The 537,705-nt window shown below is 34.8% G+C and overlaps 4 protein-coding genes and 1 long non-coding RNA gene across 21 annotated transcripts; 2 read left to right on the forward strand and 3 right to left on the reverse strand.

Annotated features, from left to right (window-relative positions):
• Nucleotides 1–13,252: 13,252 nt before the first annotated feature.
• On the reverse strand, nucleotides 13,253–340,067 carry Stxbp5l (syntaxin binding protein 5L). Of its 14 annotated transcripts, none has more exons than XR_013436856.1 (31): nucleotides 339,883–340,066; nucleotides 338,525–338,721; nucleotides 293,553–293,650; nucleotides 262,617–262,698; nucleotides 258,716–258,816; nucleotides 251,685–251,819; nucleotides 248,684–248,747; nucleotides 226,390–226,473; nucleotides 213,750–213,873; nucleotides 200,724–200,802; nucleotides 188,141–188,295; nucleotides 183,058–183,130; nucleotides 178,913–179,060; nucleotides 177,962–178,029; nucleotides 148,432–148,472; nucleotides 145,492–145,709; nucleotides 142,705–142,877; nucleotides 138,515–138,640; nucleotides 108,358–108,509; nucleotides 105,615–105,746; nucleotides 86,091–86,156; nucleotides 74,847–74,939; nucleotides 69,741–69,791; nucleotides 39,684–39,854; nucleotides 37,439–37,678; nucleotides 30,654–31,014; nucleotides 25,041–25,206; nucleotides 22,481–22,592; nucleotides 19,689–19,909; nucleotides 18,481–18,950; nucleotides 13,253–13,421 (listed from the first exon to the last, which is right to left on the reverse strand). XR_013436856.1 is itself a non-coding variant. In XM_078044143.1 (30 exons), exons 2-30 carry the CDS (start codon nucleotides 338,711–338,713, stop codon nucleotides 18,909–18,911), a joined length of 3,744 nt encoding a protein of 1,247 aa, XP_077900269.1. In that variant the 5' UTR covers nucleotides 338,714–338,721; nucleotides 339,883–340,067; the 3' UTR covers nucleotides 13,253–18,908. The 14 variants fall into 14 exon arrangements, 12 of the variants coding, with proteins under 12 accessions (XP_077900269.1, XP_077900266.1, XP_077900267.1 ...); XR_013436855.1 differs by having other exon boundaries at nucleotides 18,311–18,950; XM_078044143.1 differs by having other exon boundaries at nucleotides 13,253–18,950; nucleotides 30,654–30,993; nucleotides 339,883–340,067.
• LOC120884470 (uncharacterized) lies at nucleotides 280,830–287,472 on the reverse strand. 2 transcript variants are annotated; one of them, XR_005726907.2, is made up of 2 exons: nucleotides 281,890–287,472; nucleotides 280,830–281,244 (listed from the first exon to the last, which is right to left on the reverse strand). It is a non-coding gene; the product is annotated as an uncharacterized LOC120884470 (long non-coding RNA). The 2 variants fall into 2 exon arrangements; XR_005726908.2 differs by having other exon boundaries at nucleotides 280,830–281,273.
• Nucleotides 338,824–341,603, forward strand: LOC144375741 (uncharacterized). Its single transcript, XM_078041173.1, has 5 exons — nucleotides 338,824–338,827; nucleotides 339,123–339,217; nucleotides 339,312–339,632; nucleotides 339,936–340,297; nucleotides 341,068–341,603. Exons 1-5 carry the CDS (start codon nucleotides 338,824–338,826, stop codon nucleotides 341,165–341,167), a joined length of 882 nt encoding a protein of 293 aa, XP_077897299.1. The 3' UTR covers nucleotides 341,168–341,603.
• A 116,077-nt stretch (nucleotides 341,604–457,680) lies between these two features.
• Gtf2e1 (general transcription factor IIE subunit 1) lies at nucleotides 457,681–485,525 on the reverse strand. 2 transcript variants are annotated; one of them, XM_005327639.5, is made up of 5 exons: nucleotides 485,367–485,525; nucleotides 480,775–481,257; nucleotides 467,058–467,259; nucleotides 462,527–462,768; nucleotides 457,681–459,435 (listed from the first exon to the last, which is right to left on the reverse strand). In XM_005327639.5, exons 2-5 carry the CDS (start codon nucleotides 481,220–481,222, stop codon nucleotides 459,005–459,007), a joined length of 1,323 nt encoding a protein of 440 aa, XP_005327696.1. In that variant the 5' UTR covers nucleotides 481,223–481,257; nucleotides 485,367–485,525; the 3' UTR covers nucleotides 457,681–459,004. The 2 variants fall into 2 exon arrangements, with proteins under 2 accessions (XP_005327696.1, XP_040126233.1); XM_040270299.2 differs by lacking the exon at nucleotides 485,367–485,525 and adding an exon at nucleotides 484,993–485,228.
• A 53-nt stretch (nucleotides 485,526–485,578) lies between these two features.
• Nucleotides 485,579–534,543, forward strand: Rabl3 (RAB, member of RAS oncogene family like 3). 2 transcript variants are annotated; one of them, XM_005327638.5, is made up of 8 exons: nucleotides 485,579–485,700; nucleotides 490,121–490,212; nucleotides 518,353–518,482; nucleotides 520,406–520,520; nucleotides 523,088–523,238; nucleotides 529,808–529,879; nucleotides 532,666–532,704; nucleotides 533,283–534,543. In XM_005327638.5, exons 1-8 carry the CDS (start codon nucleotides 485,655–485,657, stop codon nucleotides 533,346–533,348), a joined length of 711 nt encoding a protein of 236 aa, XP_005327695.1. In that variant the 5' UTR covers nucleotides 485,579–485,654; the 3' UTR covers nucleotides 533,349–534,543. The 2 variants fall into 2 exon arrangements, with proteins under 2 accessions (XP_005327695.1, XP_040126234.1); XM_040270300.2 differs by lacking the exon at nucleotides 529,808–529,879.
• The last annotated feature ends 3,162 nt before the right edge of the window (nucleotides 534,544–537,705 follow it).

Here is a 537,705-nt window from a genome sequence, read left to right on the forward strand (position 1 = left end):
ATTCCATGTGGTTCAGACTTTGCTGGTGGCTCTTCAGCCCACAAATCTATGTAAATAATGTACATTAGGCAGAATAAGCTCATCCTGCCCCCAAATATCCACAGCCTAGTCTCTGAAACCTGGGAAAAGGGACTATGCCGAGTTGAAACCTTGAGATGAAAAGACGGGATTATCTGGGTGATTCCAGTAGAAGCACAAGAGCCCTTACAAGAGGGAAGCAGATGGTCAGAGAGATTTGGAGATGCTGTACTTCTGGCTTTAAGATGGAAGAACAGACCATGAGCCAAGGAATGAAAGAGGCCTTGAAAAGCTGGAAAAGACCCGGAAATGGATTCTCCCCAGAACTTCCAAAAGGGAGGTATCCCTACTAACACCTTGACATTAAGCCAGTTAGGGTCATTATATTTCTGAACTTCAGAACTTAAGACAATTATTTATGTTATTTTGAGCCAGTAAGTTTGTGGTAATTCATTTTAATAGCAATTAGAAACTAACGCATACATCATGAGGAATTAACAATCACATCCCTTCTTCTGCATCAGTGATCTGGTAGTATCTAATAACTGAAACTTGAATTGTGTTATGGGGAGATTTAGTCACTTCAGTAATCTACAATAACTAGAATTTGTTCATATCTGAATCACATAAATCACATCTGTTCACTTTATGCACAGAGAGCAGAATACACAGTTATGCTGACTCCTGTCTCCCAGGCATGAAACCATGTGGCATTTAAACAAACTGGATATGGAAATTGGCTAATAAAGATGAAAGTGTTGGCCAGAGAAATGAAAGAGACAATGGGAGAGAACTTCAAATTGAACATAAATAGAATCATGCTCAGCTAGAGGAACTAGTTGTGAGAAGGCCGACACTGCTGTTTTTAGGAACCTCTAAATGTACAACCTGAAAGACTGAGTGAAGGTGAAATTATCAGCATAGATGAGGAAAATGGTTGTGAACTAAAGGACAAAGATGTCTCAGCAGAAGCGAAGCCAGCAAAAGCTATATATTAATCTATAAACCACTGTAGTTCCAAAATCTAAAATAGGATTTTTTAAAAAGGTACTAAAACTCACCTAGAAAAAAAATGCCAATATCAATCAAACTTGAAAAAGAATAAAGATTTGAGTCAGATATTAGGAGATATTATAAAGTTATAATAATTTAAATTTGATAAGGGCATAAAAATAGACAAATTGGTCAGTAGAACAGACTAAAGAATTTAGAAAACAGCTGGGCACAGTGGCGCATGCCTGTAATCCCAGGGGCTCAGGAGGCTGAGACAGGAGGATTATGAATTCAAAGCCAGCCTCAGCAACAGTGAGGCACTAAGCAACTCAGTGAGACCCTGTCTCTAAATAAAATACAAAATAGGGCTAGGGATGTAGCTCAGTGGTTAAGTGGCTCTGAATTCAATCCCGGGTACCTACCTTCCCCCCCAAAAATTTAGAAAACAGATTATACATATGAGAAATGATTAAAATGCCATTTCAAATTAGTGTTGGAAAGACATTAAGTATAATGTTTTATATTTCTAAAACTATCGATCCATATTTCAAATTCGCTGAAAAAGAAGGCATGAAAGCAAGCGCATTCACAATAGATACACATACACACAACCACCACCACTACCTGAGAATAAACTAAGGAGGTGTCTGTTAAGGTCATTTGCTCATTTTTATAATGAAAATTTACAACATTGAAAGTAAATAAGTTATCAGAATACATTAAGACTTTACAGAAGAAACAGCCTTCTTTTAAACAAAGTTCAAAAGTCAGAAACTTTACATTAAAAAGAAAAATTCTCAATATGAAAAAGTGACCTTAGGATCAGGACATGATAGGTAATCCGAGGACAAAAGACACACCACGTGTCCCTCAGCACCTAAGGTGCTCAAGGCTCAGAACAGCCAGCAACTGTTTGTTACAGAGGAAAAAACGAGAAGATACAGTAAAAAGAAGAAATAAATAGAGTCTAAAACATACGAGAGATCAATGAAACCAAGGGTTGGTTATTTGAAAAGACAGACTTGACAAACCTGTGGCTAGATTAACCAAAACAACAAAGGTGAGGGGCAGGGGAAGAGAGAAGACTGAAATAAGTGAAATCAAAAATATGAAAAGGAGCTTTCACAACAGAAATACAATTATTAGGGATAATTTGAAAAACTATATGCTAAAAATTGGAAAATCTAGAAGAAATGGACAAATTTCTAAAACACACATGACTAATCAAAATTGAACCAAGAGGATATAAAAACATCTGAATAGACCAATAGCAAGTAATGAGTTGAGTCAGTTAATAAAAAGTCTCCCAGCAAGGGAAAGCCCAGGACCAGATAGCTGCGCTGCTGAATTTCACCACAATTTAGCACAAATGCCTCTCAAACTTTAATAGAACTGAAAGAGAGGGAACCCTTCCAAACTCATTCTATGAGGCCAGCATTTCATTATAATGAAATACCTTCTCACCTCAGTCAACATGGTGATGATTACCAAAAAAACAGAAGGTAAAGAAAAATCCCCAAATAACAATGCTGGCCTTGTCACCCAAACCTGACAAGGACACAACAAAAAGGAAAAGTATAGACTAGTATTTTTGATGAACATAGATGCAAAATTCTCACAAAGTACTAGCAAATCAAATTGAACAGCACATCAACAAGATCCTATTCCATGGTCAGGTTGGTTTCATTCCATGATGCAAGGATGGTTCAACATACACAAATCATTAACTGTAAGACATCACATAAAGAGAATGAGGGACAAAACATGATCATCTCAGTAGATTCAGAAAAAACATTTGATAGAATTCAACATCCCTTTAAGAGTATAGCCTTGGACAAACTTAAGTATGGAAGGATCATGACTCAGTATAATAAAGGCTATCCACAAAGACTCACACTGAATGGGGGAAAACCACACACATTTCCCCCAAGGGTGTCCACTTTCACTGTTCTTATTCAATATTGCCGGGTTTCTGTTCTCATGACTAAAAGGCTCAGGGGTCACACCAGTTAAACTGGGCTAACTGGGTTGCGCAAAATAACCACACAAGAGACACAAATACCTTTTTCCTTGGGGTTGCTGTGACGGCTTCTCTGCCCTTAAGGGTCCGCAGGATGAGAGAAAGCGAGAGCACACGCTGACACTTTTATTGAGGAGAAGCTATTCAAATGAGGCAAGGGGTCATATTTCAGGGGGCTGAGTCTGTCTTCATGATGTCCACTGTCAGCAGGTTGACTGACACCTGGGTAGGCCACCAAGGGCACAGTAAGAGGAGGGGACACACACAAGGCACTTCCATGGAAGATTCTATCCTAAACAGGCAAGGGGTTATATTACAAAGGAACAGGTGAGCATAGCTTCACCCATGGGGCTGTAGGAAGACACACCCATGCACGAGACACTGACCCTCAAACCCAAGAAGGGTGGGGAAAGCTCTGCCACATTTCTGTGACTGAGTGCCTCAGCACCCAGCTGGGGAGTGTGACTCGGTCATGTGTAAGATTGGTCTCCTACACAATATAGCACCAGAAGTTTCAGTCAGAATAGTCAGACAAGAGAAAGAAAGACAAATAAGGAGGAAGTAAAATAATCCATTTGCAGATGATATGATTCTATACATAGAAAAACTTAAAATTGACTCCACCAAAAAATGATTAGACTATTAGAAATACAGTAAGGCAGCAGGATACAAAACCAACATGAAAAGTCAGATTTTCTATACACCAATAATGAATTTGGAGTGGCACCCCCTTTCTCCATAGAAAAGTCCTCTTCAACATGGCTGATTTTAGGACTGTCAGCAAAAGAGTCTCTGCAAAAGAGTTCAATATAGTTAAACTTCCTATTTTCGTGTTGCACTGTTTTACTTAGCCAAGAAGATACCAGCACTCCAGGCGCTGGACACCCCCTTACTAGTTTTTCACAAACATATCCAGTATAGTAGTTTGTGGAAATGTGCAAACAAGGCCTCTGACCTTGAGTTGGGCTTCACAGAGATGTCTATATTTTTAAGATAAGTTGCAAGTGGGCTCCATGGTAACAGCTGGCAGGGGGAGGAAAGAAAGGGGAGAAGAAGCTCTCCCCTTCTCAGGTGTTGTCCTTGAAGGGTTAATTTGCCCAGAACAGTGAAAGAAAAAGCTGCTTTTAGGTGAGCTTTGGCAGGCTGTGAACTCCTGAGCCCCTCCCCTTACATGCTGGGTATAAAACTCTGAAACTCCCTGATTTCAGAGGATTCAGGGGATTACTTGATTACAACAAAATCTGTGCCCTCTGAACTTGGCTGCAGCCAAATAAAACTGTTTCCTGCTGTCTTTGGTGCCTTGTCTCATTTTTCCCCGCTGAGAAAGAAGGCATGAAAGCAAGCGCATTCCCAATAGATACACAAACACAACAACCACCACTACCTGAGAATAAACTAAGGAAGTGTCTATTAAGGTCATTTGCTCACTTTTATAATGAAAATTTACAACAAAAACTACAAAGCACTGAAGAAAGTAATTGAAGAAGACACTGAAAGGTCAAAAGACCTCCCTCCATGGATTGGAAGGATTAATATTGTTAAAATGTCCATGCTACTCAAAGCGTTCTATAGCAAGGAAATAAATCATACCCATGAGAATATAAATTACATTCTTCACAGAACTAGAAACACCCTAAAGTTAATATGGAAGCACAAAAGACTCCCAATAGCCAAAGCAATCCTGAGCAAAACAACCAAAGTTGGAGATCTCACAAAGCCTGATTTACTGCAGAGCTAAGTATCCCCAACAGCCTGGAACCGGTATAAGAACAGACTAATGGAAGGACCCAGATATCCCCTAGTCAGAATCCTGCATCTCTGAGAGTGTGAGAGGACCCCTATACAGCTGCTTTCTGCAGAAATCACCAGCACTGTGATCCCGCAAGGCCCGAGCCTCAGCGTTCCAGCAGATCTCCGGACTCCTGGCTCCAGACACCCAAAGCCCAAAGTGCCAGCCAACGCAGGGCTAGGGAGGGCCTTAGCAGAGTCCCTATCAGCATCTCTGCAGAACTCCCAGACTTGGCTCCGCTCCCAAGCAGGTCACTCAGCTGCTACCTACCCCCAGCACAACACCATCACCTGGCTCCCCCCAGCTCACCAGACTCCCCGGCCTGGGGAGCAGACCGCCTCCATCTTGGCTCACCTTTCTCACCATATTTGGCAGGGCAGCTCCCAGATGGGATCTTCAGCTGTCCTGGTACCAGGTTTCCACCTTCCCCTCTCCCCTGCCGCGGTTATCCAACACAGTAACAGTCCAACTCAAAACAACTCTCAGTTGGACAGGTGTGCAGTGCCACCAGGGCGCTGCCCACGGGAGCCCCGGTGTGAGAGTTTCCTCAGTTGGGAACTGCTAAGGGAGAGGGAGACGGGGCTTAAGTGTGGAGCCTAACAGAGAGACCTGGAGCTGGGAAATCTCCAAGCAAGAGAGGGAGATAGTACCTGGCGCTCAAGTCGTATGATGATCAACGATTACAGAAAGAGACTCGTGAGGTGCAGTCTCCCTGCAGGGACCGGCGGGTGGCACTCCCTGCTTCCAGGGATCCTGCACTAGAACCAGCCTTTCCACCCTGGCTACCTACCTCCACCATCCTGAGGGCAGAGACACCAGCTTATAACAGATGACCCCACCTATTGGATGAGAAGAGAAGCAGGAAAGATACAATCTCTAAAGCTAGCTACAACCCTGGTTTCTACCTTCCAGTATTTTTTTCTTCTTCTCTTTTTCTTCTCTCCCTCTATCCTCCAGACCTCATATCCCTAACATATGTGAAACCAAGAACTTTGAATGAAATAGGATTCTGAGGACTGAGTCATCTGAATAATATAAGATAGAGGTGTTGTTATATGCCCTATTTTTTCTTCTCTATTTCTTTCTCCCTCCAAATTTTACTATTTTTACAACCTGTGTTTTTCTAAATACATACATGTGTTTGTTTTATGTTCTCTACTGTCTTCTCACATATTTGTCTACCCTAAATTACTTTCTGTCTATTCTCTTGCTACTAACCCTCTTCATTAGATATCTCTTTCACACTTCCTAAGATATATTAACTCTATATCCTCACCTCCTACCTCCTCAGCATATCATCCTATGCTCCACCCCTAGCTCATGGTCCACCATCAACACTGTAAACCCTTCTACAAAACTACTGACTATATCATAGATAGTAAATGAACAGTAATTGGATCCAACATTTCTCTACATTGAGACTAAACTGTTAACATCTTAATAACAACAAATTGTTCTTAGGTGGTATATTGTTGATATTGGAATCTGTTAACATTGCCCTTCCCCACAAAGGAGAGGTCTTGGAACCCTACAAGAGTATTCAAACCTACAGGGTAAAAACAATAACACCCTAGACCCACAGAGCAGGAAAGGAAGACACACGAGCAACATGAAAAGACAAGGGAAGAAAGTGCCCCCCAAAATTATTGGAATCATTGGCAGCCACAGCAGAAGAAATTACAGAGAAGGATTTCAGGATGTACATGGTTAAAATGTTCTGTGAACTCAAGGAAGATATAAGAGAGCAAATACCGGCAGTGAAAGATCACTGGATCTACATAAACACACATAAACACAAGGATCTACATAAATAAATACAGATAGGGGATAGGAAAGGTAGCAGATTACAACAGTCACTAATATGCCATTAGGTAAAAATGTGAGTATGTAACAGATGTGATTCTGCTATCTGTATTTGGGGTAGAAATGGGAGTTCAAAACCCAATGGAGTCAAATGTATGAAAGATGATTTATTAAGAGCTCTGTAATGTTTGGAACAATCAATATAAATAAATAAATAAATAAATAAATAAATAAATAAATAAATAAATAAAAATAAATAAATAAACAAATACAGGAAGCAAAAGATCACCTCAACAGGAAGATAGAGGTTCTTAAAAAACAAAAAAACAAAACAAACAGAAATTCTTGAAATGAAAGAAATAATAAACCACATTAAAAGCTCAAATGAGGGCTGGGGATGTGGCTCAAACGGTACGTGCTCACCTGTCATGCGTGCAGCCCAGGTTTGAACCTCAGTACCACATACAAACGAAGATGTTGTATCCGCCCAAAACTAAAGAATAAATATTTTAAAAAATTCTCTCTCTCTCTCTCCTCTCTACTCTCTCTTTTTTAAAAAAAAAAAAAAAAGCTCAAATGAAAGCATCACCAACAGAGTAGACCACTTGGAAGTTAGGACATAGACAATGAAGACAAAATATATAATCTTGAAAAGAACATTGACCACACAGTGATAATGGTAAAAAACCATGAGCAGAACACTTAAGAAATATGGGATAGCATAAAAAGACCAAATTTAAGAGTTATTGGGATAGAGGAAGGTATAGAGGTCCAAACCAAAGGAATAAACAATCTATTTAATGAAATAATGTCAGAAAATTTTACAAACATGAAGAATGAATTGGAAATCCAAATTCAAGAAGCCTACAGGACAAAATGTACAAAATCACAGCAGATCCACACCAAGGCACATTATAATAAAAATGCCCAACATACAGAAAAAGGAGAGAATTTTAAAAGCCACAAGAGAAAGGAATCAGATTACATATAGGGGAAAACCAATTAGGATAACAGCAGATTTTTCAACACAGACCTTGAAAGCCAGAAGATCCTGGAACAACATATATCAAGCTCTGAGAGAAAATGGATGCCAATCAAAAATCTTGTATCCAGCAGAATAAAGATTTAGATTTGATGATGAAATAAAAACCTTCCATGATAAAGAACAGACTCGTAGAACAGTACAGGGAACCCAGGAACAAGCCCACGCATATACAACCAACTGATTCTTGACAAAGGCACCAATGACATACTAAGAAACAACAGCCTCTTACATGAGGTGGTGCCAGGAAAATCAAATATCTGTGTGCAGTGAAACTTGGCCCCTATTTCTCACCCTGTACAAGAAGATCAACTCAAAATGGATCAAAGACCCTAATGTAGGACTTGAAACCCTGAAACTATTTGACAAACACTTAATACATTGGTACAGGCAATGCTTTTCCAGACAGCGCTTCAAAAGCACAGGAAACAAAAGTAAAAAATTGGATACATGGGATCACATCAAACTGAAAGTCTGCACAGCAAAGGGAATAATCAATAGAATGAATAGACAATGTACAGAATGGGAGAAAATCCTTCTTGTTATTCATCTGACAGGGTTAATATTGAGAATATATAAGGAAGTCAAAAAAATTAATAAAAAATAATTCAATTTTAAAATGGGCAAATGATCTGAATAGACAATTCTCAAAAGAAGACATACAAATGACCTATCATATGAAAAAATGCTCAATATCATTAGCTATCCAAATTGAAATTATAATGAAATACCGTCTCACTTCAGTTAACATGGTGATGACCAAAAAAATAGAAGATAAAAAAAATCCCCAAATAACAAATTCTGGCAAGGAAATAGAGAACTTTTATGCACCGTCGGCGGGGATGGAAAAACTACAGAGGTTCTTTAAAGTATATCTAGCATATTATCCAGGTATTCCACTCCTGAGTATATACTCTAAGGAAATGAAGTCGGTATAGAGGTACCTGCATACCCATGTTGTGGCACCATTGACAACAGCTAACATAGGGAATCAGCCTAGATGCCCATCAACAGGTGAACAGATACTGAAAATACGGCGTATATACACAATGAAGTGTTTGGCCATAAAGAAAAATGAAATTTTGTCATTTGTAGCAAAACAGATGGAGTTCATCATGTTAAGTGAAGTAACTTAGACACAAAAAGACAAGTATCACATTTTCAATCTCAGGAGTGGAAGCTACAAATCAAATCAAACTAAAAAGGGATTAGCGATTACTAGGGACTGAGAAATGTGCCTGGGATGGGGTGGGGAGATAAGGATCTATACATGCTGTATGCATTTGTGGAAAAATCACAGTGAATCTTATTAATATGTACCATTAATGTATTAAAAATATGAAGTCTGAAACAAAAATTAAAGTAAGCAACATTAATTTCCAGAGTTTCAATAAAAAGCAGTTACAGTTACATGGCCTATCACTCCATCTTTAATATTTTTTTAGATGTTGATGGACTTTCTTTTATTCATTTATTTATATGCAGTGCTTAGAATTGAACCCAATGCCTCACACATGCTAGGCAAGTGCTCTACCACTGAGCCACAACCCCAGCCCCATCACTCCATCTTTCATGTTTGCTGATCACGGTTCAGTCTCATCTCACTATCTGCCCCTTCTGCCCCATACTTGGGTAAACTGAGAAGAAAGCCTGGACTCTCCCTTCTTTGGCACCAGTGGGAATTTCAAACCACACAAGCCCCTGGCCACAAACCCTGGTGCACCACAATAAAACCCTTCAGCCAGTCTCCTTTCCTTGTCCTCCCAAGCTGCCCTGCTGGCTAGAAAGTTTCAAATTTTCTTGGGGTCTGTGTGGTGCCATAAGTCTCAATATCCAAAACCAAATTTTGTAGGCAGTGGGGTGGCCCCATCTTTTCATAGTGGGCCATGACCCAGCTGTTCAGAAAAAGTTAAACTATGAAGAAAGTTACAGAAAGGGAATTAAAAATGTTTAGTTAAACATTAAAAGGTGTTTAATGTCACTAGTATTCAGAAAATCCCAACTAAAATAACAAGATGCTATTTCATCTTTCATATTGTGAGAAAAAGTATACACTAATGTTTAAGAATAGTTAAGATAAAAGAGTCATTCTTTGTCCCTACTGGACAACAGTGAGTTTAATTGGCAACATCTGTTTTAAGGGTTGAAACAAGCACGCCCTTGTCCACTTTGTATCTTAAACCCTCGCACATCTGTAAAATGTGTGTACAAATGTTCATGCAGTCTTATTTGTAATATTGAAAGACTAGAAAATATCTAATGTCTACTAGTTCAGGAATGGTAACAGATTATGATTTGACACCATGGAATAATATTAATAAGAAAAAATGAATCTTGAGTACTGACGCGAGCAGATAGCCTAAGATACAGCAGGTACATGAACAAGAATGCTGCAACACAGAAAATGTTTGGAAGGAAACAGCAAATAACCCATTACCTTAGAGAAGGGGAGGAGGAGACTAAGAGAAACACTCACTTTACTTGTTTCAATTTATTATGTGGCTGTTACAAATGTTCACTCATGGATTATTTGTGTATTTAAGATACATTTAAAAAATATTTAAATAATGGCTAGATTCCCAAACCAGCTCACAAAACCATTTTTTAGCCTTAAGCAGCTAAACATTTGCTATGAAAGACAGAAGACAGTGTCACTGAAGTGTGAGTAACACAACAGAATGGAAAATATTTTTATTGATATTGTTTTATTTTGAAATAATTTCAAATTAAATAAATGTTTCAAGAATAGTACAAAGAATCCCAATCAAATGGGAATCAAACTCAAGATTTGTTAATTGTTCTAATTCTGTCATGTATAGCAAAACGGCCCAATCCAAGATCACAGGTTGCATGCAATTATGTTTCTCATCTTCTTAAATCCGGAGTATTCATCTTTCCTTGATTTTTATGACATTGAACATTTTTAATACAAGGCAGTCATTTTATAGAATGTTACTCAATTAAGTTTCATCTCTTATTTCCTCAGAATTAGACCAACTTTATGATTTTGGCAGGAATATTGCAGTGGTGGTGATGCTGTGTTCTTCTCACAGGCAGAACATGATGTTGATCTGTCTTAATTAAAGGTAGTAGGACTTTCATGGCTTGGTTAACATGGTGTCTGTCAGGTTTCTTTAGTGTAAAGTTACATTTTTTCTTTATCATTAACAAATATTATTTTGGAGGAATTATCCTATTTTTCCACCCACTTTCCTCCACTAGTTTTAGCATCTACTGGTATTTGTTGTCCAAATTATTACTACATTCGTTATCAAATGGTAATTTAAAAATTATATTGACATTTATTTGTTGATATTCTAAGAATGAGATTTCCCTTCTCCCTACTTATTAATATAACAGTATGGATTCATGGGTACCTATTTTATTTAATTACTATCATTGCTTTTGATGCTCAAATTACCCTTGACTTGGTCTGTGTAGGCCCTTTCAAGTAGGCTTCTCTTTTTGATGTTCCCATTTTTTGTCAAATACTTAATTTTTCTGGCACAGAAGTATGTCCAAACATTGAGATCAGCCATTTCTTCAAGGAGCTCCAGTTTGTTTAGCAGGTAAAAGTATATGAAATCAAAATCTAGGCAATAGTTGTGCTCTTTGCTTCCCAGGCTATGCGTTGCTCCTAGTCATTGTTTAGAATTAGGAAATATATATGTACAAGACACACACACACATACTGCTCCACATGTATATTTGTAAACTATGTAAGTATATCTACATCTGTATCTACGTATATAAAGATATACGCACACACACACATACACATAATTCACACAGATGTCTCCAATTCCAATTCAGTACTACAGGGTTATTCCAGCTTTGTTTCCAAAAAGTTTTATTATTTTTAATTAACTATATATATGTATATATATTTATGGGATACAGTTTGATGTTTTAATACATATGCATTATGGAATGATGAAATCAGGCTAATTAGCATGGCTATCACTAAACTGTCACTTCTTGGTGGTGAGAACATTTAAAAATCTTCTCCAGGTCTTTTAAAATATACAACACATTTAGAATCAATTTTAATCACTTTTCTGTGCAATAGAACTTATAAGAGGTCTAACTTTCCATTTTAATTTTATTTCCTTCTCTATTCTCCATCAGCAAGAAACCTGGCCCCCATACCTGTAATATCTTTACTTAATTGCTCAGTCCTTCCTATAAACCCATCTCTTCGTCTCCCTCCCTGTGCTGTCTTCTGTCCTGCTTCTGTGCGTGCCCACCCCTACCATTCCTGTCCACCTAAAAGACTGTCCTCTCTGTTCCTCTCAGCTTGCCCTGGCACCAGTTGTTGTAGCAGGCTGTTGTCAACGTGCCAGCCCCACTCTGTGTTGTAGACTTTTGAATTGAATGAATGGAAGGAGAGGGGTGGAATCTGGCAGTTAAAGGAGGAAGGACGAAGGAAAGATGAAGGAAGTAAATCAGTATTTCAAAGATTGAACGTAGGTTTGTGAAGCCTGCGTGATTGTAATTGAAAGATGAGGAACCAAATTGGTCGTTTTTGAGAAAACTCTGAAAGGAAGACTAGTGTTTGTAGTTTAAAGGATCTGTCTTTATATTTCTTCTTTTAATTAAAAACACTTTTAAAAAAAAGATGGGTGGGGTGGTACACCCTGTAGTCCCTGTAGAATCGGGAGGCTGCTGCAGGGAGATCTCGTAAATTTGAGGGCTACTTCAGCAATTTAATGAGGCCCTAACAACTTAGTGAGACCCTGCCTCAAAATAAACAAATAAAATGGGCTGGAGACTTAACTCAGAGTTCCTGGATTCAACCCCCAGCACAAAACAAACAGAAACCTCCACATTTTTGGGGGGGTTGGTTGGTTACTTTTTCAGTTTTTATATGGAAGCAATATGAAGAGGAAAATTGTGGGGAAAATTTCCTGAGACAAGTAGAAAGGATTTTGAAGAAAAAAGTTAGTATGTTAAGGCTACAGTGTAAATATAAGGAAAATCCCAAAGAGGAACTAAGTAACTGAGGAAGCCAGAGGAGCAGGAGAGCACACTGGATTGCTGGGTCTGAATTTGAAGAATGCTCATCGTGACCACTAGGTGGCAGTAGACACCCATAACAGCTTGTTTTTTGTTTTGTTTTTTTGTTTTGTTTTCCTGTTGGAGCAGAAAAGCAGCCAGGAAGTTAAAGGTCTGCATGTTGAGTATGTAAGTATTTCTTACTTTACCTTTGTTTCTTATGCTGTACTAATACTAAATTTATTTTCACTTGTATCTCACCAGAGATGAAACTTATTCAAAATCCTCTTTTTAAGTTTCCCAGCAAAGAGTTAACATCTAATTTGATACAAAATTTGAATGGCTATTTTTAGACTTTTGGATTAATAAATTCTATTAAAATCTATAAGGTTTGGGGACCTGGGTTTAGTTTTTTTTTTCTTTCTCTTTTTCAGTTCAAATAAATATGCTCTTGTACTCACTCCCTGCCTTTTAAAAACATTTATACTTTGCAAAACCATAGTTCAGTGTTTGCAAATGTCTTACCTTTGCCTATATTTAATCTTGGCAAAAATCACTAGTAGTGCATGACATCATGACATAAGAGAGCATCTATGTACAAACATATACAATTTTATTGATATCTCTACAGACTACAAGAATTTTAAGTATAGTCACAATTGCTGAGTGCAACAGAAAAATAGTAATTTGTCATTTTCTGAAAAGATGCAAAAATTCTGAAGATGAAAGATACATCAATGGTGTCATCTGTTTCTTATTTCCTAGAATAAAACATCACATAATTAAGTACTAAAAATTATAGGTTATTAGAGATTTTGATCCTGTGTACAATTGTCCAAAACCACCACCAAGTTTATTTTCTGGCTTTGCAGGTGAGAAGGGTGGGCCCAAACCAGAGGAGAAGCAGTGTCAGAGGAGATGACTCGCAATTTTTTCTCACTATGTGTTACTGCCCTTGATAGGTTGGGCTCTCCTTTTTGAATGTATAAGTGCTTTTGAGGCCACTGGAGGTCAGATAGTAAATTACAGGCATTCTTTTCCATTTAAATACATAATAACCAAGAAAATAAATCTAAGTGGCCTGGGAGCTTTTGATTGAGACAACAATCAAGAAGGAAGAATTGTTTTCCCTTTTTGTTTAAATCAAGTCCAATAAAATATACCTATAGCAGAACAGGTACCTGGTACCCATGTCTCCTCCAAAAGAAGAATGAATAATAAATTTGGACCCGATTTAGTAATGATTACTTTGAGAACTTCTATTGTCCAAACATTGAGAATCAGTTTTCCATTTAGCTTCACATGCTGTTTAATTTACCGTGATATTTCTGGTATCTTGTTTTGTCACATGTAGAAGACAATCAAAAACTTGGTATGTTTGAAGTGAAATAATTTATGGGCAAGTCACATATGAGAATATCATAGAATTATTAAGAGGTAATGGGGCACTGCCTAGTCAGAAACTCACACATACTTTTATTCTGTGAGAGGCACAGAAAAAGTATCAATCCAGTTAATATTGTATCTCTTACATCTGCTTTCCCAGACACTGGAAGGCTGGGACACTGGAAAAGGAAGACAAACATGTCTTCCTTCGATGGTCATAACGCTGGTCATAATCTAGTAGTTAGCAACTGTGGCTGGACACTGGAACCACACTGGGTGCTTTCAAAAATACTGATGTCTGGTTCCTACTCCAAGCAATTTTGATATAATTGGGAATTTTAAAATATCAAGTAATTATTATGTACAGCCAAGTTTGAGGATCCTCCTCTAGATAAATATATAAATAAAGGTATTTGTCTGTGCTTCTGTTCCCCATCAAAGCCTCTCCCGCTTTCCTCAGAATCCATGTCCCTCCCCACACACTCATGCACCACAATAGCACTTCCTCCTCCTTTTCCAAGTTAGACCTTACCTACCCTGAATTTCTTCCACTCAGGGCTATGTGGTTTGCAAATATGCACACTTAACTCATTCTGTTGACAACGATGCCCTCTGGAATGGTACATGTTGAGATGGTGCTCAATCTAAGCCCATGACCACTATTTGTGACACTTAGAGCACTGTGCACATGAAATGGTACCCATCTAAAAATGGAGTTGGGTGATGAAGACAGGTGAAGAAGCTGTGAAGGCTATCACATTTCTCCTAATGCAGAGAGCAAGACCTGATATGACCTGCTGACTCCTTTGGGCATTGTCCTCTCCAAATCAATGTGTTCAGGGCATAGTATTCTTTTTTCCTATGGGGCAGCTTGTGGTCATTTAGATATACTCTGGGTTGTCCCAATAATCCTAAACCAAAGAGATGATTTTTCATTTACTTTTCCAACCAATTTCATCTTTTCCTCAGTCCAAACATTTTATGGTCAAATATGTTAAATAACCTACTTTAATCTTCAACTAATTTCAGATCTATTCTTACTCTTTTCTCTCCCAGAGTTATGTAGATAATGGGTACCTTTAAAACTGCATATATGTACTATATAAAAAGGATTTTTTTCCCTTTGATTCTTTAAAAATTTTGTGGGTACAGGCCTAGGCCTGGATTTGACTTAATGAGAATCAATTCCGATAGATTGAAAAAGATTGTCTTTATGACTGAATTACTTGAAAACATCTCGCTTAGCTCTGTCACTGTCCTACCAAAGCCAAAGTGACCCTGATGGTGTCTGGAGCTCAATGAAGGAAACAAAGTCAGCAGTACTGTTTTTAAAGGGGATTAAAGTAAATGATAAATCATTCATTCTTCCTCCAAAGTGCAAGAAAAATGGAAAATTTACACGGTAGGGATTATTGCTCACATTATTCTTAGAACTGGGAAACAAATACTTCCATCTTCTCATTGACAAATAGAATGGAAAGGCTCATTTTCTGCTGGAACACTAAAAAGGGTTTATGTCTTGAGGAAGTCATAGGAAGGTAAAGTCAACTTGTCAAGACTGTAGTTTGTTTAGTCTTATCTTCTGACGCTACCTTAGCAGATACAATGCAGTTTTCAATTTTGATGGTAACCAAGGCTCAGGGTCATCTTCTGTATCTTTGTATTAGTTACTAGGAATATTTTTCTTAAGTTCCAAGACACAGGAAAGCAGAGAAGATGCAAAAAATTACATGGATCAACTGTACTCATTTTCCTAAGATGATGATAATGATGAGATGGTGGTGGTGAGTGCATGTGCGCGCATTGTTTGTGTGTGTGTGTGTGTGTGTGTGTGTGTGTATGCCAAGGTCAGTGCAACAGAACACAAATGTTCAAAGAGAAAAATCACATCCATACTAGATTCTTGTTATTGCTGTCTCTTTGAATTACAAAATAATTTTGATACAGTAAAACCTCATTAATTGAATTCTACTAGTCAGGAGCTTCTGGGATAAAGTTACCTTGCATTAAGAAAGGGCTTATAAAAACAATTTTGTAAGGACATGTAAACTACTTAGAAGAATCTGGTCTTTTTAAGCACTTCAGTAAATAGAAGTACCTGTTTACTTCCAAAGGATGTGCTAATTATATAAACTTTTGATCTATTTAATGAAGCTAGTGTTTTAAGCACTTCTATTGTGAAATGCTACAGTGTCCTTTTTGATATTTTCTTAGTGTGCTTTAAAATATGCTATATTTTTTCAATGATTCATAAAGCGTTCCTCAAAATTGTATTTTATTGCTTATGAACCACATATGTAATTTTGGGCATAATAATTTACCTTGCTAAGACAATATGTACTTATGAAATTCATTTTTATATGAGACATATATCACATATTTCACCATCTGTTTCTTTAAATGATGTATAATAGTGGCTCTCAACTTGGAGCAATTTTGGCAATGGCAGGAGACATTTTTGATTGCCATTACTAGGAGTTCTTACTGGTAACAGGGTTGCAAAAATCCTATAATACACAGGACAGTTCCCCCAAAAGAAAGAATTTTGTGCTAATAGTGCTGCTGTTGAGAAACCCTGATATACAACAGGTTAAATCGTGTGTGTGTGCGCTAGTGCGCACGAGTTTGCTGGAGTTTGAACTGAGGCCCTTATTTATAGTCAAAAAGTGCTCTGCCTCTAAGCTATAGCCCCAGCACAGAACGAGTTGGATCTTACTGGGAATTTCAGTGATATTCTTTAATTTAATGCTGCTATGAACTTAGTGTTTTATTCATTCCTAAAATAAATATGTCACTCTTTTATTTTTAAAATGTATAAATGATAAAGTGCTTGTCTAGAAAAAAACAGAAAACTGGGTCTTTGAAACTGACGGTACATACAGTGTGTTGCAATTTGGTGCCAATATTTTCCAGATCCTCACCTCAAGTTTCTTTATATTTTCACTTTATCATTTTATGTGTTATATCTATATTTCCAAGCTAGGTTTTGTTACCCTATGGCTATTATAGGAGTTTGAGAGATTAATGGAGAGGCTTTTTTTTTTTATGAAATCAGGAGAATTCAAGGATTCTGAGAAATGCTATCCTAGTATACATTTTCTGACTCTTTCAATAATCTTTGCTCTTTTCAAAACCATGGAGAATATTTTAAAGGAAGCACCACTTCTAAGCAAAAAAACTAAACAAATACTAGTTTTGGCTTAAAATATACTGAACTCCAGGAAAATGGTAAATTCTTAAACAGAAATGTAAATCAGTAAGACACTGATAAGTAAAAACCCAACAAGCAAATCTATAATATTTTTAAAAAGATTCTTTTTGAAGGAACAAAATATAAATTATAAGATGGGTCCTAAAGTGTGTGTGTGTGTGTGTGTGTGTGTGTGTGTGTATACTCCCATGACTTTTGACTTCCAGAATCATGTTAGTGATGGCTAGTGTCTTTATTTTGTTTTATCTCTAGTACTTCTCTGTTGAATCATGATTGAGAACTTTTATCATGTTAAGTATATTCTTTGCTCCATTGAGAGTTTTTAATAACCAATAGGTGTCTGGTGTTTATTAGCTTAATCAGGTAACTTATCTTAGTTGACCTTATTAGTGACAAAATTGTTGATTATTGATATGTATTTTGTTGTTCATAATGATGACTGAGGCCAAGACTGCAAAAATATCACTATATTTTAAAAAGATTTTCATTAATCATATTGAACCAAAAAGTATTTTCTAATGAAAGCCCTTATTAACCAGAAATGTAATAAATCAGAATCTCTTTCTCAAAACATTAACTGAGGTTTTACTGAATCACACTAATGAGAATGACCAGTTTGGTCTGTGAAAGTCAGGCTGCAAAAGCACCTTGGATTGTAGACCCTACTGGGTTTGAACAGTAATATACTGTGTAACTGACAGACAAGGATACAAATGGAGCTTTAAAAATATATCACTTTAGAAACTGAAATTGGAGTGTGTGAGATTTTACCCTTTGTGAAATCAGTTCTCAAAGCTAACTGCATTGTTCCCATAGTCTATTCCCTAAACCTGTCATCAACTCCCCTGCAGAGTACAAGTCAGGCTGAAAAAAAATGCTTTAAGGAAACCCAACCCTATATGGTTTATGACTAAAAATACAACCCATTCTGAAGGTGACAGAAACGGAAATAATTGTGTTGGGAATAATTTACTATACTGATAATACTTGATTATGACTAATAATTGTGAATGATGTAAAATACCAAGAGGGAGAAAAATGTTAATCCGATACCTGTCATAGAATTCAATAATGTCCTAGTAAAATGAAAATTACAGATGAGAACTCTGGGCTTTTGTTTTCCTTTTCAGTTGGGTATGGCAAATATACTTGAAATGCATTAATGTCTTCTAATGCAGACTTTTAAATTGTTGGGTGTGGCCCAATTTATAAAAATAGTTTACCATAATTCTTTTTTTCTTCTGTCACAACATGCTTTTTTTCTTTTCCTCTTAAGATGTTAATTTATCATGCAAAGATTTTTTTTCATTAAGTGCATTAATGCTTTTGTTTGTACAGGAATTTTCAAATCAAAAGGACTTCCCGTAGTTCCTAAATGTAAATCCTTAGCAAATTACATGCTAAGATGATAGCTCCATTCCACATGGGAAAAGACAAATTCAGCCGTTATCTTGGGATTTTTAACCAGGGTTCCAGCCTTTGGGTTGTACAGCGTCTTTGATAAGTCTCCTTTATGATAACTTCAGATGGATTGTGATGGAACATTTTATAGAAGAAACTGGCTTCTAGCAGTTGAATAGTGATGCTGGGAATAAATTTGGTTTCCCTGAATAATGGTTTCTCAAAGCAGGCACAGCTCTTCTTAGGGAGTTCAGAATTGGTACCATTTCTTATCCTTATATTTCAGCATTAACTGCAAAGAGAAAAACAGTCATCAAAAGTTGCTTAAAAAATCAATGAAAGTTCTATTTAAAGCAAGCCCAGATTGAGCTAATCATGACTAAGTAAATCTCAAAACTTACAATAAAACTTGTTTTATTTTGTGGGATGAAGTGCATGTCAGAAAGAGTTTTTTAAAAAATAATATTTATTTTTCAGTTTTTGGTGGACACAACATCTTTATTTTATTTTTATATGATGCTGAGGATCGAACCCAGCGCCCTGCACATGCCAGGCGAGTGCATTACTGCTTGAGCCACATCCCCAGCCCCAGAAAGGTTTTTTTTTTTTTTTTTTTAAAGAAAAAAACCAAACGTACATTAAATCAAGATATAAAGACTCACCTGACAGGAAATGATTTTAACGACCTGAGACAAAACGGAAGGTGTGGATTCCAGCCTCTACTGCTACCCCTCCCACCTTCCTGTGGGGCTTGCATCATCTACCTACACACTTTTTAAGCAGTTGATGCACAATACAGATCAGTGTATTAGAACCAATGGATAATTTTCTTTGATTATCCCTTGAGGTAAATAAGTATTTATTAATATATTTTACAGTATTTAAAAAAGTATTTCCCCAAAGTGGGGGAAATCATAATACTTGGTTATAGGATTACTCATGTGGCATCCTGTTTAAGCTTTCTTGAACAGGACTTACAGGTCTCCTCACTGGTGGTAACTTTAAACATTTATGTATTTAATCAGCTTACCTCGTGCGCATGTTTGGAAAATGCTTCTGCGCTGGTCATCATGCCTGCAGTCTTCTCTTCCAGCTCGCCTAGTCTCTGTCCTCTCTCATCAAGTGCAATCCGGGCGCGGGTCAGCTCTCCCATGACACCTCCAGCAGCGCCTTTCATCCCTTCTATACCACCTGGTCCAGGAATGTGCTGGGCAAGGCTGCGAGATGCTTTTCCTGCTGTAGCTTCCCCAACTGGAAATTCAAGACATAGCAATAAAAAATTCTGTCAGCAATTCAAATAGTCAAGGTTGTCGCCAAAACAAAATGCTTAAATTCTGCTGTCGTAATTTTCACTGGAGGAGTGATAAGAAAGAGAGAGACAGGGAAATATCATATGTCTCTATGTGTACACGTGTGTGTGGGTGTGTTTGTGTGTGTGTGTGTTTGTGTGTACATGTGGTGTATGGCACAACTGCATTTCTTGGCATGGCTGAATTGGAATTCTGAAAACATGAGACTTAACGTTTAGCCCATACTAATATCTGTTCCTGTCTGAGCCTGATAATTTGCTTACATTTCTGCCCAAGTCCTTATTCCAACCTTCTCTGTTCACCCTGATGTATCAGTTTGTAGGCCTCAGGTTCTCTCTCTTCCCCTCTTTATCCCTCTAGAGAATGGGCTATAAGTGATGGATATCAATTTACATATGTTGAAATTTTGTGACTTCATAAACGAGTAAAAATTTCCCAGTCAACTACAGAGTTTAGTTTAATTCTATTCTAAAGAGACAAAAAAGTTTTTATTAAAATCAGCTGTCTTGGCAGAAATTTAGTGAATATTTCTAATGATATAATATTGGAATAGAATCTAAAATTTTAAAAACAAGAGGCTTTTTGAGATATAATTCACATATAATAGAATTTTCCTTTTCAACAAAAAGCATACAATTCAGTTGTTTTTAGTGTATGCACAAAGTTTTTTGACTATCAAAACTATCTGATATTAGAATTTATTATGCCACAAAGAAACCTTGAACCCACTAGTAGTCACTGTTTATTCTATTGCTGCCCAGGCAACCACTGATCTATTTTCAGTCTCTATGAATTTGCCTATTCTGTACATTTCATATAAACGGTATCATAGTAGCTCAGTGGTAGTGCACTTGCTTAACATGTACAAGGCCCCAGGTTTGATTCCCAGCTCTTCAACAATCAATGAATCAATCATACAATATGTGACCTTTTTGGTTTTCTTGGATTTAGCATGATTTTTTTCTAAAGTTAGAACATGTTATACATGTTGTATCATGTATTAATATTTCATTCTTTTTTGTGGCCAAACAATATTCTACAATATGATAGCACCTAGATATTTTTGCATAGTTAAAAGTTAAAGAGAACTTTAATATGTGGAACCAAATGGCATATTCTGGAAAATATATTCTCATTTTGTCTATAAAAATGTTCTCTAGTATCTTTCTATTGATTTTTTATTATTGTTCATCAGTTTGCCTGATAAAATTTTAAAATAGTTTATTCTGTGACATTGATAGACCTTGCATTATGAATTTAAAAAATCTGTTTCCCAGTAGTGATTATAGGCAAGCAGATTAAACTTTGTTTTTCCAACTTTAATAACTGAATGTCTTCACCTTGTCATGCAGATATGCTCTACCTACAAAAGTGAGACATTTATTAGCTGGCTTGTTATTTATTTGAATTATACATATCATTTTTACTAAACTATTTTCTAATATAAAGTGGCTGATTTTATTCATGTTTAGAAAACATAAATAATTTTCATGGTACAGAAGGAAACAAATATTCAAACTTTTAAGATAGAAGTAAGATGGCAAGGATATTGAAAAAAAGGTATATACTATTGATGGGACTATAAATTAGTACAACCACAGTGAAAATCAGAATGGAGATTCCTCAAAAGACTAGGAATGGAACCACCATATGACCCAGTATTCCATTCCTTGTTTTTTATACAAAAGAACTAAAATGAGCATACTATAGTGGTATATGCATACCAATATTTCTAGCAGTGCAATTCACAATATCCAAGTTGTGGAACCAGCCCAGCTGTCCATCAATAGATGAATGGACATAGAAAACATGGTATATATATACACAGTGGAGTTTTACTCAGCCATATAAAGAATAACGAAATTATGTCATTTGCTTGTAAATAGATGGAACTGGAGAACATTATGTCAAGTGAAATAAGCTAGACTCAGTCAAGTTTTGAATGCTTTTTCTTATATGTGCAAACTAGAGAGGAAAAGGGAATAAAAAAGGGATGTTATGAAAATAGAAATGAGACCAATAGAGTACAGTAAGGGGATGGAGAGGGAGGGAACAGGGGAGGGCAGGGGGGGATGGACCACTATTGAAATCAACCAAATTACTGCTATGTTCATATAGAAATATAAAACAGTGAATCCCACTTTTATGTATAATTATAATTCACAAATTAAAAAAAAGAAGGAAGACCAGTAAGGGTAGACGATGGGGATCAGAAAAATGTGGCTATGTTTGAGAATTCATATAGATAAGTCTTTCATATTCTTTTTTTTAAAAAAAAGACAGGAGGGAAGTAATAGGGAATGTACTGGGAAATGAAACTGAACAAACTATGTCATATGCATGTGTGACTGTTACACGAATCCCACTGCTGTGTGAAATTATAATGTACACACACAAAATAATAGAAGAAAAAGTACGTAACCTAGAATTTGAGATCCCATATTAAACTATACACACACAATATCATGTCTTCCATTCTGAGATGCATTTCTGTAATTAGGAATTTACTCACAGAGCTCTTCTCTGTCAAATGTTTGTCCACTTCCACCGAACAGTCCCTTAAGAAAGCCTCTATTCTGAGCTTCTGGTGTCTCTATAGGAGTAAACAAATCTCCTAGCATGTCCTGTACCAAATTCAAAGGAAAAAAAGCATTATAAAACTAAGAATGAATTAACAGATAAAAAGGTAACACTGTGGTAAAAGAGTATATCATGAAAGACAGTCTGCTTTTCCTGCTGATTTTTGCTTTGCTCACAGTTCTTACCTTAGCATTTCTTTCTCCATTTTCTTTCCTTCATTTCTACAGTAACTGATTTTCTAAAATTTTCCTTTTTCTATTTTGTCTCCTATTGATATCTAGCATGGAAAATCAATATATTCACTCTCAGATTAATTTCCATGTATGATCAGTGACTACCAATTTAGATATTTGAGGCTTTTAAAATTACCACAGCCTCTTTCCTATCCTGGTTCCTTTCCCTGAACCATGAATGGACTTCCCTTAGAAATAAGAAGGCTTCAGTAAAGGCTAGATCTATTTTTATATTATACAAAATTATGCCATAGTTAAAAATCATTGAAATAATTCAAAATAGGTATGGCAAGGTCATTCTCAGTATTTGATGAGTCTTAGAATGACTGGGAAAATATCAATGCAAATCATCTAAAATTACTAAATCAGAATAACCTAGATTTGCTCTGGTTATCTTGCTTTTCAAGTCTTTTTAAAGCAGCACAACATTTAAGAACCATCAGTATGGAGGAAGAAGCCAAGACCAGGAGGCATAGGTTTGTCAATGAACTTCCAGTTTGACTAACTTCATCATCTCTCCTCACCAGCCCTGTGTTTTTCTTCCTAGAAGTCCTACTCTTTGGAGAGAGTAGCACCCTCTATTCAGTTTCCCAAGGCAGAAAAAATTCCTTGCTTTTCCTCTTCCTATGACTAATAACCCTCAAAGCCAATGGATTATACTTTATAGCTCTTGAATCTGCTAACTTTTCTTCATCATAACTGTTGGTTCCTTTATTTTGGGTCAATGCAATTCTTGAACTTTACTGTAAATAGACTCCCAATTATTCTCCACAGCTTCAGTTTTGCTTCCTCAAAACTAATTGCCATACTATCAACCAAATCTGTTCAAGTTTTTTTAATGACTTCCTGTTTATCCTAAACTGAGCATTTAGGATAAATGCTCAGTTCCTTATGGATCTTACAAGGTGCTCCCAGAGCTTTTCTTGACTAATTCTCCAGCACCACCCCTCAAATCTTCACTTCCCAATGCTGAACTTTCTTGGCAGTTTCCTGGATCCTGAGGATTTCATACCTATACCACTACTGTTTAGGATATCTACCTTTTTTATTCCTAGCCATCAATTTAGCTGAACAACTCCTACTTACCCTTCAGAGGTCAGTTGTGCCCACAATCTTTCTCTAACTACTCCTTCCTTTCTTTCTTTTTGTTTTTAAATATTTTTTAGTTGTTGTTGGACCTTTATTTTATTTATTTGTATGTGGTGCTGAGAATCAAATCCAGTGCCCCATACATATTAGGCAAGTGCTCTACCACTGAGCCACAACCCTAGCCCTCCTTTCTTCTCATCAACCCAAATGCACTTCTTTTGTCTCCCTAGTACTGGTGTAGATATATACATAGAATTTTCCATAGAATATTTGCTCACTTATCTCTCTACCTAGCAGACAGGGATTTGTGTGCTTATTGTTGTATTTCTAGAACCATGCAAAGTCCAAGACACACAAAAAAACTCCCTAAATATTTGTTGAATAACAATATAATGATCATAATACAAGATTTATATATTCCAGGCACTGTGCTCATTGGTCATCATCAATGACCTGCCTGCTCATTGCTTTATATAAATTCTTACCTAATTCTAGTAATAATGCTCCAAGGTAGCACATACAGGTAGGTTAAATAAAATGCCCAAAGTCACACAAAAGGGGATCCAAGCATAGCACAAATAATTCAGCATTACATTATAATGAATGATTTTGATTTTCTAATTTGTAAAGGTATTGAGCCAGTTAAATCTTGAAGATTCTCTTAAAATTCTGTGACCATTCTTAAGCAAGATTAGATAAGCTTTTATATCTCTCCTGTTTCTAGGCTGTGCTTACCACCATGTACAAAGACGAATATCCAATTCTAATCAGCATGGTTATTTTTGTGGCCCTTGATCAAGATTAAGTTTTTTTTTTTTTTAAAGCCTATGAACTCCCTGAGCTGGATACAAACTTTCATGTGTTCATACATATTTCCCATCTAGAAGGAAATAATTTTTTCATAGACACTGAACAGGCAAATGCAAGCGATAAAATAAAAATATTTAACTGTTAAAATGAAAGATCTTCATATTCTTTCTCTTTCTTATTATTTCTGTGCATACCTAGAACTGTACCAGAAGTTGGCAGGATCATAAAGAAGAAAATATATTAAATATTTGTTCTAAGAAAGGCATATTTATTGTGCAACCCAATAATATTTTAGCTTTTAGACATCCCTTTCATTTTACAACCTCTCCATTTAAAAAAAAATAAATGCACCTGACCTACCTGTAGATTATCACACATTTCCTGGCTGTATGTTAACCGCTGAATTTCAGTAGGAGAGACAAGATACAAAGCCTGTCCTTCATTGGTAAAACAAAATGTCCGTGCTATCCTCATGTCTGTCAGTGGCAAATAATTAACATCCAACATTGGGCGAAGACTAGGTAGACTAAAAGGAAAAAAGTAAATCCACATTCCATATTCAAGTTGAAAAAAGCATTTCCTAACATAAAACAGTAATTTAAAAAACATTATTTTATGGTTATTTCATTTTATTCTCTTGAAGGCTCAGTGTTAATAGGCTTTCACACAAATTCATAAAAAAAATGGGCTGGGCATGGTGGTGCATGCCTGTTGTAATTCCAGGAACTGGGGAAGCTGAGGCAGGAGGATGATGAGTTCAAAGCCAGTCTCAGTAATTTAGTGAGGCACATAGAAATTCAGCAAGACCCTGTCTCTAAATAAAATATAAAAAAGGGCTGAGGATATGGTTCAGTGGTGAAGCACCCCTGGGTATAATCCCCGGTGCCCCTGCCCCCCCAAAATAAATCATGGGAAAAGTTCTATCTTAATCCACAGATGCTTAACAATGCCTTTGAAGGGACTAGCAATCTCTGGGACGTTTTTGCAGCATTCCATGGGTTCTCTTCATATGATTATAGCCTTTGGTTTTGTCAGAAATGCTAGAATGTATCTGACTGCATACTTGGTCTACTATCTTTCTTTTAGGCAGAACTCCTGACTTTGAAGAAGTTTTACCACAGAGTGGGTTCAATTCACTGTGCCTGGGAATGGAGTGGCTTTGCTTTCTCTTCCTTTATTCCCTCTGAAATTACCTATAACTTAGGGCATCTGCACTGAAGGCACAATTAATAAATAAACCCAGCCAAGGCTGTAAGGGAATGAGAATAAGGTATCAATAATAGATCAGAATTTGTACATCCAAATGAATACCACAGATTTGATGTAGTTTACTCCACGGCTACATCCTAATCCTAATGCTGTAGCTATAAATTTGCTAAAATAGTTCTCAGAATTTCCTTTTGGATACTGTTGTTAGAGCCAGTTTTATGAGCCACTGAAGAAAATAAAACTACTTTTACCTGATTTTTAATCATACCTCTAATGTCAAAAGTGGGAGTGGGGCTTGTAATTAAATCTCAAGTTTTAAAATCATTCTACTAATTCTAAGTGTGCTCAATAATTTTAAATGATCCCAGATCATAAGACCAGCATCTCAAAAGATACTGATCTCCCTTATCAAGCTACTTTGTAACTACACTTTTAACCCTCAAACTTTATTTTATAAAATGGCACTTGAAATCTGTGTTATTGGAATAAGCATTTTCCTGAGATTCCAGGGCTACACTGCCCAATATTTTAGCCACTAACTAAATACATGTGAATATTATGCAGTTGATCCATGGCTAGTCTGAATTGAGATGTGTTTTAAAGTTTTAAATTACACTCTGAACTTCAAAGACTTACTAAAAATAAATTATCTGAAATCTATAAAAAAGATATTGTAATTAATCTGTTATAACCCTTCAGGTAGCTAAACCCCTTAAGATATCCGTAATTCAACAAAATCAGCAGATATCTGTAATTCAATCAAATTAATAGGTGGGTTGGGAGAGATTCTGCTGACCTTTCTGATAGGCTACATTGACTAGAGTGTGCAACATAATGAGTCAAGAAAAGAAAATTTGAAAAGGTACAATAACTTTAGGTAGGAAAAGTGAAAGAGCAAGTTAATTGCTAAGGATAGAAAACAATTAGCTTTAAAACTGAAAAGTGCCTTCTATTCAGAGGCACTTTAATAAAAAATAAGAGTCCATTAACCAAAGGGGGTTCTTAAAAGTGGCTATGTTTGAGAATTCATATAGATAAGTCTTTCATATTCTTTTTTTTTTAAATCATTATTTTGTTTTATTTTTATGTGGTGCTGAGGATGGAACCCAGTGTCTCATATGTGAGGGGCAAGTGCTCTGCCACTGAGCCACAACCTCAGCCCTCATATTCGTTCTTTCTGGGTACATTTGGACCTTAACAACCAATCATTAGCTGCCTCCACCTATCAGAAACTAGGACTTGAGGAGACTGGGCTCAGGACAGTTACATTCTGAAAGGGTCTGGAAAGATCCTGGGTATATACTCAGCATGGGAAAGTAAAGAAGACCAGGAACAGACAAATTAGTAGGATTCAGTTCTTCAATCCACCCAGCAGAGTACATATCATCATTTCTTAGCTATACACTATATATTACTAAAATAATGTCAAAATTATTTCTTTTTCAAATATTTTTAAGTAAACTCAGGAAAACATTATGACAAGTTTTCATTATGACATAGTATCAAAATAGCCACTATCATGTAAAGCAGCTTTTACAGAGGGAGACTGAAATATTATTTTCCCAATGACTCCTGATGTTTAAAAGCTTGTTTTTCATTTATTAAGAAATCTCTCACCTCATATAGATGATAGAACATATTAATTTAAATAGAATTTGGAGATATATAGGATAACATCTTAGAAATAATAAAATTTTACAGAAACAGGTTAAAATAATCATCATTAAGCTAAAATTCTGACTGACATAATTAAGATTTAAAGTGAGACAATTTTTGAGTGACTAAATGGTAGCTTAGAGAAGGGGAGTGTGTGTGTGTGTGTGTGTGTGTGCGTGTGTGTGTTGTGTGTGTGCATGAAAATAAACATCAAAACACACATAAATGTACAGTTTTTTTTCAAAACTGAGTTAAATGTCATTTTCAAACAAGACTGAAATACCTTCATTGGAAATATTTAAAACTAGTTTGAAAAAAAAGAAAAATCAGACAAAGAGAGAAATGATCAGAAATATACAAGAAAATGAACTGACCACAAAATGATCATTTCTCCCAAGTCTTTATCTCTAAATACTTCCCCATACCTCAAAATTTGTTCATGTCTCCCAAATTTAAAAATAATAAAAATATAGCACTGTCAAAGTCTAGTTTTAACCTTGAACTACCTTCCCGTCTTTCATCTCTCTTTTTTAAAACACAAAATTTGGGGCTGGGGCTATAACTTGGAGGTAGAGTGCTTTCCTAGCATGCATGAGACACTGGGTTCGATCCCCAGCACCATAAAAAATTAAATAAATAAGATAAAGCTATCGTGATCATCTACAACTAAAAAATATTTTAAAAAACAAAATTTTCTGAAAGAATAATCTATAATAGGGGTAAAGGACCAGATATTAAATGTTTTAGAGTCTGCAGTGCAAAAATAGCCGTGACCAATATACAAACAGATGGGTGTGGCTGTATTGCCAAAAAACTGCATTTATAAGTATCTGAATTTCACTTAATTTTCATATATCATGAAGTGTTTGACCATTTAAAAATGTAAACACTATCTGTGGCTTGTAGGTTGTACAAATCAGATATGGGATGGGGTAGATTTGGTCCACAGGTTATTCTTTACCAATCTCTCATCTATATACCTGCCTCAAATTACCTCCACCATGTACCTAAGACTTGCTTTCTTAAAGGCCATTAATATCCAAGTAGTGGCAAGATTTAATGTTTTTCTTGTACCTAAATTTCTTGACCTCTTTGCTATATTTGGCTATCTTTTGACCCCACCTCCTTTTTATTTCATGAAGTTATAATCATTCTGGTCCTTTCCCTTTCTTTCTAATGACTTATTCTCAATCTCCTTTGCTGCATGCTCTTCTTTCTTTCATAGTATAAAATGTAGAGATAGCCCCAAGTTCCTAAGCTCAGCTCAGTCTGTTCTTCATTACTTTTTGTACTACCTTTTTTGATTATCTCAGTCACTGTCATAACTACTAATGTATTCACACAGAAGACTTCCAATATGTTTCTAAAAGTCCAGACTCTATATTGCTTGATAAATTTCTGTTGGATGACATCTATACCTCAAATTTCAAATATTTATTTTCAATTCATTCTCAAACTTCTCATTATCATAACTTTTCCAAATGCGCCTGGCTTTCATATTTGCTAACAGTATCACTAATATCCAAATTAAAAAAATAACCTTAAGTTCTCTTCTAACCCCCAAATTTAACAGCTTCCATTACCTTTCATAACTAAACAGCTTTACACACAGCAAGTTTCCCTCCATAATCCCTCCCAGTTTCCCCTCCATGCCTTTTATATAGTTATCATTTCAATTCAAAAGTCAATCACAAGCTCCCCCTCCACAGATATTTCCTAATGAATAGAGGTTAATTATGTGCTTTAAAACCATATTTCTTCTATCAATTAGTCCTCAACAATTTCCCCCCATCTACCTCTCTAGGTTACTTTCCTCCCAATGACTCTTCCTTTATAATACATGCTTAACTATTCTATGGCTTTGAACTCCAGGGACTGATTTTATCAACAGAAAATTCAATTTCATATTTCCTCTGTTGAATTTTTATATATATATATATATATATATATATATTTTTTTTTTTTTTTTACAATTTTTGTGATACAGGGATTAAACCCACGGGGGCCCTCTACTACTGAGCTGCATCCTCAGCCCAATACCTTACCCTTTTTTAAAAAACTAATTTTTTATTTTGAGACAGGGTATGGCTAAGTTGCCCAGGCTATCCTTGAATTTGTGATCTTACTGCCTTAGCCTCCTGATCAGTTTGAGCCTTTGTGCCCAAATTATGCATTATAATTTCTTGTGTATGTGTCTTATTTCCCAATTAGATGGTAAGCTTCTTAAGGGTTAGGAATATATTTTGCTAATTTCTATATTGTTTATAGGTCCAGTACAATGCTTAACCATTTTAATGACTTTTGAACTAGGGGAGAATGAAAAAGAATAATAGTGACTTCTTAACTCTTCTTATTACCTGCTGAATTCATAAAGTTATAATATTTCAATGTCTTACAAATTTTATTTGATTTCACTAACAGTAGGATGAAATATACTGTTGATGAGCTGACAACTTATTTTTAAAGTGTATGATGATTTTTATTATATTTCTCAGTGCTGCCTCATTTTTTCCTACACTTTCAACCTCAAATTCAATTTATTAGCATGTAAAATGAAGTATGCAAATAATACTTTACTTTCATGTGTCCTAGAATAGCAATAAGGATCAGGTGAAACTCTGTTTAATATTCTTATTAGTATATCAAAATAGATTCTACTGGCATGTATAACTAAAGAACCAATAAATTAAAAATATTCTTTTATGAACTATATAGTAAAAGTAACAGCTTTGTTTCCCTGTAGCTTATTCATCTTTTATTTCCAGTGCTAGCATAGCATTTGGAAGCTAAATATACTCAGTAAATGTTTGTTGAATGACTATATGAGTGAGTGGAACATCATTCTTTCCTTAGATTTCTTGATGCCAGTTAAAAATATATATTTAATTCACAGCATTAAGCATTTTTTAAGGAAAAATCCCAACAGAACACACCACAAATCCCCAAACTCTCATCAGATTGTTAAACAACAAAATATTTACAAACATAATTAAACCATGATCTCAGGTTGCTTCTTGATAACATCTTTCACATTAATCATATACTTTTAAGGATTATACTTGCTGGTTTTATTATAATTACCAGATAATTTATAAAGAAGGCAAGTACCTCATTATCATGATATGCCCATTAGCACAAAAGCACGCCAAGCAGGCACTGTTGCACATGACCACCACATTTGCTTGCAGTATAAAAGATGTCTCGGTGATGTTATGAACATAAAGGCAAGTCTGAGAAGGCAGTGAGAAGACTTTGGCTTGTTTTTCTGAGCAAATTATTGTATACTGATGATCTCCTATTTCTTGGGATGAAGAGGAGTAGTTCATGACCAATTTCCTTCTCCAAGTTTTTTCATTTTCATCTATGGTATTTGGATCCCTCCAAACTTCATATGGAGGTTGCATTAATCCGCCAGTTCGGTCCATACAGGAAAATGTTAGTACAGCTCCTTTCAATGAGAGGAATGTACCTATAAAAACAATTTCACATCACTGGCACATACATTCTTTCTAAAAGAGCTTTTAATCATCTGTGGGCAATGAACATTTATATTATGATAATTTGTGTTTATAGTATCATAGTATTGCACAAATATACATATATCAGTAAATTTTTTAGTTCATCCATTGCATTAACTTAGAATCATAGAATATTAGGCCTAAAAAGAACCTAAGACATCAACTTGTTAAATTCTCTCATTTAAATGGGAAAACAGATCCAAGAAGATGATGACAGTTGGGCCAGATCACATAGCAAATTAGTGACTGAGCTCGGACTAGAACTCTGATTTCTTGATTGCTAATTCAGGATTTTTCATTATTTTATATCATCCACTTTAAAATCATTTTATAAAAGACAAATTGAAAAATGCATAACTTTCATTTATTGAAATAATTTCAACAGAAAAATAATTATATCATCTGATTCTCTTTTCTTATTTTATAGGTTCATTTACTAATATATGTTTCTTTTTTCTTTTTCTGACATTGAACATTCAATTAATGTCATGAAATTTCAATATCTGGAGTTCATGCTAGAAATTTTAATTGTATGAATGACAAAAACCTTTAAAAATAACTACCTTCAGCTCTCAGGCAAGCCTATGCATCTGAATTCAGAAAAAGTGTTCATTTACCTGGATTCTTCAAGGCTGATTATCCACACCAGATCACTATTTATTAGTGATTTTTACTGGTCTCAGAAGACTGTATTCTATAGAACTAAGGAGGTAACTTAGGCTGGACTATCCTCTAAACAGTATTCTACTAGCCCTTTTTTATTTTGTCCTTTCATATTATGTAGAGTAAGGGTGTTAACCCAGGCTAATATATTTCAAGTATATATGTATGTATATGTATGTATGTATATGTATATGTGTGTATATATATATATGGTATATAGTGTGACAGATACTTAAAAAGAGAGAGGTGGTAGATGAATACACATTCTATTTAGGAAGTACTTTTTCTTATAATTTAAACAACTTAAAAATTATAAAATTCAAAGTAATATTAGATGATATAACATCTCAGCTGTATTTTTAAATCTACTTGAAAACTAAATAACCTGTACAAATCCTAGAACTGAGAGGATAGGGTTGTGGGGTTTAGGTGCTTAGTATAGGGTCAAGGTATAAAATAACAGCTCTCTCAAAACCCCTTGTATAAAAAGATGCCAAAATGTATGCTACTCTGTAAAACCACATTTTCAAAACTACCTTTTCGTAACTACCTGCTACAAAGAAATTTTTCTAAGTAGTGTCATGGGTTATATAATGGCGTATAATTCAGTCAATGAAGACCATATGTATAATGGAGCTATAAAATTCCTAGCACCTAGTATGCTCCAGCCATCATAATATATTATTCATGTGGTTATGGTGATGCTGGTGTAGATCTACTGTGCTGCCAATTGCATAGGAGAGTAGCAATACAATTATGCACAGTATGTAATACTTGATAATGATAATAAATGACAATGTTACGGCTTTAAGTATTTACTATAGTACTCTACTTTGTCACTGCTTCAATTTACTCAGTCGAAAATGTTTACCAAACAATATGCTGTGTTATAGTGACAGCAGCCTCATATAATTTGTGTTTACTAAGTCTCTTGGTTGCATCAAGAGGCCACATCTGATTGACTGATGACATTAGGTTTGTGTAAGTATACTCTATGATGTTCACATGATGAAACTTCTAGTAATGCATTTCTTAATATAAACTTATGATTACATCAATATAACTATATGAATATCTTTGCATCCTTGATGTAGGCATGGCACAAAGTAGGTTAAAAAGTCAAGAAACCCATATTTTAGAAGATATTTTACTTATTCCCAGTGCTTATACACTGATGGCATTAAAATGACATTTTTTTTTCATTGAACTGCCCTTGTCAAAACTGCTGCTTTGGTTTCTAATTTGTTTCCTATAGCAGACTGATACTAATGTGAAGGTTTCTTTGCATCATCCCATGGTAATTAGGGCTCAAAAAAACCCTGGCTCAAATTACTGCTTTTCTGATTTCTGTGAGTAATAAATTATCCTTTGTCTCTGCCATAGGAGTTGCATACCTTACATCAGCATCTGTGAAACTGGAAACCTACCTTTATTAACTTGCACACAGAGTAAAATCTCAGAATCTATAGATCTTGATTCTCTAGAATGACAAAGGGAAGCCTAATAGGAGATACAATCAGAGAGACAGAGTGGTGCCAGATTATGCAGGTTCTTGTAGGATATGCTAAAGACTTAGACTTTTACTTGGAGTGATATAACTTAAATTTCATTTAACAGGATCATTCTTTCTGATGGGCATATTCTAAAGGGTGTCAAAGTTGGAAAAAAGGAGAGCAGTGAAGAGATTAACATAATGATCCAGGTGGAAAATAAATATAGCCCTCTTGAACTAGGTGTAACAGTAGATATAGTGAGAAATGTCAGGATCTGAGTACATTGTGAAAGTTATGCCAGTAGGGTTTGCTAATAAATTGTATTTAAGATAGGAAAGAAACAGAGATTAAGGATGATTCTGATGTTTTGATCTGAGCAACTTGAAGAACAGCTGACAATGGATATATAGGAATACCGTGGAAAAAAAGAGAACTATCAGAAGCTCAGTTTTGGACATGTTAAGTTTGAGGTGTTTATTAGATAACCAAGAGGATGTCAAATATCTAGATTCCTGTGTCAGGAATTTGGGAACAGGTCCAAACTATAAATATAAATACAAATAAAAACATATGATACATCAGATTATAAATGCTTTTAAAATCATGAGGTTGGATAATTTCTTCTAGGGCTTCAATGTAAAGAGAAAAGAGAAAAAGTTAAAGGAGTCAGTCTTGGGGCATTATGTTGTTTTAAATCCAGTGCAATGAATTGAAAGAACCAATAAAGAAGACTGAGAAGGAACAGTTAGGACCACAGTAAGAAAAACAGATAAATATAAAGGTCTTTAATCTAAATGAGTGTTATAAGGTAGAGAGAATTGGTAATTTATATAATAGATTGCAGATATGTCAAGTAAGATGTGGCCTGAGAATTTACGGTTGGATTTACTTATTAAGTCAGTGATCACCTATATGAAGGTATTTTGTTGAGTATGGGAGAAAGTATGATCAAAATGGGCTCAAAGTAGATTGGGAGAATGAAATTAGAAACAGTGAATATACTACAAACATTTCAAAAATGAAATTTGCATTAAAAAGAAGTGAAATAGGAGAATAGATTCAACAGAGGTTTTTCTTTTTTAGCGGGAGGAATAATGGTATATTTGTATGCTAATTCAGTAGAAAAAGACACATTTATTAAAAAGGAAATAGAGGAAAATTTTCTGGGTTGACATTGTTGAATAGGAGAAAAGGAGTATAATCTAGTGCACAACTGGAGAATTCTGTCTAGTTAGAAGCATAGAGTTTACTAATAGTAACAGGAGAGAATAGGGAGGTCATGGAGATATAGAGATGTTATTTATCCTATCCGGAGCTCTGCGTTACCGGTAATAAGAAAAGTGTAATAGATTAGTAGACAAAAGAGTCAAGTAAGGTTTCATTTGTAGGATCAGCATCACCTGGGAGCTTGTTAAAAATGCAAATTCTCAGGCTCTACCCTAGACCCTATTGAATCAGAAACTCTTGGGTGGGGTCCACTACTAATGTGGTGTTTTGTTAACAAACCCTCCAAGTGATAGAGAGAGAGAGAGAGAGAGAGAGAGAGAGAGAGAGAGAGAGAGAGAGAGAGAGAGAGAGAGAGAGAGAAGGTTTTCCTTTCTTGGGAGGTGTTTGATTACTGATTCCAATTCCTTACTAGTTATGGGTCTAATTCAGACTTTATTTCTTCATGATTCAGTCATCATAGATTAAATGTTTCTAGAAAAGTATCTGTTTCTTTTAGGTCATCCGGTTTGTTAGTCCTTTCTCGAGATTCTTTTTGTTTCTATGGAATCAGTTATATAATGTTTTCCTCTTCGTTTCTGATTTTATTAAATGTCCTTTTTTATTAGTTGGTATAGCTAAAGGTTTATCAGTTTTGTCTTCTCAACTAGCACCTTGTTTTGTTAAAAAATTGGGCTAAGGATTTGGGTAAACATTTTCCAAAAAAAAGTTAGGGGCTGGGCTATAGCTCAGTGGCAGAGCACTTGCCTACCATGTGTGAGGTACTGCGTAGATCCTCAGAACCACATAAAAATAAATAAATAAAAAATGGACTTTATTAAAAAAAAGATGAACAATTGGACAACAGGTATATGCGAAGATGCTCAACATCACTGATCATCAAGGAAATAAACACAAATCATAACCATGATGAGATAAAACATCACATTTGTTATGACAGTTTTATTTAAAATCAAAATCAAAAGACAACAATGTTGGTGAAGTGTGGAGAAACTGGAACCCTCTACACTGATAGTAGGAATGCAAAATGGTGAGACTGCTATGAAAAAGAGTGTGAAAGTTCTTCAAAAAATAGAATTAACATGTAAAATTAAAAATGTAAAATTTACAAACAGAATTAACATGTAATCTAGCAATACTGCTTCTGGGTATAAATCCCACAATCAGGATCTTGAGGAGATAGGTACTCCTATGTTCACTGTAGTACTATTCACAATAGTGAAGTTATGAAAACAACCTAAATGTCCAAGAGATGAAAGGATAAAAAAGGAATAGATACATACAATGTAATATTATTCAGCCTTAAAAAAGAAGGAAATCCTATATTATTCAACAATATGGATGAATCTTGAGGATTTATATTAAGTGAAATAAGCTAGTCACAGAAGGACAAATACTGCATGATTCCATAAAGGGAGACATTTAAAATTGTCAAATCCATAGAAACAAAGAATAGAATGGTGATTGCCAGGGGCTTGGAGAAGGGAAAATGGGGACTTGCTAATAAACTAGCATAAAATTTCAGGTATAAAAGACAAGTTCTAGAGATCTGATGTGCAACATTATACCTATGAATAATAACATTGTTATGGTTTGGATGTGAGGTGTCCCTGAAAAGATCACGTGTAAGACAATGCAAGAAGGTTCAGAGGAGAAATGATTGGATTGTGAGTCTTAACCCAATCAGTGACTTAATCTCCTGGTAGGGATTAAATGAGTAGTAACTGAAGTGGTAGGATGCAGCAGGAGGAGGTGGGAACCAGGGGCATAGCTTTGGAGTATATATTTGTATCTGGCAAGTGGAGATCTCTCTGCTTTCTGATCACCATGTGAGCTGCTTCTCTCTGCCATACTTTTCCACCATGATGTTCTGCCTCACCTCTAGCCCCAAGGAATGGAGCCAGCCTTCTGTGGGATTAGACCTCTGAAACTGTGAGGCCTCAAATAAACTTTTCCTCCTTTACAGTTGTCAGATCCTTTACAGTTGTCAGATCCTTTAATCAGAGGCAAAAAACAACCATGGACAGTACCAGTGAGTACTGGATGAAAAATAGATATTTCAGAGAGGGTGAATCCTAGAACAACTATTACAGGTCAGTAAGGGAATGGTGAAGGATAAAATTTTACTTTAAAATTGAAATGGCTTTCATCACCTCTATTTTTTCTTATGAAACTCCACTTTCACTTTTTATGTTTACTACTATGAATTATGACTTTCTCTCTTTCAATGGTAGATTATAGAATAAATTTGAACCCAGCCTCAGAGCTTTCTCCTTTATAATTAATAGACTTTATTTTTAAGAGAAGTTTTAGTTTTACAAAAAATTGAGCAGATGGTACATACAGATCCCATATATCTCTTTTTTCATTTCTCTGTTTTACATTTTGCTTTTGTGTAATATATCTATCATACTTGATGGACTGATATTGACACATTATTATTAACTAAAATTTTGAAAGAATAAAAACTGGCATTGAAACTTAAAGAAAAGACAGCTTCTCATTAAGTTGATAAGGGAAAAATGATAAATATTTTACAAATTAAATGCTAAAATTTAAATCTTTAATTTTTAAAATCACTTTTGGTCTGAGTTTGTTTGCTACAAATGGCAAAAAACTTCCCTACAAAATTGAGAGATCTGTTATATTAGTTCTGGGGATTGTTTATTTCTATCCTTGTGACTTAGAAAACAACATTTGTGCTAAGGTTTTCCTCAGTGCTTTTCAGAAACTTATTTCCCAAAGTGTTGATTAGGTTGGCAGTTCCACAATTTACTACTGCAGCAATGGTAATAACTCTTTTACCCTGAAAAATAGGTAAGTTACAATATGACAATGTTGGAACACTATATGATTTTATGAAGTTCTCAATAGTTCCTATTATACAAAAGATTTAAATACATAACCTTTGTCCTAAATCAATGCAAATTATTGATACTTTATATCTAAATTTGAAAAAGTAGCCACAAGGGAATGAATGAATAAAAACTCTTACCACTTGACAATACCACAACTGGCTCTGTAAACCTCTGTTCATCTGCTGATGGTAGGTTTAGGGAGATGATTAATACCATTCCCAGACTGGTTCCAACAAACAGACAAGGAGAGACAGTAGAGTCATTTTTCCGTGCAAAGGATTCCATGAAGTATAAAGCTGTAATTGCTTCTTTAGAATCTTTGTCAATACTGGAGATACTAGAGCTTCTGGAACGATTATATGAATTCTCTCGGTTTTCTATGGAAATTTAAAAAGACTAAAATGAAGTATCAGTGTATTTACAAAACAAGTAAAGTCAAATTTAATACATGAAAACCAAAAAGTGTGAAAGGAAAGAATTTAATTCTTCATTAATTGACTTGGAAGGTAGTTTATCCAGCTCACCAGCTTATATTGAAGGTGGAGAGACTGAAGCTGGAAAGCAGACTTAAATAGTCAAGCTTATAAGAATTTCTGATACAATTTTTTTTGCACTTCCTTCCTATCTCTCAATTGTTCAAAGTATTCCTAATGATTTATTGCAGTTCCCATGTACTGACAATATTATGGCTACTGACATAAGAGGAACAATTTGAAATATTCTGTGACAAATACATTGGATGATCTGGGGAAATTATGAGTGGAAAAATTAAAATTTTACCAAGGCTTTTAAATGCAAATAGTATTTTTCTGAATTTGTTTGAATCAAATCTAGTTCTAATTTTGCCTAGGACCAAAGGAGCTATAGACTATGCCATCCTGTCAGTGGTGGTAATCTTTCTGACAGGGCTTTAGTCCACTTAAAGGAAAGAGAATGGCCTCAGATCCTCTTGCTTATCAACACTTGCTCATGTGCACACTCCAACAAGCATAAACTCACCCATTTTAATTAAATGTTAATAGTGTTGTACTGTTCTTTTACTGCTCCAGAGTATAAGCTCCTCTTATTTTTCTTTTTACTGTCTTCACTCTTTTCCCTCTTGATAGGTCCAAATGTGCCTCCTAATTATTTTTGTAAAAGAGACTAAATATAGACTCCTCAGAATATTTTCCCATGAAACAAAATATAGTATTCTTAATTTTCCCTTTCTATGTCTCAGCAAATTTATAAGTTTTTCATAAAACTTAGATATTAGAAGTAGATAATCTATTTATTTTATAGATTTGAAGACAGAGACTTAGAGTTCAGTAATTTCCCCAGAATCCAACACAAATTAGAGGCACAAATATCTAAAACTCAAAATTGGCAGTACTAGTAAAGTGATTAAAAGAGTATTATTTCTTTTATAATCCTTACATGTTGCTTCTAGTTTAACCTTCCAGCTAATATATTTCTCCCAAACTTTTAACTGGTGGTTTGTCACCATTATCTGCACGTTCACAGGGCCAGATTTAATACAGCATAATGTTAAAGAAACAAAAATTGAACAATAAGTTTTACTTTAAATATTTTGAAGAATATAGATTATCAAAAATCTTAAGAGGGGCTGGGATTGTGGCTCAGTGGTAGAACACTCATCTAGCACATGCGAGGCCCTGGGTTTGAACCTCAGCACCACATAAAAATAAAAATAAATAAATAAAGGTATTGTTTCCAATCACTTCCAAAAAATAAAAAATGCTAAAAAAATCTTAAGAGATATTAAATAAGGAATTATTCTTAGAATAGCAAATCTTCCTAAAATGATTTTTTCCTTTCTCTCTTGCTAACATTTCTTATTAACAGGAGAGCAGCAGCAAAGTTAAAAGATTCCCCTTTCTTTTCCTTTCTTAACAGCTCCAGTCTTTGGTTCTGGTACTTTATTCCATGGCCCCATACTCATTTCATAAAAAAGCAAACAGACCTTCCTTTTTAAAATATATGAAGATGAAGTTCTAAGCTTGAGAATAAAATATTTTTTCTTGATCACCTTCATTGGACAGTTGAGGAAATTAAGCTTGCAAGACACTAAATAACTATCTACAGATAGAGATGCTAATTTTTATTGGAAGGATAGAGAATAGATTAAGGCATAGGTTTTCTGTTTTATAGAGTGGGTGGATTCTCTCTATAGTGGAATCATTCTCGTTTTAGAGATGACTAAGGAAGTGAGGTAATAAATGGATTTGGAGTTAGCTGCAGCCCCACCAGGATCTCAGTGACTCATTGTCTAGTAGATATTTGTATCTTTTCAATGTGATTTCCATTCCTTGTTCACAACACTTGTTTCCATTGTAAACCAAATTTTATCTGTAACCAACAAAATTGCTCTATTTAGCCTACCTTCTGTTGTTACTGGTAAAGAAATCTCCATGCAAGCAGCTGACTGAGCCTTTCGAAATGGAGGTCTTGCAGGACCCCACCGATTTATTTTTGAAACATCAGCACTAGAAAGACGTTTTCCAGAACTGCAACTCTGAGAAGTTGGACTTGTGCAATGTCCATTTACATGGTCTGTACCAAGAGGAAGAAGGCAGTATAAATATCAAAATTAAATCTTCACATAAAGGAACTGAAAGATGTAGATTAACAAATGAAAAGGAGTTAAGAATCCCTTTTGTTCTGAACCATATAAATATGGCTCAGTCCTTGCTATTTTTAATTAGCAAAAAATTTAAAATATATTTAATTTTAAGGAGTATTTTTATAATTTGACTAACATAGTTTAAAATTTACTCTATGTCTCCACTATGTCCTTTATTATTTAATGGCAATATGAAATAAGTTGTAATCTTGGACTTTTGTTACATAAATTAAATATACTCTAATTTATGTAAGTCTTGGAAGTACTTTTAGTACCTAGAGTTTAAAGTTTTTTAGAACAGGAACATTTTGTAGCTGAGAATGGCAATTAAGAATATTGGGAGCCAGGCTGTCTGGGCATAAATTCTAGTTCTGCATCTTATTAGCTGTATAAATTACTAAAATTCTCCATGCTTTAGTTTCTTCATCTGTAAATCTGAAATATTATTATCTGCCCCATGGAGTTTTGTGATTTGTGTATGTGTACATGTGTATACATATGTGTAATTGTACATGTCACATGCCCAAATACATGCTGGCATACAGTGCACACTGAAAAAATATTATTATTATTACTCTTGTCCCAGAGTATAAAACTGCTCATGTCCAAATGATTACTGTTTATTTAGGCCTTGTGAGTTACACTTTGTTTTGACATAACTGAAAAAAGAACAAAACAAAAAGAAAATAAAAACCCTTGAGGGTGGGGTTATAGTCATGCTAGGGGTACTAACATGAATCAACTAAAAATATATTTTCTTATGTTTCTTAAAGATAACAAATTGTGTTTCAAACATTACCTTATAATCTTGCAATATGCAGAACACATTTTGAAATGTGCTTCTTTGGTCATTCAAAGGATGTTAGTTACATGCAGAAGAATGCTTAATACTACAGTGGACACATGGATCTAGTATTTGGTATGTACTTATAGCTAGTCAAGGGCGATAAAGGAATTTTAATATGTTGGCATGTGTTTTTTTAAATGAGAGTTAATATGTATCAAATATTTAAATAGTGGGAACGTTATAATACTATCTCATTTAATCTTCACAAAAATGCTGCAATAGAGGTGCTTTTATTATTATCATTCTAATAATACAGATAAGGAAATCGAAGATCAGAAAAAAGGATTCAGAAAATTTTCTCTTATTACCTACATGGCAATTAGGTAGGCAGAATTCTAATCCAGATTTTTCTCAGTTAGTATCTGTATGCTTAAAAACTGGAGCACAAGGTTAGCTAAGTATTTGGCAATGGATAACAATTGTAAAGACATATTTAGTAGGGTTTGGGAAGCAGATGTAATATACACTGAGATCCAAGCCTTTTAGAACCAATCACTCCCCATTTTGACATAATATCTCTGGAAAGGCAGAAATATTTCATGATGAGTTAGCCATGGTGTAGCTTTAGTCAAGAACTCTGAGATTCCTCTTCTTTATTAAATCTAGACTTATAAATAGGAAGAATACTGAGGTCAACAGCTGGCATGAACAATTTCGTATGAATTAGAAAATGGCAACTACTGTAGAGGGGCAATGACAACAACATGCCCCCTCTGAACTAGCCACAACCCTGGGTATATCCTTTGAAAAAAACTTCCTTTTTCACAGACATGAGACTCTGCTGTAGGGATCACAGTTTGTTCAAAGGAAAGTGGAATGAATTTCAGCCCTCTTCCTACAAAAGTATGGCAGAGCCTTGAGAACAGGGAAATTTATCCACTTAGCCAGAACTCTTTGGACTTGCTAAACCAAAGCCATACCTGCCTAGTTGTTATCATCTTTTGGTGGTTGTTTCATGTAAATATGTCTCATTTCAGCTCATAACAGAGCAGTATCAATTAATATTACTCAATATACTTTTTCTTTTTTTTTTTTGCCCTATCTGCTGTGGTGGCCCAATTTCCCCCAGCTTCTCATTTTTGATTGGCTTACATTACCACACACAGGCACACCTGAGTTTTGTTTTCAATAGGGCTGATTAACTTAAAAAGACTCTTTTTAGTAGTTGAAACGTTTAAATATATATAAATGAATTTTCATTTTTAATATTTCTATCACCTTGCTAAATATTCAAGATAGATATGAATTGGTATAAAACATTTAGAAAACCAAGCACAATGGAGCATGACTATAATCCCAGAAGCTTTGGAGGATGAAGCAGGAGAATTGTTAGTTCAAAGCCAGCCTCAGCAAAAGTGAGGTATTAAGCAACTCAGCGAGACCCTGTCTCTAAATAAAATACAAAATAGGGCTGGGGATGGGGCTCGGTGGTTGAGTGCCCCTGAGTTCAATCCCAGTACCAAAAAACAAAACAAAACAAAACAAAAACCCCCAAATATTTAGAAAGAAATTTAGTTATAGCTTAGATACAGTCATTCTGGAAATTTATGATAAAGAAATAATGCTAAATACAAAATAAAAATATAAATATCTATTGCTAAAGATATTCACTACAGTGTTAGATTAAAGACTAATTGGAAGCCAGTTATCCTTTACAATCAAACAAAAGGCTTTAGATAAATTGTTGTATATATCCTATACAGAGATATACTGAGTATTATTGTCTTTTAAAGTATTTTGAAGTGCTTATAAAAACATAAAATATGAATGCTATTATGTTTTGGTTATTTTCTGTTGTGTGCACACGCACGCACACACACACACACATACACACACATAAAACAGAACAACAACAAAAAAACCATCAAAGTTGATGTGTAACAATAATAATTTTATTGTGCTAACAGATTCTGTGGGCCAGGACTTTTACTAACTAGGTAAGTGTGGATGTCTTATCTGCATGATGGCATGGGGGCATTAGTTGAGAATGCTTCATTGGATGGGGACTTTGATTCCTTTGTATTCTCACATGCCTGGCCCACAATCATGCAAAGGCTGAGATGGGTGGGAACTGTCAATGGAGGCAGCTTCAAGAGGTTTATGCTTCAGAAATTTTGGGAATGGTGGCCTTAGGGTAGTTGGCCTGTTTCCACAATGTCTCAGGGTTCAAAGGGTCTGGAAAACAATTTTTAAAATGGGATAGAAGCCATTTTTTTCTGCTTCTTTGGACATTGCGATGATGGCTCTATTTGGTTTTGAAAGCAACTTTTCAGAGCCCAGTCAAGAGGCCACTTAGTATGTCAAAAGACAACTATTGTGGTAAATTCCTGATCTTACTTCTAGCAATATGTTCTTAAATTCAACAGTGGATTGGCAGTGATGTTCTGGTTTTCCACCTGTAGTAAAGGTGTCGGTCCCTTAATAATCTGTATATTGACCTTATTCTAAAAGTCACACCTATAAGCCAAGCTTAGAGTCCACATCTCTAGTTTCTTAAGGATCTGATAAGTACATACTTTCTTGTACTAATCTCTTTCTGCATGACATAGCCAGCCAGAATGAATGGCTCCTATTTCTTACAGCTGCTCCCTGATTATATTGGTGATTTAGTCCAGCTGTCATGTAGTCCAGTAATATAACATGTAGAGAAAATTTAACATTCTAAAAATTTCAGCCTTAAAGCAATAATTAAAGTTAAGGGACATGGCTATTCTCTATTTTAGACAAAAATTCTCAAATTTGAAAAATTATACATTAAAAAATATCATTAAATAAAGAAATGACTTACTAAAAATGTCATATTGTATGCAACTGAAGTTATTTTTAAAATTATCCCTTACTAAGGCTTTGTAGAAGACTGCAAATAAAGATTTAATATGAGTTTTGTTAAACAAATTTTTAAATATACATTTCCCAGAAAATTAAAAATTCTATGCCATAGAGGTTGACTCTATGATGAAATAAATGTTGAACTAAATAAAAAATGAGCACTGGATTTTAAAAACCATGAAGATAAATAAAATACAAAACTCTGCACTTAACCATATTAATTATAGCCAATATAAAACAATTGATTCAAATAATTGAAAATCCACATTAACTTTATTCTTGCCCTACTTTTATAGTCAATTATTTTTATCCCTCCTTCATCATTGTTCATGTAATCCTAGTTAGGGGACAAGGAAGTAAATATTCTTGCTTACCCACATATTTACCATTTATAATGCTCTTCATTCCTCTGTGTAGATTCAGATTACCCTCAGAACTGTTTTCCTTCTCTCTGAAAGACTTGCTACAGCATTTCTTAAAGCACTTTATTTTTGGTGCTGGATTCTTTCAGCTTTTGTTTCTCTGAAAAAGCATTGGTTTCACCTTCATTTTAAAAAGATATTTCTGTTGGGTACAAAATTCTAGTTGGACAATTTTTCTTTCAATAGTTTAAAAATGTTCTTCCACTGTCTTCTAGTTTGTGGAGAAGCCCAATTTATTCCTATATTTGTACCTCAATATATTAATGTCTTTCCCCCATCCAGATGTTTTTAAGAATTCCAATTATGATGTACCTTGTACAATCTTCTTTATATTTCTTGTGCTTGAAATTCATTAAGTTTCTTGGATCTGTGGATTTATACTGTTCACCAAATTAGGAACATTTTTGGCTTATTCAAACATTATTTCTGCACCACACATTTTCCCCTCCTTCTGGGAGTTTTATTTCATCTGAGTGAGGCAACATGGAGTTGGCCAGCCTGTCACTAATTCTCTGTGAACAATTTTTGATCTTTTCATTCTTTTGTTTCATTTTGGATAGTGTATCTTAGCATATAGTAATGTGTTTTTTTTTGCAGTATCAATTCCACTATTAAGCCCATCCAGTGTATTTTCATCTTAGATGTTATGTTTTTGATTTTTAGAAGTTTAAGTTAGGTCTTTTTGATATTTCCATTTACTTCTTAATATGCCTGTACTTTCCTCTACCTTCTTGAGCACATGGAGTGTATTTTAAATAATAATTTAATGTCTTTGTCTATAAATTCTATCCTAAGTGCCATTGCTGAGTCAGTTTCTATTGATTAATACTTTCTCATCATAGGTTATAATCTTCTGCTTCATTGAATGCTAGATATTGGAAATTTTATGTTATAAAGTGCCTTTTTGCCTTTTTCTCTGTTGCTTAAATATATTTAAACTTTCCTCAAGGGCACACTAACATTTCTTAGAATTTTTTTTTCTCTTTTGCTTTTCATTTTAAGTAATTGCAGATACACACTAAGTTGCAAGAAAAAAAGTACAGCATAGGAGAATAGCACGTGTATAAGTGAAATGAATGATCAATGATAATGGGACAGGAAGGAAGAATTAAGAATACTTTGATACTATTATAAGGTACTTGCACTATCTATAAAACAGTATTATGTTATTTAAAAGAGAACTTGGATTAACTGTAAAAGTATATTGAAAACTCTAGGACAATTCGAAAAAAAGTAAAAACAAATAATAATTGATACAAGAAAAAGAAATCCTATAAAATGCTCAGAACCCATGTCACCCCTCTCCCAACTCCAAGCAGCCCAGCATGGAGAGCCATTCCCTCCACTAGTGGGTCAGAGAGAGAATTAAGATCAGGCCTTACACATGAAATGTACCATGCTACCACGCAGCATTGGAGAAATGCAGTGATGGGTAAAGCCTCCAACCAACTTGCAGACTGAGCAACTAAAACTGCATTAGGCCAAGTGATGACTGCTTTCACCACTCCTCCTCTAACCTCCATGGCAGAGTAGGGAGGAAGACTTTACCCACTGGGATGCAAGGCACAAAAGATAACAGGGGATTTATCTTGGACTATAGTGCCAGACCCACTATTGTAATACCCAACACCTGGTTGAAACTAAAGGCCCATATACAGGCCAGAGCTTATAGATTGAGCCTCTATACCAACCCAGGAATCGGGAGAAGATCTGTGCATTGGTTGCATAGACTTAAGTTTTAATCTGCATCATTTCTAGCCTTGGAGTGGGCTTGAGGCACAACTTTCCTTCTCCTGAGATTGTGCAGGCTCCTGTACCTATGAGACTCAGGTGTGACCATGCTTAGCATTAGCCTGGTGGCCAGGGGAGAGCCTTCACCAACACTATCCCAACCTTGGGCAGCATATCATAGTATAAAATCCATTTGTTGGGAATAAGACAGGTTACTAAGCACAAGACTTTGCCCTGGGATTTACTGCTGGGCTGGTGAAATTTCACACTAGGTATATCCTAACAGCCCATATCTCTAGGCTGGTATGAAGATGGAGTCTCTGGAACTATTTCAGTGACAGGGGAAGACACGCAGCCTAGTCTATTAGCAATTTTTATTGGCTGCAGTAGTTTAGGGCCACAATATACCTCAGTAATAAGCAGCACATAGAAGTGTGAGTCTTGATCTTACTGCAGTGTTGTGCTGGTTTTGGTAAGTTGTGGGCTCAGGGTATACACAGCTTGGTGACATTGGTGGTAAGAAATGTGCTAGTGGAGACTGGGGTTGGTCCATCCATGGTGATTACCCATAGTCAGGCAGAATTCTGCAGTATATGTCCACAGATGTAACTGTCAACAAGACATCTGGGCCTATCCTGGACTCAGCAAGAAACTTATGGGGATAAACTACTCTTTCTAAGTATACGACTGGTTGTCTCTAACAACAAATCAATAGTGTATTTGGGACAAATCTGGGCTTAGATTGACCTCTAGTACTGAAATAGTGATGACACACCACCAGCAGGCTCCAGGCAAATCTGGACCTGGATACTAACCTGTTCTGAATCATAGAAACTATTACAGTCTCAGAGAAAATAAGGAGACTGTTTGGAATTCCTGGTAGGAAAGATACAAACAATCCAGGTTAGGAAGGCTGGAATAAACACCTGATTCTTAGCTCATGCCAATAAGCATCAAAATGATTTTCAAATGAGATGCCAGAGACAGACCAGATAGTATGATAGTCAGCTTTTCATCACTGTGACAAACTACTTGACAAAAACAAGATTTAATTTGTCTCAAGATTTCAGAGGTTTTGGTCCATTGTTTTTTGACTGAGGCATGGCAAAACATCATGGCAATAAAAATATGTGGCAGAGAAGGCTGTTTACCTCATGGCAGCCAAAGAACAAAGAGAAAGGAAGAGAGAAGGGGCCAGGCACAAGGTATAGTCCCAAAGGGAATATCCCCAAAGACCTACTCCCTTCAACTAGGTCCTACCTCCTATAGTTTCCACTACCTCTGAATAATCCAAAGTATAAATCCATTGATGATTAATCCTTGATGATGCAGTAGATGAGGTTAAAGCCTTTGCATGCAAATCAATTCCTAAAAGTCTCACCTTTGAACATTACAGTATGGATACCAAGTCTTCAATATATGAGCTTTTTTAGGAAAAATTCCAGATACAAACCATAACAAATAGTGATAAGCATGGAAAAACTCAAGAGAATTGAAAATTGTTTTAAGGAAAAATCAACAAACTTAAAGAAAATTTGGAAACATTTCAATATTCTAACAGATATTTAATAAAGAGATGAAAGCAGTATAAAAAAATCAAACAAATTCTTGAGCTGAAAAATATATTCAGTAAAAAATAAAAATACTTTGGAAGGCATCAATAAGAAGATAGATCAAACAGAAGATTTAGTAAACTCAAAGCTACGTTATTTGAAAATATACAGTTTGAGGAGAAAAGTAAAAAATAATGAAGAGGAGTGAAGAAAACTTATGTAAACATTAGGATAGTATTAACGGGGAAATATTTGGGTTATTAGGGTTCAAGGACTTTAAAATGTCTAAGGGGTATGTTGTTATTTCTTTTTTCTTTATTTGGCATGGTGGATTGAACTCAGGGGCACTCAAACACTGAGTCACATCCCCAGACCCTTTTAAAAATATTTTATTTAGAGACAGTGAGTTGCTTAGCACCTTGCTGTTGCTGAGACTGGCTTTGAACTGGCCTCAGCCTCCCGAGCTCTGGGATTACAGGTGTGTTGTTATTTCTTATTCTATTCTACTAGAGTAAATTAATTATGAAGGAAGATAAGATACGGAGAAAACAAGGAACTACAACAAAGTGAGAAACAAGTTATGTAATGGCTATACTAAAACTTTACCTATAAATAATTACCATGAATGTAAATAGATTAAATTCTCCAATTAAAAGACAAAAGAACTAAATAGATAAACAACAATAAAACAAGTAAGACACAACTGCATACTGCTTACAATAAACTCATCTTATCTTTAAGGACATAATACACTGAAAGTAAAGGGATGGAGTTAGATATCCCATGCAAATGTAATTCAAGGAAAGAAGTAGCCATAATAATATAACAATAATTTTTAAATACAAAGCAGTAAAGAGAGACAAAATAGGTTATTATATAAGAATAAAAGGATTAATTCAGCAAGAAGAAAGAATAATCCTAAATGTATATGTTCCCAATACTGGATCATCCCAATATATAAAGCAAATATTAATAGACCTCCCCTTCTGTAGGCTCTCACTTCATGCTGTTACCTTTGCTCTGTAAAGCTTTTTAAATCTGATGCCATTCTACTATTGATTCTTGATTTTATTTCTTCAGCGTTAAGATTTTTCTTAAGGTAGCTGGTGCCTGCACCAATATGTTGTAGTATTGACCTTATGTTTTCTTTTAACACTTAAAGTTTTTCTGGTCTAATTCCTAGGTCTTTGATTCACTTGGAGTTGACTTTTGTGCAAGGTGAGATAGGCATCTAGTTTCACTCTTCTCCATGTGGATATCCTGGTTTTCCTAGTACCATTTGATAAAAAGGGTATTCTTTCTTCAATGTATGTATTTGGCACCTTTGTCAAAGATCAGATGACAGTATCTAAATTTATCTCTGTGTCTTCTATTCCGTAGGTCTTCATGCCCATTGTTATATTAACAAAAACATCATGGTATAATTTGAGATAGTGATATGTCCAACATTGCTTTTATTATTATTACTTTGGCTATTCTGGATCTTTTAAATTTTTCCAAATAAAAAAGGACTGTTTTTTCTTGTTCTGTGAAGAAGGACATTGGTATTTTGATTGGGATTGCATTAGATCAGTAGACCACTTTTGGTAATATGGCCTAAAATTTTGACAATATTAATTCTGCCTATCCAATATCTCCATGGGAGATCTTTCCATCTTCTAAGGTTTTCAATTACTTCCTATTGTGTTTATAACTTTTATTGTAGAGGTTTTTCATTTCATTGGTTAGGCAATTCCAAGATATTTAATTTTCTCAAGGCTATTGTGAATGAAATTGTTTTCCTGTTCTTTTTTAGCAGATTCATTATTAGAGTATAAGAAAGCAATTGATTTTTGTATGTTGATCTCATATCCTGCCACTTTCCTGAATATGGTTATGACTCTGTTAAGTCTTCTGATAGATTTTTTTGGGGTTTTCTAAATATAGGATTATGTCAACAGAAAACAGACATAATTTAACTTTTCCCATTTGTATTTCTTTAATTTCCTTTTCTTTCCTGATTGCTCTGGCTAGAGTTTTAAGAACTATGTTAAGCAGGAGTGATGAGAAAATGCTTTCAGCTCTTCTCTGTTCAGTATAATTTTGTCTTTAATTTTTCATATTTAGCCTACAGAATGTTGAAGTAAGTTCCATCTACCCCTAGTTCCTCCAGCGCTTCTCATGTGAATGTGTGAATTTCATAAGATGCTTTTAATGTATTTGAGATGATCATGTGATTTTTGTCCTTAATTATATTTATGTGATGAATTACATTTATTGCTTTACCTATGTGAACCAACCTGGGATCCCTGGGATGAAACAAACTTGATTGTGGTGTAAAATCTTAGTATGTTTTTGAATGCAGATTGCTAATATTTTTTTAAGTATTTTGTGTCTATATTCATTATGGATATTGATTTTCTTTGCTTGACGTGTCTTTTTGTTTGTTTTTTGGGGGAACAGGAATTGAACCCAATGGTACACTGGTTCTGAACTACATCCCCAGTCCTTCTTTTAAAATTTGGGACAGGGTACTAAGTGGCTTAGAGCCTCACTAAGTTGCTGAGGTTGGCTTTGAACTTGCAATCCTCCTGCTTCAGCCTCCTGAGCCACATGCCTGTAAAGGAATGTGCTACCATACCCAGTGCTTCATGTGTCTTCACAGAATTAATTTGGGTGTATTCCCTCCCTTCCTATTTCGTGGAATAATTTGAGGAATACTGGTATTAATTCTTCCTTAAAAATACAGTAGAATTCAGCTAAGAATCCATCTGGTCCTGGGCTTTAATTTGGTGGGAGGCTTTTATGACTCCTTTAATTTCATTGATTAATATGGATCTGTTTAGGTTTTCTATATTCATTTGGTTCATTTTTGTTAAGTTGTGTCTAGAAACTATACCTTCTAGATTTTCCAGGTTTTTGGAGTGTAAGTTTTAAAATAGCTCCTGATGATGCTGTGGATTTCAGAAATTTCCAAGTTAAACTTCCCTTTTCATCTTCAATTTTGTTGATTTTGGTGTTCTTTTTCTTTTTGGTTAGTTTGGCTAAGAGTTTATTAATCTTGTTTGCCTTCTCCAAAGAATCAGATATTTATTACACTAACTCTTTGTGTTAATTTTATAATATTGATTTCTATAATTGTGGCTCTGATCCTAATTATTTCCTTCTTCTACTGGTTTTGGAATTACTTTGTTCATGATTTTCTGGGGTCTTGAGATATAATATAGAATGTTTCTTTGTGATTTTTCTTTTTCTTCTTCTTCTTTTTCTTAATGTGGGCATTTCATAGTATCCAGAGATTTTGGTATATTGTATCACTATTTTTGATTCTAGAAATTAAGATTTCTCTTCTTGTTTTCTTTATGATCCATTCTTTATTCAAGAATATTGATCAGGGCTGGTGATATGGCTCAGTGGTAGAACGCTTGCCTAGTTTGTGCGATGCCCTGGGTTTGATCCTCAGCACCACATAAAAATAAATAAATAAAACAAAGTTATTGTGTCCAACTACAACTAAAAAAATAAATATTTTTAAAAAAGAGTATTGATCAATCTCTGTGTTTATGTGGTCTCTATAAATTTTCTTGTTGATTTTTAATTTTATTCCATTATAATCTGAAAAGATGTAAGCGATTATATTGATTTTTTTTTTTTTTGGTAATAGGTAAGTGTTATGGTTTTGATGTGAAGTGTACCCCAAAAGCTCGTGTGCAATAGGGCTTAGAGATTAGATTAAGAGTCTCATAACCTAATCATTTAATCAGTGCATTAATTCACTGATAAGGATTAACTGGATGGCAACTATAGGCAGGAAGGATGTGGATAGAGGAGATGGGTCTTTGTGGGCATGCCTTTGGGGTATATATTTTTCCCATGGCGAGGAGAGTCCCCCCCCCAATACTCTGCATCCTGGTGCCGTGACATGAGCCAATTTCCTGTGCAACACTCTTCTGCCATGATGATCTATTTTCCTCAGGCCCCAAAGAATAGAGTTGGCCATGTACAAACTAAGATATCTGAAACAGTGAAAATCCAAATAAACTTTTCTTCCTCTGTGTTCTCATCAAGTCTTTTGGTCACAGCAATGAAAATGGTGACTGAAATAGTAAGATCCCCTTTGTGATCTAAAAAATTATCTATTGAGAAGGTTCCATGAATACTGCTGAGGAAAAAGTAAATACAGATGTAGGTGGATGAAACAGTCTATAGATGTCATTCATTCAATTCATAGTATTAAGGTCAGAAGTACTGATTTGATGACTTATCTGTTGGTGAGTAGGATATTTTGAAATCATCTAGTATTATTGTACTGGGTTCTGAGTCTTGATGTCAATAAATGTTTTTTTTTCTATGTAATTGGGTGCACCAATATTAGGAGTATAATATTTACTATTGTTATATCTTCTTGGACTATTTCCTTTCCAGTAAATAGTGACTTTCTTGTTTACTTTTTGTTTGAAATCTACTTAGTTAGGTATTAGACTATCTACTATTGCTTGTTTGCAGATTCCATTCATATGGAACATTTTTTCCCCATGCTTTTCTTTTCAGTCTGAGGATGTCTTTGCCTATGAGATGAGCCTCTTTCAAATAGCATGTAATTGGGTCTTATTTGTTAACCCACTCTGACAATCAATGTCTTTTAATTAGAGATTTGAGACCATTTATATTCAGAGTTATTATGGAGAGAGGTTTATTATTTCTTGAAATTTTGATTTGTTTTACATATTTAATTTGTTCTGAATTTTCATTTATTTAACTGCCCTTCTTGTGATCTTCACCCATTCAGGACTCGTGAGGTTTGTTTTTGAGTTCTTCTGTGTGTAGTATTTTACAGTGTTGGCCTAGTGGTCACGAATTCTCTCAGTTTAGTTTTATTGAGAAGAGGTTCTGTTTCTCCTTTGATTTTTGAATGATGGCTTTACTGTGCATAGCAATCGTAGTTGGCATTTGATTTCTTTCAGAGCTTGGATTGTCTCCTTTCTAGCCCATCTGGAGTTTGAAGTCTGATTTTGAAAAGTCAGAAGTATTATTGGTTTATGTCTAAATGCTGTCTGACATTTTTTCTTGTGGGTTTTAATATTCTATCTTTATTTTCTATGTTGGGCATTTTGATTATGATGTGTCTTTGAAAGGTTATTTTTTAATCTTGTTTGTTAATATACCCTATCTTTGAGGTATGATGTTCTGTTCTGTTAGTGATGCTTTCAACTGGGTTTTTATTTGATTTACTGTGTTTTTCATTTTTAGGATTTCAGATTTGTTTCTTTTTAGAATCTCTCTCTACTGAAATGGTCTTTTACTTCCTTTATTTGCTCCTTTATTTCATTATTTAGATCTTTTTAGCTCATTAATCATTTTAATGATCAGTTTTTTATAATCTTCCTCTCGAATTTCATCCCTGTCAATATATGTGGATTCCTCTGTTGGAGGTTGTAAATTTTGAGATGATACTATTTTTTGCCTGTTCCTTCTTATGTTCAGAGGTCTTATACTTGCATATCTGCTGAGATGGATTCCTTTTCTTCTTTTATGAGGGAGTCATTTTTGTGAGTAATCCTATGTTATCAGTATACCTTAGTTTCAATACATAGCCTCAGTGTAGTCCAAGTGTTAATTTCAACCTCCAGTGCTTCTTAGAAAGGAAAGAGTGCCAGTGAGAAGATATATCTGAACATTCTTAAACAAATTCTGCCAAGCAGGGTCAAGGCATTCTTTCTCCTTGAGAGAAAATGGCCATGTACCAGAATGTTGACAGTTTCACGGATATATTCATTTTATTTTGTGTTGGATGTGTGAAGACCTTTGGAATTATAGCTTTACAAAGAGTATGACTCTGATATATTCTCTAACATCATATTCTGTGTCAATGATAATAAACCCATCAGTTTCCTCAGAATTGACTCTCGGAATTCCACCTACCCAGGAGGATCAGACAGAAGGATCAGAGAGACAGGAGTATCAGAAGTTGTAGACCAGCCTGGCAATTTAGCAAGATCCTTTCTCAAATAAAATAAGAACTCTGGGGGCTGTTGCTCATTGGTAGAGCACTTGATGAGCATATGCAAAGCCACAGATTCAACCTATAGCATTTCTTGGCTTCTGAGGTATCCAGCATCTTCTTTAGACATATCCTAGCCCCTAGAGGTCCCAGGCCAACAGAGGCTATGGTAGAGTAATCCTGAACAGAGAAGAGAGAGCCTAGAGAGAGACCTCTCTTCTTTTATTATTATATTTTTTGTTTTAATTATATATGTATTATATGTAAGATGCACATATTATATACATCGTGGTTTATTCACACATAGACACAGCATAATTTGGTAAATTTCATTCCCCAGTACTTCCCCATATCCTCCTCTCCATCTTTCCTATTAATCCTCTTCCTCTACTCTATTGCTTTCCATCTAATATTTATAGCAGCATAATTCTCAATAGCCAAGATATGAAACCAGCCTAGTGTCTATCAATAGACAAACAGATAAATAAAATGTGACTACATACACACACACACACACACACACACACACACAGGAGGTTTACTCAGACAAATAATAATGAAATTATGTCATTTGTTGATAAGTAAAATAAGTCAGACTCAAATAGTCAAGGGTCAAATGTTTTCTCTCTTAAGAGAAAGGAAGAGAGAAATAATCTTATAAAAATATATTTTCAGGGGCTGGGGCTGGGGCTCAGTGGTAGTCCACTTGCCTGGTATGTGTGAGGCACTGGGTTTGATTCTCAGTACTACATATAAATAAATAAATAAATAAATGTCTATCAACAAGTAAAAAACAATTTAATTTTCCCCCCAAAATATCCATAATGTACAAGGAACAAAAGCAAAACAAAACTAAAATGAACAACCTGATTAAAAATGGTTTATAGATCTCAATAGATATTTAGACATGCAAACGGTCAGAAGATCTCTGAAAAATTCATCAACATTGCTAATAACCAGGGAAATGCAAATAAATATCACAGTGAGATACTAGCCCACCCAAGTAAAAATGGCTATTATCAAAAATACTAAAAACAACAAATGTAGATGAAAATGTGGAGAAAACGAAATTCTTGCCACTATTGTTGGGAATGTAAATTCTCATAGCCATTATGGAAAACAAAATGTGAAGGTTCCTCAAAAATTTGAAAGCAGAACTAGAATAAGATCTGGCAATTCTTCTAATGGGTATATATCTAAAAGAAATGAAATCAGAATGTGGAAGATACATACACATGTTCATTGTAGCAGGTTCTCTAGTGCACTACCCAACAACTTGAATATTCATAAATTAATGAATGAATAAAAAATGTGGTATATACACAAAATGGAATACTATTCAGCAATAAAAGACTGCGATTCTGTCATTGATTCAATATGAATGGAAGATTATGTCATATAAAGTAAGCCAGGCACACAAAGAAAAGTACCATATGATCTCAGGCATATGTAAATCTAAGAAATGCTCCCATAGAAATCAAGAATATAATACTGGTTGGTAGAGGATGGGGAGACATGATAAAGAGGATGGGTAATGGGAGAAATTTGTAGTTATTATTTATAACTAAGTAAGTATAGTTAGGAGAAATAAGTTTTGTTGTATTGTAAGGTGGCTACCAATAGCAATAATATATTGCACACTTGAAAAAGCTACAATAAAGGATTTTGAAAGATTTGCCATAAAGAAATGATATATATTTGAGAATATTAATATGTTTAACCTTATTTAAACATTATGAAATGTATACATGTATTGAAACAGTAAATGGAACCCCATTGCTATGTATAGGTTTTATGTTTTTCTATATTAATAAAAAATTGAAAACAAAAAGAAAAAAAGACTCAGAAAATCTCAATAGAGCCTAAGTGAACTATGGGGTCATAATCAAGTGGGACAACATTGTCATTAGGTAGGTCCCATAAGGAGAGACAAAAAGGGAAGAGAGAATATTTAAAGAAATAATGATAATAATTATTCAAACTACAGGTATGAAGACATGAATTGGTGTGAATATACTATGTATACTACAAGGAGATATGAAAAATTGTGCCCTATGTGTGTAATAAGAATTGTAATGCATTCTGCTGTCATATATATATATATATATAAAATAAATAATGGGTGAAAACCTCCAAAATTTGATGAAAGACATTTGACAAATATAAACATTCGAGAAGTTCAATTAACTCCAAGGAAGGTAAACTCAAGGAGACTCATATTTCTCCACATAATAAAATTTCAAAAGTCAGAGACAAAAAGATATGAAAGCATTAAGAGAGAAGTGACTTGTCACATAGTGGGATCCTTAATAGGATTATCAGCACATTTTTCCTCAGAAGATTTGGAGGATGGATGGCAGAATCCAATATATTCAAGTACTAAAAGAAAATAGAAACACAAACCAAGAATCCTATATTTAGCAAAACTGTCTTTCAAAAGTGGGGGAGAAATTACAATATCACCAGGTACATAAAACCTACGGAATATCATTACCATTAGACCTGCTTTATAAGAAATATGCTAGGGAGTGATGTAGGGTAAAATAAAAGGACAACGCATAGAAATTCAATGCCACATAAGGAAATAAAGATCTAACTAAAGGAAGTTCATAGGCAGATATAAAAGACAGTGTTATTGCAAAAATAATTTCCAGGTCTATTTTTGTTTGGTATTTAATTTAACAACAAATGCATTTAAAAAAATTATTAGTTCAGGTTTTGGGGTACACATGATATAAATATGTAATTTTGGAACATCAAGAACTGAAAGAGCTGAGAAAAAAGCTGTAATGCAGAAGATTTTTCACACATTTTGTTTAAGCTAAACAGGTATCAATTCAAAGTAGAATGTTATAATTTTAGGATATTAAAAGTAAATCTGCACAGTAATCCTAAAGAAAATGGCTATATAATGTATACAAGGAAAATGGGAAAGGAATTTAAACATTTCACTATAACAAAACAAAACAAACAACCAACAACAAAAACACCAACATCTAAGCAGAAAAGACATTAATGAAAAGAATTGGGTACAAAAAAAACTACAGGGCAAATAATACAGGACAGCTACAGTAGCAAAATAGCAGAAGTCCCTCCTCACCAATAATAACTTTAAATGTAAGTGGATTAAATTCTCAAGTCAAATGACAGAGATTGGCTGGAAAACTAAAAATGCATCATTCAATTATATTTTGCCTATAAGAGATTTACTCTAGATACGAAGACACAAATAGACTGAAAGTGAAAAGATGGTAAGAAATATTCTAAGCAGAGTATCCAAAGGAGAGCAAGGATAGGTGGTGGCTCACATCGTAATCCCAGAAGCTTGGAGGCAGAAGGAGTAGAATTGCAAGTTTAAAGCCAGTGAGACTCTGTTTCAGAATTTAAAAAAAATATATAAAGAAAGGGCTGTGGCTTTGGCTCAGTGATTGAGCAGCCCCTGGGTTCAATCCCTGATGAGAGAGACAGAGAGAGACAGAAAGAGAGAGGAGAGAAGAGAGAGAGAGAGAGAGAGAGAGAGAGAGAGAGAGAGAGAGAGAGAGAGAGAGAGAGAGAGCACGAGCGCGCGCGCACAAGGGTACCTATATTAATATCAGACAAATAAAACTGAAGCTAAAAAAGATTATGAGAGAATGGACATCACATATTATAGAAAGGCTCAACTGAACAAGTAGATATAACAATAATAGAAGGAAGTTCAGTGTAAATATTTTATGAGAGACCATCAAAATTTGTGAAACAAAAACTGGTGAAATTGAAGAGGAAAATAGTTCTAAAATAAGTTGGAGACTTCAATACCCTGCTCACAATAATGGATCAAAAATTAGAGTAAGAAAGAAAATAGAAGGCTTGAACAATACAATAAACCAACTAGATCTAACAGAATTACATAACACTCTATCTACCAACAATAGTATACATATTCTTCTCAAGTACACAGGGGCATTTTCAGTGATAAATCATATAATAAGTCCTAAATTAAGTCTCACTATATTTAAAGATAGATATCATACAAAGTATCTTCTCTGATCAATGGGATGAATAATCAGAAATCAATAACAGAAGTAAAACTGGAAAATTAAAAAATTGATAGAAATTAAAGCATTCTTAAACAACTAATGGATCAAAAGAAGAAATCAGATATGAAATTATTTAGAGATAGATGAAAACAGAAACATATCAAAATACAGTAACAGCAAGGCTGTGGTCTTTCTATTACAAAAGAAAGATCTCAAATGAATAACCCTACATTTCAACTTAACTAGAAAAAGAAAAAGCTAAGCCCAAAGCTACCAGAAGGAAGGAAACAATAAACATTAAAGCATAGATGAATAAAATAGAGAATATAAAAATAAAAATCAATCAAAATGAAATTTGAGTCTTTGGAAAGACTGATAAAATGGATGAACATTTGGTTAGATAGACTAAGAAAAAACCTCAAATTAGTAAAATAAGAAATTAAAATGGAGACATTACTACATATTCTACAGAAATTTAAAAATTCTTATGAGAGTACAAAGAAAATGGGTACTCCAACAAACTGATTAACCCAAGAAGGTACAACACTTGTAGAATGAATTCTACAAAACATCATCAAAAGAAATCAGAGAAGATATAAATAAATGAGAACACATTCTGTGTCACTGGGTTAGAGGACTTAATAATAATGTTAAGAATCACCCAATGTGATGAAAAGATTCAATGAAATCTCTATGGAAAACATCTAAGTGATTTTTTTCTAAGAGAAAAATTTATCCTAAAATTCACATGGAATTTATGAGACTAAGAATAGTAGCCAAATAAATCTTGAAAAGAAATCTAGAAGTTTCACACTTTATGACTTCAAAACTTACTACAGATCTACAATAAGCAAAACACATGATGTGTTGGGACCTTTTATCTCCCTTGGGACCGCAGCCATTATTGGGTCTTGGCTGAGGCGGCCTCATGGGTTAGCTGGATTGGCATTCCTGGGCTTTTGACCTTAGTCTCACCTAATGGTTTAATCTGAAATCTACCTAGGCCCCTTAGTGATAGTGATGTAACTGCTCCTTATTGGTTCTTGCTACTGTCTCTTCTTACTCCCTCCTATCACTATATAACCTTGTCCCTGACAGAATAAAGTTGAGATTATTGCACCTTCACGGTTGACTCATCTCCTGACTCGGTGTGATTCTGGGCCAGGTTGGGTGGCAGGCCAGGTTTCGATACTTAACCCTCTCGCTCAGCCCCAGAGACACTAGCTGGTCTAGTGCGCTTCACTACCTCTGTCTACCTCTGAGGGTGGTTCCAACAGCTGGTGCCTCGGAGACGACAGGCTGATCCTGCCTATCTCCCACGTACCCTTGTAGCAGGGAGTGACAATGATGCTGGCATAAAGTTTGAAATATAGTTCAATGAAATATGACCGAACTCTCAGAAATAAACCTTTACATTTATGGTCAAATGAATTTTGACAAGATTGTTAAGATCATTGAATAAAGACATTTTTTTTTCCATTACATAGTGCTTGTTAAAACTAGATATCCTCATTCAAAAGAAAGAAGTTGTACCCTCAATTTTTAAATTAACTCAAAATGTATTATACTGGATTTGGTGATGATTTCTTGCATATGATATCAAAAGGCATAGGCAAGAAGTTAAAAAAAAAAGAGAGACAAATGGATTTCATGAACATTTAGAAAATTCATGCATCAGAATATGCTATTAGTGATAAAAGTACATCCCATATAATGGGAGAAATTATTCATTAATCACTTACCTGATAAAGGGTGCATATCTAGAATATATAGAGAACTCATAAAACTCAACAGCAAAAAGACAACCTAACTTAAAAATGGGCAAAGAATTTGAGAAAATATTTTTCAAAGAAGACATGCAAATGACCAAGAAGAATATGAAAGGATGTTCAACATCATTAATTATCAAGGAAATGCAAACCAAAACTATAAGAAATCACACTGAACCCATTAGGATGGCTACTATCCTCTAAAAACCAGAATAACAAGTATTGGCAAGGCTACATAGAGAAATTACATCCCTGTGCACTGTTGATTAATTTCATTTATAGTCTCCTATTTTGTATATAACTGACCATATTAATAATGTTATAGGCTAAGTTATATGTATTCAGGGAATGAATTCTTTTAATTCTTTTAATTAATGAATTCTCTTAATTTAAATTCTTTTAAAATTAAAAATTCTATTATAAATGAGAAACATTTATATTTTTATTAAAACTGAGCACATAAGATAGTTTTTCATTACATGTAAAAATGCTAATTATAATTTCCTATGAATCTGAAAATTTCTTCATAAAATGCTAAATATGTATGTTATCTGACATATGTTGTTTTTACTATTATTACTATTATTATATTGTTAGTTTTATACAGTTATTCCAGTTCAGATTTATTGCAATAAAGCAGTTAAATATAACTTTCAAAGCTGTTCAAATGTCATTTTGTCTTCAGGGAGCAGCTCATAAGCTTAGTGATAATATTTTCATATACATGAATTATATATTATTTTAGGCTTGACATTTCTAATTGCTCACTGATTATTTAAAATGGATGTCCATCTAGCAACTCAAACTCATTTTTATTTCCTTATTCTCCATGAGTTATTCTCAACACTCTGTAGCCATCCTTGATTCTTCTTACTTCCTTCTTAAGTCTCATCAGTTCCTTTCCTCCAAGTGCTCCCAATCCTATTATCTGTAAAGTATTCTATAATAAATCCTTCTCGCCTCCTTTTCATTTTCATTGTTGTTATCCTAATTAAGGTCCTTATCTGGCCCATTGAAATGCCTTCCTAAATGTCTTCCTTCTTCTCTAGTGAGTTACAGACTATTAGAAAATCATCTTACTAAAGAATGTTACAAGTAACCTATGGTATATTGTATGCCAAGGTTTTACACAGGAAAAGTTCACATACACAGACTTATTTTTTTTTTTTCATAAGCCTTCTGATATTTTTTTCCCATAAATCTGTGAAAAAAAGAGTTTTAAAATTGAAACATTGGGAGTCAGGGGAAGGATTGGGAAGGATTGGGAAGGTAAGAACAAGAAGCTCTAGGGTGCTATTTTGCACAGTATAGTGACTTGAGACAACAAGTAAATACCGTATATTTGGAAAAGCTAGAAGAAAGGATTTGAGAATTTTACCACAAAGAAATGATGAATGTTTGAGGAGATAAATATGTTTAGCTTGACTTAAACATTAATATAATGCATATATGTTATTGAACATTATATGGCACATGATTAACCTGTACAACTTTTATGCTTTGTATATCAGATAAAAATAAAAAATTAGGGCTGGGGTTTTGGCTCAGTGGTAGAGCGCTTGCCTTGCATGTGTGAGATCCTGGGTTCTATTCTCAGCACCACATGAAAATAAATAAGTAAAATAAAGTTATTGTGTCCATCTACAACTTGAAAAATATTTATAAAAAATAAAAAATTACAGTAAAAATAAAACAATGACAACATTCTTAGAAATGCAATAAAACTTATTGTGAGTGCTTTCAAGTGAAAAAAAATCCCTTCATTATAGTGATAAGGGAGAGATTTGGAGACTTTGAGAAATAGACAGTTACACTGGAAATGTTTATAAATAACAGCATGTCTGCTTGACTAACACAACTAGAATTACAAGCCCTCTTCTGTGTCTGATAAGTATAAGAGTGGGCTAGCAGTATTGTTCCTTTTTTTCTTTTTTAGTATTCTAGATAAGAAATTATAATTTGTGGAAATTAAATGAATAACTATAATGAATGCATATTTTTTTCTAAAGAAAAGTTTATTGGAGATTGAAGGAAGATGGCAGCGGGTAGGAAGGGAGTACCATGTGCCAGTAGTGAGTGAATTCAAAATGACCAGATGCTGTCTTATTAGGAATAATCAGCGAAGTTGGTCTACAATGAAACCTAAGGCAAGAGTTTGAGCATCTGAGGTGAAGGGACATGGCTCAGATGCCAGTAAACCTGAGCCACCCCATGCGTGGAGGTACTGGCTAACTGAACAGCAACCCGCCGCAGCTGGCGGTGATTGAGCGCTGTGGAGACCTGCCAGCCAGCATAAAGAAATGGAACTTCGGATCCTGTGAAGATCTGCCAACTGTTCCTCAACAGGGCATCAGATCGAGATCTGAAGTTGGGATGTAGGAGAGAAACGGCCCAGATCCACCCTCCTCACCGGACACCCGGGGCAGAAACCAGTGGCCACCATATTGTAGAACAGACGCCACCAGGGTTTGAAATATCAGATTGCACTGCAGCGAATTTGGCTACAGAACAGGTGTGTGACCCTCAGCCCCTCCCCGTCCATACAGCTGGGATAACTCAAAGAATCTCTCCCCAGCTGTCCTTGGGTGTGAATATCAGAGCTGAGGGAAACTGAAAAGGCACCTGATTTCCAACTAACCCTCCCACCAGCAGTGAAAACCAAAATCTTTCTCTCCAGCTCTCGGGGTGCATGGCTATCAGAGGGAATCAGACAGAATAGGTTGCCGGTTTCCAACTTCCGCACTCCACAGCCATGAGGACTGGGTGAATAACAAAGAGAGTGCCTAATCGTTCAAGAGAGCAGGGCATCCAGGAAACTGCATGCCCAGAGTGTAGCTAGAACTGGGGAGAAGGGCCCTAGAAGTGGGGTCTGGCGGGCAGGAGAAGAAAGGGGGCTAGAGTCCAGGAGCAACCCTAAGCAACCGGGATTAGAGAGACACCCGGCTGGGGACAGAGAGACGCCTCACACGGATTGCTTCCTACATTCTGAGGGGAGAGACTTAGCCCTGAAAGCACAGATCCACCTACTGTAAGAGAAGAAAATAGAGTGCATTTTTTTTCTCTTTCTATTTCTTGATTTCTTCCTTTCCTTTCCCCTACCTTTCCTCACAAGCATTACTACTTCTATTACATGTAATTTACTAAATGCAAATAGGTGAATGTTTTGAGGCTGTCTATAGTGCTCCTAAGTACTTAGCTACCCCCAAATTCTCCTGTCTATTCCCAAATTCTCCTGTCTATTCTCCTGTTAATATCCCCTTTCATTAGTATCATCCAAAGTAGCTACAATATACTAACCCCCATACCATCACATCTTTCGACCTAAACATAAAGTCCTAAGACCAGACCTCAGTTCTCTGTACACCATCAGAATCTGTATGCCTTTTATGAAACTAATGAATCTACTTTAAATTACAATTAAACCCAACATCTCTAGACATTGTCTCCCATCACAAAGGAGAGATCTCGGAGCTATACAAAACCAAAACAAATGTATGGGAGAAAATAGTAACACAACAGTCACACAGAGCTGGAAAGAAACATAAGCATCATGAAAAAAGGAAGAAAAGGAACAAAAACAATGCAGGACAGCTTAAATTTACAGGAGATGCTGAACATAGCAGAGAGATGGTCAGATAAAGATTTCAAAACATACATGATTCAGTTGGTAAGGAGTCTTAAAGAGGATATTGGACAGCAAATGCAAAGAATGGAAGATAACTTCGACAATGAATTACATAAACAAATCCAAGAAGCAAAAGAACAACTCTACAGTGAGATAGAGGTCATTAAAAAAATCAAACAGAAATCCTGGAAATGAAGGAAACTATAAACCAAATTAAAAACTCAAATGAGAGTATCACCAGTAGAGTAGACCAAGTAGAAGTCAGAACTTCAGACAACGAAGACAAAATATATCATCTCGAAAAGAGTCTAGTCAACTCAAAAAGACTGGTAAGAAACCATGAATAAAATATCCAAGAGATATGGGATATCATAAAAAAAACAAATTTAAGAGTCATTGGTATAGAGGAAGGTATAGAGATCCAAACCAAAGAAAAGAGCAACTGTTAAATAAAATAATTTTAGAAAACTTTCCAGACATGAAAAATGAAATGGATGTCCCAAACCTAGAAGCCTACAGGACGCTGAATGTACAAAACCACAAGAGACCCACATCAAGACAAATTATTATGAAGATATCCAACATACAGAACAAGCAGAGAATATTAAAAGCTACAAGAGAAATGAGGCAGATTACATTTAGGGGTAAACCAATTAGGTTAACGGCTGATTTGTCATCACAGATGCTAAAAGCGAGAAGATCCTGGAACAACATATTTCAAATGCTGATAGATAATGGGTGCCAACCAAGAATATTGTATCCAGCAAAATTAAGCTTCAGGTTTGACAACGAAATAAAAGCTTTCCATGATAAACGTTAAAAGAATTCGCAGCCAGAAAACCACCACTGCAAAGCATTTTGGGCAAAACACTACACGAAGAGGAAAAAAAACAACAACAACCAAATCAACAGTGGGAAGTAGCTCAGTAAAGGGAAAAAACTAATCAAAGAGGAAAAACAAACCAAATTAAAAAAAAAATAAACAAACAAGACTGAAAGTACAAACTATATATCAACAGTAACCCTAAATGTTAATGGCTTAAACTCACCAATTAAGTGACATAGGCTAGTAACCTGGATTTTAAAAAAAAAACAGATCCAAAAATATGCTGCCTACAGGAGGACTCATCTGATAGGAACAGACATACACAGGCTGAAGGTGAAAGGTTGGGAAAAATCATACCACTCACATGTATCATACCACTCAAGCAGGGTGGTATGGCCATACTCATATCAAATAAAATTGACTTCAAGCCTAAGTTAATCAAAAGGGATAAAGAAGGACACTATATACTGTTAAAGGGAACCATTCACCAATAAGACATAACAATCATCAATATATGTCTCCCAAACAATGGTGCTGCTATGTTCATAAAACAAACTCTCCTCAAGTTCAAGAGACAAATAGACCACAACACAATAATTATGGGTGACTTTAACACACCTCTCTCATCACTGGACAGATCTTCCAAGCAAAAGTTGAATAAAGAAACTATATGCTGTCATGTATGACTAAAAAAATAAAAATAAATCATATGGTAAAAAAAAAGGAAACTATAAAACTCAATAACACAATTAATAACCTAGACTTAACTGACATATATAGAATATATCAACCTCATCAAGAGGATATACTTTTTTCTCAGCAGCACATGGATTCTTCTCAAAAGTAGATCATATATTATACCATAGGGCAACTCTTAGCAATTATAAAGGAGTAGAGACAATATCATGCATCTTATCCAATTATAATGAAATGAAATTGGAAATAAACTATAAAAGAAGGAAGAAAAACTCCTACATCACTTGGAGAATGAACAATATGTTACTGAATGAACAATGGATTACAGAAGACATCAAGGAGGAAATTAAAAAATTCTTAGAGGTAAATGAAAACACAGACACAACATATCAGAATCTATAGGACACCATGAAAGCAGTACTAAGAGGAAAATTCATTGCTTGGAGTTCATTCCTCAAAAAAAGAAAAAAACAACAAATAAATGATCTCACACTTCATCTCAAAGCCCTAGAAAAAGAAGAGCAAAACAACAGCAAATGCAGTAGAAGGCAAGAAATAATTAAAATCAGAGCTGAAATCAATGAAATGGAAATAAAAGAAACAATTAAAAAAATTGACAAAACTAAAAGTTGGTTCTTTGAAAAAATAAATAAGATCGATAGACCCTTAGCCATGCTAACAAAGAGAGAAAACTCAAATTACTAGCATACAGGATGAAAAAGGCAATATCACAAAAGACACTTCAGAAATACAGAAGATAATTAGAAATTATTTTGAAACCTTATACTCCAATAAAATAGAAGATAGTGAAGGCATTGATAAATTTCTTAAGTCATATGATCTGCCCAGATTGAGTCAGGAGGATATATAGACTGATATCAATGGAGAAAACAGAAGAAGCCATCAAAAGACTACCAACCAAGAAAAGCCCAGGACTGGATGGGTACACAGCAGAGTTTTACAAAACCTTTAAAAAGAACTAATACCAATACTTTTCAAGCTATTTCAGGAAATAGAAAAAGAGGGAGTACTTCTAAATTCACTCTACGAGGCCAACATCACCCTGATTCCTAAATCAGACAAAGACACTTCAAATAAAGAAAACTACAGACCAATATCTAATGAATATAGATGCAAAAATCCTCAATAAAATTCTGGCAAATTGGATACAAAAACAATCAAAAAGATCATGTACCATGATCAAGTAGGATTCATCCCTGGGATGCAAGGCTGGTTCAATATATAGAAATCAATAAATGTAATTCATCACATCAATAGACTTAAATATAAGAACCATATGATCATCTCGATAGATGCAGAAAAAGCATTTGACAAAATACAGCATCCCTTTATGTTCAAAACACTAGAAAAACGAGGAATAACAGGAACGTATCTCAACATTGTAAAGGCTATTTATGCTAAGCCCCAGGCTAGCATCATTCTAAACGGAGAAAAATTGAAGGCATTCCCTCTAAAATCTGGAACAAGGCAGGTATGCCCTCTCTCACCACTTCTATTCAACATAGTTCTCGAAACACTGGCCAGAGCAATTAGACGAAAAAAATTCAAGGCATAAAGATAGGAAAAGAAAAACTTAAATTGGGTCTATTTGCGGATGACATGATCCTATAGCTAGCAGACCCAAAAGGTTCTACCAAAAAACTTCTAGAACTAATAAATGAATTCAGCAAGGTGGCAGGATATAAAATTAACATGCATAAATCAAAGGCATTTCTGTATATCAGTGACAAATACTCTGAAATGGAAATGAGGACAACTACCCCATTCACAATATCCTCAAAAGAAAAACCTTGGAAATCAACCTAACATAGAGGTGAAAGATCTATACAATGAAAACTAAAGAGAACCCTAAAGAGAGAGATAGAAGAAGGCCTTAGAAGATGGAAAGATATACCTTGTTCATGAATAGGTAGAATTAATATCATTAAAATGGCGATATTACCAAAAGTACTCTGTAGGTTTAATGCAATGCCAATCAAAATCCCAATGGTATTCCTCACAGAAATAGAAAAAGCAATCATGAAATTCATCTGGAAAAATAAGAGACCCAGAATAGCTAAAGCAATTCTAAGCAGCAAGAGTAAAACAGGTGGTATAGCCATACCAGATTTTAAACTATACTACAGAGCAATAGTAACAAAATCAGCATGGTACTGGTACCAAAACAGGCGGGTAGACCAATGGTACAGAGACTAATCCACAAAATTACAACTACCTTATATTAGACAAAGGTGCTAAAAGCATGCAATGGAGAAAGGATAGCATCTTTAACAAATGGTGCTGGGAGAACTGGAAATCCGTATGCAACAAAATGAAACTGAATCCCTTTTTTTCACCATGCACAAAAGTTAACTCAAAATGGATCAAGGAGCTTGATATCAAATCAGAGACTCTGTGTCTGATAGAAGAAAAAGTTGGCCCTAATCTCCATCTTGTGGGGTCGGGCTCCAAATTCCTTAATAGGACACCTATAGCACAAGAATCAAGAATCAACAAATGGGACGTATTCAAACTAAAAAGTTTTTTTCTCAGCAAGAGAAATAATATGTGAGGTAAATAGTGAGCCTACATCCTGGGAACAAATTTTTACTCCTCACACTTCAGATAGAGCTCTAGAGTATACAAAGAACTCAAAAAGTTAAACAACAACAACAAAAAACAAATAACCCAATCAACAAATGGGCCAAAGACCTGAACAGACACTTCTCAGAGGAGGATATACATTCAATCAATAAATACACTAAAAAATGTTCACCATCTCTAGCAATCAGAGAAATGCAAATTAAAACTACTCTAAGATACCATCTCACTCCAGTAAGAATGGCAGCCATTATGAAGTCAAACAATACCAAGTGCTGGCGAGGATGTTGGGAAAAATGTACACTTGTATATTGCTGGTAGGACTGCAAATTGGTGCAGCCAATTTGGAAAGCAGAATGGAGATTCCTTGGAAAGCTGGGAATGGAACCACCATTTGACCCAGCTATTCCCCTTCTTGGACTATACCTTAAAGACCTAAAAAGAGCATACTACAGGGACACAGCCACATCAATGTTTATAGCAGCACAATTCACAATAGCTAGACTGTGGAACCAACCTAGATGCCCTTCAATAGATGAATGGATAAAAAAATGTGGCATTTTTACACAATGGAGTATTACGCAACACTAAAAAAAATAATAAGATCATGGCATTTGCAGGGAAATGGATGACATTAGAGCAGTTGCTAAGTGAATTTAGCCAATTTCTAAAAAACAAATGCTGAATGTCTTCTCTGATATAAGGGGGGGGTGACTCAAAATAGAGTAGGGAGGAAGAGCATGAGAAGATGATTACCACTAAATAGGGAAGAAAGGTGGGAGGGAATAGGGGGGAGAAGGGGAATTGCACAGAAGATGGAAGGAGACCCTCATTGTTATACAAAATACATGTATGATGATATGAGGGGGAAGGAAGAAAAAAAAGAGAGAAATGTGTCAGAGTAGATTGGGTAGAGAGAGGTGATGGGAGGGGAGGGGAGGGGAGGGGGGATAGGAAGGGTAGTAGAATAAAATAGACATTAGTATTGCTGTATGTATATACTCGGCCATATAACCAATGTGATTCTGCAATCTGTACACGTGGAAAAATGAGAATTCATACCCCATTTGAATCAAATGTATGATATGTCAAGATCATTGCATTGTCATGAGCATCTAATAAAAAAGAAAAGTTTATCATTCTCTAAGTGGCTTTCTTTTAACATCTTTACAGTACATGCTACATAAAATGATAGAGAAATATAATACTGCAAGCACTGTAATCATATGGACTTGATTTAAATTCAAGTTTTGCTAGTAGTTATGTGAGCATAGGCAAGTTTGAGATTTTTGTGCCATTAATTTATCAAATTTTAAAGTGGGAATAATATCATAGACTTTATCTTAGATAATATGTAAAAATCCTGTGACATAGTGTCTGACACATAAAAAAGGTCAACAAATGGAATTATAAAATTGGTTCTTTTGACATTAATTATATATGTAAAATACTAATATCATAATGATTCCATTAATATTAATACTGAACTAAGGAGAATGATATGTTACTGATTTGCATTTAAAAATGCTATGGTTATTTTACTTAATCAAATTCTTTTAAGATTATAGTTATATCTTGATATCCTTGACAGGTTGGTTCTTAGATCCCCATAGATCACAAAGTGCTTGGATGCTTAAGTTCCTTCCATATAATGGTGTGAATTTGCATGTAATCTCTGTACATTCTTCCAAACACTTTAAAACATCTCTTTTACTCTATTAGTATACTGTATTCTTTAGGGAATAATGATAAGAAAATCTGTACATTCAGTACAGATAGAATTAAAACATTTTTTGAACTGCTGTTGGATGATCCATGGATATATAACTCATATATGGAGAGTCAACTGTATTTATAATTTGATTTTAGATGACATCAACTATATGAGTTGTAATAGTTATTTCATTTAGATACAATAAGATGGAATATTCTACATAAAGTTTGGAGACAATGTTCTGTGGCCAATATTAATGTTAATTAATATTAATACTGAACTAAGGAGAATAATATGTTACTGATTTGCATTTAAAATATAATGCATTAAAAACCAATGTCCTGTGGTTCAAATGTTAACTTTATGATTTACTAAAATCATAGCCTCAGTTTCTTCTCTGGAAAAAAAGAAGATTTGGATTAATAATAACAATCTTAAAGAGTTGTTATGAAAATAAAATAATGTGAAAGTTTTTTAACCTCTGAGGAATAATGCAAAGATGAATGACTGTATTTTTGTTATTTTAACCATATTAGTAGGGTTTAATGCTATGTCTTTTAGTCAGAGTAAAGGAAATGAAAATAAGGTAATTAAATGAAATTTCAACAAACAAAAACTCATATTAGAACAAGCAGATAAAATTTCTAGAAGAAAAATTTATGAAGACCTATTTAATAAAATTAATAGTTTATTTCAGAGTGAGACAATGCTTAAGCCTGTAACCAGCACAAAAAATAAAAAATGAAACAGATTTTCTATATTTTTCATAAAAAACAGGCAAATTTCCATTCCCATATGTACCAACCTTTTTTTCTTTTTTGTTAAATAACATTCTAAATAATATAATATACAAAATAGAAAAAAATAACCCCAGAAACTATCTTCATTTACATTATTACAATCTTAAGAGGTCTACATGAGTGACAACTGAATGTTTTAAAAATATTTTCATGATAAAAAGAAAAGAAAACATTACATATTTTATTGTGTAATGATTTATAAAACAATTTTATAAAATGATTATTAACAAACAAAATGTTGAATGCTGCCAACAGAACTGTATGGTGATTTTTAAGAAAGCCTTTTTGGAAAGCTATTAAATACTTCCATCTAGTTGACTTGCATTATTTATGGATTGGTTGGTATAATGTTCAGCCAAATGAATGTAACAAAACTTAAAATTGTTGGCTTTTGCCTACCGTACCAAGATCAGCTTTAAGATCTGTTGGCAGACTTAACTTTCTTGATCCTTTAACTGAAACAACAGAAAAAGGAAAAAGGCAGTTGTTAATTATATAAAATTAAAGAGGAATGAGGGGAATAGTATGTTTATTGTATAATTATTAATATTTTGATGAATATTATACTAAGTGAACATGCACGGAAGCAAATATTGTTCCAGTATTAGTTGGATTGCCATTCAGCAGTAAAATTTTAATATGCAACAGAAACATGAGAAAAGCAATTGTTCTTACAGTAAATAGTGAATATCTTTATAGTTTCTCTCACATGTGGTGTGAGATGTAATTTCATATTTAATTTTAGACATATCTAATAGGTAAAGAGATATTGCAACAAATGAATAAGATTATATCACAAATGATGATGAAGAGAGTGAAAACTGATGTGCATCTCCTGTATTACATGTTAATACATTTTGTTATACTGGACTTTTTACTTTATTATCCATTAAAATTCCAAAATTTTGAATTTTCTAAGATAGCTACTATATATGCAATATCTAATCAATTATTGGTAGAGTAGGTATACAATAAGTGTTTGCTGAATGAATGTTGAGCAGTGAAAGCTGAAAAGTAGTAGTCAATTTTATTCTAAGGAAGGTTGAGCAGAGGAAGGAAATATATTCAAGATTTAGAAAGTAAGGAACAAGAAGTATTGGAAATGTGTTCAGAATACTTATTAATATTTGTGCCTGAAAGTGGCACTAAGTATCTTTGAGCACTTTACAATCTGGCATATGAGAGTGATAATCAGTTAGTTTCTCTTCATTGCTCTAGATGTTAGAACTAAGACAAATTGGCAAATGGTAAGGAAAGTAGACTGAGTTTGAATAGAAGGAAATTGTTGCAATGAGCCCATGAAAATGCAGCTTTCCAAATTTTATTTTGTTACTGCTAACTAAGCAAAAGCATACACACCAGTCTCATTTCATAATGTTAGCCAAAGAAGAAAAAATGGAAATAGAAACATCTATTGGCTTAGCAATCTGCATAGGAAAGAGAGCTGAAGAATCCTGGCTCAAAGGAATCTTAGAGGTCATGTAGTCCAATATCCTATAAGCAAGTATTTCTCCTACAATATTCTTGACATTCTATCTGTTTGACTAATCCCATTGTATAAATCTTCAAAGATAAAAACATTTTAATTATGATTTTGAGTCACTAAAATTGCTATAAAATTTCCTTCTATTTTTGCTCAAACTTCTTTTCTATACCATTTATCAATCTGTCAGAGTTCTAACTTTTAGAGCAGTGAAGAGTAACTGATTCCTGCTCTCACATACCAGCACCTGAAGAGGAAATTTGTCTTTTAAGAAGTGTTACATGCTACACTGATATCAAGAGGTTGGAAGATCACATTTTGAGCAACAACATTTTAACATTTCATGAATATTAATCAACTATAGTACTTCTACCTGGTTCCCTTCTACAAGAAGCATTTTCCACAAACAAGAAGGCATATTGTCTTTAGTTGTTCAATTGGATGTAAATATGGATATTGATACAGAAATGGATAGGATAGCTATATCACTTTTCTGGGTTTCAAAAAGTGTTTATGATTACATTTTCTCAAGTTAATGTGTTTTTCTGGCTCTTTTCTTGATTAATTTAAAAATTTCCCTCATAATCTCTGATCTACCAGGAATAGAAGCTGGTAGTTATAAAAATAATAGAAGTATATATTACTGTAATTTTTTTGCTCTATACAATAGAACTTCCTAAGATTCCACTGTCTTTTCCAGAGTGACACATATTTGATTCATAATGAAAAAGCTTCCTTAAGTCACACTGAGCAATCTCATGTAGGATGATTTTTAAAAATCTTTCACACCTTGAATAACTGCCTGTCTTGGCTCACAGAAAATAATACAGCAAATCATATCAAACATCTAGCTGAGGTCAGTGAATGTTGTTTTTAAGCACAAATTAGACTTAACAACAGTTTCATTTCTTATGATCCTAGTCCTGTTAGATTCTGGACACATTGTCAGGAAATTATTATTATTTTAACATAATGTGACATAGTTTTGAAAATAAAAATAAAATTATAGATAAGGGAAATCAAGTTAATCAAATTATTCATTTAAAAAGGTGAGATTTATTCCATGTAATTTGAATCTCAATAAATCTGACTTTTAAAAAATTCGAAGGAAAGCATCCCCACAGATAGGATTAATCACTTACCTAATCACATCTATCAATTTATGACTTACCTAGAAATTTTAAAGATGATATGGGAGACAAAAGATGATGCAAATGAGGGAAAGGACTGGCCTATAGCAATATACAAATTAACATTATCTATAAACTCAGGCCTAAAGATCAGATGAGACCAGGCTCCACAATGCCACCAGATTATAAATCTTTGCAAAACTATTCATATCTATTCTTATGTTCATGCCTCACAAATTTAGGTTCAATTATAGTAAGGAGGCAGGGTAAATAGTTTGATGGCTTACATAGCCTATTCCAGGATGAGGTTTTATGCATACCCTAAATATGAACAGAACTGCAGACATTACGACATAATTTTGCCAAGATGTCTTCATGTATCTTGATTGTATCAAATCCCTCACTTATTAATTCACAGACAATGGAGAGTGCAACTTGGTTTATAAAGAATGTCATACTGGCTTCAAACAGGTCTTAATCAGATCCTTGGTTCTATGCCTGAATCAAAATTTTAGGAATGGGTTAAACCCTTTCTCAAAATGTGAACATGGCTACTAGTTTAATGGGAAAAGCATAGAGATTAGAAATCTCTAATTCAAAGTTACTGATTGGTTGTTTCTTAACTGAATTTATTTTTTTATCTTCAGTAGAAGGATTTCTACCTTTCTATGGCTAAGTTACAACTATATTTGGAAGTCTAGAATGGTCAAGGGGAATAAACAAAGTCTGTTTAGCCATGGGTTTTAGGTCATGGGTATTCACCTTAAGTTTCCTTAGGCCTTGCATGTTTACCACTGCTTTTATAATAACCACTACCATGTGTTATTGAGCATCTATGTTCTGGGTCCTAGCAATCATTTAAGGTTAAGCAATTTGCTAAAGTTATTATAATAGAAATATAGAAGGTGACAGGTTAAGGTTATTCATTTCTGCTAAAGCCATGCCTAAGCAACACAGTCTTCATGACACAGAAGATACCACCTATATGGTCTAGGTATCTTCTTTAAAATAAATAAATCTAATTTAAAATTAAAAGTTTTTGATTAAAAGGTTTTAATTAAAACATATTATTAAAATTCATTTTATGTATGAATTTATTTATGGATTAATTAATCAACTAGCTGGAATATAGTAATGAATTTCATTTGTCTCTATCTTCACTAAGCCAGAAACAAATAGAGCAAACACATCTGTTATGTATACAGGCAAAGTTAAAAAATAAAGCATTTTGGGATCAACATGCTATGGTGAAGCCCTGAAAGGACTACATGATTCTAATTTTGTTGGCATCCCTCCTTTTTTAAAACATTTTTTCTGAAAGTGGCTAAGATAAAGCTGGGCAAAGAGATATTGTCATCTGAATTTGCTTCAGCATAAACTTGTTAATTTCATGACTCTATCATTACTTTAAAATATATAATTATATTTAGACAGTGTTAATGAATCAATAATTATATCAGTGATTATGAAACTTTATGTTTAACTTGATATCTATCCTCAATTATAAACTTACAGAGATAAATGAGTTTTTCAACCCATGTTTTTAAAAACATACAAGGCTTATTAATTTGAGACCAAACAATTAGAGGAACTTAAAGAATAATATTTGGATTCAGACTAAGTCATTATTAAAGAGTAACCTTGGGCAAATTACAGAAATTTTCCCTTAATCAATTTTTCCACCCCCTAAAATGAGAACAATATCAACCTTTTGGGGTTGTTGTAAGGATTAAATAAGATGATAGACATAAAAAATACATTGTTTGTTCTAAAGTACTGTATAAATATAGATTATAGTTTTTAAGCCGTGTTTAATAAGTCTAAAATGTGATAAAATGTTGATTATATGAACTATAAAAAACTAAAAATGATTTTCAAAATTAATTTTTCCTAGAACGTAAGTGGTAAGCTATTTTCTGCTAATGTTTCATAAGTATTTTTAAAATTCTTATGAATTTCTTTGTTTAAAACATTGTTTCTTCATGACTCAGCTACTTCTTTCTTATGGCACAGATGTTATTCATAGTGAATAGTTTTTTTTATTCTCATAATGTTTATTCTCATTTAATGAATGAGTACCAGCAAAAAAATAGGTTTTATAACCAAATATATCTTTGAATTCTACCTCTATTCACTTAAAATCTCTAAGCTTTAGCTTTCTTTTGAAAGGTATATCCAGGGTGTTATACTACAGAAACAAAAGAAAATTACTACTGGGAAAATTAAATTGTTAATAACATTTATCTTTATCTTCATTGGCTATTGACTTTGAGTTCTACAACATAAATAATTCCTTAAAGTTGCAAATCTGGAAACACCATTTTTCCATGAAGGCCTAATTTAAGAAGGATGTACCATTTGTGTTTGTGTTTGTTTGGTCCCAATAAGCAGCATCAAATGTCAATGATTGTGCATAAAATTGAGATTCTAGAACTTTCTAAAGGGACAAGTCTTTGGTGGAGTTTCCATGATTACCACAGGTGTTGCTGATTATAGAAAACATTTCATTGTATTATAAAGAATTATGGATAATTTTTAAAATCTCAGTATTTTTGAGCTCTTAATTTTCTCTGAATTTTCTGTTTACCCCTCCTTATTTTTTTTATAGGCTTGGTGAGATCATTCAGATTTTGAGTGGGGAAAAAAACCCAGCAAAATCCTATGGAATATTTCAAAACCTTTCACAAAAGTTGTAGTTCTTTCTAGTTTATACATTGTGTAATCATCATCTCTGTTTTAAACATCTGCTTCAGGTACTCTGTCTTCATTTACCATGACAGATTGTTTTCAGCAAAATAAATGAGAAAATCTTGAGAAAAAAATTAAAATTAAAAAATTTATAAAATTGTGGAGACACAAATATTTTATTTGTTCATAAAAAAATTTTTCACCTTCACCTGGCAAGTGATGTACTTGATTCCTCTGTCTCACAGCTGGTATTTCATTCCTATAAAAGCCTGCTGCTGCCTCAGGAGTTCTGGTAGCAAGTCCTAAAGAAGGGAACACAAAACTATTGGCATGTAATTTCTTAGTGAAATTTCAAGTGAATTAATAATTTTTGCCTTAAAGGTAACTACATGGAAAGGTCTCTGTTTGTTCCTTTATCTAAAATAAACAGGTACTGAACACAACAGACTGTTTGTAAGGAAGAACAAAATTCTTTGGTGAAAGTAGTGGATGTTAGACACAAAGAATTGCACAGAAGGAACAGTCAAATGCGGCCTTAAGATCCAGCTCTTCATTTGACAAAATAGAGCACACCTTCATGTTCAAAACACTAGAAAAACTAGGGATAGCAGGAACAAACTTCAACATTGTAAAAGCTATATATGCTAAGTCCAAGGCCCCTCTGGGAAAGCATTAATCTCTAGGATATATAAAGAACTCAAAAAACTTAACACCAAAAAAAGCCAAATAATCCAATCAATAAGTGGGCTGAGAAACTGAACAGACACTTCATTCTAAATGGAGAAAAAATGAAAGCATTTCTTCTAAAAACTGGAACAAGACAAGGATGCCCTCTTCCACCACTTCTATTCAACATCATATTTTAAACTCTAGCCAGAGCAATTAGACAAAAGAAAGAATTAAAGGGATATAAATAGGTAAAGAAGAACTCAAACTATCACTATATGCTGATGACATGATTCTATATCAGAAGATCCAAAAAATTCCACCAGAAAACTTCTACAACTAATAAATGAATTCAGCAAAGTAGCAGGATATAAAACCAACACCCATAAATCAAATACATTCCTATACATGAGCAATGAATCCACTGAAAGAGAAATTAGGAAAACTACCACATTCACAGTAGCCTCAAAAAAAAAAAAAAAAAAGAAAAAGAAAAAAACTGGAATCAATCTAACAAAAGAGTGAAAGACCTCTACAATGAAAACTACAGAACACTAAAGAAAGAAATTGAAGACAATCTCAGAAGATGGAAAGATCTCCCTGCTCCTGGATAGGCAGAATTAATATTGTCAAAATAGCCATACTACCAAAAGCATTATACAGATTTAATGCAATTCCTATTAAAGTCCCAATGACATTCTTCATAGAAATAGAAAAAGCAATCATAAAATTTATTTGGAAAAATAAGAGACCCAGAATAGCTAAAGCAATCCTTAGCAAGAAAACTGAAGCAGGAGACATCACAATACCAGACCTTAAACTATACTACAGAGCTATAGTAACAAAAACAGCATGGTATTGGCACCAAAATAGACTTATAGACCAATAGTAAAGAATAGAGGACACATAGAGAAACCCATATAAAGACAGTTATGTCATACAAAGGTGCCAAAAACATTCACTGGAGAAAAGATAGCCTCTTCAACAAATGGTGCTAGCAAAACTGGAAATTCATATGTAACAAAACGAAATTAAATCTCTCTCTCTCTCATCCTTCACAATAATCAACTCAAAGTAGATCAAAGACTTAGGCACCAGAACAGAGACCGTGCATCTAATACAAGAAAAAATAGGCCCAAATCTTCGCCATGGATCTGACTTCCTTTACAAGACTCCTAAAGCGCAAGAAGTAAAATCAAGAATCAATAAATGGGATGGATTCAAATTAAAAAGCTTCTTCTCTGCAAAGAAAACAATTAATAATGTGAGGAGAGAGCCTACAGATTGGGAGAAAATCTTTACCACATGCCCCTCTGGGAAAGCATTAATCTCTAGGATATATAAAGAACTCAAAAAACTTAACACCAAAAAAGAGCCAAATAATCCAATCAATAAGTGGGCTGAGAAACTGAACAGACACTTCACAGAAGAATAAATACAATCGATCAACAAATATATGAAAAAGTGTTCAACATCTCTAGCAATTAGAGAAATATAAATCAAAACTACACAAATACTTCATCTCACACCTGTCAGAATGGCAATCATCAAGAACACAGGCAACAATAAATGTTGGTGAGAATGTGGGTAAAAAGGTACACTCATACATTGCTGGTGGGACTGAAAACTGGTGCAACCACTATGAAAAGCAGTATGGAGATCCTCAGAAAACTGGAAAAGAAACTACCATTTGACCTAGCTATCCCACTCCTTGGTTTATACTCATACTCAAAGGGCTTAAAATCAGCATACTACAGTAATTCAGCCACATCAATGTCTATAGCAGTTCAATTCACAATAGCTAAACTATTGAACCAACATAGGTGTCCCTCAATAGATGAATGGATACAGAAAATGTGGTGTGTGTATGTGTGTATGTATACACTCAATGGAATATTACTCAGCTTTAAAGAAGAGTATAATTATGCCATTTGCCAGTAAATGGATGGAAGTTGGAGAATATCATGCTAAGCAAAATAGGCCAATCCCACAAACCCAAAGGCCAAATGTTTTCTCTAATAAGGCAAGGGGCACTAGAGAAGAATAGCATTACCTTAGATTAGGTAGAAGGAAGTGATGGAAGGGGAGGGGAGAGGATGTGGGGATAGGAAAGACAATAGAATGAAACAGAATTATTATTTTATGTATGTGACTACATGACCAATATGATTCTGCAACATGTACACTAAGAAAAATGAGAAATTATATCTCACCAATGTATGATATATCAAAGTGCATAAATGCATTCTACTGTCATGTATAACTAATTAAAACAAATAAAAAATTAATAAAGAATTAAAAAAATCCAGCTCTCACCTATACCCAAAACATAAGCTGGGTACTCTGTTGTTAGTATTCTGTGATGCTAACCTTTTGATATTTTATTTGTATTTAAATATTTCTGTTACCCAAGGCTTCATTTGAACTTGGTAGCTAAATAAGCCTATTGTAGATTAGACTGAGAATTATGACGATGGATGTTAAAGGTAGTAGCATGTCAGGGCCTGATGCTGTCTTAGAAAATGATGTTCTTCTGGGAAAAGTATTAGGAAAAAAGGCTCACCTTCTGGGATAACACAATCCTACAGGTGAAGGTCAGGTTAATTTTCAACTCTCTCCAAAATAGGGGCTATTTTCTTTAATCAATTGAATTTATGTGCCCAGCAAGGAGAAATAGGGTTCAATGTTAGTACCTGTTTACCATGTTGTAATGCAAGTTTGTATAGAACACAAATTGCACAACATGACCTCATAAAGATTGCATAGCTTAAAAAAGTATTAACAAGTTCAATAATTATTAATGCAAAGCTTATACTGACAAATAGACTATTCATTTGTGATAAAGTATGTTTATTTTTTACATTGCTTTATCCTAGTGGGTAGCATAATGTCTAACTGTAGAAACTGAAAATTATTTGTTGAATACTTGAGTAAATGAATAAATAATATGAAATTAGAATGTTATCCGGAAAGCTGAGCATTTCAGCATTCTACTTGGCTCACTGGATTCTTTCAGCCCCCAACTCTTTTCTGTTCTCTTTCATTATCCTCAAGGGAATAATTAAGGGTCTAAACCTTCAATCTATATTACCTATAGTATATTGGGGTTATTAAAAGAGTTTCATATCCAGATGGAAATTAGAGCTTAAAATGATTATTGGTTTCTGGCTTCCCTAATCCCCAACTTCTCTTATTCAGAAACACTTGCATCAGGTTGTCATAAATTTTATTTTTTTAAAATTTTTTTTAGGAGGGGAGGGGAAGGGGGATATGAAGGGCAGCAGAATAGAATAGACATGATTGCTGTATATATATAGGTGACTCTATGATCAGTGTGATTCTGCAATCTGTACAATCAGAAAAATGAGAAATTATACCCCAATTGATTCAAATGTATGAATTGTCAAGATCATTGTAATGTCATGTGTAGCTAATAAAAAAATTTTTAGTTATCAATGGACCTTTATTTTATTTATTTATATGTGTGCAGAACTGAACCCAGTGCCTCACATATGCTAGGCAAGTGCTCTATAGCTCTGTAACCAGTTTTTAGTAGATTCAAATGGGTGGAGGGCTAAGATCCCCAAAAAGATTTGAATAAGGGAGGTTAACTACTGAAAAAATTAATTAAAAAAAATTCATAGGCAATGGTTCTCAAGTAATCCAGAGACTAGAAGCATATAATTATAATGCACCAATGAAAAAATGGAAAGAATTTAAAAAGAGATACCATAATAAAATTAAAAATTAAATTATGCTAGACAAATAATAGTACAATAGCATGAACAGGAATAGGTTCTGAAAAAGTTATCCCTCAATACTACCACTCCATCAATTGCTTTTCCTTTATGTTTCCTCACAGACCTTTCCACAGGAAGATCCTACTTTTATCTAATACATTCTTGGCAGAGTTATGTGATCGAAGCACATGAAATTTTCAGTATATGAGCATTTTTCAATAAAAGTGAGGATTTGATATGTTTTTTTTAAAAAAAAAAAAACATCATCTGAGATCTTGCTAGAAGTGCAAATCTTAGGCCTCACCCAGATCTACTGAATGAGAATCTCTGGCATTCAGCTATCTGTGTTTTAACACTCTTCACATGAGTGTGATGCAGGCCATTGAACTAGAGAAAAACAAAATAAAAGTAAGTAAGAAAAGGCAATAAGAGTATTGGCCTTTTAGTACTATTTATACATTTAAAAAGATACAAACATAACAATTGCCATTGTCAGTATTGAAGTGATAATTGAATCTTATCATTGTACATCAATTCTGCCTCCAGGTAACATAATGAAAAGTAGTTAAAACTTTCCTGCTTTGAAGCAGAATTCTTGACTGCATCAGAGTTCCTATGAGTCTACCTTGAAAAGGAAGTGTGGTGGTGGTGATGTTTCCAGATCTCCTTTAATCTTAGAAAAAACATCATAGGTAGAGGGGTAAAAGCAGGATGTCTACTAAAAATTAAACTAGTTTTAATAATTGGTTATTAAATATAAAAAGCCTTATCCCTAAAACCAGGAACAAGAAAAATATGTTGCTAACAATACATCTATTCAACATTGCATGAAGTTCCTATCCAATATCCTCCTTTAAAAAGAAAAAAAAAAGAGCTGCTATTTTCACTGGGGATATCACTGGATACACAGACAATCTAAAAGAATTTACAAATTATTAGAATTAAAAAATAACTTACCAAATTTGCTAGATGAAAGCTAAATATACAAAAATTAATTGTATTTTATATTTTAGCCACAATTAGAAAAATAAATAAAAAAGCATTTGTAATAATGGATTTAAAATAAAATACAAAGAATAATTCTAAGATGTACAATACCTCTACAAAGAAACTAAAAATATTGCTGAGACAATATAAAGAACGAACAAAAATGTGGAACAACAGAAGGCAAAATTCAACATTTTCTCAGTTGATTCATATATCCAATAATATTGCAATCAACATCTAAGCATGTTTATATGTGAATTGATAAATTCATTATAAAAGTAATAAAAAATCTAGACTAGTGATAATGATATTGAAAAACACTGCAAAAACAAAACTGGAGAAACTATATTTTCAGCAATGTTTGTAAAGCTACAATATTTAACACAGTGGTTTGAATAAAAGGATAAACACACTGATGGAAAAGAACATGAAGTCTAAACATAAATACAGAGACAGACACACACACACACACACATACACATACACACACACACACACACACACACACACACACACACACACACCTTCCACATGGTAAAGTCCACAAGTGTGTGGCAAAAGTTTCACTTCAGTGCAGAGAGGGAAATGGTAATTTCCTCATAAATGGTGATCATTGGATATCTAAATGGTAAAAATGAACCTCAACTCCTTCTTCATGTTATACACAGAAGTAAACTACAAATTAAACTTTAACTTAAATGCAAAAGGTAAAACAATATGGCTCTTAGAAGAAGACACTGTGGAAGAAAAAGCTTCATGGTCTTGGGATAGAAAAGATTCCCTTTAAAAAAACAATTGAATAAAATATTTGTAAATTAACATTAAATGTACATTAGTATTACAATACCAGTTTTAAGGGAAGGAAAGACAAGCCATAGAGTGGGAGAAGATAGTGATATATATATATCACTATCTATCTATCTCCAAGAAAAAACTTCTACATAGTGTGTGAATGCATGCTAGATAATTCAATGTCAGTTTTGATCTTACAGATATTACATGTGTACACACACTTCCTATAAATAAATCAATCAGCAAAGTTTACAACTCAATAACAATGAGCAAAATAATTAAATATCTTAAAGCAAGGGCATTAATAGCCAATACACATACAAAATCCCATAAATTATTAGACATCAAAGAAATGCAATCCAATTTAATTCCACAATTAGATGTTCTATATACACTTCAAAATGACAATAATTTAAGAAGCACTCTAATATTAAACATTGGTAAATATATGGAACTTTCAAACACTGTAAATGGAAGTAAAATTGGTGCAACTGCTTAAGAAAACTCATTATATTATTTTTTAAAGCCAAACATCTGTACACCTTATATCCCTCAAATTCTACTCAGATATATGTATATCTCTAATTATATATATGTACATATACATATGTGTGTATACACAAATATAACAGAAATGAGTTTATGTTTGCATTAAAAACATATAAAATGGGTCATATCAACCTTATTTATAATAGTCTCAGACTGAAAATCAACTAAGTCTTCAACAACAACAAAATTCCATAAATTGAGGTATATTCTTAGAATAGAATATTGCAAAGCAATAAAAATGATGCTTAGCAATCCATGGTAGCCAATAACAGTCCTGAGCTTTGTGCCCCTGCACTCAAGAGAAATGTCTAACAGATTCAGTGCCCATAAAATACATAAACTTGGGCCTCTAGGCTGACTATCAAGTACCAGTGGCTGGTATAGGAACCACAGTAATCAGGGAAGTGGGTCCTGACCCCAAACCTCTTGGAAGGTCCACAGCTGAGTCCCAGAACTGCCAGGTGACACACCTGTCATTCAGACATGTGGATCCATAGAAGGAATTTCTTGAAGATAATTAGGCAGCCAGTGGAAAACTTCATGAGTATGAAATACAGCACATATCACAAAAAGCCTTATGGGGGAAACCAGCCACCATTCGCTGTGCCTGGATACAAGCACACCAACCTGCAACTTGCACACTCTAGAGGGGGCAGCAGCCCTGCACCTCCTATGGGCCATTCAGCAGCATTGGAACCAGACCATTATGCCTCTACCTTAGACTGTCCCACACCACACACTCTGAAATATAAATGGTGGTGGTAAATGATACATCAGATTTGTCAGTTCTGGGTACATGGAACTTTTCCTTAGGAGAGCACATAAGACTGTATCCCCCGACCCAATAAGGAGTAAACTGGCTCTGCTATGTTACAGACTAGTAGGGATAGTCTCCCCTGACTTATCAGAAATCTAGTAGTGCCTAAATGCACCAAAGATCAAAGAGGATCTCCTAGAATTGTATCAGAGGTGTGCTGTTGTAATCACTAACTTCCACACCCAGGAATAAACTTATGAGATAAAGTCAAGGAATGGTGTGTATCTTCTACAGGTTCCAAATCCTGATGAAATCCAAATCAGGAAGACTCAATAAGAAATCCTCAACATCAAATAGCTCAGTACAGGGTATTATAGATAATTAAATGTCAGTTTTGATCTTACAGACATTATTTTTCATACTGAATTAATGGATGTTCCATTATTGGAACATTGGCTTAGAAGAAAAGAATCATTGGCTTAGAAAAAAACATGAAAATACAAATTAAAGGAATGAAAAAAATTTTCAGAGAAATAATTAGAAAAATTTCCAATACTTGAGAATAAAATGGAAATCCAAAAAGAAGACTCAAATCAACAAAACTGAGGATGAAAAAGGAGAAATTACCATGGAAATTTGTGAAATCCAGAGGATCACCGGGAACTATTTAAAAAACATTCTAATAAATTCTAATACATTCTAATAAATCAGAAAATCTAGAAAATATTGACAAGTTTCTAGACACATACAACTTAACTAAGTTGAGCTAAGAATATAGAAATACTGAACAAACCAATATCAATCACTAAGATTAAATTAGTAATAAAGCCTCCCAACAAAGAAGAGCCCAGGACCAGCTAACTTCTACCAGACTTTTAAAGAAGAGCTAATATTAACACTCCTCAAATTAGTCAATGAAATAATGTTTTGAACAACCAATAAAAAAATAAAAAAATAAAAAAATAAATAAAAAGAAGTGAGGAAAGACTTCCAAATTAATTCTATGATATCAAAGCCAAGTAAAGATTCACCAAGAAAATAAAACTACAGACCAAAATCCCTGATGAACACAGATGCAAATATCCTTAATAAAATATTAGCAATCTGTGTTGAAAAACACATTAAGAAGATTGAACAACATGATCAAGTTGGTTTTATTCCAGGATGTAAGGTTGGTTAAACAAGTGCAAATCAATCAATGTAATTCACCACATAAAAAATTATGGATACAAATCATATGATTATTTCAACTGATGCCATAAAAGCATTCAACAAAATCCCATTTCCATTCATGGCAATAACAGTGAAAAAACTAGGGATAGTAGGAACTTACCTCAACATCATAAAGGCTATATGCAATAAACCCAAGCTAACATCATATTGAACAGAGAAAAGCTAAAATAATTTCCTGTAAAATTTGGAAGAAGTCAAGAATGTTCACGCTCGCCAGTCCTATTCAAAATAGCTCTTAAAACTCTAACCAGACCAATCAGACAAGAGAAGAAAATTAAAGTGATACAAATAGGATAAGAATGCAAATTATCTCCGTTAGCTTATAACATGATTCTATACTTAGAAAACACACACACACACACACACACACACACACGGGGGGGGGGACCTCTAACAGAAACTCTAAGAATTGATCAATAAATCTATGAATAAAGTGTCAGGATACAATGCTCAAAACATAAAAGCCAATAACTCTCCTGAAAATAATTATACTCAGAGTAGCCTCATGAATACCTGTGAATAAATCTAACCATTGAAGTAAAAAACCTCTACAACAAAAATTATAGAACACTAAAGAAAGAAGTTAAGGGAAACCTTAGAAGATGGAAAGATCTCTCTGGAGATCATGGGTAGACAGAATTAATATTGTCAAAATGGCCATATTACCAAATATGATCCACAGATTTAATGCATCCCTATCAAAATACCAATTTAATTCTTCACAGGACTAGAACAAACAGTTCTAAAATTCATCTGGAAGAACAATTGACCCAGAATAGCCAAAGCCATCCTGAATAATTACAGCAATGTGGGACACATCACACTGTAGAGATATAGTAACAAAAACATCAGTATTGGCATAAAAACAGACATGAAGACCAACTGAAAAGAATAATAGACATGGAGACAAATCCACATGGATAGTCATATGATCCTTGACAATGGTTCCAAAACCATACATTGGAGAAAGGATATCCTTTTTAATAGTGCTAGGAAAACTGGATATCCACATGGAGAAGAATGAAACTAGATTCCTATCTTTCACCCTGCACAAAAGTCAAATCAAAGTGGATCAAGGAATTAGACCAGAAACTTTGCAACTGCTAGAGGACATATTCTCAACACTCCAACATATTGGCCCATTCACTGACTTCCTTCACAAGATCCCTGAAGTTCAAGAAATAAAACTAGGAATCAGTAAGTGGTATGGCATCAATCAAAAACATTCTGCCCAGCAAAGGAAAAAAGAATGAAGAGAGTCCACAGAAGGAGGAAGATGTTTGTCAGCTGCTTCTCTGACAGGGGATTAAATAGGCAGAATATATATAGAACTCAAAACTTAACATGATAACTAAACAAAACAAACAACAGAAAACCCCCAAATCCTAATTATAAATGGACAAAAGAACTAAACAGAAAACTGCTTGAAAGAAAAAACATAAATGGCCATATGTGAATATATGAAAAATGTTCAGCATCCCTAGCAATCAGCAAAATATAAATCAAAACTGTACTGAGATTTAATCTCATTCCAGTTAGAATGGCAATAATCCAGAAAACAAATAACAATAATTGCTGGCAAAGATTTGGGAAATGTTTGAGGTATACTCGTGCATTGTTTGTGGGGCTACAATTTAGACAAGAAATGGAACCACACGTGACTCAGATTTAGCACTTCTTGGTATTTATTCAAATGAACTAAAATCAGCATATATAGTGATAGAAGCTCATCAAAGTTTATATCAGTGCAACTCACAATAGGAATTAGAAAACCAGCCCAGATGCCTGTCAACAGAAGAATGGGTATATAAAATGTGATACACACACACACACACACACACACACACACACAGTGAAGTTTTAAACAGTCATAAAGAAGAATGAAATTTTGTCACTTGCTGGTAAATGGATGGAACTGGAGAACATCATGCTAAATGAAATAAGCCCAAAAGTCAAGTTTTGAATGTTTTCTTTCATATAAAAAAGTTGAGAGAAAAAAGGAATGTCATGAAAATAGAAGAGAGACCAATAAAGAAGAGGAAGGGAATGGACATGGAGGGAGAAGGGAAGGGCAAGGGGGATGTGTTGAGAACAAAATAGACCAAATTACCTATTCTTTATCCTTGACAGGTACAGATCAAGTAATCAGAACGAACACACACACACACACACACACACACACACACACACACTGTATGTATATATTCCCAAGAATCTTTATCCTCATATTTTAAAATATATTTTTAATGGGTGTTCACTTTACTTGATGTTTTATTCAATACCATATTGTATTATTTTTGTAATTAGATATACATGTTAAAAATGGTAGTTCTGAGGAATGGTATCATTTGCTTCTGCACCTATTATGTATATTTCTTATTAAATCAACTCTAGACAAAAACTACAATGTTACTGTACATTATCCATTTTATTTGACACTTATTAAGCATTATTAATATATCTACATACTAACTTTCCATTAAAATATCTTTAAAATTATTACATTCATAAGTCTGATCTTAATTCTATTTGGGGCCAAGAATATTTTTGAAGACATTTATTTTAATTTGATATTTAGAATCAAATTTGCTGATGGTTCCATTTTAGAAACTGAATTATAACTACTAAAACCATGAATTAAAAATTTTAAACTACAACAATTTTCAAAATAAAGCAACAGATTACTGAAGTGAATTAACACAAACTTGAAAAATACCACTCTTGGTTACCTGAAGTGGGAGACTTGCAACGCTCAAGTTCCAGTGGAACTGGACTATCATTCAACTCAGTTAAACCTGAAAATACAAGGAAAAGAGAGATATATATATAAATTTTGATAGTACTGTATAGGTAATCCTTATTCCTTAGTAAAGTCTAAAAAGGTCCCCTTCCTGTGAAAAACCACATTACCATGTCTTTTATATAAAGTATTGTGAAAATTTAGTTAAAGAAGTGATACAGGAGAAACAGGAGCTATAGCTGATCAACAAAGGAAAATTAAAAATGGATGGTGGAAAGATGCAAATTTTCTTTATTATTTTTATACTTTAATAAATGATCCAATTTCATCAGAGAATAAAAATGAGAAACAGGGTTTTAAAAGTCATAATAAGATCCTTTATTTCAGGAGAACAGGTTATTGGCCTTTAAAAAATATTTAAAGAGATGCTACAGATTTAAAGTTTTGTATTTATTTATAAAAATGTAGTGCTATATATATTACATACTGATTTGTTCAATTACATCAATGTCATTTTTATAACAAGCACTACATTCATATTTCCAGTATTTCTTACTTTCTATTTTATAACTTTTCTGAAACATACAAGGATGAGTACAAAAGTTTAATACATGTTTTTAAATTCTATAAATACACATTCCTATGGCATTTAAAATATCCTTCATCATAGTTTTCTTATTCTTTTTGGAAAATCTAATATTCTTTTTTCTTTGTAAATAAGTACACAGAGTTTCTGATTGAATAGAAGTCCCTTTAATCAGAAACATTTGAACATTTGAGAGCTACTGTGAATAACTAAAATTGTCTTTGTTCATATTCCTTCCTATATCCTCGTTATTCAATTTATACCGATACATTTGCTGTAGTTGCAAAAACACATAGAATTTGGAGATGAAAAGGTCTCTTGTGATAATGTAACTTAACCCTCATGTTTTATATTTATCTATCATCTATCTGTTTTATCTTAACACACATACACTCACACACATGTATTTTTTTCAAAATTGAGTCTTTCAACCCATAAATATGGTATTCTCTCCCATATGAATGATTTTGAAAATATTTTCTTCTGCAATATTTTGTAGATTTCAGTATGGCAGTCTTATACATGGGATTTTTAAAGTCTTCTATTATCATGTCCCAAATTCTTGTTTTTACCAAGTTTCAGTAGACTTTTTTGAATATGTTTCTTCATTTGCTGTGTAAACTAAAATATTTCCAGAAACTACATGATTGTTTTTAATATAGTTGTCATCAGTTATGCTTTCTTCTTATTATTATTCTCTGGGCGAATGGGACCATATCATTTAGAAGACTATCCTCTATGTATTATCTTGGTTTTCTTTTGTCATGCTGGGATTGAATCCAGGCTCTCACAAATTGTAGGCAAGCATGAGATCACTGAGATATCTCAAGCGGTTTTTTAAATTTCATTTTAAGTCAAGGTCCCACTAAGTTTCCAGACTGGCCTTGCAAATGTGATCCTCCCATCTCAATATCATGAATAGCTGGGATTATAGTTTATTTCCTAATTGTTTACTATCATTTTATAGAAATACGACTGATTTTTACATACTGACATGTTTTCTTCAATCTTACTGAATTCACTTTTTATTTTGCAGCTTTCTTATAGATTCCTTTAGTTTTTCTATATATACCATAATAGCACTTATTTTTAGGTATATTATTTTTTTTACCTTGCTTTTGCCCTTACTAGGTTATGAAGTAAAAAGCTGAATAATGATGAGAGTTGATATCCTTCCTTTATTTATGATTTTAGGGGGGGGGGGAATATTTAATATGTTATAACAAAGTATGATGCTATTTATTTATTTTTTCATGAATAGGATTTATTCAATTGAGGAATGTCCTTGTTCCTAGTTTGTGGAAGATTTTTTGTCATAAATAAGTGTTCAATTTTGTCCAATTTTTTTATATGTATTGAGATGATCATATTTTTTTCCTTTAAATTCTATTTATCAATCATTTTACATTGATTGATTTTTAAATGTTAAATTAGCATTCCTGGGATAAATCTATCTTGTTTATAATGTTTATATTTCTTATATTTATGTGTCATATTCCATTTACTAGTTATTTTATGTATAATTTTTATATCTATGTTCATGAATGAGTCTGGTCTGTAGTTTTCTTACACTTTGCTGTATCAATTTTAGTCATCAACATTTTGATGGCTTTTTTCTGGTCCCTAAAAGGCTTCGCATTAAATGTCTCATAGGGTTAATCTATGGAACCATTTGAGGCTTAAAGTTTTCTTGAGGGAAGTATTTAATTTTGAATTTAAAAAAATTTAAAAGACTATTATTTATATTTTCCAAGGTGTTTTATGTCAGCTTTGGTAGGTTTTGTCTTTCAAAGAATCTCTTAAAATTCATCTAAATGTCAGTTTCTAGGCACACAGTTGTTCATAACATTACTTTGTAAATTTTAGTGTTTGTATAATCCATAGTGATGTTCCCTTTTTCATTTCATTTGATCATACATTATTTTTTTTTCCTGGAGTCAGTCTCAGGGTTTTTAGACTTTATTAGTGCTTTTGAAGTATCATATTTTTTTGTTGATATATAGTATTATTTGTCTTCTACTTCATTGATTTCTGACCTTTATAATTTCCTTTCATTTATGTTGTGTTTCTTTGCTCTTTTTTTTCTTAGCATCTTAAGAAGGAAGTTTAGATTATGGGTTTCCAAAATAACCATCCATGGTTTAGATTTTTATTCAAAGACTGCTTTAGCAGCAATATATATATATATATATATATATATATATATATATATATATATATATACACGCATATATACACACACACACACACACACACACACACATATATATGTGTTTTGTTCATACTTTCACTCAGGTCAAAAATACATTAAAATGTCTTTGGTCATTTCTTTTTTAAGCCATAAGTTATTTTAAAAAAATTATCTCAGAATAGAAGACAGAAAGACAAACCCACAAAGATACAATTATCCGATCCTTGAGAAAGATGCCAAAACCATATAGTGTAGAAAAGACAACCTTCTCAACAAATGGAGGAAACAGGTAATCCCTATGCAGAAGAATGAGACTAGACCCTTATCTCTCACCCTGTACAGAGTCAACTCAAAGTGAATCAAAGACCTAAGAATTAGACAAGAAACTATGGAACTCCTAGAAGAAAATGTAGGGGCAACATTCTAGTATATAGACACAGGCAATGACTTTCTCAATAGGACACCTAAAGCTCAAGAAATAATGCCAGCAGTTAATTAAATGAGATGGCATAAAATTAAAAAGCTTCTATACAGCATGGGAAATCATTAAGAATGTGAAAAGAGAATCTAGAGAATGGGAGAAAATCTTTGCTAGATATCATTCTGACAGAGAATTAATATCCAGAATATATAAAGAACTCAAAACACAAACATGCACACAAACGTACATGCACACACACAAAAAGATGGGCAAATGAACTAAATATATCTCAAAAGAAGTAATTGTTGGCCATTTATATTTCATGAACAAATGTTCAACAATGGTATGATTTATATGGGAGATATGCTCCCAAAACTCATGTGTAAGACAATGTAAGAAAATTTAGAGGGGAAATAAATGATTTTATTATGAGCACCTAAACCTAATGAGTACATTAGTCCTATGATAGGGATTAATTGGGTTGTACCTGTAGGCGGGGAGGGGTGGGTGGAGAATGTAGATCACTGGGGGCATGCCTTGCGGTATATATTTTATTTTTGATGAGTGGAGCTTGCTCTCTGATTCTTAGTGTCATGTCCCCTTGGCTTTTCTCTGCCACGATGTTCTGACTCACCTCCAGCCCTGAGGGGTGGAGTTGGCCATCTATGAACTAAGCCTCTAAAACTGTGAACCCTCAAATAAACTTTTACTCTTCTGTTTATTCTTATTTAGAATTTTGTTCACAGCAGTGAAAAGGCTGACTGAAACAAATATTGTTATCAAGTAGGGAAATATAAATCAAAACTATACTGAGATTTCATCTGATTCACTTTAGAATGGCAGCCATTAATGATACAAACAATGATGAATGCTGGAGAGGATGTGGAGAAAAAAGGAACACTTTTACACTGTTGGTGGAATTGTAAATTAGTCAACCATTATCAAAATCAGTATGGAATTTCCTCAAAAAACTAGGAATGGAATTACCATATTACCCAGCTATACCACTGTTAATACCACTCCTCGGCATTGATCCTAAATAATTAAAGTCATCATTCTATAGCGATATATGCATACCCATGTTCACAGCAGCACAATTCACAACAGAAAAACTATGGAATCCACCTAGGATGAATGGCTAAATAAAGTGTGGTATGCATACACAATGGCATTTTATTCAGCCATAAGAATGCAACCATGTCATTTTCAGGAAAATGAATGGAACATGAGGACATTATGTTAAACAAAATAAGTCAAAATCAAAAAGTCAAGGACCATATGATTTCTCTCATATGTGACAAAGAAAGTTTGGAGTTATCTCATGAAAATCAAAGAGAAATCAATGCAGATAGACCAAAGGGACTAGATGAAGGGAATAGGGGAGGGAAAGGGGAAATACTGTGAAAATGATACTGGTTAAATTATATTGTTATATTCTGTACATGTACATTGTTACAAATATGTAACAATGTATTCCATTGTTATGTACAACTGTCATGCACTAATATGAACAAAAATAATAAAAACGTGTTCAGAATTTCCAATAGGGATCAATATCTAATTCAATTTCTTTTGTAGTCAGATAGCAAATTTTGCTTCATTTCAATTATCTGTAATTCACTATATCTTATTTTATGGTTCAGTCTATCATTATAAAAAGCTATATATCTACTTGAAAAGATATAATTAATAATATTAATCAAATACATTAATATTAATTAAAGATCCTACTATTAATTAAATATTAGTAATATTAAAGATATAATTAAAATATAATTTAAAAATATTTTAAATTTAATAGCACAGGTATCTATTTATGCGTGTTAGGTTAACTTGGTCAATAGAGTTCCTTATGTTGTTTATATCCTGAAGAATTTTCATTTATTTATACTATCAGTTACTAAGGGGAAATGATGAATTCCCCAAAATGATTGTAGATTTCTTGATTTCAATGGTAGTTTTAACAATTTTTCTTTATGTATTTTTAATATTTTTGTTGACAAGTAAAAGAGTTTTAATATCTTTCTGATAGTCTTTAAAAATTTTTAACTACTTCTCTATCTCACTGCCTCAAAATCTACTTCATCTTAACATAGCCAAATATACTTTCTTTCTTTCTTTTTGAGAGAGAGAGGTGGGGGGAGGGAGGGAGGGAGGGGTGGAGGGAGAGAATTTTTAAATATTTATTTTTTAGTTTTCAGAGGACAGAACATCTTTATTTTTATGTGGTGCTGAGGATCAAACCCAGTGCCCCACACACACATGCCAGGTGAGCGTGCTACCACTTGAGCCACATCCCCAGCCCCCCAAATATACTTTCTTATGGTTAGTTTTTTAATGAAATTCTTTTACTTTCAATCTATTTGGGTTTCTATATTTAAAGTGCATCTCATATAAATAGCTTGTAGTTGGATTCCTATTTAACCTTGTCTCAAAATCTCTGCAGTTTTCTTTGTAAAGTTTATTCTAGTAACACAATATAATCTTTGGGTTAGTTTTGTATCCATATATTTTTATTTGTTTTCAATTTGTTCTTTATGTTCTCCCCCAACCCCCATGCCTCATTTCCATCTTTTGAGAAAATAATTTTAGTATTCTATTTTGTCTTCTCATTGACTTTTTAGCTCCAGTCTTCTATTTTATTTTTCTAGTAACTTTTCTATGGATTATAATAAGAATACACAGTTAATCACAGTCTACCTTTAATTATTTTTACACCACTTCTCTTAGGATAAAAGAAATTTAAGACATTATATATACTGTTTACATGCTACTCATGATTTGTGTTTTTGTCATACATTTTACTTTTACTCATTATAAACCCTATAATATACCATTTTTATAAAATAAATGTACTTTTAAAGAATTTAAGATAAAATAATGTTTCATATTTAACAAAATATTTATTCTTTCCAGTGTGCTTCATTCTTACTGTATTTCCAAGTCTCAATCTGTGATTATTTTCTTTTAGCTTCTAAAAACTTCTTCACCATTTCTTATACTGTAGGCCTACTAAAGACAAATTCATTTATCTTCATATTTGAATGACATTTTTGCTAGATATAGAATTCTGTACTGATAATTTTTTCAGTTTTTGTGTTGTCTTTGGCTTTAATTATTTCTGGTGAGAAGTAATTCATTAATCACATCATTGTTATCCTGTAGGTGGTAAGTATATTTCTCTGTTGATTTTAACATTTTCTTTTATGTTGGTTTCAGTGATTTGACTTGCGTTTTTATTTTATTTTCCTCTGTTGGGATTTTCTGAGCCTCCATGTCTTTCAGTTGATGTTTTCCATCGAATCTCAAAAACATGCAGACACAGTTACTAATGCCTACTTCCTTTTTGTTAACTTTTAAAAATGCATTTCTTCCGTTTGGATCATTGCTATTGATCTGATTCAACATATCATCAGAGCAGTGATCTTTTGATTTCACATATATTTTTCAGTTCTGTAATTTGTTTGATTCTTTTCAGTTTGTTTTTCTCCTGAAATTCCCAAACATATTTACCCACTTTAATTCACTTTTCCTATTTTTTTCTTATAATAGTTCTTTAAAAGTTCTTGACTGCTTATTTTAATTTGTGTCACCTATGAGTCTCTTTAAATTGGCTTTCTTTCTCCAATTATGTGTCATGAATTTCTGCTTCTTTGTGTGTTTTTATTTTCTGATAGCACGCTATATATAAAACAATGCTAGAAGCTGAAGTTTCCCTCAATATGTGTTTATCCTTTTTTTTGTTAATTTCTTTGGTAAGTAACTTAAGTGAAGTGTAATTCAATTTTTATAAGGCATTGAACTAAGGTGGAATTGAGTTGCAACTTTAATTAGATTAAGTTGTTTAATTTCAAATTAGTCCAAGAATATTTCTCTTTGTTTTTACAAACTGTTTACATGTTGACTTACCACACTGTAATGCATTAATCTTTACAATTAAAATAAGAAAGGATAATCAGAGAAATATGAGGGCTCAAGAAAAAATTATAGGAAAAAGATTTTTCTTTGCTTTTAAAGTTAACACTTGAAATTCCACTCACGTTTTGCCAAGGTGCTAACTGCTGATCTCAGTATTTGTGCAGAGAAAGGGCTGGGATACTGCTTTAGAGAGTTTTAATTAATATTTTGGTTAAATTATATAATAATATCAGAAAGGCAAGTCCATTAATATTGCATGAATTTCTCTGATTTCACAGTCCCACCTGCATTGCCACTTTGTCACAAGAATTTCAGGAGTGTAAGGCTTTGGTAACAGTAAACTGTGAACTTGAACAACTGGTTTTTGTATTTAGAGCTCTTTCAAATTATAATCCATAGGCCAGTCCAGAAAATAATCTTAATCTATGGAAGGGCCACTCCTTTCCCCAGGTATGGAGACATCTGCAGCTTCATTCTCACTTATGAATAATTCTTCCCTCTCTAGCATTTGCTTAATAAGGCATCTTTGAGTCTAACACTCTTCAATAGCTCTATAAGAAAGTATAATTTTATTTTTAAAATTAATATCACAGAATTTTATTACTGTTGCTAGCACTTCTTTCAACATTCTGTCGGGAAATAGAAAGCTCCTTGTTCAGGAATATTTGCAATCTTGGAAATACTGTTGTCATGGTATAGAGGTGTCCCCCAAAAGCTCATATGTGACAGGTGCAAGAAGTCTCAGAGATGAAATGATTAGATTATGGATCAACTAGGTGATGATTATAGGCAGGCAGGGTATGACTGGAGGAAGTAGGTCCACTGGAGGTATGACTTTGGGGTTTGTATTTTCCCCCTGATGAGTAGAGCCATCACTCTACTTCCTTGTTGCACTGTCCTGACCTGCTTTTCTCCCCCATACCTTTCTACCATAATGTTCTGTTTCACCTTGGGCCCAGAGCTAGGCAGTTGGCTGACTAGGGTCTGAGCCTCTGAAACCATGAACCATATTAAACTTTTTCTCCTCTACATTTTCCTTGTCAGGTCTTTTTTCAGAGAGATAAAAAAGATGATTAAAACAGAAACTGGTACTGAGAGTGGGACCATGTCTGTAACTAACCAGTCCATATGATTCAGAATCCTTTGGTGCTTTCTAGTGGGGTGGAGAAGGGATTTTGAAAAGTTTAGATTTGCAAAGTGGAAAGGCATTGTAAGTGGAGTTTAATAGGTGATCTGGTGGGAGCTCAGAAGACCAAAATGGTGATAGAACTGTGGACAGAAAAGACAGGGCCCATGAGGTTTCAGAGGAGGATGACTCTACTGGAAATTGTTTTAGAGGCATTTGTGTTACATGCTAGCAAATACGTTATCTACATTTTCCCCATATCCTGAGACTTTCTTTGAAGCTGAATGTAAAGGTCATGGGCTAATTAATCTGGTGGAAGAAATTTCAAGGGAGCACAGTATTCAGATTGTGGCATGGATATTATGAGCAGCTTTTAGCCAAGCTTACTATGATAATAAGAAGCAGAAATATTTTTGAAAACTTGCAATTTGGTCAGAAAAGTGCAAGTAAAACTGTGCCTAAGGAAGCTGTTAAAAAGATTATAGCCACTAAAGAAATGCTAATTACTTTACCCAGAAAGAATAGGACAGGTGGCTTGAGGGCATCTCATAATTGGCAAGACCACATCCATCTCAGGCTTACAGTTATAAAAGTACAAATTCCTTTGAAAATAGACCATAGGGGCAACCTGCTTGCATAAGAGGACCTAGGAACTTGTTTCACATGCTCAACCCCCAAGGTACTCAGAGGCTGCTGCAGCCATAATCCCTAGGAGCTTGGTTACTTCTCAAGATGGCAGCACACCTTGGTATCAACCATAAAGTTTTACTTCATATATAGAAATGCAGGATATTGGAGTTGAGAGGTCATGAAGACTTCTCCCCAGATTTCAAAGGAAGGCCTGGGAGACCAGGAAGTGTAGCGGTGTCAGAGTCCCTGCAGTCTGCCTTTGAGGGTATGATGCATAAAGATGTGAGAAGAAAGCCAAATCTGCAATGGAGACCCCTGAAATTAAGAGAACCAGTGATGTGAGATGTCTGTGTAAGAAAGCTGCAGGAATTGAGAAGAAACAAACCAAAAGAGAAGCCACATGGGGCTGCAACTATTAAGGTCATATGGCAGAGGTATATAAGCCCTTGTGAGAGGACATCATGATGCCATGACATGTGCCCCATTTACTAGATGTGGAGCTACTGGATTTGTTTTCCCAGTTGAATATCAGCCTTTTTTGGCCCCATCCTTCCATTCTAAGCCCCTATATCTTTCTTGTGGGTGGAAATGTTTACTCTGTGCCATCATACATAGATATATGTGATGTGTTTTTGATATTTACAGTGAAAACACTTGTGAGTTTACCTTGAATTTCAGAAAACTTTGATCTTGAAATTTTGGGTAATAATGGAACTATTAAGACACATAGGGACTCTTAAAAATGAACTATATGTATTTTGTACCATGAGATGGACAGGAGCTTTTGAGGGCCATGGGTGGAATGAGGTATCCTAAAGGATCATGTGTGAGACAATGCAGAAATTTTCAGAGGTGAAATGACTGGATTATTAGGTCTACCTAATCAATGGGTTAATCAACTGATATGGATTAACTGTATAAAGATGGGTGCAGCTAGAGGAGTAGGCCACTGGGGACAAGACTTTGGGTTTATGCTTGTCCCCGGTGAGTGGAGTCACTGCTTTGCTTCCTGTTAACCATATCCTGAGGTGCTTTTCTCTGCCATACCCTTCCACCATGATGTTCTGCCTCACCTTGGTCCCAGAATTGGTCAACAGTGGACTGAATCTCTGAAAATGTGAGCCCAAATAAACTTTTTCTCCTTTACATTTTTCTTGTCAGGTCTTTTAGTCAGAATGATGAAAAAACTGACTAAAACAACTGGGAAAGTAGGTTTGAAGACATGAGGAATCAGAGGAATGGAAAACAGTTAATCCATTACTGACACTAGTAGTTTATTAAAGTGTTCAGTACACATGCTAAATAATTGTGTCTTTTTTAATAATAATTTTTTAAAAATATTTTTTTAGTTGTAGATGGACATAATACTCTTATTTTTATGTGGTGCTGAGGATCGAACCCAGTGCCTTCATGTGAGGTGAACACTCTACCACTGAGCTACAACCCCAGCCCTAATTGTGTCTTCTTAATAATATACTAAGCATTACGTGATTAAGTTTTCCTGAGATTATGTGAACAAAGTTATAATTGACATCTGAGTAAAGAAAAGTATATTAGTTATTAAACTTGAAAGGTTTTGTATAATGATTCACTGGAAAATATATAATGAATTCTGGTTAGAACAGATACAGAAATTGTATGGTAAATAACAATGGAAGACATAATTCCCTTAGCTACAGTGAATTATATCAACTTTTATTTTAAAAATTTAAGAATGTATACATATGCCTCAATTGATAATTGGGAATTTAAATATTGAATTGTTAATTCTAAATAAAATCAGTATTTTTAAGGAGACTTATATCCAATATGTCAATACATGCATCTACATGAACAGTCTACCCTTTTAAGGATTTTCTTACCAAATAATATTCACAGTTAAACAATTTTCTCTGAATGTTTTAAATTTGATTGAAAATGTAGCCAGATAATATTTTGTTGCAGCAATACATGGTAGATGTAGATTCCAGTAAAATATCCCTCCTCCTCAGTTGTGACAACCAAGTGTCTGTATGCATTGCCAAATGTCCTCTAGGAGATAGTGTCATCTTTTGTGGAACATTACTGCTTTAGGTTTTATTGGCCTATTTTATTTGGTTTACTCTCAATGATATTACTGCTAACTAAACTATAGAAAGCTAACACATACTACTGAGCAATTATTTCCCTTATTTGTATTTCTTAGTTTCCTTTTGTAAATTTGAAGATTGAACCTTATATTTTTTCTACTAATTATAATTCAGTGTAGTTGCTTTTCAATATAAAGTTTTGGTATAAGAAAATTTACATTGTAAAACCAAATCTAAAAAAAAGGAGGTGGGGCTGGGGCTGTAGCTCAGTTGGTGGAGTGCTTTCCTAGCACATGTGAGGCACAGGGTTCAATCCTCAAAACCACATAAAAATAAAATAAAGGTATAGTGTCCATCTACTATATATAGTAGATGGACACTAATATATATATGAAGCCTACTTAAATATAGAACTGAAAATCAGATGTAATAATCATTTGTTTCATATTTAAAACAAATCATACACTTTTCAATTTATCCATTTTCTTTCTGTAACTCTCTTCTTTATCTTTCTTTAGTAATTGAGAAAAATCTCCTATTTAAATCTCCTAAAAATGTCCTATTTAATGTCTCCTATTACATGTGCTGATGATTCCCAACCCCTCTCAACTTAAGATTTTGCTCCTTTTATAATCTCCTCTCTTCCTTAGCACAATTCAATCTCTCTCCCTTTCTCTTTTTTGATCATTCCATATTCATGTAAATTAAAAATATTCTCTTCCTGCTAAAATTTAAAATAAAAAACATCAACATGCCTCTTCTTTTTTTTTAAACCCAGGGGCATTCAACCACAGTCTTATTTTGTATTTTTCTTAAGAGACAGGGTCTCAGAGTTGCTTAGCATCTTGTTGTTGCTGAGGTTGGCTTTGAACCTGCAGTTCTCCATCTTAGCCTCCTGAGTCACTGTGATTATAGGCATGAGCCACCATGCCCGGCTCCACCTCCTCCTTTTAATACCTTATTTCAATGTAGGTACTGGCCCATTTTTCTGTATCCCTTTATAACCAAGTGCTTTGAAAGAGATATTTACTTGTGCTATTTCCTCACCTGTCCCTCTTCAATCTAATATTATTCTGGCTTCCATCTCACTACTTTTCTAAAACTAAAACTGTCTTTTTGAAGGGTTACTAGTAACCACCACAGGTTCACCCATCAGTCACATTTCTGAGCTTATTCTACTTAAGTGTAACTTTTCAGGTAGCTAACCACTTCTAGAAATAGTCTCTCCTCAAATTATCTCTTCTCCTTGAGAAGTCCTCTTCTTCTTGAATTTAAATGTTGAAATTTCTGACGTTTCTATCCACAATCTCCAACCCCTTTCCTCCTCATCTAGGTTATTTTATTTATTCCCATTAAATACCATGTATATGATGAGACTCAAATTATAGCCTAGAACTCTTATCTGATATTCATAGTTGTTAAACTATACACTTGACATCTCCACATGAACATGTTACAGAGATACTAAAATTTAACATGTCTAATATTGACTCTGTAATTCCTAGTAAAGCTCCCCCCATCTCAAGCTTCATTGTCTTTGTAAATAATATCATGACATGACCAGTAGCTAAAGTCAAAATCTGGGAATAATCATTAATTCCACTTTCTTATTTCTTACACTGATTTGTAATAGTAGCTCTGTAATGCTGTTATCCTTGAAATTACCCTTTCTCTTTAATAACAATTCTCTTACCCTAGTCAAGAATATGCTCATTTCTTGTCTGTAGTGCAATACCGAGTTTCTAACTTGTATGATCTTTTATGGACCCATATTTTCTTCACTCAGCAGTGTGCATACTATTTTTAGAACACAAATGAAGCATATAATTCTCTTGCTTAAAGCAAGAGAGAATTTCTTATAACTGCTGCAGGAGTTTGCATTATCTGGTCACTGCTCATCTCTACATCATCTTATTTTCCCTTTCACACACCATACTCCTAATCTCTCTGGCCTTTTTTCTATTTTTAGATGATAGTTAAATCCTTTACCACCTTAGAACCTACTTATAAGCTGTTCTATATGCCTGGAATGTAATGATCCTTGTTCTTCATAAAGCTAGTGCTTTTAAAGAAAGCTTCATTGAGATTTAATTGATATATCTATAAAATATATAATTTGATAACTGATCATATTTATATACCTAGAAAACGATCTGTATAATCAAGATAAAAAACACATCCATCATATCTAAGAATTTTGTGTGCTATTTTGTAACCCCTTCTTTCTGCCCTCCCTATAAGTGTCCCTTCACATCCCTAGGCAACCATTTATCTGCTTTCTATCACAATGTATTAGTCTTCATTTCCTTGAATTTTCTATGAATGGAATCCATATTATATCCCCTTTTATTCTGATTTCTTTGTTTTTCTGATTATCAACACCAATCTTTAATGTTTAAAATAATTATGCTATCTTGATCTTTTTCCAAACTTTTTTGAAAATGTAAAGTCATTGTAAGCATGAATGAAGTACTAGTTTCTTTTCAAACAGTACAAAGCTTTGACTAGTTTTTTCTTATCTTATAAAGCTTTACTTCAGTGTTTCCTCCTTAGAAGGGGTTTCCCTTGACAACATTCATTCTTCTCTATCATAGCATTACTACCATTTTACAATTATAATAGTATATCTATGTATTTATTTATCTGTACATTGTCTGTAATGAATAGAAGGAAAATATGTAATTGTTTACTCATCATTCTGTACTTAATGCCCAGAAAAATGTTTGACACAGTAACTCTTCAATAAATAATCTTTGAAATTTTTCCCTTTAAGGCACTCCTTTTCTTATTATTTTTCTTTTCTTCCATTCTTGACCTTCTCTATTTATTTTGTATTATTTATATTATTTATTTAATAGTTCTCATTATTTTTTCCCTTTATTTTTTTAGTTTGTGTTTTTAGGACCTGCTATATTTCCACAAATTGAAAACCATGAAGTGAAAGAGGGAAAATATCAATGAATAAGCCTGAGGCTCTCCAAAAGATCCTCTGTTGCATAACTGAAAACTGATGCACAAGCAAATTTTTCTGACAATGTTCTACATTAATCCTAGTTTTCAAACTTCCTTTGACTCAACTGACTCAGTCAATTCTTATTTATCGAAATTTCTGTTAAATAAATAGGGCACCATCCATTGAGGCAACGAACTGAGTTTTAGCTTTAAGCTTCCATACTTGGTTAGACACTGGAAAGGTTATTTAACTCCACTCTGGCTTTGTTTCATCATACATTGACTCTGGCTTTGTTTCATCATACATTGTAACAATAAAGAATATCTATTATCTATAGAAGTGCTTTTTATAAATATTAATCCAGAAAAGTTCAACTCTCCAGGAGAGAGAGGGATTATGATTTTTACTTTATTTATATTTGGGAAGAAAAACGTTATGATTCAATATCTTCCTTTAAGATTCCAAATATAATAAATAGAAAAAGTAGAATTTGATCTAAATCTTCTGTCCATATATCTGTCACTCTTTCCAAGGCATTTCACAATATGTATAATCTATAAAATCTAGAACCTTCTTCTCAGCTATATAACTATTATTTTGGGATGTTAAAGATTTGCAGATGATAATTTAATGACTTAGGGAAGGCAGCCTAGCCTCTTGGAGCCTGACCTAATTGATGGGTGATCATCAAAAGATGTTTCTCCAGAAATGAAGTAACAGGTTCAAAATAGAAATGTGACATCACAAGAGCAAAATCAATATAATAGAGTGAAGTGGAATAAAAATATAGTTTTTAAAGAAAAATAAGGAAACTTTAAAGGTCATTGTATTCAATCTCATTTTAAATATGTCAAAACAATTTCAAATTGTTTCATTTTTGAATATGTTGTTTCATTCACAGTAGTTAAAATGGGGGGAAAAAGTGGTTACTGATTATAGAATAATGGATTTGGTTTTCAATGTGCCTAAAACATTAAGAGGCACTCATAGACATATGATCATACAGTGGAAATCATATGGATTCACATTAATATTAGGTGTAGTTTGTTTCTCATTTATTCTGAATGACTTTAAGGAACTAGTTTCATCTCTTTCAACTTCAGTTTTCTCATTGGTAGACAAATCTACCATTGATATCCATCTGCCTCAAAGGGTTATGATGACCATTAAATAATATAACACTGGATCAAATTGCCTAACATGATCTCAGAATAGAATGAACTCTCATTTGAAGTGGGTTCTGTCTCTCCAAATAGGGAAAATGCAGCTACACTTTTCTGAAATTCAGGAAACAATTCCTGAAAAGGCTTCACTGTCCCTACTATAATAGTGTTGAGAATATACAAATGTAATCATATTATATTAGCCAACATTTAAATTTCAAACCATATTTTTATAAATTTTTTTTATTTTAAAAATATTTTTAGTTTTTGATGGACCTTGATTTTATTTATTTGTATATGATGCTGAGAATCCAACCCAGTGTTTCAGGCATGCTAGGGAAGCACACTACCACTGAGCCACAACCCCAGCTCCATAAAATTTATTTTTAAAAGCAAATTCCAGGAGATTACCATTGAGTCATTAAAAATCAGACCTTTGTCACAATATATATTGTTAATCATCAAAAGAAGACTGCACTATCTGATTTCAAGTCATAGGGCTTATCTGAGAGTCCATGGAGACTACTGGTAAAATATAGAGGATCTCTTTGTTTCTTGGACTCGATTTTACTTCTACTTTGACATGTTAGGTCTCCAGTTACAAGAAATAATGATTGCTTTTGCAAAATTCTTGTGAATCTAGTAGTGAAAGAAATTGTTCTTTTATTTATAAAATTTAAAAAATTGCCCGGCTATTCCTGTGAGAGAAAAGAGCCTGCTGCCATGCTGTATCCTACTATCATCATCATTTACTCATTGAGCTCATGATTCGTTCATAAATAATACAAAAAATAAAATTCTTTATCATTTAAATAAAAAATTTAACTGATACATTCAGATTCTTGTCATCCATTTGGAAAGGTAAAGCCATACAATCATGAATTGAAATGGTGCAGACACTACTGTGTAGAAACCTGTACACTGCAATCACTGTAGGAATTTAAGCAAAGGAACTGGCACAACAGGGCTTTGATGGTAGCAGGAAAGGTTCATTATCGAAAGTGAAAATTGAGCAGGGCATTTCCAGAGAGATGATATGAATAAATCATAAGAGTAGTAAGATAGACTTGACTTGAGTGAAGTATTTTTTAAAATTTATTTCTTGTACTAACTAGTTACACATGACAGTAGAATGTACTCTGATACATCATACATAAATGGAGTATAACTTCTTATTCTTCTGGTTGTACATGATATAGAGTTATACTGGTCACATAATCATATGTTCACATAGGGTAATAACGTCCAATTCATGTTACTATCCTTCCTACACCCATACCCCTCCCCTCCTTTCACTCCCCTTTGTCTAATCCAAAATATCTCTATATTTTCTGAGCTTCTCTGCCTTGTTGTGAATTAGTATCCACATATCAGGGAAAACATTCAGCCTTTGGTTCTTTGGGATTGGCTTATTCACTTAGCATGATATTCTCCTGTTCTATCCATTTACTGGCAAATGCCATAATTTCATTCTTCTTTAAGGCTGAGTAATATTCCATTGTGTATATATACCACAATTCTTTATCCATTCATGTGTTGATGGGCACCCAGGTTGGTTCCATAGTTTAGCTATTGTGAATTAACTATAAACATTGATGTGGCTGCCTCACTATAGTATGCTCATTTTAAGCTCTGAGTGGGATAACTCAGTCAAACGGTGATTCTATTCCAAGTTTTCTGAGGAATCTCCATACTGCTTTCCATAGTGGTTGCACCAATTTGCAATCCCACCAGCAATGTATGAGTATACCTTTTCCCCTACACATCCTCATAACACTTTTTGTTGCTTGCATTCTTGATAATTGCCATTCTGACTGAAGTAAGATGAAATCTAGTTTTTATTTGCATTTCTCTAATTGTTAGAGATGTTGAAAAATTTTACATATATTTGTTGATTGATTATCTTTCTTTTTATGTGAAGTGACTGTATAGTCCCTTAACCTATTTATTGATTGGATTATTCATTTTTCTGGCTTTAAGTTTTCTGAGATCTTTATATACCCTGGAGATTAATGCTGTATTTGAGGTGAATGTGATAAAGATTCTCTCCCATTCTGGAGGCTCTCTCTTCATGTTATTGTTTCCTTTTCTGTGAAGCTTTTTAGTTTGATTCCTTACCATTTATTGATTATTGATTTTCCTTCTTGTGCTTTAAAGGCCTTGCTAAGGAAATCATTTCCTAATTAGCCAACATAGTAGAGATTTGGGCCTACGTTTTCTTCTATTAGGCATAAGGTCTCTGGTCTAGTCCTTGATCCACTTTGAGTTTTGTGCAGGGTGAGAGATAGGAGTTTAATTTCATTTTGCTACATATGGATTTCCAGTTTTCCCAGCATCAATAGCTGAAGGTGCTCTCTTTTCTCCAATGTATGTTTTTGGAATCTTTGTCTAATATGAGATAACTATATTTATGTGGTTTTTTATGTGTCTTCTATTCTGTACCATTCGTCTACATATCTGTTTTGGTACCAATACCATGCTGTTTTTGTTACTGTGGCTCTATAATATAATTTAAGGCCTGGTATTGTGATGTCCCCTGCTTTACTTTTCTTGCTGAGAACTGCTTTGGTTATTTTGGGTCTCTTTATTTTTCCAAATGAATTTCTTGACTACTTTTTCTGTATCTATGAAGAATGGCACTGGGATTTTAATAGGAATTGCATTAAACCTATATAACACTTTTGGTAATATGGCCATTTTGACAATATTAATTCTGCCTATTTCAGTGGGGAATTGCTACAGGAGAGTGGTAGAAAATCCACTTAAAGATGTAGGTAATAATTATATTTTAAAGGACCTTTAATGAAGGTTTAAGAATGTTGATTGTTTTATTCTGAAGGGAATATAAACTTATTAAATATTTCTCAAAAAACTTTTTTAATCTTTATATCACTGCTGATACTATGGAATTCTCGTGAACTAGAGTCTACTTTTGCTCCTTATTATCAACCCCAATTTCTTCTTACCATAAAAGCACCACATATTTATATGAGAAAATAGAGTAAACTAAAAGAAGAAATTTATAAGATCCGAGATAATATTCTAGAAAATTTTCTATATCTGTGTATATACATACAAAATAGGGGGATTCTATCTTCAGAAGGCTAACCTGGGATTCAGAAGTTGTGGGGAATATATACAGGAAAGGTTTTAGATAGAAACCCTCTGTGTGGTTTTAAGGGACTGATGTCAAAGAATGGTATAGAACAGAGATCAAGAAAGTTTCTGTGTAAATAGTAAATATTTTAGGCCTGTAGGCCATATGGTTTTTGTTGAAATTACTCTTTTCTGCCATTGTAGTGTGAAAGCAGCCACTGAAAACATGTAAATGAATGAGTATGAGTAGGCTCCCATAAAACTTTATTATGGAAACTAAAATTTCATAAAATTTTCATATGTGAAGAAATATCATAGTATTTAATAAGTTTCTGTTTTAGGAGCAGGTCAATACTTGCTCCTTGTTTTTTACACAGGTCCAGGAACAGAGAAAGTGAGAAATAACAAAAAAATGGTGTGGTACTAGAGTCTAAAAGTGCCCAGATGGGAATATAAATCACCATCTGGGCACTTTTAGAAAAATTCAAAGGATTTCAAAGGAATAACTTCCTTAATCTAAGGTACAAATCAGTAAAGTTTTAGGTTTTACAACTAATGTGAATGTATTAGTTTTTATAAACATGTTGAGGTCTGAAAAAATTCAGGTTATATAACATATTGATTAACATAAGGTAAACATTTTTTTCATGTCAATAAATATTTACCTGTAACATCATTAGTATCATTTGCATTTCCAGTGACAGATACCCTCGGTCCTTATGCTTTCTGCACTAGTTTTTAGTGCTTACTCTAGCCATCTTCAAATCTTAATTTGCTACTATAGGAAATGTTAACATACACTCTTTTATTTGTGGGACTTTAATTTCTCTATTTCACAGGTTGATACCTAAAATCACTACAGGAATGTACATTTTGGTATTCTATCTTAATAAAAAGCATTAGAAGTTAGGAATGCCTAGTTATCTCTAAAAACTACAAGCAAATATTGTGGCACTGTTAGAATAATGTAGTAAAATGGCCAAAGCACAAGGCTTCCAAAATAAGAAAACATTAAATTATTATTGATATGGCATATTAGATTTATTATATCAGGACACCATTACTCTCCATCCTCAAAACAGAAAATAATGACTTTTGGACTAATAGGACATAGACTGTATGGTTTGAAATAAGCACTTAAACAAAGGATAAGAATAAATGGGTACATGACAATAATGATTTGAAATATTTACATAATAATTTTTATTAAAATTATCAAGTTGCACTTCAATAGCAAAACAAAAATTTACATGCATGCTGAATGTGTTTTTAAAAAACACATTACTGAGCACCAATGTACGGATTTTATTCAAGCACTGTGACTCAAAAATGCTATTTGTCTAACCTTTTTAGAACTTACTCTGATAAGAAGTACGGATCCGTTTCGTTAAATCAGGATAAAAGTTAGACAGGCCACGCATGCAAAAGTTGTCTTTGGAACATGCCAGAACACCAGCATCAGCAGCAGGCAGGGGAAAGAAAGAAGAATAGTCTAAAGTGAAAGGAAGTGATATCATACCAGAATCTAGAACAGCCAAGATGAAGAAATTGCAGCAAAATTAGGTAATCAAATCAGAAAGGAGATATTTTAAAAATCAATTAGAAAGTAAGAGGTGATAGATGAATGATGAGGATGCTGTAGCAATTTTATTTTATCAAATGTCTTACAAAAAATTGATGGCATATTTTTCTTAAATGTTTTTGCATAGTATACATACTTGGCTTGTAATAATATGTATAAATTACTTCATTAATATCAAAATGATTGTCTTTAATGCTTCTGCAATTAAAAAGAAAGCTTAGAGATTTTAGTTTTTAATTTTTATTTTTATAATATGAGTACTCAGAGTATTCATTTTGTTTTTCAGTACTAGGGATCAAACCCAGGGATAATCTACCTATGAGCTATATCGCCATCCCTTTTTGTTTTTTTGAGACAGGGTCTTGCTAAGTTGCAAAGGCTAGCCTCCTGTTGCAGCCTCCTGTTGCAGCCTCCAGAGTTTCTGGGATTACAGACATGTGCCACCATGCCCAGCTCAGTATATTAATTTTGTAAACTAAAATAAAAACCAAGTTTACAGCTTCATCACAGTTTTCCATATTCTAAAGTCATCAGAATTTCTAAGCTATAATCATAATTATTGATGCTCAAGAAGTTTAAATTATAATTTTCCTTTGTCATAATATTCACTTTTCAACCCACAATGTACACCCAGCACTTCCAGAAAGCAAGTATCTTAGATGCTATCAAAGGGTCCACAGCTTTTATGACTTGAAATGGTGCTTTCAGCACTGCAAACAGCAGCTACTAGCCCTTCAAACCTTCTTGCTCTAAAAGCTCTTAACTTTCATAAATCAACCTTCTCTTTCCCACTATTGAGAGTCGGTTATGGTACATACACACAATTTCTTTATTTTGTTTTTCTTTCTAGCAGTCCTAAAATATTGATAACAGTTGAATTCCTAACGAAAATGCCTCAGGTTTAAAAGATAATTTTGTGTCCCTGAAAATGGTCTAAGCTAATAATTTAGAAAGCAGCGAAGTTTATCAAAAGGCTAATAAAGCAGAAATTTTTTAAAAATCAAATTTTTTAGTCTAAAAGGAAAATTCTTTTATCACACTCAAAGGTTTTGACATACCTGTTATTTGGAAAATAAAGTGTAAGATTTTAAATTTTTATTGTAAAATATTCTTTTTTAAAAAATGTCTATTTTTTTAGTTGTAGTTGGACACAATGCCTTTATTTATTTATTTTTATGTGGTGCTGAGGATCAAACCCAGGGCCCTACACGTGCTAGGTGAGTGCTCTACTGCTGAGCCACAACCGCAGCCCCTAATATTCTTTTCATGGACTTTTTTTTAAAAATTAAAGCTTTGATAACCTATTGGTTATTTTAAATAAAGAAAAGTAGAAAATTTAAAATAATTGTCTAAACACATAATTCTATAGAAGCATTTTTATCTGCAAACCATTTCCCTAATTTCTACCAACTAGACGACATCAATGGACAAAAAAATACACAAAATTTCAGCAATGTCTATAAAGCCAACTATTTGGATATATACCAAAATTCCAATAAATTTTGATAATTTAGGATATAAAACTATGGCAATATAATCTAATTAACCACAGAATTCTTTTTTTATAGTTGAATAGGCCAATTTGTCTTGTCAAGAAAGATGCTATCTTTCATAGCATTTAAAAATGTTAATGAATAATATTTACTGTGCTTGTTAAAATATTTACAACACAGTCATCATCCATCAGGAAAAGGTCACAGCTATAATACAGTTTTTTTAAAATATTAAAAGAAGTGAATGACCTTAAGTTACCTTTTATATGTGTGTTTGTTGTGTTGGGGATCATACCAGGGCCTCGTGCATGCTAGGCAAACACACTATCCAGCACTCTACCACTATTGTAAATTATCATGTTAAAAGGGGCAAAATATATTACAAGTAAGTTGACCGCAGCTTCTTTTTTTGGGGGGGTACTGATATATTTTTTAAAACATTTATTTTCTAGTTTTAAGTGGACACAATATCTTTATTTTACATTTATGTGGTGCTGAGGATAGAACCCAGTGCCCTAAGCGTGCCAGGTGAGCACTCCACCACCAAGCCACAACCCCAGCCTGAGTACTGATATATTTTTAATTTATAAAGAGGGACTCACTGAGTTGCTTAGTGCCTCACTAAATTGCTGAGGCTGTCTTTGAACTTGTGATCCTCCTGTCTAATTTGCCTGAGCTGCTGGGATCACAGGCATGTGCCACCATGCTTGGCCAGCTTTTTCAACTAAAGAACTTGATTTTCACAGCATTTCAAAATTTAGCAGCTTCTTATTTTCTCTTATTTCTTAGGAACTTAACCTAAGAAACTTGAAATGCTTCCTAACCTAAAAAGCAAATTAAACTTTATATATCTCCCTTGCCCTTTCAAAGATTCTCACTGTATTTCTGCCCAACACATTGTATTACATGGTAGTATAAATCATGTTGGTTCATTTTATAAAGCATTTGAATAACATCACAAAAGATGAGCAATCTGAAAAAAATGGTGTACAAATCAAGTTCATAACCCAGCTTGTTTTCTTTCCTACCTGCAATGATCTGCTTGTTCTTTCGAGGAGAACGTGGTTGTCTCTGATACAGGTCACTTGATCTATAAAGGTCAATGGTCCCCATGCTTAACAGAACTGTCTTCTGTATAAAATCCACCACAGCCAACCCATTGCAGTTTCCAAAGGCAACTCTAAGAGACAAAAAATAAAAATAAAAATAGTCATGAATATTTTTGTTCTTTAAATTGAGTATAAGTTTACTGAAAAATATTGTCTAGGGTAGAGGAGGTTAAGCGGTATGGTATGTTAATCAGGAAAGGTTTGCCTTTAGGTTGGATAGAATGACTTAGTATAATAACCTTGAATATTAACTACAAAAAATAAGGATGACCTGTAAGAACACCTTGTCAGGTAAGTATTTACTACCCAATCTGCTGTTTAACTTGATCTTCTATTTGTATAGCAGAATGACACAGAATCGTTTTAGTATGCAAGGAGCACAGAGGTCAAGAAAATCCACATTTTAACAGCTACAAAGTCTTCTATATATAGATACCCTTTCTCAAATAAAATTGTTATTATTATGCTCCAAATTATTTTCTTAGAGAAAAACTAAAATTAACTTCATATATTTAACATTTTTCTACTCTAATAGACATAAGGAAATACACTTATTCAATTTTTGCATGTTGTCTCACTTATTAAAAGACATTACCAGAATTTCCTGATTTAATTAAAACAGTTCTCCTAAGGAGGTACTTTAATCACTTGAAGGTGTATTTTACTATACTTCACTGCATAATTGCCACAGCATAATTATTTAACACTGTTTTTTTCAGTTCAAAAATTGGTTTATAACTTTTTACTTCATAATTATTGCATGGTATAATTCTGTTTGTCATGATGATTAAAAGGTAAACAGAGCAGCAATACATTTACTAGTGGCATGTGGATGTGCATTTGTGTTATTATGCACTGTGAGCCAATCCACTGCCAGGATGACTTGCCCCAGCCAGTGGTTTTGTCACACAGTCGAGAGCCTGGCCTGCCAACACTAATCTTCTAAGAAGGGAAATTGGGAAGTCTTAAACCCCAATTTGGTGAGCAACACAATAAAAAAGAAAGGACTCACAACTCATGGCCCATACTCCCACTCTTAGTTCATACCTCAAGACGAAACTAAAAGAAAATCAGTTTGGCACAGATAGTGAACACATATGTTCATCGACTATTTTGTCCACCGTAGTGGAAATGACTCCTTAATTTCTTAACATTTCACCCTTATTTTTCCTTTTTGTTGTTGCTTATTTTGTTTTACTTTTTGTTTTGGTTTTCTATATTGTGTTTTTGTTTTATTTGAATGTGTACTGATTGATTCAAGGATTTCTATACATGTGTTTCTCTCTCCTTATTTCTAGCCTTTTTAAAACTTTTATTTATTTATTTATTTATTGAAGGTATTATTTTCCTATGCTCTGTATTTTGAGGGTTAGGTCCCCCTGCCCCCACCCAGCCCCATGATGCTGAGGATTAAACCTAGGGATAGGGGTTTTGATTAGTATATTATGATTTTGTTTTTTATTATCTTTACCACTACTCTATGTCCCTTGTCTCCTTCTCTTTTTTCTATTGCTGACACTCAATTCCATTCCCTCTATCCTCCTTTAAAGTCATTCTTTTTTTATTCCATTGTGCATATATGCCACATTTTCTTTGTAGTTGTACACAATAACTTTATTTTATGTATGTATGTGTGTATGTATGTATGTATGTATTTATTTATAGGTAGTGCTGATGATGGAATCCAAGGCTTTGCATGTTCGAGTTGAGAGCTCTACCACTGAGACACAACCCCAGCCCCCCTCTCTCCTCATTTATGTGCTAGAAGTTTTTTTTCTTCCCTTTTCACATTGACAACAAATCCTTGTGAGGAGCGGCAAATAAATTATTGCTTTGAATTCCATAGCCTTGGATAGGTAGACTGCCCTTCTGAATTTCTTTCGGTACAACTGTGCTGAAAGACATGCTCACTTGCAGGTGGTCACTGTTAATGGGGCAGATTCTATGCCTGGTGTGGAATTTATGAGTTCGATAGTTTTGAATTTAGATGCCTGCTAGCCTTGGGTAAAAGAGATACCAGTGTGCCTAAACAGCTTTGAGATGCCAGCTGCCTGGAGGAGGAATTACTGTGCAAGTGATAAGCCTCCAACCCTGCCAATTCCCCCCCACACACACACAGCTTCTCTCTTCTTGTTTACCTTGAAGAACCCCATGTTACAATAAATTCCTTTGGTGTGTTTTGCTATAAATAAAGAATTCATGGGCTTTTCCCTTTGTTAGAATCAGATTCATCAAGTCTTTCCCACCTGTCAAGTCACTGCTTTCAATATATTTCTTGTCCTTTGTGTTTATTTCTCAATAATAATTTCCCAGATTTTTTAAAAAATATATTTTTAATGTTTTTTGTTGTTGTAGGTGAACACAATACCTTTATTTTATTTTTTATGTGGTGCTGAGGATCAAAACCAGTGCCTCACGTGTGCCAGGTAAGCACTCTACCACTGAGCCACAGCCCTAGCCCACTTTTCCATATTTTTATTTCCAGTTGGCCCACACCTCTGAGAGTTACTTATTTCCTCCCTATGAAGGCTACAGGTACAAATCCTGTAGATGTTATCAAGATGTTATCAAAGTATCTGCCCTATGCACATTTTGAAACTGCAAATACTTTTCTACCCTCCTATTTCTTCTTTCCTCATACTCAACTCTATCCTTAATACCTCATAATACTGACATATATAATATCTGCCCCTACCATCAATGTCACAGCAATAATTAATAAGGCAGAAATCATAGATAGTACCTATTGTTTAATTTTATACCAAACATAATTCATGATTATTTACTGTTTTTACTGATTGAAATTTCTGATTCTACTATTTCTACATATTGTACCAATTAACATTAAATATGAAAATAAGAACTAAAGACCTGGACTATTGCTATATATTGTTTGCATAGATTAAAGCTAACATTGGGCTCCCTCCCAATCTGTAAGGTACTAGTAACATAGAAAGTATTATAAACTCATAAGATAGAAAATTTCCAGCACCATATCCATCCAGATATATGGGTAAACACACAAACAACAAGAAAAAGTAAAGTAACAAACAATCCTAAACAACAAAAAACTGATACTACAGTTTAGAAAATGTCAGGGATGGAATTCAGAAAGTTAAAAATTAAAGAGATCTATGAGGTAAATGATGAAGAAAGAAATTAAATCAGAATGAAAATACAGAATGAAAAAAATCACTTTAATAAGGAGATAGAGATCCTGAAGAAGAATCAGTCCAAAATCCTCTAAATGAAGGAATCAGAAAAACAAATTAAAAATTCATTGGAAAGCATCACCAACAGAAAAGACCACATGGAAGACAGAGTTTGAAACAATGAAGACAAAGTATATAATCTTGAAAATAGAGTTGTTAAGAGGATAAAAAATGTTAAGAGACTATGAATAAAATTCCAAGATGGATAAAATGAAAAGACTAAACTTAAGACTTATTGGGTAGATGAAAGCTCAGAGTTAAACCAAAGGAATGCACAGTTTTTATCAATAAAAATTTCCCAAGCCTCAAGAAAAAACAGAAAATCAGGTACAGGAGGCATACAGGACCCCTAAATATACAAAACTACAACAGACCCACACAAGAACTTATTATAAAAATGCCTAACATACAGATTATAGAATTTCAAAGGCTGCCAGAGAAAAGCAGCAGGCCACATTTAAAGGGAAACCAATATAGATCTCAGTTGATTTTTAAACTCAGACCTCTAAAGCTGGGAGGTCTTGGAATTATATATTCCAAGCTCTGAAAGAACATGGACTCCAGTCAAGAAGACCATACCCAGTGAAATTAAGCTTCAGAATAGACAATGAAAAAAAACCCTTCCATTTGTGTTATAAAGATGTATTAAGAATTGTAATGCAAACAAAGAGAGTTCATGTATAATGGCATAATTTGGCATGAACATACATTATATACAGAGTTATGAAAAATTGTTCTGAGAATGGATAAATATGAATGTAATGAATTCCACTATTGTCATGTATGTAAGAAATAAATAAGTAGATAAATATATAAATAAAATAATACCATGTCACCAAAAAAGAAATGAAAACCTTCCATAATAAATAAAACTTAAAAGAATTCACAAATAGAAAGCCTGCACTACAAAACATACTCAATAAAATATTTCTTGAAGAAATGAAAAATAAAAATGAAAACCAGCAAAAGGAGAAACTACACTACAAGAATAGTCAATGAATGGATAAACTAATTCAAATTAAAAACAGAAATAACTCAAATGAAATGGAATAAAAACCATATCTCAATAATAACATTGATTGTAAATGGCCTAAACATATCCATCAAAAGATATAGACCAGCAGATTGAATTAAAAACCAAGACTCAACATATGCTGTCTCCAAGAGACTCACCTCATAGGCAAAGATAACCACAGACTGAAGGTAAAAGAATGGGAAAAAAACATATCATTCACATGGATCTTATAAACAAGCCAGAGCTTCTATCTTCATATCATATAAAGTAGATTTCAAGCCAAAATTAATGAAAAAGAACCAGAAGGACATTCCATATTGTTTAAAGAAAATATATATCAACAACACATAACAATCATTATGTATTTATGCCCCAAACAGTGTAGCAACTACATACAAACAAACCCTTCTCAATTTTGAAAATCAAATGGCCACAACAAAAAACATTTGGTGACTGTAATATGCCTGTTTTATGGAATAGATCCTCCAAACAAAAACTAAATTAAAAAGCTATGAAACAGAAAATACCATTAATAATTTAGATTTAACAGATATATGTAGACTATTTCATCCATCAATGAATATACTTTCTTCTCAGCAGCACAGATCCTTCTCTAAACTATACCATGTCTTAGATCAAATTGAATCAGGAGGACATGGAATATTTAGATCAATTTCAAGCAAAGGAATTGAAGATGCTATCAAAAGCCTACCAACAGAGCTGAGGTTGCGGTTCAGAGGTAAAGCGCTTGCCTAGCATGCATGAAGCACTGGGTTCGATCCTCAGCATCACATAAAATAAAAAGACATTGTGTCGACCTATAACTAAAAAATATATTTAAAAAAGAAGCCTACCAGAATACAACAGACACTAGTATGGCAGTATGTATAAATGTGGCTGTATAACCAATGTGATCCTGCAATCTGTACTTGTGGGAAAAATAAGAATTCATACTCCATTTGAATCAAATGTACGATATATATATCAAGATCATTGTAATGTTTTGAGCAACCAATAAAAAAAGAAGCCTACCAACAAAGAAAAGCCCAGACCAGATGGATTCTCAGTGGAGATCTACCAGACCCTCAAAGAAGAACAAACATACAAACTTCTCAAATTATCCCATAAAATAGAAAAGGAGGAAACCCTTCCAAACTCATTCTATGAAGCTAGTATCACTCTGATACCAAAACCAGAAAAAGACACTTTGAGGAAAAAAAAACTTTAGACAGATTTCCCTGATGAACATAGATACAAAAGTTCTCAATAAAATACTGGCAAATAACATACAAAAACATTAAAAAATAGAGTACCATAATCAAGTAGGATTCATTCCAGGGATGCAAAGATAGTTCAACATCACAGTAATAGACAAGAATCACATGATTATCTCAATAGATGCAGAAAAAGCATTTGACAAAATTCAGCATCCATTCATGCATTCATGCTCAAAACCCTAGAAAAACTAGGGATGGTAGGAATATACCTCAACATTGTAAAAGCTATATGTTAAATCCAATGCCAACATCATTGTAAATGGAGAAAAACTGAAAGCATTCCCTCTAAAACTATAACAAGACAGAGATGCCCTCTTTCACCAATCCTATTCAACATAGTCCTTGAAACCCTAGCCTGAGCAATTAGACTAAAGAAATAAATTAAAGGAATATAAATAGGAAAAGAAGACCTCAAACTACCCCTTTTTGCTGACATCAGTATTCTATATTTAGAAGACCCCCCAAAAATCCAACTGAAAGCTTCTAGAACTCATAAATGAATTCAGCAAGGTAGCAGGATATAAAAATTAATACACATAAATTAATTTTGTTCTTGTACACCAATGACAAATCAACTGAAAGAGAAATCAGGGAAACTATCTTATTCACAATAGCCTCAAAACAAAACAAAACAAAACAAAACAAAACAAAACCTTGGGAATCAATCTAACAAAAGAGGTGAAATACCTCTACAATGAAAATTAAAGAACACTGAAGAAAGAAATTAAGAAAGACCTTAGAAGATGGAAAGACTGCCCATGTTCTTGAAGAGGCAGAATTAATATTGTCAAAATGGCTGTACTATCAAAAGTGCTATACAGATTTAATGCAATTCCTACCAAAAGTGCTATACAGATTTAATGCAATTCCTAATACAATTCCAATGATGTTCTTGACACAAATAGAAAAAGGAGTAATGCAATTCATTTTGCAAAATAAGAGGCCCAGAATGGCCAAAACAGAGAAAAGTAAAGCAGGAGGCATCACAATACCAGAACTTAAATTATACTACAGAGCTATAGCAACAAAAACACCATGGTATTGGCACCAAAATAGACATGAAGACCAATAGAACAGAATGGAAGACACAGGAAAGAATCCACATAAGTACAGTTTTCTCATACTAGACAAAAGTGCCAAAAACATACATTGGAGAACAGACAGCCTCTTCAACAAGTAGTGCTTGGAAAACTGGAAATCCATATGTAGCAGAATGAAATTAAATTGAGCCCTATCTCTTATCTTGCCCTAAACTCAACTCAAAGTGGATTAAGGAACCTGGGCATTAGCCCAGAGACCCTGTGCCTTCTAGAAGAAAATGTAAACCGAACTCTCTGTTATGTGGACTTAGGATCTGACTTCTTTAACAAGATGTAAAATCAAGAATCAATAAATAACATGGTATTAAACTAAAAAGCTTCTTTACAACAAAGGAAATCATCAAGAACACGAAGAGAGAGCCTACAGAATGGGAGAAAATCTTTGCCACCTATACCATAGATAAGGCATTAATCTTCAGGCTACATAGAGAAAATATACACAAATTAGCCCATTAATAAATGGGCAAAGGAATTTAACAGATACTTCTCAAAGAACAAATATGAATGGTCAAAAAATGCATTAAGAAATGTTCAACATCTCTAGCAATTTGAGAAATACAAATTAAAACCATACTGAGATTCTATTTCATTTTATTTTCAGTCAGAATGGCAATTATCAAGCATACAATAATAAATATTGGTGAGAATATGGGGAAAAGGTACACTCATACATTGCTGGTGAGACTGGAAGTTGGTTCAACCCTTCTAGGAAGTAATACAGAGATTCCTCAGAAAACTTGGGATGGAGCCACCATTTGATCCAGTTATCCCTCTTCTTGGCATATACCCAAAGGACTTAAAATCAGCATACTACTACAGTGATGCTGCCACATCAATGTTTATAGCAGTGAAATTCACAGTAGCTAAGCTATGGAACAAACTTAGGTGCCTTTCAACAGATGAATGGATAAAGAAAATGTGGTATATATGCACAATAGAGTATTATTCAGCCATAAAGAAGAATCAAATTATGGCATTTGCTGGTAAATGATTAGAACTGGAGACTATTGTGCTAAGTGAAATAAGCCAATCCCCAAAAACCAAAGGCTGAATGTTCTATCTCATATGTGGATGCTAACCCACAAAAATGGACAAGGGGAAGAGTAGAAGTTCAGTGGATTAGACCAAAGGAAATGAAGGTTGGGGGTAGGAAATAGAAAAGACAGTAGAATGAATCAGATATGACTTTCCTATGTTCATATATGAATAAAAGGCAGTATAACTCCACATTTTTTTCAAGTACAAGAATGGGATCCTAATTAGAATAAGTTATACTCTATGTATACAAAATATGGAAAAATACATTTAACTGTCATGTTTACATAAAAACAGTTAAAAATTGAACCAAAAAAGATTAAGTCCATATTTTATAACACCATAATAAATGTTTTCAAGTGTAATATTTTGGCTATAATGCCAATAAATAATGACTAATATATTAATTTCATTTTCAGACTGGAAAAAATGTTTTCTGAACTGTCACAAAGATATAATGTATATTGATTTGGACTATTCAATTTTAACTTACACTTAATAAATATGCTTCCTAATTTTGGTGCATAGGAAGTTTATTAATAAAATAATTTTAATTATTACCTGCACAATTAATTTTTTAAAGTTAAACATAATAATAGCACTTTACTTTTTTGCAAAAAAATATTTGGAATGAAATCTACAATGATTATTTGGTAAAATATGGTAACACTCATTTTTCTCCATTTATAACATGTCCTCTGGCTAAACAAATTCAAGTCTGTTTTTTTTTTCTCCCTAAACTGAATCTCACTGGTTGTAGAAATATTGTTTTATATAAGTTCCAGGTTGTATTTTTAGATTGATTGTAGTACATACAAACTAAATCTGCTCTCAATCTAGTTCTTTTTGGCGTATCACACTGCTCTCTTCCTTGGTAAACAAAAGAAAAAAAGAAAAACCCCAAACATGTTTATGCGCACTAAATGTTTTCCTAATTCAAACAGAATTCTACATCTTTCAATAAGACAGGCCTTGGAATTTGAAAATGTTATTGCAGTAAAAATTAGAAGATCTGGATTAATTTCCATGTGTATTATTTACAGGTTATATGACTTTGGGAAAATTAGTCCATTTTTCTAGGCCTTAATTTCTTTACTTTGATGAACACAGCCTAATTCCATTTTAAGATTGGGAGCCATCTCGTCACAAAGTCATGAAAAGTTCATTTCTGTTTTACTGTGAAATATTAAGATTTCTATTTGGCCTGACCATACTTTGATGTTTAAGTCTGTTTAGAATTCCTGCCTGTGTTCTGAACTCACCCACGCCTGGCTCTCCCTGACAAGTTAACAATCCTCCCCAAAACCTCAGCAGCTTCTTATAAATTTAGATTTACTAAATTTACTCTCTCTAAATTTACTCTTTACCTTGAAATGTGAAGCCATGTAGACCATTAACCTGCTATCTGTCCTTGTATTGAGCTTGCTAGAACCCTGTAGGCTGTAAGTTCCCAAGCCACCGCTTTTGTAACTTTTTATGCTATAAAAACCTTCCTGCTCTTAGACCAGATGCTGTCCTCTGTCTCAGCTTTTGAGTGAGGCATTCCCCGATCATCTCCCTTGTGTACACAATATAAGCTTGTTTTAATTTAGTTTAAAATCGTCTTTTCTTTGTGTTGCAGATTCAACAACTTTGTAATGATAGTTGTATATTACTATATTTATCTAGTTTACATGGCTTTTATGAATATCAAATAGAAGATTATTTATAAAGTACTTTGAATTTTCAATGTAAAAAATTAATCTCAACATTATAAGTAAAACACTTCATATACAAATTATTGGAAGTTAATATTTTTGAAACTTAATTTTAAAACATAGTTAATTTCTTCTGTTTATCACCATGCTGGAGTTCTCAAATGCAATTCTGAGCAATAAAATAGGCAACTAGAGTGTATGACCTAGTTTTTTGTGTTTATGTGGAATTAAAAATTGAAAAATTGTAAATTTATGTCTTAGGTTTTGGGAAGTCAGTGTTTGTCACAGTGTCAATAAAGATATTAGATATAAGAGTTCAGGAAGACAGGATAAGCAAACTAAGCAGTGAGTCCCTATCTCCTCATACTTCAGAAAAAGGCAGTAAAAAGGAAAAGTATAATTGAGAGGTGGGTGACAAAATATATGTTTTAAGAAACAGATGTTACAAAGTCTGAGACCTGGCTAGAGAGACTAGAAGATAGGTCACTAGAGCAGAAAACAAACTCAGAATTCCCTAACCCTGAACCTGAACCTGTGAATGAGAAGGGGAGAGGGGCAACAGAGGAGAAAGACGGGGGAGCAAACATTCTCTTAAACCATCCACATAAAAACTGTTGGAAATACAGACCAAATTTAAAGCAGGATGATAACAGAAGTTTCCTTAAAATAGCACAAACATCTTAAAACCAAATTATGAAAAGAAAGCTGAGCCACAGGTCTGCAGCCATCTTGTGGAGCCCTCAGCCAATCAGTTACCCTCTTAAATCCTCATGGCATCCTCCCATGCCTAGCATGCTTCAGAGGGAAGTCCCTGTAGTGGGACCTCTTAATAATCATGCCAGGAAGAATTTTAGAAGGACCACTATTAGTTGTAAATTGCTGAAACTCCCTTTCTCTCCCACTTACTGTGTACAAAAGGAACCAAAGGCGCTGGCAGGTCTTCCCAAAGGGAAGTGAGCCAAACCCTGTTCAGCATCTGTAACTGAGGCAAAGGTGAAAAGCTCTGCATAGCCTCTGCTCCTTAGCTCAACTTGGAGACAACAATCAAGCAGCTTTTGACCTGAAGAAAGGAAAGTAGATTCACCAGGTCCTGACCACAAACACTGAGGAGAGGCACTGTTGGATGCCTAGGGACAGGTCCCAGAATTGCAGGGCTATACAGGAGAAAGGCTGTCTGAACATCCAGTGACACAGAGACCCAGTGGGAAATTGCCAAAGGCTAAGCAGCAGAAAGGGTTTGTTGATACCAGCCTTAACAGGTACATAGCCTGAACTGTGACCTCAACTGGCAAGTGACAGGGCATTTTATGGATACTTGCTGGATCTTGCATCAGACTTGTTAGGCAAAAGTAATCAACACATTCATAGCCTGGGGCAGTGGAAACTAGAGTCTAAGTGAACCACCAGATATCCTTCACTATAGTACCTCAGAGAGCAGTCATAGCTGGAATACTTCTGTACCACAGGTCACCTGTAAAAAATCTACAACCAGAGTTCCTGTGCTCAAAGGCAGGATCTTCACTACTACACAAAATATGGGGGGCAGGGTAGGCAGCTAAAGCCAGATTTAAAGATAGGTAGTTAGTGTAGCTAGGTAAATCAGGTCTAATAGAGAAAGTATAGTCTGATTTGAGGGGAGTATGATGGGAAACTGTCCCTAGGAGACTGAAATGTTAATGTCCCAAGAAGCCTGGCCTATACTGCCCATCTTTAAGAATTGTTAATGAAAACTCCAGAGCCAGTGAGGAATTACTAATTCATTTGCCCTGAGCTCTCTTCTTGCCTATATCACTCTCTCCAGCCCGCCTTTGGCCATCCTACTGAACATTTCCTGGGCCTAGTTACCTAGGCAGGAAGGAGAAAGATAAGGGGAGGAAAGTGGGAGAACAAAGGAAACCTGGGACATATAAAAAGGCAGAACACCTTCACTTCTAGGGATACCAGGTCTGAGGATAGCCTTAGGCCTGAGCCTAAGCAACTCCATTTTAAAAACTCTAGTTTAAAACCTGCAGTCTCACCAGGCACACCCACAGAGCCCTCCAGTATGGCCTCAAACAAGTTACTTCCCCTCACCCTGATAAACAGAGTGAAGCCCCTAGCAGGCTGAATTTCAGAGTGTAGACCACCAGGCCAAATGTTTCTGACCTCAGGGTAAATGACGTCATGGAGAAATCCAGTGGTAGCTGATAAGGATTGCAAATGGGGTCAAAAAGCCCCCAAATTTAGTATAAATAATAGAGCTGATGAACAGGGATTCAGCCAGCTGAAACAAGGATGCAATGGAACTGGAGAGCCTGATGAGGACCTGTACTGACATCCCATCACTTGTCATCATTTCCTGGGCCTCTGCATGATTCTCACCGCTCTCAAACTCTACCACCTCCTCTGGACCTTGGTGAGAGCTGCAACTTCTCCCTACGACCCTCTCCTCAACGGGTCGTCCACTCCACGCCAGGAAAAGCCTGCTTTGGTTCCAGACCTGATCATATGGTCTGAGTGAGTGTGCATCTGCTGGACATAAAGCCTAAGGCTTGAGACTTTTAAACTTAGCATGCAGAGGTAACGTCTGTCACTAGCCTGTCATGATTAAGTGTGTTTTTCAGTGCTTAGAATTAATCTAGAATTGTTTGCTGTGAATTAATTATGTCTATTGCAGTGCCTAGCATTAAGAATTGTCGTTTTCTTGATTAAGAATCTATAGAGTGAAATTGTATTGAGTAATTTGAGTGAATAAAGCATTGAAAGGGGCAGAAGCACGTGGACATTCTTCATTTCTCCCCTCTAGTGAATACATCTCAATTTTGCCTCCTCATGACACCAGAATACCAGCTATGGCCCCCTTCTCCCCCGCCCCGCAACTGAGAAGTCTATGTTTACCCTTTTTATTTGTTTATTTATTTAATTTATATATGATAGTAGAATGCATTACAATTCTTATTACACATATAGTGCACAATTTTTCATATCTCTGGTTGTATACACAGTATATTCACACCAATTCGTGTCTTCATACCTGTACTTTGGATAATAATGTCACCATCATTAATAATCCCATGCTCTCTCCCTTCCCCTCCAACCCTTCTCCCCTATCTAGAGTTCATCTACTTCTCCCATGCTTCCAACTCCCTATCCTACTATGAATCAGCTTCCTTATGTCAAAGAAAACATTCAGCATTTGGTTTTTTGGGATTGGCTAACTTTACTTAGCATTATCTTCTCTAACTCCATCCATTTACCTACAAATGCTATGATTTTATTCTCTTTTACTGCTGAGTAATATTCCATTGTGTGTGTGTGTGTGTGTGTGTGTGTGTGTGTGTGTATATATATACACACCACATTTTTTTATCCACTTATCTATTGAAGGGCATCTAGGTTGGTTCCACAGTTTAGCTATTGTGCATTGTGCTGTTATAAACATTGATGTGGCTGTGACCATGTAGTATGCTGTTTTTAAGTCCTTTGGGTATAAACCAAGGAGAGGAATAGTTGGGTCAAATGATGGTTCTATTCCTAATTTTCCAAGAAATCTCCCTACTGATTTCCATATTGGCTGCACCAATTTGAAATCCCACCAGCAGTGTGTAAGTGTACCTTTTCCCCATATCCTCACCATATATTAGCCCTTTAAAAATAAACCCTGCTTTATATGCTTGCCTTGCCGTGTTTTTCTAATGTTATACTTCAACATGTGAGGGAGTAGAACTCGGCACTGATAACCGGCAGTATCACAGCACAGGGTGACCCTTAGCAAATACATGGGGGCACTTCAGAGTCTGTCTCCTGAACGATTGCACAGGAGAGAAACAGTCAACTCACAACACTTATAGATTTTTTTTCTCTATTTTCTGTTTTTTTTTTATTTGCCCAACCTTGCTTCCTCCCCTCCTTTTAGCTATCACTTAAGGTTATAGTAAATTTACTAAATTTAACAACTATTTTTTTTAAAAAGAGAGTGAGAGAGGAGAGAGGAGAGAGAGAGAGAGAGAGAGAGAGAGAGAGAGAATTTTTAATATTTATTTATTTTTTTAGTTCTCGGTGGACACAACATCTTTGTTGGTATGTAGTGCTGAGGATCGAACCCGGGCCGCACGCACGCCAGGTGAGCACGCTACCACTTGAGCCACATCCCCAGTCCCTTAACAACTATTTTTTAACCTATTCCAGAACTTTATTATAGGTTTATACCTGAATTTGAGGAACTATAAAGAACATTTGCAATAAGTATTTGTTCTTATAAGGTTGAATAGAATGAGGATTGGCTCAGAAGTGATTATAGTAAATAGGACTCAGTGGTATCTCTTAAAGTGGTGCTGATATTGGGATCAGAAAAGTTCACATTAAATTAAAGTATTATTGAATATTCACCCAACACAAGGATTTTAAGAAAAAGAAGCTCACAAAGTAGTCATTCACTTAAAAAAGTCAGAACTATACTGACAAATGGGTAGAAATGGCAAACAATATGAAAAAGCAAACAACAAACCATCCCAAACAATCCATAAAGCTTCAATAACAGACTACATTGATAATAAAGCCAGACTTAGACAGGCAATCAGTGTAGATAGGTAAATCAAGTCAGGTCAGGTCAAGGAGGTCAATTTTGAGTGAGTGTGGGAAGTTGGAGACTGGCCCCTGAGGGATCTTATCAAGAACCTGCCCCTGCTCCAACCTGTTGCCAGGGTAACCTGTCCCAGGAATTTCCTTTCCCTATAGTCCACCTTTTGGCCCTCTCACTGAGCATTCCTGGGCCTAGTCATGTACACAGGAAGGAGAAAGATAAGGGGGAAAGGCAGGAGAACAGAGGGAGCCTAAGAAGTATAAAAAGGGAAAAACACCTAGTTTCTTGGGATACCAGGATACCAGCTATGGCCCCCTTCTCCCTCGCTGGAGATGTTTATGTTACCCCTTTTTAAATAAACCCTGCTTCATATGCTTGCCTGGGCATGCTTCTCTAATGTTTAAACTTCAACATGTGGGGAAGCAGTACACGTCACTGATAACCGGCATTATCAATAACACAGTGGAGGAAATGTCAGTGAAGGAACTTAAGAAAATTCACAGTTCAACTCTTCTATGAGCTAAAAGAGATGTAAGGAGTAAAAGCAGAAAGATGTAAGGAGTAAAATATAGAAAGTGAAAGATCACTTCAATAAAGAGAGATTCTGAAAAAACAAATCTTTGAAATGAAAGAATCAACAAACAGAATTAAAAATTAAATGAAAAGCATCATCAATAGATTAGACCACTTTGAATACAGATTTTTCAGGGCATGGAGACAAAGTAAATACTCTTGGAAATAAAGTTGACCATAGAGGAAAAAATATCAAGAGACCTAAAGAGAATATTCAAGAAATCTGGGAGAACATTAAAAGGCCAAATTTAAGATTTATTGGGACAGATGAAGGGTCTGAAATACAAATTTATAAAATACACAATCTTACATGACATAATATCAGAAAATTTTCCAAATATTGAAAATACAATGGAAATTTAAATACAGGAGGCTTATAGGACTCCAAATATACAAAATCACAACAGATCCACTCCAAGACACATTATTATGAAGTGTCTAATACAGAAAATAAGGATAGAACTTTAAAAACTGAAAAACATCTGGTCTCAGTTAGAAGTAAACTAATCTGAATTTCAACTGATTTCTTGACCCAGACCCTTAAAGCTTGGAGGGTTTTGAATAATATATACAAAGATATGAACAAAAATGGATGACAATTAAGAATACTATACCCAACAAGATAAAGCTTCAGGATTGAAGAGAAAATGAAAACCTTCCATGACAAACAAAAGCTAAAAGAATTTGTAGCTTGAAAGCTCAATAAAATATTTCATGAAGAAGAAATGAAAAATAAAAAGGAAAAGCAGAATATGAAGGAATTATACTAGAAGAATAGTCGATTAAAGGATAAGGAAATCCAATTTCAACAATATAAATAAATCAAAATGGCAGGAAATAAAAATAATCTCTCAATAACAACAGTAAATGTAAATGGTCTAAATGCTTCAATCAAAAGATACAGGTTGGTAGACTGGATTAAAACACAATATAAAAAAATATGCTATCTGCAAGACACTCACCTCATAGGCAAAGACATCCACATATTGAAGGTTAAAAGATGAGAAAAAACATACAATTCACATGGATCTCATAAACAAGCAGAGATCACTATTCTCTTATCACATAGACTTCAAGCAAAATTCATTAGAAAAGGCAAATGTCATTTCATACTGCTTAAGTGAAGCATACATCAACAAGGTACAATGATCATGAATATTTATGCTCCAAACAATGGACCATCTATATATATATCTTGATATTAAGAATGAAATACATTGCAATGCAATAATACTGGGTGACTTTAACATACCTCTCATAATAGGATAGATTATCCAAACAAAAATTCAATATTCTACAGAACTAAAAAATAAAATAACAACTTGAATCTAACAGATATTTATAGAATATTTCATCCATCAACAACAGAATTAACTTTCTTCTTAGTAGAACATGCAATATTTTTTAAAATAAACTATACTTTAGGTCACAAAGCAAATCTTAGCAAACACAAAAAATAGAGATAATACCTTGCATTCTATGAGGTCCTAATGGAATAAAATTAGAAATCAACAATAAGAAAAATAGAAGCTACTCTAACATCTAGAGATTACATAATTCACTTTTGAATGATGAATGGATAGCAGAGGAAATATGGAGATAAAATAAAAAATATTTACTTAGAGGTAAAGGAGAAAAGTAATATAATATGAAAATCTCTGGGGCAATATGAATGCAGATCTAAGAGGAAAGTTCATAGCATTGACCTCAAACATCAAATGAATAGAAAGATACCAAATAAATACTATAACTCCTTACGTCTGAAGGCCCTAGAAAAAACATGAAGAAACCAACACCAAAATCACTAAAAGACAGTAACTAATTAAATCAGAGCCGAAATCAATGAAATTGAGGTTAAAAATATCAAAAGATCAATGAAAGAAAAAATTCATTTTTTAAAAGGATAAACAACAAAATAAAACAAAAAACAGGGAAAAAACTCAAATTTTCAAAATCCAAGATGAAAAAGGACATACCACCACAGATACTTCTGAAATCCAGAGAATTTTCAGAAACTATTTTGAAAATTTATACACCAATAAACTAGAAACTTGAAGATATGGATAAATTCCAAGAGACATATAACCAGCCAAATTGAACCAGGAGGATATGGATCAGTTGCCGGCTGATGATTGGCTCACAGTGGCCCCAGCAACATCTAGCTGATTGGCTCCTCTGCGGTGATGTTCATTGGGCTGTTTCCCTGCCCTTCAGACTGCCAGCTGATGATTGGCTCACAGCGGCCCCAGCAACATCTAGCTGATATGAATCAGTTTCAGGTAATCGAAATTAAAACCTTCGGGGGGGGGGGCTGGGGGGAGCCCAGGATTGGATGGATTCTTAGATGAGTTGTACCAGACCATTAAAGAAGAACTAATACCAAACCTTTTCAAATTATTCCATGAAATAAAAAAGGAAGGAACTCTGCAAACTCATTCTATGAATTCAGTATCATCCCAAGGCGAAACCAGAGAAAGATACATCAAGGAAATAAAACTTCAGACCAATATCCTTGATGAACATAAATGCAAAAATTCTTAATAAAATATTGGCAAACCTCACACAAAAACACATTAAAAAGATAGTGCACCAGGATTAAGTAGGTATCTTCCCAGGGATGCAAGTTAGGTTCAATACACAAAAATCAGTAATTGTAATTCACCACATAAATAGACTAAAAGACAAGAGAAAGCATTCATGTTTAAAACACTAGAAAAACTAGGGATAGAAGGAAATGACCTCAACTCTATAGAGGCTATATATGAAAATCTCAAATCCAACATTGTTCTGAATGGAGAAAAACTGAAAGTATTTCCTCTAAAAACAGGAATAAGACAAGAATACTCACTTTCCCCACTGCTATTCAACACAGTCCTTGAAACTGTAGCCAGAGGAATTAGGCAAGAGAAGGAAGTTAAAAGGGATATGAATAGGAAAAGAAAAGCTCAAATTGTCTCAGTTTGTGGATGACATGATCCTACATTTAGAAGATCCAAAAAAACTCAACAAGAAGACTTCTGGAGCTCATAAATGAATTCAGCAAAGAAGCAGTATTCAAAATCAACCCCCGTTTATCAATTGCGCTCTTATACTCCAATGATGACTCTCTTGAAAAAGGAATCTCCTGTTCACAAAAGCCTCAAGCTGCCCACTCCCACCCCCGCCAAAAAAACAAAAAAACAAAAAAACCAACCAACCAAACAAACAAAACCAAACAAACAAAAACAGAAAAATAACCTTGGAATCAATCTTAGGAAAGGGGTTAAGGACCTCTATGATGAAAACTATAAAACACTAAAGAAAGAATTGAAGAACAGCTTAGAAGATGAAAAGATCTCCCATGTTCTTGGATAGGCAGAATTAATATTGTCAAAATGGCTATACTACCAAAAGCAGATTCAATCTAATTCCCATCGAAATTTCAGTGACATTCTTGACAGAAAAAGAAAAAGCAGTCTTGAAATTCATTTGGAACAGTAAGAGGTCCAGAATAGCCAAAGCAATCCTTAGCAAGAAAGTGAGGCAGGAGACATCAATAATACTGGACCTCAAGTTGTACTTCAGAGCTATAGTAACAAAAACAGCATGGTACTGGCACCAAGACAAATGAAATAGAAGATACAGAGACAAACCCACTTGAATACAGTCAGTGCATATTAGACAAAGGTGCCATGAACATATATAGCCTTTTCAACAAATGATACTGGGAAAATGGAAATCCATATGTATTAGAATGAAATTTGATCCATATCTCTTACCCTGAACAAAACTCAAGTCAAGGTAGATCAAAGAACTAGGAATTAGTCCAGAAATCCTGAACCTGCTAGAAGAAAATATAGGCCCAACATTCCAACAAGTTGGCTCAGGAAATGACTTCCTTAACGACACTCCTAAAGCACAGAAGCAAAATAAAAAAAATCAATAAATGGGATAGCATCAAATTAAAAAGTTTCTTCATAGAAAAGAAAACAATAAAGAGTATGAAGAGAGAGCCTAGGGAATGGGAGAAAACGTTTCCCACTTGCTCCTCAGAGCATTAATCTCCAGGATATACAATGAACTAAAAATATTTAACCCCCCAAAATAAATAACTCAATAAATGGGCAAAGGAACTGAATAGGCACTTTATAGAAAAAGAAATACAAATGAATATTCAACAAATATTTGAAAAAATGCTCAACATTTCTAGCAGTTAAAGAAATGCAAATTAAAACTACACTGAGATTCTTGCTTCATTCAGAATGGCAATTATCAAGAATACAAGTAAAAATAAATGTTGATGAGGATGTAGGAGAAATGTTACACTCCTATATCAAAAATTAGTGCAACCATTCTGGAAAGCAGTATGGAGATTCCTCAACAAACTAGGAATGGAACCACCATAAGACCCAGCTATCCTATTTCTCAATATATATCCAAAAGATTTAAAATCATCATACTATGGTGACATAGCCACATTAATGTTTATAGCACATAATTCACAGTAGCTAAGCTATGGAGTCAACCCAGTAGTTCTTCAACAGAAAATGTATAAAGAAGATATAAATATACACAATGGAGTATTATTCAGCCATAAAGAAGAATGACTTTTGATATCTGCAGGTAAATGGATGGAATTGGAGATAATCATGGTAAGTGAAGTAAGCCAGACCCAAAAGTTAAAGGCTAAATGTTTTCTCTGATATGTGGAAGCTAATCCAAAATAAGAGGGAGGGTGGGTTAAAAAAAGAAAGATAGAAGAAAGATCATTGGAGAAGACAAAGGGTAATGAAGAGAAAGAAAGAGGACACAGAGAAAGACAGTGGAATGAATCTGACCTAGACTTTCTGTGTGCATATATGAATATGCCATAGTGAATCTCACCATCGTGTATATCCATAAGACAATATTTTTTAAAAACTATAGTAAATAAGAGAAATATCAGTAGAGTAGAGGGAAGGGAACAGGGGCTGGGAGGAAGGGAGAGGAAGGGGAAGTATTGGGGATGGAATTAGAACAAATTATAGTTCATGCTTTTATAAATATGTCAAAATAAGTATATTGTTATGTATAACTAAAAGGAACCAATGACCAAATAAAAATATTGGATTTAATCTATTTTAAAAAGCTAGAAAATTGAACAAAATATACTAAGCAATAGTTTTCACATATTGGTCAATAAGCAACATAGGAATGGATGAGAGAAGAATAATAATGTAAACTTCACAAATGTCTTTCCTTAGTGACTAGAGTGACTTCCCAAGCTGGAGCATAAAAACTCAAAAATTGAGTTAATTACCTCATTGAATTGAGGAGACAGTGATCAGAGATTGAAACTTCAAAAGTAGCTAGAATATCAAGAAAAATATTAGAGCTGCAGAGAAATTATATAGATATTTCAGGATGGTCTTGTGGTATACTAATGGTATACTAAGAAACATCAGAACGATGAGGTGAAACAATTCGCAAAGCTCACACAAAGTAGAGCATATTTCATGTTACTACCCACTAAACCACTGATATCTCCCAATACAGGAATAGCAGATATTGGGGTGTCATTTCAGTAATGGGGCAAAGTAGCCACAGACTAAAGACTTTTCTAAAGCCACCCTTATAAATCTTTAAAGCAATGATTTCAAGTAACTTAACTATCTTCTAGAAATATAATCCAACAGTATTGAAAAAAATATAATAAAATAGGGGCTGGAGATGTGGCTCAAGCGGTAGTGTGCTCTCCTGGCATGCGTGCGGCCCGGGTTCGATCCTCAGCACCACATACCAACAAAGATGTTGTGTCCGCCGAGAACTAAAAATAAATATTAAAAAATTCTCTCTCTCTCTCTCTCCTCTCTCACTCTCTCTTTTAAAAAAAATATAATAAAATACCACCCAAAATGTGAATGTCTAGTGTGTAAAAGGAATTAGTTATATAAAGAAACAGAAAAACTATGATCGACAATGAGAGGGAAAAATAACAGAAAGATAAACATAAATGAAACAAAATTGCAGAGAAGGATATTAAAAGTGCTTTAAAAATGTATACAGATAATCAAGAAAATATATGAATGTGATAGAATGAAAAATGGCAGATATAAAAATGCTCATATTAAATTTCTAGAGATATGAACACTACTCTGCACCCAAGATCCCATGTCTGCACCAGCATATTGAACCTGCCAAGAGAAATCCTCTATACAGAACTTTCTTGGATGCGAAAAAAGGAGAACAACAAGAACCCAATAGCTTTCACTACTGAGGACGCCAATAACACTAGGTGCAACAAATACTGCAGACATCCAAAGTTTTGGCTGCCAAAGATTCCTGCAGTCTTCACCAATGTTGATTCAGTGGTCAGAGCTGCATGGAGATCATGCCACTGCACCCTTCCTGGAACAAAAGATCTGCACCTCACCCAACCAACACCCTACTAAACAAAGGTGAAAGTCTTTCCCCACTCTGTTTCAAGAAGGCTAGATAAAGTAACTTGCTCCCCCAAATGAAGACATCAATACAAGACCACTAGAAACTTGAAAAGGTAAGTAATTATATCACCTGGAAAGGAACACAATAACTATCAAGGACTAACTCAAAGAAATGGAGATCTATGAATTCTCTGAAAAATAGTTCAAAATTATTATTTTATCGAGATTCAGCAAGACACAGAACACAGATAATTTAAAGATGAAGGAAATTAATACATGAAAAAAATGAGAGGCTACTAAAGAGATAGAAATCATAAAAAGAGAACCAAACAAATTCTGGAGCTAAGGAATGTAACAAATGAAGTGACAAATGCAACAGCAAGTTTCAATACAAGATTTGATCAAGTAGAGAAAGTATCTGTAAACTTGAATACCCATCTTTTGAATTTGTCCTTTCAAAGGAGAAAAAAACGCAATAAGAATGAAAAAGAAGGAAGAAAACCTATAGGAAGACATATGGGACACCACCAAGGGAAACTATAGTGGCATCAGGGCAGTTAGTTTGAGTAACAGGAAAGATAGTAAGGGCAGACTGCTTATTTAAAGAAATAATGACTGAAAATTTCCCAAATCTTAGGAGAAATATGCACATCAAGATTCATGAAGTTCAGAGTACTCCATCAGATTCAATCCAAAGATGACTCCACCAAGGCACATTATAGTTAAATTGCTAAAAGTCAAAGACAAAGAACAAAGAAAAGTTGAACTTTAGAAATGAGAGAGATAAAGACTTTTCCCAACAAACAAAAGCAATGGAGTGTAACCACTGTATTTGCCTAATAAGAAATGCAAAAGGGGATTCTTAAAATTGAAAATAGAAGGATACTAATATAACATGAAAAGGTGTGGAAGCAGAAAATTCACTGGTAAAGGTAAATATAGGCTCAAATTCACAATATTCTGCTATAGAAATGGTAGTGTGTAAATTTTAATTCTAAGAGAAAGTTTAATATATAAAAATATCTATAGCTAAAATATTTTGTCAATGGAATATAACACAATATAACAAGGTGTACCTTGTATCATCCACAACATAAAATGTATGTAGAAGGTGATAGGTAAAAGTAAGGAGCTTTGGCATGAAATTGAGGTTGAGCTATCATCACGCTCAAGAAGACTGCTCATAACTAATTAAAACTGAAAGAAAGAGTTTGAAATTGATGACGCAGAAAAACAAAGGTTCATTATTAGGGATTATAGTGAGCATTTATTAACCAACACTTCAGAGAAACCAAGAGAAATGAATAAATAATATAAATAAAATCTCACCAAGTCAAAACCACTAAAGAAATAAAATCTAAATACACTAAAAACAAAGAAAGAGACTGAAACAGTAAGAAAATCCTTCCAAAAATGAGAGCCCAGGGATACAGACATTAGTGTTAAATTCCACAAACAAAAACTAATCCAAATCCCAACCATTCTAACATCCTTCAAAAATATTGAAGAAACACTTTCAGATACATACATAGTACAAGGCCAGCACTACTCTTATACCAAAGCTAGACAAGAATATCAGAAGAAAATAAAATTAAAGGCCAATATTCTTGATGAAAATGGCTTCAAAATTCCTCAACAAAATTCTTCAACAGAAAAACTAAATTCATGAGTATATTTAATGATTATATACCATGATAAAAATCAGAATTACCTCTTGGGTCCAGGATTGTTCAACATTCACAAGTCAAAAAATGTGATACACCACATAAATAGCATAATGGACAATAATCATAAAATCATCTCAACAAGTGCTCAAAGGGCAGTTGACATAATTCATTATCCTTTTATGATAAAAATTCACAACAAATTTGGTTTATAAGGAATATATCTCAACATCATCATAAGAGCCATCTGTCACAGATAAGTCCATAGCTAAATTATATTCAAAAGTGAAAAGGTGAAAACTTTTCCTGAAGACAAGGATGCCACTCTTACCACTTGTATTCAACATAGTATTTGAAAGTCTTACAGAACTTATGTAAGAAAAATAAACAAAAGGCAGATAAATTGGAAAGAAAGAAGTTAAAATGTCTGCTAAGATAGTATGATCTCATTTACACAAAATCCTAAAGGTTATAAGAAAATGTTAGAATAAACATAGCCTCTCACTACCTATAGAGGTATCCATTTAGTCAATTTTCAGGGTACAAAATCAACATATCAAAATAAGTAGCAGATAGATATTAGAAGATGGAAGATTGGAGGCACTGAGCATTTTTGTTCTGCTTTTCCATAAGACAGAACCAAAACAACAGGAGTGTAGCTGCTTATTGAGTTGGGTGGCCTTAGGAGAGGACTGGAAGAGAACAGTTGAGAAAAAGAGACTTGGAGAAGCCCATAGATTTTGGATAATGGAAGAGTGAGGAAAAAAGTGCCCAACCACTGAACACATGGCATCAAGGCTGGGGGAGGGGGAAAAACTCTATGAAAGAAGGAGGGTCCTAGAGAACTCCAATAGTACAGAATTTGGCATCTTGCAGACAAGGTGCAAATAAGTAAGAGACGTGGGAACTGCACAGCAACCTAGCTCTGGAGAAGTTCTCTAAACTTCCCAGAATGTTCTTATAAAACTATAATCAGGAACCAACTTGAGAAGGGTCCTATTGTCTGAGTTGACTGCTCTGAGGATTAGAGGCCCAAGAATTTTCTTATCTCTGAGACTCTGGACTCTGACAATTTCACTGCACTGACTGCAGTGGTGGCTGCTTATGAGACAGTACAGTCCAAAGGAGAGACATTGAAACAAACCCATTGAAAATTCTATGCCACAGGAAAACAACAACATGGAGGGGAGCAAAAGATACTAAATTGGTGGTTCAGGAAATCTGCTAACAGTCTCAGGGAGTGACAAGTCCCACGTGAATTTTTGTGAGAATCAAGTTTGAGGACAACTGATAAGGTTGGCAGTGAATGTATGTATGAAACACCCTGCCTCCCATCAGATCCATAGCCTCTCACTACCAATAGAGGTATCCAGGGATGTGCTGCCATTTTCCCTGTCCTTACAACATGTAGGTCAAAAAGATCCAGACAGAATTTTCACTTGGTGAGCTAAGCATTCTGACTTAGCTTGTTAATGTGCCACAATAACAATATTTGTCCTGCACTGTAGAGAGAATCTCTGCCTACTGATTTTTGCATTCCATACTAGCACATTCTAGTGTCCAAAGTAGATAAGAGGAATTCCAGATAGCTTTACCACAATTCAGTCCTGTTAATTAATCACCTAGGGAGCAGGACAACAGAAAGAAGTGGACAACAAGACTGCACTCTCTGTAGGGTCTAAAGCTCGCAAAAATCCAAAGAGAGGATTTGATCAGCAGAGTTGCAATCATTGACTCTCCTCACCTCAATTGGGGTGCCATAACAGGGATAATACTTTTACATTTTTATCTAAAAATGTTTTTCTTCTCTTCCTAACTTTTAGAGTTTTCTTTCTTGTTTTCCCCCTTTTACTTTTCTCCTCTTTGCTCATCTTGAGACAACCAGGAAACACTTGGCCTGAGGATCTCAGATTCTGCTCCTGGCAAAAGAAGCACATCTGCCTCAGACATTGGCAACATGATAATCTTCAGGCTGACCAGCTCTTCCCCACCCGGACATTCCCACCCAAGGATTCCTCAGGCTATGCAAATAGGCCCAAAACCGACCAAAAGATAGTCCAGCAAACAGGATGGGCAGGAAAGAACACCCATGGGTTCCACAAGTATGGTGATGGGAATTGTATCCACATAGGCATCTTCTGAAGGCAACACTTCCTCTACATGGTCAGAAGCCAGTGGCTTCCACGGGGGCAGCAGGAACCTTAGGAATCTGGCAGGGGCATTGATGGGCTTCACACTCACCACCCCTATACAGCATCCTCTATGCTGACACAACACTGTGCCTTATGCCCTACACACTGTGCTGTAATGTAAATTATGTTTCAGTTAATAACATAAAGAAAAACAATGCTGAAAAGTCATGAGGGGAGACATACAGATGCTCGGGTACTCACATCATGAGGTCATGAGGGTGGGGTGGATACTAGGCTTCCTTCATGTCCTATGCATAGCAGCACTCAGGGCCAAGGTCTCACACTCACTGTGTACACTAAGGCCTGCCTCCATTCAGAGTTGTGAAGATGGTTGGCATTTCTGGGTTGCTAGATTCCTGTCCATAAACTCCCGTGCATTTTGAAATTGCACTGACCAAATATTCATCCTCCCCATCCTGCTACCCCTGGGCTGTGCTTGTGACTAACAGGCAAGAAGAAGCCACAGGAAGTTGTGGACCACAGGAGAACTCAGGGAGAACAGGCATTTGGGACCAAGAGTAGAAAAGGGATGGTGGCTGTAGGAATAGAGGCCATGGTTTGAGGGCTTCTTGATGAAAGGGCCTCAGCATGAAGGGGATTAGCCTTCATCTGCCTAAATAATGTAGTAAAAGGGTCCTTCCTTCTCACCTGAAGAGGGAAAGTCACCTTGCACACTGCGGGTGGGAGGGAGGTCAGCTTCCGTTTCTAAGAACAACAGGGAGAATACCTGTCTGTCAAGTCCTAGCTCTGCCCACTGGCAGGTATAGAGAAAAAGAGCCTGGGAAACCCTTTCTTTCCATTCCAAGACAAAGCCCTCAAAATGCACCAAAGGAATTTCTCTTCTATACAGCCTTCCTTCCTTCCTCCAGCATTTCTGATATCTGCTAGAGCTGTCACCCTATGAGCCTGGAGTTGGCCAACTGGTCCTGAGCTTCCTGCTTGGGCATACTCCCCCAAACCTCATTATGCCTCCCCGGCCTGCAGAAACTTCTGCACATTGTAAAATTCCAGGCAGCAATTATCTAGTCCCTAGGACAAGGTTGAATTCAAAATCTTCCATTTCCTGGCTGCACGCAATGAGCCCCTGCTTCCATCTGGAAACTGGTTTTATCATAGGGGGATTTATCACTCTCAATGTATTGTTTAGAAAAATATTCCAAGATGTTTTTCCTTTTAAAAAATTTCTAAGCTTCTGAAAATTTCTCAACTGGGGCCCTCCATGAAAATGGTGAACTATCAATATGACAAATATATTTTTAAGGTATCCATTTCTAACTACTAAGGACAAGAAGAAGCTGCATTAGCAGTTCTGGGAGTTCCAGCCCTATAAAGATGACATAGCTAGAAGATGCCCAAAGCCTCCCATCCTCACTGACCTGAGGCTTTGTCAATGATAAACCCAAAGCCAACATCATACTGAACAGAGAATAAGTGAAAACATTTCCTCTTAAATCAAGAAAAATGCAAGAATGTCCACTGTCACCACTTCTATTTAACACTCTTTTTTGAAACTCTAGACAGAGCAATCAGGCAAGAGAAGGAAGTTATAGGGATATGAATAGAAAAAAATCAAATTAACTGTTTGCAATCCTTGATCCTATATCTGAAAGACTCTACCAGGACATTTCTAGAGCCGATAAATAGATATAGCAAAGTACCAGGAAACCTGATCAACATTCATAAGTCAATAGCTTTCCTATATTCCAACAGTGATTCTGCTGAGAAAGAAATTTTTAAAAAATTGTCTCATTTATAACACCCTAAAAAATACTTGGAAATAAATCTAATCAAGGAGGTAAAAGATCTCTACCATTAAAATTGCAGAACACCAAAGAAAGAACTTGAAGAAGACATTAGAAGATGGAAAGCCCTCCCATGTGCTTGGATAAGAGAATTAATCATTTTAAACAGTCATATTGCCAAAAGCAATATACAGGTTCAATGCAATACCCATCAAAATACCAAAAACATTCTTCAAAAATCATCCTAAAATTCACTAAAAAGCACAAGAGATCCATAATAACCAAAGGAATCCTAAGCAAAAAGAACAATGGTGAACTAATCATAATACCTGATTTCAAATTATACTACAGAGCCAAAGTGACAAAAACAGGATTGTATTGGCATCAAAATAGGCATAAAGACCAAGGGAATAGAATAGAAGTCACAGGGACAAAGACACATACTTATGGTCATCTGATATTTGACAAAGATGCCAAAAATATATGTTGGCGACAGGTCTTTTTAAAGAATGGTGCTGGAAAAATTGGATGTCCATACAGAATGAAATTATATCCCTATATCTAACCATGCACAAAAGTCAAATCACAGTGGATCAAAGAGTTAACAATTAGAGCAGAAATCTTGTAACTGCTAGAAGAAAACATATGGTCAATATTCCCTCATATCTGTTCTGGCACTGACTTCCTTAATAAGACCTCTTAAAAGTCAAGAAACAAAATCAATAATCAATAAATGGGATGCCATCAAATTAAAAAGCTTCTGCACAGCAAAGGAAATGATTAGGTGTAAGAAGTATGACCATACTGAATGGGAGAGAATCTTTGCCAGCAGCTCCTCTGACGTGGAATTAATATCTAAAATATATAAAAAATAAAACTCAAAGAAGTTAACACCCCCAACCCCCCCAAATAACCCATTGAATACATGGGCAAGAGACCTAAACAGATATTTATCAAAAGAAACATAAATGGAAAAAAAAGTTCAACAGCTCTAGCAATCAGGGAAATTCAAATCCAAACTATTCCAAGGTTTCATCTCATTCCATTCAGAATGGCAATTACTAAATTAGAACAAATTATAGTCCATGCTTTCATAATTATGTAAAAATGGATTCTACTGTTATGTATAATTAAAAAGAATTAATAAAAAAGAGTACAAATAATAATAGATGCTGGCAAAGATGTGGAGGAATAGGTACCACTCATACATTGTTGGTGGGACTGCATATAATTACAACCACTCTGGAAGGCACTACGGAAATTCCTCATAAACCTAAGAATAGAATAGCTATATGATCCAGTGATCACATTCCTTGGCATTTATACCAAAATAACTAAAATCATCATTCTATAGTGATATAGCCACACTAAGGTTTATAGCAGCACAATTCACAATAGCCAATTTATGAGACTAGTCCAACTGCTCATTAATAGATGAATAGATTAAGAGAAGGTGATATATATACACAATGGGGTTTTGCTCAGCCATAAAGAATTAAAAAATATGGCATTTGGAGGCAAAAGGATGAAAACGTAGAACATCATGCAAAGAGAAATAAGTCAGACTCAGAAAATCAACTGAATGTTTTCATGTGGAAACTAGAGCAAATTAAGGGAAAAGAACGGAGGGGGGTCAGATATCATAAATACAGAGAAACAATATCAATGGAGTATAAGAAGGAGATTGTGGGGGAGAGAGAAGGGTTGGGAAATTAGAGGATATGCAGAATGAATTCAACAAAATTATGCTATGTGCATGTATAAATATGCCACAGTGAATTTCACCTTTATGAGTATCTATAATAAACTAATTACAAATAAAGATATAGAAGAAAGATAGAGAAGGGGAATGAGGGGTGTGGGGGAAAGAAGAAGTACCAGAGACTGAAATGGAGCAAATTAAATTCCATACACATCTGATTATATCATATTATTACATGTAACTATAATTCACTAATAAAAGCATTTTAAAGACAAATAGAAAAAACCAGCCCTGTCTCATACATTTCTTCCCCGCATCCTGACAATTGAATTCTTAAGATGAAGAACTGTTGGTGAAACTATAAAGTATTAAAACCAAAGTTCAAAAGTCTTTTGATGGGGCTGAGGATGTGGCTTAAGTGGTAGTGCGCTCGCCTGGCATGCGTGCGGCCCAGGTTCAATCCTCAGCACCACATACAAACATGTTGTGTCCACTGAAAACTAAAAATAAATATTAAAAAAAATTCTTACTCTCTCTCTCTCACTCTCTCTTTAAAAAAAAGTCTTTTGATGGATTCACATGTTATAATAAGTATATTTGACATTTAAAAATAATTGTTGCATAAATATAATTCATTCATTTTCATTTCCATAAAATTCAATTGAATTTATGTAATACAGTCTATATAGGCTAATGAACATTGAATTTTTGGGGGGGGGATTTTATCACAAAAAGTTATCCATGTGAAAACATCATCCTAAACAAAGTTTTACAGCAAACAAAAGCAGAAAAAAAGTCTTTTCAAATTACATGACAAAGGTAGGTAATACCCCTAATATATTAATAGCTTTTACAAATCTTTACAAGAAAGGTCAACAATTCTGCAGGAAAATGGACAAAGAATAGAAATGTCACAGTACATAAAAGCTGTTCAATTTCACTGAAGACACAAGAAAATTCTACTAGTATAATGGCACATCAATTTTTACTGAACAAATTGACAGGGATCAAAAGTTTGATTAACACTATTGTTAGAAAGGTTGTGGGAAAACAAGCATTCTCAAACAGTGCTGGTGGGAGTATAAGTTTGATGCAACCTTTGCGGAGGGCTATGACCTAGGAATAAGGAATTAAAGTAGACTTTTAACAGAATAAAATCCAAAGATCTGATATCTGGTTGGATTATGCAATTCTCAGCCTTTCTCCTAGTGTAGATCTCCAGAAGAAATGTAAAGACTTTCTGGAGGATGGTAACATCATTTGAGTTTCTAAACCCAAATTATAATTTGCATGTCTCAATTAAAAAATACATATTTAAAAAAAATCTGGCACATATGAATACAATATAATGTACCATAAACCCAGATAATACTTATAATTATCAGATATGGAGCAATCAAACACATATTTAAAATAACTGCATTCAACATCTCAAAGAAGTAAACAAGAGAGGCAATTTAGGAAAAGAACTGAAAGCTTTAAAAGACCCAAATGGATAGTCTAAAACAGAAAAATAAAATAATTGAAATTAAACTTCATGGTGGATCTACCATTATATTAGTTGGAGAGAGAATTAGTGATCTCTAAAAGCCAAGTCAAAAGAAAAGGAAATCCAAGGAGAGAAGATACAGAAAATATAAAATCAATCAAACAAAAAAGTACAATTGTAGTATCACCCTAACAACCTTCTAATAATATCAGAAGTGGGCACACTACCTCAAGTTTGACAACAAAAAAGAATAAATATTTTAAGTTTGAATTATTATTTTTCTCATCCTACATTCAATCTAATGAAAATGAGGGTAGGGATTCTAATTTTAAAGACCTCACTTAAATATTTTAAAAGAAACATGTAAAATGTAAAAATTAAATAATACTAATCAGAAAGAAAGTTTAATTACTTACATTCCATATGCTGAGTTTACAGCAAGACTAGTAATCTGTTGAGGAGGCTCACCATCTACCCACACCAACTGAATAACAAGTTCTGCTTGATATCCTGGAGGCATTCGAACTGGTCGTGTCTTAACGCTATATGAAAGAGAAAAAATAATTCTATCACATACAGTTTAAGTAAGCATACCCATGTTTATCTTGAGAATTTAACTGAATCATCCTACAGAAATATTTAATACAGCCACTGGGCACATCATGAATATGGACATTATTTTCTAACTTTCTCATACTCTACCAAGTCTCTTATGATTGCTAGTCACTTCTTTAACACATTTTGTTCCATTGTCCCAGATGTGGAACAACTATAAAAAAAATACTGGAATAGTAAATACTGAAATAATTATGTTTTTAGAGGTCTAGTCCCTTGAGAAAAATAATAGGTGAAAGACTGGTGCATTAGAAAAAAATATACATCAAATATATTTTAAAACATATATAAAGAACTTCAACTCTAGATTATGACTTTCAACCTATTTTAATGCAGCTATATCAATTGTCTTGAAATATATGCAAAATTCAACACTTGGAACTTAATGGTTAACCTTATGCTCAGTCAGGCACACGACTTTAACTGTTCTTTATCACTTCCTTTTAATTATTTTATTATATAATTATTTTCTATGTAATAATTGTTACATGTATAAATTGTAAAGTATAATAATAAAAAGAATGACCATTAAACTACCATCCAACTAATGTTTTAATCATCCAGCACCTGAATTCCTGCTCTTTTCCGATAAACCTATGCTCCCTAATCCAATTGATAGTAATTTTATTAAAATTATTCACTACTATTTCTCTCTTATATTTAACATCCAATCAATTATCAAATGCTACTGATACTACCTTCAAAATGTATCTAGAACCTGATAACATTTTTGGGGTGTGGGGTACTGGTAATTGAATTCAGGGGCACTCAGCCACTGACCACTGAACCATATCCCTAGCCTTATTTTGTATTTTATTTGGGGATAAGGTCTCACTGAGTTGCTTAGTGCCTCGATATTGCTGAGGCAGGCTTTGAACTCAAGATTCTCTGGTCTCAGCCTCCGGAGCCACTGGGATTACAGGCATGCACCACCACACCAGGCAGAATCTGAAAATTTTTATTCTTCAATTGCTTCCATACTATTACAGCTGCTAAACAAATATATAGTATGTCTATTTAAATTTAAATTTCAAATAAACAATAAATAGCTTTTTACAAGTATATCCTTTGCAACATTGAGGATTGTTATGGTTTAGATATGAGATGTTCCCCAAAAGCTCATGTGCGAGACAATGCAAAACAGTTTAGAGGTGAAATGATTGGGTGATGAGAGCTTTAACCTAATCAATAATTCAATCCCCTGATAGGGATTAAACTGGGTGGTAATTGTAGGAAAGTAAGGTAAGGCTGGAGGAGACAGGTCATTGGGAGTATATCTTTTAGTTGTCAATGGATCTTTTACTTTATTTATTTATATGCAGTGCTGAGGATGAACCCAGGGCCTCACAAGCCAGGAAGTGCTCTGCCACTGAGCCACAACTGCAGCCTTGGTGGTATATCTTTGTAATGTATATTTTGTCCTTGGTGAAGGGAGTTTCTCTCTCTGCTTCCTGATACCATGTCTCCAGTTGCTTTCCTCTACCATACACTTCTGCCATGATGTTCTGCCTCACCTCAGGCTTCAAAGAATAAAGTTGGCCATCTATGGGCTGATATCTCAAAAATCATGAGCCCTAAAATAAACTCTTCCTTCTCCAATTGTTCTTGTAAGATCTTTTGGTCACGGCAGTGAAAAATTGACTAAAACAGGGATATAGTGATACCAAAAAATACTTATTATCTATAAGTATTTAAATTTCAATGGGTAGCTAGCATTTTATTTGTTAAATAGGGCAGCCTTTAACTTTCTCTCTCTCTCTCTCTCTCTCTCTCTCTCTCTCTCTCTCTCTCTTTTTTCCTTTTGGTACTGGGGATTGAACTCAGGGGCACTCGACAACTGAGCCATATGCCCATCCCTATTTTGTATTTTATTTAGAGACAGCAATCACTAAATTGCTTAGCACCTGGATTTTGCTGAGGCTGGCTTTGAACTTGCAATCCTCCTGCCTTAGCCTCCTGAGCAACTGGGATTACAGGCATTTGCCACCACACCCATCTAACCTTATTTCTAATTAGTTTACAGCAACAGTCACCTAACTGATCTCATAGCTTTTACCATTCCCTCCATCTCCCAATCCACTTTCAATTCAGTTATAAAAATTATCTATTTAATATTTAAACCTGATCACGTCAGTCAAAAACTACAAAGACTCTTACTCTTCATTTAGAATAAAGTCAAGGTCCTAAAATGGCCTATAATTGGCCAATCTGACTTCGTCTCCTACTACCTGCCCTTTCCCATACTCCTAACTACACTGACCTCTTTATTTTTCCTTGAACATGCCAAGCACTTTAAGGCCTTTACTCTAGCTGTTTTTTTCTGCCTGTAACATTATTTGTCTATATATTCTTTGGTTAATTCCCTCACTTCACGTTTTTCTTTAAATCTCATCCTCTTAACAAGACATATGTGACTAGAGTCACATACAGAGTAACATAGGCGAAATTTTTTTAAAAATCAAATTATTGCATAAGCATGAATATATTGATAAGAATTGTAATGTTGCTGAAAATTAAGAGTTGATGATTGAAATACTTTTTAATTAGCTAATACATATGGCAGACTAAATTCAGCAAAGGAAAGGGACTTAGGAATGAACGCCAATGTACACTTTAACAAAATGTGGATTATATACAATTTATAAACCCACTCAGAATGAAATTCACTTAATACTACTACTTGCCATCAGTTATGCTTCATGGTTCTTAGAACCTAAGCACAACATAGGATTATGCTAATTTTCCCACTTTGATTCTCTTTATTATCCTTAAGATTTTCTTTACTATTTTACAAATCAATCCTTCTATTACACTTCAACAATTGTTATTGCTCACATCATCTCCACTATGTTTGTTAATTTTATTGGTTTTAGTCTCTTATCAACATTGAAAAAATTATTTAACTTTAAAGAAAAAAGGTTTTGGAAGTTAAAAGACTCATGCTTTCATGAAAATCTTCTAATTTAACAAATAGATCTACAGTGCTTTCTTGTACTTTTGTGTTCTCTTTCCAGTTTTAATTTTTAAAGAAACCAAATAAGCAAAGTGATATAAAGGGAAAATTAAATATATAAATTCATAACATTATGAAAGTTTTTTGTCTCCTCACTCATTAGTTTTTTTTTTAACTTCATAAGAAAAATTTGGGGAGAAAAATTAAGAATTACTACTAACTGCATAGAGTTTGTTCCTAAAATCTTATCTCTAAATTTTCTGTTTTCATAAGAAATGAGGAAACTAGATATCTAAAGTTTTTCAATGAAAAGACATGTATATTTTCATAAGGGGCTTAGAGAAATTCCTTATTTTGGCTTAATTCTTCATTCAATTAACACTAGAAACATTTGTTTTGACAGTAGAGAAGCAGTAATACTTAAGTCATGGGATACTGTCCTTTATGATTCCTTTATACCTGTAATACTTTATACCTTATACTAAAAAGTACAACAATTAAGATAAATATTATTGTAAGATTTATTAACTAGGTTTTATTTGATAATGATGCTAAACTTTGTTAAAATATATTGAATAATAGCAACAGTTATAGAAAGAAATATTATACAATATGGTAGCAATCATGAGAGACATTTTATAATATATTTTCTAAGAGTAAATAGTAAGCTTGGTTTTCTTTTTATTCTAGGAAGGTTAAAAAAATTCATAAACTTATTTTTGCAACTGAAAAGTACCAAGCAAGTGTACAATTTTTGCCATGCCAAACTTCCTATTCCATCAAAGCCATGTTTTCCTTAGGATCTTTCTGGTATATACAGAAATGTATAAATAAGTAAATGAAGGATGAAAATACTGTGCCCTTTTCATGGATGTTAAAGAAGAGACCAGGGTACCCTTTGGTGGGTTGAAAATCACTTGACAACAACTAAAGAGAGAACAGTGAATTTATTTGCCACAGTTTTCAAGAATTATATGATTTATATGTAAAGTACTGTTAAAATTAAAAATCTTAAACCCTTACAATTAAAACTCTTACTTGAGGCATGGGATACTGTCCTTTGTGACTCCTTCGCTAGCCACGGTGTTAGTGCTCCCTGAAAGACTCCTTGAAGGAGGAAGCTGGGTTGAGAGATCTGGAAATGGAGGACTTGTTTCTGGTTCAGGAGTAATAATATCTTCCACATCATACTGAAGTCGTACCTCTAATGACTTAATAAAAATCAAGTTTTAGTTTAACCTACATCATAATAATAATCACATTAATATATTTGATAGCTGTTAGTAATTATTTACTATTTTTCAGATTAATATGTTCAATTTCAACTTACAGTAAAGTTGACAGGTATCTCAAACTGAATTAAGTAGTGGATTATACGGAAAACTCAGTGACAATCACGGAAAAGTAATTTTTATCCTCCAGAATTATAAGAAAAATACCCTGCCAGTGGAGATAAAGTTTTTCTATAATAAATATTTCTTAAGATAAACTACATAAACTGTATTTCAATATATGAACAATAAATGAGAAAGTCATCATGATTAGTCCAATGAAAGAAATTAAACTGTATGTAGATTTGTGTGTATGGGTTCATATTATTTGTACAAAACTTTTAGTTTAAAAAACTTTCCTTTCATTTTGTCTCTGACTAATTCAGTAAAAGTTTTCCAAAAAAAATTCCACATTTTTAAAAATTTTAAACATTTATTTATTTATTTTTTACCAACATGACAATAGTGGAGTGCATTACATTCATAATATTTTTTGCATTACAATTCTTAATACACCTTTATACCACAATTTATCAAATCTCTGTATATAAGGTATGTTGACACCAAATTCACATCTTCATACATGAATTTTGTATAATGATGACTGTCTCCTTCTACTATCCTTGCTATTCTCCTTCTCTCTCCCTTTCCCTCCCACCCCTATTCCACATTTTTTATATTTGTTTCATTACTATAGCTTTTACTTATTTAATTACATAATGATGATTTTTATAGGTAATCAAAAAACATTTTTTAAAACTAAATTATTTTAAAATAGAACTTATGATTGCATTAAATGCTTTAATTAAAACTGATATTAAGGGTTAGAGATGAAGCTTAGTGGTAGAGTGTTTGCCTAGTAAGTATGAGACCCTGATATGATCCCTAGCAACTCAAAAAAACAACAATTGATTTTATAACAAATATATAATGTTAAAATGTACATTCTTGAGATTGAAAACACAAAAATGATAATATGAGGTATGATAATGATAATATAGCAATCTCACTAAGGTGACTGTTTAAGATAAAATCCAATAGTGATGAAAATAATAATTATGGATTATTGAGTACTTAAATGCTACTAATATTTTTATATAATCATCATAAAAGCCCTATGAAATTGCTATTAGTACTTCAAGTTCATTTTTATTTTCCATTTTATTTACACAGAAAATTATGTAGGAAATAAAAGTGAATTGTACTCAGATTCTAGTACTGTCTACAGCCTTGTAAGTGGCAGTGACACATAGGTATTCAATGGTAAAGCTAGAAGTAAAACATAGGTATGTATGATTTAAAGCTCAGGATTTTAATATAATATTAAAAAGTGATATTACTTTTAGCTATTGAGTTATAATACTTAGAGTAAATAGATCTTCATTTTCTGGTAAAATGGTAAAGCAGACTAGGTCTATTATCTAAAGGTATCTTAAATTAGATTTAATTTATCTCATCAGAGCCTCATAATCTCAAATAACTACAATATTTCATTGGTTTAAAAATTCCTCAACAAGACTCCAAAAGTTCAAGAAGTAAGACCAAAACTCAATAAACAGAATGGTATCAAACTAAAAAACTTCTTCACACATGGAAGCAATCAAGAGCCTGTAGAGAGCCTACAGAATGGCAGAAAATCTGTGCCGCTTGCTCCTCAGATAGAGCATTAATATCCAGGTTATACAAAGAGCTCAAAAAACCAAATAACCCAATGAATAAATGGGCAAAGGAACTAAACAGACACTTCTGAAAAGAACAATATATGAAGACATGTTCAACATCTATAGCAATTTGAGAAATACAAATTAAAGCCATACTGGGATTCCATCTCACTCTAGTCAGAATGGCAATTATACAAGTAACAAGAATACAAGTAACAATAAATGTTGGTGAGAATATGGGGAAAAGGGTACACTTATATATTGCTTATGAGACTGCAAACTAGTGTAATACTTTGGAAAGCAGTATGGAGATTCCGCAGAAAACTTGGAATGGAAGCACCATTTGACCCAGTTATCTCACTCCTTGGGTATACCCAAAGGATTTAAAATCAGCATACTACATTTTATATATTTATAACAGTAATTAGAGAAATCATTGAGGAAAATGAGAACCATATGATTTTTAATAGCAAGATTACCTTAAAATACTAAGCTCATTTTGACACAGAAAGAAAGTAATTAAATTTTGATAGAGAACTGTTCTGTAATTTTAAACTAAGCCATGTTATATTAAGTAATAAAATTCTGAATTCTGAATTACATTATGAATTATTAGTGGTCACATGCTATACACACTTTTAAAAATATTTATTTTTTAGTTGTGGTTGGACTCAATACCTTCATTTTATTTATTTACTTTTATGTGGTGCTGAGGAATAAACCTAGGGCCTTGTACATGCTAGGCGAGCACTCCATGGCTGAACCATGACCCTAGCCCCACATACTAATCACTCTTGATGGCTTAAAACCATACCAAGAAGTAGCCCAAATCTGATAATTGCTTTCTTTTAACAACTGCAAGTGCAAAAGTTAAACTTTAAATAATAACTTACCACTATTTCTGTTGTAATTTCATGTCTGCTGAATTTATAAATTATGACATAGGCAGAGACTCCTGATACACAAAATATTCTGCTCTCTGGACACCAGTAAATCATCTGAATGGCATATGGATCTTCCTCTACAATTTCACATGTTTGTTTGCCTTCTCCTGCCTTCTGTTTTTCAAAGACTTTTGAAGTTTTTAGCTTGTACAACATCTGCAGAGTTACTGCAAGACATTGAAACACAGTTACTTTCTAATTAGGATATTGTTAAAGCTTATTCAATATTTATTAGACCACAAAAAACCCAAGTAAGGAAAATTACATTACATTCAATGTAATGATCTCATATCACTATAGTACTGGGAAGGAGACCATGGGGGAAGAAGGAACATTCTTTGAGCATCACCATCTATCAAGCAATATGAATTTGCCAAGAAAAGTCCTACGACATAGGTATTTTTTATCCTTACTGACTGAAAGTGTGGTAAAGAAATTTTACAATGGAAATACTGAATATAATTCTCTCCTACAGGAGATTCATCAATCTTTTTTCATAATATTCCCTTTTGATTGCTAGAAAAATGATTGATGCTACCCCAAAGTGTTTAATGCACTTGCACTCAAAAAAAAAAGTTACTTTCTGCTGGATGAGAAACACTGTAATTTACCAGCCAGCAATATTTGGAAATCAAAGAATCTGTAATTATTTTAAGAAAGAGTTCTTCTGAATGACTCTGCATCAAAAAAGGATAAAATATTATCTCATAAGCTTTGGATTTGGGAATTGTTTTCAAGAATATTTTTTGGGAAATATTTTTCCATTTGAGAACATGATAACAACCCATCTGAAATTACAATTGTTTTCTGACAAAAATCTCAAAAAATCAAGAATTCTTTCCCAAAGTGCATAATCTAAATTTAATCATCAGAAGCATTAATCAAAACCAAATTGAAGGTGATTCTTCTTTTGTAACTGTCCTGAACGAAAAAATATCAATGTCATGAAATAAAGACTCAATATATATTGATAACTAAATACTATCCTAACTAAATACTAAATAACTAAATACTATCCTAGAATTTCTTTTTTTTATAACGGATATTATTTGGAAAATTGGCAAAAGTTTAATAAGATCTGAAGATTATGAGATAATAGCTTTATATCAGAAGTAGTCTGGTTTTGATAACTCTATTTAGGTTATAGAAAATAATACCCTTATTTGTGTATTTAGGTATGTAGCATTAGAAGAACATGGTGTCTACTCTCAAATGGTTTTAAAAAGCTAGATACATATTATATGTGCATCTTTTGTTTATATATGTGTGTATCAGTGTGACAGAATGGTAGAAGGAGAATGGAAAAGGAGAGGGAGAGAAGGAGAAAAGGAGAGGGAGAGAAGAAGGGGAAAAGGGAAAGAAAGAAAGATACACTGGGGTGGGGAAACATGTAGGACAAACTGAAATTTGGGAAATCTAGATGAAAGTTATATAGCATGTCAGATTATTTTTCTTTTTACATTATTCTGTAAATGATCTCTTTAAACAATATAAAACTAAAATAGTTTCTAAATTGGCAATGGATGTAATAAAATAGTGTTTTATTAAAATTAACTTCTTAACATTATTATGCATGCTAAGGGGTGCTATGCCTTCTAATAGCTGCAGAGTTAAAGGGTCCTCTTTCATTTTAGAAGCTAAGGAATGACTATGCATTAATTTTGTTCCAGGAATAAACTCAGATTTGCATGAAAAGATTCTTCAAAAGAAAATCTGTTGCCCTTTTGAGATTCACTTAAATCACTTGCTCTTTATTGTGAGAAGTCAGAAAGAGGCTCAGAATCCAAGGCTTTAGATCTTTTAATATTTTTCTAACGCTGATGGTTTGCTTGATTGCTGCAGGACTCAATCATGTGGATAAGAGAATCAAGAATCAACTTTGTCCTTTGCTTTTTTCTGTTTATTATAGTCTGCCTCAAAGGCTCTTCATTTCTATAGCTTCAAATATAACTTTCATGCTGCTTTTTCATTAGTTTCCTTTTGTGTTTGTTCTATCAGCTGGAAATTTGGATTTTCAGGTGTTACTGCAAAATTCAGGCCTCAAAACCTTTCATATTCCTTATTTCCTAAAGTTAACTACATTTTCCTGAATTGCACATGCTCAGGAACTTAGAATCATTATCAATTTGTTCATCTCATTCTATTCCTATTAAAATCTTAATTGTCTTTCAAAAATTCATATCAATTGTTACTCCATTAAAATGTAGTTCCTGGATCTACTAGGTCCAAGTTAATCTCTGCTATTTCTGATAAAAAATAGAATTTGGGTTGTACTACATTTACAATTCTTATTTGTTTTGCCTTGATTTATATATGTGCATTTGTCTTTTCTTAGGAGTGTAAATTTTCTAAAGAAAATGGGCATATTGAAGAATTAAGGATATTTGCATGTCCTTCAACGTTGAGCATAACACTATTTATTTCTAAATTACACATTTTCAAGAATTTATAAAAAATTTTACTATTATCAAATAATTTACTTTGATTTCCACAGGACTAAGTAAATGAGTGGAAATGAAAAGTCAAGGCTAGAGGGATAAAAGCACTTGTCCAAGACCAAACAACCAAGGAGGCAAAGGAAATTCCTTCAATACAGTTAATGTGACAAAAGTTTGATATTATTTTCTGGTGCACTATGCCCTTTGTAAATAAAATAGATTGCTGACAGAGTGACTTAGTTCTATTTGCTCTCTATTATAGAAAAGAGCACTATATATATGTATAATTTTAAATGATCTAACAATATAGGAAATAGATCTTTGTAACAGCCATACATTTAGGCTAAAAATATTACTTAAATGTTAGCTGTCCAAACTAAAAAGTAGTGAATGCTACAAGTAAATATTAACCAAGTGTTTCCGATTATATAGGTATAAACTTAAAACTTACTTGCAGAAGCATCCCAAAATTTTATTGATCCATCTGCATGACTAGATAAAAAAATAGTATTAATTAAAGTACACCATATAAAAAATCATCATCGCTCCAAATGTATAAAAATTTGAGTTACTGTTATTAATTTTTTTATTTTAAAATACAATTCTAATGAAAATCATTGAAAATCAATCAATCATTTCTAAACTCAAAACAATAGTTTATTTTTAACTAACATACCAAAATCTAAAGGTTGAACAAAGAACAATTCCCTAGATTTTACTGTAAGACTTTATATGTGATAGTTTAAAATGGCCTATGGAAAATGAATGATATTCTTAAGTAAAATTGCTTCTATTCAATGAAAAAGATAACAGATAATTTTGAAATTATCGAAATATAAAAACAAATCACTAAGCCTATTTAAAATTGAGTCATGACTCATTAATAAATAATGTAATGTCAATTCTGTAAAAATTTATTAACCTCATAGATTCCCAGCTTTAAGCCAATCCCCAAACACCAAAGGCCTAATATCATCTCTGATATAAGGATGATGACTCAAAATAGGCGGTGGGGTCCGTGGACAGAGGAAGTTCACCCAGTTGGAAAAGAGGAAGTTTGGGAAAGGGAGGGGGAATGGGAAATACAGGAGAATGAATAGGACATAACTTTCCTATATTCATATATGAATACATGACCAATGTAACTCTCATTTTTGTACAACTACAAAAATGAGAAGTTACATTCCATGTATGTATAATATGTCAAAATACATTCTACTGTCATGTATAACTGAAAGAAAATAAAAAAATTTTATTGTATTGCTATTTTTAATTAATTTTTAAAAATTTAATTGACAGTGGAATATATTATAATTCATATTACACATATAGAACACAATTTTTCATATTCTGGTTTATACCAAGTCTACTCACACCAATTCATGTCTTCATACATGTACTTTGGATAATGATGACTATCACAATTTTTAAAAAACTCATTTACAAAACAGGAGATGTACCATTTTAAAATATAGAATACTTTCTAGTTCATTCAATGAAATCAGCATTATCCTCAAACTAAACCAGGGGAAAATATTTACAAGAAAAGAAAATTAAACACCAATATCCCTCATAAACATAGGCATAAAAGGGGCCAGAGTTGTGGCTCAGTGGCAGAACGCTTGCCTAGCATGCATGAGGCATTGAGTTCGATCCCTGGTACCATATAAAAATAGACAAATAAAATAAAGGTAATGTGAAAAAAATAGGCATAAAAATTGTCAACAAAATATTAGCAAAGTGCCAGATATCATGGTGCATGCCTGTAATCCCTGTTAGTGGGAAGGAAGCTGCGGCAGGAGGATTACGAGTTTTAAGAACCACCTGGACAGCTTAGCATTACCATCTCAAAATAAAATAAAAAGAGCTGTGATAGGGTTAAGTGACAGAGTAGCTACCTCATATCATATGAGACCCTGGGTTCAAGTCCCAATACTAAAATATTAATATGCAAACTAAATGAAGTATTTACTATCTCTAAGGATTTGTCTATTTTTGTTATTTCATATACATTATGTGACTTTTTGTATATGGTTTCTTTTACTTAGTAAAAATGTTTTCAAAGTTCATGCATATTTCAGCATGAATTCAAAGTTCATTCCTTTTTATATCTGAATTATATTCACTGCATATGAATATATGCATATGATATGCATTTTGTTTATCCATTCATCAGTTGATGGGCATTTGTATTGTTTCCACCTTTTGACCACTAGTTACAGCTACTGTGAACATTCACATACAACTTTTGGCTTAAACAACTACTTTCAATTACACATGGTCCCTGATTTAATTTTTTTTGACTTTACAGTGGCTCAAAGGTGACATGCACTTCATAGAAATCATACATTAAATTTTTAATTTTGATCTTTTCCTCGGCTAGTGTTAAAATACTCTTTCCCATTGCTGAGCAATGGCAGCTAGCTGCAGTTCCCAGTCAGCCACTCAATCAAGAGAATAAACAACCAACACTCTCTTCTGTACTGTTTAGTAGGTTAGGTTTAATAAATGCATTTTTGATTTATATTTCAATTTATGATGGGTTTATTAGGATACCTTTCCATGGTAAGTTAAGAAGCATCTATATTATGAATATATACCTAAAAGTGGAATTGCTGGGTCAAAATGGGAATTCAATTTCACTTTTTGAGGAGATGTCAAATTGTTTTCTGTAGAAGATGTACCATTTTACATTCTCACTAGCAATGTATGAGCTTTCAAAAACTTGTTCTTTTCTAATTTATCATTCTGTTTTTAAAACCTATTAATTAAATTTATTTTTTAACTGATAAATTTTTATGTGTTACTTTGTGATGTTCTGATACAATTATACATTTTATAATGTTTAAATCAGGTAAATATATCTATGTCTTCAAATATCATTTCTTCATGGGAAAAATATTGAAAAGACTTTCTTCCATCTTTGTGTTATTTACGGTATTTTACCATTCTCTGTAGTCATCCTACTGTGCAATAGCATACTAAAACTTTTTCTTCCACACAGTAAATTGGTACCCATTTATCAAGTACCTTTTCCTACAATATTCTCTTCTCAACCTCTGGTAACCACCATCTACTCCCAACTTCCAGGAGATCAGCTTTTTAAAAAGATTCCACATTGAATGAGAACATGTAATACTGTTTTTATGTGCACAGTTTATCTCACTTAACATTATGATCTCTAGTTCTAACCATATTGTCACAAAAACAAGAATTCATAATTTTTTAAGGATATATGTACCACATTTTCTTTATCCATTCATCAGGTAATGAACATTTAGATTGTTTTTCCATTTCTTAGTGACTAATACTGCAACAATGCACACAGGTGTGCAGATGTTGTTTCAACATTCTGATTTCATTTCCTTGGATATATACCATGTAAGGGGATTTTTGGATTATTTGATAGTCTATATTTAAATTTTTGAGGCACTTTCATAGTGTTTTCCATAATGGATGTATTCATTTATATTCCCACAATAGTGTGCAAGGGTTTTCTTTTCTCTACATTCTTGCCATACTTGTTATCATTTGTCTTTTCAATAATAGTCATTCATACTAGAGTGAGATATCATTGTGATTTTGATTTGTATTTCCCAGATGGCTAATATATTGAATATTTTTTCATATATATCTTGACCATTTGAATGTCTTCTTTGAGAAATGTCTGTTTATGTCTATTTCCATTTTCAAATCAGGCTATTTGCTTTTTTGCTATTTTTTGAAATTTCTTACATATTTTTTAAAAACTATTTATTTTTTTTTTAGCTTTTAGGTAGACACAATATCTTTATTTTATTTTTATGTGGTGCTGAGGATTGAACCCAGTGCCTCACGCATGCCAGGTGAGCGTGCTACTACTTGAGCCATATCCCCAGCCCCCAAAATTCCTTATATATTTTAAATATCAACCACTTATGAAATTTACAGTTTACAAAATTTTGTCCTCTTCTCTAGGTTGTCCTTTCATTTTTTGATTTTTTTCTTTTGTTATAGAAATTTGTTACTTTGATATAATCTCATTTATTTTTGTTTCCTATGTGTTTTGTATCTTGTTTGAGAAAAAATTCTGTCCATTCCAATGTTCTGAAGAATTTTCTATATTTTCCTTTTATTAGTTTAAAATCTTACAATTTGATTTATGACTCATTTTGACTTGATTTTTTGAGGAGATCTCATTTCATTCTTCTGCATGTAGTTATCTACTCTTCTGAATATGATTTATTGAAAAGACTATTCTTTATCCAGTGCATGTTTTTAGCCTCTTTGTTGAAAATCAATTGACTATATATATGCCAGTTTATTTCTGGGCTTTCTATTCTGTTCCATTGATTTGTGTGTTTGTTGTTTATGCCACCCAGTGTGCAGTTTTGATTATCATAGCTTTGCAGTATATTTTGAAGGTAGGTAAAATAACTTCTCTTGCTTTGTATTTTTCTTATATTGTTTTGGTCATGTGGAGGTTTTTCTGTTGTTATTGGTATTCCATATATGAAGCAAGCACTCTACCAACTGAACTATATCCCCAGTCCCTACTATTGTTTCATATATATTTTTATTTTATTTTTTTAATATTTATTTTTAGTTGTAGTTGGACACAATATCTTTATTTCATTTATTTATTTTTATGTGGTGCTGAGGATTGAACCCAGGGTCTCACACGTGCAAGGTGAGCGCTCTACCGCTGAGCCACAACCGCAGCACCATATATATTTTAGAATTTTTTTTAGTTGTATAAAAAATGTTATTGGTGTTTTGGTAGGGATTGCATACATTGACTCTATAGATTGCTTTGTGTAGCATGAATAATTTAATAATATTGATTCTTCCAATCCATGAATATAGGGTGACTTTCCATTTTTGGTGTCTTCTTCAATTCCTTTAATCAATATTTTGTACTTTTCATTATATAGCTCTTTTACCTCTGGTTAAGTTTATTCTTAGGTATTTTGATTTTTTTTTGTCTACTGTACATGGTACTACTTTCTTGATATCAATTTCAGATATTTTGCCATAGGCATATATCAACACTATTGATTTTTGTTATGTTGATTGTGTATCCTGAAACTTTGCTGAATTCATTTATTCTGATCATTTCTCAGTGGAGTTCTAAAAGTTTTCTTGACATAAGACCATGTCATTTTTAAAGCAACAATGTAACTTTTCCAATTTGGATGCCCTTTATTCTTTCTCTTGACTTTTCTGGCTACAACTGTCATAATTACCATGTTGAATAGCAGAGATAAAAGGGGAATCCTTGTGTCATTCCAGATCTTACAGAGAAATCTTTCTGTTTTTCCCCCATTCAGTATTTTAACTGACTTATTTATATATGGGGTCCATTATGTGGATGTATATTCCTTTCATAATGAATACATAATGTGTTCAGCATTTTTATCATGAAGGGATATTGAATTATATACTTTTTTGCATCTATTGAGATCATCACATGGGTTTTGTCCTTTACTATGTTGATGTGGTATATTTACTGATTTGTGTATGCCGATTTGTGTATACCATCCTTGCATTCCTGGATTGAATTCCATTAGATCACAGTAAATAATCTTCTCAACATGCTATTGGATTTTAGTATTTCATTGAAAAAAGATTTTTTTATCTATGTTCATCAAGGATATTGGTCTACAGCTTTCATTGTGTGTCCCTAGATAGTTTTGGCCTCAGAGTAATTCTGATCTAATAAAAAGAGGTTGGCAAAATTTTATCCAATTTTTAAAAATAGTTTAAGAAGAATTGGAAATAGTTCTTTAAATGCTTTGTAGAATATAGCAGTAATGCTATCAGGTCCTTATTTTTTTAAGATGAAAGAATTTTAATTACTGTTTCTACCTTAATAGTCATTTAAGTCTGCTCAGGCATTCTATTTTTTCATGACTCAATCTGGTAACATGTATGTGGTTAGGAATTTGTTCATTTTCTTTTTTTGAGACTACAGACTTTCCTTCTATTCTGAGTTTGTTGAGTGGTTTTACCATGAATAGATGCTATTTTTATCTAATTCTCATTATATGATGAATTTCTCAAATTTACTTATTCCATGTGGTGAGGTATATTGATTGATTTTCTCAACATTAAATAAGTCTGTCATTCCTAGAATAAAGCCAACTTGATTTTGAAATATTACCCTTTTTATATATCAATAAATTCTATTGCCTAACATGTAGGATTTATATTTATACTCATGAAAGAAATTGCTAACAAATTTCCTTTTATGTGATGTCTTTTACCAGGTTTTGGCATCAATCATCTGATAACCTTGTAGAAAAGAGTTGGGAAATGTTCCCTTTTTTAGATTCTCTGGAAGATTTCATGAATGATTGATAATTTTTCCCCTAAATATGCAAATGCATTACACAGCAAAAATACTTGGGTCCAGAAGTGTTCTTATGGAAATTTTTACATTTTAATTCAATTATTTTAATAGAGCTATTATTTCAATTTTCTATTTCTTCTAGTACCAGTTTAATCTCCTTTAAGTATTTTATTTCTTAAATTTGACTAGTATGTTGGTCATAAATACACTCTTTTGTTTCAATTGATGTTGTGACTTTAGTGATACACTCTTTTTTATTCCTGAAATTAATAGTTTATTTCTTCTATTCTTTCTTCTCAACCTAGCAAAGTCTTTATTAACTTTATTATTTACTTTCATAAACTAATTTTAACATTGTTGATCCTTGCTATTTTACATTTGATTTCTATTTTCATTGACTTCTGTTCTTAATGCTGTTATTTTTATTTTTACATGTTTTATTACTTGCCATTTTTAACTTGAGATAGATAATAATTCAATTTTAATAATTAACACATACAATTACATATACCATTATGGTTATAAGTTTATCTCTAAACATTGTCTTAAATGCATCCAAATATAATGATATATTTTATATAACTGTCTTTCAGTTGGAGATATTTCAATGTTTCCCATTGTGATTTCTTCATCAATCCCTAAGTTGGGGGTAAATTACTTGATTTCCAAAAATCATGCATTTTCTTTGTATATTTTTGCCTTTTGTTTCTAAGTTCCATTCCAATTCCTTGACACTGACACTTGTATTATGGCCCAGCATAATCAATTTTGGAGTATGACCCATGTGTGCTTGAAGACAATAAGCATATGTACAGTGCAATATCCTAAACATATTAGGTTAGGTTTATTAATTATAACATTAAAAACTTTATTACTGTGGATTTTTTCTCAGATTTTAAAAACACTAACAGAAAGGTTTGCAATAATTTCCCTAATTTGTTGCAGTTTTGTATTTTTCTCTTTTCTGTCGATTCTTACATTGTGTATTTTTTGAAGCTCTGTCCTTAGAATTCTAGTGGATTCACCCTTTCACTGTTTTGCAAGTGAATAAAACTTTTATTCACTTTTTATTTTTCACACTGATTCTTTTTTGGTGGGGTAGGGGTCCTGGGTATTGAACTCAGGGGCACTCAACCCCTGAGCCACATCTCCAGCCCTATTTTGTATTTTATTTAGAGATAGTGCCTCTTCACTGTTGCTGAGGCTGGCTTTGAACTCACAATCTTCCTGTCTCAGCTTCCTGAGCTGGTGGGATTACAGGCCTGCGCCCCATGCCCAGATTCATACTGCTTTTTAAAAGTTTACTTTGGTAGGCTGAAATCTAAGACATTTCCCCAAATTCCTGCCTCTTAGAATACATATTCTATATTATCTCTGGGGATACGAATATGTTAGGGACTATATAAGTCCCTAGGTTATATTTGCTTTATGAAAGGAAGACTAACTGTATGTGTCTTACCTATCACCTGAATTCTGTGGAATATAGACCTCAGGGTCAAAGGCAGAGGAGTCTGATATTCAAAGCAGTAGAAGCCCTAGATATATAATTGCTGGCTTCCAGATGGAAGGGGAAATGTGGAAAAGAATTCAGGTAATTTCTAGAAGCCAAGAATAGCATAATTAACAGCCAGCAAGGAAATGGAGACCTCAGTCTTATAAACCTAAGAAACTAAATTGTGGCTATAAAGAGAATGAGTTTGGAAGTAGATTTTCCTTTAGAGCCTCTGGTTGCCAGCTTAGCCTGGCTGACCTCTTGATATCAATCTCATGGTTACTTGACAAAGAGCTCAGTCACACAGTGCCATATGTGCCTATAGAACTGTGAACTAATAAATGGGTATTAAGTTGCTAAAGTTCATGGTGATTTGTCATATAGAAATGGAAAACTAATACATATTATCTTATCTGAGATAAGCAAAGTTATACCAACACTTGCAATTGTTTAAATGGTATTATTTTTTACTCCATTAACTTTCACATTTTCTGAATACACATATTTGTCTCCTGCAAATGGCTTGGAGATCAATCAAATCATATTTATCATTGATATGTTTGGATTTAAATCTACTAATCCCACAATAATATTCTAATAATCTAACCTATTATATCTCCTTTTTTCTCACTTTTTTACCATTTAAGCAGTAATCACTTTTTAAAATGTTGTTCTATTTTCTTTAAGTAATATATTCTTATGCTATTTTTAGTGGTTACCATACACATTACAAAATTTATACTTAAATATCTTAAAATTCAAATTGAATTATTACTTTCATATCTTCCCAAATGCTATGATTTGGATTGGTGGCCCTCAAAGGCCCATGTGTTAAAAAGGTTTGTCCCTAGCCTGTGTGCTAATGGGAGTTGGTGGAACCTTAATGGTGGAGGCTTGTGGGAAGTCTTCCAGTCATGGGAAGGTGGGGGCATACTCTTGAAGGAGATATTGAGATCCTGGTCCTAAATGCTTCCCAAATGGTTATGAAGTGAGCAATTGTGTTCTACCTCACATTTCTAACCTAATTTGCTGCCTTACAGTACCAAAGGAAATAGGTCCAAAGTAGCTATAGACTGAAACCTCTGAAATTGTGAGTCAAAATAAATCTTTCCGCTTTTTAAGGTGATTATCTTAAGAATTTTGTTACAGTGACACAAAACTAGGTAATATGCCAGTTAAAGCAAGAATGTTAAAGATTTTATATCAATTTCCTCATTTTTCACCTTTTTTGCTATCATTATATGTTTTCCTTTTATATCACATTATAAAAACTATTAGAAGATATTTTAATACTATGTATTAAAACATAGTATTGCTATTATTTTTTAAAAGTTAATATTTATGTAGTTTTATTCCTAAATTTACTTTTTTCCATTCTTCTCAATTTACTTCTGCATTTCTTATGTTCCATTAGCTTCTTTCTGAAGCACCATGCTTAGTGTGTTTTTTTAATTAGTGCAGTTCTGCTAGCAAAAATAAATTACTTTCACACATTTCAGATTTTCTTTATGTGCAGGAAAATTTTGTGTGAAAAAAATTTGCCTTCGTATTAGAATATTTTTGCTGAGTATGAAATTTTAGGTTTATTTTTATCAAGCACTTATACAGAATGGAGGAGACAAAGAAGGTTACTTCATATAAGTCATGGAGAAAATTAACAAGAACATATAACAGTATTAATAATTAATAATTAATGCCCCAAATATTGGTGCACCTAATCACATAAAACAGACACTCTTCAAATTAAAGACTCAGACCCTAGTACAATAATATGGGGTGATTTCAACTCACCTCTCTTACCAATACATAGGTTATCCAGAAATAAACTTGGTAAAATCTATTTGGATCCATAAAATATTATAGATCAAATGGATTTAACAGATATCTATGAAATATTTCACCTAATAACAGTTGAATATATTTTCTTCTCATAGGCTCAAGAAAGCTTCTTTAAAATATATCATATTTTAAGCCACAAAAAACTCTTAGCAAATATAAAATAATTGATTTGTTTGTATCATATCTGATCACAATCAATGAAATTAGAAATCAAGTGGGTGCGTGTGTACACACTGACCCTAAAAAAACTATATAAATACATAGAGGTTAAAAAAATACACTTTTGAATGATGAATGGGTGATAGAAAATAATCAGGGAGAAACTGAAAAATTCTTATCAAGCTAGAATAGTGATACAACTTTTCAGAAACTCTGGGACACTATGAAGACAGTTTTAAGAGGAAAGTTTAAAGTTTTGAGTGCCTATACAGGAAAATCACAAAGATCCCAAATAAACAACCTAATCATGTATCTCAAGACCATTGAAAAAGAAGAACAAACCAATTTCAAAACAAATAAAAGGAAGGAAATAGTTAAGATCAGAACCCCAAATCAATGAATTTGAGAATAAAAAAATACTGAGAATTTAAGAATTAAAAAAAAAAACTACAAAAGATCAATGAAAGAGTTGGTTCTTTGAAAATATAAACAAGATGTTAAGACCTTAACCAAATTAATTAAAAGAGAAAAAAGACACAAATTAATAAAATTAGAGATAAAAAAGAGAAATCATCAAAGACAACATAGAAATGCAGGGGATCATTAGGGACTATGTTGAAAGTTATATTCTAATAAATTGTGAAACTTAGAAGAAATGGATATATTTTAGACACGTATGACCTGCCAATATTGAATAAAGAGGACATAGAACACCTAAACATACCAATAATTAGCAATGAGCTAGAAGAAGTAATAAAAATCCTTCCAACAAAAAAAGCCCAGGACCAGGTGAATGCTCAGCTGAATTCTATCAATCCTTTAAAGAAAACCTAACACTAATGCTCCTCAAATTATTCCAAAAAATGGAATGGGTTGGAACATTTACAAATTCATTCTATGAAACCACTGTCATGCTCATATCAACTCCAGAAAAGGTGATATAAAGGAAAGAAAATTATTCCTGATGAACTCAAGTAAAGAAATCTTTAATAAAATATTAGCATATCATATTAAAAATATATTAAGAAGATTGTAGAGATTGGAGAAATCTGCTTCAATACCATGAAGGGAATATATGAAAAAACTCAAAGCATTCATAGTGAATGGTGAAAAACTGAAAGCATTTCCTTTAAAATTTGGAACAAGACAAGGACACCCACTCTGACCAATCCTACTCATACTAGAAATTCTACCCAGAGCAATTAGGTAAGGGAAGAAAATAAAACAGATAAACATAAGAAATGAAGAAGTCAAATTATCAATTTTTACACCTGATATGACTATGCTTAGAAGATACAAAAAGCTCCACCAAAACACCTCTAGAGCTAATAATCAAATTTGGCAAAGAAGCAGGTTACACATCAACATACAAAAATCAATAGTTTTCCTTATGTCAACAATGTGTCTGGGGCTGGGATTGTGGCTCAGTGGTAGAGCACTAGCCTAGCATGTAGAGAAAGTCTTTTGACAAAATTAAGCACTATATGATAAAAATACTGAAGAAAGTATAGATAGGAGGAATCTAGCATGTGGGAGGCTCTGGGTTCAATCCTTGGCACCACATAAAAATAAAATAAAGATATTGTGTCCAACTACAACTAAAAAATAAATATTAAACAAATAATGAGTCTGCTGATAAAGAAATTAGGAAAATAATTCCATTTACAATAACCTAAAAAATACACAGGAATAAGTCTAACCAAGGAAGTGAAAGGCCTGTGCAGTGGAAAACATCGAAAATGCAAGAAAGAAATTGAAGAAGACCTTAAGAAGATAGAAGAATCCCCCACATTCCCAAATAGGTAGAATTAATATGGTTAAAATGGCCCTACTCTCAAAAGCAATATACAGATTCAATGCAATCCCCATCAAAATACCAATGCAATTCTTCATGGAACTAGAAAAACAACAGTCCAAAATTTATTTGAAAGAATAAAAGACCCAGCCAAGAACTAACTAGGCAGAAGAACTCAAATTGGCACTATTTTCTGATAATATGTTTCTATACCTAGAGGACCGTAAAAGTTCCATCAGAAAATTTCTAGAACTAGTAAATAAATTCAGAAAAGTAGCAGGATATAAAATCAACACCCATAAATCAAAGGCATTTATTATATCAGTGACAAATCCTCAGAAAGGGCAATGAGGAAAACTATCCCATTCTCAATAGCCTCAAAAAAAAAAAAAAAAAAAAAAAAAAAAAAAAAAAAACACCTTGGGAATCAACTTAACGAAAGAGGTGAAAGATCTTTATACTGAAAATTATAGAACCTTCAAGAAAGAAATCAAGGAAGACCTTAGAAGATGGAAAGATCTACCTTGCTCTTAAGATATGCAGAATTAATATTATCAAAATGACCATACATCCAAAAGCACTATACAGATTTAATGCAATTCCGATCAAAATATGACATTCCTCATAGAAATAGAAAAAGCAATTCATCTGGCAAAATGAGAGACCCAGAATAGCTAAAGCAATCCTCAGTAGGAAGAGTGAAGCAGGTGGCAGACCAGACCTTAAACTATACAACAGAACAATAGTAACAAAAATAGCATGGTATTGGCACCAAAACAGACTGATAGACCAATGGTACTGAATAGAGGACACAGAGACTAACCCACAAAACTACAATTATCTTACATTAGACAAAGGTGCCAAGAACATGCATTGGAGAAAAGATAGCCTCTTCAACAAATGGTGCTGGGAAAACTGGAAATCCATATGCAACAAAATGAAATTATACCCTTATCTCTCACCATGCACAAAACTCAACTCAAAATGCATTAAGGACTTAGGAATACAACTAGAATCCTGCGTCTAATAGAAGAAAAAGTAGGTCTTAATCTCCATCATGTGGAATTAGGTCCCAACTTCCTTAATAAGATTCCTATGGTGCAAGAATTAAAACCAAGAATCAATAAATGGGATGGACTCAAACTAAAAAGTTTCTTCTCAGCAAAAGAAAACAATTATTTAGATGAATAGAGAGCCTACATCTTGGGAGCAAATCTTTACCCCTCACATATCAGATATAGCACTAATCTCTAGGGCATATAAAAAAATCAAAAAGCTAAACACCAAAAATACAAATAAAAAAATCAATAAATGGGCCAAGGACATGAAGAGACACTTCTCAGAAGATGATGTACAATCAATCAACAAATACATGAAGAAATGTTCATCATCACTAGCAATTAGAGAAATGCAAATCAAAACCACTCTAAGACTTCTTCTCATTCCAGTCAGAATGGCAGCTATTATGCAAATAAACAACAATAACTGTTGGCAAGGATATGGGGAAAAGGTACACTCATACACTGCTGGGACTGCAAATTGGTGCAGCCAATATGGAAAGTGGTAGGGAGATTTCTTGGAAAATTGGGAATGGAACCACCAATTGACCCAGCTATCCCTCTCCTCGCTTTATACTCCAAAAGACTTAAAAACAGCATATTACAGGGACACAGCCACATCAATGTTTATAGCAGCACAATTCACAACAGCTAGACTGTGGAGCCAACCTAGATGCCCTTCAATAGATGAATGGATAAAAAATGTGACATATATACACAATGGAATATTACTCAGCAATAAAAGAGAATAAAATCATGCCATTTGCTGGTAAATGGATGGAGTTAGAGAAGATAATGCTAAGTGAAGTGAGACAATCCCAAAAAACCAAATGTTGAATGTTTTCTTTGATATAAGGAGGCTGATTCATAGTGGGATAGGGAGCAGTAGCATGGGAAGAATAGATGAACTCTAGATAGGGCACAGGGGTTGGAGGATATGGGAGGGGGCATGGGGTTATTAATGATGGTGGAATGTGATGATCATTATTATCCAACGTACAGGTATGAATTGGTGTGAATATACTGTGTATACAATCAGAGATATGAAAAATTGTGCTCTATATGTGTATTAAGAATTATAATGCATTCTGTTGTCATATATTAAAAAATAATTTTAAAAAAAGGAAATTAAAAAAAAGAATAAAAGACACAGAATAGCTAAAACAATTCTAAGCCAAAAAAGTAATGCTGGAGGCATCAAAATACTTGATTTCAAATTATACTACAGAGCCATAGTAACAAAAGCTGCATGGTAGTGGCAGAAAACAAAAGACACAGACAAATACACACAGACATTCATCTGATTCTTGACAAAGGAGCCAAAAATGTACTGTGTAGAAAGGAAAGCCTTTTTAAAAAATGAAGTTGGAAAAACTGGTTTTCCATGTATATAAAAATGAGACCAGATTCTTATCTGTAACCTGCAAAGAATTGATGAAAGACCTAGGAATTAGACAAAAAAACTATGCAACTCCTAAAAGAAAACATAGTGTCAAAACTGCAACATATAGGCACAATGACTGTCTCAATGAGACCCATAAAGCTCAGGAAATAATGCCAACAGTTAATAGGAAGGTATCAAACTAAAAAGCTTCTGCACAGTATAGAAAAACATTAAGAATGTGAAGAGAGAGCTAGGGATGTGGCTCAAGTGGTAGCGCACTCGCCTGGCATGCACCAGGCACTGGGTTCGATCCTCAACACCACATAAAAATAAAATAAAGATATTGTGTCCACCTAAAACTAAAAATTAAAATTTTTAAAAAAAGAATGTGAAGAGAAAATCTATAGAATTGGAGAAAATCTTTGCTAACTATTCTTATGGCAGAGGATTAATATGCATAATATAAAAGAATTTTTAAAACTTAACACCAAAAAGAAAAATAAATAGCCCAGTTAATAAATGGGCAAATGAAATAAGCAGACATTTCTCAAAATAAAAAATACAAACAGACAACAAATATGTGTAAAAAATGTTCAACAATGTTAGCAATTAGAGATATGCAAATAACCACACTGAGATTTTATCACACTCCCGTCAAAATGGCAGCCATCAAGAATACAAACAATAATAAATACTGAAGAGGATGTGGAGAAAAAGGAACTACTTTCTAGTATTCATGGGATTGTAAATTAGCACAACCACTATTGAAGTTAGTATGGAGGTTCCTCAAAAGACTAGGAATGAAACCACCATATGAGCCAGCTATACTACTCTTTGGTATTTATCCTAAAGAATTAAATTCATTGACTATAACAATACATGCACACCCATGTTTATAGTAGCACAATTCACAATAGCAAAACAATGAAACCAACCTAGTTATCCATAAATGGATGATGAATAAAAAAATGTGGTATATATACATGCAATGGCATTTTATTTTTCCATAAAGAATAAAATAATGTCATTTTCAGGGAAATGGATGTAACTTGAGAACGCTAAGTGAAATAAGCCAAACTCAGAAAGTTAAAGGTCATGTATTTCCTCTCATATGTAGAAGCTAGAGAGAAAAAAAAGAAGGGGAGAGTGGGAGGGTAAATCTCATGAAAATCAAAGGGAGATCAATACAGTATAGAGAAAAGGGACCAGGAAGAGGCAAGAAAGGAGGGAAAGGGGAAATACTGAGAAATGATACTGACCAAATTATAATGTCATATAACAGCAAATCCCACCATGTATAAATTAAAATGAACCAATAAAAATGGGAAAGAATACAAAATTACAACATAAAAAATGTGAATGTGCAACTATTTCTCTTTTTGATTATTTTTGATAGATATATACAGAATTGGGATTATTGTATCCCATAGATCAACTTAATAGATAATTCTATTTTTAAATTTTTTTAGAAGCACCATTTTAAAATCACAAAGTGTGAAAACCATTATACTTTCCATAGTAGCTATATCATATTACATTCCCACTGAAAGTGTAAAATGATTGAAATTTTTTCACATCCTTGCCAATACTTGTTTTCTGTTATTTTTGATAGTGTCCATCCTGTGTGGATGAGGTATTATCTCATTGTGGGTTTCACTTGCATTTCCCTAACTATACTGAGCAACTTTTCATATGTTTGTTAGTTATTTGTACATTTTTGTCAGGCATAGAAAATGTCTGTTCAAGTCATTTGCCCATTTTCATAGTGGAGTGTTTGGTTTTTGCTCCTAAGTTGTAGCTCTTTATATATAATATAATACTTTATACATAATGAATATTAGCCCTTCAGATGTATGGTTTGCAAATTCCTTCTCCTAATACAAAGTTGCCTTTTCACTCTGTTTTCTTTGCTTCACAGAAGTTTGAGGTAGTATAATTTGTCCATTTGTGATTTTGTATTTTGGTCATCATATTCAAGAAATCATTTCCAAATCCAATTAAAGTATTCCCATATGTTTCATTATATGCTTCTTCAGTTTTAGATCTTGAGTCTAGGTTTTTAAACCATTTTGAGTTAATTTCTATACATGATTTAAGGTAAGGTTCCAGCTTCATTTGCTTGTACGTGAATATCTAGATCAAAGATCATTTTTTGGAGATTACCCTTTCTCCATCATGTACCCCTAGCACTTAAGATAAAGATCATATGACTATATGTGGAAGTTTATTTCTGGGCTGTCTATTCTGTTCCATTGTTTTGTATGTCTCTCTTTATACCAGTATTATACTGCTTTAAGCACAGTAGTTTTATAATGTTTTAAAATCAGAAAGTGTGAAAACTCCAACTTTAATTTCTGAAGACTGTACTGGTCACTTGAGATTCTTTGAGATGCAATGTGAATTTTTGAATATTTTCCCAAAGAATTCCAATGGGTTTTCAAAAAATTTTTTTAGTTGTTAGACACAATACCTTTATTTTATTTATTTATTTTTATATAGTGCTGAGGATAGAACCCATGCCTTGCATGTGCTAGGCAAGTACTCTACCACTGAGCTATAACTCCAGCCCAAACTTAGTGTTAAAAAAAACTCTGTGTGTGTGTGTGTATGAGTGTGTATACATAAATGTATATTTTAGTTGTCAACAGACCTTTATTTATATGTGGTGGTGAGAATTGAAGAATTGAATCACTGGCTCATACATGCTAGGTAAGCTCTACCACTGAGCTACAACCCCAGCCCCTCCAATGGGTTTTTTTTGTTTGTTTTGTTTTGTTTATCTTTTTAATTTTTTAATTTAATTAGTTATACATGGCAATAGAATGCATTTGTGCACTTTGATATATCAAATGTAGATGCAATAAAATTTCTCATTTTTCTAAGTGTACATGTTGTAGAATTATATTGGTCATGCAATCACATATATACATAAAGTAATAATGTCTGTTTCATTCTACTATCATTCCTATCCTCACTTCTCCAGCCCTCTCCTCTCCTCCCTTCACTTCTCTCTACCTAATCTAAGGTAATGCTATTCTTCTCTAGTGGCCCACACCTTATTGTGAATTAGCATCTGCATATTAGAGAAAAACATTCAGCTTTTATTATTTTTTGGGGATTGGCTTATTTCATTTAGCTTGATATTTTTCAATTCCATCCATTTACCAGCAAATTCAATAATTTCATTCTTCTTTAAAGCTGAGTAATATTCCATTGGACATATATACAACATTTTCTTTATTCATTCATCTATTGAAGGACACCTAGGTTGGTTCCATTGTGAATTGAGCTGCTATAAACATTGACATGGCTGCATTAATGTAGTATGCTGATTTTAAGTCCTTTGGGTATAAATCAAGGAGTGAGATAGCTGGGTCAAATGGTAGTTCCATTCCAAGTTTTCTGAGGAATCTCCATACTGCTTTCGATAGTGGTTGCACCAATTTGCAGTCCCATCAGCAATGGATGAGTGTACTTTTCCCTCCCACATCGTCGCCAACATTTATTATTGACTTTTCTTAATGATTGCCATTCTGCAGGAGGGAAATCTTAGTGAAGTTTTGATTTGCATTTCTCTAATTGCTAGAGATGTTGAACACTTTTTCATATATTTGTTGATTGATTATATTTCTTCTTCTGTGAAGTGTCTGTTCAGTTTCTTAGCCCATTTATTTATTAGGTTATTATTATTTTTTTTGGTGTTAAGATTTTTGAGTTCTTTATATATCCTAGAGATTAATGCTTTATCAGAGGTGCATGTGGTAAAGATTTTCTCCCAATCTTTAGACTCTCTCCTTACATTATTGTTTCCTTTTCTGAGAAGAAGCATTTTAATTTGAATCCATCCCTCCAATGGGGTTTTAATATTGAATCTTTAGAGCACTATGGGTAGTATGGCATTTTAAAAAGGAGTCTCCAAATTCATAAACAAGGATGTCATACCATTTATTTTTGTTCTCTAATTTTTTTCAGGAGTATTCTGTACTTTCTAATGTACAAGTTTTATCTCCCACATTAATTGTTCTTAAATATTTTATTCTTTTTACTGCTATCTTAAATGGCATTGTTTTAACTTCCTCTTTAGATTGTCTAATATTAGTGTACAGAAATATAGTTGGTTTTGTTGATTCTGTATCCTTTAACTTTTGAATTTGTTTATTAGTTCTAACAGAGTCTATGTGTGAAATATTTATGGTTGTCTACACATAAATTTTAATCTGCCAACATAATACTTTCCTATTCAGATGCCTTTTATGTCTTTGTTCTGGCTAAGACTTCTAGAACTATGTTGAACAGAAGTGTTAAGAATGGGCATATCTATCTTGTTTCTGATATTTTGATATTCACATTGAGTATGATGTTTGCTATGGCCCTTTCATATGAACTAATTTCATTTTGGATGTTTTTTTTTGATAAAGGGTGCTGAAATTTATCAAATTCATTCATTATTTCAAATGATCATGTGTTTTTGTAGTGGCATACTTTGATTCCTTTTCCATTTCCTTTTGAACATCTTCTATCATATTTCCTTATAGTTACTACTGAGATTATATAAACCATCTTTTAATTATACCAAGTTACTTTCAAATTGTAATAACAATTAAATACAAAAACTCTACCAACTTTGTTATTGATGTTAGAAATTACATCTTTTTATACCTGGTACCCATTAATACAGTTTTATATAGTTATCTTCATTTTTTATTTTGAATTCTATATCTATATTAAAAGTAACTTATACACCACATTACATATTACAGTATTATATATTTTGTCTAGAAATTTACTTATACCAGAGAACTTCTGCATATTTTGGCATTTTTAATAGCATTTTTTATTTCAGCTTAAAGAAAACTCTTTAAAAAACTTTTTAAAAATTATTTAAGGCTGCTCTCATGGTAATGAACTCCCTTCAGCCTTTATCTGGGAATGTATTTATTTCTCCTTCATTATTGAAGGACTGTTATATCAGGTATAGTATTGTTAATTGTCACCTTTTTACCTTCATTATTCTGAAAATATCATCCCTACAATTTTTCTGCAAAAAATATTCTGCTGATCTTATGGTACAGGGGTCCCTGGTACTTAGGAAAAGTTTTCTTCTTGCTGCTTTCAAGATTGTCTTTTCACTTTTGATATTATGATTACAATGTCTCAGTATGTGTATTTTTGTATCATTTAGGTGGGGTTCTTGGAGTTTCTTAAATTTGAATGTTCATTTCCCATTTCCATTGCATTTTCATACTCCAATTTAAGTAGTTTCAGCAATTGATTCTTCAAATAGCTATCTGACCCATTCTTTCTTTCTTCTCCTTTTTACAAAGTACTTTTATAGTTATATATAGTGGTTGTGCTCATCCTGACAAACTCATAAATAAAATTCAACTTCAATTCATGATCCCCCACTTCCCTCCCATCCTTCCTCCCCTCCCTTGTTCTCCTTCTTCTATGCTAGTAGTTTTCCTGTCACCCATGTATTTATATTTGATTAATTCTTTTTATTTATACATAAAAGTGAAATTCCCTTTGGTATATTTATATATGCACATGATTTTTAAAAAGAATTCATTCTTCCCTTTCCCTTTCCTTTATTTTACTCTAGCTTCTGCATATGAGAGAAAACCTTTAAACTTTGTTTCTCAGTTTGGCCTATTTCACTTAATGCACTATTCTCCATTTCCATCCATTGACAGGCAAATGTTATAATTTCATTCTTCTTTATGGCTGAATAGAATTCTATTGTGTGTGTGTGTGTGTGTGTGTGTGTGTGTGTGTGTTAAAATTTAATCCACTAATTTCTTGACAGATAACTGGGTTGATTTCATAATTTAGCTGCTATGAATTGTGCTGCTATGAACATTTAGGTGGCTGTATCACTATAGTATGTCAATTTTAGAACTTTTGGGGAAAATAGCTGGGTCATATGGTGGTTCCATCCCTAGTTTTTAGAGGACTCTCCATACTGTTTTTCAGAGTGGTTGTACTAGTCTGCAGTAGCCCCAACAACCTTGGTAGCATTTATTATTATTTGTTTTATTGACTGTTGCCATTCTAACTAGGTTGAGATGAATTCTTAGTGTATTTTTTATTTGCATTTCCTGATTGCTAGAGATGTTGAATATTTTCTCATATATTTGTTGGCCATTTGTGTTTGTTCTTTTGAGTAGTTTCTATTTTTGTCATTTATTGATTGGGTTATTATTGTTTTTTTTTGTTGTTTTGTTTTGTTTTTGGTGTTCAGGTTTGTGAGTTATTTATATATTCTAGATATATATTCCCAATCAGAGGAGTAGTTAGCCAAGATTTCTCCCAATCCGTAGGCTCATCATGTTCTTAATTATTTCGTTTGCTGAGCAGAAGCTTTTAAGTCTGATGACATCCCACTTAATTGATGCTTGTTTTTGTTTCTTGCACTTTGGGTATCTTGTTAAGGAAGTTGGTGCCAGGACCTATATGATGAAGTATTGACCCTGTATTTTCTTCTAACAGTTGCAAGATTTCTGGTATAATTCCCAAGTCTTTGATCACCTTGATTTGACTTTTGTGCAGAGCGAATGGAGTCTAGTTTCATTTTTATACATACAACTTTCTAGATTTCCCAGCACCATTTGTTAGAAATGCTATCTTTTCTCCAAAATATATTTTCAGCACCTTTGTCAAGTATCATATGACTTTAAGTATGTAAATTTGTCTCTATGTCTTCTATTCTGTTTAATTGGACTTTTTGTCTATTTTGATGCCAATATCATGTTGTTTTTTGTTAATATAACTCTATAGTATCATTTCAGATAAGGTATTTGATGCCTTCTGTTTTGCTTTTCTTGCTTGGTATTCCTTTGCCTATTCTGGGACTGTTATTCCTCCAAATGAATTTTAAAATTGTATTTTCTAATTTTGTGAAGAATGTCATCAGTATGTTGACTAAGATTGCATTGAATCTGTTGCTTTTAGTCTTATGGTCATTTTGACAATATTAATTTTGCCTATCCAAAAACAAGAGATGACTTTCTATCCTCTAAAGTCTTCTTCAATTTCTTTCCAGTTCTCTATAATTTTTATTGTAGAGTTCCTTTACCTCCTTGGATAGATTAATTCCCAAGTATTTAATTTTCTGGAGGTTACTGTGAATGGAATAGCTTTCCTGATTTCTTCCTTGGCTCAATTATGGTTGGAATACAGGAAAGCTATTAATTATAAGTATTGATCTTGTATTCTGCTACCTTGATAAACTCATTTATAAGCTCTAGAAGTCTTCTGATGGATTTTTTTTTGGGGAGGGGTTCCTCTAGGCATGGATCATGTCATCAGCAAACACAGATGGTTTGGATTCTCTTCCTACTTGTATCCCTTTGGTTTGCTGTTTTGCTGATTGCTCTGGCTAATGTTAGAAGACAATGTTAAATAGAAGTGGTGAGAGAGGATAGATTTGTATTGTTCTTGATTTTGGAGAAATGCTTTTAGTTTTTCTCCAGTCAGTATGACGTTGGATATATATTTGTCCAAAATGGCCATTACAATGTTGTGGTAAGCTCCTTTGATGCCTAGCTTCTGTAGCATTTTTAATATGAATGGATACTTGATTTTATCAAAGGCCTTTCCTGCACCTACTGAGATGACCATGTGATGCTTGTCCTTAATTCTTTTGAAAGGGTGAATTACATTTATTGACTTGCATATGTTGAACCGATATTGTATCTCTGGAATGAAACCCACTTGATCATTATGTATTATCTTTTTGATATGTTTTTGAATGGTGTTTACTAACATTTTATTAAGGATTTTTACATCTATGTTCATCAGGGATATTGGCTTATAATTTTCTTTCCTTGATGAGTCTTTGTTTGGTTTTGGTATTGGTTATAAATACTTCATAGAATATACTTGGGAGTGTTCTATACATTTCAATTTCATGGAAATATTTAAAAAAGACTGCCATTGTTTATTTTTTACAGGTATCGTAGCTCTAAGATGAGAATAATTTGCTCCTGGGCTTTTCTTTGATCGGTGAACTTTTTTATTGCCGTTTCAGTTTCATTACTTTATATTGGTCTGTTTAGATTTTCTATGTCTCCTTGATTCAATTTGGGTAGGGAGATAGACAGATAGATAGATACACACACATATACATGCATATATACACACATATACATGCATATATACACACATATATAGACTATATATATATGTATATATATATATATACCTATATGTATATATATATACCTATATACACACACACATATGTGTTTTCTAGATTTTCCAGCTTATTGGAGTATAAATTTTCAAAGTTGGTTCTGATAATACTCTAGATTTCAGAAGGTTCTATGTTGATATCTCCTTTTTCACCTCTAATCTTGCTGATTTAAGTCTTACCTCTCTTTTGGTTAGTTTGACTAAGGGTTTATCAACCTTATTTATCTTTTCAAAGAACCAACACTTCATTACATTGATTCTATGTATTCTTATTCTCAATTTCATTGATTTTATAATTAATTTGTTCTTTTTCTAAGCCCTTGAGATGGAACATAAATTTATTTACTTGAGATCCCTCTAATTTTTTAATGTAGGCACTCAGTGCTATAAATTTACTGTTAAAATTGCTTTCATGCTGTCCCATAGATTTTGATGTGTCATATCTCTGTTTTTAGTCATTTATAAAAATTTCTTAATTTCTACTCTCATTTCTTTGATCCATTATTCATTTAAGAAAGTACTGTTCAATCTCCATGTGCTTTCTATTATTTTTCTTCCTGATGATTTCTAGTTTATTTCATTATGCTCTAATAGGATGCATAGGATTACATCCCTTATTTGTATTTGATAAGATTTGCTCTGTGGCCTAGAATATCATCTATTTTGGAAAAAGTTTCATGTGCAGCTGACAGGAAGATAAATTCGGCTGTTCTAGGGTGAAATATTCTCTATATGACTATTAGGTTCATTTGATTTATAGTATTATTTAGATTAAAGATATCTGTATTGATTTTCTGTTTTGATGACCCATGTATTGGTAATAGGGTGTGTTGAAATCATCTAGTATTATTGTGTTGGGGGTCTATTTGGGATGTAATATCATGATTTTTTTTTCATAATTGGACGTGCTGACATTTGGGACACAAATTATTACTATCTTTGTATCTTCTTGTTGGATAGAGTGGTCTTCTTTGTCTCTTCTGATTAATTTGTACTTGAAATCTGCATTGTCAGATATGTGAATAGCTACTCCTATTTTCAGAGTTTGTATATGTGGAATATTTTTTACATCCTTTTACCTTCAGCCTGTGGGTATCTTTGCCAACAAGATGAGTCTGTTGCACAGCATACACTTTGACCTTTTTTTTTGTTTTGATCCATTTTGCTAATCTATGTCTTTTAATTGGGGCATTGAGACCATTAACATTCAGCATTAGTATGGATATGTGTTTGTGGTTTCCTGCAATTTTTATTTTTGCTCTATTTAATGCTGTTTTGATTCTCATTTAGTGGATTATTCTTCTGTTGATCTTCCCTTCTTTGGGAATTTTGATTATGCTAAGTCTTGGAGGGCTTCTCATTTCAATAGGTCTGTTTGGGGTCCTATAAGCCTCCTGTATATGGATGTCTATCTCATTTCTGATAGGGAAAGTTTTCTGTAGCCATCACATTGAAATGTTCTTAATGCTTTTAGTTTGTATCTCCATATTCTCTTCCATACCAATGTTTCTCAAGTTTGGTCTTTTAACGTTGCCCCAGAGTTCTTGCTTATTCTGATCATGTCCTATATTTTTTTCCCTTTATTGTATTCTGTGTACTCAAGATCAATATAACCTGTCTTCAAGGCCTGAAGTTGTGTCTTTAAAAGCTGAGGTTGTCAGTTCTAGCTTTTTATTGTATAAAAAATAAATATTTCTACATAGCAATATACACATGTATTTTCTTGCATATATATTCTGAATGCTTGAAGGGAATACTAATTCTGGAGGTTAATGATATTAAAATACTTTATTTCATTTAAAAAAAGCTGAGGTTGTTTTTCTATGAAATGTAGTCTATTAGTGATGTTTTTGAGTGAATTTTACATTTGATTGATTGTGTCTTTCATTTCTAGGAGTTCTGACTGGTTTCTTTTAACTGTTTCTGTTTCTTTATTGTCATGGTCATTTATCTCCCGTGTTTGTTCTCTTAATTCTTTCCTTAGATATTATTTTAGTTCTTGAACATTTTAATAATCAGCTTTTTGTAATCTTTATCTGAGATTTTGTCCATATCAATATCAGTGGGATACTTTGTTGGGGTATTGTGAATTTGGGGAAGCGAGATTTGTTTGCCTGTTTCTTCCTGTTTTCAGAGGTCTTGAACTTGGGCATCAGTTGAGACAGAGTTCCCTTCCTCTTTATTATGCGTGTCCTTTTGTGTGTAATTATTTGTCATGAGACTTTTCTCTTTTTGATATATGAATAGATATATATCAAGGTGTGGGACCTGAAGTCCAGCTGTAATTGTTTTTCTTTAGGTCCTTGTTGGTTTGGAGCTTTTGTCTCAACTCTCTGAACTGGGACAAAGTCAGAGCTCAATGTAGGGTTAGATTTTGTGTAGGATGAGATATATTATTGCTTGATTGAGATGTATTTCTCACCTGAAGAATTTCTCCTCTTTGATCTTGAAGTGTCCCAATGTCTTTCCAGCCCCTCTTGGGGAGGGGAGCCAGGAGTGGCACTAATGTTAGCAACAGGTGTACAGATTTAAGATAAATGTCTGTGTTTATTTTTATATCTATAACACTAATTGCCACCTATATAGGAATGGTGGGGTTGGTATTCAACAACATAGACCACAAACTGGATAAGCATTTGACTGCAAGTGTTTACTATGTAATCTACTATATTAATAGTCACAGCAACATGAATGGGGCAGGAATTACATAGTCTAATTAGTTTGCGTTGATTTTTGTATTCTTTGTATTGAAGTGTAGCTGAAGATTGAGTCTTGTTAATTTGTGTGGATGGCAATGTATGCTGTGTTTTGGTTGAGCTTAGTTCAGTAGGAGAATTTCCATTCTGTGAAGTTGTAGTGTCCCTGTAAGTTCCTAGCACTTTGTGAAACAAACAATAGTGACAAAAGATGCAAACAATACACAGCATTAAAGTAAATACCCAATTCCTACTATGACATCTACAACGTTAATTACCACAGAAACAGGAATGATATATGAATAGAAAGATACAAGGTGTGGGACCTGAAGTCCAGCTATGATTGTTTTGATCCTTTAATATGTGCGTGTGTGTGTGTGTGTGTGTGTGTGTGTGTGTGTGTGTGTGTGTGTGAGAGAGAGAGAGAGAGAGAGAGAGAGAGAGAGAGAGAGAGAGAGAGAGAGAGAGAAAGGTAGGGTCAGTAATTATCAACTGTATAAATAACAATCATGAACTAGATCAGGTTTTAAACAGAAGGTGTCAATTATAGCAGTAATAACTGCATCAGCATTAATAGTGAAGGCAGGAGTTATATGAATAAATTAGTTCTAAAAGATGGTAAAAATACAGTTAATTAGGAGAAAACAAAATGTGCTAGGAAGGTGGAAAAGTTTATAATTTTAAAAAAGTGAACAGAAATGGCAAAGTGATGTAGCAGGTGATATTTATAAGGAGGGTGCAAAAAACAATACGAGAAGTGAAGTAAAGGAGGAGAGGAAGAGAGAACAATTGAATTTGACCCTTAGCAGGAGATGAAAAGAGAGAAAGAGAAACAAATGAAAACAACACAAAACAAAACCAAAATATATAAACCAAAAAGATCCCCAATCCTCAAAAGACAAGGAGGAATAACTATTTTTTAAAAATGCTAAAAATTAAAAAAAGAAATAAATATGCATGTGTCTCTGAACCAATCAGCAAGGCAAGAAGATACACACACAGAGATAGTGAACAAGGGAGCATGAGGGAGACTGGGCTGGAGTTTGTTAACCCCTCTTGTTTTTATGCTATTCTCTGAGCTGCCAGTTGAAGTAGCCTATGGCTGAAACTGTTTGAAATAAGTCTCAGCTTCCCTTCTCACCAGTATGAAGAGGGATAGATTAGGAAGTTGGAGTTTTGTTCATACACAACAAATCCGTGCACTCCCAAGGTAAAGCTTCTGCAGAGTTTTATGAAGGGAGTACTAGCAGGTAGCACTTAGGTCTATGTTTTGTGGGATGGTGTCCACGCTGGAAAAATTAGATCAACACACCCCTAGGGCCTGGTACTTGTCAACCTCTGATGAAAGTCTGGATTTCAGGAGCCTCCCAAGAATTCCACTCATGGGGCAGGAAATTCAATCCGCTACTGCCCACAAGTGCAGTCTTCACAGGCTTAGTCCCTCACTTCATTCACACCTACCTATTAAGATTCCCTGCCCACTTTAGCTGGTCACTTGAGCTGCCCAAACTGAAAGATATTCTGCAGGGCTCTCAAATCTTTCATGGAGATATATCTTTTCTGTAAACTTCTAATTAGAAAAGTTTTTCAGTTTTATTTTTTTCAAAAGCTTATACATCTACTACCTCTAGCATTTGTTTGCAGTACTGAAAATTCTTTAATACTAAAATAAACTGATGAACTCTCTTTGTTCTCAGTGGCCCCCAGGTATCCAAAGCATAGCCATCAATGCTGTGTCCAGTAAAACAGAAACCAGTTGTTTAAGCAGCTGCTGAAAATCCAACACTAGATGTATGCTTCATTCTTCTCTTTCACTTTCAAAAGAAAAACTGTAAGTTGCACTTTTATTCTGATTGTTGGCTGTGCCAGCTTGGAAGAGAGGCTAAGTTCTAAATGAAACTTCTTTCCTTGCCTAATTCAATGTGCTGTTCTTGGCTTTGAGTTTACCTGGAGTTCTCCAACTTCCAAACTCTATAGAGTTCTCATAAAAAAACGTATGGACTGTACACTAGTTAAAAAGTTAGTATCTCTATGGAGAATGAAGTCCAGAGTTTCTATTCTACCACTTGACTGACATTATTCTCCATTGATTCTTTTTTTTATACTTTTTCCATCCTTTTATTCTCAATCTGCCTATACCATTACATTTGAAGTGAATATAACACACACACACACACACACACACACACACACACACACACACACACACAGATGGGTCATGATTTTTTGTCCATTCTGCCTATCTATATATTTGAATGGATGTATTTAGACTGTTTTATATTTAATGTAAATATTGATATGTTCAGGCTTAAGTCTGTTGCTTTTATTTTTCTTTTCTGTTTTTCCCTAGTTATTTTTGTTTTTATTTTCTGCTCTCCTATTGATTACCTTAATTATTTTATTGCATACATCTTGATGTGCCAATAATATTTTGAGTATACCTCTTTGTCTAAAATTTTAGCGGTCAAATTTTACATTACATTTTATATTCATAACACAAAGATGTCTTTATTACTAGGTCAAGGGAAATACAAAAGCTCTATTTCCCTTTACACCTTTTCACCCTTTCCCACTTATAATCAGCCTAAATATTTCCTGTACACATTTGGATCCACATTAGACAACGTTAATACAATCTATGCTTTGACCATCATATATTATATATACTTTTAAAAGCCCAAGAGAAGGAAAGCTTATTGTATTTATCCAAAATTTTATTTACTAGGCTTTTTCTTTTGTCTTGATACTCCAACTTTCCTCCATTTCTTCCATTTCCTTTCTTTGCAAACAATGTCCTTTAGCCAATTTTTTAAAGGTAGGTTTCATGTTGGATACATTCTCTTAGTTTCCTTCATCTGAGAATGTCTTGATTTCTGAATTCCTGACAGATATTTTCACTGGGTATAGGATGCTGGTTTCTTTCTATTTTTGTTTTTGCTATATTGTTCAGGCTGGTCTTGAAATCGTGAATCCAAGCAATCCTCCCACCTCAGTCTCCTGAGTACTGGGACTACAAGCATAAACTGCTACAGCTGGCTTAGGATTCTGGATTCTTGTTTTGGGTTTTTTTTTCCTCTTCTAGTACTTGAAGAATACTGAAGTTTCCTTTGGGCTCCAAAGGTTTCTAATGAGGTGTCATTTCTCTCTTGTGGTTTTCAAGACTCTTGTCTCTGTGCTTAGATTTAGAAGTTTGAGTATGGTATATCTTGATATGGATTTCTTGGAGTTTACTCAGCTTTTTAAATCTGCAAGTTCACATCTTTTGCTAAATTTGATATATTTTCAGCCATTATTTTCTTAGATCATTTTTCAGCCCTATCTTCATTCTTCTCTCATTGACTTCCATTAACACAAGGGGTAGGGAGTAGTGGCTCCTCATTACTGCTGGACAATGGCGGGAATTTTGGCTCCCTTGTGGTCACCACTGATACCACAAAGGACAAGTTTTGCCCTGTGGAGCTGAAAGTTACATATTCCTACTCTGCTTTCTCTGACAATCTGGGGAAGTTGGAACACCCCATTTTAACCTGATAAAGCCTAGATTTCCCACTTGGCCTTTCCTTAAAGTAGGATGTGGTGGATTTGTGTTTATGTGTGTGTGTGTGTCTGTCTGTATTGTATGTCTAAAGAAATTATTTTTAAAAAGTTTCATGTCTTAATAATGTTCCACTTTCCATATCCCTTGGTTAGAGTACTGGCTTTCATTTATTTATTCCATGTCTGTGCACTTTCACAGTTCCACATTACCAGCTTCTTTAGTTCCACTTATAGGATATATGAGACAGAAAGAAGACATAAGGAATTTAGTAGCATACTTGTATTTAGGATTTGGATACCTTAGCCAGTCTGATTTCCTAGTTGTTTTATGTTTGGCTTACACATAACATCCAGGAATTTGGATTGTAATTAGTGGGGAAAAGTACCTTTACTATATCTGCCCATTGACAGAACTCATTATTATTGTCTAGATTTCATGATTAACTTTAGCTGTGTCTCTTTTCATTCCTAATATTAGAATATGAAGTAGGTTATCATGTAAAGCAAGAAAATTTGTGGTGCTACTGGTTTTGAAGCACACTTATTTTTTCCATATTTTTATTTGTGCATTATGATTATACATATAGTGAGATTTCTTGTTATATATCTATACAGGCACATAATATAACAATATAATTTGGTCTTTATCACTCTCCAGCACTCCTCTTGTTCCTCGCTCCTCCTTCCCTCTGGGTCATTTCCTCTTCTCTATTAACTTTAATTTTTCTGAGATCATACCCATCTTTTTTTTTCCTTTATTCTCTTTACCTTCCACATATGAGAGAAAGCATACAACCAATAACTTTCTGCATTTGGTTTATTTCATTTTACATAGTGGCCTCAAGTTCCATTTTCCTGCAAATGATAAAATTTCATTCTTTTTCCATTCATCCACTGAAGGACACCTAGACTAACTATCATTTGGCTATTGTGAATTCTGGTATTACAAACATAGGTATTCATGTATCATTATAGCATGATGATTTTAATTCTTTAGGATAAAGACTGAAAGTGGTATAGCTAGATCATATGAGGGTTCCATTACTAGTCTTGTGAGGAACCTTTATACTCATACTGACTATACTGATTTACAATCCCACTAACAGCATAAAGTTGAAGCATACTTTAAAAAAACATTCAATAGGGAATATAAAGCAATGATTCCCGGACATAGCAGGAATTAAGAAATGTGGGTAAGAACCTTTCTAATGTAAATATTCTATGGTTTCCAGAGGAAATCTTCCTTGACTGATCTCTCCTGATATTCACCCTTTGATGTCCTTCTGCTGATATAATTTATAGTGTTTTTTTGTGGTTGCTGTAATTCTGTTTCCAGTAGTTTCTTCCATTAAGATTAAAATATTTCAATTGAAGCTATTTCTTATATTTTTACTTAAAAAACTATTAGTCTGCAAAGAGCACAATTACCCAAAAGGGTCAAGATTCAGCAAACATATTTTTGTTATAAAGTGACAGCTCAAATAACATCTTACTTACCCAGTGACAATAATTTCTGGATATGTTTGTGCTCCAAGGTTCCAAGCTCCTCCACTGATTGGCCACTCCTAAATAGATTGTCCAAGAAGAATACATAAATTATATTTTTTAGTTTAAATGACTTTGAAACTTAAAATGAAAATATTTTTAAAGGCTTGCTTAACATTAAATTGCTATAAAATATTAAAGGATGAAATGTGAAGTTACCTTTTAATTCTTTCAATGAACAAACACCTCTCTAAACACACAATTCTATTTCCTTTAAAACTAGATTTTAGTTAATGTTACCATTCATATAAACAAATAAAAGAAGTATTTTTAATTGTACAAATACAATGTTGCTACATGAATCATATAGTCTGTGTGCTACCCATCTTTTATGATGCCATTTTAACATAATGCTATATAAGTAACGCCTCTTAAGAGTTTTTCACCCCAATATAATTGGGCAAATAACAGAAAGCACAATATATAGTCTGTGACAATTGCAAATATTTTCATCTTGTAGTAAATATATAAAAAAATAAGTTTTAGAATGTTACTAACAAATGACTTTAAATAATTATTTTTCCTAAACATTATTTAATAAATGATAAACTAGGGAGAAATGACACAAATGTCTTAAAATATAATCCTTCATCTAAAATAATTAAAGGTTACATATTTTTATTTTAATGTTAGTTTAAGTATATAGCATACAAGTACGTTAATAAATATATTAATATCTTTGTATATAATTATATACTTAATGTATCAGAAATTTATATTTTTGTAGACTTAAAACTATGTAAAATTCAGAAAATTTGGATTTCAGAAGTTACATCACTTATGATGCCAGATTCTGATTTCAAAAGAATTTAGCTCAAGTCCTTCTGTATGGAAAGACAAAAATAAAAGAAAAAAGTATGTCAAAATGATATGAATATAAGAAAATTTGCTTATAATTTTTACCTTATTACTGTATCCTTGTTTTTTATGCTTGACTCCTATAGAATAAAGTACTAAAATCAAGTCTGGAGGGCAATCGGCAAAATATGCTGTGCATGTAACTGGTGATTCATGAATGTCCATGGGATATGGATTTTCAAAGATAGGAAAACTAATAGATAAAGAAAATATATTAGTGTCATTTTGCAAAGATAAAAAAGAATTTTATAAAAAATATTTTTTATAAAGTAAGCTCTAAAATGTCTCTAAACATTAATTACAAATTTCACTTGTTTTCTTGTACTAAAATACAAAAATTACACAAACCAAATGCCTTTTTAAAACAGTCATCTATAAAATGTAATATTAATACAAATTGAAAAGTACTCAAATTGATTTTCTTCTCAGAAGCCAACATTCCACAGTGGCATATCTTTGATAATACCAATAAAATGAATTAAACAGAATATATGCAAAAAGTTCACTCATTAAAAATCATATTAAATGGGTATTTCACATAAATAGTTTATATAAAATATGCAAATATTAAAGTATTAATAAAATTTGATATTTTCTAAAGGGAGGTTATAAATAGGCAAATTTTTAATTTTTTTGAAGGAGTAATTAAAAGATGTGCATACTGGTAGGTGTTTGCGTATCTGTGAATGTTTTAAAGATCATTTCCCAAGTAACATAGCTGGAATGAAGATTTATGGATGTAATGAATTTCCTCAAGCCTACTATAATTTTAAAAAGGAATGAATACAGAATAAAATAAAAAAATCTTGTAGCTATAATGTATTCAAAACATCTCATGTAACAGGTACTGTACAATATAAAATGAGTAATAGTCTATGCTGCCTCTGTTCAAAGTCTGTGATCATACTACTTCTGATTAATATTATTATTGGGGGATGAATGTTAAAAATAATTTTCTCTTATTATTAGTAACTTAATTAGGAATTTAATCCAATCATGAGAGAATATAGTGAGTGTGTGGATATGTGTTTGTATATGTGATGGGGAGTGTGTTGACAGGAATTTTCTTTCTACCACTCTGAAATGCTGCAAAGATATGATATTCCAGATAAAGTTAACAGTACATACAAAATCAAGTAGAAAGGAGCTAGACATAGTAAAGAACAAGTAGGCTAAACTAGATAGATTAAAATTTCGGTTTCAAATTATAATTAACATTTCTGAGATTGAAGAATTAGACAAAGGGCTGGGGATGTGGCTCAAGCGGTATCGCGCACGCCTGGCATGCATGCGGCCTGGATTCGATCCTCAGCACCACATACAAACAAAGATGTTGTGTCTGCCAATAACTAAAAAATAAATATTAAAAAATTCTCTCTCTCTTCTCTCTCTCTCTAAAAAAATATAAATTAAAAGAATTAGTCATAAAACAAATAATCTGTCTTCCAGACTTACATCTTACAATTTGGTAATAGCAAGAGGTAACAATGATAGGCTCCTGACAAGGCACTGAAGAGAGAAACAAAAATTTACTATAGCTTTTTATATGAAAAAGTAAAAACAATGCTGTGGAAATGAAAATAAGAAACCAAGAAGAAGAATTTGTACACCCTATTTTTTTTCCTTCATGTTGGAAATTAAATGGTAAGAGAGAGATTTGAAAAGGACTCCCAAGTTACAACTTGTTTCAATACTCAACATATCTACTTAAAAGTAATATATACTGTCAGTTTGGACATGTTAAATTTCATGTAAAAGTGAATGAAATGGGAATATCACATAAGTCACATGTGTTAAAAAAGCAAAAGTCCAAACTCAAATTGGATCAAATACCTAGGAATTTGACCAAGCTATCTACTCCTCAGTATTTATCTGAAAGAACTAAATATAGGTTCATCAATGTTTATAGTAACTCCATTCACAAAATCAAATTTATGGAACCAGCCCAAATGCCTGTCAATAGATGAATGGATAAAGAAAATGTGATGTGTATACACACACACACACACACACACACACACACACACACACACACACACAATGGAGTTTTACTCAATCATAAAGAAGAATAAAAATATGGTATTTTCTGTTAAATGGATGCTAAGTGATAAAAGGCAGAATCAGAAAATCAAGAGTTGAACATTTTCTCACATATGTGGAAGTGAGACCAAAAATAAGGAAAAAAAAATCATATGTGTGAATCCCATGAAAATGGAAGGGACATCAGTGGAAAAGAAAGGGATTGAGGGTGAGGAAAAGGGAGGAGGAGTGGAATGAAATTGAACAAATTATGCTATGTACATATGTGAATTTGTCACAGTGAATTTCACCTTTATGCATATCTATAAAGCATTAATTTAAAAAGCTATAAATAGAAGTTAGACCAGTAGAGTAACAAAGGAGAAGGGAGGAAAGGAGGAAAAGGAAAAAATTCTAGGGACTGAAATAGAACAAATTATATTCCATGCATGCATGTGATTACATAAAATTAAACATCATTATTACATAATACACTAATAAAACATTTTTTTGGTGGGGATATCGGGGGTTGAACTCAGGGGAACTCAACCACTGAGCTGCATCTCCATCCTAATTTGTGTTTTATTTAAAGATAAGGTCTCATTGAGTTGCTTAGCTCCTCGATGTTGCTGAGGCCTCAGCCTCCCAAGTACCTGGGATTACAGATATGTGCCACCATGCCCAGCAAACATTTTTAAAATAAGAAAAAAAGAAAAAAATAGTGCTAAAAAGTAAAATGTTAGATAAAACTTGTAAACAAAATATAAATTCATATAAAGAAATGAGAATCATAACACATGTATAGCAACTTTCATGTTACACATATTTCGCCACAATGAAAAAAATTTAATAAACACACTGAAAAGTGAAGTATTAAAGGTAAGTATAGTGAGTCTTGGAGGATACTAGACAGGTATGAAGAACCAACAAATACTACATGCAAAGCAGAGCTGAGCACCAAGGAGATCAGAAGAATACATTTTAATAAAACTTACAAAAGAACTTGTTAGATGAAGAAATATAAATCCTTACAAAATTTTCAAGCTTAATGTTGATATGTAGGGCTTTCTAGAATTCACAGTTATGATGATCTTAGAGTCAAAATCCTACATCTCCATCACATTATTGACATATGTGGCAAATTAGTATAAAGAAGAACATTGGCTCTTACAAGCTATGTTGAAAGTTTAATACAAACTAATTTATTTAACAAAAATTTATTGAGAACCTAATTCCATGTGAGCATACAACCTCTAATGGAGCCTATTGTTTATTAGGGAGACAATGTTTAAACAACAAAGGGAAAATTGTATCTATGTCAATATGAAGTAAGGAATATGAGGGCTATGAAGTATTAGGATATTTGACCAAGATTTCTTTTTAATTAGGAAGTGATTTCTAAGTTGAGATTCCTAAGATATTCGGAAAAAAAGACTGTTCCAGGTAAAGGGGAAAGAATATACAAAATTCTTCTTTAGACATAAGGGATTAAAATCAGTGGGTCTAGAATACACACTGAGGGAAATTAATTTCATGCCTATCACCATTTATAATAAAAATGTTTAGCCTGAAGACAATGTTCATCAATTTCAAGTCCACTGCCAACATAAGGGAGCTGAGAGCACCACTGTTCCAGAAATATCCTCTATTTGTTTCAAATGTCTACAACATAATGTAAAAGAATAGAAAGTAAAACAAGACCCCAATCCTCTCTATCCCCAAGATCCCACTTATCACATGTCATTTTCATTTAACCAGTTTTCTTCCAGTCAATAGACTAGCTGCCATCTGTTATAACACATATATGCTGCCAATATAATGAAAACATTTTTTATAACAATTGCAAGTTTTTGTAACAATTGTTTTTGCTTATTAATGAGATGTCAGAAATGTGATCCACTTTATGTACTGAGTCTTCAAATGCTTCTATCCAAATATCAGGTGTTGTCTTAAAGATATCAGAAAATATTCTCAGTTCTCTTTTGGATTAGTTTTGATCATTTAACTAAATCATATTTCTGTAATTTTAGAAAAACAATTTTTCACATAAAGAAAACTAACCATCTAAAGAATACTAAAAAGTCAATTATCTAAAATGTACTTTCTTCAATTTAACTGTAATGAAGAGAATTTTAAAATAGTTCATGTTGATCTATATGTAAATAACTTACTTGCTTTGTGTCAGATCAACTACAATGAGATCTTTCTCCAGAAGTACGACGACAGCATAGGGTTCTTGAAATTCTACAAGTAAAAATTTTAAAATTTAAGTTTTCAGATTGCATTCATAAAAATCACCAAAATTTCATTTTCTTTAGTTCTTATACAAATAATTATTATTATTTAAATGATCTGAGAAGACCAAAATAAGAACAAAAATGGCAGAGCACTTTATAAAACTATGTTGTTTTTCTCAATTTTAATGTTAACATTACTTTGGAGAACAAGAAAAAATGAAACTTAATACTATGGAATTAAATACATCAGATAATTATGGAGTGGTGAAAGTATGAGTTATGTGAGGAGATGAGGTTATCACTTTCATTTACAAGTAATTATATTCTTTGTAACCATAGTATTTTAGATCTGATATCATGCCTACATTAGATGTACTGAGAAAGTACTAATTCTGTTTTGATATGATCCATATTCACCTCCCTATGAAAGTAACAGTACTTGTACTAAAGTTTACTTTCAATTTAATGTGACTTAACACGAATGCTGCCAATATAATGAAAATGAATGGAATTCAGAATTAGGAGGACTGTGTTAAAGTATAATATAGGACAGTACATTCTTTTGCTGTCATTTGAACAAAAGAAGAGATAAGTGAGTGCATATATACATAGATTATTTTGGGGAGAATAAAAAAATAAATTGGTAACATTATTGTCTCAGGAAGGGCAATAAGAAACTTTTCATTATTTTTTGCTGTGTATTGTATGTTCTCTCTTCTGGTAGTTTGATGTATGAACTGTTTTAATGGTGCAAACAGAGATTGCCTACTCTGTGCCTAGGAATATATATCTAGAAAAAGCAGAGAGTATGAGAATAGTCTAATATGTTTAAGTTTCTAAAATCTAACCTTCCCTCCCTCCTTCATTTTCTTTTCCCTTAAGAGCCAAAATAACAGAGCACTTTATAAAACTATGTTGTTTTTCTCAATTTTAATATTAACATTACTTTGGAGAACAAGAAAAAATGAAACTTAATACTATGGAATTAAATACATCAAGCAGCTACTGAGCCTATTCAGGTTTTTTTCCTTCTTCCAATATATTCCAGAAACTGTTTTATGAACAATGGATATATGGGAAATAAGACTGTCAAGGTACTCTTTCTCATTTAGTTTACAGTACTCTTTGTCATGTAGTTGGACGTTTTCCAACCATGAATAAGTAAAGAAATAAGAAAATTTCTGGAAATTATGTGTGCTATGACTACAGTTAGGGATAGGGATATCCCTAACTGTAGTCATAGCACATAAAAATTATTTACATTTAGAGGAAGAGGGATACTAATCTAGTTAGAGTCAAGGAAGTCATTGCTTTTTTATAATAAAGGACTAAAGGAAAGTTACAGCAAAAGAATTATTCTCAATTTAAGGAAGAGGTATTTATAAACAAATTTTATGTTCATGATATTGATTTTCAATAGTTAGAATACGTATTATTATTTTTCCATTTTATGCTATAAAACAGATACAAAGAAGTTAAGAGCTTGACAACAAGGTTATGCAAGCAGTACATGATCAAGCTAAAACTTTAACACAGGCCTTCTGACTCTGAATCCCATTTACATCATATTAGCAGTTTATACTGGCTATGTTGAAAATTATTAAATCCTAAATCCAACAATCACTTGGTAGGAGTTTTGTTCAAAGGATTCAAATCTTGGATGTAAAATTTAAATACTGGAATACATAATTTTCATAGTCCCTCCAGACCCAAGCAGCTATTAAGCCTATTCAGGTTTATGTTTAAACCCACATGTGTATGAGAGAAAAACTGTAAAACACAAAACAAAATCCTGAAAAAGAGCTGGCACTTGCTGGTGTATAGTACTTAGATATATATCTATGTGACAGAATGTCTATATACTGTTTGCTATTCAAATTGTTCTCAAACTGAAACTTTCTCTCTTTTTCCTTGTCTATAGACTTGTTTTAAGGTTTTCAATCTTGTTTCAATGTTTTGTTTTTCAGTTTGAAGAACACCAGGGTTCCATGTGACTAGTTATTATCACTTTGCCTTCTTTCCTTACTGGTTATAAAGTAAGGGCTATTAAAATAACTGAGACACTCATATGTATAAAGTTATAAATAAATTATAATTTTAGGTAACTATATTTGTTTTAGTTTACTGTTGTTCCTTACAAATAACAAAAACTGGCAGCAGAGGTCTCAACTTTATAGAAGTATCTTATATGCGGTGATAACTAATGAACAAAAAAAAATTCTTTAGGAATCAAAGTTAGGTTCAATTTTGTATCTACTATTTACTAAGAGTTTTAACTTGGGCAAATTAGTTAATTTCTTTGACTTCCAATTCATTTACCCATTGAAATGACACAATAATAACTAAAGGTTAGATGAACATGAAGATGTTTATTGGAAAGCCTGGCAAAGTTAGTGCCAGCTGCCAACTGTATTCTTCATCTATTGGATTGGTTTACTCCTGACTTTAATCCTAGCCTTCAACATAGTAAAAGTGTTAATAACTTGGTTTAACCTATGCACAATATTTGTCATTATGCAACTACAAAAAGATTGAAATCCTGAATTTATTCATATGAAATAATTAAAATTTTAAGTGAAAAAGTATGATATAGGATAGTGCATACAGCATGCTGTCATTTGTAAAAAAAAAAAGAGAGATAATATATAATTAAATGAGTACATAAATGCATAGATTGTTTTAGGGAGAATACATAAGTAAATTAGTAACATCATTTGTCTCTTGAAGGGCAATGAGAAATTTTTCATTATGTATTACTAAGTATCATTAACCATTTTAATATTTAAAAACACATTTTAATAGTTAATAAGATATATTTATAATTCACTGGTAAAATTAAACTACTTCTAACCCCTAGCAAATGAAAAGTTCAATATTCATTACCAATTGTAAAACAGAGATTTATATGTGTGTTTTAGAAGTAATAGGCATGGTTGCAGTACATTTATATTTTATTACATATCATTAGAACTTACCCTAACTTCTCTATTGGTGTCCAGAAATGTTATGTTTGTTCTTTGCAACAACACATTCTCAATTTTTATTACTGGCATATCTTCTTCCTCAAGCTATTAACAGAAAGTATTTTCCCAACTTCAACTTTTAGTCCTTTACTCTTTTTACTTTTTCTTCCTATATTTCTTTGTTATTCATTCTCATAAATCCACAGAAAACTTATATTCTAATGATTTATGAATAAATATTGTTAAGACTTTTTCTGTCCTCTCAACTACTCCACTGACTCAGTCTTTCTCTTTTCAAAAACTACTATTGTGCATGAAACCACTAATCTTAAAACATGTGGTTATTGCTGGCTCATTTTTCAAGTCAGTCCCTAATCCAGTTGTTCACAAAATTCAGAGGATTTTCCTCACTGAATTCTATAGGTAGTGTTTTAAACATACATTATTACAAAAGTCTCTCAGTTGGAATCTGGATTTAAGATTTCAGTGTCTCTCTTCAAACCTACACACTGTTTTTGAGTAAATCTTACTAAAATTAATGCTTTCTTTCATTTTAGCATTTCCTCAAAATTCTTCATAGTTCCCTATTTCCAAAAATCTCTAAAACAGAAATTTTTTCTAAATTTATCTCACCCAAGCAAACCTTACAATTTTTGAAATGATTATCAATATCCTTTATAAGGTCTACCTAAATCCTAGTTTTCTGTGATGCTTTCATGAATATTTCAGTCATCAAGTATTTATCAGCTTATTAATTCATACATTATATTCTGAATCATACAACTCAGCATTTAATTAAGGTCTTACATTTACTTCAACTCAGCAAGTCATAATTAGGTCACTCATCTGATCAGATTTTAGGCAACTTGACGTCAGAGACCCAGTTTCATATTTTATCTGTTTGTCTAACAAGTCTTTGTAGTAGTGAGTATATAGATGCATTCAATAAATATTTGTTGATTGATTAACACAGGTAATTTCTTTCTAGTAATTCTGGACATAAGCTGTACATTGATTGTTATTTATTCTACCTTTTAATTATGAAACTCAATAATTTAAAAGAAATTAATGCATTTAATAATGAAACACAACATGCATATCTTCATAGTTTAAAAAGTATATACACTTGACCTTCCAAATGGGGACAATGTTATTATTCTCTTTCTATAAATGACAAATGAAATGTAAAATGTCTTGTTCAATATGACACAGCCAGTAAGTAGCATAACTAAACCATAAACCCAATATTCTGTCCTCAAGTTCAGTGCTCTTTCCCCATACTTATGTTCCCTCTTAAAAATGTAATAATGTATACACATATTATGTTCTTTCAATAATAAGTTCATATTTCATTTTTACATTTTCATATTTCTCAGTTTTAGATATCATTAAAGTATTTTATCACTATTAGATTTAATTATACAGTTTGCATGGATTTAAAATAGTTTCTTCATTTACAAAAAGCTTTTATTTATACTCAGCTTGATAAAAATATATATACATCTCTCCTTCTGAATATCCTCTGACTAATCATTCTCAAAATTGAAATAAATCACTAACCACACATCAGCAATCCTATAGTAATCAGATGTGCTGCAGTTGCATCTGAACCAAAGCCAGATGTGAAACAGATGCAGCACCACCATAGTTACAGATCACTGATATCGGGTAAGTGCTTTAACTTTGATTGACTTTGGGATGGGATGGGTGGAGCTGGTCTAGGAGAGACTATTAGGAGACCTCAGTTTCCCCAAGTGATTTTACCCTGGACCCCTATCGGACCCTCCCAGCTCAGCTTCCACCATCCTTATCAAAGTTTAAAGCACTTACCTGATATTAGAACCTGAAACGCCAGCACTGCTGCACTACATCTGTCTTACTTCCAGTTTGTCAAGTAGGTACAATTGCAGAACCTGCTCCAGCACCTGTAGCTCACAGTGTACCACAGTGGATATCTGCTGCCAAAACTGAAAATATTGAACCTTAATTTTGTTAGGAACTTCTCATTTCAAAATGATTTTTTCAATAATTATAGTTTCATTTTAGTTACTTACCATTTGGATAGGGTGTTTCACATAAAGTTAGAAATTCAACAATAGGATGATCCATTTCAAGTACTGTAATTGCTTTTCCATGCATGATGGTTAAACTTGGTCTTCTGCAAGCTTTGTCATAGGACAGCCCACCAGAGAATATTATGAATGGTTCACTACATAGGAAAAAAAGTTAATGAGACTGAGAAGTCCTTTAAGATGACACAAAGTCAAAGGACCGAGCCTTTAAAGAACAGGCTCACATTTTCCCTTTTCTGGATATACATTCTAACCACTAGAATAACTAATGGATAAGCCTAAAGGTGTTGGGAGTGGTGTTGAGGAAAACCAGTGAGGTTGGAGATAAGTGGAAGTGCTCACTGACTCTCAAAGGAACATCTTTTGGTTCCCAAATTCTTTATAACGACCCTCAGAATATTAAAGTTTTTATTAGACTATCCAGTAAATTAGTTGGAATCTGGAGCTCCAGATCCCTAAAAGATAAAATAAAGCAAACTAATACATAATGAAATATGACATTAAAAAATACAGGATAGAGGATGACAAGAAAATTCTGGATATGGAGTCTTTGTGGGGAAAAGTTTATAATAAAAAGATGGAGACAGATAACATGTAAAGGAAAAATAGTTTACCAAAGATAATTACGATCCCTTCTCAATTTTACTTATGGATAGCCAGCTAATCTATCTTGCTCAAGTAACTTAAGAGTAATCTTTTAGTTTATTAGTTTTCTAGATACAATTAGATAATAGAATAGGACTGAGATGATTATTAACTATTATAGCTGCCTGAAAATTATGAAATAGCCTCACAATTTTTCACTTTCCTCTTAAATCAATACCTATATATCTTCAGTATATGTATCGGGAAAAAATATATTGACCTGAGATATTTTCAAAATGTAAAAACGAAATAAAAAATATTCTTCCCCAAATAAGTTTATAAAAAGAACTGGACACTTTAACTGTATCAAATTCTTTGAGAATATGCTTCCCTAAGTAATTCACTTCTGTCCTATCTGTTAAACTAGAAATTATGAGATTTTCTTTTTTTTTCCATTTTGTATGGTTCACAGTACCAAACATTTGCTAATCTTATGCTGGCAATATAATAACAACAAAGACTTTTTTAAAGTTTATATCAAAACCTCTATAGCAAACGCCTGTAGTAATTTTTCTTTAGAATGTTGTCTTAATATTTTAACACAAGCACATGAATAGTAAAGAAAAATGTTCTGACTTATTTTTTCCTCTGCAGTGGTTTGAGTGATGGTCTTGCACCAGTGATTTGACATAGTAAATGACCATCTTACTAATGGTGATATTAAAAAGCATGGTTGCTCTCTTTTGACCTAGATATTTCCTTGTATCCTATAATACATTATAAACATTAACTATATATAATTTATTTATAGAAAATTAGCAAGTACAGGCATACAATGTGTCTTTCCCAATCTGTACAGTTAAAGAAGGAAGAATCATTTCAATAATTTATATTTATTTCACATTTCTCATAGTTGTCAATGAACTACAGTCAAATTTAGACTAAGAATCATTATGATTTCTTTTAGGCTGTGGATATTTGGACGATCTTTATTTCTTAACTAAATTAATGCATAGTCTAACATTTGTACAGCCTTCAGTAACCTAGAGGGTTTTTAGATTGCCTCTGTGTTGCTAAAATCACAAAAAGTCTGTGCTTTAAGTATGAAACACCTAATATAATCAATTTGTCTTTATTTTGATGTTGTAGATTGTGGCCTATTTACCTGTGGCAACATCTCTCAGTACTCTTAACCTCGGTGCTCCTCTGCTTTTTAGCCTCCTTGTGCTTTAAGCTTCAGGTCAGAGGTAATTTTCTTTTATTTTTCTTTCTTTTTCTTGGTACTAAAGATGATTGAACCCAGGGATGCTTAACCACTGAGCCACATCCTCATCCTTTTTTATTTATTTTGAGACAGGAGGTCTCAATAAATAGCTTAAGACCTGGCTAAGTTGCTGAGGTTGGCCTTCAACCTTGATTCTCCTGCCTCAGACATCTGAGCAACTGTGATTACAGGCATGCACCACTGTACTCCAGAGAGGTAATTTTGTAATAAAGTAATAATCATGAAAAATAGATATAACGTCCTAATATAGCCAAGTACATGGGATAATAGTAATTATGATCAATAACATGATTATTCTATATTACAAATCTAAAGAATTAGATCTACATATGGTTAGATTACCAATAACTAGAACAAATCTTTAAGAGTAATGCAATAATTCACACAATGTGGAATACAATGACTCTAATAATGACAATAAATAATAGTAATTTCTACTTATAAAGAACCCACCATGTAACTTTAACAAACTTAGGACATTTTATGCCTTATGCATGATTTCATGTAATCCTCACAAGCATCATAGTGAAATAAGTACTGCTGGTGAGGATAAAGGTTCAAGAGTTAATCAAAACTTCCAAGGCCACACAGATGTCTTACTCCAAAAGCCAGATCTTAATCAGTATTTTATACTGCTTTTATTTAAATTCTAAATCCTAAAGTACCTTCTCTTCATTTTCATCCTTTTCTCTGGAACCAAATTGTTATCCTTTAAGTCCTATTTCTGACAGCTTCTTTCCCAAGAAGAATTTCCCTGATCTCTGTTCTCACAGCTCTCCTCCCCACTATCCTCAAGGCTTTGATGTTAGATGCCCTTTTTCTGTGTTCCCAAGTTTCTATAAATTACCTTACATGTTTTATAAAAACTACTAGTTTATGGCTTTGCTTAGGCTACTAACACATAACAAATTCAAAAGCAGCCAGTAATTTCATTTTAGTACAAAACAAAGCACACAGTACATAGAATATAATAATAACTTAATAACTGTTATTTTAGCTGAATTAAAATGAATCTTATTAAATACTTCATATAGAAATATTTTTAAAAGGGCCTCTGAGCAACAAAATAGATGTCATTAAGTCCATGGATCATATACTTCATCATGGAAAACTGTCATATATTCACATAAACCTCATTTTACAAGTCTGGCTTTTGTTTTTACAGGTTTTTAAAAATATGAAATTAAGAATAATTAATATCAAGAATCAATGGAAGGATGGATTCAAACTAAAAAGTTTATTTTCAGCAAAAGAAACAATCAGTGAGGTGAATAGAGAGCCTACTAATTGGGAACAAATTCTTACCACACTCATGTCAGAGCACTAATCTCTAGAATATATAAAGAACTAAAAAATCTTAACACCAAAAAAACAAATAACCCAATCAATAAATGGGCCAAGGACATGAAGAGACACTTCTCAGAAAATGATATACAATCAATCAACAAATATATGAAAAAAAATGTTCAACATTTCTAGCAATTAGAGAAATGCAAATCAAAACTACTCTAAGATTTCATCTCACTCCAGTCAGAATGGCAGCTATTATGAAGACAAACAACAATATGTGTTGAAGAGGATGTGGGGAAAAAGGTACACTGATACATTGCTGGTGGGACTGCAAATTGGTGCAGCCAATATGGAAAGCAGTATGGAGATTCCTTGGAAATCTAGGAATGGAACTACCATTTGACTCAGATATTCCTCTCCTCAGACTATACCCAAAGGACTTAAAAACAGCATACTACAGGGACACAGTCACATCAATGTTTATAACAGCACAATTCACAATAGCTAAACTGTGGAACCAACCTAGATGTCCTTCAGTACATGAATGGATAAAGAAAATGTGGTATGTATATACACAATGGAATATTATTCAGCTTAAAAGAGAATAAAATCATGCATGTGCAGGTAAATGAATGGAGCTGGAGAACATAATGCTAAGTGAAATTAGACAATACCCCAAAACAAAATTCTATATACTTTCTCTCATTTAAGGATGCTGATTCATAACATGCTGTGGGGGAGGGGGGTGAGAGGATTAAATGAAGTCTACATAGGGCAAAGGGGCAAAGGGGAAAAGGGGAAGGAAGGAAGGGGGCATAAGAGTAGGAAAGACAGTGAAATGCAATGGTCATCGTTACCAAAGTACATGTATGAAGACATGAAGGATGTGTCTCTACTTTGTGTACAACTAGAGATATGAAAAATTGTGCTCTATATGTGTAATATGAATTGTAATGCATTCGGTTATCATATATAACAAATTAAAATTTAAAAAATTTAAAGAGATGAACATAATATCTTTATTTATTTTATTTATTTTTATGTGGTGCTGAGGATTGAACCCAGTGCCTTATATGTGCAAGGCAAGTGCTCTACCACTGAGCTACAACCCCAGCCCTATAAGTTTAGCTTTTAAGACTCTTAGTCTATAGAAAATCAAAGACCAAATACTAGTAGATAATAAGTCTAAAATTATATGAAGTTCTCATGGTACAATACTGAAGGGGAAAATAATTTAAAAACAAATACATGAAAAAGAAAAAACAAAACTACAAGGTGTTGGGAATAAATAATAGTCCCATACACTTCAATACCCTTGAAGTATAGCACTATATAACAAGTGGTGTAAATAACAGTGAACATGAAAACACAAGTTTAAACAATAATTACTGTATTGAGAAGAGAAGAATCCCAAGATGGCAAGTTAATGGCACCTACTACTCACCTATGTCTCCATGAAAAAAGAATTAAAACAAATAAAATGTAGCTTCTCATAGAGATGGGGATCATGCGATAATAATGCAATTCAATATAAGAAAGACAGATTTGAAGAAACTGATAGATGTTGGATTATGGAATAAAGAGTGAAACAAAAGGGCCAGTACCAACCATGGAAACATGGTAGAGGGAGTTGTGCACCTTTTGGGTGGCAGTAGAGGAGAAAGAGGGAGAGTCTCACTGGTACAAGAATCTGCACCCCGCAGAAATACAGGCTAACCAGTTAATATTCCTAAGATTTGCATGGTGAAATGACTTTAGAGAAGTTCTCTCCATTTCTCTGCCTGTACATAGTGCTCTAGCTGATAACCATCTTAAGAAGGGCTATATTGAGATTATTTCCTTGGGAATGATCATGTAGGAGAACAGAAGGCACTTTCCTTTGGAATTCAGTGGGTCATTGAAGAAATCGGGGACATTTACAAATTCCTAGAATCAAATGAAAATAGAAATACAACATACAAGATCCTGTGGGATACAGTATAAGCAGCACTAAGGAAAGTTTACAAATATTAATATCTACATGAGGTGGGGGGAGAGGGAGGGAAACACTCGCAGGCAAGAGCAAAAGTGCACTCAAGGAAATAAGCTATTGGTACAGCCAAGGTCATAGAAAAACAAAAACATATTAAACCCCAAACCAGTAAAATGAAAGAAATAATAAAGACCAGTGACTAAAAGAACAATAGAAATGATCAATAAAACACAGAATTGATTCTTTGAAAAGATAAGCAAAATTTACACACCCTTACCTAAACTAACCAAAAGAAAGAGAAGATCCAAACAAGTAAAATTAGTGATGAAACAGAAGAAAATACAATTCATACCAATGAAATTAATTTGGATCACTAGGGAATATTTTGAAAATTTATATGATAATAAACTAGAAAATGTAGAGGAAATGAACAAATTCCTGGACATACATGACCTACCAAGAATCAGGAAAATATAAAAAACCTATATTGATTGATAACAAGTAAACAGATTCAAGTAGCAATAGAAAGTAAAGCCCATGATTTGATGGACACAATGCTGAATTGTATCAGACTTTTATGAAAGAACCAACATCAAGGTTCCTCAAACTATTCATGAAATATAAAAGGAAGGAACCCTTCCAGATTCAAGCCAATCTTACTGTGCTACCAAAACATGACAATGACACGACAAAAAGAGAGAGAGAGAGAGAGAGAGAGAGAGAGAGAGAGAGAGAGAGAGAGAGAGAGAGAGAGAGAGGCTAATACCATTAATGAACAAAAATGTAAAAATCCTTAATAAAATACTGATACATTGAATTAAACAGTATGAATTACACAATTAAATACACTATGATTCATTCCAGGGTTCCAAGGATAGCCCACAATATATAATTCAACAAATTTATACAGCATATGAAGATAATCATGGGTAAAAATTGTGTTATCAAAATAGATGCAAAAAAGGCCCAAAATCTACATTCCTTCATAACAAAAGCCTTGAACACATTAAGTTCAGAAGGAGCATATCTCAACAAAATGAAGACTATGCACAATAAACCCATAGAAAATATCATGCTGAATGTGTAAAAACTTAAAGCATTTCTTCTAAATTCAGGAACAAGAAAAGGGTTTCCACTCTCACCAATCTTATTCAATATAGCAGTAGTAATTTTAGCCAAAGAAATTAGGATACAGAAAGAAATAAAGCCAAAGAAACATGAAAGGGAGAAGTAAAATTATCCCTGACAGCTGATGATATGATTCTATACTTAGAAAATCCTAAAGATTTCATCAAAAGAAGAACTGATAAACAAATTCAGTACAGTATCAAGATACAAAAATCAACAAATAGAAATCAGTATCTTTTCTATACACGAATAATAAACTGAGAAAGAAATCAGGAGAGCAATCCCATTCAAAATAACCTCAAAACTAAAAATACCTAGATATAAATAGACCTAATGAAGAAAGTGGAATAAATTTACAATTAAAACTATGAAACACTAAAGAAAGATATTAAAGACCCTAGAAGATGGATAGACTTCCATATTCATGATTTCAAAAATTAAAATTATTAAAATGGTCATATTACCAAAAGTAAGATAAATTCAATACAATATGAATCAAAATACCAGTGACATGCTTCACAGAACTATAAAAAAATTCTAAAATTCACACAGACGCAATAAGACCCTAAGTAGCCAAAGCAATCGTGAGCAAACCCAGGAATGCTTCAGGCATCACAATAGCAGATTTCAAACTATATTAAAGAGTCAAAGGAACAAAAACAGCATGGTATTATTATAAAACAGATGCCCAGACCAATGGAATAAAATAGGGGACACAGAAATAAATTAAAACATCTACAGACAATTGTTTCTAGACAGGGGTGTCAAAAACATACACTGGAAAATGAACAACCTCTTAAATCATGGTACTGGAAAAACAGAACATCCAAATGCAGAGTGTTTGATTCTGACTCATCTCTCTCACCCTGTACAAAAATTTACTCAAAATACATCAAAGGTCTTCATTTAAGAATTGAAAATACTAGAAGAAAAGGGGAAACATTTCAATACAGTGCATGTGACAATTTCCTGATTAGGACTCCAGGAGCTCAGGAAATAAAAGCAAGAACTGACAAATGGAATTGCATCAAATTAAAAAGTTTCTGCATAGCAAAGTAAATAGTCAACAGAGTAAAGAGAAAACTCACATAAAGGGAGAAAATCTTTTGTCAGTTATTCATCTGACAGAGGTTTAATATCCAGAGTACATAAAGAGCTCAAAAAAATTCAACAACAAAGGAGAAGTAATCCAATAAAAAATAGGCAAATGATTTAAATAGACATTTCTCAAAAGAAGTTCAAATGGCCAATAAATATATTAAAAATGCTCAATATGTTTAAGCATCAAGGATATGCAAATCAACACAACACCTAGATTTCATGAAATCAGCCAGATTATTATATATAAAAAATAAACAAGGAGAGTAATGAAATACAGTAGATGGGGTAGAGAGAGAAGATGGGTGGGGAGGGGAGGGGGGATAGTAGGGGGTAGGAAAGGTAGCAGAATACAACAATTACTAATAGGGCATTATGTAAAATTGTGGATGTGTAACCGACGTGATTCTGCAATCTGCATTTGGGGTAAAATTGGGAGTTCATAACCCACTTCAATCTAATGTATGAAATATGATATGTCAAGAGCTTTGTAATGTTGTGAACAACCAATAAAAAAAATTTAAAAAAAATAAATGCTGGCAAGGATGGGGATAAAGGAACATTTTATATATACTGTTGGTGGGAATGTAAATTAGCACACACACTGTGGAAAAATATAGAGAGAATTTCCTTAAAAAATAAAGAAAAAAGAAACATCACTTGATCTATCTATACTATTTCTTGGTTTTTACTCAAAAGAAATAAAGTGAGTATCCCTTTATTACAGAACACTAAAGGGATACCTGTACACCCATTTTGATTGTAGTACAGTTCACAATCCAAAATTATGGAATTAGCCTAGGTACCTATCAATAGATGAAGGCATTACAGAATACTATATATAGATACACAATGAAATATTACTCAGCTATAAATAATAATGAAATCATGACATTTCCAGGAAAACAGATGGAAGGAGGACATCATGTTAAGCAAAATAATCCAGACACAGAATGATGAGTATCACAGGTTTTCTCTCATAAAAAATATTGCATATACATACACATAATACACAGATATATGTATGTGTACATGTGTATATATGTGTATTTATATCTGTATATATATGTATATATTCACATATATATGAATGACTTGGAAGTAGAAGAGGGACTATTAGAGAAAGAAGACAAAAGGATGGGTGAGAGGAGTAAGGGAAAGGAAAGGTGGACACAACCAAAACACCATATATGCATTTATGAAAAAGTCAAAGTGAAACTCACGAATCTGTACAATAAATGTTAATAATAAAAAGAAAAAAATAGAAGAGAAGAACAGTTTCAATGTATTTTATGTCATCTTCAATGATTAAATTTGGAATATTTTATTACTTCAGTAAGGAATGGTATTAAACTGCAGTTATTTTTATACAGACTAACATTAGATAAGTCTAAAAAATATGAATGCATATTCAAAGTAACTTCTTCATATGATTAACTCAATATATTCAGAAAAAGCACTTGACAAAAGTACAGCACCCATTCATGTTTAAAACAACAAAAAAACTAGTGATATAAGGAAATTATCTTAACATTGTAAAGGCTACATATGACAAACCCAAGATTATTCTGAGAGGAGAAAAATATGAAAACATTTCTTTTAAAAACAGGAATAACACAAGGATGCCAATTTTTAACACTGCTATTCAACAGAGTCCTTGAAACTCTAGCCAGAGCAATTAGTCAAGAGAAGGAAATTAAAGGAATATGAATAGGAAAAACTCAAACTACCTCTGTTTGCCAATGACATGATCCTATATTTAGGAGACTCAAATTCCACTAGAGGACATCTAGACCTTTAAATGAATTCAGTAAAATAGCAGAATACAAAGTCAACACCTATAAATCAATCATGTTCCTATGCTCCAATGATGAATCTGGCGAAAAAGAAATAAGGAAAACTATCCCATTCACAATATCATCAAAAACTAAAATATTTGGAAACAATCTAGCAAAAGAGGTGAAGGACCTCTACAATGAAAATTACAGAACACTAAAGAAAGAAATTGAATAAGAACTTAGAAGATGAAAAGACCTCCAACGATCTTAGATAGACAGAATTAATATTGTCAAAATGGCTATATTACCAAAAACACTGTACAGATTCAATGCAATTTCCATCAAAATTACAATAATGGTCTTCATAGAAACAGGAAGAGAAGTCATGAAATTCATTTTGAAAAATAAGAGGCCCAGAATAGTCAAAGCAATCCTTGTAGAGCAAAGTAAAGCAAGAGGCATCACAATATGGGACTTCAAGTTATACTACAGTGAGATGGTACCAAAAACAACATGGTATTGGCATCAAAATAGTCATGAAGATCAATGGAATAGACAAGAAGACACAGAGAAAACCCCATATAAGTAGTTACTCATACAACACAAATGTGCCAAAAACATATGTTAAAGAAATGATAACCTCTTTATCAAATGGTACTGGGAAAACTGGAAATCCATATGTATTAGAATGCAATTGAACCCCTCTCTCTTACCCTGCACAAAATTCACCTCAAAGTGGATCAAAAATCTAGAAATTAGACCAGAAACCTGGCACCTGCTAGAAGAAAATATAAGCCCAATTTACCAACATGTTGGCTTAGGAACTGACTTCCTTAATAAGATTCCTAAAGCTTAAGAAGCAAAATTAAAAGTCAATAAATGGGATGGCATCAAATTAAAAAGCTTCTTTACAGCAATGGAAACAATCAAGAGCATGGACAGAAAGCCTACAAAATGGGGGTATATCTTTGCTACTTACTCCTCAGATAGGGCATTAGTATCCAGGATATACAAAGAGCTCAGAAATCTAACACCAAGAAAAACAAATAACCCAATCAATAAAGAAACTAAACAGTCACTTTTCAAAAGAACAAATACAAATGTTCAACAAATATGTAAAAAAATTTTTAACGTCTCTAGCAATTAGAGAAATGCAAATTAAAACCATACTGAGATTCCATCTCACTCCGGTCAGAATGGCAATTATCAAGAATAAAAGTAACAATAAGTGTTGGTGAGGATGTGGGGGAAAAAGGTAAACTCATGCATTGCTGATGGGACTGCAAATTGGTGCAATCACTATGGAAAGCAGTATGGAGATTCCTCAGAAAACTGGAATGCAATCACCATTTGACCCATTATGCCACTCCTCAATATATATACAAAGGACTTAAAATCAGCTTACTACAGTGATGTAGCCCAACAATGTTTATAGCACTCAATTCACAATAACTAAGTTAGATGCCCTTCAACAGATGAATGAATAGAGAAAATGTAGTATATATACACACACACTGGAATATTACTCAGCCATAAAGAAGACTGAACTTACAGCATTTACCAGTAAATGGATGAACTGGATTATCATGCTAAGTGAAATAAGCCAATCCCCCCAAATTAAAGTTGAATGTTCACTCTGATATGTGGATGCTAACACACAATAAGAAGGGTATTGGAGTGGGTTAGACAAAGGTGAATGAAGTGAAAAGAGGGAGAATAGGAATAGCAAAGACAGTAGAATGAATCAGACGTGACTTTCCTATGTTCATACATGAATACACAACCAGTGTAATTCCATATCATGTATGACCACTGAATGGGAATTTATACTCCATATATGTATAATATGTCAAAATATACTCTACTGTCATGTATATCTAAAAAGAACAACCTCAAAAAGAATACTAGTAACAATACATGTTGGCAAGAATGTGGGGAAAGGGTACACTCATACATTGTTGGTGGGACTGCACATTAATACAACCACTCTGGGAAAGCAGTATGGAGATTTCTCAACAAATTAGGAATGGAACCACCATACGATCCAGCTATCTCACCCTCTGGTATATATTCAAAGGAATTAAAGTCAGCATACTACAGTGATGCAGCCACATCAATGTTTATAGCAGCACAATTCATAATGGTTAGTGCCCTTCAATAGATTGGGGTATATATACACAATGGAGTATTACTCAGATTTTTAACTTTTTATGACTTTATGGTATTTGCTGGTAAATTGATGGAACTGGAGACCATCATGCTAAGTGAAATAGCAAGTGGAATAGCAATCCCTGAAAGTTAAAGGCAAAAGGTAATCCAAAAAGAAGAGAAGTAGAGAAGTAAAATCTGAGGATTATATAAAGGGGAATGAAAGAAAGGGAGGAGGGATGGAATAGAAAACGTCAATGGAATGAATCTGACCTAACCTTCCTATGTACATATATGACTATACCACAGCAAATCTCATGTCTACAAGAAACTAATTTAAGAAAAAAAATTAGTAAATGAGAGAAAGATCAGTAGAGTCTAGAGGGAAGGGAACAGAGGTGTGAGGAAGGGAAAGGAAGGGGAAGTACTAGGAACTGAATTAGAACAAATTAAATTCTATGGTTTTATAATTATGTTATGTAATATTCTACTTTCATTTTCATATATAACTAAAACTAATAAAAAATTTTAAAAAGTAATTGCTGTAAAATATCATGATTTTATACTATTAAAACTTGAAAATAGGTATAAAAACACGAAATAGATTTATGATGCTATAAGAATTCTAATGTGATCATATATCCAATATAAAGTATGATTATCTAATTTACAGTTAAGACAGTGTTTAGGAAAAGTTAATTATGTTAGTATTTGGTAAGAATACTGTCATTATTGACTATTTCAACTAAACGACAAACTGCTGAAGTATAGGATATAGCTGCTATAAATATAAAGTCAAATTTTGTTAAATATTATTCTTTTATCTTCTATATCTTAAAATTTGATACTTGTTAATTATGGCAATACTTGTAACTATCCTTCCCAGTCTATATAATCTTTCCAAATTCAAAATCATAAAGTTCAGAGGTCTGGTTATGTTTACTTTTGTAAACAATATCAGTCTGTGTATAGCTTTTGATTATAAATATTGTTAATTGCAATTTTCATGAAAAAGTCCTCAATTATTAAAATTAATGTATATAATTATCATAAATACTCATGATTTTTAAATAACTAATACTTATTATGATTAATAATAATGATAATCATAGATATGCCTTCTAAACCACATCATTTTTTATTTATGTAAAGGATTTAGCCCATTACTATATATGTAATTATGTATAACTTTAAATAATACATTGACATAAAAGGTTATCTGCATTTCTTTTCTCTGTTCCTTATATATATTCCCATATTCCTCAAAGCAAAAATGTATACCTGTTTCTGCAGGTCTTGTATTCTACTTTAAGAATTGGTTTACAAGATTCAGATTTTCTTCCTTCTCTTTGACTTTTTCCTAAGGAAACAAAAAAAAATCTTATTAAAAGTAATTTAAACTTTATTCAACCATAAGAATTTAAAAATTTTACTTAATGGTATATAAAGAAAAGTGAATAATATATAACTGCATGTTCATCATAATTCAATAAAGAAGTCTATATAGCCTAATATTTCTATTAAACTTGTAAATAACTTTTAGATTGTAACAACTGACTTCTACAAAATCAACAGTTATTTATTAAGTTATCCAACTATTGTTACTTTATAAAATTCTGAAGATATGAAACTAGTTTCTTATCAAGTTATTTTAATTTACCATGCTTGAATATTACATAAGTAAGTTTAGAACTGAAGACACAAACACATGTACTTATCCAAAAAATGAAATGTCTTACTATAAAAATGTACTCTGGGCCCAATGTTCTATTTCTTTTTATTTTATTTTATTTTTTTATTGGTTGCTCAAGACAATATAATGATCTTGACTATCATACATTTGATTCAAATGGGGTATGAATTCTTATTTTTCCATGTGTACAGATTGCAGGATCATATTGGTTATTCAGCCACATTTATACATACAGCAATACTAGTGTCTTGTATTCTATTTCTAATATAAGCAAACTCCCTTCATATACTGAAAGATTTTCACTGTAAAGTATATGATATTCAAAATCATCCCATTTCAATCAAATTCATGTAAAGAAAAGTCTACTAGATAATAAATGTAGAAGACATATTTCATAATTTAAAAATATATAAATGATGTATTTTATTTATACAAAACAAAATAATAGTTTCTTATATGGAAATAATTATGTCACTTAGACTATGAATCAAAATAAAAGCAGCATATGCATACAACATACTTATCTTTCTAATTATTGTCTTGGTTTAATTTATGCCTCATTTTGAGAAATTTGACATATTTTTTGGAATGCTAAATTTGCTTTTTATTTTCAATAATTGCCCTGATTTATTTTTGTATTACATTATTTATAGACATAACTCTTATACAGAAAGGCATAACTCTTATACAGAAACTCTTATACATGCATATATTTTTAAATTTCCAGTATACTTTAAGAATGGCACAGACAAATCCAAATGGAAAGCCAAGATAATTTATTCAACTAATTTAAGAGGCAAAGAATCAGCATGCAACAAGCCATTCTTCTCCCCATGGCAAGTTTTCTGAAATTTTTTTTTAATCTTTGTATCCCATGTCAAGTATAACAAGCAACCAATAATATAAAATTGATCATAACTATTCACTGTGTTTAAAAAAGGTAAGTATCTGTATTATACATAAAATGTAATTGCAGACATTGTATGTAGATCATGAAATTTTATAAGGTGATAGATTTTGGCCAGAGATTTACTCTGAACAGTGGTCTTAAGAACAAATGGTTGGCAGATTACTGGTTTTGATAATGAAATAGGAATGGAGAAGGACCCATATATTTGTTTTCATCTACTACTTCTCTAAATTACCAAGTCATTAATTGAACAAAACAGGATATCTGCAGTTGTTTATAAATGTACACCAAATATTGTTTTTCAATCAAAATGCATCAGTATCATCAACTAATTTCAATAGGAAAGATTAATTACATAAGTATTTAATTAGTATATTACTTCAATTTCCAACTCCAACAATGTATTTTGGGTAAGGTTTCCTGTTTTGATTATATTCATTGCTAGTAATTAAAACATGCTTAAGTGTCATATTGCATAAAATAACATTAACCACAATTCTACCTGTTGGTATACCTTATGCTGAGTATTAAATAATAGTAGAGATAACTAAACTCTCAACTGCTTAGAATACATAGATTAAACAAAATAAGTATTAAAATTATAATATTAGGTACCAGAAGCAAATGGGTGATAAGAAAGTATAATAGAAGTTGAAATTAAAACTCCAGCTTTATGAATAGTAAGTTTTGCTGGATTAAACGATTAGTCTTAAGGGACTATCTATAGTCTTAAGGGACTATCTATCTGGCAATCTATACAACTGAATCTCAATATAGAAAATGAAGAGTTATAAGAAGCTTTCAAATTGGGAGTGATGTGTGTAAAGTAATGTTTCAGATCACAAATATGACTTCATTTAACAGAGAAAATTGAGATTTTTTCAGTGACTGATGCTGGAAATACAAGAAGATGATTATTGTAACAACATAGATAAAGAATGAAGGACTGTCTTAGAATATCATTAATCACATCAACATATGCATAATGGTAGTATCAAAAAGTGAGGAAAGAAAGGAACAGAAAATCATTTTAAAAATAATGGCTAAAAACTTCCTAAATTTGATGGAAAAATATTATTTATAAAGTGAAGAACCTCAATGATTTTTTTCTTTTTATGGCTGAATAACTGTTATGGTTTAAATATTAGGTGTTCCCCAGAAGCTCACATGTGGGACAATGCAAGAAAGTTGAGAGGTGAAATGATTTGAGTTATGAAAGGTTTAACATAATGCATTAATCTTCTGATAGGGATTAACTGGATGGTAACTATAAGAAAGCTGGGTGTGGCTGGAGTAAGCCAGTCACTGGGGGTGTGACTTGGGGGTATAGTTTGTGGTGAAGGGAATATCTCTCTGCTGTCTGGTGTGATGTCCTGAGTCACTTTTCTCCACTACTCTTTTCTGCCATGATGTTTTGCCATATTTTCTGCCTAGAACAAAAGAGCCAACTGTCTATGGACTGAGACCTCTGAAACTTTGTGAGCCTCCAAATAAACTTTTCTTTCTTTGATTATTCTTGACAGGTCTTTTGGTCACAACAGTGAGAAAGATGACTAAAACAATAACATTCCATTGTGTACATACACCATATTTTCTTTATTCATTCACTCATGGATTGACACTTGGATTAATTCCATGTCTTCATTACTGTCAATAGTACTACAAGAAACATAGGAGTACAGGTATCTCTTTGATAGACTGATTTCATTTTCTTTTAATATACACTCAGAAGCTGGATAACTGCATCACATGGTAGACCTATTTTTGGGTTTCTGAGGAATCTATACACTGCTAACCACAATGGCTATACTAATTTATATTTCTACTAGTAGAAAAAAAAACAGAGTTCCTCTTTTGCCACATTCTCTCTAAAGTGTTATTTTTTTTGATTTTTTTTTTTTTGGTAATAGTCATTCTGACTGACGTGAGATATTATCTCATTGTGATTATAATTTGCATTTCTATGATAGCTAGTAATGTTGAACTTTTTGTGTGTGTACTTATAACCAAGCTATTTTTATTCCTTCTTTTGCAAAATATCAATTCAGATAATTTGCCCATTTTTTAAAAAAAATTAATTTGTTACCTGTTGTTGCATTTTTTGAGTTCTGTATGTATTCTAGGTATTAATCTCCTGTTATATTAATAGTTTGTAAGTATTTTCTCCCATTCTGTAGGTTATCTCTTCACTCCGTTGATTATTTGGTTTGCCACACAGCAGCTTCTTAATTTGATGTAATACCATTTGTCTATTTTTGCTTTTGTTGCCTTCACTTTTGGGGTATTATTTTTAAAATCAGTGCCTATATTAATGTAATTTTGTAGTTTCCATTCTTATAGTTAGATCTTTGATGCCACATGAGTTGAGATATGCATATGATGAGAGAGGGAGGTCAAATTTCATTCTTCTGCATATGGATATCCCATTTTCCAGCACCATTCATCGACTAGGCTGTCCTTTCTTCATTATGTTTTTGTTTTTTTGTTTTGCACCTTTGCCTGGAATCAGTTGACTGCAGATATTTGGTTTTATTTCCAAGATTTCTATATTCCATTCCACAGATCAATGTTTTAGTTTTTAGGCCAGTACTATGCCGCTTTGGTTACTTTAGCTTCATAATATGTCTTGAGATCAGATGTTGCAAGGCCTCTAGCTGGCTGTTCCTTTTGTTCAACATTACTTTAGTTATTTGGAGTTTTTGTGCTTTCATATAAATTTTAGAATTGTTTTTTCTATTTCTGAGAAGCATATTATTAGTATTTTGATAGGAATGTTATTTAATCTGTAAATCACTTTGAAGTTGTATGGACATTTTTTTTAAGTTGTTGATAGACCTTTATTTATTTATTTATATGTGGTGCTGAGAATCTAACCCAGTGCCTCACACATGTAAGGCAAGTGCACTACTGCTGAGCCATAGCCACAGCCCTGTATGGACATTTTTAACAACATTAATTCTTGCAATCTATGAACATGGGAGGTCATTACATTTTGTGTGTTTCTTCTATTTATTCCTTTTTTGGTCATTTTAATTGTAGAGGTCATTCATTTCCTTGGTTAAGTTTTTTGTAGGTATTATATAGTTTTTAAAAATAGCTATCATGAATGAAAATGCTTTCTTTAAAAAGTTTAATAACATTCAGTATTCTACTCATTTTGGTAAGAATTGTTATTCTCCAAACTACCTATAATTGACTATTACTCCTTATTTGAATAATTTGCCTATTTTCAAATTTATTCTTGCTACATATTAGCTCATTTCATTTAAAAAAATCACTATAATTTTCCCTGGGAAAAACTGAATTTGTGGGTAACTAACATCTTTATAATATTCAACATATACATTCACATATAGAGTATGCTTTTCATTTACTCAAAAGATTTGCAGTTTATGTTCCTTAGTAGAAATAATACTTCATACTTACTTTAAGGTTTACCCCCATATATTTTTATGGGTGCTATTACTTAAAATTGTTTTATAATTCTGTACAGCAAGGAAAATAATTAAGAGTGTGAAGAGAAAACATACATAATGGGAGAAATTCTTTGCCAGCTACTGCTCCTGACAGAGGATAAATATTCTCAATATAGAAAGAACTCAAACAGATTAACACCAAAACAACAACAACAAAACCAAATAACCCAATCCATAAATGTCAAAAGAACAAAACAAAATCTTCTCAAAACAAGAAACATAAATAGCCAATAAATATATGAAAAAATGTTCAACATCTCTAGCTATCAGGGAAATGAAAATCAAAACTGCACTAGATCTCATCTCACTCCAGTCAGAATGACAATTATCAAGAATACAAACAATGATAAATTTTGGTGAGGATGTAGAGGGAAAGGTAACACTGTCCATTGTTGGTGGGACTGCAGATTACTACAGCTACTCTGGAAAGCACTATGGAACTCTCTCAAAAAAACAGAAATAGGGGCTGGGGTTGTGGCTCAGTGGTACAGCTCTCACCTAGTATGGGTGAGGAACTGGGTTCCATTCTCAACACCACATAAAAATAAGTAAATTTTTAAAAAGGAAATGTGTCCACCTACAACTTAAAAATATTTTAAAAAGAGAAATAGAACCACCACATGGCTCAGTTATCCTACTTCTTGGTATATGTCCAAAAGATCTAAAATCACCAAACTATAATGATGCAGTTCCTTCAATGTTTAATAGCACAATTCACAATAGTTGAATTATGGAATCAACACAGATACCTATCAACAAACAAATGCATTAAGAAACAGGTATATATACACAATGGAGCTCTATTCAGCCATAATGAAGAATAAAATTATGGCATTTGTTAGTAAATGGATGAAAATGGAGAATACCATGCTAAGTGAAATAAGCCAGACCTAGAAATTTAAAAGTAGAATGTTTTCTATCGTATGTGGAATTCACAGTAAAATAAATGAAAGAAGGAGGAAAGACTGGGATATCATGAAGATATGAGGAAGATCAATAGTGTAGAAGATGATCTAGGGACTAAGGGGAGGAACAGAAAAGGTGAGGAAATGCAGAATAAATTCCTAAAACATCATGCTCTGTGCATATATAAATATATTGCAGAGAATTTTACATTTATGTATAAGTAAAAAGAACCAACCAAAAATTAATAAAGCCAGGCATGGTGGCGCATGCCTGAAATTCCAGAGGCATGGGAGGCTAAGGCAGGAGGATTATGAGTTCAAAGCCAGCCTCAGCAACAGTGAAGTACTCAGCAACTCAGTCACACCTTGACTGTAAATAAAATACAAAAATAGGGCTGGGGATGTGGTTGAGTGCCCCTGGGTTCAATCCCCAGTACCAAATAAATAAAGAAGTGTAAGGAAACCTAATAGCATTGAAGAAGGAGAAGTAGTAGGGAGACAAGAAGGAAATGGGGGATATTGTAACTGAAACTGAATTCCACACATGTATGATTTTGTTGGGATGAACCCAACTACTATGTATAATATAATGCTCTAATAAAAATAGTTATTTATAGTGCTATTATTTAAATACCCATTAGATTTTGTTTCAATACAGAATTTTAAAGTTGGATGTAATAATTTTCCTAATTAGTTCTTATTTTTTTAGTCATACAATTACACTAAAATGCAGCTATACTTTTGAATCCTCTTTCTAAATGTTTAAATATCATATTTCATTTTCAAGTCTAATTACACATTGACTAGTATTTCCAGGAAAGTATTTAATAAAAGTAGTCCTGTAGACACCCCTTTCCCATTTCTGGGCAATAATTTTGTAACTTAGACATTTTTATAAGATTATATTTAATACCATGTTTTTAGAAATGTGGGGAGTGTGTGTTTAATTGAGGGCACTATAATTGAAGAAAACACATTTGAAATTATTACAATTTATTATGAAAGAACATCAATGTCTACAGCTATGTCTCCAAGAGTACTGTCATTACAGTGCTAAATTCAAGTCAGACATATGCTAACTCAGTCTCATTAGCTTTAGTTATTTTCCTTTTAGCCCACCCTTGTCTAACATGAGCTTCAGACCAATTATAACTTTTCAGGAGAGAACTTTTTGATTTCTAGAAAAATTATGAAGTACATCTACATTTTTTCCCTAGTTTAATACATACAAGAGAAAACAAGGGGAGCAACAAAAATGTATTCTAGAGTATATACAACATTTATATTATGTAAGATAAAATCCAAATTATTAAATATGGGAAGATAGGAAAATGTTAGCCATTCTTATGAATAGTGTTCAACTTCATGGTAAAGCAGATTATCAGATAAAGATAATATTCAAACTAATTTCAATGCTTCAAGGAAAGTAAAATGTTCAAAACAAATAAAAAAGGAAATATTAGCAGAGAAACAGAAAATGTAAAAACGTATTAAATGGGAATATTATCAGAAATAAAAAATTAACAGGCTTAATAGCAGAGTACAGATGTCAGAGGAAAATTGAGTTAATAATTAATCAATAGGAGTAATTATGCAATCCAAAATTCAGAGGAAGAAAGAATGACAAAAATAGATAGATAGATAGAGGCCAGAAATGTGTAGTAACGCCAAAACTTCTACAGAGACTAATATTCCAGAAAGAAGCATGAAGCAGAAAAACATATTTAAAAAGATAAATGGCTGAAAAGTTCCTCATCTTTGTGTAAGATATAAAATTATAGGCTTATGGAGCTCAGTAGAACCCTTAACAGAGTAAATTTATAGAAAGCAAGCCCTAGGCACAGTACAGGTAAACTACTGAAAATGGAAGATATATAAATAATAAAATAATATAAAATAAAATAATGTATAAAAAATTGTGTGAAAACAACCAGAGGAAAAACGACACATCATATACAGAGAAAGCAAAATTAAAACCACTTAAGATTCTTCATTCAGAAAGTATGGGAGCTATAAAATGGTGGAAAGCCTTTATAGTACTCATCACTTTGAAAACAATGCAAAACCCATACACACATAAACACACAGAGTCAGCTCAAAAATGTAAATCTAGCAAAACAGTCTTCAAGAATGAAGGAAAAGAACAGGCAATTTTCAGATTAAGGAAGCTAAATGCATTTGTTTCTACCAGATCTACATGAAATGCTAAATAATTTTCCAGAGCAAATTAAAATGATAATAAAAATTAAAAGGCTATTTTTCTTTTAATTGAAAACGCACATGACTACTTAATGCACTAGTTATAACAATATATTTAGGTATAATGTATCGTAACTAGAGCATGAAGGGCAGTAGGAGAAAGATAAATAGATCTATATAGAGTACTATATTTTTGTTAAGTGTTCCAGTATTAACCCTAATACATTTTGAGTATTTAAGGAATTATACTTGTAATTCTGGGAGCCAGCAATAAAAAAAGGAGGATAAAATGCTTATATGTAAATTATAGTAAAATTCTGATAAAAATATTCAAGTAATCCAAAAGAAGGCAGAAAAGGAGAAAACAGACAAAATCAACAGGAAAGAACCAACAGAAGATAATAAATCTAAACATTCTCGCATTAAGACTAGATAAAAGCAGAAGACCCAATTATATGCTCTCTACAGGAGACCTAAAAAAAAAAAAACCTAAAAACAAGACCTTAAAATATATGAATTAAAAAAGGTAGAATTAAAGTTAGAAATAGGCAATTCTGTAATACTATGAGGAAATTTTAATACCAGAGTCTCAGAAATTGGTAGCACTAGACAACCATCAGTAAAATCACAGAGAATCTGATAAATGTTATCAACTACCTTTATCTGTAAGTCTAAAAAATAAATAAATAAACATAAATGAACAGAATTATATGGGAAATACATCATATCACCTCTTTCAAAATTTAAATACAAAACTAAAAATTAGTAAAGATTTAAACCATGCAAAATACAACTTCAAATGTGACCTTTATATAACAGTTAAGAAATGTATATTCTTCTCAAGCACATTTGTAATGTTATGGTAACTGTCTATGCACTAATGATAAAACAAATCTCAGTAAATTTTGTAGAATTAATATTGTAACAGGATGGCAGTTTAGTGGGAAGTGGAGGTTCTCACAGCTCTGTGACTTGGGATATAATCAACAATGTGTTAAATGGGGATGAAAAACACTTTTTATGCATACTCAATATTGAGTACCCATAGATCCATAGATAATCAATATTGGACAGAAAGTCTTGAATGCTGGAAAAATTGGAGTACACCAGACAAGGCTAAGGAGCAGATTAGGAGCTGAGCTGGGGCAGGGCGGTGGGTGGAATACAAGATTTGAAAAGATCTACAAGTGCTGTAATATTTTGGCTTGGGGAACCCCAGGATCTGAGGCGCAGACAACCCTGGGTGAACCCAGAGGCTATTCAGCCAAACATACTAGTATGCAAAAAGGTATGGCCAGCCAGCTGCCCACAGTGAGCAGCAAATACCTCCATGTAAAAGTGGTGCAAACTCAAACCAGGTGCTTAGATCTGCGAATTCAAGGCTAGAACCTGTAGATGAGTCCAGCAGACTAACCGGGAGATCTAAAGTTGAGCCCAGAGAATTAGGAGAATCTCTGGCACAATTTTCTGGCAATGAATCCATTTTGCTTGCGCACATTACATACCAGGCCAAAGGAAGCTGTATCCCTTTGCTCACTCCACTGAACAAGCAAGAACACTAGTAGGGAGAAGAGAAATGGGCTGGGGTGCAGAAACAGACAAAACTCAGTGCTCCTCAAATGATCTGCTTGGGGCTAAAACAGATTCAAAAAAGCTAGAGAAAGCTTCCCACAAACAATGCATTAAATCCATGAGCAGGAACAGCAGCAGGGGGAAGACAAACAGGGCAGGGTGGAGAAAATAGAAAAGCTCAGTGCTTAATCAGCCTTGTCAGGGGGTAATTCTGATCAGAGAGGTCAGAGCAAGCTGGAGTCCCACTAACCCCTTCCACTGAGCCTGCAGTCCACAGCAAACAGAACCAGTGACAGGGAGAAACTGAATAGAAGGGAGTGTCTGAGTTTAATGCTTGAAAACCCCTGTTGAGAAGTCCCCCTAAAACCTCAGCATCCCCCCCAAAATAGAACTGGTGAAGGACCAACTCCCTCTTCCCACAGGTGGTGCTCTAGGAATGCTGTGGGATACAGACCCAGAAGCAAGTTGAAAACTGCGTCATAAAAAACACCTAGGGAAAAACTAGACCAAATCCATTCCCTGGGGAGCTTCGCTGACAACAACACAGATCTAAAGACATTACTCAGGTAATCATCCTGCCAACATCTTCCACAGCTTCTCACACCATCCTGCTGTGAAGAACTGAAAGGCAGTTTGACACAGACAATGGACATAAAAACAATGAAAAAACTTTCATTGACTATTTTGCTGTTCTGTTTTTGCTTTTGTTAAGTTTTGGTTTGTTTTTTAAATGTATACTCATTGACAAATGATGGACATTTATGCATTTGTACATATATTCTTGTTTCTGTTGTTTTGTTTTTAGCTTGTAGCATTCCCTTAGGAAGGATATGGAAAATGACAACCCCCCAAAACTCTCTGATCTGGAGGAAGATGGAGGAGGAAGGCAACCATTAATCCTCTTCCAATAAATCTTTTGCCAGTAACAATGGGCCCCTAAGGAAAAAAAGCAAATTTTTATCCTTTCCCAGGTTCATCCCCAACATCTAGCAAATGCAAACATGCATCCCTTCCCAACCACAATGGGTCCTGAAGGGAGGAGGCAGACACTGAAACCTGGCCCTGGAGTTTTACCCCTTCCACTGCTGATGAGTCCTGGAAGTTGAAAAACAAATAGTGAAGCTCTGGGAAACAATAAAATCCAGAGAAAGAAGGTAAGCAGTGAAAACTGAGTTCTGAACTTTTCCCAGTGACAATGAGTTCCAGGCCTTTTACAACTTTTTTCCTGACTGTAAAACACATCTGCCTCAGTCTCCAGTGATACTTATTCCACCATCATTGTGTCCCATAAAACTCAAACCCCTTCTGTAACTGATGGCCATTTTCGTACCTTCTAGTTTCTGACTGGTGCTGCTGTTGAATAAAGGAAAGCTGGCTGATCCATTTGAGTTCTGCTTCCGCCCAGTTATTTGTGTTTTCATAAAGGTGCCAATTGACTTTCTACTGACTATTTCACAACTATTTTCCTTTTCTCTTTTTTCTTGCCAACAGCCAAACTCTACTGCTTTCACTCTTCCTTTAAGTTTTACACTTCTATTCTTTTTCTTTAATTATTGTTATTTGGGTTTTTGTTTTGTTTTATGTTCTTGTCTCTTAAAAATACACCCTACATTGCCTCTGCATAAACCTCACCCAGTTCTAGAATCTACAAACCTTTTTCTACTGCTCCATCTCTTCTTCTTTTCCTCTTACTCTATCTTTAACAGGAAATATAGACATACTCCTATATCCTATTTTGTTTCTCATTTCTACCATTTTATTTTAAGAATGATATTATTATTCATAGAACAATAATTTTTATTTCTTTTTTCTCTCACTTATCAATTTACCTCAACTCTCTTTCTTTTCCTCTGCCAACCTCTAATGCTCTCTCTCCCTCCTTTAACTTTTTACCTCTATTTTTGCATCTCTTCCCTCATAATCATCACACTCTACATCACTTCTATTATACCCCTAGCCATCATGTGAAATTGTAAATCCTTATGTAAACTTACTGTTTTCACCATGGACAAGAACTATTTCAACAGAAAAGCAGAATTATAGACAACACAAACTAATAAACATTTATATGCTGTAGGGAAGGCCCCAAATGGCTATAGTTAGGCTCCCTTTCTTTGGTTTCTGATGGGCTATGTTTGTAGGGTGTAGTCAAGGTTATAAACATCTGAATCAGCATATGTAGTCAAGATCATAAACATTTGCTTGTGAGTATGTGTGCACTGATTTAACCTGTTGCCTATGGAAAGGACTCAGGGGACAAAACAGAACTGGCTGGGGGCTGAAGTAGAGCTGGAAGCTGGCTAGAGGCCTCCAAATAAAGCATGCTTACTAGCCCAATTGCATCTTGCACCTCCTTCAACCTGTGGGATCCTGAATCTGTTTCCTGGGTCTGAGCCTCCACCCTGACACATGGTAAAATAAAAGTATCAAATATTCAATCACCCAAAATGAATTAATAGAAGTTAAATTTTGATGATATATCGAATTAAGTATAAATTGAATACATCATCATAATACTTTTTTACATATAAAAGATGTGAATTTGGGGGAGGGGTGAAGGGAATATGGAAATATCATAGAAGCAAACAGTCAATTCTAAGTTGCATGTATAGCAAATACCTATCCAAGGTTTCCATGTCAATCTCTTAAAAAAGCATTTTTAAGTAAGTGTATAAATGTAATGTAATCTCTAAGTAAAGCAGTTAGGTTAATTGGGCAATAATTTAAGGCTTTGCATATAGAGCCTACAATTGTGGCACAAAAAATGGTAGATTGATGGAACATGAAATAATATAACCTATGGATCACCTATTATAGAAAACATACCACTACTTTCTAAATGTCATATAATAATAAATACTCAGAAACTTCACAATAGTGTGTATTTGATTAACTGTTATGTTTTGACCTTTCTATGATTACAGATAATCAATGGTATGAGGTAGACATGGAATTCAGATCATGAACGATAATATTTGAAATATTTTGGTCACCCCAATTATTAATATTTAGACATCTGAATTTTTTTATTCTCAGATACAGCTCAATATAAATATTTACATAGGACCTAATATCCATTTATGAAAGATAATAAAATATAATTAAAACCACAGTCTTCCTAATTAAGTGGAATCAAATGGAAGGAACAGAAGTAAGTGGAAGAATCTATAAATCAATGCACAATGAAGTTGTATATGCATTAAGTCAGAAAGTCAGATCCATATAATACCATTCTTTTACTTGCTCTTCACCTCTTGAAACTGGCCTTATTTCCTGAATTATCTCTTCTGAGATATATCAATCATACATTATCAAATTTTTTGTTGGACCAGTCTCTGTGTAAGTATGACTCACAAAGTAAAAACATGGGTAAGAGTGAAACATAGAAACTTGGGGAATATTATGTGGGAATCTGTAGAAAGTATGGAGATATTTAGAACCAGAAACCACATCATATTAACTTTTTTTTTAACCAAACACATAATACCACTCCTCCAATTTCAAGTCAAGACACTATATCTCCAGTATTTATTTTGAAAGCAAACATCTTACCATGTGGAATTGTGGTCTGGAAAGGACGACTTGGACTTTTTAGGTTCCATAAGGTCAAGCTACCGTCTGAATGGCTACACATGAACTGTTTGCCCTCATGATGCCAATCAATTGAATGAATTGCCTAATAACAATTAAAAACAAGTAGGAAGAAGATGAATAGATATATCATTTTATATTTCAAAAGAAAAATTTGGACATAAAATTACTGTACTAATAAACATGTAAGAAACACTTTTTTTTTCTCCTGACCTAGATCAGCCTATCTTTGGCTTCAACACTCTACTGACTTACAAAAGGGTTATTAAAATGCATCTCCTAAGATAAAGAAAATTTAAATAAATTTTTTAATATCATTAAATACCAGAATGTTTTGTTGGAAATCCTATGTCCTATGGATCTTATGTATCCTATTCCCATATAATGGGATGCTTATTTGAAAAACCGGTTGCATAAAAGTAAAAGTAATATCAGAGAAAACATTTGGCAATTGTTTTGGGGTGATTGGCTTACTTCACTTAGCATTATATTCTCTAATTCCATCCACTTACCTGCAAATGCCATGATTTTATTCTCTTTTATTGCTGAGTAATAAGGAGGCTGATTCATAGTGAGGTAGGGAGGGGGAATATGGGAGGAATAGATGAACTCTAGATAGGGTAAAGGGGTGGGAGGGAAAAGGAGTGGGCATGGGGTTAGAAATGATGGTGGAATGATATGGACATCATTACCCAAAGTACATATATGAAGAAACAAATGGTGTGAATATACTTTGTATATATCCAGAAAACAAACAAACAAAAGTAAAAGCAAGATTATCAGAAAATAATTTCTTGGAAAATAGAGGCTTAATTCCACTCAAAGTAGTCAGTTTAAAAAAATCATTAAAAAACTTCTAAGGTTCCAGACCTCATGGTAAGCATTTTTATACATTAACTCATTTAATCCTTCAGAATACATATCAAATTTCTCAATTCTTCATAGTGAACCACACAACTCAAAGGCAGGATTCTCTAATTACAAAACCCATATTTTCAATCATTGTATTACATTGCCATTAGTACATACTATTTAAATTCACTTAAAGCAAGTGTTTTTTTTTTTAATTTTCAAGCTTACTCTGCTCTTTTGATTAAAAGTAATTATTCCATTTTCCTAAAATGTTTTAATCCAGTACTAATAGTATCTTATATAAAGTACGTTTTCAAGAAATATCTATTGAATGAATAAATAATTAATGTCACACACAATTCCAAATCTTTGGTATTTTTTTTAATTAATAAATTATTAGGACTTGGATAATGTGCTTAATTAAGTACAATGACAGAAACTCTAGTAGACAAAAAAGCAGAACAAATGTATACAACATTTTTATCCTTACAGAAATTTCAAGAGGGAAGATGAATATAGATGAATAGTGATCATAACTCATTTGGACTTTTAATACACACATATAGATAAATACATATAACTATATATTTATAAAGTTACCTATATATTAAAGTTATAAACAATAAGTATTATTACAGTTACAGATAACCGATGGCTAGAATAATCATAAAATATATTATATAGGAAATAAGGTATGAGTTGTGAATCAAAAGATAATTGAGGGGGCTGGAGTTATAGCTCAGAGGTAGATCACTTGCCTCTCAAGAGTGAAGCACTGGGTTTGATCCTAGCATCACATAAAAACAAATAAAGGCATTGCATCCATATATAACTAAAAAAATTAAAAAATAATTAATATTTGATGGAATGGTAAGGACACCTTGAAATTCTGGACTTGTGTTTTCTCCTACACTGGCCTTCATTATTATGCAGAGAATACTTCTTTTTCTGCCAGTCTCCAGAAGCAGGAAAACATTCTTCACTGTCTTCCCCTCTGCTTTTTTCTTCTCCCTTCTATAGGTGGTATGGGAGAAATGTTATTCTTTTGTGTCACCTCCATATTAACTTTGATGAACTTCAATCAATTTACATTTCTTGAAGGTTGCTTTGGTCACCAAAGTTGGGGGAGGCAGAGAAAGCATTCCTCACCCTAAACCTTCATCATATTCCACTGAATGTCTATCCAAGGGAGAGGACAGATGTAAAAATTATAGCCATGACAAAGCCAAAATAAATAAGTGCTTTAAATGAAGTATAATTATGTAGAAAAGAATAGGCTTATATAATCAGCTTGTTAGAGATTAGTATGACAAATAATGCATAAAAGAAAAACTGGCATGTGAACTGATTCAATCTTTATTTATTTTATCATACCCTACTCTTTTATTTTTTAAAAAATACACTTAAAGGGTTTATTAACAGTCAAATGTAATACATCTATTCAAGAAAATAGTTTTAAATATAGTAACAGAATTTGAAAGATAAGACACTACTTATATTTGGTCAACTCAGTGGCTGTGACTATTTCTTTAACATGGAAAAGAAAAAGAAAAAAAATGAAACCCCAAAGTTAAGGTAATAATCTATAAAAAGAAAATATAGAGTTTTTTCCAGGAATTGAAAGATTTTCCTCATGTCAAGTTCTCCATGAGAGATTATTTTTAAAATATAGACTTAATGGAACAAAAATTGATAGCTATTTATTTCTGATAACAATCAGATTTCTAAAATATCAAAATTCACTAATGATTATTCAAAACGCCAGCCAGCCAGTCCGAATAGCTTTCTAGTACATAAGAAATTAAAGGGATTTTGATATTCAGATGCCAAGAATAGAGTTCATGATAAGGAATGGTAGTAGTAGTAAAAGCTTGGAGATAAGAAATATGGTATGTTAGGAGATAGAAAGTGACATGTCTGAAATATGATGAATGTAGAAGGATATAGTAAATTAAATGGAAAAGCACTCCAGCCCAAACTCTCATGTCAAGTAACACAGAATTCATTGTAAAGGGAATCACTTAAAGGTTCTGAGGTAGAGAACTGCATGATTTTACTATTCTTTAAAATGTTAATCTTATTAGAGAAGGATATACTGAAAAGGTAAGATATCAAAAGAAAGATGATTAGTTTTATCCAGGCAAAAAATAACAACATAGACTAGGACATTGGATGTGAAAATGAGAAAACAGAGGAAATGAATGAGGCAATATAAAGATAAAATCAAAATGACTACAAAAGTTGATAACATTAGATATACTTCATTTATTTTATTTTAATTTTCATTATTTTTTCTCTCTCACTTATCCACTTCCTTCAATTGTTTCTCTTCTTTCCTCCACTAACAGGTAACCTCTAATGTTCTCTCTTCCACTCTTTAATTTTTACCTCTATTTTTGTTCTTATTCCCTCATAATCATTACATACTTCAACACTTCTATTATACCCTTGGTTACCACATGAAATTGTAAACCCTTGTGTAAACTGATTTCATCGTGGGTAATAACTGATAATATAATTTCTCAGTATTGTAACATTGAGCTATCTGGTTTAATGCTGTAAATTATTTTCACTGGTTGTTGTTACTGTCTGTCTCCCCCTAAACTGCAAGATACAGGAAACCCTCAGGGACACTATAATTCCACAAGGTAGAAACCCTAATGATTCAAAATCAACTGTTAGATGGGTAGACATACAAACAACACAAAAATGCAAGGGTATAAATTGCCTCCAACAAACCAAAATACATCAAAAACAGAATCCATTGACACCACAGTGGAAGAAATGTCAGAGAAGGAATTTAGAATGTACATAGTTAAACTGATATGCAAGGTAAAGGATGATGTAAGGGAGCAACTACAGGGAACAAAGATAACTTCAATAAAGAGATTCTGAAGAAAACAAACAGAAATGCACAAAATGAAGGAATCAAAAAATCAAATAAAAAACTCATTGGAAACTATCACTGGCACAGTAGACCACCTGGAAGACAGAGTCTTAGGTAGTGAAGACAAAATATATAATCCTGAAATAAAGTTGAGCACGCAGGAAAAATGTTAAAAAGATCATGAACAGAATTTCCAAACAATGTGGGATAACATGAAAAGCCCAAACTTCAAAATTTATTGGAATACACAAAGTCACAGAGATACAAACCAAAGAAATGCATAATCTTTTCAATGAAATAATGTCTGAAAATTTCCCAAACCTTAAGAATGAAATGGAAAATCAAATACTGGAAGTTTACAGGACCCCAAACATACAAAATCACAACAGACCCACACTAAGGCACATTATTTTGAAAATGCCTAATATAGAGAATAAGGATAGAATTCTAAAGGTTGTCAGATAGAAAAATCAAGTGACATTCAGGGGAAAACCAATTCAGTTCTCTGTTGATTTTTCAACCTAGACACTTAAAGCAAGGAGGTCATGGAATAATATATGCCAAGCGCTGAAAGAAAATGGATATCAACCAAAAATAACATACCCTGCAAACTAAGCTTCAGATTTGACATTGAAATAAAAACCTTCCATGATAAACAAAAGTTAAAAGAATTTACAATCAGAAAGCTTACACTACAAAACATTCTCAACAAAATATTTCATGAAGAAGAAATCAAAAATAAAAGTGAAATCCAGAAAAGAGTAACTATACTAGAAGTATAGTCAATCAAAAAAGAAGCTATTTCAAATTAAAAACCAGTAAGAATTAAAAATGACAGGGAATAAGAATAATTTCTCAATAATAATATTAAATGTAAATGGCCTGAACACATCAATCAAAAGACATAGACTGGCAGAATAGATTAAAAAATAAAACTCAACACTATGCTCTTCCAAGAGACTCACCTCATAGCCAAACACATCTATAGACAGAAGGTGAAAGAATGGGAAAAAACATCACACTCACATGGATCTTGCAAACAAGCATGGATTTCTATCCTCATATATGAACAAGTGGACTTCAAGTCAAAATTAATCAGAAGGGACAAAGAAGGCCATTTCATACTGCTTTAGGGAACTACACATTAACAAGATGTAACAATCATGAACATTTATTCTCCAAACAATGAAGCATCTACATACATAAAACAAACCCTTCAAAAATCCAAGAATCAAATAGATCACAAAACAATAATACTGGGTGACTTCAACACACCTCTCTCACCAATCAATAGATATTCACATCAAAAACTAAAAAAAGAAGCCATAAAACTAAAAAGTATAATTAATAATTTAGACTAAACAGACATATAGAATATTTCATCCATCAATGAATGAATACACTTTCCTTTCAGCAGCACATGGAACATTCTCTAAAATAGACTACAATTTGGTCCACAAAGCAACTCTTAGCAAATACAAAAAAAAAATAGAGATAATACCTTGCATTCTATCAGATCATAATGGAATGAAATTAGAAATTAATGATAAAATTAAAAAATAGAATCTACACTTACACCTGTAGACTAAATAATAAACTCTTAAATGACCAATGGATAGCTGAAGAAATCAGAGATAAAATAAAAAATACTTAGAGGTAAATGAGAATGGCAAAACAACATATCAAAATCTCTGGGACACTATGAAGGCAGTTCTAAGAGGAAAGTTCATTGCATTGTGCTCATTCACTAAAAGAACCCAAAATCACCAAATAAATAACCTAACTTTATATCTCAAAGCCCTATAAATAGAAGAATAAACCAGCACCCAAAGTAGTATAAGACAGAACATAATAAAAATCAGAGCTGAAATTAATGAAATTGAAAATTTTTAAAAAGTCAAAAAATTGTTGAAATAAAAAAGTTGATTCTTTTAAAAAATAAACAAGATTGCTAAAACTGTTAAAAAGTAACAAAGAAAAAGAGAGAACCCAAATTACTAAAATTAGTGATGAAAAAGGAAATATCACCATAAACATCACTGAAATATAAATGATAATCAGAAGTTACATTCAAAATCTATGCTCCAATACAATAGAAAATCTTGAAGACACTGACAAATTTCTAGGAACATATGAACTACCCAAATTGAACCAAGGGGACATAGAAAAATTTAACAGATAATTTTTTAAAATATTTTTTTTTAGTTGTAGTTAGACACAATACTTTGATTTTATTTATTTATTTATTTTTAATGTGGTGCTGAGGATAGAACCTAGCGCCTCGCACGTGCTAGGTGAGCACTCTACCACTGAGCTACAACCCCAGCCACAAACAGATCAATTTCAAGCAATGAAATTGAAAATGCTATCAGAAGCCTACCAACCAAGGAAAGCCCAGGACCAGATTAATTCTCAGCCAAGTTCTGTAAGACTTTCAAAGAAGAACTTACACCAATTCCCCTCAAATTATTCAATGGAGTCGAAACAGAGAGAACCCTTCCAAATTCATCCAACCCTGATTATCACCCTGATACCAAAACCAGACAAAGACACATCAAGGAAAGAAAACTTTGGACCAATATCCCTAATTAATTGTGATGTAAAAATTTCTTAATAAAACAGTAGCAAAAATTGCATACAAAAACAAATTTAAAAGACAGTGTACCATAACCAAGTGAGGTTCATTCCAGGGATGCAAGTTTTAATAGACTTAAAGACAAGAATCACATGATTATCTCAATATATGCAAAAAAAAAAGCCTTCAACAAAATCCAGCATCCAGTTATCCTCAAAACACTAGAAAAACTATTGTATAAGCTATATATCTTAAACCCAAGGCTAACATCATTCCAAATGGAGAAAACCTTAAAGCATTCCTACTCAAAAACTGGAACAAGACAGGGATGCCCTCTTTCACCACTCCTATTCAACATAGTCCTTGAAACCCTAGCCAGAGCAATCAGTCAAAAGAAAGAAATTAAATGGATATGAATAGGAAAAGAAGAAATCAAACTATCCCTACTTGCCCATCACATGATTATGTATTTAAAAGTTCCAAAAAACTTACCAGAAACCTCCTAGAACTCATAAATGAATTGAGCAAAATAGCAGGGTTTAAAATCTACACCAATAAATGAATTACATTTCTATATACCAAAGATATATCAGCTGAAAGAGAAATCAGGAAAACTATCCCATTCACAATAGCCTCAAAAAAATAAATAAAATATTTGAGAGTCATTCTGACAAAAGAAGAGAAAGACATCTATAATGAAAATGAAAGAAAACTAAAGAAACAAGTTGAAGAAAGACCTCAGAAAATGGAAAATCTCCCATGTTACTAGATAAGCCACATTAATATTATCAAAATGGCCATATTACCAAAGCACTATGTAGATTTCATGTAATTCCTAGTAAAATTCCAATGACATTCTACACAGAAATGGAAAAACAATCATAAAATTCATTTGGAAAAGTAAGAAACCCAGAATAGCCAAAGCAATCCTTAGTGCAAAAACTGATGCAGGAGGCATCACAATACCAGACCTTAAATTATACTACTGAGCTATAGTAACTAAAACAGCATGGTATTGGCACAAAAACAGACATGAAGACCAATGGAAAAGAATAGAAGACACATAAATACAGTTATCTCAGCCTAGACATTGGAGAAAAGATAACCTCTTCAACAAAGGGTGCTGGGTAAACTGGAAGTCCATGTTTAATAGAATAAAATTGAATCCACATATCTCACCCTGCAGAAAACTCAACTCTAATGGATCAAGAACCTGGGTATTAGACCAGAGACCCGCATTAGAAGAAAAGTAGGCCCAACTCTCCAACCTATTGTCTTGGGAAACAAATTCTTCAATAAGACTCCTAAAGCTCAGGAAGTAAAATAAAAAAATCAATAAATGGGATGGTATCAAACTCAAAAGCTTCTTTACAGCAAAGGAAACAATCAAGAATGTGAACAGAGATCCTGCAGAATGGTAAAATATCTTTACTACCGGTACCCTCACATAAGGTATTAATTTCCAGGACTTTCAAAGAACTAAAAAACTTAACACCAGAAAAATAAATAACCCAATCAATAAAAGAGCAAAGGAGCTGAACAGATGCTTCACAGAAGAAGAAATACAAATGATCAAAAAATATAAAAAAAAAGTTCAACATCTCCACAATTAGAGTAATACAAATTAATACTACACCAAGATTCCATCTCACTTCAGTTAAAATGGCAATTATAAATACAAGTAACAATAAATGTTGGTGAGAATATGAGAAGAAAGGTATTCTCATATATTGTTGGTGAGACAGAAAATTGGTGCAACCACTCTGGAAAGCAGTATGAAGTTTCCTTAAAAAAAACTGAAATGGAACTACCATTTGACCCAGTTATCCAGCTCCTTGGTCTATACACAAAAGACTTAAAAATAGCATACTACAGTGATGCAGCGACATCCATGTTTATAGCAGCTCACTCACAATAGTCAATCCATGGAAACAATCTAGGTGTCCTTCAAAGGATGAATGGATAAAGAAAATGTACATGTATACAATGAGATATTGCTCAGCCATAAAGAAGAATGAAATAATGGCATTTGCTGGTAAATGTATGGAACTGGAGAATATCATGCTAAGTGAAATAAGCCATTCCCAAAAAAACAAAGGCCAATTATTCTCTCTGACATGTGGATACTACCCCAAAACAAGGGAGGTTGGGTAGGGGAAGAATAGAAATCCATTTGATTGAACAAAAGAAATGAACACATGGGATGGGGAAGAGGGGGACAGGAAAGACAGTAGAATTAATAGGACATAACTTTTCTGGCCTTGTGTCTAAATACATGACCAGGGAAAATCTGCATCATGTATAACCACAATCTGGGATCTTAAATAGAATAAGTTATATTCTATGTTGTATAATTCACCAAAATACATTTTATTTTTATTTATAATTTAAAAAATTTTTAAAAAGGATGGCTTATAAATATCAGAGGTAAAAGCTGAAGAAAACTTTAGAAGTTATGCAATAAAATAAAGTTTATGTATGTCTTATTAAAATTACAGGACATAAAAGTATGTATGAAACAAATGATAGATTTATTGATTTATATATATATATATAAATCAATACTTAATTTCTAGGTAAATTAATATTATTGTACTCTACTAACTTAGGCAATACTAACACTAATTTAAAAATTCCTTTGTAAAATTACTTTTAAAAAATTGCATATTAATTATGAAGAATAGTGGGTTTCATCATGGCATATTTACACATGCTTATAACATAGTTATCAAATTCATTCCCCAATACTTCCCCTTACACTCCCCTTCTCTACCGCTGATCTCCTGCCTCTACAGCAATAGTCTCTCTTTTTCATTCATGATGTCCTTTCTTCTTTCTTTTTTCAAGATTTCACATAAAAAATATGAGTCTAGCTTATTTCACTTAACAAGATGCTCTCTAGTTCCATTTTCCTGCATTGATATAATTTTATTTTTCTTCACAACTAAATAAAATTACATTATGTATTTATAAAACATTTTTTTATCCATTCATCTGTTGATAGACACCTAGGCTTGTTCTATAACTTTGGCATTGTTAATTGTGCTGTGATAAACATGGGTATAGCACTAAAGTATACTGATTTTAATTCTTTGGGGTAAATACCAAGGAGTAGTATAAGTGGATCACTGGTAGTTCTGTTTTTAGTTTTTTTGAGGAGCCTCCAAGCTGATTTCCATAATACCTGGTAGTAATTTACATCTCCACCAACAGTGTATAAGTGTTTCTTTTTCTCATTAACCTCAACAGCATTTATTGTTATTTGTGTTCTTGATGATTGTCATTCTGATTAGAGTGCTGTGGTGTCTCAGTGTAGTCTTGATTTGCATTTCCCTGATGGCTAAAAATGTTGAACAATTTTTTAAAAATTCCTTCCCATTTGTACTTCTTTTAAGTATCTATTCATTTCATTTGCCCATTCATTAAATGTTTTTTTTTCTTTATGGGGGTGGGATTTGAATATTTTTAGTTCTTTATATTATTCTGAATCTTAATCCTCTGTCAAAAGAGGATTTTCTGGAAAAGATATTTCCCATTCTGTAGGCTGACTCTTACCATTGTTTCCTTGGCTGTGCAGCAGTTTTTTATTAATTTAATGCCTTTCCATTTACTGATTATTATTATTTACTCAACTGGAGGATTTACTATTTAGGTAGTCATTGTTTGTGCTTATATAAAGTGTTTCCGCTAAGTTTTCTTCTAGTAGTTTCAAAGCTTCTGGTATAATTACTAGGTCTTTCATCTATTCTGAGTTGACTTTTGTACAGAGTAAGATATAGGGATCAAGTCTCATTCTAAATACAGTTAGCCAGTTTTTCAAGATCCATTTGTCAAAGAGGGTTTCTTTTCTCCAACAATGTTTTGACACCTTTATGAAGAATCAGGTGACTATAGCTGTGTGAGTTTGTCTCTGTGTCTTGTATTCTATTTCATGGGCCCACATGTCTGTTTTTACACCAGGACCATGTTGGGTTTTAGTATGGCTCTTTAGAATGATTTGAAATTGGGTATCCTCTTTGTCTAGTATGAGATAACTGTATTTATGTGCATTTGTTTCTGTGTCTTTTATTCTGTATCATTGGTCTATATGTCGTTTTGATGCCAATACCATATGAGTTTTGTTACTATGGCTCTGTATTATAGTTTAAGGTCTGATATTGTAATGCCTCCTGCTTCACTCTTCTTGATAACATTTCACTGGCTATTCTGGGTCTCTTATTTTTCCAAATGAATTTCATTATTGCTTTTTCTAGTACTATGAAGAATGTCATTGGTGTTTTAATAGAAATTGCATTAAAGCTGAATAATGCTTTTGATAGTATGGTCATTTTCACAATATTAATTCTGCCTATCCAGAAAGACATGCTTTCTTTCCATTTTTTAAGAATACAGTTATCTCATACTAGACAAGGGAGCCAAAAACATTCATTGTAGAAAAGATAGCCTATTCATTCAACAAATGCTGCTGGGAAAACTGGAAATCCATATGTAACAAAATGAAATTAAACTCCTAAATCTCATCCTGCACAAATCTCAAATTGAAATGGATCAAGGACTCAAGCACTAGAATAGATACCCTGCACCTAATAGAAGAAAAAGTAGGCCAAATCTTTACTATTGTCAACTTAGGATCTGACTTCCTTAACAAGACTCCTAATGTGCAAGAAGAAAAATAAATGGAATAGAATCAAACTAAAAAGCTTCTTGTCAGCAAAGGAAAACAATAAATAACATGAAGAAAGAGCCTCCAGAATGGGAGAGAATCTTTACCACATGTACCTCAGATAGAGCGTTAATCTCCAGAATACATAAAGAACTCAAAAAACTTAACACCAAAAAACCCCAAATAATCTAATTGATAAGAGGGCTAAGGAACTGATCAGATATTTTACAGAAGAAATACAATTAATCAACAAACATATGAAAAATGCTCATCATCTCTAGCAATTAGAGAAATGCAAATCAAAACTACTCTAAGATTTCATCTCATTTCAGTCAAAATGACAATTACCAAATATATGAAAAACAACAAACGTTGGCAAGGATGTGGGGGAAAGGGTACGCTCATACATTGCTGATTGGAATGAAAATTGGTGCAACCACTCTGGAAAGCAGTGTGGAGATTCTTCAGAAAACTTGGAATGGAACCACCATTTGACCCAGCTCCCACTCCTCCACTTATACCCAAATGACTTAAAATCAGTATACTACAGTGTCTCAGCCACATGAATATTTACAGCAGCTCAATTCACAATAGTTAAACTATGGAACCAACCAAGAAGCCTTTCAACAGATGAATTGATAAAGAAAATGTGGTATATAGTCACAGTAGAATATTATTCAGCCTTAAATAAGAATGAAATTGTGTCATTTGCCAGTACATGATGAAGCTGGAGACTAACATGCTAAGCAAAATAAGCCAATCCCCCAAACCTAAAACCCAAATGTTTTCTTTGGTATATTGATGCTAATTCACAATGGAGCAGGAGTAGCTAGGAATAACAGAGTTACTTTGGGTTAGGCAGAGAGGAGGAAAGAAGGGAAGGGGCTAGGAGGGTAGGAAGGATAATAGAATGAATCTGACATTATTACATTATGTGCATATATGACTACACAACCTGTATGATTCCTCATCATGTATAACCAGAATAATGACAAGTTATACTCCATTTATATATGATATGTCAAAGTGCATTCTACTGTCATATATAACTAACCAAAAATTTTAAAAATTGGGTATTGTGATGGCTCCAGATAGTTTGTTCTTCTATATGAATTTCTATATGTAATTATGTGTAAAGAATATTATTAGTATTTTTGTGGGATTGTATTGAATCTGTAGGTCACTTTTGGTAACATGGTCTTTTAACAATAATTTGGATTGTCAATGAACATGGGAGGAATTTTCATCTTTTATATATCCTTACATTTCTTTTTCAGTATTTCACAGTTTTCCTTGTGGAGGATTTAAGAATTTAAGGACAAGGAAGTAAGACATATACATGGGAGTCTAGAGGAAAGAAAAGGAATAAGAAAAAATTGGGAATACACCATAAGTAACATGAATCCAAGTACATAGGATACTCTAAAATAGGGCCTAAAAATTGGCAGTCAGGGCAGAATGCTACTCAGAAGGATAACCCAGAGTTGAAACTTATAAAAATAACAAAATAAAGTGTGAAAAACAGGTAATTTCCCAGCGAAAAAATACTGGTACAGTACAAAGTTTAAAAATAGAAATGACACAAAGTCATAAGTCTTCAAATATTTCAGTAGAAATCACTTACCTCATCATAATAAACTCTCAGTTCTGCTCTTTTAGATTTCAAGTCCCAGAATACTACAGTACCATTTTCATAACCTATTAGCAGCTGAAAAACATTAAAACAATCATTTTCTTAATTGTGACATTAATTTTAACTTGGCTCAAATAAAGGATGTTAGTACAATAAAAAATCATATCACATAACAAACCCTTATTTATAATTATATAATACTAATTTTCTAGAACTTGAAAATAAGTTTTCTACTTTTAAAAGAATTCTCACCACAAATAAATGTTTGAGAATACAGATACATTACACAATATGCACATGTATTGAAACATCACAAGATACTTCATAAATATGTATAATTTTATGTGCCAATTTTAAAAACTAAAAAATATATAGCATGGCAAATAAGCTTTACTTCAATATAAACATTTATCAATTAACTCTGCTTCATTCTAAGATGAAATGAGAAAGTATATAAATATATGTGAAACAATATAAAAGTAAATATAAAAATTGGATGAAAAGAAAAATTGTCTAGAAAATAAAAATAAGATGGTGATGGTATATTTAATGATTTGTTAAATGAGAAAAACGTCAAAATTAGATATGTATTTATATAGTTATTTCTTAAATTCATACAAAGTCACATATACTATACTTTAATATTTGAACTTCAGAACAATTCTTTTTACATACCAGAGAAAATGATGAATAGCAAGACTAGTTTCTATTGCATGTATGAGATTATGGTAAAGAAAATTTGATAGTTTAAAAAGTTTGGAAAATATCACTTAAGTAAAAAAAGTGACTAATCTAATCCTTCCAAACTAGAGCCTTAGGATGTAATAGTCTTGGTCTGGGGCTGTAGCTCAGTGTTATTGCGCTTGTCTTGCATGTGTGAGGCAATGGGTTCAATCCTCATCACCATATAAAAATAAATAAAATAAAGATATTGTGTCCATCTACAACTAGAAAAACATTTTTTAAAAAGTTGTAATAGTCCTATTCTAAAACATTATTATGTTTTGAAAGTAAATATTTGAAAGACAAAAGTTGCTTTGTTATAAGACAGCACTAATAGCTCCCAGAAAGCAAATATATAAAACACTGAGCATCAAAATATCAAGAATTACTGAGATAACTGTTAGGTCGATGACTTGGTGGCGACTTAGAACAAAGCAGCCCGTGGGAAAGGAACATTAATCAGGTGCCAGAAGAAACGCCTGTCAATCAGTAGGACCCCCTGGCCAATCCTGGAGTTCAGCCAACTCCCTTGACCAACTCCAAAGGGACAAGGGACCCTAAAAACACCTTTTCCTGTCCCAAGCCCTTCCATTCCTGCTGTAAGCCCCATAAAAGTCCAGTCTGGTCAAGCTTCGATGCGGTTTCTCCTCAGACCCTTCTCCTGTCCACTCTGTGGGTCTGATCGAGTTCCACCTGGGAGTGATATCTCAATAAAGCCTCATTCGGCAGCCTTTTTAAATCTGCCTCCTTTGGTCTCTGCCCACCTCGCCTGATCTGACAATAACTATAAGATTATGATACAGGAAATATTGTATTAGAATCACTTAGAGAATTAATGAAGAGAAAAGAGTCCCAGACATTAAGAAAATATCAGACAAGGTCACTCAATAAACATAAGGGATCAAGATAAAAGAAGACTTCTCTGCAATCATATCTGACCACACTGAAACACAAAGTAATAAATCATTTATGTATCATATTTTAAAGTCTTTCACAACAGAATGTAAATACTGTAGACAAAGAAGTAGGTGATTTGTTCATTGTTATATCATTAGAACCTAGAACTCTGAAGAAAACGGGTATTTGATAAATACTAATTATTAAGTACCAAAGAATCAAAATTTTAGATATTATTATATTCTAATCACAATGAAGTAAAATGAGAAATCACTGAGAAAAGTATTTTGGAAATAAAAAATATCTCTAATTTATGAGGAAAGAAATCATTAATAAAATGTATAAAATAAAAACTAAACAAAAATTTATCATATTGAAACTTGTGAGACACAGATGAATCTTACTGAGAGAAATTTGTAGTTTTATAAATAAACATGAAAATTAGAAAACTTTAAACTGTTTTATGATATAATATTTATTTGACTTTAAAAACGTCAAATTCTAGATAGGGCAGAGGGGTTGGAGGGGAAGGGAGGTCAGGGTTATTAATGATGGTGGAATGTGGTGATCATTATCATCCAAAGTACAAGTATGAAGACACGAATTGGTGTCAATATTTATTTTTTATACAACGAGATATGAAAAATTGTGCTCTAAATGTGTAATAAGAATTGTAATGCATTCCGCTGTCATTTATAAATAAAAAGTAATAAATATAAATAAAAATTTAAAAGTTAAGAAAAAGAGTAAACTTCAGAAATAAAAAAGTGAGACATTTAATCAAAGACTAAAGAATGCCTTTTATTTATTCAAGTATACTTTTATATCTTATAAGAAGTTTGCAAGTGTTCTACATTATTTTCTGGTTAACTTGATACTTAATTATTTTGATGTTTTCGTTGTCATTTTATATGAGCTATTCTTTTCATTATCTTTTCTAAAAACTAAAATTTATATAGTTGAATTTGGGTATACATCCTTCTCAATTATTTTATTATTTGTATTTATTTTAATGTTAATTTTGTTTTTTCTTGTTTTTATTCATGTATCATATATAATACAATGGGGGTTCATTTTGACATAATCGTGAATGTATATAACAAATAAGTGAAAAAAATATTGAACCTCCTTAGTAATCAGGAAAATAAAAATCAAAACTACAATGAGATTTTATTTCACTCTCATTAGAATGGTAACCATCAAGAATACAAATAACAATAATTAAAGTTGATTTTTCTTAGTCATTTCAGGCATGTTTTCATAATAATCTAAAATACAGACATTTTACTCTTCCTTTTCAATTTTTATTTCTCTAAGTGTTTGTATTAGTCTAACTGCTTTGCTAAAATAGCCTATAGTGTTAAAAATAGTGGAGAGGGTGAGTATCATTTCTTCTTAGTGCATCTAGTGTTTCCTCATTAAATAAGATCTTGGATTCTGAAAATAAAGGATATAAATTAATTCACATTTTATAAATTTCTTTGATCAGTAATAGAGGCTTAATTTTAAAATATTTTATTGTGTATTCATATACCCATGAAACTACCCATGTGAAGAAATAAAACAAAAAGACAAGAAATTTTTTTTAAAAAATACAAGCCTCTCAGAACCCTATTTCATACTCTTACTAGGTCAATATCTTCCCTCTTCTAAAATTAAACAATGTCCTGATTTTTAACATTATAGGTTACTGTTATCTGTTTTTGAATTTTATGTAAGAATTATGTATTACAAGTTATTTTTTGTCTTGCTTCTATTTCTATTTTATTTGTTGTAGTTTATTCAATTGCATTACTCAAACAGTATTCCATTGTTTTAGCTATCACACTACCACAATTAATGTATTCATTTTACAATCAATGTAATAATGATGAAATGAACAAACTTATATATATATTTTGGTGAATATGTGCATTCTATCAAGTACATGCTGGTCCATAGAGTATGAACACGTTTAATTTTAACTGATGTTACCAAGCAGTTCTCCAAAGTGGTTAAACCAGTTTTAATTTCCACAAGCTGCATATGAAGGTTTCAATTCTTTCTCTAATAATTTATATTGTCAATAGCTGTACAATGTTTAATAGAAAAGATACATAATAGGCACTTTATCTCATTTCTGATTACCAGAAAAATTTTATTTATTCACCATTAAGGAGGACATTTTCTTAGCTTTGGGTAAATTAACAAAGTTCAGAGTCAAGAAGTCTCTTTCTTTTTCTAGAATACCAAGAGATTTTTATCCTGAAGGGAAGTTGAATTTTATTAAATGTTTCTTATCTATTTTTAATGTCATATATTCTGCCCTGATTTCTGTTAAAATGTGAATTATATTGATTTTGAAAATCTAAACCAACTACATTCTTAAAATGCTAAACCAACAACATTCCTAGAATGAACAAAAATTATTTGTGATCCTGTATGCCTTCTCATTCATTCTTGATTAGACTTGCCACAGATACATCAAATTCAAAAAATCAACTCTCACTTTTGCTAAAGTATTAACTTTGTTTTCCATTACTTTAATATCTACTCTTATTTTTTGAATTAGGGTTCTTTAGATAAACAAGTCAATAGGATATATTTCTGTATAGAAAGATTTATCATGAGGAATTGGCTCACATGATTACGGAGGCTGACAAGTCCCAAGATCTGCAGGGTAAGTTGGCAAGCTGGAGACCCAGGAGAAATGTTGTTGTTCCAGTCTGAATCTGAAGGCCTGAGAACCAGGAAAATTGATGGTGTAGTTATGGTTTAGAGACCAGCAGTCTCAAGTACCAGGAAGAGTCGAAGTTTCCATTAGAGTCCCAAAGGCCAGGTAAAAGCTGATGTCTCAATTCCAAAGCAGACAGGCAGGAAGAATCTCTCTTTCTCAGGAGAGGCTCAGCCTTTTTGTTTTATTCAGGCCTTCATCCGATTGATGAAACCCATCCACATTATGAAGGACAATTTGCTTTTCTCAGTCTATAGGTTTAATGTTAACTTTGTCCAACACCATCCTCATAGAAACACTGAGGATAGTGTTTGATCAAATAGCTGAGTACCCTAAGACCCAAAGGTGTCGATGCCATAAATTAAATTGTCACATCTCTGTTATCTTTCTTCTACTTTCATTGGGTTTAATTCACTATATTTTTAACTTCCTGGGTTGGATACTAGGATCATAGATTTTTCAGCTTTTCTCCCCTTTTAATAAATGAAATAAAAGCTATAAAGATTCATCTAGGCACAGCTCTAATTACCCTCTAAGTTTGACATGCCATGTTTGTATTCTAATTTAATTTGAAATATATTGCAATTTCTGTTTTGATTTCTTCTTTGACATATAAGCTATTGAGAAGTATGGTGCTTAATCACTAGTCATTATCGGGATTTCCTATTTATGTTTTTCTTATTGATAATCTTAATTCTCTTAAGAATATATAGTATATTATTTTAACTCTGAAATTTTTGACATATATTTTATAATTCAACAAATGTAAATCTTTGGTAATACTTTTGCTACTCCCTGTGTGTGCTTGACAATAATATGTAGTCTTTAAGGGTTGGGTATAAGTTTATTAATCATGTGGTTCAAATTTTTGTTATTCTTACTAATTGTCTTTATTTGCTTATTTTCTCAGTAATTGGGAGAAGTGTAATAAAATCTCCAGCCACAATTGTGAACTTAAATATTTTTAATTCTTTTCATTTTGCCTTGTATTATTTTTAAAGGTAGCCTTATCAAATCATACATACAAAAACACACATACACCAAGGAATCTTGCAAAGTGAAAAGATGGTTCAAATTTGCATAATTTTCAGGTAACATGGTACTATGTGAAGTACACTGCCTATACACTATAATGCTATGTCATTAGATATATGCAAATTTAGGATTGTTATTTTTTCTGCTGAATTATTATCCCATTTTATTTTCCTTCTATGGAGAAGTGGGAGAGAAGCGATGGCTAGCAATTTGTTCTTATACCAGTTTCCTACTCTATTATACATTATACATTTACTTATTAATTCTTTTAGTGCTCCTACAAGGATAGAAAATTTTTCCATAACTTATGAAAGTGTGATGTAAATTAATACTTTTGTTATTCTCTGGAAATTATAAGGAATATATTATTCAGGGTTCTTCACAGAGAAACAGTGAATATGGTGGGGTGCGTATGTGTTTGATGGAAATTGGCTCATGTAGTTATAAAGGAAAAACCCCACAAAACGTCATCTGTGAAAAAATTTATGGGATTGAATTTAGTCTGAGTTTGAAGGCCTGAGAATCAGGGGAAGGAGAAGCATTGATAGAAGACCCAGTCTGAAGGCTTGTGAACTTTGAGCTCTGATGTTCCAGAGCAGAATATATCAGCTCCAGAAGAGAGTAAATTCACATATTGAAAAGGGCCAAGCTCATTCAAATGCTCATCTTTTCTTGAAACCATCTAGATGCACTCAGAAATAATGCTTTGCTAGATGTGGTGGCACATGCCTGTAATCCCAGCAGATCTGGAGGGTGAGACAGGAGGATTGCTAGCTCAAAGCCAGCCTCAGCAAAGGCAAGGCGCTAAGCAATTCAGTGAGACCCTGTCTCTAAATAAAATACAAAATAGAGCTAGGGATGTGGCTCAGTGGTCAAGTGTCCCTCAGTTCAATCCCTGGTACCATAAAAAAGGAAAAGAAAGAAATAATGCTTTATCAGTTATCTGGGTATTACTTAACTATTCAATTCAACACATAATGAATTAACCATCACTATAGCCTTAGAAGTTAAATTCAATAAACTTCAGCCTCACTTTTTACCTATTTTCCCTTGTATTTTAATCCTCATTATATTCCCTGAAGTCATTATCATTATTTATATGAAATATTGCCTCAGTTTAACCAATCCTCTTTGGTTTTTATTCCTTCCTTCATCTCTGTTCTTATATAATGGATAAATTTCATTTTCTTTCTGAAGTCTTTTAGTTTTCTCCTTAGTGCATATTTGCTACTCATGAATTGTCACAAATTTCATTTGTTGAAGACAATGAATTTGATGTTTTTAAAAATAATTTTGTAGAGAATTCTGTATAGGCAGTTGTTGTTTTCCCTAGCCCCTTGACAATATCACTCTATTGTCCTCATTTCCCATTTTTACATTTTGATATCTGCTGTGAGAATTGCTTCCCTGCTCCCCACCCCCATGCTCTGAATGCTTTGCAGATTTTTCTCTTTGATATGCCTAGGTGGACTTTATATTATGCCTCCTTTGAGTCTGTAATTCATCTTGATTTCCAATATCTCATCAGTTGTGGAAAAGTATCATCCATTAGTTCTTGAAATATTATTACTGCTAAATTTTCTATCCCCTCTCCTAGATAATTTATTATTCATACACTTGTTTCAGTTATCTTTTCATTTGTTTAATAATCAGGTATTTTGTTTTTTATTTTCCACTTCTCTGGCAAAATTCTCCATGTTTTAGAGTTTACATTTCAATCAGTTAAAATTGTGTTAAAACTGTAATTCAAATCCCCTATTGTTCTGTTTCTACTTTGTTTGTTCTATTAGTTTTTGATCTATTCTGATCCTTGTGTCCACCATGTTATTTGTTTTTATCAGGCAATTAGGCTAAAAAGATCAATTTATTCCCCCAAACAGTCTGAGATTATGTTAACAAGGATTTCTAGCTGGCTTTCCTTTTATCCCATCATCTTCCAGGACCATCTTGCAGGACACTCTGCTTATCTTCCCAGTTAATGACTATCGGTTTGGCCACTTAGTATCTCAGCCACTCTCAGCCACTGTTATTTAAAAAGGGAAAGGTGATGCCAAATGTTTGGTCATTCTCTGGAGCATTCAAGAAGACTTTCAAAAATATCTTGTCTATATTTCCTAGTTCTTCCAGTGGGATGATGATTGGAAACAAGGTAATCCACCATTATCAAGAATGGAAATATCATGGGTGTTAAATTTTATTCAAAGATTTTTTCAGCATCACATAGAATGATAATATTTTTCCTTAGATCTACTATTAACACATTTTCTAATAGTATATCCTTGCATCCCTGGAACAAAACACCATTTATCATAATGTGTTATTTTTTAATGTACTATTGGATTCTGCATTCTAATATTTAAGAATTTTCCATTGATATTTTATTTTATTGTAGTAAGTACACAAGATCTCTTATCAAATTTATAAGTATACAATACCTTTTCCTTGAATATACGTATAATGTTGTACAGCAGATTTCTAGAGCTTATTCATCTTGTTTGATTAAACTTTTAAGTTCATTGATTAAATTTCCATTACTGCCTCCCCCAGGCCCTGTCAATCATTACAGTTTTATATTCTCTGAATTTGAATGTTTTAGATACCTTATACAAATTGAATTGTGCAGTATTTGTCCTTCTGTGACTGGCTTATTTCACGTAGCATAACATCCTCAAGATTCATCCATGTTTGTCACATATTGCAGAATTTCCCTTCTATTTTAAGGGTGAAGAATATTCCATTGCATGCACATACCATTATTTTCTTTTCTTTACTTATTTGTCAATGGCCATTCTGGCTGTTTCCACATCTTGGCTACTATGAATAGTGTTACAATGAATATAGAAATACATATCTCTTTGAGATCCTGATTTCATTTATTTTAGAGTATATCTCTAGAAGTACAATTGCTGAATCATATATAGTTCTTTCTCTGTGTGTGTGTGTGTGTGTGTGTGTGTGTGTGTGTGTGTGTGTGTAAGGAACCTCAAAAATGTGCTCCATAGTAATGGAACAATTCACAAGTGAATCAAAGAATTTAGTTTTTCCATATACGATAGACATCTTTTATTTTTTTCTAACTACTAACCATTGTGACAGATGTGAGCTAATCTCTCATTTGTGCCTTTGATGTGTGTTTCTCTAAAGATTGTTGGTATTCAGACTTTTTTCATATACCTATGGATCATTTGTGTGTTTGTTTTAGTTAAATTTCTATTCAAGTTGTATCTCCACTTTTAAATCAGGATATCAGCTTTTTTTAAATCATTGAGTTGTAAGAGGTTTTACAAAATATACTTTTGAGAATAACCCTCTATCAGATATATGGTTTTGAAAACTTTTCCCATTATATCTGTTGCCTTTTCACTCTGTCCATTTTCTTTGCAGTACAGAAGGTTTTAAATTTGATGCAGTCTTACTGTTCATTTCTTATTTTATTTTCTGTATTTCTGGTGTCATATCTATAAAGCCATTATCAATATCAGTGTCATGAAACTTTACTCCTAGGTGTTTTACAGCTTCAGGTCATGTTTAAGTCCTCAATTCTTTTGAAATGATTCTTGAGTATGTTATACGGTAAAGGCCCAATTATATTCTTTTACATATTCTTCAGGTTTTTCGATCTATTTGTTGAACAACTCTCTACTGTGAATTCTTGACACTGTCAATCCCACTTAATCATGGTGCATAATCCTTTTAATATGGATTTGCTAGTATGTTGCTGAGGATTTTTGCATCTATATTCATCCCAGGTACTCACCGGCAATTTTCTTTTCTTTTTTTTTCTTTTTTTATTGTTGGTCGTTCAAAACATTACATAGTTCTTGATATATCATATTTCACAGTTTGATTCAAGTGGGTTGTGAACTCCCATTTTTACCCCATATACAGATTGCAGTATCACATCAGTTACACTTCCATTGATTTACATATTGCCATTCTAGTGTCTGATGTATTCTGCTGTCTATCCTATCCTCTACTATCCCCCCTCCCCTTCCCTCTTCTCTCTCTACCCCCTCTACTGTAAATCATTTCTTCCACTTGTATTATTCTACCCTTATACCTCACTTCAATTTTGTATAACCCTGAGGATCACCTTCCATTTCCATGCAATTTCCCTTCTCTCTCCCTTTCCCTCCCACCTCTCATCCCTGTTTAATGTTAATCTTCTTCTCATGCTCTTCGTCCCTACTCTGTCCTTGGTTACTCCCCTTATATCAAAGAAGTCATTTGGCCTTTGTTTTTTAAGGATTGGCTAGCTTCACTTAGTATAATCTGCTCTAATGCCATCCATTTCCCTCCAAATTCTATGATTTTGTCATTTTTTAATGCAGAGTAATACTCCATTGTGTATAAATGCCACATTTTTTTTTATCCATTCATCTATTGAAGGGCATCTAGGTTGGTTCCACAATCTTGCTATAGTGAATTGTGCTGCTATGAACATCGATGTAGCAGTGTCCCTGTAGCATGCTCTTATTAGATCTTTAGGGAATAGACCGAGAAGGGGAATAGCTGGGTCAAATGGTGGTTCCATTCCAAGCTTTCCAAGAAATCTCCATACTGCTTTCCAAATTGGCTGCACCAATTTGCAGTCCCACCAACATTGAACAAGTGTACCCTTTTCCCCACATCCTCGACAGCACTTGTTGTTGTTTGACTTCATAATGGCTGCAAATCTTACTGGAGTGAGATGGTATCTTAGGGTGGTTGTTTTGATTTGCATTTCTCTGACTGCTAGCGATGGTGAGCATTTTTTCATGTACTTATTGATTGATTATATGTCCTCCTCTGAGAAGTGTCTGTTCAGGTCCTTGGCCCATTTGTTGATTGGGTTATTTGTTATCTTATTGTCTAATTTTTTGAGTTCTTTGTATACTCTGGATATTAGGGCTCTGTCTGAAGTGTGAGGAGTAAAGATTTGTTCCCAGGATGTAGGTTCCCTGTTTACCTCTCTTATTGTTTCTCTTGCTGAGAAAAAACTTTTTAGTTTGAGTAAGTCCCATTTGTTGATTCTAGTTGTTAACTCTTGCGCTATGGGTATCCTATTGAGGAATTTGGAGCCCGACCCCACAGTATGTAGATCATAGCCAACTTTTTCTTCTATCAGACACCGTGTCTCTGATTTGATATCAAGCTCCTTGATCCATAATAACTTAGGTTCAATGGTATACAAAAATTCTACACTTTAATTTCCCCTACCCCAAAACATATTTTATAGTATTTTTTTGCAATTTCCATCTATTAATATTGTGAATCTTTTAGTAAGTTTTAAAATTATACCTATTTTTGATAATTTTTTAACTTTTATATTATTCTTAAGTGATTTAACTACCATCACTACAGTTACAGTAATTTTTATTTGTCTCTATATTTACTCTATCAATGGGTTTCATTTTTTTTTCTGCTATCTTGTTGCCATTCAGCACCCTTTGTTTCAACTGGAAAAACACCTTAGCATTTCTTATAAACCTTTCAGCTTTTGTTTGGGAAAATATTTTTCTTTCATTTTTGAAGGGCAGTTTTGCAAAGTATGATATTCTTGGTTGGGTTGGGTTTTTTGTTTGTTTTCCCTCTTTTCACACATTGAATATATCTTCCCACTCCCATCTGGCTAGCAATTTTTCTGCTGGAAAAACTAGATAATCTTATGAGGATTCCCTCTTATACAGAAGAACACTGCTTTTTCCTTGTTGCTTTCAAAATCTCTTTAATTTTTGACAATTTGGTTATAATGTCTCTCCGAACAGATTCCTTTGGATTTATTTCATTTGGTGTCCTTTGGCCTTTGGATTTGGATATCTAGTTTCCTCCCCAATTTAGGAAATTTCTAGTAATTATTTGATTAATTTCAAGTTCCCCCAACCTGTTGAAAATAAATGCAAATCAAAGGAATAAACTTTGATTCTTCATTTCATCTCCTTCTGAAATTTCTGTGATATCCATATTGATCCATTTGATGTTATCCCAAATCTCTTAAGCTTATTGTTTTTTATTATTTTTTCCTTTTTTGTTCCTCTAAATTATTTCCATGACCCATCATTGACTTTTGTGATCTTTTCTTCTACTTCATCTAGTCTACTATTGTCATCTCTCAGGAATTTTTTCAGTTTAGTTATTTTCTTCAGGTTCATGATTTGTTTAGCACTGTTAAAAATTTTATCTTCGTTGAAACTTTCATTTTTTCATGCATAAAATTTTATTGATTCAATGAGTATCTTTATGAGAGTCATTAGCTGTCAGGTAAATAAAATAAATCTGTTTCATTGGAACTGGTCTCAGAAGAATTATATTGTTATTTTGGGGGAAATTTGTCACATTCCTTACTTTTCTTTAATCTCTGTGTTGGTGTCTGGCACTAAACAAGATCATCTCCCAAGCTTCCCTAATTGCCTCCCATAGGAGAATTTCCTCACCATCAGCCTGGCTGAAAACTCTGAGAGCCTCTATAATTCTATCCCTTCCTATAAAGAAGCAGGCAGTGGTGATTTCTGTCTGTTCTATGCTGAGCCAGTCGGTGTAGCTATGACATCTATCAGTCTAAACCACCACCTTGGTTCCCCCCCTATAGCCAGATGTCAGACTCATCAGAGATTTAAGTCAGTAAGACAGATACTAGTTTTTAGGTATTCCCAGAGAAGTGGTAAATTGAACATAGGGATCAATTCTTTCCATCATAAGAGGCAAGCAAAGAGAGCTGGGATTTTTTTTTTAACCTGCTGTCTCTGTGATAAGTAGAGAGAGAATCAATGGTTTTTATCAATCTGAATTGCTGTCTGCATTCTCTCCTGGACTTATAGATTATGTCAGACCCTTCAGTACTTCAAGACAAAACCCAGTCCTCTGGACATCCATTTGAAAAAGCTGGGGTGCTGATATATGATCAAAGCCCTTCCATCCCGTGGGTAAAGCTGAGGACTATGAATCTCTTCTTTGTCATGGAGTACTACATATAGCAGGATCTCTGGTGAAAGGTTATACTGAATTTCCTTACTGGCTTTGATGAAAGATTTTATGTTCTCTGAGGGTGCAGAAACCTTTTAATTAGCTTATTTTTAACAAAGAGAATCTATACATAAACTATGGTTGAATCAATGTTTGTGAAGAAAAAGAAGGCCCAGCCTTTCTACTCTGCCATCATTTATATATATATTTAAGTTGTAGATGGACACAATACCTTTATTTTATTTATTTATCTTTATGAGGTGCTGAGGATTCAATCAAGGGCTTCACATGTGCTAGGTAAGTGCTTTACCACTGAGCTACAGCTACAACTCTCTATTCTACCATCTTGATGATGCTATTATTTTCCATAATTGTCTTTTTGTGCATCTTTGTAATTGAGTTGTCAATTTTATAAATGCCTCATAGAAATAACTTGCAAATTTTTGTTTTTGAATCTATACTGGAAATAAGGTTTAGTAAATATTTTCTGTAATTGAACAGACAGTAAATATTTAAAGCTTTCCAACTATAATCTCCAATAAAACTTTAATTAGAACAACAAGAGACAGGTCAGACTTATCCCACTGGCTATAGTTTAGCAATGACTGATTTTGAACAGTTTATATAGTCCTGAGATTATCCAGTATTTGAAATTTTAGCAAATTTCCCTTGCAAAGTCATCTAGGTCTGGTGTTTTGGAGTAAGAATAATAATTTAATACCTTTCTAATTTTCTTAAATTTTCTATTTCCTTTGGTTTTAATAATTTTTTTTGGTTTTGATAATTTTCCTAAGGAATTATCCATTTTACCTAGCCTTTTAAACATATGTTTTGAGCTGTGTAAAATAATTTAAGTGTTTAAAATTTTCCATTGTTATAGTATAAATCCTCCATGTTTGCGTTACTTAGTGTATCTTCATTTTTCACTATTTTTATTGGTTACATATTTTATGCCCCACTAAATGAAGTAGTATGTTGATTAAAATTAGGAGAACTAATTTAGGATCTGCTTTTACTTTTACCTTTGTCTCTTTTATTTGCTTTTGCTTTATGTTCTTATTCCTTTTTCCATTTTTTTGTGTAATAATAAATTTTTGCATTTTAATTTACAGTTTTCAGTAATATAAATATTAAAAGCTATAGGTTATTTATAGCAACTAGTTTAATTATTTCCCATGGATCCTGATATGTAAGCATTTACTACTGTTAAAGGTTATTACTCTTAAATTTTTATTTGTATTTTATATTTGTTTATATTTGGTTAATGAAGAGTTTTAAAATTTCCAAGTACAGGGAATTTTTTAAAATTTTTAATTATTGTGTCTCTCTCTATACAAAATATACAGTTAAGTGTATTTCTGTGGCTCTATCCACTGTGACAATTTTCTTTTCTAAGATTATTCAGGGTCACCCCTAGTGGAGATCTAATTGAGTAGTCGTCTGTGTTTAGCTAGTGCCAATTAATCATTGGACCTGTATAGGAAGAAGGCGTAAAGTCTTTATTTTTCTGTGAGTTGGTTTTAAATGTTTCCCTCCCATCTCATCCCATGAGATCATCTATGTAGGTTCAGAGAAATACATTGCTACAACAGATCGGCTTCTTTTACATCTAATTTACTCATGTCTTTTGGACAGCTCAACAAATGACTCCTCAATGTACTATTTTTCCCACCCAATGTTAAAACTTAGTGAATATGACAACATCTACTTCATAAAGGACAGCTCAGATTACATAGTCATTTAATGTCCCATGGTTCAGTTTCTACAACAGAGAGTAGCTACTATGACCCACCTAGTGGGCCTTCCAATAGAATAGTCTTACCTACCAGATACATTAAGCTCTATCAGATCTATGAAATTATGGATTCCAAGTAGGGTGGAGGCAAGATAGCTTGCAAAACAGCTGTAAGTTAGTAAAGAGGCCCCTTTTTCTCTAGGCTCTACTTAAAATTGGCATGCATTTGGATGACCTAAAAATTCATTCACAGCGATAATTTCAAGAGCATTATATTCTATTATCCAAATCCCAAAAGGCCCACAAATGTGACATTTTGTGGTAGGAGTAATAATTTAATACCTTTCTCATTTTCTTAAATTTTCTGTTTCCTTTGGTTTTAGTGTTGATAATTTCCCTAAGGAATTATCCATTTTACCTAGCCTTTTAAACATATGCTTTGAGCTATGTAAGAAAGTTCAATAAGAGGACAACAAGTAAGTAAGAGGAAGTACAATAACTTATGTTTTTACTTAAATGAGATGTCCTTGTAAGCCTCAGACCATAAATTTAAAAAAATCACAAGCAGGACAGTCTCCTGACTCTATGATTTATTTTTCACCCTGTGACAGATAACTCTTACGAGGTATATAGGCACTTGCAACTTTTGCTCACCCATTTTGTATTATATAATCATCAAAGGGAATTTGTGTGCTTTCAAAAAAATGTCCAGATAACCAAGATTCCTCAGGATTATATCTTAATGGAGATTAAGAAAAATAGCGTAATCTGTGGAAAGATTGTAAACTTATATGACTGTCCCTTCTTATAAAATCAAGCTGATGTTGATATTTTCTGATGATGATTATTGATAGATAAAAAAAGATTTTACTAAATCAGTGTATATTAAGTACCACAGAAGGTGCTGATCTTCACCCATAAAAGTATCAAAAACAAGGCAAATGTCATTGAAGCTATCACTTGACTAATTTCACAGTGGTTTACTATTACCAACCTAGATCCATGTTGTTTTTTGGCAAACCCCCAAACATTCAGGAAGGATTTATCATTCCTGAATGACCATTACCATTTTATCGTTCAAGTCTAATTTTTTCATCTCCCTCAGAGGTGCAACCTTGTTTCCTAAAATAATCTTGGCAGAGGCAGGCAGGAATTTCAATTTTCCCTTCCTATTACAGCCCTAATAACAATGTCAGGAAACCAATACAAGGATTAACTCAGTTACTAAGCATATCTGTCCAAATTATACATTTGGAAAAAATGGTTGGGTGTATTTATACACCCAGTGGATCTACTGTGAGCTTTTTCTTGAGCCCAAACTCCATTTATCACCTGATTACTTAGTTCCACACACAGTTAGTCCCTAACCAGAGGACAACTATGCTTTTTGGATCTCCCAGTAGGAAGTCTGCTCTGACTCTATACCTATTATCCTGAAATAATAAATAGCTGCTCCTGCAAATGACTATAGATATTCCTATAATTCCTATATGTGCTTATGAGGGAATTTCAGGATCCTTCTTTAGAGAGAACTGACTGCTCTTTTTAATCAGTTGATTCTGGATCTCTGAACTCACTTGTATCTGAAAACATGATGAGATACAATAATTTTACATTTTGGTGGTGAATATCAAAAGCTAAACTTCTCTTGATTTTTTTCTAATTATGCAAATCAAACAAAATTCAAGTAAGCTGGTCACCTAATTCTGCTCCTAGAAACATCATCACGTATTTGTTATTATCACAGAGTTCACGTTTTCTACTCCAACTTTGCCACCTGTTATGGTAATTTATATCCACACTGCCAGTTGGTTAAATATTGCAACCTGGCCTCTATCTATCCATAATATTTAATCCTCATAGATTTATGGACACTGGCTCTCTGCCATTGTCTCCTACTGTCAACAAAGGCCTAAAAAGGATAGTCACTACCAAGTCTCTCAAAGATACATACATTTACAGAATATTTCTCATTAAGTTACATAGGGACAGTGTCCTTAGGCCTCAGAGGGAACATAGTCATGAAGTAAATAACCAGGGAAAACACAATATATTCATTTTAAAATTACCATCTCCCCAAGTCTTCTGATTCCTTCTTTAATATTATGCTAAAAGTTTCTGATATCTCTATTTACTATATGGCTTTGTTGAGTCCAGGCTTCAAAAAGCCAACCCAGAAAATTACTAAGACCAGATAAAAGTATCATTGCCAAAGTATTAAATTCCACATCATGGGTGAGTGCCCCGTTGTAAATGAACTCTCCTCTATGTGCCTCCACAAGTTCAAACTCTCAAAAACCACTCCCAAACAAATTCCCTTGGTGACTGATAGTATTAGACAGATCCTAAATTCTTTTGGTGGAATTATACTTCTTTCATGTGTGGTCTATTTGTTCATAGAGGAGGACTTATGTCTCTCTGTTAGGCTGTCCTGAGAGGTGATTCTGGTTATTGGCCTGAGGGTAATAACATTGAAGGTGGTCTTACAAATATAAATAATCATCATCATGCAAAGCAACTAACTCAAGTGAAGTCATTACACAGTCTCCCAGAAAAGAGAAACTCTTCTCCCCCAGAAATGGTAAAACTGGCACCTCTGTTGGTCAGAAGAAGAAAAAGAAAGGACACAGAGAAGACAGTCTTGTGAGGATAAAGGCAAAAATCTAAATTGGAAGAGGCAAGGAAAGATTTGCCCTTAGAACCTTCAGAAACAGTGTGGCCAACAAACACCTTGATTTCAGACTTCTGGACTCCAAAAGTAAATTTCTATTGTTTTAATTCACCCACTTTGTGGTAATTTGCTATGACAGCCCTATAAAACCAATACACCAAATGTTAGGGTGATACTCTTTCTTTATCGAGGCTCTAACTTAAAAAATTAGACTTCTCAAAGCTATGCATTTGGTCTCCTTATAAACATACCCTGGATCTATTTTTAACATTGATTCCCTAAATCAGTAATTAACTTCTGATAAGATGTAGGCAGAATAAAAAAACTACTCAAAATATCAACAAAACATAATCCTCAAAATCTTCAGATACAGTTTTTAAAAAAGAAGGCATTTTTACCCTCAAATGTGTATCTTAAGATTCGGCAAATGACCCCAATAAATTATTTTGTGAGATAATAAAAAGAAAGAGTAAATAACTTTCTCCAGATGTAGTCATAAAGATATACAATGATAGCTGAAGAGTCAGGAGATGTTCCACTGTTGTCTTTGAAGATGGAGAAAGGAAGCTATACACAGCCTCTGAAAAGGAAAGAAATCATATTCTTTTCTAGAGTTACCTAAAGGAATGCAACCTTGCCATTACCCTGATTTTAGTTCAATAAGACTTCTGTGTTAGACTTCTGGCCCAGAGAACTGTAATATAATATATTTTGTTGTTTTAAAAACTACTAAATTTTTGATAGTTTATATCAGTAATAGAAAATTAATACAAGTACCGTCACAGAAAGCTATTTTATATCATTATTACAATTATCATTGCCCTCATATAAATTAAGTGCCACAAGTGCTTATCTCCCATCATCTTATCTTTGGAGCAGCCTCTCATCACAGCTAATATCATAAGAAAAGGTTCAAACAATTGTGATGTGACTATGTGGAAGGATCCAATACCACTCTGCTTGGCACAATCAACAGATTATTTTATTTTAGAAAGGATACAATTCAACTCCAAAATTACATCCTGAGAGTCTACAATTTAGAACAGGACTCAATAAACTTTTAATGTCAAGAGTCATATAGTAAATATTTTTGGCCTTGCAAGCCATGTAGTCTCTGTCACACATGTTCAACTTTTCTCTTATGGAAAAACCGCAAAGACAATACATTAATGGAGGAACACAATTGTGTTCAAATGAAACAACAACAACAACAAAAAAAACAGCAGGTAAGATTTTTGACTCATGGACTATAGTTTCTAATCCCTGACATATGGTAATTAGTATCTTAACCATGGTTCTATAGAAAAAAGCCTGAGACAGACTTAGGAGTTAATATTTCATGGAAAAGCGCAGTCCTAGTATTGCAATATTAAAAGAAAAGCAAACTAAAGCAAAGAAGCAACAGTAAGATAACTCATTATCACTCTATTTCATGAGAAGAAGCAGAAAAGATAGAGGTAGTCACTTAGCAGGTATTTCATCAGTATGGACTTACAGGATGTCTCTGAAAGTTTATATTTAAAAAAATGATTCAGAATAGCCAAGTGAAAGGGAGGAAAAGAGGAGGAATTTATTTTTGCCTCTTGTCTAATACCGGTCAATGATTCTCCACAGGAAGTTCACATTCCCCTCACTTCAGAGTCATGTCATCCCTTTTAGCAACTATTAAGGAAGCCAGATCCCAGGACTTATGTTGTGGCACATCTTCCAGAACCAATGAGAGGAGCTGGAGACTCTGGGTACAGCTAGTCCATTTCAGGAAGCAGTACTGTATGAAGTTAATTAACCCTGCAAAATCCTGAGGTAAAGCAAGCAGCCAAGGGTTTGGGGGATAAGAAAAGTAGAGAGAATTTGAAGAGACATACTCATTACTATATTCAATACTGGTATTTCAGTTCAAGAGCTCCCTTTTCTGTGTGATAGACTAATACACAGTTTCTTTATAAATGATATCTGGGGAGAAAGATGGTTCATCTGCTGATTCTATGATATTATTTCACCTCTGTTAAACACTTCTGTGGAACTTTGTTCTTTCTGTAACTTTACCATCAAGCCTCTGAGGGAACCTTGCCCTCCCAAGTTGAATTTATCCAGAAATGCAAAAAAAAAATTTTAAATTAGACAATATAATAACATATTTTACCAAATTAAACAATTAAGGGATAGTCAAATCAATACATGTACAAATTCAATACCATTCATAAATTAAAAGAATATTGGAAATAGGTGAAAACATGAATGTCGTAAAATCAAAGAACAGCAACAAATATATTAATGATGAAATATTGGAAGCATTTCCTGTGAGGTTAAAAACAAAAGAAAGTTCCCACCAAAGCCATTTATATTCAACGCTACACTCCTAACTGGGGCGGGGGGGGGGGATGAAAAGAAAGAAAAAGGAAAGAAAAGAAGAAACAACTTTATCACATTTGTTATGCTTTTATGCATAGACTATGGCAGAGAATCTAAAGACAACTATTAAAAACAAAACATTCAAAATATACTTGAAAAAAAATAGTATTTTATACACTAGTAAGAATCAATTAGTATCAAACTGGTTTTAAGAAAAATTAATTAGAGCAATCACTCTCTAAGGTACATAGAATTAAACTAGCAAAAGATACCTAAGACTTATGAACAAAAGTTATAAAGTTATAGAAAAACAAAAATAAATATACAAAACAAAAATAAATATATGTTCATGGATAGAACAAACATGCTAAACGTAAATTTTCTCTCCATGTTCAAATTTCAAAAAAAATCTCTACTGGATATTATATGGAGCTTGATAAACTGATCCTAAAATCCATATACAATATAAAGGGTGAGAATAACGAAGATAACTTGGAAGAAGAAAAGGGACCAGCTTACCAATTATCAAGACATTTTGTAAGTGACTACAACAAATAAAGTGTGTCACTGATACAATAGATAAATAATGCAATAAAAGAGAAAACCCAAATGATCCACCCTCAAGATGGAAATTTGATGTGTGAATGAAGAGTCTTACAAGTCAGTGGAAAATAGATTCAATAAATGACAAAAGTATATCCCTATATCAAACCAACATAAAATAAATTATATATAAATTTTAAAACTATTTATGAAATGTAAAGGCTTAAAACTGATTAAAAAAAGTAGGGTTGTATTTTTCTCAGGAATGGAAAGATTTACTAGACACTAAAAAAAAGGTATTAATCAAATGAAAGACGGCTAAAATTGAATACATTAAAATCAGAAACATGGGCTGGGTTGTAGCTCAGTGGTGGAGCACTTGCCTTGCTTCTATGAGGCATTGGGTTCAATCCTAAACACCACATAAAAATAAATAAATTAAATGAAGGTATTGCATCCATCTATAACTAAAAGACAATTTTTTAAAAAAATCAGAATTTTTTTTAAAAAATAATAATGATAAAAGATGGAAAAACTGGTCTATAAGAAGTAAAATGAGTTACTCAAGGTTATGTTAGTAAGTAGAAGTGCCATGATTCAAATAAATTGCTTTTTGATGTCAATGTTCATTTATTTTACATTCCTTTTAATTTATAATTATACAATTATCATACATTATATTCTTTCATGAAAATTGAATAATACAAGGAAAATAGAAATACCTTTTACCATTTCCCCCAATTCTAATTTCCAATCTATTCCCTAGATTTGTATATATCCTTTCAGGCTTTTATTCTTAGGCTTATGAATATAGAAAAATATAAGTGCATTGTTTTAGTGGTTTTATACCTAACTGCTCAGCAACTTTTCTCTTAAAAAGATGTCTTAAGGAGCTTTCCATTATATATGTATCAGCATTCATTTATTCAATTTTCTATTAATAGACCTTTAGACTGCTTTAAATATTTTGTCCCTTAAGGCGCATAAACAGTTTAGAGATCTCAAATAGATTTTCTATCTCATAATGAATAAAAAACATATATGTTTAAAAAAGTTGATGATGCTATGTTTCCCATAATGGCATATATATGTATTATTTAGTGCCTTTTCCATTACTTGATATTACTAATGTTTTTAACTTTTAATATTTTGTCAAACTTGATGGGGGAAAATGATACATTGTATTTCCCTAATTGTTAGTGAAGCTGTTTCCTCCTTACTTCCAAACACTGCTTTCTACAGGTAATAAATAAAAATATCTTTCATCTTTTTAACTCTTTTCTAGCATATTGACGTTCATATTTCTAAGTATATTTATATTGCTATTTCTTGCCTTATTAGACATTACTATTGATTCTTTACTACAAATGATGAAAATTTAATACAAGTTCTTTATATATTCTGCATGTTCATTATTTGCCTATTATATGGGAAATATTACCTCCTAATTTGCTGTCAATCTCTTATTATGATCATCTTGAAAATTTTCATCCTGAAAACTTTTAGGTTTTATGTGTCCCTACTCCATAGTAATAATCTACATGCTATAATTTCCTTAAAATACTTTATGACCTATAATTTTAATGTTTATGTATTTTCTACTCTGAAATTTATTTCTTTGAGCAGCATAAGATAGAGGTTTACTATTTTTCTTCAAAATGGCTAGTCAATTCGTCAAGATTGATTATTTAATAAGTTAATTATGTATTCAAATACCTTCTCTAAAATGTACAAAACTTCCCAAAATACCTGAACCATTTCAGGAATCTATTCAGATCCATTGGTCTTCTAGTATATCATTGCACCAATATCACACTGTACTTTTTTTTCAAGAATGGAGTCTCTTAAAAACTTTCTTTCTCTCATGAATTTTAAAAGTATCTTGTGAATTCTACATAGTACATAAACTCTGTTCACACCTAACTGGAATCTATTCCATTTATGGATCAATTTAAAAAGTCCAATGTTGATATATTGGATGGACTTGCTTTTCAGATTTAATTTTTGTAGGATAACTCATTATTGTAATAAATTTAAGTCAGTTTCTATTCTTAAAAATAAACAAAAATCAAACCTACACTAAATAATTTATTCATTTTCTATAGGATTTAATAAAAATTATGCACTTAAACATAGTACTTATAGTGGTAATGATGCTTTAGATTCTTTCATGTTATCTACTTTGTTTCCTTCCCATCAAAGGCAAGTTATGAAATAATCAAGATGAACAGGATTATTTCTGTACTCTGATAACATTTTCTACATTTTCTATAATAGTACTTATTTATGAAATCAAAATTGGCTAATTTACATTATTTAACGTTGGTCATTTATCACTGCTAAACTTTAATAACAGAGACAAATGACATTGATAATCATAAGTTTAAGCATAGAATATTTGAAAATGAAAGCTGTTTTACATGTTACCTTCCTCAAAATTCCACGAGTATTTACCAAACTTAGCTTTAGGTGAAACTCAAGACTTAATTAAGAACCATAATTAGCACAAGTAATCCATTCACTCATTCATTTATTAGCTCATTCATACAGTCAACAAATTTTAAGTTTTAGATTACACTGAATGTTATGAATGCTAGATATTAGACATGAAATAAAAATAAAAAAAATCTGTTCTCAAGAATGAGTAAAATAAAAATAACAGTATTGTACTCACTTTGCCTTCATCTCTTGGGCTATCACTTAAATGTACAACAGGACCTGGATGAGTCTTGGTGGACCTGTTAAATCAATTCAAAACAGCAATCAAAAAATAAATACTAAAATACCTGACCATTACACACTGAATAAAGAAAATAGATTATGATGGAATAAACTGACAATATTCTGTGATTAAAATGAGATTAATTGAGTTTTTGGTTTTTTTCCACAAAGTTCTGTTCTTTATCCTATTAATGCTTTTGAAGTAGTTGTTATTTTTTAAAAATCAGATTTAAGAACACTGATCCACATAAAAATGGGACTTTTATTATCATATTATGATTAAATTGGCATAATTTTAAGCATCCATGAAAGATTCTTCACAAAACAATAAAGAATATTTAAGTCTTAGATATTATTTGGAATCAGAGAAAAGGGCCAAATTAATTAATTCTAATTCCCCTAATACTGACTCCTCAGAGTGATCCATAGGAATAAATACAGATTCATTAGACATTGATAAATATTTTTAGTGGATTCATTCTAAATTTTCTTATCTATACATGGAGAGAAATAGCACTGACCACCCTAGATAATTGTGAGGATTAAAATTATATTCATATAGGATAAGAGTGTGGCTCAGTGGAAAAGTACTTGTTTAACAGGCAAAACAGTAAATATTCAACAAATACTACATACTATGATTATTGTGATAATTAGAAATCAGAGTTATGACTTGCATTCTAGAATATATGATGGAAGAAAAACTAAATAGGGATTCATAAAAGGTTTAGAGAGATTTTGGTAGTTCTTTTCACATTTCTATGTAACATACCAATTATACATAAGTGAAGTGTTCTATAACAGATATAAATGATTCTGATAAAGGTCAATGTTCTTAAGTTATCCTTTAAAATCTAATAATAGCCAATAAATCAGAATCCCCTATCTGACCCATAGGCTTGATTGCACCATATTTACCAAAGTACCCTACAATAACTATTAGAGTTACAAGATGTTTCACATAAAGAGTATTCCATATTTAAAAGTTCGGGACACTGAATTAAAGCAATTTTTTTCCTATGGAACCTCTTAGAGTATGTACTATGCAAATGGGCATTGCAAATTGGCAATATTTTCCAAAATTATTGGTATATTAAATCCTGTTCCATTGGTTCTATTAAGGGAATCACTGAAATATACTTTGGGAAACAGCAAGGTGCTTCCTTTCAGACCCTGAGACTGTATAACATGCTACTTTAGAAAATAATCTAGCATTAAACTTCTGTTATTTGTAATAAAATTTTTAAGAAGAATTTTTTTAACTTAAAAGACATCAAAACGTAAGGGAAAAAAACGTTTCCACACTATTACCTAAACTATCTATATTTTGGCATACTATGTATGACTTTTTCTCTAACTATTAAACTGTCAAAACTCACAAAACACTACTATCAGAACTTATGGTCATGAGAAATCAACCTAAAAAATATAAAAGCATTTGTGGACTCTAGATTCTGAAAATTCCACAAAATTTATTTTGGACAGAATTACCAATAAACTTAAATTCATGTAACAACACCTAATTAATGCCCAGTAATTCTTCTAGATATATCCTTACTTAGCTTCCTCCCATTCACTACAACAACTTCTTGATAGTTATACTGTAGACTTTTCATCATTGAATATTAAATATTAATATTCCTTGGTATTCTGTCCTAGGCTGTCATCTATTATCATAAAACTCATGATCATGAATTTAAAAGCCCAGAGGAACAAGGCAGGTATTGCATATGTTCAGGCTGAACTGTCCCAGGATAAATGTTTTTAAAAATAAGCAATAGTGGAACATTAGAACAAGTAAGAATAAAACAGCTCATAACTGATTACATTGAAAACATAAATGAAAGTTGGAAATTAATAGTAGTGTGTAACTATCACATTAATGTCAATCAGTAGCCACTGTGGAATGCATCAAAATTAAAATATGTATATATATACACACACACACATATAAAGAAAAATAAAAGAACAATATGCAAAGATTGTATTCTAGAGCAGTACTTCATGTAATGTGGGAGGGACAACTATCTCAAATAAATGACCCTTTAGATCAGAATAAAAGAAATGTAACAAGAGTATAACTAGTAACAACTTCCCTATCAAGCAATGTACATGCATATTAAACATTAGAATTAGAAAATATTTATTGTAAAGGCCAAAGTCAAGCTTCATAACACCACAATGTTTCAATCAGAATTTTGGAGTATACTTTGGAACTTGTTATACATATGAGAGAAAATGAGCTAGCCTCAAGTCAAACATATCTTATTAAGGACCTAATAATACATAGAGAACATAAACATTTGTTAAATAAAAATTGCTTTCTGAATAACCCAGGATAATTGCTTTTCAATTTACTAAAATAGATGGCTTAAAATTCCAAAAAGTTTCACATTTGGCACATTTCATGTTTTCTATGTGCAGAAACTTAAATATTAGTGCTTAAAGCCTGAGCAGTGATTACTATTGACCACATACCAAAAAAAAAAAAAGCTGTGTGTATCACAAAATGAGAGATTTTGATAAAATGCTGCTACCAGTATTAAAAAAGTATTAAAAAGCATTATTAAAAAGCATGTGCATTGAACATGAAAATTTTTACATAAAACAATTCATTCCCACCAAAAGTGGTTACACCAGAGTTGATCATAACACCAGATGCTTTCCATGTTTAACCTGTGGAATGATCCTATTTTATCATCAAACTGGATATGCGTGTGTGTGTGTGTGTGTGTGTGTGTGTGTGTGTGTGTGTGTTATGGAAAACTTCAAATTAACATATTAATACTACCAAATATATTTTTTAAATCATTTAGGGTTTTATTTTGGCTGAAATTTTCATTCAAATTAATTATAAAATAGCAATAGATGTGTCAAATAACTCTCATCAATATAATTACATAATTATATAAAGTATTTAAGCCAAATAAAATTATATTCAAATTCAAACTTACAGTTCAATTGCCTTGTTCCACATGATAACATATCCAGAAAGAATGAAAGATTCAATATTTACAATATGTGTATTTCCTCTTTCTGTTCCAACATAGAGCCACTTACTCTGGAAAGGTAGATGACAGTAAGTAATTCTGAAAGAAAGAAAATTATAATTAAAATATCTAAATTTTATATCTGCTCAGCAATATCTTTTCCTTGTAATTATTAGGTATTGATAGCTATGTATACCATAAGATTTACTATATGCTAAATTAGTATTTAGTTATTAGTAAGAAGATATGGAATAAATAACATTGGATATCATTAAAAACTATAATCACAAGTGTCTATATATATGAATTTACATTATTTCTTTTTAAAACTTTTAACATAAAAGTATATATTAATAAGGTATCATGTAATAGTCAATACATGTTTACAGTGAATAATGTTTAAATTAGGGGAAACATCTATTCCCTCAAACATTAATCATTTCTTATGGAGAATAACATTAAAAAATCCTTTCTGCTAGCTTTGTGAAATGTACACTACATTTATTATTATCTGTAATCATCATTTTGTACATTAGCACCCCAGAGTTTCTTGCTTCCATCTAACTGAAACTAAGTATCCATTAGTCAACCTCTCCATATTCCTCCCTGCCTTCTTTGTCCCAGCCTCTGGTAATCACCATTCTATTCTCAACTCCTATGAGAAAATAGCACTACAAAACAGATATATATTTCTGTTTTATGAAGAAGAAACAGAGGCAGTTTTTTTTTTTAATTTTACTTGCCTAAGACCAAAATTACCTCTTTCTACCAGGCCATACTGTTCATTATTTAGATAAGATTAACTTCAAATAGAAATTATGTACATATAAAACATAAATTTCAGAGTTCACAGAGAAGTGGTAGCTATATCAACATAAAACTATAAATTATTTACAGTTTCCAAATATGTAGCACTTTCTAGTAAAAAAAAAAACTTGAAAGGTCAGAGATCCACTGTATTCTTCCATAACTCTTATTGTTCTCTTGTTTCCCCAAAGGGCTTTCTGACCAGCTTTGGGATATGCTCCATAGCCAGAGAAACCATGACTCTTACATAGTAAATGCAAGAGTTTACCAGAGTTTTCAATTCACAACATAATCAGACTCTCTAGTTTGGCCTAATTGTACTCTGTAGTACTATGTCTTAAAACTTGAGAATAAGTTCATAGTTATTTCTTGCTAAAACATCTTGTTGATTAAAAGGTCCTAAAATTTACTTAGAAGAGAAGCCAGTAAATTGGCAAAAGAGCTGAACAAAATTCTGACACTAGACAGATCAATTTTTTAAAAAAAGAATGTGAATGATCAATTTATAACATGATTCCATCTTGTAACCATTTGGAATCTCCAATTTATATTCTCTGTTTTGTTCCCTGAATTTTTAAACAACTTCCCTCTTGTAACTAAACTCCACCTATTCAAGTATCCTACTGATAACATCCTACATCTAAAATGCTAAAAGTCCTGCTATCACATAAGCAATTAGAGTTAACTGACAATATCATTAATGTGTAAACTGTAAGACACTGGGCAATTTTGATTAAAACTTAACGTCTAGAACTAATGTCCACAAAGGGATATCTAATAACAATGCATAGGAAATAATATGATGGTCATGTTTCTAGGCAATGAAAGGTCAATTTTCAATTCAATCTTCAGTAGGAAGAAGAGGAAATTAATTTCAAAGAGGATTTAAGATCCTCTTTTGAATCATAGGAAAACTATAGAAAATCTACAAATGAAGACCTAAATACAGAGTTTCAAATAAAAACAAAGGAAGATTCAATATTACATGTATATTTCAGGGATTAACAAGAAAAGTCTAAAAACTCTAGTTTCAGAAATGAGAACTGAATCAAGAGGTAGAATTCCAGTGTAAACAGACTTTGTAGTACAATAACAATTAAATACATGAAGAAGATCATAACAAGAATAGAAATAACCCTTGAACGACCAACTACATTGTTTTCTGGTCTAAGGAGAAACTAGAGCCTTAGTGACAAAAAGGTGTCACCTTCTATACAACGTCCAATGTGAATGTAGTGATTAATTTGACTATTTAACAAAGATTTCTAGGCTACCAGAACTAATTAGAAAAGAGTAGTGTGATGTACTTAGGATGATTGACATAGGTAAGGGAGAGGGCATGGTTATACTTATGCTGTATATTTGATAATCCTAATAATTGATATCTTTATATAATTTAATTAATTATATTTAATAGTTATCCTTAATATGTAACTTATTTCTACTACCACCACTTGCTGAATGAAGAATTTTTTGTAGTTGCTACATGTGAGCCTTGAAAATTATTCTTGTTTCTATGTTTGTATTTTCTCATTTTATAATAAAAGGACATTCTTAATCTTCCATATATTCATCTATTCAACTTTCACTGAATAACTCTTAATATAAAGCATTGTTCTACATTATGACACACATATTTCTTTTCCCTCAAAAAATCATACTACCTAATGAGAAATAAAATAAGTAGACAAATAAGAAAAATAAGAGTAAAGTGTGTTGATTTTTATAGAGAGTTCAAAGGGAAAATTTATTACAGCAAGGAAAATCGAGGAAACCTACTGTACCTCCATTTGAATCAGACCATTAGAGACCAAAGCACAATATATATATATATATATATATATATATATATATATATATATATATATATATAAAACCTTGCACAATATATATACAATATATATATTGTGCTTTGGTCTCTAATGATCTGATATGTGTGTGTTTATATATATGAGAGTGTGTGCGTGTGTGTGTGTGTGTGTGTGTGTGTGTGTGTGTGTGTAAAGCTAAAATAATGTACAGACCTTTGAAAACTTTTTTCTGATCTTCAATTTGACTTACTTTTAGAAATTCTATAACTTATGTAAGAAAGAAGATCTAAATATTTCATGCTTCTTTATGCCCATAAAAAATACAAAAATAAGACAGAAATAAAACTCAACTAAAATTTAAATTAAAAACATTAATATGACAGTTGAATTTTTTTATAACCTCATGATATGGAGCAGTTCCATTATAGAAGTATAAGAAAGTCATTGATTTTTGCATGTTGATCTTATATCCTGCTACTTTGCTAAATTTTGTTTTATTGACTCTAGAAATCTTTAGGTGGTGTATTTTGGGCCTTCTGAATATAGACTCAAGTTATCAGCAAATAGAAATAATTTGAGTTCTTCTCTTCCTATTTATCTCCCTTTGATTTCCTTCTCTTGCCTGATTGCTATAGTTAAGAGTTCAAGGACTACAGTGAATAGGAAGGGTGAGAGGGAACATCCTTGTCCCTGATTTTAGAAGAAATGTTTTCAGTTTTTTCTCTCTTTAGGATAATGTTGGCCTTGGGTTTTTCAGATATAGCCTTTGCAATGTTGAGGAAAGTTCATTTTATCCTAAGTTTTTCTAGTGTTTTAAACATGATGAGTGCTGGATTTGTCAAATGCTTTTTCTGCATTTATTAACCATGTGATTCTTGTCCTTAACACTTATGTAATAAACTGCAGATGATTTCCTTATGATGAATCAACCTTGCATTCCTGGGATGAAACTCACTTGGATCAAAATTTACTACCTTCTTAGTATGTTTTTGAATGTGCTTGTCCAATATTTTATTCAGAATTTTTCATCTATATTCATCAGGGATATTGTTCTGAAGTTTTCTTTCCTTAATTTGTATTTCTCTGCTTTTGGTATCAGGGTAATACTGGCTTCGCAGGATGAATGCATTGTTTTCTATTTCACTGAATAATTGCAGGAGGAATGGTTCTTCTTTAAAGGTCTGGTAGAACTCAGCTCAGAATTGGCCTAGTCCTGAGCTTTTCTTTGTTGGAAGGCTACTGGTACTTGCTTCAATTTCATTACCTGATGTTGATCTGATAGTTTTCAACATCCTCATGGTTCAATTTGGGTAGATTATATGTCTAGGAATTTGTCAATCACTTCAAGATTTTCTAGCATATTAAAGTATCAATTTTCAAAATAGTTACTGATGATCATCTGGATTTCAGTAGTGTCTATGGTGATAGTTCCCTTTTCATTTATAATTGTATTAATTTGAGTCTTCTCTTTCTTTTGGTTAAGGATTAGTTTGGTTAAGGGTTATTAATCATGTTTATCCTTTCCAAAAACCAACTCTATTTCACTGACCTTTTGTATTGTTTTTTATTTTCAATTTCAATGACTTTGGTTCTAATATCAATTATTCAATTATTTCCTGTCTTCTACTTTCTAGGCCTCTGAGGTATAATGTTAGATTATTTATTTGGTATCTTTTTTTTAATGTATGAACTCAGCACTATAAACTTTCCTCCTACAACTGCCTTCATATAGTCCCAGAGATTTTGATATGTTGTATTACTATTCTCTTTAATTTTAAGAATTATTTTAATTTTTAAAATTTTCTTCTGATTTCTCTGCTACTCATTCATCATTCAAAAGTATATTATTTGATCTCTAGGTGTTAGAATGGTTTTTGGGTTTTACCTTGTTATTGTTTTCTAATTTTATCCCATTATGGTGTGACAGTATTTAAGGGTAAGGAATTCTCTTTCTCTCTCTTTTTTTTCATATTTGCTAAGATTTACTTTGTTACCTAAAATATGTTACATGTGTTGCTGAAAATAAAGTGAAATTCAGTTATTCAAGGATGAAATATTCTATAGATGTCTGTTAGATGCATTTTATTAATAATATTTTTTTTAGTTCTGAAGAATATTTAGTTTATTTCTGCATCATCTATCAAGTAGTGAGAGAGGTGTGCTAAAGTCACCCAATATTATTGTACTGTGGTCTATTTAATATTGAGAAGGATTTGTTTTATGTAGTAGATTCACCATTGTTTGGGCCAAAAATATTTACAGTCATTATAACTTGTTGTTAAATGATACCCTTAACCAGTATGAAGTATCATTCTTTGTCTCTTCTGATTAATTTTTGCTTGAAGTCCACTTCGTCTGATATGAGAAAATAGCTACTGCTGCTTGTTCACAGGTACCATTTGGTTGGTATGTCTTTTCCCATCCTTTTACCTTCAGTCTGTGGATGTCATTGTCTTTGAGTCTTGCAAACACATTGTTGGCTCTTGATTTTTTAATCCAATCTGCTGATCCAAGCCTAGATGGCTGATCCAAGTTTAGATGGTTTACATTTAATGTTATAGAGAAATAATTTTTATTTCCTGCCATTTTGACTTATTTCTAGTTTTTACTTCAGACTTGCTTCTCAAGTAATTGACTATTCTTTACTATAATTCATTCCTATGCTCGTTTTCATTTTTATTTTCATTTCTTCTTCACACAATATTTCATTGAGATATGGTGTATATTTTTTGGTTGTGAATTCTTTTAGTTTCTTTTTTATCATGGAAGGTTGTCAATTCTGAAGATAATTTTGCTGGGTATATTAATCTTGGTTGACATCCATTTTCCTTCAGTGATTCATATGTATTATTCCAAGGCTTTTAGAGTCTGGGTTAAGAAAGCAGTTGAAATTTGAGTTGATCAACCTCTAAATGTGACTGTCCACTTTTCTCTTGAAGGTTTTAAAATTCCATCCTTATTCTGTATATTAGACATTTTCATTTTAATGTGACTTGGAGTAGTTCTATTTTGATTCTGTCATATTTGGAGTTCTTTTATCTTATATTTGAATTTCCATCTCATTCCAAAAATTTGGAAGTTTACTAATATTATTTAATTGAAAAGATTATGTATTACTTTATTTTATATTTCAGAGTCTTCATCTATCCCAATGATTCTTAAATTTGGTCTCATGATGTTATCCCAAATTTCTTGAAAATCCTGGTCATGGGCTCTTAATATCTTTTCTTTATGGTCAATATTATTTTCAAGATTATATATTTTATTCTCAAGGCCTATTCATACCTGTAATCCCAGCAACTCAGGAAGCTCAGGCAGGAGGATTGCAATTTCAGAGATAACCTCAGAAACTTAACAAGGCTAATCAACTTAGCAAGACCCTCTCTCAAAGGGTTGGGATGTCACTCAGTGGTTAAGTATCTCTGGGTTCAATCACTGGTACAAAAAGGGGTTGGGTAACATAAAATGAACCAGAATATTCCCTTCAACATTTGAATTGTGAGGGGGAGAAAACCCACTCTGTCAATCCACAAAAATGTTTAGGGTCATATCTACTTAAAGCATTAAATCAAAGAGAGGAAAAACCCTTATCAGCACATAGAGATAAAATATGGGAATGTGAATAGTTAATATTTTTCACTATTAAAGAAAAAGCCACATACTAATTCTGAACTTGTCTTAAATTTTTCAATATCCTGAAATTTCTACCATTTAACTTTTTTTAAATAAAAAAGTAACAAATTTTTGGTTTCATCTTAATAAAGAAATACTATGTGGTTTTTAGCAAATATCTAAAATATATATTCCCCTTCCCATAAAAAATACTGGATATTAAAAAAACTTCCCATTGATGTAGAATGCTAGAATATTGAAATATAAAATCATCAATATTACCCAGAATAATGAGGGTTAATGACTTAGGCAGTATATTACACACATAAAAGAAATAAATTAGAAGTACAATGAAGAATGCATGTATAATTTCCATAATTTTTTCTCATTGTATCTATAAACAACAAGTTAGGGTTAGAGTATAGGATCTAATTACCATGATCAAAAGGTATAGAAATACATTTATTATGCATTTACCCTTTAAATGTTAGTCTGTGTTTTCAGTACCATGGTGCAAAGAAAAGAACATGTCATTGCTGGTTTACAACTAAGAGAACAAAATACTTAGGTAGTTTCCATTACTAGGTGATTGAATCTATATCAATTATATATATTCTAATAAAAGAAAATATAAAAAGAGCAAGCATACACATTAAATTGTTTCTAGCTATTGATATTAATAAAGAAAAAGCCAGTCAAGTTAATGTGAAACTTGCTCAATAAATAATTTTTGTACATTGAGTTCTTTAATTGATATATTCTTACCGTTCTCGGTTAAATTTAAGAGAATGAAGAATAGCTGGTCTTTTTTGTCTAAGGTTCCACAAATGAAGTGTATCATCTGAACTTGCACTGACCAAAGCACCCTGTAACAAAAAGAATACAAAGTAAGTGTGGGATTTATTTAATTTAGGGAAGTAGAAACAGTAAGCAAATTTACTGAATTTTCACTGCTTCAGGAGATATTTGTGTCTTTAAAACCTAAAAATATATGGAAAGACAATTGCATATACTTCAATCAAGAAGGTTACAACTGCTGAGAACAGAAGTGATTTATTACATATGGATGGTCAAGATGACTAGATCAAGTAATATTTACTAATAGAAATAATCAATACAGCATCACTGAAACTAACGAAGGTTTTTTTGTATTTTCTTTAGAAAAAAGTTTAGATTTTTTGTTTCTACCATTTACATATACATTATATATATAAAGAAGCAGATATCCAAATAGTTTTGTGAATCAAATATATAGTTTATATAAAAGTTCTCTTCTGTAAGAATTTTCTTTATGGTTTAAAAAGTTTATATTCTTACTAAAAAGTATATTTGGTATAATTTAATCTGCTTCTTATACTATAAGAAGCTTTACCTAGTATAAACAAAAGTATATATAATAAAAAAATTTCTCCAACAGAATTCAATATATTTATAAAATAATTCCAAGATTCTTTTTATCTAGCACCAGCAAATACAGATTAGTCCTGTTTGAACTACAATAGAATATTTTCTACTTAATAAGGCAGAAAGTATATGGATGGATACTGGCTGCCATATTTGTGGTGCATATATATATGAATATATATAAATTATATGTATAAAGTTATACATATATATAATTTAACTATTTCACTGAGTTAAGTAACATCATCTTAAAATATATCAGAACTTTTACTGAAATGATAGTTTCACAACTGAAAATGTCTAGGTGTGCCCTGTGGTTGAACCTAAAACTATCTAGATCTACATTCTCTAAAATTTATCTGGCAGAACTATGGTAGTTCTAAGATACCTAAAATGCTTCACATATTTTCCCAAGTATTTTATTACAAGTAATCTTTCAAGAGTTTCCAATATCAGTCATCAGTATAAAAAATTGTCTCATTTATATGCTAGGAAAAACTATATTGAAATTCCTAGCATTGATTATTTCCTTTGGAGTTAGAAAAAAGATCATAGGAATCTAAATGTCCTTTTGAAACAGTTCTTAAGCCTAAAGCATGCCTGTACCCTATGATGTTTCCCTCTAAATTATGTACCTGTGATTTTAGTCTTTGAGAGGAATAGCTTTATTTTTAAAAAGCAATTATCGAGCATATTGGTACATTTTTAAATTTTATATAACTTGCATATGTATACATAAATACATAAAAACACATGTACCAAGGGAAATATGTTGATATACACACTTTAGCATGAACTCATAATTTTATACCATGCAATATGATATATCCTATACATACCGTGAGAATTCCTTTGTTTACATGCTTTATTTGTAAACTTTTTATGCACTTCCTATGCATAAACTAGAAAGTTATTGGTTTGCTTGAAAGTGCTTGATAACCTATATCTGATTTTTTTAAAAAAAAATAGACATTTATCTCATTTCTCATAGAGGTGGAAGTTCACTTAGGTCAGGGTAAGAAATAAACATGTTATACAAAATTAATAAAATGTGTTTTACATTAAATTGTTATGTGCAAACCAAAGATATAACACATCAAGGGTAATGAATTAAAACACAGCATCATATATTCAATAATATCTTAGTGTAATATCTGATTGAATCTATGAAGAATCTGAGTATTATTAGTAATGATAAAACTGGGATGTAATATCATTAAATCATTGAGCATAACAGTACTAACAGAAGACCAGACACATGAAAGTATGCACATCATCGAGTGTATAAGGCTCATTTACAAAAGCATGAATCTTTATTAGCAAAAGCATTACTTATTTATAAAAATCTGTGATTATTTAAAATTGCAAATAGCCATGAGATCAAAACCTGGGAAGTATGAGAACATAATTGAGTGTGAGGTAAATCAGGGTGAATAGTTTATGATAAACACTGTAAACAATGCAGGGCGTATAAAAACTTGTCTCTATTTTCTCCTAGTTATGTAGTATAGAGGCAAACTTAGATCCTTCAAGTCAATCTTCAGAGTATGAAACCTAGAACAAATCATATGGAAACAAACTATGCCTAGTAGTATACTTCTGTGCAGAAGGCAAAGCACTAAGATTCCATAATTAGGAACTACAGAGTAGCACTGAGAACCCAAATGGTTGACATTCTGAATAATAATGATTAGTTATCATAATAAAATATTTTTAAATGTCTCCGCTTTTCCTCCTTACCTCCCTCTCTTTTTTTGGTACCCCATGGCAAGTGTGTCTACAAAGTTTAATATGCTAACTTTGTTGATAAGGAGTATCTCATAGTCTCCGAGAAAGATTTTAGGCCAAGAGAAATAAAAAATGGACATGTTTCAATACCACAATTTTTTTCTTGCCTCAAATATTTCTTATACAAAGTTCTATAAGACATTTTACCTATGTGTATCATCATAAATTGTTAGTATGACACATGCAAATATATGCAGAAACTGAATAAAAGGGCATCATCATGCTATGAGAAAACAACCAACTTTTTACAAGGCACTGAGTTTAATCTCTGAAGTGCACAAACTTTTAAAGTACTTTTTGCACTGGCTGGCTCACAACAGAAAGTAGCTATTTAAACTTTAGGATTCGCTGTAAAAGATCTGAGTCAAGCAGGCCATAAGTAACCTTCAACATATGGAAGATATGTAATTTTTCTGAGTTGATAAATACAATTTTTTTTTTCTAGAAAGTGTCTCATCATTGTAGCTCTGGAAAAATAGGGATAGGTACATTAGCATAACAGATATGCATACATAAATAAATAAAAATGAAGACAAATCAACAAATTCATATGGAAATAAAAGATAATATATATATACAGATCATGCATATGATCTGAATATATATATACAGATATATGCATATACAAAAATAAGGGCCTACAGGTAAATAAACAAGCTTAAATTTATTTAATTGAAAATAGAGGCAAAATATGAGTTTACAGCTGGATTACAAAATTGAAATCCATAAAAACGTCAGTTTAATGGCCAGTGAAATGATTGAAGAACCTTAGATTTTTTAAAAACACCAGTTAGGTAATTAATACAAATTATGTACACTACAAAATCACAATAAAAGGATCTTCTAGTACATAAATATTTGTCCTTTTTTATATTTTACTTATTCTTCTTAGTTATACATAATAATAGAATCCTTTAAATTTTAATAAATTGGCAACTATACGAGTGTGCCCTTTTATGAAAAATGTAACTATAAATAATACTGCATACATATATATTACCTAGAATCATAATACTTAAAATACTATGTCTCTTATAGATTGAGCATCCCAATCCAAAAAATCCAAAACCTCATATGTAAATAAACTCCGAATTTTTTTGAGTGTCAACAAGATGCTACAAGTAGAAAATTCCACATTTGATCTCATGTGACAGACTGTAGTCAAAACAAACATATTGAAAATATTGTGTAAAATTACCTTCAGATTATGTGTATAAGGAGTACAAAAAATACTTTAAAGTGTCATGCTTATATTTAGGTCCCATCCCTAGATGTCACATTATGTATATATGCAAAATATACAAAATTTTAAAAAATATCTGAAATTGAAATACTTCTAGTCCAAAGCATTTCAGATAAGGGAAACTCAATTTGTAATACTGTGGGTGTGGGTATGTTTTAAATAGTAAAAAATCTATACGTGTGTGTCCAATTATGGGTGTACATATATAAATAGTTAAAAAAAAATCCTTACCTCATTGATCAAGAATTGTAGCTGCAAGACAGCTGCACCACTTTCATGTTGGCAATAACAATCAACACCAGGTCTCCCAAGTCTAACATAAAAAAAGTCAAGGACGCTAACATTTTAATTAAAATGATTATTAAAGTGTAAAATAAACCAACTTATTTAGCAATTAGTGCTTTGCTTTTGAGTTACCCTTATTTTTTACATAAAGAGTTGAAAAGTTTTATTTCAGTTCATGCAAATTAAATTATATATGACAGATTTTAAAAAGCTGGGAAAAAAGAATGATAGTAAAAAATTAAAAAGGAGCATTTTCTTTCCCCAAAAGTAAAAACAAGGATTGAGAATTCAAATACATTTAAGATTTTACTGATTAAATACTTCTTTTCCTAAAATAAGTATGAGTAAATTATTTTAATGTAATAAATGAAATTATACTGTTAATAAAAAATAAATATGTAAGTAAATACATTAATAATATTGGTATATATAGAACCTTGGTAAGCATAATTTAAATCCATAGTTCATAATAAACAGATTGATATATTTGACTACATAAAAATATAAAATTTTGCATGGAAAAAGTACCGTAAATAAGATTTAAAAAACAATGAAATGTTGGAAATAGTTAGTAACATATTTTAAGAATCATTATATGATTATGTAAGTCAGAAAGAAAGGAGCGAAGATGGAGGTAAGGAAAGAGAATAAGAAAACCTAATGGTACAAAATTTACTTACATATTCTATGCCAAATGATATATGTCTCTCTGTTTATGTATCATTTGTTTCTTTTCATAAAGATGTAAATTACATGAGACCTTCTACCCCAGCTATAATGAGAAAACGGGCCAAATCCATCCTCCCACATAAACAATTAAAAGGCATAGACAAAATTCATATAACTAAATTTTAGACATTACTTATCATGTAAGGATGATGGTGATTTCTGAAAGAGATAGAAAATGTATTATGAGCCTTATGATTTCCTTGCTTACCTATAGAGTTTCCAGGCCAAGCACTGGGATGGGGAAGCCAGATGGAATCTGGCAGATTCACTTCATTGAGAGAGAACTAATTCTAGGTTGACCAAGGATAACTGGGCTCACAGACAGAGCAGCAAAGAAGAAAAACTGACATAGAAAGGACCTTCAGGAAGATCTTCCTTGAATATTTAGCAAAGTACTGATCAGGGAATAGGTTTGAGCAAACCACCTTAGATTGGGGAAAGAAAAAAACCAAGAGGAAATAATGTCTTTCTTGAAGACCAAATCAAGACAAAAACTAACAAGTGCTTCTTGAAGAACAAATCAAACAGGGAAGGAAAATAGTAAATCAATGACATCCACCATATAGTAGGTATTCCCTGAAACTGAATCAAAACCAAAGTGCTGAGACTGAATGAGGAGAACGGAAGATATGGGAAAGAAATGGAATGCAACTCAGAAAGTCAGCAATCAGGTGAAATCTAGAAATATCAGTTTTCATAACAGTGAAAATAATAAAAAAAAGACTGTCAGCACTGGGCATATTATGGCTTTGTTGGGGGGTGAAAAGGGGGGAGCTCCCCTCCCCAGAAAGTTTAAGAAAAACAAGCTCTACTGTCCAGCAAAACCAAAATCTGAGCAGAAAAGAGGCTCAGATGCTGTGAGATGAGCCAGTACAGAAGAGTCCCAGGACTTCCCAGTAGATTTAGTGAAAGTGGGAAAGTAGACCAGCTTAAAAAGTGCCTCATTATTTAAACATTCTGCGCAAGAAATCAGAAATCCCTGTAGTTTTCTAATGTTACATTTTATTTTATTTTTGTTTCTTTTTTTCATTTATATTTCTTTTATTTTCTTTTTTCTTGGTTTGGTTTCTTTTTGTGTGTCCAACAGCCAAAAGTCACCTATGCTTTACTTCTCACTCTTGCTTCTCTCGGTTGATGACCAAGCCTTGAGTCAAGAGACTGTGGCATGGATCCACAGGAAGTTCTTTCTGGGTGACAACAGGAGACAAGTCTACTGGTCTGTGGATCCATAGCACAGAGAAAGGCAGGAGGATTCTTGCTTCTGAATTTGGCAGTAGAAACTTTGTGATAATGAGAAAGTCCCATGGGAAATAGAAGTATGATGGGTCCAGTTTGGGTAAAAAGCAGCACAGTTCAGTACAAGTAATCCTGGCCAATTCCTCCTAGAATTGCCTAGAAGTGCCTGGTGGATCTAATGATACAATCTAGGTGCTTCCCAAATGCACACACCCCAATACATTGCCTAAGGCTCTTCGAATAAGAGGTGTGGCATAATCTGGATTGTCCACAGGATGCCTGGGTGAGGAATCCATCACAACAGACACACACAAAAATACAGATGTCAAAAACATGAGGAAACAAGCCAATAAGATGCCCTGGAAAGTTTTTAACCTCCCAATAACTGACATAAAAGACATAGAAGACATAGAAGAGGTTGAAATGCTGGATTAAGAATTCAAAAATTTGACTGTGAAAATAATCAAAGGATAAATAGAACAAGTAAGGAATGAATCAAGAAAGAAAACAGAAGATATGAAACAGAGATGCTGAAAAAGAATCAAACAGAAATCTTGGAAATGAAAAGCAAAATAAGTCAAATAAAAAACTCAATAGATGGGGCTGGGATTGTGGCTCAACGATAGAGTGCTCACCTAGCACTCATGAGGCACTAGGTTTGATCCTCAGCACCACATAAAAATAAAATAAAGATATTATGTCCACCTAAAGCTAAAAAATAAATATTTTTGAAAAACTCAATAGTTGAGCATACAACCAGTGAAACTCTACATCATGTACAACTGCAAAAATGGGATCCTTATTAGAATAAGTAATACTCCATGAGTGTATAATATGTTGAAATATACAGTCTAAAAAGAATAAAAGATTATTTTTTAAAAAATATTTTAAAACTCAATAGAAAGAAAAAAGATCATAGCCAAAATTAATGAAATGGAGATTATAAGAATAATATAAAGAATTGATGAACTGAAAAATTTTCTCTTTGAAAAAATAAATAATATTGATAAACCTTTGGCTAAATTAACCAAGAGAAAGAAGACCAAAATTAACTGAAATCCAGAGAAATATTAGAGATTAGTTTTCAAACTTTGGTTCAATAAACTGAAAAATCTAGAGGAAATGGATAAATTTTTACAGACATATGATCTACCAAAACTGAACTAAGAGGAAATAGAAAATCTAAACAGACCAAAGAGATTGAAGTAGTAATAAAAACCCACAGAATAAAAAGCCCAGGACTAAATGTATTCATAGCTGAATTCTATCTGATATTTAAAGAACTACTATCAATGTTTCTCAAATTATAATTCCATAGAACAAAAACGGAAGAAACACTTCCAAACTCACTCTACACAACCAGTATCACCCTGTTACCAAAACCAGGATCAACCTGATACCAAAACTAGGATCACCCTGATGCCAAAACCAGGTAAAGACCTTCAAAGAAAATTACAAGCAAATATAGACAAGGACACTTCAAAGAAAGAAAACTACAGGCAAATATTCTTGAAGAAAATAGATTAAAAAGCTTTAATAAAATATCAGCAAGTATATTCAACAACACATAAAAAGATCATACATCATGATTAAGTTGGTTTCATTCCAGGGATGCAAGGATGGTTCAATATACACAACATACCTCATAAAAACAATTTAGGGGGAAAAATCATAGGATCATCCAAATAGATGCAGAAAAAGCCTTTGACAAAATTCAATACCTCTTCATGATAAAAACCATAAAGAAACTAGTGTTTCATAATTTGAGCTATATATAATAAATTCAAAGCCAACATTACACTGAATGGGGAAAAAGTTAACACATTCCCTCTAAAATTAGGAATAAAACAAGAATATCTATTCCAAAAACTCCTATTCAACATTGTACTTAAAATTTTAGGGCAATTAGAAAGAGAAGGAAATAAAAGGGATAAAAACAGAAAAGAAAAAAGTAAAAGTATCCCTGTGTACAGATATGATATGATACTATACTTAGAAGAACCTAAAAGTTCCACCAGAAGACTTCTAGAGCTGATGAACAAATTCAGCATGAACAAAATCAATAGTTTTCTATAATTTAATAATAAACCTGCTAAAGAAGAAATCAGGAAAACAATGCCATTCACAATGGCTTGAAAAAGTATGCTTAAGAACAAATCTAGGAATATCGTAGAATAGAGAAATCACTTCCCTGGGTGCTCCATGGTGTAAAACTAAGAAAAGCAGACAGGCAGCTTCTCAACAAAGTGGGTGAACAAACAAAAATTAGGGGATACTTTACTGGAATTTAATATGGACCCTCAAAACAGATTGGGGTCTCAGGAGATTAAATATAATAAAATAAGGAAGAAATTCCCAGCACTACAACCATAGCAGAGGCCAGAGGTACAAGCCAGAACAGTCTGTCCACAAGTGGAATAAAGCAACAAGGAAATTAAAGGAGCCCATGTTTTGACTGCAAATTGGTGCAGCCAATATGGAAAGCAGCATGAAGATTCCTTGGGAAACTGGGAATGGAACCACCATTTGACCCAGCTACCTCTCTCCTCAGTCTATACCCAAAGGACTTAAAAACAGCATACTACAGAGACACAACCACATCAATGTTTATAGCATCAAAATTCACAATAGCTAAATTGTGGAACCAACCTAGATGCCCTTCAATAGATGAATGGATTTTAAAAAATGTGGCATATATACACAATGGAACATTACTCAGCAATAAAAGAGAATAAAATCATGGCATTTGCAGGTAAATGGATGGAGTTGGAGAAGATAATGCTAAGTGAAGTTAGCCAATCCCCAAAAAACAAATGGCGAATGTTTTCTCTGATGTAAGATGACTGACTCATAGTGGGGTAAGGAGTGGGGGCATGGGAGAATTAGACAAACTCTAGATAGGACAGAGGGGTGGGAGGGGAGGCGGGGGTGCAGGGGATTAGCAAGGATGATGAAATGTAATAGACATTATTATCCAAAGTACATCTATGAAGTCATGAATTGGTGTGAACATACTTTATATACAACCAGTGATATGAAAAATTTGTGCTCTATATGTGTAATATGAATTATAATGCATTCTGCTGTCATTTATTTAAAATATAGCTTTAAAAAAAGGAACCCACATTTTGGGAGAACGGAAGTGCATCTAGGTACAAAGAGTTTAGAGATCAAAGACAATGCCCAGCTAAACTGAGAGGTGTCCTACACAATATCCTGGTACAGGAAAGAAACTGCATCTCTCTCCCAGTGGCATGTGGAGGACAGAGGAAGGAACCATTTTGCAGCCACAGCATGGGAGACAACAGCCAAGGGAGCCAGTTTTTGGCATACCAGAGTCTGGCCCCCAAAACAAGCCTGGAAAACCCACACTGAATGATATAGTGTGCCTAAGTGACCAGGAGAAAATCAAGTGTGGATAGAAGTTTACAAAAGGGAATACTGGTCATGAAAACACTGCTCCCACCTCCCTCCAGCTAGGAGAGAAGCCCCGATCAGGAATTTGAAAGGTCAGCAGTGGAAAAGATTGAGTTTGGATACTGAACATGAGACCAGGAATCGTGGGGTCTGCAGGCAGTATAGTGGACTAGAATTGGCTACTATACCACACGAGTGTGGTACACAATCTTCCAGCATGTAGACCAGCAATTGCTGGGCCCAGGAGATATGCTGAATTAAAATCGCCACATCAACTGGCATTCAATAAAGAATGTGGTACACACCTAAACTTAAACCCAGACTCCAGGCGTTCCACCTCCTGGATTAATCCTCTCACCCTAAAAAAAAAAAAAAAAAAAAAACCTCATAGAAACGGTGAGTAAAATGTAGAATGGTAGTTACCAGGGCAGGGAAATTGGGGGGTTGGTCAAAATATACAAAGTTTTAGTAATATAAGATGAAAAATTTTAGAGTTCTAATTTATAGCATAATATTAAGCATAGTTAACAATACTGTGTTGTATACATGAAATTTGCTGAAAGAATATATACCAAGTGTGCTTGCCTCCTTAAAAAAATTAAATATATGACTATATGAGGAGGAGGATATGTTAATGGCTCAACTGTTGTAAACAGTTCAACAAATATATATCATGTGTATAGAATATGTGTGTCATATATAAAATATGTACTTCCCAATGGATATATAAACTCACAGATGTAAAAATCTGAGCAAAGACCAAATAAGAGAAATCCATAAACATCCATGCCAAAGATCATCATAATTAAGATTCTAAAGACTAAAAATGTATTTTAAAAATCTGGAAAGCAGCCAAAAACAAATGTTGCATTACAAATGAATAAAAATTTGAATGACAACAGATTTCCACCTAGAAACCACAGAGGCAAAAAGGAAATATTTTTCTATGTATAGTCATACACCAATCAATGATGTTTAAGTCCATGACATAATGCATACATGATGGTAGTGTAATATGATTATATTATTTAGTGAAATTATAGCCATTAAATTGCTTTCTTATTCATATACTTAATTAGTTAGCCTTGGTTTGACTTATATGGAGTGCAAAATTATACATAGGTTTGACTTGTTTTGAACTTATATTTATTTGTTCATGCCTTGATTTTTATTCTTCTTATTGCCCTTTCTTCACTCTCTTCCCTCACTAATAGACAAATATTCCTGTTCTCTCTTGGTAGTTCATTATTTTATTACTTTTTTTTTTACTCTTTCCTCTTAACAGTTGTCATCTGGTACATATATCATGACTCTTCCCTGTTCAATTTTTCAATATTTCAAACTTTCCCTTGCTTTCCTACCATATTTCCTCTTCACTGAAGAAACTGTAATGCCATTATCTGATAGAATTATATTGTTTATGTAATTATTATCCCATCCATATTGTGAATATTAATACTATGGACAATGTAATAGATATTTGCTCTTTATTGTCTGATGTTTATTTATCATAGGTGCTAATGTTAAATGTTGACTACCATTTCTACAGAGGTGGTAACTAGTGTTTTAGATGTCAAAATAGACACTGGACATTGATCTAAAGGCTGTATATCTGCTGCTAACATCATTGTTATTCCTGGCTCCCCCCTTCTCTTTAAGAGGGGCTGGAAAGTGAATGGGATACATCAAGCTCACAGAATAAAGATATTCCTGCAGAAAAATACTCACAACACAGCCAAGAAACAGGGAATCTAACCCCACACACAATTTAGAAAGCCTCAACAATATTTGAACCACAGAGGAGGGAAGACAAAACTCCAAATAACACCCAGGTTCCAAGTAGGAACAACAACAGGAGGACCTCAGGTCCCACTCCTGGACATCTAATCATACATCAAAAACAGAGACATCCAAGAACAAAAAAGATAACTACACATATACCCACAAAATACACTTACAAAAGAGGAAGGGGAATCCATCTCAAGAGATGCACAATTCCAAGTCCTCTGAAAACACAAGGGAACAGTCAAATAAATCTCCCCTAAAAATTCACCATCCCCAACAAAGGATCTCACAGAAATGGATTAAATTCCAGAGAAATATTTCAAAAAAGATTACTAAAATGTTCAACGAGCTAAAAGAAGATCTAAGAGATTAATTAAAAAAAGAAATACAGTAAATGAAAGACCGTTTGATAGAGAAATAAAAATACTGAAAAGAAACCAATAAGAAATCCTGAAAATAAAAAACAAAATAAATCCAATTTACTTGAAAGCAGGGAAAACAGATTAGATTGCATAGAAAATAGAATTTCAGTCCTTGAAGACAGACTATCAGGCCATGAAGACAGAATATATAAACTGGAATTCAGTATGTAATAAAGAATTGAAAATAAAAGATCGTGATCAATATAAACAAAAACTCTGGGAAAGCAGCAAGAGAAAAAACTGATAGTCACTGGGATAGAAGATAACATGGAGATACAGGAGAAAGACATTAATAATATCTTCAATGAGATATAAGGGGAAAAAACTGCCCTATATTAGAAATGAGATAGACATCCACATACAGATTCATATAAAACCCCAAATACACAAGATCAAAACAATCTAAGGCATATCAAAATCAAAATACCTATTAGAGAAAATAGTAAGAACTACAAAGGAAAGATGTTAGTTAATATTTAGAGAAAATCAATAAGGCTCATATCTAGTATTTCAAGTAAGATACTAAAATCAAGGAGGGCCTGGATTAAGATAATCCAAACTCTAAAAGAAAACAAATGCCAGCAAAGATTGCTATATCCAGCAAATTAATCTTTCAAAATTAATGAGAAAATAAATAAAAACTTTCCATGGCAAGGATAAACTAAAAGAATTCATCACCACTAAGCCAGCATTACAAAGAATATTCAAAGATATTTGGGGTACACAAGGAGCCCCAAAATAAATCCTAAAACTCCCAAAGAAATAAAGATCACTAGAAAAGCAACCAACTAAGTGAAAATCAAGACAGAATTAAATAAAGTAACAATCCAAAATGGCATAAAACAAACACCAATTCATAATATTAATTATATTATGTATATAATAATATTAATTAAACTATATTAAATATTATATATTAAGTATATAATGGTTTTATTAATATTAGTAAATAATATTAATAGTTTCAATTCCCCAATTAAAAGATATAAATTAGCAGAATGGATCAAAATACAAGATCCAACTGTATGCTGTTTGAAACAGTTTATCTCATAGGCAAAGGCACCCATAGGCAAAAATATTCCATGTAAATGGAGTCCAAAAACAAGAAAGATCATAAGAGACCAAGAAGGCAAAAAAAGAAAAAACCAACAAATAAATGAACTCACACTACACCTCAAAAACCTAGAAAAGGAAGAACAAAACAACAGCAATTGTAGTAGAAGACAAGAAATAATTAAAATTAGAGGAGAAATAAACGAAATTGAAACAAAAAAAAACCATTGAAAAAATTGATAAAACTAAAAGTTGGTTCTTTGAAAAAATAAATAAGATAGACAAGCCCTTAGCTATGCTAACAAAAAGAAGAAGAGAGAGAACTCAAATTACTAATATACGGGATGAAAAAGGCAATATCACAACAGACACTACAGAAATACAGAAGATAATTAGAAACTATTTTGAAACCCTATATTCTAATAAAATAGAAGATAGCGAAGATATCGATAAATTTCTTAAGGCATATGATTTGCCCAGATTGAGACAGGAAGACACACACAATTTAAACAGACCAATAACAAAGGAAGAAATAGAAGAAGCCATCAAAAGACTACCAACCAAGAAAAGCCCTGGACCTGATGGGTATACAGCGGAGTTCTACAAAACCTTCAAAGAAGAACTAATACCAATACTTTTCAAACTATTTCAAGAAATAGAAAAAGAAGGAGCTCTTCCAAATTCATTCTATGAGGCCAACATCACCCTGATCCCAAAACCAGACAAAGACACTTCAAAGAAAGAAAACTACAGACCAATATCTCTAATGAACTTGGATGCAAAAATTCTCAATAAAATTCTGGCAAATCGAATACAAAAACATATCAGAAAACTTGTGCACCATGATCAAGTAGGATTCATCCCTGGGATGCAAGGCTGGTTCAATATACGGAAATCAAAACATGCTATTCACCACATCAATAGGCTTAAAGACCAGAACCATATGATCATCTCGATAGATGCAGAAAAAGCATTTGACAAAATACAACATCCCTTTATGTTCAAAACATTAGAAAAACTAGGGATAACAGGAACTTACCTCAACATTGTAAAAGCTATATATGCTAAACCTCAGGCTAGCATCATCCTAAATGGAGAAAAACTGAAGGCATTCCCTCTAAAATCTGGAACAAGACAGGGATGTCCTCTATCACCACTTCTATTCAATTTAGTTCTCGAAGTACTAGCCAGAGCAATTAGACAGACAAAAGAAATTAAAGGCATAAAAATAGGAAAAGAAGAAATTAAATTATCGCTATTTGCAGATGACATGATAATTTACCTAACAGACCCAAAAGGATCTACAAAGAAGCTGCTAGAGTTAATAAATGAATTCAGCAAAGTGGCAGGATATAAAATCAACACGCACAAATCAAAGGCATTCCTGTATATCAGCAACAAAACCTCTGAAATGGAAATAAGGAAAACCACTCCATTCACAATATCCTCAAAGAAAATAAGATACTTGGGAATCAACCTAACAAAAGAGGTGAAAGATTTATACAATGAAAACTACAGAACCCTAAAGAGAGAGATAGAAGAAGATCTCAGAAGATGGAAAAATGTACCCTGTTCATGGATAGGCAGAACTAACATCATCAAAATGGCGATATTACCCAAAGTTCTCTACAGGTTTAATGCGATGCCAATCAGAATCCCAAAGACATTTCTTGTAGAAATAGATAAAGCAATCATGAAATTCATATGGAAAAACAAAAGACCCAGAATAGCAAAAGCAATTCTAAGCAGGAAGTGTGAATCTGGAGGTATAGCGATACCAGAGCTCAAACTGTACTACAAAGCAATAGTAACAAAAACAGCATGGTACTGGTACCAAAACAGGCAGGTGGACCAATGGTACAGAATAGAGGACACAGAGACGAATCCACAAAGTTACAACTATCTTATATTTGATAAAGGGGCTAAAAACATGCAATGGAGGAAGGATAGCATCTTCAACAAATGGTGTTGGGAAAATTGGAAATCCATATGCAACAAAATGAAATTGAATCCCTTTCTCTCGCCAGCCACAAAAGTTAACTCAAAATGGATCAAGGAGCTAGATATAAAAACAGAGACACTGCGTCTGATAGAAGGAAAAGTTGGCTATGATCTACATATTGTGGGAATGTAAGGGTCCAGCGAAACGTCGGAGTAAGAGACCACAAGAGACTGTCTTATGCAAAAGCAGAAGGGTGGGTTTATTTGGAGACCAGCATGCTGGGGCTCCCTCTATAGCAAAGAGAGAGAGAGAGCCCTGAGAACCGCTTGAGCAGAGCTTATATACTTTTCTTGGAGAGGGCATGGAGGGAAGTTCATTGATGGGTCAGGGTGAGTGGGCAGTTTGCCTGCAACCGAGTGAGGGAGTGCATCCTGCAGTTTGGCAGTTGGGGACAGCACATCCTGGGAACAAGGTTAGCAAAGAGTTCACAGTTGGGGACAACACATCCTGGGAACAAGATTTCAACAGTGTTTTGTTAAGCATATAGAAAAACAGAGTGACAAGTACCTATTTTATTAACCTTTCAGGGTCGGGCTCCAAATTCCTTAATAGAACGCCCGTAGCCCAAGAGTTAATAACAAGAATAAACAAATGGGACCTACTTAAACTAAAAAGTTTTTTCTCAGCAAGAGAAACAGTAAAAGAGGTAAATAGAGAGCCTACATCCTGGGAACAAATTTTTACCCCTCACACCTCAGATAGAGCCCTAATATCCAGAATGTACAAAGAACTCAAAAAATTAAACAATAAGATAACAAATAATCCAATCAACAAATGGGCCAAGGACCTGAACAGACACTTCTCAGAGGAGGACATACAATCAATCCACAAGCACATGAGAAAATGCTCACCATCTCTAGCAATCAGAGAAATGCAAATCAAAACCACCCTAAGATACCATTTCACTCCTGTAAGATTGGCAGCCATTATGAAGTCAAACAACAATAAGTGTTGGCGAGGATGTGGGGAAAAGGGCACACTTGTTCACTGCTGGTGGGACTGCAAAATGGTGAGGCCAATTTGGAAAGCAGTATGGAGATTCCTGGGAAAGCTGGGAATGGATCCACCATTTGACCCAGCTATTGCCCTTCTTGGACTATTCCCTGAGGACCTTAAAAGAGCACACTATACGGATACGGCCACATCAATGATTATAGCAGCACAATTCACAATAGCTAGACTGTGGAACCAACCTAGATGCCCTTCAATAGACGAGTGGATAAAAAAATTGTGGCAGCTATACACAATGGAGTATTATGCAGCACTAAGAAACGACAAAATCATAGAATTTGCAGGGAAATGGATGGCATTAGAGCAGATTATGCTAAGTGAAGCTAGCCAAGCCCTAAAAAACAAATGTCAAATGTCTTCTTTGATATAAAGAGAGCCACTAAGAATAGAACAGGAAGGAAGAGCATGAGGAAAAGACTACCAGTAAACTAAGACGAATGGGGGGAGAGAAAGGAAGAGAGAAGGGAAAACATATGGAAATAGTAGGAGACCTTCAGTGATACACAAAATTATAAGAGGTTATGAGGGGCAAGGGGGTGGGGGGAAAAAAGGGGGAGAGAATTGAACAACAGCAGAGGAGGTAGAGAGGGAAGATGGGAGGGGAGGGGAGGGGAGGGGGGATAGTAGGGGATAGGAAAGGTAGCAGAATACAACAGTCACTAATATGCCATTATGTAAAAATGTGAGTATGTAACAGAAGTGAGTCTGTATTATGTATTTGGGGAGTTCAAAACCCAATTGAGTCGAATGTATGAAAGATGATATGTCTTGAGCTCTGTAATGTTTTGAACAATCAATAAAAAAAAAAAAATAAGAACCAAATCGAGAAGTGAAAAACACAAAAAATGGACACAGGGTAACTTAGCTCATTTTCTTATCTTTTGTGCCAAATGATATTGCCTAAATTATGAATCCAGGAAATATTAAGTGTATACTTTAAAATTATAAAGTTAAAAGATTATACATATCTAAAATCCTCTGAAGTACCAAAATATGAAAACATTGGAAAAGTGAAATTAGATTATATGTAAATAAAAATATTTACAAAAAAAAAAAAGAGACCAAGAAGGCTACTACATCCTGGTAAAGAGAACACTCCAAAAAATAAAATGATAGTAAACACATATGCCCCAAATCACAATTACATATGCACCTAATTACAAACAACAACAGAAAAAAATTCTTGAGATTAAATCTCAGATAGACACCAATACAATAATACTGGTTAATCTCAATACACCAACATACAGGTCATCCAAACATAAAAGCAATAAAGCTATTTCCAACCTAAATGGTACTATAAATCAAAGGTACCTGATAGACATAAAAAATATTACATACCAAAAGAGCTTTATGTATTTTCTTCGTAGAATTTCACAGAAACTTTTCCAATGTAGACCATATTGTAGGTCACAATGTAAACCTCTGTAAATAGATTTTTTAAATGATATAATTCTGTATATCCTAACAGATCATAATGAAATGAAACTAGAAATCAACAGCAAGAAAAAAACAGAAACCACATAACACATAGAGATTGAATAATACTCTTTTAAATGAAGAATTAATCATAGAAGAAATGAGAAGAAATTCTTAGAAACAAATGAGAACAGAGATTCAAGATATCAAAATCTCTGGGAGAGTATAAAAGCAGTTTCAAGAGGAAAATGTATAGCATGAAGTGCCTGCATTTAAAAAATAGAGAGATCCCAAATAAATAATCGTATGATTTACCTCAAGTCCTTAGAAAGGAAGAAAAAGCCATAGGAGATAGGAAATAATAAAAATCAAAATCAAATTAATAAAACTGAGAATTTTTTAAAAATACAGGATCAATTAAACAAAGAGTATGTTCTTCAAAAAGATAAATAAGATTGATAAACCCTTCACCAAACTAGTGAGAGAAAACCCTAATTAACAAAATTAGAGATGAAAAGGGAGCTATCACCACAGACACTTCTGAAATGAAGAGGATTACTAGAAACTATAATTTATTGTTATATAATATTTTAAAAACTATATTATTATAAATTATAATTCAATAAATTAGGAAATCAAGAAGACACTGACAAATAGTAGTTGATCCATGAGGATATAAAAAAAAGTAACAAATGAGATCAAATCATTAATTAAAAGATTCCCACCAAAGAAAAGCCCAGGACCAAATAGCTTCACCAATGAATTTTACCAAACTTATGAAGAAGAAATGGCAATGATTCTCAAACTATTCCAAAGAATTGAGACAGAAGGAACCCCTCCAAACTCAAACTATAAGGCCAGGATTACCATGATATCAAAATCAGCTGTGAGGAGGGAGAATAAAAATTAACAATAATAATAAAGAGGAAGAGGGAACAGGAAAATGTGACTAATAGTGGTGAAAAAGAGTGACAAAGGGACAAAAACCAAGATACAAACAAACAAGCAAATGTAAGATCAAAACAGCTCAAACTCACATATGCTAGGCATGGTAGTGCACACCTGTAATCCCAGAGGCTCTGGAGGCTGAGGCAGGAAGATTGTGAGTTCAAAGCCAGCCTCAGCAAAATCAAGGCACTAAGCAACTTAGCGAGACTCTGTCTCTAAATAAAATACAAAAAAAAAAAAAAGAAAAAAAGGCTGGGGATGTGACTCAGTGGTTAAACACCCTGGGTTCAATTCCCAGTACCAAAAAAAAAAAGAAAGAAAAAAACCAAATTCACATATATTATACACCACCTAAGTCAAATCAAGTTTAAAGAATAAATAAGTGCAGAAGATAGCAATTAATGTGAAAGTAAAATTATATATATGCATATTTTAACACAGTGGGAATACATATACCCACAAACACCCATATACACCAGAGCAAATTGTACATGCTGGAAAAAAAAATCAGTAAAAAATGGGAGAAATATAGAAAAAAGAACATTAAAGAGATGAAAAAAAGGAAAAAAAAACAATAGAATTAAAAGGTTCAGGGCAGATGGCTCATAGTCACAATAGGGACAGGGAGGTGTAAGACTGGCTGCAGGTAAGCCAATCCTTCTCTCTTCTTTTTTTTCTTTTTTTTCTTTTTTTTATTATTGGTTGTTCAAAACATTACAAAGCTCTTGACATATCATATTTCATACATTTGATTCAAGTGGGTTATGAACTCCCATTTTTACCCTGTATACAGATTGCAGAATCACATCAGTTACACATCCACGTCTTTACATATTGCCATACTAGTGACTGTTGTATTCTGCTACCTTTCCTATCCTCTACGAATCCTTCTCTCTTCTGATATCAAAAGAATTCAGAGAGGAAACAACATGATCAAATCACAGTCAAGTCAGTTGCAGCTCCTGCCAGGCCAGCCAGCCAGTGAGCACAGCTCACAACCAAGCACATGGGGCCAAGGAGGCAGCTAGACTGAGAACCCATCCTGAGCTTGATCCCACCAGCAACTTCTGGCCTAAGGTCACAAAGCTGGTTTGGTGCTTCGGCACCGGGGATGTCAGGAGACCAGTGCACTTATAGCATCATGGCCTCAATTCTTGCACCAGGACCATGTACAGGGCACACTGACCATCCTCTCTGTGCAGTCAGGTATCCTAACAGGTGCCAGGAACAGAGGAAACAAGAGAGTGATGCTCCACAAAGCTTCTGGAATAGGACAATCTTCAGATCAAAATGCAGATTGCAAGCCAGGCCTGGAAAAGCCAGACTAGGTATTAAAAAGAAGATTAATGGGAAGATTGTTAAGAAATAAAAAACACTTGTCGTGCTGTGTGCGGTGATACACACGTGTAATCCCAGCAACTCAGGAGGCTGAGGCAGGAGGATCACGAATTCTAAGCCAGCTTTAGCAGATTAGTAAGGTACTTAGCAACTCAGCAAGACCCTGTCTCTAAATAAAATATTATAATAAGAGCTGGGGATGTGTCTCAGTGGTTAAGTACCCCTGGGTTCAATCCCTAGTACACCACCCCCGAACCTCAGGGGAAAAAAAAAAAACAATTTCCCTGAGAATCTTAGATCTTATTCCTGGGAAAGGAGGAACATCTACCTCATAGCAGGCTACAGCTACTGAGAATTATCCAATATGGTTATCATCAACTTGACCAGCTCTTCCCCATGCTGACATTACCAAACCACATTCTCTTAGGCTCCCAAAATAAGCCAAAAACAGATCCAAAAGACTTCTTGGAAAACAGAAGTCAGGCAGGAGAGAACACAGATGGTTCCATGAAGGTGGTGATGGAAATTTCATGCACATGGGCCCTTTCTGAAGGCAATGTCTCCACTTCACAGATAGGAAGCAGTGGGCTCTATGTGATAGCAGGGACCTTAGTAATCTGGCAGAAATGCAAAGGGATTCCTGCCAAACTCTACAGCAGCATCTGGGCTGACCCAGGGCTATGCTCTGTGACCTACATACTCTGCTACATGTAAATCATATTTCAGAAAATAACAAAAAACAACGATAAAAGGTCAAGAGAGGAGACAGTTGAATGTCCATCCAACACCCATCCCACATCCAAAGGGACAGGGTAGACACTGAAATACATAGTGTCACATAGTGCCACTCAGAGCCACAGGTAAGCCCTATCTGAGTACACTGTGGCCTGCTTCTATTTGGGGTCTATGAAGAGGAACATCACTTCTGGTTTCTGGACTACTACGCATAAACTCCTCTGAGTGGTGAACTTGCACTGACCCAAACATCCACCCCCTCTTTGGTACACTTGTGACTAGAAGGCAAGAAGAGGCCATAGGAAGTTGTATACCAAAGGAGGCCACTGAGAGAACAGGTGTTTGGATTCGTTGGTGGAAAAGTAAGCACTGGCTGTAGGGATGGAGCCCACAGTTTGGAGGTTACTTGATGGAAGGGCCTCAGCACAAAAGGGCTTGGCCTTCACAATACCTAAATAATATAGTAAGTAAAACAGCCCTCTTTCTTACCTCTTAGAGAGGGAGTGTTACCATGTACACAAAGAGAAGTCCAATTTCTATTTCTAGAAGCAGGAGGGAGAACACCTATCTGACAGATCGACCCAACAGTGGGCATGGGGAAAACAACTTGGGAAATCGTCTTTCCAATCCCCAGACCAAGCCACACAAAATGCACAAAAGGAATTCCTCCTCTATACTGCCTCCTTTGCCTTCTTCAGGCTTGCATATCTGCTGTAGCTATCAGGCTGCAAGTCTAGAGTTGGCCAAGTCTAGAGTTGGCTCCTCCATGACCCTCATTATGCCTCTCCTGCCTCCCAGAATCTTCTGCACATTGTAAGCTTTCAAGCAGCAATTAGACAATCTAGTCCCGAGGGCAAGGTTGGATCTGAAATTTTCCATTTCCTGGCTGCCACAGTGAGCCCCTGCCTCAAACTGGGAAGTAGTTTTAACTTAGGGGAATTTGCCAACCTTTTGTCTAGAAAAATAGTCAAAGACTTCACTATTTAAAAACAACTAAACTTCTGGTAATTTCACAACTCTTGGCCCTCCTAGAAAATGGCAAACTATTAAAATGTCAAATGGGACATGGATTTTTTTAAGGCATCCAGGAAAGGTTTTGGGAGTCTCAGTCCTGCAGAGATGCCAGAAACAGATGGTGCATGAAGGCTCCTGTCCAGATTGACCTGAGAGTTTCATACTCATTATTGTATAACTTTGCGTTACAAAATTCAGGCACTAGAACCCAAAGATAAGAGCAATTCCACATGAGTGCACTTGGCTTTTGTGTAGCATCCCTGAGAAAGTTTAACATCTCCAGAGCCATATATTTCATGTACTCACTATTGATGACCTTTAGCAATGATCAGGAGGAGATTTGGGGTATAAAGGCTGCATAGCAAGCAGTCAAGCACCCAGTCACTGCTGCAAACAAGCCCACTCCTGCCCACTGGCTCACCTCTTGCTTCCCTGGACATGGAATTATGGAGATGATTCCATAGAACACTGTGGAGTCTCCAATGCCTTTCCAGAACTGTCTTCTCCAACAGCTGCCACCCACCCTCTCCACATACATCAGGGAGAGGCCTGAAGACCAGAAAAGGGATTCTTTCTGGCCAAAGCAATCAGCTCCAATGGAACCAAGTATTCAGTGGCTTAAGAGGAGAATCTCTGTCTACATTAGATCTAGGACACTGAGTCCCCATCTACACTGGCTCAAGCCCAAGTGAGCCAATGTCCCCCATAGTCCCAATCTATACTGCCTCAAGGTATGCAAATCTCTATCTACAATGAACAAGAGAGGGAGGCACAGTGGTCAAGGCCTTGGACTGACTTACTACTGAACTCCTGCCCTTGCACTATGGCCTGGCTATTCCGCCCCCCCCCCCCCGCGACCTGCCTTTTTAAAATTATTTTTAGTTGTAAATGGACACAATATCTTATTTTATTTATTTTTATGGAGTGCTAAAGATAGAACCCAGTGCCTCACCTGTGCTAGGCAAGCACTCTACCACTGAGTCACAATCCCAGCCCTTTCTCACTCTTTTTAAACCTGTCCCCTTAAAAAAAAAATCTCTGAAACATCGGTATTATACAAGTTGTAAGAAACAGAAATTTATTAAGAACCATCTCTTCTCTCCCAGAAGCACAGAAGGAAGGCCAGAGGAAAATAGGGCAGGGGGAAGTGTTCCAGGGAAAAGAGTCTCTGATGTCTGTGGCAGGTGGGGACAGAGGACTGTCCTGGTGGATCCAGACAGACTCTTGGCTGGAATCCACTTGGACAAGCCCAAGCCAGCTGGCACACCTCATTGCTGAAGCTGTTTGAGTTCACTCCTGACCGATGCCCACTTCATGATATCAGGATGCTCAGAGCTCAGGGTCTTCTGGCTGTCCATTGATCTGTTTGTCTCATGTATGCATGTCCACTGGAGCCACTCTGTTACAGAACCAAGATTATCTGTGGCCACCTTCCATTGGAGCCACTCTTCTTCTTAAGGTCAGCCTGCAGAAGCACGGCATGTAGCAACAAAGCTGTAGAATGCAGGTAGTAATCCTTCTAGTGACCCCCTGCTCTGTCAATGAATTGCCCTGAGGGGGTACCTTGGGATGTCAAACTACAGCCTTCTGTAACCTACCTACTGAGGATCACCCAGGAGATGGGCCTGAGGTACTCAGGCCTGTGGGACACAGGGTCAGGCTGGGAAGTTAGGCTGGGAGAGTGGTGTGCCCACATGGAATAAGTGGAGAAGAATGGCAAGCACACTGGCACTTGCAGCCCCCTTCTGCCCCAACTTCTTGGCCTCCTCAGCCTTCTATTGCTCACAGGCCAAGGAAAAGGCTGGCTGGCTTGTGCACTTGTTGGGGTAGACACTGAAAGGATCTGCAAGGCCCAAACACCCAACAGTACACAAGCTTTACCTGGAGCTTGCAGCCCACCCCCTGGGTTCTCCAGTGCCAGAGAATGAGGTAGGTAGCCATGGCCTCATCAAATTTTAAATTTTCCAGAGCAACCCATGCATTAAAGGGGACATAACCCATGTCAAACATGATGGTTATGATGGCAGAGTCAGGGGGTCTGAGGGGGTGGCTTGTTGGAATGACTGGGTGAAGAGTCCTTGCCCTGGCTCTGCCATGGGTGCCCCATTACCTGCTCTAGAGTAGGCCTCTGCAAGGGGTCCAGCATCAGCATCTGCTGGATGAGGCTCAGTGCTCCCTCCAAAAGGTGCAGGGGAATGTCGTAGCTTGCCTGCATGATCAGCTTCTGCAGCTGCTTAGTGGTGCTTGCCTTAAATGGGCATCTTCCTGTGAGCATAGATAGAGAGTGACATGCAGCCTCCAGAAGTTTGCTGGGGAACCCTCATATTCTTGCACCTGGACGATTTCAGGGGCACAGTATGGGAGAATGCCCCAGAACCTGTTCAGCTTCTACCCAGGCATGAACCTGGTGCTAAGGCCAACGTCAATGAATTTGACATTACCTCTGACATCCACCACATGCTCCAGCTTCAGGTGGAGCTACACGATGCCCTTCTTCTCATGGCAGCGGCATGTGGCACACACGATCTGCCTGAACACTCTGAGGGCCTTCTCCTATTGCAGGCCACTGCAGTAGGGATACTCTACCATAGCTCTCCCCGACCTGCATGCTCCATGACCAGGTAGATACTGTGCATGGTCTTGATAATCTGGAAGTGCTGAATCATGTTTCCGTGTTCCAGGGCCAGGAACCTATCTATCAGGTTCTGACAGGACAGGAACATTCCCTTCTGTCTTCAGCACAACTTTCACTATGACCTCTGCCCTGTTGAGAAGATGGTAGGCTAGTATCACTGGCCAAAGCCCCCTTGCCAAGTGACCCTCAGGACATCATAATGGTCTGGGGAGCCATCTCATAGCAGGAGCTGGTCCCCTGCAGCACTACACTACTCTGACTACACATCCTAAGTCAGAATCCAGTTAAGAATACTAGCTTAAAAACAAACAAATAAACAAAAGACCAAAAACAAAAAGACAAAACAAAAACCCAAAATTAAAAAACCAATAGCAAAACACCAAATCACTAACCAACAACCACTAAATGCACTATCTGGGATTCTGAAGGTTCACCACCAAAATCTTTTTGTAATTATAGACAAAATCCCAGCTGCAGACACCTTCATTATATAGCCAGTATTTGAAATTCCATCACAGTGGTTCCTTTTGGGGTCAGAGCAAGAAATAAGCCAGTCACACCTGGGCATAACCCCCAGTGGTCATCTAACTTTTTTGGCCTCCAGAACCTTTCCAACTTTCATAATAAGAATAACAAAACAGTGCTGGGGTTGTGGCTCAGTAGCAGAGGGCTTGCCTTGCACATATGAGGCACTGGGTTCAATGCTCAGCACCACATAAAAATAAATGAACAAAATAAAGATATTGTGCACATGTATAACTAAAAAAAATTCAAAAAAAAAAGAATAACAAAAGATCCCCAGAGCTTTTTGTTTCAATGGGTTATGGAGAATAATATTTATGTGTTCAGAGATTATAAAACCTGTAGGATAATCAGGTGCAGTGGCGCACGCCTGTAATCCCAGGGGCTTGGGAGACTGAGGCAGGAGGATAATGAGTTCAAAGCAAAAGCAAGGTGCTACATAATTCAGTGAGACCCTGTCTCTAAACATACAAAATAAGGCTGGGGATATGGCTCAGTGGTCATGTGCCCTGAATTCAATCCCTAGTACCAAAAATAAATAAATAAATAAATAAATAAAACCAAAAAATTCATAAGATACTTCAATGGACTTTTCAAGCCTGAAAACCTGTAATAACTTTTGTTTTTTTAAAACCTCATCATATGTACACACCAAGTATTAAATTCCTTTTTCTTCCAACTCAGAATACTGGTATAAAGGGAAAAGCAATCATGATATTCATTTGAAACAATAAGAGACCCCAAATAGCCAAAGCAATCCTTAGTAAGAAAAGTGAAGCAGGAGGAATCACATTACCAGACCTTAAATTATACTACAGTGCCATAGTAACAAAAATGGCATTGAATTGGTACAAAAACACATACATAGACCAATGGTACAGAATAGAAGACACAAGAGATAAACTCAATACAATTATCTCATACTAGACAAAGACCCAAAAACATACATTGGAGAAAAGATAGCCTCTTCAACAAATGGTGCTGGCAAAACTAGCAAGCCATATATAGTAAAATGAAATTAAACCCCCATCTTTCACCCTGCACAAAATTTAACTCAACATGGATCAAGAACTTAGACACAGGAACAAAGACCCTATGCCTAATACAAGAAAAAGTAGACCCAACTCTCTATCATGTTGGTTTAGGAACTGATTTCCTCAACAAGACTCCTAAAGCATAAGAAGTAAAATCAAGAGTCAACAAATGGGGTGGAATAAAACTAAAAAGCTTCTTCACAGCAAAGGAAACAATCAAGGACATAAACAGAGAGTCTACAGAATGGGAAAAAATCTTTACCAAATGCACCACAGATACAGCATTAATCTCCAGGATATGTATGTAAAGAACTCAAAAAACTTAACACCAAAAAAACTAATAACCTAATTAATAAATGGGCAAAGGAATTGATCAGGCACTTCAAAGAAGAAAAATGGATGATCAAATATACATGAAAAGATGTTCAACATCTCAAGTAATAAAAGAAATGCAAATTAAAACTACATTGAGATTTCATCTCACTCCAGTCAGAATGGTAATTATCAAGAATACAAGTAACAATAAATGTTGGAGAGGATGTGGCAAAAAGGTTCACTCATACATTGCAAATTGGTGTGACCACTCTGGATAGCACATTCCTCAGAAAACTAGGAATGGAATCACCATTTGATCCCATTATCCCACTCCTTGGTTTTTTCCCAAAGGACTTAAAATCAGCATACTGCAGTGACACAGCCACATCAATGTTTTTAGCAGCTCAATTCACAATGGCCATATTATGGAACCAACCTACTGCCCTTCAACAGATGAATAGATAAATAGATTGTGGTATATATACACAAATAAAATATTACTCAGCCATAAATAGGAATGAACTTACAGCATTTGCCAGTAAATGGATGGAGCTGGAGAATATCATGCTAAGCCAATCCCCAAGACTCAAAACTTAAATGTTTTCCCTGATATGCATATGCTAATTCATAATAAGGGCCCAGGCAGGGAGCTAGGGAAGAATAGAGTTACTTTGGATTAGACAGAGGGGAGGGGAGGGGAGGGAAGGGAAGAGAAGGGAAGGGGCATAGGAGTAGAAAGGACAGTAGAATGAATCAGACATTATTACTCTATGTGCATATATGACTACATGACTGGTGTTATCACATACAACCAGAAGACTGAGAAGTTATACTCCATTTATGTAGGATGTATCAAAATTCATTCTATCATGTATAACTAATTAGAACAAATTAAAAAAAGAAAATATTACTGACTTTAAGCCTGTATCTCCATGTTCTCTTCTATACCATTGACTCTCATGTTAACATACATATATACATATTATACATACATACATTCCATTTTTTATCATCTAGACAAAAAAGCCAATAAAGAAACATCATACTTAAACTATACTATAGATGAATTACCTAACAAATATTTAAAGAATATTTCATCTAATACCTATTTAATACACATTCTTTAACTCAGCCTATTAAATATTCTCTAGAATAGACCATAGCATAACAAGTTTTAAGAAAATTTTAAAACTAAATCATATTACATTTTTGCACCACAATGGAATGAACCTACAATCAATAACAAAGGAAATTGTAGAAATTATACAAATACATGAAGAATAAACAAAATAATTTTAAACAAGCAGGTCATTGAAAAAAATCAAAAGGAAAAATTTTTAATTCTCAAAACAAATGAAAATGGTAACATAAAATACCAAACCTAATGGAATACAGCAAAAACAGTTCTGAAAGGTATGTTCATAATAATAAGTACCTAATATTACCAAAAAAAAAATTCAACCAACCAACCTAACAATTCACCTCAAGGACCTAGAAAGCAAGAGCAAAGCAAACCCAAAATTAGTAGGAAAATAGAAACAACAATGATCAAAGTATAAATACAGTTTTTTTTAAAAAGTAAAGATCAATGAAATTAATAGTTTCTTTTTTGAAAAGATAAGCAAAATCAACAAACCACTAGTTAAGCTAATCAAGAAAAAAAGAGAGAGGCTGGGGTTTTGGCTCAGTAGTACAGCTCTCAACTAGCATGCATGAGGCACTTATTTCAATTCTCAGCACCACATTAAAATAAAATAAAGATATTATGTCTACCTATAACTAAAATATATATTTTTTAAAAAGAAAAAGGATAGACAACCCAAATAAATAAGAAATTAAAAAGGAGACATTACACTGATCCTACAGAAATACAATCAATCATTAGAAACTATACATTAACAAATTGGAAAATCTAGAAGAAATTAATGCACTGCTGGACACAACCTACCAAAATTGTTCCATGAGGATATTAAAAAAACAGTAACAAATGATATCAAATCATTAATTAAAAGATTCCCACCAAAGAAAAGCCCAGGACCAGATAGCTTCACCAATGAATTTTACCAAACTTATGAAGAAGAAATGGCAATGATTCTCAAACTATTCCAAAGAACTGAGACAGAAGGAACCCCTCCAAACTCAAACTATGAGGCCAGAATTACCATGATATCAAAATCAGACAAGGACACATACACAAAAGGAAAATTATAGACCAAATTCCTGGTGAATACAGAAGTGAAAATTCTTAACAAAATACTAGCAAACTAAATCCAGCAATAATCAAAAATATCATTCACTATGATCCAATTGCACTTTTCATAGGGATGCCAGGAAAGTTCAACATCCACAGTTCAATAAACATAAATCAACAGAATTAAGGATAAAATCTCTTTATAATTTCAATAGATGCAGAAAAGGGATTGATAAAATTCAATATGTCTTCATGATAAAACCCTAAACAAATTAAGTATATAAGTATCATAACTTAACATAATAAAAGTTATAATATTAAAACACATATCCCTATTATAATGATTGGAAAAAAACTGAAGGCATTTCCTCTGAGATCTGGAACAAGAAAAGGATTCCATACTCAACTGCTCTTATTCAACATAGTATTAGAAATTTTATCCTGAACAACTAAGAATGAGAAAGAAAATAGAAAGAAAGTCAAATTATGCCTGTTTGCAGCCAATATTACTCCATACATATAAAAGCCTAAATAAACTACCAAAAGTCTATTAAAACTGATAAATTAATATAAAACACACACACTCAAAATGCAAATATCAGTTGCATTTTTATACACTAGTATCAAACTTGCCAAAAAAGCAATCATTAAATAACTCCACTTGCAATAGCTATAAAAATATAAAATGACTGTTAATAAATTTAACCAAGGAAATGAAAGACATCAACAATTATCTCATTAATGAGATAAATTTGAATAAAATACAAAAAAAGGAAAGACTCCATGTTCATGGACTAGAAAAATTAATAGTTAAAATGCCCATTCTACCCAAATTGATTTATAGATTCACTGCAATCCTCATTGAAATACCAATAATATTCTTCACAGAACAAGAAAATAAACAATTCTAAAATCTTGAGCAAAAAGAACAATGATGGAGGTGTCAGAGTATCTGATTTCAAGACACACTACAGGTAGAAATCATAACATCATGGTACTTACATAAAAATTGAAACTTATATCAATGGAACAGAATGTTGATTCCAGGAATTACCCCATGCATCTACAGCCAAATGATTCTTGACAATGGCACAAAAATCAAACACTGGAGAAAGAACAATCTCTTCAATAAGTTGTATCAGGAAAAATAGATATCCATATGCAGATTGAAACTTGACTTCTATCTCTCAACTCAAAATGGATCAAAGATCTAAATATTAAGACCTGAAATTATGAAATTACTTGAATAAAATATAAGGAAACACTTTGTCACATAAATACAGGCAATGATTTTTTTCAATATGACCTAAAAAGCACAAGAAACTAATACAAATCTAGACAAATGGGATTGTATCAAACTATGAAGTTTCTGAACAACAAAGGAAACAATAAAGAGAAAACCTACAGAATGGGAGAAAATATATACCAAGTCTTCATCTGATAAATGGTTAATATCTGGAAAATATAAGGAAATCAAAATACTTAACGAAAAATATACAATTTTAATCCAACTTTCAAAAATGGAGAAGTGATCTGAATAAACACTTCTTAAAAGATGAAAATACAAATGACCAACAAATATATGAAAAATGCTCAAAATCATTAGCCACCAGAGAAATGCAAATAAAATTACAACAAAGTATCATCTCATCTGAGTTAGGAGAGCTTCTATCAAAAAAAAAAAAGAAAAGAAAATAGCAAATGTCGGTGAAGGTGTGGATAATAGAAACTCTTGTACACTGTTGGTAGGAATGTTAATTACAAACAGTACTGGAGATTGCTCAAGAAACTAAAAATGGATATACCATATGATTCAGCTGTCATCAGGATGATACCCTCCCCAATGCAACCATGCAACCCACCTACCAGTAACTTATTGCTTTCATCTGCTTATTAGAAGGGGCTGCCTGACTGTGGAAATCAAGGCTGGGTGCCCATAACCACTCTTCAACTGCCAACTGCCAATCCCTTATAGACAGCTTTAATACTCTACACTATCCCCTTCATAAATCAGTTCTGATAAAAACCCAGACACCAGATCTGCTTGGGGAGAAGGTGCCTTTAGAGCCTGAGCTCCCCTTCTCCTTTTTTAGGCTACTGAATAAAAATTTCCTGCTTGCCTTAAGACTGTTTGGTTATTTGCAAGCAGTACCAAATAGGAAAAGATCATGAAAAGTTCATGACAAATTTCTGGTTGCTCTGCAGGAACAACCTTGGCCTTCCTAGATTGGAGGGTTCCCAATGGCTCCTAAGAGTTTCCTTAACTCCAGAAGCAGAAACAGTGGGTAGCAGCAGCTCAGCCTGGACTAATTCCATTAAGTTGTGAGGACTCAGGGAGGCTTGTTAGTGCTCACCCATTTGGGGGTGGGGAGTGTTCCCAAGACAATTCTACTTGATAACCTAGCTTCTCCTCCCTGGACCATTTTCTCTATAGCCAGTGACCACTGACCAGGAAGAACTGTGACTGATAGAACAGATTTGATTCTCAGCTAACTGGCAACCCAAAAAAAACACAGGAAATCTAAGGGAAATTTCTTGGGAAATTTTTACACCCCCATTGTGAGGTTAGACACCAAGGGAGGACACCTGGGAAAGACTAGGCATGACTGACTAGCCCTCAGTAAGCTATTAGGGACCACTGAGCATAATGATCAATATAGGTATAGTTGCAACTTCTTTTGTGGCTTCCTTTGTTGTTGTTATCTCTATGAGTCTGGCTAAACCTCAGTGAGCAGCTGTTTCCTTTCTGCTGCTTCTTGTTCATTGATATTTGGGGGATTTCACTCCATCCTTCTTTCAGCTGCTCCTAAAATTCCACCAGCCTCAAGAGGAAAAATATAGTGTCTGACTACCAAAACTGATAAGTATTCAGTGGCCCCTCTAGTGAGGCACTTCCTACTGGAAAGTTCTTTGGCATGGCATCAATGAGGTAAGGGGCCCATAGAAGATCACCAAGCTGAAGAAATTATTTTATATGTAATTCATGTTATATGGCTTGAAATCTCTTTAACTTGCGAGTCTCCACCTGACCTTGTGGTCACTCTCTGGGATATCTGATCTGGTTCTGTTCTGATCTGAATGTGCACTTTAATCTAATTATTTTACATGTTCTTTTGTCCATTAGTATTTGATTAGTCTGTTTTTATGATAATTAACTGGATAGAAGCTAAAGGATTTGATGGCTGCAGGAAATAGTTCTATTAGAAATTTTTCTACATAAAGGTCTCCAAACTTCAGAGACAAATGCTCCCTCTGGCGCCCACTCTGAATGTCCCTGGGTGACTAAGTCATGATAGAAGTGTCAGAGCATCATACCTATGACATGAAGTGGTCTCACAGGAAGCCAAGTGAGAAAAAATATACCACAATCTTGTGTTAGAAGAAACTCAACAGTTCATATGAAAGCCAGGCATGGTGGCATTATAGGTGCACGCTTGTAATCTCAATGGCTTGGCAGGTGGAGATAGGAGGATCACAAGTTCAAAGCCAGCCTCAGAAAAAAGTGAGGCTCTAAGCAACTCACTGAGATCCTGTCTCTAAATAAAATACAAAATAGGGCTGGGGATGTGGCTCAGTGCTTGGTGTCTGTAAATTGAATCCCCAGTATCCCCAGCCCCCAAAAATAAAAAATACAGTTCATGTGGGAGGTGTACAGAAGGGAATGATCATCCTACACATTGAGCAATCCCACATTCCCCCTTGGTGTTTGGGGTTTTCTGATACATGTAATAGGGGATATATCTGGCTCATTGGTGATGCTCTGATAAGAAACCCCAAAAGCAGCATATTAATGACTGCAAATATTTCCTCAGAACCAACTCTAGCTCTGGCCACCAGATAGAATCACAAATGGGGTGCTGCAGAATAACTGAGTAGAAATTTAATTCAAAACCCAGCAAGGTAAACTGCCCCCTCAAATTCCTAGGAATATTTCTGTGAGAGTTCCTATGGAAAGTCCCCTCTTTTTGACAGAAGTTTCTCCTATACTTTTTTTTAATATTTTTTTTTTAGGTGTAGATGGACACAACACAATGCCTTTATTTTTATGTGGTGCTGAGAATCGAACCTGGGGGCCCCGCTTGTGCTAAGGGAGCACTCTACCGCTGAGCCACAATCCCAGCCCTCTCCTATACCTTTTAAGCATAATTAAGCTAATGTCCTTTTTCTGGTGAAATGCTTTTGGTTTATACACCTTGTTTAATATTTGGTTTGACATGCAAGTCTAATTTTAAATTTTCTTATAAACACTTTAAGATAATTCTTAAAATTCATTATGGAGTTAAGATGAAAGAACTTTTAGCCCTCCAATTTTAACTCCCTTCACCTTTTGCTTATTTTAATATGATTTTATTACTCAAGATTGTTTAAAAGATTTATAGTTAAACTAGTCCTAGATAAAAAGAAAACATGCAAGACTGCTAGACTGAGACCAAAATAAATAGACATATAAATCAATCAATTTTAAAAATAAAATAAGTTTAAAAAAATTCTTAAACAAAACCCTGTTACTATGGAAATTGCTTTACCTGAAAATTCTGGTCCAAAGTCTACATAAGACTTGCAATTAAAAGTCTTAAAGTTTAGCTATATAAATAGATGATCTTAAATTAAAACATTTTTTTTCAGCAAAAGATGTTGACTACAGATGGAAATGTAAATTAGTATTACTACAAAACTAATAAACAGAATGGAGATTCCTCAAAAATTTTTAAATAGAATTACTTCTGGAAACATACCTAAAAGACCTGGAAACCAATGTCTCAAAGAGGACCTATGGGCTGGGGATGTGGCTCAAGCGGTAGCACGCTCACTTGGCATGCGTGCAGCCCAGGTTCAATCCTCAGCACCACATACAAAGAAAGATGTAGTGTCCCCCAAAAACTAAAAAATAACTATTAAAAAATTCTTTCTCTTTTTTTAAAAAAAAAAGGACCTATGATCATAGTAGCACTGTTCACAACAGCTAAACCACAAGAGCAACCCAAGTATCCACTGACAAATGAAAGGATATCAAAATGTGGTGTGTAAATACAATGAAATCTTATTCAGCCTTAAAAAGAAATTTTGGCATACCCTACAACTTGGATAAGCCTTGAAGACATTATGATAAATAAAATAAGCCAGTCACAAAAGAGACAAATATTAAATGATTCCACTAATATGACATAGCTAGAATAATGAAAATTATACAGACAAAAAGGAGAATGGTAGTTTCCAAAGACTATGGGAGAAAGGAATATGCAATTATTTATTATAGAGTTTCAGTTTTATAAGATGAAAACATGTATGGAGAAGGATGGCAATGATAGTTATTCAATAGTATAAATGTATTTAATAACTCTGAACTGTATACTTAAAAAATAAAACATGCAATAACCACACAATTGCCCCAATTTTACTCCTAGGCATTTATATCAGAGAAGTGAAAATTTATACCATATGAAAATGTGCACATATATTCACAGCTGTTTAATAATAATGACCAGAAACTAAAAACAATTCAAATATCTTTCAACAGGTAAACAGATAAACTGTGGAATAACAATAAAAAGGAATAAACTGCTCTCATACACTCAACACCCAAATTGGTGGGCTCTACATCCACAAATTCAACAAACCATGGATCAAATATATTGGGGGAAAAAGTGCATATGTATTGAACATACAAAGACTTTCTTCTTGTCATTATTACTTGAACAATATTGTAGTAACAACTATTTATATAGCATTTTACATACACTAGATATTTTAAGTAATCTGGAGATAATCTAAAGCATTCCAAAGGAATGTGTAGGTTTTATGCAAATATTATACCACATTACATAAGAATCCTGAGCATCTGTAGATTTTGGCATCCCTGGGGAGAACTGAGACCAATCCCTTGTAGATCCCAAGGGATGAATATATTCAACAATTTGGGTGAATCTTCAAAGATTAATTAGGAATTTTAAAAAGTTGAACCCCAAAGGTTGTATACTATGCCATTCTACTTATATTACATTCTCAAGATGGCAAAATTTTTGAAATGAAGACTAAATCAGTGGTTGTTAGAGGTCAAATAATGGTGGTGGAAAGTTAGATTGGACAGAGGTCACATGGGCAACATGATAAATCCTATAGTGGTAGAAGGGTCCTGTATCTTGATGGTCTTAGTATCAATATTCTGATTGTGATAATATACTATAGTTTTATAAGATGTTACAACTGGAAGAAATTGGGGGGAAAAGTACAAGGGATTTCTCACAACTAGTTGTGAGTTTACATTATCTTAAATGAGATAATGAATTTGAAAAACTGAGATGACACTAAAGCAATTAGGAGGAAATTTATAGTACTATAGGTACACAGTAGAAAAGAAGAAAGTTCTCAAATTAATGCCATTTCTACCTTGAGAAACTAAAAAATAAGATCAAATTAAACCCAAAGTAAAAGAAAAAAAGATTGAATCAAAAATTAATGAAATAGAATATAGTAAAACATTAGAGAAAAAGCAATGAATCTAAAAGTTGATTCTTTTTTAAAGAATCAGTACAATTGATAATCTTCTAGCCAAGATGTGATCAGGAAAAAGAAAATACAAACTACCAATAACAGAAATTTAAGAAAGGACATCAATACTAATTGCAAAGACATTAAAAACATGTCAATAAATTTGATTTTCATGATAGTTACTCTTTTTGTTTGGTGGGGGGCATATCAGATAAGTGAAAACTTACATCAGATGAAAATGTGCACATATATTTATAGTTACTCTTTTTGTTTGGTACTGGGGATTGAACCCAGAGGCACTTAACCACTGAACCATATCCAAAGTCCTTTTTATCTTTTGAGACAGGGTCTTGACAAGTTGCTGAGGGCCTGGCTAAATTGCTGAGGCCTCTTGAATTTGCAATCCTTCTGTCTCAGCCTCCCAATTCCCTGGGATTATAGGCGTGCATCATAGCACCTCATAATAGTTACTCATTTCTAAAGAAGCAATAAATTTTATTTAGACATAAATATTTCTCTTACCTGAATGTTTAAGAACATTTAATTAATATTAATGTAGGTAATAATGAACCAAATATTAAGGATACATTCGTATAGCACCTGTCCTTGTTCCAATAGCTAAGATTTTCTGAACTGGATCAAAGGCCAATGATGTGGGCTGATAAGGAAAACCATGCCGAACAGTCTGAAAGAGAGCAAATAACACAGTAATGACAAAAATTAAAAACTAAAATGATAACAAGATAAACAGCAACCAGAATGACTAAACTTATTTTTAAAAGAAAAAAATAAAAACTACCACCAAACGTTGACAAAGATATAGAGTAACCTAAAATCTCATACACTGTTAGAGGGAGTATAAAGTATGTCATTTTACACCACTTTGGAAAAATATATTGCAGTTTCTTATAAAACTAAACATACCTAGTCTATGACCTAGCAATCCCATGCCTATATATGCACCTAGAAAATTTAAAAATGTTTCCACAAAATGACTTATCTAATTATACTTCCAGCAATTGTATTTATAATAGTAAAAAAAAAACGGAAATAGCCAAAATGTCCAAAATATAACAAAACTGTGGTATGATAATTTAAAAAAACATATGGTATTCTTGGGCTGGGGATGTGGCTCAAGCGGTAGCGCGCTCGCCTGGCATGCATGCAGCCTGGGTTCGATCCTCATCACCACATACCAACAAAGATGTTGTGTCCGCCGAGAACTAGAAAATAAATATTAAAAATTTTCTCTCTCTCTCTCTCTCTCTCTCCTCTCTCTCTCTCTTAAAAAAATATGGTATCCTCATGTTGTAAACTACTACTCAATAATTAAAAGATACAAACTACTGATAGATGTAAATCGTGAATGATTCTTCAAAGCATTATGCTAAATAAAAGTAGCCACTCACAAAAGAGTTTATATAGTAGGATTCCATTTATATATAATAAGCAAAACAAATCTATGGTGAAAAAATCAGAATACTGGTTACTTTGAGGAGAACTGACTGGAGAGTGGTACAAAGGAACTTAATTGAATGAAAGTAATATTCAATATTTTGATAGAGGTTTATATTACAAAAGTGTATATGTTGGTCAAAACTTATCAAATAATACAATAAAATTTGAGATTTCTCTGTATGTAGATTGTTCTTCAAAAAGAGTTAAGAAAAAGTAATGTTATGCATTCTGAAGTGTTAAATTGTATTGACATTTGCAAGCTGAAAATTCATCTCCAAAATACAGAGAGATGAAAAGAAGAATGAATAGATATGTGATAAATACAGCAAAATGAAACTTGTCAAATATAGGTGGTGAGAATACACACATGAGAATTCAGAAGTTCTTTCGACTTTTCTGATGTTTGAAAGTTTTCATATTAACACAAAAGAAAAACATAAAAATATAAGGAACTCATTAAGGAAAAGACATATGAGAAGGAACATGTAATGTCAGAAATATTTTCATTTTAATATGGAATATGCTGTATCTTTTCAAAGGGTAGAAGACTCAGACAGGTCAGAAGAAGACAGATTCTATATACAGTTCATCTACATATCTGGTGCTCCCAGAATTGTTTCCTAGTTGAAACATTGTGATAACAAAATGCTACATTTATAAGTATTCAAGATAAAAAAAAATCAACCACAGCATGTAATTAATTTAGAACTCTTCCCCTGAGAAAACAATGGAAGGAATTCATTGCATAACTCCCTCCTTTTTTAGAGCATACAAGAACATGTATGTATGTATATACTACACAATATATACATGAGGTTTAGATTACATGATCCATGATCATGACCTGTTTTTTTCACTCAATGTACTTTCACAAAAAATGTGTAAACGTGTAGCCTAATATGAATATTTCATAATGTTGTTAAACAATCAACTACTGTTTTAGAATCAAAGAATTTTCAACTAAACTGGTGCTGACAAAGGCAGTCTCATACAGTCTTTTGACACCCATTTGGCTGCAGGAGAATACATTGTACCTGGAACACTTCCTTACCAAAAGATAAAATGTCTACATGGTCTGTGCTTAGCTCATTGCCTGTGTGGGAATAACTTTCTCTGTTGCAAGCCCAATTTATGCTCCTTTGTTCTTCTAAAGCACGTGTATCACATGGCATGCAGCCAACTCCATTGCTCTATCTATTCTACATAGAGTATGAAAGAGGTCCTTCAAGGCTACAAAAGGATACAATAACTAAATATCCTATATTAGCTGCTGGGAGACACCTGTTTGGCCATAGGGAACTGACATACATCATTAAAGCTCACAAGAGTGTTTTGAATTCTGCCAGGCAGTTGGTAAAAATACTATTTTTCAGTGTGACTCGTAACTGAAATATTTACTTCTTGATTCTGACATAGTTTATTTCTGATGTAGATTTAGCAACATGAAATTGTCAAAAGGAAGAGATTTATACTTTTCTTACAGAGCATATGGATTACAAAAATCAGAATACAGTTCCTCTCTAAAAATAACAAGAGGTCAGAACACTTTCCAACTCATTCAATGAATGATGAGCCAATATTAGCCTGATTTAAAAAAATAAAAATGCAGGCAAAGACATGTTGAGAAAAGAAAACTAAATACATATAACTTTTATTAATATAGATGCAAAATACTATCAAATGGATTCTAGCAACATGACTTGTTGAGATTTATCTCAAGAATGAAAGACTGGTTTAACATTCATTTTTTAAAATTTTTTATTTGTTCTTTTTAGTTATATATACAGTAGAATGTATTTTGACATATCACTCTAACATTCTAACATTGAAAATCATAAATACAGTAGAACGTATTTTGACATATCATTCTAACATTGAAAATTTAATTAATGTATCCACAGAATAAAGGACAAAGATCACTTGATCATATCAACAGATGCAAAAAGGGAATTTCAGAAAATTCAACATCCTTTCTCATATTAAAACATAATTGATGAAATTGTGAAGAATCTCCTCAATCTAATAAACAGCATGTACAAAAACCTATAGCTAACATCATACCAATTACTGAAAGAATTAATGCTTTCTTTCTAAGGTTAGGAAACAGATAATTATATGCACTCTCACCACTTCTATTAAATATTGTATTGAAAGTTCTATTCAGAGCAAATAGATAAGAAAAAGAAGACAAACCAAGATTGGAAAGAAATAAAAGTATTTGTATATGACAGAATCTTGTATATACACAACCCCAAGAAACACACTAAAAATTTGGAACTAATGAAGGAGTTCAGCAAGAATGATTATACAGAACTACTATGTAAAATCTTACAGTGAATTCCAAATTTATGTATATTTATAAAACACCAATTAAAAATAATAAAATAGAAGGAAGACCAGTAGAATAGAGGAAGAACAGGGGGAGAGAAGAGGGGAGGGAAACAGGAAGTACTGGGAACTGAAATGGAGCAAATATGTTCCATGCAAGTATGATTATGTTGAAGTTAATCCCACTATTGTATATAACTATAGTGTATAGATAAACACATTTTTAAAAAATTAAATAGTCAATTGTGAGACCTATTGAGGATATTTGTACTGCCAATGACAAAATATGGTATAGATTTCCGCTGTTACTCATTTATAATTAATACTTTTGTTCTATTCAAAATTCATACTTTACACTACTTTTGTTTAACAGCTAAATGAATCTGTTTGGAGCATGTCTCTTAGATCCATGTTTCTTAAATTCCTGAAAGTTGCTTAGAAAACATATGTAATTTAAAAATTGTTCACACAATGATTCATTCAATGAAGACATTATTTATTGATAGTTGCACACGCTACTGTTCATGATCAAGCATTCCATCAATACTAAGAAAAATGACATTGTTCTCAGATGTAGAGAAAACTTGAGTTGATATAACTAATTCAAAGCATTTTTATTAAAACTATTTCTTGATTGGTCAAGTAGCAAAATTGGGAGTAGAAACTCAATTCTTTCTCATATGGATATTGTATGATTTTATGAGGACTTCATATAAAAATGAAACTTTAAAACTTTTTAAGTAAAAAATAAAATAATTACATTTCCAAAAAAACACCCAAAGTAGTGAAATATTTAAGAATAGTGTAGGATTATGAAGATGGTGGCGAATAGAGTGCCTCACCCCCATGTTCCGCGTCACTGTGCAGGTGATTAGCGAGTTTAGAATGGCCAGAAGCTATCTTGTTAGGAATTTCCAGCAAAATTGGGGTGCACTGAAACCTAGAGGATGGATTTCAACACCCGAGGATTAATTACTGCTGCTCAATCAAGAGTGAACCGTGCACCTGGAGATTCAGGCTGACTGATCAGCGGACCGCCCAGCAGCCAGAGCCTGCACTCAGACGTGCCAATGCAGAGAAACGGTGCTACGGATTCTGTGGGGTCCTGCCAACTGTGCCTTCACAGTGCTCCAGGCTGAGCTCTGGGTTTGAGACGGGGAGAGAAACAGTCCAGATCTGCCCTCCACACCGGACACCCCACTGAGGAAGCCAGCGGCCACCATCTTGGAGAGCTGACATCACCATCGCCAGTTTCCGACATATCCGACCCCATCGCAGCAAGTTCAGCAATAGAACAGGTGTGTGACATTTAGCCCTTCTCCCATACAGTGGGGAAATCGCATAAAATCTCTCCCCGGCTTTCCAGGGGCGTGATTATCAGAGTGAGCGTGAGTAGAGGCATGGGGAAAGGTAAAGGCACCTGAACTCCAAGTCCCCCCATCCCACCAGCGGCTAAAACGAAACCTGTCTCACCAGCTCTCAGAGGAGTGGCTATCGGAGGGAATCAAAACAATATGGGGCCAGTTCCCAATAGCAGTGCTATACATCCAGGAAACTGAAGGCCCAGAGTGTAGCTTGAACAGCGGAAAGGTATCACACTGGGGAAGGCCTTTCTGGCAGGAGAAGCGAGGAGACTAGAGGCCAGGAATAAACCTAAGTGAAAAGGATTGGAGAGACACCTGGTGGGGAGGAGGGAGTGGCCTCATAAGGATTGTTTCCTACAGCCTGAGAGCACAATCTTGGTCTGGAAGGCACAGCTCCACCTACTGGAAGCTAAGAAAATAAAAGCCTAACAGTGCTTTTTTTTTTTTTAATTGTAATTTTTATTTTACTTTATTTTATTTTTTTATCATTTCTTCTTTTTCTTTTCTATTTTTTTTCTTTCTTCTCTCCCTGTCTCTTTCTTGGTTTGCTTCCTTACATTTTCCCTATGTTTCCTCCCAAGCATTACCACTCTGATTACGTGTAATTTACTAAATGCAAAGAGATGAATATTATGAGACGGTCTTTAGTCCGCCTAAGCCCTTAACTATCCTCAAGTACTCCTTTCTATCCACTTGCATTTCAGCAACCCCCCCAAAGAAGCTAAGATATACTAACCTCCATACCATCAAATCGCCCAACCTTAATATAAAACCCTAAGTTCAAACCTCAATTCTCTATATGCCATCTATAGGCCTTTAATAAAACTAATGAATTTACCTTAAATCACAATTAAATCCAACATCTTTAAACATTATCTCCCAACACAAAGGAGAGATCTTGGAGCTATACAAAACCAAAACAAATTTATAGGAGAAAACAGAAACACAGCAGTCAAACAGAGTTGTAAAGTAATGTAAGCACCATGAAAAAACAAGGGAAAAAAGGATTACAAACAATGCAGGATAACTTAAATTTACAGGAGAACTTAGAGGCATCAGAAAAATATACAGAGAAAGAACTCAAGGCATACCTGACTCAGATGGAATGGAATCTTAAAGAAGTCATTAACAGCAAGTCCAAACAATGAAAGAATACTTTGAAAATGAATTACATAAGCAGATTCAAGAAGCAAAAAATGAACTCCGCCAGGAATTAGAGATTTAAAAAAAAAATCAAACAGTAATCCTATATATGCAGGAAGCCATAAACCAAACCAAAAATTCAAATGAGAATATTACAAATAGACTAGATCAAATAGAAGTCAGAACATCATATAATGAAGACAAAGTTTATCAACTCGAAAAGACTATAGTCAACGCAAAAAGGCTGGTAAGAAACCACGAGCAAAAATCCAAGACATATGGAATGTCATAAAAAAAACAAACGTAAGAGTCATTGGGATAGAAGAAGGTATTCAGGTCCAACCTAAAGGAATGAGCAACCTATTGAATGAAATAATCTTAGAAAACTTTCCAGAAATGAAAGATGGGATGGACTGCCAAATTCTAACTCCAAACATACAAAACCGCAATAGACCAACTCCAAGACACATTATTACAAAGATATCCAACATACAGAACAAGGAGAGAATATTAAAAGCTACAAGAGAAAGGAGGCAGATTACATTCAGGGGTAAACCAATTAGGTTAACAGCTGATTTTTAATCACAGACGTTGAAAGTGAGAAGATCCTGGAACGACGTATTTCAAACACTGAAAAATAATGGATTCCAACTAAGAATATTGTATCCAGCAAAATCAAGCTTCAGGTTTGACAATGAAATTAAAATATTTCACGATAAACAAAAGTTAAAAGAATTCACAGACAGAAAACCAGCACTGCAAAGCATTTGAGCAAAACACTATAAGAAGAGGAAACGAAAAACAGCATCCAAGACTAACAGTGGGAGGTGACTCAGTAAAGGGGGGGGGCAGGAAATAACCAAAGAGGAAAAATAAGCCAAATTAAAATAAATAAATAAGCATGACTGGAAGTACAAACCATATATCAATGGTAACCCTAAATGTTAATGGCTTAAACTCACCAATAAAGTGACATAGGCTAGTAACTTGGATTAAAACAACAGACCCAACAATATGCTGCCTTCAGGAGACTCATCTGACAGGAAAAAAAAACACAGGCTGAAGGTGAAAGGTTGGGAAAAATCATACCACTCATATGGTCCTCGGAAGCAAGCAGGAGTGGCCATACTCATATCGAATAAAATCAACTTCAAACCTAAGTTAATCAAAAGGGATAAAGAAGGACACTATATACTGTTAGAAGGAACTATTCACCATCAAGACATAACAATTATCAATATGTATGCACCAAATAATGGTGCTGCAACGTTCATAGAACAAACTCTCCTCAAGTTCAAGAATCAAATAGACCACAAAACAATAATAATGGGTGACTTCAACACACCACTCTCACCATTGGACAGATCCTCCAAACAAAAGCTGAATAAAGAAACTATAGAACTCAATAAAACAATCAATAACCTAGACTTAACCGACATATATAGAATATATCAACCATCATCAAGTGGATATACGTTCTTCTCAGCAGCACATGGATCCTTCTCAAAGATAGACCATATATTATGCCATAGGGCAACCCTTAGTAAATATAAAGGTGTGGAGATAATACCATGCATCTTATCTAATCATAATGGAATGAAACTGGAAATCAATGATAAAAGAAGGAAGGAAAAATCCTGCATCACATGGAAAATGAACAATATGTTACTGAATGATCAATGGGTTACAGAAGACATAATGGAGGAAATAAAAAAATTCTTACAGATAAAAGAAAATACAGACACAACATATTGGAATTTTTGGGACACAATGAAAGCAGTTTTAAGAGAGAAATTCATTGCCTGGAGTTCATTCCTCAAAAAAAGAAAAAAAATCAACAAATAAATGAGTTCACACTTCATCTCAAAACCCTAGAAAAGGAAGAGCAAAACAACAGCAAAGGTAGCAGAAGGCAAGAAATAATTAAAATCAGAGCGGAAATCAACAAAATTGAAACAAAAGAAACCATGGAAAAAATTGACAGAACTAAAAGTTGGTCTTCGAAAAAATACATAAGACCAACAGACCCTTAACCATGCTAACAAAGAGAAGAAGAGAGAGAACTCAAATTACTAACATATGGGATGAAAAAGACAATATCACAACAGACACTACAGAAATACAGAAGATAATTAGAAATTATTTTGAAACCCTATATTCCAATAAAATAGAAGATAGTGAAGATATGGATAAATTTCTTAGGTCATATGATCTGCCCAGATTGAGTCAGGAAGATACACACAATTTTAACAGACCAATAACAAAGGAAGAAATTGAAGAAGCCATCAAAAGACTACCAACCAAAAAAAGCCCCGGACCAGATGGGTATACAGCAGAGTTTTACAAAAAATTCAAAGAAGAATTAATACCAATATTTTTCAAGCTATTTCAAGAAATAGAAAAAGAAGAATCTCTTCCAAATTCATTCTATGAGGCCAACATCACCCTGATCCCAAAAGCAGACAAAGACACTTCAAAGAAAGAAAACTACAGACCAATATCTCTAATGAACTTGGATGCAAAAATTCTCAATAAAATCCTGGTGAATCGAATACAAAAGCATATCAAAAAAATTGTACACCATGATCAAAAGTAGGATTCATTCTGGGATGCAAGGCTGTTTCAATATATGGAAATCAATAAATACTATTCACCACATCAATAGACTTAAAGACAAGAACCATATGATCATCTCGATAGATGCAAAAAAGCATTTGACAAAGTACAGCATCCCTTTATGTTCAAAACACTAGGAAAAACTAGGGATAACAGGAACTTACCTCAACATTGTAAAAGCTATATATGCTAAACCTCAGGATAGCATCATCCTAAATGGAGAAAAACTGAAGGCATTCCCTCTAAAATCTGGAACAAGACAGGGATGCCCTCTATCACCACTTCTATTCAATTTAGTTCTTGAAATACTAGCCAGAGCAATTAGACAGACAAAAGAAATTAAAGGCATAAAAATAGGAAAAGAAGAACTTAAATTATCGCTATTTGTGGATGACATGATAATATATTTAAGAGACCCAAAAGGGTCTACAAAAAAAAAACTGCTAGAGTTAATAAATGAATTCAGCAAAGTGGCAGGATATAAAATCAACACCCATAAATCAAAGGCATTCCTGTATATCAGCAACAAAACTTCTGAAATGGAAATGAGGAAAACCACTACATTCACAATATCCTCAAAGAAAATAAAATACTTGGGAATCAACCTAACAAAAGAGGTGAAAGATTTATACAATGAAAACTACAGAACCCTAAAGAGAGAGATAGAAGATCTTAGAAGATGGAAAAATGTACCCTGTTCATGGATAGGCAGAACTAACATCATCAAAATGGCGATACTACCCAAAGTTCTCTACAGGTTTAATGCAATGCCAATTAAAATCCCAGGGAACAAAACATATGTGTGGCGAAATAAAGAGCAGTAACAATAAAATGTGAATAGTTATGATTTATTGGGAGAATGGGTATATGAGAAGTGCACTTATGTGTGATGGGGGTGGGTTACAAAGGAGGGGATTCTTATCTTTTTAAGGTCAGTAGCAATATAAAAATGTTAACTTGAGACACATTAGATAAAAATATCAAAATAACTTTGCAAAATGAACTAGGAAGTGAGTTTTATGAATATGCAATGTATTGACTTGTTAAACTATGTATATCATAGTGATAAAAATGAATCTAAAATTAAAGAAAGATAAAATTTCTAAAAATCAGTAAGTTGATAAATATTTAATTTCTGTGATATCTACTTCTGAATATCTTATAAACTGGAGGGGATTTGTGCTTTATTTTCCTATAATTTTATAATCAACTCCCTTTTGGATCTTTGAACATGATAATTTTCTTTCTTATAAAAGAATTCCTAATCTTACTGTGTTTGCATGTGGTGCTGAGGATCGAACCCAGGCCGCACGCTACCGCTTGAGCCACATCCCCAGCCCCGTATACACAATTATTTAATTGGGGATATGTTATACATACTAATGTATTACTAAATCCACTATAAAAGCAGATTATTCTTTACTACTTGTGTTTCTTCCCTAGCATATTATAAGTCACTTGAGCTCAAAGATTGTTATTTCAAGCTCAATAGTCTTATAGGAATTCAAAAAACTATTGAGTTTTATTACATTTCAATATCTATGGTGACTAACTTTTAATCTATAATTCATACTGTTAGTATAACCAAACAAATCTTAGACTTATAATTGAAGTAATGCATGTAAACATGCTTTCTAAATTGAGCATACTATATAAATTTTAGTAGAGAAATGTAACAGAAGAATGCTCTTTCAAAATATTAGAGAACCAAATTCAAATTAAATTCACTTATCTTCTTTAATCTAACATACTATCTTCTTCTATCATAATACCATATAGGCATATGTTAATACATACCTTCAAGGAAACAACCTAGTTATAGATTAACAGACCCAATTCTTGCTATTGAAAAGAGCAGATACATACAAATATATATTGATGAAAGTAATATGAGTACAAGCACATTGAGAACATAAGCCAATTATGGGTATTTTATCACTTTATTATTCAATAAAGGACACAGAACTGAAAAAATATAGCAATCTTGTGGCCAGATAGTTCTCTCCAAAGTACTTCCACTGGTGTTTTTCATCTTATGTGATTTTACTATATGGCTCATATATTTTGTTTTTATTCTAGACCCTATCAACAGTTTTATGTCTTCAGTATTATTGCTTCAATTCATGATACACCTTGATACCTCATTCTTTCCTCTCTTTCAAATCAACAAATCACCAACTAACCTCAGCCTATCTGGGGCTGGGGCTGAGGCTCAGTGGTAGAGTGCTTGCCTAGGGCATGCAAGGCTGTGGGTTTGATCCTCAGTACCACATATAAATAAATAAATAAAGATATTATGTTCAACTAAAAAAAAAACCCACATCAGCCTATCCTAGCACTTCCACTTAAAACTCTTTTATTTGTATGAAACTTTTTATTTTCTTCCTAGATACAGAAGCTTCTTTCCTCAGACAATTTAATATCTAAATTCATAGCAACTCAATAAAACTCTATATTGTGCTTTACAGAAATAAATACCTCTTTTATTGAAACTATTTTCTGTGTCTATATAGCTATAGAACAAATTTCTTTAAACTTAAAGATCTTTTTCATTGTCACAATAAAAATGGAAATTAGTAGTCACAGAAAAATATTTTGGTTTTAGGGCAAAATAAAACCCATTTTTAAAAGAAAATGGAAATATTGTGAAGCAGAACTACAAAGACAGAATGACATGGAAGAATACTGTGTACCAGGAGTCAGGAGACCAACTTTGGGTTCCAGCTCTATCACTGACTATCTAACCTGGACACAGTACTTAGCTTAATAAAAGAATAATGTAAGTGATTTTAAAATCTCTTCCAGTTCCATCTGCTATGATTTGCATACATACTCCCTAAAAGTTCACATGCAGGAATGTTCAGAGGTGACATGATTAGAACATGAGTATAATCTCATCAGTATATTAATCCATTTGATGGACCACTAAGTATTGCCCATAGGCAGGTAGGGCATGGCTCTAGAAACCAGGTCACTGGGGGGCATCGCTTTAGGGATTATATTTTGTCCCTGACTCCTTGCTATCTCTCCTTGCTTCCCTGCAGTTGTGAGCTGAACACCTTTCCTCTACCATGCCCTTCTGCCATGATGTTCAGCATTTCCTCAGGGCCAGAAAAAAATGGAGCTAGCTGACCATAGACAGAACCTCTGAAACCATAAACCCAGAAAAACTTTTCTTCCTCCTGAGTTTTCTTTTCAGATATTTTCGTCACAGCAATGTAAAGGTGATATACATCTAAACTCCTAGAGAGTACAACTTCCACTAGAATCCAAGTGAGACTTTGAGAACATAATACATGGATGGATATTTATATATTTCTTTTTTTTCTTTTTTTCTTTTTAACCATGGATTAAACCCAGGGGCACTTAACCACCAAGCCACTAACCCAGACCATTTTTTATTTTTCAAGACAGGATATCACTAAGTTGCTGAGGCTGCTTTGAACTTGTGATCCTCCTGCCTCAGCCTTCTGGTATCTGCATATTTCTTAAGAATATATTCCTTAAAAGAAACAACATATAGACTTATATTTAGCATGATATTCCCTGATTCAAAAGGACTAATTATGTACCTAGGTATGGTGTTAGACTACTAAAGATGATTTGCTATTGATTTATTGATAAGGAGCTACATATTTGCATTTCAAATATTCTGAGATATCCACTTCCATAATTATTCCTGTAAGTATAAACAGCCTTTAAGCATTTGAGGACCAACTTTCTTCCTTATATGGTACCTTCTTAAATCTCAGTAATAGGGGGCTTTTTCACCTTCCATTATAAAAAATAATATCTAAATTCACAATTTAGCTTTTTTGCCCCTTGCCAAAGAAGTAACAGAGTATATGATTTTATTTATCTTTGTCTTCCAGTTGCAAAGAAATGGAAAATGACATCATTTCTATTATATTATTAATAAACAATGATGATGATTCACATAATAAAAAGGTTATGTCATCACTGTATGTTTAGTGTACCAGGTACAATGAAAAACATTTTACATGGATTAGTTCACTTATTTGTATAGCCCCCATGAGATAGGTGATGTAACTAAAAATGAAGAAATTGGGGCTTAGAAAGGTAAATCAACTTGTGCAAGGTCACAAAGCTACTGAGTACATACACAATTAGATAACATTGAATGAGTGCTATGTAGCTCTTCAGTATTCTAATCCTATCTCAAGATGAGAGAACTCTTGACTTACCTCATATGAATAAGATCAGAGATAGAAATAGCATTCAAAATGATAACAGAGCTTCAACTTGAAGTAGAGCTAAGATCAGCTACTGAGTTACAGCAACCACAGAATAATAATCAAACATTTCCATTTCTAACTTCACTAATGGGTATAAATAACATCAAGGGTTTCCTTTGCCTCAGGCAAAGGCAGAGAAGGAGAAAGAGGAAGAAGTAAATTAGACTGTGTCAAAAGCAGAAGAGCAGTGGACATTTCAGATCTTTGAGATAGGGTTTACAAAAATAGACATTACAGACCAGCAAAATGCTATTACCTCCTACTCCAGGGTCATTCTAGAATAAGCCCAGTCACATTAGAATAGATATAAACTGATTCACATAATTCATCACAGTTCTTATGGCTTTAAAATTTTAAAGTAAAAAATTTTAAAGTAAAAATTTAAATTACTAGTTTATTAATTTCCCTGAAATATATAAATACATTTTATAAATATAGGGCAGGAAAAATCAGTGATTTCTACTATCAGCATGAGTGATAGTAAAAGTCTAGGTGGTCCAAGGTATAATAAAAAATGGATATAAAATCTCAAAAGTTTAATATTAAGGTTGGAAGAACACAGGGACGGGCAAGATGGCTGAACAGAGGCACCCAGCACTCACTTGCTCCTCCATAAAGAAAAGCCTAAGCAACGGGTATACAGCTGCACATTTGGGTTAGAAAGGAAAGAACAACATTGGAATTCAACAGCAGAAAAATGGGAACATTGTAAAACCCAGAGACCTGGAATAGCAGCATAGCAAGAGAAACAAAATATCCTTGTACCTGCTGACCTGGTTCCACAGCATTGGATGGTCCTCTCCCTAGGGGTAAAGGTAAAATTTAGAGTTCTAGAAAAGTCTATTAGCACAGATACTGGCAATCCTAGCTATTGGAAAATTTCGTAGTCCATACAGGCTTTACACCTAAATAGATGAGACTGAATTCAGCACAGTGGTTTGGCTTTGGAAAAGGAATTCACTTCATCTCCCAGCAAAATCACAGGGTGCAGTAACAGGAGTTATCTTGAGAATGGGCCTACTGTCTGAATTTGGACTGCTCTAGAGGTCAGAACCCCTTGTATATTCCCATGTGTTATGGTTATTAGGTAACTTCCAAAAGCTTATGTGTGAAACAATGTGAGAAAGTTTAAAGATTAAATGACTGGGTTATAAGAAATGTAATCCAGTCAGTGCATTATTCCCCTGATAATTTAGTATCAGGGATTAACGTAGTGTTAACTGTAGGCAGGTAGGGTATGGCTGAAGGAGGTGGGTCCCTGGCTGTAAGCCTTTGGTATATGTTTTGTCTCTGAAGAGCTCTCTCTCTCTCCTTCCTGATGTGATGTCCTGAGATGTTTTCCTTTGCGATACTTCCACCATGATATTATGACTTACCTTGAGACCCAGAGAATGGAGTTAGCCATTCATGGACTGAGACCTCTGAAACCATGAATCTCCAAATAAACTCTTCCTCCTCTAATTGTTCTTATCAGGTCTTTTGGTCATGGCAGCAAGAAAATTGACTAAAATACCATGTCTGTGACCCCATAGATATTTATTCTACTGCACTGGCCCAGTGGGTGCTACCTCATAAGCCAGACTGGGCTTAATGGAATTACTGACACAAGCCTACAGAAATTACTACACTATGCAGAATGGATTCTGTGATGCAGGGTTCATTTGCAAGAACTAGGGGATACAGAGGCCTGCTCTTTGAGACCAGTAGTGTGGACAGTTACAGCACATGGGTGCCAGAACCAAGGGTAGTTTCCTGTACGGTTTCTGCAATTCCTCTCCCAGCACCAAGAACAGGCATCTGTCCCTAACAAGGCCGAAAGAAAACTCAGGTTCCATTGTTCTTCCACCCACAGAGACATGCTAAAACAATCTAGAGCAATGCTGCCAAGATTTTGACTGTAGCTCTACCTCTGGGGATATAGTCTAAGAAGGTGCAAAGAGAAACTTTGCATGTAACTGTACACATTCCGCTCTCAATTGCTCCTGCCTCAAGTATAAAGAAAAAATAGTTGGGTCTTTGAAAAATAAACAAGGTCAACAAATCCTTGGCTAGACTAATGAGAGAGTGCTCACCTAAATAATAAAATTAAAGGTGAAAAAAATATTACAACTGATACCACAGAAATTAAAAGGATCAATAGAGATTATTTTGAAAAACTACATGCTAACAAACTAAAAAATCTAGAAGAAATGGATAAATTTAGGAACACATATAAACTACAAAAACTGAATCAAGAGGATATTAAAAAACCTGAAAAGGCAAATAACAAGTAATGACAGAGAAAAGTGCAGAACTGCATGATCCCACTGCTGAGGTAACCAAACTTGCAAATAATTTACACCAATGCATGTCAAACTATCCCATAGAATTGAAAGGAGGGGGGGAAAACCCCTTCCAAACTCATTCTATGAGGTCAGTGCTACCCTGTTAGCAAATCTGACAAGGGCAGAACTATAAAACTATTGAAAATATGCAAAAATCATCAATAAAATACTAGCAGTGCTAGAAGGGAAGACACACAAGCAATTTAAGATGAGGAAGAAAAGTGCCCCAAACAATTCAAGATACCATATTATTGGAATCCATGGCCAGCATAGCAGAAGAAACTACAGAGAAGAAGTTCAGGATGTACATAATTAAAATATTCTATGAATTAAAAGATGATACAAGAGAACAAATACAGGCAGCAAAAGATCATTTTAACAAAGAGCCACAGAAACAAATACAGGAAGCAAAAGATTACTTCAATAGGGAGAGAAAGGTTCTTAAAAACAACCAAACAAAAATCCTTGAATGGAAGAAACAATAAACCAATTTAAAAGTTCAATTGAAAGCATCACCAACAGATTAGACCACTTGGAAGACAGGACCTCAGACAATGAAGACAAAATATATAATCTTGATAAGAATGTAGACCACGCAGTAAACATGGTAAGAAACCATGAGCAGGACATTCAAGAAAATTGGACTAGCATAAAAAGACCAAATTTAAGAGTTATTGGGATAGAGGAAGACATAGATTTCTAAATCAAAGGAATGAGCAATCTATTCAATGAAATAAAATCAGAAAACTTTCCAAACATGAAGAATGAATTGGAAAACTAAATTCAAGAGGCTTACAGGATGCCAAATGTACAAAATCACAACAGATACACACCAACGCACATTAAAAGCCACGAGAAAAAGGAATCAGATTACATATGGGGAAACCGATTAGATTATGTGCAGATTTTTTCAACCCAGACCTTGGAACAACATATATCAAGCTCTGAAAGAAAATAGATGCAAACCAGGAATCTTATATCCAGCAAAATTAAGCTTGAGATTTGATGAAGCTTAACTTTGCTTGATATTATAAACAAAACTTAAAAGGATTTACAACTTGAAAGCCTGCACTACAGAACATCCTTGGAAAAATATTCCATGAAGAAGAATTGAAAACCAACAATGAAAATCAGCAAAGGGAGGTATTACACTAAAGGAAAAACTAATCAAAGGAGAAACCAAATCAAGTTAAATAACAAAAATGGCTAGGAATACAAATCATGCCTCAATAATAACCTTGAATGTTAATGGCCTAAACTCACTAATCAAAAGACATAGACTGGCATACTGGATTTTAAAAAAAGACCCAACAATATGCTGCCTCCAAGAGACTCATCAAATAGGAAAAGACATCCACAGACTGAAGGTGAAATGTTGGGAAAAATTATACCACTTACATGCACTGTGGAAACAAGCACGGGTTTCCATCTTCACATCAAATAAAGCAGACTTTGACCAAAGTTAATCAAAAGGGATAAAGAAGGATATTTCATACTGCTTATGTGAAACACTCATCAACAAGACATAACAATAATAAATTAATATGCCCCAAACAATGGAGCATCTACCTTCATCAAACAAACTCTTCTCAAGTTCAAGAGTCAAATAGATCACAACACAATAATTCTAGGTAATTTGAACACACCTCTTTCACCACTGGATAGATTGCTCAAGCAAAAGCTGAACAAGTAAACTACAGAATTCAATAATACAATCAATAACTTAGACGTAACTGACATATATAGAATATTTCATCCTTCAATGAACGAACACACTTTCTTCTCATCAGCACATGGATCCTTCTCTAAAACAGACTATGTATTATGCCACAAAGTAGAGATACTACCCTGCATTCTATCAGATCATAATGGGATGAAATTAAAATCAATCAAATAAAAACTACTCCAACACCTGGAGAACGAGATTAAATAATATTTGCTAGTGAATGAACAATGGGTTGCAAAAGACAGATTAGGCTCCTACTTCCTTAATGAGACTCCTATAGTCAAGAATTAAAACCGGGGCTGGGGATGTGGCTGAAGTGGTAGAGCGCTCGCCTGGCATGCGTGCGGCCCAGGTTCAATCCTCAACACCACATACAAAACAAAGATGTTGTGTCCACCGAAAACTAGAAAATAAATGTTAAAAAAAAAAAGAATTAAAACCAAGAACCAACAAATGGGACGAATTCAAACTAAGAAGGTTTTTCTCAGCAAGAGAAATAATATGTGAAGTGAATAGGGAGTCTACATCCCAAGAACAAATTTTACCCCTCACACATCAGATAGAGCTCTAATCTCTAGGATATATAAAGAACTCAAAAAGTTAAACAAAAAAACAAATAACCCAATCAACATATGGGCCAAGGACCTGAAGAGGATATACAATCAATCAACAAATACACAAAAAAAATGCTCATTGTATATCCTCTTCTTCTCACAAGAGGATATACAATCAATCAACAAATACACAAAAAAAATGCTCACAATCTCTAGCAATCAGAGAAATGCAAATTAAAACTACTCTAAGATACCATCTCACTCCAGTAAGAATGGCAGCCATTATGAAGTCAAATAACAAGTGCTGGCAAGGATGCCGGGGAAAAGGGTACACTAATACATTGCTGGTGGGACTGCAAATTAGTGCACCCAATTTGGAAAGCAGTATGGAGACTCCCTGGAAAACTTGGAATGGAACCACCATTTGACCCAGCTATTCCTCTTCTCAGACTATACTCAAAAGACCTAAAAAGGCATACTACAGGGACACAGCCACATCAATGTTTATAGCAGCACAATTCACAATAGCTAAACTGTGGAGCCAACCTAGATGTCCTTCAATGGATGAATGGATAAAAAATGTAGCATTTATACACAATGGAATATTACTCAGCACTAAAAAATAACAAGATCATGGCATTCACAGGGAAATAGATGGCATTAGAGCAGATTATGCTAAGTAAAGTTAGCCAATCCAAAAAAACAAATGCTGAATGTCTTCTCTGATATAAGGGAGGTGACTCAAAATGGAGTAGGGAGGAAGAATATGAGAAGAAAATTACCTCTAGATAGGGAAGAGAGGTGGGAGGGAAAGGGAGGGAGAAGGGGAATTACACGGAAAATGGAAGGAGACCCTCATCATTATACAGATTACATGTATGACGATATCAGGGGAAAAAAAAGAAGTGTGTCACATTAGATTTGGTAGAGAGAAGTGATGGGAGGGGAGGGGTGGGGAAGGGGGGATAGGAAGGGCAGCAGAATAAAACAGACACTATTATTGCTGTATGTATATTCGTGACTGTACGACCAATGTGATTCAGCAACCTGTATACTCAGAAAAAGGAGAAATTATACCCCATTTGATTCAAATGTATGTATATGTCAAGAACATTGTACTGTCATGTGTAACTAATTAAAACAAATTTTAAAAAAAAGAAAATCTCAAACATAGATTAAAGTCCTTCTGTGGCAAAGGACTTCTTATCCTTTATTGTATGGAAAGACAATATAGATCTCCAAGAGGGAAAGAGAGATTACCAACAGATTTGCCTTATTTTTACTGCTCTCTCCAAAAAATATTTTAGTTCTTATTTTCAGTGATGCTTCAGGCTGGTCTTAAAGTATTAGGAGAACAGAGAGAGATTCTTACATACAAAAAGTTCCGAAATTGTATTACCCAATATCATTTATAGAAAATTAGAAAAATCTTGCATTAATATATTAATGGTGAGCAATGAAATATGTAAAAATATAAATTTTCATAAATATTTAAATTATTTAATTTGAATAAAGTAGCTGTAAATGATGTAAAAGTCAAAGACTACTTCTAAATCAAAAATGGATCTTATAAACTTAATGCTCTAACCCTAAAGCTCAGGATTATCTCAATAACAGACTTTCAGAGGAGCAGGAATATATGATAAAAATGTGCTAAACTTCTACATCTTAAAATGAGGTCTGAGAAGTTGACCAAAAATAGATCCAGAAGACTCCATTTCACTCTTGACTCTAACAAGTAGTTAAGAATTAAAGAATGCTTTTAAAAGGTCTAATAGTAATCAGTAAATGAGATCCAGCTAGAGAATCCCAGGATGATTTCTGAGAATTTCTGCAAATAAGCATAACCTGTATCTGATCAGTAGGCTTTCGAAGGCAAACTCAAACTGAAGGACATGGTGAAAAACAAATGGTGGGCATGTTCAGCAAAGGTTCTTAAAAGTGTCATCATCCAAAAGGAGACAATGAACCATAGGAAAGCATTAGATGTTAAGTGTATTTTCATTCAAAACTTCACAATGGGATGTGAACATGATTGACATCTACTCCCATTGCTAATAAGCTCTATTACTTATTGGCAGAATTGCTGCTGTGGGTTTTAATTTTTTAAATGTCATATTTAAAGGAAAAAAAACATGTTGGGGTCATCATAAACATCAAGGCAGGCCTGAAGAACTATTCTACCTTGAAAGAGACTGGGCAAGAAATGAGACAAAGTGACTATGATGCTGAACTAGATTCTTTTGCTACATAGGGCACTATTGGGATGTTCAGGGAAAGTAGGATGAATTAAAGGTATGTACACCTATGCCTATAAAGAAAGTATTTTATAGCTTGACAATATATTTCACAATACAGATATATTATACTGCCTTGGCACAAATATCACTTTATAAAAATATAAATAAAAACAAAATGAACAGAAAAATACTAGTTATACAGAACTATACATTTTCTGTCATTAAGAGAATAGATAACCTAAAAACAAACAAGGCAAAAGAAGTACTATAAGTCGTAATATTTATAAATTATGCTAGGAATTTTGTACTCCACAAACAGAAAATACTTTCTGTGCTCTATTTATGGATTCACCACCTACAGATAGATACATACACACAAAACTCCAAATTCCAAAGATTAAAAATTAAAGACACATGATAAAATAAATATATAAATTTTTTTTAAAAAAATCACTAAATATCAGATCCATGAACTGGCTCTTTTCAATATCATATGTAAAACAGACAAATTTCAAGGGAGTGTTGTCAGCAAGATGCTGGAGTAAAAAGTCTCAAACCTGCTACACCTCTCAGAAAGTTTACAGCTATCCTCAGATCCAAATGTCCTTTTGGAAACCCCCACATCTGAAAACGAGCATGAAATACCTGCATGTTATGAAAAAGTGAATGAAATCTGAATTAAGAGGGTAAGAAGATGGTCACTCCTTCTATGCCATATCCTTCCTACCCCAAGTCAGCATAACACCAAATGGACAGGATTGCCCTAGCTCACACTTCCTACCAGGGGAAAAGAGAACCAGAAGTAGTCATACAGCTTACCTAGCATTCCAAGATTCTTCTCAGGAAGCTCACTCTGATCTGATTTCATGGATAATTCTGGGGGAATGACAAGACTTGATCACCAAGGGTCAGGTAGTAACAAAGACAGTGACAAGTTTGCAGATCTTGGCACCTCTACATTCCTGATAGCTACAGTTCTCAGAGATAATAGATAAATTCATAGGATACCCACCAAGCTGATGGGCTCAACTTTAGATGTGAGTAGGAAATACACTAGCTCAAATCCCTAGATTGTCTGCCTTCCTCAATACCTGGCTTACGTACTTTCATGTCTTCCAAACATAAAAGGGCTAGGATGCCTTTAACCAGGAAAGCAAGTAGGAGTTCCACACAGAAAAACCACCAGTACAATAATCCCAGTCATTAGAAGTACCAAAATTAATTCTACTTTATCTAGATGACTTAACAACAACTTGAGTTTAGCCAATGCTCACCAATGGCTCTACCCAGACAAGAAGGAAATCTCCAATCATTCATTTCTAAGAAGCATAGCTTCAGGTCCCACTTGTCCAGAATAACAACTCATCTAATCTCAGAGCCTGCTTCCTTACACAAATGCAGATCTGAAATAATGGATTGGCCAAACCAGAGAAATCATGTAATCAAAAGGTATCACATCCAACAACTCTACCTGAAAGCAGAACCTAGACAGTAGTCTCACTGACAAGCAGAACCCAGATAATGGCAGCACAATATCAGAACAAAGACAACAGCCCTAGGAACTAGAGAATCTGCCTGTACAGGGCATAGCCAGATGGACTTTCCATAATGAGAAACTAAATTGAATTATGAAGCTCTATCCCTGCTTTAAAAAAAAATCTGCAAAGGCCATAAGAGGGGGTGGCTGTGTCCTCAAATGTGCAGACAACATGTAAGGACAAAAAGAGTATGACAAATCAGAGAATCGACACCACCAAAAGAAACAAGTCAGTCTCCAAAAATGGAACCCCTTAAAATGGATGTCTACAAATTACAAAGAACTGAGAACACTCATGAGGAAGTCATTATGTTTTGGATCTGGAATATCCTCCAAAGGTTCATGTGTTGAAGGATTGGTCACTAATACATCAATGTTCAGATGTAGAGATTTTAAGAAATGTTTTGATCATAAGAGTTTTAAACTCAGTAGATTAAGCCACTGATGGATTCATAATATGAATGGACAATTGGTAGATGATGGAAACTGTAGGAGGTGGAACCTAGTTGAAGGAAGTGTATCTTTGGGGACATGCCACTGAAAACTATATCCTTTTCCTGGCCCTTCCTCTTTTTCCTGGTCATCAGGTTGTACTGCCTTACCACAGGTCCAGAAACAATGAAGCCAGCCAACCATGGATTGAAATCTCTGAAACTGTGAACCCAATAAGTCTTTCCTCCACTAAGTGAATTTTGCCAGGCATTTTTGTCACAGTGACAACAAGCTGGCTACCACAGAAATAGGATCAAGAAAAGGGGATGTTAATAATACCTGTCCATATGGTTCAGAAGCCTTGGAACTGGGTTGTGGGAGGAACATGAAAAGTTTACAGATACAATTTAGAAAAGTCCTAGGATGTTAAAAGTAACTTAATGGTGTCAGCTCTGGTGTGAGCTCAGAAGACCAGAATGCTGACAGGAATGCACACAGTAAATAAAGACTCTACTCATAAGATTTCAGAAGGGAATACGGACAGTATTGAGAGTTGGATTAGAAGCCATGCATTTTACATTCTAGCAAAGAACATTTTGCCCGTGCCTAGAGCCAGTATGAAGCTGAATTTAAAGGTGACGAGTTAACTAATCTGGTAGAGGAAATTTCAAGGCAGTATAGCATTCAAGATATAGCATGGGTATTTCTGGTTGTGTTTGATCAGGTTTATAATGAGAATCAGAAACAAGAAGCAGATTGGGAGGATTCTAAAAACCATGCAGCTTGATCAGAAAGACATGTCAAACTGGACAAAGGAAGGTGTGATTGCTGAAGAGATTGGCACCATTAAAGAAAAACCAAGTATTCTGCACCAAGACAATAGGAAACATGCCCTGAGGACATCTCAGGAATCAACCTGATACCACCCATCGTAATCTCAAGGATGTAGAAGTGTAAACTCTTTGTTTTAAGAAGAAAGCTCCAGTGCACTGTCTTGAACAGGAACATGTACAGAATTGTCTCCCCAAGATTCCTGTCTACAGGAAAGGAATCCAGTTACTAACAGCCATGGTCCCAGTGAGCCCAGCTACTGCTCCTGATGGCACTATCCACATGGTACTAGCTTTATAGGCATAAAGAATCCAAGAATTGTGGGTCATGGAGAATTCCACCCAGATTTAAAAGGAACATACCAGGAAGTGTGGGATAGGGTCAGAATTCCTGTGGGCAGCCCTGATGTGTGAAATGTGAAGCTGTGAAAGTGAGGCCAATGCTGCAATGGAGACCTCAAGAGGTTAAAGATGCCAAGGACATAGAATATCTGCCAAGAAAACCTGCAGGCAGAGAGTAGAGCAAACATGAAGAAAGGCCACATGGAATTGGCAAGGCCACAGGAATGGTAATTCCCAAGCCCTTTGGAGACCACATTCCACCACCATGGGCCCCAGATGCAGGAATTATAGGATTTAACATTTGCCCTGCCGAGTTTCGATCTTGCTTTGGCCCTATCCTTCCTTTCTAGAATCCCCTTCCTTCCTTATTGGGATGGGAATGTTTACCCTGTGTCTGTCCTTTCATTTTATGTTGCTTTCATACTTTTACTGGGTTCAGAGTTAAGAGTTGCCTTGTGTCTCAGAAGATCAATGCTAGAACTGTTAAGACTATGGGACCTCTTGGAGATAGACTGAATACACTTTACACTGTGAGATGGACATAAGTTTTGGGGGGTAAGAAGAAGAATGTTACAATTTTGACCTGGAATATGTGTCTCCAAAAGGCAAAGTGTTAAAGGCTTATTAACCAATGCAGCAATATTCAGGGGTGGGGCTTGGGGAACTTGCTGGATCATGACTGCAGCAGTGGATTAACCCATTGATGGATTCAAGACATGAATAGATTATTTTGAGGCAATGAAAACGTAGGAGGTGGGACTGATAGAAGGAGTGGGTCCTTGAGGGCATGCCCAACTCTGCTTCCTGGTCATGATAAAGTGATCATCTTTGCTCTGCCATGTCATTCTGCCATGATTTACTGCCTAATCACGGGTCCAGAAACTGAAGAACCAGCCAACTATTAACTGAAACTCTTAACCAAAATAAATCTTTCCTCCTCTAATTTTCTGAGGTATCTTGTGATAGCAACTAAACTCTGACTAACATGGAAGTTCCATGACCTGTAAGATTTAACAGATTAAAAATAAAATAACATTTACAAAATATATTTAAAAAGTGAAAGGATCAACAAAGGAATAGAAACAATAAAAAAGAACCAGATAGAAATCCTAGAGTTGAAGAATATAAATGATTAAACTAAAAAAAAAAACAAACTTCAACAATAGACTTGATCAAGCAGAAAAAAGAAATGAGTTGAAAGAAAAGATATTTGAAATTATATGGTCAGAGGAGCAAAATCACAAAAAAATAAAAAAGAAGAAAGTTTATGGGAATTATGGGACAACATTAAGAGATCAACTATATAATAGAAGTTGTAGCATGTAGAGAAAGGGACAGAAAGCAAAATTAAATATTTATTACTTAATAAATATTTATTATTATCTGAAACTGAAACTTTTGTTTAATTATATAAATTCCAATATTGACTTTAAGGTTTAAATTTTTTGAAAAAGATTCTAGAGTTCCAATTTCTACTCTGGTATATGGAAGCTTAGATGTCATCAATCCTATACAGTGCATGCGCGCACACACACAAAATAATAAAATGAAAATCAAAAATTTTCTTAGATCCACAGAAAATTGAGGCCACAGGGCAAAAGGCAGTCACCAAAATGGAGAGGGGCAGATACACAGAATCACAACTTACCTAAGCAAAATCTCAAGAACATAAATCTCTGTTTGGGAAACAGTAACAGGGTAGGAAAACCAAACTGTACTTGGCCAACTGCTCAAGATTTGATACAAACATGTTTAAGAGTTAAAAACTCCAGGGTCAAGGAGAGATTAGTGTTTAAGGTACCCCTACTCTTTTTTCAAATTTTACCAGCAGAAGCCTCACCAGGTTCTTACAGTTGAATATTAGCTCGGGGTCGGGGATGGGGGGGAATTCCCCTCCTGCCCCCATCAGGGGAAGAAAAATATCAACTCTAGCCTTCCTGTCTCAACTAAGGGGAAAGGGGAAGCCTGAAAAGAACTTTTACAGGTCACAGACCAAGACTACAAATTCACTACAAGAATGAGTCCTGTTAGAAGATGGTAGATTAGAGGAAGGATGTACTTCTTAGCAGTTTCTCAGCATCAAACTAGAAAGTAGGAAGACTGCTTCTCAGTGAGGTGGATAACTAAAGAAAATCACTGGAACTTAATACTGAACTGTAAAAAAAACATAGAGACACAGAATATTATACAACTTGAACATAATATAAGAAATAATACATTAGACACACAAGCTTGGCTGCCAGTGGCAGCAGCAACAGTGGCAAAGGGAGTGCAGGCAACAAAAGACACAGTATGGCTGGTGGATACATAAATTAACAAATAAAGAAAATTGACTTGGAGAATCCCCTATAGAGAGGAAGGCTGATTTTAATGAATAGAGTTGGTAGAAGCTCAGTGAAAGCAAACTCCAAAATAGTTCACCCCAGGGGCGAGAAACCTCTGTGGGTGCAGAAAATACTGCTGGGCATAGAAAGTAGCTGCTGTGCAGCATAAGAAACATCTGTAAGCACTACACAGCTATGGGCAGAGACAGGTGATCAGAAACTCATAAAGGAAATTATCAGCAATTGATAATTCCCAGATGGTATCTGAATCAGAGAGACTGAATCAGCACAAAGAAAACTACATTAGTTATACATGGTATATATAATTAATCATACTATAGCAGAATGCATTTTGACTTAGTATACACAAATAGAACATAACTTTTCATTTCTCTGGTTCTACATGATGCAGAGTCACACCATTCATGCAATGATACATGTACATAGGGTAAAAATGTCTGTCTCATTCCACCATCTTTCCCAACTCCATACCCCCTCCCCTCCCCTCACTCCCCTCTGTCCCATCCAAAATTCCTCCATTCTTCCCTTGCCTCCCCCTATTATGGATCAGCATCAACATACCAGAGAAAACAACTGGCCTTTGTTTGGGGGAATTGGCTTACTTCTCTTAGCATGATAATCTCCAATGCCATCCATTTACCTGCAAATGCCATAATTTCATCCTTCTTTAAGGCTGAATATTTCATTGTGTATATATACCACCATTTCTTTATCCATTCATCTATTGAAGGACATCTAGGTTGGTTTCACAGTTTAACTATTGTGAATTGAGCTGCTATAAACATTGATGTGGCTATGTCATTGTAATATGCTGATTTTAAGAATGTTTTCAATAACTACTACATTGTATTAAATTACTTTTTATGTTCTTCAATTATGCATGATTTTGTGTGCGTGTGGGAGGGTGTTCTCACTGTGTGTATAGGTTCGAAAACTACATGTATGTTCATATGATTATACTTTCATATTAAATGCTAACTTCTGCATTATTAAGCCTTGATTTAACTTTGGTGGGGTTCAGTTATACAAGGCTTCCAGTTGTTTTGATCTTACATTTACTAGATTGTTCATACATTGGTTCTTGTCCCTCTTATCTCCCCTGCTTGACTCTTATCCCCCATTAAAGATAAATTTTCCTATTCCCACTTCCTCTCTTTCTTTCTGGATTTATTACTGTCAGTTATTTCTTAACAGCTGATGTGTGCTACCTACCTCTTGCCTTTACTCCAATCCCTTTTCTAAATATTTAAATATTTTTTAAAAATATTTCAAACCAGTTTTCTTCTTCCCACCTATTTTCTCTTTATTTAAACTATAATCCCACTAAATAATAGAATCATACAGTTTATGAAATTCATAATCCATTCATGTTGTTGTGATTATTTATACAGTGGACAACATAGTAGAAACCTGCTGTCAAATGTCTGATCTAGTTCATACCTTTTTATTGTTGGTACTTATGCTAAATGCTGATCCCACCATTCCTATATAGGTGGCAATTAGTGTTTACAGATGTCAAAGTAAACAACAGGCATTTATCTTAAGTCTGAACATCTATTGCCAACATTAGTGCTATTCTGGCTGCTTCCTCCATCTAATAGGGGTTGAAAAGTGATTGGGACACTTTAAGATCACAGAGAAGAGATCTTGCTGCTGAGAAATACAATTCATCCAAACAACAGTGAATCTTACCCCACATATGATATAGCCCCATCTGAGTCTTAATATTACTTCAACTCATAAAACTTGGAGACAAAAAAAAAAAACAGGCCCCCAGTAGGAACAACCAGAGGGAAACTTCAGATTCCACCTCTTAAAATCTACTCACATATCAAAAACATAAATCCTAAAATAAAAAAGATAACTACATATAAAAGAACATGCATATAAAAAGAGGAAGGGGAATCCATCTCAATTGTGTGATTCCAAGACTTCTGAAACCATCAGGAAACAAGCAAACATATATCCCACCAAAATACACTCCCCAATAAAGGATCCCAGATATATGGAAGTGGAGAAAATTCCAGAGAAAGATTATAAAAAACTGAATACTAAAATGTTCAGTGAATGAAAAGGAGATCTAAGGAATGAATTCAGAGACCAAATACAAGAAATGAAAGACCATATCAATAAAATAGTAGCAATAATGAAAATAAATCAGAAATCCTGGAAATGAAATTAAAATGAATCCAATTAAAAATTCACTTGAAAGCATCATCAACAGATAGATTGGATAGAAAATACAATTTCAGCCTTTGAATATAGGGTATATGAACTTAAGTACAGAGGTATGCAATAAAGGGGACACAATGATCAGAATATACAAGAACTCTGAGACAACATTAAGATACCAAATCTGAGAGTCATTGGGGGTAGAAAAGAACACAGAGATATAGGCTAAAGGCATTAAGAATATTTTGAGATAGTTATAGAAAACTTCCCCCATATCAGAAATGAGATAGATATCCACAAACATAGGACCCCAAGTAGGCAAGATAAGAAGAGAAGTTCTCAGAGACACATCATAATCAAAATGCCTAACATTGATAATGAGGCAAGAATATTAAAAGCTGCAAGAGAGAAACATCAGGTCACATTTTAAGGCAAAATAATAAGGCTTACATCTGACTTCTCAACTCATACACTAAATTCAAGGTACTAAAAGAAAACAACTGCCAATCAAGATTGCTATTCCCAGAAAATAATAAAGTTCAGTGGGGAAATAAAAATTTTCCATGACAAGGATAAACTAAAAGAATATATGGCCACCAGGCCAGCACTATATAAGATACTCAAACTGCACAGAGAATATTTCAAGTACTAAAAGAAAACAACTGCCAATCAAGATTGCTATACCCAGCAAATAATAAAGTTCAGTGGGGAAATAAAAATTTTCCATGACAAGGATAAACTAAAAGAATATATGGCCACCAGGCCAGCACTATATAAGATACTCAAACTGCACAGAGAATACAAAAACAAATCCCAATGCTCCCAAATAGGTGAAGATCAATGGAAGACTATTCATCTAAATAAGAAGACAGAATTAAATATAACAAAAAAAAATCAAAATGGTAGGAAATCACACATATACACAACTACACTGAATGTAATTGCTCTAAATTCCCCAAATTAAAAGTCACAGATTAGCACAATGGATTAAAAACAAACAAAAAAAAAACCAAGATCCAACTATATACTGTTTATAAGAGACTAGTAAGCAAAGATCCTAACCCAATGAAGGTAAAAGGAAAAATTATTCCAAACAAATGGAGTCTGTAAACAAGCTGAAGTAGCTACTCTTTTGCATCTGGCAAAGCAGATTTCAAGCAAAAATTAAACAGAAGAGACAAAGAAGGCCACCATATCCTAGTAAAGTGAACAATCCAACAAGAAGATATATAAATGACAGTAAATATATGCCATGCCCCAAATGTCAGCACATCTCATTAAAAAAAACAAAAACCCTGACATTAAATCATTAAATCCTAACTAGACCCCAATACAATAATATTGGGTTATTTCAACACACTCTTATTACCAACAGATAGGTCATCAAAGTATGAAATCAATAAAGATATATCCAACTTAAATAATGCAAATGGTCCTAATAAATACCTACAGAATATTTCACTCTAAGAGAGTGAAAAACTTATCTTCTTCTCAGCAGCTCATGGAATCTTTTCCCAAACAGACCCATATTCTAGGTCACAATGTAATTATTAGAAAATTTTTTTTAAAAATCAATATAATCCCATGTATCCTATATAATCATAATGGAGTGAAACTAGAAATCAATAGGCTCTACCACAAGTCCTTATAAAAGGAAGAACAAACTAACACAAGGCTCAGTAGAAGACTGGAAATAATAAATATCAGAGCCAAAATTAATGAAATTGAGAATAAAAAAAACACTACAAATGATCAATGCAACAAAGAATTGGTTATTTGAAAATATAAATAATATTGACAAACCCTTACCCAAACCAAAAGAAAAGGACCAAATCAACAAAATTATAGTTAAAAAAGTAAATATTATCACAGATCATTTGGAAATCCAGAGGATCACTGGAATTCCATTTTGAAAATTTATACTCCAATAAACCGGAAAATCTAGAAGACACTGAGAAATTTCTGATACATATTTCCTGCCCAAATTGAACAAGGTAGACATAGAAAACATTAATAGCAAGTAAGGAACCTGGATCAAGTAACGAAATTGAAATAGCAATCAAAGCCTAACCAAACCCCCCCCAAAAAAAAACAGACAAACCAAAAAAAAAAAGCCTAGAAGCATTTGTATTCTCATCTGAGATCTACCAGACCTTTGAGAAAGACTGCTATTCTTTTTTAAGCAATTTCCATGAAATTGAAAGGGAAGTGATACCCCCAAATACATTCTGTGAAGCTAGTATAATACTGATACCAAAATCAAGAAAAGAGAATTACAGACCAATATCCCAGAAGAACATCTTGATTCCTTAATAAAATATTAGAAAACTGCATTAAAAAATACCTTAAGAAGACAAAAAAAATGATCAAAGAACCTCACCACCCCCCCCCCCCCGCTGGTACAAAGACCTCTCCACAGGTGTGGCTGTATACTGGACCGGTAGTCAATGACGGGTAAGATCCAATTACAATGGTACCAACCTAAGACAGGAGGCTGACGCCCTGAGGTCAGCTCATCCGAAGACGGGTAAGGACCATATGTAGTATTGGACAACCTAAGGCAGGCATGGTTCCTAAGCCACATGCTTGTTGTTTAAACAGAGAGGGGGAGATGTTGAGAGCCACAGCCAAAGGGGCCCCAGCAAACTTCCAGCTGCCGGCTGATGATTGGCTCACAGCGGCCCCAGCAACATCTAGCTGATTGGCTCCTCTGCGGTGATGTTCATTGGGCTGTTTCCCTGCCCTTCAGACTGCCAGCTGATGACTGGCTCACAGCGGCCCCAGCAACATCTAGCTGATTGGCTCCTCCACGGAGCTGCTCATTGGGGGACTTCTTTGGCTCTGCCCACGCAACCCAGCCAATCGGCCTCAAGAGCAGGAGGATTGGGGGAGGTTGAGAGGCTGGTGTGGGGGGGAGAGGCTTGTGGAAGCCGGTGGTGGCAGCTGGGCTCTGAGGGTTTTTTCCCTGAGGAGCTGTTTTGTTTGGCGTTTATAGTTCTAAAAATAAAGTTAGTTTCTTTTGACAAGTGGCTCCTGAATTGTGCCTGGCCAGACTGCGGCAATCCCAGAAGAACATCCTGATTCCTTAATAAAATATTAGAAAACTGCATTAAAAAATACCTTAAGAAGACAAAAAAATGATCAACTGTGCTTCATCCCAGGGATCCAAGAATGATTTAACATATGCAAATTAACAAACATAACTCACCACTAAACAGAATTAAGAAAAAGAATCATATGATTGTCTCAATAGATGCAGAAAAGACCTTTGATAAAATACAGCACCTATTCATGTTAAAATATGCTGGAGAAAGTAGGGACAGAAGGGACTTTCCCAACATTATAAAAGCTATAAATGATAAACCCAAAGTCAACATTATATTGAACAGAGAGAACTGAAATCATTTCCTCTAATACCAAGAAAAGGACTCTCCACTCTACTAATCACTTCTACTAATATAGTTCTCAAAACTCTAGCCCAAGCAATCAAGCAAGAGAAGAAAATTAAAGGGATACAAATTGGAAAAGAAAAGCCCAAACTATCTCTGTTGATGACATGATCCTATATTTAGAAGACTCAAAAAACTCCACCAAAATAATTCTAGAGATTATAAACAAATATAGTAAAGTATCAGGATACAAGATCAATGTTCATAAATCAACAGTGATTCAGCTGAGAAAGAAATCTGGAAAACCATATAGTTTTTACCACAACCTCAAACATGTGCGCACACACACACACAAACACAAACACCTAGAGGTGAAAGATCTCTACAATAAAAACTAAAGAACACTGAAGAAGAAATTGAAGAATACCTTAGAAGATGAAAAGATGTCCCATGTACTTGGATAGGCAGAATTAATATTGTCAAAATAACCATACTACCAAAAGCACTGTACAAATTCAATGCAATCCCCATCAAAATATCAAGATATTCTTCAAAGAAAAAGGAAACAATTTCTTAAATTCATTTGGAAGAATAAGACACCCATAACAGCCAAAGCAATACTGAGCAAGAAGAGTGATTCAAGAAACATCACAATACCAGATCTCAAACTGTATTACAGAGCTACATAGTTCAAAAAAAGAAAAAATAGCATTGTAATGGCATCAAAATAGACATGGAAGGCCAACTGAATAGAACAGATGACACAGAGACAAAGTCACATACTTACAGCCATCTGATATTTGACAAAGGTACCAAAAATATATGTTGGAGAAAAGACAATCTTTTAAACAAATGGTGCAGGGAAAACTGCACCTTGTAGAAGAATAAAATTAGATCCCTACCTCTCACCCTGCACAAAAGTTAACTCAAAATGTACCAAAGACTTAGGAATTAGACCAGAAACCTAGCAACTACAAGAAGAAAACATAGGGTCAACACTCCCATCATATAGGGCAGGCACAACTTCCTCAACAAGACCCCTATTCTCAAGAAATAAAACCATGGATCAATAAATGGAATGCCAACAAATTAAAAAGCTTTAGCACATCAAAAAAAATTAAGAACATACAGAGAATGCCTCAAAATGGGAGGAAATCTTTACCAGCTCCTCTGACAAGGGATTAATATGCAGAACATGTAAAGAACTAAAACAAGTTAACACCAAAAATAAATAAACCAATAAATAAATGGGCAAAAGAACTAAGCAGACATTTCTCAAAAGAAACCCAAATGGTCAACAAATATATGAAAAAAGTATTCAATATCTCTAGCAATCAGGGAAATGCAAATTAAAACTACACTGAGATTTCATTTCCCTCCACTCAGAATAGCAATTATCAAGAACACAAATAATAATAAATACTGGTAAGGATGCAAGGGAAAAGGTACAGTAATGCATTGTCATTGAAACTGAAAATTAGTATAACCACTCTGGAAAACAGGATGAACTTTACTCAAAAAACTAGTAGTAGAACCACCAATATGAACCAGCTATCCACTCCTTGGCATTTTTCCAAAAGAACTAAAACCATCATACTATAGAAATAGAGCCAGTTTCATGTTTATAGCAGCACAATTCCTAGTAGTCAAATTTTGGAATCAGTCCAGAAACCCATCAATAGACAAATGAATCAAGAAAATCTGGTATATATACACAATGGAGTTTTACTCAGCCATAAAAAGAATGAAATAATGATATTTTCTGGTAAATAGATGGAAATGGAGAATATCATGCTAAGTGAAATAAGCCAGACTCAGAAAAATCAAGGATCAATTGTTTTTTCTCATTTCTAGAAGATAGAGCAAAATAAGGGAAAGAAGGTGATAGTGGGGGAGAATTCAGGTATCATATATAGGAATTATCAGTAGAGTAGAAGGTAAAGAACAAGAGGGAGGAAGAAGGATGGGAAAGGCAAGGAAACATGGAATAAATTGAAGAAAATTAGGTTATGTGTAAATATAAATGTACTAAAGGGGATTTCACCATTATATATATGCAGAAAGTGCCAATAAAAAATAAATGAAAGAGTGAAAGGGAGATCAATAGAGCAGAGAAAGAATAGGGAGAGGGAGAAGGGGAATAAAATGGGAGGGGGAAATGGGGATTGAAATAAAATTCCTTGCATGTATGATTTTGTCAACATAAACCCAACTACTATGTGTAACTATAATGCTTTAATAAAAAATAATAATAGTAAATTATCATAAAGAATGAGTTTGAGGGGTTGGAGTGGTGGCTCAGTGGTAGAGTGCTTGCCTAGCATGTGTGAGGTACTGGGTTCGATTCTCAGCACAACACATAAATAAAGTTCTATCAACAACTAAAAAAATAAAATATTTTTAAAAATGAGTCTGAATCATAGGAAATAGAATGTTTCCTCTCCCTCATATCTTCCTACCACACCAATATGGCTTCTGTATAATAACAGAAAAGAAGTTGGAAAAAACCTGCATATCTCAGATTTTATAGTATCTAGGGAATTCTAAAGACAAAAAAGGAATGTAAAAACAAAGACACCAAAAGGAAAGTTTTGTTTCTAACACCTGCAGCTATAGAAAACAACAAGTGCAGTCTAATCCCTAGTCAGATAAACAATCTCTCACTTAAAGGCCTATTTATCTCATTTCCTCTTACCTAATAATTTCTGCTTTTCAACAGCAGCAGCAATATATTTACAAGACATACTAAAAGAAAAAACACAGAGATTGAAGAAACAGCAAAATTAGATTCCACCTCAGCTTTAATAGAGATTTTAGAATTTTCTGTCTGAGAATTTAAAGCAATTATGATTAAGGTGCTAATAAAAGTGGACATTATACAAAAACAGATAGACAATTTAAGCAGAGGGAATGGAAATGCTATAAATCAAAAGCCTTGTAACAGAAATTAAGAATGTCTTTATTGGATCATATGTAGGCTGGACACAACTAGGAAAAGAATGAAGAGACTTGAAGAAATTTCCATAGGAACTTCCAAAATGAAAATGCAAAAAGGAAAAAGAATGAGCAAGGAGAGAATATATAAAAACTGTGAAATAATTACAAAAGATTTTATATACACATAAAACTGGGAATATCAGAAAGATGAAAGCAATATCTAAAGCAATAATAAATAATTTCCTAAAATTAATGACAGACACCAAACCACAGTTCTATACTGCTTAGAGATCAGTAAACAGAATAAATACCAAAAAATGCCTATAATATCATATTTAAACTGCAGAAAAATCAAAGAAAACATGTTAAAAGAAGTCACAGAAACAAAAATTTGACCTATAGAGGACAAGGAAAAGAATTTCATCAGACTTCTCTTCAGAAATCATGCAAGCAATAAGTGGATTAAAATACTTAAAGTGTTAGTTGGGTGTGGTTGTGCACACCTGTAATCCTAGTGGTTTGGGAGGATGAGGCAGGAGGATCACAAATTCAAAGCCAGGCTCAGCAAGGCCCCAAGAAACTTAGTGAGACCCTTGTCTCAAATAAAAAATAAAAAGGACTGGGGATGTGGCTCAGTGGTTAAGTGCCCCCTGGGTTCAATCCCTGGTACCAAAAAAAAAAAAAAGTTAAAATGTTGGGGGAAAAAAACACACCCTACAATTCTATACACCATAAAATCATTCTTTAAATGTGAAGGACAAACAAAGATTTTCTCAAACAAAAATCCAGAGACTTTCCCACAAATATACCAATATATTTTTTCTAAAAAACAGAAACTATAGAAAAAAGACCTTAATTATATGTAGTTTGTTAAAAAATTAAATACAAAGATCCAGGTCAGTTAAAATTAAAGGGATGAAGAAAAACACCATGCTAACAATAGTAAAAAGAAAGCAAGAGTAGCTACATTTCAGACAAAGCCAAATTCATAAAAAGGAAAACCAAGGATGAAGATGGGCATTACATAATGAAAAAGGGGTCAATTCCCCAAGAAGACTTAACAATTCCTGATCTGTATGTGTCTAAAAATAGAGCATCAGAGTAGATGAGGCAAAAAATCAAAGAGAAAGAGATGAATGAATCCTCAATTTATTTGAGTTGGACTTCAACATCCTTCTCTCGGTAATTGACAGAGCCAACATGCCAATTATTAAAGACACAGTTGAGGGCTGGGGTTGTGGCTCACCTAGCATGTGGTGTGGTTTGGACTTGAGAAAAGTGTGTATCCAATCAATTGGTGTTTAGCTCAACTATGTCTTTTTAAAAAAATAATTCCATTTTATTTATTTTTTTATGTGGTACTGAAGATCAAACCCAATGAGGTAGTACCACATAAAAAAATAAATAAAATGGAATTATTTTTTAAAAAAGACATAGTTGAGCTAAACACCAATTGATTGGATACACACTTTTCTCAAGTCCAAACAGAATATTTACAAAGATAACTACACTCAAGACCATAAAACATCCCTTAACAAATTTAGAAAAATAGAAATCATACAAAACATATTCCCAGACCACAATGCAATTAAAACTAAAAATCAATAAAAGAGAAATAGCTGGAAAACCTCTAAATACTTAGAGATTAAACACCACATTTCTAAATAATATGTAGATCAAAGAAGTAAGGATCCTTAAAAGGAATATTAAAATGTTTCAAGACAATTTAGCACCAGAAATTATTGAGTCTGGAAATAAGCAGAATATGAGTTGGTACAATTGGGACAGCAAAGAAAGACTAAACAAAGAAAGATGAGGAAAAAAACTATAGAAATTAATAAATCATTTACAAAATGAAGAACAACCACTCATTAGAACTAACCTTGACAGAAAGGATAAGGGCAAAAAATGCTCAAAATTTCTTGTAGTTGTGCCATTATAAGAAGAAAAAGAATGATTTCATTCAAAATGAAACTGAAAATTTCATCGAACTATAAATATTCCTTTAAAAGTAATCCATTACTACATTAAGGAAATTAGGAAAACCTTGGTCAAAAGACTTGACATTGAATTCATTTTGCGGCTTGGTGCCCCAAAGCTATTTAAATCCTGTTTCTTCAAGATCAGCTTAAGTATTTGGATTCTTGTCCAGTATCACAGTTCTTCCTGCATTGCTATTTCTCTATAGTTTTCCAGGATCTGGGGGGTTTTATCTTGAATATTAATCTCAGCCTATATATGATCACACTAAAACAAGTAAATACAACATTTAGATAAATTGCCTACTATGACTCTACTATTTTCTTGCCTGAATCTCCATCATACCTAGTCAAGTTTATGAGTATGAGTTATTCAATAGCCTGGCTATCCTACTACCAAGTACATACAACACTGTCTTTAAAATATGCATTTGCAAAGGACATTATTTAACCTTGCATAATTTTCTTGTATCAAGTAATTTGTTTGCCAATATATGAGAATAAAAAATGGTTAGAAAAAGACTACTCCAACAGTGTAAAATGTTTGCAGTGATTATATAGACCCTTTTTTATTAGTTGTTCAAAACATTACATAGCTCTTGACATATCATATTTCATACATTTGATTCAAGTGGGTTATGAACTCCCATTTTTCCCCCGTATACAGATTGCAGAATCACATCGGTTACACATCCACGTTTTTACATACTGCCATACTATTGTCTGTTGTATTCTGCTGTCTTTCCTATCCTCTACTATCCCCCCTCCCCTCCCCTCCCATCTTCTCTCTCTACCCCATCTACTGTACTTCATTTCTCTCCCTTGTTTTTTTTAGACCCTTTTTCCAAACTAATATAAGTAACTCTTTTTTATCTATTCTAACTTCAGCCCCATGCCATGCCTATTGCCTATTTAAAAAAAAGTTTTCCAACTTTTTAAAAAATTTTAACTGATACATAAAAACAAAAATTGTACTAATTAACAGGGTGCCTTTTAATAATGGATACTTGAATATCTAGCATAATGATTAATCAGGTTAAACATATCTCCTTGAACACATATCATTTTTTCATTTTCTAATTTTTATTGGTTCTTTTTAGTTATACATGACAGTAGAATCCATTCTGACATAATTATAAAGCTTAGAATATATCTTGGTCTAATTAAGTCCGGAAACTTCTCCTTCCCTTTAGCAGGGACTGAATTCAGGGACACTCGGCCACTGAGCCACATCCCCAGCCCAATTTTGTATTTTATTTAGAGACAGGGCCTCACTGAGTTGCTTAGTGCCTCACCATTGCTGAGGCTGGTTTTGAATTCTCGGTACTCTTGCCTCAGCCTCCCAAGCCACTGAGATTACAGGCATGTACCACCTGGCCCAGCCTGTACTCATCTTTCCGTCATTTATCTAGTTATTTTTTTAAATAAATTTATTCTTTTGTGGATATACACAATGGTGAGATTCACTAGAATTTATTCATAAATGTACACGGGAAAGTGATGTTAGATTCATTCCACTATCTTTCCTTTTCCTATCCTCTCTCTCTTCCCTTTATTCCCTTTTGTCTACTCCACTGAATTTCTTTTTCATTATTTCCCCCTCCCTTATTGTGGATTAGCTTCCCATATTAGAGAAAACATTTGACCTTTGGTTTGGGGGATTGGCTTATTTCACTTAGCATGACAATCTCCAGATCCATCCACTTACTGGCAAATGTTTTCTTTTTTATGGCTAATACTCCATTGTGTGTGTGTGTGTGTGTATGTGTGTATATATATATATATATATATATATATATATATATATATATATATATATATATATCACATTTTCTTTATCCATTCTTCTCTTGAGGGGCATCTAAGTTGGCTCTATAACTTAGCCATTGTGAATTTTGCTGCTAAAAAAACATTGATGTGGCTGCATCATTATAGTACATTTATTTTAAATCCTTTGGATATATATTGAAGAGTGGGATAACTGGGTCAAATGGTGGTTCTATTCCTAACAATCAGAGAAATCCAAATTAAAACTACACTGATATTTCATCTCACTCCATCAGAAGAATAATTATCAAGAATACAAATAACAATAAATGTTGGTGAGGATGTGGGAGAAATGTACACTCATATTGTTGGCAGTACTGCACATTATTGCAAATACTCTGGAAATCAGTATGGAGATTTCTCAAAAAAAAAAACTAGGAATGAAACCACCATTTTACCTAGCTATCCCAATCTTCAGCATATATCCAAAACACTTTAAATCAGCATACTACAGTGATGCAGCCACATCAATGTTTACAGCAGCACAATTCACAAAAGCCAAGCAATGGAACCAAGAAACCAACTTAGATGTCCTTTAGTAGATGAATGAATAAAGAAAATGTGATATATCTACACAATGTAGTATTATTCAGCCATAAAGAAGAATGACATTATGGCATTTGATGGTAAATGGATGGAACCAGAGATTAACATGCTAAGTAAAATAAGTCAATCCCCAAAAGTCAAATGTCAAATGTTTTGTCTGATATGCAAAAGCTAATTCAGAATAAAGAGGTATATAAAAAACAGAAGAAAGATCAGTGGAGTGGATGAATGGGATTGAAGGGGTAAGAGTGGGAATGGGAAAAGAAAAGAACATTGAAATGAATCTGACCTAATTTTCCTATGGACATAAATTAATATGCCACAATGATTCTCACCATTATGTGTACCCAAAAGACATTAAAAAGAACTATAAGTAAATAGACAAATCAGTAGAGTAGAGGTAAGGAGTGAGGAGTGAAGGGAAAAGGAAATACTGGGGACTGAATTAGAACAAATTATATTCCATGCTTTTATGATTTGCCAAAATGAATCCTAATACTATATATAACTAAAAAGAACCAATTAAAAATCTGACTATCAAAAAAGTCAATGATAGATCCTAATAGATTTTTAGAACTTATTAGGTAAATATATAATAAAATTATTTATTTATAGAAAAAATGAACAAATTCCCAATATATTTAACAATATAGACAAATTTCAAAAACTGTTATGTATGAAAGTCACACATACACATTCTTCAGTTTGTTTGATTCTATTTTATGAAGTTCAAGAACAAGCAAGAGTAAACCATGGTGCTAGGAGTCAGAACTTAGTGGCCTCCATAAAGGGGTAGAGGTGAGAAACTGAATAAAAAGGGACAGGAAGAATATTTAAGTAAACTTAAGAATTCTATATCTTATTTTGACTGATAACTATACAGATGTAAATAACTCAAAATTTGTTGATCCGAGTACTTGATATCTTAAATGTGATTGTGTATAAATTATACCTGGCATATTTTCCTTTCCTTTCTTATTTTTTCTTTAGCTACCAACTTTCAGATGCTCAACTTAGAACCTTGTTTTCTAGATATGTATCTTTTGCTCCAGACTTTTTAAATCTACAGCTTTCTTAGAATGATATATACAGGCATTTAAAAAATGTCAAAATTATAATAATAATAATATATATATATATATATATAATCCTGCTTTTTATGAAGACAAAGTATGTAATCAGGGGGAAAAAAAAGTGTGACCTGGGGGCTGAGGTTGTGGCTCAGCGGTAGAGCACTTGCCTTGCACCTGTGAGACACTTGGTTCAATCCTCACAGCATCACATAAAATAAGCAAAATAAAGGTATTGTGTCCATCTGAAACTAAAAAAAAATTAATTTATAACAAGAAGTAATCTGAAGATAAATCTTTGATGCTTATATTGAGCTGAACAATAAAACTAAAAATTTTTCAGCCCTTTTAAGAAGAAACAGATAAATAAAATAGAAACTGTGACTGAGTTATTCTGGTATGTTAATAGTCACAATAAAAGTATTAGACTTGTTATAGAAGTGAATAGAAGAATGTTTGGCTAAGAGAAAAATAAACAGAAATTAATGCATCAAAGCACAAAAAGAAAAATAGCCCAAAAAATTATAAAATGTTTCAAAATTAGCATAAATACAAGAAAAAGGGGAAGAAAGGCAGCAAAAAAATGATTTTTAATAAGACTTTCATAGAAGTTATAAAGAATGAATTGAAGTATACAAATTATGCAAATTATCATATAAATCATAAAAAAATGGTTCATAGAGTATGTACTTGCTTTGAAAATTCATTTCTAAAAAATAATGGCTCAATTAGAAAGTGATCCATGTAGAATTATATGTAAATAAGCCTTTAATAAGTGTTTACATAATAAGTGACATCACTAATTTACCCTATGTAGCTATTGCAAAGTACAATAATATTGACTATTACCTCAAAGATAAAGGAATTTTGGTTAAAATGGAACTGGAATAAAAAAGAAAAATTCAATGATGTGCTACCAAAGGATAGCAACACATCAGAATAAGGAACTTTCTGAATTATTTAAGAAACCAATAAACATAGTATACACATTATTTATAATAAATAAATAAATAAATAAATGTCCCTCATTTGTATTCTGATCATCCTCTTAACCACATTCCAATTCAGTTACTCAAGAATGTTTAGCCTATTCGCCTGAGTCTTAGATAGGTTATAACTTAGGAGAAATCCAAGTAAGAAATAACAGACTTTAGCCAGTTTACTTTCAGCTTGTTGCTCTATAACCTTATTCTAAGCACTGCAAAGTTCCTCCAAAAATTTATTTCATATTTAAAAATTAATATCCAGTGGCATCTGGAAAATCCATCCCACTGTTATTCACTTTGGCAAATACTTTGTCTTTTGGCTTCTCTTTTCTAACATTCTTACTAAAACCCACCCTATGGGGCATCATAAAATAGAATGGCTTAGATTGACTTGAAAATATTTTTTTCAACCCCTTAGACAATTTTACCATCTGTACAAAACAGCTTTCAAAAGTTGTATTTGTCCTCTTATCATGCACCCACTTGTTCATGTAGGGCCTTCCAGTTCAGAAGGGAATCAGTTTTGTTTTCATTAACATATCCAAAAGCACAGGTTAACTGATTTTATCAAAAACCCTATGCATTTATAACTTTAAGTCAAGTGAAAACAAAATGTGGACCTTGTTTGAATCTCAATCAAGAGATGTAGGAGTTTGGATCAGGGTAGTAGTGGAAGCAATAAAGACACATGATCAGCTTTGGTATATATTCTGAAGAAATAGAACAGGATCATTTATCTTCTCAAAGTCTCCATGCTTCCTTAGGAATTTATCATATTTTGTCTTTTTCAGAAAATGAGAAAGGTGAATGAAAAATACTAGATTCAAGAACTGAAGAACAGAATGTTCAATTTACCTATGATTCTTACCAAACTTGCAGACCTAAGGATATAATTTCAATTTTCTGGCCTCAGATGTTTTTACCAATAAAATTACAACATTTACACTTTCTTTGCCTTGCCTTTCTCACATGACTATTATGAAGTTCCAATATCTTAAAGATAAAGCTCTCAAAACTAATTTTAACTTACTAGATTAATTAAAACTAATTTTAACACACTAGATTAACAAAAACTCTGCAATTTCACTGTACCACATACAGACAGACACTTAATGGTTCACTGAATGCTTAAAACGAGTAAACTACTCTTCAATACCCACATTTTACTGCTACCAGATTAATTAGGTATGGTCCAGGTTAGCCACCTGGATGAAAATAATTTATAACACACACATACATGTATATATATACTTATGTATATGTATACTCACACATAGATGTAACACTGAGTTTGTTTCAAAAGCCTAAGTCCTTACACTTTAATAAAACAGCAAGTTATACATACAAACTTGTGATGATTTATAGGAGATCCACACAGAACTCCAGAGTAACTATAGTCACTCATTGCACTGAGGCCTGAGTAAATTAGGGAAAAGACACAGAGGCTATAGTAGCCCAGGCAAGAGATGGTCACTCAATAAAATAAATCTTGGTCATTAATCAAGTGATTTGTAAATTAATATATATGTTTTCAATTAAAATGGTTAAGAACACATCATTAGTAACAGTTTTCTGCTTTAATCTCTTTCAATTAATTAACCATGTATACACTACTTCATTCATTTAAAAAGCATATCAATGCCTACTGTAATGGTTCTCAATATTAACTATACATAAAAATTTCCTGTAGGGCCTTTTTCAAAAATGCAACTGTCTAGGCCCTATCCCTAGAGATTTTGATTCTCCAAGACTGGAGTGAGGCCAGAGTCTCTTTTAGACAGCAGAGTTGATAAACATTGGCCTGCTAATTGATGTACACTCTAACAATAAGGAAGTAAAAAACTAAAATAAAACATGTTTTCACTTCAAAGAGTTCATAGTATAATAGCAGTGATAGGTTTTTTAAAAATCACAAGGTGCTGAATTTACACTATAGATAAATGTCAGGTGCCATACGAAAACAAAAGAGGAAAAATAAATAAAATAACCTGGGTAGGTAGATGAGGAGGCAGTGGCCAGAGCCAGTTTCACAGTGGTAGTGACTGACACGATAAAGGTTAAATTGGGAGTTCTTCAATTATATTAAAGGTGGAAGAAAGCATTCTAGTCAGAGGCTACAGAACAAGAAAAAGCATAAGATATATAACAATATAATGCTTTCAGGGAGCACAAAATGCCTTAGGAACCAGAGAAATGAAGATGGAAAGGTAAACAGGAACTCCTTCTGAAGGGAACTATATGAAAGTTAAGCAGTTTGAAATGGATTGTATAAAGCAGTGGCTTAAAATTGTACTTCAAAGAATTCAAGTTCATATCTTTCACAAATAACAGGAGCATTCAAATACATACTGAACTTAAAACAAGATGTAGTAAATTGATGTGCTCATCTTTTTTTTTTCCTATGTTCTTCTTATAGTTATTTCATTGGCTGCAAAGGGTACAGCTTTACACTTTTTTTTTTAAAGCTAACAATGCCCTCATATCTGTCTGTGGATATTATACAACAAAAACCAAATATTTTTAAAATTTATCTTCACAGATATATAACTTGTTATAACTTATAAGATAAATATATGCCAAAAAGTACATTTATTTATTTTTCCTAATAAGTGTTATTTACCAGGGTTTCACAGAGAGAACCCCTGCTCTAGGGAAATCAACATAGAATTTTTAACAGGAAAATGACAAAATTAACATTGTATTTCAGAAATAACATTATTACAACAAACTGAAGTGTAATGAGGTAAAACAAAAAGTGAGGAAATGAGTTAAGAAGTGGTTTCAAGAGGCCAAGCAAGAAAATGTGATGGAATGAACAAGTACTGGTAATGGACAAAAGAGAATAAATTTCAGAAACACTAGGAAATAGAATGACTTGATGACTCATCAGATAGTAGGGGGCGGTGATTTTCTAGATGCACATTTTAATTATGGCCATGTTTAAAAGGTAGAAAAGGAGTTGGCCAGAAGGTGCCAACTCCTCAGAACTCAGAATAAAATGTTCATCGGCACATTTAATCAGTGAGTTGAAATGAAGTCCCCATTTTAGTAATAGCTCTAATTATGGAATTTTCTCAATCCATTTTTATATATTTTATTATAGACTAGGTACCCTATAATACAATCATAACCACTTTTTAAAATTAACTATATTCCTATTCAAAAATGCCATAGTATTTTCCCCATTTAGTAAGACTTCAGTGCTATTGGTACATAGTTTATATAGGTATCTATCCTTATAATAGGAAATCATTACCTATTATTGTAATATATTATTATAAATTATATTTGTTCCACTATTTTAAAAGGTAATTTTTAAAATTTTAATACAATGTACATTTTATCACCCTTTCCAATCTATGCAAATACCTTCACCTCATTGTCTTCTCTCATTTTCCAATAACCTCTTACAGATAAGAAGTAAAATATTTATTCCCATAATACAGATGCAGGAATGAAATTTCAAGGAAGATAAATGCCTTGCCCAAGATAATCTAGCTGGCAAACAATAGAACTTTAAGTAAAACGCAAATTTTCTGAATCCTAAGCCAGTGTTCTTCCTACAATGCCATATATTTTTGAAGTAGTACATACTTAACTGCTGCCACTTCCATGACCATCTCTTGTCTGAGTATTCCATTTTATTTTCTTACATTCACATATTTTTCTGAAATATTTGATCTGAATATTTTCTCTACTAGCTTTATATCCTCAAATGTCCATGCCAGTCTGTTTTTTTATACTAATATATCTCTAGCAAAATTCTCCAGAATCACTATTATATCCATGAATTGAGGGAATTTGAAAAAAAAAATTCAGAATCTGGGAATAGAAATAGCAATATGTCCAAGTTTAGTGCATCAAAGCCTAATCCCCCTACCTAGTTAGTTTAAATTTGGCCTCTGGGACTCTCTTTCACATTTGCCTCATCACCCCTATCAAGCCATTCTTCAATCTGACAAACTATGTTATTTCATATTGAGAAAAAAATCACTATTGTAAAAAAATTTCACAGTGTGAGTTAGAATTAAATCTGTTTGTTTAATTCTGAATAAAATTGGCTTTTAAATTATTAATAACTCCAGATTTAATGCTTTTATGACAACCTACTAGGAACAGAGGCTGAGGCAATTATTGATACTTATTTCATTTATTCATTATTTTTTACTACAAAAATTATTGAATAATTCCAAAAAGAATTTCCTTAAATTATCAATATCTGGTTCTTAATTTCTGTGATTTCTAATTTTACTATTTTTTTCTTATGTATTCAAGCACATTTATAAAACTATATTCATTTGTATGAGACAAATGACTTAAAGCTTTTTCTTGTATAAACCATGTCAAAAGTACATTTCAAAGTAACCCAAAAAAGTGCAATAAAGATTATAAATCACTTTAGATCATAAAATGATATTATAATATCTCAACATATTAACATAATGCTTTTTTTATAAATTCTCTTCTCATCCTCTTGGAAACTATATATTTTTTGCTTATTCATTAGAAATTCAACATCAAAGTATAATTACCTAAAATATTTTCTCACTAAACTACACATTAACTATTTTTGAGTTCTTACAAGTATTATAAGTTTTCACAAGTAGTAAGACCATGAATTTGTTTATATATACATTTATGAAGAGTCTAAAAATCTGGGGATATTTTTATGTTCATAATTTTAAGGCAATGCCACTGGATCCTTTAAAAAATAGATATATTTATGTAGCCATTATCTACTTCATTCTAGCAACACGTTAATACTTTATTCGTTTTATACTGAACAGTAAAACAGAATAACAATTAGTTTCTCTGAATGCTAGTTCAGGAAAACAAGTGATTATCTTCTCCTTCAGTTTACTACTTATATATTATTATATTTTGTCCACTATTGGGTGGACAAAACATTATCTTGCAAATTCTACTTTTTGTGTGTACTTATTTCTTTCCCTAAACTGTCATTGCTTTTTAAGTTGATGCTAAAGTTGAAATATCTTTATTAACTCAAACTGACCTACCCACAGGGTTCTCTGCACCAGACTCTGATGCTGGCATCTCAACAATTTCCAGTACCTAATGTATGTGGGTTTATGTATGTTCCCCTTGTTCCTTTGCAACAACAAAGAATTGATAGGCATTAAACCAACTCAAAACTTACCTTGCAAATCTGGAAAAACTCTGAAGTCAGGGTCTCCTGAATCTCCTCTCTAAGAATCCCTGCAGTTGCTCCTGGATGCAGGGAACCACTTCCAGCCCCACCACCACTGTTACTGCCACTGCTGCTACCACTGCCAGGGGAGGAGGCAGTTAAGCCATCCAAAACTTTTCGGAAATTAAACTTCTTCATTTTAAACACTGTTGAGAAATTCAAAGGAAAGAAGAAAGGGGCCACTTAACACATAGAATCAGATCAGGAAAAGCTTTTATCTTTTCATTAGCCAAGCCAATCTCCATTTTATGAGCACTGGCTATAACTGGGGAAGAAAAAGAAAAAGAGGCTTCATTTTGTCAAATTTGAATTCTTAAAAAAACGTATCTTTATAAAATAAATAAATAAAACACAACTCCAAGAGCAACAGTATTCTCTCCTCATATATAAGATTTTCAAGGGCTTTCTCCTCAGCTGTAGCTACGCTTTATCAGCACTGGGGTAAAAATAAAAGGCAGTGTCATCATCGTCATTAGCATTATATCATCATTATTATACAATCAAACCAGAGTCCAATAGACTAAGAACCCCTGTGTCTCTCTTAAAGGCGGGCTTTCTTCTAAAGGTTCAGTTCAGAATATTTTATTTCCAGAAAAACGACGTTGCGGGGGAGCCAGTATTTACTCTGCCACCATCTTCCGGGCTCTCTCCCCATCATATTCAACGCTCTTTTTCTCACTAGGGAATTTGGGGAGTGAGAGGCAAAAGTGCCTTTTTCCGTTCCCAAACCCAACAGCCCGAGTCCCAAAATCATTTGGGGGTGACCCAGAGGCTCAGCCGACGGGAGGGGCGAGAGGCGACAACAGCTGCCTCCACTTGTCCCTCCGCCTCCCCCTCCCTCTCCCGATCTCCTGCCCCCTTTTCTCCCCGCGTCGCTTGCCCCCACCCCCCTCCCGCAGCCCGCAGCCGCCGCGGCTCTCGCCCGCCCGCGGTCCGCTCTCTCCGCAGCAAGGTGGCGGCTCTCAGGGGACGTGAGGCGGTGGCGGCAACGGCTGCAGCCCGAACCCGACGCTCCCGTGTCCCTCCCCTGGGCCGAGCACCGTGGCGCGGAGCTCCCGCCCGCGGGCGCGCGAACACACAAACACCCTCACACCGCCGCGCGCCCAGCTGGAACACACACAAACACTCTCACAGATATTCTCGCGGGCGCACTCACACAAGCACACGCGCGCGCGCGCACACACACACGTACACACACACACACGTACACACACACACACACACACACACACACACAGGTGTGAGCCAGCCGGGGCTGGACGGCCGTGGCGTCCCTGCAGGTGAATATCTGACCCAGGACTAGGCACCTTCCTCAGACGCCACTAGCCGCCTGCCAGCCCGGGAAGCTGAAGGCGTGTAGGGCGGTGAGCTCGCAGGCGTTGGTCCGGCCGAGCTGCGGCCGCTTCTCCGATCCCTCAGGTCGCGGCGCCAGGCGCTCTCCGAGGTCCTAACCGAGCAGGCGGGCTCCACCACAGGCTCCGCCCTCCCGCCGTGGGAGGCAAGCCCCGCCCCGATACGGCCCCTCTTTCGCCCCGCCCCCCCCTCCTCGGCTGCGCGGGCGGGGAGAAGGGTGGAGCGGTCTGGGACGTCAAAGGGCCGGAGCCGCCTTGCCGCCAATCCTATGCTCCATATCACCAAGTTCCGTAGTCTCCAGGCGCGGAAGAAATTAGAGGATAGGCCGGAGGAAAAGCCAATGAAAGGGGGAGGGGAGAATTTAGAAAAGTAGGTGAGGTATTTGATTGACAGCAATTTTGGCCCGTATACCCCGGCGGTGCTTTGAGGGCTGTAATTGGTGCTACCTGTTGAAGGACGCAAGTGTAAATGAATAGAATGCTTGCAAAGGTGCGAACTGGATCGCCTGGAGTCCGAGTCTGCAGAGCTCCCTTAGCTCCTGCTTTGGGTGATGTTATGAACTGGACATGTGTTTTGTAGCTTTTCACCTCTGAGAACCTCTTCCCGCTCGCCAGGTGCCATCTATTGAGCTCGCTTCACCTACCCTGCCAGCTGCGCTCAACTTCTATTTGCGATTAACCTGTACTGAGCTGTTACCTATTTATGGCTTGACGGGTCATTTCTGCCAGAATGAATTGCATTTCAATTGGGTTTTGACATATATAGGCTTGAAGATCCTAAGGAATTGATTACTCACCTTGTTCACTCTTAGAAGTGCAAATACTCCTTTCAGTCATCTTCACATATCGAAAGTTAATTTTTAAGAGAAGTCTTTCTCTCAGCAAACCTTGTCCATAATACACTTCAAACTTTTTCTGTGAGTCACAATAATCATTTTGGAAGCTGCGCCATTGGGTGCAGAGCATCTGGATGGAAAGATGTCGTTTTGAGCTTGCTATTGAACTGGGGAAAATTTGGACCTAGTTCTGTCAGTCTGTGAAAAGGAAAGCTGCTCACAACTAACTGTATACTTCAGTTAAGGCAACACAACAGAGCTCATAAGTAATCATCTCAAATATTTATTGTCTTATATCTTACAGATCTAGAATGACACCTGTCCGCATCGCACCCTTCATTCAGAATGGGGGTGGTAGAGAAAGAAGACAACTTGCAAGAGATATGACTTGCCTAAGCACATAGCAAGGAAGTAGTAGAAAAGGAGTAGAGCGCAGTTTTTCAGATCCTCAAGTCAACGCTCATACTCCCATTTTGAATGTCTGTTTACTCCTTTTTGTGACTCCTTATATTGTCTCTTATTGTTACAACTAAACAGTAACTCTTGAAGGTAGTCATGGGATTGTATGTCTCATAACTTGTTTAATATCTGGCACAATAATTTCCTTGTAATAGGCTCTTAAAGCATTTGAACTGTTGACTTATTAATGGTTATTAAAGACTTAAAAGATGGTACCCAATTATATCATGTTTGGGAGAGGTAAAAACAAATGCCATGTCTATGTAACCTAGATCTTGGTAGGGTTTTGAATCCTATATTGGACTTCTCTTTCACCTTTTTCCTTCTTGTTTTTTCTCCAAACATAGGTGCCAATTAAACTGAAGAGTTTGCTTTACTCTTTTTATGTCTTTTTTTTTCAAAAGGAAAAAAGGTTTTCTTAACTGTTAGTGCACTAAACATTTCTGTCTAGAATAATGGATTTAGATGCCCTCCTTCCCTTCATTGGCAAGTCTGTCTGTGACTCCTTAATTGTCAAATAAATGAAAACTGAAAAAAAATGAAAGCCTATAAAAAGTGGTGGTCTGGTCTTTTGATGATGGTGAAGAAAGACAATACCCAGTACAGCAAAGAGAGGAGTAATGTTTGCAAGCAAAACTCCTTAAATCACCCATCAGGTCATAAACTGTCATGAACTATTTATTTGGTAGTTTTGATTCAAAAACTTTGGGAATAACTGAAAAAGAAAATGCATATTAAACAGGCTGACAAAGACTCTTCTTGAAAATATTGGAGGGAATTCAAGGGCCTGCTTCAGTTTAAAAGATGTGATAGGGCAGATATCCCTTCAGATGGGACCACAAATAGGTATGAAAAGTAAAAGAAAAGCCATGTTAGAATAGAAAAATGTTTCCAAATAATTATTAGAAACCTGAAAATCTAACCATTATGGACAGCATAATGTATTATATATACTAAGCACCCAGTAAATATTAATTTTAATAAATGACAGCAAGTAAAAATCTTAAAGTAATTGCAATCTGAAAGAGAAATATCCTATGGGCAGAGCATATTGTGATGCCAATTTACAGACTATGACTAAAAGATAGAAATGAGCAAGAAGCAGAATGGATTTTGTATGTGGGGGAACCCCATAAATAATTGTAACCTAAAAATCTTACTAGGTGAGAGAAGCCTATATCTGTAGAAACAAATTCCATCTTGAATGAATCAAGATTTATCCAAAAGCCAAGGTGGAATTTATTCACATTAGCAAGTGTGAACATTTCTAATCTGCTTTCTGGGAGATACTGAGTCCTTCATTATGCAACTTTATTTATCACTCAGTTCTGACTCGATCAAGTTTTAGCCCAATCCTCATTATTTGCCAGTCTAGACATTAGAATTTCATTAAGAGAACACAGCTAAAAAGCCAGGATCCACCTATGTCCTCCCTGGCAAATTTTTCAAGAGATTTAAAAAGGTATCCTTGCTTCTTAAATCTTCATCTGACTTTTTTATGACCCTATTATACATCCTTAAAAAGGGTACTGGTTGTTAATTGTCAGTTTTCTATTATGACAGGAAATAGAAACCAGCAGTAAAATCCCTCATTCAGCCTAGACCAAGCCCACAAAGGGAGAAACCACAGGGTTAATTAAATAATGTCATGGCTCTCATGGGTTTCAAACCAACAGGCAGGGGTCATTAGGATAGAACCAAAATACACAAAGTATGGCTCAGCATACAATCAATAACAGAATTGCAAACAGAACTGATGCCTTCCAGGACAAAACTCAAATATTTGCTATTAAATCTGTAATTAAAATCAGTTCTCTGTGCATATTCCAAAATAGATGTTCACATACTTACCTTGTGATATAGTAAGAGAAGGGGATTTAGTGTTGGGACAGACCTAAGTTTAATAAATGTGGTACTAACAAGTATTTAATCTCAATTTTCCCTTGTATATCAGAACAAATATAGGCTATTAAATAAAATTAGATATGTAAAAAAAATTGTACAATACAAACCTCTTACAAACATACTATTATTTTCTTTCTTTTACTTTTGTGAAATCATCTGTGGGAATTGGCTTTAGACTGGAATTTGTTTTCTCTTTTCTAATAATATAAAAGTTTTTTGTATCTGAAGTTGAAACTGAAGGAGAGAATAAGGGCTTAGACTGGATGACCTTCAAGGTTTTTTTTCAACTCAAAATTCTGTCTTTATATAATTTGTTTAATCAAGGTTTACTGCACTGTCTCCCTAAACAGTAAAAAGCCTTGTTGAAAAGATAATTAAATGGGTACCCATGTAGGCACCTAGCCAATAAAGATGAACCACAGCCCATAGTAGGAAAAATCACAGGAATCCTCAAATGTGTCATTTTTACCAAACAGAGATTTCTGAAAGTGACATCTTTATTAATGTTTCCACACAGGAGCATGTACATCTGACTATGAAAGTAAAATGTGCTTGTTACAGAAACTTTAGCAAGTCTATACATTTATTTCTAGTCCTTTTTAGGATATTTTAAAACCAATTAGAAATATCCAGGATATGCTGTTTTGATTTTCTTTGACTAAACATCTTGTTGTGAACCTCCCTTATTGCATTAAATATTCTTTAGGCACCTCAACTTTGAATGTCAATGTTATATTCAATCGTATGTATGTATATTGCATAATTTATTCAATCATTTCCATATGTGTGGATATTTTATTTATAACTTTATAACACTATAAATAAAAATGAAATGAATACTGTTACACTAAATAATTGATAAAGTTTCCATTTTAGGGGCTATGTAAATAAAGTCTTCATTCATGATTCTTAATTTTATTTTTAAAAGGTTTCACAAATGTATATCCTCATTAAGAGCAGAATTTTCTGTGAAGACTTGTTACAATGAACCTCTGTAAAATGAAATCTCATGCCACCTGCATTACTTTTTTTATTTAGTTATTGACAAATTCAAAGAATTTTTAAATGATGAGTGAGAATAATCAATGTGACAGACCAGGAAAGTCTGACAAACTATGACATGTTACTGCTTGCGGCTTCAGTTTAGAGGGAGAAACTATACTAGATTTTATAAACTTTAAGGTTGGAAAGAAGCAGTCATCCATATTTTTAAAAAATGATAACACAAACTTCCAGTTTCATCAATAAATAACAGTCATAGTTTTGTTATATGATATTGTTATTTGAGAAGAAAATGAAAAAAAATAAGAAGAGAGCGAAAAGGGTGAAGAAAGACTTATAGATAAATCTACAGAAGAATTTCATGAGAAAAAAATCAAATCTTAAAAAAGAATATTAGAAACTTAAAACCAGTTTCGATTTTTGTAACTACAGACAAAGTAAGTAAAGATGTGAACCCTTGGAATTTGCTATTCAAACTCAATCTTGGCAGCAAGATTCAGGCCACATATCATAGATTCTTTGACCTTGCTCTCAGATGATTAAAAACTACAAAGATTGACAGCCTTTCTTGTGCTTGAATTATAGAGACAATAGGAAACTATCCTTTGTAGAGCCAATCTCTCATTTCTGGAAGATTTAATTTACCATGACTCATGATGATTGCACCAGTTTAAGTAGGGATATGTATTTGGTTTTGTGTTGGCAATAACGAATTTAATAATGCTATTACCATATTTTTTTATGATGGGTAACAATCAATTATGATGTTAAAACTTGGTGAGCTGGAGTTATAGCTAGCTCAGTGGTAGAGTGCTTGCCTCACACGCATGAGGCCCTGGATTCAGTCCTCAGCATCACATAAAAGTAAACAAATAAAAGTAAAGATATTGTGTCCATCTAAACAAACAAAAAAAAAGTTAAAAGAGGCCAAAATTTTGTAAATATCCATATTAAATTGATCACTGCTAAAATTGGTGCTAGAGTTTTGGAGAATATGCAAGGATACCAGCCAGACTGATTTTCCATTAACAAAAGTTCAAAACAGAGTCGGAGTAAGAGAAAGATGAGTTACTTCTTGTCTCCTGATTGCAGACTATAAGACAAGAAAACCCTTTAAGTGGGTTCCTCTCTGGCAATTCAGGATAAGCTTTCTGTTCTAATCAGCTCCTTGGGTAGCTTGGGCTGACAAAACATTATTGTTCTCTTAACCTTTGCCAAGCTGAGGGAACTTTACAAGTATTTTTTTCAATAACAGCCAGAGTGATTTATGGGTTTTTCTCCTTCTAGCTCTCCTCAGAAAACTAAATTTTATTTCTCAGCCTCATTTCTTCCTCCCATTATCCTCAGTTCTCTACCATCTTTAGCATAGTCCTTTTTTCTTTAAGGCAAATATTACTTTGTTTTAAGTGTGTTTGTGGCCAATGTGCTTTAATTATGGAGACCAAGTATTTTGAATTTTCTGGAACAGTTACTATTTAAAATATTCTGTATTATTGTTCTCCTAAACCATCAAAAAATATCCAGCACCTCAACAAATACCACTGGTTTCCATAATGCTGCTTTTAAATTGGAACCTGTAGGATACAGGGATATACCATAGTCTATTTTTATTTATTTTTTTTAATTTATAAATGATAGTAGAATCCATGTTGATATAATTATACAAACATGAAATACATCTCATTCCAATTAGGACCCCAGTCTTATGGATGTACATGATGGTGAGATTCACTGAGCTGTATTCATATATGCACATAGGAAAGTTATGTCTGCTTCATTCCACTGTCTTTACCATAGCCTATTTTTAAGAGCAAGAACTCTGGTTTGAAACAGAACTGAGTCTGCCATTTATTCAGTGTATGACACTGGGAAAGTTACTTAACTTCTCTGTGCTTCAATTTCTCATCTATAAAGGGAATGTAAAATCACAAACCTTATTGGATTGTTGTGAAGAGTGAGAGAATTCATGCTGGCACATAAGAAACCCTCCATAAATGTTTGGTGCTAGTATTTTTTACCACTAAAGTCTTATATGAATATTGGTGATTATCAAAGAGTTGTAAGAGGAAAAAAGTTAATTTGAATGTTGAGAGCCACAGCCCAACCGGCCCCAGCAAACTTCCAGCTGCCAGCAAACTTCCAGCTGCCAGCTGATGATTGGCTCACAGCGGCCCCAGCAAACTTCTAGCTGCCAACTGATTGGCTCCTCTGCGGTGATGCTCATTGGGCTGTTTTCCCGCCCTTTCAGAGCACGTAGCTGCTCATTGGGGGACTTTCTTTTGGCTCTGCCCACGCAACCCAGCCAATCGGCCTCAAGAGCAGGAGGAGTGGGGGAGGTTGAGAGGCTTGTGGGAAGCCCATGGTGGCAGTTGGGCTCTGAGGGAATTCCTGAAGAGCTGTGTGGTGCGCGGTGTGTGTGTGTTCTAAAAATAAAGTTCATTTCTTTTGACAAGTGGCTCCTGAATTGTGCCCAGCCAGACTGCGGCATTTGAAGAGACAAAGTAAAAGAACTTAACATGAAAACCAATAAAATGCTGTTTGTTTTGATCTATACCTTGGATAATCAGATATTTATAGGTTCTTAAATATCTAGTCATTTAGAAAGGAAATCTTCCTATAGACTATGAGCTTGACTGGGTTCAGTTGGGTACGTCCAGAACAGAAAAAGGGAATTAGGCAGTTAACTCAGTCATATTGTTTGCTTAATGAATGCTATGACATTAAGTCAGTTCTTCGTGAGAATGTGCTTGTAAAATGTGACAAAGGGAAATGTCTCCATGGGTCAAAGATGGTTGAATACATTTAAAGATTTTCAATATGGAAATATTATTTTTGCAAACAGAGAGAAAATACATAAGCTTAGCATCTCTGAGTTAAGACTCCAGAATTGAGGAGAGTTTCAGTGGTTTGTCCATTTTCTTATTTTTTTCCCTAATGAAAAATATTTCCTGATAATCTGCATGAAGTACTAAGAGACTTGCCAAAAAGTTTGAGGGTCAGAGAGGATGGAAATAATAAACAATTCTTAAGGAAGCTGAGTTCTTCAAAGTAAGAAGTAGGAGGGGAATATTTCAATAGGAGATGATAAAAATGACAATGCAAATGTCATATTAACTCATATACATCTTGACTGAATTTTTTATTTTTCTACATGTAATTATGCACTTTTTAATGAAGATTTTTCATTATATTTAACAATTAAATGTGATATAAATTTCATACCACTGTAAGACTTTTTATTTAAATTAGTTTTCAAGTAAACAAAAATTTGTTTTATTTGAGAATATTTACCCTAATTTGTAAATTTTAAAATATGGTTGCCATATTGATAATTTATCAACACTTATGGAGATTTCCACAGTCCAAGAAAGGAAGAAAGCTGAAGGAGTCAGAGGTTATATCTGCAAAAACATGTTCCTCAATGCAGGAAGCAAAGGAGATGCTGGGGAAGGAGACTTCTTCTGCTTACATAACAGCCTTTGATAGTACAGGATTAGAGAAGATGAAAAAAATACCAAGAGTAACACAAATTTCAGTTTTCTGACTTGTAAAACAACTTGCAGAAATCTATTTTTGTCTGTTTGTTTATGGTTATATCCCTGGCACTTACAATAGTGCCTGGGACATAATAGGTATTTAATATACATTTGGTGAATGATTGAACATTAGTGTACAATATTCATGCATCATGCTAGAATTTCAGGTCTAAATTTGAAGATGTAATTAAACCATAAATTAGATAAAATATTTCACTTACTCAAAAGACATGCCTACTTGACACTAGAAACAATGCTGGATGTTATAGTGGATGAAAATGAAAGCAAGAGAGAGAGAATGAAAAAGAGAGATTAAGAGAAAAGGAAAAAGAAAAGAAAAAGTTATACTAAATTGAAGAGTCAATAATAATAAAGTATAGGGGGTGATAGACAAGCAAACCACTAAAGAGTAATTTAAGAGAGTGGTATAAGCAGAACCCTGTGATTATACTGAAGAATAACAAATTATTCCTTCCAGATGCCTCAGTGAAGAAGTGAATGAATTGAGAAGATTGGTTTTATCTTTTATTGACCCTTTTGCCACATTTACCTTCCTCAACATAGTTCTATAATGATTTTCCTCCTATGGGCGGGGGGAGCCTCTTTCACATCCTTCATTGGGTCATCTTCCTTTACTCAACACCCAAGGATTTAAGGAGCAATGGAATATGAGCAAGAATTGGTAATTATCATGAATTACTATGTCAAGGAGTTTGGTAGTAAAAAGGACAAAGTAAAAGTTAAAAAAAAATGAAAAGGGAAGAGCTGCAGGGGATTTGAGTGAATTAGAGAGATTTTATAGTATTTTTAGGCAAAGAGGTAGAGAACAAAATATTGAAGATTCAAAACTAAAATAAGATAACCAATAAATAAGATCATAGTCTGCAGCCACTATTTAATAACTTTTAAAATTTTTCCAGCCCTCCTATTTCTCCTCTCCCACTTCAATTCCAGCTGATCTTGAATAGAGAAAATGGAAGCCACTCAATGAGAACATGCTCAAAGAGGGCAAGCCCAAGATGGCTTTAGTTGGGCTCCCTGGCCAAGGCTTTCAGGAATCTATGTTTTTTAGTATGTAGCCAAGGTGACAAACACTCTGATTCAGCATATGCACTCAAAGTCATAAACATCTGCTTATGAGCATGCACACACTTAGGTAACCTGTTGGCAATGTGCCTTCTCATGCTTTTGGCCTTCATATGAAAAGGCATATGGAAGGTCTCAGTGGGCTGTGCTGGGGACTGGGAGGGAAGAAGCTGCCTCCAAATAAAGCATGTTTACTATCCCAACTGTGCTTTTCATCATCCACCTACTGAGATCCCAAATCTGTTCCTCAGGGTCTGAATCTCAGCCCATTGCCTCATTCTCCTACCATCAAATCTTCTAGACATAATAGCATTGGCACTCATCTATTTGTTCTCTAATTACCCACCCTCCATCCCAATGCTTAGACAATTTCTCCTCTTGTTCTAGGTCATGTGTTCTGGATCTCTCTCTCCAGTTTCACAGGAACCTCATCCCATTTAGTTACTTGCTTCTCTCTTCTACATATTCACCTTTTCCTTTCTGATTCTTTCCTCGGCATTTTAACAGTGCTATAATATCATCTATCTTTTAAACAAACAATGTATCTTGACTCCCTTATCTCTTTTCAGCTACCACTCTATTTTTATACTCCCCTTCATAGCCAGGTTTCTCAAGTTGTTTAAGTTTCCTCAAGAAGATTCAAGATTATGGTTTGGAAGCACCCAGCACTCACCTACTTCTCCACGAGATAGAATTAAAACAATAAAATGTAGCTGCTTATTGAGAAAGGTTACCATGGAAGAATGTTTGAATTTAATAGTGGACAGGCAGAGATTTAGAGAAGCCAGGTGACTTTGGATAATGGAATAGGGGGCGAAACAGAATACCCCCACACTAATCATACAGAAAGGCAGTAGAGGGAGGAGAAACACCCCTTGGTGTAGATAGAGGTGAAAGAAGGAGAGTCCCCGTGAGTTCCATTAACACAGAATTAGGCAATCTCAGAAATATAGTCTAAACAGATAATAGAATTGGGAAATGCAGGTAATACAGCTGTGTTTAGAAGGGTCCTTTGCAATTTCTTGTGTATTCTTGTGAACTCTCACTATATACACTGTAACTGAGAGCAATGAGAAGGGTTCTATTGTCTAAGTTTACTACTCTGGGAGTATAAGGCACCTGCATTTTCCTGCCTCCAGGACCCCACAGCAATATCACTGCATTAGCTTAATGGGCAGCTGTGTTGAGAGTCAATTTGGCCCAGGGGAGAGAATCTGACACAAACCCACTGAGAATTCTATGTTAGGAAACTGGATTACAACATGAAAATGAATAAAAGATGGTTCCCTTTAAAATGAGGGGGCAAGGGCAGTCATTGGAGACTAAGTAAACAGTTGCATGTGATTTTTGCACAGGACACCAGATCTCTACGTGGTGAATTACATGGATCTTGCTGCAAGCAACCCCACTCAACAGGGATTTTGTGATTCCTAAGCAGCTAAGAGGTATTCCAACGAACTCCAACCAAAGATCACTCCCACTAATCATATAGCAAGTACCACAAAGGAATGAAGAGAGGGATGCATAATCCCCAACATTTGCTCTGCCCATGGGGCATGCAGCCTAAGTGTATGAGGAAAGAGGTTTTGACAGGCATAGGCTGCAAACATCCACTCTTGCCTGCTCATTCAAACATCTCAGTGGGGAGGAAAATTTTACTTTTTATTAGTACTTTTCTTGTCATTGCTTATCTCTCTCTCTCTCTCACTATCTCTCTATCTCTCTGCTCTTCTTCTCTTTTCAATTTTTAATTTTCTTTGTCTTTCTTGCTGTGAAGGTTTACATTTTGCTCCAGCCACAGATTGGTCATGCTTAAACTGTGATGGATACTTCAACTTAAAGAATAATGGATACTAAAGTCCCCAGTGAATGATCTGACCCCAAGTGGACATAATTACTGGTAGTCTAAAATACTCCTCCTGTATATTCACCCCATAGCTACAACAAAGTGAAATAACACAACCATTGTGAACACTGCACTTATAAGGATCCTCAGCATCCATCATTTCCACCCTATTGGATCACACATTGCTGAAAAAAGTGGAGGTGCATCATGGCGGGGGGAGCTGTAACCCTGGCCCCTGCCTCTAACTATGAAATACCTGCAGCTGTGCCAGTGACCAAATAGAGGATAAAAGTTTTAGACCCATCACCATGATGGGAACTTCCAGTGTCAAAACTGCTTTCAAGTAACAGAGCCACTATCAACAGAGCCTGAGGAAATCCCCACCAACTGATAGGAGTTTCCATTCCTATAGAAGAAATAACTACAGAGGGAACACCCCATATATCCTGCTGTCTACACCTTCCTGAACTACTAGAGAAACCCATCACCATGATGGGAACTGCCAGTGTCAAAACTGCTTTCAAGTAACAGAGCCACTATCAACAGAGCCTGAGGAAATCCCCACCAACTGATAGGAGTTTCCATTCCTATAGAAGAAATAACTACAGAGGGAACACCCCATATATCCTGCTGTCTACACCTTCCTGAACTACTAGAGAAACCCCACTCTTGAGAGACCTACAAAGAAAATGGGTCCCTCAGGTTATGATACAGAATTCATTGGGTCAAAAACCACTAGCCACAGCCAAAAAAGACAAAGGGAAACTACACTAGGAAGTCCAGCTGGAATTAAACTCAACACTACACAAGAAACCTACATCCTAAGACATCATCAAGAGAAGGCTGCTTACTAATAAGATCCTCACATAAAAGTGGAAGAGATATGCATATAACCAGATGCATCCTCAGGTAGGCAGGCAGGCAGGCAGGCAGCAGGCGGCTGGGAAGACATGGGTGTGAGAGACAGATGGCTGCAGCAGTGAGACCAAACTCCAGTGTCCCACCTGCAGCAAGATGGGTATCCAGGGTGCATACTTCTGCTTGCAGAGATCCAAGATGGCAGGCCAGAAGGAGGCGACCTTCTATGTCGCTCCGTGACCTGAGACTCTAGTGAGAATACTGCTTCTCTGTGAGTAATATTCTTGTTACTGCGCAGGAATCATGGTCACTGTGCCCGTCCAGGGCTCCAGGCCTCAGCATCAGAGTAGGTCTCCCAACTACTCACCCACGCAGGACTACCAGGTACCCGAGCAGGATCATGGGCACCCACCCAAGCAGAAATCAGAGTAGAAATCATGGAAGCTGCTCCCACACAGGACACCCAGCAGCTTCCCACATGCAGGAACTCCTTGGGCACACCTGTGAGGACTCCCATCTACCAACGTGGGGCTCCCCAGATTGTTGCCATCTTGGGATTCTGCAGCAGTGGAGATAGTTCCCTATGCTCAGTGGCCTGCCTGCACCCAAGAACTTCACACAGGCTCTGAAGTCAGCCAACACCACACACTGCTCACCACAGAGCTTGTCTCTGAACTCATTGTCCAACACCATCACTGGTCTCACCCCACTGGACCCGACACCTATCCCTGAAAGCAGGTGCCTCCATCTTGGGCAGCCTTCATCACTATCTTCAGTGGGGGAAACTCCCAGTTTGGAACTCTGGCTGGTCAGGTACCCAGTTTCTAACTCTCCCCTCTCGAAAGCATCCTGAGGGCAGAGATACCGGCTAACAACAGAAGACCCCACATATTGAATGAGAAGAGAAGCAAGAAAGATGCTGAGCTCCAACCAAAACAATCCCTGTTTCTTCCTTCAGGATTTTTTTCCCTCTCCCTCTCTATTCTCCCACCCTCACATCCCCAACATATGTAAAACCAAGTACTTTGCATGAATTAGGAGTTTGAGGACTGGGATGTCTGAATAGCATATTACAGTTGTGTTGTATATTCTTTTTTTTTCTTTTTTCCCACCATTTTCTACTATTTTAACACTTTTTACTTTATATATATATATATATATATATATATATATATATATATACATATACATATATATATGTATATATACATATACATATATACACATATACATGTACATGTGTGTGTGTGTTTGTTTTATGTACTCTACATTCTTCCCACTACTTGTCTACCCAAAATTACTTCCTCTCCCTTGTCCTGCTACTAATCTTCCTATTTAGATTTCTCTTTCACACTTCCTAGCATATAATAACTCTGTATCCTCACCTCCTACCTCCTCAGCATATCTTCCTACCCCTCACCCCCAGTTCTATGTCCACCATCAGAAACTGTAAACCCTTTCACAAACCTACTGAGTATATTGTAGATAATAATTGAATTCACCATTTCTGTACATTGTGACCAAACTGTAAACATCTTAATAGCAAACATTTGTTTTTAGGGTGTATAATGTTTATATTGGGATCTGTTAACTTTGTCCTTCACCTCAAAGGAGAGGTATTAGATCCTTACAGGGGTACTACAAGCCTATAGGGTAAAAATGGTAATGCCTCGGATCCACAGTGCCAGAAGGAAGACACACAAGCAATATGAAAAGACACAGAAAGAAAGTGCCCTAAACAAATCAAGATACCACAACATTATTAGAATCCATGGCCAGCACAGTAGAAGAAATTACAGAGAAGGAATTCAGGATGTTCATAATTAAAATGTTATGCAAATTGAAGGATGATATAAGAGAGCAAATATAGGCAGTAAAAGATCATTTTGACAAAGAGCCACAGAAACAAATACAGGAAGCAAAAGATTACTTCAATAGGGAGATAAAAGTTCTAAAAAACAACCAAGCAGAAAACCTTGAAATGAAAGAAATGATAAAGAAATTAAAAGTTCAATTGAAAGCATTACCAACAGACAAGACTTCAGGCAAAGAAGACAAAACATATAATCTTTATAAGAATGTAGACCATACAGTGAACATGGTAAGAAACCATGACCAGAACATTCAAGAAATATGGGATAGCACAAAAAGACCAAATTTAAGAGTTATTGGGATAGAGGAAGACAGAGTTCCAAACCAGAGCAATGAGCAATCTATTAAATGAAATAATATCAGAAAACTTTCCAAACATGAAGAATGAATTTTAAAACCAAATTTAAGAGGCTTATGGGACACCAAATGTACAAAATGACAACAGATCCACACCAAGGCACATTATAATGAAAATACCTAACATACAGAATAAGGAGACAATATTAACAGCAACAAGAGAAAGGAATCAAATTATAAATGGAGGAAACGAATTAGATTATGTGCAAATTTTTCAACCCAGACCCTGAAATCTAGAAGATCATAGAACATATATCAAGCTCTGAAAGAAAATAGATGCAAACCAAGAATCTTATACCCAACAAAATTAAGCTTGAGATTTGATGATGAAATAAAAACCTTTTATGATAAACAAAAGTTAAAAGGATATACAACTTGAAAGAAGGCACTACAGAACATCCTTGGCAAAGTATTCCATGAAGAGGAATTGAAAAACAATAAGGAAAATCAGCAAAGGGAGGTATTACACCAAAAGAAAAACTAATCAAAGGAGAAACCAAATCATGTTAAATAAACACAAAAATAAACACAAATGGCTGGGAATACAAATCATGTCTCAATAATAACCTTGAATGTTAATGGCCTAAACTCACCAATCAAAAGACATAGACTGGCAGATTGGATTTTAAAAAAGACCCAACAATATGCTGCCTCCAAGAGATTCATCTCATAGGAAAAGACATCCACAGACTGAAGGTGAAAGGTTGGGAAAAATCATATCACTCACATGGACTGCAGAGGTAAGCAGGTGTTTCCGTCTTCACATCAAATAAAGTAGACTTTGACCAAAGTTAATCAAAAGGGATAAAGAAAAAAGGATATTTCATACTGCTTAAGGGAACTATTCATCAACAAGACATAACAATGATAAATTTATATACCCCAAACAATGGAGCATCTACATTTATCAAACAAACTCTTTTCAAGTTCAAGAGTCAAATAGACCACAACACAATAATTCTGGGTGACATTAACACACCTCTTTCACCACTGGATAGATCCTCCAAACAAAAGCTGAACAAGTAAACTATAGAACTCGATAATACAATCAATAACTTAGACTGAACTGACATATATAGAATATTTTATCCTTCAATGTATGAATATACTTTTTTCTCAGCAGCACATGGATACTTCTCTAAGATAGACCATATATTATGTCACAAAGCAACTCTTAGCAAATATAAAAAAGTAGAGATACTACCCTACATTCTATCAGGTCATACTGAAAAGAAATTAGAAATCAATGATAAAATAAAAAAATAAAACCTACTCCAATACCTGGAGACTAAATAATATGCTACTGAATGAACAATGAGTTGAAAAATACATCAAGGATGAGATTAAAAAGTTTTAGAGGCAAATGAGAACACAGACACAATGTATCAAAATCTCTGGGACACTACAAAGGCAATTCTAAGAGGAAAGTTCATTGCATGGAGTTCATTCCTTAAAAGAAGAAAATGTCAGCAAATAAATGAGTTAACATTACATCTCAAAGCCCTAGAAAAAAGAAGAACAAATCAAAAGCAAAAGCAGGAGAACACAGGAAATAATTAAAATCAGAGCTGAAATCAATGAAGTTGAGACAAAAGAAACAATTGAAAAAATTGACAAAACAAAAAGTTGGTTCTTTGAAAAAAAAATAAAATTGATAAACCTATAGCCATGCTAATGAAGAGAAGGGGAGAGAAAACTCAAATTAATAACACACTTGATGAAAAAGGAAATATCACAATAGACACTACAGAAATACAGAAGATGATTAGAAGTTATTTTGAAAACTTGTGTTCCAATAAAATAGAAAATATAGAAGGCATTGATAAATTTCTAGAGTCATATGATTTGCCCACATTGAATCAGGTTGATATATACAATTTAAACAGATCAATTTCAAGCAATGAAATAGAAGATAACATCAAAAGCCTACCAACCAAGAAAATCCCAGGATGGGATGGATACACAACCAAGTTCTGAAAGACCTTTAAAGAAGAACTTAAACTAATACTCTTCAATTTTTTTCAGGAAATAGGAAAAGAGGGAGCATTTCTAAACTCATTCTTTGAGGCCAATATCACCCTGATTCCAAAACCAGACAAAGATAATCAAAGAAAGAAAGAAGAAATCATGATAAAATAAAAAATAAAATCTACTCCAATACAGATCAATATCTCTAATGAACATAGATGCAAAAATTCTCAATAAAATTCTAGCAAATAGAATACAAAAGTATATCAAAAAGATAGTGCAACACGATCAAGTGGGGTTCATCCCAGAGATGCAAGGTTGGTTCAACATACAGAAATTAATAAATGTAATTCATCATGTCAATAGACTTAAAGATAAGAACAATATGATCATTTTAATAGATGTAGAAAAAGCATTTGACAAAATACAGCACCCCTTCGTGTTTAAACACTAGAAAACATAGTGATAACAGGAACATATCTCAACATCATAAAAGCTATCTATGCTAAGTCCCAGGCCAACATCATTCTAAATGGAGACAAATTGAAAGCATTCCCTTTAAAAACTGGAACAAGACAGGGATGCCCTCTTTCACCACTTCTATTTAACATAGTTCTTAAAACACTGGCCAGAGCAATTAGACAGATGAAAGAAATTAAAGGGATACAGATAGGAAAAAAACTCAAATTAGCACTATTTTCTGACAATATGATTCTATACCTACAAGACCCAAAAAATTCTGCCAGAAAACTTCTAAAATTAGTAAATGAACGAGTAAATCCAGCAAAGTAGCAGGATACAAAATCAACACCCTATAAATTAAAGGAATTCCTATTTATCAGTGACAAATCCTCTGAAAAGAAATGAGAAAAACTACCACATTTACAATAGCCTCAAAAAAAAAAATACATGGGAATCAACCTAACAAAATAGGTGAAAGACCTCTACAACAAAATCTACAGAATGCTAAAGAAAGAAATTAAAGAAGACCTTAGAAGATGGAAAGACCTCCCTTGTTCTTGGATAGGCAGAATTAATATTGTCAAAATGACCATACTACCAAAAGCACTATTACAGATTTAATGCAATTCCAATAAAAACCCAATGACATTCCTCATAGAAATAGGAAAAGCAGTCATGAAATTCATCTGAAAAAAATACAAGACCCAGAATAGCTAAAGCAATCCTTAGCAAGAAGAGTCAAGCGGGTGGCAACACTATTCCAGACTTTAAACTATACTACAGAGCAATAGAAACAAAAACAGCATGGTATTAGCACCAAAATATACTGATAGACCAATGGTACAGAATAGAGGACACAGAGACTAACCCACATAATTACAGTTATCTAATATTAGACAAAGGTGCCAAAAAGACTAACCCACATAATTACAGTTATCTAATATTAGATAAAGGTGCCAAAAACATACATTGGAGAAAAATAGCCTCTTCAACAAATGGTGCTGGGAAAATTGGAAATTCAAATGCAACAAAATGAAACCCCTATCTTTCACTATGCACAAAACTCAACTCTAAGTGGATCAAGGACCTAGGAATTAAACCAGAGACCCTGCATTTAACAGAAGAAAAAGTAGTCCCAAATCTCCATCATATCAGAATAGGCCCCTTCTTCCTTAATAAGACTCCAGTAGTGCAAGAATTAAAATCAAGAATCAATAAATGGATGGATTCAAATGAAAAAGCTTCTTCTCATCAAAAGAAACAATCAGTGAGGTGAATTGAAAGCCTACAACTTGGGAGCAAATTTTTACCACTTGCACATCAGATAGAGCATTAATCTCTAGGGTATGTAAAGAACTCAAAAAGCTAAACACCAAAAAAACAAATAACTCAAACAATAAATGGGCCAAGGAACTGAACAGACACTTCTCAGAAGGGGATATACAATCAATCAACAAATATATGAAAAAATATTCAATATCTCTAGCAATTAGAGAAATGCAAATCAAAACCACTCTAAGATTTCATCTCGCTTCAGTCAGAATGGTAACTATTATGAAGACAAACAACAATAAGTGTTGGTGAGGATGTGGGGGAAAAGGCACATTCATATATTTCTTGTGGGATTGCAAAATGATGCAGCCAATATGGAAAGCAATATGGATATTCCTTGGAAAACTGGGAATGGAACTACCTTTTTACCCAGCTATCCCACTCCTCAGTCTATACCCAAAGGACTTAAAAACAGCATACTACAAGGACACAGCCACATCAATTCACAATAGCTAAACTGTGGAACTAACCAAGATGTCCTTCAGTAGATGAATGGATAAAAAAAATGTCGTGTACGTACACAATGGAATATTACTCATCAATAAAAGAGAATAAATCATGGCATTTGCAAGTAAATGGATGGAGTCAGAAAAGGCAATGCTAAGTGAAGTTAGACATTCCCAAAAAAAGACAAATGCTGAATATTTTCTCTTATATAAGGAGGCTAATTCATAGTGTGGTTGGGAGGGGGAGGAGCATGGGAGGATTAGATGAATTCTAGATAGGGCAAAGGGTTGGGAGGAGAAGGGAACAGGGTACATGAGGGTAGGAAAGACGGTGGAATGAGATGGACATCGTTTTTCAAAGTACACGCATGAAGGCATGAATGGTGTGAATATACTTTGTATACAACCAGAGATATGAAAAATTGTGCTCTATATGCATTCGCTGTCATATATAACAAATTAGAATAAAAAAGAAACACAAAAAAGAAAAGAAGGTAAAATGACACCCCCTAAAGTTCATAACTCTTTACTAACAGATTTCAAAGATATCAAAGTAAAATCCTGGACAAAAAAAAATTCAAAAGAATGATAATTTTAAAATCTCATTGAAATCTAAGAGATTACAAATAAACAACTGAATGAATGGAGGCATACAGGATATGTAAGGGTACTTCTGTATGTGAAACAGGTGTTGAATAAAGAATGAAACAGAAATTTTAGAAATTAAAAGCAGAATAAATCCAATTCAAAACTGAGTTGAAAGCTGTTTTATCAGATTTCCAGTGCTGTAACAAAATATGTGTCACGAGCATCCTAAAAAAGGAAATTTTAATTTTGGATCATGGTTTCAGAGATTTCAGTTCATGGTTGGTTGGCTCCATTGTTTCTAGGCCTGTGGTAAGGCAGGACATCATGGTGGAGAGTAGATGGTGCAGCAATGCTGCTTAGCTCATGATGACTGAGAATCAAAGAGAGAAGCAAGGACAAGGGAGGGACCCGAGAAAAGAATGTCCCTTCAAGGACATTCCTGTATTGATCCACCTCTTCCAACTAGGCCCACCTTTGGAAGTTTCTACCACTTCCCAAGAGTGTTACCATCTGGGGTCCAAATCTTCAAAACACGAGCCAATAATAGACAACAAACAAACAAACATAAAAGATCTCTGAGACACCACTAAGATATCAAACGTCCACATATTCAAAGAGAAAAGAGCTACATGCTGAGGACATTAAAAAAAAAACCTATTCAGTGAAATAATATCAGAACAGTTTCCAAATCTTTGGAAAGACATGGATATCCAGGTAGAGGAGACACTTAGAGCCCTTATTTATGAAAGAACCTCTCCACACATATTGCAGTTAAATTGCAAAAAAAAAAAAAAAAAAAAAAAACAGAACATAGAAAGAATAGTAAAAGCTTCAAGAGAGCTGCACCAAGTTACATTTAAAGGAAAATCCATTAGAATAGCAGATTTTTCTTCAGAAATTCTAAAACCCAGGAGGACGTATAATGATGTATTTCAAGTTCTGAAAGAAAATAACTGCCAACCAAGGTTCCTATACCCAGCGAAGTTATCCTTCCAAGACAGCATAAACCAAGGAAATTTGTGACCACTAGATCAGCACTATAGAGTATACTTACAGAAATCAGTATAGCTACTATGGAAAACATAGTCCTCAAAAAACTGTATCACTTCTATATGATCTAGCTATGCCAATTCCAGATATATAAAAGAAGTAAAATCACATACATAAAGATTGCTACATACCCATATTTATTGCAGCATTTTTCACAATAACTGAGATTAGCAATCAGTCTAGATACCTGTCAACAGATAAATAGACAAAGAAGAATGGTACATATATACAATGGAGTATTATTCAATCAGTAAGAAGAATGAAGCCCTGCCATTTGTAAGAAAATGGATGGAACTATAGGACATCATGTTAAGCAAAATAAGTCACACAGAAAGGCAAGTATTATATGTTTGTTCCTATATGTGGTAAGTGAAATAAAAAGACCTGAAAGCAAAAGGACTACTTGGAAATAGGAAGGAAACTTAGGGGAGGTGGGAGGGAAATGAAGGAAAGATAGAGTAGAAGGGAGAGTGGATGTGGTCAAGGCATGATAAGTGCAGGTTTTAAAATGTCTCAATGAACCCCATTCGACTATATAGCTAGTAAGTGGTAATAAAATTTCCTCTTTTCAAAAACAGGGGGAAAATAAACTTCTTCAATTCCCTTTCAATATCCAATTTATATTAATCTGGTTTTCATTCTTGTCACGTAATGCAACTTCTATTGGTTAGGTTACCAATGTCCAACATTTTAAGATCTATGGACACTTTTCAGTTTTCTTCATATCTGATTTCTCAAAGGTGTTCAACACCGTTAACCTTATCTCTTTTTAAAATACTCCTTCCTCTTGCTTTTGATGGCTAACTCTTCTAGTTATCCTATTTTTCTGATTAATCCTTTCTGGATTCTCCTCCTCTACACAAATGGATTGGATTACTTTAAGGCTTTATTCTAGATCCTGTTTTTCTTAATATTCTACATTCTAATTTCTAAATTCTATGATCTAATCTGTCTAGTCCTGTGGCTTTAAATATTATCTATAGGCTAGAAACCCACAAACTAATAACTTTAACCCAGATCTCTTTCTGCATTCTGATCCACATAGTCCACTTGAATGTCTTTCAGAAATCTCAAAAAACATTCCCCAAACTTTACCATTCATCTTTTCCATTTCATTAAGTGGTACCTCAATTAACTATTTCCACCCCAACAGAAACCTAGCATCCCCCATTAGAAACCTGGCTATTCCTCACTTGGTAATAGCCAACCTATGACCAACTCTCATGTTTTGTCAATTCTATAACCAATATCGCACATTGATATTTTTAGACACTGGAAGAAAAAGAACACATTTATTCTCTGCATCTTATAGAATAAGCCACTAAAAATAAAGGAACATTTATAGAATATTTGTTATCTTTCTGATCTACAAGTAGCCTTTACCTCCCATTTTGCTCTTTAGTGTAGCAAAAGGAAGAAAAGTTTCCTTCCCCATATTTATTATTCTTATTGTAGGATCCCACACTGCACTTATTTAATCACATTTTTCCATTCTACTAAATTTCATGTATGTTTTTCTTTATTAGTATGACAATTAAGAATCTCTAGGAACCTCTCAACTTATCTCTCTTCTTCTTCCTCCTTTTCCTTTGTCCTCCTCCTTTTTATGCTGGGGGTTGAACCCAGGGTTTCACATATCTCTCACCTTCTCTACATACAAATTCATGAGCATTTAGCTTCATGTTCTAAGCTATGGATGAATTTTAAGACTAAAATAACATGAAAAACAGCCCTAAGCAGTTATAAATGAACATTAGGTATTTCTTTCATCCCACAATAGAAATGGTAAGATATGATGAAGGAAAGGTTTTTCTTCTTTTATCCATCCCAGAGAACATGCTTTATTGAGTGGGAAGAAAGAATTAGAAGATTCCTACTCAGCAGTGTTATAATAAGGCTTTATTTAGGCTCAGTAAGAATAATTAGCAATTTCCTCAGTGTATTTTTTAATCATTTAAATTTATTTTTTAAAATCCTAGATTAAGATGAAAATTAACTGATTTAGAATTTTCATGGTGTTTTGATTTTCAGATAAAAATAAACGGAAGCCAAGTATTCTTTTCACTTTGGCATTTAGATTTAAAAAAAAATACAATAAAAAGCAGGCTTGCCTCCTGGGTGTAAGGAGAGCTTCTTGCTCTAAGAGTCAATCAATCAAGAAGGGCATTTGTGGGTAGTTGTGAAAAATGCCAGCTTGACCTTGAAAAAAAGAAAAAGAATTGAGACTAGTGGCATTAAGCACTTATTTCCCATGTGCTGCAGTCTCTTTCACATTTTTAATTTGTTTTAAATTTTTGTCTCCTATCACCTACCCACACACATTCATGTGCAGTTAACATCATGATGTACATTAAAGTCCACACAGCTGGTTAAGAAGCTTCTTCTCATAGGCTAATATCCTCACTTTGAAACTTGATGATGCTGTGCTTAAGGTAATCTAATAAAACTGTGTCATGTGCACTGAAAAGCAGGCAGCATCAAAACATAGTTCACCCACCCAAAGGGGCAGCAGCTATGAATACAGTGATATTAGCAAAATCATCCTGATTTATATAGCTCTGTAGAATTTGTGTTGTTGCATATATTTCTTTGATTATGTGTATGTACACTGAGGTGGGTAGACACAACGTGTAGAACTTTACGGTTGGGAAAGATATAAAAGACTCTCTAATCATCTGTTTAATGTTTCGATTATTTCAGCAACATTCATTTCTTTTAGGTGGTCACTCATCATATACCTGAAATGCTACCCTCCCCCCTCTGGTTCTCTCATCTATCAATGAGAAAGAAGGAGTAAATATCTCTAGAGGAGTTGTTTTCAACTTTGTCTGTAAAATGGAATGCCAGTGGGAGAGTCAAAAAAAATCTCCATGCTGAGTCTGTAGCCCAGATCAACTAAATTAGAACCTCTCTGGATAGGACCCAGAAGTAGGGATTCTTTAGCCTTTCAAAGTGATTCCAAATGCAGCTAAGAGAGAACCACTGCTCTAGAGGTAACACATGATAGAATCATCAAAAGTCATAAAATTGTTGATGTTCTTATAGGGAGCCAAAATCTGTCGCTGTGAAAACTTCACTTATTGACGAATTCTTTGCTGAATTCCAGGGAATGATTGCCTTCTCTTTGTCAGGTCAAAAATTTAAAAACAGGTTATTTTTAAAGCATGTATGAAAAGCTTAGACTATAAATGACAAATATCATATATAACTCCCTTTGCTTTTCAACCTTTATAGAAAGATCCCCTTCCTTAAACTTTTACACATCTGAGAAGTCTCAGTCTTAAGAGGATTGGACAGGAGTTGTTTCATTGGAACTAAATGGCTTAAGTCTTATAGTATCATGTTTTAATGGCTGATTATCAAGTCTATCCATTCCCAGAGGAAGGCACTGTCACATTTCTAATGGCTTAACCAGGGTATATAGTCTAAGTGTCATAACCATCCTTTCAGATGAAAGACTCTAGAAATATGTAACAGCTACAACTTCCTAAATTTCTTTCCTTTCTATTTTAAATATATCTCCAATTTCTTCATCTATTCCTAATAAACCACCACTTTACTTTCTCCCTTTACTTTCTCAACATCTAGGCCATTTCCTCTTAATGTCCTATTGTGGAGACTACTTTCTTCATCTTAGAACCATAAAACAGAAATCCTCTTACTTGAAAGAATGGGATAAGTAATTGATCAATGATTGAAAACATGTACTAATATGAAGAACCATTAAAGAAGTGATAATCAGTTAATGGGAAAGCAATTAGAAATAAATTGACTATTATGTCTAATTATAGTACACCAATAAAAAATGGAGTTACCATGCATTGAATCAGGGGAAGACTTAAAAAGGTGGAAACTTTGGGGGAAAGGCAGGTCAGGACATAGGTTTGGACCTGTTAATATTTTGGCAGTTGGATATTTAAGTCAGGCATTTAAGGGAGAGGTCTGAGCTATAAATATTAGAAATGCATAAATTTGTGAGTCACTAGTATTTGAATGGTATTTAAAAGCATGATATTGGATAAGACCCCCAGGAGAATAAGTAGAGATTTAAAAAAAAAAAGGAATAGGTGCCAAAACTGAGGCCGAAAGGTATTTCAGTATAAAGTGAGTAATAACCAGAGAGAGTGAAAAGGGGTGGCCAATGGGGTAGCTGAGAAACTAACAGAGTGTGTTGTATGTGCCATGTGAAAGGAGGCAATGTTCACCTGTGTCAGATGCTGCTCAAAGTCTAATAAGATGAAGACTTGAGGTTATGGATTAGAACAAGAATGATTGTGGTGGAATTGCAAGGGTAAAGCCTTATTTATAATGTATTCAAGAAAGAACAGGAAGAGAGGAAATGGAGATCAAGTATATAAATACCTTAGAGTTTTTCTGCAAAGGTAAAAAAGAAAAATGGCATGTAAACTACAAGGGATGTGAGATCAAGGGTGACTTTTCCAGTATTTTTTCTTTTCTTGAGTAAGAGAATAAAAACACAGCATGTTTGTTAAGTAAAATCCATTGGGGTGGTAATGAGTGATGCAGGAAAAGTGGGGAGAATAGTTAGAGGACATCCTTGAGTGGGAGACAAGGGAAAAGATCTATAACACAAGCTGAGGGCTTGGCCTTACCTAGAAGTACACAGAGTGTATCAGTAAGGGGGAGAAGACAGAGTGTATGGACCCAGGTGTATCAGGAAAGGTAGAAAAGGTGGTGTTTGCCTTTGGACATTATTTAAGTATTGTTTCCATTTTCTTAGGAAAAGAGGAAGGAAGGTCATAAAATGAGAGTAAAGATAAGGGAGGAAGTATTGGAGGTTTAAGGAGATGGGGAGGAATAAATAATTATCTAAGTCTAACAGAGTGGGAGTATAATTGCTAGGCAGCATAAAGGGCCAACTTAAGGACAATGAACATGAATACAAAAGTGAGACGGGGGCTGGGGCTGGGGCTCAGTGGTAGATCACTTGCCTCATTTGTGTGAGGCACTGGGTTCAGTCCTCAGCACCACATTTAAGAAATAAACAAATAAATAAATAAAATAAAGGCATTGTGTCAATCTACAGCTAAAATAATATTTTTTTAAAAGAAGTGACACCAATCAGTATGATTCTGTATTTTTCTCTCATAATGTCAACTAAACAAGTACAGACACACAATAGGCATAAAATTGTATTTAACCATGATGGAAGACAAGTAGAATAAACTAGCAAGAAAGTAGAAAGAAGGAAAAGGTATAAGCAAGAGAATGGATATCATGGCAGAATAATGAAGGAAGTGAAAACAAGCGTGATTAGATGGTGGTGGATATTTTATTGGTCCTAGTTGTTCTGAAGCATGGTTGGAACTGAGGTGCTGGAATATATGAACTAGAAATGTTTGCAGATTTGTCAGTCAGAATGAAAAACTTGAAATTGAGATTTTGCCGGTTTTACAGTAATTGACATTCCCAAAGCTTAAGATATGACTTATAGGGTGACTGAGGGAATAGGCAAGACATGATCATTGGAAGAAAGGGAGGAGGTCAGGAAATTGAAAAGTCAGGCAGTTGAAAGGATCATTTATTTATATATATAAAAAAATCAAGACTCCAGACAGCTGTATTATTGGAAGGAGTGACAGAAATGAGGAGGAGTGATCTTCTGGGGGTCAGTACATGATTACAGAAAGAAGGGGTAGTGGGTGGAATAGACATCTGATGGCATAAAAAAAATCAAGTCTTGGAAGGGAGGTGAATTATAGGTTGTTTTGCACATTTCTACTTTATGCAAAACACTTATTTTCTTCTCTAGCTTATTGTTGATATATTTGTTTAACCGGCATTCTACATTTTTATTTGTGACTTGGACAAAGTTAAAAAACAAAACAAAGGGAAAACTCTGAGCCATGCCACTAGAAACCTCCCTCTTGGTTGGTTTTGACCCATTAATAAGCATCCACTAATTATACAATGGTTTAATAATTTCATTGCCTTGTGTATCCATGAGGATATCTAGCATCATGCAACATGTCATACCTTACTGAAATTTTGATATTTTATATCAAGGTAAACATTTGTTAGACTAGAATGAAAAGCCCCTGGTAGTCTACAGATACATTGGCAAAGGTCCTCAAATTCCTCTCAGAGGTCTTCACTAATGAGAATAATTCTAATGTTTCTTATTAATCATTTAAAAATCAATACAATCATACCCAGCCCCTTTATAACTGAGGACTGCCTACACTACTTCTGTTCCTAAGTCTGCATTTATCCTCACATTGGTACCAAGCAGTACTACTTTAATTGTTTTAGTTTAAAAAAAAAAGAGAGAGAATGCCTTAATATTTAAATGATGCACTCCAAAAGCAGGCCAAATGACATCATTGTGTCCTCTATAAATGATGATTTTGCAGTGTTTCAAATAAAGAAAAGACGTGGGTGACCTGAATCATCACATGGCATGTGGTAGAATTAGAAGACCAAACCCATAGAATTCAGTACCATGTACACATTGCTAAACAGTGATTTTATTTCATCTAAACAATATCAACTTATCACATAAAATTAATGGGATGAATTTAAGCAATATTCATTTTGTAATTTCATTAGCATTTATATTGGATGATCTTTGTTTATAGTTTTATTTATATGTAGTTATCATTAAAATAAAAATAATTGATATATATTCTGTCCACTTTCCTCTTAATAAAAGTTCATATATTGCTCTAATTGAACAAACACCAGTATTTTTCACTTCCTTTATATTTCTATTCTAACAACTCTGATTTTGCAAAGTGAGAGAGTTAAATATCCTATATATTTTGTCCTTTATGACTCCTTGTTGGCAACCAGAAATAACTGCCCATTTTTCTATATCCTCTAATGTTAGCCTTACATTAGTAACAACTGTTTCCTAATCTCCCATCCCAGGCGTATCATAAGAGCTTAGCATAATAAAACTTTAAACTTGCCTCATATTATAAATCTATTGAAGGTCAACAGAGAAGCTCTGTTCATCATAGTCACCCACATACTCACACTAACAGAGACTCCCTAATCACCAGAACAGTAGCAAATTATACCCTGCCTTCTAAACTTTTCACCTAAAAAGGCAATATATCATTTGCAATCACATTTCATTGGCCAAAGAAAATCATATGTTCATACCTAACTTCAAAGAGACTAGGGAAGGCAGCCCTACCACACAAGTGGTAGAACTGAAAAAAAAATTGGTGGATAATACTGTTGGTTACCCATGACCCTTGGAATCTCATAGGATGAATTTCACATTAATCAGTTTATATTTAATATTTGTGTCAGGGTTTTTGTTTGCAAACAATAAAAATCGACTAGGTAACTTAAGCAATAAAAGGAGTTCATTAAAGGACTAAAAAGAGAAGATTGAATAACGAGGTTCAGAAAGATCAAGGATCAGGATAATTCTGGATGTCTTGCTGGCAAGAGTAAATGAATGGCTTCTTGAAGGTGCCCCTATCAGGGTGAACACAGTCCACACACTAACTTGGTCATTTTGATATTCATCCAGGGAGAAGAAATTGATTGGCTCCGTTGAGTCACAGGCCAACATGTCCCATTTCAATGGAGAAAAATAAATTTCAAAAAGTCAGTGTTATGAAATGAAGAAAAAAGGAACAATGAACAAACAAAATGCAACTTTCTTTCCCTTTTTAAAATTTGAAATTCATTAAACTGTCTCCTGGAATTTCTTGCATTCTTGATTCCTCAGAAGTCTGTTGCTGTTCTCCAATCACAGGATGGAGATCCTGCCTGCTCACAATTATCTTGCCTACAGACAAACTGCAGAGCTGAAATCTTTCACCATTATAGCTATTGTTTTCTGTAGTCATTTGCTCCAGGAGAGGTTTAACACCAAACAATCATCACTAAAGCAATCTATGGATCAATTTGTGAGGTTAGATGACCACAGTTTATCAACGCAAAACCATGTGGGAAGAAAATGAAGAACCATAAAGACATCGTTTAAAGTCTGCAGCTTGGGGAACTTCCTGAAAATGATGACCTGGCTGGGAGTGAGGGTGTGGCTCTAAAAGAGAGGGCCTGGGCAGCCTTAAATACTAGTATTATGGTTGAAAAAAATGAGCCACAGCAAACATTTATAGAGGACGAGTATGAACACAAAAATGCTTTCTTTGCAGCCCCTGACCTTTGAAATTTGGCTACTATTGTGTCTTCATGAGTACCACCTGTTTTTCCCACTTTAGAGAATCAGTTATAAATAAAATGAGTTATTAATATTTGGCAATGCAGCTTCAAACACTGAATAGAAAGTTTTACTGACTACTCTGTTGAGTCCTTGAAGACAGATGGACCAAGCATGTGTGCATCATTTGGAAAGGTAGCAATTACCAATGAAGGGCCAAAATCTCTCTTGTTTCATCTACCCCACCCCCATGCACACTGTTTCTGCAGGCTGAGCTCCCTGAATAATCAGAGAGCACCACACATAAGAGAAAAAGACAATTGCACAAGTCTGGAGAGTGTTTGAATTATATTTAGTTATTTTTATTTAGTTAGTTTCTTAAACACAGACAGATGTCAAAGAGTTGTTGGATATGCTTATAATATAAAGCATTTTATAATAAGCCAAATTATCCCAGTGCAATCTCTCAGTGGGTGCAAATTAAGCAATCTAGATACTACATTTATTTGCTGAGACCATTAGTAACTGCCACTTGGCAGAACGGTCCAAATGCAAAAGCAAGTACAAAGATAAGAAAGTGGGCTTCCACGCTAGTTAGCTAATAAATTGCCACTTCAATTCTCTAAATGAATTCCTAGTGACCAGAGAGCTGACATAGATTCTGAACTTCCATCAAATTCTAGACCAGAACGTAGATGCTAGTAGATAGAATAACTGATAAATAATTCCAATTTTAGAAGATTGAAGATGAAATAAAAAATTTAGTAACTTCATTCACTCCTTAGGCTAAGAAATTAGTCAATTTTTCTAGGATGGAATGTGGAATGCTATATATTTTAAGGGTTCACTCCAGAATGGACTCAGAAATGCATTATAGAGAATGCTGCTGGTTGCAGTATAATGGATCAAGGTAATTGTTTGCTACAGGCTTTACAGGCTCCTTTACAGGGACAGCTACAACTGTGCAGATTTACTAGAAACTATAGACTGGATTTAAACCTAAGTCTAATCATGTTATTATTCCATTAATATTCTAATCACTTTTCACTGATATCGGAGTGAACTCTAAAATCTGTGACATGGCCTATAGCATCCTACCTAATCATGCCCTCACCTGCCACTACAGCCTTGGCTCTTGCTAAGATGCCCTAGCCACTTCCTGCCGAAGTCTGGCTTGGCACAAATCAGGAGCCACTTGTCAAAAAGAAACTAACTTTATTTTTAGAACTACAAACGCCAAACAAAACAGCTCCAGGGAAAAACCCTCAGAGCCCAACTGCCACCACCAGCTTCCACAAGCCTCTCTCTCCCACACCCGCCTCTCAACCTCCCCCAATCCTCCTGCTCTTGAGGCCGATTGGCTGGGTTGCGTGGGCAGAGCCAAAGAAGTCACCCAATGAGCAGCTCCGTGGAGGAGCCAATCAGCTAGATGTTGCTGGGGCCGCTGTGAGCCAATCATCAGCTGGCAGTCTGAAGGGCAGGGAAACAGCCCAATGAACATCACCGCAGAGGAGCCAATCAGCTAGATGTTGCTGGGGCCACTGTGAGCCAATCATCAGCCGGCAACTGGAAGTTTGCTGGCAGCTGGATCATCAGCCGGCAGCTGGAAGTTTGCTGGGGCCCCTTTGGCTGTGGCTCTCAACAACTTCCTTTCCTTTAATTTCTTCCCTAAGTTCCTTTCCACCTCGGGTTCTTTGCAGATATTAGCCCCTTTAACAAGGATACTCATGGACATCTTTGAGGCACCAAATTAAACTTCCTTAGTCTTCCCTAACTCACAGAGGAGGTCAGGCCCACTTATACCTCCCTCTACCCTGTTTTTTTAGTACTACCACTTTACAAGACTCAACAGAATGATAACTGATTATTGATGTGGTCAGCTCTTAACATTTATCTTCCCCTCTAGATTGCAAGTTTCATGATCATAGGGACTTCATCTGTTTTAATCCTTCTGTATCTCAAAACCTTGTATAGTCCTTGATAAGTGGTAGATGCTCAACAAATATTAGTAAATGAATGAATCTCAATATTGAAATTTAGGAGTCTCAATTTAAACTCAGCATGAATTCTTTCTATCCCAAATCAAAGATAATGAGCTATAATTGCTCAGATAATGAACAATAGCATTTATAATAATGATAAAGCAAAGACATTTCTGAGATTCAGAAACTAGTGTTTTCCGAATTTTATTTATACATACATTTTGTTTTTGAAGTGTGGAATGTGTCCTTCAATTGTACTTGGAGTCCTAGATTATGTCAAAATGATCCATCTAGCAAAAAAACACGCTTGAGTATCATGCTGTCCAGTACTATTTCATCTACAATTAGCCACAGTTTATGCTTTTCCATAGGAAAAAGCATTCTGAATTCCTTATAAAGATATCAGTAGCTTTCCCTTGACACTTGCCCAAGGGGTGAAGAGGTGGGGCAAAGGGGTTTGCTGTAGCATTTTATTTTCTGCCTTTATACCTCACTTCTCACATGACCTACAACAGAAAAACAAATAACAAAGGTTTCACATATGGAAAGAGTGATGTGGGGGATGGCTGTGAGTAATACTGAGAAAATACTCTAAAGTTACCAGTTATTTGTAAATCAGATGTTTGTACATTGCATTTCTTAGTTAAAACACTTCTCCCAAAATAATAATTAGAAAATTGTTATTAAGCATGAAGCCAGAGATAAGGTATTTAAATAATTTTTGTAAAACCCAGATGATTTATACCTATTCTGTCTGAATGGCTCTTAGCTAGTGGCTAGAATTTTTGTGTCTATCTGCCAGGCCAGGCACACGGTGCCTTTTTTTTCTTGAATGCTGATAGCTAAAGACTAACAATTTATTTCCTTTATCTTCTCTTGCTTTTTAATATTCTCTATTAGTTTTCCTTACCTCTCAATATAATTTCCAAGGTTAAATTTTATTCTTCATCATCACATTTTAGACTGGCTTGAGATGAGATATTGGGAACGCAGATCTCTCCAACTTAGCAGCAACACCTTATAAATCATATTTAAAATGTGAAATTGTTTTGCAAATAATCCTATCCACTCTGTTAATTTCTATGCTTACCTTTCGATTCAAAGCCATAGTTTATGTTGGGTGTCTTCTTTTTCTTTTCTTTTTTTTTTTTTTTAGAGAGAGAGAGAGAGAGAGAGAGAGAATTTTTAAATATTTATTTATTTATTTTTTTAGTTTTCGGCAGACACAACATCTTTGTTGGTATGTGGTGCTGAGGATCGAACCCGGGCTGCACGCATGCCAGGTGAGCTCGCCGCCAGGTGAGCTCACCACCGCTTGAGCCACATCCCCAGCCCTATGTTGGGTGTCTTTGGACATTTATCCTTTTATTACATTTCTCTTTTCTCATTTTCCTTACTCATTGCCCTAAGTCTGTGTAAATTAGATAAGAATCTCAAGAAAGGAAGAGGTTGGTGGGTGCTAGGTGGGGCATGGAATAGGGATTATCAGAGTACAGTTTTACAGAACAGGGGGGCTAGAGGTGGCAATCTGACTGATAAGGAAATGAGGAGACTTCTCTTATAATTGTGAAGTGAACACAGTTTTATGCTAGCCTCTTTGGGTAGTATCAGAGTGGGTTTGGCTCCTTTGATTTCTGATGTTGTTGTTTCACCATTTTTGATGGTATTAATCTGGGCAAAGAAAAAACATATTATGTACCTTAAGGAGTATCAGTAGTCCATGTATGATATTACATGGCAACTGACATTAGTCTTAATCTCAGGGAGGAAAAAAAAGGGGGAGTTTAGGAATATGGGAAAATGGAGAGTGGCTCATCTGAAAAAGGCAGCTGCTACTTGGTTCAAACAGATTATTTTCTCATTGGAATACAGGAACTTCATTATCCATGTTTCCTATTTTTCAAAAGAAACCAAAAATCCAGACTTTTAAGTGAATTCTCCTGATTTTTTTTTTCAGTGTTGGCTCAAAGTAATGCTCAAACTAATACAAGACAGTATGGCATCTTTCTTTCTTTCTTTTTCTTTTTTTTTTTTTTTTAAGGAGATATTGACATTCATTCTATCTCCACTGACTCATTTGGTGGGAACAAGAAGTCCACATGCTTGGGCTGGGGATGTGGCTCAAGCAGTAGTGCGCTCGCCTGGCATGCGTGCGGCCCAGGTTCGATCCTCAGCACCACATACCAACAAAGATGTTGTGTCCGCCGAAAACTAAAAAATAAATATTAAAATTCTCTCTCCCTCTCTTACACCTCTCTCTTTAAAAAAAAAAAAGTCCACATGCTAATGCAGATAACAAAGGGGGAAGAAGTTCAGGAAATGGGGAGAAGGAAGCAGGGGAGACATTCTGTAGCCTATAATAATAATCAGTATTGATGCTTTATTTTTCGTATGTGTGTGTGTGTGTGTTTTCCACCAAACTGAGTTCTTTTTTTAAAACAAATATTTATTTTTCAATTGTAGTTGAACACAATACCTTCATTTTATTTATTTATTTTTTTTATGTGGTGCTGAGGATCGAACCCAGGGCCTCGCACATACTAGGCGAGCACTCTACCACTGAGCTACAACCCCCTAGCCCCAAAAACTGAGTTCTTGAGATATCAACAATATATATGATAGACAGAAACGTACCTATTTTTTTATAAAAAGAATTTTTATCAATAGAAAATGAAGAGAAATATTGGGAAGTATCTAGTAAGATTTGCTCTTTTAAACAATTATAGAGAAATGCATTGCATAACAAATAATAAATTTAAGATGCTGCTTACCTAGGATGAAATCCAATGTGGAAGACTATCAAAAGGCTTTAATTATTTTGCTGGTGTTTTATTTTTCACCACAGGTGGTGGCTATATGAAAAGTCATTATAAATTATTATACATTTTTTATAACAACTACTCCATGAGTACCTTTTAAAAGAATAAATGTCAGGCCTTTGTCAAACCTGTGATTGTTGGTTTTTCTGACAAACAATTGTATTTTCTTTTCAAGGCCAAGAAGTTGAAAGGCTCTTAGACTTTTCTTCTGGCACTAATAATCTCTCAGCTTCTGACAGAAAGTGACAAGGGTCTGTGAGCTGAAAAGCACAACACAGGTTGGCAGGAACATTGAGGGGTTACCAGAAATGTGCTGGCTAATAGCATGGCCATGACTCCAGCAATTGGAGCCTAGATTTCTGCTTGCTCCCTGAACCCAGCCAGGAATGTTTATATAATGACAGTGCTTGGGAGTCTGCAGTGCTATCTACAGGGAAGTAATTAAGAGGGATCAGTAACTTCTGAGTAATACTAGGTACACACTAGGCATCTCTTCATCACCATTATCTTGGCAATTAACATTCACATGACATTTAACAGTACACAAAAAGAGCTCACACACATCAATTATCTTAACAATGGAAAGAACAGAGGAAAAGTAGTTTTATGTTCATTGTGAACTTGAGAAAACTGAAGATCAGAGTGATTTTTCCCAAGGTCAATGAGCTATTAAGGTCAGAATACTGACCTCAAACTCCAGTTTTCTGATTCCAAACATTTGCTCTTTCTTCATGTGCCCTGGATCAGCTCAAGAGTTCAGTCAGCTAGCCCAGCTTCTAATACTGAGTTGGCATTTAACAAGGGTTTCCAAGGTTCTAAATCTCCAAAAATTAAGAATTAACTAAACATTTTTAATCCCCACAAATAGGTTGGTAGAGACAAATAGCTATGATTTTAATCAAAACTTTCAAGACAATGACCTGCAGGTGACTTACTTTCTCTAATCCCATAACCAAGTCCAGTGACATAACTTGAACTGGATGACCACTCCTGTTTTTAATCAAAGGTAATAAAAAAATTATGTGAGAATAATATCTTAGTCTGTTAGTTCTATCTGATATAGTATCTATGTTCTCATAACCATATTTTGCCTATATTTTTAAAAAACTCACATATGCTTTAAAAACAAACTCTCAGCAGCCTTAATTAATGATTTGTACTCATTGTTCTCATCTTCATAGTTCTACCATTAATCTGAATACCCAATGCACGCAAGTCTTGTATTCCAGACTATTTTGGACAGCCACAAGAATAAGGTATGCAGTGGAATCAGGTGTGAGTTTTAAAGATGTTTTCATATGTTTTCAATTTTTTTCCTGTATGTATTGCTCAAGTTTTTTAATGCTTCTGAAAATCTAACCAGTGAAAGCTTAAACAAATAGGGATTTATTTTTCTCATATTACAGTTAGCCTAGAGATAAATGTGTATCTGGATTGGTATCAGTTTTTCTGTTCAGTCATGCCAGGGACCTCAGCTCTGTTTTTCTTCTCTACCATCCAAAGTGATGGATTTCATCCTCATGACTATAGCTTCATGGTAGCAAAATGGCTGCTAATGTTCTAGACTCAGAAAGAATGGAAGTGGGATCGGGGGAGAATAGGGCCAGCAGCACATGAATAGAAGATTATCATCTTATTATCAAGAAAATAAACTTTTTTTTTGTACAGGGGGTTGAGCCCAAGTGTGCTTAACCACTAAGCCCTTTTTATGCTTTGCTTTGTTTTTGTTTTTTTGTGGTGCTGGGGATTGAACCTAGGGCCTTGTGCATGTGAGACAAGCACTCTACCAACTGAGCTATATCTCTAGCCCCCAAGAAAATAAAATTTCTAAAGAAATCCCATCAGTAGATTTCATCTTAGGTCTCATTGGTTAGAACTGGATCTTATGGCTACCCCAAACTTCAAAAAGAGTAGGAAAGGCGGATGTCAAGATTCACCTGTTGGTCATGTTGCATCATCTGGCACTGGATGTAAATAAAGTCAGGCTTTTGTAACAAAAAATTTATAACTAAGCTAAGACTTTGTGTTGCTGAAGGAATGGATTTAGGGCAGACAACTAATGGTGCTTGCCTCAAATATCCATCTGAAACTATGTTTTCTTTATTCCTTGAGCAAGCAGGTAAGGTATGAAAGAATGAACAAGGCTCGTCGTTGGAGAAAATGCCTGTTTATTGAGGCAGCTCTACATATTTATAGAGCTGGGGATGGTTTTACAGTTATGACAGTTTAACGGTTGAAGGGTTTGACAGTTGGCATGGGGTGCTTTCTGATTGGTGGGTAAGGATTATGTGAGCCAGCAAGTCTAGTCTGATTGGTAGGTAAGGATCATATGAGCCAACAGGGCTAGTCTGATTGGTGGGTAAGGATCATGTGAGCCAGCAGGGCTCACCATTGGAAGGCTCTTCTCGGGGGATGGGGAAGTTAGTCTTTGGAGCCTGGGCGACTCCCAACAAGGTAGAAATCTAATAAATTCTTACAATTAAAAGAAATTTAGAAGTATAGTAAATTACGAATACCTCTTTCTTCCTGTTTTCTTCTGCCCATGGCATAATCAATTTTAGTAAAAGTCAACAGTATAATTTCTAATTCAGGGAGATTCATGAAATATGAAAACCTTAGACTTGAATATTCTTATGAGGGACCTCTCTGTCTGTCTGTCTTTCTCTCTCATACTTTTTCTCTCCTTCCTCTTTCAGAAAATTAATTCATTTCATTCTTTCCAGCATGATTTCTATGGGCCACTTTTAAGTCTAGTGTACCCTAATTAAGAGAGAAACTGATGACCATTTTACACACAAAAATATCTTGGCCAAAGATAAAGATCCAGTTTATTCAAGTACTACAGATTTTTTTATTAATGCCAAATATATGAATGTTTCTTTCTCTTGGCAACATTTTTCTCATAAGTAATGACTATTAACTGGGTGTGGTCTTATAACCAAATTCTCCAACCATCATGGACATTTTGAACAGGTTTGAAATGCCTGGAGTTCTAAAACCTAAAGAAAAAATCCAAGTCTATTTCAACTTTTCAAAAGCTTCTTGACAATCCATATGACAGATATCTTTATCAGATTTTCTATTCTAAGTAAAATCAAAGGGCATATCAGCTACAATGCCAAAGCAAGGGGTATATCTTACTTTGTATTAACTCTCTTATCCAAAAATGGATATTTGGCTTCTTAAGTTGTTTGCTTGCTTAGATATAATAATTTCTCAGCTTTTCATAGTTTCTACCCTGTCCACTAAAGGCATTAAATGTACTTTTCCAAGTGTAATTCTATATGTTTAACCTCTGAAAATTCAAATTTTAATTTTCTGAGCTTCAATATATTAATTTAACATTCAACAGACATTTGCATGTGTCCATAAATTTTATACAGATACTATAATAAGAAATGAAGATAAAACAGTGAATGAGATAACAGTACCTGTCCATACTGTATGGAGATTCAGTTTATTAGCTATTTTAGATATCTAAAAATATCCAGGTATTTTTAGCCAGAGGTTTCCTGGAGAAATTTATATCTAAGCTAAGACTTTGTGTTGCTGAAGGAAAGTAATGCCAGATGCTATAACAAGCAAACCCGATTTCTCAACAGCTCAACACAATGATGGTTTATTTCTTGCTCAGATTATAAAATGAGAGTTCCAACCATGTTCATTTTAGGGTTTTGTCCTCCTTTCAACCTTCTGCTCAGATGGAGGAAAATTTTATTTGTGGCAAGTATTTTTGTGGGCCAGCCTGAAAGTGGAACATCACTTCCATTCACATTTGATTTAGTCCCATGGTCACACCTAATTGCAAGGAAGACTAGGAAATGTAGTCTAGCCTTGTGTCAAGACAAAGAGGAAAAGATTGCTACAAGGAGTGCCTGCCCAAACCCCCAAAAATGAATAGAAATTAGTCATGAAATTTGAAGGAGGAGAGAAGTACAAAAGAGGTAATGGAGAAAGTTACAGGCAGAGAGAACATAAAGTAGAAGGACCAGAGAGGTGAGAGAACATGGCATTTGGGGGTTGAAGTTGTTTAGTGGGGTTGGAATAGGGAATTCATGTTGGTAAAGCAACATAGTAGACCATGAACATCTTTGTAAACCATTTTAAGAAATGTTGGCTTTATATCAAGAAAAGTAGGGTGTTATTAAACATTTTAAAGGGGAAATTAAATGTACAGGTTTTTATAAAAATAATAACCACTGTTTTGTGAAGAAGAAGTGATGGAGAACAAGACTAGAAGCTAGTTAAGGTTTCAATAATACAGGTGACAAGCCTGGAACTAGAGTAATGTCACAGCAAGGCATGGGTGGTAAAGGAAAACTGATCGTGGAGAAATTTAGGAAACCATTGAAATAATATAATTTCTGATTAGATGTGCATTGCACGTGCCATTAAACTATATGTTTCAGATGTTCATCTTTTTTTTAACTAGGTGTACTTACTTGTTCACCTGAGTAACCTAGAGCAAACACTCCTGGTTCACATATCTACTCATGTATCAATTTTTGGAGTAAGATTAAGGTATTTCCAACCCAAAGAGCAAGATGTCACAGTAATATATTCCGTTTGGAATTCTAAATGCACTTTGGGACTTGGACTCCTTGTCCAAGGCCATTTGCCAGAAATCATTATGTAAGTCAATAACTGAAATGAATTCAGAAATTCCCAATTGACTCTGGGCATCCGATATTGCATTTTTGCCATTTCACAGACTCCTAAAAACTACAGAATTACCCAAATTAAAACAAGTTTCTCTGCCTCATCACAGATCAGGTTATATCTTGGTTTTGGGTGATTGTTTAATTTTCTCTCTGGCTGAAGAAGTCAGGAACATCTTCAGCAGACAAGAAGCAAGAGGCTCCGATAGCCTTGCTGCGCAAAGGCCTTGCCTTCATATTTCTGGACATATTTGTTTGGCTGAATCCCAGATTGTGTTCAGGGACCTACCACCTGAAGACATTCTGTTTTTGTGATATCAAATCACAAAGACGCTACTTGCCAAGACACACACTGTTGTCCACCTGGCCAGCTCTGACCACTTTAGAAATTGAGAATAGCAGTCAGATGGTTCTGGCTGACATTGTGGAAAATAGGCCATACCCACAAGCTCATCATTAAAAGTAATTGCCTGTTGGATTCAGAAACTCCATGCCTCTTATCCTGATCAGTCATCCTGTGTGACTGATGGCCCTGTTTCTTTATTCCTCTCTCCTGCTGACATAACTAGTACCTTCCTACTTCCTTACAAATCCCATTTACTTTATGTGCACCACATTTCTTGGGGCACCACACTCTGACCTTTCAACCTACCTGAACCTGGCACCTGGCTCTTTATGAGGAGGGAAGTTTTGTATTTCTTCCAGGTGCTCATCCCATCCTGGAGCTTCCCCCACCTTCTGGAGAGCCTCTGCCTTACAATTGCGGCTCTGACTTCACCTCTAGCCCCCACTTACTGTGCAACTGGAATTGCCCATTGGATTCCATCTGTCCCTCCAGCTGTCAGACCACTTGCTTTCTACTCCTATAAAATGGAATTGTAGGACCAACATTATATATTCATCTTTTTTAAATTTGGAACTTAAGAAATTTGCAGAAGCAGGAATAAACTATTAACAACTCATGTTTCTTAATAAGAGTCTTTCACTTATGTTCTTTGGTTCTTAAAATTAGAAATCCATTTGGAGTCTTGAAATATATTTTGAGATGATTTCATCCAAGTCATTTAGTTGACAAATACCTGACAAAACTGCACTTTTTGATCCAGATGCAATAGGGGGTAAATATCATGGTTTTCAAATACAGCAGTTCTGTAGTATTTAGTACTCGGAAAGTACTACCTTGAGTGGCTTTTCTCCAGGGTCCTGAGTACAGTTAGATCCTCAACATCTATGCCCATTCTTGAAGAAGCTTTTTTTTTTTTTAATTTTAAAAGGAAATTTTCAGTCTACTCTATCAAGTTTTACTATAATGTTTTTAATGTCACTTTTTCCTTCTTTGTATTTCCCCCTTGTTTTTTTTAATAGAAGAAACTTTTTTAAAAAAATCTTCTTAATAAATTATTCTTTGTAATTTACAGCTTTTAGATTTTTCATAATTTCCATTTCTCTCAAGATCTTTTTGTGGATTCCAACTTCATTATGACATTTACGTAATGTGATGGAAAGTCTTTTGAAGAAAAAGAATATATGCACATGATCTCCCAAACTGCTTTCAAGTTTCTTACATTATTATTCAGAAGAGCAAAAATCTTTCATTCTTTCTCCGTTGCAGGAAAGCACATACTTCACAACTAACTCAGCTGAGTGTTGTCCTCTTTTGTTTCAGGGTGTCTCTCCCAAGATATTATTGAACATTTTTTAAACTTTTGATTGATACTAATATTCATACATTGAATGTGCTTTTTGACAGTTTGCTTATTCCTAAATGTTTACCCATTCACCAACAAGTACTATATGATATAAAGCCTCGCTAATTCTTCCTTTCAAGATCCCATGACTTATTTATATTCTGAATCCTAAATAAGCCTTGCTTAAAAATAGGGTATATTAGGGAAATGAAATAGTGGGTTTAAGAATTTCAAATGCGGACTGGGGATGTGGCTCAAGTGGTAATGCGATCGCCAGGCATGCTCAGGGCGTTGAGTTCGATCCTCAGCACCACATAAAATAAAATGAAGATGTTGTGTCCGCCGAAAAATGAAAAATAAATATTAAAAAATCTCTCTCTCTCTCTCTCTCTCTCTCTCTCTCTCTCTCTCTCTCTCTCTCTCTCTCTCCCCTCTCTCTCTTAAAAAAAAAAAAAGAATTTCAAATGCTTTAGTTATGGCCACCACTTACTGAACACCTAACACAATGAATTATGTTAAGTGCATTTACTGCTATTATTTTAAATCCTTACAGTAAGAAGAATGTCTTATAATTAAAATTTTGTAGATAACAGAAATGTAACTAAAGCCCAGAAAGGTTAAGGGATTCGTCTAAGGTTATGCAGCTAGGAAATGGCAGAGCCAGAATTTGCAGTCAAATCTGATCACAACACCCATACAAAATCCACTATACAATGCTGCATCTCATCATGTTAATTCTGAGGTTTGAAGTGGTGGCAGAATAATTAATTGGAATAGAACAGACCAATATCTCAGGTCTAAACATCAGTGCACATGCAGGAACCTTTTATTTTAAGGTGTAATCATTTTCCATTGCTGCCAATAACAATTATCACACATTTAGTGGCTTAAAACAATTCAAAGTTATTATAATTCTATAGATCAGAAGTCTAAAATGGTTCTCACTGGACCAAAATCAAGATGTCAGAAGGTCAAGTTAAAGGACTGAGTGCTGTTTTGTCCCCTGTGATTGAGATCTGAAAATCCACTGAACCCCTAAGATCATTTAGATAAGTAAGGTGCCCATGATTCTAGGGAAACATGTGGAGTAAGATGCAGCTTCTTAAAAGCATAAGTAAATTTTTTTTGTCTTGTTATTTCAAGTTTAAATCTTATTTGATGCTATTCTTAAAAAGGTAATGTGTGATTATCGTAGAAAAAGGAGAAGATATCCATGTACAAGTATTTTAGAAATTTTGCTATATCTTTCAGAATTTTTCCTGCTTAATATACAAATAGATAATAAATGCCTTTTATAAGTTGGAATTACATTAAACTGATAAATAAATCTGTTTCACTCTAAGGAAAAAAAATGTCAACATGGCTGTGTTGCTTTCTGAAGGTTCTAGGAAAGAATCTGATTTCTTGCCTTTCCACTGCAGAGACCACCTGCGCTCCTTGGCTGGCAGCCTCCTTTTACCACCTTCAAAGCTAACAACATAGCATTGCTTTGACGCAGCTTCCATTGTCACATGTCTTCCTCTGACTGTCTTTTTTTTTTTTTTTCACTTTCTTATTCCACTTTTAAAGGCTCTGTGATTACATTAGGTCCACCTGAATAACCTAAAATAATCTCCCTACTTAAAGTTAACCCAATTAGCGATACTTATTCCATCTGTTATATGTTAATACCTCTTTTGTCAGGGAACCTAGCTTGTTCACAAATTCCGGGGATAGGAGTTGGATATCTTTGTGGAGCCATTATTCTGCCTGCCACATACAGCTAAGGCACAAGGAAACATGAATCCCAAGGTAAGAATAGACCTCAGACATTAGTGTCCTAAGAAAAGGGTAGGAAGATTATGAGTACAGTCAGGTAAGATCCAAATCAAATCCAAGATGCTTCTCAAAGGATGGGTAGGCTAAGCAACCAAAGGTAAACCATGTGCATGCCCCTGGCAGGAATCAAGCAGGACAGCATTTGGAAACTAGGACAAGAATTAGTAAAATGTTAGGATTGAATTTGTGCTCCTGCCTCCCCAGCACCCAACACACACAAAAAAATATTGTTCAAGTCCTAACCTTCAGTATCTCAGATGAAGCCTTATTTATAAATTTATAAATAGTTTCCCTGAAGATTAGGTGATTCATTAAGATGAGGTCATAATAGAATAGAGTAGGCCCCTAATTCAATACGACTACTGTCTGATAAAAAGAATGCCTATGTAGAGACAGGGACGCGGCAGAGTACCGTGGGACTGTGAAGGCAGAGACAGGGTGGTGCTTCCACAAGCCAAAAAAATGCCAAAAACTCCCAGCAAGCTCTGGAATCTACGAGAGAAGCCTGGAACAGATTCTGCTTCCTAGCCCTTGGAGGAACCAAGCCTGGTGACACCTTGATCTCAGGCTTTCAATCTCCAGACCTGTGAGATTAAAGTCTGGTGTTCAAACTATCCAGTTTATGGTACTCTGTTATAGCAGCCTGAAAACTCATACATAAACTTGAAGAGCATGAGATCTGGAGAAATTGGCAGGAAGCTCAGACAATGATCTAATTAGAGTATAGGAAATGAACCCTACTAGGAACAGATGGGACACCAGGGTTAGAGAGGGGTCAACATCAAGTTGATTTGATCCCAAGTCAATAAAGGATAGACCTCCAAGACCCCAGGAGGAAGACACCCTAGATTTGGGAAGAAGGAGCTACCAGGGATTCAGGGAACTCAGAGACAGGAAGCCAGTCAGATGCACTGTCATTGAGCAACACAGTCTTGTGACAAATGCATTCTTCTCACAAGTGTTTGGTCAATATGTTTATTGATTCTAGGTGGTTACCTTGCCTACAAAAGAAGGACACGGAAAGGTTTTTGTGTATTCAATTGTTTTAAATATTTGGTTACTCAAGGAAGTTAATTGGCTGCCACTCTCTGTTCTCTTTACTGAAGCAGCAACAGGACAACATCTGGTGGGAGAAGAGTGGGAAAAGCAACCTGTCTTTCTTTTTGTGCGGTTTCCCTCTCTTGTGTCCATGAAGGATTCCTTTAAAAAGCAAACTGCGATACATTTGTTATATATAAAAATGTACTTGGTCATCCAGGTAGCCCTGGAATTATGTTTTGTTGGACAGCATATATAAATTCTTTTCCCCCCACATTAGCATTACATTTCTTCTTGGAATTATGCATGCAAGAAATTGCTTTCACTGTTTTGCTGGAAGAGAAACAAAGAAAAATATAGGTAATTGGCTAGTTTGCATATAAATGCCAACCTACAGCATATACCAATGTACTGATGGGTCCCCACAGAGTTAAATGTAAACAAATTTTTTGAAGTTTCACTTCAATGTCAAGGTCAAGTAGGTGATTACACAATAATGCCAGATAAGTAAGACTTCAATGAAAATCTATACAAAGTAAGAAAATATGCTAATGTTGAAATATAGTTTAGTATTCCCATTTGTGTACAAATGAACTTATACGTGGCAGTGATAATCTTTCAATTCTTTTGTAGATTGGGAAAAGCCATATATATTTATCTTTAAATTGGCGCCTTTCTCTCTCTTCCTCTCTGAAGAATTAGGGCAATATACTTCTTCATTCTGGTCTCTAAGGGGGCAGATATTTGTTACAACCACTAGGTACCCACAGGCTTCAAAGCCTAATTAGAAGAACTGAAAAACTTCCCAACTTTTAAATTATAAGTCTACAAGCAAATAAATCCCTTAATTCTTTCTTCTCCTCGGCTTGAAAAAATGGTAGGATGTCCTGGAACTCATTTTTACATGTATATTTGAGAATTATACCGTGCTGTCTGTCAACAGACACTGGGCAGAGTTTTACATAAAACATTCCTTTGGGCTGGGGATGTGGCTCAAGCGGTAGCTCGCTCTCCTTGCATGCGTGGGGCCCGGGTTCCATCCTCAGCACCACATACAAACAAAGATGTTGTGTCTGCTGAAAACTGAAAAATAAGTATTAAAAATTCTCTCTCTCTCTCTCTCTCTCTCTCTCTCTCTCTCTCTGAATCTGGGAAGTGTAAAGACCAGATGGCAATAGAGAAAAAAATTATTTTAAACATTTATTAATCTTTTTAAGGACTTTTAGTTTACATACACATGTATACATATATAGGTATATGTATGTAATACACACACACACACACACACACACACACATATATATATATATATTTAAATCATGTAGTTAGAAAATAATTATTTCTTAATTGTTTTCTTCCCTGTTTTATTGATTTTACTAATCCCATAACCTTCCTTGGCAATCTTCTTTTCAGAGATAGTCATATACTCTCTCAATGCACCCCACCATCTCTGAAGGGAAAAAAAAAATTAAAATATGACATTTTTCATTTTTCTTTTTTTTAAAAGAGAGAGAGAGAATTTTTTCAATATTTATTTTTTAGTTTTCGGCGGACACAACATCTTTATTTTATTTTTATGTGGTGCTGAGGATCGAACCCAGCACCCCGCGCATGCCAGGCAAACATGTTACTGCTTGAGCCACATCCCCAGCTCTAAAATATTACATTTTTCTAACATCCTCTGCATTCTAGGAAACATCTAGGTAGGAAGACCCATATATTCATACCACCCCACCCCTTCCTTCAGATTCAACTTCCCTTGATACCATTGTTGTGAATCCTCAGAGGTCTACAGGTAAAACTCCAACCCAAATAGGAACAAAATCCCTTTCTTTGGTTCCTTTTAGTGTGGCTTAGGCAGAATATAACTTTCAATACAACTCTATTAAATAGGAAGAGGAGAAAGGGAAATAAAGAGAATACACAAACATAAACACAATTCAGTTTACAAAGTACAGGTTTCTGACTCTCACGAAAAGATTGCCCTCTGTCCTATCTGCATCTGCTCTCTGAAGACATGCACTTTGCCTCACAGCCCTCTCTCACTCCCCATCAAGAGTTCCTTTAAACCCTCTGTAGCTAGATGAAAGTAGTCCAGGTGACTTCTGCTTTTGATGGGTCATGGTTCTATATTCTAGTCTGAATAACATTTCTCTTCCCAGATGATATAGTTGGAGTGTGTTCACCAAGGAAGAACTCCTCCTTTCTGGGTCTCTTTCATTTCATTTCACCTTTCACATTGATTTTGTATAAAACAGACCCATAAACTCAACTGACACACAATAATTCTCATGTATTTGAAATTTAGAGTGTAAAAGGGAAACAAATCTGACTATGGTATTTAAAGGTGGAGCATGTGGGAAATGATTAGGATTAGAAAAAGTCATTAGAATGGATCTCATGACTGAATCTTGGTCAAATTAAAAGAAGGAGAAAAAAGTGGACAAAACATGTGTGCACACTCCCTGTCTCTTGTCATGTGTTGCCCTAGGACTCTGCCAAAAAAAAAAGAAAAGACCATCAACACATGTGGTTCTTGACCTCAGACCTCCAGAACCATGAGCCCAAATAAACCTATTTTCTTTATAAAATTAGTAGAAAAAAAACGAATACAACACGTAATTTATTTCTTTAATAATTTTGACTTTTAGATGAGACCCCAAATACTTACATACCAGTGTGTGGCTAAATATATAATGATAGCTCGCATAATCATAGCTTATGAGTCATCATGTAAATTTGGAGTTTAGAACAAATTACCTTCAACATCAGGAGATTTCTTCCTTACACTATTCTTTGTTACCATATGAGGTAATAAAGAGAATGCTGAGTTTGGAGTTAAAAGACCCAAGTTTGATTTTGAAAATTATCATCTATTAGTTGGTTCACTCCAAGTATAGAATGTAAGTTCATTTAAGTTCATGATATTTATCTGGAAAATGGGGATAATATCACTTCTACCTCCCTCACCGTAATATTGTGCAGAAAAATGATATATCAAAAGTTTCATAATTATAAATTTTTAAAATGAAAACTATTAGTGTTATTGTTTTCTGTATCACCTTAAATAAAGCATTCTTAGGGGAATACAAAAGATAAATCAGTAAATAAATGTACAAAGAAGCAAAATAAAACTCAGTTTATAGCATCACTGAAAGAAACAACCATTCAACAATCAAGAAAATAAGAGTAATTATAGAAATAATTTCAAAAGCAATTTAAAACTTCATAGTAGTATCATCAAAATACCAAATGGAAATTTTATCCTAACATATAGCAAAAAGTCTTAAAACTCCATCTCTCCTTATATATCTTTCATTGCCTCAGTTCTATCTCCAAACTACTCTCAAAACTCAAAACAAATCTTTTCCCCAAACCAGCTCACTCATTTGTGTGCCTCATTTCTTTCCCCTTTGGATATATTATTTTATCCTTGTATATCCCACTTCCTTGTTACAGTAGAATAAGCCCTCCTTTCTGGATTCCTTTTGTTTCATTTTCGTTTCACTTCACCTTTCACATTGATTTTGTATAAAATAGACCCATAAACTCAACTGACACAATAATTCTCCTTCTGGATCAAGGAAAAGAAGTGCTGGATATTGTGAATTATTTTTTTGTGTGTGTGTATATCACAATCAATATCACGTTGATTGTCATCACATCTTGCCAAATTTAAAGTAAAAAAAGTCTCCATGAAAGGACTGTTTATGGATGAAGAGTCATGAAGTTCTCCATGGGCACCATTCCATCCACTTTTATTATGTATTCTGACCAACTGTTCTTTTGATTCTTCATAACTTTTGGAAACTGCTACTTTGTGGAAGGTCATTGGTTTGCACTATATTTATCAACTAAATCCACAAATGAGATCACAAATGCATGGCACACTTGCTGTCACCTCTCCTTCTCCTGTTCATGGTAGATATCACTAGTGGATTACTACATTTTTCCTCCTGCTGAGTGTAGATTAGAATTCTCAATGTAGTACTGCAGACCAGTTGTTCTCAAATTTTAGTTTGTATCAGAATCATCTGGATGACTTACTAAAATAATTACCTCAGAGTTTCTGATGTAGTTGAGCTGGAGTAAGGGCCAAGGATTTGCATATCTAATGGGTACCTAAGTGCTACTGGTGGTTGGGGGTCCTCACTCTGAGAAACACTATTCTGGTCAACCACTACCAAAACCAAATATAATTGCTCCATAACATGGAACCTATTTGTTAACTCTTCTTAGAAAACTTTATTTCCATGTGTCGTGACCCCTTGCCCGCAAGGAAGACACGACTCAGGAATCTTCTCTCAGCAGTTTATTCAGGCCTTTACTCAGACATGTCTTCAAGCATTCTCTCTCCTCTTGCGCCCCCCCACACTTAATAAAGCACACCAAGCCCCAATGCAAAGCCGCCACAAGGACCTTTCTCATAGGGTGTTAAACAATGACGTGCCAACTCTCCCTAATAAGGAGTTGTTTGTCTCAGACCACAGCGGAAGCTGGCGCCATCTTGTAATGGCGGCCACGGTCCACTGAAACGGCTCACCACATCCATGGGCTTGCAGAAAATAGGTAATATCCATCCAGAGGAAAACAAGTAAAGAGGCTTGTGGTTACCTTAGGAAGACAATTTCAACAGGGATCATGAGGCTTTCTAACAGGGGAAAAATGGTACAAATAGGACCTAAATTGACTAAGAAAAGTTTTGCTGGACTTTTCTTGTTTTTGTGCTATCAAGCATTCAATGTGGGAAACAAAATAAATGGTTAAAAATTAGAAAACAAAATGTATTCTTTTAGTTACTAAATATAGTACTGAATGAAATGTTTTTCTTAATAAAAAATGAATGTATCGTAAATGTTATGATTGGCTATGAGGTCCCCCCCCCCCCGCCAAGATAGAAATGTTCAGAAGTGAAACTATTACATTATGAAAGCTATAACCTAATCAGTACATAAATCCACTTGACAAATTAATCATTTAAAGGACTACTATACTGAGTGGTAATAGTAGGCAGGTGGGGTGTGATTGGAGGAAGTTGGGTCACTGGAAGCATGTCTTTGGGGCTTATATATTTTTCCTGGCTCCTTGCACTCTCTTTCTGCTTCCTGGTTACCATGAGATAAACAGCTCTCCTCTGCCACGCCCTTTCTGCCATGATGTTCTGCCTCACCTCTGGCCCAGAGCTATTGAGTCAGCCAACCATGAACTGAGTCCTCTAAAACCTTGAGCCCAGTATAAACTTTTCCTTCTCTAAGTTGTTCTTGTTAGGTCTTTTGGTCAAAAAGCTAACACATTGAATATCACATAATTCATTGTGGGGTTTTTTTTTGGGGGGGGGGTTGGTGGTTAGTAATAAGATGTTGCTTCAGCTATCTTGGGTAATTCACTCACAAAGAATGTGACATTTGTTCTCATAATGCTTCTGATTGGTCCAGTTTCATGGTTTTCCACATTTCATTTTTTTCAGTAAAATCCTTTGCTCAACAAAATCTTACAAAAGAAGACTGAATCAGTCACAGTGCTGCATGGCAAATTCAAGCCCAGATGGAAAATTCAAAAAAGGGTGAGCAAAAAAACTTTTAATGAAGAGACTATTCACAGGGGTCCGTGTAGGGTAAAGGGAAACCACCAAGGGAAGGTGAATGTTTCAAAGGCTGGTCATGACATTATCATGCCTAGGACTGAAAGGAAAAGAGAGGGGACACAGTTTCATCAGAACTTGGCAAGAACTTGAACTCTAGGAGAGGGCCACAGATAAGAAGCACTGGCTTTGGTAGAGGAAGGTGCCCATCTCCACACTACATTCTTAAGAGGAAAAAGGGTGATTAATACCCCTGTTTCTCTTTTCTCTTGTCTTCCAATCTCCTGATGCTTATGCCATTGATTGAAGCCAATGGAATACTAGAGGACCAAGCAATCCACAGAATTCAGCCTCCTGTGGACAAGATGGAGAAGGGCAGAGAAAAAAATTAACAGACCACAATGAATGTCCAACACAAAAACAAATAATGCAAAACTCATAAAGCATAATTTCTCCTGTTGCATTGGGTGGAGAGGTTCAGAACTTGCCAGCTTGCTTCTCTCTATACTCACTCACATCAACCACAGCAATCTCTGGGACACCTTTGTTGAAGTCTAGTGCTCTGGTTTAATCCTTATAATACCTCAGTCACAAGCAACGAAGGACTGTGTGCTTTGCAAATCACCATTTTGCAAAAACACATATACATGTACAGAAAAATATCCTGGATTTTTCAAAGTACAATGTGAGAGGCCCAAGACCTAGCCCTTGAAGGTTAAGGATCTCAAGCTTTGAGAAAAAAAAAAAAAAGTTTAATTGCACATATGATTGCACTGAGAGGCCCCGGGTCTGAAAACCTGAGGACTGAATGAAATATCTGTAGGATACGTAGGACAGCTGAGGACCCTCATTTTCCCCTGGACAAGCACGGGGCTCTTAGGCTAAGGGGCTTTCTTTGAGTAGCTTCATCTGAAACCCTCCCTAAGGGGCTCACAATTAAGTTTTATGTGTACATTGGATTTGAAAAAAAGGAATTTATATCCAACAATATTGAAATATGCACTTATTGACAAGGATAACTAAAGAGTTGGATAAGAAGGGAGAGAGGGATAAAGATATAAGGTAGTTGGGAAGAGGGGTAGATAGGCAAGAAAGCTTATTAATCAGAAAATTAGCCATGGAGTGAGTCCCTCACTAACAAAATGTGAAATCTAATGCTGTCCCTGGCAAGCAGGAAGCAGTACCCTCCAAATGTGCTCTGAAGTCTGAATCACAGCCTGGCCTCCTCCGCAGGGGCTGCTGCAGGTCCGTCAGTCATTGGGCAGAGCCGCTGAGCACACCCTCTGCTGCTATGCAGAGAAGTCTGACTAGGGAAGCCAAAGCCAGGATGGGGATGGGCAGGGATGGGAGAGGCGCCAGCACACAGGAGCCAGACAACCAATATTCTGTCACTGGAGCTGCTACTTAAATTTCTTGGTTCACTGGAGAGAGGGGATTTTTTTGAGGGGTGGGAGGAGATGTTGTTTTTCTTCTCAATAGCTAGAGTGGCCTCCAGGAGGAGCAAATATAAACTGAACAGAAGAGAAAGGCACAGCTATTCTTTGCTTTCTTTAGAGGTCTCTGGATCTCTTATTTTATTATGTGTTTGTGCAGCTGTGCAGCCAGAAGAGCACAGGTTTCCTCTGTGCCAGCCAGAGAACAAGGTGGTATAAGTGAGAACAAGGTGGTATAAGAGAACAAGGTGGTATAACTGTCTCCCCTCCATGTTACCACCCTGGCCCTGTGCCCACTTTTGTGGCTTGCCTCTCCTCTAGGCTGGCAATATTTATGTTAATAATATGAAACCTTTGCCACACATTAAATAGAATGTAAATCATTTTACACAGATTACCATATTTAATTCTAAAAGCAATAGTAAGAGGTAGGTATTATTCAAGTGTCTATTCAGATGAGAAGATTAGGATTTGGAGAGGTGGAGAAACCCAGTAAAGAAACAGCAGACTGAAGTTGGAGCCCCTGAAGGCTGCCGTTAGTACCTGTGCACTTTAAACACTAGACCATCCGATCTTGTGCATTCTTGCTTTATTGCTTTGTTTCCACTATCATCTAAGCCACTGGGCCTCCACATTTTTAACCCTAGGCTATCACACAATCCTTGATTTCCAATTTTTGTTGTTGTTGTTGTTGCAGATGCTAAAAAGGCTAGTCCAGGTTTCCCCTTGCTTGGCTTGTTGTCCTCCTAATGAAAGCCAATCAGAGGCCTTCCCATGGGATAGCCAGTCCTGGTCAGTGAGGAGGAAGAACCCAGACATCTCCCACAGAGGGCCACACCTCCTCAGTTTACAATCCCACTCCAACATCTTTTGAGTGCAAAACCTTGCCTAGAGATGTAGTTCTAGTGAATGCAGAAAGCCTCCCAAATCTTCCACATCTTTTTATAAGGAAGAAGAAGAGCTGGACCATTAGCCTACATCTATGGCAAGACCCGTGGAAAGCAATGCTCCTATGGCAAAAGTGAGTCAGAGAGAAGAAAAAAAATGAATCACGCCTAAGTATTTTCAGAGACTTAAGAATGACTTAAATGCTAAATGCTCACATGTAGGAATTCAGTTGCAATTCAGAAAGTCCTAAAATTTTCCTGATTTAAAAATACATAGATTTAGATAAGGCCTTTTAACTGGTTATTCATAACACTTAACATAGCTGAAGAAAACGGGAAATATAGGTATCCAGCTAGAGTTCCTTTAAAAGCACTTAAAAACTGTTTCATGTATGCATTTTGGTAATATGGGTGTAGATTTTAAATTGTTAGCTTTCTATATGTATCATGGAATGTCATGCTTCAATTCCTTATCTTCTGCCTTCTTCTTTTCCTAAGACTCTATCCATTTTTTCTGGTGTGTTTGATACATATGTACTCACTCATTTTTAAATGAAAATGTTATTTTAAATTCAAACTAGATTTTAACATGAGTCATGGAAGTGTCGACTGCTTTTGTTTTCCTTTCTCTACTCTGCCCCCTCGTCATGGCACAGACTTTGTCTTCTTCTCTAGAGACTAACAGGATGTGTGCAATTCCATATATTTGGGGGGTTTTCAGGGATTATTCATGACTTTGGTCTCTAAGGCTTAATCTGAGCCTTAGAATTCATTTTATCCTTTGTGTTAGGGCACAGTTGGTTTGCAGGGAGGCCAAAACTTCTTAAAATGACTCAACTAATGGAGGCCAAGGAGATTCATGGTAAGGATACCAATCTCCTATGAATCAAGAAGCCTCAGGAGAATCTGTCAAGTCAGGAAATCCCAGTGACACTCATTCCATTTCCACCATAAACATTCTTCACATACCAAATGCCCTCAATTTTTAGATTTCTTAGTTAAAATACAAGAATGGGGGAATGGAAGAAGGAAACAGAAGGGAGAGAGAAATAAAATGAGAGAGAAAGTGGTGGGGAAGGGAGAGAGAGAATCTAATTGGTCAGCCCCACTTGCATGTTGGTTTTCTTTGGGTCAGATGACTACCCCTGTGGTCACTGTAGTCAAGACACGTGGGACAGAGTTACTTGCCACCAACAGAGTCACGGGGGATGTATTGTAGGCTATCTTAACAGGTCATATACTCAAATGTACATGTGTATTTTCTTGAGATTGAATGGTAATGTGTGAGAAAGTGACAAACATCTATCTCTAATATATTCATTCAGGGAAATCAAAATGGATGAAAAATTATCTCTATTCAATTTTTTTTGAAAATTTCATATTGTTTGTCCAAAACCCTGTGTTTCTAACACAAAGTTCAGAGACTGTGTGTTAATTTGTCTGTTTTCTTTCCCTTAAACTGTACCAAGACCTACAGCTTTAGGTCATAAAAAAATAATTCATAAGAAGCATATACAACTTAACAATTGATTTTGTAATAAGAGTTTACTGATATATTAGTGTGCTAGAGTTGCCATAACAAAATACCATAGACTGGGTGGTTTAAACAACAGAAATTTATTTTTTCACATTTCTGTATGCTGGAAGGAGTTAGCAGAATTGGTTTCTCAATTCTTTCTCACCATGTTTCCCTGTATTTTCACAGAGTCTTTTCTGTGTGTCTGTCCTAATGTTCTCTTCTTATAAGAAAACCAGTCATATTGCATTAGGGTCCACCCTAATTTTCCTCATTTTAATTTAATTACCTCTTCAAATAATCTGTCTGCAAATATGGTCACATTCTGAGGTACTAGAGGTTAAGGTCTCAACGCAGGAATTTGTGGGGGACATGATTCAGTGATTGGTAAGTCTATTATTTGGAATTAAGAATAGAAGACACTTTCTCAATCTCTTGTTTGGTTGATAGACTTCCTCCTGGGTTCCCTGCTTTACCATGCTATGATGAATCTACCAGAAAGCCAGCAGATTGATCCTTTTATAAAGCACAAATATGATTTTGTCAACTCCTGATCAGAGGAGTCCTAAAGCCCCACAAAACCTTGAAGTCCAAATGCCTCCTCCAGCAAACACAGCTTCTCACAATAAACTCCAGTCAGGCTTCCCAGCCTCACCTCCAGCCACTCTTCTATTCCATACACACAATGCTCCAAGTCCCTGGACAACTGATTGGTGGCAAATTGGACAATTTCTGCAGAATTGGAAGTTAAGCATTTTATGTTCTTATTTAGCCAGTATTTAAATAAATTTCATAGTACTTTAAAGATAGAGATGATTTTACTTTATTTTTTTCTGCCATTAATTACTTGCATACATATTTTAATCGCATTGTAAGTTAAATAGAATGCAGAACTATCTTGGTACCTAACCTATTGTTTCTGATTAGTTCCATAAATATTTGTTCAGCACCGATCATATGTCAGGCACTCTTGACATTTATTATATAAAGATGAAAAGCAAAGTCTGATTTTCAGAAGGGAGAGAAGACAGGCATGGAAACAAATAACTGCAATACAATGTGACAAGTGCAGAAATAGAAATATGCATGCAATACTCTTTGAATGGGAGACAGATTAATTTTACCTAAGGTAGTCAGGGGAAACTTCAGGGAGAAGAATTGATATTGTAGCTGGAAACTTGATGAGAGAGAGAAGAAAATTTCATGCATAGAGCAGCAAAAACAAAGGGAAAAGTCATAGACAGACACCTGCCAGGACTTCAGGGAACCCTGAACTGCTCTCTCTTTTCTCTCTCTGAGGATCTGCAACTAAGAGCTGAGCAGTCTTTTCTTTTGAACTGTCAAAATGCAAAGTATCTAATTATATCCTCTCTAGACAGTGACTATTGAGCTCAGACTCACACCTGCCTGTCTGAAAGAAACCACCTTCAAATTCCAAAGTAACCTCCCTCTGAAGGAGAGCCCTAAAGTGATTCCAAGGTGCTTTTATAGTACCTCTCTCTAGAGAAAATAAAAATAAACTTACTCTCTGGAAAGTTAGTCTGTTACATATGATCATTTCCTTTCAGAACAGTGGTCCTCAGCCATGACTGTTAGATTAGATTTACCTTGGCTGACTTAATGATCCCAATACCCAGCCAATGCCCAAGACCAATTAAACCAGAATTTCTGAGAGCAAGACCCATGCAGCAGTACTTTAAAAAAAAAATTCCTAAATGATTTCCTTGTGAAACCAAGGTTGAAAATCACTGATTCAGAATTTATGGATTTCCCCTGCTTAATATGGATGTTTAACTATCATAATTCTCAAGCTTCTCTGAAATAGACAGACACTGCTTGTATTTAGTCTCAATTTGAAATTTGCCTCATCCTGTTTTGGTTCATCTCAGTTATATAGTCTCCCTGATTTCTCTAATGTTCCCCTCTCTGATGGGTATATTTCTTTCTCTCAGGCTCGGGACTTCAGGTAAGGAGGCTGGTTTTGGCAACGTGGGTTTAAGAGAAAGGCCTGTGGCCCACTCTGCTTTTGATTCATTGCTTCTGTAGCTACATGGTTTCTTTAGCTGAAGGATTCAGAGTCCTGTGACTTTGCTCAACTTGAGGTTATTCTTTGGAGATAAATCTCTGCATTTTCTGCTTTGTGTCTAACCTGGTCTCCAGCCTGGACCTATCAGCTAAAATCAGAATCAATGCATCCCTTTCCATTGCCTAATCCTCCCAATGTGCTGTTGAGAGAAGGATTGAGGGGAATGGAGAGATCTTGAAGGGAAGAACTTCAGTTAAGAGGAAGTTGGACAATCAACCCTTACCCTGAAATAGAAGGCCTGGTTTCTGTTCCTCTTTTCCCCTAATTTGAAGAGAGAGATTGTGTGGGAACGCAGTGTGCCAGGAAACTGGGCAGAGCAAGAGTAAAGAAGAGCCAATTAACCCACCAGGAAGTCAGCAGCAAAATGGGGAAGAGAGGTACTCAGCAACCCAGTAATCACAGAGACTGGGGCAGGAAAATGAAGCTCAGACCAGGTGACAATGTTGGTGTCGCTGTCCATTGAGTCAGAAAGAACTGATTTCTCATCAAATTAACCAGCTAACGCCTGTGGATGAAGCATCCCACACAAGTGTTGGCTCTAGCCAGGCTGCTCATTTGTCAGCATTGAAGTGACATCATGTAAATTCACAGGCAAATGCCAAACTAGATGAAAACTCATGATTCACTCAGAGTGTGTTGGGCATACACAGCTGACAGGATGACCTCTAAGTCCCCTTCTAGCTTTTTAATTCTAAGGTTCTGTGATCTCAGTTGACCACTATGCACCTGACATGTTCCAGAAAGTACATTTGGGAAAATTTGCAAGGAGCTTTGTGTCCAGGTGCCAGTGTGTTTTATGTGAAAATGGGCTCACCATGCCAAGGGAAGGAAATTGCCTCTTGGCAACAGAGGAATGGCTGCTTTCGTGTGCCCATTTTTCCTAAGCATCCTCTAAACGGTTTAAAAACACAGCTCCAGTGTCTCTCATCACTTCCTACCTAGGCAATGAGATTTTTGTCTGGCAGAGATCTTATTCTTCCTTCTTCCTGGTCACCCATAAATAGTATTCTCTCAGGACCATACTATAGAAGTCATACCCACCTCCCTTTTCTATGAGCAATCTGTCCACCCTTCTGTAGCTTTCTAAGCTTACTTGTTCAAAGGCACCACAGGGGGGTTTGGTTTTTATTTCTGATCCCTCCAGGTAGTAAACATTATGCCAGTTCCTTCTGGAATGAGAATCAGAGTCAGCAGAGAACTCAGCGGAAATAGAGGCTCTGCAAAGATGGAAGCTGACCATGTGTTCCCCCTACGTGCATAACAGGTCTCTGTTCTCATGCTGAGGCAGCAGCTGCGGCTCCCCACCTTATCCCCACCAGACCCTCGCCTCATTCTCTTTTTTAATCATTTATTCTGGCTGTTCTTCTTCCTGCCAAAAACAACTCACAATGATTTCACATACAATGCTCCTCTCATTATGGTGCAGTATAAACAGTGAAATTACAATAAAAAAAGACAAACAGAAAATACAGCTCACTCAATTTTCTGACTGTATGTGAAAATCCAGAGCAAGACTTAAATATTTTCTTTCTTGTCATGAATTGGAAACATTGGTGGATTTTGAATTATAATCACTCGTTTTTGTTTTTTAAAAAAATCATTTCCTACTTCTTGAATGTTCTTATTATATTAAAATCTCTCTTAATAGGAGAACAACTACTGTAGCAGGGTTCATTTGAGAATGTTTTCCTATGGCTCTATATTTTTAGGAGACAAATGACAAGAAAAGAGACATTGTGAATATAAATTTTTTAAAAATAACTGAAAGTATATTCTGAAGCCTGTAATGAATTGGTACAATCTAACAAACTTTTCTCTAGATATCATCTACAATAATACATGACAGATGGAAAGATTCATTCATTCTACAAAATCCTCAATTTCTGAAGAAACATAACATTTGCTGGTAATTCCAGGTCTTCAAATTACCTAGAGTTGTGAGAATCAATATTCTGAGCTCAACATGGAAGCACATCAGTTACTTGGCCATGCCTAGAGATAGACTACATCCCTCATATGAGAAATCGTAGTTAAATGTAAAGAAATTTGCCCCATGAGGGGTCAGTTAGGTCAGTTACTAAGAAACAGAATAGAACCAGAGTCCACTTAGCTAAAAGGAGGCAGGAATCTGAGGGAGAAGGTAGGAAAGACATCTGTGAATTTCTGCCATAGCTTCAGACTAAAGTATAGTTATTTTTATTAGATATGGAAAATGACAAACCCCAAAATAGTGTGGCATGAGAAGAAGGAGTGAGGAAGAAGGCAACACATTGATAACACTGATCCTTTCCCAACACATTCTTTCCCAGTGACAAGACAAATCCTGAGGAGGAGATATTCATCAAGCCTAGAAAGACAGTCTTCTCTGATAAACCCTTTCCCAGATACTTATCACTGACCCCAGAACCCTGACCCCATCTGGACCAGTAAAAACAGATTTCAAATTCCTGAGTGCCCAAACTGACATGTTCATTAATCAAATCACCTCTCAGTGTAACCTATATAAGCACAGATTCCCCAATTGGTCAGTGGCTCATTTTCCACCAGGAACGTGGGTCCATCAGAGGTGTGACTCCATCGATGAATAAAGAATTATGAAGTTTGCATCTAGCTTGGTCCTTTGTGCTAACAATTTCAATATGAGACTTGAAACTCATATAAACTTTTCTCACTTTCCAAGAATTTGTAAAACTAAAAATATGTGCTACAAAGACTAGATAATTCTAAAAATTGTATAGTCTTTTTTGTTTTCCTATTCCATTATATTATAGAGGTCCTGTCATTATCTTTTTTTCAAAAATCGTTATTTTCCAGCTTTGTATTATGTTACTTAATTATACCTATTGATTTTAGAATATATCTCTCTGCCCTACTTAGTCCACTTTTAAGTGAGTACATTTGCTAAAATGGAAAACAAGATTACTATGTAAAAAATTCATATGTAAGGCTGAATATTCTTCCTAATTTTAAATGAAGAAGGAAAGTCAATTTCACAGAAACTTTATGGGTAAATATTTAGTGATCACAGAAGATAGTAAAGCATTCTTTTTTAAAATATATATTAGTTGTAGATGAACACAATACCTTTATTTTATTTATTTACTTTCATGTGGTGCTAAGGATCCAACCGGGTGCCTCACATGTGCTAGGCAAGTGCTCTACCACTAAGCTACATCCCCAGCCCAGTAAAGGATTCTTAACACTGAAAATTGATAACTTTTGCCAAATTAACAAAAGTGGCAGGGTAAGAGGGAGGAATGGTTCTCTATAATGAGGAACTGCAGACAAACAAGTATAAGATAGTTTTTGGGTTTTTTTTGTGTTTTTTTTTTCAGTACTGGGGATTGAACTCACAGGTATTTGATCACTGAGCCACATCCCCAGCACTATTTTGTATTTTATTTAGAGACAGGGTCTCACTGTGTTGCTTAGTGCTTCTCCATTGCTGAGGCTGGCTTTGAACTCGCGATTCTCCTGGCTCAGCCTCCCTAGCCACCATGCCCAGGAAAAATAGTTTTTTGCCAAAAGTGTAAATAGATTTATTTAAAATGGCTTGTAATTACAAAAAAATTACAATGGCTTGTAATTACAAAAAGCAATGGTGGACACAGTAAGTCAGCATAGGTCCTAAAAAAGAAAATTATTTTCTTTATTAGAGGTGTGTGTTGCCGTGTGCAGTGGTGCTCGCTTATAATCCCATAGGCTCTGAAGGCTAAGGCACGAGAATGGCAAATTCAAAGCCAGCCTCAGCAAAAGTGAGGTGCTAAGCAACTCAGCGAGACTCCATTTCTAAACCAAAACTACAGTACCCTCCCCCCAAAAAAGCTAAAGGGAATTCTAAAGATAAATTATTTAGTAAATCTTTTAGAATGTCAGGGAAAAGATCATTTGGTGTAAGCTAGATGATGGTTTAGAAAATGGGGGGAAATTACTTTATAATATGTAACTTTTCCCCCACCATATTGTGAACTCAAAATGTAAAGAACATGTTTTATATTTCTTTGAATCTCTGGCATTTAATTCATTTGCCTGGCAAATACTGGATACCCAATCCATCTTTTCTGAATTCATAGGCATTTAAACAAGCCTACACAAAATGAACTACATAATGGGTAATAGGTCAACCATGCAAGAATTCTTAAGTGGCATATTTTAATTATTCATTGCATGACCATTATAATTTTAGCAGTAAATAAATAAATAAAAATTAAAAGGCAAATGTCCTCATGAATAAGAATTATAAAATAATAACCAGAAAGAAGACATTGGCCCTATGTCTTATAATGTTGCATACAGAAATATATAAGTTTAATAGTTATTTTCTTTTTCTAAAAAAAAAAAAATTTATTTTTTAGTTGTAGGTGGCTCAGAGGTAGAACACTCACCTAGCAGGTGCAAGGTGCTCGGTTCGGTCCTCAGCACCACATAAAAATAAATAAGTTAAATAAAGGTATTGTGTCCAACTACAACTAAAAAACATTTTTTTAAAAAAGACAGTTAAAAAGTATTCGTGAGGATATGAAAAAACTAGAACCCTCATAAAGTATTTATGGGATTGTAAAATGGGATAACAGTCAGGTAGGTCCTCAAACAGTTAAACAGATCTACCATACAACCCAGCTAGGAATATACAACCTCACCTAGGTATATATCCAACAGAAATGAAAATATGCCCACACAATAATTTGTGCATAAATATTTATAGCTATATTTTTATAATGGTCAAAAAGTAGAAACAATCCAAATACTTATCAATTGATAAACGTAACTCATATCCACATAATGGCATATTATTTTGCAATAAAAGGAAATGAAGAACTGATGTATACTGCAATAATGAACCTTGAACACATTATGCTAAGGGCTACATATCGTATGATTCCATTTATGTAAAAGGTCCAAAGTAGGCAAATCTATAGAAACAAAGTAGATTAGTGGTTGCCTAGGGCCGGAGGTGATAAAGGGATTGAGGAATGATAGCCAAGGGAAACAGGGTTTCTTTGGGAGTCATGGATATTCTAAAATAAATAGCATTGGTGGATGCACAATTCAGTGAACATTCTAAAAGTCAATGAATTGTAAACTTTATGTGAGAGAATTGTATGTTATATAAATTATATCTTAATAAAGGTGAGCTTTATCTATGTGGAGCTTTCTGTTTGTATAGACATGACTGTCCCCCTCAGGGAAGGACTTACTGCCCAGCTGGGAGAGTTGCAACTGGCAGGAAGCCTATAGCTGTCAGCTCCCTCAGACTCAGCCTTAGCTCCAAAGAGCCACCTTTCCAAGGCAGCCCACATCCAGGAAAGGCCCAGCCATTTCTGCTGGAAGGACAGTTCTGACCCAGGGCTGCACACTCCAGAGCTCCCTGCTGGGTTAGCCACAGCTTAGTCAGAGCTGCATTGCGGCTTGACTTCTCCCCAGGATCAATCTGCTCCCTCTGCCCTTCCTTTCACAACTGTTGATCTGCTTCCAGCGAGCACCATCTGCACCAATTTTTAAACATGGCAGATTGAGTGTACACGTATCTCCCATATCTCAGAAATACCACTAAAACGTTATGTTATGTGAATTATATCTAAAAGGTAATTATATCTATCTGTAAAGGTAAAGTAATTTTATTCTTTAACTCATTGGGTTAGAGAAAATCAAAAAGAAACACAGTGGGTGAAGGAATAGCTCTCTTAGATGAAAAGAAGAAGAAACAAAAAATGGTTGTAAAGGAGAATACCAATGTACAAGAGTCCCTGGGGACAGATGCAAAATCGCAGTCACTGGATGCTGCCTCTATATGCAGAACTTCCAGTTTCATAGTTCCTCCTTCTTAAATATAAACGGGCAAGCAAAGACTCCACATATCTGAAAAAAAACTTCAACATGAAAAACAGATCAAAACAAACTTTAAAAAAGCATAGGGAAAAAAGGAAAACATGAAAGATGACATCTTTCCCAAGAACAAAATACTCATAATTTAATATCTGTGGGTAACAAAGAAGTTATTGCACTTTTCAAACAAAAATGCAAAGGAAAGAATAACTAGAGGCTAAAAGAGAACTTTTGGTAAATAAAAATATAATAATAAAAATGAAACAGAAGGCGTGAAAGACAAAGATAGAGAAAGCACTCAAATGTAAAATATATGACAAAGAGATGAATAATAGAAGGGAAAGGACAGGAACAAGACTCAGGTACCACGACTTATAGAAAATAATAGCATAAGAGAGAATTCTAAAAAACAAATCAAGTCATGAACAATTGAAAATCACTGGGTTGCAAGATGGTGTAGAAATACCTTCAAAAATCTAAGAGAAAATTCAGCCTTAAATTCTATACATAGAATATATATCAATATATATCAATCAATTACAAGTAGAGGATTTTTAGGCATTCCAGGACTCAGAACTGAACCTTCCATGGATCCTTCCTTAGAACGCTTCTTGGGTGTGTGCTACACTAAAGGTAAGAGAGCAAATGGAGAAATAGGGGAAATTCAGGATACAGGAGACAAGAACTCCAGAATAGGAGAGAAATAGAGGATGTTAGCAGGGCAACCGGTATAGATTGGGACAGGAGATAAGGGCAGAAATGGTTCTCATTACTAAAACAAACAAGCAAAAAACCTGATAGGTTCCCCTATGCACTTAGCAATATTGAAATATTGTGAAGTGTTTTAAAAATCTGTGGGACATTTAGAAAAAAAAACCCAACATGTGTATAAGAAATGAAATCATTAAAAAACAGAGACAATTTCTTACTCTAGGAAAAACCAAACATTGTATAACAAGGAAACATAATCAGTATGCATTACTACCTATACAGTGAACAGTATATTTATATTATCATCATAATACAAATGTTAAATATTAATTTGCTTAGAAATTATATAGCTTGAGAATATGGAGTGAAAAGGGGACAAAAGATAAAAGTATACAAAAGATAAATCCTCATTTATAAAAACAAAATATCAATAGTGTTTAAGACATCAAAACAATAAATAAGAATCTAAGTATGTCATTTTGAAATATGAAAAATGCATTAGAATAAAAAAGGAAACTAAGAAAATGGACATGATTGCCTGCTAGGAGTAGTACCTGGAGAACAGTAGGGAAAGGTGGAGAGGGAACTGCTAAATTTTGTTATAAGTTTTATATTTGACTTTTAAAACTATATTTATATATTATTTTGACCAAAATAAAATTTAATTGACATATAAAACCTAACTGGGCATGGTGACACTCATAATCCCAGCTACTCAGGAAGCTGAGGCAGTATGATCACAAGTTCAAGATCAGCCTCAGCAACACAGAAACACCTTGTCTCAAAATAAAAAAGGGCTGGTGATGTAACTTAGTGGTAAAGCACCCCTGAGTTCAATCCCCTGTACTGCAAAAATAATTAATTAATTTTAAATAAATAAAACGTATAAAGTTCCCCAATTTCCTAGCATAGCCAATCTAACCTACTTGCTATTCAAAGAATGGAAAAGAGAAAGAACATGAAATGTAGATTTATATATATTCTCCTATTAGCTGTGTGACTCTGGTCAATCTCTTTAACCCTTGAATTGTATCATCTCAAATAGGGTTCATAGTACCTTTTCATATTATTGTGTGAAACTAAAATAAGATAATGTATTATAATAAGTGTCCTAAACACAGAGTCCAGCACACAACTGAGGATTGGTTAATGTTAGCTATCACTATTGCTGGTCTTCAGGAATCTCCAAGAGTTCACCCTTCTTTTCCAATCCCCACGTTACGTCCTCTCTGCAACCCAACATGCCTTCCTTCTGTTTTAGCTGCTTCACTTTTGCCCATACTTGTTACTTGTTTTGTATAAACATCTATCTCCAACCGAAAAAATATCTCAAATTTTCTTTAACATTCTGCATGTATTATTTCTTTTGAAAATCACTTCCCAGTATAGCTCCATGACTTCAAAATATGAGGAACATGGGTTATTTGGCAACATGGTCTGAAGGAAGTAGCCTTATCTTGAGGCTGAGGTTGCATAGTGCCCTCACTTTTTAAAATTTGAATTGCATTTTTATTGTGGTAACTTAGGTATGAGTGCTGATAGAGATGACTGGGCCTAAGCCCACCTAAATCACCACTGACACCATTTCTCTTCTTCCTGAAAACCATACCTATATATCCTCACCAATTCCTTTAGTCTCATGATTGTCCTGGATATACTGTCATATATAATTTTGGGACCTCATTAAAGGCTATTTTCCTTAGATCTTCTCATTCTTTGTCTTCCAAATCAATTTTGATGGCATAACTTTCTATTTATTTTGTATATCCCCATATTGTCTGATATAACCAGTACTCAAGAAATCCTTGATGACTGTTGCTTCTGTTGAAACATGGAGTAAGGTAGTCCACCATATAGAGGAGAGAAAAAAAAATAGAAACTTAGGCATCTCCTTGGAAGAAATCCATTATCAAAAACTCATGGGAAAACACAGTAGGCCCTTTCAAAAGAGAAAATATATGGTTAGGAGAACAGGAAGGAGAGAACTAAGACAGGCAAATAGGGACAGCAGGGATCTGGTTGGAGCCACTCCATGAATGAGAGGGAGGGTGTGTAATCAGGAAAAGGACCACAGCTCTCCTTCAAGTGAAGCTCAGGTACTGCAGCAGCACTGGAGCTGGCAGCATCACCATAACTATTATTATTCAGATCCTTAAAATGTGCCCATCACTGAGCCCTGAGGCACATGTACAGAAACAAACACATGTTTCAATATTTACTCGCCAGGGCCTGAATCCATGATGGTACAGTTGTCGATCCTCCCACAGCCATCAGGCAAATACTTGACTAAACAGATGGCATTGCCAGCATTTTTTCACTTGGGTAGGAGGGTGGAGGTTTGCATAGCCAAAATTCATAATTCAATATGTCTTCCTAAGTATGATCTCTGAATAGGCCACCCTAGAACCACCTTGTGGAGTGGTGAAAGCAGTTAACAGCAGAGTGAAAGAAAAGATGGGTAACAGTAGTATAGCAAGAACAACAAAACCCACAGGACTTGGAGACCAAAAGTCTAGTTTCAAGTCATTTCTTGTCACTAAACCCCTTTGTGACTATGCAAACATCTCTTTGCCATTGTTAGTTTGGGTTTCCTCATCTGTGAAATGGCAGTAGTGCATCTCCTGCCTGCTTCTCAGACTCAGGCTAAGTTTAATTTGTGTCACAATACTTGGTAAACTGTAAAATATTATAGCATTATCTTACAGTAATCTCATGTCACTCAACTACTTAAACCTTAGTTTTTCCAAGGGAGAAAAAGAATTTTTTTTTTAATTTTAAGGATGTTATAAAAAATGTACTTAAATAAAAATATTATTTTACTGCCAAATATGTTTAAGTTTCACAATTTTTAACATTAAGGAGGAGAAAACTAATTTATTATTTTTTAAAAAAGATATTTTTTTAGTTGTCAATGGATCTTTTATTTTATTTATTTACATGCGGTGCTGAGGATTGAACCCAGGGCCTCACACATGCCAAGTAAGTGTTCTACCCCTGAGCCACAGCTCCAGCCCCCTAATTTATTATTTTTAAATTCAAAAGAACATTCTTCCCCAAAATATTTTTTTAAAATGAAATTGAACTGGGGTACAAATTTATGTAAGAATTTTTTTCATAATTCAATATTCTTATAACTGGTCCTAATGAAATGTCTACATGTGAATATTTTAATGCATGTGATTATTTCAAAATCATCCTACAGTTTAACCCATATATAAAAAGAACAAATGCATAAAAATTGATAATTGAATACTGATAAATATTGGGAAAAGATGAGAAGAAGGAAATCTTTTATGGAAGAAAAGATAAAGGACAGAGAAAATTTTCTTGTAGGCACATATTTGTTTAAAGTAGCTTCTGGGAGACATTTATGCTATAGTCTGTACCCTCAGTTCCATAATTATTTGATACCTACAATTTATAAACTGAAAGTAGTTTATCTCTTTGTGCTCTAAAATCAAACAGAAACCATATTTTTCAAAATTAATGTATAACATGTATCACATACTACCAAGAACGAAACATCTGGATGGGCCTCGACTCAGCTCGCCTATTATCTGAAACTCTGAATGAGCTCTGACTTCTCATTTATAAGAGTGAGGAATCCGTATCAGGTGCATGCACACTGCAGTTTCTTCCACCTGGAACTGCAGGCCATGAGGATTCTTTTGACTCTGACAGCTTGTTTTCTAGCTTATTGCAAACCAGTAACAGTGCTATGTTAACGTTTCATTTCTGGATGGAAAGTGGGTCATGCAGATGTTTCTGAAGACTGGTATCATGTAGACAACAAAGGCATTTGGCTTTTTTTCATTTATAAGTTATTATATAGACACCCCAGAAGCAGATAAGAGCCATCACAAATCATGGTACACATCAGTGATACCTAGGATTGAAATGTTTAACTCTTGTCATTTTATTGTGTGGCTTAACTCACTGACCTGAGCCAGGTCAAGTTTTAGCCACTCGAAAGATTCCTGTCAGAAAGTAATTTTTAGTTTTATCTCCTGTGGGCCAATAAAATTTTCTGAGAACCAAGGCAATTCACTTACATAAATACTGTTTGAAATAGATAAAAGATGAAATTTGGTCATGGTATTGAAAAACTAAGTTTAGTGTTTTTGCTTATATTGAGGAGTAAATATAATTTAAATGTGTTTGAATTAAAGACTATAATTTAATGATTTTTTTTTCTGTTGAATACATTCCCCAAAGTAGTTATTCAATAGTTAAGTGACAAGAAAATAGGAAACATTCTCAAAATAGTCTGCAGGTGGGAATTTACAAAGTCTCACTGAAGGTGGAGCTTCCCTTTCTTTCTTTGTATATCCTTCCCCCCTCTCTCCCTTTTTTTTTCTTTCTCTATTGAGAGAAATGTGAATATTTTTATGCATGTGATTATGGCCATGCAATTTTGGCCATGTCTTCCTGACAAAGACCCTAGACTGTGTAGAACTTGGCTATTTTTTGTGGATAGGCTGGGGGAAGATGGCCGCTGTTGCCAGAAAGCAGTAACAAGGCCTGACATTGAGTGATGGGATTTCTTTTCTTTTCTTTTTTTTTCTTTTCTTTCTTGCTTCCCTCCCCATTTAATATTCTTTTATTCTCACTCTTTTCATCTGGGCTTAGCCATTTAAATCACTGCTTCCTATTTCTCTTTTAAATGTTCAAGACACTAACCAAAAAGAATCAAACTAGGGAAGGAAAAACAACAACAACTATTTAATAGTTGAGGAAATAGAAAATCCTTAGTCCTAAAGGAGAACTGTTTTAAAACCTAATATATTACATACTCATATAGAAAATTACATATATCATAGGCATACAGTGTGATGAACTTTATCAATTTCAATATAACCATTTAACCAATACCAGGTCAGAAAGCAGAATATTACCAGCATTCCAGAAGCACCGGCTCTTCAAGGGGAACTACCACCCTTATTTCTAATAGCATGTATTTGCCTGTATTCATATTTTATATAATTTAAATTATATGTATTCTTTTTGTCTGTTTTCTGACTGCTCAATATTATATTCATGAGGGTTTTCTTTTCATTCTGTTGAACATAATTTGTATCTTAATTTTCCATGGATAATATTCCATTAGGTGAATATATCACAATTTCTTTTTCCTTCCTACTGTTATTGGATATGTGATAGTTTCCAGCTTGAGACTATTATAAATTGTGCTTCTATATGTTCAAATGTAGACATATGCATTTTAGGGGAATATACTTGGGAGTGGAATTGCTGAGTCACGTGATATACACACATTTGGCTTGAGTTCTACCAGGCACTTTTGGAATTCTAAGGATTTCACACTCTGTAAGGGGAAGAAAACTTGTTTTTTTTTTCTTTTTTGCTGTACACACATGACTTTTCTCTTTCCATACTCTTATAGTTATACTCACCCACATTCATATGTGTTGTTATTCCCTACATGAGACTTAATTGTTTTACCTAAGTTTACTCAAGTTAAATAATCTAAGCATAATGGAGACTTCTTCTGAGAACAGAGAATGGAGATGTTATATAAAAGCTTCCACTGTGTTCCTGTTTTCCATTCTCACAACTGTAACAGAAAATTATCTTAATAATCTTCAGTGCTGTTTTCAGGGAGCTTTAAATATACAGTTATCTTCTCTAAGATCATGCAGAATTCCATTCCTTGATTATACTGGCTCTCCTTCTCCCTGTTCACCTTGTGGACCTCACATCTACTTTTTTAGCTGTACTGAAAGAAAAAGAAAAATCAATAGGTGACAGTCCTTTCAGTAATATACAGAAGCCACAGAAAATAATTTAAGGGCAGAGAGAAATCTTTCAAGAGACAAAAAAAAAAAATATGAATGCCTTACATTACCTTTGCAAACCATCTGAACCAGGAGGCACTGCTAATCTTTAGTTTGTTAATCCAATAATTAATCATTTGATGTCTCAGGAGGGATTTCAGCAAAAACTAGGTCAAGGGATCAACCATGTTCAATTGCTGATTAGCCTTGAAACCCAGCTGGGATTTCTGGAATTATAGAACTCCACATGACTTCAGCTGGGTTGCACAATTTTAATGGAAAAAAATTAAATATAAATATTTTCACAGACTTCCCATTCAGCCTATTTCAATTCAAAGTTTTGGCCTTCACCACCAATGGAAAGCCTTAAAACACTCTTTATCACACAGGTTTGTTGAGTTTTTTTTTTTTAAAAGAGAGAGTGAGAGAAGAGAGAGAGAGAGAGAGAGAGAGAGAGAGAATTTTTAATATTTATTTTTTAGTTCTCAGCAGACACAACATCTTTGTTGGTATGTGGTGTTGAGGATCGAACCCGGGCCACATGCATGCCAGGAGAGCGCGCTACCATTTGAGCCACATCCCCAGCCCAGGTTTGTTGAGTTAATGCTGGCATATTTATCTTCAATCGAGGTTAGCTCCAATTCAAGCATCTGTTTACCAAATATTTATTGAAGAATATCTACAGTACAATAATGTCAAATAATAAAACATACTTCCTTTGTCTTTTTAGAATTTACAGACTAGTGAAATAGATTATAAATAAATAAGAGGTAAATATACAAGTATATAAGCATAGTTTGCAATTAGACTAGGAAAAAAAGCAAAAAAAAAAATAATAAAGTGAAAATAATGGAAAGAACATGGGGAAATGTCTTGGATAAAGATTCAAGGTCTCTGGAAGGTGATGCTGAAGCTAGACATAAATGATAAGAAGGAATCATGGTGTAAGAAGGAACCATTGTGTAAAAAGGAGAAGGGAAAATGCTAGGCCAGAACAGTTGCAAAGAGGTCAAATTGTTTGAAGTAATTTAATTTTTTTTAATTGACAAGTAAGATTGCATATATATCTATGTGTGTGTATATACACAATATGCACAATATGATGTTTTGATATATGTGTACACTGTGGAATGGCTAAAGTTTTTTAACATATGTATTACCTTACATACTTATCACTTTTTGTGGTGAGTACGCTCAAAACCTATTTTCTTAGTAATTTTCAATGAGGTAGAAAGGGAGAATGAACAGAAGAGGAAAAAGAGAGATAGAAAGAAAGAAGGGGGAAAAGGAGGAAGGAAGGAAGGAAGGAGAAAAGAAAGGGCAAGCAGTTCTAAGGACCTTGTCAGGAGCAAGTCTCAACGACAGTATTCAGACCAGAGGTAGATGCCTGAGAAAAGATTATCTAAGCCTAAAGAACCAAGATTAAAATTGGCTACAAGTTCTGTTACCAAACAAAAGAGAAGACAAACAAAAGAAACAAGGTCCAAAAGAGCAAATAGCTGCTTTCCATTAAAAGAAGCCAGCCCAAGTCTCACCAAAATATTTCCAAATATATAGAACAAACACGTTTGCTGTTTGCCTTTCTTTGTTTCTCTCAACCAACAGAATCCCTATGGAGCATTCCTATGAAGACTAGGTACCGTTTCATAAAAGATAATTAGGGATCAATTTTGCAGAAGTCAGAAGCAATATAGACTTCTGATTTCCTGCCTGTTTAACTTCATAGATCATTAGACCTTACTCTACACTCTTTTAGTCTATCAATTCTGAAACAAATTTAGATCCAGAACTTTCCATGACTTTAATGCATAAAAAGGATGCCAATTGGTAGCAGAGAGAAATTTATGGTACTTTCTGAGGAATTCTCAACTACTTTGAAGAATTTTGAAAATTGAGCAGGTGGGGACAGAGCCGGAGACAGAGTTTTATGATGAGTTTTATACCTTGAACTTTACCCTCGGGCAAGGATGATGTTACGGCTTAGGTGTGAGGTATATCCCTAAAATCTCCAGTGTTAATGTAGGGATGTTCAGAAGTAAAGGACTATGAAAGCTGTAACCTATTCAGTTCATCCTAGTTAGAACAGACTGGCTGGGACTGGAGTTGTGGCTCAGTGGTAGTGCACTTGCCTAGCATGTGTGAGGCACTGGGCTCAATCTCAGCACCACATTTATAAACAAATAAATGAATAAAAGTCCATCAATAACTAATAAAAATTTAAAGAAAAAGAATATACTGGATGGGTGGCATAGCAAGGGTATGGCTAAAAGAGGTGGGTCACTTGGGTCATGATCTGGAAGGGTTCCTATGCCCTGAAGCTGCTTCCTCAGATCTCTATCTGCTTCCTAACCCTGCCATGAGCTGAGCAGCTTTCTTCTGCTGGGCCCTTCCTCCATTGTGTACTGGCTTACCTTAAGCTCAGAGACCTCTGACACTGTGAACCCCAAATAAACTTTTCCTCCTCTAAATTGTTTTTGTTGGGTGTTTTTGTCACTGCAATGCAAAACCTAACTAAAACAGATGACTACATTAGCTTCATTACATTTATTGTAATTATTTGTTTGCATCACTACTCAATGGTCCTCTTTTCATCTTTGTATTCATAACACTAAGCACTGTTTGTATTGCAGAGAAGATACTTGATTCATATTTCTTTTTCTTTCTTTTTTTGGTACCAGGGATCAAACCCAGGGATGCTTATCCACTGAGCCATATCCAATGCCCTTTTCTAATATTTTGTTTAGAGACAGGGTCTCCCTAAGTTGCTTATGCCTTACTACGTTGTAGAGGCTGGCTTTGAACTCATAATCCTGCTATTCAGTCTCCTGAGCCACTGGGATTATAGATGTGGGCCACCATGCCTAGCTCGTATTTCTTGAATAAAGGAATAAATGAAAGAATTTCCTCAATTCAGAGGTTTATAAAGTCAGCGGTCATACTCCAATTTGGTCCAACACCTGCCAATGACACAAACAAACAGAAAGTCATTTCTGGAGTGGAGTACAATCAGGCTGAGAAGAAGGAAGCTTTGGAAATTGGTCCTAAATTTCCAGTTACATCCAAAGGTACCTATTTTAATGACACTAAAATTAAACAACTTAATGACTGTCCCCTTCAAAATATTTTACCTTCCTGTTATCATTAGTGATGCCTGTATCCTCACTTTCTTTGAACACAATCCCAAATTTAATTTTCACTTTTTGTGTTTCATCCTAGTACAAAGTCCTGTGGTTTGTTTCAACCAACATCTTTCATATCTCCCCTTCCCTAACTAATCCCATGGACATCATTCTTACATGCCCCAGACACCTCACCATTGTATCTTCATGATGTCCTCCAGGACATTTTTCCTTCTGGTCTTTAGTTTTTCCTGGCATAGATTTCAAAACAAACTTTCCATCACATCATTTTGCTGCTTAAGAAATGTTAATTCAAGCCAGGCATGGTGGTGTGCGGTGTGGTCCCAGCCACTTGAAAGGCTGAGGCAGGAAGATCCTTTGACTCCAGGAGCTTGAGGTCAGCCTGGGCAATATAGCAAAAACAAACAAAAACCCACTGATTTCAACTGCCTATTGTTTCAAATATTAGTAAATATGTAGATTCATGTGTATGTATTAATGTTTTCTCATTTCCTTGGTATTTTCTGCATGGTATGAATCAAACTGTACCCTTATCATTTTTCTTTTAACTCTTGATCATTCCCATTTTTGTCCAATTTCTTATGATTTTTCCTTTGCCCTGAGTTACTCTCAACATGTCTTCATCAATCCCTGGCTATCATTCAAATAATATTGCTTGCTACTGTCTTTGGTCAAACCTAGGACACACTGATGATCACCTTGATTTTCATTTCCATCTACTATAAGCTAAAATATATCTACATATATGAACTTATTTTTATATATGATATAGTTTATTTTCTAAACTAATTTATATAAAATAAAAAGTATTTACTACTTTAATGTCTCCTCATTGGAAAGTGGGATTACATACAAACTAGATTATTACTAATCCTTCTGGAAGAAAGAAATGAATAATTTGGCATTGAAAAATTGGCATTGCCACTTACTTTTTCTTCAAGAAGAGAGAGATTGCTTGAATCATTCATATATCATATATGCATTCGCTGATGAACTACTTATTGAAAACCTACTTCTTTCTAAAACCTAAAGTGAGACCTGGAGATCTCAAGATGAGTAAGACACTGTCACCACCATCAAGGAGCTCACTGTCCAGCAAAGGAGATAGAAAAGAAATTAGATAGTTGCAATGATATCTGACACCTGGGAATCGGACACCTGGAATTGTCATCTTTTTTTTTTTTTTTTTTTTTTTTTTTTAGAAATTGCTATTCTCCACTTACACAGTCAAAAAAGGCCATACAGCCTGCCTTCTCTGAGGGCCATACAGCCCTCTCTGGTTTGTCAGTAAACAATTGTCTTATGAGTATTCTACATTTTTATTGAAGCAATGATTCTTCTGACCAATGAAACAAGGTTATATCTCCTGCATTCATTTAAAATTTTATTTAGTTGCCAGCAAGCTAACTGCAGATAGAATGAATAACTCACCAGTGGAGAAACTGGTCTAAAAAGAAACTAAAAGAGTTTGGGACTCAAAAAACAAGATTTACTGTCTTTTGTTCTTTAAAAGAAATGTTTTGAATAAAAGAGCTCAAACTTAATTGTTCTAAACTGGATGGCCAGGAACTTCTAACTCAACCATTTGGTTATATAAGTTAATTCTGGGTACCTAGCAACCATTTTTTTTTCAATAAAATCTATCTTTTCCTCTTCCCTGATGTTCTGTGGTGAGTGGCTCCTGTCTGGTTTTCAGTTATTGATTTCCTCACGATGACACAGTCTTTGTTCTTTTGCTTCTGTGCTCCTCAGTGAAACCTGGTTTCTCTCAGTTCCCTGTTGGAACATATGATTTAGTAGCGCCATGGTTTATGACTTTTAGATACTGCAGTTTCAAGAACACATCTATTTGGTAAAATGAGATAAAAGAAAAAACATTGATAGTGACATTGATAAATGAGAAAAGAGAACAAGAAGATGAAATGCAATAAAAAAATTCCAGATATAGTTGATTTGTAGACAGAGAACAAAGTATAAATACAAGATAGAGAGCAATACTGTGCCACTGTATAGAGCTCTGCAGCTAATATGATGATTTGGAGAAAGGAAGAAGAGAGGGAGGATTGCATTCCAACTGCTTATGTACTTGAAAAATTTTAACAGAATGAGAGGGAGAGAGAGAGAGAGAGAGAGAGAGAGAGAGAGAGAGAGAGAGAGAGAGAGAAAGAAGAAAAGAAAATTGGCTTAGAATCAAGAACATTATTTTTGCTTGTGCACCAATAAGACTGTCTTCACTATCAGAGAGATGAAATACTGAAAGGACATTGTGAAATCTGTAGTCAGTCAATAAGATTTATTGCTGTCCTTGGGAAATCATCATAAAGAGAAAGAAAACGCCCTGAGCTGGAGGATTTGGTCCTTTGCTTGCTTGAAAAAAGGTAGCTGAGTAATCTTTCAGCATCTGCCTGATCCTTGACTACTTTCAAAAACGTGATTCAGGGGAACTTGGGAATCTATAATTTGAACTGTTTAGAGCTATACATTGAATTAATCCCATGCTATTACCTAAATTTCTATGAATCAAGATATATCTGTATTTTATGTAGGCCCTCTTCCTAAATTTAAATTTGACTCCTCAAAATTTGCTAATCTCCATAATTAGCTGTGACTTGAGAAAATGGCTCCTATTTTACACAAGCATCACCCTCATTCACCCCTTAGGACAGACAGTTAACTCTTTTTTGTCATTAAGTTCAGAATGTAGACAATGGACCAAAATAATGTATCTTCATTAGCAAAACAACTTAATCAAAATAGCCCATCTTGTGGTTTCTGAAATGTGCCCTGGTGAACCTATGCTCTAAGCCAGAATCTAAATTTATTTATTTTTCCTCCCCTGTCTCTTCCAAATTATATGCTAGTGATAGCCTTAAAGTATCCTGGATTCTAGAAATGTGAATACTGTGCTTGCATTCTTTGACTCAGAGGCCACAAAGAAAAGGACTTTGAGGAACACCAAAGGAAAGACATTCAACAAAGTAAGAACTGACTTACCTAGCAAGAAAGATTGACATATATTCTAATAGTTGGAACTCCCTTTTCGAGTTCTAGATGTGTACCTCCTGGTAGACATATCATGTGAGTTATGTGTATAATTTAAATTTTAATGATAGCTGCATTAAAAAATCAAAATAGATGAATAAAGTTCATTTTAGAAATATATTTTGTTTAGTATTATCATTTTGACATGCAATCAATATAAAATCATTTGAGATATTTGCATTTTTTGAAATCTTATTACTTGTAGTTCATACTTACAAGATGTCTTGCTTTGGATCTGCCTCATTCCAAGTGCTTAATAGCCATATATGGCTGGTGGAAACTGATTTGGATAAAGAAGTTCTAGGTCATATATCTGACTTCATCTGTAGGGAAAGAAGAGCAGAGTGAGAAAGAGTAGACTATCTCTGTGGTATTTATTCCAGCACTTCTCTAATACTCTTCCCCTTTAGAACACAGAAAAAAATACTTTGAGAGAGCATCAGATAGAGTATTGTCAAATCTGTTTAAATGGCAAACCTGACTACTTCAGATTGTAACTCATCCATCTCCTGATTCTCCTTTATATCGTATTCCTTATGCCAAAGCACTATAACCTTCATATTTATATGAAGGTTTTATATATATATATATATATATAAAGGTTTTATATATAATTATAAAATTATATTTATATAATTTATCTATTGTTATGTTTATTGTTCATTGTCTATCTTCCACTCCTATAAAATGTTAAGAGGAGGCCAGGAATATATGTCTGCTTAGGTCACTAATATCCCATATAACTGGCCCAGTGCCTTGCATACAGTAGGTACTCTAACAATAGCTGATGAATGTTGGAGGAATGAGTAGATCTTTTAACCTCATAATTTGAGGATACTGGATTCCACTGAAATAAAGTGACTGGTCAAGTTTAAACAAGCTAGTCAATGGCAGAGCCACTCATCTGATGATTTCATATCATTCCAAGTATAAAAAGAAAGATAGGCAGAAAAAAGTTGTTAGATATGAAATATAAGTTGTGCTTTCGACAGTGAAACAGATTTCCACTGGAGTGTAATTTCATTAAGGGCAGATGTTGTCTTGTTCATCTTTGAACTTTCCTCCCCAATCCCTATAGTTACAAAGAATGTTTAATAAACAGTAAGTGCTACAATAATAATAAAAAAAGAGTGGTCAATGACAACTGTTTGTGGTATGATATGTTTTTCTTTCACTGGGAAGACGGTGGAAAGATGTTGCTGTTTTCATCATGGCTTAGAGAGTTTGGAATGAGGTTGACATATCTTCTGCTGCTATTAGCCACCGACCTTGGAAGCCAAAATACTAATATCTTATAAAAGAGTAGAATATTCCAGTGGCAGATTTTGACAACTGTCTAGTTTCTAACTCTTCTTAAAGATTTGTCAAGGCCATGAGTTTTGCTAGCTTGAATCAAAATAAATGTTTATGTTTCTGAGAATGTAATTTTTTAGACTTAAATCAATATGATGTTGATGAATGAGGCTAACTAAATAACAAAAACTTCCTATTGAATATACCTGTAATAAAACTCAGCTATTGTCATGACTTGATTTTATTTGTGAAATATTTGTGAAGTTTATGCAATAAAATATAATCCCCTTTTCAATAATGCTTACCAAGATGCTTAATCCTTTGATAGCCCTTGAAGAAGGGAAATAGACAACTGTTATTTTCCTTTATTAGAGAAGAAAACAAAGATGAAAAAAGACATTTTTTTTTTTTTGGTTACTCAGTAAGTTACTAACCAAATCACAAATCCACATCTCTGCACTTTAAGGATCCCTAAGACACACTTTGGATAAGAGTCGAATAATCACTCATATCTGTTTGAACTAAAGGTCATGTCCTCATTTAAAAGCAGTTCTAGCAGAGACCCAGAGAAGTCCTATTTGCATAGGAAATCCACAATCAAAAGTTTACAGAAACATACTATTGGCATCCTAGTAACTTGCTCAGCTTGAACATATGCTAACTGATCCTTTTTTAGAATCAAAAAAAAAAAAAAACAACAGTGCTGGAACTTTGGATGCAGCTTAAAGTACTAGGGACAACTGGGAGCCATGCCCCAAGACTGAATTTGAAATTTGAGGAAGAATTTCAGTGCTTTTGAAATAAACTGTGGGCATCCCACTACCATTTTCTTTGAATTCTAAGTTTTCTTTAAAGAGCCACAGATTGAAAAGGTATTAAAAATTGAACCATATTTTGCAGATTAATTTGGCTGGAGGTGGTAAAATGTCTTCATTTTCCCTGGCTGGGGTCCAGTACAAGGAGACAGTCACTCGAGGGCTAATGCTGGCCTGGGATGTAGATTTTTATTGGCAGGCAGGTGCTACACAGATGCAATCTGAGTTTCCATATGAATTCCATCCTATGTTAATATGACTCAGAAGCAAGCTGCTACAGTTAAGGGGGGAAAAACTATCTTGGGGATCAAAAGAATAGATTTAAATCCAGCTCAGTCACTTGCAGCATGACCTCAAGGAGATAATTCAGCTTTTCCAAGTCTTTGTTTTTCATGAGAAAGTGTGAGGGAGAAAATTCTAAATGAAGGGTCATATGAACAGAGACAGAAAGTTAAAGGTGACAGAAAACTCTGGGATTGACAAGAGCAGAGACTATAATTGAAAGAAGAAGACAAAAAGAGGGTAGCATGGATAGAATTATATAAATAGGGCCAGAATAAGGATATGGGTCCAATTCAGTAGGACACTGACAACCAGGGTCTTAAGAAAGGGTGTGCAAAAGATTGGCCAAAGGTGGTGGCAGAATGAATCAAAGAACAAACTGCCTAGAATCAGGAAAGTTCCCCAGAAGTCAGCTGCAATAATTTGTGTGCAAGATGAAGAGGCCTGAAGCAGATTGTGGGAGAAGGAACAGAGGGAAAAAAACTCAGTATAACTTGATCTCTCACTTAAATATACAAGTCAAAAATGACTAAAACGTTTAAGTCTGGGTGATGGCAAAGATGGTGATGAAACATACAGAGAAAGAAGGTGGGAGGAAAAAGTGGGAAAGGTTTCTGAGATGCTGAATTAAAGGGTGATGATGGCACCCTTCATCCGTGCGGAGACATTAACTGAGTTTTGGTGACGTGGTCCTAGTGACGTGGAGATAGAGACGGAGACTGAGTATGATGATGATTGTTGACGCATTGGAACAGATGAGCTTCCACAGTGAATCAAGAAGAAAGCATAATTCAGGATTTAGGATGAAATATTGGAGAATTAAATGGGCTGATGTATGGAAGGTACTTGGCACAGAGGCTTACATATAGTAAAAGATTTATAAATGGTACTTTTAAAGAATAGGGGATGAGGTATAGTTCAGTAGTCAAGTGCTTGCCTTTCATGTATGAGACTCTGGATTCAATCCCCAGCAACGAAAAAAAAAAAAGAAAGAAAAGAAAAAGAAAAAGAAAAAAAGAAAAGAAGGGAGGGAGAGAGGGAATGTTCACCTTGAAAAGATAAGGCAGAGAAAGAACTTCCCAAGGAAAGAGAGAGATACATGGTGATTTCCAATAACTCCTATTTCTGATAGGAGTGTGGTCTCAATGGTAAGAGAGCCAGACTTCAGCATGAAAGTACTCCAGGGCTCCCAAGGATCATCTTCCACTAAACTCTGTACCAACTATAGAATAAAATGGAATATTAACAGCTTTATTGGTGGGTTGAATTCCCAAGAGCTCTATCAATTGATCATTCAGGCATTAGCTAGGAGTGGTGTGAAATATGACCCAGTGATCTGCTTTTATTAAAACCAGAGTGTGTAAGAATCAACCATTACTCTTCTATTCACCATTTAAGATCTATCTTGGGACCACACAGTGTAGGTCCAGCTATTCTTGATTGGGTTCAGTCTATGGGTAGTTAGCATCAATTGGAATAAGGATCTCTGCTATGTGATATTTTCCCACTCCAGCTTCATGGTCCCTTGACCTCAGATCTATGTATCTGAACAGCTTTCTAATCAAGCAGCCCTTACTTATAGCCTCTTAAATGTTATAATCCCCAAGGACACCCTTATAGGAAAATACTACTATAAAATTATTCATCTATTTAACATATACTGAGTGTATATTTTGATCCAGGACAATATCACCTGCACTCAAAAAAAAAAAAAAAGAAGGGTAGAGAAAACAGAATGGAGAAAATATAGTTAATGGGGACTAAAGAGATACAGGCTGTTAATAAAAATGCCCCAAAGCATCTAACTCTTCATCTGTCTTCATAAGCTCTCTCCAGCTTACGGCACAGAAGACAATTAGATGTGTAGGCTACTCAATCCTAATTTCTGAATTCAGGAAGAAATTAATGGTTCCATAAAAAACAAGTTTTTCCACTTTTCCTGCATCAAGCCAGCATGAGCACAAATGTCTCTCTGTTAAGGCTGGGGGAGAGAGAGGGAAGGGAACATGACTACTGCCAGCACAAGCTCAACAGACAGGAACAGAAAAGAATTTTACTGGCAGAAATTAGAAATTGTTCTTTCTCACTCCACCAACACATAAGTAATAAACGCAGAACTACCTTCTGCTGCCTTTATAAGCTGTGTTACAAAAATGATGCCTCAAGGGATAGAAGTAGAATCTGCTATGCAATAAAACTCTACATCCAGAACACCTGAAATGATAACTATATATATATATATATATATATATATATATATATATATATGATATTTTTATATAGTCCCAATAGTATTAGTTAATAAATAAAGCTGAACATTTTTGGCCATAAACCTTTGCAAACTCTCCAGAACAAACTGAAACATGTATGATGCAATCTTCAAAATGAATAAAAACTGTTACATGCACACCAGTTAAAGTGAGTGCTTCATGCATGAGACATGTAATGTTTCAGAGAGGACCAGCCATATATAATGTGATGTTAAAATGGGCCTCTGTTTCTGTTTGGCAGAGGCCCTAAGATAACGAATGCCAACCACTCCCACATTCCAAAGTGAGGTGCTAGATCCCCAGAGCAGAGCTTGCGGTTTTGTGACCATCAGTTGGTCATCCATCCTATAAAAATCCTGCCTATAAAAATAAGGCTAAAAATACTGACAGAATTTTTGTTTTGCTTTTGATTTGTGATGTTGGGCATCAAACCTGGGGTTTTGTGCATGCTAGGCAAGTGCTTTACCACTGAGTTACATTCTCAGTCAATGAGAGCATTTTGGAGACTTAAAAAAAAAAATCCTTCTAGAATGAGTTGTGCAACTGTGGTGTTACTTTCTCTCCCTGTCTTGTTTACTTTGCACCAACGCAGAGCTCCCATTGTACCTCCAGTCCAGTGAGAGGGATATCAAGTAGAGGACCAGAGAATTCAGCTCGAGGCAACAGAATAGGGCAATGAATCTGGTAGATAACTATGTCTCCACCAGCAACAGGCCCAAGATGCTTTTTTGCCATAAATTAGTAGTGGTCAATGCTGGCTCTAGACTAGAACTGATTAGGACCAGAGGAGGCGGGTGGGACTTCTGTAAGAGCAAGACAACCTTCAGCAGAAGGAGGCTAAGAAGTCTCAAAAAGTGCAGAGATTGTAGCCATGGAAAGGAGCTTCAGTTATCACTATTAAAGGAATCCTTGAGGCAGTTCCAAAAGCACCCTTAGAGGGTTAATTTGCATCTCTGTCACAGCCAGAAGAGATTAAGACCCCCACAGTAGTGTAGATTTTTCAGCCCCATACTTCTCCTGTCTCCCTGTGCTTGAACATTAAAGGAGCCAGAGGGAGCCTAGTGAGGGAGCAGAAGAAAAGGAAACAGCCCACATGTTCCCACCCACACCCACCTGCACAGCAAGCCTCCAGCTGAAACAAGTCCAAGCTGGGGAAAAGGAGAAGATGTAACTTTGAATGAAGTTCAGAATTTTTGCTTACATTGGATGAGATATATTAATTACTGAATGAAGACTGTTTTAGGAAATCAAATGGCCAGAGGAGACAGATTTTATTATCTAATTGTGAGTACATAAGCTGTGAGATCTGCCCAAGATTTCCTCTGAGAGCGGAGGAAGAAGTAACAGCACAGAGCACCAACAGAGAAAGGAAAGTACAAAGTTGTTTTCTAATTGCATCCTACTTTTTCACATCTGTTCACAACCTCTGCTGAAAGAAGCCATGTTTGTCTCTTGGGATTCTACTTCATTTCCTATTCCTGACCATAGGTGATTAGAACAAGGGGATCTGACCAAAGACGCAAAACTATAGACCAGCCAGAGACCTGTGAATACCCTTGCAGAAAAAGATAAGGACAATCAGTTTCTTTATCATAGGAATATGAGAAAAACAAATAAAAAAGAGAATTAGCACACTTAGGAATTGAAATTAAAATATTCATTCATCCAACAAATATTTATTGAAGATACTACTATATTACAATGAAGAATAAGAAAAATAAAATTCCTATTTTTAGTAAGGTAACATTCTAAGGTGGAAGAGGACAAAAACAAATGAATGGAATAATCCCAGATGATTATTATTGCCATCAAATATTTGGATAAGAAATAGCAAGGGGGAGAGCCCTACTCTCTATATAAGGTGATTAGGGAAGGGCTATCTGAGATACCATATTTAAACTTAGACCTAAAGAATGATATAGATCCAGATTTGTAAAGAGTTGGGGAAAGAGTGTTCCAACCCGAGTAAAGCAGATGTAAAAACACTGAGGAAGGAAATTGCTCAGCACATTTCCAAAACTGACAGACAGCCAGGACAGCTAGGAGTGAGCAAGAGGGAAAGATGATATCAGAGAAGGAGGTAAGTGCCAGATCATGCAGAGATTGGGAAGCTGTTGTGAGTACAATGCTACCTATTGGGACAGGATGGAGGCCAGTGTGGACTAGGTGACATATACCTTTAAAAAGTCATATCTGAGCAGTAAACATGAGATTATCTAGTAAAATGTATAGCTAACAATTACAGTCATCCCTGCATAATATCATTTGCATATAATGCATGGTTTTTTTTTTTCGGTACTGAGGATTGAACCCAGGTGTGCTTAACCACTAAGCCACATCCTCAGCCCTTTTTATTTTATATTTTTGAGATAGGTTCTAGATAAGTTGCTTAGGGTCTCACTAAGCTGCTGAAGATGGCTTTGAAATTTCAATCCTCCTGCCTCAGTCTCCCAAGCAGCAGGGATTACAGGCGTGCACCACCCCAGGCAAGGATCCTGTCCCATAAGATTATAATGGGGTGAAAAATTCCTATCACCTAGTTATGTTATTCATTACCATTGTAACATCATAGTACAATGTATTAGCCACGTGTTTGTGGTGATAGTGGTGGTAATAAACCTACTCCCTGCCTTTTACATGAAAATGTAGCACATACAATTATGTACAGAATAAAATACTCGATAACAATCATAAATGACAATGTTGCTGGTTTATGTATGTACTATACTTTTTATTGTTACTTCAGGGGTACTCCTTCTACTTGTAAAAAAAAAATTTCACCACAAAACAGTCTCTGTGTTCTGCCAGCAGCAGACACATACCTCTGATTCTTACCGTGTGTCTTGATGGCATCAAGGGGTCATGTTGAGTTAGTGTAAGTATACTCTATGATCTTCACAAAATGAGAAAACTACCTAATGATGCATTTCTCAGAGTGGATCCCTGTTATTAAGCAATTCATGATTGAATTGGAGTGACTTTCCTGCTCTACTCCATGTTCTAAGTCAGAGGTCAGCAAACTTTTTCTAAAAATGACAAGGTAGTAAAATAATTGAGCTTTGTAGGCTATATACTTCCAGTCACAACTATTTATCTTTGCTGTGATAATATGAAAAATAGCCATAGACACTATGTAAATGAATTTGTGTCTGTGGATCATTAAAACTTTTATTTTTGGATACTGATATATGAATTTCATATAATTAATTTTCATGTGTCAATAAATAGTATTTTGATTTTTAAATAATTTTAAAATGTAAAAAACATTCTTAGCTCATGATAAAAACAAAAACAACCCGGCAAGTAGGATTGGCCCATAAATCACAGTCTGCCAACCACTTTTCTAGATGCTTTACTTGCAGCTGGGCACAGTAACACTCACCTGTAATCCCAGTGATTTGGGGGGCCAAGGTAGGAGGATCCCAAGTATGAGGCCAACCTCAGCAATTTAACAAGGCCTTAAGCAACCTAGCAAGACCCTGTCTAATAATAATAATAATTCTACTGGGCCACATCCCCAGTCTTTTTTATTCATTTTTATTTTACAATTATTTGGACTGGGTTTAATCCCCAGTCAAAAAAATTAAACTAGATTCTTTACTTGCAAATAATTAATTTAACTCTTTCAACAATCATAAGAGTTACACTCTACTAATATACTCACTTCACATGAAAAGACAAAATTTGTGAGGCAAAAGATCACACAGCTAGAAATGGGCAGAACAAAGATTATGAACTCAAGCAAATATGGTTCTAGTTCTATGTTGATTTTGCAGCCCTGTCATAAACTAGTAAATAATTCAAGTGTAACATATTCAAAGAAACATTTCTAGAGAGGTAATGAGTAACTCCAAAAATCTGTTCCTACAAGCAATAAGAAAACTGCCAAAAAAAAAAATAGTCAAAATCAACTGTTTCAAAACCTCTGGAAATTAACCAAATATTTGCAATACCTAAAATGATATTTATTGAAGAAAAATGGTCAAAACTTGGTATGAACATTGAGGTTTGTGTTGTTTTAACTAGACTATTGTCATCCCTCTCTTTCTAAGATAGTAGTCTTGAAAAACAACAGTTGTACAAATATAATAACGGTGAAAACAGCAGCCTAGAAGCCTATGGAAAGAAGCATAATTAATTTGAAGCATCCTCATTCCAGATTGTCATTATTTGACCCTATCTGGCTGCTCCCTGGAAATTCTACTCACAGAACTATTTTATATCACTTGGCACTCATTCAGTGTGACTAGCCTTTTCCCCTGGGAATTTGTCAAAAATAAGCAACAGGAATTGTTTAATATCACTACTGCCTGAAGGAAAGAGAATTGTTAGAGTAAACAAGAATTTGACAAAAATAAACAAATTAAATTAAAAAGCTTTTTAAAATAAACTGGGGGAAAGAGCTATCCATAGGAAGTTTTAGAATGTTCCAACATATCCTCAAACATTGGCAATGTGATGTGAATGCCTAGGTAAGATCTGAGATGGCCCTAATCTCTGGACCCTGGCTAACACTGGGGCTCTATCTATATACATAGTAAGTGATGGCTAAGGCAATGTTGAAAACTGCCAGAGAGGGCTGGGGTCATGGTTCGGTGGTAGAGTGCTTGCCTAGCATATGTGAGGCACTGGATTTGATTCTCAGTATAACATATCAATAAATAAAGTAAAGGTCCATCAACAAATAAAAAAAAAAAACTTCCAGAGAGTTGAAGGTGAGCCCCAAAAGACACACAAAGCAATAGCTGTGAGCAATAGCTGGGAGACTTATTGGTTCAAGGCATTTAAGAAAATCATTATGCAATAATTAGATACCTCTAAGATGATCAATCAGAGACTTCAGTGACTGAACATGACAAACAATGAAGAATTTACAGAATTAGTTCTGGAAAGTTAGTAAATAAAGAAATGGCAATAACAAGAGTAAAAACAACAAATTCCAGGAAAGGGAGCAATCTGACTTCCAGAGCTGCCATATTATATTATTTAAAATGCCTAGATTCCAACAAAAAAAAAATTAAGACATATGCAAAAACATAAGAAAAGGGCAGTCAATAGAAACTGTTCTTCAAGAAGTCCAGACATTGGGCTTTCTAAACAAAGATTTTATATCAGGTATTATAAATATGTTCAAAGAATTAAAGGAAACAATGTCTAAAGAACTAAAGGAGGGCTGGGGATGTGGCTCAAGCGGTAGCGCGCTCGCCTGGCATGCGTGCGGCCTGGGTTCGATCCTCAGCACCACATACCAACAAAGATGTTGTGTCCGCCTAGAACTAAAAAAAATAAATATTTTAAAAATTCTCTCTCTCTCTCTCTCTCCTCTCTCTCTCTCTCCTCTCTCTCTCTCCTCTCTCACAAAAAAAAAAAAAACTAAAGGAAAGTATGATAACAAAGTCTTACCAAATAGGAAATACTGTTAAACAGATAGAAATTAAAATTTTTAAAGAAAGCATCAAATATAAAAAATTCTAGAGTTGAAAAGTATAATAATTAAAATGAAAATTTTACAACTGTGGCTCAAATGTTAATCTAAACCGGTAGAAGAAAATAAAGTCAACAAACTAAAGATAGATCAGTTGATATTACCCAGTTTGAGTAATAGTAAGAAAATAGAACCAAGAAGATGAACAGAGTGTCAGACACCTATGGGACACTGTTATAGTAAGTGTCTAGAACATCCTCAAGAGGCTCATATATTGAAGGCTTGGTTCCCAGTGCAACAGTATTCCGAAGTGGAACTTTGCGGAAGTGTTTAGAGCATGAGAACTCTGACTTCATCAATGGATTAATCCATTGAGAGTTTCATCATTTGAATGAACCTGTCAGACGTAATAGAAACTGTAGGAAGTAGAACTTATTTGAAGAGAGTAGGTCACATTGGGGGCATGCCTTTGGGGTTCAAGATATCTGCCCTCACCTATTTCCTTCTCAGCTGCCACAAGGTGAGAAGCTTTCTTCCATCATGCCCTTCTGCCAAGATGTGCTGCCACATCACAGGCCCAAAGTGAAGGAGCCAGATGAACATAGACTGAAACCTCTAAAAATATGGGCCAAAATAAATCTTTCCTCCTCTAAGTTGATTTTATCCGCTATTTTTCCACAATAACAGAAAGCTTCCTAACACAGACACCAGCAAGCATATTAACATATATAGCAGAAATTCTAGAAGGAAAAGAGAAAGAAAAGAGTAGAAGGACTATTTGAATATATAACAGCCAAGAAAAGAAAGCTAAAGACTAATAATAACCCCTGTGAACACAGAAGCAAAACTCTTCAACAAAATACTAGCAAGTCCAAAATTTGATGAGAAACATTAAATACAGCTAATAAGCTCAACAAACTCCAAGTAGATTGACAAATAAGACATATCAAAGAGATTGACAATAAGACATAACCAAACTATTGGAAGTCAAAGACAATGTTGAAATCAGTAAGATAAGCAACTCATCATGTCTCAATAACAGCTGAATTATCATAAGAAACTATGAAGGCCAGAGGATAGCAGGATGATGTAATCAAAGTGCAAAAAGGAAAATAATGGTCAAAGCCAGCCAAACAACAGCAGAATACACATTTATTTGCAAGTGCACAAAGAATATTCTCTAGAAGAGACCTTGTGTTGGGCCATAAAAGATTTTCAATACATATAAAAAGGTTGATAACATGCAAAATATATTCTCCATCCACAATAGAATGTAATTAAAAGTCAATAGCAGAAGGAAATTTGGAAAAATTACAAATATGCAGAAGTTAAAGAACATACTCATAGTTTGTGAATTAAAGAAGAAATCATAATGAATATTTGAAAATACTTTGATATGAATGAAAAGAAAAACATATACCAAAGGTTATAAAAATTTGGGGGGTATAATGAAACCAGTATTTAGAGAGAAATTTATAGCTGCAAATGTGTATTTTAAGAAAAACAAAAGATCATAAGTAGTTTTCCACTTTAAACTAGAAAAATAAATGGAGAACAAGTAGAAATAAGGAAATAATAAATATTAAAGCATAAGTAAATAAAACAGAAAAATCTAAATATAGAGAAAAATCAACAAAAGTTTATCCTTTTAAAAGATCAACAAATTGAAAAATCTTTTATCAGACTAACCAGAATTATTCAAACAACTATAATCATAAAACTACTAAATCATAAACAGAGAATATTAATTCTGACCCTACAGAAATTAAAAGGATTAGGAATACTTTGTAATATGAATGGTTGTATGCTAATAAATTATATAATGCAGATGAAAATGGAAAATTTTGGAAAGGACACAAACCATTAAAAAAATTATTCAACTGCAATTTGTATACGGGGTAAAAATGGGAGTTCATAATCTGCGTGAATCAAATGTATGAAATATGATATGTCAAGAGCTTTGTAATGTTTTGAACAACTAATAATAAAAAAATTTTTTAAAATAATAAAAAATGATTCAAGAAGAAACAGAAAAATAGAAATAGATCTCTAATCAGAGATTGAATTAGTAGTTTTACCCCCCTCCCCCCCAACACACACACACACAAAAAGAAAAGCCTAGCACCAATTCTTGACAAATTCTTCCAAAAAACAGAAACAGGTGATCCTCTTCCAACTGATTATATGAAGCCAAGGAACGGAAGCTATAGACTAATAATACTCCTGGTGAATACAGATGCAAAACTCTCCAACAAAATACTAGCAATCTGAGTCATATATCATGACAAGATCGGATTCTTCTTAGGAACATCTGGGTGGTTCCACATATGAAAATCAGTCAATGTAATGCAACAAAGGACAAAACTATGAGACATTGAAGTACACTGATTAAGAGCATAGACTCTGGGATCGAATACATAGCTTTTGTCCTAGCTCTACTACAGCTGCGTGATCTGGGACAAGTCAGAAACTTTCCTATGCCTGTTTCCCCTTAGACTTTTTTTGAGCAATAAACTAATTCAATATATAGGACTTAGAACACTACCTAATACATAAAAAAGTGCTTGTCAGTTATTATTTTACTATTTTTATTACTGAAACTTGCTAGAGATCAGAAAATTATGACTAATGTAACTCCAAAAGTGTCTCAATTAACTTGCTTAATTTACTATCTTAAGTGCTATAAAAATGTCATTGAGATGAACAGATGCTTTCAGAGAATCAAATAAGCTAATTCATCTGAGAAAGTTTGACAAACTCAAAAATCAAATTTTTGATCTTCCCTACTTAAATCTGCTCTTCCCTAATGTTCTTCTCAGAAAATAACACCATCCAGTTTCTCAGGCCAAAAAAAAAATTAAATAATCTTTTCTTTCTTATACCTCTTCATATTCAATACTCCATTAAAAGAAAAATCTTCAAAATTTATCCCAATCTGACCACTTCCTACCTCCCTTCTGCTCTGGACTAGCACCATCAACTCTGAATTACTATGCTAGCTTCCCAGCAGACTTCTCCACTGTGACTCCTACAGTCAGCCTCCACACAATAGGCAGAATGACACTTTTAAACTGTAAATTATATCTTGTTTGATTTTACCATGCCCCATAGGGATCTACTTAATCTGGTCCCTGAACAATATCTGTGAATTTGCCCTTCCAGCTGCAGCTGATTTCTGTGTTGATTCTAACACTACAAGCTTGTTCTTGCCTTAGGCTCATTGCACTTTCTGTTTCCTCTGCCAGCAACATCCTTACTCCATAGCTCCCTCTCTCAATTCATTCAGGTCTGTGGGATTTAGCTTCTTCCGAGAGGCTTTCTTGAACTAGCCTATCAAAAGTAACATATGATATGTCAAGAGCTTTGTAAGGTTTTGAACAACCAATTTAAAAAAAAAAGTAACATCCTGCTATCCTCTCTCTGCTTTATTTTTCTTCCTAGTGCTTATTGCTACTTGACATTACACATTTATCATCTGTTTATTTCCTGTCTCTTCCTGTTAAAGTTTGAACTTCATGATTTTTTTTTCTGTTTTATTCACTGTTTCATTCTTGGTGTCTAGAGCAGGACTCAGCACATGATAAAATGGGTATTAACCATTGATGGGAAAATTCTAATGGAGAGCTGGAACTGCATCTTGCAGAGGTTGGAGAGTAGCAGTCAAGGAAGAGAGTCTGGTTAAAATGAAAGCAGGGGTAGACAAACTATGGCTGAGGGACCAAGTCTAGCCTTTAGCAACCTCAGACATTTCCAGCCATTTCCAGCCATTTCACTCTTTCTATAAATAAAGTTTTATCAGAACACAGCAGCAGTCATGGTACATGTCTGTGGATCCTTTTCTGCTATGATATCAGTGAAGAAGTTGCAACAGAGACCATGTACTCCACATGGCTGAAAAGGTTTGCTATCTGGGCCTTTACAAAATGTTTGCTATCCCTGGCTAAAATTAAGTGAGATGTTTGTTTCACTCTCTGACATTAATACAAGGATCTTAATCAATTTTACTTATATAAAATAAAAGTGGATTAAAAATTATCTAAGCTATAATCACAAGAACTCAATAGCTGCATATTATTGAAGAAAGAACAATGTTGTTTTTCCAAAGTAAGAATTTTGACATTTTTCTCCAGAGAAGTTCCTAGATTTTTGCAGTTTATTAAGTTTTCTCTAGAATCTGCTTTCTCCCTGTTATTATAGGACCCTTTCCTGGCTATTGGAGCCACTGAATGTGGACCTTAGCTCTGACAGATAATGGTAATATCCCCATCATCCATATTCTTGTTGCTATTGTTCTAAAGAAAAGTGGAGAAATTTAATTTTCTTAAGTTAATAAATTTACTATTGAAATGAAGCATCAATGTGCAAAGCAAAGGAAAATAAAATAAAATAATCTTTCAAATTTCAGATCAAATGCCACCTTTTCTACAAAGGTTTCTGTGGTATGCTACATGGAATTAATCTTAACCTCCTTCTCCTATAGCTTAAAGTCGGAATCTTTGTTGAATCTGTCACAATTTACCTTACTTTGTAGTTGTCTCAGAATAGATCTATCCCCTTCTCTAAAATATGAACTCCTTATTAAGATAACTTTTACATTGACAGCTTCTGATGCCCAGGGTCCTGCACAATACCTGACATCTAACTGGTGCTTGATAAATGTGGGTTGAATTCACTATTAGCAACCACCACATTTTTTTCTTTTTTTTCCATTATATAGATTGTCAGGTCTGCCTCCACCCTACCTTGTCTGGGCCATCATGTTCTCTCCCTTGATGTGGTTTTAACGTGTCCCTCAAAAGTTCATATATGTGTTGGAAATGTAATTCCCAAACTCAAATGCTTTAACAGTATCGGGGGATTGGAAGACAATTTGAATTAGACAAGCTCATGAGGGTGGGACCCCCATAAAGCCATTAATGGCTTTATTAGAAACAGAAGAGAGACCTGAGCTGGCACGCTTGCTCTGCCTCAACATGGGAAGCCCTTCATTATGTTGTGGTACATCAAAGAGGCTCTCATCATATGCTGATCAGATGTAGGCACCATGCTCTTTGACTGCCCAGCCTCCATAACAGTGAGCCAAATAAGCTTCTATTATTTATAAATTACCCAGACTCAGGAATTTTGTTACAGCAACAAAAAATGAACTAAGACACTCTTCTTTCCCATCTCTATTGATTTGTTATTTATAGATTTACATAATGTATTTATGTGTGAAGATGTATCTTTCACATTGAAAATTTCAAAATACGCGTTTTCTTCTGTCTCTAAAAATTGTCATTCTGTGATACTTTCCTTCACTGGACATTGTTTTTCCTGACTTCTGTCTCCACCCTAAGTTATGTTTATCTTCGAGCACTCTGTCAAGAATGAAGCAGAAAAGAGGAAAAAAGAAGTTTTTTCCCTACATTCCCCATCTCCCTTCCTCTATGTTTCATTGATCCAAAATACTTGGGATCTGTTTTGGCAAGAACTGACGGTCAGAAGCACAGCAGCATCCCTGCCCTGAATTTTAAGCCTCCTAACAAAGGAAGAGTCTCTATCCCCACCCTCATCAAAACGTGGAGTCACCTACAAGGACATTTGATTTTTGTATTCAAGAAACAAACTCAGATAAACTTAATCATCATGAAACTAGAAACCCAAAGAACAGAGTCACCCATGATGCCTTTCCTTAGCCATGGACCAGCTCTGCCATTGTCAGAAAGGGGCCCATGGCAAGGGTCAAGAATATGACCCTCTGGCTTCAGCCCTGTGTCTGTGGTCCTTTTTGCCTTTTATTGGTGCTGCTGCCAGGGCTGACTCTTGGCATTATAGCTTCCCAGGCACCTACCAGATGCAACTGCCAGGCTGAAAGGGAAGAAGAATTGATTTCAGTTTCCAACTTGAGAATGTCTGTTCTGCTTTGACCTTGAACAGGGCTATTTCACTCTCTTGCCAATCCTCAATCCACAGCCAGAGTTTGCTCTCAGCACTGTTTTGATGCATTTCTCTAGAATTATTTTTATATTTTTAATTCTTTTCTGTGGCCTCTCATATTGCCTGGCCTTGTGCCGTGACCCTCTCCAAACCCAGCAGGGTCTCCTAGCCAATCAGGATAAGGATGGGTACTAAGAATCGTGGCTCTGACTTTTGGCAGGCTGACAGACTGAAGATAGGACCAGCACTGGAAGAGAACTGGGGCTGCCTGGTTCATCTTCCTGACCTGAGAATTGCTTTGACCCCTGTAAATGAAGAGAGACTGGTTATAATTTGAGGTGATGTGAACTTTGGCAGGATTTTTGCCTATTTGTGCCTCCTGGTTTTATTTATAAGATGAAAATAATACCAGGAAGGTACAGATATTCACAAGGAGAGATTCTCAATGTCAGAGCGATGGTAAATGCTCCTTGGGAGAAAGCAGTGACTGCTTTAGGCTAGTTCCATTAAAGATTTGAGAAAGTAGTGCAGGAGAACTCAAATTTGATCAGACTTTCCAACAATAAGATCCAAACTAGATTAGGTAACTCTGTAGTCAAGCAATTACACTTCTCTTTCCAATGAACATATCTTATTGCCAGAAGCTGGGCTTCTCCAGGAAATACTGATTCTTGCACAATACTGCTATTTTAGAACCTCCTATTTCTCCCATGGCCCATTCCTCTGCCCTGGGCTGCTTCCCAACAAAAGTGGTTATGTGTCTCTCTCTGAGTAAAAATTCAGCCTTGCTGCTTGGAAGAGGCTTAATTTATTCTACAGAGTAGAAATCAGAAAGGGAGAGGCAGGAGATCTGGTATGGCTTGGATGTAATCTCATCTTATGGAGATTTGTGTGCTCAACTCTTGGTCTTGGGGCACAATGGTCCAAAGGGATTAATCTGGTCTTACAGAGTCCATTAGTTCCTGCAAGATGAGATTGTTATATAAAGAGAGAGCCTGGCCTCTCCTTACTCTCTTGATTACTCTCTAACTTTGTGATCTCTCCCTTTTGTATATGCTCCCTCCCTGATGTCATCACTATGTTATGATTCACCCAAAAGATCTTCATCAGAATCAAGCAGATGCTATCACTACACTTTTGGACCTCCAGAACTGAGAGCTAATAAACCTCTTTTCTTTATAAAATATCATCCTTGGATATTTTGTTATAGCAATGCAAATTGGACTGAGACACAGTCCTACCTCCATTTGCTTCACCTGTCTAGGTCTCAATTTCTTTCCCCTAAAATAAAAAAACAAAACAAGCTAAATCTTTCTTTAAAATTTCCTCCAGGTTGTACTAAAATAATTGATTCCTAACTGCATCAAGTACGTCACAATTCTGAAGGCAAGAGGAAAATAATTCTCTGCTCCACTGACTTGTTATGATTTGGATATGAGGTGTCCCCCAGAAGCTCCTGCTAATGCAGTAATATTCAGAGGTAAAATTATTGAATTATGAGAGCTGCAACCTAATCAGTCCATCCTAGGTTGAATAAACTGACTGGGGGGAGGGTGGTAACTGTAGGCAGGTAGGGTATAGCTAAAGGAGGTGGGTCACTGGGGGCATGCCCTAGAAGGGTGCATCTTCCCTGTAGCCCCTCCCACTTCCTCTCTCTGTGCTTCCTGACCCTGCCATGACCTAAGAAACTTTTCTCCACTGGGCCCTCTCCCCATGATGTGCTGCCTCCCCTTGGACCTAGAGCAATGGAATCAGCTGTTTGTGGATTGAGACCATGAGCCCCCAATACCATTTCCTCCTCTAAGTGTTCTTGTTGGGTATTTTGGTCTCCATGACAAAGGCTGACTAACACTTCTCTTTGTAACCTGAATGGAAACTGTTACCTGCAGCCTTAGACACAGGAGGAAGGGGTTGTTATCAGAGAGCCTGCACTCCAGAGCCCCACACCCACTCATCCTGAGAGCGGAATCCCTGGAGACAATGTGTCTTCCTTAAGCATCATTCCTGCCCTCCATTGACTAGCAAGCTTACTACACGAGGAATGAGCACTTTCATGTGCACTATTAGAAATACAAAAGTGAATCGGGGAGATCCTTCCCCAAATCAAGCTCACAATATTTGGCAGGAGCAAAGTCTCAGCAAGGCCAAAACCCAAGCACCTAGGCTGGACAGTCACTGGTACTTTTTCACCTACTCAGGAAGTAAATTAAGTAGAGGTTTGGAAAAAGACCTTTCAAAGCAGACACACCTGGATTCAAATTTGGTCATACAGGAGATCTGGTACAGTTTGGAAGGGATCCCACCCAATGGAGATTTGTGTGCTCAAACCTTGGTCTTGGAGCACAATGCTCAAAAGGGATTAATCTGGTCTTACAGAGTCCAGTAGTTCCTGCAAGACTAGATTGTTATAAAAAGAGTGAGCCTGGCCCCTCCTTACTCTCCTACCCAGTTTCCCCATCTTTATTTTTCTTTTAACTTTTGTGAGTGTGCAGGGTAGGGGGATAGTGGAGATTAAACCCAGAGGTGCTTTCATGCTGAACTATATCGATATTATTTCTTCTTCTTCTTCTTCTTTTTAATCTCACTAAGTTTCTGAGGCTCTTGTTAAGTTGCTGAGGCTAGCTTCTAATTTGAGATTCTCCTGCCTCAACCTCCCAAGTCACTGGGATTACAGGTACAAGCCACCATGCCCAGGTTCTCCATCTAATGGTAACTCTCTCAAAAGATTAATAATAAAATAATGCCCGTAAAGCTTCTTCACTTTCTTTCCACAAATACCTTTTGAGAGCTTCTTTTTGCCAATCATTTTGAAAAGTAACCATGGATACAATTTTGAGCATAAATGTGGCCTCTCTTCTCATGGATTTTGCTTGTAAAGTCAACATTAATTAGACATTACACAAATAAATTTATAAGCTTAAACAGTGATAAGTGCTATGTGTCATTTGGGTGCCCCAGGGAGCAGATGCAGAGACAGAGTTAGAAGCATAAAATATTCATTGGGAGTTAATGTCTGAGAAAAGTTAAAGGTAGAGGAAGAAGGATTGGGCAGGAAGAGCCTCAGACCACAATGCTTTTGTCAAAGGCTTGGCCAATTAAAGAGGGACTTGGGAACAAATATTACCCCATTAGAGGAACCCCACACTGGGAAATCATGACCAGGTGCTAGGACCCCTTATCATGCCTAGTCATTTTTTAGATTGGGGATGCTCCAGAAGAGTGTGGCCATGGCTGGAAAGCTAAGGCAGGTCCTGAAGGCACTGATGGCTGGAGGTACTCAGTCCACCATACTCCTTGCTGTTCATGTCAAGGCCTTAGAGGGAGATCCACTCAGGGTACCTCCATGGCTGTCCATGCTGTGAAGGAAAACCGGAAGAGGGGAAGATGCAGAGCTGAACTTGGGCTTCCTTTACAAAGTCATTTGAACAGAGACGTGGGGGGACAAGGTGTAGGCAGGACCAGAAAGGGCACATGTGAAGCACTGAGCTGGAGACAGCAGGAAACTGAACTTCAGAGAAAAGATTGGGTAGTGGGAAGAGGAAGGAACAGATGCTGCTAAGGAAGTGAGATTTAGAAAGAAAAGCTCACAAGATCGTTGAATGAAGTTTCCTATGCTCCTTATTCATCTCCTTAAGTTTTCCAATAAAGACCTACATGTTGCTCTTCAGATTTTCTGCTTTGAGTTTTCTTCAGTCTCCAAGAATGTGACTAATCTGGCCTCAAAATGAGAGCTAGATAGTTCAGCCCATTCAAATTTGCCCAGAGGTAGAGTCTCCCAGGATTTTGGAGGGGTGTATGTGACAGGAATTAACTGTAGACAAAGAGACACCAGTTTCTCAGGATCTAGAGAATAAGATGAGTGAAGAAAGAGGAGAAGGAAAGGGTTTTCTCTATGTTAAAGAGAAAAGGGAGATTTTGAAAGAGAAGTCTTTTATGGAATGATGTCAATGTCATTTGCTGAAAATGAAAACAGGGACTTGGACTGGAAGCTTTAGAACCCTGAAGTTGATCAAGAAATCTGAAGGCTGAGGCTTAGCTAGACTAATGAGTGGAGGCTGTTCTGAGGCCACATTGAAGGGGAAGAGCTGGGATTGGGGCTAATTCTCCACTGTTCTTCCTCTGCCTTAACATCCTGGTCATTGACGTCTCCACCAACCCAGGGAACAGACTTTCCCTTTTTATCCTCAAGTTGCTGGTGGCAGAGAGAATGAGAAAGGCTTTGCTCAAAGAAGAGCTATTATAACAAAATAATTGTAATTAGTGTGTTAGGGCAGGCAGAAACACTCCATTCTCCTTCTGCAGAATTCAGGGCCTTGTTTGCATTTGAAAAAACAGTCTCATTAAGATAGCCTATCAGATTATAAAATATTTTCCAGGAAAAATATTTCAGAAACGCCATAGCAATCTTTTGCGTTTGCACTTGTGCACACACAGAGATACACATATTCTTAATGTTCCAATTAAAAGCATATACACACTTTGTCAATTAAAAAGCATCCAAAAGGTGAGAGAAATTGGTCACTAGAGGTTCCTTAATTTAGATATGGAAAGATTTGTGGGGGGTTAAAAAGAAAAGCTCTAGAAGCTGGAGGACTAGTCATTAGATAAAGTCATCCTGCAAGGTTAAGAGAATCATGGAATTAATGCTATTTTTAAATAATTGCATTAAAACTCTTTCTAATGAGAATGAGTGCATTCCATTGACTTGGGCAATTATAAAAGTAGCTCCTTTTTTCGGGAATTTTAATTGAGTGGCCACAACCAGATGCACACGAGGAGTCACTCCTGCTACTACTATTGCAATCTGCCTCCTCAATCCCCATTCAACGACCAGGCTTAATTCATCAATTGGGTCAATTCTACAATCCAAAGGAGTTCCATATAGCTGCCCTGCCCATAAAGTCATCCCCAACTGGTTTCCTTGCTTTCACATTCTACTCCTGAGTGTTTTCACTCTTGGTGAAATTCCTTCACATGTTACCCTGTCTGCTTCCATTCCCCCTCACCCTTACCTCTCAAAATATTTCAGTTTTCTCCCTTGGTTTAATAATTACAGAAAATAAAACTATTTAGATTGCCAAGGATTTTAATTATCATATCATCCCTTTATCTGGTTATATAGGTAAGAAAACAAAGCCCAGCTGGGTTAATTTTCCCAAGATCATGCAACCGACTGAAGGCAAGAATGGTAGAAGACCTAGAAGCCAGGTCCTTCTCCACCAGGCCTCCTGCTGTGCCACCTGCTCCTCAATAACTTCCATGGAGTAGCTTTCTCATCTTCTAATTTTCTCTCCCTGGAGCCTTCACCAGCTCATTACAGTTCCCCAAGGCATGGAGATCAATATCACACACACACACACATACACACACACACACACACACACACATACACACACACACAGACACACACACAATATGTTTATACAAGTGCCATCTCCTATTCCCGGTTTGTTTATTTCACCCATTTTGTGGCCTTTTGGCCTACTTTGTATATTGGGCATAAGTTTCACTTTCAGTAGGCTGGTCCAAATGTCTTCCCTCTAGGGGAAGGCCTAAAATAGGAAGTCAATAAGAAATCACTGATTTTTTTAAAAAAATAGTTTAAAATAATACAAACATAACAGACAATTAGAAAGGTTCTGATACAGGTTAGAGCTATAGCTCAGTGGTAGAGCACCTGCCTAGCATGTACAAAGCCCTGGGTTCCATCCCTAGTGCTGCAGAAATAGAAAAAAGGCCATGACACCAACTCCTTAACCCACCACTGTAGCTGTTATATTGTGTGCTTCCTCCAGGCTCTTCTCATAGGCATCCTTGCAAAAATCATTGTTATTAACCCAACTCCGCTCAAACCCACTGTTGGAATAAACTATTAACTCTCTTTCCTGTCCTTGGAATCAATGAAAAGTGTGTTTGTCAGGTTTGCCTTTCTGAGACCAAAATACCCTACAAGAACAACTTGAGGGTACATCTCGACTTTTCACAAACTGTGGGCTCACAGCTTTAGAGATTTAATCCATGGTGGGCTGACTCCATTGCTCTGGGCCCAAAGTGAGGCAGAACATCATGGTGGAAGGATGTGGTGGTGGAACGCTGCTCCAGGTGATGGCTGGTGGAGAAGCAGAGAGAGAGAGACAGAGAGAGAGAGAGAGAGAGAGAGAGAGAGAGAGAGAGAAGAGAAGAGGGGCCACAGGGAAGATGATGCCTTCCAGGGTATGCCCCCAGTGGCCCACCTCCTCCAGCCACACCCCACCTGCCTAAGGTCATGCTCATTTAGCCCAATCAAACTAGGTTACACCGATTAGATTACAGCTCTCACAGTCTAATCATTTTACCTCTGAATATTCCTCCATTAACACAGGATTGGGGGGGGGGTCACATTTCATATCCAACACATAATAGAAAGACATCCTAAGAACACCAAAACTTCTAGAGGCTCACGTAATACAGAATTGGGAGTGGAAAATCTTTCTTTGTTCTTTTTTTTTTTTTTTGCCACTGTATGGTTGTGACAGAGACCACTATTTGCCTACTTAATATCCCTTTTACCTTACTGAAAGAAATCCATATTTAAGGAAATGCAATGCCAAGCTTAAAAACTATAATTCCATACTGTTAGTCAACTTTTTGTCATTATGACAAAATGCTTGAGAAAATCAACTTAATAAAGGAAAAGGTTTATTTTGGCTCAGTCTCTGCGGTTGCTTGGCCCTGTTGTTTGGGGGCCTGTGGTAAGGCTAAACATCATGGTGCAGAGCATGTGGTAGAGCAAAGTTGCTCACCTCATGATAGTTGGAAAGTAAAGGCAGAAAAGACCTGGGGTCCCAATATCCCCTTCCAGGGCACACCCACAATGGCCTAACTGTCCTCTACTAGGTCCCAACTCCTAACAGGTTCCACCACTTTATAACAGTACCATCAATTGGGGAGCCTACAACACATGAGCTTTAGGGAGACATTTAAGGTCCAAATCAAATTCATATACTCTTTTAGTTAGAATTTGTCACATCATACGAAAGTGATAAAAAGATACAACTGGAAATCACATGGTGGAATACTGTAAGAAATACTCCTTAAAGGTGACTGGTTAACATAGTAGATACGTATTTGTTTTCCTGCTGCTTCTTTCATTCTACCTACATGGTAGATGTGATGGTTGAAGCTGCAGCAACTAACTGTAACCATGAGTCAATCCTTAAGGTATTTGTATTTTATTTAGGGACTCTATGTGAAGGATGTTGGCTTCTATAGGCTGGGGCATCAAAGATATTGTGGTGTTACTATAGCTGCTCAGGACTATCAACTTTATGTTATTTGAAAGAAGAGTTTATCTCCATCGTATTTAAGCTACATTCTTGTTTAAGTCACTATCAGATTTCTTTTACTTGAAGCTGAATATTACTAGTTGAAAACAGCAGCCAAACAACCTTGAAACGTTCTGAGGGACAGCTTGCTTAGAATACCCTCTTTGGATGCCCTAATATTGCCTCTGAGTTTGGACCCTTTTGATAATTGAATTTCCTGATCCCCTCTGTGCATCTTGACTTTTCACATTAGGACCTTGGCAAAGCCAGAACCTCAGCCTTTGGGCTCTGTGGGCTTGACTCTCTTGACTCCTGGTGCTAGGTCTCTTCCCCTGGCCATGCTGTTATTTCAGGTGTATTCCCTGAAAGTTCCCGGTGAAGCCAGGAATCAGCTGCTGTTTCTAAATCTCACCCCCACCCTAAATTAGTTGGTGCATCTTCTAAGGGTCATTCTGGTCAGCTGCCTACCAAATGCTAAACAGAAGATTTACCTGTGATATTTGTTTAGGAGACCCTCTTTTAAGAGATCCTCAAGATGATTTTTATCTAAAACTTTCAGATTTCTCTTCCTAAAAATATCTATTGAACTTAGTGATAGTCCCCCATAGTTCAGTGAGGGGCACCATGTCTGATTAGAATGAGCCCAAACTCTGTCCACAGGTGACTCATGAAGAAACTTCTGTTTCTGTAGAATTTTTTCTTTTGTGGGAGGGACCAGGAATTAAACTTAAAGGCACTCGACCACTGAGCCACATCCCCAGCCCTATTTTGTATTTTATTTAAGGACAGAGTCTCACTGAGTTGCTTAATGCCTTGCTATTACTGAGGCTGGCTTTCAACTGCCTCAGCCTCCTGAGCCTCTTGGATTACTGGCGTGTGCCACCACATCCAGCAGAACTTTTTTTTTTCCCCTAAAAGTTAGTCATAGAAATATGCCCTATTGCATTTTATTCATTTTAACTTTTTTTTTTGTTTGTTTTTTGGTGGTGCTGGGGATTGAACCCAGGGCCTTAGTGCATGTGAGACCAGTACTCTACCAACTGAGCTATATCCCCAGCCCTCATTTTACCTTTTAATTTCAAATGTTTTTTTTTCTTTATTTTTTTTTTTTGGTGTTGCTAGGGATTGAATCCAGGGCCTTAGTGCATGCTAGGCAAGCACTCCACCAACTGAGCTACATCCCCACCCCCATTTTACCTTTTAATAAGTCTGAGTTAAGTTCCAGGCAACACCAAAAGATCTCTAATCTTTTGGTTCCAGATTTACTTAATAAATGGTAATCCTCAAATCAATAAAAATAAGCTTGTGAATATAGAACTTGTGAATAGAAATAAGCAAAGAAACATAGATTATTAAATAACCATATTTAATCTTACTACTGGATCTTATTTGGTAAGTAAGGGTATCTTCCATGGGGGATATCTCAGGAACATTAACTGGTAACTATAAATTAGCTTGGTGTAGTATTTCCTCTTTGGATTCTGGTTGTCATCCTTAATCCAAATCGACAGGAAAGCAATCTTCTTGATCTAAAATCCTTAGGAATAAGGCATTTAGGGGATGTTATAGTTTGGATCTGGAATGTTCCTCAAAAATTCGTGTGTTGAAATCATGGTCCACAATGCAGCAAGGTTCAGAAGTGGAGCTTTTAGGCAATGATTGAATCATAAGTGCTCTGACCTCATTGGTGGATTAATCCATTTTGTAGATTCATCCATTTGATGAGTTAATCTATTGACAGCTGAATGGACTACTGGGAGGTAGTAGTCTAATTGGAGGAAGTGGGTCACTGGGGACTTGCCCTAGAAGGGTTTGTCTTTTCTCTGGCCCCCTCCTTCCTTCTCCCCCCGCCCTCTGCTTCCCAGCTGCCATGAATTGAGCATCTTTCCTCTGCCACATCCCTCCTTCATGACGTTTCTGCCTTGGAGCTATCCAACTTATGGAATGAATCCTCTGAAACCGTGAGCCAAAATAAATCTTTCCTCTTCTAAATTATTCTTGTCAGGTATTTTGGTCACAGCAACAAAAAGCTGACTAACACAGGGACTAGTGATTCATGTGATTTAAGTTGGGTCACATGTATTCTCACTTCCAAAAGAACATGGCTGGGATAGAAAACATGGAAGAGACCACCCAGTTGCCCCTGGGAGGAATGGGTAAGAGGGAAGAATTACTTGGAGGCAGTAAAGGGCTGGATAAAGGGATCTTGGCATAAGCATTTCAGGATCAGCTCTCAGACACTTACAATTGCTCAGAATAAATTGGAAACTGGTAGGAAACATCACAAAGGTAGTCAGTTCTAACAGGAGCAGTTCTCAGACTCAGGACCTTCCACAGCATCATTCTCTGTCTTTGAGAACTCCTCAGATCTGACCCAGGAGTTAAGTAAGTTCTCCTCTAGGGATTTTCATTTACCTTTTCCTTTTATTGTACAGAACAATTCTGCCTTGACCCACCTCCCTTTCTACTTTATCCCCTTACCTATGATGACTTGGCAAACTACAGGCATTCTAGCCACAGAGGCTTCCTTTCAAATCATAAAAAACAAAACATTCTTTTCTCTTATACATAGATGAAAGACAAAATGAAAATAGCTCGAAATCAGTTCAAGTGGTGAAACTATGGGTGATTTTTTTTGTTCTTTCTATTTTCAGTCTTACCATATTTTATTTGATTATAATACATATTAATAAGTACAAACATTTCCTGAGCATTGACTCTGGGCCAGGCACTCTGCTAAGCACAGTACATATTTTATCTCTCTTTATCCTCTTTTTAAAATCTGTGAATTTGCATATAAGGATAAATTAATTAATTTATCAGTGGGTAGCCTGCATGTGAGTTAAAACTCTTTGAGTACTACATTTATTTATCTAGTTGGTTAGTTATTATTTTTCCAGCATTAAGGATTAAATGCAGGATGCTCTACTACTGAGTTATATCACCAGTCCTTTTGAGAAAAAGTCTAGTTAAGTTGCCCAGACTGGCCTCCTGCCTCAGCCTCCTGAGTTGCTGGAATAATAAGGGTGTTCCACTGTGCCTGACTACATTTATTTATATAATGGAAAAAGTACACATAAAAAAGTTCATAAGATATTGAAATTAGAAACATTAGTCATGAGATTGTCTTAGGGAATTGAAAATTAGAGGATACATGGTATGGTAGTATAAATAGTATGTTGGTTAAAACCTGGATTCTAGAGCAAGAATTCATGAACTCGGACTGCAGGCTTGCTAGATCTGTGACCCTGAGCAAGTTATGCAACTTCTCCATGCTGTATTTTTGCAACCTATAAAATAGAAATAATAGCATCTATCATTGGGTAATTATGAAGATTAAATGATTTGCAATATGTAAAATACTTAAATAGGTCCTGGAACATAGCAAGTGCTATGAAGTAATAGTAGTTGTTGTTGTTACTGCTGTTGTTATTCCAAGATATTTTGAAGATAGACTTAATATTCTCCTTTGATATTGTGAAATACCAGGCTGGAGGTATAATTCAGTGGTGGAGTGCTTGCCTAGCATGCAAGAGGTCCTGGGTTTTATCGCTAGCACCACAATAAATAAAATTTTAAAATATTATAAAATATATATTTAGTCTTCTTTCTCATTTTCTGGCATCTTTGAAGTTGAAAAGTGCCTTTTTGTACGTTGATGAGCGATGGCTCTGTGTGTGTATGTGTGTGTGTGTGTGTGTGTGTGTGTGTGTGTGTGTGTGTGTAGTGGGGTTTGGGAGATCCTGGATAGCCTCAGGATGGAGACTAGTTTCCAGGGAAACCAAGCATTAGAAGGCTGAACTTTCAGTACTGCCCAAGTCCTCTGGGTGGGGAAGAGGGACTGAATGTTGAACTGGTTATTAATGGCCAATGATTTAATCAATCAATCATGCAGTGTAATGAAGCCTCCAAAAAAAAAAAAAAAACAGAGAGACTGAGCTTAGAGAATTTCTGAGTAGCCAAACACATACATGGAAGCACTTGGAGAGGGCATGAAAGTTTCTCTTCCCTTCCTCTGTACCTTGCCCTATGTATCTCTTTAGCTATTTGTTCATTGGTATCCTTCATAAAATCCTTTTTAACAAGTGGGTAAATGTAGATAGCTGTTTCCCTGAGTTCTATGAACTGCTCTAGCAAATTAACTGAAGATTAAGGCGAGAACTCCAATTTAACCAGTGGGTCAGAAGCACTGGTCACAGTGGCATCTGAAGTAAGGGGCAGACTTAAAGGAATAGGCCTTTAACCAATGCTCTCAACTTGTAGGGGAGATGTCACTTTAATTTCAGGTAGTGTCAGAATTGAATTATAGGATACCAAACTTGTATCCACTGAAGAATTTCATTGTATGTGGGGGGGGGGCACCCACATCTGGTGTTAGAAGTGCTCTGTTGAGTGTATAAGCGTAGGAAAAGTGCTTTGGTTTTTCTGATTTCTTTTCCTGAAAAGAAATTTGGGTTGTCATTCTCCTAAGCTGCTGGATCAAGGACTTTAAAAATGAGACTGCCTCACTTTCCTAGCAGGAGAGCTTTAAGGTAAGGAAGATCTGGGACATAATGCTCAATCTTTGGGCCAAATAAATGCACTTTGCAGGAAGAAGTCTCCTGGTAACATTGTTAAGCCAAGCCTCAGAGCAGAAATTTCCATCTTTATTTTTTTTTTCATATTATCAAAGGTTTTTTTCAACATTTTTAAAAACAGAGAAAAATTATCTTGGAATTACCAAATGAATCTCAAAGAAACAAAAGTCTAATGTATGGAATAATAAAACCTTCTCTACAGCAGAAACAATAATTGCCTGATATTTGCCCCCAAAAGCAATGTGACCCCTTCTGTCATTAGGCAAACAGATGAGAACAACAGCTTAAATCCCACTGGGGGAAGAATTCCTAAGTGAAGAACTAGGTTGTAGGGTCAGGTGTCCCAGTATAGAGGCCTTTGCTCAGAAATTCATGGATTGTGTATCTTCAGGTCTGGCCCTTCAGGTAGCACTAGCAGCATCCAACTTGGGACACAAGTATATATATATATATATATATATATATGTATTATCAGCTGAAAGAGAATGATGGATCCAATCAGGGCACACCAGAGATGGTGGTGTTGCCCTTGATCCGGGGAAGCCTGCCTTCTTTAGCTTTTGCTCTTGGTCTAGTTCTACATCTTAACAGGGCAGAACAGATTCATTCTGTCTTTCACACAGGAGCCTTTTAAATATTTGCAGACCATGATCCAGTATTCATTTGACTATGCTGTTTCCCTTCTTTAAGCTGATTGAGTATTTCTATCAACTATTCCTGATTTCCTGACCCTCACCATCCTATTAACCTTACACTGGTTGGTCAATATTCCCCCAAGAATTGTGGTAACTACCACAGAACCCAGTATTCTAGTGTGGTCTGACCACAGCCCACTGCAGTAGGACCAGGGTTGTCTGTAATCTTTGCTTCATTTCCCTTCATGCACTCATAAGATTGGTTTTTCTCTGCAGACACATTATAATGTTGGCAAATATTCAACTGGTGGATAATTAAGGTCCCCAGTCCTTTCATATGAACAGTCTCCGTCCAGGTAATCGCCTCCATCCTGAATTTATACGACTGGTTTTCTTTTTACCCTAAATATAGAATTCTGCAATTATTTCTGATATATTCTATCTTATTGAGTTAGACAAGACACTCCAGGCTGTCTAGACAATTTTGAAATCTGATTTAGCTCCATGGCTGTACTTTCCAGCTTTGTGTCACCTGTAAGTTTAGTAAAAATGCCATTTAACCTATTGATGCTTTGCAAAAAGTAAAGAAAACTTTTCTGACATTATTGAAAGTGTAAGCTTTGGTGTGTGATGCAGAATGACTTCTAAATTAGCTAGAGCAATTTATAGACAGTCTTTTTCAATTCTCTCCAACCCACCTGCGTGACATGTAATACAAAGCACACAAAGAAGAAAAAGAAGATTCTTTAATGCAGGTGGTGAGCACAGATGAAAACAGAAAGAAGTAGTGACACTACCTGCACTGCCTTCCCTCTTCTACCCCTGATCCCAGGACTGAACAGTTTTGTGATTTGGTCCAGGTATTATCCCTGGGATGATGTGTTTGTAGTTCCTCCAAGACCATGGCTCAGCCTTGCCATCCAGCTTCCCTGTCCAGGGGAATCAGAGGCAATAGGCTGCCATCAAGGTACCATTTGAAGAGTATGGATGTCAAAGGCAGCAGTCTCAGTCTGTACAGGACTTAACCCTTTGATGGTTCCCTATCTCCCTGTCAGTAACCATCCTTTCCTCCCTTCTCCTTAACCTCCAAGGGACTAGTAACACCCAGAAAAGGAGTTCTCTGTGTTGATTTCTTCTGTCCTCTTTAGACCCAGTCGAGAAACTGAAGTCTAACTTTTATGACCTTAATGTTAAGAAAACAAAGCTTACTACCAATAGTGAGGAACAGGAATCATGTGATGGACAGGACTGTTAACCAGGATAATGTTTTCTCTGATACAGTTGGAATAAAGACACCCTCTGAACCTGAACACATACAGTAGGACTTACAGCCTCCCCTTCTGAAGGGAAATAATCAACCACAGACTCTAGAAAATCCCACTACAAAGGCTGAGCTCTCCTTTCTCCTCACATCCCAAGATCAGATCGCTTCAAGTGGAACTTTAATAAATGTCCTATATAGTCATCACAGTAAGGGTCATAAAGCAAGAAAGTAGAGGATGGGACTCTATGGGACCTGGCCTAGAATCAGGCCTGGGTCTCACTACTGGCTTCTTCACTTACCAGCCACGTGCTCTTGGGACGATTACTTACCTCTCTGTTCCTAAGAAATGGAAAACAACAACAACAGTGGACGTATTACAAACTAGTCAAAATAAGTTAACTAGTTAGTATAGTCACTGTCATATATACAGTGCTCAATTAATAGTTATTATTAAATAGCCTTTCAATAAATGTGTTCAGCTTTCTTTTTCTAGGCTTCAAATTCTATATTTGATCCATAATTAGGAAACAGTTGGTAACCGTTGTCACAGGTTCTTGGCATCCTAACATGTTAAAGACCTAATGCAACCCTTTTTACAGATGATGGAAATGATGTCCAGGAAGGAAAAAGGAATTTTCCAGAAAATAGAACGAGTGAATTCCTAGTTGTGGCTGGAAGCAAAGCACCGCCTGGTGGCCTGGTGCTAGAGAGACGGGAACAGTGCTGCAGAGGCTTTGTCGTGAGTGGGATGGGGTCATGGTTCTTGGAGTTTCCCTCAAGGCCACTTGGGAGTATGAGGCTGTTTCCTAGAGCACATCAGCTTAGGAAGCGTGCCAAGACGCAGGCTTATTTACCTCAGGGAAACTGTGTCTGGATTGTTCAATGTCAGGCCTTGGTTTTCCTGGCTGGCCCAGGAGCTGTCTATGCACCAGGCTTGTATATCCTAATCCTCAAAGTCTATTATCGCCTTACAGCAGCTTTTGCTTTTGGCACTTCAAGTGTCAACTGCCACAACCTCCTTTTCTTAAGCTTCTTTTTGCATTAAGTGTTTATAAACATTTATGGAAGAAAGGAAGAAAAAAGGTAAGAAGAAAGGTTGGTTCAAGGATGTGACAATGATTGGCCCCTGAGAATTAGGAAATAACATTTTGTTCTTAGTCAATCTATACAATCAATCCATAATGGATCAGATCAGAATATGCAAAGTCATCTTAAAGGGACAGTATAGGTTCTTATCCAAGTAAGACTTTTATATTAGTGGTTCCCTGACCCGGCTGATGAACGGCATCACTTGGGTTCCTTGTAAACATTCAGATTTCTAGACCCCTCCACAGAACTAATAAATTAGAATTTCGAGTAAAGCTAAAAAAAGAAAAGTCTGCATTTCTTCACATGTGCCTGGGTGCTTTTGTAGCAAACACCCTCCCTGGTTGAGCAGACTGGCTTTGGAAAGCATAGTTCCATTGCACTCTGCAAAAGATTCATATACACAAAGAGCAATGTGTTGGTCAGAAGATTGACCAGCAAAGAGAATGTGGGCAGTTGGCACTCTCTGGCCCACGCAAGCATGGTTTTAGAATGGGGCTCCCTTCGTTAATGCCTGAAACACCCAGACCCTCTGGATAGTGGATTCCTATTGAGGAGACAGGGGCTCCAGATGAGGACAGCCTGATGTTATTAAACATTTGAATCATCTAACTTCCCCTGTCAAAGTTTCTTGCTCATTGAGCAACCTTTCAGTGATCTCTTCCCATATAACTGGTCTATAGGGAAAAGGGGGCAGATCAGGCCAAATGTTTCCCACTGTAAATTAATAAACTGGCGTGCCGATTATATATCAGTCTCTTGTGGGTTGGTATGAGTCAGCATCCCTGTGTCTGATCAACTCAGAGCCTCTGCCAAGATCAGGTTTCTGAAGCTGCAAAGCTAAGGGCTTGACCCTGGACCCCAGTGAATAGATCAGAGCAAATAGGTACCATACAGGCCCTAGGAAGTCACTCAGCCTCTCCTGAAGAGGAGAAGTGAGAAGGAGCCCATTTCCCAGGGAAACACACTGTGGAAGACTTTCTTGATACTATGTGGCTCTATTGAGCACATAAAAACAGTTCTTTTAAAATATATATATATATATATATTATGTTCTTAAAGGCCTTCAATGTGTATTAGCTCATTTGATGCTTTCAACAATCTGGGAGGTATATTGGGCATATTTTTCCTAAAGATGAGGAATCTGAGTACAAGGTCACTTACCAAAGATCCAAAGTAAATGGCACAACTGGGACCAGAATCCATATTTTTTGCATTCTTATACATATTCCTCTCAATGTCTTTCTTATTTAATAAAGAAAATATCCAAAGTAGATCCCTAAAGTAACATTAGAAATGCTTAGGACAGAGTAGGACTGTGTTTGTATGTGTGCGAATGTGGGAGGGCTAGGTTAAGGACTCAAATGTGGAAGGGAAGGTTGACAGAACAGCATAAATCAGAGAACTTTTGGTAATAAAAAAGCACAGTCAATTTTTCTTAGTCAAGAAAATTAGGAACTGATTCAATTGAGTTAAACAGTTGATTAACTGAACAACTATTGTGTGTGCAAGGCCTAGTGTATTGAATGCTACCAAGAGAAGCAGGGCTCAGAAAAGAGCATTTTAAACATGTATTTCAGTGTGGTGAGGAGTGACCCTGAAATTTTTGTCCTTCTTTAATGGTAAAGAGTACAATCTACCACCGTGACATTTAAAGGAAAGTGAGAAAGGAGAAAAGCCGTCTATGATTAGGATTCTGGCGGCCATGAGCATTTGGAAGTTAGGACTCAATGACAGGTCATCAGGGATGGATGTTTGTGCACAATCCTTCAGGATGCACTTTCCCATTATTGTATTTTATCTTACTTCTTTAAGTCCTGGGCGACTTTACTAGTGACGGTTCCCAAAATAAATTGATTTTTAAAGTGCTTTATACAATTGCATGAAAACAAAAATCTAGATTCCAGAGGCCCAGGAACTGGGAGAGGGGCAAGTGTATGGAATCCTCTTTCTCCTGCTCTACCTTGAGCTTCAGCATAAGCCACAGCTGGGACACAAGGCTCCAGCCAGACCTCTGTTAACAAGCCAAGACACTGCCCTAGGTCTCACTTCAGTCTTCATGTTTTGATAAACTGGGTGATCTAATTTTCTCTATAAATCTATACATTCTGGTGTGAGCACTCTGGGGTGGCAAAGGGAGAGAGAGTTAGCTGCCTGTTCCCTACCCAATGGGTTCATGTCTGGCTAGATCAGCCTCCCACCTCCCTGGCTGATTCATCAGGCTCAGTCTATTCAAACAGATGGAATTTCTATTTAGGTATTTTAATAGCATGTATTTAAGATACCCTATTGAGAATCTGATCTGACAGAGATTTGATGAAGTGTTGATGTGCCGAGAAATCAGACTCACTAGGCAAATAACTTTGTCCCCCACACCCAAATAAATAATTTGAATCAATTCAACAAGTACTTATCTAAGGGCCTACTGGTCAGCATTGAATTAAGAGAGACAGAAAAGAAGCAGAATGCTTGGTACATGAGCCCTTGGAAGCTTCTATTTTCTCTGGGGAGAAATAGTTCATGGCTGACTGAACTTGCAATTTTATAAACATCTTTGACTGCTTACTACGTGCAAGGGTTTTAAGTAAGTAAGCAGAACCATCAGTAGTGGCCATAACACCTTTTTTATGTCAAACCTGCATCCATCAATTCAAGGGCAAATGACTCTCCATTGTTTCTTGTGAAGAGAAAAATGAAAGATCCAACATTTTTGAGCACCTCAGTTGAATGTACTGGATGCTCTTCATGCTCCTTCTTGACACCATGGTATTCCCTGTTATTGCCCTAACTTTAGGTGATATCTACTCCCCTACTCTGTCATGCTTATTCAAATCTGATTTTTCTTTTTTAGGAATCAAATTCAGCCATCTTGGAAAAAGATTGCTCCCAGCCTTCAGGCAATAACACGATCTTTCCTTCTTAGCCTTTATTGTTATTACCATGCCCTTTGGATCTTCAGTTTAGAACTAACAGCATATACTATCTCATATTGGTCTTAGTTCACTCAGATTTGTGAGACTTAGATATTTACCAATACTGTAAGCTCTTTAAGGGTAAGCTCAATTTATATTTGTTCAGTTAATCAATATTTGTTCAACACCCACTTTGCACCATATCACAGTTGCCAGGGAAACAAATATAAATAAGATTCTCGTTTTCAAGGAGCTCACACATATAATATTCACTACTCTGAAATGGAATACAATCTCTTTCTAGAAAGTACTTAGCATAGTGTCATACACATAGAAAGTCTTTATATATAGATACCATTATTCTTATTATTCCCTTGAGACAGGAAGGAAGAGTGAGAAGTAGAAATAAATGTTGAGGAAGGAAGTTGAGACTGTCAAGATGCTTTTGAAAGCAGGTAACAGAAAATGCAGCTCCAATGGCTTAAACAATAAAAGGGATTTATTAGTTCTCCTAACAGAAAAGTCTGGAGGTAGGGTAATGATTGGTTATGTTTCAGTAGGGGTTTTGGCCTCATTTCTTTGTGATTGTGATGTTGGCTTTATCCTCAGGCTAGTAGCAATATGACTGTAGTAATTCCAGGCTTTGCATTTACACATAAGATCCGGTAAAAGACAGAATTCATCTTTTCTTATGGCTCTCTTAAAAGAGAAAAACCTTTCTTGAAATCCCTACAAATTTGCCTCATCACCTCAGTGTACCAACTGAGTCACAAGCCTTTTTCTCAACCAATTCCATGCCCACTAAATGTTACAGACTGCTCAGCATAAGCTAGGTTCCAGGCACAGTTAAAAGGACACAATCACTATACCAGTTAGAATGGCCTTAAACTGCAGAAATAGCCAACCCCCAAATCTCAGTGGCTTCATTCAGCAAAATTTTACTTCTTTCTCTCACTATGAGCCTGTAGAAGTCAGCAGGGGGAGCTCACCCATTAGCCTAGGTCCCAGAGTGACCTACGGTAATGAAGGCTTCATCTAGGCCCATGGCTTAGCAATCACTGAAGCAGAGGTGAAGGGAGCTGGTAAATCATACACTGGTTTTAAAATCTTTTGCCTGGAAGTGACATGTATCATTTCTATTCACAGCTGATTGGTGGAAAACAGTCACATGACCATCCCTAACTTCAGCAAGGTGGGTAATGCAATCCTACCGTGTACCCAGGAGGGGAACTAGATTATTTGTGAATAATCCAAATTGTTACCATAATTATCCTTGACTCAATCAGGACCAACTTTACAGAGGACTATAGAGTTAGCAACGCCTGAAGCATGTGTACTTCTTAGGAAGGGGAACCTTTAGCAAAAGTCAGGTATTATTAGTAAGGGAGTGATGGATTCTAGGTAGACAACCATAATGTTTAAGAAGTTGTATTAAAGCCAAACTGTTCTCAGACATTAAAAATTAGGAAAGCAAGATCATGAACAGATTGACAAAGGACAAGAAGAAAACAGAAGCAGCCACTGTTAGGAACCACCTGGAGATCTGCAGGGCAGAAAGGGTCCAGGTGAAAACAGGCAGCCAGGATGGTAGAGTCTGAGGTAGTATCTTTGCTGCTGCATTCCCTAGCTCCAGAAGTGGGAGCATAAATGCAGATCAGGAAGATATGAAGGGATGATAGATGATTTCAGGGGCTTTGTAGGACTTGAATTGTTAGAGTTGAAGAAGTCGAGTGGTTCACAAATGAACACACCAGGGCCAAAGTTAAATATAACTTGGAACAAAAGTCATATTCTCACACCAGATTAGTCCTTGAGAAGTAACACATACAAGTAATAAAGTAACACATATAAGTAATAAAGATTTGTGGTAGCTGGTACAGATGAAATGGAATCCAAATGGTGAAAAATGGAGGACAGCCAACCTAAAAGAGATATTGAAAGATGAGGCTTCTATCCCACAGGGCCAACAGGTGTTAGAGAACAGAGGTCTCCTCGGGAAAAGACATGTAAGCTTACATTAGAGCCATGTTTCTACCCAAGGGAAGCAACACAATATCAAAGAAATAACTCCAGCTCTGCTGTCAGGAGATGTTGGGTTTGTATCTTAGCAGTGCCTATAAATAGCATGCTTTGGGCGAATCATAAAACTTTTTTGACTTGTTTCCTGAGCTGAAGAATGGAGATAATAATGCCCCCAGAACCTTCTTCAGAGCTTTATGTGAAGATTGTGTAAGATCTTTTTGGTAGACTAAAAAGCTCTAGTGTTTGTATGGCTTTCTAATACTGATGTGGGCTGGTGGGAGGAGTTGAGAAGGTTTAGGCTACAAGGCATCTGCCACTGAATAGGGCCCAGAAGGAAAGACACAAGATGAGGTGGAAATATCGGTAGGCTGATAGGCATTGTTTTGGACAATACTTTTAATTGCAAGGGATGGAAACCCAAACTCAAATTGGCCTAAGAATAAAATAAAATGTATTGACTCATGTATAGAAATAATTGCAAAGGTAAAAATGGCTGCTGGTCTTGCAGGGTTCAGGGTCACGTGGGTCGCTACCTTTCTTTCTGTTGCTTTTATTTTCAGGCAGGTTGTCCTCAAATAGTGACAGAGACAGTTCCCAGAAGCTACCAGTTATGTCCCACCAGTTTAGTAATCACTGGGGAGAATGAGCACATTTTTCTTATTTCAACAAGAATCCTTAGGTAATTCAATGTCTGGCCTGGATCGATCACCAAGACAGGCATCAGTCCCAGATGAATCACATGGGCAGAGTGGGACAGGAATGCAACTATGGGGAGCAAGTGAACCATGGAAAGCAGGTTTAAGAGTCTTGTTCCAGAAGTGATGATTGTGAAGAAGGGAATGCAGGACAGAGGAGGGGGAAATACCAGGGAAGGACTCAAGGCAGGAGAGTTATCACTTATGAAGACAAGTTAAGTTCAAAAAGGGACTTGAACTGTGCTTTGCAGGCTGAGGAGATGGCATCATGAGACAAATGGTGAAAGAAATCTGTGAGTCAAAGGGGAGGAGAATAAGGGAATATTGAAAAATTCCCCAAATGGCTCCATATGCACTTTGAGAAATACTAGTTTTAGAGGGAAGAGCAGCCACTGTCACATACTTCCCTTTAGTTATTTCCTTGGTGGGTGTTTTTGTTCCTGTTGTTGAGGGAGGGTGTGAGGGTGAGATGGGGGGGGTGAGAAGGCAGCACCAGTAGGAAGGAGCTAGACAGCTAGGCGGATGCCACAGACATGGACATTGGTGCCCATAGCACTGCAATAATTTTATAGCTTGATGAGTCTCAGTGGAAAAAGCAGCAGAGAAATTTTCCTAAATTTACTAGAAGTTACAGCCTGTCATAGATATGTGAAATGTGACTGACACACACCACATGGTAGGGCCTTTCCACCCACACATTAAACATAAAGGCCCACCATGTCTTGCCTTCTTTCCACCCTCCCACATGCACATTATGCCTGCACACAGGCACCTAACAGCAGGGAAGGATTCTTTTGGAACATTGTCAGAATCATTCTTTAGACCTCCCAGGTGGGTCACTACCCTGAAATGAAAAGCTACCAGCCTCCCATTTTTGAAGCCAGTGGAATAGGGCTGATTAAAGCTGATTTCATACTGAGCAAATACTGTGAGAAGCAATTTAGTTCTAGATCCATCCTCGTGATGCTGACAATTGCCATCATCCCCACCCCTGATCTTGGTACAGTTCCAAGCATGTTCAAACAGAATGGCCTCACCTCCATGCTTAACCAAATGAGGGTACTAGCCCCACCCTGACCCTGGACTTTAAGGCTTGACTATATGCCAGAGAACCGGAGCATAGACTTCACAGTTCCAGATTAGTCACTGGAAGGCCAGGATGAATCCATATTGTGACTTTACAGTCTGAATCCCAGGAATAAATGTAAAGGACAACTTAGAGAAGCCAGGAAAAAATGTCCAGAACTCCTGAATTCTTACCTCATATTCATACCTCCTATTACTCTATCCTCTGTAGTTATTGCCAGGAAAATTTCTCTAGTCACAGACCACAGAGTTCTGGTATTCTGTGGAGACTGCCATATCCAAAACAGACATCTTGGTTACCAGTCCCTGGATACTCCTCACTAAATGATAGTAATTATTGCAATGCAGGAAGAGATATTTCTTTTAAAAGAAATAGCACAAACCTAGAATAATTATGACCCAACAATTCCTAGGTATATACTCGCCTGTTGAGTACTCAGTAGCATTATTCACAATAGCCAAAATATGGAAACAACTTAATTGTCCATCAGCTAAATGAATAAACAAATTGTGGTATATGCATACAATAGAATATTATTCAGCTTTAAAAAGAATGAAATATGGATATATGCTATAGTATATATAAGCCCTAAAAATATTACACTAAGTGAAAGAAACTAGACATGGAAAAGCACAAAGTGTATGATATCATTTATATGAAACATTAAAAATAAGTGAACCCATAAAGACAGAATGAAGAGTGGTGATTTGGGGTAGTGGGGGAGTTATGGGGAACCACTGCTAATGGGTACAGGAATTCCTTTTAGAGTAATAACAGCATTTTGGAAATGGATAAAGGTAGTGGCATCACAATTTTGTGAATATACTGGATGCCAGTGAATCATTCATCTTTAAATGGTTAATTTTATGTCACTTTACCACAATTTTTCAAAAAAGGGAGAGGATACTGGCTCAGCTAACATATACAATTACCTCCTTCTCCCCTCCCTTCTTTCTGATGGTGAGGGTGGATCAGCCATTATGGTGCAACAAGCATTTGCTAAGGCAGGCTGAGCATGAAGGTAAAAGTCATCTGTGTCTTTGATACCATGACGGTAACCCTGAATCACCAATTTTATTATGAGAAAAATAAAACTCCTGGTTTTTAAAAAAATGAAAGAAAGCAACAGCACAATAGTTATTCTTTACAATTTTCCTCTGGTTAAAAAAAATGATCTTAGCATAGATGAAGTGAACAAATTCATGTGCAAGCCTTGGGTTACATTATTTGTTAGATGTACTTTGGTTAGGTAGCTTCACCAGTTGCTGGGGGGAAAAATGCCCTTTGCTACACAGATCAGCACTCATCTTCTGTAAGCATTTCAAACAGGAAGTTCTGGATAGATAATTAGCACAAAATAGCATCACAAACATTAGGTATACAAATAATGACAGGCAGTAAAAATAGGGTCACAGATAGCTCATGGTCTGAAGAAATGGTCACATAGTTGTTTATTTATTCAACAGATATGTAATGGTGACTACTACGTGCCAGGACTTGAGTCAGGGACATGAACCAGAATATTACAGTAAGCAAAAAAAGATAAATCCTCTCCTGTTATGGAGCTTATACTCTAGCAGGGGTAGGGGAGTGAGTGCAAGATAGTAAATGCATGAGCTGTTCAGCAAATAATGTATATTAATATAATTCATACAGATCAACACATTGGGCTTCCAACTGTCCTCTGCTTTGGGACCAGCCCTTAGCTCCCCCATCTCTGGCATGGTTTCATAAGGTACACAGGTTCCTCTATTACCCAGAACTCAGCAATCTTTTTCAATATCATACCATTAGTCTCAGAAACTTAAAACTTTCTGGTTCCTTAATATAATCACTGCCAGTTTCCCTCCATTCTATTCTACTTCAGGAAAAAAAAACCAAATGAACAAAACACCCCACCTCAACCACCCCCACACCTTGGCGAGAGAGAGAGAGAGAGAGAGAGAGAGAGAGAGAGAGAGAGAGAGAGAGAGAGAGAGAGAGAGAAACAGAAGCAAAATCCATAATGGTTCCCAAGAACAAGGAACTTACCCACAAAATAAAAACTTACCCTCTGGTAGAGGGTTGGGGATAAGAAGAGGGTGGGCACAGCATTCAGGTCAGTAATGTGCATGTGGAGAAAAAATGCAAGTAATTATTAAGTCCAATACATAAGCTTACCTGTGTAACCAGCCCTTGAGTTAGAACTGTCCAGTAGAAAAACATGATGCAAGCTACAAATACGAGCCATTTATACAGTTTTAAATGTTCTAATAACCACATTAAAGGTAAAAGAGGTTAAAATATTTTTAATAGTGTATTTTCTTTAATCTAACATAGCAACAGTATTATCTTTTCAAAATAATCATTAAAAATTAAGACATCTTACATTCTTTATTTACATGCTGAGTCTTCAAAAATTAGCATAGATTATATAGTTACAGCACACCTCAATTTGGACTAGATACATTTCACGTACTCAATAGGCATATATGGCCAGTGACTACTTTATTAGACAGTGTAGCCCCAAAGTACTCACAATGGCTCCCAGAATTGAAGCTTCTAGATGTCTATCTGTGCTCTAGAAGCTATATTCCAGCACCCCCTGCTGATAGTCCTGGAGACACAGTCCTTGGTACCATGAACCACAAATGAATATGATTAACAGATTAAGAACATAATTAGCTAATTTGTAATTCAGGCAGGAACAAAATGATCAGCCTTGGTGGTGAAAATTTTATGTTCCCCTAGTGCTAATTCATCTGTCCATCCATCCATTTCATATTTGAGAGGCTGCTATGCATCAGGATTAACTCTATATCTTAGTATCCTGCCTTCAAGGGGCTTATAGTTTTTTAAGGGGAGAAACTGATAGATATAAATAACTAATTAAGAAATTCTTTTCATAGAGTAGTTTTACAATAAATAAATATCAATAAAATATGATAGTGAATGTAAGAGATGACTTTAAATAGGGGAACAGAGCTGGCTTCTCTGAAGTGGCTTTGAAGTGAATGAAATGACAAGGACAAGAGTAGAGAAGAGACTTTTATGCAGAGAAAACACACAGGCAAAGACCTAAGGCAGGAAAAAGGTTGGCCTATTTGAGAAACAGGGAGAATGTCAATATGGTGAGTAGTTAACAAGAATAGTAGGAGATGCAGGTAGCCAGGGGTCAGGCCATGTAGAACTGTTGAAAGGGTAAAAGGTTCAGATGTTAAAAAAAAGAGAAAGAAAAGAAAGAAAGAAAGATAGAAAGGAAGGAAGGAAGGAAGGAGGGAGAGGGAGAGAGGGAGGGAGGGAGGAAGGAAGGAAGGACATGAAAGAGTTAGATCATCTGGTTTACATTTTTAAAAGATTCCTCGGTGGGGGGGCGGGGGGGGGCGGAATGGTTAAAATTCTGTATATAGGTGGGACAGAAGAAGAGTGGTGGTGGGGAGACCAATCAGGGAGCTGCTGCAGTAGCCAAGGTGAGTTGATGAGGTTGAGAATAGGATGGTAGTGGTGGAAGTAATGAGGTCAGATTTAGAATATATTTTCAATTTATCAGCAAGTTCTGTCAGCTCTATCTTCAAAATTAGGTTATATAAATTAGATTATATTTCGAGTCTGACAGAACTTGCTTATAAATTTGACATAGGATGAAAATAAGAAAGGATGGCCAATTGTTAAAACATCTTAGCTGGAGCTTGTAGGTGAAATGGTAGTGCCATCTACTGAATCTGAAACAGGAACAAAATCTGCTTCTCTCTTTCCTTTCCAGTCATAGTGAATGGAACCACTGTCCAACTAGAAATCTGAGATTCTGCCAAGGGACTATCCTATCCAAAGTTACCAAATCCCATTCATGCTACTTCTTAAAAGTTTCTCAAATCTGTTCCCACCTCTCCATCCTCACTGACTCACACAGGTCTTTAGACCAAATTATTCAATAGAACTATTTATATAGCCTTAATAATCTTTGAGTTTAAACTGTAATCCAGTCTCAATACAAGTTGTTCTTCCATTTAAAATTACCCAACAATCTTTTTGAAGAGCAATTTGGCAGTATCTACTGAAATTTAAATCAGATATGTCATTTGCTCTGGTTTGGATGAATGTGTCCCCATGGGTTCATGTGCTGAAAGGTTGGTTCCCAATGTAATGAGGTAGCAAATTTTAAGAGATGGGGCCTAGTGAAAGATTGATTAGGTCATCAGGGGGCATTGCCCTTGGCGGGAATTAATGCTGGTCTCTTGGAACAAATTAGTTCTTGCCAAGAATAGGTTATTATAAAACAAGTCCACTCAACATACTTGGCCTCCTGTGCACAGGGCCAAATACTTTCCACTTCTTTACCATGTTGTGGTGCAAAGAAGCCAGATCTTGGACTTTTGCCTCCAAAATGATGCATATGCCTATTTTCTTACTGAAGTATCCAGACTTAGATATTTTGTTATAGAAACACAAAACAGACTAATATATCCTTTGTTCAGCTATTTCTTTTACGATTCTCTTACAGAAATAAATAGAATAAAAACATAAGCACAATTCTTATAAGCACTGTAATAGTGACAATCCATCAATTAAGGGAATTGTTACATAAACCATCATACCACTACATCAAAAAATTCTATCTAGTCCTATTTTTTAAATAACAGGCATTTTACATCATGTTCATAAGCTTTCTGTTGCTGTGAGAAAATACCAGAGAAAACCAATTTTAAAAAGAAAAGGTTTATTTTGGCTCAGTTTCAGAGGTTCTAGTCCATAGTCACATGGCCTCATGACTTTGGGCCTTAGGCAAGGCAGAACATCATGGCAGGGAGCATGTGGTAGTGAAGAGCTCCTCATCTCACCATGGCCAGGAAGCAGAGTAAGCAAGGCTTGGGCCATGGAAGATACACCCTCTTCCAGGGATCTACTTTCTCCAACTGGGCTCCACCTCCTAGTTCCACAACCTCCCAATGGTCCAATTTATGAACCTATCAATGGATTAACCCATTGACAAGATCAGAGCTCTCAATCCAATCACTACCCAAAAGGCCCGCCTCTGACCACTGATGCGTTGGGGATAAAGCCTTCAACACATGAGCCTTTGGAGGACATCCCAAATCCAAACTATAATAATTTTGTAAATAATAATAATAATAATAATAATGTAGTATCTGTGCATGTGGGGGGTCTAAAGGCCTAGAAGAGGTATAGGATAGTACATTAAACTATGTTTACCTCAGGGAAGAACATCATGGCATGGTGGGAACTGAGGATTTCCAGTTTTTATTATATATATTTCTTATTGGATAAATAAGGACTGGAAAAGTGGCTTAGTGGTTAAGCACCCATGGGTTCAATCGCTGCTATCAAAATTACTTCAAAATAGTTAACATATTCATAGAAAAACAGCAACAACAAAGCCATACAACCATTTTGTATGTCATGATTCATGGCATTTTATAACCTGGCAGTAGCCTTCTTTCCTAATTTTGCACACGTATTTACATTAGGTGGGCAATTATACACTTCTGTATAATGGAATTATGGGTTGATTGTTGAAACTGGATCATGCACTGGTCTGGCTGCTTTGTAACTGGAATAGGAAAGGCTGTCTCTGGTGCGCAGAACGACATGAAGCTCTTTCTGAAGAGAAGCTAGGGTACTTGATCTTGCTCTCCAGGGCATGCCAAAATTAGTTCATCCCTTAATCTCAAAAGAAAATGAAATTGCTCTTCCCCAAGAGCAATTTTCTTTTCTTTTTCCTCTTCCCAAAGGAACATTTCATGATTCTTTTCTCTTCCAAACCCATTTTGATTTTACAAATTTTGAGAGTATCTGTACTTATCTAGTCCAGAGTTTGATTTTTTTTTATAGCAGAAAGAACAAACAGAATAGATAGTGTATTTACCTTAAGGCTGGTTTCCTTCTAAAAATCTTTCTCATTTCCAAGATTTTTTATTAAAAAAAAATGACAGTAATCCATCTCTGTTAAAGATAATGCATGTGAGCTACGCAAAGTGGCATATGCCTGTAATCCCCACAACCTTGGAGGCTGAGGTAGGGTGGGGGGGTGGGGGGGGTGTTGCAAATTCAAAGCCAGTCTCAGCAAGTGAGCAAGGTCCTAAGTAACTTAGATGGGGTGTCAAAAAAAAAAGACTGGGGAAGTGACTTAGTGGTTAAGCACCCCTAGGTTCAATCCCTGGTACCAAAAATAAATAAATAAAGACAATACATGTGAAATAGATTTGATGAAAACAAAATGCTACACAAATAGGTTACCCAGAATTATATCAGTTTCTAAATTCTAAAGAATTTCATATTAGTCTTTTATCCTCATTTCCTAGATCTTTTTTAAAGCTCAGGAATAAAGAGAAAAAGAAATTGTCATTTCCTAGTTCCTTTTTTAAAACTTGGAAATAAAGAGAACAAGAAAGTACATATTTAAGTCTTTCTATTGTGGTTCTGGCTGGGAATCTAGCCATACAGCCAACCAGTAGAACAGAAGAAAATGAACTTGCTCTTCCCAATCTTGTTCCCATTTACTGTCCAATTCTCTCAATACCAATAGAATCATAAAATATTCAATTATTTCTCCTCAGTCAGACAAGTAGAAGTGAAGTACTTTGGCAAGATGGGGAAAGAGAAACTGAATTAACTGTTGTCTGTGCTTTAATTTGCTACAAGTATTTCACCATGTTAGGATAAGAGTTCCATTTAATTTGGGCAACTGAGGTAGGAGGCTTGCAAGTTAGAGGCCAGTCTGGACAACCTGAGACACTTCATCTCAAATTTAAAAAAATAGTGTTTCATTTAAATCATAATAAAGGTTTAAATTTAAATCAAGCAGCTTACATTTGAATTATACTAATATAGTCAACCATAATCAGAGAAACCATGTTCCTGGCTATTCATTATTAAAGGCTGTGGGGGATGATAATTTCAGTTGTCTTGGGGTAAAGAGACATTGCAACTACATGTATCTATCTCCTTGGTATATAAGTTTGCCCTTACTAAGAGCTTCAGAGTTTAATAATTGACAGTGTTACCATTTTTTTGTTTTTCTGTCCCTGACTGGATTTCCTTATCAAATTACTGTCCAACTTGAGACAACCCTGACTGATAAATATCAAACTCTATTGTTTTATTATACATTATTGAAATATGGAGGTAACAGTCAAAACTTTACATATTAAATTGTATTTTCCTATTGAGTATAAATTCAGAGATGTTTATCTAAGGAAATGATTAGCCCAGGATGCAAAAAATATATAATAAAATAAAGCACACCAAAAAATCCTAACATTAACATAAAAAGAGCTTGCTTTTTATATCACTCCACAATTTCTGCAGGTAATTTCTACATGAAATTCATTAAATGTCCTTTTGATTCTTTTTTCAAAATGGAAATATCTTTTTCCATTGTAACATTTAGATCACTGTAACTCTTATACCCACTGTAATTCTTATTATTTTATATATATAAACTTACACACAAACCTCAAAGCTTTGCCAGAAAAGCTTAATTAACACATATAAAGGAGTTAAAACAGTGTCTGCACATAGCACTATATGTTAGCTCCATTTTCCTTTACACATACCCCTGCCCTGACCCCATTAAAAAAAAAAAAAAAAAAGAATCCCTATATTTAACACAGCACGAATATATTTTCTTGTCAGTTCATTCTTTTTAGTGGCTATATGGTTTCATAGGAAAATATTTACTTCCTGATTTTAGTGAGTAAACTACTATAATGAGTACCCTTATTCATACCTTTACCTTCACTTGTAACATTCTTTTACACTGGTACAAAAAGTAAAAAAGACCATATAGTTTAAAAGTAACTATGTTTTAAAAATTAACATCTGGTTATCATTTTACTTAATTTGACTTCTAGAGCTATGAGAATTAAAAAACAATGTTTTTTTTTTTCTTTTTTAAATACTGGGGATTGGACCCAAAGGTACTAAACCACTGAACTACACCCCCAACCCATTGGGGGAGGGGGAGGGGGTAGGTACCAGGGATGAACCCAGGGGTGCTTAACCACTTAGTTCACATCCCCAACCCTTTTTATATTTTGTTTAGAGACACGGTCTTGCTAAATTGCTGAGGCTTCCTGCCTCAGCTTCCCAAGCTGCTGCATGTGCCACCACACCCAGCCATCAATTTTTAAATTTTGAGATAAGGTCTCACTAAATTGATGAGGTTGACCTTGAACTTGTGATAATCCTGCCTCAGACTCCTGAGTTGTTGGAATTATAGTCATGTGACACTGCCACCCGGCATAAAGTTATTCTTATGGCAACTATTGCCAGAAAATTTTAGATTCCATACAATTGCACCTATTATATGAAACAATGATTTATAAGCGAAAAAACTTTAATAGGAAGAATACACATTTTAGTTGTACTCTAAAATGTTATGAGGCTAGAAAATAACAAATTCCAGTTAGTATAAAATAGGTTTATTGTCAATATTCAGTCATTAATACAACTCAGGTAAATGAAAGATCACTTCATACAAGGCTCAGATATTCTAAAATGCTGATTTAATTTCACACATGGATTATAAAATGATAAATACTTAAAAATTACAATGCAAGGAAAAATATTACAAAAAAATACAATTGTTATAGATCCTTATATGAAAGTCCTTTATTTTAAAGTTCTGCCTTCAGGAATAATGCCATGCTACATATCAGAACCCAAATAAACTATGTTTCTTAAGGTTGTAATGCTCAGCAATATACTGAATGCACTCTAAAAATACCATATCTGACAAGAATCAAAAGCAAGACAAAGTCTTCAACGATGTTTACAAAGAGGGAGAGAATGTGTGTGAGAGAATAAACAATTATTCCATGCTTATTTCTGGGGGAATGAACTTCTTAACTTACAGTAGTGGCAAGAGGCCTATAGAATGAAAAAAATGGGACCAGTCTTAATTTTGTATAAATGATTTTCAAATCATAACAAACTCAGGCAGTTCTAAGGCACTGTTCCCAATACCCTTCACTCTTCGACCCTTTATGTGAAGTTTTTGTCCTTTGTCCATGTTTTTTTTCTAAATTCTTAACAAGCATACTGTATTCTATCACCCAAAATCCAAACCAAAAGGCATTAAACAAAACAAAAAAATCTACCAGTGTGGTCAATTCTAAAGACATGACTTACAGATCAGACATTAATTACACAAGATTCAAGCACATCCTTCCCTCTTCTGCACATACATACTCCCTCACCTCTCCTTACATCTTGACCCCAACCTTATTTGGGGGGAAATAAGAAGTTTTGATATGTTTCCCCTCATTAGTGGTTTGTCTACTAGCAATCTGCTCTGATTGGCAGCAATAAAAGGAATTGTTTGGAATACATTTGGTCAGAATAGGTAAAAAGATGGCATCAGTAAATTATTGTAATTTATTGTAGTAGGCTTCTGAAGGCAGGTAAGATGAATTTACCTTATGAGCTTTCCTTACTCATTTCAAAAGGGAGAAAAATGTCTTTCAAAGGAAAGGAAAAAAATTAGAGAAGGAATACAGTAAAATATTAATACTGTAGTAATAGCAGGGAAGGGAATGCTTACAGCCAACCTACCTTTCTGAGAAGTTTCTGGCATAAAAATTGAACTTTCGTTTCTGTTATTCTTTGTGCAACATTAACAGTTGCTTAACATCAACAGGGACAGAAAGACTCTGAAACACTTTTCTTCAAGGGTGGGGAATTTCTTTTTGCAGTGAGCATTACAGAAAGGAGGAAAAGGTAGGGAAAGATCACTCAAAGAGGTCCTCAAACATGCGCTGTCCCATTGCTATGTATGCTTCCTTCTCTTCTGGTGTCATCTGGGCCACCAGCTCTGGCCGCTGGCTCACTTCACTGTAAGAGAATGGACGGCCAGCCACCATGACAATGGGGTCATCTGCTACTTCCTCAAACTCATCTTCATCTTCCTCATCCTCTTCCCGACGGTGTGCGGCCACAGCAGCTGATTGACGAGGTGGAGAGTCATCATCAGACTCACTGGTTTCACTCTCTGAGTCACTGCCATTGGCAGCAGATACAGGAGCAGCTGCCCCCACTGAGCCAGCTGTGGCAGAGGGAGTCTTTTTCTCATGAATGAGGAGTGCTCGCATGACCTCCTCATTATCATCAGGCCCTGCACGGCCTTCCTCACGCTCCTGAAATGCGTCCATGTCTATGCCACCTGGGGGTAAAAACCCAGAAAGTTAACATCCTTAAATATAAAAAGAAATCCTTTATAGCTAATGAAATACATATTTTAATGTGTTATATTTAAATAGATAATAATATAATACCACAGACTTAACCAGTTTCATTTCTTGAGTTGCTATCCACAGAGTATTCAAAACGTTTCTCACAAACTGCAACTTAAGTAGTCTAATGGCCAAGTACATAGATTTTATGTGTAATATACAATGGATTTGAATACTGGTTCTTCAATATGCAAGCTGTATCACCTTGAGCAAGTTATTTAACCTCTAAAGTTCAATATCTTTTCTGTAAAATAGGATGATAAAAGAATCTACCTTCTAAGACAATGGATAAAAATATATAAAATAATGTCTATGAAGAACCAAGTACAGTAGCTGGCATAACAGGATATCAAAACATGGCTTCTTACCTTGCTCAGAGTAAATGCCAAAGGCCTTGCAATGACCCATGAGGTCCTACACCATCTAGAACACCACCTGACCACCTACCTCTTACCTCTTCTTCTTCTTACTCATTCTGTGCCAGCTACGGTGGCCTCCCTGGTATTCCTGGCATATACAGGCATACCTCTACCTCAGGGTATTGTAATGCCTGCTCCCTCTTGCCTGGAATAGTTTTTCTCTAGGTATTCATACAACTACTCCCTTACATCTTCCATGTTTTTAACTTAAATGTTGCTTTATCAAAGCTCTATTTTCTCCCAAAGCACTTATTTTCTAACATCATAAATAATAGGTATCTGATTTGAGGAATAAATATTCTCTCATCACAGATCTACTATTTTGTATGTACATTTTGACTGATATAATGTAGATGAAAAATTTAAGAAAGATATTTGTACTTTGCATTCTGATAATACCAAACATATTATTTAAATATATAAGAGGATTAAAAGTATTGAATGGAACCTGATTCCTGATTCAAATACTAACAATTTATTAGCTGTATGATTTTTGGCCAACTCATACCAACTCTCCCTGATTCACTTTCTTCAATATCTGAAGGGAAAAAAAGTAATAATATTTACTTCACTGAATTATTGTGACAATTAAGTTAATGTGAAGTACTTAGAATGGACCTGGCACTTAGGCCACCCTCAATAACTTAGTGAGATCTTATCTCAAAATAAAAAATAAAAAGAGCTGAGGATGTACCTCAGTGGTAAAGAAGCACTGGGTTCAATCCCCAGAGAGAGAGAGAGAAAAAAAAAAAAGAAGATAGAATCTCTCTCCCAGTGATCTTTTTTGCCAGTGTGGTATTTCAACAGAAAACAGCAAAGAATGCATTTAAGTATCTAGGGGAAAACTGCTAAGAAAAGAATGTTTCAAATAGTTACCAACACAGTGTTTTAATTTATGTTTAAAGTAAACATGAAATTAGCAGAAAACCATTAGTTTTGTAAAGTAAATGAAGTCATATCTAAGAGATTTCTAACAAAGTGGTTTGGAGAAGAAAGGAATTTTTTTTATAGATAAAGACAGAAAAAAGCAAGGATAAATGAAAGTAAAGTAAAACAGTCTTATTTATCAGTTATAAATTACTAAGATATATACTATAAAACAACTGAGATCACTGATGACAATAAACAATTCTGGGCTTAAAAGCCAAGCTACAACAAAAAATATAGGAAAAGCTAAAGACTGTGTAAGTGAGCAGAAAGGCAGCAGATCTCTTTTATACAGAAAAGTGCAAAAGAAATGTTGTCTACAGAAAAATAATCTAAAATATATTGAAGACATGATCCAAGCTGTAAAATACAAGAGAGCATTCTAAAAGGTACCTGAACATGTTTCTGAAGTTACTCATCTATTATGATATTTCCATAACCAAAGCAACAATCAAAATGTCAGGTAAAAATCAGAAAAATACGGGAAATAAAACTGAAATCATTAATGATTTAATCTATGTATTAATATTAATCTATAACATGTATCTGGTCACTACATCTCAAGTATATTAGGATGAAAATGGTATGAATAAAACATAAAGTAAAATAATTATGGGCAGAGATGGCTCTGGGCAACAACACTACTTTTAAGGAAAGTAGAATAGAAAGGAATTAGAACTTTCAGTAAAGAGGACATGATTGAAGTCTGTAACATTTGAAAAGATACCAACATGACTTGAAAGTTTAAAGAAAACTTAAGTATAAACAGAACTCACTTCATACATGCACCAGTTAAGTCTGTGCTACATCATGAAAGTGACAGTCTAACTGCTATATAATCTAGAACATCCTAAATCAAAATAACTGAACCCAGCAAACTAGTTAGTGAGGAGGGAAGACTATGGTGGTCAAGGAAAACTTCTTTCTAACTGGAGTTAAAATATCAAAGAGAATCACACTAGAGGTACTACCCAAAACTCCATAGTACTTTTACAATCCCTAGAACATACAGTATACTAAATGGATTTTTTAAAAGGAAAAGAGGTTAGGGGAAAGGCCAACACCAAGTGACTTTCAGTTACTGATGATTCTTCACCACTAAAGAACCATTCTCAGGTGATATGCTAACAACAATAAATAACCTGGGAATAGGTATTGATGAGATATAACCAGGGGTACAGAGACTTCCTGCCACCTGTTTTCCAGTTTTTGAGTAGTATTTGTGTCCAGTCTTAGATCCTCCCATTTTCTATATCACATTCTTGAATCCAGTACCCTAGACCCAAACTTAGAAAGCAAAATTTTGTAGTTCTCAAACTTGTGAAGATTATTATGCAATTCTCAACCCTTTCTGGCTCATGAAGATTTCCAAAATATTCTAGAATAAATTTTTATCAACATTGGACTGTGAGATATTCAATCCTTTACATATGTGACATCTTTGTATATATTTCAAATAGCATAAACACCTTGGTATTTTAGAGGGAATAATATTAAAATATTTGTACTAGTGTATAGTTATGGCTTTCAATTCAAAAAAATAAAAATACATATAAATTAGGGCAGTAGAAGATTAAAGGAGAGATGAATTTGTAAAACAAGTACAGTGAATTTTCCAGGTATTTGCCACTAAGTTAAGTTCATTTTCTACTGAACCCAAGACATAGACTCTTACCTTCCTTCATCTCTTCAGAACTATAGGCCCCTTGGACAGTACTCTCTCTCAACCAAATAGGTCTCTCCTTGACAGATTTACCCTCCAGCGATGTGCGATGAACATCATCTTGATCTTCCATGTTAATTACAACATTCTGAGTGTATAGGTCTTCGTAGGAGGGGCCTTTAGTAGTCCATGCTTCTCGGTGGTGCCCACCTGCCAATCCAGCAGCTCCAGCAGGAGTTGCTGAACGGTCCTTGCTATATAAGATTAGAGGAAAATACAAAAGAAGAAAACTTAAGTCTCAGTGTTGGAAAAGAAGAATAGCTGGAGATGGTCACTAAATTCTTATGAATAAATGCTTTTCAGCTTTAATAATTCTCAGGAATCTCTTCTGTAACTCAAGGAAAAAGCTGCATGGATTAGAACAAGACATCATATTTATTTTTTAAGTTCCTTAAACACCAAATCCTATGGTGTGTCAATGACTATGGTTTTATAGATTAAGATGGTTCAATAAATCTACTTAGGGGAAGGCAGGAATAATGGTGACACAATTCACTAAAAGATAAAAAAAATTAAAATTAAAAACTTTCCCAGTAACATCTTTCATTTTAAAAACAAAATATGTTGGAATTTAAAATATATTTTCTTAGCTCAACCCAGAATAATCCAAAATGATTTTGAGTGCTGACCACAGAGGTTATTAGAAAATTATTCTATAGAGTGAAACCTCAACTCAGAATTAAATTCTCCTTCTACAACTCAAAGTATGACATATCCCTCTGCAAAGACCAGCCTATTTTCTATCAAGTTGAATTGTTCTATTTCCATTCCTAATGCTGTCTCTTTGTATAGGTCCTCAACTGCTATTTCTACCCAACAGGGACTATGTTCTATTTTTCTGTCTATTGTTTGCTCTTTACCTCTATTTACCTCTGACCTTTGTCTGTTAATGTAAGTGTGATCATTCCTCATCTTTTTCTCTGGTCACTCGTGTTCCCCTATTTCTGAGTTAGTCAAGTTTTCTGTCTTTTGGCTATTTCCTGCTTTCCCTACTTCTTGCAACCTATTCCAAATTCTTTTGACTATACTTGATTCTGTATTTGAGCTCAAACCTTGTCTTTCTGTCAACTACTACTATTTTTTTTTTTTGGCATCAATTTTTATGCAGGACTCCCCCTTCTCCTTCCTCTCTGTCTATGTATCTACTGTAGTAGTGGGGATTGAATGCAGAACTCCTACATGTGGCATTGTACCCTGAGGGACATCCTCAGCACCCCCTTGCTGTTTAGATAGCTATAACTGTATTCATTCTTTAAACATTCAGTTTCTTTTCTTTTTTTTTTTGGGGGGGGGGGGTAAGTGGGAGGTATCTACTATGTATTTAATCTAGGGACTCTTTTAACACTGAGCCACGTTCCCAGCCCTTTTTATTTTGAGACAGGGTCTCACTGTGTTGTTAAGGGTGGCCTCAAATTTGCAGTCTTCCTGTTTCAGCCTTCTGAGTTGCTGGGATTATAGGTATGCACCATAGCGCCAGGCAAACTTCAAGTTTCTTGAACTAACTGCTGACTCTATCTATACCTTTTGCTATCTTCTTTTCAGTGTTCAGTGACTGAATTTCTTGGCCTCATTATTTATTTATTTATTTATTTTAGTTGTTGATAGGCGCTCATTTCATTTATTTAAATGCAGTGCTGAGAATCGAACCCAGTGCCTCACACATGCCAGGCAAGTGCGCTTCCACAGAGCCCAGCTCCAGCTCCAGCTTCATGTTTTTCCTTGATTCTCTGAGTCTTTTCCTTGGAACCTGGACTACTTTGTGTGTAAAGACTCTCATTCTGATGATAATCAATCCTTTGTCTTCTATCCTCATAAGCCATTTCTTATTTTTCCTTCATTTTAGGCCCTTGTCTGTTCTGGAACTACATTGATCTACATTTCTTTCTGGGCCCACTTCATATCTACTCAGGCTTTCTGTCTTGTGCTTAGTTGAGGTTTCATCTCTGTCCATGTATCTGACTAGCCTGTTACATCTCTTTTGCAACACTGTATCTGACCTTCTTCAAGAGGTACACTTGGACTTGTCTCATTCTTTCTGTCCTGACTCTGGATATTTACAGATCCAGTGAAACTTTTGCAATCAAATATCCACTTTCCAGTTGTTCAGTCCATCCTGACCCCATCATATAATTCATACCTTCCAGCTTCTGCCTCTTCTACTTTCTGCATTCTTTTCATTACTCTAGTTGTACTCAGGACTACTTTGTAAACCTCTTTTACCAGTCTTTTCTTTCTGGCACCTACTGTATCTGTTCCATGTCTCAGTCACTTGTTTTGCCTCCTTCCTATCTGCTTCCTGTTGCCCACATTGTAGCAGTTGCTTGTTCTCCCAACTCTGAGTCTTTCCAAATATATCTGATTCATCTATTTGTTTGCTGTATTCTGAGGTTTCATGCAACAGTTGTAAGTAACTGGTTTCTATCTTCTACTTCTTTCTGAATGCATGTGATATTACTTTTTGTACTATTAACTGTTTATCTCAATTGAACCATATCTGTCCCTAGTCATTTTTTAAAAAAATTTTTTTGTAGTTATAGATGGACAAAATGTCCTATTTGTTTTATTTTTATATGGTGGTAAGGGTCAAACTCAGTGCCCCACACATGCTAGGCAAGCACTCTGCCACTGAGCTACAGCCCCAGCCCCTAGTCATATTTGTTCTGTTTTTTACCTATTCAATAGTGTCTTCTAAAAGGCTATGTAATCTGACTCTGCTTATTTTGGTGTGTTGGCTTTTTGAATTTTAGTTTCCCTTAGCATTCACTTTTCTTTTTCTTGGCCTGATCTGTTTGTGTTTTTGTGCTTACTCTACATTCTGAGTCTCTCCTCCCTCACCCATTTGTCTCCCTGAATCTTTTCAACACCTTTTCTATCCTCAGCCAACACCTTTACTCTGTTATGCTGAGCCTGTTCTCTATACCAGTCTACCCCAAAAATGGGTCTCTTGAGCTTTGCTAGGTAACCCCACCTAAGAGAGAGAAAGTTACCTTTCCTTCTCAAATGATTTGACCACTCTTTCTCAGTCTATTCTGTTTTTGTTTTTCCTTGCAGAACTGGGAATTAAACCCAGGGGCACTCTACCACTGAGTTACACACTCAGTCTTAGTTGGGAATGGATATGAGCCACTGGGCCTGGCATCTGTTTCTTTATACATACTCAGGAACACATAATTTTCATATATGCTCCTCCTTTAGTGTTAACTCCGAAAACTATCTCATGAAGGTATAAGTAATACTTTAAATAGAGAAAAAAAATAAGAAAGCTAGAAAGAAAGAACAAATTATTTAACATAAATGTTAACAAAAGACTGTGTTAAGAGTCTTGTTTTCAGTATTCTGTTATAGAAATTTAAACAGTGTGATACTCTAGAAAGACAGGTCACCATAGGCTAGCTTCCAAGAAGACAACCAGCATGCTAAGATCCTTTAGGATGTAATTGAGCTGTGAAATCAACCAATTTTGAACTGTACTGCCTCAGGGCTTCTGGTCATGCAAGACAAATTTTTGTACTGTTCAATCTATTTCTAGTTGGATTTCTGTTATCATAGGCAAAGGCCTTCCTGATGTATGGTCTCAGATTAGAAAATTCACAATAACTGGTAGAGATGCAAAACTTTCTCTGGAAAACTGAATATATTTTTTTTTTACCACCCAAATGAAACTCAGGAACCTCTATCCTGTAACATCATGACCAGAAGGAATAAAATACTAAGAGTATTCCTAAAAGCTGTACAACCAGAACTTATTAAGCTCTACATTGAGTAGGTGGATAAAAATTTATCTTGATACTGGGAAGAGAGGAAAAGCACAAAGCAGTAGAATACTCACTGACCCCAGTTCTTGTTTATGCTTTTTCAAAAAAGAATATAACCACTTTTTATAGTAGAACAAAGGCTGACTCTGCAATTCAGACATTAGTGCACAACGAAAAAAATGGGGAGCTATTGTCAAAGTATTAACCCATAGGTAACACTCAACTATACTTTCAAGGCAGTTACATTTAAAACTAAGGAAAGCAAGAAATGTGTAACCTAAAATGTCTTAAAAACAACAACAACAAAAAGAAAATGCTATATGGAAGAATTTCAGTCTTCAAAATCAGTCTCGGAAAATTCAAATATCCCCAAGAGGCACAACTAATTTAGGATTAGCTAACAACTGGCTGAGTTACTGCAGGCCTGAGCAGAGTGAGTAGCTGAGGTCAAACCTGAAATATTTAAAGATTTTTGCCTAAGGTCCACACTGTTCTGCATTCAATACAAACAAATTTTATTATAAGCGCAAGTGTACAAGAGTTTACTTGTACCCTTTCCCAACAACTGCCTTTTCACATATTACATACTTGGGTCTACATTATAAGGAAAGCTTATGTAAAATTGTAGCCATTAGTTTCCTGATAAATTACTTACCCACTCTTGCTCTCCAAAGTTAAATAAGTGCAAGTTTAAGGGTCCTTGGTAAGGGCACAGGGCCTCCACTCACCTTTGTTTCAGGGCGGGGATTTCTGTGGGTTCTGGCTCAAGTATTTCATATGCCAAGTTCACATCCTCTGTCTCCCGAAGCAATTCATAAATGGGCTCAATTTGTTCATTAAACCTTGCCAAAAGTGTGCGAGCATCTTTTTTGGGCATTGCTGATTCATCCTCTTCTACCTCTGTATGGCAAAAAGTACAGCGGAAAGTTCCTACAGAGAAAACAAAACTTTCAGGTCAGAGAGGTAAACTGCTTCAGAAGAGCCTTTAGCAAACAGTTTGTCTCCACTCCTCCCCCAACATTTTAGTAAGACTTTCAAATATGCAGAACAGCTGAATAAATTTTACAGTGAACACCCATATACTCACCTTCTACATTCTACAATTAACATTTTGCTACATTTATTACATATCTACTCATCTCCCTATGCGTCTATCACTTTTCATGCATTTCAAAGTAATTTCAACCACAATGGTTTTTAATCACGTTTCTAAGATATTTATATATATTTTAACTTAAAACCAAATTCTTTACAGCTTACCACTCTACTTGTACCCTTTCTCAACAACTTCCTTTTCACATCATATGGGTCTACATCATACAGAAAGCCAATAAAATACCTAAAACTAGAAGCTTCTGATCATCTTGTACATCACCACATGGCTATTCCTTCAAACTTATTAACCATTTATACCTAAACAAATTTAGATATAAATTAAAATTTCCAAAATTAAAATTCAAGAAACCTCTTATTTCTATATTCCTCATATCCAACTTAGAACTAAACTTCAGTAATTCCTTAGGAATGTCCTAGATTTTTCACATCTACTGTCATTATTCAAATCTAGGCCATCATTTACTCGTAAAAGGGCTTCCTAAATATGGCCTCTAAGTTCTCCCTTTCTAATTTCAAGTTTCCTATGCCACCACCTTTATCATCTTATCCTCTTGCTTTAAAGTATTTGATTGCTGATTTCTAATGTACACAGCATAAAGTCTAAAATTTCTCATCCCAAATTCAGGATCTTACAGAATTTGGCCCCAAACCTCATAACCAACCACCATCATCTATCTGTCAAGAAAATTAGTCTATTTGTACAGTGCTTTGTTTCAAAAATGCTTCCACATATTACTTTTGATCCTTCTATTAGTGCCTGTTATGGTTTGGATATGAGGAGTCCCACTAAAATCTCATGTGATAAACAATGCAAGAAGGATACGAATCCTGGGAAGTGAAATGAGAACTGAGTCTTTTAGGAATTTGGGATTTGCCAAAAGTCACATAGCTAATAGAAGAAAAAAACAGCAATTATTTTATTTTAAGATTTTATGAAGTGTCAGGTACTACCAACCCTCTGGATTTTGTATTATTATTGCCCATTTAAATCTATAAAATAAGCTGGGTTAGAGATGCACACCTGTAATCACAGCAACTCAGGAGGCTGAGGCAGAAGGATTGAAATTTCAAAACCAGCCTCAGCAATTTAGTGAAACCCTGAACAATTTAGTGAGACCCTGTCTCTAAATAAATTTTATAAAAAAGGCAGGGGATGTGGCTAAGTGGTTAAGCGCTACTGGGTTCAATCCCTGGAACAAAGAAAGAAAGAAATCTATAAAATATAGTAGTTCTAAGGAGCTCAGTAATTTGCTCAAGATCATACAAATAAAATACTAGCTGGGAGGAAGGGTAGGAATTAAATCAACCCAAACTGTTATGTTAAAACTCAAGCACATAAGTGTAATCTAACAGTCTACACAACTAGCACTGCACTTGGGTTTCCAGTTTATTCTACATAAGAACCATCCATCCTTTCTAACTCAACTTACCTGAGGGATTAAAACATATCAGATAAGTAATTAGTGCCTGTTATGGTTTGGATATGAGGTGTCCCGCTAAAATCTCATGTGATAAACAATGTAAGAAGGATCTGATGTGAAATGATTAGATCATAAACTGTGATCTAATCAGTGGACTAATCCATTTGATGGATTGATAATTTGAAAGGACACTGCACTGAGTAGTAACTACATGCAGGTAGAGTATGGCTGGAGGAAGTAAGTTATTAGAAGCATGTCTTGAGATTTTTGTCCATGGCTGCTTTGCACTCTGCTCTGTTTCCTGGCCACCACGAGCTGAGCAGCTTTCCTCTGCCATGCTTTCCATCATGATGTTCTGCCTCCCCTCAGGCTCACAGCAATGGAGTAGGCTGACCATGGACTGAACCTCTGAAACTCATCCAAAATAAACTTTTCCTCTTCTAAGTTGTTCTTGTCAGTGATATAAAGCTGACTTATACAATGCCTGGCACATGATTAGTAATCAAACATTCAGCTTTAAAAGGCTCCATATGTGATTGACATATAACCTCATACCTACCCTCTCTAGCCCAGATACAGAATAAACAAACTATGCATTTATGCTTTGATGGAACACTAGATTCCACCGATATATTCCTAGTGAAATAAGTTTCTTTATTGACCTGCCCTAGTGGCCAATAGCCTATCAATTCCTTGTTTACACACCCTTGTCTAAAACATTCTCTATCTTCCTACTATCTAAATACTACATAATTTTTCATGTCTATCCCAAAAAAGTTAAAAAAATAGGAGACTTCCTACTATCTAAATGCTACATAATTTTCCATGTCTATCCCAAATAAGTTAAAAAGAAAAAAAGAGAAAAGCAGCCCTTCACAACTAGACTCACAGCTCACTAAATCCAATAAGATCCTGTGTAACCATGATGAAGTGAGGCAAAACAAACCACTGTGAAGTCCAAGGCAAGGACTTTGTACAAACCACTGGTGGGGGGAATGCCCAATGAACCTCTTTACCAATTTCAGTTTTAGCTTTGTCCTATTCCTTTCACCTAGTAGGGAAGACTTATTAAGGTACCAAATTATAGAATTTCCCCACTTCTTGATAGCACCTAGTCTAGAGCAAACCCCACCACTTTCTAGACTCCTCCAGCAAACTACTCAACAAAAGCCCAAATTCTCTAAGTTTGTCCAGTGCCATCTTACTGAGACACTCTAGCTCCCCATGGGTCGTGACTACTCTTGCTGCAGAAAGCATCCAAAAACATAACTTTGGTTGCTCTAGGTGCATATAGCATGATTCTGACTAAAGGTCATCAACATAAAGACTGTAGCATCATCAATTGCACAAGAACACCACTTACCAGGATAAAGAGAAAAAGAAAGTTATTTTCTTTTTGCAGGCAACAGATATCAAGGTGCTTTAAATTTCTGAATCCATGTTATACACTGGCCATTGAAATAGGTGTGTTAGATTCCCACTTTACAACTGCTTAGAGTTTCTAAAAGGGGAGTTTAGACTAGAAATAGATATAAGAACATAGAGATGATAACTGATGCCAAGGTAGATCAGAGTATTCAAAGAGAATGGGGAGAGTAAGAATAGGTTGTCAAGGTATAAGCCCAAGAAAATGGAATCCTTGAGAAACAGAAACAGTATCACCAGAGGGGCAGAATATGTTTAAAGGAAATGGTATGGTCCTAACTTTTCAGTCAACAAGAATGAAAACCAGCTTTAGTAACAAAGGTTAGCACTGAATTTGGTTAGAGAGGGTTTAGATGGCACACTATCTTAGATTATACTCTAACTCTTCTAAGGCTCTTCTCTTCAACAGAAACAAAACATAATCCATGTGGGAGTCAAAAATAAATTATATAAAATAAGGTTGAATACAGCTCTCAAATACCTGCTGAATTAAAAAATAATTTAAAAAATCACATCCATATGGGTTTTAAGTTGATTGTTTAAAGACAGGTACTAATAGAGATCACCAAGTAGGTGGTTGAAAAATTTACTACACTGAAATTTCAATAGTGAAAATATAGTTACCAGAGAGAATGGTAAAAAACAAAATTTATAAGAAATTAGATGATCATAAATGGGTCTTGAATGCTATGCTTCATTTTGACTTTATTCCTCAGTAATAGGAAAGCCACTGAAGAACATATTTACATACATTAATTCATCGTAGTGGAATTAATACTTAGGCCCTGTTCCAAATACACCGATTCAATTGGTCTGAGCAGAGCCCAGGAAAATAAATTTGAAGTATCACAAAGAATTCTGATGCACACTCTTGAAGGAGAATTACTGTTAAGTAATCAAAATGATAAATATTCCAAATCTTCTTGTAACTAAACTACTCTATGCTAAGATGTACATACAGAATTTACTACTCAAGAACATGAGAAGAAATTGGAATTGAAGCTCAGTGCTCTGTACCATTTTTCTCACATATAAGATCAAGGCAAAAACCAGAAACAGTGACTCCAAGCCACATAAGGGAGTATATGTTATCTATATTTGATGATGCAATAGCTGAGAGAAAATGAAAGCTGCTAAGCTTCTGAAGCCAAAGACTGACAAATCATGGGATTGAGGGAAAAAAATGAGTTCAAGGATAACACATTTGTTTGATATCTATACTCCAAACTACAAAAAAAAAAAAAAAAAAAAGAAATACAAACATTTTCATGTATTCATCAAAGACAAGTCTGACATATAAGGGAAGTTTGCCAGATCATAACTTGAAAACAAAATCCATTAAACCTGGATTCACATACAAATTTGTCTGACTCAAAATACTAAATTCATTTACCATCCTGAATTACACATCCCTTTTCCAATCTCCTCTCATCCTTGCCAGTAACTACTTAGCAAACCTTTCCCATATATATATACTACAGGTCTCATCTTTTTTTGTTGTTGTTTTGTTTTAATATGGAACAGGAAGAATTCACATGTCTGCATTTACTTTGCTGAGTCTTAACCTATCAGGTTTTCCAGAAAGATCAAAATATATCCAGTTGCAGATTAAAGGCACTCAAAGTAGAGAGGAAAAAAAAGACATTTTACAAATATACATTTTCAAACTATGTTATGGTTATATATTCAGTCCTGTTCTATGGTTCAGGACTCTTCCAAGAAAGTTATCACTCGAAAGCAGAAGGAAAGAGATGGAGAACTAATTGTGAGGTGGGAGAGGGAGGAGTAGAGTGCAGGGAGAAAATTCTAGTCCATCTTAACTTTCTCCCCAAATTTGAAAAGTAAGGGGAACAGGTAACAAAAGAGAAAAACAACAAGTAAAGATCAACAAAATTGAGAAAACATAGAAATGGCATCTATAGTGTTGACCAAGGCCTTCAACTTCACTGCTTCTAGTACATTATTCATTTTAACAAATGTCACTTTAATTATAAAACAATACAAGACAAAGTGAAAAAACTGTTTATCCTTAGTTTGGCAAGAAAGTGCTTTGAAAATTTATAATTGAGAAAACAGATACAAAATGAGACTGAGGGTAGAAGACCTTAAGCATCAAGCCCTAAATAATCTTCTGAGCTGCTTTTCTAGAGTTCACATTTTAGTGAGAATCAGTCAAGACAAAAAAATAACATGGGGTGCTGTTAAGTATTATGGGGGTAGGGGGAAGGTAGGAAAAAAAGGAATTTTTTAAAAGGGTATGAAAGAAATTCATATATAGGAACTTCATGAGATGACTCTCTGAGACAGTCCTAATTAGTACTGTAAATCCTATGAGTAGGCTATGAGTTAATGCCCACAATACATTAATCAAGAACTGTCAAAGATGTTATAGGTAACTGGAATATTATTTAGACATTTTATTCTTACAAATATAAAAATAATAATTGGCTGGATACAGTGACATGCTCCCGTAATTTCAGCAATATAGGTGGCTGAGGCAAAGAGTTTTCAAGTCCAAGGCCAGCCTTAGCAACTTAGTGAGACTTTTAAGCAATTTAGCAAAAACCCTGGATCAAAAAATAAAAAAGACTGGGTATGTAGCTCACTGATTCTTACTATGATAAAGCACCCCTGGGTTCAAACCCCAGTACCAAAAATAAAATGAAATAATTTTTCTTTCTTTTTTTTTTTTGAACTGGGAATTGAACCCAGGGGCACTCCACCACTGAGCCATGTCCCCAGCCCTACTTTGTATTTTATTTAGAGAAAGGGTCTCACTGAGTTGCTAAGCATCTCACTATTGTTGAGGCTGACTTGAACACATGTGGACCACCCCAACCGCTCAGCTAATTAACTAATTTTAAGAGGACAACTGCTTTGTTATGAAGCAGTGCTGCAGTGCACAAGGGGGAGAGGCAAGTTGCAGCCCAAGCCCTCAAGGCTGGCCAAGGAAATTGGAAGGATCAAATGTCTGTTGCTGCGGAGACCTATCCCAGAACAGTGAGTAGTGGAGTCTCAAGTTTTCTGACATTCTGCTTTCCTAAGTCTAGCCAACCTTCTGACCTCCTTTCCAGAAGTGTACATTCTAGTGGAAATCAGTCAAGACAAAACAATAACATTAGGTACTGATAAGTATTATGGGGGAAAAAAATTATGAGTGGAGATTTTAAAGTAAAAAACACAGAAAGCCATGCAGAGATCTGGGAAAAGAGCATGCAAAAAGACAAGAAGCATACGGGGTAAAAATGGGAGTTCATAACCCACTTGAATCAAACTGTGAAATATGATATATCAAGAACTATGTAATGTTTTGAACGACCAACAGTAAAAAAAAAAAAAAAAAAAGACAAGAAGCAAAGACATGCCCTGTTGCAAGACATAAATAAGATGGCTCCTATGAACATGGGAGAGTGGTAGAAATAAAGTCTCTTAAGTTTGGAGGTGGTAAGGTTGAGGGGACTAGATAAGAGACCTTATAAAAGAACTATGTAATGTTTTGAATAACTAATAATAATAACAATGATAATAAAAAAAGAAGGCTAATGCAACAAATAATCTACGGGCACCAAGGGTAAAAACAGAACTGGCTAATGAAAACAAGGAGACTCCCTTAGAGTAGTTTAAAATCAAGCAAGACACAGTAGCTTGGAAATTTTTCCAGACAAGATTACCAAAAAACCCTCGAAAAGCCAGGCACATGCTTATAGTTCCAGCACTTGGGAAGCTGGGATGGAAGAATCACTTGAACCCAGAAGCTCAAGACCAGCCTGGGCCACACAGTAAGACCCCAACTCAAAAAACAAAAAAACAAAACAAAAAAAAACTATAAACTTTAAGACATAATATTAACATATATGATTAATTTTACTGCACTATAAAAATGCTATCTAATACTTTAGGAAACACATTTGGATACTATTTCCACCTTATATTAGAATATTTTGTAAATTATGTATATTGGTAGTGAAGTGGGGAGCTTGGTAAAATAAGACTGTCTAAAACTGAAAATATCATTCTCCATTATGTCACAGTATGTTTCTGAAGATGCCATAATTAAACAGAGCATATTTTCTATATGAAAACTACTACATATGGAGGTTGTAGGTCCTAACCAAGGCTTCCAAATTAACTCAGTGATTACCATCATTCTCTAAAAGCAGGGATAAAAACAATCCAAGCTTCTCCATCCTTTTAAAATGTTAACTATGCTTCAAATTAGAGTAGTATGAAGTTAGAGTAGACAAAAACTTTATATGGTATACAACAAACTGAAGTTAATTTTACACAGGCCTCTGAAATCCCAACATACTATTATTTTACTGTCTTAAAGCCACTGCTTTAAAAACAAAAACAACAACAAAAAAAAGCCCTCTGGAAATGATATGTCCACTGAACACAATGATTATGTAAAAGGATGCCAGGTAATAAATGTTCTAAAAAAACTGATTCTGTGAGAAGCTGACCAAGTATAATAACCATAAGCTGTTATAACAAAATATTTCACTAAGAACCACTGCCTTGTTAGATTTCAAAAGCACTTAATAGAAGGTGGAGAAAGGTATGCAAGGTAAAAGTACTGGAAGAAGGACCACAAAACTTAACAGTTAAGACTGAGAAAGGTGGTAAGAATGGGGACTGGTTGAGTAGAAGAGCCACAGAAAGGAAAATTTAGATTTGTAATTTTAGTATACATTATTTCCTACCACTTCATATATGTAAACAAGTTTATATTCATATGTTACTTACATATTTTTGAAATGAAAACCAATTTTTGTTTGTTTTTGTGGTCCTGGGGATCAAAGTGCTTTCCTCATACATATTAGGCAAGCACTCTACTACTGAACTACATCTCCAACCCCAATAAATATTATTTTAAACAGTTCTAAAGCACTCAATTCCTTCTTACTATGCAGAAGTTATGTAGTTATTTCCAGGCTACTCTGCCAGAATTTCAAGCCCTTTGTTACAAATTTTATAACTCAGAACATTCAAGAGGATATATGTTAAAATATTTAGTCAAATGCTAATCAAAGTCTAAGAAAGTCATCTTTTATTCTAATTCCCAAACTTTAAATTGGACAAAGGAAAAATATAAGGAGAAAAATTGCTATTATCTAATAGTATACAAGACAGCAACAAAGTTGTACACTCATATAATTATTTTACCTAAAATAAAATTTTGAAAAATTATCCCTTAATAATTCACTAAAGAACACATAACACTGCAATAATATTCATGTGTGCATAAAGGACAAGAACAGAGAAGGTTTAATTTGTGAAATTCATAAGATTTCAAATATATTATTGACGTGCACAATATAACTCCCAATCCCTGCCACTGCAATTCAATTTATCAATGAAATTTGCTACTGTTCTGTTAAATTGGTATAGCCATACATTATTCCTAGATCTTGAAATGTATCATAAAAGGAAAAAAAATGTACTACACTTGGGGGCAGGGCAACAAACGATAAATTCAAGGAGGGTACTTGGATGAATACTCACTTGCAATAAATTCTCTAAGTTATTCTTAAATCAAATTCATCTCAACATGTAGTAGACAAGCAAAAAGTTGGTTTTGATGTGAATATTTGAAAGACAACATCAACTAAACATGTATGCCAGTATCAAAACTAAAAGGCAAAAGCAACTCTTCACAAAAAGTCTTCTTTTATGTCAGCACCAAAATACAAAAAAAAAAAAAAAAAGAGAGAGAGAAACACAAAAGTTAAAAAAAAAAAAAAAAAGAAGCACTCAAATTTTCAAGATCATCAGTGGCAAAATTTAAGAAGCAGACCTAAAGGTTTGGGAGATAGAGAAGGGTAGATGAGGGAAGGCACATATTCCTTACTATGTTTCCATAACTTGTTTTCATATATTCATTTAACTTATTCTAATATTCACCTCTTCCACATTTACCATCATCACCCAAATCTACAGCTTTCAGTTTTTCTATAATTTTCTAATTAACTCATTCTGGGCAAGATTCCAAAGATGACTGAGGAATCAGCAATTAAGCAAATGATCCTAGATTTCTTTTTGTATTTGTCTCTACTTTTAGCATTTTAGGGATTGAAAATACTGCTTATAAGATATCTCCTGTCCTAAATATTTGGAGATGAAGACAGGAAAAGTGGTCTGACCTAAGATGGCAAACATTATTAATAAGTCTTGAGAGTCTCACAAATGTAGGACTCATAGTTTGTAAATGTTACAAAAAAGGAATGCAAAAAAATTTCAATGATAAGGATTCAGACAGTTTATTTATCTAAACCAAAAAGCTTTACTTGAAGTCATAAATCAAGAAGGACCCATGATCTAACCCCATGCTTACATACAAATATCAAGTAGATACCAAGTTTACTTGAATATTCCAAGTAATTAGGAACTTATCACTAGAGATCTATTCCCTTTAGTGGTAATGTTTAAGAGTTATTTATTACAGACATAGTTTAGTTATTAAAGATTTCTTTATGCTAATCCTTAAACCTAGTATTTCCAAGTCTTTTCACTGGAAGCCACAAAGTAAGCTGAATCTCCATGAATGCTATCATACTCTTCCTTAATCAGTCTAAAGCATCCTAGCAATTTATATATCCCTAGACTTACATAAGATCATCCAAATCCAAGAACACAGACATGGTATATGTAGCAGCCACACATATCATTTGAGGAGTGGAACCAGATAATCTCTAAATTTCTATTTTTAAGACTTTATTAAAGATTTATGATTCCTTTTTCAAAAATTCAAAATTTCTCTATCACAGAGTTTACCTAAAATGGGATTTTGTGCACTCTAGATAAATTTAGTAATTTAGGTCTTCCAAACTATTTTTTATTCCACCTAACAATTTTATTTTATTCAATCCCCATTAAAACTACAGTACCATATATGCTTTTACAGAAGTTGTAAGACTACATTCTTTCGGCCAATATGTCTACTACTGAGAATTCTTAAGTACCAATAAGATATTTTGAATATCTTTGTACATTTCTTAAAAAAAACTTAAGCAGAAATAAAATACGATATGTACAAAGGTATTCAAAATATCTTATATTGGTACCAGAAAAAAATAGATAAACTTAAAGTACCCAGAAGGGGTACAAAGGAAAACAGGGGAAATCATAAAACTATTAAAACATATTTTGAACACTAAACAGAAACAGTTTGATACATTAAAGAACCAAGAGAACACAAACTGTTTTAGGCTATGATCACAATTATAGGTAATACATAAAAGGCTAGTAGTTTTGTGGGTGATTTTTTTCTCTTCACAAAATTTTCTGATATTATGCTTGCATATTTTTAAATAAAAATGGAAAACATAAAGCTATTTCCATATTATCTAACCTTAACAACTAAAAAAAATGTAAGACATGTTGCTGAGCTTAACTTAGAAGTGTCACTAACTATGTATCACCCATGGCTAAACTAAAATAGAAATACTAAGTCTATTTACATTGTCAGAAAGCTTGCTAAATCTAAAACATGTACTTTTGAAGCACAAGAAGCTATATTGCTGATTTGAAGGATTTCATGTCCTACTGTCTCTGTTTTGATTATATAAATACCCATATTTCAGTACTAAAATAGTTGCTTTTTTCCGATGAAGCTTCTGAAACTATGGACTAGTAGGCAAAGACTAAGCTATTCTGTATTAATGAAATAATGAAAAAAATTATACATACCAAGTATCAAACATTTACAGAGCTGAACCCAGGAACACCAAATGCAAAATCTGAATGGCAAGTATGGAGGAAATCTACAATCTTTAGGAGAGGAAAGATAGGGTAGGGAGAAAAAGCTGCAAACTAAAAAAGGAAGACACTGGCCCATGCATGAATTAATGGTGATAAAATGATCCTTGCTGGACACAGATCTCAGGTCCAGAATTTTCAGGTGCTCCTCAGGAAATCACTGCTCTTTGTCGAGTGACAGAACTTCTTATCAGAGAAATAGAAATCTTCAGTCTAATTCCTGAATGTTCCCCCAATTGCTAAGATAAAAGATAATCCAACCTAAGAACTGTGGAGAAAGAAATGGGGAAAGAGCCCAAAGTTGTCCCCATCATCTAGTCAGAAATATGGTTTTTAAAAAAATCAATTTTTTATAGCAATCTGGAAATAAGACACATTTGTACAAAACTAAGGTTAGAATGAAAACTGCAGCCTACCAATTCAGACTGTATTTAAACATTACAGGAGAAGTTACCTCCTCCCCTGCTACATACACCAAATGTTTCCTAGATAAATAAATGCAGAGAGAAAGAATCAAAACTGAATAAACAGGAAGCAAACAAAGAGAAAAAGACAAAAGATTTCTCAGGAGAATGTATAGCTCAAGAGAAGGTATTAGTAAAAGAAAAACAAAAACAACAACAACAAAAAAACTTGATAAGTAGACTGGGGCCTAATATATGAACTAAGCAGCATATTTTGTCCTGAAAGGGAACTCAACAAAGGTCAAGTAGATTCTCAGAAAAAGGTCACTTATAAAATTTTCAATCAAGATAACTCAAGCTTCATATAGGGGAAAAACTGCTAATTGGATAATAGCATCCAAGATGGTCAGGATACCCTCCTCTGAGTAACATCAAGTTTAAGTGACTTTTTCTTGCTTTCCTGCACCTCCTCCTTTCTAACTTCATGCTAACCATAACTCTCATGTTAAATACATTGTTCAGACTGGACACACCATACCTGTCTCAGCTGTAGCTTTCTTTCGTAAAGTTTCCAAGCTCTTTTTTATCCTATCTCAACTCACTGACTCATATAACTCTGGCTATATTTGGATATTAGGCTAGCTCTTCTGTAGGCAATTGATTATAGCTAGTTTTGTTCAGACACTAACCCTGGGTAAAATTCAAAAAGCATCATGGATCAATTGCCTAAAAACTGATATATAAATAGGGGAATCACCTCCTTTTAGAAAGTTTCATAAAATTAAGAGACTCAAAATGATGAATAAATACAGTAGAAGCATATTACTTCTGATTATCCTCTCTGAGGGACTGGATAACACCTTCCACTGCAGTCAAGAGTGATGAAGACAGGACCACTGTAACACCAACATCTGCAGAGAATCACAAAACCAAAACCCAGAGCTCTTTTAAGAAATATGTTCGAGTAAGTGGCAAAAATCACAAGACTCGTTTAGTCTATTTTGAAAGAGCTCCAGATACAGTCTAAAACCTTCCTCTGTAGTATACTCAAGCAATTATACCAAGATAGTTAATCTTTTCTTATAATCAAGATCTCTCCTAGTTAAGCCCCTCCGGGGTATAAATAAGTAGGTTCAGACAAGGAGAATTCTTTAAATGATTTTTCACCCAAAATAAACACCTCACAATAAGAATAAATAAATGTTACAGGCTCTCTTTGGTTTTATTTGCTAATAACCTAAATTGATGGTGGGATTATTTCCCATTTCAGGTTTTTAAATTCTTTAGAATGAACCATACATAACATACACAAATATTAGAAAATTAAGCACATATACAAATATATAATTTTTCAAAACAAAAGGTTTCACATGAAAAGTTTAAAATTAGAAACTTCTCTATAGTTATAAATTATAAAATGTAAAAAAAAAAACTGAAAAGTAATCTATGCTCTTGAATTCCAACATAACAAAAGAATAATTTAAGAGCATTGACTCCTTACATATATTTTTATCTCTAGAAAATAAGACAAAATCAATCCATGGAGTAATTATTAAAACTAGTCTCTTTTCTAGTTTAAAAATAACTCTCCATAATCCAGCATGATAAAGTTAAAACTTCTCATGATAATGCTAGATACATTGTATTTTTGGAAAATACATGCTTTGTAAATTGTGTTAAGAAAAATTCTTAAAACCAAATGTTGGATTAAATGAGGTGAGTTAATGTTGTTGCCAACCCTGTTTTATTAATATGTGACTGAGACAATAATATCTATCCTTTAATTAATTTGGAAAGGACTCCCCTCTTATTTCATCTGGCTCTCAGCTGTTAACTTTGGCTTTCCTCAAATCCAGATTATACATCATTGTTATGTACTCCTGAGAGCACTTTATACTTCCACTAACAAAATGTTCAAAGACATTTTGTTAAAACTATGCACAGTGACTGGTTAGTGCTCAAATATTTTTTAAAAGAAGAGATCAAAAGTAAAGTTGTCAGAACAGCCTCAAAGTGGTATAAAAAAAAAAATTAATCCTTTAGGCCACAAGTATAAGTCAGGGGTAGAGATGGGGGCAGAAGCAGAAGGGTCACTGGCAGGAAACCCCATGAATGAGTGTACTCTCTTGTGAAGGAGAAAGGTTTTGTAAAAGATTCTCAAAGTACTACAGACAGCCAACCAGGATAGCAAAACTACTTGCATGCTGAGTCACATTAATCCATTCACTTTTATGATAAGGTATGATTGGTTTAAAATTTAGAGAAATTAAAAGAAAAAGGGCACATATTTTAATTGATTCATAATCTGGAATAAGTCTCACCTGTCATTGGATCAAAGAGTTGATTAGCTTCTAAGTCTGTGAAAGTATTACTACAGACTGGACATTTGAAGGAAGCCCGGTTGGTGGAATCTCTCTCATCTGTTTCAATCCTCCTTCTCATGTGGTCCAACTTATATTTTACCACATTAACAAGAGTTCGATAATTGATAAAGTAGTAGTTATGGCGAGTGGTTTTCCCATCTGCAGCAGTCTCTACCCTCATTCTGCATTTGATGAATTTGTCTCCCTTTAAATTGTTCAAAACTGATCGAAGTTGCTTCCGATCAAACTTGAGCAACTCCAGCATGTCTTCCTCTTTCACACAGGGGTTCCGGATCAAAATGTCCAAGGCCAAAGCGTGCTCAATGCCATAAAACCCCCGAATCACGTACTTGGCTAACCTCTTCAATGCTGCTGGAACCTCAGTCAGGACATCTGGGTCTGCCATCTTTAGTTTAGCAGCAACCTTCAACTTTAAATATACTAAATTCAGAAACAAAACAAAACAAAACAGGATTAGTAGGGAAGAAGACATGGTAATCATTTTAAATGTAGAAAAATCAACCCGCTAGCCATTACCTACTACTATTCTTGGAGTGCCTAAAGGTACTCAAACATTATCTTAAAAGGCTTCTAATACCTAGGCATCTAACAGGGAAGAACAGGATTTGATTCAACGGAGTACACAAGATCATAGCTAAAAAGCTTGACATATTTCCTACATGTTTACTTTCATGGCCAACAGTGCTCTTGATTCATAAAGAGTGACTTGTTATTCATAACAATGATATATTACATTAAATCCATGTTATTTCAGAACAAGAAACACAGAAATGCTCAATGAGGTACTAACAATTCTTAATGATATAGATCTTTGGAAACCCCCTGAGGAACCCAGCTGTTGACACATACTTAAAGTGTCTTTATTTCTTGAGTTTAATTTTCTATTAATACTATAAGATGTTTGACTCAGTCATGCTTTCACAATAAAATCACAACAAATCAATAAAGTACAAGTAATTGCCCGTTAGAACATTTGACAAAAATCTAACTATTATAAATTTGAAAGAAATTAACCCTTAGATCCAGACAGCTTTACCAACCTGAAAAGTTAAATCTGACAGTTAAGTAAATAACCCCAGTCTTTAAAAAAGAATAAAACGGGGAGGGAAAACAGACCAACATACCCTACATGCTGAATCCATTATAAGTCAAAGGAGAAGCTAAATAGATCTAATGTCCATGGCATGGCCCAGAAAGCTGTCCTCTCAAAGTCCAAGCTGGCATGTCATTCTTACACTTATACTGTCAAAAAACCTGCGCTCTAGACATCCTGTGTTTGGTAGCTGTGTGAGCATAACCAAATCCTTTAAACAACTTCAAGCGACAATTTATTCTCCAAGAAGGGGATGTTGTGATTAATAAATGAGAATGTAAGTAGTGGTAGTAGGGACTTATTAGCAAGGAGAGTTTCTATATCAATTTGATACATTCCAAATTAAAAGTAGCCAGATTATCCACAACATTTTAGATATGGTGAAATTCCCTTATGGAGTAGAGAAATTTCTGACAGAGATATGCCACTGAATTATATCATCAAAGAATAATATTCTGCTATTAAAACTAGTTTCAACTGAACCTTTTATTTGAAATTATTATCAATACTTTCAGACTTAACATTCCTTTTATAATATTTTTATAGCCACAATCCTATATTGTTAAAAAATTCCTAAATAACCAATATACACACACATTTTGGGGAAAAAACATAAGGCTCTACCGTAACAAAGGAAAAGATTCTTACAATTGCAATAAAAGATATAGATGAATCTCAAGCCTAACTATACACAAGGTAAAATAAGAAAGTAACATCTCAATCCAAGCCTGTGGTCCTAGGGCCTTCAGGTCACTCCCCAGGGCTTAAGAATGCCATAGAACCATGGCATATTCCTAGACATAGTGTTTTCCCTTCCAATTTGGTATATACACTGTACTTAAACTTAGTTCTGTTTTTTTGTTGTTTTGTATGTTCTACAATAGACAGACTACATTATGGCTTCAGAAACATCCAAAGACCAAAGAATGACAGACAAATGTCAACATAACTCATTTTCCAATATTGCTTTCTATTACTGTTTTCTCCTTTCTCCTACCCCATATACTAGATCAATGATTCTCAACCCAGGTTGTAAAGTAGAATCATCTGGTCGCATCTTAAGACTACCAATCCTGAACCCCACTCCCAGAAGTTTTGTTTCAACTGGTCTGGGGGGAGGGGGCAGGTTAGGCACTAAACTAATTTTAAAAGCAATACACACCAAAAGTCCCTAACTACTTACCCTACCAACACACATTTCACAATGGAGAGGTACCTGTGCCACTTATTTAGCCTGTTTTCTTTGCCTCAAACACTCTACTTAAAGTCCTAGAGATGACAGTAATTGAGTGTCATGAGGACTCTGCCATCCAACAGACCTCAGTAAATACTCAGCCTTAAGTTCTGCATATATAAAAAGTGATTAACAATGCCTTTTTCATACAGATGATGTATAAATTAAATAAAGTAATTAACATAAAGTGTTCTGCTTTCAGGACTAGCAGGAGGAGTTCAATTTAAGTATGGCATTCATAATAAAATCCCTTATTTATAAAATTGAGTCTTGGAGCAATATGAAGAATGATCTGAAATAAAGGTGGAGGCACTATGGAAGTATAAGGAGCTGTAGAAATAAAACTGAAACTCAGGAAGAAAGCAAAAAATTCCAAGGACAAGATGAATGTAATTTAATCACAGAACCAAAAGACCAAAAGCAAAAGGACCCAACAGTACTTAGGAAACAGAATAGGAAAAATCTTAAACAGCTCTTTGCTTTGAGTCACTGTAACTAGGAAAAGTAGTACAATGACAAGTGGTAACACCTGAACCAGTGTTTGGAAAAAAAAAAAGAGACATTTACTTTTAGTAGCATGCCTTTGAGAAAATACCATATGCTAATGCTCTAATGATGGCCCAGCAAGTAGCCTGACAAATAAAATTAGAGCTCAGGAACAAGAACAAGCTGAGCCATCTTGTTCAAATCTCTGTATTTTGAAATCTTCCTTCCTGATCACCATCTTCTCTCCTCCACCACTTCCCCTTTCCCACTCAATGCTCAATCTCCTTACTCAATCGCTGCATTTAAGTTACTTATGAAATGCAAAGATTAGCCATATACATTGTTTCACCCAAAGAATGTTATGAACATTTTCTAAATTAGTTGTCCAAAAAAATTAGTCAACATTTTAAAAATCATGACTTCACATAAATTTCAACTTCCAGCTCCTCTGGAAAACTGGAAATGTGTGTTGGGGGGGGGGAAGGAGACCATGTCTGACCATGTCCTCACATAGGAACAAGCTGAAGCTGAACAGCAGTTGACAGTCTAGACAGGGAAGAAGCTTGGTCTCTGGAGACAGCTGAATGTGTGCTCTCAATGCCCTCCTTTCCTTTTCTTATTTCATAGTTCATCAGTCATTTCCCAGCTTCAACTACCTCCCTACTCAGTCCAGGCTCACGTATATCCTAATTATGCACACATTTAGGACTATTAGGCCCCAGGCATGGAACTGGAGAAACAAAGTTGAAAAAACACTCTGCTCCACGTCTACCCTTGTAAGCCTCATATCCAGCACACTGGCATACTCAGGACTGCAAGAGCCACACGGGCTTTCTCTACTTGCACCTATTGTTCACTTTGTGTCCACAGCTAAGCCCAAACCATTTTCTCCTAACTGTCCTTCAAGTCACATCCTTCTCGAGTCACATTTCCTCAGAGGCGTCCCAGATTCTCTACAGTAGCACAGAATGACCTCCTTTCATATGTTTCCATAGCTGTTCCCCTTCTAGTACTTTCTCCATGTCCAAGTCCAGGGACTTCATCTTGCTCACCAATTAATTTCTAGCATCTAGTCAAGTGCTTACATAAAACTTTCAATGCTATGCACGTGTTCTTCCCACATGCCTACCCTGCCAGCTTCCCCATGATTCACTTCTTCCACAAAAGAAGGCAGACTCTTCACTATCTTTTTCTTAGACTGGTTTTAAGCAAGATATGACTAGATCAAATTCGCGACTGTGAAAGATTATGCCGACTGGGTAGAGAATAAAAGAGGAATAAATGCAGGGCGTCCAGCACACCACTGCTCAGTTCCAGAAGAACTTGGATTCCACACGTATACCTGCAGTTTTCTCAGTCACTGTATTTCATGGCACGCGCCACGCCTTCACGTAAAGCGGCACACTACCGGGAAACCTTGGGACCCCGCGGCCCTCCACAAGCTGCGTTCAGTAGTGTTCAATCCTCCCCACTGCGAGACCCCGAGACCCCACATTCCCTCAGTCTCTTCCTGTTGGGTCCAGGGCCACACTCGGCGCAGCCACAGCCGTCCTACCCGAGGTCGCAAACGGGCCGCTCCGGGGTCAATGGTTCTTTGGAAGACTAAAGATAAAAGGTGGCTAGGGAGAGGGGGACAGTTAAGAGCGGAGCGAAAAGGAGAAGCTGTGAAAAACGACGCCGGGCCACAGGGAACAAGGAATAGGGAATTAGGTTTACCGAAGCGAATCCTCGAACACTCCCACTACAGCTTCCCTCAGCACCTGAACTACCGGCTTAAACAAGCCCACGCCACTGTGCGACAAAGAAAACGTCTTATTCCTGCGACCAGCGTAGGAAACCACTCGCTACCTTTAACCAGACCAGCCTATCAGCATAGGTTAGCCTTCAATCAAGAGAGTCACACTGCAACCGACCAATGAAATTGAAGGCCGTGCCCTCCCTGTCCCGCTGTGATTGGCCTAGAATCCCGGAACAGGCGTTGACCCCAGCGAAAGCAGTGGCAAGATGGCGTCCCTGGATCGGGTGAAGGTACTGGTGTTGGGAGACTCAGGTGAGCGGCTAAACCCTCCTCTGTGGCTCCCGACACTTTTCAGTTACCCAATACCTCTCACCCTTCACTGCTGTCCCCAGCTTCCTGGCTTTTCGGTCTGTAGCTGAGTTCCCTTTCGGAGCCTAAAGACTACACTTCCCAGAGGACTTTGCTCCATTTGACGAATCGCCGTCGTCGCGTGGTGGGGGGCTGGTAGTGGAGTTCGCGCTTTGGTCCGCTGTTGCGGTTTTCCACGTCCGGCTTCCGAGCGACCGCTGCTTAAGAGAATTGTTTTATTTAAAATAATAATAATTTTTTATCAATTGACTTATTTTAAAAAGTGCTGGCGCTGTTATTTTATTGGGAGCCGTGTAAGGGTATAGAAGTTAGTAGGACAGTGCCTTCAGGATATTTTGTTAAGTCTGACGTGCACCAAGAATGACACTGGCGAGCGCTTTGGTATATTAATTCATTTAATTCCAAGATTAGTCCTTTGACCCCATTATACAGGAGAGAAAAGCGAGTAGCAGAGTTGTAAATGACAACTGGTTTGAACCTACGAGCTTAAACACATATGTTACGCAATGAAATAGTGAGTGGTAATCCTATTTCACTTTTAATCCAAAAATGTATTTACATATTCTCATTTAATCTTAACTGAAAAACCTATTATGTTCTGAATTGTAGGAAATAGAGAAATTAAGATGAAGGCCACACTCAAAAAGTGACTAGGACTTAATCCTGAGCCCAACTTAATCCTAGTGTTAAAATACTTCTTTTGACTCCCTGGACATTTGAAGGTAGTTACCTTTGAAATCTGCACCATCGCCCCAACTGGACCCCGCAGCCTTACTCTCTTTCCCACATAACCTACGACTCTCCTAAAAACTTGAATAAATGCTGTTATAGATGTGCTATTCTGGATTTGATCTTTGTGTGCTATAAGCAATGACATTATGTTACATGCTTGGAGACAAAGAGGACATACCCCAAAGAGCTTGAAAGCTAGCCTTACAGAGAGTATATCAAATTATGGTGGGAGAGGAACATCGTCACATTGCATGGGAACATTTGCAATTCAACATATCTTAGAAAAAGTATTATTTAATATTCCTGCATTATGAAAATCTATAAATATAATCCCAATGTATGCCAATTTCATTTCTTTTATTGTGGAGCTTAAAATGACATTAAGTCAATAAAATCACTTGGTGTAACTGATGAAGAAAGTAATGGTGGCCTAAAGGGACTTGGCAATACTCATCATCAAATACAATTTAAGGCTAGAATCCAGAGTTAACACAGATCTTAATGGTGTATAAAGTAGATGTTCTTTCTACTAAGTAATTCCATTTTCTATTGTATCTAGCAGTCCCTTCATGTTACATGCTATTGGAGTTAGTTTATTGTGTTTTTCAGTAGGTATATTGTATTAGATGCTGGGATTATACCTGTAGAATCAGTGCATTGCAGTAACAGGTAGAAGTGGCTACTGCATTAAATGTGGAAAAGTAGTCAGGCAGTTAGTAAGTTTTCCCTCCACCCACCCCATTTTTCATTAGTTTTAAAAGAGACATCAGGGCCTACATAATGCCCACCTGGAAGGTGATTGATCCTGTCACACATTCACTGTTAGGTTTTATGTGCAAAGTCGATTATTGTCTTTTTATCAGTTTCCTCTTAACAGTGATTTTCTAATTAACAGGTCAGAATACACACTTTGCACTTCATGTTCAAACTTCAAAGTTAATTTTGAATAAAAGGTTAATTTCCTTTGTGAACTTTTGAGAGTTTTTCAAATACATAAAGGAATGACTTGAGATTAGGAGACTTCTTTTGTATCCTACAGACAGAAATATTTGATAATCTATTAAGAATCATGAAAGACTTAACATAAACATACTGTTTTCTCTTTGTTCTTTCAGAGATTAGGGTTGAACTTAATACATTACCAACAACTGTATTTGGAGCTGACATTTATTTGATTATATTGGGCCTTTTTTCCCCAAAGCAAATCAAGTTTATTCTTTTGATTTAATTTACTTCAATGGCAGAAATATAGAATCAGAACCTCCTAAAATTCTCAAAAGAAATAAATAATTGGCCTCTATGCCTAGCACTTCAGCCTTTCTTAACTATTAGTTTCATCCATTGTCACTAATACTTACCACCTAAAGCTGTTTGTTCATGGAGAGATATACAATATTACTGCATAGAGATATTTACCCTGACACAGGTAAGCTAAACTAGGACTTAAGCCTTGCATGAAGCTGATAACTAAATGCCTTGATATGTGCCTCCAACATAAACATATGTAAACACAATGTTAACAATATGCCCTAAAGATTAACGATAACATGCAATTCAGTAATGAACATATGCAATGAAATGAAGTTTGAGTACTCAGAAATCTTAAATGCTGGTATGTTAAAAAAAAAAGAAGAAAAAAAAACCTTGGGAAATTTTTCAATTATATTAGATTATTAATATCTTCAGTGCATAAAGAGGTCATATAAATTAATACTAAAACCCAGTAGATAAATGGGCAGGGGAAAGATGAACAGAGATGATCATAATTTATATCTTTCCCAGAAAGTAAAGCAGACTAAAGCAAGTCTCAGGTTTTTTCCTCGTATCAAAATAGCAAAGATAAAGAAAAATAGCCACATGTTCATATGTGTGACTGGTGACAGTGTAATCAGATGAAAGTAATTTGCCAACATGTATTAAGAACTTTTAATTTTTTTCCCTTGTATATGTTGATGTTCTTGGAAGACATACCAAGGAAATAATTTTAAACAAATGTTTAAATAGAAATAAAAACTCAGTGTAGTGAAATTTTTTAAACACACTAAATCTATAATAATGATAGAATAGTTAAATAAATCATTATATCTACTATATAAAATGGAAATATTAAAATGTTTATGAAGATTCTATAACAACTTGCAAATTGTCCCCTACCATGATATGGGGATTAAACCCAGAGATGCTCTATCCCTTTTTATTTTTTTATTTATTAATATACAGGGTCTTGCTAAGCTGCTAAGGCTGGCCTCCCAGTTTGATGCTTAAAGAGCACTTATGTATCACAGACATAATACAACCATACCCATTCACATAGAAACTTTTAGTCAATAAATACTGATTAAGGCCCTGTTCTGAGTACGGTCGATTTTAAAAAAAAAATTTTAAAAGAGTAAAACCCAGCCCTAACACTCAAGGAACTTAAACAGTGAATAAAACCTAGAATTAAGAGTAAAACTGTTTAAAGTGCCCTATAGGAAAATATACAGAGTAGAGTGGAAGTGCATTGGATGGTGTGCTTAGTTCCACCTGTATGGAGTCATACTTTTTAGAATGTTCCTGAGTCTTGAAAGAGTAGTTGACCAGGTCAGTGGGAGAGGAGAGAGGATGGATAGGCTGTTTGTGGTAGAGCAAGCTCTGTAAGCAAAGGCTTATGATATTTGTATTATTTTAAAGTATACCATGCATGTCATCACAATATAAGGAATAAACATAAGTGATGGATTTATACATAATAATTCACACAGAGATTATCTAAATCATTGAGGTAGCTAGTGATTCATAAAGATTCCCCAACTATACCTGCCATAATGGAATCCCAAAGTGCTTTTAAATGAATGAGTGACTCCAAAGAGGTATAGGGGAGTGTTCATTCCCTTTCTTCATACAGATCTCCCAAGTGCCATCCTTAGCATTAATAATTAGATTGCCTTAAGACCAGAAGGAGATCTAAAATGAGATAAAATGCTGCTTCAAAGTAAAAGACCATGATGTAGAAGAAATTAGAGTTGCTCTTTTGATTCAAAGGGTAAATTTGTGCTGCTTTTAAAAAATTACTAACTGGGAGAATTGGAGTGCCTGAAAATGGATTTGTTAGATGGTAAGTCCTGCTTACTGACAGCATTCAGTAACAGGGTAACAGGGTGCCATGAAAGGGACCCTACCTCATCATGGGTGTACAGGGTAGATGGATTACCTCTAAAATCTGTTAACATTCTGCAATCCTAAAATAGGCTGAGTAGATAGTCAAATATTTACCAGGAAAGGGGTTAGTTATTATGAAATTGCCCTACTCCAGTGGTTCAAAGTGAAGCTCCCAAACTAGTAGCATCAATATCACCTGAGAACGTGTTAGAAATTTAAAAATCCTGGATGCTATTATAGACATGCTAAATTGGAAAGCCTGGGACCAGGATCCAGCTCTCTGATTTTGATGCTAATTGAAAAGGATCACTGCCCTTAACTATCTTCACTTTCATTCTTATTTCAAGCATATATCGTTGATATGATCTGAACATACCTTTAAACATACTGCGCTTTAAATACCATTATTTCTGCATATTTTTATTCTTACTTTGAACATAGAGATTTCAGTATGTCTTTCATATTACTATAGTTCTTGTATCTTTTCCAGGTGTTGGAAAATCTTCACTAGTCCATCTTCTCTGCCAAAATCAAGTGTTGGGAAATCCATCATGGACTGTGGGCTGCTCAGTGGATGTCAGAGTATGTGTCTCTTATGTTTTATATTTTTAGTAGTCATACTAAAGATAATGCCTTCAAATTAAATGATTAGATTATACTACAGTAAACATTAAGTAATAATAAAAGCTGGCATTTGTTAGGCAGCTGGTATGTGCCATGTATTATGCTAAATGCTTTACATGTCTTAGTTTCTATTTAATCTTTTTTTTTAAGCTGTGCTATACAGGTGCAAAATATAAGGCATAGGGACTAACATGTGTTGCTATTAATTAGAAATCTTCTGTCCACCTAATTACTATTCTTAAGTTAATTTCTAGTTACTTATGAAAGATGTGGGTTTTGGGCTGGGATTGTGTCTCAGTGGTACAGCGCTTGTCTAGCATGTGTGTGGCACTGGGTTTGATCCTCAGCATCACATAAAAAAATAAAGCAAAAGGTATTGTGTCCATCTACAACTAAAAAAATATTTTTTTTTTTTAATCTTTGATGTTGTGCATTTATACTAACCTATGTTTAGGTGCAAATTAGTTTTTGTTCATCACTCTATTCAGAAATTGTTGTACTTCTCATATCTTCATTTTTCAAAATTTTAAACCATTATCTGTTTGTCTCTCCTCATGTACTCTCTTCCTTTTGAATTTTTATGTATTCCAGATGATGTACTCATATTTTTGTTTCAATTAACTAAGAATTTCTTCAGCTATATTTAATGTTTTTTATCATATATACTCAGTTTTTCAAATAAGTATAATTTTAAATTTCTAGGTGTTCCTTTGGTTCTTTATCAAATGCCCAAAATTTTCAAGCTGTACTATTTTTTTTTCAATATGGTTTACACTTTTAAAATAATCTTTATTTTATTTATTTATTTTTATGTGATACTGAGGATCGAACCCAGTGCTCACATGTGTGAGACAAGTGCTCTGCCACTGAGCTACAACCCCAGCCCTGTACTTCATAAGAAAAAAAAAAATATATATATATATATATATATATATATATATATATATTAGTTGTCAATGGACATTATTCATGTGCAGTGCTAAGAATTGAACCCAGTGCTTCACACATGCTAAGGCAAGTTGCTCTACCACTAAGTCATAGCCCTGTGGTTTGCACTTTTTATTGTAATAATTGTCAACATACTTGCTTTATAGTTTATTTTGGATTATACTATTTGGAGAGCTATAGGAGAAGATTCCTACTTGCTGTGTATACTGCTCTACTTTGTAGAAATATACCTCCTTGTATTGTTTGTAATTCTTGGAAAATATTCACATTTTCAGCAGAATTTTTTTTCTTCATCCTGCTGAAGTCCTACCATGTTTCTAAATTCTTAGATGTTGTAAAATTGTATAGTGCCTTTTCGTATCTTTTGTTCCTATGGCCCACTGGAATGTTCATGGTTCTTATAATTTCTCAGCTCAGTTTTCATGTCATGTAAATAATGTAGATTTCCCCCAACATCCATTTGTAGCTGAGGCCTATGATTTTCATTTCTGTTAGACCTTTTGCCTGTTCTCTACCACCTGCTTCTGAAGTCCTTGACAAAAAGTTTTTTTCTGTTTCCCTGAATCTATAGACACAATTTTTCCAACTGTCTCTTTGACTGACTAGGTGGCTCATCAAGAGTCCAGATTTCAAGAAAGAAATCACAGTTTAGAGTTTATCACTTACCTGTACACATGCTTGCCTTAAAAGCTGGAAAATGGGTCTGCTATTCCTGGACAGGCACTAAAATCCAGTCACCAGTCCCTGAAGCTATATCTGAATTTGTTTCAGTTCTGGTTTCTTACTCGTATTTATATTAAGTGCTGTCTTCATTTCTAGCCTCTAGAGATATCCCTTTCTTTCTCTTGACTTTCTTTTGTGGTAGTTTATCTCTCTTTGTCTTTATCTTAAAATATTTTTATAGCATTTCTATGAGTTTGAAGTGGAAAGCAACCTATCTGTGTTATTTCAGCCTACCATGTTTCTAAATTCTTATGGAAGTTTTAGATCATGAATTCAATGGCAATTTTTTTAGGTTTAGGAGACCATACAGCATATGCTGAACAAAATTTTTCTTTAGACTTTTCTAGGTCCCTTTCTACAAAAGGTGTGGCACATTGAAAAGAAACTTAGATGTAAACAACCACTCCCTGGGTCAATTGCATTTGCTTCTTCAAGAGAGATTTTGGACTAATCAGTTTACTTCCTGAGGCTTAGTTACATCGTCTACAAAATAGAAGTAAATAACAGTATCTGCTGTATCTAGTCTATAGGTTTATAAAGAGAATCAGAGAAGTTTAATAGATACACATTTATACTCTAGTGCTTTACAATTTGAAGTTGAAATTGAACTTTTGTCAAATTTTGTCCCTTCCTTTATCCTTTACCCTACCCCCACCTGGAGCCCAGTCTGCACATATTCCACCTTTGCCTTGCCCCCTATCTTTGTCGCATTGAGTCAGCTAAAACTCAGTACCAGGTGAAATCAAAGTGTCAGTAATATGCATCTTTGTTTCATTTCCAATCTTGGGAAATTTTTAATTGTACCATGAAGTAAAGTGTTTGCTGCAAAATTTTTTTGTAGGTACAAGTTATTAAAGAAGTTCCTTTTAGTCCCATTTTGTTGGAGTTTGTATCATGAGTGGGTATTGAATTTTATCAGTTGAATTGTTATGATAATCATGATTTTCCTGGTTAATTTTTTTGTCTTGGTAAATTATGTTATTTGGTTTTTAAATGTTAAATCAAACTTGCAATTCTGGAATAAATCCAACTTGGTCTAGATAAGCCTGTCTTTTGATGTATCATTAGATCCAGTTTCCTATTTTTTTTTTCAGTTTTTTGCATCTAAATTCATGAGAAAGGTTGGCCTATTATTGTCATTTCTATAATCTCCTGTAGAATTTTGTTGTTGTTGTTGTTGTTTTGTAGATGGACACTATATCTTTTTTTTTTATTGGTTGTTCACAGCATTACAAAGCTCTTGACATCTCATATTTCATACATTAGAATCAAGTGGGTTATGAACTCCCATTTTTACCCCAAATACAGATTGCAGAATCACATCAGTTACACATCCACATTTTTACATACTGCCATATTAGTGGCTGTTGTATTCTGCTACCTTTCCTATCCTCTACTATCCCCCCATCCCCTCCCCTCCCATCTTCTCTCTCTACCCCATCTACTGTAATTCATTTCCCTCCATGTTTGTTATCCCATTCCCCTCACAACCTCTTATATGTAATTTTGTATAACAATGAGGGTGTCCCTCCATTTCCATGCAATTTCCCTTTTTTTCTCTCTTTCCCTCCCACCTCATGTCTCTGTTTAATATTAATCTTTCTTCCTGTTCTTCCTCCCTGTTCTGTTCTTAGTTGCTCTCATTATATCAAAGAAGACATTTGGTATTTGTTTTTTAGGGATTGGCTAGCTTCACTAAGCATAATCTGCTCTAGTGCCATCCATTTCCCTGCAAATTCCATGATTTTGTCATTTTTTAGTGCTGCGTAATACTCCATGGTGTATAAATGCCACATTTTTTTTATCCATTCATCTATTGAAGGGCATCTGGGTTGATTCCTCAGTCTCGCAATTGTGAATTGTGCTGCTATGAACATCGATGTGGCAGTATCCTTGTAGTGTGCACTTTTAAGGTCTTCAGGGAATAGTCTAAGAAGGGCAATAGCTGGGTCAAATGGTGGTTCCATTCCCAGCTTTCCCAGGAATCTCCTACTGCTTTCCAAATTGGCTGCACCCGTTTTCAGTCCCACCAGCAGTGTACAAGAGTACCCTTTTCCCCACATCCTCGCCAGCACTCATTGTTGTTTGACTTCATCATGGCTGCCATTCTTCCTGGGGTGAGGTGGTATCTTAGGGTGGTTTTGATTTGCATTTCTTTGACTGCTAGAGATGGTGAGCATTTTTTCATGTACTTGTTGATTGATTGTATGTCCTCCTCTGTGAAGTGTTTGTTCATGTCCTTGGCCCATTTGTTGATTGGGTTATTTGTTTTCTTATTGTCTAATTTTTTGAGTTCTTTGTATACTCTGGATATTAGGGCTCTATCTGAAGTGTGAGGAGTAAAAATTTGTTCCCAGGATGTAGGCTCCCTATTTACCTCTCTTATTGTTTCTCTTGCTGAGAAAAAACTTTTTAGTTTAAGTAAGTCCCATTTGTTGATTCTTGTTATTAACTCTTGTGCTATGGGTGTCCTATTAAGGAATTTGGAGCCCAACCCCACAATATGTAGATTGTAGCCAACTTTTTCTTCTATCAGACGGAGAGTTTCTGATTTGATATCTAGCTCCTTGATCCACTTTGAGTTGACTTTTGTGCATGGCGAGAGGAGGGGATTCAGTTTCATTTTGTTGCATATGGATTTCCAATTTTCTCAACACCATTTGTTGAAGATGCTATCCTTCCTCCATTGCACTATATCTTTATTCTGTTTATTTTATTTTTATGTGGTGCTGAGGATCGAACCCAGTGCTTCACATAGCCTAGGCAAGTGCTCTACCACTGAGCTACAACCCCAGCCCTCCTTGTAGAATTTTGATATCAGGATTATATTAGCCTTATTAAAAAGTTGGCAAGGGCTGGAGTTGTGGCTCAGCAATAGAGCATTTGACTAGCATACGTGAGGCACTGGGTTTGATCCCCAGCATCACACATGTACAAAAATAGTTGATGAATATTGTCTCTGAAAGAGTTTATAAAAGATTGGTATTATTTTTTTCCTTTGATATTTGAATTCACAGGTATAACCATTTGAACCTAAGTTTTTGTTTTTTTTTTTTTTGAACCTAAGTTTTTCTATGTGGGAAATTTTTCAATAACATTTAGAAAAATGTATTTTTTCTCGTATCAGTTGTGGTGATTTATGATCTTGAAAGAATTTGTCTTGCTTGTTGAGTACAGTGTTCTAAGTATGTCAATTAGCTCAAGATTGTTAATTATTTGTTTAATTGTTCTATATCTCTACTGATTTTTTTTCCTGCCTGCCGGTTTCATCAGTTACTAAGGAATGAGTATTATAACTCCTACTATAAGTATAGATTTGTCCATTTTTTAATTCTGTTTTTTGTTTATGTATTTTGAGCTTATATTACTAGGTGTATGCTAATTTAAGATTGTTTAAACTTCCTGAAGAATTTAATGGTGTATTATTGTGATATGGCTCTGTGTATACCTGGTAATACATTGTACCTTGAAGTTTATCTTCTGTGATATTAAAATAGCAAAAACAATTTATGTTAGTTAGCATTTGTGCTGCATATCTTTTCCCATTTTTTCACTTTATATTTCTGATGTCTTTATATTGATGGTGTCTCTTATAAATAGGATATAAATATATTTTGTTTCAATGACCAGTCTGACAGTTTTCATCTTTTCATTTGATTCTTGGACCTTGCCCCTGTATATTCTTTTTCAGAGTACCCTGATATCTGCATTTTACAAAACATCTGTGATGATTCTGGTAGAGGTGAACAGTATTTTGAGGAACACTGGGGAGAGTGGGGAATTGGTTTTCCAGGTGGACATAAAAGTGGTTAATAGAAGGATTTAAAGCAGGGGTGCAAGATTAAGAATCAGATGCTGATAAGAAGCTGCAGGGTATTAACAATAAGGCAGCAGGAGAGGGGGAGTATAGCTGATTGTCCAAAAACTCTAAAGAGCAAGTTTCTTTCTTTTTTCTTTTTTTTAAGTTATTTTTAGATATACATGACAATAGAGTGTATTTTGACATACATATGTGGAATATAACTTCCCATTCTTGTAGTTGTACATGATGTGGAGTTACACTGGTCATGTATTCATAATGAACAAAGGAAAGTTATGTCAGATTCATTCTACTGTCTTTCCTATTCCCATTCCCCATCTTTCTTTCATTCCCTTTTGTCTAATCCAATGAACTTTTATCCTTCCCTGTCCACCCCCTTATTGTGTGTTACCATCCGTATATCATAGAGAATATTCACCCTTTGGTTTTGGGGAATTAGTTTATTTCACTTAGCATGACAGTTTCCATATCCATCTGTTGGAGACCAGCTCCAACAGGTGGTCTCAGGAGACGAACGGATGGTGAGGAGTCGGCGAAAGAGGGGGTGGAGAAACAACACAGACACCAAAGTGAAGGTATTGATCCCAATCTTTACTTGTGAAGTTGATCATATATACTTTTCATTTTGGCAGGCTCACAGTACTTTGTGGTTACAAAACGGGAATCATTATTCAAAGAAACAAAATATTACGTAGCTACAATTAATTGTAAGAATGTATCTTGGCTTATGCATAAGCAAGCATTTGTACTTTCAGTTCGCGTTTTGCTTTGAGCAGTTTCTGCTTAGTTAACTTTTAATAATAGTTACAAATGTCCCAAACTATTGGCCTATACCTTGACTATTCTTTCTTGACTTACTGACTGGAACGGGTGCTATGGTTACGGCAAGTGGTTGACTTGTTATTACTTTTAATCAAACAAAAGTAAGAGCACAAACCATTGTGCACAGGACCAAGAACAAGTTGCCAGGTACTAAGCACTAATCTGTCTTCTTAACATTAATTTTTCTTCTCTAGATTTTAATTTAATTTCTCAAAAACTTCCTTGACAGGAATACAGGGAGTTTTTCATTAGACATTAACAATTTACACTCCACTGCTGAATCATTGCATTTAGAACAAACAGATCTATGCTTTAGAAGTAGTTGCATTAATTGGGAAAGTCATGTTTTTTCCTTTATACTTAATGGTCATATGAGAAATTGCAACTATACTTATTAAAGGAATACAAAAACAAATCAGCCCATTCCCAGAAACATACTGCACTCCTCCAGAGGATGGACGCCTTGTGCCATCCACCTCAATAGGGCCTTGCCATTGCCTGAGTCAGGGGAGGGGCGCAGCATCCATCCATTTACTGGAAAATACCATAATTTCATTCTTCTTTATGGCTAAATAATATTCCATTGTGTATATATACCACATTTTCTTTATCCATTTATTTGTTGAAGGGCACCTAGGTTGGTTCCATAGCTTAGTTCTTGTGAACTGAGCTGCTGTTAACATCGATGTGGCTTCGTTACTATAGTATGCTGATTTTAAGTTCTTTGGGTGTATACTGAGGAGTGGAATAACTGGGTCAGTCTCCACACTGTTCTCCAGATTGGTTGCACCAATTTTTAGTCCCACAGCAATGTATGAGTGTACTTTTTTCTCCACATTCTCACCAACATTTATTGTTACTTGTGTTCTTGATAAGTGCCATTCTGACTGGAGTGAAATAAAATCTCAGTGTGGTTTTAATTTGTATTTCTCCAATTGCTAGAGATGTTGAACACTTTTTCATATATTTGTTGACTGATCGTATTTCTTCTGTGAATTGCCTTAGCAGTTCCTGTGCCCATTTATTCATTGGGTTATTTATTTATTTTTTGTTTGGTGTTTAGTTTTTTGAGTTCTTTGTATACCCTAGAGATTAATGCTCTATCTGAGGTTCAGGTGGCAAAGATTTTCTCCCATTCTGTAGGCTCTCTCTTCACAAGAACAGATTTCTTACATAAGGTGGAAGAATAATGTATAGAAGTAACCTTGGAGAGTAAGCAAGTCATTTCCTGTTTCTCAACTTGAAGGTAGAGTGTTGAAGAGTGAATGGCATATATCTGAGAGGCTCAAAGACAAATGCATTAGGGGTAAAGGTAGGCACTAGAAATAAAATGAGGTTGAAGGTAAGATGAATTTTTTTTTTTAATAATGGAGTAAGGTTCCAGGAGAAAACCAGAAATATTTGGAGATAAGAAACCATTGAGGGTTAAATGATGTGTGGAAAAAGCAGAGAGCAGTTTGGGGACAAAAATGTGAGAGACCAATTGAGGACCCAACCCGAAGAGTAACTGAGGGTAACAGATATGTAAAATTATCTAAGTATAACTAGTAGCAAAATTTTCAAAAAAAAAAACTATATCAGTATCCCCTTATGTTAGAATGGGGACTTGATTGTGTTTGTAATTAATACTTTTATGCAAATCCCGGAGAGCAGGCCAACATGAAATTAGTTCTCAAGACTGAACAAATTTTAGAAGCAACAATAGCAATTCCCTTTGGAAACCCCCTGCTTTTGAAGAAAGTAATTAGGGTTCCCTAGCAATTAGCTTTCAGTAGACTGCAGATTTTTGAACTCTTCATGTAGTTCTAGGAATTCTTGGAAGGGTATAAAATTAAACAAGAGGATACAGGAGTAAAAAGTACAAATAGTCAAAGAAAAAAATGTTATATAATAGTGTGACTGATTTTATTGGCATGAGTGTGGTACTAATTGATTCTTTTAAAGCCAGTCTGGTCTGAATTACATTTGTGTAGATGAATGGGGCATGAGAGACTGAAAATGACCTTGTTCATTGTTATCTTAAGCTAGTTGATCTCTGTCTTTCTTCTTTGAAAAGAATACATTTTTGACAACATAAATAAAAACCATTTTATGATGGTGAGATATAGGTAAAAAGACACACTCATTCATTGTTGGTGGGGCTGCAAATTGGTGCACCCACACTCTGGAAAGCAGTATGGAGATTCCTTAGAATCTCCATACTGCTTGGAATGGAAGCACCATCTGACCCAGCTATCCCACTCCTCCGTCTATGCCCAAAGGACTTAAAATCAGCATACTATAGTAATGGAGCCACATTGATGTTCATAGCAGCTAATTCACAATAGCTAAACTGTAGAAGCAACCTAAATGTCCTTCAGTAGATGAATATATAAAGAAAATATGGTATGTATACACAATGGAATATTACTCAGCATTAAAAGAGAATAAAATTATGGCATTTGCAGGTAAATGGACAGAGTTGGAGAATATCAAGCTAAATGAAGTAAGCCAATTTCAAAAAACTAAAGGCCAAATGTTCTATCTAATAAATAGATTCTGATCTATAATTGGGGGGACATGGGAAAATGGAGGAACTTTGATGGGACAAAGGATGGTGAGGGGGAATGGAGGTAGGAAACATGGTGGAATGAGATGGACATCATTACCCTAGGTACATGTATGACTGGACATGTGGTACAACACTACATCATGTACAACCACAGAAATGTAAAGTTGTGCTGAAATTGTGTACAATGAATCAAAATGCATTCTGCTGTCATATATACCTAATTAAAATAATTTTTTAAAAAAGCATTTTAAAAATAATCTTAAAATAAATTGTCATAGACATGTAAAACACTTTTACTGTTATTATAGTAAAATAAATAGTTCTTCTCCCTAGGGGAAAAAACTGCTTAAAGCTTATAAAGAGTTTACCTAAATAGCTAGGATACTGTCTCTGGCAGCAACTTTTATATTACAATTATAGTTTCTATATTATTGAGACTTGTGAAAGGGAATCTCCAGAACTAATGTAGATACATGAATACCCCCTCTTCAAAACTCTTAGAAACAGTTGCTCGTTTAAGATCTGGTAATAGCCAACTAAAAATAGAGATGATAAAGGTGGTAATATAATTGTTTAACTTTAGGTACTGGTTGAAGCTAATGAGTTTATATGTAGGTACTCAGCAATTAACATTTTGGATTCAGTGTTTAGCATAGAGGTGTTTATAAGTGAATTGAAGATAAAAGAAGGAAAAGTTGGGGGCTGGGGTTGTAGTTCAGTGGTATAGTGCTTGCTTAGCATGCATGAGGCACTGGGTTTGATCTCAGCACTACATAGTAAGTAAATAAATGTATTGTATCCATCTACAACTTAAAAAAAATTTTTTTAATTTTTAAATGAAGGAAAGGTTTTGTTTTGTGGTATTTTTCATTCATTTCTCTTTTGTTGTTTTGTTACCTCAAGTCTAATGGAGTTATATAAATGCATGACTATTCCTAATTATAAATATAAAGACTTTCAAAGTTTAATTTTTTCACAGATTATAAATAAGAAAATTGATTTGCCATTTCTGGTTCATTTTAATGGGATTTTAACTCTCTAGTCACACATTGCATACAATTAATATATATTGATGTCCTCTTTGGACAACAATGCCCAAACAATGTACAAGCACTGGGGGGGAAATAAGAAAAGGCATAGTCTATTCTCACTGAGAATATGAAGTAGATCTAACAGAGGGAACAAGATAGATAGATTGATATATACACACACACATACATACATACATATGTATTCACACATGTATATTACATTTAAGATCATATATATGATCATTTTAAAGATCAAAGTAAGGTTAACTATCATTATTAACATTATTTTAAAGTTTTATATATATATGATATATTATCTGTAAAGTAGGGTACTATTAGTGTCCCATTTGACACATGAATATGTTGAGGCACAGAGATGTTAACCTGACTTTTCCAAGGTCACATTGCTAGTAAATTATGGGGTTGAGATTCAAACCCAGGCAATCTGCTTCAAGATTTTGTATTTTTTATTATTACTTTGTACTTGATATTAAGAAATAGGTATTCTGATGGTATTTGATATAGTGACCATTGCCCCATATGGTAATTTAAGTTTAAATTAACTAAAGTTAAATGTTCAGTTCCTCAGTTGAATAAGGCACATTTCAACTGCTCAGAAATAATGTTGCTAGTGGTTACTATATTGGACATTTGCTTCATTGCAGAAAGTTCTATGGGACAGCACTGATGTAGAATATAAATATTAAGTAGTTCCAAAAGGGTGGTGTGCATGTGAAGAATATAAAATTCTGCTAGGTATTAATGATTAAATGGGTGGCCTTGGTAACTATTCCTCAGGAAGGGAGTAACATCATAGGTAAAAGGGAAGAAAATGATAAGTTCGGTGCTGGACTTGGTGGAGGGGAGGTATTTCTGAGTTTTTCAACAGAAATTGGCCAAAAAATATTTGAAAATAAAAATTTTTAAAACTCAAGAAAGAACTCTGGAGTTAGAATCATCTTCATAGAAATAATTCTAAACCATAAGAACCAATGAGGCCTTTGTTTTTTTGTGTGTTGTGTGGTATTTTTGTAAGACAAAGTCATGTGTGTTGCCCACACTTGAGTTCACAAGCTCCTGGGCTCAAGCAAGCCTCCTGCCTCAGACTTCTCTGTAGCTGGGACTACACTCAAGTGACATCACATGTGGCTAAAAACGTGGTTTTCAAAAAGAAAATTTAGACAAGAAAGAACGTTGGAGTATATCTACAGAGATGAGTGAAAGGGGTCAGGGAATGATTGATCAGGAGTAGGAGGTAATGAACTACCACAAGAACAAAAAGAAATTAAAATCTCATGAAGGATAAATTGATTTTTAGTATGAAATGCTATAGAGATATAGGATCAAGAGAGAAAAACAAATACTGGATTTGATGATGGTGAAGTTAATGTTGTTTCTTGAAAGAACAATTGTGTATTTATGATATATTTTGTGTATTTGTGATATATTTCACTGGCAACCTAGGCCAAAGGCCTGACGCTGGAGGTCTCAATAAATCAGGTCCAACCACTTACCCCAAGACCAAATGAAAAAAATAATAATACAAAGTGGGAAAGAAACATTAGTTAGTAGGGCTGTATTGGGGAAGGCTAGTGAGATCAAGCATCTCAGCCCTGTATTCCTGGGTTCTGACATGAGCTTCAGCTTTAACTAGAGGGAAAATAGAATAGGGGGCAAGAGGTATGCATACTGAAGTAGTCTTAGTCAAACTGTGATCTGGTTGATCATTATCTCATTTCTGGTCACACAAGACTTACAGGTGTCAAGGATAGGGAGCAATCTTCATTTGTTTCCCAGGGCATTTATCAGACCTGTGATCCTGGAAGGGAGCACTTTGGTTCCCATGAGATAATTGTTTTTGCTTGGATTGGGGCGAAGGGCAGTTTAATCTGCCTAAAAGGTTCCACTGTTTGAAGACTTCCAGGCACCACTCCAGGCGTCTGGAACAGGAATTTGCAAAAGCTGGCAGTTGACAATCTTAACTTAGTAACTCTTATACCTTAGTTACTCTTGTCTTTGTCCTTGAAAGGGGCAGGTTAACATTTTGGGATGAACATTCCTTCAATGGTTAACATGACTGTATGCAGAGTTGAGCAGGAATCTGACCCAAAATTTAAGGTAATAAAAAAGACAGATACAAAATTAAGGCAAAGATGCCAAGCTTTTATTCAGCTTTTAGTTACCTATCAGGCATCCCTGAGCTCCTCCTCATGCTGATAATAAACACTTCCTTGTGCTGAGGACAGACACCAAGGAAATTAAGACTAACATATTCCCTGGCTAACACAGCCTAGCTAAAATGATGTATATCACCTAGCTTTTGCTTCTATAAATTGTAACTGGTGCCAGCACAGTGGCCCACACCTGTAATCCTAGGGGCTCAGGCAGCTGAGGCAGGAGGATCACAAGTTCAAAGCCAGTCTCAGCAAAAGCAAGGCACTAAGCAACTCAGTGAGATCTTGTCTCTAAATAAAATACAAAATAAGACTGGGGATGTGCCTCAGTAGTTGAATGCCCCTGAGTTCAAACCCCATACCAAAAAAAAAAAAAGTAACTGCTTCGGTGGGACTAGCAGCTTAATCAAACTACATAAAATTCATTTCCCCCTTTTTTATCATTTGCTTATTTTTTTATTCTTTTTTTATTTTTTAAAAACATAAATGATAGAAGAATGCATTACAATTCTCATTACACATATCAGCACAATTTTTCATAAATCTGGTTGTATATAAAGAATGTTGATACCAATTCGTGTCTTCATACATGTACTTTGGATAATGATGTCTATCACATTCCACCTTCCTTGCTAATCCCCTGCTCCCTCTCTTTCCCTCCCACCCTTCTGCCCTATCTAGAATTCATTTATTCCTCCCATGCTCCCCCTCCCTACCCCACTATGAGTCAGCCTCCTTATATCAGAGAAAACATTTGGCATTTGTTTTGGGGGGGATCGGCTAACTTCACTTAGCATTATCTTCTCCAATGCCATCCATTTACCTGCAAATGCCATGATTTTATACTCTTTTATTGCTGAGTAAAATTCCATTGTGTATATATGCCACATTTTTTTTTATCCATTCATCTATTGAAGGGCATTTAGGTTGACTCAACAGTTTAGCTATTGTGAATTGTGCTGCTGTAAACATTGATGTGGCTGTGTCCCTGTAGTATGCTATTTTTAAGTCTTTTGGGTATAGACTGAGGAGAGGGATAGCTGGGTCAAATGGTGGTTCCATTCCCAGATTTCCAAGGAATCTCCATCCTGCTTTTCATATTGGCTGCACTAATTTGCAGTCCCACCAGCAATGTATGAGTGTGCCTTTTCCCCACATCTTCACCAACACTTCTTTTTTATGTGGGCTAGTGGCCAAACCCAGACAGCAGAGATCCAGAAAGCCTCCCTAGTTGGGCTGCCTATATACCAGAGGTAGTGCTTTTTGGCAAAAGCAATCTCTCTAAGTCTGGGCAAAAGAAGAAATACAGACAGAGTTTTAAATCAGTCTTTCACAAAGTTTAAATGTTAAAGAAATTGGGCTGGGGATGTGGCTCAAGTGGTAGTGAGCTCACCTCTCATGCATGGAGCACTGGATTCGATCCTCAGCACCACATAAAAATAAAATAAAGATGTTATGCCCACCAAAAACTAAAAAATAAATATTAAAAAAATTCTCTCTCTCTCTTTAAAAAACAAAGTTAAAGAAATTAATGGAAAAAATAAATTAAATTGACAGACCCTTAGCCATGCTAACGAATAGAAGAAGAGAGAGAACTCAGATTACTAACATACGGGATGAAAAAGGTAATATCACAACAGACACTTCAGAAATACAGAAGATAATCAGAAATTATTTTGAATCCTTATACTCCAATAAAATAGAAGATAGTGAAGGCATAGATAATTCCTTAAGTCTTATGATCTGCCCAGATTGAGTCAGGAGGATATAGACAACCTAAACAGACCAATAACAATAGAGGAAATAGAAGAAACCATCAAAAGATTACCAACTAAGAAAAGCCCAGGACCGGATGGGTATACAGCAGAGTTTTACAAAACCTTTAAAGAGGAACTAACACCAATACTTTTCAAGCTATTTCAGGAAATAGAAAAAGAGGGAGAACTTCCAAATTCATTCTACGAGGCCAACATCATCCTGATTCCGAAACTAGACAAAGAAACTTCAAAGAAAGAAAACTACAGACCAATATCTCTAATGAAACTTGACGCAAAAATCCTCAATAAAATTCTGGCGAATCGGATTCAAATACATATCAAAAAAATTATACACCATGATCAAGTAGGATTCATCCCTGGGATGCAACGCTGGTTCAATATACGGAAATCAATAAATGTTATTCACATCAATAGACTTAAAAATAAGAACCATATGATCATCTCAATAGATGCAGAAAAAGCATTCGACAAAGTACAGCATACCTTTGTGTTCAAAACTCTAGAAAAACTAGGGATAACTGGAACATACCTCAACATTGTAAAAGCAATCTATGATAAGCCACAGGCCAGCATCATTCTGAATGGAGAAAAATTGAAGGCATTCCCTCTAAGATCTGGAACAAGACAGGGATGCTCTCTCTCACCACTTCTGTTCAACATAGTCCTTGAAACACTGGCCAGAGCAATTAGACAGACGAAAGAAATTAAAGGCATAAAAACAGGAAAAGAAGAACTTAAATTATCACTATTTGCAGATGATATGATCCTATACCTAGCAGACCCAAAAGGGTCTACAAAGAAGCTACTAGAGCTAATAAATGAATTCAGCAAAGTGGCAGGATATAAGATCAACACGCATAAATCAAAGACATTCCTGTATATCAGCGACAAATCCTCTGAAACTGAAATGAGGACAATTACTCCATTCACAATATCCCCCCAAAAAATAAAATACTTGGGAATCAACCTAACAAAAGAGGTGAAAGATTTATATAATGAAAATTACAGAACCCTAAAGAAAGATATAGAAGAAGACCTTAGAAGATGGAAAAATATACCCTGCTCATGGATAGGCAGAACTAACATCATCAAAATGGCGATATTACCAAAAGTTCTCTATAAGTTCAATGCAATGCCAATCAAAATCCCAATAGCATTTCTTGTAGAAATAGATAAAAGAATCATGAAATTCATATGGAATAATAAAAGACCCAGAATAGCAAAAACAATGCTAAGCAGGAAGTGTGAATCAGGCGGTATAGCGATACCAGACCTTAAACTATACTACAGAGCAATAGTAACAAAAACAGCATGGTACTGGTACCAAAACAGGCGGGTGGACCAATGGTACAGAATAGAGGACACAGAAACCAATCCACAAAACTACAACTATCTTATATTTGATAAAGGGGCTAAAAGCATGCAATGGAGGAAGGATAGCATCTTCAACAAATGGTGCTGGGAAAACTGGAAATCCATTTGCATCAAAATGAATCTGAATCCCTATCTCTCGCCATGCACAAAAGTTAAAATGGATCAAGGAGCTTGATATTAAATCAGAGACACGGCATCTGATAGAAGAAAAAGTTGGTTATGATCTACATACTGTGGGATCGGGCCCCAAATTCCTCAATAGGACACCCATAGCGCAAGAGTTAACAACTAGAATCAACAAATGGAACTTACTCAAACTAAAAAGTTTTTTCTCAGCAAAAGAAACAATAAGAGAGATAAACAGGGAGCCTACATCCTGGGAACAAATCTTTAATCCACACACTTCAGATAGAGCCCTAATAACCAGAATATACAAAGAACTCAAAAAATTAGACAATAAGATAACAACCCAATCAATAAATGGGGCAAGGACCTGAACAGACACTTCTCAGAGGAGGACATACAATCAATCAATAAGTACATGAAAAAATGCTCACCATCGCTAGCAGTCAGAGAAATGCAAATCAAAACTACCCTAAGATACCATCTCACTCCAGTAAGATTGGCAGCCATTAGGAAGTCAAACAACAATAAGTGCTGGAGAGGATGCAGGGAAAAGGGCACTCTTGTTCATTGCTGGTGGGACTGCAAATTGGTGCAGCCAATTTGGAAAGCAGTATGGAGATTTCTTGGAAAGCTGGGAATGGAACCACCATTTGACCCAGCTATTCCCCTTCTCGGTCTATTCCCTAAAGACCTAATAAGAGCATGCTACAGGGACACTGCTACATCGATGTTCATAGCAGCACAATTCACTATAGCAAGATTATGGAATCAGCCTAGATGCCCTTCAATAGATGAATGGATAAAAAAAAAATGTGGCATTTATACACAATGGAGTATTACTCTGCATTAAAAAATGACAAAATCATAGAATTTGGAGGGAAATGGATGGCATTAGAGCAGATTATGCTAAGTGAAGCTAGTCAATCTTTAAAAAACAAATACCAAATGACCCTTTTGATATAAGGGGAGGAAACAAGGACAGGGTAGGGACGAAGAGCTTGAAAAGAAGATTTACATTAAACAGGGATGAGAGGTGGGAAGGAAAGGGAGTGAGAAGGGAAATTGCATGGAAATGGAAGGTGATCCTCAGGGTTATACAAAATGATATATAAGAGGAAAGGAGGGGTAAGACAAGATAATATAAATGGAAGAAATGATTTACAGTAGAAGGGGTAGAGAGAGAAAAGGGGAGGGGAGGGAAGGGGAGGGGGGATAGTAGAGAATAGGACAGACAGCAGAATACATCAGACACTAGAAAGGCAATATGTCAATCAATGGAAGGGTAACTGATGTGATACAGCAATCTGTATACGGGGTAAAGTTGGGAGTTCATAACCCGCTTGAATCAAACTGTGAAATATGATGTATTAAGAATTATGTAATGTTTTGAATGACCAACAATAAAAAAAAAAGAAAAGAAAAGAAAAGAAATTAATGGGTACAGAATAAAAGGGAAGGGTTTTGTTTTGTTTTAAACATAGAGAACACAAACTTGATAAAGGCAAAGAGAAATTACTAGAAAGGAAGAGGCAGTTAACAGTAACCTCTATATTATTCATTTATTTCTTCATTCACTGTATGTGTTGCATACCTATTAGCTACCAGACCTGGTTGAGGCACTGGAAGCATAGCAGTAAATTAGGCAAATAATTTCTATTTCCCTAGTTGCTCGCGCTCGCGCTCTCTCTCTCTCTCTCTCTCTCTCTCTCTCTCTCTCTCTCTCTCTCCCCCCCCCCCTCTCTCTCCCTCCCTCCGTCCCCCTCCCTCCCTCCTCTGGGTCCTGGGGATTGAACTCAGGGCACTCGACCACATCCTCAGCCCTATTTTGAATTTTTTTTGGAGACAGGGTCTCACCGAATTGCTTAGCGCCTTGCTTTTGCTGAGGCTGGCTTTCAACTTGAAATCCTTCTGCCTTAGCTGGGATTACAGGTGTGTGCCACCACACCCAATTTGTTTTTGCCTTTTAAAAATTACAATGAGGCAGGCCTAATGGTGCATGCTTGTAATCGCAGTGACTCAGGAGGCTGAGGCAGAAGAATCAAAAGTTTGAGACTTATTAAGGCCCTGAGCAACTTAGTAAGACCCTTTCTCAAAATAAAAAAATAAAAAGGGCTGGGAATATAGCCTAGTGATAGAGTGCCTCTGATTTAAATCCTCAGTACCAAAAAAGAAAAAGAAAAATACATATGAAAAATACTCTTCAAATGTGACAAACCATTTATACATTGTCTTTATTTGATTTCCAACAGAATATATGTATGATGAGGAGGAAAAACAAAAAAGTGTGTCACATTCGATTCGGTAGAGAGAAATGATGAGAGGGGAGGGGAGGGGAAGGGGGGATAGGAAGGGTAGTAGAATAAAATAGACATTATTATTGCTGTATGTATATAGGTGACTGTATGACCAATGTGATTCTGCAACCTGTACAATCAAAAAAATGAGAAATTATACCCCATTTGATTCAAATGTATGAATTGTCAAGATCATTGTAATGTCATGTGTAGCTAGTTAAAAAAAAAAAAAAAAAAAAAAGCTCTAGAGATGAGTAAATAGAAAGGTCCAAAGTGGCAGCAGCATTGAGGAGTGTGTTGCCTTTTCCCATTTGATGATTGGCATATACTGTTGCTTCCCGTAGAGCTGTAAGGTCTTGTATGACTTTTAAGTATTAGATCCTTGATGACTTGATTTAAATAAAACACACTTCTTCAGTTTGGTATAAATCCTTCACCATGTTGGGGTCTTAGTATAACATGAGGGTGCCACTTATTGTGTCAAGAGCAATACTTGTTATAATGACAGCCTTTCCCTTGGAGATTATTCACCCATGTAAAAGATATAATACCATAGGTAAAAGTTATAAGCTACTGATTTTAGATTCCTGGGACTCATTTCATGTGAAATAAGTTAAATTTAGCCAGTATTAGAGCAAGTTTGAAAGAAGAAGGATACCTTCTCTTCTAATTCTAGAAAGAAACATGAAAAGATTTGATTAGGGAAGGTTTTTTTGTGATGGAGAGTATAGATGAGTGGGGTCATCTGGCCCACAGAAGGTCCTAGCTAACAAACTTGATATATTGTAAGACTAAGAGGGCATGCTCCCCAGGAATTATATGATGAGGATTTTCAGAGAAGTTGTAGCCTTGTGGGGAATGCAGTGTTAGGCACTTGAAATAATTTAGAGAAAAAAAAATGTGTGTATTGCCATGGTTTCTAAACTTTTGTATAAAAGTTGTGTAAGGAGCTTTAAAAAAATATGTATACGCCTGCGACAGCCGGCCCATTGCTCCTGCGACTGGGCGGCTAGAGATCGCCTGCCCGCCAGCGACCAATTGCCTGCCGGCAGCCCGTGCAACTGGGCGGCTGGAGATCACCCACCCGCCAGCAACAGCCCACCGGCTGCCAGCGCGACTGGGCGGCTGGAGACCGCCCAGCCGCCGGCATCCGGGAGCTGAAACCAACCAGAGACAGTCCAGTCCCACCCCCCGATTCGGACACCCTGGCAAGGAGCCTGGGGCCCACCATAGCAGAGAGGTGACGTGACTGGAGCTCGGCCATTGGAATTCCTTCCCAGCAGAATCCACTTTAGCAGGCATAGTCTACCAACACAAAGGAGAGACAACAGAGATATACAAAACCAAAACAAATTCATAGAAGAGAGCAGAAACACAGCAATCAAATAGAGCTGGAAAGTAGTGTGAACATCATGAAAAAACAAGGGAAAAAAAAGGAGTACAAACAATGCAGGACAACTTAAATCTACAGGAGGACCTAGAAGCATCAGAAACAGGGATAGGGAAAGAACTCAAGGCATACCTAACTCAGATGGAAAGGAATATTAGAGAAGACATGAGACAGCAAGTCCAAGCAATAAAAGTATATTTTGAAAATGAATTAAACAAACAAATTCAAAGGGCAAAGAACGAGCTTTACCAGGAGATAGAGATCTTAAAAAAAATCAAACAGTAATGCTAGAAATGCAGGAAACTATAAACCAAATTAAAAACCCAAACGAGAATATTACAAATAGACTAGATCAAGTAGATGTCAGAACATCAGATAATGAAGACAAAGTTTATCAACTTGAAAAGAATATAGTCAACACAGAAAAGATGCTTAAATCCCACAAGCAATCTATTCAAGAGATATGGAATGTCATAAAAAAAACAAATTTGACAGTCATCAGGATAGAAGAAGGCATAGAGAATCAAACCAAAGGAATGGACAACCTATTAAATGAAATAATTCTAGAAAACTTCCCAGAGATGAAAGATGGAATGGATTGCCAAATCCTGGAAGCCTACAGGACCCCAAACATTCAAAACCATAATAGACCAACTCTAAGACATATAATTATGAAGATAGCCAACATACAGAACAAGGAGAGAATATTAAAAGCTATGAGAGAAAGGAGGCAGATTACATTCAGGGATAAACCAATTAGGTTAACGACTGATTTTTCATCACAGACTTTGAAAGCGAGAAGATCCTGGAACAATGTATTTCAAACGCTGAAAAATAATGGATTCCAACCAAGAATACTGTATCCAGCAAAATTAAGCTTCAGATTTGACAATGAAATTAAAATCTTTCACGATAAACAAAAGCTAAAAGAATTCGCAGCCAGAAAACCAGCACTGCAAAGCATTTTGAGCAAAATACTACAAGAAGAGGAATTGAAAAATAGTGCCCCAAACTAACAGCAGGAAGGTATCTCAGTAAAGGGGGAAGAAAATAACCAAAAAGTAAAAACTAGCCAAACTAAAATAAATAAATAAAGAAGCATGACTGGAAATACAAATCATATTTCAATTGTAACCTTAAATGTTAATGGCCTAAACTCACCAATCAAGAGACATAGGCTAGTAACCTGGATCAAAAAAACGAATCCAACAATATGCTGCCTTCAGGAGACTCATATGATAGGAAAAGACATACACAGGCTGAAGGTAAAAGGTTGGGAAAAATCATACCACTCACATGGCCCTCGGAAGCAAGCAGGAGTGTCCATACTCATATCGAATAAAATCAACTTCAAACCTAAGTTAATCAAAAGGGATGAAGATGGACACTATATACTGTTAAAAGGAACCATCCACTAACAAGACATAACAATTATCAATTTGTATGCACCAAACAATGGAGCTGCAGTGTTCATAAAACAAACTCTCCTCAAATTCAAGAGTCAAATAGTCCACAACACAATAATTATGAGTGACTTCAACACACCGCTCTCGCCATTAGACAGATCCTCTAGACAAAAGCTGAATAAAGAAACTATTGAACTCAATAGCACAATCAATAACCTAGACTTAACCAACATATATAGAATATATCAACCATCATCAAGTGGATACATGTTCTTCTCAGCAGCACATGAATCCTACTCAAAGACAGATCATATATTATGCCATAGGGCAACTCTTAGTAAATATAAAGGCGTGGAGATAATACCATGCACCATATCTGATCATAATGGAATGAAACTGGAAATCAATGATAAAAGAAGGAAGGAAAAATCCTACATCACATGGAAAATGAACAATATGTTACTGAATGATCAATGAGTTACAGAAGACATAAAGGGAGGAGATAAAAAAAATTCTTAGAGATAAACGACAATTCAGACACAACATACTGGAATCTATGGGACACAATGAAAGCAGTTTTAAGAGGGAAACTCATTTCATGGAGTTCTTTCCTCAAAAAAAGAAAAAACCAACAAATAAATGAACTCACACTACACGTCAAAAACCTAGAAAAGGAAGAACAAAACAACAGCAAATGTAGTAGAAGACAAGAAATAATTAAAATTAGAGCAGAATTCAACGAAATTGAAACAAAAAAAAAACCATTGAAAAAACTAAAAGTTGGTTCTTTGAAAAAATAAATAAGATCGACAGGCCCTTAGCCATGCTAACGAACAGAAGAAGAGAGAGAACTCAAATTACTAACATACGGGATGAAAAAGGCAATATCACAACAGACACTACAGAAATACAGAAGATAATTAGAAAGTATTTTGAAACCCTATATTCCAATAAAATAGAAGATAGTGAAGATATCGATAAATTTCTTAAGTCATACGATCTGCCCAGATTGAGTCAGGAAGACACACACAATATAAACAGACCAATAACAAAGAAAGAAATTGAAGAAGCCATCAAAAGACTACCAACCAAAAAAAGCCCTGGACCGGATGGGTATACAGCGGACTTTTACAAAACCTTCAAAGAATTAATACCAATACTTTTCAAGCTATTTCAAGAAATAGAAAAAGAGGGAGCTCTTCCAAATTCATTCTATGAGGCCAACATCACCCTGATCTCGAAACCAGACAAAGACACTTCAAAGAAAGAAAACCACAGACCAATATCTCTAATGAACATGGATGCAAAAATTGTCAATAAAATCCTGGCGAATCGAATACAAAAGCATATCAAAAAAATTGTGCACCATGATCAAGTAGGATTCATTACTGGGATGCAAGGCTGGTTCAATATACAGAAATCAATAAATACTATTCACCACATCAATAGACTTAAAGACAAGAACCATATGATCATCTTGATAGATGCAGAAAAAGCATTTGACAAAGTACAGCATCCCTTTATGTTCAAAACACTAGAAAAACTAGGGATAACAGGAACTTACCTCAACATTGTAAAAGCTATATATGCTAAACCTCAGGCTAGCATCATCCTAAATGGAGAAAAACTGAAGGCATTCCCTCTAAAATCTGGAACAAGACAGGGATCCCCTCTATCACCACTTCTATTCAATTTAGTTCTTGAAATACTAGCCAGAGCAATTAGACAGACAAAAGAAATTAAAGGCATAAAAATAGGAAAAGAAGAACTTAAATTATTGCTATTTGCAGATGACATGATAATATATTTAACAGACTCAAAAGGGTCTACAAAGAAACTGCTAGAGTTAATAAATGAATTCAGCAAAGTGGCAGGATATAAAATCAACATGCATAAATCAAAGGCATTCCTGTATATCAGCATCAAAACTTCTGAAATGGAAATGAGGAAAACTACTGCATTCACAATATCCTCAAAGAAAATAAAATACTTGGGAATCAACCTAACAAAAGAGGTGAAAGATTTATACAATGAAAACTACAGAACCCTAAAGAGAGAGATAGAAGAAGATCTTAGAAGATGGAAAAATGTACCCTGTTCATGGATAGGCAGAATAACATCATCAAAATGGTGATATTACCCAAAGTTCTCTACAGGTTTAATGCGATGCCAATTAAAATCCCAACGGCATTTCTTGTAGAAATAGATAAAGCAATCATGAAATTCATATAGAATTGCAAAAGCAATTCTAAGCAGGAAGTGTGAATCTGGAGGTAAAGCGATACCAGACCTCAAACTGTACTACAAAGCAATAGTAACAAAAACAACGTGGTACTGGTACCAAAGCAGGCAGGTGGACCAATGTTACAGAATAGAGGACACAGAAACCAATCCACAAAATTACAACTTTCTTATATTTGATAAAGGGGCTAAAAGCATGCAATGGAGGAAGGATAGCATCTTCAACAAATGGTGCTGGGAAAATTGGAAATCCATATGCAACAAAATGAAACTGAATCCCTTTCTCTCGCCATGCACAAAAGTTAACTCAAAATGGATCAAGGAGCTAGATATCAAATCAGAGACACTGCATCTGATATAAGAAAAAGTTGGCTACGATCTACATACTGTGGGGTCGGGCTCCAAATTCCTTAATAGGATGCCCATAGCACAAGTGTTAATAACAAGAATAAACAAATGGAACTTACTTAAACTAAAAAGTTTTTTCTCAGCAAGAGAAACAAGAATAAACAAATGGGACTTACTTAAACTAAAAAGTTTTTTCTCAGCAAGAGAAACAATAAGAGATGTAAATAGAGAGCCTACATCCTGGGAACAAATTTTTACCCCTCACACTTCAGATAGAGCCCTAATATCCAGAATATACAAAGAACTCAAAAAATTAAACAATAAGGTAACAAATAACCCAATCAACAAATGGGCCAAGGACCTGAACAGACACTTCACAGAGGAGGACATACAATCAATCAACAAGTACATGAAAAAATGCTCACCATCTCTAGCAGTCAGAGAAATGCAAATCAAAACCACCCTAAGATACCATCTCACTCCAGTAAGATTGGCAGCCATTATGAAGTCAAACAACAATAAGTGTTGGCGAGGATGTGGGGAAAAGGGTACACTTGTACACTGCTGGAGGAATTGCAAATTGGTAAGGCCAATTTGGAAAACAGTATGGAGATACCTGGGAAAGCTAGGAATGGATCCACCATTTGACCCAGCTATCGCCCTCCTCGTACTATTCCCTGAGGATCTTAAAAGAGCATACTATAGGGATACTGCCACATCAATGATCATAGCGGCACAATTCACAATAGCTAGACTGTGGAACCAACCTAGATGCCCTTCAATAGATGAATGGATAAAAAAATGTGGCAATGGAGTAGTATGCAGCACTAAAAAATGACAAAATCATAGAATTTGCAGGGAAATGGATGGCATTAGAGCAGATTATGCTAAGCGAAGCTAGCCAATCCTTTAAAAAAATGTCAAATATCTTCTTTGATATAAAGAGAGCAACTAAGAACAGAACAGGGAGGAAGAGCATTAGGAAAAGATTAACATTAAACAAAGACGAGTGGGGGGAGAGAAAGGGAGAGAGAAGGGAAAGCATATGGAAATGGTAGGAGACCCTCAATGTTACACAAAATTACATAGAAGAGGTTGTGAGGGGAAAGGGGGGGAACAAGGGAGAGAATTGAACAACAGCAGATGAGGTAGAGAGGGATGATGGGAGGGGAGGGGAGGGGGCATAGTAGGGGATAGGAAAGGTAGCAGAATACAACAGTCACTAATAAGCCATTATGTAAAAATGTGAGTGTGTAACCGATGTGATTCTGCAATTTGTATTTGGGGTAAAAATGGGAGTTCATAACCCAATTGAGTCAAATGTATGAAAGATGATATATCATGAGCTTTGTAATGTTTTGAACAACCAATAAAAAAAATATTAAAAAAAAAATGTAGATTGCTGATGAGCCCCATCTTAGAAACTTCAGAAATCCTGTTTTTTTTTTTTTTTAACAAAGTTTCTGGTGGTTCTGATTTAGTTAATTCTCAGAGATGTGCTTAAAAAGAATCAAAGTACGGTAAACTAATAAACTAAATGTAATAATACCTTGAAGGCTGAAATATCTGAAATTTATTCATTTACTGAACAAACATGTCTAAGCCTCTTTTATGTGCTAGGAATTATGCTATTTTCTAGGGCTACAAAGATGAATAATACATGGTTTCTGCTCTCAAGCTTTGACTCTAAAAGATGAGAGATCACGAGACAAGACAGTGTGGTCAGTGAAAAGATAGAAATATATAGGGTGTTATGGAAGCAAACAGAAGGAGGAGCTAACCTGTCCAGATTGGTTTGTGGAGGAGGGAGGCAAGATCAGAAAAACTTTATGGAAGTAGCTAAGCTCTTCTATAACTTATTCCTTATACCATCATGTATTACCTTCAATTGTTTTTCTTAGAAATCTTTCTAAAATGTGTTATATATTTCTGTTTCCTTAAACAGAACTCACATAATGTATCCTTTCTATTGATTATTTGGCAGGATCAACGTTATCACATTGCCATATAGCAAAATAAAATACCTTTTATTTCAGAATACAAGATTAATTTTTATTATCCAAAATGGTCCCCAACTACATTTTTGCTATTCTCATGTTTTCCTGTCCAATATTGTCTTTGGCATCAGTCTGATTCTGGTTTTCTTAGTGTCAATGTGGCTGTCTTTAGAGTACTACATTTACTTAAGCTTTTCCTTGGCCAACATAATTCAGACCAAAAAACTGTGAATAAAGTAAAAGTAGAAAGTATTCTATTGAATATGTGAGTTTTAGTCTATTTTAACTCCTAAGTTGTCTTTTTTTATTATTCAAAGCTAGTGGATTCTTTAGAAATCATATAATACAACTCCTTCATTATATATACAAAGAAACTGAAGCAAAATATACCACAGATCCATTGCAATCAAAAAGTAGAATCTAGGCCCCCTGATAATAGAAAGGTTCCATTCTATAAAATAAGCCATTCTTTTTTTTTAAATAAAGTTTCTTTTTTTTTAACTTTGTTTTATTTATTTATATTTGATGCTGAGGATTGAACCCAGGGCCTTGCACGTGCGAGGCGAGCGCTCTACTGCTGAGCCATAACCCCAGTCCTAAAATAAGACATTCTGGGGCTGGGGATGTGGCTCAAGTGGTAGCGCGCTCGCCTGGCATGCGTGCGGCCCAGGTTCGATCCTCAGCACCACATACAAACAAAGATGTTGTGTCCACCGAAAACTAAAAAATTAAAATTAAAAATTAAAATTCTAAAAAATAAATAAATAAAATAAAATAAAATAAGACATTCTTAACTAGAGAGTTACAGCAGAACTATTTGGAGAATTATTCAAAATATGCCTTCTTAGGACTCACCCCAATGATCCTAATTCAGTAAGTCTAGCATATATATTTTTAAATTAAAAAATTCTTGGAAGATTCTGATATGTACTCCTGAACCACCACACTTTAATTTGGCACCATATGTCAGAATTTGTTTCTGAGTGGTTAAATAGGCATTAAAAGTCTAAATCATGAGAAAGAAACTTAGGAGTTTACTGTGAGTGAAAAAGTCATTAGAGAGTTTTGTGCAGAAGGGTAATATGATCTAAATTTGACTTTTTAAAGGATTCCTCTACTGTGTGGAAAACAAATGGGGGATGGGCGAGATACCTCTAGTGGAGATATAGGTCAGGATACAGTACATTAGCTCAGGCAAAGAGATGAATAGAGACTTTGACCTGAGTGATAATAGAGGATGTGGTGAATAATGAATAGATCTGGGACATATTTTTAAAGTCAAAGCAACGGGATTTACTGACAAATCAGATGCACAGTATGAAAGGAGTCAAAGATCATTCATTCTTAAGTTTGTGGCCCAAATTGGAAAGATGAAATTGCCTTTTTCTGAAACAGAAAACTGCAAGAGAAGTAAGTTTGGGAATGAGATTGGGAAATTATTTTTGGATATGTTAAATTTGAATTGTCTTTTAGACGCCCAGATTATAGTTTGGTGAAATTGGTAGTCTGAAGTTCCCAGATGAATATAAACTTGAAATTCATCAACATAAAGATGACATTTAAGATCATAAGAGTAGATGAAATTGCCAAGAAAATGAATGTTGATAGAGAAGATAAGAGGCTAAAGAATATTTCAACAATTGTAGGTCAGATAGGGAGAACCAAATGGAGACTAAGAAGAATTAACCAGGAAGGTGGGAAGAAAACCAGAAGGGTGTAATAGCCTGGAAGCTTTAAGTAGTATCGCAAAACACAGGAATGATTAGTTGTATCAAATGGTGGAATGTAATAAAAACTGTCACTTAACCTTTGGAGTTAGCCATGGTTAACCTTGACCAGGAATAGTTCAGTAGGATAATGGGGCAAAAGTTTTACATAGGCATGAATTCAAAAGAGAGTGAGAAAAAGAGTTGAGAATAGACACTCTTTAGAAGGTTATTCTGTGAAAAGGCTTGGAAAAGTAGCATGGTAGTTGGAGGAGGTCTTGAAGTCAAAAGGTTATTTTGGAAGATTGGAAAAATTGCTGGGTGTGGTGGCACATACCTGGAATCCCAGCTACTCAAGAGACTGAGGCAGGGGGATAACAAGTTCAAGAACAGTTTGAGAAACTTAGTGAGACTCTGTCTCAAAAGAAAAAGGGCTGGGGATATAGCTCAGTGGTAGAGAAACCCCTAGGTTCAATCCCCAGTATGGGGGGAGGGGGAGGAAGATAAGGAGGGAGGGAATGAAAGAGAAAGAAAGAGAAAAGAAAAATGGTATGTTATGCTGGTGTGAATTATCCAGAAAAGAAAAAATTGGAGAGAAAGGGGAGAATTGGTATAACTACATCTTTAAGCAAGAAAGTGGGGATAGGATTTCATGCACAGAGGAGGATTTAGGATTTATTCATAGGGATATGATCTTCTACAAGAATAGTGGAAGGGAGAGCAGATGATATAGGTGCACATGCAGAGAGGTAGATAGAGATGAGAAGAGCAAGTTGTAGAAGTACTTTTTTAAAACCTGATTCCATCATAGCAAGCGAGTATAGTAGCTCTTATTGAGTATGGGAAGAGTTATTTGAAGTTCAAAAAAGAAGGGAAAATATGAAATAGTTACCTGGGAGAAGAAAAGGGTAAATGGACCACAAGATTGATAGAAGGGCAGTTCCAAAGGCATACTTGAATTCAGTCAGCTTGAATGTGAATTTTTCTAAGCTCTACATTTAGGTAGCTGGGTCATAGACATGGAATAGGGGAAATAACCAGCAATGGGATTTTGTCAGAATACAATGTGAGAGGAAGACAAAGAAGTAACTGTAAGGATAGATCATGGAATTTATGCTTAGTTAGGAAAGAATTAAAGCTGGAAGTAGAAGAGGGATCTGTGACAGATTTTAGAATCAATTAACCTTAGGATCTTCTGGGGTCAAAGACTATTAGAATTGAAGTATTTGACAGAGTGTGCTTGAAAGACAGACGGTGGTGATTTGAGAAGGACATGCTGAAATGAAATGTCCAGTGCTTTAAACTGAATGAGGTGCCTACTAGTTTGTTCAGTGGCTATAATAGTTATTTTAATTTATTAATTTGTTAGGTTCATGACTACAAAGAAGGAACCCCAGAAGAGAGGACCTACTATATAGAATTATGGGATGTTGGAGGCTCTGTGGGCAGTGCCAGCAGTGTGAAAAGCACAAGAGCAGTATTCTACAACTCTGTGAATGGTAAAGCGTCTTTTATTTTTACCCCATTTTAATGGTCTGTGAATATATAATACCTTATATGAAATGCTAATGGCATGCCAGACTCAACTTAATTTGAGAAAGATTTAAAATTCCACTTTTGACTTAAATATTCATATTACATTTCTACTTATGTTTCTAGATTCTAACCATGTGATTCAGAAGAGTAAACATCTGCTTTGTCTAAGTCCTATTTATATTATTGACATAAACAAAATATTGAGAATTAAAATTTTATTTTGGGTACTTGACATAAAACAGAACTTTCAAAACACTGTCCCTGGGAATGCTGTTTCTCTAGTCAGTTGATTGGAATCCTATGGTCTTAAGCCAGATATCCAGAGATGCAGATTTCTTTCATCTGCCCCTTAGAGAGAGACCTATGTAATTTTAAAGAGCTGCCTGAGGGTGTTTTTAGGGATGCAGAAGTTTCATCCAGTTATAAATATTCAAGTTTTAGAAGCAGACTTTCAGATGGAGGTGTGTAATAAAGGACATAATTGCAGTTCATGGAGTCCTTGTCAAATTCTGGCTACCCTACCTACCTAAGGCTAGTTACTCAGCCTCTCTGAGCCTCATTTCCTCAGGTATAGAAATATATGATAATACTTCATAGGATTGTTCCAAAAATTAAACTAGATAACATAATTTAAAAATCTGACACATAAGTGCTAAATAAACATTAACTATATTCCTAATTCTAATAGTAGTTCTTTTTTGTTTTTTTTTCTCTGTGTTCTTGATGCCTGTGAGAACCTCTGTGAGGACAGTTAGATAGCGGGCAAGTGTCAGATCTGTATTTGCTCAAGACAGCAGAAGTACAGGTTTGTCTGAGCTGGTTGGAACAAATCTACTATACAAGCACCTTAGTCATACAGACAGCTGAAAAACTAGAGAAGCCAATTAATTCTGCTTCTTCTGTCCTTATTTTTCAAGTTGATGTATCCCATATTCAAAGATGGACAAATCATTAATTTTGCATTCTCTTTTCACAGTAGAATCAGGCTAATATAGGAAAGGATTGGGAATTTTAAAACCTGTAGTTTTGACCACAAGAGACTAAGCATTAAAGCCTTTCTTCTTTTATCTTTATCTTATTAATTACCTACTTTGCCTTTCTGTCTAGGATCTTAATTGATTCAGTTTAATTATATGTCTGAACCGTATTACATTTCGTTATTTTTCTCAATGTCTCAAAAGTTAGATATTTTATACTATTTATATGCTTGATTATCTCTTCCTACTCTTTCCTGGTGGCATATTTCTTTTGTCTATTAACTAAATCTCTTATAGGTAGCAAGCTTACATAGCTAACCATTAATTCCAAGAACTAGAAAGTGTCAAGTTGATCAAGCCCAAATATCTTTAGGGCTGCATTTTGTCTGCTAAGGAAAATTGTTTGTGCAAATTAAATCAATACCACTTTACTACATTCTTATTGTAGTTTTAGTGAGTGTAAGTAATATGTTTGTACTGATATCTGTTGCAGGACTATATACAGTGCAGAAATAATGTAACTTTGAATGAATATAGTTTCTAATTATACTTTAGTTTTGATGCTCTTGATTGATAAAGTGGTTCTGCAAGTAGGACCAGACATAGAGTAGGCACTCAGGAAGTGTTGAATGCAAAATAGGAAAGACATTAGAAATATTTAAAGATATTTTGCCAGCCCTTCTAGAATTTTTTTCATTATATAACTGACAGTTTTATAGCTAATTATTTCTAAGTATTTGTAGAGAAATTTTTTTAAATTGTTTTGAGATTGTTGAGATTGTTAGTCATACTATAATATTAGATTGATTAAACCACATAATGTTTGGACTTACTAAGCTTAATTTTGTCAATTGCAATATGAAGAAGAGTTGTTTACAATACTAAGATTATTATCTCTGATTATTTTAGGTATTATTTTAGTACATGACTTAACAAATAAGAAGTCATCCCAAAACTTGTATCGTTGGTCTTTGGAAGCTCTCAATAGAGATTTGGTGCCAACTGGAGTTTTAGTGACAAATGGGTAAGCTTGGAATTACTTTACAGCTGGTTTGAAATGTTATAACAATCATTTTTGATTTGATTTGCAAATTTTCTCCTAGTATATAGATTATCTTTTCATTCTCATTCACTCTTTGTGTGTGTGTGTGTGTGTGTGTGTGTGTGTGTCTCTCTCTTTCTCTCTCTCCTGGGGATTGAACCCAGGGCACTTTATCCCTGAGCTACACCCCAGTCCTTTTTATTTTTTATTTTGAGACAGGGTACTGCTAAATTGCTGAGGGTCTCACTAATTGTTGAGGCAGGCCTTGAACCTGCAATCCTTCTGCCTCAGCCTTCTGAGTCTCTCTAGGATTATAGGCATGCGCCATACACAGTTCTTTTCATTTTCTTAATAAGGTCTTTCACAAAGCATTTGTTTTCATTTTGATGAAATCTAATCTCTTAGTGGTTTTTTTTTTGGATTATGTTTTGATATCATGTGTAAAAACTCTGCCTAATCCTTGATTATGCAGGTTTTATAGTTTGGGGTTTATATTTACATTTGTAATCTGCTTTAAGTTAGTTTTATAGAAGATGTGAGGTTTTGTCTGAGGCTAATTTTTGCATTTGAATGTCCAGTTGTTCCAGCACCATTTGCTGAAAAGATTATCCTATGATATCAAAATGTACCTACACAGCAAAGGAAACAAGAATGTGAAGAAAGAACCTACACAATGAGAGAAAACTGATTCTAAGCAGTTATCAGCTTTGTTTGAATACCAATAACAAAATTTCCCATCAGTTTTTTCACTTAATGGTTTAAAAAAAATACTGAAGATCAAATTGGAACTAGGATTTTATGAAAGAAAATAAGAAAAAAAGGAAAGCTAAAAAGAAATAAGAGAATATATATATATATATATATATATATACACACACACACACACAGACACACATATATACACGTATACACACACACACACACACACACACACACACACATATATATATGCTTTACATATACTTTAAGTGACAGAAATATATGTGTGTCAAAGATGATATCTGCCTGGGCATGTAGCTCAATGGTGAAGTTCTTGCCTGACATGCACAGGCTCTGGATTCAATCATCCCCACTACTGCAAAAAGAAAAAATAAAAACTTGATAAAATATATACAAAATTTTTATGAGAATTGGTGAATTCCTCAGACACTCTGAAATTTTTCTAATAAGTTAAATGTCAGTTTCAAATTATGTCCAAATCAGGATTGATGCTGGTAAGAAAAGTTAAAGGCCTTAAACTTTAGCTATTATTGGCTTTGATGCAGTAAATAGAAGAATAATTTTTGAATGAGATGGAAGATTATGTAGTTGAAAACAATTGTGTTCCAAGCTGATTGTGAAGGGCATAAAGATTTAGTAATTTTGCCCTCCACCCCAATTTAATTGCTCAAAAGAAAGAAAATTGGTATTAAAGAAAGAAAAGAAACTATGCTCAGCTGGGTTTTGTTGATTGGATTATACAATATTGATTTACTGTCAAATTCTTTTTAAATATTTTTACTTATAGATGGACACAATGCCTTTATTTTATTTGTTTTTTATTTTTTTATATGGTGTTGAGGATCAAATCCAGTGCCTCACACATGCTAGGCAAGTGCCACAACCCCAGCCCCTGTCCTAAATTCTTCAAAAGCAGATTTTGGTATTATATATTGAGCTTGAACATATCAGAATTGTAAGTCTTTTAATTCTATGAACAGACTTTCAATTAATTTGACAATGGACTTTATCTTTCTTTCAAAAATATCATTTATATCACCCTATCCTTTAGATAAATAGAGAAAAAATTGTTGTAATAGCCAGTGGCCCAAGGCCACTATCCCTAAATGATTCTGATTGCCTTGTCTCCCATAATCTCATGTCAGAACAAATAGCTATTTGGTAATACATTTTTTGCTCTCACTATTCATTTTCATTTCAGTTATTTCCTACCATTTCCTCTTGTTTAATAGATCTTTCTTTGGGCTATGACATCACCTACATTCAATTTATTCTAGCCTTTTGCTTCCCTACTTCTTCCTTTCCTGAAGTGATCTCTTCTTTATTTATAGATAGAAATATCCATGATACATATAGAACTTATGCATACACCAAAAAGTACCCAGGAGCTTGCCATCTTCCTCTCTGGCATGAGGCCTGAATACCATGTTAGGCTCCTACATTCTTCTACCCTGAATCCATTCTTTGCTTCTACAATGAAAAATTTCTGAGTCATTGGCCATAAAAGACAGACCTTGGGGAAGTCAAGTCACATGACTGTGGTATACTTGATGAGCACTCTCACTCAGTTGTTCAAGTAGACTATTGTAAAGACATACAAAAACAAATGTTGAATAGTTAGATGAATAGTTGGACCTTTATAGATGATGATGAAGGATTGATAAATGAACAAATAAATGGAAGAAATTGGAAAAAAAATAATTTATATATGATGGGTGAGCCAGGAATCAATTATCAGTGAAAATAGTGTAAATTACTTGTATTTAAATGTTGCACATCTGCATTGGGAAGGTAAATTCTGTTCACCTCTTCCTTATTATTTATCACAGGGACTATGATCAGGAACAGTTTGCAGATAATCAGATCCCACTTTTGGTAATAGGCACTAAACTGGACCAGATTCATGAAACCAAGCGTCATGAAGTTTTAACGAGGACTGCTTTCCTAGCTGAAGATTTCAATGCAGAAGAGATTAATCTGGTATGTATTTTCACTTATGTATGTGTATGATTACAAGGTAAAGGCAAGATCAAAGACTTATTTTCAAATCATATATTTTAGTGAAAGAGGCTTTATACTTGAAGTCAGATTGTTGGAGTTCTAGTCCAAAATGTAGACAAGATTGGAATCCACATATCTAGACTAGGTGGTCATAGTCAACTTTAGCCTGGTATATTGATATGTTGAAATGCTCAAACTTTTCTATAAATAATATAATCATGAGCTTTCAATTGAGAGTACTATTTTTTAAACCAAACCAAAATCAAAATAATTAAATTGATGAAGATGAAACTAGCTTGATTATTCTTGCTTTAGAAAAACCTCCTAGCTGCTTAAACAACAAAATTTATTTTAAAGGGCAAACTATAAAGTAGGAGTGCATCATAATGACTAATTTATATAAATGCACACATATAAAGAGGATTGAGTCCTCCCCTAAGATAGCTAGTTTAATTACAACTGAGGGCTAAAAGGGCTAAGAAACTGTTCTCCTATAAGCCAGTCAGCATTACTCTGATAAGGATCCTGGCCAGCATCTTTAGTTGTGGTTGTCATTGTTCACAAGTAGGATTTCTATAACATAATCACTGAGTGCATTGCATTCCAGATATGCCGTGGTTGTGGTTTAATAATACTAATGGCCAACATTTGTTGAGTACTTATTATGTGCCTGTTCTAGTACTTTACAAACATCATCTCACATGTATCATCTTCACATCAACACTGTGAAGTACATAATATTACTATCCCCATCTTAAACATGAAGACAAGAAGGAGAAAGAGGTAACTAGGCCAAAATCACACAGGTCAAGTAAGGCGTTCTCAACTCCACAGCCTATGGTCTACAGTTAAGCCCTTTCTCACTTATTTATCCTCCAACTAATATTAACAATTTTGGAGCTGAAATAACTCTTGGAAATCATGTGGACCAATAGTTACTCAAACCTGACTGGATATTTATATTACCAATAGTACCTGTGAAAAATTTTTGAGTACCTGCCCAAATAGCTGGAGATTTTTGTTCATAGTATCTGGTGGTAAGTCCAGGATGCTTTAATTTTGCCTTTCTTTTTTAAGTGGTACTGGGGATCAAAGCCAGGGCCTGATACATGCTAGGCATACACTTTACCACTGAGTACAGTACACCCCCACCCCCAAGTCTGTAATGTCAACAGATACTTCAGGTGATTCTGATGCTCTTGCTCTGTGAATCAGTATTTGTGAACACTGCTTGATTTAACCCCATCTCTGTCCCCATAACTGAGTCAGCTCTTGCCTGCCATTCCATTGTTTCTTTACATTCTGCTATGCAATAGAAAATACCTTATTTTTCTCAGCTGACACTATGGAATATTCATTGTGACTACTTCAAGTAGTCAGTGCTGCCAGAGGATTCGCACTCTAGAGATATGTAATATCCACATTGAAGAAGTTCTGGGGTTACTTCATTTAAACATCATTTCCAAAGGGAAATTTACCATTGAATATACTTATTTTATTTCAGTGATAACATTTAATTTATTTCTGAATATATCTGTTTCTAGTGCCCATGGATTTCTAGACGTATGTTATTCCTACTTACCTTACAAAAGCAGGGCTACCTTTATTTGTTAGCAAGATGTAAAGGTAAGCAAATAGTGGGACTTCAGCTCACATAGTCTCCAAAGAATTTAAATTACATCATGATTTTAGCTTTTATCAGTGTATAGCTTCAGAAACAAAACATAAAAGAGAAGAGACAGTGATCAGGATATAGGAAGCAAAAAATGAGAAAAGTTGGGTGGAAGAGTTTCAAAACAAAAGGAGTCAAAAAGATTCAGCAAGTAAATATAAGACCTCAAAAACTAATGTAACGATATTAGGATTAGTGCTGGTTCATCAGTTATTATATGAATTTGCTTAAAACTAAAGAAAAGTGAGACTATAACAAATATATACATCAAAAAGCAGAATTAAAGTTCTGCCTGAGTAAATGCAACTTGTTTATAATTTAAATGTTTATATGGTGGAAGATTACTTACTTTTATAAAATCTTGTTAGACTTACTGTGTCTAGTACAAATTTTTCTATTAAGTGTTTATTTCAAAGTGATCATACTGAAACATCTTCCCTACTTAATAGTCCTTTCTCAAGCTCAGATGAGCTATTTAGAGCTATTAATTTTCAAGCTTTGCCCTCATCCATGATCAATGACAGATGGCTCTTTCAGCTCTTAATATTTTCACCCAAAATCATAGGGATTTAGATTCTCTAGGCAACTTGAAATTGTGGGTTCCTAGAATTAAGGTTTGATGTAGTTTGTTTACTGTTTGATTTGGGTTTTGTATTTAGTAATTTATCTATATTTTATAATCATCTCTGGTATCTTTGACATTCTGATGGCTAGGTAATCAATATTCATTTTGCAAAACATTTCTAATTCAGGTCTAACATTTTTCATTTTTATGCCCCAAAAGCTGTAGAAATGTGCTCAAACATTATTTCAAATATAACAATGTGAATGATGATGTTTTAGCACATCTAATCCATATACAGAATTATCTTTATTGTGTTAGATGCTTTTGTGTCTGAAAATTCAATCAGCATTTTCTTAGAATGGGGAAGAGAACTAATATTACAGTACCTGCTATGTGCGAGACTTGGATTATCTCATTGATTTTCACAAAAATTGTATGGAATAAGTAGTATTATTCCCATTTCACAAATGAGTAAGCCCAACATTAAAGGCTTAGTCACCTAAGCAGCATTTTACGGTGTAGAAATATTTTTTTTCCTTTAATTTTTATTCTTGGTTGTTCAAAACATTACATAGTTCTTGACATATCATATTTCACACTTTGATTCAAGTGGGTTATGAACTCCCATTTTTACCCTGTATACAGATTGCAGCATCACATCAGTTACACATCCACTGTTTTACATATTGCTATACTAGTGTCTTTTGTATTCTGCTGCCTTTCCTATCCTCTACTATCCCCCATCCCCTCCCCTCCCATCTTCTCTCTCTACCCCATCTACTGTAATTCATTTCTCCCCCTTGGTTTTTTTTTCCCCTTTCCCCTCACTTCTTCTTGTATGTAATTTTGTATAACCATGAGGGTCTCCTTCCATTTCCATGCAATTTCCCTTCTCTTTTCTTTTCCCTGCCACCTCTCACCCCTGTTTAATGTTAATCTTCTTCTCATGCTCTTCCTCCCAACTCTATTCTTAGTTAGTCTCCTTATATCAAAGAAAACATTTGGCATTTGTTTTTTAGGGATTGGCTAGCTTCACTAAGCATAATCTGTTCTAATGCCATCCATTTCCCTGCAAATTCTATGATTTTTGTCATTTTTTAATGCAGAGTAGTACTCCATTGTGTATAAATGCCACATTTTTTTATCCATTCATCTATTAAAGGGCATCTAGGTTGGTTCCACAGTCTAGCTATTGTGAATTGTGCTGCTGTGAACATCGATGTAGCAGTGTCCCTGTAGTACGCTCTTATTAGGTCTTTAGGGAATAGACCAAGAAGGGGAATAGCTGGGTCAAATGGTGGTTCCATTCCCAACTTTCCAAAAAATCTCCATACTGCTTTCCAAATTGGCTGCACCAATTTGCAGTCCCACCAGCAATGTACAAGTGTACCCTTTTCCCCACATCCTTGCCAGCACTTGTTGTTGTTTGACTTCATAATGGCTGCCAATCTTACTGGAGTGAGATGGTATTTTAGGGTGGTTTTGATTTGCATTTCTCTGACTGCTAGAGATGAGCATTTTTTCATGTACTTATTGATTGATTGTATGTCCTCCTCTGAGAAGTGTCTGTTCAGGTCCTTGGCCCATTTGTTGATTGGGTTATTAGTTTTCTTATTGTTTAATTTATTGAGTTCTTTGTATACTCTGGATGTTAGGGCTCTATCTGAAGTGTGAGGAGTAAAGATTTGTTCCCAGGATGTAGGCTCTCTATTTACCTCTCTTATTGTTTCTTTTGCTGAGAAAAAACTTTTTAGTTTGAGTAAGTCCCATTTGTTGATTCTAGTTATTAACTCTTGTGCTATGGGTGTCCTATTGAGGAATTTGGAGCCCGACCCCACAGGATGTACATCGTAGCCAACTTTTTCTTCTATCAGACGCCGTGTCTCTGATTTGATATCAAGCTCCTTGATCCATTTTGAGTTAACTTTTGTGCATGGCGAGAGAAAGGGATTCAGTTTTATTTTGTTGCATATGGATTTCCAGTTTTCCCAGCACCATTTGTTGAAGATGCTATCCTTTCTCCATTGCATGCTTTTAGCCCCTTTATCAAATATAAGATAGTTGTAGTTTTGTGGATTGGTTTCTGTGTCCTCTATTCTGTACCATTGGTCCACCCGCCTGTTTTGGTACCAGTACCATGCTGTTTTTGTTACTATTGCTCTGTAGTATAGTTTAAGGTCTGGTATCGCTATACCGCCTGATTCACACTTCCTGCTTAGAGTTGTTTTTGCTATTCTGGGTCTTTTGTTTTTCCATATGAATTTCATAATTGCTTTATCTATTTCTACAAGAAATGCCATTGGGATTTTGATTGGCATTGCATTAAACCTGTAGAGAACTTTTGGTAATATCGCCATTTTGATAATGTTAGTTCTGCCTATCCATGAACAGGGTATATTTTTCCATCTTCTAAGATCTTCTTCTATTTCTCTCTTTAGGGTTCTGTAGTTTTCATTGTATAAATCTTTCACCTTTTGTTAGGTTGATTCCCAAGTATTTTATTTTTTTTGAGGATATTGTGAATGGAGTGGTTTCCTCATTTCCATTTCAGAGGATTTGTCGCTGACATACAGGAATGCCTTTGATTTATGCGTGTTGATTTTATATCCTGCCACTTTGCTGAATTCATTTATTAGCTCTAATAGTTTCTTTGTAGACCCTTCTGGGTCTGCTAGGTATAGAATCATGTCATCTGCACATAGTGATAATTTAAGTTCTTCTTTTCCTATTTTTATGCCTTTAATTTCTTTCGTCTGTCTAATTGCTCTGGCCAGTGTTTCGAGAACTATGTTGAACAGAAGTGGTGAGAGGGCATCCCTGTCTTGTTCCAGATTTTAGAGGGAATGCCTTCAATTTTTCTCCATTCAGAATAATGCTAGCCTAAGGCTTAGCATAGATTGCTTTTACAATATTGAGGTATGTTCCTGTTATCCCTAGTTTTTCTAGAGTTTTGAACATAAAGGTATGCTGTACTTTGTCGAATGCTTTTTCTGCATCTATTGAGATGATCATTTGGTTTTTATTTTTAAGTCTTTTGATGTGGTGAATAACATTTATTGATTTCCGTATATTGAACCAGCATTGCATCCCAGCAATGAATCCTACTTGATCATGGTGCACAATGTTTTTTGATATGTTTTGTATCCCTCCTCGGGTTGCTGGGCCTGTTCTGCTGGGTCGCAGGTCCGCCTACCTTGCAGGTGCTCGGCGGCTCTGCCCCTCCCCCAACCTGGGCGATGTGTCTACCACACTGGCGGGCCGCTGGTCCTGTTCTACAGTGTAGAAATATTGGCACAGATTTTCAAATATAGAACTTGCTGGCTTCAGAGACCCCTGATTTCCCTGCTCTTTTGTGATCTTTGAAAATTGTTGTTGTCTCTTCTTTTTTGTGGTTTTGGAGAATGTAGTATAAGTTCTTGCTGAAATTTAAAATGTGATCCTTGCAATGTTCTGTGTAGATAAAATATGTAATTGTTACTAAATTCATTAGAAAGGAACCATGTAGATCTAAAGATTACAAAAAAGTAATTGCAGTAGTTTTTCAAGGGGCACAGACAAATATCCTTGCAAAGGAGCCAACATGATATCCTCATAGTTTGGTTTTAGGTGGCATTTGAGGTCAACATCAAAGTACACTGCCTTTTGAGGTGGCATGTCAATGGCAACAAGTACAAACAGTATATATAACACTGAGATTCTAAGAGAAGGATAGTAAGTCTTTTAAGGTCTTTATAAGTTACTGTAATGATATAATGTGCCATTTTACCCCTTTTTTAAAGAATCCTACTGAATAATAATAATAATATGTTTATTTATTAATGTCAAAAAGGGTATATCTTTGTGACCTACCACAAGATGGAGAAATCCTTGACAACTCTTCTGTTTATTCTGTACTTCTCTAAATCCTTATTTTAATGTTTCATTCTGTTTTATAAACTGCATAGTATTTAGTTGAGCACTAATGAGTACCTAGTCCTAAAATATGAGGACTGTTTGTAATGGATCTATTTCCGGTTTTCAGGACAAATGCAGACAGGTACCTGATTAGTATCTTATTTTTTGTTTGTTTTGTTAGTAAACAGTTCTGTCTTCCTTTATGAATCAATGATGAATTGATTCCCTATACTCCAAAATTGTTTAAATGACAAAGAGTAAGTAGCCTTCTCTTTGATACCTTCCTTTTTGCTTTGTGCATCATAATTTGAAAATTATTTGAATATTTTATTAGAGTATCCTAATAATTTAGTATAGAAATGTGCAACAGGAAATTCAAATTAATGAACTTTTATTTGTGGATCTTATGTTTTCTAGGATTGTACAAATCCTCGGTATTTAGCTGCAGGTTCTTCCAATGCTGTCAAGATCAGTAGGTTTTTTGATAAGGTAATGGCTTCAATTAAGTTATTTTTAAACGTAGTTTATATATTTGAGAGTTTAAAGTCTTTGTGGAATGCCTTGTCCCTTTATTCCTTCACCCCAAACTTCACAGCCTGAATAATACCTATTTTGACCTCTCTTATCTGTTGATATAATTGCTCAAGGCCTGCTGACGTATTTATTCCATCACCAGTGTTCTCTAAGCAGAGGGTGAAAACTACTGGATTCAAGTGGAGTTTTTCAAAACATACCTAATTCCTCTCCTTGAGACAATTTATGCTTACTCATTTTCTACTCTTTTTGTTACTTCCTCATGCCCCCCCCCAAAAAAACGGCACTGCACTGAGAAGATTCTGCTCAGTACAAGCCTGAGTTCTTTCTGCTTTTTGAGCTATTAGTATTCTCCATTAAGTTAAATGTTACTCTAACTTTGTAAGGTTACATTGTTTTTTTGATTCCATAATATTTCCAGAATAGAAACTTTTGCTTTCAGGTTATTGACTCTTTGCTGGTGTCATCTTATTGTCACTGAGCTAGAATGAAACTTTAGGATGACTCAGCATACTGGTCTTTCCTTCACAAGACCAAATACCTGCATTGCATGTAACATTAATCAAGTTTAAGTTGTTTGCCCAATGTTGACATTGGATAATAAAATGAAACAGGATGTTTTCCTGCATGTCTCATTGAAAAAGATTAACTTCTGTATCATATTTCTTTTTAAGTATAATCTCCTCAGAAAAACATTTTCCTCCTTGTAGGTCTTCATTATGAAAAAAATTTTTTTAACTATTTAGAGATCATAACAAATATTTGTTTCTTTTTTTCAAGGTCACCAGAAGAGAAACCATACTCCCCTCTGTGTTTAATATTAGCCCATTAGGAAAATTTTGCCTCACTCAGAACTTAAGTGGCGTGTGGTAAATAGGGTACAGATGTGTTCAGATACTGATTGCCACAGCTCTCAGAGCATCCAGAACCTACAGACAGGAGGTCTGGGTGATAGGGGGTGTGCTGTACAAATATTAGCATTTTCTAATTATGCCACAACATGAAAAACATTGGAGAACACTACAAAGAACCAGATTTTCTCTCCACATTGTTTTCAAACCTAAAGCATAAAAATTTCCATTTGGTTTAGATCCGCTGCACCCATCTCATAAAAAATTCTGTCCCCAAAGAGCAACATTATAAATGTCTGTGTCTGGCCCAGAATGGTTCCACAGCATATTATTTAAAATTTTAAATTATTAATTTTGAAATTAAAAAGGAAGATATAGAGAATTAATGAGTTATAAACTAGAATAAACCAGGTTGTCCGGCAACATTTATTTTTAAATAAGAAGAAACAATTTGATTGTCTTAAGACAGTAAGGTTTAGTAAGAAAAGGACATTACAAGTTGGGGGTAAAGAACTATCAGCAAAAGCAAAAAGTGTCATTTCTCTCTTTGTTGCCTAAATCTCAACAAAATATATGTAGATTTTGAGATTGACCAGACCTCTACAGCCTGATATGGTTGCCTAAATCCTAGGCATCTAGCAGTAAAGTTGTACCCAGTTTCCTATATGTCAAATCTTCCAGAAGTTAATGAAAAGATTTCTTCTCCAAAAGGGAGTCTAATTCCTTCTTCAGACTTCCTTGGATAGTAGTAATACTCTAGAATGGTAATATTTTCCTGTCATGTGATGGACAGAGGAAAAGGAAGCAGTTCCTTATTTTTGTGGCATCAAGTATTTTGAGATATACACCGTTCCAGAACCAGCGGTTTTACCCCTGAGCCAATGAATGCAACTTTGCTTTGGGTCTCTTGTGGCTTAAAATAACCTAAACATAGACTCCAAGATTAAAAAAAAAAAAATCTGGATAATCTGGCTCTCAGGCCAGTCAAAGTACAGGCCAGGAAGAACATGCACTACTCTCATTCTGAGGAATTCTTTATGAATGTATTAGAGCTCATCTCCAGGTAACCTGTGTTCTTATTTAATTAACTTTCCTTATAACAGCTGCTCTATGTAAAGAAAATAGCACTGCCTCTACAACTATTTCAGTTTCTCAAGTGTTAGAACATATTTCATTATTTTTTTAAAATGTTTTTCATCATCTGAAAATATGGTGTTCTCAAGCTCATTACATTAGAACGTATATTTGAGTTTCTTTTCAATAGTAGAGATAGATTTGTGCAGATACAGCCACTGATTTAATTTATTTCTCCTACTTATCAAATACAGACAGTTCAGAACCCCTGAACTAAGGAAGCCAATGAAGTCCATAAAGGAAGCTAATTAACTATCTTTGTTATCATCTGTCTACATTAAGGATATACAGAATTTATCACTATTTCCTATAGGCATATGGCAATTCACCACATCACATAGATGTCCTCTTTAAGGAATAGCTGTACTATTATAATGGGCAAGTGCTTTGCTTTAACTATGGATTCTGTTCCATGCCTTTTGAGATCAACAGCTAGGAAACTTAGAGCCAGATTTCCTACTATGCTCTAGAAATTGCAGGGATCTTATTTTATTCTGTCATTTAGTTGTTTGTTTGTTCATTTATTGTTTTGATCTCTCATGCTTTTTGGAATGAAACAGGCCTTTCTGGAAATACTTTCACAATCCTGATCTCATTGGCACTAGATTTTAACTCATTGTACAAAATGTCTACATCTGTTAAATGAAATCCTTAATTTGGATACATTCCTTTTAGTCCCATCACTGACCCATTACAGTTAGCGGCTTTTTCCAGATATGTGTGCAAAGTCTCAGACTCTTTATTTGTGTCTTACAGGTCATAGAAAAGAGATACTTTTTAAAAGAAGGTAATCAGGTTGGTATCTGTCTTTTCTTGATAAAATGGGTTCTCAAATTTGGAGAGAAATGGTTTCCAAATTTATTTTCAGAAGTAGTTTTTTTAAAAAGTTGGGGAAGAGCCTTTGTAGGCACAGGCAATTTATTTTATCCTGTCTTATTTAAATTTAAAAGGAGAAAATCAGAGCAAAGGGAAAATAAGGATCCAAGATACAAGAAGAATTCAAGAATAAGGCTATATTACAAATAATAGAGGGAAATCATTTGCTTGTGACTCTAAAGGTATATGTCTGATATACCTTTGTTTGCCACAGTATAGATAATTCACATAAAAGTCCACTAGGTAAGTATTAGGAGATTCACCTTCATTCTTTCTGATTTAGTTGACATTATCACCAACTTACTGGCAAATGTTTTCCATTTTAGTAGAATTTTCTTTATTATTTAATCTGTGGTTTTCTGAGTAAAATCTCAGAAAGCTAGTTCTATAATGAACAACAGGCTGACATACAGAAACAAAAAATGGGGGAAAATTTAGTATTAGCTTTTGAATTTTTCTGCTTAAAACTTATATATGATTATTTTTCTTGCCTGCAGATCTCAGGCTTTCCTGATCGAAAAAGGTTTGTGGGAGGAACATTAAAGAGCCTTCATTATGACTGAATTACACTCATCTTTTGGAAGAGCGAGCAAGCAGTGGCAGTTTTCACAGCTTTCCTCTTGCTGTGTCAATTATTAACATCTTAAAATGCTCCTTCAATCTCACCCTTTAATGGAAAAATGAAAGGAAGTGACAATGTGGGAGGTCCAGATTTTGTCCCCGTTCTCTCTGTTCCTCACCTTTCTGTCCCTGTTTATAGGTTATATAAAAGCCTTGTGGAAATATGAGACATTGTCAACATGATGCAGTAAATGAGCAGTGACAGTACTGCAGAGAAAATTTACTCTTGACTGGAACTGGAGGGTTTTTATGGCTCTGTAATTTTCCCACATTCATTGCTGAAGCCTTAATTAACTACTTCAAAAATGTATCTCTATTCTTTTTACTTTCTTGAGGGAAAAGTTTATGTTAACCAGCTCTGAGTTGTCCACCCAAAACAATCTATGTCATGTTCAAAGATGCTAAATGGTGTTATTTAATTGTCTCCCCTTCATCACACACTGGAATACCTAAGAATAGCAATCCTTGTCTCCCTCTACTCTTCGTTGCAAATGGCTTGGTGGCTGGGAGAGGCGGACTAATAGCTGGAGTTAAATATAAATACAGATTAATAATACATAGAGAACAGCAGTACCAAAAAGAAGAATTCTGTGAGAAAATGACAGCTCCTTCACTCTAGGTTACAACTGTCTGCAGTCTTCTACTGTTTTCTCTTTGGAAATAGGTATCGTGAAATCTAAGACCTTCACAAAGACAGTAAGAGATTTACAAACTCTTCAGTGTTTTTTGTTTGTTTTGCTTTGTTTTTAAGAAAATTCAGCTCCTGAAATGTTCCTTAAATATAGTTTACTGACGATATTATTCTGTCTCAACAATGTATGTATGGAGAAAAGTAAAAATAAGTTTCACAGCAACACATTTACATGAATTATGAACTAGGATTCTTGGATTACACAATCACTCCAGAGCTTTTGAGGAATGGCGTGTGTGTGTTCATATGCATGTGTGTATAATTGTCCATTATTTTTTATCTGTCTCTTTTGCTTGTTTAATTGTCTCCACTCTGTTTCTTCCTTAGTGCAAAAATTGGTTTCAAAAAACTATACTTTGTTGCTTTATTTTATTACCATATCATCTATATTCCCTGTTTCTGATCTTGTTCCAAATTTTTAAAATAATAATAAATACACAACTACAGCTCTCGTTTTTTATTCATTTTAACTAAATTTCAAAAATAGTTTAGAAATCAAGATATTCTGAAAGAGGATATTAAAAAATAATGTTAGTGAGTGCTTTTAGAAGGCAGTCTAGGGAATTTGAAAAAGCATTTTTAAAGCACTTTTCATCAGCTAGAGTATTGTCCAGTTCACTTCCTCACTGACAAGACCTAGCTCTGGTTTCTTTTTCAATATAAAGGAGAGTAATGCAAATCATGATCTGAATATGGAATTTGGTATAAATGTGTTATGCCATAGGCTGTGCAGTTGAAAAGTAGAAACCAAATGCTACACAAAGCCTAAATCAGCTAAAATATTTTATATTTTCCTTTTATAAAGGATAATAACTTACATAGCATATTTAAGACCCTTGGTTTGATCCCCACCATTGTCAAAATTTTTAAAATGTCAAAATTCCTTTTCCTCTTCTTCCTTTTCTTTAATAATAACTTTAAAATCCAGCCCAATTTATTTTCTCTCTTATTAAGAAATAAAAGTTTGAAGTAGGAGGATTGCCAAGTTTGAGTCCATTTAGTTGTCATACATAATATGGTCAAGATAGTGAGACCCTATTTCAAAAAATAAATTAATGCATAAAAATAAAAGTAACCCATTGCTGATGACTACAGGTTCAGGCTTGAAAAGTTAACAGTTTTATTCAACTACATTTGTTCTTGCTACTAACTTGATTCCTTGAATTATAGTTTTCTAAGAAAAAATAATTTTTAATAATCTAAGGTAAATTTGATACGTTAGTAGTAGCAAAATAAGGCTGTTCGCCACAATGGATGTTAGTAGCCATTCTTACAAGGAATGTTTTGAAGCATAATTTTTCCTAAGAATTAATCTTAAGAATTGCTTATAGATGATAAGTATAAATACAAAAATAGTTTTTAGAAAGTATTAATTTTCTTACCTTTTTGATAGAGCAAGTTGCTTTGTTCCCCCAACTGAGCTGTAAACCAATATTCTCACCCATTGTAGGGGTGATGAGATGTGAAGGCATATTGCCATTCATCTGTTTCTCAGGTGGGCAAGACCCTTAATTGGAATCCAATTAAGGATTTAGACTGATCTCTTCACCTTAATGCTCATGGAGTTCAGGACACGTTACTCCAAAATATAGCACCTGGGCATTTGAGGAAACAGTGGGAAGGTCACTCACACCTCCCCTTCACTCTTTCTGTCTTGAAGCAGGTCATAAAATCTAGTTAACCTTCTCTGTGATTTAGGTCATAAACCCTTTATTCCAGAGATACCCTCCATTTATCTAAAGGAAAGGAACATTCTTATCCTCCAAGACAGAGATAGATACGAAGCAGAACCTGAACATACAGACCTTGCTAGTTTGATTAGTATGAACCGCCAGTCATACTAATGCACAACTGTCAGTAAAAACAGATTTCTCTGTTTCTCTGAGTCTTAAATTTATATTAAATAAGTTTATTATAAAATAAACATCAAATAAATGCCTTTCTCCTGTTAATCTGCCTTTTGTTATAGGGGCCTCAGCCATGAACCTGGCCATGAATGAGAAAAGAAATCTCTTCCCCTACACTGCTCTTAAAAAGAGCTACTTCCAAAGGGATTGAGTCATGTTAAGGTTAGCTCAGACTCTCATAATTTTCCTTCCTTGAAGCATTCATGATATAATCCAAGGGTTCCACACACTGTTTTCCTGTCCATTCTCAAAATGTGCTTCATGGAACTGATGTTCTGAGCCATTAAACTGAGATGAAGAGCTCTTAATTGCTGCCATTATGTTTTGGAGTCTTCATTTCAGTAGTGTGTATGATAGCACCCAACAAAGGTAGGGCTTTATATGGTTATTTAATAGATGGTGGTTTAATTGAATTTTTTAAAGCAGAGGTAGCATTCTATTTTAAGAAATTTGAAGGTCTAACAGGATGTTTGCATTGATTTAGTATCTGTTGAAATTCAACTGAGGATATTGTTTTGGGGAAAAGAGGAGAAGGAAATTAAAAATTTATTTCTCCATAGTCACACGACTGAGCTAAATCATTGTGGTTGGAGAGAAATATTCTGGGAAATCTAGCCCTGGGCCTCAAATATTCCACAGTATGTTTGCCTGTGTAAAACATGGGGAGGCAAGAGTTTGCCAGGGCTGCTCCATTGAATACGAAAAAGATCTGACTTTCCATTACAATTAACCTGCAATTTCATATAAGGACTTAAAGGCTTTCAAACTCAAAAGTATATAAAAATTCCCTGAAGTGTTCATTTAAAATACAGATTCCAAAATTTCTTCTCTGCCTCATTCCCCAGCCAATTCTTATGTATGAAATAAGGCCAGGATTTTGTATTTTTAACTGACAAACCAGGTGATTCTGATGCAGGTAGTCAAAATCCAGGCTTTCAGAACACATCAAAAAGAAGAACATGCGTAGACTATAGATTCTACTTTTATGAGCACCGTTATAAAAGAGTTCATCAAAGTTCATCTTTGCTGCTATGTGATCTCACCTTAAGGAACTGATCTGTTTCTTCTCTCTTAAGGTCACACATACTAAGATGAATGTGAGATCACATCACCTATTGGCCAAACAGGAAGAGTTGGCCTTTGATGTACTACTATTTTTGTTGTCGCTACGTGTTTCTTTCTAATCCAGGTACCTTCTAATCAGTGCCTTATCATCTTAAATAAGCCACCTCTCTTTTTTTCTCAGTTGTCCAACCACTAAACTTTACCAAGGCTATCAATAAGTAATGGTGAAGAACAGAACTTCTAAACCCCAGTCAAGATGCAAAACCTCACTGAGACACATCTTTTATTTGCAGCTGTTCTGCAGTTCTCTGTTGTCTAACTTTATCCTAGAGGGATTGCTCTGTGATCCTACTTCTCATTACCCTCTAAGAATCCCCTAACTTCTTAGATATGTTTTCCATTTTCTTAGTGTGAGTCAGTGGCCTTCAAATTGGGATAGATACAAGTATCCATTTTGAGGGGTATATAAGCCACAGATAGTTTTAAGGAGATCATTTTCCAGATCATCAATTTCCATTTGTATATATCTTTGTCGATAGTACAACAGTATATTGCCCAGGGTGCAAATGTCTTCAAGATACCAACAATAGGACAGTCCTAAATATTTTTTTTGATTTAAGGACTTTACCTGTCCCA

This window comes from Ictidomys tridecemlineatus, chromosome 3, assembly GCF_052094955.1.
Source record: "Ictidomys tridecemlineatus isolate mIctTri1 chromosome 3, mIctTri1.hap1, whole genome shotgun sequence".
Lineage (NCBI taxonomy): Eukaryota > Metazoa > Chordata > Mammalia > Rodentia > Sciuridae > Ictidomys > Ictidomys tridecemlineatus.

Coding starts and splice junctions, on each gene's coding strand:
- Gtf2e1 (XM_005327639.5), bottom strand. CDS start 481,222: ATGGCAGACCCAGATGTCCTGACTGAGGTTCCAGCAGCATTGAAGAGG. Junction 467,260..480,774: donor ACTCTTTGATCCAATGACAG/GTGAGACTTATT, acceptor TTTTCTCTGTAG/GAACTTTCCGCTGTACTTTT. Junction 459,436..462,526: donor TTCTGAAGAGATGAAGGAAG/GTAAGAGTCTAT, acceptor TTTTACCCCCAG/GTGGCATAGACATGGACGCA.
- Rabl3 (XM_005327638.5), top strand. CDS start 485,655: ATGGCGTCCCTGGATCGGGTGAAGGTACTGGTGTTGGGAGACTCAG. Junction 485,701..490,120: donor ACTGGTGTTGGGAGACTCAG/GTGAGCGGCTAA, acceptor TATCTTTTCCAG/GTGTTGGAAAATCTTCACTA. Junction 490,213..518,352: donor GCTGCTCAGTGGATGTCAGA/GTATGTGTCTCT, acceptor TTAATTTGTTAG/GTTCATGACTACAAAGAAGG.
- LOC144375741 (XM_078041173.1), top strand. Junction 339,218..339,311: donor ACTCTGCCACCATCTTCCGG/GCTCTCTCCCCA, acceptor CAAACCCAACAG/CCCGAGTCCCAAAATCATTT. Junction 340,298..341,067: donor GGAGGGGAGAATTTAGAAAA/GTAGGTGAGGTA, acceptor TATATCTTACAG/ATCTAGAATGACACCTGTCC.
- Stxbp5l (XM_078044140.1), bottom strand. CDS start 338,713: ATGAAGAAGTTTAATTTCCGAAAAGTTTTGGATGGCTTAACTGCCTCC. Junction 200,803..213,749: donor CCAGACCACAATTCCACATG/GTAAGATGTTTG, acceptor TTGTTTCCTTAG/GAAAAAGTCAAAGAGAAGGA. Junction 178,030..178,912: donor AACAAGGATACAGTAATAAG/GTAAAAATTATA, acceptor CAATCTATTTAG/GAGTGGCCAATCAGTGGAGG.